A 456,983-nucleotide genomic window follows, 5' to 3' on the forward strand; every position below is an offset into this window, starting at 1 on the left:
AGACTGGCGACCAAGGACTTGTAGCTACGGAATAAATTGTAGTTTATTCCGCAGCTACTCCATGCTTGTGCTCTGTTCGTACTCCATGTGATAAGCTGTGATTTCAGGTATTTCTAATTTGTAGGTGTGGACTCGATGGACCAAAGGGCCTCTTCTGCGCTGTGTGATTCTATGAACTCCCGTGCACCCATCAGGCGACCTCTTAAGTAATTGTGTCATCACGTGACCACTCGGATTACATTGTCCCTGTTAATGTTGGGTCAACACAGTAAGAAGTCTCACAACATCAGGTTAAAGTCCAGCAGGTTTATTTGGTAGCAAAAGCCGCTAGCTTTCGGAGCGCTCGCTGCTCCTTCGTCAGGTGAGTGGGATTTCAGTTCACAAACAGGGCACATAAAGACACAAACTCAATTTACAAAATAATGGTTGGAATGCGAGTCTTTACAGGTAATCAAGTCTTAAAGGTACAGACAATGTAGCACAGGTTAAAGGTATGTGTATTGTCGCCAGCCGGGACAGTTGGTGAGATTTTGCAAGCCCAGGCAAGTCGTGGGGGTTACAGATAATGTGACGTGAACCCATGTGTGCAGAACTTGGCTATCAGTCTCTGCTCAGTGACTCTGCGCTGTCATGTGTCGTGAAGGCCGTCTTGGAGAACGCTTACCCGAAGATCAGAGGCCAAATGCCCGTGACCGCTGAAGTGTTCCCCAACAGGAAGAGAACACTCTTGCCTGGTGATTGTCGAGCGGTGTTCAATCATCCATTGTCGTAGCGTCTGCCTGGTCTCCCCAATGTACCATGCCTCGGGACATCCTTTCCTGCAGCGTATCAGGTAGATAACGTTGGCCGAGTTGCAAGAGTATGTACCGTGTACCTGGTGGATGGTGTTCTCACATGAGATGATGGCATCCATGTCGATGATCCGACATGTCTTGCGGAGGTTGCTGTGGCAGGGTTGTGTGGTGTCGTGGTCACTGTTCTCCTGAAGGCTGGGTAGTTTGCTGCGGACAATGGTCTGTTTGAAGGCAAGAAGTGGGGGTGTGGGGATGGCCTTGGCGAGATGTTCGTCTTCATCAATGACACGTTAAAGGCTCCGGAGAAGATGTCGTAGCTTCTCCACTCAGGGGAAGGACTGGACGATGAAGGGTACTCTGTCCGCCGTGTCCTGTGTTTGTCTTCTGAGGAGGTCGGTGCGGTTTTTCGCTGTGGCCCGTCGGAACTGTTGATTGATGAGTCGAGCGCCATATCCTCTTCTTATGAGGGCATCTTTCAGCGTCTGGAGGTGTCTGTTGCGATCCTCCTCATCCGAGCAGATCCTGTGTTTATGGAGGGCTTGTCCATAGGGGATGGCTTCTTTAACGTGTTTAGGGTGGAAGCTGGAGAAGTGGAGCATCGTGAGGTTATCCGTGGGCTTGCGGTACAGTGAAGTGCTGAGGTGACTGTCCTTGATGGAGATGCGTGTGTCCAAGAATGCAACCGATTCCGGAGAGTAATCCATGGTGAGTCTGATGGTGGGATGGAACTTGTTGATGTCATCATATAGTTGCTTCAATGATTGTTCACCATGAGTCCAAAGGAAGAAAATGTCATCGATCTATCTAGTGTATAGCATCGGTTGAAGGTCCTGTGCGGTGAAGAGTTCTTGTTCGAACCTGTGCATGAAGATGTTGGCATATTAAGGTGCGAATTTGGTCCCCATGGCTGTTCCGTGTGTCTGGATGAAGAACTGGTTGTTGAAGGTGAAGACATTGTGGTCCAGGATGAAGCGGATGAGTTGTAAAATTGCATCTGGAGATTGGCAGTTGTCGGCGTTGAGTACTGAGGCAGTTGCAGCAATGCCATCATCGTGGGGGATGCTGGTGTAGAGCGCCGAGACATCCATTGTGACGAGGAGTGCTCCTGGTTCAACTGCTCCATGTGTGCTGAGTTTCTGTAGGAAGTCCGTAGTGTCGCGACAAAAGCTGGGGGTTCTTTGTACAATAGGTTTCAGGATGCCCTCGACATAGCCGGAGAGGTTCTCACACAAGGTCCCATTGCCCTATACGATGGGACGGCCGGGTGTGTTTGCCTTGTGTATCTTTGGGAGGTAGTAGAGATCTCCAACGCGGGGAGTACGAGGGATGAGAGCATCTGAAGGACTGGATCAAATGTCTTGATCAGTCTGTTGAGTTGACGGGTGTGTTCTTTGGTCGGATCTGCGGGTAACTGTCTGTAGTGTTCCTCGTTGTTCAGTTGTTGGTACACTTCTTTGCAGTAATCCGTTCTGTTCAGTATGACGATGGCCCTTCCTTTGTCTGCTTGATTGATGACAGTGTTGCGGTTGGTCTTGAGAGCGCGGATGGCATTGCGTTGTGCTTGGGTGATGTTCAGGGCTGTCTTGTGAGTGCAGCTGATGAATCTGGCATTAACGCACCTCCTGACGGCTTGGGCATGCATGTCAAGTCGAGGGCAGTGGCCTTCCGGAGGAGTCCAATTTGACTCTTTCCTCTTCGGTTGCTGCACCGTGGATCTCTCTGTCGGCTGTTCCGGTTCATTGGCCGTCTCGTTGTGTTCATTGTTCAATGTTGGGTCAACCAGTGGTACTGAGATGTAACGGTGTGTGCGGACATTGTGGACAAACCATTTTATGACATGCAGATTGAACAGGCTAATAATACGTAACTATTTACATAGGGTGAAAATGGATTGAGCTGTTGCAGCTTGTGCATAGCCCCACCCAAGCCCCCCCACCACCACCCTATCGATGTGCCCAATCGGTGCAGGACATGTTGCATAATTTCCATTGAAGGGGGTCTGTGTTGTCGGCTGAATGGCTGAGGTACTGTGGCTTCTGCTGGTGCTGGTTCCAATACCTGTAGTAGGTGATGTCTGTTTCATACATTGTGGGTACTGTCCCAGGCTACCACCTACCTGTTCAGCTGCATGGCATGGCAGTGTACCACTGCTAGCATATGCTACCACATGACTACATGTGGTCTGGATCCTGACCGTTTGACCAGAGGGTGTGTCTGTAAGCATTGTGATCATCATGCTGCTTCCCTCTTAATCAATGTTCCATGAGTGCACCAGTTACACTGGTTTCGAGCTTGGGCTGTAGGAGCCTTGGCAGTAGTAGTGCACTCTTGGCAGTAGTAGTGCAGTCCTAGTGCACCTGGAGAATATTCACTGAGTTGATGAGGGCAGACCCTGTCATGGCATGTTTCACAGGCTGAGGAGTGCAACATAGTAATTTGTATGACCTCAGGGACACTTAAGATGTTTGGCTTAGCATACCACCCATTTAGCCAAGTTGTTGGGCAGCGGTTATAGGAGGCAGCTTGCGATATCCTCAAAGTCCCATGTGTATTCAAAGTTTCTAAATTCAGTGGAGATGAATTGGTGAGCATCGTCTGTCATGAGTCTCTGAGGGATGCAGTAAACGGTGAAGTGTCTCTTGAGCTTGAGCAAACCACCCAGAATATCAGTGGACCAAGACCAAATGTTGTTTACCATTCCATTTGAAAATGTCAGCTGCTGTGAATGACCGTGGGAGGTCTGGGACCTCATATAGGTGAAATGGGTCGTATTGTTTGATGTGGCTTGAGTGCATTGCATGATGCACATCTGGAGATTTTCTTTTCCATGTCGGTGTACATAGAGGGCAAATATGGTAGTTCCTTGGCCCAATATTTAGTTGCTTCCAACCTAGGGTGCCCCTGGTGAAGTTGCTGGATGTACTACCTCTGATGAGAAGTAGGGGTGACAAATTGCTGATCACCAGTGTCAGTCCGTCTTGTATGGTTCTTCTCTGATGGTGAATAATGTGTGGAGCTCCTGGGGAAGTTGCCTTGAGGGCACAGACCAGCCCCTCATGATGATATCATGCAGTTTTGTGCAGGAGATGTCCATCTTTAAGACATCTTTGAATTTCTGGATTCTACAGGACCGCACCTCTATTGTCATAATGTCTATGTCTTCCTAACAATCTGCTGGGCTGTAGTGGATAGGAAAGCCCTTGAAAGAACATCAGCCAAGTACAGCTCCTTAATATGTTTGTAGATAATGCTGAGATTGTAGCTTTAGCATCATGTGCTGCAGTTGTACATACACTTTGTGATGAGTTTTTCTAGGATAGCTATGATTGGCTGATGATCAGTTTGAACAGTTGCCATGAACATATATGAAATTTGTGACAGGTGAAGACTATAAGCGAGGTGTTCCTTTTAGAACTGTGCATAACAACTCTCAGTGTCAGTGAGAGCACTTGAAGCAAAGGCTCTGCCATTCAGGATACAAACTGCACCAAGTCCATGCTGTGAGGCACTGTTGATATGAGTATGGATGCTTAAATGCCAAAGTATTGTAGCATCGGTGGAGCTGAGAGCACCTGTTTGAGTCTGTTGAAGACTGCTGTGTGGTGCTCCTGCCAACACCATTTGACATCTTGGTGGAGGAGCTGACGACGAGGTCCAGTGACCTCATTTTGTCACAAAATGAATTAGAAAGATAATTTATCATACCAAAGAAGCACGGTAATGCCTGCTTGACCATGAGGATGGCCACCTTTCGTACAGCCCTTTGTCTGAATCTCGCTTCATGCCACTAGCTGTAAGTGACCCACATAGGGAACCTGGTTGACCCCGAATCTGCATTTAGCAAGGTTAAGGACCAGCTACATGGTCCTGATTCCATCAAGGACAAGATGAAGACATGCAACATGTTCTTGCATAATATTTCCCCAGACCAATGTGTTATCAACAATGATTTTGCAGGGCTGGCCTGCAAAGAGTTGCTCCATGCACTGTTGGAATACCTCACTGCCAGTGGAGATCCTATAGGGCATATGCAGAAAATGATAACTGCCAACTGAAGACATGAATATTTAAGTTTAGAAGATTTAATGGGGTCTGCCAGAACCCACATTTTGCATCAAAGATGCTAAAAATTTTGACATGGGCATATCACCTGTTCCACTGTCTTCAGTGATGAGGCCTGAGCAGCACCTTGTTTAAGTGAACTGGGTCAAGTATATCCTAACTGTACCATCTTTACTGCGGCCACCATTGCTGAAACCTATTCTCTGGCCTCGTTTATGGGACACCCAATGTCATCAACCGATGCAGCTCATTAACTATTTTCTGCTTCATTACTATTGGTATTCTTCTCAGAGCATAAACTGTTGGTGGTACTGAATCATCTAATTTCACGTGGTATATTACTGGTAGCTTACCAATGACTTCGCAGTTGAAGAGGGCTTTGTGCTCTCTCATTTCTGGGGTCTGTTGTTGCAGAGCATGTCCTTCTGGACCACATTTGATAAGCCCCAGTATGATGCTGTCCCAAAGATCTAGCGGTGGTCTTATGTTCTGGTTAACCATGTGAAACTTGAAACTGCCCTGTGTGCAACGGCGAGTGGCTGCACCTTCAGTGTGGATGGTTTGTCCATCATAATCCATAAGGTCCACCCAGGTATTAGGGCCGAATGCTGCATATGGGTCTAGTTCCCATAGCATTCAAGGCAATACATTACACTTTGCTTCAGTGTCTATCTTTATCTTCAGGTTTGATTGTTGCATATCATGTTTATGGTGGTGAAGATCTTTCCCTTTTCTGTAATGATATCAGAAACTCACAATAAAATGTCTTTGGAAGCTCAGTGGTTAGGTTGCTCTGGCTGAGCTCCATTCATTTTGCTGATGCTCCTAACCTTGGAGAACTGACTGTTGTTCACCTCTTTTGTCAAATGTGCTTTTGCAAAGGTTTGGAGAGAGATGAGGTGGTTTTTGTTGAGGTTCATCCTGCGCAGTGAGGGCTATTCCCAGGGACGCACACCGAGACAAACATCAGCTATTGCTGGAGGATCATCAACTCGGTGAAAGACACCCTTTGGTCTGCCAGAAACCTATTGGTCTTCCATTGCAAAGAGTTGCCCTTGACTGAGTGTTGCAGACTGGCTGATTCCAAAGTCCAGGACTATGTGTTGAGGGATGCACTAAAGCTTGGAGCAGCTACCGCAGAGGTGCAATGGGGGAAGGTTGCTGTCTTAAGACTTTTCAACCATAGGTGAGGGAATTGTATAGAACCCCTTCAGGCTGTATGACTTACAATGAATGTATACAGTGAATATTACATGTATCACAATTGTATGGAAGCACCTCTGAGTGCAACATGATCTATGCAGACAACTTAAATACCTTTGCACCAAGCACCCATCGGCCAAAGCCAAACAATTCTGAGAGGAAATGCCCACCATTGCACTCTCATAGCTGTGTAGGCTGCATTGCACTTGTTCTGGACTGTGCAAAAACATATCCAGGATAAGTGGAGTGATGGGAAGCCCAGGTGTGGGAAATGGAACACAGCCAAATTCCAGAACAGTCCCAGAAAATCCAGGACTGAAGGTCACCCTGGTCTATTTGATGGAGATGCCGGTGTTGGACTGGGGTCCAGTAAGAAGTCTCACAACACCAGGTTAAAGTCCAACAGGTTTATTTGGAATAACGAGCTTTCGGAGTGCTGCTCCTTCATCAGGTGAGTGAGCAGCGCTCTGAAAGCTCGTGATTCCAAATAAACCTGTTGGACTTTAACCTGGTGATGTGAGACTTCCTACTGGTTTATTTGGGACAGTGTAGAGGGAGCTTTTCTCTGTACTTTTTGCCATACCTGTCCTGGGAATGCCTGGTGCAAGTGTAGAAGGGGGAAGCCGTACTGTACCTTCCCTGAGAGTGTTTGATGGGCATTGTGTAGGAGCTTTATTTTGCATGGCTCACCCATTCCATCACCAGGAAACGTATGGAAGTGCTTGACTGTGGCAGGACTGGAAGATCCCCCAGTAGGAATGGCTGGAAAATCCTGCCCAATGTTTCACCACTGTGACCTCTCATATTGTTACAAGGATGTGTTCTATTTTAAAGATACAATTTCTAATACCATTTATTTTCCTGACTAGGTTTTAATAAACTATAATTCCACTAAGACAATGGAAAGACTGCCAACCAGCTAAATCTGGAATTCACTGCCTGAAAGGATTGTAAAGGCAGGAAACCTTCCAACATTTCGGAAGTTTTTAGATGAGCACTTGAAACCCCATAGTGTACAAGAGGGTGATTTTGGTCTCAGAAAATGATCATCTTCAACGGATTCACAACTGAAAGAAGCTTCCAACTAAAGTTACAAATGTTGAAAAAATTTGCCAGAAAAATATTCCAAACATAAGAGCTTGGAAGCTAAAAGCAGATGTATTACTGCAGAAGACTCCATGAAGTTCAACTTCAGCATGGAGAGGTCGTAGACTCTAAGGGCGAGTTAAATCCTTTTAACCTCCAGAGGCAGCTAGTACTGGGAAGCACCATATACTAATTCAGTCAGAACTGTCATTTGAATGAAACCTGTTGCTAATCCTAAGCCTCCACATGTGTCCCAAGTTGAAAAGAAAAAGATAACATACGCAACTCTTGGGAAACTTATGATTGAATTCTGAAGTAGCAAGTTTTTATTAATGACTCCAACGACCCAGGGAGACAGTGGTGTAGCGGTAATGTAGATTAGTAATCCAGAGGCCCAAGCTCATGATCTGGGGCCATGGGTTCAAAACCCACCATGACAACTGAAATATAAAGCCAGTCTCAGTAATAGTGACCATGAAACTATCACCGATTGTCGTAAAAAAACCCTTCTGGTTCACTGTAGGGAAGGAAATCTGCCATCCTTACCTTATCCGACCTACATATCATTCCGGACGCACATTGTGTTTGACTCATAACTTCCCTCTGAAATGGCCTAAAAAGCCACTAAGTTCAAGGGCAACTTTTTTTAAAAATTCATCTGTGGGACATGGCCATCGCTGGCTGGCCAGCATTTATTGTAAGAAGTCTCACGACACCAGGTTAAAGTCCAACAAGGTTTATTTGGTAGCAAAAGCCACTAGCTTTCGGAGCGCTGCTCCTTCGTCAGGTAAGTGGGAGTTCTGTTCACAAACAGGGCATATAAAGACACAAACTCAATTTACAAAATAATAGTTGGAATGCGAGTCTTTACAAGTAATCAAGTCTTAAAGGTACAGACAATGTGAATGGAGAGAGGGTTAAGCACAGGTTAAAGAGATGTGTATTGTCTCCAGCCGGGACAGTTAGTGAGATTTTGCAAGCCCGAAAGCTAGTGGTTTTTGCTACCAAATAAACCTGTTGGACTTTAACCTGGTGTTGTGAGACTTCTTACTGTGTTTACCCCAGTTCAACACCGGCATCTCCACATCATGAGCATTTATTGCTCATCCCTAGCTGCCCAATTCCCCCCAGATTTTCTGCCTGCGTCGTTGTACTCTCTCAGAGCGAATACAGGCTGAAAATGGCCCCCCAAAAAAAGTATTTTGCTGTAGGGCAGTTGAGAGAAAACAGGAGGTGTGCCTCAAAACTATTTTGATAGTATAGAGGTACGCCGTGACATATAAAAGGTTGGGATCCACTGCTCTACAGTTCCGTAGAAGAGTCATATGGACTTAAAACAATGTCCCTGATTCTCTCTCCACAGAGCTGTCAGACCGAAGTTATCCAGCATTTTCTGTTTTTTTATTTCAGACTTCTATCATCCGCAGTATTTTGCTTTCATTGGATAAACATCAATATTGGAATGTAAAGTGGCCATAGTCCCAGATAACCATAGACTGCACTCTCCTTCGAGGGGGAGAGCTGACTGGTGGTGATTATGATGTGGAGATGCCGGCATTGGACTGGGGTAAATACAGTAAGAGTTTTAACAACACCAGGTTAAAGTCCAACAGGTTTATTTGGTAGCAAATGCCATTAGCTTTCGGAGCCCTGCTCCTTCCATCTGACGAAGGAGCAGGGCTCCGAAAGCTAATGACATTTGCTACCAAATAAACCTGTTGGACTTTAACCTGGTGTTGTTAAAACTCTTACGGTGGTGATTTAACCAGAAAGTCACCACACTTAAGCTGAGGGGCAAGGTTGAGAAGGTGAGCCTTCATGAATAGCCTCAATTATCAATACTGGAAACAATGTACTTGACTAGCACAGGCAGTATGGTGGTTAGCACTGCTATCTCACAGCACCAGGGATCCAGGTTCAATTCCAGCCTTGGATGACTAACAGTGTGGAGTTTGCACATTCTCCCCATGTCTATGTTGGTTTCCTTCAGGTGCTCTGGTTTCCTCCCACACTCCAAAGATGTGCAGGTTAGGTAAATTGGCCATGCTGAATTGCCCCTTAGTGTCCCAAGATGTGTAGGTTAAATGGATTAGCCATGGGAAATGTGTGGGGTTACAGAGATACGATGGAGGGATAGGGTCTGGGTTAGATACTATCAGAGTTGGTGCAGACTCAATGGACTGACTGACTTCCTTCTGCACTGTAGGGATTCTGAGTGGATGCTAGCAGGGATGCCATGAATAAAGAAGACAAACAAGGGACACGGTGGACAGAATACCCTTCTTCATCCAGTACTTCCCTGGAGCAGAGAAACTACGACATCTTCAACATGTCATTGATGAAGACGAACATCTTGCCAAGGCCATCCCCACACCCCCACTTCTTGCCTTCAAACAACCGAACAACCTCAAACAGACCATTGTCCGCAGCAAATTACCCAGTCTTCAGGAGAACAGTGACCACGACACCACACAACCCTGCCACAGCAACCTCTGCAAGACTTGCCAGATCATCTCATGTGAGAACACCATCCACCAGGTACACAGGTACATACACTTGCAACTCGGCCAACATTGTCTACCTGATACGCTGCAGGAAAGGATGTCCCGAGGCATGGTACATTGGGGAGACCATGCAGACGCTACGACAACGGATGAATGAACACTGCTCGACAATCACCAGGCAAATTTCTTCCTGTTGGGAACACTTCAGCGGTCACGGGCATTCGGCCTCTGATCTTCGGGGAAGCGTTCGCCAAGGCGGCCTTCACGACACACGACAACGCAGAGTCGCTGAGCAGAGGCTGATAGCCAAGTTCCGCACACATGAGGACGGCCTCAACCAGGATCTTGGGTTCATGTCACACTATCTGTAACCCCCACGACTTGCCTGAGCTTGCAAAATCTCACTAACTGTCCTGTCTGGAGACAATACACATTTCTTTAACCTGTGCTTAACCCTCTCTCCACTCACAATGTCTGCACTTGATTACCTGTAAAGACTCGCATTCCAACCATTATTTTGTAAATTGAGTTTGTGTCTTTATATGCGCTGTTTGTGAACAGAACTCCCACTCACCTGACGAAGGAGCAGCGCTCCGAAAGCTAGTGGCTTGTGCTACCAAATAAACCTGTTGGGACTTTAACCTGGTGTTGTGAGACTTCTTACTGTGCTTTTACCCCAGTCCAATGCCGGCATCTCCACACCATGAATAAAGAAGACATACAATCGGGCGACATCATGCCTATGGAGGACTCTTCCCGTTGACAGGGGATATTGACTGGGGACATTGCCCTCTTTTTAGGGACTGCACAAAAACTCTCCTTCATTGAGGGAAAGGTGTGTCAATTGGAGGTCCAATAGAAATGCAGCCCCCTCACAATATCCAATCAGGAGCTGAGTCTCCCTGTTGCTAACACGTGCTTATCCAATTAAAACAGGGATTTTTACCCAGGCTGGCCAATCACAGTCCCTCGACCCCAGCCCGCCACTGGTCCCGCGTTGAACCCTATGGCGGCATCGACCTCCAGGCAGACCCCGACCCACTCCCGGACACTTTTCCTGGGAAGCGAGGGTGTCCCGCTCCGCTTCTACGTGAGGCCGGGGCCCACCAAGGCCTCGCTGTTTCCGCTGATTGTGCACGGCGGCGGGGTGATGTGCCGACACCGGGAATGGGGCGCCGTCCTGCTGACCGAGCTGGAGGAGACGGGGCCGCCGCCCAAGGGCTACACCACAGCCCGCTACGTGCTGGACTGCGTGGAGAAGAACGAGCAGCTGCCGCTAGAGGACTACGGTGGCCAGCGGGCCTGCCCGCCGCGGGCTGAGGTCCGGCAGGCCCAGCCAAGAGCCGGTAGGACGCAGTTCAGCAAGCTGGACGACGTCGCCATCTTGATGTACCTGCGGTCTCACGTTAAAGAGAGCGGGCGCTCGGTCCGCGGCACAGTCACCTGGCAGGAGATGGAGCGGATCCAGCTGACCGCCCACCCCTGGCAGTCCATGCGGAGCCGCTACTTGCGCTACCTCTGCGGCCGGGAGCACCTTTACCAACTCGACAGCCGCTCCGTCATCCCCACCGCCATCTTTCCCAAGTTGAACGGTCCGGAGGAGGCCAGCGCTTGGCCAGCTCCCAAACCGGAGGCGGCTCAATTGTGGAAAGGTGAGGCCTTCCTGCGCCAGGGGAAGGACGGCCGTTGGGTTGCCGGCGGCAAGTGAGCATGCGCCCGTCCGTGAATGCCCGTGCGCATGTGCGAGACCGTCAGCTGTCCGCATGCGCATTTGGACCCCCAAATGTATCGATGTTGTCCCTATCCTCTAAAGTTAAAAGTTTGTTTATTAGTCACGAGTAAAGTTTACATTAATACTGCAATGATGTTACTGGGTAAAGGGTAGTTAGCTGAGGTGTTCTTGTCTATTTCTGACCAAAAGGTCCTTCAAGCACACCAGAATGATAGGGAGTGGGATAGCTTGATCTTGGTTTCGGACAAAGCACGGCACAACATCGAGGGCCGAAGGGCCTGTGCTGTGCTGTACTGTTCTATGTTCAAGCCGCCTGTCTTTTCATATGGTTTCATTTTTCTTCTTCTTTAAGGTAGACCTGAAGAGAGAAAACGCAGGAAAATCTCAGCAGGTCTGGCAGCATCTGTAATCATAGAAACCCTACAGTACAGAAAGAGGCCATTTGGCCCATCGAGTCTGCACCGACCACAATCCCATCCAGGCCCTACCCCCATACCCCTACATATTTACCCACTAATCCCTCTAACCTACGCATGCGCATGGGAGAGAAGAGCTGACATTTCGAGTCCAGATGACCCATTGTCCGAGACGTCAGCTTTTTTCTCTCCTTACAGATGCTGCCAGACCAGCTGAGATTTTCCAGCATTTTCTCTTTTGGTTTCAGATTCCAGTATCTGCAGTAATTTGCTTTTATTTCTTGAGGTAGACCTGTCTTTTTTTACTCATTTACTGGTTGTGGGTGTCCAGCATTTCTTACTGTAAAGATATACGTTATAGATTGTTAGCAATATAAAATGTATTTATTAATATGGAAACATTTTGTAGAGGCTTGTAATCTTGTAGCTGCAATTTATCATGACCATCAACCTAACCTACACACTTCTGGACTGAGGGTAGCACAGTGGTTAGCACTGGTCCCTCACAGCACCAGGGACCTGGGTTCAAATCTGGCCTCTGGCCACCTATGTGGAGTCTGCACGTTCTCTCCATGTCTGTGTGGATTTCCTTTGGGTGCTCAAGTTTCCTCCCACAGTCCTAAGATGTATGGGTCAGGTTGATTAACCCTAGTATTGGGGGGATTATGTGTGGGGTTACAGGGCCTGGGTTTGTGTTTAGTGCAGATGATGGGCTGAATGGCCTTTTTTGCATTGTAGGTATTCAATACAAGCTGACATAGACACTGGGAGAATGTGAAACTCAAGGCTGGAATTGAACCTGGGTCACTGGCAGCAGTGCTAACACAGTGAGAGCTTTGGCAACGCCGGGTTGGAGTCCAGCAGGTTTATTTGGTGGCGGATGCCGTTAGCTTTCGGAGCGCTGCTCCTTCGTCAGATGGAGTGGAAATCTGACGGGGGAGCAGTGCTCCGAGGGCTGATGGCATTTGCTGCCAGGTGGGCCTGTTGGACTTTAACCTGGTGTTGAAACTCTTGCTGTGTTTACCCCAGTCCAATGCCGACATCTCCACAGCAATGTTAACAACCATTGTGCCATCTTGCCTCAGTCTCCTATATGTTTTCTACATGTCTTTAGACTGTTTTCTGCCTCAAGACTCTACCCCTTGAGGTGATTACTTAGTCCTAATTGGTCCCTTAAGCCAATTGACCCTCCTTTGCTGTTTTGCCCTTAGAGGGATAATCACCAGTTACCCTCCCTAATAGCCCTTGAAGATGATGTGTTTCTGCAGTCCATCTATTGTAGATACACCCATAGTGCTCCTAGCGAGGGAGTCTATGATATTCTAATAGTTTCAGTCTTGTGTTAATAATATGAAGGTGCAACTGCTAATAATTGGGTAAAGGGAATAAATAATGGGGAGGAGAGTGAGATGGATAAGAGACCAGAGCAATGCAAAGCTCGGAGATAAGTTGTGTCATGGGGCAGGAGGAGGTTATAGAGCTTAGAAAATAAACCCCTTCCACTTGATTAGAAGCACCCACTCTTACAGGACACCAGGGTGCCTTCTCACTGCTAAACAGCTATAAACCTAAACCTAAAGTGTGTCAAGATATGTTCTTTTAAGTGATTTTCCTACAGCATCCTTGCAGGTAGATTTTTCTGCACCTCTGACTTTGATTTCATTGAGAAGGTTTGAAAAGAAAATCGTATCTCCATTACTTCCTTCTCTATAGAATCCCTATAGTGTAGAAAGAGGCCATTCAGCCCATCAAGTCTGCACCAACTCTGACAGACCATCTTGCCCAAGTCTCTGTAACTCCAATAAGGGGCCAATCCAACTAACCTGCACATCTTTGGAATGTGGGAGGAAACTGGCGCACCCGCAGGAAACCCACTTTGATATGGGGAGAGTGTAAACTCCACACAGTCACCCGAGATCTGAATCGAACCCTGGTTCCTGGCACTGCAAGGTAACAGTGCTAACCATTGTTGCTGTGCTACCCAAGTCTATTGTAGTTCAGGCTTGACCATATAGTAGACAGCCCAGTGCAGTGAATGCTGCATTGTCAGTGGTCTCATCCTTCACATAAGCAATGAGACAAAAGGACTGATGGCTCCTAGAGCCTCCTTGGCTCGTCATCAACTCTGTTTTCCAATCCCATCTCCCATAATTTCTTTCTTAACCCCCACCCCAAAGAGACTATTGATCTTCGCCTTGAATATGCTCTGTGACTGATCATGCCTAGTTCTCTAGTGAATCTTACAAAGATTCACAACTCTCTATCCCTTATTCTCAGTTCTAATTGGTAGATACTTGCGATTCTGACCTCCGATCCTTTGGAACATAAGAGCAGGAGTAGGCCATGTGACCCCCCCCCCCCCCCATCTGCTCCACCATTCATTTAGACATGGCTGACCTTCTACTTTAATGCTATTGTCCTGCACCATAACTCTCCAGCTTTATATTCAGAATCTATCAATCTCTGTCTTGAATATACTCAATGACTGAGCCTCCATAGCTTGCTACAGTAAAGATTCACTCCTCTGACTAATGAAATTCCTCCACAGCTCAGTCCTAAATGGTCTACCTCTTATTCTGAAATTTGTGCAACCAGGGGAAACTACTATCCAGCCTGTCAAGCCCTCTTAGAATTTTAAACATTTCAGTGGGATCACGTCTCGTTCTTCTTGGGAAATTCTAGTTTGAGTAGATAGTGGAGTGGACTCGATGGGCCGAATGGCCTTACTTCCGCTCCTATGTCTTATGGTCTTATAAACTGTGGCCCTGTCACCCTGTTCCAAGCGCTCTTGAGGGAAGAGCAGGAAGATGTCTCGTTTGTGAGGTCTTGCACCAGAATTGTTGCTGTACAAGTCTGCCAAGCAATCCTTGTATTTCAATGTAATTCATTTGAGTTTTTTGTGACCATTTGTATAAAGGTAAGGCCCTGCCCCTATTGCAGTGCGGTGGCTCACAACGCCAAGGATCCGGGTTCAGTTCCCATCTTGGGTGACTTTGTATGGAGTTTGCACATTCTCCCCATGTCTGCGTGGGTTTCCTCCAGGTGCTCCGGTTTCCTCCCACACTCCAAAGATGTGCAGGTTAGGTTGATTGGCCATGCTAATCCCACGGGGCTGCATAGGTGGGATTGTCTGTGCAGACACAATGGCTGAACGGCATCCTTCTGTACTGAGGGATTCTATGATTTATTTACCAGCTTCTTGTTCATAAAATTGTCTGACCTGGTTCATTTTAGTTGCTGCTTTTTAAAAAAATTACCAGAAGTGTTGCTGGAGTAACTGGTTTAATATGTCTGATAGGTAAAAAGAACCCAGACAGTCGCCAGCACATCGACCGAGAGGAAGCAGCTGCCTCAGTTGAACGAGTATCTGATGGTGTAAATTCAGAGGAGGAATGCTTCAACATATTTCCTGTCGCTATCCGTGAATTTGAGGTGGGCAGTAAATACTGGCTTCCTTTAATGAAGTTTGTTTTCATCAATTTTTTTGCAATCTGCTTGGTGGGGTGTTTGCAAACAACTAGAATTTCCTTGTTTATGATGGCATCTGATAGTCCTGGACTATAGAAAACCACAACTCCATCTCTTCCAGTATAGTCTCCCTCACCATTGACTGACTTACCAGATCTTGCCTCCTGAATAAACTGTTAGGTGGCAATATCAGTTGAGGCAGACGAGTGTGGGAAGATAGAGGTTGATTTCTCAAGTAATGGCTGTATGTTGGAGTGCAGTGTTTAAGACCTCTGCCCTTCTTTGGCCATGCTGTTCCAATACAGCTACAACACTGGCATCTACTTGACAATGTGGAAAGTTGCCCAAGTAAGTCCTGTCCAAACAAATCTGGAGACATTTTAAAAGTGGTTAACTTCTGATCCATTGGTCAATTTAAGTAATCAGCAAAGTGATGGTGTAATCCACAGTGCTATCGAATGGCAGTGTGCGTGTGCAGTGGGGTGTCTTTTGAAGTACTGTACAAACATTTTATCTCTCTGCACATCATTAACATTTGTCATTACTATGTTGAATATCACCTAATCTGTTTTTGATATCAGGTCAGGGAAGAGTCTTGGCCACGGCATGTTCTAATTTTACCTTGGGAGATTATGTCCACATGCACCAGAGAAACAAGGCTTTAGTATAATTATACCCTCAACTTGCTGATTCTCTGCAGTGTGGCCATCAGCCTTGCTAATTGTTATCCAAGTTGTAGTCGTTATGACTTATTTGTAAATTATACTGCATTGCCAATTCTGTCACATTTAAGTAATGGTCTTTCTACTTGACCGAGTTGATGGCCAGTGCTGGCGAGCCTAGCTTTTTTTTTGCTGGCTCTAGATGTCCTGAATCACTAAACTTTTGTTGCTGGTGTTCCCACAATAATGTTGGGCAGCCCCTCTAAGTGTCCAGAGGGGCAATTTTTTCAGAGGGTGGTGAGTGTCTGGAACAAGCTGGTAGAGGTGGGTACAATTTTCTCTTTTAAAAAGCATTTAGATAGTTACATGGGTACGATGGGTATAGAGGGATATGGGCCAAATGTAGGCAATTGGGATTAGCTTAGGGTTTTTTAAAAAAAGGGCGGCATGGACAAGTTGGGCCGAAGGGCCTGTTTCCATGCTGTAAACCTCTGACACTATGTTGGGTGGAGGCATTGCAAACTTCTGTCCCATCGACTATGCCGGGATGGCAACATATGTTTGCGTAATGGTGGTGTGTCTCTTTGGGCATTTGAAAGTGATGGTGTTTCCATGATACTACTCCTCTTTGGAGTTTCAGTAGTAGGCAGATGCAGAAATCAGCTTGATGACTTGGTACATGATTGTAAATACTGCAACGACAGTGCAATGACTATGATAATGGAGTGCTGATCTCGTGCACTGCTTTCTCCCCAAGTAGTATGAAGCTTTAAATGATATTGCAACTGCACCCATCCAAGTGAAAAATGAGTATTCCATGCACATACCTGACTTTGGCTTTGTAGATGCTGGGACATTGAGGACCAAGTTGCTCTCACTATGACTTTTCTGTCCTTGGCCTGCTAAAGTGTCCCAATGAAACTCGACACAAGCTTGAGAAACATTACCTCACCTTTTTGATTGTGCACTTTACAGCCTTCTGGACACAACATTGAGCTAAACCTTTTAGTTTCTCTTTTTGCACCAGAGAAACAGTAGCTATCCTGTCATTCACACCTTCTCTGACACCTCTTTTACTACTTGCCCCATTACCACCCCTTACCAAAATAAACTTTTTGTCATTTTTGTTCTTCTTTTCCTACTCCTTTCACTTGCTGAAAACATTACATTTCTAATGAGCTATAGCTCCTTGGGGCTAAAGGGATATGGGGGCTGGGGGGTGTGGAAAGTGGTGGGATCAGGATATTGAATTTAATTAAAATGAATGGCCTACTCCTGCTTCTGGTTTTCTATATTCAAATCCAAAACAGTAACACTCCACAGGTGCTGCCAGACCAGCTAAGTATTTCCAGGATTTTCTGTATTAAACTGGATTGGTGTTTTACTCAATATAAGACTCAGCATAGCCAAGTGATAAGAGAAGGAGGGTTATAAATCTGTCATAGCCTAGTTTGTCTATTCAAGAGCATTTTGAAATGGGACAGACCAGAGCTGATAGTCAGTTAGAGAACCTTCTGCAAATGAGCTGTTTGAACCATATAGCCAGTTGGTTTGTGATAGGTTTATACTCCAATTGACTTGAAACATTTTGATCCTCATTCTAGGTTGAAGATGACACTCCAGAACTGGTAAATATTGGTGATGAATTAGAGACCAAGAAGGTTTCTCAAGAGCAACAGATGGAGACTGACAAACCCCTGCAAGTGAATCCTGCCAAGCATTGTCCTAAGCATAAAGAAACTTTAGCAGGGTTTGTCATGCACAATGAACAATCTGAATTAGACTCTCAGACACCAGTGGATGAGTTATCCTCTCTGCCCACAGCCTCCCAGGATGAGGTGGAATGTGCAATTAAAGCAATTAATACATTGATGCAAACTCATAACCTGGATCTCTGTGCAGCCACACAGTTGTTATTGAAGAACAGTGGAGAGCTCTCAGCAGCGTTGCATTTTATGGAAACTGGTCACCGGCCAGATGGTTATCCTATCTGGACACACCGAGATGACCTTGACTTGGAGAAGGCTGACAGAAAAGTGCAGGAGCGGTTAATCCAGAAATTTGGCAGTGATAATTTGGCCAAACGCATTGCCTTTCGTAAAAGTTAGCAGCAATATGACATTCGGGCTGTAACTTCTGAGGAGGCAGCAGTTTTCATGGTATTGCTTGAATGGTCTTTTTTAAATCTCAAGACCCACGTTCACATCTGAATTTTGCTGGATGCGATGTGAGTTTCTGCCAGTTGAGGGCCAAATGAGTAAAGTCCCATTCATGAAACCAGAGTACAAAACTGCCCCTAGTGTGGCACAAATCTAGACTACAGTCACTTTCCTGAACTGGAACATCCCATCTTTCCATTTCCCATAAGAGATGGTGATCTAATGAAGTTGAAATTTGATGCTTGATTTATTGGACATTCAATTTGTGCTCTGCCTAACCTGAAGGGTTGAGTTTGGAAGCCTAGTAACAAAATGAATGTGAACACTAGTTGTTTAAAAATAACTCCCATTTGGCTTGTGGGGTAGGGAAGGAAAGACCATGTAGAACACATTTCAGGAAAGGATTGTGCCCCACAGGACCAAGGATAGTAATGACTAATATGTACAAATGGCTTTGAACAGAACCATATTTTATTAAAATTTGGGGGGGGAAGAAATACCACAAGTAAACACTTCACTAACAATTTAATGGTGAAATTTAAGAAGCATTGATATGTTTACTATCATTAAAAAGTAACATTGGATAATGAACAATTAAAATCTGCAATCCTGTGAAATTTGACCATTTGAGCAACTGTGCCTAGCACCTGCTAGGGTCTTGAGCAAGGAAAGTTTTGAACTTGCAGAGCAAAGCCCCCTTAACTGTCCATAATTTGCAGGGTCTGTTTTTCTGAAAATATTATGACCTTGATATTGAACCCGACCACACATGGGAAAGGTTCAAGGATGGCGAGATTTAGAGACGGAGCACTTAATATATAATTGGCCTTCCACAATGCACTTGTCTGAATTAAAATGCTTGGGTTTTCCAAGGGCTGGTAAACTATGCCACTGTACACTGCCTGTAAAGGGAGATGGGGCTTGCCTTGTTAAACACAATTAGTTCCTCCTGAAGCCCAGAGAAGTTGCCACCAACATAAGGAAGCAACAGTCCATACTGTGGACAAATGAGCAATGGCATTTGTATTGATCTACTAGATGCTCAAGTTTTATACAGTTCAAACGAACAATACGCTGAAGGCTAAAATCTACAGTAATAACTATTGCAACTATCTATTTGGGCAAAATAGATGAATGATAGGAGAAACAACCGTGTGCTCTGTAGTGATGTTAGGAAATATGACCATTGGTATTGTTCTACCCAGTGCAATAATAGTCATTAAAAACTTGTGAAATATTTTTGGCTTCAAAAGTTGACTATTTTTGAACTGACCAAACCTATTCAGTTCTTTTCAGGGTCTTGATCTTGTATGGCAGTTAATTGAAGAAATATATTCCCCTTAGAAGATTAACATTTTCATTATCAAAAGAATGGGGTGGCCTATCTGCAAAACACCAGATCATTGACACTTTTATACAGTCTGCCAGCCATAGCAACTGGAACTAGGAATATTGAAATCCCTACAGTGCAGAAAGGAGCTATTTGGCCCATTGAGTCTGCACCAACTCTCCAGCAGAGCATCCTACCCTATCCCCCTTCACCCCACTTCTTTAATTCTCTAATCCCCTAACCTACATATCCTGGGATACAAAGTGGCAATCAACCTCACCTGTATATCTTTGGACTGTGTGGGAAGAAACCAGAGCACCCAAAGGAAATTCACAGACATGCGGAGACTGCAAACTCCACAAGAAGGTCACTCAAGCCCTGAATTGAACCTGGGTCCCTGGCACTGTTTCTCAGTGGTGCTTGCCATTGTGCCACCCTAAATAAAAATAGTAAAGCACTTTGTTCCTGAGTGGGATGACAAATTTTAGGTTAACCCTTTTTAGGTTAGAGTTGAGAGCTGGTTGCTAAGTATATGGTTGGGTGATATGATGGGAGTTCATATATATTTATTACCTAGACTTGGTAACACAGGGCATAGTTACAAAGTTTGCAGATAACATCAACCTTGGAAATATAGTTAAGTGAGGAGGATAATCACAAGATTCTTGCAGAATATCAACAGATTAAACTGTTAACATTCTTCACCACAGCCTCTTCACTTTACCTTCTCAAGCTTACTCTCCAGCACATTGCTTCAACAATTGGCATGGTGATGTAGAGAGTGGAACTGGTGCTGCTCCCTTGTGGCTGTGTCTATGCATATGCAGTGTGCTGGCTGTGAGCTGCACATGCAGATACCAGCAATTAGAAACATTGAAAACTACAGCACAAAACAGGCCCTTCGGCCCCACAAGTTGTGCCGAACATATCCCTACCTTTTAGGCCTACCTATAACCCTCCATCCTATTAAGTCCCATGTACTCATCCAGGAGTCTCTTAAAAGACCCTATTGAGTTTGCCTCCACCACCACTGAAGGCAGCCGATTCCACTCGCCCACCACCCTCTGTGTGGAAAAACCTACCCCTAACATCTCCCCTGTACCTACCCCCCAGCACCTTAAACCTGTGTCCTCTCGTAGCGGCCATTTCCACCCTGGGAAAAAACCTCTGAGTCCACCCGATCTATGCCTCTCAACATCTTATATACCTCTATTAGGTCTCCTCTCATCCTACGTCTCTCCAAGGAGAAAAGCAAGAGAGAAATGTGGAATGGTTGGTGACCCTGATATCAAAACCAAGGTGCACATAATTGGAAGAGACTGAAACCCCAGGAAATAGTTTGTTATTGATGGAGTCAGATTAAATTCAACACAATTGATAGTGTTTGTTTTGATCTGAATTAATGCAGGGTTCTGTTGTTTTGCTTCCCCTGGGATATTGCAGAGTGGGGCTTGATTGGGTTAATTGACAGGTAAAGTCACATGATTGGGTACTGCTAGGCTTTCATAAAGAACTTGAGGCAATCTGCTTTGTGAAATCTTTAGAGAGAGGTTGCTTTCTCTGTACCTCTGGTTCTGTCCTGAAGTGAGGACTGGAACTGGCCAAGAAATAAGCTTCTTTCTCAAGATTCCACTGTCTGGAGGTGCTGCATAAGAATTTGAAGACAAGTATCTGTCTGGATCACTCTCCCATAAGTATTTTTGGTTTCTGTGCTAAAGATTCTAAAGAAGGGATGTGGGGTGTGAGATACTGCTAAATTGGAATAGAGATAACTACCTGTTGAGAATTATATTTTGTCAGGTTGGTTGATAAAAGTTATGCTAATTCTTTTTGTTATATTCTAACTGTTTTTAAATAAAGTTTGTTTTGATAAAAGCTTCCATGTTGGTCACTTGAATCAGACCTGGAGTGAAACACCTTATGCTCACCCAAATGCCAATATCAAATATAAAACTTAAGGTCTAGGCTAACTTCACAGTACACCTGATGTTTCTGATCTGGTCCTTAACAGGGTTAATGTGGACTATGTGAATGTGGTAAATAAGATTGAGCTGCAGACACAGATTGCTATGTAGGAATATGTTGTGGCTATAGCATCTGGCTCTAAGAAGAGCAAGACTGGGTACTAAAGATTCTTAACTCCAAGGTGTTCTGGGAAGGAAATCAATAAGGCGAGGTAACAGTATTAAAGTGAACATTACAGTTCTAGAGGGAGGCCAACCCAGCCCCAAGGATAGAATCTATTTGGTTAGAGTACCGTTACATTACTGCATTTATTTATAGGACACCAATTAGTGGAAAAAATGTAGAGGAACAAATTGCAAGGAAATTAGGTTAAAGAATGTTATATTCTAATATAGTGACATAAAGGACAGAAATGGGCAAGAATTTAGAGAATTCAGAATGATTTTTCTGCATCAGTTTTTTTTTGTGTTTTAATGAGTAGACAAATTGAATAATCTGCAATTGTCTTTAGAGAATGAGTTGGGTCAAGTGTCAATGCATTTAGGGAACATTTAGCAAACAGTGAACATAGTTTTGTAAGGTTCAGGTTGAAAAGGACAACGATCTATCCAGAGTAAAAATAATTTATTGGGAGGGAGTTAATGACAAATGGGTGAGAACAGATCTGACCCAATTATATTTGGATCAAACCTGTAACCGAACATCAGGCTGTTTTTAAAGAGGAGATGATCGGGTACAGTCCAAGTACTATGCAGAAAGGCAAGATCAACAAATCCAGAACTCCATGAATGGCAAAAGAGAGATAAAGCAGGAAAAAAAATGCATAGCTCCAGATGTCCAGTAGATAATACAATTGAGAACCAAGCTCAACATTAACTGTTCAGAGGGGAAGTAGAAAAACAAACAAGAAGCAAAGAGAATAAGAAACCCAACTGCTAACATGAAAGGAAATCCAAAAGTCTTCTATAGGCATTAATAGTAAGGGGACGATCAGAGTAAAGTTCATTTATTAGTCACAAGTAAGGCTTATATTAACACTGCAATGAAGTTATTGTGAATTCCCCTAGTCGCCACACTCCAGCACCTGTTCAGGTCAATGCACCTAACCAGCACATCTTTCAGACTGAGAGGAAACCGGAGGAAACCCACACAGACACGGGGAGAACGTGCAAACACCAAACAGCCAGTGACCCAAGCCGGGAATTGAACCCGGGTCCCTGGTGCTGTGGGGCAGCAATGCTAACCACTGTGCCGCCCCCAGAGTGGGGCCAATTGGGGACCTAAAGGAGAATTTACACATGATGCTGCCCAAGTCATAGTGAAAAAAATAGAAAAGACACTGGATGGGATAAAAACTGATAAGTGGTATTACATTGACTAGCTGTACTTACCAAGTTGTTATCATAGCTAGAAAAGTTGTATCCAAGATTACAGAAGGTAGTAAGAGTAGGAATTTCAACAACACTGGCTGTAATTTTCAATGTTTCTTGGAATGTAGGGGAGGTGTTCGAGGACTAGAGAATTGCAAACATCACATCTTTGTTCAACAAATTGGTGTAAGGATGAGACCAGTCAGTTTAACCTCAGTGCTGGGAAATTACAGACACAATTAAACGACTCCAGTAAATGGGGATGAATTAAGGAAATTCTAAACAGGTTAGGGAAAATCATGCTTAACTAAGTTGCTTCAGCTTTAGGTAGCGTTAACATAGGCTATTGTGGTGTACATGGACTTTTAAAAGTCATTTGCCAAAGTGCATGTAACAAGCTTGACAGCAAAGTTAGAACTCGGGGAAGAAAAGGGACAACAGCAGCATGGATACAAAACTGGCTGAGTGACAGGAAACAGGGTACTGGTGAATAGTTGTTTTCAGACTGGGGGTAGGTATATACCCCCAGGGATCAGTGTTAAGAGCAAAGCAACAAAGACAGAAGGAAAAACTTTATTCAGTGAATGGTTAGAGTCTGGAATGCACTGCCTGGGAATATGGTGGAGGCATATTCAATTGAGACCTTCAAAGGAGAATTGGATAACTGTTTAAAGAGAAAATAATTGCAGGGTTACAGGGGAATGGGACTAGGTGAGTTACTCTTGCAGAGAGTGGCATAGGTATGATCAATTGAATGGCCTTTGTATGTAATTCAATACAAAAGTTAATTCCCAAATCCTATTTTGACCTGCTGCTAAAAATCTGAAAAATGGTCCATCATGTTTTGGAATTTTAATTCTAAGTTTATGCCAGGTACATAACCTTGATTCAAGTTCAATAACTACTTCACGCAACTTATCTTTAAATCTCCTGGTAGTCAGAATTATCTAGTTCTACCAGATCCAGATAAATCTATTGAGATTGAACAGGAAACACCTATTACGGGTTAGTCAAATATATCACATATGATACCAGAAGGTAGACAAATTGAATAATCTGCAGAGATTGTTGGACTTTGGAGTGCAACCTTTAAAATGACCTCTATGTTACTGTCAGCTTATTGCGCTGGATGGTGTATTGCCCACAAGAACAAGTTTGAACATTGGACAAACTGGCACAACTAAAATAGAGAAAAGGAGAAACAAGAAGAGTTGAACGTCAGCAAGATCTCTCCAAACCAACTTCAAGACCGACCACAGGAAACACCAGTACTGAAATCCTCAAAACATGCCTGATATATGAAAGGATTGGCAATCAGTTCCAACTCATATACCAGAATTGCGAAAGTGCTGAAGGTACAATGCAAGGAATTCCAGGGCACCCAGTACTGGAATTCATGGGATTCCAAGGCACCCAGTACTGATGCCTCATATATCAATTAATCTAAAACAGGGCAAAGTGAAACAGTAAAATTACACCAGTGCCCCTTGACTAGGGTGGGAAGATATAATTAGCCATAGTCCCAGCTATTGATTGCTGCTTTGTGATTGTAATTTCATGAAAGGGTCCAGTCCTGTTTGTCCAGAGAGTTTAATTCAACACTTCACTCATTATTGTGATCAGATCCCTGATAAGTAACCTTCAGGAGGAAATTATAAAGTAAATTGACATCCAGAGCACTTTGTAACAAAGCATTCTGTGTACCTTGCTAAATATAGTGAATGTACATGCCTTCTGTTCAAAAAGGGCCCACTTGTAAATTAATGAATATATCTGTTTTACACGTTATCCATATCTCAAATGTTTTAGATATCTTATTTAAGCTGGTGTGCTGAAAGTCTGCACTTTGTGCGGATATCAATTTATTGCAGAATGGATATATCGGGGTGTTAAACCAATCATGATTTTGTGAGAGCAATTTCCGCTCACTCTGATGGATTTCTGTAATTAATGATTAGTTCTTGCAATACTCCAAGGCACTAGCAACAGTTGCTCATTGTGTTATCAAAAGTGCAGAAAAACAAAGTGTAAAATGTTTTTGCTCATTTAAACAAGAAATAGAAAGTGGAGATGGCGGATTGACACATTATTTTACATCAAGAATGAGTTGAATATAAAACATTAACTCTTTCCAATTGACATGTTTTCATTTATTGGTTTGTTCATTATTTAATAGATCGGATATGTTTTTTTTACAATGAGGTAAGTATTATACTCTATTGATATTGTATTGGATGATTAAAAAGCCTTTGGTTCATTGCACGTATCAGTAACAAGTTCCTCCTGATACTGTGTTGGTGTTTATTGAAATGTCAAATATTTCAATTACTATTTTTTAAAGGCCAGTATTATTTTTGTGGCGGCTAATGTGATGAAAATGGAAGTAATCAACATTAGAGAATGCAGTATTAACAGGGAGCTTTCTTTAGAGTTTATCCAACAAGTAGTGACAGTATTTCCCAGGTTAGGGTAATATTCATCTGCTGGCAATGAATTCCAAACAATAATGCAGCGCAAGATTCTCCTTCCTGAGTGCAATGAGGGATACATTCTGCAACATTTGGCGATTTAGATCTGAATATTTATTTGTAAAACACCAAGGGCACCATATTTGATTGTGTGAACTGGAAAGAATTAAATAAACTGATTTAAACTGAGTGGCGTTTGGAAACTATCATTGAGATGGCTTTAATCAGTAAAATATGATACTGCAGAGGGAATGAGGAAGATTCCCTAAAACAAAAGCAGGAATTTGAACTTGTAATGATAAAAAAAAAATCAGTTCATTCAGAAATATTTCAATGCTGCATTTGGGACATATTTAACAAAAACAAACCATGCTGTGTAGAAATTGGTTGCCATGTTCCTGACATAGTGACCCCCTTCAAAAAAAATTCACTGGCTTTGAAACTTCCAGTGGTTTGAAAAGCACTATACAAATGCAATTCTCATTTTGTATTTACTTAGCAGCCCTCTGAAATGGCCCAGGAAGCCACTGGGTAAAACAGCTACACACTGTTCAAAAGAAAGCCCACTCCCACCTTCCTGAGGGCAATTGTGAATAGACAATAAATAAATGTCAACATTTCCATTGATACCAACAACCCTAGAATGATTATATAATCAGATGTTTTTCTGTTGAGTAAATTTAATGAATGCAACTCTTGAATTTACATCTGAATGATAAATTGTCAAGATTTACAAAGGAAATGGTGAACTAACCTGGTAAGTTGCTATTTTGCTTTGAACCAATTGAATTTCAATTGTATGTTGCAAACCTATCTAAGACCGTAACCATAGTAAACATGACGTTTATGAGCAATTGATTCAGCTGAAAAGTAGGTGTGCTGTGGAATTATTCATCTCAAAATGGTGCTGTGTCATTGAAAAGGTGAGGAACCACTGCTCTAGATCATGGAGCTGCTCAAGACTAATAGCTACTGTTAGCCTAAAATACATATTTGATTCAAGTGCATAGTAAAATACCAGAATTATTGATCAGTGTGGAAAAACCTGTTCTGGTCTTAAATTTGCTTTCCAAAATTGAGCTAATGTCCCTTGTCCTAGTGTTATGGATTTACATTTAATATTCTTTCATACAGGAATACCTGCAAACCGAGACCCAAACCCAGCTCTTGCTTATAACATTTACCACGATGCATGCACATAAAAATTTCATAGCCTCCCAGAACCAAATTAATAAATGGTGATTACACCATTAGTTTTAGCCCAAACACAGATTGCCATTCAATGATCATGGCTGATCCTCCATTTTCATATTCCCACTTTCTGCCCATACCCCCGATGCCATTAAAATCTGAATTTTATCTCTTTGAATACATTGCAACTTCCACAAGTTCACTACTCTTGAATGAAGAAATCTTTCCTCACCGCAAACCTAAATGGGCTATTCTATCTCCTGGTTATAGATTCCCCAACCAGGAAAAGTGACCTCCCTGCATCTAGCCTGTCCAGCTATGTTATAATTTTATACTTCTCAACTAGATCTCCCCACATCCTTCTAAAAACTTGTGAATGCAGACCCAGACAAACCACTCTCTCCTTCCTCATGACTGTCCCACCAACCCATTATCAACCTAGTGAACATCTGCTGTATTCCCTCTATGGCAAGAATATTTGCTCTTGATTCGAAAGGTCCTATATATATATATAAATAATATATCATATATTATTCTTATATCATTATATGGTGTGCTGGCCTTTATCAATCGAGGGATTGAGTTTAGGAGTCCGGGGATAATGATGCAGCTATATAAGACCGTCGTCAGACCCCACTTGGAGTACTGTGCTCAGTTCTGGTCGCCTCATTCCAGGAAGGATGTGGAAAAGATTGAAAGGGTGCAGAGGAGATTTACAAGGATGTTGCCTGGATTGAGTGGCATGCCTTATGAGGATAGGCTGAGGGAGCTTGGTCTTTTCTCCTTGGAGAGACGTAGGATGAGAGGAGACCTAATAGAGGTATATAAGATGTTGAGAGGCATAGATCGGGTGGACTCTGTGGCTTTTTCCCAGGGTGGAAATGGTTGCTATGAGAGGACACAGGTTTAAGGTGCTGGGGGGTAGGTACAGGGGAAATGTTAGGGGGAAGTTTTTCACACAGGGTGGTGGGCGAGTGGAATCGGCTGCCGTCAGTGGTGGTGGAGGCAAACTCAATAGGGTCTTTTAAGAGACTCCTAGATGAGTACATGGGACTTAATAGGATGGAGGGTTATAGGTAGGCCTAAAAGGTAGGGATATGTTCAGCACAACTTGTGGGACTGAAGGGCCTGTTTTGTGCTGTAGTTTTTCTATGTTTTCTGTTTCTATAACTGCAATAAAATGTTTCTGGTTTGTGAGAGGGAGGTCATGCCTCACGAACCTGGTGGTGTTTTTTGAAGAAGTGACCAAAATGGTTGACGAAGGAAGGGCCGTGGATGTTGTCTATATGGACTTTAGTAAAGCGTTTGACAAAGTCCCTCATGGTAGGCTAGTGAAAAAGGTTGGATCCCATGGGATAAAGGGGGAGGTGGCTAGATGGGTGGAGAATTGGCTTGGTCATAGAAGACAGAGGGTGGTAGTGGAAGGGTCTTTTTCCGGCTGGAGGCCTGTGACTAGTGGTGTACCGCAGGGCTCTGTATTGGGACCTCTGCTGTTTGTGATTTATATAAATGATCTGGAAGAAGGAGTAACTGGGGTGATCAGTAAGTTTGCGGACGACACAAAACTGGCAGGACTTGCAGATAGTGAGGAACATTGTCAGAGGCTACAGAAGGATATAGATAGGCTGGAAATTTGGGCAAGGAAATGGCAGATGGAGTTCAATCCTGATAAATGCGAAGTGATGCATTTTGGTGGGAATAATGTAGGGAGGAGCTACACGATAAATGGAAGAACCATAAAGGGTGTAGAGACGCAGAGGGACCTGGGTGTGCAAGTCCACAGATCTTTGAAGGTGACGTCACAGGTGGAGAAGGTGGTGAAGAAGGCATATGGCATGCTTGCCTTTATAGGACGGGGCATAGAGTATAAAAGTTGGGGTCTGATGTTGCAGATGTATAGAACGTTGGTTCGGCCGCATTTGGAATACTGCGTCCAGTTCTGGTCGCCACACTACCAGAAGGACGTGGAGGCTTTGGAGAGAGTACAGAGGAGGTTTACCAGGATGTTGCCTGGTATGGAGGGGCTTGGTTATGAGGAGAGATTGGGGAAACTGGGGTTGTTCTCCTTGGAAAGACGGAGGATGAGGGGAGACTTAATAGAGGTGTATAAAATTATGAAAGGCATAGATAGGGTGAACGGTGGGAAGCTTTTCCCCGGGTCGGTGGTGACGTTCACGAGGGGTCATAGGTTCAAGGTGAAGGGGGGGAGGTTTAACACAGATATCAGAAGGACATATTTCACACAGAGGGTCGTGGGGGCCTGGAATGTGTTGCCGGGCAAGGTGGTGGAGGCGGACACACTGGGAACGTTTAAGACTTATCTAGACAGCTATATGAACGGAGTGGGAATGGAGGGATACAAAAGAGTGATCTAGTTTGGACCAGGGAGCGGCGCGGGCTAATTGTTCCTGGTTTCTCGTTTCAAGGCTTCATTCTACGATCATCTTGCTGGTGCCAGTACAGAGTGATACTGCGGATAGTTGGGAACCTGTCTCGGGGGCAGGGGATTCATATGGTGTTCGTGGAAGTGGAAATGACTAGGGTTGGGAAGCATTTTCCGATCGGGGCCATTGTGATCTCCTGGACTCGTTTCGATCGCCTCAGGGGGTCGGAGAGGAATTTCCCAGATTTTCTTTTCCCCATATTGGCCCTGGGGTTTTTCACTCTGGGTTTTCGCCTCTCCCTGGAGATCACATGGTCTGGAATGGGGGGGTGGGGGTAAGTTAATAGGTTGTAATGAACAAAGCATCGTAGCTGTGAGGGACAGCTCGGTGGATAGGATATTGGTATGTAGATAGGCTGGAAAATTGGGTGGGGATCCTGGATTCAGGATTCAATCCTGGACTGGGGAGCGGCGCGGGCTTGGAGGGCCGAAGGGCCTGTTCCTGTGCTGTATTGTTCTTTGTTCTTGTTCTTTGAACTCAAATCCTCTTATCATTTGCCTAATAGCTTGCTGCACCTCTCCACTCATTGACTGGTATAGAAGTACACCCACACTTCCCACTATCACCATCATTAAATAATACTCTTCCTGTCTCCTCTCCCCACCCGTGTGTAACTTATTTAGCCACATTGTACTGGATCTGCCATGTTTGCCCATTCACTCAACTGGAAGCCTCCTTACATCCTCCCCACAACGCCATCCAGTTTTGTAGTTACATTTGGTTCCCTCATTCAGGTCATATATCACATCATGAACAGTTGGGGCCCCCAAGCACTGACTAGTGTGATACCCCACTAAAAGAAAACGAATTTCTCTTTCCTGTCAACCAATTCTCAGTCTATGTCAACTACACCCAATCAAGTGTGCTTTAAATTTTGCCTACTAACCAAGGGACCTTATCAAAAGCCTTCTGAAAGTCCAAATATACCACATCCACTGTTTCTCCCTGTTAGTAACTCCCTCAAAAACAACTAGATTTAAGCACAATTTGCCCTTCAAAAATCTATGCTTGTTTTGTCCAATCCCATTAATGCTTTCCAAATGTTAGCACATTAATATTTTCCCCACTACTGGTATCAGGGCTGGTCTGTAACTTTCCCTTTTCTCAAATAATGTGGTTACATTTGCCACCCTCCAAATCTGTAGGAACTGCTCCAGAGGCCATTGAATTTTGGAAGATTACCACCATTGCATCCAATACTCCATTTCCTTTAATACTCTTGTAATTTCTTTTCAGCCTTTAACCAAGCCCTTTGGCCCAACTTGTCCAAAGGGCAGCATGGACAAGTTGGGCCAAAGGGCCTGTTTCCATGCTGTAAACCTCTATGAACTTCTCCAGCACCATTGTCAAGTCCAGGTGGCACAATGACTAGCACTGCTGCCTCAGTGCCAGAGACCCAGGTTCAATTCCTGGCTTGGGTCACTATGGAGTCTGCATATTCTCCCCATGTCTGTGTTGCTTTCTTCCAGGTGCTCCAGCTTCCTCCCAGTCTGAAAGATGTGCTGGTGAGTTGCATTGGCCAAGTTAAATTCTCCCTCAATGTACCTGAGCAGGCACTGGAGTGTGGCGACTAGGAGACTTTCAGTAACTTTATTGCAATGTGAATGTAAGCCTACTTGTGACAAAAACAATTCCACCCACTTGGATTTTGTTCAAATATTTCTGGGAGGTTATTTGTTCCCTCTAATGAAGGCAAAACCAAGTGTTCAACTTTTCTGCCATTTCTTTGTTACCCACTACAATTTCCCTGGCTTACTGCAAGGGACATTTGTTTTCAATCTTTTCACATTTACAGAGCCTGTAGTTTCTATGCTAACTGCAAATTTTCTCTTATTGTTCCCCTCGGTCACATTTTTTGCTCTTGCTGAATTCTATAATGCTTCCAGTCCTCAGACATGCTGTTTTCTGGCAATTTTGTGTCTCCCGAATTTCTTATTTTTGCACCAGACAGGAGTAAATGATAGTAACTCATGTACACAAAAGAACATGAACCATTGCCTATCCACCCCTTTAAAGTTCCCCAATCTATCCTTACCAATTCATGCCCAGTTTCCTTTATTTTAGATTCAGGACCCAAGCTTCAAATTTTACTTCACTCAGTCCTCAAGAATTCTATATTATGGTTGGTCTTCCCCAAGGCACAAAGTGATAATACTCAGTTCCCAGTTGAGAATAGTCTATTCTCTGGTTGGTTCCTCAAATTTGTCTCTACGAAAACCATCACACGCACTCCAGGACTGGAATGGTACAGTACAGGCCATTACCAGTTTGGTTTGTCCAATCTAAAAGTTACCCATGATTGCAGTTGTACCCTTATTGCATTTGATTTTTTGTTTAATACCTTCCCTTACTTCCAGGGGAAGTAGACAACTCCTACATTTTCTGCCCCAACCACAAATGGGGTACTTTGTCAGGACATGCAGTCAAATGAACCATGTAAACTGAAGTGCATTAATTTAAGCTCAATCCCAAGGATTCATTTTTTTAATTTTTATTTAAAATGACACTGGCAGTTACATACATACAGAACTCCAAGACTTTCAAATTTCCTTATTGGAAGGACATGCATCTTTACATACGCTGTGGTACTTTTTATGCATAAGTTAAACTTGTATAATATTAATCTGCCATTCTAATAGAAAAACACTAACAAAAAATTTCCAAGGAATGTAAAGTAACAAAAAAATTAAATAGTGGGGAAAGTGCACCAATCCTACTGCTGCACTGCAGTCTTTCCTGGAATATCAATGGTTTCTAATCTTAAAGAACTTTCTCATCCTCTCCTCAAACAAAAATGGTACAGTACAAGTCAGAAGAGAATGAAAAAACTCAACATCTAGTTCAATAAGTTACTTCTGCATTCCTCCATATGCAAGAGGCATAGGGTAACCAGTTTGTGTCTGGAAACCCATCCCCATTAAAGGTGGGGGTGGATACTGATACTGAGCTCCCACAGATGGCTGCTGACCAATGCCATTGCTCTGCATGGCACTAGGACCAGAATGACCACTTCCAAACTGCTGCACTTTGCCACTGATAGCCTTGTAACCATTTTGATTCTGACTGGCATATGAACCAGCTCCTTGGTTCACAGATCCTGGGAAACTGGAGGAACTTCCAAACCGAGACATACTTCCAAAATTGTTCGTGGAGCCAAACTTCCCAGAGCCAAAGGCATTTTGGCTGGCTGTGGTGTAACTTTGAGTGTTAAAACCATTCTCCCTTCCGCCTGGTCCGTATACCCTGTCCAAGCTATCCCTATTCCTAAAACCATTATAACCCCCACCCCGGTTGGAACCAGAAAATCTGTCTCTTCTGTCATCACGGCGATCATCTTTATAGCCACCCCTACCCCTGGAACGACCTGTTTAAAAACAAACATTAGTACAATTATAAAAACAATTCAGACTCAAGTACAATCTTGATCACTGAAATTACCTAAACAAAATTACTCACCAACTGCCCTTTTGGCTGAATCAGATTGCTCCCCTCCCCCTAAATCAGATTAATCCAGCATAGCCCGAAACCTCAATCTCAAACCCACCTTTCCATAAATCTGATTAATTTATTTGGATAGTACCCCTTCCTCCTATATCCTGGTCTAAATTTCCCCTTTGTCTTAACCTTACTGTCTCCATGCATTTCATGGTGTGATTACTGTCCATGTTCCTCATGCTGGTTTGGTTCAATCACCCATTATACTCCAGCAGCAGCTGTATTTTCAGCCACTTAGTCCTCATTCAATTTTCTTCCCCCAAACCCTTTCACCTCCCTGTCCTACTTCAAAACCCAAGTCTTACTTCACTTTTGGCTATTCCAACCCCTCAATCAACTGGGCTTCAGAAAGTTTAGATTGAAGCATTTTACATAAAAATTAAGGTTACTATTAAAATCTCAATCCAAAGTTTAATGTTTGCAGAATATAAAATGTACTCAATTACCTGAACCTCTGTCTTCTACCATCTGTATTAGTTTTGGGTTGATAGCCTGATTTGCTTCACGAAGCACAGAGATAAGGTCATTTGCTTGCTTTATGTTGCCAGGAGTAAAGAACGTGTAAGCGGTGCCAGTTTTGGAACTGCGGGCAGTTCGCCCAATGCGGTGAATATAGTCTTCAGAGGAGTTAGGGTAGTCATAATTGATGACAAATTTCACATCTTCAACATCTGTAAAGTGTTGCAGTGTTGCAAAAGCAGGTGCAAATTATGCACACCACAACAGTCAGATCAAAAACAGGAGTTAGCAATTGAGCAAACAGCTGCAGCATCATGACTGTAAAGCAAATGTTAAAACAACCCTTAATTCAAATCCTGTGGGAATACTACTGTGGGAAGAGAAAACAATGCACACTCCCCTTAAAAAAAAGCAACCCAAAATCTGAGAGAGATACTTTGAGATCTTACCATTGGGAGTATGCATTCACTAGTCCATTCCCAAGTCAGCGAACTCCCCACATGTTATCAAGTGACATCCGGATGCTTCTACACAGTTGGGGCCACTTTGTACATTGTTGCCTCTTCATGTGCCATTCAGGACCTTAGAACAGTCAGGCAAGGTCCTTCCTACACATTCATGAGAAGCTCAGGATTCAGGCCACACTGCACGTCTTGCCAAGACCAAAATAGACTACAATTAAACAAAGCCCAAATGGACACCTATATTCCCAATACCTCCCTACTCCATTTTCCTTTTGACATCTTGTCTAGGCAAGCACTTCTAAGAAGCCAGTGTTCACTTGAGAAAATGTCTCTGTTTGGCAGGTCCTGACATGACTAATATGCATTAGGTGAGGGAGGAACTTAAGACGAGGGCATTACACTGCTGGATTACCAGTGTTGTCTAAAGCTGGGGTCTACCAAATTTCGTTAACTTGTGCCAGTACTCACCACCAATTTCTGAAAGAGGACCTTACTGATGTAACACTGCTCTCTCCATTAAAAATAGAAACATGAAGCATTGAACAAAGTTAACATTAAGATACTTGTTCAGCGCACTATTTTGGTAAACTCACTACAGCTTGTAAAAAAAATTTAGATAAGGGAGAAAAATGAAAAAAAGTAGGGTACAATAAAAGTGAAGTAAACAAATGAACCAAGATTTTATGAATGAGAAGTGGCAAGTGCTTCAAGTCATCCAGGGCGAGAACAGGTTTTTAGGGTGGCGGGCTAATGTTGACCATTCTGCCTTTTGAAGATTACTGGCACACAATGCTCTCTGCTCAGCATCTCTGTACTCGACTGGGTAGCTGCCAGCCGATCACATCGATTAGTCCTCCTTCCCCCTCTCGAGTCCTCGAACTGTCATGCCTAGGCCCTGCCACAAAGACTGCACCTTTACACAACTTAGAAAAAAAAACGCAAGAAATGTTAAAGAAAGCAACGATATACTTTCTTTAAATCTTTGAATAAAGTGGGGAAAGACAGAAGTCGAATTGGCATTACTAACCTAAACCTCTAGATGCAACATCTGTGGCAATAAGGATTGGTGCTTTGCCTGACCGAAACTCTGGGGAGAAAAAAAACAAAGTTAAACCTTGCATACTTAGAAAAGCAAGTAGATAAAGTTAAAGCTGGAGCACTACTTACCATTTAGAACCCAGTCACGCTCTGGCTGACTCTTGTCACCATGAATACACATTGCTGGCCATCTATAAACCAATTATAATTGACATACATGAAATGTCCAAAATTTTTTTTTAATAAAAAGTGTTTTAGACTAGATTAAAGTGCAGTTAACTACAAAGAAAGCTGAATGTCAGTTCAAATCCATCTCATTGGAGATTTTTCACATCCCCATCCAAAGCAGTTTCAGCTTTGTCTCAAATAAATTGAGTTATAGGCAAAGTTTAGAGGATCATACAGCTTTTCATTGGACTTGAAGGTGGCAACACAACTAAAATTACACAAGACTTGAAAATAACATTACATTTATTCATGTTTTGTTACTGTGCCACCTACAAGAGCAGACTGATGTGAAGCTGTGGTTCAGAGGACACAACGGCCATGTATTTTATGCTGGTCTATCAGGGGAATTTCAGACCACAATGCTGGAGACTACCAACCTTAAAGTGTAAAATCAGAAAATGCTAGAAATACTTGGATCCAAAAATCAAAAAAATCTACACGTGCATGCAAAGCAGGAAACAGGGACATCATTTGTAACCGAAATTGAATTCATGTTATGCCCCCTGTGAAGTGCCTAATCATAGACAAATCTCTCACTTGGCACAGATTTTCTGGCAGCATCTTCATTCCCTTTGACCCGAGAAGACTAATCTCTTCCATCTTATCATGGACTGTCCTTTGGTTCTTGTCCCACCCACTCCTTTCATCTCTTCCCAGTTCTGATGAAAAGTCAACCTGAAATGTTAAACTTTATTTCTCCACAGATGCTGCATGGCCTGCTCAGTATTTCGGGTTTTTAAGTACCTGTAGCATTCAGGTTTTTAAATAATGTGCATCTTTACACCCTTTGCAGAAGAGGCTGGATTTTCGTGATGAACTACTAATTGAACATGCCTGCTGCAGCCAATAGGCCCTCGAATTGGACTCTAACCCAGAGCTTCTGATCCAACAGGAATGCTACCATGGCACTAAAGATGCCTAGCTTTTTAAAAGCTAAAACCTATGCATTTTAGCCAAACCATTTCATATTCAGTTTTGAATCTCTTCCAATGCCCCCAATCCCAAATGTGTATTTACAAAAACCACCAACTGGACATAAGCTCAAAATGTAAAGCTTATTCGCAAGAAAAAAAGGTTTGAACACAGCAGCAATCAATTCAAACAAGCCAAACATCTGTTCAGACAGAACCCATCTCAAAACAATTTCACATTCGATTTAACAAACATGGGCAAGTTTAACAATTACACTAACCCATCTCTCCTCATTCGCCTTGTAAGCTCATCACATCTCCGTTTGGTTTCCACAAAAATGATAGTTTTGTTTTCTTTTTCACTCATTATTTCTTCCATCAACCTGAGCAATCTGGAAATTTATAAAACAGCAATAAAGGTTTAGCATTTCTGCAGCTTGAACGATAGCAAGATTCAAACAAAAGGCTGCAAAGAGATTAGACACATGGGCAACAGGGTGGCAGATGGAGTATAATGTGGGGAAAAGAACATTGGATGCAAATGCATGCAGTCAATGGCTAACATCCTAGTGGTTACTACTGACCAGAAACTGAACCACCTGTATAAAATATGAAACTATTTAGAGAACACCTGACTCCCAAAAGTCTGTCCATCAGGAGTTTGAAAGAACACTCTCCACTCACCTGGATGAGCTCTGCTCCAACAATACTGAAGCAGCTCAATACCATTCAGGACAAAGGCACCCCCACCCACCACTGGCACAATGGCAGCACTCTGCAACATCTACAAGATGTACTGCAGCAACACACCAAGGTTCCTGTGACAGGATGTTCCAAATCTGTGACATCTACCACTCAAAAAATGTGAAGGGCAGTGGATGCATGGGACCACCACTACAAGTTCCCCTCCTAAGCTCCACACCAAGAGTCTGGAATTTCCTTCATATTGTGGGTACACCTACACAAGCTGCCACTGTTCAAAGCAGCGGTTCACCACCACCTCCAAGGGCAATTAATAAATGGACAATAAATACCGGCTTGGCCATATCACACAAGCAAAGGTACAGCAAGTAATTAGGATGGCAAATGGCACATCCTTTATTCCAGGGGGATTAGAGTACAAGAATAAAGAAGTTTTGCTACATTTGTACAGGGCTATGGTGAGGCTATAGTTGTAGTACCATGTGCAGCTTGGGACTCCAGGATATATCCATATTGGAGGCAGTATAGCAAAGGCACACCAGTGTCGCCACCCTTCCCATACGCCAGGTGAGTGCTGTCCTCCAAATGAGGAGAAACGAAGGAAATTGGATCTAAAGAGCAAGAGGCAATATCACTAGATATACTAGATTCTGAAGGAGCTAGATACAGCATACAGGACTGAGATGAAGATGATGCTGTGAATGCACCAAAAATGGAGGGAGGTGGATTTTTAATCTCAGAAAAGGGATATGGGGAGCTGACGCAGAACTTATTGAATGGCAGAGCAGGCTCAAATTGGCCACTTGGGTCTACTCATGACTGAAAGGATTATGTAGTTAGCATAAAAACTGAAACAAGAACTTTCAATGTGTAAACCCTCGGTGCTAAGAGACCCAAAACTTCCAAGATCTGGATAATCAGAGCAACTGACCTCAAACCAAATGTTTTCTTCCCTCTACAACAATCTGGAAAGTTCAGGTGCATGAACAGTTAAAGCTTTGCTATGAAACCAGCTTCACAACTTAATTTGTTTTGATAATAAACTGTAGTAACTGTGAAGGTAAATAAATGCAGGAGGCACAGTGGCATAGTGGTTAGCACTGCTGCCCAAGTGCCAGGGACCTGGGTTCAGTTCTGGCCTCAGGTGGCTCTGTGCGAGTTTCCTCCCACACTCACGAAGATGTGGGGCTTAGGATGATTGGCCATGCTAAATTGCCCCTTAGTGCTAGGAGGATTTGAGATAGTGCCTGGGTGGAATAGAATAAACTCGGACATTTGGAATCTTATGGAGGTCATTTGAGATTACAAGTACTGATATCAGGAACATTTCCAAATATCTTTTTCTAGTTACAAGAAGGATGTAAATAAGGTTGAAAGAGTGCAGAGAAGGTTCACAAGGATGTTGCTGGGACTTGAGAAGCCGAGTTACAGAGAGAGATTGAATAGGTTGGGACTTTATTCCCTGGAGCGTAGAAGATTGAGGGGAGATTTGATAGAGGTGTATAAGATTTTGATGGGTATAGATAGAGTGAATGCAAGCAGGCTTTTTCCGCTGAGGCTAGGGGAGAAAAAAAACCAGAGGGTATGGGTTAAGGGTGAAAGGAGAAAAGTTTAAAGGGAATATTAGGGGGGGCTTCTTCACGCAGAGTGTGGTGGGAGTGTGGAATGAGCTGCTGGATAAAGTGGTAAATGCGGGGTCACTTTTAACATTCATGGATGAGAGGGGTGTGGAGGGATATGGTCCAAGTGCAGGTCAGTGGGATGAGGCAAAAAATGGTTCGGCACAGACAAGGGCCAAAAGGCCTGTTTCTGAGCTGTAATTTTCTATGGTTCTATGGAAGAAAAAGCATCAGCAGGGGAAAGGTGACATGAGATGCAGATGCTACACTCAGTCCCTGGCTACTAGAATACTGTAGCAGTTTGTGATGGGGAGAAAAATTTTAACTTGATTGCACAAATCACATTATTGATTTGGAAGGCAAAGTGTACCACTAGTAAGATGGTTACTTAGATAAAAAGGAGCTCTCTCGCTATGCCAGGAAAGCGCAAGACTTCAGCAGATGCATTAAACAATTTGAACAGATGCAAATCAAAGCTTCCCTTTAAGTGATTTGATGCAGAGGTGAAGCAAGGGTAAAAATTTACTTACTTATCATCTTTCTCAACCTCCTGGCACACATCTATAATCTGCAGGATGTTGTGATTGGCACTAAGTTCCAATGCACCAATGTTAATTTGAACGTATTCCTTCAAGAAATCTTCAGCCAACTGTCTAACTTCTTTGGGCCAAGTTGCACTCCACATCAAGGTTTGCCTGTCAGGCTACAAAAGAAAGAAATGGGAATACCCAAATAGTCCACAAAAAGGTGATAACAAGAACTCATTACCCTTTCCTTTCCCCCATTCCAACCAGAAAAGGGGCAGCATGGTGGCACAGTGGTTAGCACTGCTGCCTCAGCGCCAAGGACCCAAGTTCAATTCCCAGCTTGGGTCATTGTCAGTGTGGAGTTTACACATCCTCTCCATGTCTACGTGAGTTTCCTCTGGGTGCTCCGGTTTCCTCCCACAGTCCAAAGATGAAGATTAGGTGGATTGGCCATGCTAAATTGACCCTAGTGTCAGGGGGATTAGCTAGGGTAAATGCATGGGGTTATATGAATAGGGCCTGGGTGGGATAGTGGTCGGTGCAGACTTGATGGGCTGAATAGTCTCCTTCTGCACTGTAGGATTCTATGATTCTAAGACATCTGAATAAACACTTGAAGAACAAATTTCAAAACACAACCAATGAGTTGAGTTGCAGCTGCTCCACAGTGACACCCTTGGTCAATTAAAATATTGCAACAGAAAGACATTTGTAATCAGCTTTAAGATGGCTCTGAATAGACCAATTAGTCAGACATTTTAAAAACCTATTAGTCAACATTTAGGTTGAGCCCTGTTAAAGAAAAATGTCACTTACTCGGATCTGTTCAACAATTTTTCTGATCTGTGGTTCAAAGCCCATGTCAAGCATGCGGTCTGCTTCATCAAGTACCAGATATGTACATCTCCTGAGATTGGTCTTCCCAGCTTCCAAAAAGTCTATCAATCTACCAGGGGTTGCAATGCATATTTCCACACCTAAAGCATAGTAAGTAGACAACACACTGATTTATCATGAACATTACTGAGAAATACAGATAATATTAATGTCATTACAAACAATACCTCTTTCAAGATCCCGAATCTGTGGGCCCTTTGGCGCTCCTCCATAAATACATGTTGATTTTAGACGGGATGCTCTTCCATAATCATGTGCCACATGTTGTACTTGTTGAGCCAGCTCTCTAGTTGGTGCCAGTACCAGACACTAAGGAGAGAGAAAAAAACTTTTAAACTAATGTCAAATGTGAATCTGCTACCAATTCTTGAAAACCAAGTGAACATACAACTTACTATAGGACCATCTCCACGTTCCAGGAAAGGCTGGTGATTTATGTGCACAATGGCAGGCAGCAAGTACTACAAAAATAAAAGTACAATTGCCAAAGCTTAATTATACAGTCTTAGGAATAAGGGTCAGCAGCAGGGTTTCAAAATTCTTAGCTATACTATTAAGAATGCACAATTGGTCAGTTAGGGTCAACACAAGTCACTTTGGATAGCAGGATATATCCAAACAAAATAGCACTAAAAACTCCCTCAGATAAACAATGATTTATGCGGTTTGATATTCAAGTTACTTCACATGATAAAGCAAATGAGAGAAACTCATTTATACAATGCTTTCTAATTCTCAAGACTTGCTTTTGAAAAAATTCCTTTACGAAATAAAGATTTAAAAACCCACTATTTTAAAGAGAGGGACAGTGGAGTTAGTGTCCCAGTCAATTGTTTACTCCCTCTGAGCACCACACACCTGGTCATTATCACACTTGAATGCTGGAGTTTGCCGAGTATAAATTGGCCATTGCACTTCTTACATTACAAGCTACTTCAAAAATTACCTTGCAGGACGTAAAGTGCTAAGATATCCAGTGGCCACAAAAGGTATTTATTTGTATAAATGTACTTCTAAAAATAGCCATTTGGACAGAGGTCCTTGAGACGGCAATGAAAATAACCAGGTAATCTGTCTGATGGCACTGGTTGAGGGATAAATATTGATAAGCTTTGAGAACAATGCTACAACAGATGGAACAGTGGCAAGATGCCTCACCCATAAGATTACTTGAACAACAAAACACTGCCTGATACTGCATTAAAGCGGAGGTTTAAGGCTAGGGAGCTCAATGTTGGATTTGGACAAATGGATCAGACGAGTCAACAGTGCACAAGTATACTTACCGCAAGTGTTTTACCAGATCCAGTCTGTGCAATTCCAACCATGTCCTTGCCACTAAGTGCAACAGGCCAACCTTGAGCCTGAATAGCAGTTGGTTCTGTGAAATTTTGCTGCATTAAAACATCCAATACGTATGCTGTGGAATGGGCAGAGGAAAAGAATGAGGGTTACTTTAAAAAAGTTTCAACTGGAACAGATGAGAAAAATATTCTTTGTACAGTGCTTCAGTGGGAAATTTGTACTGTTTATTGTGTCAAGTTTCTACAAGCCAAGATCCTCAAATACAGATCTCCATCCAAGCTACTTTGTTGACATGATAGATGCCAACATTCAAAAGTAACACTTATAGAAACCCTACAGTGCAGAAGGAGGCCATTCGGCCCATCAAGTCTGCACCGACCACAATCCCACCCAGGCCCTACCCCCACATATTTTACCCACTAATCCCTCTAACCTACGCATCCCAGGACTCTAAGGGGCAATTTTTTTAACCTGGCCAATCAACCTAACCCGCACATCTTTGGACTGTGGGAGGAAACCGGAGCACCCGGAGGAAACCCACGCAGACACGAGGAGAATGTGCAAACTCCACACACAGTGACCCGAGCCGGGAATCGAACCCGGGACCCTGGAGCTGTGAAGCAGCAGTGCTAACCACTGCGCTACCGTGCCGCCTCTGGTGGTTTGCTTCTGGGTACTGTACATCTTGCCATTTCCTTTTCGCCCATCATTCACTCCAATGTTACTCCAGCATGCAAAGTCTCCAAGGAAGGGTAAGAAAATTGACAAGACTAAGCATCTGTTTCAATAAGGAGAATCGCTCCCGGCAGCATAGCAAAAGAAACTTGAAATCACACCCGCTCCCTTGTATTAATGAGGTACACCCCCAAATTTACTAAGTTTGCAGATGACACTAAGATTGGTGACAGTGGACAGTGAAGAAAGTTATCTCCAATTGCAATGGGATCTTGATCAATTGGGCAGTAGGCTGATGAATGGCAGATGGAGTTTAATTTAAACAAATGTGAGGTGATGCATTTTGGTACATTGAACCAGGGCAGGACTTAGTTAATGGTAGGGCATTGGGGAGAGTTACAGAACAAAGATCATGGGGTACATGTTCATAGCTCCTTGAAAGTGGAGTCACAGGTGGACAGTAGTGAAGAAGGCACTCAGCGTGCTTGGTTTCATCGGTCAGAACATTGAATACAGGAGTTGGGACGTCTTGTTGAAGTTGTACAAGACATTAGTACGGCCACACTTGGAATACTGTGCACAGTTCTGGTCACCCTATTATAGAAATATTATTAAACTAGAAAGAGTGCAGAAAAGATTTACTAGGATGCTGCCAGGACTTGATGGTTTGAGTTATTAGGAGAGACTGGGACTTTTTTCTCTGGAGTGTAGGAGGCTGAGGGGTGATCGTATAGAGGTCTATAAAACCAAGAGGGGCACAGATCAGTTAGATAGTCAATATATTTTCCCAAAGGTAGGAGAGTCAAAAACTAGAGGGCATAGGTTTAAGCTGAGAGGGGACAGATACAAAAGAGTGTCCAGATGGGCAATTTTTTCACAGAGGGTGGTGAGTGTCTGGAACAAGCTGCCAGAGATAATAGTAGAAGCAGGTACAATTTTCATCTTTTAAAAAGCATTTAGTTACACGGGTAAGATGGGTATAGAGGGATATGGGCCAAATGGGATTAGCTTAGGGGGTTTTAAAAAAAAGGCGGTGTGGACAAGTTGGGCCGAGGGACCTGCTTCCATGCTGTAAACCTTTATGACTATGACACTATTACAAACAATCTCCAGCAATGTATAGGGTTCTGTTCACTGCAACTAGGTGACTTGCTACAAAAGGTAAGCCAAACATTGTGTATAGTTAGTTGCTATACTTACTTGGAAAACTCGCTTCAACAAAGTTGAAAACTGGTTTAGGACAAGTAAGTCCTTTTACTGTGACTTCTTTGTTTCTTCTGTATTGCTCAATATCTTGCTGCAATAATAAACATTGTCAGATCTAATTATTACCATTTAAGCCTTTAACCTCAACTCTTCAAGACTATTCTGCCATTGAGAGATCATGGCTGATTGTGACCCGTTTCCCTTCCCCCATATAAATTTCAGCCAAAACTATTACAGATTTAAAATTGATTGACTCAGGTTCAGTTATAGAAGTGTGCCAACCATCTACCACCCTTTACACAGACCCAATAGTATGAATTTGAAATGTAAAGTGCATTACCACAAAGATAGACATTACACTTGGCAACCCTATCAGCCGAAGTTTAACTGAAATAAAACAAAAGGCGCGTTCATAAACCACCGGCATTTTGTGACTTAAAACAACTGGCGATTTCGATGAGGAAGTACGAGAGATTCGCCGTTGCTTGTTTAGGGAACATGTCCACCAGGGGGAAACCAAACATTGGCTCAGAATACACTATTTACTGAAATATTTCTGTTCAGCAGTATGTATACTCTAGTGGGTGGAGAAAGCTAGTCCATTCGTGACTAATAGGAATGAATCATCGGCACATTTCGGAATAACCCATCAACTCCAAGCGTCATTACCAACATCCTCCTCCACCTTTGCCAAGTCAAAGCATATCATCATGCTGCTTAAGTGGCATCCCCTTACAACCACAGCTGAAAATTGCCCCCCCTGACAACCCATAGCGGAAAATTAACTTATAAACTGCTGAGGACTATCATTTCCTGCGGGACTAACGGTATTTGATTCCGCGACTTTATTTCACCGCCACAAGGGATGGGGAGGGAGGAGGAAGAAAGGAGACGGGGAAGATGCCGGCTGGTCTTACCGCAGGTCGGTTCAGCACGTCTATGTGTTCGACGTAGAAGTTCTTCTCGAATTTGGGCAGCTCCTCCAAGTCCCATTTTCTTTTCCTCAGCTTCTCCCCCGGCTGCCCGAATTTCCTGCCGGGTGGAGGCGCGTTCCTGTTGCCACCGAAGCGAGGTCCACCCGAACCGAACCTGGAAATGGAGGAAAAAAAAAACGTGTAGACCTTTCAAGGAAAAATGGAGCACAAGGCCAAGGTTTAAAGATAATTATCTCTCCCCCCCCATTAAAGGGACACACTGAACATTTCATCAGGTAGTTAGTTCATCGTGACCAGCCACCCCCTCAAAAAAAATCTCCCGGCCATTTTAGATACAAGGAAGAAACCTGCGACACGAGGTCAAATGGAGCATCGAAATATTAAAATGTTAATATAACATTAAACCATGACACGACAAAAGAACACAACTGGATGTTTAAAATGTTTGGAAGACAAAATGATTAAAATTTATGACGGATCTGCCTTATATTAAAATAGTCTCATGTCATGAACTACATTTTTTTAAAAAAAACTACTATAAATGCCACATATGTAAAGGCCGGTCAAGTTTTTGTTTTAACGGACCGCGTGGCGGCCGCTCCCTTTCACCCGTCAGAACGGAACCGGCTTTTTTTTAAAAATCGAAGTAAAACGAATCAGCATTAAAAAAAGAAAAAAAAGCGCAAACTCACCCGCCACGCTCCCGACTACGGTCACCTCTTTCGTAACCTGGCATCATTGAAGGTGGGGAAGGAGAGCTGCGCTGCTTGTGGCTCGGACGGAGAGCGGTGCGTGTGTGTGAGGAAGCCGGTTGGAAGCTGCAGCCAAAATGCCGGTTCCTTGTCCGCCTTTAGTCAAAGCCGGCAAAGAGCGAGCCCGGAACTCATTCCCCCGTATCCCTCCGCAATTCAAAAACTACGTCGCTCCAACTCTGACCCAAATACCCCTCCCTTCCCCCACCCCCTTCCCCTTGCTTGTCGCTTCAACTCCTATGCGCCCTCAACCGCCACCCACCCTTGGCAAAACATTCGATCCTTTCCCCTCGCTCCGCGGGATGCTTTTTTAAAACGCCTTTCGCCGCCCCCATCTTGGATTGGATCGGACCTACTTGGTCTCGCTGAGGGCTACAGGTGAGCGAAGAGTGGCCCTTTCTTCCCCTTGACGACCGGGTGACGTCAATCAAACGGCAAGAGAGGAAAATAAATAGATAATGATTAAAGAATGCTTATTCCCGGTGAATGTTGGTTAAAGATGGAAAATGTACGCGATCTTTTTTTAAAAAAAAATGAAAAACAAATAAAGGCTTTCGGGCGGGGCTCGGGGTTGTGACGCAGTTCCGCGGGCGGGCGGTTGGTGACCTCACGGCGGGAGCCGGTTTAAATGTACAGGGCCGAGTGGCCATGGGAGTGGGCTGGCAGCAAGATGGGGGGGGGTTAGTGTAATGTGAGGAAGTGGCATTTTATTTAATTTAGAAAAGCACCTCCGGCTGCTCTTCATTCCGTCGAAGGAGGGGAGATTCGCGCCGCTTGCACTCGGTGTGACAGGATGGAGATGCAGGACGAGAGAGGTCGGTTCATGTTGACTTGTCTTCAGCTGTAGGCCAGCAGTCAGACTGGACAACTTTCCCAACAAACTTTCCCAGTGATTTCTTTTTTTTAAAAATACCCCTGGAGAAAGGGCTGTCTTTCCTGAGCCGTGGTGAATTACTTGACAAGACAGCTGCCGTGACTTTTCGTATTTATTTTTTTGTTTCAATGGTTTGTTGAGTTATGTCAACCAGGAAATGTTTTTTGCTTATTTGATTTTTTTGCTTGCGCTCTCTCTCTCCCTATCAGCTGTCTCTCTCTCTCCGCTCTCAACTGTCTTGTCAAGTAATTAGCCATGGCCCATGAAGGACCAAAGGCAAGCCCTTTCTCCATTTTAAAGAGAGACAATTTGATCATGTATAATTTGATGAGACATCACTCCTTAAAGTGTAGGGCAAGGCGAGGCCATAAATATACCACAACTGATATAGGGATTGGCACGGTTGGCGTCATTCTGCATGACACTCCAGCCAACTGAGCAAACTAAGTGTCAAGGCAACCAGGCACTTGTTTGGAGACGTCGGTTGGAGCGGTTAAAATAATGGGTGGGGAGGTTCTCGCCCAGCACACTGTTAATTAAAATTGATTGTCAGTCTAATGCTGTAGGTGACAATTCACTGTATGTGTTCATTTCGATGCTAGTTTTTGCTGTCCAGCCACCACCACCACCACCCCCCCCCCTTCTGTAGTTTTACTGTGGTTTATGGGATTAATGTGATGTCAATATCATTTTTCGAAGCTTTCTAGACATTAAACATGTTGAAATGGAGCCTCTACTGGTTTCGCCCCCTCCTGAGGCGAAGTACTCCGCCTTTCTGTGTTGTCGAATCGAAAGTGCTGATGCTTTGTGGCGCAGCATATTCTAGCCAGGCTGTGTTCTCCAAGATTCTTTCCAATTTGCTGTAATGTCTTCGTGTGAAATGTTGAACCTTGGGGATAGGTGTATTATCCAGGTCTTCTGGATTAAAATTCACTTGTACTCTAACAACATTTGTATTTCATGTGAGTAGTATAACTATTGTATGTTTGTAACGTTTGGTAAAGTGTGCCTTGCAGTTGTCAATATTGGATTTTTTTGTTAGATAAAGTGCTTTAAGAACATATTGCTTAACTAATACCCAGATGGTAAATCAGCTAAATATTATCATAAATAATTCTCCAATTCTCCTGTATAGTGAGTGACTCCTGCACCAAAAAGCCAACATATTTTTGTCTACTAGTCTAATACATAATTAAAATAAAGTACATCTAACATCTGTGAACTTTGCGGCTTGCAAATATTGATCAAGTAACATGTTGCTAAAACAAAGCTCCTTGGTAGATTCTCCTATTGCTTTTGTATCACATGGAATGAATGCTACCTGTTAACTGTGCTAATTTGTTTTCTGCTTTGGAACAGTGGATGGGGATGAGGTTGCCTTATCACCTGTTTTGCCCCTGGGGGGCATTTGATAAGTTGCTACACCAAAGGTTAACAAACAAAACAAGATAAGGGCTCATAGAGTTTGGGATAATATATTAGCATGGATAGAAAGCAAGGAGTGGGCATAAATGGGGCCTTTTCCAGTTGGCAAACAGTTAATAGTGGAGTGCTGCAAGAATTAGTGCTAGGCCTCAGCTATTTACAATCTATATTAATGACAGATAAAGAAAGTTTGCTGATACCAAGCTGGGCAGGAAAGTAAGCTGTGAGGAGAACACAGAGGCTGCAAAGAGATAGAACCATAGAAAATTACAGCTCAGAAACAGGCCTTTTGGCCCTTCTTGTCTGTGCCGAACCATTTTATGCCTAGTCCCACTGACCTGCACTTGGACCATATCCCTCCACACCCCTCTCATCCATGAACCCGTCCAAGTTTTTCTTAAATGTTAAAAGTGACCCCGCATTTACCACTTTATCCGGCAGCTCATTCCACACTCCCACCACTCTCTGCGTGAAGAAGCCCCCCCTAATATTCCCTTTAAACTTTTCTCCTTTCACCCTTAACCCATGCCCTCTGGTTTTTTTCTCCCCTAGCCTCAGCAGAAAAAGCCTGCTTGCATTCACTCTATCTATACCCATCAAAATCTTATACACCTCTATCAAATCTCCCCTCAATCTTCTACGCTCCAAGGAATAAAGTCCCAACCTATTCAATCTCTCTCTGTAACTCAGCTTCTCAAGTCCCGGCAACATCCTTGTGAACCTTCTCTGCACTCTTTCAATCTTATTTACATCCTTCCTGTAACTAGGTGACCAAAACTGTACACAATACTCCAAATTCGGCCTCACCAATGCCTTATATAACCTTACCATAACACTCCTCCAACTTTTATACTCGATACTCCGATTTATAAAGGCCAATGTACCAAAGGCACTCTTTACGACCCTATCCACCTGAGACGTCACTTTTAGGGAATTCTGTACCTGTATTCCCAGATCCCTCTGTTCAACTGCACTCTTCAGAGTCCTACCATTTACCCTGTACGTTCTTCTTTGGTTTGTCCTTCCAAAGTGCAATATCTCACACTTGTCTGCGTTAAATTCCATTTGCCATTTTTCAGCCCATTTTTCTAGTTGGTCCAAATCCCTCTGCAAGCTTTGAAAACCTTCCTCACTGTCCACTACACCTCCAATCTTTGTATCATCAGCAAACTTGCTGATCCAATTGACCACATTATCATCCAGATCATTGATATAGATGACAAACAACAATGGACCCAACACCGATCCCTGCGGCACACCACTAGTCACAGGCCTCCACTCAAGAGAAGCAATCCTCCACAACCACTCTCTGGCTTCTTCCATTGAGCCAGTGTCTTATCCAATTTACTACCTCCCCATGTATACCTAGCGACTGAACCTTCCTAACTAACCTCCCATGAGGGACCTTGTCAAAGGCCTTGCTGAAATCCAGGTAGACAACATCAACCGCCTTCCCTTCATCCAATTTCCTGGTAACCTCCTCGAAAAACTCTAATAGATTGGTCAAACATGACCTACCACGCACAAAGCCATGTTGACTCTCCCTAATAAGTCCCTGTCTATCCAAATATTTGTAGATCCTATCCCTTATCACACCTTCCAATAACTTGCCCACCACCGACGTCAAACTTACTGGCCGATAATTTCCCGGATTTCTTTTGGAACCTTTTTTAAACAACGGAACAACATGAGCCACCCTCCAATCATCCGGCACCTCCCCCGTGAATACTGACATTTTAAATATGTCTGCCAGGGCCCCTGCAAGTTCAACACTAGCTTCCCTCAAGGTCCGTGGGAATACCCTGTCCTAGGCAACAAGATGACAAGTGGATTATAATGTAGTGAAGTTATTCACTTTGGTTATTGGAATAGAAAAGCAGAATATTTTTTTAAAAGGTGTGAGTGAAATTTATAGATATTGATGTCCAAAGAGATTTTAGTATGCTTTTACAGGAATGCAGAAAGTAAGCATGCTGTTACAGCAGGCAATTAGGAAGGCAAGTAGCATGTACACCTTATACACCTATGACTGTGCGCCCAAATTCCCCTCAATTCGATTTTCAAGTTTGCTGATGACACCACCATAGTGGGACCGAGTACAGGAATGAGATAGAGAATCTGGTGAACTGGTGCGGCAACAATAATCTCTCCCTCAATGTCAACAAAATGAAGGAGATGACCAATGCCTCTACTTTCTCAAAAGACTAGGGTAATTTGGCATGTCAGCTACGACTCTCTCCAAATTTTACAGATGCACCATGGAAAGCATTCTTTTCTGGTTGTATCACAGCTTGATATGGCTCCTGCTCTGCCCAAGACCGCAAGGAACTACAAACGGTCGTGAATGTAGCCCAATCCATCATGCGAACCAGGCTCCCATCCATTGACTCTGACTACACTTCCTGCTATCTTGGCAAAGCAACCAGCATAATTAAGGATGCCACGCACCCCGGACATTCTCTCTTCCACCTTCTTCCTTTGGGAAAAAGATACAAAAGTCTGAGGTCATGTACCAACCGACTCGAACAGCTTCTTCCCTTCTGCCATCAGACTTTTTGAATGGACTTGCCTTGCATTAAGTTGATCTTTCTCTACACCCTAGCTATGACTGTAACACTACATTCTGCACTCCCTCCTTTCCTTCTCTATGAACGGTATGTTTTGTCTGTATAGCACGCAAGAAACAATACTTTTCACTATATGTTAATACATGTGACGAAGTGAATCAAATCAAAGCACCGTTGGCCTTTATTGCAAGTGGATTGCTATACAAGAATAAAAGCATTGTTGCAATTGTGCAGGGTTTTGGTCAGACTAGGGCTGGAATACTTTGAGCAGTTTTGGATCTCCACATTTAAGAAATGATGTGGAGATGCTGGCATTGGATTGGGGTGGGCACAGTACAAAGAACAAAGAAAATTACAGCACAGGAATAGGCCCTTTGGCCTTCCAAGCCTGCACTGATCATGCTGCCCGACTTAACTAAAACCCCCTACCCTTCTGGGGACCATATCCTTCTATTCCCATCCTATTCATGTATTTGTCAAGACGCTCCTTAAAAGTCACTATTGTATCCGCTTCCACTACCTCCTCCGACAGCGAATTCCAGGCACCCACCACCCTCTGTGTAAAAAAAAAAAAAACTTGTCTCGTACATACATCTCCTTTCAAACTTTGCCCCCCACACCTTAAACCTATGCCCTCTGGTAATTGACTCTTCCTCCCTGGGGAAAAAACTTCTGACTATCCATTCTGTCCATGCCTCTCAATCTTGTAGACTTTTATCAGGTCGCCCCTCAACCTCCGCCGTTCCAGTGAGAACAAACTAAGTTTCTCTAACCTCTCCTGATAGCTAATGCCCTCCATACCAAGCAACATCCTGGTAAATCTTTTCTGTACCCTCTCCAAAGCCTCCACATCCTTCTGGTAGTGTGGCGACCAGAATTGAACACTATATTCCAAGTGATTAAGGTTCTACAAAGCTGCAACATGACTTGCCAATTTTTAAATTCAATACCCCGGCCAATGAAGGCAAGCATGTCATATGCCTTCTTGACTACCTTCTCCACCTGCATTGCCACTTTCAGTGACCTGTGTACCTGTACATCCAGATCCCTCTGCGCATCAATACTCTTAAGGGTTCTGCCATTTACTGTATATTTCCTATCTGTATTAGACCTTCCAAAATGCATTACCTCACATTTGTCCGGATTAAACGCCATTTCTCTGCCCAAGTCTCCAACCGATCTATATCCTCTGGTCCTCATCACTATCCACAAATCCACCAACCTTTGTGTTGTGTGCAAACTTACTAATCAAACCAGTTACATTTTCCTCTAAATCATATATATAAAACCAACACAGGTCCCAGTACTGATCCCTGAGGAACGCCACTTGTCACAGCCCTCCATTCAGAAACGCACCCTTCCATTGTTACCCTCTGTCTTCTTTGACCAAGCCAGCTTTGTATCCACCTTGCCAGCTCACCTCTGATCCCATGCGACTTCACCTCCTGCACCAGTCTGCCAAGAGGGACCTTGTCAAAGACCTTACTGAACTCATCTAGACAACATCTCTTGCCCGAGTAAAAAGTCTCCCAACACGAGGTTAAAACCCAACAGGTTTATTTGGAATCATAGGCTTACGGAGCGCTGCTCCTTCCTCAGGTGGGTTCACAAATGTGGCATATATAGACAGAAACACAATTGCAAGATAATGGTTGGAATGTGAGTCTTTACAGGTACAGACAATGCAAGTGGAGAGAAGGATAATCACAGGTTAAAGAGGTGTGAATTGTCTCAAGCTAGGACAATTAGTAGGATTTTGCAAGCCCAGGCCAAATGGTGGGAGTTGCATGTAGTGTGACATGAATCCAAGATCCCGGTTGAGGCCATCCTCATGCGTGCAGAATTAGCTATCAGTTTCTGCTCGGCGATTCTGTGTTGTCGTGTGTCTTGAAGGCTGCCTTGGAGAACACATACCCGAAGATCGGAGGCTGAATGCCCTTGACTGCTGGAGTGTGGGAATGGTCTTGGTGAGATGTTCATCTTCATCAATGATATGTTGAAGCCTCTGAAGAAGATGTCGTAGTTTCTCCATTCGGGGAAGTACTGAATGACAAAGGGTACTCTGGTCATGTCCTGTGTTTTGTCTTCTGAGGAGGTCCATGCGGTTTTTTTTTGCTGTGGTGCATTGGAACTGTCAATCGATGAGTCAAGCGCCATAACCCGTTCTTACGAGGGTGTCTTTCAGTGTTGTGTTCCTCATCTGAGTAGAAATATTTAAGAAAGTATACTTGCATTAGAGAGTACAGAGAAGATTGACTAAATTGGTCCTGAGATAAAGGTGTTGTCCTATAGTGATACCTAAAGTAAATTGGACTTGTGTTCTCCAGACACACAAACAGAAAATGCTGGAAAATCTCAGCGGGTCTGCCCGCATCTGTGGGGAGAGAATAGAGCCAATGTTTCAAGTCTAGACCACCCTTTGTCAGAGATGAGAGCCTCCAGAATTAGAATGAGGGGCACTCTCATTGAACCCTATAAAATACTGAAGGGGCTTGATGGAGTAAACACAGTTTGTACTTGCTGGCCAGGGAGTCTGGCCAATTAGGACTGAGTGGATTATCATACCAGGGCATGGAGTCCTCTCTTAGGCAGAAAACGTAGGGACTGGGGTAACCAGTGGGCTGCTTTAGGGCATCTGGGGGGGGGGGGGGGGGGGGGGAGATAGTGGCTGCTAGCCTCTGTACAATTTTTCCATGTTAATAAATAACTTTCGTGTCTCTGACATAGTCTGTGAGCATGCATCATTACATTGGTGATGAGATGGAATATGACCTGTGGCCTGACACATGAATATCCTGCTTTAATAGAAGTCTGAAGAAAAAAGATACTCTCCTGAATGCCTGTCTTTGGACGATCAGACCCAGTGAGATGTTGAGATACTGTCAGACCTTGAGGGGCAGATGTGAAACAAACCTGGATTGGATCAGTCAAAAATTTATAAATATAAAGGGGGAAAAAATAAAGAGAAGATTCCATTTCTGATATGGCCAGTCAGAACATGATGAATTCACCTCCAAAGGAACACAGAAATTAAAGACTTCAAAAGAAACTGGGAACTATTAAACCTAGAGGAATCAGCAAAAATAATTAAAGCTTTAGGGGAGACATGAGAAAATAAGAACAAGTCCAGTGAAGAATTGAATCAGGAGAATAAGAGCTTGAAGAAGGAGGCTTGTCAATGAGAAATTAACTGAAGAGGTTAAAACATCGAAATTGACAGCAGAATCGGCAATTCCGTGCTTGATCAAGATTGCTGAAATGGTCACGTGAATGGAACAGTTGCAAGCTTGCATGGAAGAGCTCGAAGCAGGACCATATTTGGGACTGTACACAGTGTTTATGTTTGGACACAAGACCTCATCAATGAGCCATCACTACTGTAGCAATAAAAATCCAATATTCAAGTAGTGGATCAAGTTAGATATCTAGAATTATTGTCTGAGAAGCTTGCAGATCTTTGTGCTGGTAAATAACTGCTGGTAAATTGCTTGGCTTTATCTAATTGAAACCCAGAAATATCTTGTGGGGAAGACTTACAAACTGTCAATGCCACCAACCCCACTTATTTGGGCTTCAGTTATGTTCTCTTTGGGCATTTGAGGTTTTAGTCTCTCAATATGGGACAAACTGAAACTCTGAATTATCATCATGTGTTTGGTTTGAAGCATAGCATGAGGCTTTTGAATATGTCCAAGATCAGTCTGGATAGAAAAGTAAAACTGAGTTACTGTTGTTATATTTGTATGCATTTGAATAATGGGTCACCAGGCATTGTTTACACTTTTTTTTTTGTTTAAAGAACATGGAAATATAGTTTATAGCTTGATGTCAGTTGTTGATGTTTATAAGTGTTTGATTTCTTACGAAGCAGTGGATGAGTATAAAGATGTGCTTCAGAGGCTGTCAATCATTTTAAAATTTTACAAAGGTACTCTTATTTCCTGGTCTGAAATCACTTGGTCCAGTGAACTATTTATTCTTATGGGAAATTATACATACCATTTTGTTGTCTACAGGTTTGCTTACCATGACTAATTTGCTCTTTTTGTTCTTTAGATTGGATTATTGTTGCCAATAATCTTCTTCGCAAGTGCCACATTAATCAGAGGGTAACAAAGCTCTGTGAATGTGACGCAGGTGTATTTATTGCCCTTTATGAAGCTATTCTTGGTGAAAAGGTCCCAGGTAAGTGAGTCAAAACTGATCATTTGTAATAAAGAAACCCTGCTCAATACCGTAATAGTTTCAAGGGTTTGACATGTTATGCTGCTATGTTTAATGAGAAAATTTACATGTAAAATTTTAATCTGTTACAGATTACATAGATACTCCCAAAAGTCAGGAAGACGATGCCCATAACGTGCAGGCAGTGATAGATTCATTGGCTTTGGACTACTTGCAAATCAGTTTGTCGCACATAACTGGTCAGTATGAAAAAGGCAACTTTATGTCTCAAAATGAAAAATTTGTTTTGAAACAATAATTGACACAGCTTCAATTATATACAGAGATTGGGTGATTCATGTTATGTTGAAGTGTAAAGGCTGTGGGTGTTCAGAATTTGATTCTAGAGTTGATTTTATTTTTAATGTATACCATTCGTGGCGACACAAACAAAATGTGCAAGGTTCTGCTTGCGCAATTGCTTCCAAGTAATGTTTGTGAAATCCAGCATGCTTGCTGAGAAAAGCGTACATAACAATATAACTTCAGAGTGACACTGAAAAGTCATTTGCCTAAATTGGTGCTTTTTTTCCCCTCCCCCTTTCTCTCTTCTTGCCCAGGAGAAAATATTATTCAGAATGACAAAGAAAGTATACGGAATCTGTTGGAAATCTTTGATGGTTTGCTAGAATATCTTACAGAACAGATAAGTGAGGCTTCATCCCAGCATGGTAAGTAATTTTTTTTATAAACCGGAGCAGAACAATAAGCTTCTTAGTTTGACTAATCTTTGGAATGATTCATTTTAATCGCTAACTAGTTGTCACAATCTGTATATAACTTTAAAATGAAACACTGATCTGAACCTTGGCCTGCTGAAGTACTTTCTGTAACTGCCCTCCCTGACATGGGTATATGCAGTGCAGCAGTTTAGGAAGGCAACTCACCAGTACCTTAAGGGCAATTGACGATGAGCAATAAATGTTGGCCTAGTAAGCACTGCCCACATTCCATGAATGAACTTATAAAAAAATGGGTTCTGCAAACTATTTTAGTGTTTGATGGATTTAAATTTTTTTTTACCAGACACTGATCTTTACTTGGGACACAAATGGGCACGTTAATTCCCAATGGCTTTCCTGTTTTTTTGTATAACACAGCAGGTGGGGTGGGGGCTTAGAGTTTGAAGTCAGCTAAATGATAATTAAGGTCATTAATGACTCAATTGACAACTGATAGGAGAATCTTTGGTCACTGTGACACTAATGAGAACTGTGTAAATGGTGATTGGATGTAGGAGATGGGGTCCCCATCAGAAGTTCCCTGAGGGGTGCTTCCAGCTGGCAGCTGATACTGCTCATCCTCTGCCTCATTCCTACCAACCAGTAAGGGCACAGGATGTGGCTCTGGGCCCAAGCTGGCAGTTCCCTCATGCTCTGGGCTCAAACCCAGGGCAAAGGTGTGGCAGGTTGGTGCACATAGCGATGATTGTGTCTACAATGTGCTCAGTTTGACCTTCTAGGACAGTCAGTAGTCTATGGAGGGAGCTTGGTGCCTCCAAAGAGTGGGTGTTCATACCATATATGGACACCTCTACAGTCCAAAGTATGAAATCCCTATGGTATACCTACCAAATCATCTTGGACTTTGCACTTGATATGGTGACAGTACTGTGGCCTAAGAAATGTATTTTAATCTGTTTCTGCAGTTTTTGGCAATTTGTCAGCACCGTGTTGTCTGCACCTGGTGTCCTTATTGTTGCTGAGGCACTATAATTGCTATCATGTTTTTAATCTGGACTAATGTAATGTTTCTGTTTAATGGTCCCTTCGGATTGCAAAGTAGAGCTTGATTAGGGGGTGATTGACAGGGTGTGTGGTTAGAGACAGCTATGCTTCACAGAAAAGTCCAATTTTTAGTTTCGCTTTTCCGTAGTAGCTTGAAATGGAGAGAAGCAACAGTGCTTTTTCCCCCTCTTGGAGTTGGAGTTTCTGTTCTGTGTGGCTGTTTTTGGAAGCTGCCCAAGATTAAAGTTTACCTCCGAAGTTTGGCTGTTTTGAAGTTACCCTTCTCTGCAGACAGCTGGCCTGGATTTCTGTCCAGAGGTGTTACAAAGCTGAAGATCCAGCATCATGTGAGCATACTTGCTTTCTGTCCCAAGTCTGAAGAAGGGTGTGTTTGTGGAAAGATGTTTATCTTGGAATAATAGAGTTAGCTAGCTGTTAGGAGTTATACTGTCATGCTAAAGTCTTGTAATTGGTAAAAGTTATGCTAATTCTTTTTGTTATAGCTTAAACTTTGATAAAAGATTCCTCGTGGGTCATTTGAATCATACCTGGAATGAAACACCTTATGACCACCTATGCCAAAATCAAACATAAAACTTAGGGTCTAGGTTAACTTCACAAAACCCCTTGGAGTTTCTGACCATGTCTTGATAATATCCAGCATCTGACTCCGGATCATTCTGACTGTTCCACCACCCTCTTCACATGGCAGTGTGAAGCGCCCTCACCAGTCTGTACATGTTCCCTGTCCGACGCATACATCCCTGATGTGGTGACAGTATCTCTGATGGTGCTTGGTGCAGAGAGGATGTGATGCTGCATCCTTGGAGGGTTCTTCTTCCCCTTAGAGGGGAGTGGTAGCATGGCATCTGGAGGAGGATGATCTGAAGACACTTCTATGACAAAGAGATGCAAGTAAAGGAGTTATTGGGACCTTGCCACATCAGTGCTATGACAATAACAACTGTCTCATTTGCTATTGTGATAGTAACCTTGTTCTGTCACACGGGCACATGCTCTCCACAACCTTGTTCATTCTAACATGAGAGATGGAACTCTGCAGACACAGTGCACACTTAAATGAGCTTATCAGGGATTCGATGTTTAACTATATTATCAAGCTTCATTGAATCATGCTGACCTTCCGTTAATCTTCCACTTGTCCTGTCCCTTTTCTATCTGATTTGAGCCTTTTGTCATCTCAACAGACTCAGGCATTCCTCCAATTTTGCCTATAGTCCTGGAGAACTCTGTCCATGAGTGTCAGCATCCCCTTCTCAAAAGGACTCCATACGACCAGGTTTGGAATTTCCCCGCATGTAAGGGTTTGCTCGTGGCCTCACTTTTTAAAAAAGATGTAAGGGTGCACTCAGTAACAATTTCAGCTTATTTAATGGCATGCCACCTACCCTGTATTGGCAAAGTGCATGTCATTCTGGAGGTTGTGCTCATCCATCTTATGTACATTCTGGCACGCACCCACCTTACAACTTGACCAAAGCTTTAAAAATGTAATGACATAATTGTGTCCTTGTTGCATCATGCTGCTTTTGAGGTACAGCAAAATTAACTTTTGTCCTCCAATCGCAGGAACATCCTGTAGCACACTGGCACAAGATTATTCATACCGAGGGTTTGTACAGCTTAGCCACTCCCATGAAGTCATTAGGCCTATTTTGGCATTAGGACCATGTCCTCCTGATGAGTAGTAGTAGTCTTCTTACTGTGCTTACCCCAGTCCAACGCTGGCATCTCCACCTCCTGATGAGCCCGATACTGTTGACCTCCTTGGCCAGTTCCTCCCAGGCTGCATGTGTCTGACTTGTCTTCCTCCTCTTCCCAGGGTTAGGCATAATCTGTTGATATTGGTCAGAGACTGCATGTAGGAGGGCTTCAAGTGAGTCCTTGTTGAATCTCTACGGGCTGTTTTTGCCCTTCCTGTCTTCTCCCTTTTGTGCCAATGGCACAGACATCTCTGGAGGGAAACATGCAACAACTAGACAACTCCATGCAAAGAAGTGGTGAACTTGTTCAGGTTAAAAAATGCCACTTCTGATCAGTACCCAAGGTTTGGAGACAGCAGACTGAAAATAAAGTGCGCGCACCTTAGAAGCCTGCAAACTACTCTGGCAAATTATCCTGGGACATTTGAAGTGATCCTGCATTTTCTGGGTCCCGACACTGTCCTGATACTTGATGGCTGCAAACTTGTTCAAGGTCATGGCCAATGACCTCTTGAGACCAGACATCCTGCCCTCCAACCCTGGCTGGGATAAAGACCTCAATCCTGCGCTGGAAATTATTAATCCCAATTGATCTTTTTATCAGGTGCATTGCGGAGGTGGACCTGGAAGTTGAAAGATTGCCAACGTTCAGGTGCAGAACCTGCCTTTGGCGCCCCAGCATATTTTTCCACCTGTGGTGTCTGTTACTTTACGAAGGAGACTGCCATTAATAAAATAAGTTGTTTATTGTAGTTTGTGTGGATTAACTCACTTAACGAAGTTTTGTTCTGGTGGGTATGAAATAGTACCTATTTAGGAGCATAAACACTGGCAGTGACTAATTGAACCAAATAACCTTTTTCAGTATTGTAGCTAGTATCTGGCCAAGCTTTTTTGTAATTGGTGGGCATCGCAATGGGTTCAATACAATACTAATCCAAATTTGACTTTCTAATCCTAAATATTGGTTTTAAGGTCAAACACTGGTTCCACCTGCTGTTTCCATTATCAGTCCCTTTTGTACCACCTGCTTCCAATACAAAAGATGCAAACTAATAGTTGATCCAAAATAAACTTTTCCGTATTATTACTGTTATTATACAGTTTTTTGATTTCCAGGAATACTGTAACTTTGTATTTTGTCATTTATTTGGATTAAATATTCTGCTTTTGCATGTGTACTATCAAAGACTTGTGCAGAACTATTATTTAAAACTCAGTGGATTTGGAAGAGGCTGCGTTAACTGGCTTGCCCAGTAAGGTTTTGGTTTTTACTTTACACTGGTTTCATTTTGAACTTTCCCTGTACCCAAGATGTTTTGGAGTTTAGGATCCTCCATCCAGTTAGTTGATGAGCTGCATTGACAGGAAAATGATTTGATCTCCAACCTTTGTCCCCATCAGTGAGTGGGTTGATCATGCCTGGTCCCTGCTGGTGGGAACCCCTCCCACATGGGGGTGAAATGATTAGTGAGCCTGGACAATACCGTCCTGGGCTTATTTAGTGATATGGAAATGGCGAATTCCATATGGTAATCAGCCTTGCGCTGGACACCATTTGCGACTCCTACTACAGGCACCCCCGCTGATTTTCCTGGCCCACTGCACCACTTGAGCAGCGCAGCGGGCCAGGAAAATCGCATCCCTGGTCTCTGTGGGAACAGCAAAAGGGTTGGTGCACTTGGCCTCAATGCACCACTTAAGAAGTGGAAAATTGGTTGTGCTTCTAGCCAACAATTCTCGTGAGAACCTTTTATGCACATTGAGACCAATGCTCTTCTTTTCCAGCTGTAATACACCATCCAGACAGATAATCTGTCAAGGCTCACATGATTAGGGACCAGTCAGGTGATGCACTAAACAAGCATGACTAATTGTGCACAATTTTTCTTGACATGAAGTTAATTCCTTTGGGAGGGGAGGAGAAAAAAATTGCCAGAGGAAAGATAACAATCAGTTTATTGCCTTTTCATTTTCGTAAATACAAAAACTGCACAGTTTGACTTTTTTTTTCTCCCCCTTCTATTTTATATTTTAAAATAGGTGATCCTGACTTGCTATCCAGTGAAGCAATATCTGTAATCCGAGGTGTACTTCAAGAGGAACTTGGGAACCCATGCAAAGAGAGGGTACCCGAAGCAGGAGCACATTCATCAAAAGCGTACAGTCTATTTTTTGAATTTATGGAGAACTTGAGTAATATTTTGATTCCTGAATTAAAAGATATAACTTGAATTAATTCAGTAAAGCAAGTGGAAAACAATTATTTAGTCAGCTTGGTCTCTGTTGTTATCCCCTCTTCTGAGTTAGAAGGTAGCAGTTTCAAATTCTCCTCCAAGACCTGAGTACACCACCTAGGCTGTCACTTAGTCCTGAGGAGTGCTCTGTTGCAAAACCTTTTGTAAATTGCATGTTAAAATGATCCTCCACCAACTTGCACTACAAAAAAAATAGAAGTGTAATAGTGATTTATTTGGGTGCATGGCACCTTAAATCCTTTTGCAAGGCTGTGCACGCACAACGTAAAGGGACCAATTTGTATGCAGCCAGTGCTGGTGCTGCTTACAGGAAACATCTCGGCCTACCTGAACGTAAAAGATTGTACACTTGAAAATGAGATGGATGGTCTTTTAGCCAATGATCCTGTGAGTCAGCATTTCTAATGACGAGGTACCGCATGGTAGGTTGTTGCATAAGGTTAAATCTCTCAGGATCCAGAATGAGGTATCTAAATGGATACAAAATTGACTTCTTGACAGAAGCCAGAGGATGGTTGTAGAGTGTTGTTTTTCAAACTGGAGACCTGTAACCAGTGGTGTGCCACAGGGATCACTGCTAGGTCCACTGTTATTTGTCATTTATATTAATGATTTGGATGAGAATATAGGAGGCATGGTTAGGAAGTTTGCAGATGACACCAAGATTGGTGGCATAGTGGACAGTGAAGAAGGTTATCTCGGATTGCAAAGGAAACTTGATCAATTGGGCCAGTGGGCTGACAAATGGCAGATGGAGTTTAATGTAGATAAATGTGAGGTGATGCATTTTGGTAGATTGAACCAGGGCAGGACTTGCTCAGTTAATGGTAGGGCGTTCGGGAGAGTTGTAGAACAAAGATCTAGGAGTACAGGTTCATAGCTCCTTGAAAGTGGAGTTACAGGTGGACAGAGTGGTGAAGAAGGCATTCGGCATGCTTGGTTTCATCGGTCAGAACATTGAATACAGGAATTGGGACGTCTTGTTGAAATTGTACAAGACACTGGTAAGGCCACACTTGGAATACTGTGTACAGTTCTGGTCATCCTATTATAGAAAGGATATTATTAAACTAGAAAGAGTGCAGAAAAGATTTACCAGGGTGCTACCGGGACTTGATGGTATAAGATGAGGCTGGATAGACTGGGACTTGTTTCTCTGTAGGGTAGAAGGTTGAGGGGTGATCTTGTAGAGGTCTATAAAATAATGAGGGGCACAGATCAGCTAGATAGTCAATAGCTTTTCCCAAAAGTCAGGGAATCTAAAACTGGAGGGCATAGGTTACGGTGAGAGGGGAGAGATACAAAAGTGTCCAAAGGGGCAATTTTTTCACAGAGGGTGGTGAGTGTCTGGAACAAGCTGCCAGAAGTAGTAATAGAGGCAGGTACAATTTTGTCTTTTAAAAAGCATTTAGACAGTTGCATGGGTATAGAGGGATAAGGGCCAAATGCGGGCAATTGGGATTAGCTTAGGGGTTTTTTTAAAAAAAAGGGCAGCATGAACAAGTTGGACCATAGGGCCTGTTTCCATGCTGTAAACCTCTATGTCTCTAATGCAAAAACTAACTTGCAAATTGTCAATCATGCTTCAGGTTTTTTGGCCATGATCAATAGAAAGGATGGAGGGGGCGGTGGAAAAATATCTTTAATGACATAAGTAATTTTTTAAACAGCTTTTCTGAGGTAATGAGCTAGCTGGGCTATGAAAAATATCAAACTTAGTGGCTTGTCTCTACCTCGCGTATTATAATGGAATCACTTTGACTAATAGAAATACAGCAGGATTTCAAACATCCAAACAAAAGTCAATCCTTTGTAATCGAACCTATAGCAGCACCAAAGACTTTTCAAAAGGCAAATAACTTTAATCAGTTAGATGAATCAGTGAGGATAACATTACATGTTATTGCACAAAATAGGGTGTCAATTTCATCTGTGAATCTGATCATTACTTGTTCACATTCAAATCAAGTGCACCAAATGCAATTCAATCTGGTTTTAAGAGAGATTTTAGCAAAATCATGTGAAAATTCCACTGACATCATAACACAAAGGGATTGTATTGTTGCATTCTAGGCCCTTTACCATGCATATATTTATTTAGCAAATGCAAAACACCCAAGTCGAGCAATAGCCTCATTTACTGAGTTTAGGGTATACTCCTCGATGTGCATAATTATTTGTCATTCCACAAGTGACTGAGACCCCAGCGGTGGCTGTACAGGAGCCCTGGTCTGTCCTGAACCTATTTAGCAAGGACCACTGTCACCATTACAGTTCAAAGCCTGTCGTTTGTCATGAGGAACTTGTTAGTGACTTCCTGTGTTTCTCATTCCTTGATCCAAATGATGTCTGCTGGTAGATCTTGATCAAGAAGTGTTTTCCATATGGGTGTGCCGAGATGCGGGTAGTGAGTGGTTGAACAGGTCATCATGGAGTGATGAGTGGATGGTTTCAATCAACCTGTGGGTTTTTGGTCAGTTGGCAGATGTGTGATGGAGTGAAGTTTGCAAGAACAGGAAGCTAGAGGAGGGAGTTGAGTGGACAGTGCAATATGTGTAGATATGGGACTGTGCGCAATAGCTTCTATCAAAATAAGAAGCTCTTGCATTTTCTGAGAACAACTAATGCAACTGAATCCAGCACGAACTACAAAGCAATTCTAGGTTTGTAACAATATTGTCAGTGATAGCATTTCAAAACAAATTCATTGACTGAAGTAATTTAGGGAGTTCCAAGGATGAGAGAACTTGACAATGCAAGTTTGTTTTATTATTGTTGCCACTTCTAACCACCCCCAATTTTTATTGGGTTGTTAAAACTTGTGTGAATGTACAAATTGTGATCTGAATTTTCTCATTAATTTTAAAATGTGTAAAAATTGATATTTTTTTAACTGATCTAGCTCATCATCATCCCTTCCCACCTGGGATGGAAATGGATCTGAATCCACCAATGAGCTCATCCGGCTTGGTGAATCTGCTTGTACATTCGTCCACAGAAAGAGCTCAGGTAATCGCTAATAAATCTTTTCAGTAAGAGCAACATTAGGACCTGTGGTTGTGTTTGACTTGCTGTGTGCTTTATATTAGAAATTCCATATGCATTTTTTTAAAAAAAAATTGCTCTGTTTCCATTATTACTTTTTGGAGCTTCCAATTCAACTTTTAAAAGCCTACTTGTGACTAATAAATAAATAGTTATTGGTCCTTACTTTGCTTTTCCTTTTCTTTCTTGAGACCTGCCTGCTGAATTTTATAAGAAACAATCGGAACAGAAGTTGAAGACCTTGGACCAAGGAAAAAATGGGATTTGTTCCTCTGCTTCTAATTTTGCCACTGTGCCTGACACTAATGGGGAAGAAATGCTGAAACCAGGAAGTAAGTAGGAAAAAATAATGTTTGTTTATAAATAGCAGTATCCTATAGGTGGATGACAACTTTGATTTTGTTTTGTTAAAGAACTCTTGTGCCTGCATGGAAACATTCAAATTGTTTTTGTCTAGGAGTTTGTGAATTTGAATCCAGAGGCTGCCTTAGATTTTCTTTCTACCCCCCATAGCCTGACTGACCACTTGTCTTCTGAGCAAAAGTAAGGACATTATAAAGCAAAATACAGCTGATGTTGGAAACACTTAGCAGGTCAGGCAGCATTGTGGAGAGAGAAACAGATAATGTTTCACGTGACTGACCATTCATCAGAACTGGAAAAATGAAGAGATGTAAACTTGTTTTAATCAAGCACAGAGACTGGGAAAGGTGGTGAGGGGAGGCGAGAACAGGAGAGATATATAGGCACAAAAATCTTGCTGCCATTTACACCGGCAGGATCTCATGATCCTGTTGATGCACCCCCACTGCGGGTTTCCCAATGGCAAGGGGCACACTCAATGGGAAACGCCATTGACAATGGCGAGATCATAAGAACCTGCTGCCAGTGAGCAGTGCACTGCTTCCTGCTGCCATGAAACACGCCACGGGGAAGGAAAATCCCACCCAGGGTGAATGGTAGGAATGATTAGTTAAAGCACAAAATGCATAATGATACCGGACAAAAGTTCTAAATTTTCAATTTCTGAAGAAAGATCATTGACCTGAAACATGAGTGATGTTTCTCTCCCCACGAGTGATGTTTCTCTCCCCACAGATGCTGCCTCAGCTGCTAAATATTTCCAGCATTTTATGCTTTTATTAAGGACGACTTATCTCCAGGGAAACAAAGCATAAATTAAACCTCCTCACCCAGTTTAAATCTAGTCACCTGAAGAGTAGCATCGATGGCAATGGATCAATTTCTTTAGTGCTAGAGTGCTGTACCAACAATACCTAAAGCAGTGAGATGCTCAAGTTGCTGGTCTCTGCTTTGCCATTGAAATTATTTAAATCATTTTTATTTTCTCTAATTATATTGGATAATTTGTCAGTTACTGGTAATCCCCAACATTTTGAAAAGCAGAAAAAGCAATCCAGAGCAATACATAAGATCATCAGGAATAAATGCAAGGACCTATCTTTCGAGTAAAATTCCTAGATGTTAATTAATGGAAAAATTACCATTTACAGCTCTCCAATATCTTCCTCCATCTCTCTGTAACTGATTTGAGATTGAATTCAAACACTTTAATTTAATTTACACCTCCTTCCACTGCCTATTTTTCAATCTTTCAGCCTGGTTAAGGTGTTTGTTGCTCTGTTCGTTCAATTTAAAGATTCTTTACCCCTTACTGTGTTGTTTATCAGCTTGCACTTTCAGCAGCTTAGGGGGCAAAAATGTTTTGTGCTGAAGGGTGCAGGGACAAATCTAACTTGCAGAAAATGCTTTTGGATGTCATACAAGATCTGGTCCAAGACTTTGGATGGCATTGAGTGATGAACCTGGAGTGTCTGCTCCAAGTATTTTTTTTTTCCCCCTCTGATATTACTTGTGGTGCATTCCCACAAGGGTCTAGTGTGCTCCATTCATTACAGCAGATATCTATGCTTGCCAGCATTGCCAACCCCTTCGTGTGAAGACCTGAATTAAAACATTACCAGGCTTAATGTAGTCACTACAGGGTACTGGACTTGGTTGTCTAAGTAGTCTGTGAAGACTAGCCAGTCCAAACTGTTCCATATAGACCTTTGCACCTTGATGAAAATGCCAATACTTGTAAGAATGTTGTTGGAGGACCAAGTTTACATACTGCACATTCTAGTTGTTTTTCCAGTTAATTGTGGTGTGAATTACCACTAAGATTGGAGAACATAGCAATTTAACTTAATGGGTGTTTGTTTCAAATATTACCATTGCAGTGCACTTCTAGGCTGTTGGCCCATTTATACTGGACAAGTTTTAAAAAATTTTTAATCTCTCTTTGTAAAGGGTCTGCTGACAATATGCCTTCCATAAATCATTCCACTGGATTAAACACTAATGCTCTGCAGCTTGGGGAGCCCATTCGACCTGCTATTCCTCTGCAGTCTCCTTACCACCCACCTGAGTATAGGCCTGCTGTCCATGATGTGCATCTGCCCAGTTATCAGTCCAGCTCTGGTACAGCATTACTGGTCAGTCAGAAAATCGAACCGAGTTCCCAGAGAAGACCTCCGATTCTTGCAGGAGGACAGAAAGTGAAATCTATGTCTACTATTCATAATGTGAGTAGGCTGACATTTTGAATGAAAGTCATTACATTGGTAGGCCATGTTTATGGAGCTTGCATTAAGATTACCTTTCTTTAAACATTTCATTTGCATTTCACAGTAAATTTAGCTGTCACTGGATGTTTGGGTTAACCATGTTGATTCAAAGAAAAGTACAGCACAGGAACAGGCCCTTCGGCCCTCCAAGCCCGTGCCGATCATGATGCCCTTACTCGGTCCGTATCCCTCTATTCCCTCCCTGTTCACCCAGATACCTCTTAAATGTTGCTAATGTGCCTGCTTCCATCACCACCACTGGCAGCGCGATCCAGGCACCCATCACTCTCCACATGGAAAAACTCCCCCCGCACATCTCCCTTAAACTCCTCCTTCCACCACCCACCTCCCTGCACCCCCCGCCCCTCACCTTGAACCTATGCTCCCTTGTAATTGACACTCCCACACTGGGAAAAAGCCTCTACCTATCTACCCTGTCTATGCCTCTCATAATTTTGTAGACCTCTATTAGGTCTCTCCTCAGCTTCTGTCTTTTCAGTAAAAACAATCCTAGTTTAGTCAACATTCTGGTGAACCTTCTTTGCACAGTCTCCAAAGCTTCCGCATCCTTTTGGTAGTGTGGCAACCAAAACTGCATGCAATACTCCAAATGCAGCCTAAGCAACGTTTTATATAGCTTGTACTCGGTGCCCTGGCTGATGAAGGCAAGCATGCCATATGCCGCCTTAATCACCTTTGCCACCTGCGTTGTCACTTTTAGGGAACTGTGGACCTGCATCTTCCAGAGCCCGCTGTATGTTAATAGTTCTGCCATTTACAGTAATATTCATACCTTGGTTTGATCCCCAAAAATGCATCACCTCGCAGTTATTCGGATTAAACTCCATCTGCCATTTCTGTGCCCAAGTCTCCAATCTATCCATATCCTTTTGTATCCTCTGACAATCCCCGGCACTATCGGCAACTCCACCACTCACATTTTCCTCCTGATCATTTATATGTACTACAAACAATAGAGGTCCCAGCACTGATCCCTGTGATCCACTAGCTACAGATCTCTATTCTGGAAAAAAAAGCCTTCCACTATATCTTCTGTGATCAAGCCAGTTCTGTACCCATCCCAAATCCCATGTGATTTTAGTTTTCGTACCAGTTTGCCATGTGGAACCTTGTCAAACACCTTGCTAAAGTCCATATAAATTACAGTAAGAAGTCTCTCAACACGAGGTTAAAGTCCAACCGGTTTATTTGGTATCCCGAGCTTTCGGAGCACTGCTCCTTCATCAGGTGAGTCGAGAGTTGGGTTCACAAACAGGGCATGTATAGACAAAGACTCAGTTGCAAGATAATGGTTGGAATGCAAGTCTTTGCAGGAATCAAGTCTGTACCTGTAAAGACAATGTGAGTGCAGAGAGGGATAATCAGAGGTTATCAAATCAGAGGTGTGAATTGTCTCCACCCAGGACAGTTAGTAGGATTTTTGCAAGCCCAGGCCAAATGGTGGGGGGTTACACGTAGTGTGACATGAACTCAAGATCCCGGTTAAGGCCGTCCTCGTGTGCAGAACTTGGCTATCAGTTTCTGTTTGGCGATTCTGCGTTGTCGAGTGTCTTGAAGGTCACCTTGGAGAACGCTTACTCTAAGATCGGAGGCTGAGTGGCCCTGACTGCTGAAGTCTTCCCTGACAGGAAGGGAACACTCCTGCCTGGTGATTGTCAAGCAGTGTCTGTTGTCGTAGCGTCTGCAATGTATCACCGATGTACCATGCCTCAGGACATCCTTTCTGCAGTGTATGAGGTAGACAACGTTGGCCGAGTCACATGAGACTTCTTACTGTGCCCACCTGAGTCCAATGCCGGCATCGCCACATTGTATAAATTACATTCTCAGCCCTTCCCTCATCAATTATCTTTGTCACCTCTTAAGGTTCAATCAAATTGGTGAGACATGACCTTCCCCGTTAAAAAAAACCATGCGGCTTGTCACTAACTAATCCATTTTCATCCAAATGTGCATATATCCTATCCCTCAGTATCTTCTCCAAAGCTTCCCACCACTGACGTCAGGCTCTCCGTCCTATAATTTACAGGATTATCCTTGCTTCCTTACTTAAACAAGGGAACAACATTGGCTTTTTTCCAGTCCTCTGGAACCTTGCCTGTGGTCAAAGAAGATATCTGTTAAGACCCCAGCTATTTCTCTCCTTGCCTCCCGCAATAACCTGGGATAGATCTCATCCGGCCCCGGGGACTTGTCTACCTTAATGTAATTTAGGATACTCAACACTTCCTCCTTCAATATATTGACGTTCTCTACAGCATTCCCATACCTATCTGTCATGTCCTTCTTGGTGAGTACCGATACAAAGTACTCATTAAGGATCTCCATTTCCTGTGGCTCCATGCATAACTTCCCTCCATTGTCCTTGAGTAGGCCTGTTCTTTCTCTTGCACCTGATATATGGATGGAAAGCTTTGGGATTCTCCATGACCCTATTTGCTAAAGACATTTCATGGTCCCTTTTAGCCCTCTTAATTCCACGTTTAAGTTCCTTCCTACTTTCACTACAATCCAAGGGCTTCATCAGTTAGATGCCCAGACCTAATGTCTGCTTCCTTTTGACTAACCTTACAGTTTCTCTTGTCATCCATAGTTCCCGAGTCCTGCCATTTCTATCCTTCATTTTTGCAGGGACATGGCTATCCTGCATTTCAATCAACTTGCTTTTAACAGCTTCAGAAGTGGATATGCCCTCAAATAGCCGCTCCCAATCCACATTCTCCAGTTCCTTTCTTACTTGGCCCTTGCCCAATTAAGCACCCTCGCCTGAGGGCCACTTTTGTCTTTATTCATGATTATCCAAAATCTTAGGGAATTATGGTCGCTAAACCCAAAATGCTCCTCCACTGAAACGTTGATCACCTGGTCTAGCTCATTCCCCAATACCAAGTCCAGTATAGCCCCCTCCTTGGTTGGATTGTCAACCTACTGTATCAACCTCTTGGATACATCTAACAAATTGCTCTCCATCCGAGCCCCTGGCTCTAAGGGAGTCCCAGTCAATATGAGAGAAGTTTTCACACCTTTTCAGTATGTGACTACACAACTGCTCCTCTCCTCTGCGGGCTGTTGGGAGGTCTATAGTACCCAACTCCCAATGTTGTGATTTCACACTTCCTATCCCTGAGCTCCACCCGTAATGCCTCATTACAAGATCCCTCCAATGTGTCCTCCCTCAAAACAGCTGTGATGTGCTCCCTAATCAGCCATGCAACTCCCCCACCCCTTTTATTTCCTCTTCTGTCCCATCTAAAACAACGATACATACTCCGGAATGTTAACTTGCCAGTCCTGTCCCTCCTTTAACCATGTCTCCATAATTGCAATAACATAATTCCATGCAGTAATCCAGGCTCTCAGTTCATCTGTCTTGTCTGTTATACTTCTTGCATTGAAGCAAGTGCACTCCAGACCTCCAGTCCCATTGAGCCCCATGGCATCTCTCTGCCTGCTTGTACTCTGCGCTATATTTATCTCCAGTCTTTTTTTTTCCCCAGTCCCTGGGGGACATGGTGCAACATGTCCTTGTACAGGCCCCACCTTCCCCAGAAGACATCCCAGTGATCCATATATCTAAAGCCCTCCCTCCTACGCCAGCTCTTCAGCCACGCCACGTGTTCAACTGTACTATCTCTCTGTTCCAAGCCTCAACAGCACATGACATGGGGAGCAATCCTAAGATTAAGAACATTAAAAAATAGGAGCAGGAGTAGGCCATCTAGTCCCTCAAGCCTGCTCCGCCATTCAATAAGATCATGGCTGATCTGATAGTGGGTTCAGTTCCACTTACCCGCCTGCTCCCCATAACCCTTAATTCCCTTAATGATTAAAAATCTATCTATCTGTGACTTAAACACATTTAACGAGGTAGCCTCTGCTGCTTCATTGGGCAGAGAATTCCAAAGATTCACTACCCTCTGGGAGAAGAAGTTCCTCCTCAACTCTGTTCGAAATTGACTCCCCCGTATTTTGAGGCTATGCCCTCTAGTTCTTGTTTCCGTTGTAAGTGGAAATAACCTCACTGCTTCTACCTTGTCTAGCCCCTTCATTATCTTGTATGTCTCTATAAGATCTCCCCTCAACCTTCTAAACTCCAATGAGTACAGGCCCAGTCTACTCAATCTCTCCTCATAAGCTAACCCCCTCATCTCCGGAATCAACCTGGTGAACCTTCTCTGTACCCCCTCCAAAGCTAATATATCCTTTCTTAAATAAGGGGACCAAATGATTACTACCCTTTGGGTCCTACCTTTTAGCTCCTTGCCTACCTTCCTGAATTATCTTCGCAGGACATCTCTCTTCCTGCTTATGTCATTAATGCCAATGTGGATATCTGTCTGTTTACCCTCCCATTTCAGGATGCCCTGTACCTGCTCAGACATCCAGGACCCTGGCACCAGGGAGGCAACACACCATCCTAAAGTCTCATTTGCGGCCAAAGAAAATGCCTGTCTGTGCCCCTGACTATCGAGTCTCCTACTACTTATCACTCGCTTGGACTTTAGCCCGATCCTGCTCTACAGCAGAACCAGTTGTGGTGCCACAGGCCTGGCTGCTGCTGGTATTTTCCCCTAAAAGGTTATCCTCCTCTCTCTCTCTCTCTCTTCCCCCCCCCCCCCCCCCCAAATAGTACCCACATTGGTGCAATAGACAGGGGTGGGGGGCAAACTTCAAATGCTTGAATAAAAACAAAAAATAGCATCTGCAAAAATGAAATAACATCTGGCTGCAACACTTTGAGCACTTTTGAGAGCAAACATGTATTTTAAGTAGGGTTTGAGATGAGGAAAGAGAAGTTAACAAAGGAAGGAAGCAACAAATGGTCCACACTGGAAGTTAACAGTTGAATTATCTACAAACTGTTTAAAGTGAATCAGGGAACTGTTTTTAAAAAATCTAAAAAAGAATACGCAGATAAGTAGAATGGTAGAAAAGCTTAGCATGGCAACATCTGTACCATACAAATTAGAAGCCGGAGTGTAGGACATTTCACTGTAAGGTGGAAGGACATGAGGGCTGCTTTGATAAAACTGCTAAGTACATTCGGAGAAGCATGACTCATTGTAGTGATGCAGCAAATGCACAATATAAACACCTGCTAAACATTTAGCATTTAAACTCAAAATTGTATTTAGATACTTAATATTTGCCCGCTGACTGTTTTATAGTGAAAGTGAGTTTTATTCCTGGATGAATGTGGAAAATGTGCATTTCTGAGATTGAAGGGTTCCAAGATTGCTATCTCTCTTGTGCTTATATTTTAGTTAATCTGCTTTGAGTGAAGCAAATGCTAAATGGACTTTTTGTTCCCTTGATGTCTTAAATTGACCTATTATCTTTAGTTTCCAGATGAGCATGAAAATATTTCTACAAAGGTGACACTATCAAAGTCCTGTCCAGGTGAGAATGTTGTTTACTACTTCACGTCCCCATCGCGTAGCAATATAGTTCTCCGCCCCATTTTTTTGAGTAGTATACCAAATTTTGTTTCAAATTCAGTTTGCAAAGAACTATAATTGTTTTGTAAACAAAAATAATTGCAGATGATAAATCTGAAACAAAATGCATTTGCCGAGAAAATATTTTATTTTTGGACCCATCAAGGGTCTGACACCAGTGCTGTCTATTTGAAAGAGCTAATCACTTTAGTCGAATGTTGCAGCTTTTTTTTCCCTCATAACCTCTTCAAGTATATATCCAGTTGCCTATTGATAGTTGCTGTGGAATCCGATGACTCCACCCTTTTCCAAGTAGTGCTTTCTAAATCTTATCACCTGTAGGCAAAATCAAAATTCCACATTTCCTCTCTCCTAATTATTTTGAATCTATGATCTCTGGTCACTGACATACCTGCCAGAGCAAGTAATTTATGCTGATTAACTTTATATCAAAAGTCTGCATTATTTTCAATATCTTTATTAGATCCCACTTTTCCTCTTCAAGCAGAGAAGGTTAAAGTCCCAATTTCTCCACGTAACTGAAATCCATCATTCTGGGCAAAACTCCTCTGCACCTTTTCCAGGAAACTTGGCATCCTTTCTTTAAAGTGTGGTACTGAAAATTGTATGCCGTATTCCAGCTGATGACTAAATAGAGATTTGTGGGCTTAGCATTACTTTTTCTTGGCTTTGTAAATAGGGAGACTGGATACAAAAACCAAGTATCCCATTTTCTTTTTAAATCACCAAGTATTTGTGTATGTACATCCCCAGAACCCTTTGTTCATGTGTTTCCCTCAAAATAATACAATTTATGTTCGTACCTTCACCAGAATTGACGTCCCAGTTCTACTGAAAACCGAAAATTAAACTTTGGTGCTCCTGTTTTAATATTTTCACATTTGGACTTCTGATTGTGCTAGCCTTGGTTCAGTGATGGAAATTTCTCTTCTGAGTTGGGAGGTTGTGGGCTGAAGCCCCTCTCATTGAGAGAGACCTGAGCATTAGAGCAATATATTCTAGAGCCAACCAGGGAGTGAGCTATGTTAGACTTGGTAATATGTAATGAGACCAAATTAATTAATTACCTCATAGTAAAGGAGCAACAACAGTGAACATAACATGGTAGAATTTCACATTCCACTTGAGGGTGAGAAAAGTTGGTCTAAGACCATTTACAAGAGTATGAATTGGCCAAGTGGATTGAGAAAATAGGCTAAAAGTTAGGACAGTAGAGAAACAGTGGCAGACATTTTTTATAGCTCTAATATATATTCCATTGAGAGATCCTTGAGGGATGCACCATCTGTGGCAAACTAAGGAGGTTGAGGATAGTATCCAATTAAAGAAAATACATATTATGCTGCAAACATTAATGGCAAGTCAAAAGATTGAACATATATGTTGGAAACCAGCAAAGACTGACTAAAAAATGAGGGATAAATTAGAATATGACAGAAAACTAGCTGGGAATATAAAAACTCTTTTTTCTTTTTTAGAGTAACCACTATGAGCGTTGGTTCTTTTAGAGGGCAAGACTGAGGAATAAGTAATTGGGAAATGAGGAAATAGTGGAAGCAATGAAGAAGTGAATGAGTATTTTGTATCAGTCTTCACCATGGAAGACACAAAAAGCAGCCCACAAATAATTGAAAATCCAGAAGGAACAATCATGATCACTAGATTAAAGATCCTGGGGAAACTAATGGGACCAAAGGCCGCGACGTTCTCTGGACTTAGTCTGCATCTTTAGTACAAAGTGGCTGCAGAGATGGTGGATGCATTGGTTATAATCGTCCAAATTTCCCTGGATGTCTGGAAAAGTGCCAGCAGTTTGGAAAACCACAAATGTAACAATTCTAATGAACAAAGAACAGCACAGGAACAGGCCCTTCGGCCCTCCAAGTCTGTGCTGACACAGATGCCCCCGATCTAATATTTTCTTGCCTCTACATGGTCCATATCCCTATATTTCCTGTTTCTTCATGTATCTATCCAGATGCCTCTTGAATGCCTGTTATAGAATGTGCTTCCATCACCATCTCCGGTAGCATGTTCCAGGCATTCACCACACTCTGTGGAAAAACTTGCCCCTTACATCTCTTTTAAACTTTCTCCCTCACTTTCAACCTATGCCCCTCCAAGTAATTGACCCTGGGAAAAAGACTCTGACTATCCACTCTATCCAAGCCTGTCATAATCTTGTAAACCTCTATCAGGTCCCCCCTCATCCTCCAATGCTCCAATGAAAACAATCCAAGTTTGTTTAACCTTTCTTCATAGGTCCATGTCCTGGTAAATCTCTTCTGCACCCTTTCCAATGCATCAACATCCTTCTGGTAGTGTGGTGGCCAGAATTGTATGTCAAATGCGGCCTAACCAAAGTTTTAGAGCTGCAACATGATTTTCCAATTCCTATACTCAATGCCCTGACTGATGAGGACCAGCATGCCAGACGCCACCTTGACCACCTTGTCTACCTGAGTTGCTACCTTCAGGGAACTGTGGATCTGCATGTCTAGATCTATCTGTATGCTAATATTCTAAAGGGCTTTATAATTTACTATATACTTTGCTTCTGGAGTACACTTTCCAAATTGCATCACCTCACATTTGTCCGGTTAAATTCCATCTGCCATCTTTCCGCCCAGGTCTCCATGTAATTTATATCCTCTGACAATCCTCCTCACTGTCTGCTATTCCCCCAAGTTTTGTATCATCTGCAAATTTAATAATCAGACCACCTACATTTTCCTCCCAATCTTGTATGTATTTATTTATATATTATATAAAATATGAGTCCCCAGAACTGATCCTTGTGGAACATGCTTGTCACAAATCTCCAGTTAGAAAAGTACCCTTCCACTGCTACTCTCTCGACTTTCTATGCCCAAATCAGTTTTGTATCCATTTTACCAGCTCACCTTGGATCCCATATGACTTCATCTTCTGTATCAGCCTGCCATGAGGAACCTTATCGAAGGCTTCGATACAACATCCACTGGACTGCTCTGGTCAATTTTTCTTGTCACTTCCTCAAAGAACTCAATCAAGTTTGCCAGACACAAACCCCCCCCCCCCCCCCCCCCCGCCCCCCACCCTTCACAGAACCATACTGCCTATCACTCATCAGCCTAGTCACTTCTATATGTGAGTACATCCTGTCCCCAAGAATCTTCTCCAATAATTTCCCCACCACTGATGTAAGGCTCACAGGCCTGTCATTTCCCAGATTGTCTCTTCTGCCCTTCTTGAACCGAGAAACAATGTTCGCTTCTCTCCAATCCTCTGGTACCTTGCCCATGGCTAAGGAGGATACAAAGATTTTGGCCAAGGCCTCAGCAATTTCTTCCTTCACCTCTCTCCGTATTCTGGGATAGACCCTATCTGGCCTTGTGGACTTGTCCACGTTAATGCTTCTCAAAATCTCCAATACCTCTTCATTTTTTATCTCAACATGTCCTAGAATGTCAACATCCTCCTTTCTACACTCACCAAACCACCACATTCCTCTCTGTTGTGAATACTGATGCAAAATACTCATTAAGGACCTCATCTGGCTCCCCACACACATTCCCTCCGCTGTCATCGAGTGGACCTACCCTCTCCCTCATATGCATAAAAATCCTTGGGATTCTCGTTAATCCTGCCTGCCAAGGACATTTCATGGCCCCTTTTGCCCTCCGAAGTCTCTGTTTAAGCTCTATCTTTGTATTCCTCAAGAGCCTTATCTGTTTTTAATTTCCTGAAATTTATGTATACCTCCTTCTTTTCCACTAAGCCCACAATCTCTCTTGTCATCCAGGGCTCCTGAATCTTGCCATCTTTATCCTTCATTTTTTTACAGGGGCATACTTGTCCTGAATTGTTAATAACTGACTTTTAGAAGACTCCCACGTATCGGAGGTGGATGTATCCTCAAACAGTCTACATTCCCTAGCTCCTTCCAGTCTACATTCCCTAGCTCCTACCTAATATGTCATAGTTAGCCTTCCCTCAGTTTAGTACTTTCAGTCTGGCTCTACTTCTATCCTTTTCTACAAGTATCTTGAAACTTATAGAAATGTGATCACTGTCCCCAAAATGGTCCCCCACAAGACATCAATCAATCACCTGTCCAGGCCTGTTTCCTAGAACCAGGTCTAAGATAGTCCAACTCGGGTAGGGGCTCTCTACATATTGCCTCAAAGCACACTGAACAAACTCTGCCCCGTCCAACCCCTGGCACTAAAGGAATCCCAGTCAATGTTGGGGAAGTTAAAATTGCCCATCACAACAACCCTGTTGTTTTTACATCTTCCCATAATGTGCTGATGCATCAGTTCCTCCACTTCATGCTGGCTGTTGGGAGATCTGCAGTACTACCCCAACAGTGTGGTTGCACCGCTCCTGTTCCTGAGTTCTACCCATATGACCTCACTGCATGATCCCACCAAGGTGTCCTCCCTCTGTATAGCTGTGACATTCTCCCTAATCGGTAAAGCAATACCCCACCTCTTGTCATCCTCTCTATCTCTCCTGAAGCATCTAAATCGTGGAATGCTAAGCTGTCAGTCTTGCCCTTTCATCCAAGTCTCCGTAATTAAGACGGAAGGGTGATGGAAAGCTGGAAACAGTAGGCCACTTAGCTTAACATCTGTCATAAGAAAAATGCTAGAATCTGTTATTACTGAGACAGTAGCAGGATGCTTAGAAAATCGTAACGGGATCAGGCAGAATCAACATGGGTTTGTGGAAGGGAAATTGTGTTTGTCTGATTTATTAGACTTCTGAGGAAGTAACAAGCATGGTAGATAATGGTGATCATGATGTGGAGATGCCGGCGTTGGACTGGGGTAAACACAGTAAGAAGTTTAACAACACCAGGTTAAAGTCCAACAGGTTTATTTGGTAGCAAAAGCCACACAAGCTTTCGAGGCTCTGAGCCCCTTCTTCAGGTGAGTGGGAATTCTGTTCACAAACAGAACTTATAAGACACAGACTCAATTTACATGAATAATGGTTGGAATGCGAATACTTACAACTAATCCAGTCTTTAAGAAACAAAACAATGGGAGTGGAGAGAGCATCAAGACAGGTTAAAAAGATGTGTATTGTCTCCAGACAAGACAGCCAGTGAAACTCTGCAGGTCCACGCAACTGTGGGAGTTACAAATAGTGTGACATAAATTCTGATTCTAGGATCGCATGATAAAGACTCAGGAGGAAAAAAGCAGAAATATTTATGTGAAATAGTGTGACATAAACCCAATATCCCGGTTGAGGCCGTCCTTGTGTGTGCGGAACCTGGCTATCAGTTTCTGCTCCGCGACTCTGCGCTGTCGTGTGTCGCGAAGGCCGCCTTGGAGAACGCTTACCCGAATATCAGAGGCCGAATGCCCGTGACCGCTGAAGTGCTCCCCAACAGGAAGAGAACAGTCTTGCCTGGTGATTGTCGAGCGGTGTTCATTCATCCGTTGTCGCAGCGTCTGCATAGTTTCCCCAATGTACCATGCCTCGGGACATCCTTTCTTGCAGCGTATCAGGTAGACAACGTTGGCCGAGTTGCAAGAGTATGTACCGTGTACCTGGTGGATGGTGTTCTCACGTGAGATTATGGCATCTGTGTCGATGATCCGGCACGTCTTGCAGAGGTTGCTGTGGCAGGGTTGTGTGGTGTCTTGGTCACTGTTCTCCTGAAGGCTGGGTAGTTTGCTGCGGACAATGGTCTGTTTGAGGTTGTGCGGTTGTTTGAAGGCAAGAAGTGGGGGTGTGGGGATGGCCTTGGCGAGATGTTCGTCTTCATCAATGACATGTTGAAGGCTCCGGAGGAGATGCCGTAGCTTCTCCGCTCCGGGGAAGTACTGGACAACGAAGGGTACTCTGTCCACTGTGTCCCGTGTTTGTCTTCTGAGGAGGTCGGTGCGGTTTTTCGCTGTGGCGCGTTGGAACTGTTGATCAATGAGTCTAGCGCCATATCCTGTTCTTATGAGGGCATCTTTCAGCGTCTGGAGGTGTCTGTTGCGATCCTCCTCATCCGAGCAGATCCTGTGTATACGGAGGGCTTGTCCGTAGGGGATGGCTTCTTTAACGTGTTTAGGGTGGAAGCTGGAGAAGTGGAGCATCGTGAGGTTATCCGTGGGCTTGCGGTACAGTGAGGTGCTGAGGTGACCGTCCTTAATGGAGATGCGCGTGTCCAAGAATGCAACCGATTCCGGAGAGTAGTCTATGGTGAGCCTGATGGTGGGATGGAACTTGTTGATGTCATCATAGAGTTGTTTCAGTGATTGTTCACCATGAGTCCAAAGGAAGAAAATGTCATCGATGTATCTAGTGTATAGCACCGGTTGAAGGTCCCGTGCGGTGAAGAAGTCTTGTTCGAACCTGTGCATGAAGATGTTGGCATATTGAGGTGCAAATTTGGTCCCCATGGCTGTTCCGTGTGTCTGGATGAAGAACTGGTTGTTGAAGGTGAAGATATTGTGGTCCAGGATGAAGCGGATGAGATGTAAAATTGCATCTGGAAACTGGCAGTTGTTGGCGCTGAGCACTGAGGCCGTTGCAGCAATGCCATCGTCATGGGGGATGCTGGTGTAGAGTGCTGAGACATCCATTGTGACGATAATGGTGAGTCAGCAGATGTGGTGTATTTGGATTTCCAAAAGGCATTTGATCCTTTTGGAAATCCAAGTACACATAAGGTTACTACACAAGATAAAGAGCTCATGGTGTTGGGGGCTGATATTAGCTAACGGGAAGCAGAGAGTCCGAATAAGTGGATCATTTTGGGTTAGCAAGCTGCAATTGGAATTGCACTGGAATCAGTGCAGGAGCCTCAATTATTAACCTATATAATGACTTGGAGGAAAGGAAGGAGTGTGTGGTAGCTAAATTTGCTGTTTAGACAAAGATGGGTAGGAAAGCAAGTTGTGAAGAGCATGCAGACTTCAAAGGGATATAGATAAAGTAAACAGACAAAAAATCTGGCAGATGGAGTGTAATGTGGGGAAAATGTGAGGTTGCCTGCTTTGCTAGGAAGAATAGAAAAGCAGATTATTATTCAAATGGGAAGGGGCTGCAGAAATCTGTAATACAGAGGGGTCTGGGTGTCTTGATAAATGAATCACTAAACAGTTGCATGCATGTACAAGTAATTAAGAAGGTAAAACGAATGTTGGCCTTTTTTTGCAAGCAGGATGGAATATGTAAGTAGGGAAGTCTTGTTACAGCTGTACGGTCTCACTGAGACTGTATCTGGAGTACTGTGTAAGTTTTGGTCATCTTGCTTCAGAAGGGATATAATTGCATTGGAAACAGTCTAGGGAAGGTTCACATGCCAATTTCCTGGGATGAAGATGTTGTCTATGGGGAAAGATTGAGCAGGTTAGAAGCAAATTACTGCGGATGCTGGAATCTGAAACCAAAAGCAGAAAATGCTGTAAAATCTCAGCAGGTCTGACAGCATCTGTGGAGAGAGAGAATAGAGCTAACAATTTGAGTCTGGGTTACTCTTGGTCAGAGATGAAGACAAAGAAAATAGGGGGAGGGTGGTAATTGATAAATGTCATAGACAAAAGGAATGTAAATCGTGGTGATTGTGGCTGAGAAGGGTGCAGAGTGGCCCATTAAGAGATCGGAATGTGTAAATGGCAGAGCACGTGTGTCAAAGGTTAGCCCTAGTGGTTGGTGGGTAGGTGGGGTGGAAACCTAGATTTTTAAGAAATGGACAAATGAAATGATGGAAGGAATGAAAATTTAAATATAAATATAAAAAGATATGAAATAAAAATGGAGTGGAGGAAAGAGTTCATGCTCTGGAGTTGTAATGTTCAGTCCAGAAGTCTGTAAAATGCCTAACTGGAAAATCGAGTGCTGTTCCTCTAATTTGAATTGGGCTTCATTGGGACATTGCAAAATACCAAGGTTAGACATGTAGCCATAAGAGCAGGATGGTGTGTTGAAATGGCAAGTGACGGGAAGATCTGGGTCCTGTTTGCAAACTGAACAAATCTGTTCTGGAAAGTGATGACCCAGTCTGCATTTGGTCTCTCCGATTAGAGTAGACCACATTGGGAGCAGCGAATGCTATGGACCAGGACCAGATTAAAGGCGGTGCTTCACCTGAAAAAGAATTTTTGGGCTGAATAGTGAGCAAGGAGGACGTAAAGGGGCAGGTGTTGCACATTCAATGATCTAACCACAGTACAATCATTCGTTCTCCTTTATTCACAACACCTGTTAAGTTGGTTGAACATGATTTCCCTCTCAAAGCCATGTTGAGTCTGCCAGACTACCTTGAATTTATCCAAGTGCCCTGCTATAGCTCATTTAATACTTAATACTTGCTTCTAACATTTACCCTATGGCAGATATTAAGCTAACTGGCTTGTAGTTTCACTTTTTTTTTTCTATCTCCTTCCCTTTTTGAATAATGTAGTTAAATTTGTTCTCCTCCAATCTAATGGGACCTTCCTCTGGATCGAGGGAATTTCAGAAAATTTATAACTAATACGTCAATCTTTTCACTAGCCACTTATTTTAAGGCTCTAGGATTTCATCAGGACCTGAGCACTTGTCAGCCCGCATCTCCAATAAATTACACTGTACCACTTCTCTGGTGATTGTAATTTTCCTGAGTTCTTCCCTCTCTTTGGGTCCTTTAACGCTTTGTCTCTTTGTCTTGTATCCATTATATCTTTGTCAGTCTCTCCTTGGCTCCCACCTGCCTCTAACCTTTTATTCTGCTCCACCTTCTCCAAACTCCTCCAATATAATTTGCCACATTTCTACTCCTCATCAGCTCTGAAGAAGTCATACAGACTCGAAAGGTTAACTCTGTTTCTCTCTCCACAGATGCTGCCAAACTTGTTGAATTTATCCAGCATTTTCTGTTTTTACTATGAATTAAAGTCCAGCATTGATGCTAACTTCTGGCCTGTTTCACTGGGCTTATCATTTTAATTCCTTGAGCCCTCTGTCTTTGTTTTCCCCCTCAAACCCAACCCATTGATCTTGCTCTTTGAAGCAAAATAGTAGAGCAGACTGGGTTTGTACTCGTTGGAATTTAGAAGGCTGAGGGGGGATCTTATAGAGACCTATTAGATAATGAAGGGGCTGGATAGGGTAGAGGTGGAGAGATTCTTTCCACTTAGAAAGGAAGCTAGAACTAGAGGGCACAGCCTCAAAATAAAGGGGGGTCAGTTTAGGACAGAGTTGAGGAGGAACTTCTTCTCTCTGAGGGTGGTGAATCTCTGGAATTCTCTGCCCACTGAAGTGGTGGAGGCTACCTTGTTGAATATGTTTAAATCACGGATAGATGGATTCCTGATCGGTAAGGGAATTAGGGGTTATAGGGATCAGGCGGGTAAGCGGAACTGATCCACTTCAGATCAGCCATGATCTTATTGAATGGCGGGGCAGGCTCGAGGGGCTAGATGGCCTACTGTTCCTATTTCTTATGTTCTTATGTTTCTTAGTGGGTTTGACTACTGTGATGCTGCTATAGTCAATGGAGTGAAGTGCTATCCTATACCATGGCACGGTGAGACACCAGCTCTCTCTTTGCACACTGCCTAAATCCCTGATCTTGGCTGAACTCTTGTTGAAAGACATACGAGTGTTCATTGAGCAATGAAAGTCTGAGGAGAACTTTCTTGGCATGGATGTACTTTGCATGACTCTGAATAGTCAACCTAAAAGTGTCTCTTCTGCCACTAATACATACATGCTTCAGGGAAACCAAATAAGATTAAGAAGAATGTAATCACTGCATGCTCATGTTTTGTGTTTTGGCTCTGAAAATGTCATATGGACTCGAAGGGTGGAATTTTCCGTCCTGCCCACAACGGGAATTGTAGCGGGTGGGCGTGGACCATGCAAAGGTCCGTTGACCTCGGGTGAGAATTTCCGGTCTTGGGATGTGTGTGGCCAGAAAATCCAGCCCAATATGTTCTGTTTCTCTCTGCACAGATGCTGCCAGATGTGCTGAGTCTTTCCAGCATTCTGTTATTTCAGATTTCCAGCATCCGCAGTATTTTGTTTTATTTTTACATTTTGTGTTTGGCTTTCTGAACCAAGTGGTTGTTTATCACGTGCAAGCCTGGCAGTGAGGCGTTAAAATCTGACCGCTTTATAAGTGTAATGTCACTTATCTGTACGGCCTCATCCAGCAAGTGGAGTTGATAATGAGTGGGATTCACATCCATATCCTGGGCTTTGAGCCCAGCTGTACTGCTTGCCCATTAACTGCACTGAGATGAGCGAACATGGGCAAAAGAAATACGTGTCCAGATTTGTCCTATGCACCATTTCGTGTCTATGGGTTGGAGGTAGGGGAGAAAAATCTTAGTGATGCTCAATTGTACAATATTTTTGAAATCCTTAAATACTTTTAAAAATATATTTTGGTAGATTCCATTAAAGTATTGGCACTGCAAGAGTCCCAATCATCTGCAGGACATGGTACAAAGAAGCATCAAGAATCACAGAACACAGCAGGAACTACTGTAGCAGTTTGTATTACATCTTCTAATATTTTGTGATCTTTTAACTTTTTAAACTGCAGTAATTTGTTTGTGTGTGTGTATATGTATTACATTTAAGTTCATTATATGTGTAGTGTAATACCAGCATGAGGTATTTTGACTCGTGTGATTCAAGTATTTGCGGCTTTAGGGATAGAATGCAAATCTCAGGAAATAACTAACCTCAAAGCACTAGTACATCCCCCAACCTTGAGTACTCCATACCATTCTAGATTCTATACCTATATTCTAGTCTTGAAAGTGCTAAAATGGAAACTATGAATGGGATTTGGTATTTGAACTATGGGGAAAGGCTAAGGTACTAAAGGTGTTTATATTGAAGGAAGGGGATTATTTTGTAGATAATTTAAGATCTTTAAGAGAATAAATAAACTAGATCCCACAGATGTTCAGTAGTAATTTCTAGGGCATGGAGACATAAATTTAACTCTAAGAAAAGGGTCTTGTGTATTTGAGATGTAATTTCTTCATGCAGAGGGTGGTAAAGGATGGGAGGCTGTTGGAATGGAGGATGTTGAGTTTGGGGTCTGGACTAAAGCAGCAAAGATAAATGACATACAATAGCTGCATAAATTGGATTGTGTCAAAATATTGTTTGCCAAGATGCAGGCCCTCTATAACATGAACATTGAATGATTCCATTCAGTTCACAGGCGTGACACTGAGTCTCTGGCTGTTTTGAATTTCTATTTAACTCCCCATTCTGCCCTCTGTTATCCTTTGCCTTGTACACTGTTCTGTTGAAGCTCTAACAGCATCTCCTCTTTCGATAAACACTTTGGCTGGGATTTACTGTTCACTTCAGGCTCCAGTCCTATGGCAGGGGATGGAAGCGAGTGTGTTGTTGTGGAGCCCAATGGGGAATCATACAGAATCGCATGATGCTGGGCTCATTAAATGTGTAGCTGGGGGATGTTTTTCAGGGTGGGCAGGAAGTTGTGTACCTCGCTGACCAGCAGATATTGCTTTATTGCGCTCTTAACTACAGGCCAGAACATGGAACCCAAGGGTGCACAGGCACCCAGATTCCACAGTGCTTCATTGGAAGTATTACTGAATGCGGTGGAGGAGAGGAGGGATATCCTCGGCAGCAGGCATGGAGAATCTCATGGGAGTTACAAAATGCTTTACACTGGTGGGATTTTCCTGCCTGACTTTAAAAGTCAGGATCTCTATTTGCCTACCTTTTAAACATTAATTATCAGGTATTAACGCCTGATAATTCCCCCCCCCCCCCCCCCCCCCCCCCCCATTAAATGGTCCATTCACATTGGCGTGAGGACATGACATTTATCACAACAGGTCTCTCACTACGTGCACCTGGTGAGCAAAGCCCCACTGGGGATGCACAGGTTAAGAAGTTCAGACCCAGGAGGAGAGGGTCATGCCAGGGCAGTACTCTGGGAGGGGCTTCATTTATGTCCAGGTGTGTTTTGAAGAAGGCACCCAATCTTTAAAAACCTAAGTTGTCGAGCCTGACCCCCCCCGTCCAACAGTCTAACGATTTGGTGAGAAAACCTGCCAGTAAGTTACCGTCCACTTTGTTTCTACTCAAGATGACACTTTGCTAAAAATGGCAAAAGCCCACCCTCTGGATCTCCTTCCACAGATGCTACCTCTCCTGCTGTGTTCCTCGTATCTTCTCTCTCCTGTATTGTCTTTGTGACTGGTCCAATGGCAGTATTTTTTGATCCTGTGCACTTGTATGCTGCTGAAGAAATTGAGTGATATTGAACAAGGTCCAAAATTACAACTGGCCTATGCCACTCACTTTTTGCATTTCCTTCAAAAGCTTTGTTCCTCGTGGAGGATTGATGATTAGATTAGCCGAGGGGTACATTATGAATAATAGTCTGGAATATTCTTGACTGACACACGGTCATGAGCAGAGTGAATCCCTCTTTGTTGACATTGGGTCAGGTCTTGCTTCTCTCCTTCTGGGGTTAGCAATATTAGTATCTTGACTTTCTTCCTATTTCTCAACTTGGTGACAAGCTCAGGATGTCCTGTCATTTGTAATCACCATCCCAGGGTACTAAAAGAGATGGTGGGGGAAATAGCAAATGCACTTTTGGGGCCACTGCTGTTTGTCATTTTTATAAATGACCTGGATGAGCGAGTAGAAGGATGGATTAGTAAATTTGCAGATGACACTAAAGTCGGTGGAGTTGTGGACAATGCAGAAGGTTGTTGCAGGTTACAGAGCGACATAGATAAGCTGCAGTGCTGGGCTGAGAGGTGGCAAATGGAGTTCAATGTGGAAAAGTGTGAGGTGATGCACTTTGGAAGGAGTAACAGGATTACAGAGTACTGGGCTAATGGTAAGATACTTGGTAGTGTGGATGAACAGAGAGATCTTGGTGTTCTTGTGCATAGATCCCTGAAAGTTGGCACCCAGGTTGATAGGGTTGTTAAGAAGGCGTATGGAGTGTTAGCTTTTATTGGTAGAGGGATTGAGTTTCGGAGCCAGGAGGTCATGTTGCAGCTATACAAAACTCTGGTGCGGCCGCACTTGGAGTATTGCGTACAGTTCTGGTCGCCGCATTATAGGAAGGATGTGGAAGCATTGGAAAGGGTGCAGAGGAGATTTACTAGGATGTTGCCTGATATGGTCTTATGAGGAAAGGCTGAGGGACTTGAGGTTGTTTTCGTTAGAGAGAAGAAGGTTAAGAGGTGACTTAATAGAAGATGATCAGAGGATTAGATAGGGTGGATAGTGAGAGCCTTTTTCCTCGGATGGTGATAGCTAGCACGAGGGGACATAGCTTTAAATTGAGGGGTGATAGATATAGGACAGATGTCAGAGGTAGGTTCTTCACTCAGAGAGTAGTAAGGGCATGGAATGCCCTGCCTGCAGCAGTAGTGGACTCGCCAACATTAAGGGCATTTAAATGGTCATTGGATAAGCATATGGATGATTTTGGAATAGTGTAGGTTAGATGGGCTTTAGATTGGTTTCACTGGTCGGCGCAACATTGAGGGCCGAAGGGCCTGTACTGCGCTGTTATGTTCTATGTTGGTGTTTCATCCAATGATGGGAAAAAAATTGAATCAGCCTACTGTAAGTTTTCTCATCTTTTTCATATATTGATCACTTGGCGTTTTCTTTTTCCTCCTCTTACAGAACTCCGTCAACGTACAGAAACGAGTTGCTTTTCAGACCCAGCCAGACATTCGATTTATGACCATGCAGAGTAAAACTGACCAGTGGGATACAGTCTCTGAACATGGGGAGACAAATCATTGGGAGGCTTCAGCAACACTGGACTCCAACCAGCATGACTTCAGGAGTGAAAATAGTTCCCTTTCATTGTATGTTTATGATTGACTGTCTTTGTTAATTGCATTGTGAAGTATCTAGTGATTATGAAAACTCGTTGGAATTTAGAAGGCTGAGGGGGGATCTTATAGAGACCTATAAGATAATGAAGGGGCTGGATAGGGTAGAGGTGGAGAGATTCTTTCCACTTAGAAAGGAAACTAGAGGGCACAGCCTCAAAATAAAGGGGGGTCAGTTTAGGACAGAGTTGAGGAGGAACTTCTTCTCTCTGAGGGTGGTGAATCTCTGGAATTCTCTGCCCACTGAAGTGGTGGAGGCTACCTCGTTGAATATATTTAAATCACGGATAGATGGATTCCTGATCGGTAAGGGAATTAGGGGTTATAGGGATCAGGCGGGTAAGTGGAACTGATCCACTTCAGATCAGCCATGATCTTATTGAATGGCGGGGCAGGCTCGAGGGGCTAGATGGCCTACTCCTGCTCCTGTTTCTTATGTTCTTAACTGGGGTTGAACTGACCTGATAGAGGTTAGAGTGCTAATCACTGAGCCATGGGGCGACAGTTTAAAGTGTCGTATCTTGTCTTTTATAATCACTTTAAAAGCAGCACCAGTTGGATGGGGTAGAGAAACAAAGGGCATTTCCTTTGGAACAATGTTTTCTGTTTGCTTTTCATCACCAAATCCAGCCCAGATTGCAAGGATGAAATTCTTGTCTCAATGACTCTAAGGATACTAAGACATTGGGTTTGTGACCTTTTCAATCCAGTTCCTCTGCAGGCGTGTGCGTTACACAAGCTACCATTTTTAGTTTGGCCACTCACTCCGATTGTACAAGGATAGCTTGGTAGGGGACTTCCTGACTAGGATCTAGCACAATCACTGCATCCAACCTGGATTTGATTGTGCTATTAGATGTAAAAGAATTGTAGTACTGCAGACATCCCAGTCTTGATGACTAAAACGTTCACCTAAAGTCTGATGCTAAGCAGTAGGTTGAATTTCACTGTTTAAAATTGACCTGCGCAAATGTATGAAAATGCTACAATCTCTAATTTTTCTAAAGGGAACTTCTTCACTTCCTGTAGTAACCGTAAAGACCAAGGTGATGTAAGCACTTCATTTAGAGAAGAATCTCTATCTCGCCGAAGAGCACAGAATATCCTTGCAGAGGAGGAGCTGCATGAGATGTCTGAAAAGCTGTCTCAAAAGCTGCATCAACTCGATATGGTAAGGTTTGCCTACAAAAAGCTGCGAGAGAAAAGATTGTCACTTCCTGCAATTAGTAACTAACTAGTTAAAATTAATTTTGGATTTTTGACAAACAGTTCTATTTATTTAAGACTGACATGAAGGCCACATGTGTCCATATTCTACAGAAGCTCCACCAGCACTGTTTGTGCTGATTGACAGGAACCGTCCTGTCATTCAGATAAAGAGGTGGGGAGCATTAAATGAGAAACATAGAAACACAGAAAAACTACAGCACAAAACAGGCCCTTCGGCCCCACAAGTTGTGCTGAACATGTCCCTACCTTTTTAGGCCTACCTATAACCCTCCATCCTATTAAGTCCCATGTACTCATCCAGGAGTCTCTTAAAAGACCCTATTGAGTTTTCCTCCACCACCACTGACGGCAGCCGATTCCACTCGCCCACCACCCTCTGTGTGAAAAACTTCCCCCTAACATTTCCCCTGTACCTACCCCCCAGCACCTTAAACCTCAAGCAGAGTAAAACTACTGCTTTTTATTTTCATTTCAAAAGCCTTCATTATCTTAACTGCAATGAGGTAATTTCTGACACTGATGTCCAAAGATTTATATGTATTGCCAGCAAGCATACATCTAGAATCATTGGCCTTCTGAATAGAAACATAGAGCACAGATTGTGAAATTGTGCAATTTGGCAGGAAGAATTAAAAAAGCATATTATCTAAATGGTGAGAGATTGCGGAGATCTAGAGAAATTTGGGTGTCTTGGTGCACAAATCGCAAAGAGTAAGCAGGTACAGTAAATAATTTGGGAAAACTAATAGAATGTTGCTGTTGAGGGAAATTGAATACAACAGTAGGGAAGTTAGGCTTCAATTATACAGGGCATTGGTGAGACCACATCTGGCGAACTATGTACAGTCTCGATCTCCTTATTTAAGGAAGGATATAAATGATTTGGAAGTAGTTCAGTGAAGGTTTACTAGACTAACCATGGAAGTTGGGGTTGAATCCACTGGAGTTTAGAAGAGAAAGAGGTGACTTGATTGAAACATGAGATCCTGAGGGAACTTGACAGGGTGGCTGTGAAAAAGATGTTTCCTCTTGAGGGAGAATCTAGAAGTAGGGTACATCTTTTTAAAAATAAGGGGTCACCCATTTAAGACCAAGATGAGGAGAAATTGTGTTATCTTGGGGGTGGTTGAGAGTCTTTGGAACTCTTCCTAAAAAGGCAGTGGAATATTTTTAAGGCAAGAGGTAAATAGATTTCTTGAGCAATGGAGTGAAAGGCTATCGAGGGTAGGTGGGAATGTGGAGTTGAGGTTACAGTCAGATCACTCGTGATCTTATTAAATGGCAGAGCAGGCTGTAGGGGCCAAGTGGCCTACACCTTCCACTAATTTGTATGTTTGTATTAAAATGTCCAGGAGTGCGTGTCGAGGAGATTTACCAGAATGGTACCAGGGATGAAAGAATTCAGTTATGTTGAGAAACTGGGGCTTTCCAGAATAATGAGGTTTAGGGGGAATTGAGATTATAGGTGTTCAAAGGGTTTTAACAGAGTAAATAAGGAGAAACCTTTCCTGAAATAGCGATTGGTAAGCACAAGACAGAGTTCAGGTAATTATCAGAGGAGGCAGACTTAGCAGATTTCTTTTTAATACAAGGAGATATGATCCAGAAAACATTACCTGTTGATGGAAGCAGATTCAATAGCTTTCAATATGTAAGTAGATATCTATTTGAAGGGGAAATATTTGCAGGACTTGGGGGGAGGGGGAGGCAGAAGAGTGGAACTCATCAGATAACTTTTTACAGAACAAGCACAGAATGCCATCATTCAATGTTACCATGATTCTAAGAAGTGATGGTCTGTAGAGCTGTCTATTAATTGAATGGTCTTTGTCTTGCCATTTAACAGATGCTGAAACAAGCGCTGGGTGACAAGAATGAAGCTCATAATTTCAAGGAAGAAGATAAATTGTCTCAACACAGTGACAGCATCACGGAATATAGAAGAATTCAACAGTTGCCTGGTGAGAACTCAAGCCTGTTAAACCACTTTTAAATAAAATTTTGGGGCAGATCTAGCAATTTAGAATAGAATACTTGAAAAGAGTTCAACACAGTTGAGAGGTTAAGTTAATAGAATGTACAGCACAGAAGCAGACGATTCAGTCCAACTGCTTAGTACTCTACATAACTTCCTTCCACCCCTCCTCTTCTCAGCCCATCAATATGTCCTTCTTTCTCCCTCGCATGCTCCCTCAACGCCGTTTGCCTTAACTAGTCCTTGTGACAGCAGATTCCACATTCTCAGCAAGCTTCTAATGGATTTATTTGATTTAATGGTGAATAACTTGTATTTATGGCCTCTGGCCAAAAAAGCATCTTGCCCTGCCCCCAACTCATAACCCCAGGCATTTTGTATGGCCAATCCACCTAACCTGCACGTCTTCGGATTGTGGAGGAAACCAGAGCACCCATAGGAAACCCACGTAGACACTGGGAGAACGTGCAAACCCCACAGTGTCACCCAAGGCTGGAATGGAACCTGGGTCCCTGACACTGAGGCAGCAGTGCTTGTCACCATGCTGTCCCTAAAGATCTTAATTGACTGCTCCTAAAGTGAATCTCATTAGTTCATTTCAAAATCTTTTTGAGATATTAAATTTGGGCTCGGACAGTGAGCTCTGATGGCTCACTCAATCTAATAGCGTGAGTAATTGAAGTTGATGTACACAAATGAAGGCTCAAATCTGATGACACTCCCTTAGTTGTTTCCTGTCCATCATTCAATTTCCTCCTCCTCCCTATTGAGTTCAGTAACTGCTCTAATTGATATCAGCATTCACAAGACGAAAGTTACTCCTCAAAGATTTTCATGTGAAACATAGACCCTAGCTGTGCTGTGAGGGGATTTCTGAGTGTGTCCTGCCTGTTTCTTTCTATCGGTCTACATGCGTTGACTTGTTATTACTGTTGCTTAAAAAATCCTTTTCTATATGTGTAGCCCATGTAAGGAGCTGACGTATTTTAGAAGAAATGTGGGAATGGGTTGGCACAAAGAATGTAACACCATTTGTAGGTGACCCCTACACCAGGAAAAAATGATAACCTGTTGAGTGAATTTAAAAATGCTGCAATCCTAGATTTCTGTCACTAACCTGAGTCAACCTGACTCAGTGAAGACCTCTGCTGGTGTCAACCCAGTCCTGCAGAATTGCAACACAACTTGTTTGTGAGAATGTGATTCGCTCCCCAATGTGTCAGCTGTAATCTCAACTTTTCAGATTTAAAATTTGGTGTTTGAAATTGTTTAAAAACCACATCTGGTATTGCAGGCAGGCGATGTCTGAAATAATCTGGCCCACACATTAGGTAAGACCCTAATTGATTGAATGCAGAAAAACCACAACCACTGCCCTGCAGAAAACAATTCGTTTAACTTCTGATTTTTGGTTTGGCTATTTGAAATTTAGAAACGCCAGGTAAATTATGATTGGTATCTAGTTTATCGAATGAGGAAACCAAGGTGTTTCTGCCCAAAATAAACTGCACACTCTCCACTATGACCCTATCAAGGTTTTTGGTTAATTTTAAAAGAGAATATTTAAACATGGACATTTTAAGTGATGAAGACTGCACTGAAGTGACAATGTTTTAATACCGACAGTTCCTGGATGAGATCATTTAGTAAATATATATAATCGGTCACCTTCTAAAAATGTCTAAATACTAGACTAGTATAATCTTTCCCACCCATTATAAAGCAACTCCACATACCAGGAAGCCAGCTCGTGCCCGCTCCCTATCTCCATCACCACCACGACGCACTCTACCAGCTGAATTTGAAGATGCTCTCAATAAAGACTCAAAGGGACAAATGAGGAGAATTCGCAGAGAACTGCAAAAAGAAATGGATCAGCAAAGGATGAAAGCAAAAGTAAGTTATTTAACCCTAGAATCTGACACTCGTATAACCAATCATAAATTGGGTTATAGCACATTGAATATTAGTGCTCCTGTAAAGAACCATTTGAAAGACCATACAGCATCTTGTTTGCAATGCTGCTTCAGAGAATATCAAGTTATTCTACTGCACAGCATTCAAAATAATATTTATCATTCAAAATTAGATGGTGCTTTTTGTAAATGTATTGGAATTTGACAAATTTTACTGGACTTTGTTAATATAATATTCAGCTATGTTGTAAACATAAGTGACCCATATCATTCAGTTCCACATTGCAGTCACTTAATCTGGTATTTTATTTTTTGAATGAGACTGCTTTGCAGGTTTAAGTGATCTTGCAAGTTTCACTCTTCAAAAAAAATCCTTTTTAAAAAAAAAAATTCTGTGCAGGTGTACTTTGACTTTTCCTAAGTCACTTTAGTCAGATATTCCCCGAGTTCCATCCTGATTAATGAAGTTGCATCAAGGTGGGTCTCCTGTTCTGAAATTTACTAGATAACTTGAGCAACTGACCAAAAGATCAATTACTCTGTCATTCAGGAAAGCAGTAAGAAGTCTCACAACACCAGGTTAAAGTCCAACAGGTTTATTTGGTAGCAAATACCATTAGCTTTTGGAGCGCTGCTCCTTCGTCAGATGGAGTGGAAATGTGCTCTCAAACAGGGCACAGAGACACAAAATCAAGTTACAGAATACTGATTAGAATGCGAATCCCTAAAGCCAGCCAGGTCGGTTTTTGTGTCTGTGCCCTGTTTGAGAGCACATTTCCACTCCATCTGACGAAGGAGCAGCGCTCTGAAAGCTTATGGTATTTGCTACCAAATAAACCTGTTGGACTTTAACCTGGTGTTGTGAGACTTCTTACTGTGTTCACCCCAGTCCAACACCGGCATCTCCACATCATTCAGGAAAGCACCAGTGTGAATAATATTCAATGTCAAATGATGTGTTAGGCACGTAGGTGTTTTACAATGACGCAAAGAGATCAAGGAGGAAACTTATGGATAAGTTGAGAGATTTGATGAAAATCCTAGATAATCATCTTCACAGCAACTGTGGGTGTATCAACTTTCCACAGACTACAGTAGTTCAAGAAGGTGGCTCACTACCACCATGGGCATAGACATTAAATCCTGGCCTTGCCAGCAATGCCCACTTGCCATGAATGAATAAAACGCAAATGGGTGAAAAGCTTCTTTCCTATAGTTGGAGAGTCAGAGGTGTCCAGAAATTTTTTTTAATATTCAGTGAATAAAACATCAAGTAGATACTTCTACATGCAGAGAAGATGCAATACTATTGATTTTAGACCAGCATTTGAAGCAAAACAAAAGACGCAGGGGAATGGAGAAAGCATGGAAAAGTATAATTATAGATTACCTGAATAAACAACTTGATGGGCTAAATGGATCCCTTCTGTCCTTTATAAACCTTTAAGGCTTTAAGTACAAGGAAATTATATTCTGGACAATGTGATAAGCCAATGCTCAGTTTTCATGTGTACACTGATGGCAAAGCAGCCAGCATAATTAAGGACCCCACGCACCCCGGATATTCTCTCTTTTCCATCTTCTTCCTTCGGGCGGGCGGGGGGGGGGGAAATAGTTACAAAAGTCTGAGGTCACGTATCAACCGACTCAAGAACAGCTTCTTCCCTGCTGCTGTCAGACTTTTGAATGGATTTACCTTGCATTAAGCTGATCTTTCTCTACACCCTAGCTTTGACTGTAACACTACATTCTGCACTCTCTCCTTTTCTTCTCTATGAACGGTATGCTTTGTATAGCACGCAAGAAACAATACTTTTCGGTATATGTTAATACACGTGACAATAAATCAAATCCTCCAATGTTGATAAATTGTCAGACTGCTTTTCCAACATCCAGTATTAAATGAGCAAAAATGTCCTCCAATTAAATATTGGGAAGACTGAAGCCATTGTCTTGATCCCTGCTCCAAATTCCATTCCTTAATTATCTACTTTGTACCTCTTCCGGACTACAGTCTGCGATTAAAACTGTCTGCTCACAATCTTTTGGTATCATGTTTGACTACAGGTTGAGTTTTCTGACTTCCTTCATCCCATCACTAAGATTGCCTATTTCTACCTCTAACTGTGCTCTTGTCTCAGCTCATCTGCAAAAACCCTCATTTGTGTCTTGGTTAACTTTAGACTCAACAATTCCAATGCACTCCTGCTGTTTTCCCATATTCTACATAAATTGGTCATCCAAAACTCAGCTGTCCATGTCTTAAACTTGCACCAAATCCCATTCACCTATTATACTTATGTTCGCTTTCCAACATGGATCCCTGGTTGAGCAATTTTAAAACCCTCACTTTTTTTCCTCATCCATCTCTGTAATCTACCTTAACCCTGTAAGATATCTTCTCTAATTCTGGATTATTGCGCAACTCCCATTTTAGTTGGTGCACACTGGCTAAACAGCCTGCTTGACGCATCATCCACCACCTTTGGCATTCAATTCCTCCACCACTGAGTGTGAACAGTGTGTACAATATACAAAATGCACTGCAGCAACTCACCAAGGTTCCTTTGACAGCACCTTCAAAACCCCTTAGCCTCTATCACCAAGAGGGAGATGGGCAGCTGATGCATGGGAATGCCACCACCTGCAAATTCCCCTAGACACACAACATCCTCACTTAGCACTATATCACTGTCCCTTCACTATTGCTGGGTCAAAATCCCTCCCAAACAGCACTGTGGATATACCTACACCACATAGACTGCATAAGCCATAGGAGCAGAAGTAGGCCATTGAGTCTGCTCTGCCGTTCAATGAGAACATGACTGATCTGATGGGCAGGAAAGTGGAGATGAGGATTATCCTATCAGCATAATGCTTCATTCCTTACTGATGTCTATCTCAGCCATGAACATACTTACCAACTCAGTCTCTGGTAAAGAATTCCATGGGTTCACTGCCTTAGAAGAAATTCCTCCTCATCTTTCTTAAATGGGCAACTCCTTATTCTGAGATTATGCCCTCTGCTCTTGGACTCTCCTACAAGGGGAAACGACCTCTCGACAATATACCTAGAATACTGAACCAGTTTTGGTTCCCTTTCTGATCAAGCTTTTGCTTATTTGACATATCAATTTGTGTGGCTTGATCATATTTGTTTTATAACACACGTGTGAAGCATCTTGATGTTTTAGTACATTAAATGTTCAATAGAAGTGGAGTTGGGTAATTATGCCATCAAAATTTACAACAGAAAACTTGGCAGCATCAAAAGCCTAGCTGGTGCTGGAAGGTGTAGGATCAGCAAAGTAATCCACTCTTTTAAAATCAATTCACTCCCATTATACCAAAAGTAGATGGTGGCTGTGGATGCTGATCTTGTAATCAACGGTCAGTAATAGTAATGTTCCTGCATAAATATGTTTTTTTTAAACCCCATCTGCAGGCAGTGAATGAGTGTTACAGAGAAGATCTGGAGACCTACAAAATAAAAGAGAAAGCTAAAATTGAAAAAGAGAAAAAAAGTGTCAAGAAAGCAGTGAGTTCATGTGCTAAATGTTTTCATTTGAGATTATTTTAAAATTATATTTTCAGCTGAAGATCATTAACTATCGGGCTAGCATCTTATGCCTCTTAAACATTCATGAAATGTGGGCATCGTTAACAAGGCCAACATTTGTTTCCCACCCCTATACTTGCCAGTGGCTTGCTAGAGCATTTCAAGAGGGCAATTAACAATGAAGCATATTGCTGTGCATATGGAGTAATGTATATTGTTTGAATAAGGATGGCAGATTTCCTTCCCTAAAGGACATGGGTTGGACACAATCAGACGGCAAATTTATTGTATATGTGTAATGAATGTCACAATTCATACATTACCTTGACTCTCAATATTCAGTCAATTTTTAATTCCCTGTTGCTGTTTGTCTTTAAAATATTTGCGCTCACTCATCACGTAGCTTTGTGATGCTCCAGGCTCTAAATAAAATGAGCAGACTATTCCTTTTGTGTACTTGACATCTGTTCTACATCTGCTATGAAGGAACAAGAATATAAAGAAAATATCTTCAAAGAAACTCCAAAAACCCCACAGCTGGCGAAAGTTTACTCTACGAAAACCACACCACGAAAGCCGAAGCACAGCCAGTGGACAGTATCAGGAGTGGCAAAGCCAAAGAAAGCAATTCCAAGTAAGAATTCAAAGAAATAGCTTGATTCTGCAGAGTGGAAAATTGTGATTGAGAGAAATGTGTTAACTTGTGGAACCACCGTGGATAATTGTACAGAACGTCCATCTTGAGCCAAAATACACTGGATAAACTCCCAACCCTTCGCACTTTGCCCTAGTATTTGCTCTTGTAATTTTAACCTGTGTTTTTACTTTCATTGAGTTCAGTGGAGGGCTGGGCTATGAATGTCTGCTATAGCCATCAACAACATGCACTTGTATGGTTTCTTTAGCGTAACAGAGCCTATCTGAAAGGGAGGGAGAGGTGAACGGATGCTGAGCAGGCGCCAAGCAGTGTGTCTGGGAAGGTGATCAAAGAAGTGGCTAAACATTAGGCTTGGATAGAGATGAAGCGAGCTGGAAGAATTCGGGAATAGAATACTGGACCTTGATGGCAGAAAACTCTGCCGTTGATTGTGGAGCCAGGGGAAGCAAGAAAATGAGCAGCGAGCTGGATTCAGAAAATGGGAGAGTGAGCTAGGATACAACAGGATAGCTGAAGCTATGCTTTTAAAACTGAGGGTTGCAAGAAAGATAAAACATGAGTGGAGGACTAGGAGAATAATTTAAGCTAATTAAAATGGCCAACAAATGGAATATTGTAGCTTGTTTTCATTTTTGCATTAAAGGCAATTTATGATTCAAGTAAAATCAACCATGATTCTCTAGTTTCCGCTTTTATTCACATTGACAATCAGTCAAAATTGGGAAATGGCCTCGAACAATCTTCCTATTTCTATTTTGGCATAGGCAATAAGCATACATTTCATTCCAGTGAAGCTCATTCATCTGGCTCACCTGTAGAGTTGATTTTCCAATTGTGGCTGCTTTCGCCCTTGACAGGGCATTGACTTGCCCTCCCTGTTCGCACCAGGGCATCAACTGTTAGCACTTTGCCAGCCTTGTACAATTGTGTCTTCAGTCCTCTCTTTAACATATTTTCAGCTCTGTGCATTTTGGGGCCGTTGGACTATGTGCAAGATATTCGAACTTTAATCCCCTTATCCACTCTCCCCACTTCTGTGCAGAAGTGGACCATTTAATTATGCCTGTGCTGGCTAATTTCAACTGATCTTGTCCTCTTTCCCCATGGCCCTACAATAAACATTGACTGAAATATTGAAGATTGGATCATTTCCCAAAGGGAATTGAATAAATACTCAGTGTACCCTTGACCATAGCCCTGCTGACCATTCTTATATTACATGAATGCAATGATTTACTCTGTTAGTGGGGCAGAAGGAGAAGGTAAGTTTTTTTTAAAAAGCCTGGGTATTACTCCAATCCAAGCTCCTTCTGAACTGTTTATTACTGTGGTTGATTTTTGGAGTCTCTTTTGGTTGTGTCATATCAATGCAGCCAGCATTACTTTGTACTCCACCATTGTGGTGAAATATTAGACATGGTCGCAGATTTATTCCAACATAAGTGTCTGTATAACTAGCCAATTCAAGGGATCGGGGCTCGAGTGCACTTATTGCTGCCCTGTCTTTATCAATTAGAGGCAATTGCTGGTTGCTGCCATCTAGTGCATGGTTGGTAAACTGCACAAAAAACCAGCACTTGCACCATGTCCCAATCTGACGGATCAAAGTGCTGCCTTTAATCTACAGGGTTAACTTTGCTCTGAATAATGAATTGTGTATTTATTTTACTATGAACTATTAAGTTTATTCACATTCTTAAGTGTCTTTTTTGGGTTTTTTTTGCAGTGAAGATACAAGATAATGACCTCCTACCGTTATTATTGGAAGAGTTTCCTTATCTTCCGGTATCTCCGCACACTCTGAATCGGATGTGGAAGCAGCAGTTTAAGCAGATAGAACAGTTGATCAAGTCTGGTCTTGATCAGGACCGGAACCAAGCCAAGCTTCAATCAGCAGTGAGTTAAATCTCTTGCCTTACCTGCTCTGTTCAACAAGATTGACCAAATCTACATTTCTATTGTACTGTTGATACTTGCTTCTAATGGTCTGGCCAATGGTGGGTGGGTGTGTGTGGCAGGAGGGGAGGTGGTGAGTTACTACCGCTTTTGTATTCTGTTTTTGCTGGGACTAAGCCCACAGTAAATTCCTGATGACTCTCCAACAATAACTACTTTCATTTTCTCATCAGATTGAAGATGCCCAAAAAAAACATGATCTCCTGATCAATATCATCAAAAAGGAGCAAGATCACAATCAACGTCTGGTGAGGCTTGATGAAGGATGCAATCATGAATGCATTTTTCAGATTTTTAAAAAACTAATTAAATACCACTTATTAAAGCCTTACTTTGTGCCTGTTGTAGAAAATAACACTATAGGGGTGGTCTACCTTCATAAACTCCTTAGAGAATGCATAATCTGTTTTAGCTTTCTCACTGGAAGCTATCTACTGGTTTCATTTTTTTCCAGTAGCATTTTTGTTTTGGCTTCAGTTGCATCTTTTTTAAATGTTTGTTCCAGTAGCTCTGTTGCTAATCCTTTGCATGAAAATAATCCCCCCCCTCTTTTCTGTTTCACCTTTAGAAAGAGTTTAAAGAACGGATCCGGCAGCAGAAATCTGCTCAGAACAAGATGAAGGAACAAAGACAACAAATTGCCCGTGCTAAGAAATACTACACTGACTACCATGTTCAACTGCGTGCAAAAATGATGCGAGCAAGGACTCGCGAAGAAAGGGTGAGGGGCACAAACGCAATGGGCTGAATGGCCTCGTGCATTGTACAGGTCTATAAAGTAACGTGTTCATTTGTGTTACCGGAAGAAAATCTGCACCAGCATGGGTTCATCGACAGTGCAGCAGCACTACTGATGTGAAGCAGATCGTTTGCATTGACACTTTTGTTGCCAGTGGAAAGTGGGGTCCTTGGCTGGAATAAAGCCGAGAAACTCATTCCTTTAGGGAGCTTTGCATTAGAGTCCAACTGAGCCCTGATTTCACTTTACATTGATATTGCTGTTTGCAGGGGTAACCCACCCCCAAAACATGTCATACAGGCCAGTCTAATTGAACTAGCAGGCTTTTTTTTAAAAACTGCATCTCACTTTCTGGCACTGCCCTCATGCTTATCTGTCTCCATGTAGCCACAGATTTCCAGAGATGTTCTCTTTCCACCCTGTACAACCAATTTTACAATATTTCAGCACATCCTTGGGGCTTCCTGCTGTTGTCTCCTCTCCAATCAAACTTTAAAAGCTTGGGGTTAGCTGCTTTATTTATCCTCCTCCCCACCTTTAACTTTCCTGCATGAGCCTGAACGCTAATTAATTATATTAAGACCAAAGCCATTCTGTTTGACTTGCCCCCACATCTGCTCACTGGAGCTGCAACTTCAGTTACTACCTTGAAGGCGCCAGAAGTCGTGTGACAAACCAAGTATTGCTGCAAGACATGCATCTGTGGACACCAAAAAGTACAATTTAGATTAGTGAGAACCAGTGTTCTTAATGTAAATAAGTTACTGTAAATGCGTACAGTGCGTACAGTGCATGCATAACCTAATTAGTTATTTCCCCAAAGATTTTTAAAAACCTGTTTGAGGAGGGTTTGGAGATTCAGAAACAGAGACTACGTGAATTGAAGACTTACACCAAAGAGAAGCGTCAGGAGTACAGTAAACGACAAAAGGAAGAGCTGCAGTCAATGGAGAATTACTATCGCGATCAGGTATTTGAACAGAGATGGGAACCTTTTACTGACATTCTGCTACTTATAGAAATTACAATATATGCATAACAGATGAACAAACTTTCTATAAAATGTACCTTTCAGGACCTGACTTCCCAGAACACTGCTACAGGCAGTCAAATATTGTGTGTTTAGATAAATGCTCTGTGTAAATTGGCTATTAAGTTTCCATAAGCAGCCATGTAATAAATTGCCAGATTCTGTTTATGTTGGTTGAGTGTTAAATATTTAAGTGGGACATTGGAAGAACTCAACTGCTTTCGTACCATAGGATGTTTCATGCATATTTGAAGGAATGTACTTGAAAGGCCCAGTGCTGTGTGTCAGCCTGGCTTATGTTCACCAAGTGGTCAGTTTGCAAAACAGACTGAACAGATTGATTCAACATAACGTAAATGCCCTGAAAATACTTTTTTTTGACCCCCTGGTTTTTCAGGGTGATGTCACATTATTTATTAAGTTATCCATAATGTAGGCCTTCACAAAGCTTTCTGCTCTGGAATGAGGTTTACAATTTAATCTCTGGGAGATTGTGTGCTAGGTATAATTTTATAATTGGTAATGATCAGTGTTGCCTGCAATTTACTAACAGAAAAAAAATATTCTGTTTAAATCTAGTTTGTAATGTTGGCTGAAACACTGGCACAAGAGCGGCAAAAAGTTACCATCCGAGAGAATGCACAAAACAAGGTAACTTTCAATTTTCTTCCACTAACAGACTGTTTCCCCTGAAGGAATGATTTTTTTTTTAAAAAGCTGCAATAAAGCATATTTACAACATTTTCAGTCATTCTCTCCATTAGAGATCAATGTGTGCATTTCTCCTTGTAAATTGTATTGTGAAGGGAAGAACCTTGTACAGGAGCAGTATAACAATGGCAAATTTTATTTTAAGCTCCTTTTACTTAGCTCCATTATGATTTTTCCTCTGACCAATTACCAATAGGTAATTCAGTACAATGTTTGAATCACATTGCTGTAACCTCAGCCATGTTCTTTGGAGGGTTACAGGTTAAAATTTACAGCTCTTGTTTTAAGTTTGACAGTGCCGACTAACTTGCTAAAGCTGTTTGAATCTCCTAGGCACTCCAAAAATGGAAGCAAGAACTACGTGTAAAGATGGAGAAGGAGATCCAGGAACTTCAAGAAATGATCATACGGGATGATGATGACGTGTACTTCAGAGAATTGGAGGCAGAAAGGGTACAGCATCGACTCCAGATGGCATCATTCCAGCATAGTAAAACCCCATCATTATGAACATTTGTTCCGAGGAATGAGTTCTTGAGCACCTTTTCAAAGGGCTCAGGTAACCAAAGCAAAGCACAACAATACTTTCATTCAATCCAGACAGAGAAATGGAGCAGATGTACATAATAGGGAAAATGCGTTTAACTGGAGCACTATAAGATTATGTACTGAGATCCAGAATTTAAATGAACTCCTGAACAAGTTAAAATTAAGTAGGAACAAATTCTGAATCATTACTGATGATCTAACTTCTACATTATTGTACATTGTATGAAAGCTTTTCACTTATGTACTGTGCTAGGTTTCAAGATGTTAAAGCAGTTGGAAGGGTAGTGATTGTTATGCTGGATAAATGAGCAGATCTTTCTACAATGTCAGGATCTTCAAATGCAGGCTTGTTGCTTCATGTTAAAATTTTGTTGCATGACTATCCTCAGCAGCAGGGGCCATGGATGCTTGGACACTAATATTGTAAAGCCTATTTGATTCAGAAATTACTTTGTACATTTTTATCCTGTACAGTGGATAAGTCTATACATAAATTTACAAGATGAAGGGCAGTTGTATTGATCTAACGTTTTCTACATGATCATGTTTCACCACTAATTTATTAAACCTTTTTCTAAAAATGTTTCTAAGCAAATGCTTGCTGTGATCTTTGAGGTAGTCTGAGGCTTGCTGTCAGCAGTACCTACATTTAGCAGGGATGTTCATTATTCTATACACCAGGTTTACAAGACGTTTGGTAAAGTTGTAGCATCTTTTCCTTTGAGCTTTTGTCATTGGTTGAGAAATTTTAAATGTTCTAATCAAATACAATTATCCAAACCTGTTCTGGCTTAATTCAAATATCACTATAAACAGTCTTTCTAAATATTCAAGCAGCACCAACCAGCAATTTCAAGTGAAAGCCACTAGCACTGCAGCAGCTTTGAGGGTCACAGGTTGGATACAGCTGCTGCACTGTTTACACAGTTCTTCTTTCACAGATGAAGTAAACAAAGATGATGGCTGTTGTTGCCTCTGTCCATTGGGCATCTGCATCAGGTGTTGTTTCAAATCCCATGTAATCTAGGCAGCCATTTCAATCCAGTACTGAAGAGGGTGCTGTATTATTAGTGATGCCATCTTGCTGAGTCCTTCCTGGCTGAAGAGTATTGTTTTTCTCTGGACCCACTGTCAACATAATCATTTTGAAGGGACAGGAAGAATGACAGCAATGGGAATTATCAGTTGTTGAAGCTAGGTCAACCATGTCACCCCCTACTGTAAAAGTGAGGAATTGGCTCCGACAAAGGGTCATCTAGACTCAACATTAGCTCAATTCTCTCCCCATAGATGCTGTCAGACTTGCTGAGATTTTCCAGCATTTTCTGTTTTTTTGCATTGAAGTATAAACAGTTTAACCCCATCAATTTACTTTTTCAATATTGATTTAATGTCTGAGCAATTAGTAAACAGAAGACAAACATAAAACTGAACTGGTTATGCTGTGAGGGTGCAAACAGCATACACTTTATTGCTCATCCTGCATGGGTACACACGCAAAAGTTTGTTTCCATACAGTTTTTTTGTTTAATTATTAAAGCCCATGTAACAGAGGGAGTGAAATACAATGTGTTAACGACGCTAAAACACTCTGTAATAAATACAAAATAAAATGGAAATGAGAAAAACCTAAAAACAAAATAAAATATGGTGCTTTTAAGAACTGGGAAGTAAAGCCAAGGGGTTAATTGTAAACTAATTACATCTATATAAAAAGAAAGATTTTAACAACTGGTAGACAATATTCTATTAACCAATAAGTGTTACATACAGTGAATTGCTCCTGTCTGCTATAATGTATTATTTCAAGTCTGTGAAGCCATGGGTGCATGCTAGGAGCTATCAGCTGTATGATGAAGCATGCGTTTTATTACAAGAGCAACACTCTAATTGCTGACTTTAGCTTCTACTTCTCAGTATGCAGCCCATTTTAAATCCATTATTGATAAACTTAGGTGTAGTGTTATGGATGGTTTCGAAACAGATCATGAAAATAGACCACATGTGCATTAGACAATTATCAGAAGAACACAGCTGTAAATGTCCATTGAAGACTTTGTTCTGGTAATGGGATGTCAGCTGTCAACCTTTTAGAACGGGGAGGGAGGGGGTTGCGAGAACAGGTCAACAAACCAAACAGAACTACAGTTCTAAGATGTGCAAAAAGTGGTTTAAAATAAAAGTTAAGATACAATTAACTTAAAAGTTGTAATAGTCACAGTATTAGCCTCAGATTTATATATCATGCCTCACCCAAGACTGTACAAAGCACCATTGCAGGACACTTTCCTGTTGGATGATGCTCTTGCAATTGATAGGCAGCAGTGCAGGGCAAAAAAAATATAAGATTGCTGTATCAACAGGTGCTCCCAGTACAGAAATACTAATTGACAAGAATGTCAACAGGTTATAAATATATTAAAACTCATGTGAATGTATAGGATCTGCAGAAGATTTCCTATCATTAAAATTACAAAAAAAATACAACGATCTCAAACTCTTTTATAAAAATGTCAATGCGGGGTTTTGAGCTGCCTCAGTTTAATATACAGGTCATAATTCAACTATGGATAGAAAAGCATAACCGAGAACAACTCTCTTCAATTTATATATTTAATTTTTGTTTTAATAATTGTTGCTGGCTACACAAATGAAGCTTATCTCAGCCCAGCTATGACTAATAAAAGGTGGAATGTAACTCACACCCTTCACAATGTTAGAAAACGTTCTGGGAGCATAAACCAACATAGCATTGTAGAGTGTTGCTGCTTTTAATATACTACAAAGGAGTATTTATCCCTTAAGTCACGTAAATAACTGATGCAAAAACAAAAGAAAAATGACACAAAAGAAACTTCCCAGTTAGCAATGCTGGCTGGTAATATGCAGTTCATAAAAAGATTCCTCCCTGTCAATTTGGGAGGGTTTGGAGAAAAGTGGTTATGGCTGAGTTGGCTGAACCAAAGTGGCATCTTTCCTCCTGTGACGATTTTATATAAAAAACTGGACAAACAGACATTGACTCAAGTCTGCAGCACACCAGGAAGAACACGATGAAACAAAAAAATTCAGCCTATTTTCCATTTGAGAATCCATTTGGAATAAGAAGTTTACTAGAGCTGTTGATAACTTATACGCTTCACACCCAAATGAATGACCAGTAGGAAAAAAGGTGCAATTATGGCATAGTCACGTCAGCCCAACAATGGTTATGTTGTACCGATTGCTGCAGTCTATATCATGATGCATGGGGGTATTAACAATTAGTAAAGAGTAGATGGGCTTAAGACAGATGACTAAATTGTTGTAGTAGTCTTTTAAATCAGAAATGCTATCAAGAATACTGCTAACTGGTCAAATCATAAAAAGCTAGCAGTCTGTAATTTTCCAGATATTAGTTTAGCAGCTGATAGTCTCATGGCAAAAGCCAGGTGACCGGTTTCCTCAAAGTTCCCTAATCATCCAATCCCTCTTGCTGTCCTCTTGCTATGTAAGGGAAAGACATCCTGTATATTCCAAGCACTGCTGGAACTTCGGCAGGAGAAAGCCCTCAGTGACAGGTGTGTACGCAAGTCCCATGATTCACAAAGCAATCATTCCACAGCAAAGCCACAAGTCTCTTCAATGGCTGTTAGCAGCTTTTCATAGAGTTTTTCATAGTTCTCGTAGGGAGGAATGTCAATTCTATTAAAGCTGGGAAGAAAACAATCAAGAGATGTGTTTTACTACCAAGATCTGAACAGCCCATAAATCATGCCACAGCTGCATTGCCTCAAAGTTTATTCCTCAATAGTCTCTGACATAAATGCGCACAATTGTTTTCCAGGACTCCTTTTATTACATTGCCTCATTGTCCGTAACATCCCTCTAAGCTGTCTTCATAATCTTTATAAGCCAGCTATAAATCACAGTACAAATTATGCAGTAACTTTTACTTCAGTGCATGATACTGTCATCTGTTCACTCCAGGGAACAAGAGTGAAAGAGCCGCAAGATGACACAAAATTAATCGCAGATTCCATTTATAAAACTATCCCCCTGTTCCTTTCATGAATTCCTGCCAAGTCTAGTACAAATTTAATGGGATGGGTTAACTGTGCCAAAACATCATCTTACTCATAATGTTACACTGATCATTGCGCTATTTTCATTAATTGAACTTTACACATCCATTTCCTGGCTTCTTTTTCACTCTAAAGGCAACTTGAAGTATTCATCAAAAAATTAACTAAGAAGAAGAAAATGCAATCCCCTACCAGGTATGTGCTTTGGGGAGGTTGTTGGTGCTGGCATCGATTTGGTGAATGGTGAAGAGCCTTGGGCCTGCTGCACCTGCAGTAATATAAAGTGTGTTTTTAAATATCAATACACTTAAAATAGGCTGTAATTGTAGGAAAAGCATTGCTCATTTCATAGCATTTTAGACCCAAAGTTATTGCACTTTGTAAACTGATGCCTCCTTTCAGCCCAAAGTAATGTTGAGAAGGTGATAGCCATCTCTCCCACATTCCCTTTGGAACACACAGGTAGAAAAAAGTGACCAAGTTTATGTTTTTGTAATGTTGACAAAGCTGTACACAGCCAGAAATTCACACTCACCTTGTAATGCTTTAAAACCCTGCAGAGGAACCCGAGAGGATCCTGTCACAAACTGGAGTAATCTGGCTCGCCTTTCCTCATCAAATGACTCCACTGCCTTCCAGAACCACTTCACAATATTGCTATCTGGCGTACAGTGTTTTAACCTAGTGTTTGATTTCCAGTCATTGATATCAATCTTGCCAAGTCCGCAGATAATGAGCTGGGATGAGTTAATAGAAAAGAAGCCAAATTAACATATGGAGACAGTTTCACCAACCGTTATCCCCATAGTTACAGTAGGTTAACTGCTGTAACTACACTTTAATAAGCTCTCATTTTTTTAGTTCAATGAACCTACTTTAATTCCGCTCGTCTCATCCAACCTGCTCAGGTACCAAAAATAAAATGTTAATTTATGGTTTCAATTTTCAATATTAATAGAATCCCTACAGTGCAGGAGGAGACATTCAGCCCATCGAGTCTGCACCGATCACAATCCCACCCAGCCCCTATCCCCGTAGCCCCCCCTGACACCAAGGGACAATTTAGCATAGCCAATCAAACTAACCCGCACATCTTTGGATTCAATTTCCCTGATGTTACTTTAGTTTGTGACACTCAATTTAATTTGTTATATTAGTCTTTCTTTGCCTGCAAGTGTTTTGGGATGTCCTGAGGCTATGAAACAAGCTAAATAAATTTAAATCTTCCTTTCGGATCTCGCTTGAACCCAATATTGTATTTTTCTTCCCATTAATTTGATTCCTTCTCTTCCTTCAAGTTGTCAACTCTCTGAGTCATTGTTTCACAGGCAAAAGCTGCCCCTGGTATACTCAAGCAGCACTATCCACAAACCTTGATAGTCAGTGTTGACAGGCTACAGAGGGCAACACCGCCAAACCAATTCTGAGGTCACCCTACAGCTACCCACACACATGTACCTTCTAGTAAGAGCACCTGTACACTGTTGAAGACATCAAAGGGGGTGGGGGGGGGGTCTGTGAAGAGAGATCAAGGAGAACGGATATATACTGTCTGGAATTTAGACGGATGAGAGATGATGATCTCATTGAGAAACTCAAGATCCTGAAAGGCCTTAACAGCATCAATGTGGAGAAGCTATTTTCCCTAGCTAGGTTTCCTGGTTAGGTGCATTGGCCATGCTAAATTCTCCCTCAGTGTACCCGAACAGACGCCAGTGTGTGGCAACTAGGGGATTTTCACAGTAACTTCATTGCAGGAAGCCTACTTGTGACATTAATAAATAAACTTTAAACTTAGCTGGAAAGACTGGGGCCATAATTTCAGATAAGGGGCCAGCCACTTAAGGCTGAGATGAGGAAAATTCTTCACTTGAAGAGTTATGAATGTGCAGTCTTTGAGTACAATCAAGGCAGAGACAGGGGGATTTTTCAACTCAAGGGAATCTAGGTTTATGTGGGTCAGGTGGGAAAGTGGAATTAAGTTTGAAGATCAGCCTTGATTGTGAATCTATTCCTGCTCCTGCTTTTATGAATCCTGGTCAATTTCCCCAACTCAATTGTCACACCTCCACATCCGTTCACCTGAGATTAACTAACTCAGCAAAGATTGAACGTGAGCACTTTCTTGACTTATGGCTCAAACAGGGACATAACTCTGAGCAAACATTAAATGCCCACTAAGGATGGGTGACATTACAGACTTGATCAAATGCCAGTTAGCTGCTTCAGAATCGGCACACAGTGGTGACAAACACATTTGTTGGTGGGAATCTAAAATGTTCAAGTTTATCAAACTGCAAAAGCGTGGATCCACCTGTAACCTCCATTTCCCCAATTAACAAGGGCAATGCAAAAACATTCACGGTTTACAACAGCACAGTCAAAAGAGGAACATAATATGAATATCAATCGGTTTAAAAGGAGTTAACATTTTCTTGTTTCAACAGGAGATTTAGTGATGTCAAGCACAATGTCTGAAACAGTAATGGCAATGCTGTAGTGGGTAAAAACAGGACTCACTTCCAACTCCTTCTCATCAAACGTTTTCAGCAAATGCTGTGGGATCACCTCATTGAATCCTTTCTGAAGAGCAAGAAACTGGGCCTCGATACCTCTTAGAAATCGCCAGTTCACGTATAGCCTAAACGGGAAACATTTCCTCCAGTCAGTGCGTTTCACATGTGATGTGACCATCATAGCACATCACAGAAAGGTTAATCCATCAGGTTGGGCTCTTGTTGACTGAATTGCTGACAGAGTTACTCAATTGTTGGCAGCTCCTTTCTGTTCAGTGCAAGGAAACTGCTGGAAAGTCCACCCATTTGGACAGAAGCAGGCATGGCTGTGATTTGACACTTTAAGGGAGAAACAGATGGCTTTGGGCCTGTGGCTCACAAAACTCTCCACCACTGTACATTTCCTCAGCTTATATCTGGATTGGTTGTATACTATTTGATAAGAGTAATTGCTATCATCAGTTAATAATTCCATTAACATTGTATCATACTATCAGGAGAGTAGAAGACAAACTAGATGCACCTTAGTGTTTTAGCGTCTAAATATTCCTATCTTCCTATGCTTCCTGCTGGGGTCTCACCCGCTCTGCACATTGCCCTCAAGGTGGCTGCAGTGGGTAAGGGACCTTATTCCACCTCCTTCCAGAATGCATCCTTAAGGAAGTCTGGAAAGCGATAGTGGTTTTTGTTGAATTTCAGCCCGAGCAACTTTGTGACGGAGGATTCTGTGCTTCATACTGTATAAACTTCAACTGCAGGTGGGGGACCATTAACTGTTGCGAAGCTTTGTGGTCTTCAAATGCAAAGAGATGTCCATTAGAGTGTGTTGCAGGGCAGCATATTCCAAAACCAGGGGCATGCTGAAGTTTGGGGCTGTCGCAGCAAAAATGCAATAGGGAAAGGGCACTGTGTAAGGTTAAAACCCCTTGGGCTGTACGCTTGACATGTAATGAAAATTGTAATTATAAATGTAGTGAGTGACATTCAATGTTGGAAGAAACTGACTTGGTTTTCACCTGATGTAATGTCAACTTTGGTCATGTAGCATACTTGATTCAAGAACATTTTTGAAAAATCTCTCCAGCAATTGCCACCTCTTGAGCTCACATTTAAAGAATAGGCACTCAGAATAGGCACCAAACTGAAACTGGCATCTTTGGAAATGTGGCCAAATAAATTCAAGTTTATAAAATGCAAAAAAAAATTTGAAAGGTATTAAGTTAATATTGAAAAGATAAAAAATTGAAAAACCTACAAAAATGGACCAGGGCTGAAATAACAGCAGCAGATAAATATTCTGACATGATTGGGCTCTTGTTGACTCAGTGAAAACCTATAGTAGCGACTGATGTACAATCAAGTACACATTGGAGAAAGGTGCTTTCCTGGTATAGATAGGTTGTTTACATTATATTCTAACTAAGCCACAGCACACATTTAGTTGTGCAAACTTGCACCAGGAAATCCAATCACATACCAAATTATTTTGTTATTGATTGTTTTGCTAATTAAATAAAGGTTTTATGAAGCTGAACCACGAAACAGCAGCAAGTCGAACAGACCCATTTTCGCTCTTACCGAACATATTCTTTCTTGGTCTCCTCCGTTACAGGAATGCTTTTCCCATTTGGCTTCAATTCATGTTGAATAATTTCCCCGTAGGCATTGTGCTCCACACAGAACGTATGGTCTAAGACACCTGTGATGTCATTTTCACTGCACAGGAGAAAAATAAAACTTTGCTCACTCAAACTATTCATCTCTCAAAAGATACATACCTTTTGTCTTGTAGCTTGTGCATAATCAGTTGATAAAAGCGATTAAGTTTTTCAGATGAAAAAATGTATCACACTCTTTGGAATAACTAACACTGTGTTTCAGCTTGGGTTTGGTAACAGCTTGCTCTGAATATCAGTCAGAATGAGAGCATAAACGAATGGTGAGTGGATATGGAAAGTTCTGTGTGAAGAAACTATATTTTTCGAAACACTTGTGTTCTTAGAACATTAGAGCGAATATAGTTCAAACCTATAAGTCACAATTGCCATGAACGTTACTCATTTTACAACATCGCAAATTTTGCAGAAGCTCAAAAAGTGCTGGCAGTTTTTAAAAAGAAAGCCATTCTGCAACATACCATATTTTCTCACTCCATCCAAAACAATTGCTTTCCCAAATCAGAAATGTCATTACTGTCAATTTAAACAGAGGTTTCAACTGGCAGATTTCTAAAGGTTTCAAGTTCTGCTACAATAAAAATATGCTCCAATGCTATAGTTCTTAATTTGTACTATTAAATAGCAAAGACAAGAATATACCTAAAAAATGACAATTTAAAAGATATAGAAAATTTAAAATATCTTACAGCTAACAAAATTTGATATGAATATATTGTCATGTGTTCAAACACTGAATATTTGAGGAGCACAATTATGAAAACCGATTCTATTTGTGAAACAGTAATTTGGAATAAATTGTATATACAGAAGAGGGTATGACACAAACCAAGTTAACATTCTATATACAATTGGAAAAGGTTGTGTTTCTGGGCTTTCTTTACATTTCTCTTTAATTCTAGATCTTTTGAGTTATCATGCTTTGGACAACTTTAATCAGTAATCCCCGTGATCCATGTTCTAGAGAGGGCATTTACCTCCCCAATCTGGGTTAAACTTGTAGCATACCTGGGTAATGAAACAGTGAATCCTTTCCACATGTTTCAGCCACTGGTTTTGTTTTATGCCTTCAAAAGGTCCTCCTGGACTTTGAAAGGTAGCAGAATACAATACTAGAGTTTTGCTTGGATGTTAGCTGCCGAACATATTTATTAAACACCAACAAAAGATCCAAACAATTGTAGCTACGTAATAAAGATTTTTACAGCAGTTAGGTTTAGCTGGTTCTGTGCTGCAATAGAAATTAAACACTTTACACCTACTATGCTAAAATAAATAAACGGCTCGGCAGTATCATAGGTAAGGGTTCGTTATTCTTCTTTCAGTAATGATGGATGTTATCTGGCCTGACTAATTACCTTCAAAGATTTGTTATAGTCACTGATTTTGAAAAAAAAACAGGATGATGATTATCTTCAGCAATAGTGGTGAGGATCCAATGAATTTAAATAATCATTAATTCAAAGTGTTACCAACTTAAAATATATAGGGAAACTAACCACACAGGATGCTTGCTTTTGAATTGAATGACTTTGTTCCTCCCTTGGAGAATTGCCCAGTGACAACTACATTAATTGTTGCAACAGAGCACCAAGTTAAACAGGCCCAGGATTTTGCAGACTGAAGCTTGGTTTAACTTTTTATGCATCATGACAAAATTAAAGTAGTCAATATCATACTCAGACAAAAATACTCCATTATCATATCATCCCACTGGATAGGAATCATTCAAAACCGGCATTCAAGAATTCACATTTACGTCCACAACTGCTCCATCAGCAGTCAAGATAAAAACGGTGTGTGTAAACCAAAGGGTTTCAAAACATCCAGCTTTACCTGTGCAAATTTCTCTAAGTGAGCCTTAAAACAATCTCTACCCCATCCCACCCCTTTTTGAGCTGACTTAACTTACGAAGTCCAAAATGGAATTACTGAAACTGTTCTCCACATAAGTAGAGTTAAGCAGTATAAGCGATAAAACAAAGAATTAAACAGTATAAGGGATAAAGCAGTAGCGTACATACAGGATCCAGACTAAGCTGTTGTGTAGATCTGGGTCCACAGATTCCATGTCGTCCAGTGTGATTGACTTTCCCAGCAGTTGTTTATAGAAGGGAAGGGTAAAGCCCCCATCGATGTAGTGTCCGTGAAACACTGCCATCCCCATAATCCGACCAACAAAATGGAAATAAGACAAGTGCTCCTAGTTTGAAGAAAGGGGAAATGTAGACTGTTATTTGGTATCAACAATCATTTGTCCTCAATTAAAATTTTGTTGGGTTTTTTTAAAATCAGAAAGATGAATCATCAATAAATTCTACCAAAAACAAGGAATTGTTAGGTTATGCTTTAATCCCTTTCCCTTTTAACTTAACTGTTTAAAAATGGAGTGTTGAGTTCAGAGTTCATATTAAGAATGTACGTTGGTCTTTTCACCATCCCATTTTCCAAGAGGCATCTGTCTCACTGTTAGTTACTACACCTGAGGTCCAGACATTCTCAGATTTCAACAAGAAACTAACATTTACAAGCTTTAACTCAAAGCCATCTGTACATTCTAAATATTTTATAAAGCTCAGTTAGAAACACAGAAGAAATAACTTTGCAGATGCTGTAGGCAGAAAACATGGTCACACCTCAGAAATGAAAAGAAATAATACTTGAAAGATTAAAGAGCAATCACCACTCATTTTTTATACTGAAATTACAGAAATACAAAAATGCAAATTCCATTTTAAAAATTAAACTGCTGTTATCCTGGTTGAGGTGACAACTTAAAATACTAAGCAAAGCCTGTGACATAAGGTAGCAGGACAGGTGGATAAGGTGGTTAAGAAGGCAAATGGTATACTTGCCTTTATTAGCCAAAGCATTGAGTTTAAGAACAGGAAGGTTATGCTGGAACTATACAAAATGTTGGTTAGGCCACAGCTAGAGTATTGTGTGCAATTCTGGACTTAGGGCGGCACGGTAGCAGTGGTTAGCACTGCTGTCTCACAGCGCCAGGGACCCGGGTTCAATTCCCAGCTTGGGTCACTGTCTGTGTGGAGTTTGCATGTTCTCCCCTTGTCTGCGTGGGTTTCCTCCGGGTGCTCCGGTTTCCTCCCACATTCTGAAAGACGTGCTGATTAGGTGCGTTGACCCGAACAGGCGCCGGACTGTGGCGACTAGGGGAATTTCACGGTAACTTCATTGCAGTGTTAATTACTTGTGACTAATAAATAAACATTAACTTTACTTTTTTACATTATAGTAGGGATGTGATAGCATTGAAAAGAGTGCAGAGGGGCTTTACCAGGATGTTGCCTGGACTGGAGAGTTTTAGTTATGAAAAGAGATTGGAGAGGCTGGGGTTGTTTTCCTTGGAGCAGAGGAGTACAGGAAAAAGATAGAGAATCTGGTGAACTGGTGCGACAACAATAATCTCTCCCTCAATATCAACAAAACGAAGGAGATAGTCATTGACTTCAGGAAGTGTAGTGGAGGACATGCCCGTCTACATCAACGGGGACGAAGTGGAAATGGTTGAGAGTGTCAAATCTTTAGGTGTCCGGATTCCTCCATGCCGTGCTATAGTTAAGTCAGTCCACCAAAGTCTCTACTTCCTCAGGAGGCTAAGGAAATTTGGCATGTCCGTTATGACTCTCACCAATTTTTTACAGATGCACCACAGAAAGCATTCTTTCTGGTTGCATTACAGCTTGGTATGGTTCCTGCTCTGTCCAAGACCACAAAAAACTACAAAGGTCATGAATGAAGCCCAATCCATCACATAGACCAGCCTCCCATCCATTGACACTGTCCATATCTTCCGCTGCCTCGGAAAAGCAGCCAGCATAATCAAAGACCCCACCCATCCCGGGCATACTCTCCCACCTTCTTCCATCAGGAAAAAGATAAAATCTGAGGACCAACCGACAAGAACAGCTTCTTTCCTGCTGCCATCACATTTTTGAATGGACCTACCATGTATTAAGTTAATCTTTCTCTACACCCTAGCTTTGACTGGAACACTACATTCTGCGCTCTCTCGTTTCCTTCTCGATGTCTGTATAGCACGCAAAAAACAATACTTTTCACTATGTACTAATATATGTGACAATAATAAATCAAACCAAAGGAGACCGAGGCGGGGTATGATTGAGATGTATAAAATTATGAGGAGCATAGATAGAGAAGACAGGAAGAAACTTTTCCCCTTCATGAAGAGATCAAGACTAGGCTGCGTAGATCTAAGGTGAGAGCAAGGAGGTTTAGAAGGGATGCGAGGAAAAACCTTTTCACCCTAAGGGTGGTGGAAGTCTGCATCTCACTGCCTGAAAGAGTGGCGGAGGCAGAGACCTTCATAACATTTAAGAAATATTTAGGTGTGCATTTGCGATACTAAGGCATACAAGACTATGGGGCAAGTGCTTGAAAATGGGATTAGAGTAGTTAGACGGCTTGTCTTTGACTAGCATAGATGCGATGGGCCGAAGGGCCTTTTTCTGTGCTGTATACCTCTGACTCCAGCAACCTGGCGTCAAGGATGGCTCAGACACACTACTTTATCAATGTTGCCTATTTTCTTTCATCAAACTTCTACGGTAAATGACAAGGATTATTTGATGTTGTTGGAATTGAAACTCAAAGCATAAAGGCAACACATTGCAACTGGAAAGCTTAAAGAGCTACCATGAGTCTTGTGGATTTAATCCTTAAATTGGAGACTTAATAACTTTCACCATATGAACAAATTGGGAGACTCCATTCAATTTTGGACAACATGTCTCCAGCTGAATGCTGGAGGGGTTCGAAAATCTGAACTAGTCCAAAGTCCAAGATTTAAACTTTCGTAACTAATTAACTAACTGATTTCATGTCAAGTTCAACCATACTGCTCACTATCCTATTCAATTTTGTTCTTTCATCTCCCCTCTTTAGGTTTCCTGCACAAGAGGTCATTCCCCAGATTCACTCCCTATCAATATTCCACAAGGCTGACCCAGACAAACTTTGGTTTAAGCTGCTGCTCACTCATCTGCACACACAAATCCACTCTTTTGTCAGACAGATTTTTTTGGTTGAATGTATTCTCCCATTACCCTATATTTTCCAATACGACTACTATTCTACTTGACACATGTGCAATGTGTCTATAATCACCTACCATGGAAAAAGAAACATTAATTTTATTAACCAGCTACCTCAATAAAATAAATATTCTCAGCATGCGGCAATAAAAAGACACTTTTATTCATGCATAGTTTTCTAACTTTGGAGCTTAGGCTGGCTATAAACATATAATTCAACAAATGAACAGTTATGAACAGAAAATTGAATTTTTAAACCCAGTTTATGAATTAACCATTCATACTGCACAGTCACAGCTATGTATATTAAATCTAATGAATGTCCTGTGTTCATCCCTCATATCTCAGTATAGTAGTTACATTCTAAAATATGATCTTTCACTGGAAGTTCTCATTTAACACTTGTCCATCAACAGTCAATTACTCTACCAGGCAACGTACTTTATTAAAAACTATAACACATGCACGTACAGATCTGTGGGTTTTCATTAATCCAGCTGCTTCTGCTTCCAATTTCTCACATTAATCTCATTGGACTGCTTGCAGTAATTAGTTACAGGGCATCTGGCCTACTGGTTATTCTCCTCATTTTACTGTGAAATAACAAACCACCACTACAAAAATTATATAGTGGAGAAGAACGGCCATCAATTAAAAAGGAGACCTTGTGCTTACAGGATTGACCGCAGAATCTGGGTTGATCTGTAATGTGTAGATGTCATCTCTGGAGTACTGGAATAGTCCGTAGTATGGGTTCAACATTTCATGGGACAATAGATAGAGCCATTCCCTGCAAGGAAGAAAACAGACACCTTTTTATTTAATATTTATAGATATTGTAGCAAGTCAGAGGAAATGCCGTCTTACAAAGACAGGAGCATGCAATGCATGATATATCTTCTGTCATTAACGTGTAGCTGTGTATGTTCCTTTAAGGCTAAAAGGTGCAATGACCCTTCAATGTTGAAACCAATCTGAGGTCAGTTACAAGTCAGGACACTTTCCTTATCTTTTTTAAAACATTTAAAGCCACCTAGGTTCAGATGAATCAATCTAAATGTTAAATGGCTGGAGATTATAGTAGGAAATCGCTGATCGGTTTCCAGTGTTGATCTGAAGTTGGCAGCATAAATCACGAGTAGAAAAATATTCAGGCTGTAAAAATGGCTTTCAATCATCACAATTATTTGCATAACTGAGCAGACTCATCCATGAAGAGGTACAAATAATATTACCAGCGAAGGCAATCAACATAATCAGTAGCCAGCAGCCTTCTTCTATTTGGACACGCATCGAGTACTGAACTAGGCATTACACTCGCCACCAAGTCAATCTTGAAAGCTTTGACATTTGACTTGCTGATAAATAACAACAATTTATAAGCCAGCCAAATCGCACTTTTGACTTGGCATTGCGTTGAAATCAAAATAGATGAGCAGCTCGGTGGCACAGCGGCACTGTTGCCTCAGCACAAGGGACCCTGTTTCAATTCCAAGCTGGAGAGACTGTGTGCGTGCATATATAGAGTCTTCATGTTCTCCCTGTGTCTGCGTGGGTTTCCCCTGGTGCTCCAGTTTCCTTCCACAGTCCAAAGATGTCCAAGTTAGGTGGATTGGCCCTTAGTGTCTTAAGGTGCCAAGGTTAGATGGATTCGCCATGTTAAATGAGTGGGGTTAGAAGTTAGGGCGGGGAGGGGCCTGGGTAAAATACTCTGTCAAAGAGTCGGTGCAGACTTGATGGCCAGAATGGCCTCTTCTGCATTGTAGGGATTCCATGATGGAAATAAGGAGGCAGCAATAGAAGTTACCAAAAAATTAGTTTTTTTAAAAAAAGACCGTTGATATTCTACAGTTTAGAAAAACAGCTAAACTAAAGCTAAAAACAAAAATAGAATGAGGAAAAGAGGAATAAAGGGGACAGGGTTAATACAAGCGCATTTTTTATGCACAACTACATTTATTTCATTAGTCCAGTGTTAATATTACAATTATAAAGCTATTGTCAATTCTTGGGTATTTTTTAAAAACTGTAATCTCCCTTCCTCGCCACTCCCCCAGGTGTGAAAATACTTGAGCTGAAATAGTCAGCCAGTCCAGGAAAATACCAATCTCTCCCATGGATCAGCCAAAAGACCAGCGGTTATTAGTCCCCAATTTGCTAAGTGGGAAAGCCTGTCCATTGGCTGAGGCATTAAAGTTGTCCCGTTCATAATTCAGGGAGGGGGCTAGAGAGAATTGAAATAAAATAGGGAGGGGAAAGCAGAAAGAAAATAAATATTAAGCTCTGCAAAAGGCTCAGCTGGTTAAGGCAGTTTGTAGCTAAAGTAGCAAGTTCCCAGGTTCGATCCTCGGTCTGTGCTGTGTTGGCAAGTCTCGGCTGGGGTTCAGTAAAAACATTAGGCTTCAGTCTCCCAAGAGGCAAGATGTCAGGAAAAAACAGCATCAGGTGCAGTTTCAATACCTCCACAAACAAAACAGCCTGCCAATGCTCACCCATCAAGAATGGCTACTTAGGTGACTAGCACCATGAAATTACACTAACAAAGAATTAGCATCTTCAGGAGGTGGTAACAACTGGCAGAACAGAATGAGGGACTAAAAAGAAAAATAGGTTTCATTCTATACAGATGCAAAGTATTATGCAATTCAAACCATTGTCAGGGCTTCCAAATGGTTTGATTTGGATTTGGTATATTTCTATTTTGTCCAGAAAAGTATCCACAAGGTGGTGCTTCATACAGACCCATTTAAAACAGAGCTGTGATCGCAGAGCAGAATCAGTGTTTAACCACTGGAAGCATGAACAATACAAATATTAACTCTATATATTTACTGTAACAGTACTCAACTTACTTCATGTTTATGACAATTTTCAATGAACATTTGCATGCATATTGCCTTAGGTCTCCTACAACACATTTTAAAATAAATTTGTAGAAATTTATTCATCAGCTGCAGCAAGTTTTGAGACGAATATGATCAAATACACTGTCTCAAAGCTTTGAAGTATATTTTACTAACTGGTTGTGGGGCACCTTCACAGGGCCCACGGAATGGTGCATTAGTTTGTGCCTCAAGTTTCCCAAATGGCAAATTCTGGATCTCGGTCTGTCTCACGATTCAAAAGTCAACAGTGAGATAAGTATTTCAGTTCACAGGGGAAAAAGCTGGAGAGAAAGTCACCCTGTATGGCTTTGTATATTTTAATGAATTGCAACAGTAACATTGGTCAATTGCCTTCCATTGAAAAAGAACCTACACACATCTTGGTGGCAGCAGGGGCAGAGAAAAGAGGGACAAATTAAAATGGTATTCTACATGCACTGGATTACAAATCACTTACCTAGCAACACCTCCATAATCTAATCCCTCTTCTCCACGGAATTTTACCATTAGCCTTTTCCATAAATCTTTCGGTCTCATCTTCATTACTTGTCTGTAAGATTCCTGGAAATAAAATATTTATCTATCCATTAGTTAAAGCATAGGTCTAGATTATTAACCAAAGGGCATACTACAAAATGCAAGATCCCATTCAATTGTTAAAGAACTATACACCATTCCCACTTCCCATTCCAAAAACACACCACTGCCCACAAAAGGGCGCAGGCAGCAACCCAATCCATATTGCGCTTGAGGCACCCTGAGGAGCTTACTGAATGAGTGTTCCTATGATGTCAGTCTCAAAAAGATGAGCTACCATTGTTACCCAAAGTATTCCAATGGTAATAAGTTATTCTAAGAACCCTCCAAATGGAGGAAGAGGAGGAAGGAGTTGGAAGTATATCAGCAACTCTGCTCCTTCCCTGGTGTCATACTGCATCAGCATGATGGCTTTTGGACCTTTGCTCAGTCACAATCAGATTACTACTTTTTTAATCAAAGAACAGAGAACAAACACGTGAACAAAATATAAATATAACTAAACTCTTTCCCTGAGTTATCTGTACAAATAAATGCAAATTAGAAATAGAAAAATATAAATTAGCACTCCAGTCAAGAAAAGCATAATGTGGAAGCCAGGCACACTTTCATAGACAGGGACTCGAATAGTTGGAACGCAGGTCGCTGTAGGAATAGTGTGTGGCAAAGAATCTTGAATCAAGGCACAGACAAATAGAAAACAAATCATGGAATAAAAACAAAAAATGCAGGATAAATTTAGCAGGTTTAGCAGCATCTGTGGAGAGAAAACCGTTAACGCTGAATCCATTATGATTCTTCTACAGAACTGAAAAGTGATAGAAATGTGATGAATATGAGGGAGTGGGGCGGAATGGAAAGTCAGTGACAAGTTGGAGGTAAGGAGGGATTGACAAAGATGTCATGGACAAGAGACAAAGCGGCTGTTAATCGTGTCATAAGGGACGCAAGAGTATTAATAGTGGCAAAGGTAGGATAGCAGAATGTGTAAATAGGAGAATCGAGGTCATTGCTCAAGTTGGGCCGAAGGGCCTGTTTCATGCTGTAAACCTCTATGACTCTATGCTCAGTGGGAGCAAAACTGAGCAACAACAGACAATGACCATGTGGGCATAAGCCAGGGGGACCGAATAACAGAAAATAAAAGGGGGTATATTGAAGATGGAGGTAGAAGTTCACAGTCTAAAGTTGAACTCAATGTTGAATTCAAGAAGACTGTAATGTGCCTTATCAGAAGATGAGGTCCCAATTCATGGACTCTTGATTAGAAATCCAAGTTGCTTTGGAACTAGTTTTGAATAATCAAAAGGTCTACTTTTAAAGGTTAACTTGCTTAGCAATTGTGCAATAGTACTGTCATAACAGAGGAACATATCCAGAAAAAGAGAATAAAGTCTGCTCAGGCTCTGAATATCTGAATAAGGTGCCAGTCATGCAACATGCAAGGTCTTTTCTTAACGGGAATATGTCAATCACCGAGACTATTGATTGATAAAGATCACCTGCAGATGGCTTGAAATGCAAAAAATACTTTTCACACTGCTATTTGCAGGCTGATTTACAATAACTTCAGCATCACATTCTTGATTTTATCATTTATATTCTCTAAATAACAAGAGTCCTGGAACCTCTGAAAAAATTTAAAGCCACGAATCACATCACTGCAGAACTACTTATCAGCTACTTTATTTTCTTCTTTGCAAATGCAGAAACAAAGGGGACAATTTGTATACCTCAAATATCTCTTCCCTAGAAACCTCGATACGACAATGACCAGCCTGCGGTTGCTGCTGCGAGAGTTCTTGCCTCAGGATCTTGAGCTTCTGGACCAGGTCTCGTTTGTACCTTGGCACGGTCAGGCATTCAGCTTCATCTGGCAGGAGGATTGGAGGTGCTGGTGGCGGCTGCTGCTGCTGTTGCTCTTTCAGGTGGTTCTGACGACTGAAAAGAGAAACAAAAGCCAGAGAAAGGAGAACAGAAACAGTTTAAAGCTGATCTGAACAGTGTATATCAGCACAGATTATAAATGCTGTAGCAAGTTCAGGTACATTCGAGGAAGAGCTACACTCCAACTCGGTTACAATCAAAGTAAATTTAAGACAGATCCTTTCTCATCATCTTTACAGCACGTAGAAATGGTAATTTGCATTAGCCATTCTTTTCCAGCTGAAATCTTTGTATAATTGCTGTAATTTGCACATTAAATTAATTACACCTTCAAATTTGTCTCTAAAAACAGATATACGGTATTAAAATTTATTGCTATAGATTAAAATGAATGATTTTATTGTGGTTCTGCTCACTGATAGTATTAGGATATATATCTGAAGATATGCTTGCTCTTAAAACAAAAAATTCTGCTTCAGATGCCAAAAGATTTGAATAAAAAATAGACAAACTGCTTGCGCAAACTTCAATTAACTATATTCTCCAAGCTTCTAGTACATCACCACATTTGAACAAATTGATTCAAGTACGAAGACTGGATTTTTCAAACCAAAACAAAAAATGCTTGAAACACTCAAATCTGTAAAGAATGGAAAATATGTTGATCTTTCAGGCAGAGGCAATCATTAGATGATGATTTTGAAAGGGAGGGAATAGTATAAGAGATGAAACCATTTACGATGTTAGTTAGCCTAGGGTCAGGAAGAGGACGTGTGTGGTCAGTAATTCTATAGCATTGAGTCAAGGGGACAGACGGTGAGTCACACAGACAAGACAAGCTCAGATATGGCCAAAGCAAAGATGAGTGAAAGAGAAAATTGTAGGTCAAGGGTTATCTCACTCGGCAGGATGACCCTGGAGTATTGGGTGATCTTGGCAGAGAAAATAAACCATTAACTACATGCATTATTATTTGAAATAAGTGTGTGTACGGTCACAATTTATATATGTAAACATTTCCCCTACTTTTTCAACAAATCTCTTGCAACTTTCTGAAGAATCTATTCATTAAGTATGAATGTAGATACTAAGTGTCAGGTGGCAGCTGCCATAGAGGAGGTATCAGAGATATATCTGTCTTTTCCTCACCCGTTAGCCACATGCAGACATTTCATCAGGAAATATTGGATGGCGATAATGAGACTTGGGTCTGGATTTTATGCTTCCCTTCCAGTTTAAGTTTAAGTTTCTTTATCAGTATCACAAGTAGGCTTACATTAACATTGCAATGAAGTTACTGTGAAAATCCCCTAGTTGCCTGTTCGGGTACACTGAGGAATTTAGCATGGCCAATGCACCTAACCAGCATGCTTTTTTGGATTGTGGGAAGAAACCCGAGCACCCAGAGGAAACCCATGCAGACACGGGGAGAATGTGCAGACTCCACATAGACAGTGACTCAAGCCAGGAATTGAACAAGGATCCCTGGTGCCAAGAGGCAGCAGTGCTAACCACTGTTCTACCGTGCCACCCACCCCAATGGTCTTAAAGACTAGATGACTTGTTAAATCCAGTGGGGGGGGGGGGGGGGGGGGGTGTGTGTGTGCGCCACCTGGCTGCCACTTATCCACCTGCCTGACCCCACTAGAATATCAGCTGCAGGAGTGCTGTCAAGCAGGCTGCCCGCCAAAGGGCTAATTGAAGTCCTTAAGTGGACAATTAACAACCGCTTAAGGGCCTCATCCTGCCACCACTGGGATTTAACCGGCAGTAGAAGACAACCACACTAAGCTCCAAATCCAGTAGGTTTCCCTGTGCAGACTGGTGGGGGAATGGGCGCACCTTTGGAGAGCCCACTCCCCACAAGGTGTTACCCCTCCCCAGATTGCCCTCCACTCATGGCCTCTCACATCCCAGCTCCTTGATCCCCTCACCAAGGGCCTAACACTTGGCTACACCCCCAAAACACATACCCAATACTGATCCAACACTACATGCCTCCGTCCCTAGAGATCTGCTGGCCTCTAATTGGCTGGCAGCTCTCCAAGACGCCAAGTCAATTAAAAGCCAACTGTCCGTTAAATGGCAGCGGGGCAGCTGGAGGTTGGGATGGTCAGAGAATCCAGCGCCTTGCAAAATTCAGCAGTGTACACTTTTACCCCTTCAAGCAAGAACAAACAGCTATCATGGCAGTTCCACATCTGATGGTGCATTTGCCAAATAAATCACTTGAAGACATGGGCTATTTTGGTTGCGAAGTGTGTTTGGAGGCTAAGGTTGTGAAAGGCGGTGTACTTGGAAAGTGATTTCTTTTAGCAAAAGAGAGAAATAAAATGAAACTTTCTCCCCCAAACCCCAGTGAATGATACAAAAGGGAGATGAAACTGGTACATATTAAGAAGAGTTTCCACATTTGCAGCATTATTCTAAAGCAAGATTGACTGCAGTTCTCTGAACTTCACAGCAGGGGTCCTTTTGCAGGTCAAAAAGAGGATCCAAGACTGAAGAAGAAACAAATTTTAAAGTCTTCTGCCAAATCGGAACTCTTCTTCAGACTGATCCATAATCTAATTAATGCAGCAGCTGCAGGAGGAAAGAACACATTCATAGACTAAACAGGGTCATTCTGAAAGCAATGTTAATTCTGAGCTGCTGATTCTTGCTTCCATCTATTATCAAGACGAAAAAAGATCTCAAATTTACGAGTAGCATTTCAAAATATAACAGCATGCCAATCGTTACACCTTTGATCTAAGTTCAGTACATAGCATGTTCCAAGGAACTGATTGGCAAGAGGTTATTGCTTACAAAATGCTGTTTGTGTTAGCAACCTGGCTGGGACACCATCCCTGGCTGGCTGGCCACAGGAATGAGGGAATTTTTCAGTACTACCCACTGGCAATAAAACTAAAAAAATCTTGGCAATATTTGCAGATTTCTGCAGCTCATAAACAGATGGCTTTTCAGGTACTTTTGATTCGTTTTAACTTTAATGGTAAGTTTTGCTCAGCTATAATTTGAAGGGCAATAAAGTTTTGTCTATTACACACTGCTTAGTTATCTAAAACACACTTTTTAAAAAAAAATGGTTTCAAACTGGTCATTCCTGCTTGTTTAATGAAAATGATTTGACAGTAAAATATCCTGTACTGTAAATGAGTTGTTAAAACAGCAATTAATGTTACATAAAAGGTTAAAAGGGGCACCAGGTCTAATTCAAGTTAAAACAGGATTTTGATTTAAACAAAGCTGATAAATTATTGGAAATTTCTAAATTATTGAGATAATGATTTCTAACATGATGAAAACCTTGGGGAAAAATGAAGTAGTATTTCTTGAGAATCAATTTTTTAAAATGTTTAAGAAGATTTGCATTCACCCTGTGGTATCACCTTGAGGTCCACCTGTTTCAAAACTATGAGTCTGTGGAACTGATCTCTTGGGGCTACATGGTAGCTCAGTAGTTCATTGCAAGTTTTTTCCAAGTATTTTTTGAGCGTTACCAAATTCTCTGTTCAAACCACAGAATGAAAGACGCATCACAAAAATTGGAAATACATTTCTGCTCACAAAGTAGATATTCTTTTGTTCTCTGGTCCTTTGCTCTTTTCACGGTTACCAATATGAACAAATCTCAAAAACAACTTTCTTATCCTCCAGTGGTTCTTACGCAAGCAAGACTTGCTATTTTTGGATGAAAACCCACTTGCTACTGCTGGTCACTGTCTCGCATCTCGGTTACATGGCCACACTATACTGTGAATGAGCCAGACCTCTACTGGCAGAAACACGAGTGTTGCCATGTGGATAATCATGATAGGACTCACCTACTCAGCTGAACAATCTCCACATTTTTGCAGGATCCATGAACCTTGCAATGATGAAAGATCAGGACAGGACAATGTACCAACTTGAACTCCAAATTAATAATTTCAAAACAAAAAACTGACAAAAATCTCTCCCCAGAGCATGTGCCAACTCGTATCTCCACAAATTTATCGCAGCAATGTTACTGCGGAACGGTTCTAATCAATACATTACTTTACACATTTTGGGATTGCACACAAAAGACACACAATCAGCATTGTGGTTCAGATTTTGCAGCAGAAATGATGGTGGAGTCATCATTGCTCACATGTAAATCAGACAGCAACCTCTGGCGTCTACACATGCAGTTAGTTAAATGTGGAAATCGGGAAGTTACTTTTGGAATCAACAAAGAACAAAGAACAATACAGCACAGGAACAGGCCCTTCGGCCCTCCAAGCCCGCGCCGCTCCCTGGTCCAAACTAGACCATTCTTTTGTATCCTTCCATTCCCACTCCGTTCATATGGCTGTCTAGATAAGTCTTAAACGTTCCCAGTGTGTCCGCCTCCACCACCTTGCCTGGCAGCGCATTCCAGGCCCCCACCACCCTCTGTGTAAAATATGTCCGTCTGATATCTGTGTTAAATCTCCCCCCCCCTTCACCTTGAACCTATGACTCCTCGTGAACATCACCACCGACCTGGGGAAAAGCTTCCCACCGTTCACCCCCTTTCTCCAGGAGCTAGGCTATAGTGAGATCTTGTGGAGAGATTCAACATTGAAATACATGGAACAGCAGCAAGTTCCTGTACTTAGTTACAAACATGCATTGAACTTGGCAGAGAAAATTAAGGCTTGCCCATTCTAGTATATACATATTTTATTCTTTCACAGGGTGTGGACGTCGCTGGCTAGGGCAGCATTTGCTGCCCATCCTAATTTCCCTTGAGAAGGTGGTGGTGAGTCAACTCCTTGAACTGTTGCAGTCAATGTGGTGCTGATCTCCCACTGTGCTGTTAGGAAGGGAGTTCCAGAACTGTGACCCAGTGACATTGAAGGAACAGTGATATAGTTCATAATGAGGATGACATGTGGCTTAAAGGGGAACTTGCAGGTGGTGTTTTTGCCATGCATCTGCGACTTCTGGGTGGTAGAGGTTGCAGATTTGGAAGGTTTTTTAACATTGTGGTAAATCTTAATTATTGCCAACACCCTCTTTGGCACTGAAAGTGAACTTTTACATGTGTTGAGACTGATTTTTCAGCTTTCATTTATTCCTTCCTGTTTTTCTCCTTCTTAATCCCATCTTATTTTCCCTTCTATTCGACTTATTGAAACGATTTATCATTCAATTAAATATTTTTAACTGACACTTGCTGGTTCAGCAACTTCTTCAATCTGATCGGTTAAGGCAGTTGTTGCTTGAACCATTCACACAGGTCTCTGATTCACTGTAGAGGGCACTGTGCTGTAAAGGCTCTCAGGTTTTGTTCCCAATGCAAAATCCTACAGAAAGTCTTGGGCAAGGCAAGTGTAACACTGTTCACCACAGAATTCGGCTCAGTGTTTGGATCTTCCTATCAAGAGAAGAATGCATTTATACTCTAAGCACAAATCTGCAAAATACTGATGCATTTTATCTATAAAAATGAATAAAAAATTACACTTCATATGTACAATAGGAAAATTATTCACCGCCTTGATAAATGCTTACGAGGATGCGAATGAGTGATCATGACCACAAAACTACATGCTTGAGACGTTTCCTTTATTTACATATAAAAGGAACTGCTTGCAGAGTTCTCTACATTACCCAAATTGCTTCAAAATAACTTTGGAAACTGACGCATCTCATTGGTGCATTCTTTTTGATACCACAAATGAGGCTTTAGTGTCTGCCTTTTCAACCTCAGACTTTACCATTAACCACCTGTCAGACAAACTTGAGGTATATGTTTCAGAAGAGGCATGTGGCCAAGTCTGAACTCTGTCTTATTTGTAAAAGCTTGGCTTTGTTTGAACAGTTTGCTGAAATCTGTAACTTTAAAACTGTGCTCTAACAATGAAGTTTTCCTCAATGTCCCCCTCCTTCACTCACCTGAAGATGGTGACCCTTACTGGGATATGTTTCGACAGCGAGTGACAGCACTCGAGGGAGAAAGGGATAGGTGGTTACATCGATGGGATTATATGAAATAGAGTGGTATGTTGTTCGTGTGGAATATAACACTGGCATAAACCAACTGGGCTGAGCAGCCAGTTTTTGTGCGTACACTCAAAGCAAGGTTGAGGGAGCTGGTGGGATGGGGGGCTACTGGAACTTCAAGATTGCACACTCGAGTTGAAGCTCACAGCTTTTGCTTTTCTGAATTTGGCCAACTCAGCGCAGGCCATAGATCAAACCTGGGATATCTTTATCTGTATGGCCCAGTGCCAAATCACACAGCCATTCACTAAACACAAGTTTTTAAAAAAACTTTTACTTGAACAATCAAAGTGAGGAACAACAGCAGTAACAAATAAAGTACTTATTACTTTTATTTCTTGCCCCCCATACCACCACTGATACCACAGCAAGCATTTCAATGTCGAGTATAGCACAAGCAGATTGAAGATCCTTGTGGTCCATCCCAACAGTGTACATTAACACAAATCTCAGAAGAGTATCACTAAAGCATCACTGTGACACTTCAATTTCTCTATGAAATGGCTCAATTAATATTAAGGAATGGCTGAGAAATCTGACTAAATTTATTTCAATCTGAAGGAGCTTCAATATGAAAGGGAGGAAGAGACAGACATATTTCATTTCATTTTATTTCTGGCTGGTTACCAATCTAAATTCTAAAGATGAGGGGTCACAGGTTCCAAATATGATCTGTTAACTGCTCCAACAGAATAAATAATTCTAAAACAGCCTTGGAACTGCATTTAGAAAATATCTGCTTACTGAATTCAAAAAATAAATCATGCAACAAGATTTCAGAAAGCAGAAAGGGCATCTTAATGTGCAAGAGGATAAAGAATTCATTTTCAAATGTTTGACAGAACGATATTTTTGAAAACACAGTTAATTAAAGTGGCAAATCAGAGCAATCTCAACAAAGCAAATCAACTTAAATTACTTCAACCATCTGTGTCTAAACACTGACAAACTGGACGTTATTATGGTTTCTGTTGCCTGTGTCGCTTCTATCTTGAGACATTCCAGGGCAAAGATCAGTGCTCCAAGTGATGAATTGCATTTGCCAAGTCTGAGTACTGTTCCTGCTTATGTGTGCATGACGTGCAAGCTTCCTCTTGCATGGGACTGGAGTCTGCACTACATACAAGATGGGCTTCATTCCCTCTCCATTTCCCTCCTTGAACAAATGTCAAAAAAGTCAACAGGAAGTCTCATCCTATTTAGCTCTTGCGTGCCAGACTTCACTGTGGAGCCAGCTATTAAAACCATCCTGAGTTGCAAGCACACAATGACCCCAGCAACAGAGCACACTGAATGCACTGTTCACATGGTGGCTAGAACTGATAGCATAGAGAAAGTATTCAACCGGGCAAGCTGGCCTTTGGTGTTAGATTGAGATGAAGGATCAAAATTTTTCACCCCTACTGCTCAATCTCAGGGACTAATTGCCTCTTGTATTGTCTTCTGGCAAGTGAGGAGATAGTGGTGCCCCTTGTCCATTCACCTTACTACAAAATCCTCAATAACAGCCCGATGAATGAACCCACCCTATGGTATATAAGCCAGCCTTGTGGCTCATACTGCAGCATTCTAGACAACTATTTTCCAACATCACCTTCAATTTCCACATCTCCCCAACCATGCTTTTGCTGAAACATAAAAATAGTCTACTTCCGCTCCTTATAATCTTACCCCTTCAGAGGGAATGGCTCCTCCAGCTAAGTATGAAATGCGTGCTTCTGCATAAATGCAGATAAAGGCACAACTTGTAGAGTTTAAATGTGTGAAAAAGCTTCATTAACACCACAAACAACACTGCACTACAATTCCCGCACATGGGATAGCTTCACTAATTCTTCCAAGTCAGTTTCTTTAATGATGCAATCACCACCCGCATTAAAAAAAGTAGACAGAGCAGGGATAATCTAAAGTCGTTGTAACATTTTAGTTTAAAACAAAATCATGTGTTCCTCTTTAAAAGAGCTTAGATATATTTACAGGTATATTACAGGCTTATTAAAAGAGGATGTCACTTTAGCACACAGGAAATGGAACAAATCTTGATAAGCGCTTATATGAAACTGCAAAGCAATGCACCAGACTAGCAACTAATTAGGTTACTTGAAGTATACAATTCTTACACAATACAGTTGTATGATATTTGTACTTCCCCCTTAATTTCCTTCATCTACATACTTCCAATTGACAAGATAGCCAGGAAAATATTATAAGTCATGGGACTGTTTTTCCCTCTATTGTTTCCATCCATCCTTCCATGGATATCTGTTTGGCACCTTTCATGAGAACTCAGCAAACAAGAAATTGACAATTTCAAAGTCTTGTCAGTTGCAATAAGTTAATTTTTCAACGTGGCTAAAAGGCCATTTTTATAATACAGAACTGCATTTGCCAGCAACTGTGCTGTTCTCCCTCTTTCAGCTGTAATTCCTAATATAAACACAACCTACCTGGAACTATCAGTACTAAAGCTAATGAAGGTGGTACACTCCACAGCTGAACAGCATCAGCTCCAGGAATGTACTTGAGAATTGGTGAGACTGGTAGCATATGAAATCAATCTAATGAAATGCAAATCACTTTACATGAATACTAATGTCCAGAAAGGAACTGCTACTTTTGGGCGGCATGGTAGCACAGTGGTTAGCACTGCTGCTTCACAGCTCCAGGGACCTGGGTTCGATTCCCGGCTCGGGTCACTGTGTGTGTGGATTTTGCACATTCTCCTCGTGTCTGCATGGGTTTCCTCCGGGTGCTCCGGTTTCCTCCCACAGTCCAAAGATGTGCGGGTTAGGTTGATTGGCCATGCTAAAATTGCCCCTTAGTGTCCTGAGATGTGTAGGTTAGAGGGGTTAGCGGGTAAAATATGTAGGGATATGGGGGTAGGGCCTGGGTGGGATTGTGGTCGGTGCAGACTCGATGGGCCGAACGGCCTCTTCCTGCACTGTAGGGTTTCTATGTTCTACTTAAACGGAAAGAAACTGAGATGGCTAACGGGCCTGATCAATAACAAATTAAAGCATGCTTTGGAGGAGCAAGGCACCTGGGGTTCCAAAAGCTCTCCAACTTTCAGATTTTCCTCATGTCATTCCTGGTCTGTTGGAGGCTAATTGATAAGAAATTGATTGTTAGGTTGAATCAATAATTCCATTATCATTATGTAACCACCAAGATGTTAGTAGGTGAACCAGACAGACCCAGATCTTTTTAAGTCTAGTAATTTATTTGTTCCATATGGGTCTACAAATTTGATTTGGGCTAAGGCTACCAGCTTTTAAAAAGGTAATGTAGATAGAAGGTTCCTTACATTTGCACTTTTAAAAAAGTTTATTTGTCACAAGTAGGCTTACATTAACACTACAATGAAGTTACTGTGAAAATCCCTTAGTTGCCACACTCCGGCACCTGTTCGGATACACTGAGGGAGAATTTTGCATAGACAATGCACCTAACCAGCATGTCTTTTGGACTGTGGGAGGAAACTGGAGCACCTGGAGGAAACCCACGCAGACATGGGGAGAATGTGCAAAATCCAGAGTCACCAAAGCTGGAAATCAAACCCAGATCCCTGGGCCTGTGAGGCAGTTAGTGCGAACCACCATGCCACCATTTTAGCAATTGGGCCTTTGAATTGCACAACAGAGCTGAGTGCAACCAGCATCCAAACTAAACAAGGGCAAGTGCAGCATTCTGCAATCGCTTTCCTAGACAGGAACAGAGTTAATAAATACTGTGATCATATCTAAAACTTGGTTGGCACAGTATACACTATGGCCAGCAACTCATTCGGTGTACACTTCTATTATTTGGAATCCATTTATTACTCATATTTATGGATTGCAGATTTAATGAGATCCCACATAAGATTGCAGAAGTTAAATAATTTGATTACTGCTTAAATCATAACACTTATGGGCTTCATGCATTTGGAAAAGGTAAAGGTAAAAATAATAATCAGTGCCTTATAAAACCTAGATATTTTGCAGCCCAGCTTAATAAGTTTCCATTTGAAGGAGCCACACCAGTAAACAAGTTGCTACTACAGACTGGAGGACATAATTCTCTACCTCAGGAGAACTGGAGATGCTCGATCATTGTGTATATTCAAGGCTGAGATTGATAGGTTTTTGAATTTTAGGGGAATCAAGGGATATGGGGGTCGGGCAGGAAAGTGAAGTTCAGATGAAGATCAGCCATGATCACATTGAATAGTAGAACATTTGAATGTTATGTGGCTTACTCCTGCTTCTACTTATATTTTAGAAATGTGCTATATGCACAACAGAGTTCTGAAAATTTAAAGTCTTACATGTAAACTCTTAGCTATGAGGAGAGGTTGGAGAAACTTGGTTTGTTCTCACTGGAACAACGGAGGTTGAGGGGCGACCTGATGGAAGTCTACAAGATTATGAAAGGCATGGATAGAGTGGATAGTCAGAAGCTTTTTCCCAGGGTGGAAGAGTCAATTACTAGGGGGCACAGGTTTAAGGTGCGAGGGGCAAGGTTTAAAAAGGAGATGTACGAGGCAGATTTTTTTTTTTAAACACAGTAGTGGGTGCCTGGAATTCATTGCTGGGGGAGATAGTGGAAGCGGATACAATAGTGACTTTTAAGGGGCGTCTTGACAAATACATGAATAGGATGGGAATAGAGGGATATGGTCCCCGGAAGGATAGGGGGTTTTAGTTAAGTTGGGCAGCATGGTCGGTGCAGGCTTGGAGGGCCAAAGGGCCTGTTCCTGTGCTGTAATTTTCTTTGTTCTACACAGCAAAATCCATCTTGTCACCGTATTCATAGAATCCACACCAAAATCTTCCCTTTTTTGATCTGCAATTTCTGAGCCGTTTGAGAAAATAGATTTAAGCAATGCAATCATTAAACTGCACAATCACCTCCCATGGTCATCCACCATCATCAAAATGTGAACATTTTTGTGTTTCATTTAAGTATTTGTAGAGATTCACTGAAATCCTTCCCTACCCCTTTAGATGTAAGTGCCAATCCAACACAGATTTTTGAGCAGACTATTTTACGTTCTTTCCCTTTTGCTTCTTTAAGGCCTACACAGCTCACTCACTGCACCCTGGCTGAAAAGAGTAGAAGACATTTGTGCTTCTACCAATTCTGTCCCTCTTTGTGGGAGGAAGGAACTGGCCTCTCCGAGGAATCTGGCAGGCAAAAACTTGTATCTCATCAATCCTTGGCACAACAGTAACCCTCTGCTTTACCACTGATATGATGGAATCCAGCATTGCAAACTACTCTGACTGAGCCCACAAACAGTGGTTTACCATTTAAAGCATCTGAAAACCTGAAGAACTTCACCGCTCTCCCCGACTTTATATTGTATTCTGAAGGCCACAGACCTTAAATATTAACTGTTTCTCTCGCCACAGGTGCTGTTGGAACTGCTGAATATTTCCAACATTTGCTTTCATTTGTAATAATCTATTTGGATTTATAATCTCTTTTGCTCATGGGCTGATGGTGCAAACCACACACAATCCACTTTAAATTAAATATACCAGCTTGAGCTTTGTGATGAAAGGAAATGAAGAGCAATGGTTTCATGAAGGAAGTAGAAGTGCTGCAATGAGAAAAAGGTAAGTGAAGCCAACTTGCATAACTAAGCTCTATTGGTCCCTTGCAAAGCTGCTTTGACATAAGAGTAGATTTTGTTTCATCATACTAATCAAATTGGCATGGCAACAGGAAAACAAGTGGGGGAAAGGTAAAGTAAGGATCAAATAACTGTTCAAATGCAGAATTACCATTTTAATTGCAGTTGCAGATAGGCATTTTCTTCTGGTTTCTCAGTTGTCTTTCAAAGACACATTAAAAACATTTTAATAAATCTTATAGTAATGCATATTGCACAATTTTAAAGTTTAAAGTTAAAGTTTATTTATTAGTGTCACAAGTAGGCTTACAGTAACACCGCAATTAAGTTAGTGTGAAAATCCCCTAGTCGCCACACTCCGGCGCCTGTTCAGTAAGAATTTAGCATGGCCAATGCACCTAACCAGCACGGCTAAAGTAAAGCACTTAAAGATAGGAGGAACATAACAGTGTAGCATGAAAGCAATATGGTTGTTAGGAACCAGGGTCACTTTGCCATAATACAGAAGTGAAACACCCACCTTAATGGAGTCCCTCAATTTACCTTGGATAGCAGTTCAGTAATAGCCTTACAGAAACAGCAACCACAAACATTTTTGGCTTGGATTTTCAAGGCCAACATGCCAATCTATTTCCTCTTAGAAATAGCCAATGGTATCAGAAACTCAAATCTTCAAGAGCAAAGTCTGCAGCTGACTCTTCAAACCAGTTAGATTTATCTCTTTGCAATACTTTGCAAAGTGTAGCTATCATTATATCACTGTGATCAAGCAGCAAGAGACACATTTTCCCACATTAAAGCTACAATGCAGACAAACAAATTTTAACCTGCAAGATTCATTTGCATATACATCAACTCTTCCCATCACACCTTAACATCTGACTGAAAGGCAAACAGAAATTCAGCTGCAAAATTTCTTTCAAAGCTTGTTAAATGTAGTTACAATTTAGTCCCTACATTGAAACAAAAATTAGAAAAAGGACTGTCACAAACAATAAACAACAGCAAACCAAGCTCTTAACTTTTGAATCTATTTAAAATATAATTTAACAGTAGGAACATGAATTAAACTAGGAATGATAGGCTTCATGAATTAGAACAAAAATTGCCATGCAAAAAAAAAGTGAATTTAAAACTAGACACAGCATTACATTATTTGGTGTCAAGAGAGATCAAATTTTAGTTCTGGATGCTGGACAAGTAAAAGGTTTTTAAAAAATGTCCCAAAAACATGAAAATGCAATGTTTGTGTTTATTTGAATGTAAAGCCCTTTTTTTCAGGTGGCAATGAAACACATTTTGGCAACAAGCAGTTTTAACTTTATCAAGCTGCTGATCCTGCCCTTTTCTAATAGTGAAAGGCCACTGAAAGCACAGTACTTTAGTTTTGCACCAGTTGCAGTACCAAGTGTGAAGCAGAATTCTGAAACTTTCTTAAAAGCTTGTAACAAACTGTCTGGATTCTTTACAAAGTTAGAAAACGATTGACAGGGTGACTTGCCCTTTTCCATCATTAAGAACTTTAAACGTTTCACTAACATTTGGAAATTGCTGAATGGAGTTGTGTGTGTATTTGAACTATGCATGCACAGAGATCAGCTTTCTAGATTAGTGTGTGGTGTGAGTCGGCAGTCCAGATCCACAATATTCACTTGCGCTCTACTGAAAAATGTTCCAGTAAACGGCATTATTAAAACAGACAAGACTTAGAAAAGTACCAGCACTATGCCCAAAGCTTTTGGCACAGCAAACTACAGATTTCAGGTTGTCAAGAGGTTGCACTGAAAGTTGTGTTTCCTGCACAAGGAGGCAACGAAGGAAAAACGGAGGGCAAGTTAACACAGGCCACTCAAATGTGTCTGCCAGCAGCCAGTTAATAACAGAAGAGGCCTGGGGGCAGGTTACTTGTCTGCTGTCTTAGTTGGAAAATGGTGCTTGTTACTCAGGGAGCAGAGTGGAAAACCTAAACCGAATGGAGGAAAACAGTTTCAAAGTCCATACTATTTATGGACTTAGACCCTGGATAAATAGATTTAAACATTTACTGCTTGTGGTTCCCACCCAGATTACCAGTATTGGACACTATCCAGTAAGAGGTCCATCGAGACGAGTGGAAATAAAATTGGGATAAGCAGACAGTCATCAAGATAGGATAGTGGTTTTTTGTAATGATGTTTATTACATGCTTCTGCTAAGAGCAGCACATAAAGCAGCATCCCTCAGTCACTGTGGTGTCTGAGTATTTACTGAAAACTGTCTGTGCATCCAGGCCACTGAATTTTTCTTACCCTATAAACATTTTTCCTTGAACTTGTAACCTTTGTCCTTTCTTCTAACATCTGTTGCTTCAGCTGTTTCATTGACTGACAGAACACCAGCTTATATTAGGCACAGTTGAACATATATACATAACATGGAGAAAATATGCTTAGTAGGTCAGTGGATTGAGCCTACAACTCTGTTTCCAGCTCCTGGCCCTGTTTGTCAACAGTAAAAATGATGAATGGGAGCGAGGCAGTCTCCAGTGGGGCAGTGGTGGAAGAAAAATATTTAAAAATCAAACAAAGTCACCCAAGAGCATACTTTCACACCTGCCAGCAACCAGATACAGAGTGGTATTCACATAGTCTCAGGAACAAGACACCTGCATGTTCTCTCAACTGTAGGAGAGCAAATTGTGGGTTTGGGTGGGTGAGAGAATGCAAATCCAGAGGGGAGGAAGAAATAACTTATTTTATATTGAAGTATTTGACCGCATACATGTAAACTGATCTCAAACATGTTAAAAAATGTATATTCTGCAACACAATGTATACATGTGATGCTTGTGGCCTTTTACAGCAATCTTGGTAACATCAGAACTAATAAATAAAACATCTTTATAAAGCTGTCCACAATGTACCATTGCCCTATCTGAACTCAATGCTTGCCCCACAACAGCATAAGAACTCCACCCGAGTAACCTCCTTCACTCTGGGGTCTTGAGATAAAGTTGTCTCAATTTGTTAAAAAGAAAAGCTTGTAACATTAAATTGGAGGTAGAGTGGTTATGTTCAGTAGCTGATAGAAAAGTAAACTCATAGCAATTCTCTCTTGGTTTCAGATTCCAGCATTTGCAGAAATTTGCTTTTAAACTAATAGCAAGTTGGACTTAATGTCACATTCTTATCACAAAGATAAAACTTTTGCTTGGTGGGTGATTTGTGTCCTACAGCAAACACATCCTCTACAGAACTAATGTTTTTAAGTACTAATTTAGACAGAATATTAAAATATGTGACCAATACCTTGTTGGCACCGAGAACTAGGACAATCAACAGGGCTTTGTTTATTGTTAGCTTCTGCTCATTTAGGGATGCAATCTGCATATTGATCCTTGTTTCATGGTTGACATCTGATTTTCTGCAAATATTGCAGGTTTGTTTGTCCTGTGCATAATCCAGCTCCTTCATCAGGACTTTGGACCTGCAGTACGGGTTGACGTTTCCATCACACAGGCTCTTTAACATCAGATGGCTCAAAGTGTCAAATGGAACGATACTTTCAGCGATCCATAATTTATTAATGAAATCCCTACAGTGCAGAAAGAGGCCATTCAGCTCATTAAGCCTGCATCAACAACAATCCCACTCTGGCCCTATCCCCGTAACCCCACATACATACCCTGCTAATCTCCCTGACACTGAGGGGCGATTTAGCACGGCCAATCCACCTAACCTGCACATTTTTGGACTATGGGTGGAAACGGAACACTCGGAGGAAACCTGCTTAGACATGGGGAGAACGTGAAAAGTCCACAGTCATCCAAGACTGGAATTGAACCTGGGTCCCTGGCATTGAGAGGCAGCAGTGTTAACCACTGTGTCACCCAAATTATTGCAGTTCGAAAGAGAAGCTGGACCAAATTCCAAGAATTATTAATACATTGATCCTTGAGCAAACATCAAAATGTAGGCCAATGGAAAACAGCAAGAGGTCGACCAAACTACACAGCACAAAAACAACAGGTGCAACAGAGGTGCGAATTGGAGGAAAAGGGGAGATGAAGGGAAAAAAGCAAATTACTGCGGATGCTGGAATCTGAAACCAAAAGAGAAAATGCTGAAAAATCTCAGCAGGTCTGGCAGCATCTGTAAGGAGAGAAAAGAGCTGACGTTTCGAGTCCAGACGACCCTTTGTCAAAGCAAAGGAGATGAAGGGAATTTGTTTTAAGCAGCAGATTAATTCATTGTCTGGATGGATAGCCAAGATGTTTCAATAAGGGGCAACTTTCAAAAAGGGGATTGGATAGGTACTTGAAAATTTAAAAATGTTGGGTTATGGGGAAAGAGCAGGGAACTGGATAGCTCTTTCAAAGAGACAACAGAGGTATGAGGAGTCAAATGGTTGCTGTAGTCCAGTTATAAAATTTTATGCTGCACAAAGAAGGGTATTATGTCACATCTCCCAGAATATATTATGTGGAAAAAGTTACAAAGTCCATCTACTTCAGGCAGTCAGTAGTGCAGTCTGTCTATGCGTGGGCTACTTGCAATCCAGGATTTCTTCACAAACCAAAATAAATCAGCAGTCTACCCACAACTGGAATAAAGCATCTTGTATGTATGAAGCTCAAAAATAAAGTTTATGCGTGGGAGAAATGAGTTTCAACAGCAGAATATTCTTTAAAGTTCCAAAGAATGATTGACATTCTTTTAGTCTTGGGTCTATTTCCTTAATTATATATTTTGTTACTTCTTTGCCTCAACATTTTCCCTTATCTGTCCTTTGGCCTGAAGGCAGAGACCCATCCTGAAGTTTAAACATGGATAACAGTAGCCCTTTGGCACACAACTCAGTTGCTGTCTTTAGGCAGCAGCATGACTAGTTTACAACAATAATTTAGCAATGACTTTTGTAGAAGGTAAAGGGAGGGCCACAATATTGAAGGAGAGAACTTGCTGTCCAATCCATCTATAGTATTGTCACGATTGGTATCATTTGAAAGGACTCAACAATGATGCACAAGATGCAGGGGTTTATATTTCTGAAGCTACCCCAAAAGATTACAATTCTTCACATTATTCAACATGCGCATCAAATTATAGCAGCATTGCAAATGAAGTACAAGATTCTTTATCAGAATTTAATGTTTTCATGTTGTCTTTTCTTGAAAATTTCATGTTAAAATATCAAGGAAAACCGTGTCTTCCTTCAACCCATCTACACCCAATACCTGCTTTTGACCTAATTTTATTTAGTACTTTGTGACCATCTCACTTCACAGTTCATCAGAAACACAAACATGGAGCTGCCTTCTGCAACAGTACTGCACAGAATAGATACACAATTTTAAAGAATGGTTTGATGCAAAGTACAAGATAAACAATATGACTTAGTTTATAGAAAATCAACCACCACTGAGGTTTGCACAGCAACTCATCCACCCATTGAGCTAGACAGTTATGTCAATATAATTCTTTCCCAAACCTCAGTATCCTGCCAAATACTCTTTACTTTTGGGTAATTTCATCTTCAGTTCAGAGATTGAAAGTTGCCACACATAAAACGTGTCATTAGCTATTTTTCTGATTTTTCAAAGAGTTAGCAACATATTTCTAACTTAGAGTGATAGAGGTTTACAGCATGGAAACAGGCCCTTCGGCCCAACTTGTCCATGCAGCCTTTTTTCAAAAAAAACCACTAAATTAGTCCCAATTGCCCATATCCTTCCATACCCATCTTACCCATGTAACTGTCTAAATGCTTTTTAAAAAGACAAAATTGTACCCCGCCTCTACTACTACCTCTGGCAGCTTGTTCCAGGCATTCACCACCTTCTTAAAGATTTCCCCCCTCTGGACCCTTTTGTATCTCTCCCCTCTCACCTTAAACCTATGCCCTCTAGTTTTAGACTCCCCTACCTTTGGGAAAAGATGTTGACTATCTAGCTGATCTATGCCCCTCTTATTTTATAGACCTCTATAAGATCACTTCTAAGCCTCCTACGGTCCAGGGAAAAATGTCCCAGTCTATCCAGCCTCTCCTTATAACTCAAACCATCAAGTCCCGGTAGCATCCTAGTAAATCTTTTCTGCATTCTTTCTAGTTTAATAATATCCTTTCTATAATAGGGTGAACAGAACTGTACACTGTATTCCAAGTGTGACTTCAACAAGACGTCCTAATGTTCTGACTAATGAAACCAAGCACGCCGAATGCTTTCTTCATCATTCTGTCCATCTATGACTCCACTTTTAAGAAGCTATGAACCTGTACCCCTAGATCTCTTTGTTCTATAACTCTCCCCAACGCCCTACCATTAACTGAGTAAGTCCTGCCCTGGTTTGATCTACCGAAATGCATCATCTCGCATTTATTTAAATTAAACTCTATCTGCCATTTATCAGCCCAATTGATCAAGATCTCATTGCAATCTTAGATAACCTTCTTCACTGTCCACTATGCCACCAATCTTGGTGTCATCTGCAAACTTACTAACCTAAATTCTCATCCAAACCATTAATATAAATGACAAACAACAGTGGACCCAGCACCGATCCCTGAGGCACACCGCTTGTCACAGGCCTCCAGTTTGAAAAACAACCCTCTACAACCACCCTCGGTCTTGTCATCAAGCCAATTTTGTATCTAATTGCTACCTCACCTTGGATCCCGTGAGATTTAACCTTATGCAGCAACCTACCATGCGATACCTTGTCCGTACAGAAGACTATCTCTCCACATTACTTCCTCATTTCCAAAACTAATCTTCAGGTTTCTAACTTATGTTCGATTCTCCGAATTCTCAAAATGCCATATTTTCCCTATAGTGTTTTCGCTGGGCTTGGGGTACACATTACAACTGACTCAAACAAAAGGGACGGACAAGGTTCCGAGCCCAGGGGTTTTCTCCTCGATGATCGGATATGCTGTTCAACCAACTTAACTTTCTCTGTTCCTTCTCTAGCCACCCACTTAATTCAAGTCAATTCTGATTGCCAAAGCGGCAATGGATAGAGTGAAGTTATTCATCTTTCAGGCAGTGCTCTCATTACTTCACCTGTTATGTTGGTAATGTAGATTCGGTCCTTGGTTCGAGTCCCTCCTGTAGCACAGTACCCATGATAAAGAAATTAAAACAAAAAAGGTACAGAAATTAATTATAAAAATAATCTAATCAGGATTTTTCAGTGAAAGTTCTTCAATTGTAACGTTTCATGCCAAACTTTGGGGTAAAGTCTACATTAAAAAAGCAACATCACTTAATGTCTACTAGGGACTATTATTTTATACAAGAGCAACTGAAATAAGAATACAAGAAATCAGAAAGGTGTAGGACATTTGGCCCTTCAAGTCAGCTCTGCCATTCATCAAGATCATGGCTGATCTTCTGCCTCAACTCCATTTTCCTGCACTACCCTTCTATATATGAGCAAATACTGGCAAGCAGGTTGAAAGTGCACTCATTCTGTCAGATTAAAGCAAAAATAATACCATACAGTCAGTTGTGGTGATTTTTTTTTAAGGGTTTAGGGCTTAGCTGGGCTGGTGTCACGCCTCAATCAATATAACAAATTACAAATTTATTAGTCCTCAGCCAGACATGATGAAAATAATTTCTACCATGAACAATAAACAGATATGCCCTCAGTAACAAGACAACTGCACCATATTTTTTAATGCATCACTAGTCTTGATACCAGATTTTTATTACATAGAAAGGAAATGCAAGGTCATTGGGGCCAAACAAGTCTTTCTAGGTGAACTCATTCATTTTCTCACCACACAATATTTCTTTCCTTGAACAATACAGCAAATAGCATTTACAGTGCTTCTAATGCAGTAAAACATCCCAAGGTGCTTAACACATTGAATTATCTCAAACCTATATCTACTCTTCACTTCAAAGCCCGTTCCTGACAATATTATTAGTTTATGTGTGGGAAACATTCTACTGCCTTCTTATTCTTAACTTCCTAATTTTCAAATCTGTGTCTTAGTAATTTTGAACCCATTACCACAATTTGTCAGAATCAATCCCCCAATTCTCTACAGCTTTAACTAGACACCTTGCAATCTATTCCTCTGAAAACAAACCCAATTTCTTTCACCATTTTTCATGACAAATTCTTGATACCTACAATCACCTCTGTTGCTTGCATTTGCACCCTCACAACAATAATATAATTCCTATAATTACATAGTTAGATTGGTACAGTTTTTTTCTCAGATGGGGGTTCCACCAATTTTTTGTACAACAGGAATATAATTTCTTTAGCTATCTCTATTACTCTGCTAATGCAATCCATTATCAATTGTCTTCTTTTGCAGCTAATCACCACAAAGACTTTTAGATTTTCCACTATAAATCCTGTATCTCTTTTCCGATTTATGTTGCTCCATGATTGCTCCACTTAACATATGCTTCTTTTTAGGTCCTTGTTCCCATGTTATTTTAAATTTATCCATATTGAATTGCAACTGCTTCACACAGAATCATAGAATTCTACAGTGCAGAAGGAGGCCATTCAGCCCATTGAGTCTGCACCAACTCTCTGACAGAGCATCTTGCCTAGGCCCTAACTCCGTAATCCCATGCATTTGCCCTGCTAATCCCCCTACACACACTGGGACACTCAGGGGCCTAACCTGCACATCTTTGAACTATGGGAGGAAACCCATGCAGACACGGGGAGAATGTATAAACTCCACACAGTCACCCAAGGCCAGAATTAAACCTAGGCCCTAGCGCTGTGAGGTAGCATTGCTAACCACTGTGCCACCCCTGACAAGGTATACAAACCCTTCTCAGATGGATGTTATACCTTTGCATTTACAGGACTACTATTTCCTCCCTTGATCCCAAAAAAATTTGAACACAGGTTTGGAAAATGATTAACAATCCGAGATGTCTGAAGCTGCTATGGTAGAATCTCTTAAACAAAACAAATCTTGTCTGGAAAGAATGCCCCCTTTATACAAATGTTTCAAAGCTTGTGGCCAGTATCTTGTCACAGTGCACTTGCATAGGATGTATAGAAACTAATGTAAAAGTGAAATCATTGGATGCACAAATTACTGGGTGCCTTAAGACAAATCTAATACTATAGTATCACCAAACCACAAGTCTAAATTGTTCCAACAAGTAAGCAATCTTTTTCATTATAACACAAGAAATCTTCTGCACCAGAGAAATATGGTCTTGAAGCAAATGGTCCTATTGATAGGATGCTTGTTAAGTGATTGTACTGCGTTTGACAGTACCATCCTTCTGTTTGGTGAATCTACCTGCAGACATTCTGGAAATTCATCTGTCTAGACAAATGTTTGTGTTCATTTGGTTTTAAACATTTGCCCGGTGCCAGATTCAAATCAACAGATGTCTTTCTAACTATTGGGAAGCTTTGTTTGGTACAAATTGCTCAGCTATTTTTCAGTCTCTAGGGCTTTGACACTGAAATGCTACTCTATTTGCTACTGGTTATTTCCATTAGATCATAGATGCTGTATAGGAGGAAACTGCTGCAGACACCTCAGGTACTTGTCACCAAAGAAAGTGTTAACTACATTCATTTGAACCATCAGATGGGATCATTATTAAACAAAGTGCTCTTTTTTTCTCAAAGCATGGCATTTCAAGTAAAGGGCAGGGCATAAGAGAAACCATTTTGTTACAAAACCAAAAGTCTGAAAAGTTTGACACAAGTCAGACTAGTTGGCAAATCTGTTTTTTTAAAGCTTGCTAATCGCCAAACTTCAAATGTTTTGATGAGACAGCTTAATAACTGTACAATCAAATGATTCCAGATTGATGTTAATATCTGTTTTCAAGTGCTGTTTAAACAGCTGCACTGGAATGAACCCACAATACCAAATTCAGTAACGGAACATCCAAAAACTACGTTCGAAATTCACTCACCAAAATAGTTTGAAATGTTAAAAAGGTGGGTGGGGATGGGGAGAAATCAGTGACAAAAATGTGTTTCATTACTTACTTTAAAATAAAATGCAAGTTAGCGGACAACCGTGGATCTGTAAACTGCGTTGTCCTGTTGTTGTGGTCAACAAAGTAGACCCTTCCTGTAGCTGTATTGCGGATTTCCCAACCCGGAGGCAATGGCCCTAGTTCCTCACAATTTACGTTGCTAAGATCCCTGCAAAACAAAACACAGACGGCTACCTCAGCTTACTTCATGCCAAACCAATTAAAATTGTAAAGAATACAATTCCATAGTGTCAGAAAAACCAGAGCATTCCAAAAACTTGATATGTTCTGTTATAATCCTTTACTATCCCAAGATACAAGCTCACAAAACTTGCATAGGCCTCAAAACTAGATTGTCATGTCATTAATCTACATTTTAGCTGCAGGTCTTGGCCAAGTGGCTTTAACCCAAGGAATAAATCCATTAACAGCAAATGTTCTGATACCTTTCATATTCATTATATTCGTAGATCTTCGTGAAGAATATAACAATACAAAAACTAATTTTATCAAACATTTTACCACAAAACATAACATATCTATGCTATGCTACACTGACAGCACAATGGTACTTAAAACCTGATCACCACATTTACTGAAAAGCTTTATAAAATCCCCAAAGCTTAGTTTTTCGCTCTTTCAATTTTCTCTCTCCACAACCATGCCATTTCCTAGCCGAGACAGAAGGCAGCTGACCAATGAGACCTCTGTCCAAAATTTTATTTAACAGGACATCAATTGGTTTGCAACAGCAATCTGCGTAGATTCACTTTCCACCCTTGTGCAGAATTGCTTCGCCCTTGCTTAGCAACTTATTAGTTGCAAGATTTTCTGAAAGGAAGAATTGCCAATTTTAACAGAGGTACAGATTTATTAGAGTGGTTTCAGGGGTGAGGGACTTCAGTCACATGGATATATTGGAGAAGCTGGGCTGTAATTGGGGAAAGAGTGGTTCAGAGGAAATTTGATGGAGGTGGTCAAAATCATGATTGGACTGGACAGAACAGGAGAAAGTAAGGATTCAGAACCAGGGGACAGTGGTTTAAGGTGAAAGACAAAAGAACCAAAAGTGACATGAAAAATAGTTTTTTTTTAAAAAATGAGTATGGCTTTTAAAAGGGTTTGAATAATTATCCTCGGAGAAGAAATCTCTAGGGCTACAGGGAAAGGTTGGCCACATAGGACTTGCCCTTGCAGAGCGCAAGCACAGATAAAATGGGCTGAATACACTTGTTCTATGCTGTACCATTCAATGATTCCACTCTACATTTTTATGAACTGTGCCCATGAAACATTGGACTCTGCTACTGTTAGGGCATTCCCAAGAAAAGTCCTGAGGTCAAGGTAGCTGTCTATCCTCTGTATAGGAAAATAGTGAGGTGCACAATGCAACAGATGAATCTAAAAGGGGAAATAAAATTGAAATACAAATAAATTGGCTTTTTTTCATTCACGAAAAATAGGTCTCCCTGGCAAGGCAAGCATTTATTGCCCATCCCTAATTGAGAAGGGGGTCTTGAGCTGCCTTCTTGAAATGTTGCAGAATATAATGCTCTGAGGAAGGGAGTTATATGATTTGATCCAGTAACAGTGATTCATTTTCAAGACAGGATGGTGTACAAGTTGGAGGAGAATTAGTGGGAAGAATTTCATCACATTCTTGAATTGTGCCTTTTAGATGGTGAAAAGGCTTTGGGGGGGTCAGGTGAAGAATTAATCACTATTATAGCTGCAGTATTTATATGGCTGGTTCCATTAATTTTCTGGTCAATGGTATCTCCCAGGATACTAATGCTGGCAATGATGTTGGTTGTAGATTCTCTCTTGGTCATTGCCTGGCAATTGTGTGGTACAAGTGATACTTGTTACTTATCTGCCTGAATGTCATCTAGTCCCTGCTGCATATGGGCAGAGACTACTTTGGTATCTAAGGAGTTGCAAATGAAAAAGAAAACCACATAATCATCAGCGAACATCCCTACCTTGGACTAAAATTAAAATCTTTAAAATGTAAACTTAACATTTTTTGCACATCAAACCAATTTGCAAACCAAACAGAAAAAGTATCATATATCATATATCAAATTTAACAGAATCTGAAGAGATGTTCCCAGGTGTTCACAAACAACTTATGCTTTCTAGGATATAAACTGAAATAATTTTGGCTTTGCCGAGTCTGTCAATAAAGTTGACCCATTAGGCCAGGTTTCCTTTACCTGGGTACTCGAGGATCGTGCCATGTGCTCACCCCGGTCTGTGTGTGCAGAAAGTACACCTGACCTTGTTGCGTCGTTCTTTGTTCTATGCAAAATAAAAGAATAATAATGACGGTAGCAATAAAGAGGAAGCTGTTTTCAGCCACTGAGATCTGCATCCATGTGAATTTCTATAGTTTCCATATGGAACATAGCACAGACTGTTACAGAAAAGCCACAAAACAACTGTACAGGAGCAATTGGTGAATTTTGCAAGCTTTTGCAATTTTATATGGAAATTGAAGCATTTTCCCTTCCCTCTCTTCTCTCCAGGTCATCACCAAACAAGAGAACTGACAAATGAACCTGATTCTAGGTCTCTGCCTAGTTCACTACGACTAACACCAGGAGGTGCAAATGAGTAGCCCATGATGGCTCAGATTTTTCTATTCAATGTGTACTGAAGCATATGGCTCCTTCGCTCAAAACTTACAATCAACGCAAGACAATGAGACAATGCACTGTATAAGAGATTTGTAATTCAGAAAGGCCCCTTGAGAGATCTAGTCAATGTTAGCAAAGTAATGAGTGTCTTGAATCACTTAGGAGATTGAAATTTATGTATTCATTCACTATGTCACCACAACACAAGGATGGAAGATTTCATTACATATGGCATTATTACTACTAAGAAAAATGCTTGCCTATTTCTTTCTTTCAGCAAGAAGACATAAGAAACATGAAGGGAGGGATAAAGAGAATGTGTAACTGACAGCTTGAGAAAGCCATTAGTCTATGGTTGTTGTCACACAGTCTCTTCGCAGTCACCTGAAACTGCAAAAGCGCAGGCTTGGGGTTTAAGCCATGCAACCAGACTTTTGATTCATGATGAGTGGTCTGACATGATCGGCATGTGGCAAAAAGAGAAAACAAATATAACTACAGTGACAGCTGAAAAAGTGATTTTATAACAAAACAGGGCAAGAAAGTTTAACAATATAATCTTCAAGTTTGGCAATGATTTCGGCATTAAAATGATGCTAAATACATGTTGCAATTCATCAATTTAAATATGCTGTCAATATTCTACTCAAAACACAGATTAGGAAGGTGCTAGGGTTCTATTCTGTGTTGAGTTAGTTGATTTAGCAGCTGGGAAGCAGGGTTGGGGGGAAACACGACAGCTAAAAATTGGCCACATTCACTACAGCTGGAAAGTATGTACACTGATGTCAGGTATGGGCAGGATTGGGCTTGGCTGTGATGCCTCCTTCTTTTGAAAAAATGTTCATCATATTCATTGCCTGGGCAGGATACCTGAGGACAGCTGATACCTGTGAAACTGTCCCATAGCAAAAACCAACACCTCATTGACAGGAGGGGAAAAATTGCACACTTTGAATTTAAAAATAGATCACAATTTGCAGAAAAATTATGGCAGTCATAAAATCATTTTTAGAAATATGAATCATTTTATTTGTGCTGGAAAGGCCCAATAGAAAGAGAGCAGTACTCGTTCAGAACATTCTCTGCCCCATATCCTCTATACTCTCTTTGGCTGTCAAAGAACACTGACCAAAATTCTTGGAACAATGACTAATTGACTCAAACCGGGCAAACGACAAAGCTTAACTATGAATTTTTGGAGTCACTGAAAACTAAGCAGTTATCAAACAATAAATCTCTGAACTGCATATAACCCTCCCAAATGAGTTATTTTCACCATCCCCGCCTCAAACAATGAAAGCACAGTAAGAGATTGTCTGAAATTACTTCCAACATATCTATTGCAATTAGTTAGATGCCATGCATACTTCACATACCTACCTTAACACCCATGCGCTGCTGAATAAACACATTGCCCATTTCCACAGCAACCATTACCATACAGACATAATAATCTGCAACAGCACTGATGCAATATTGAACCCAAAGGACAGATTAATATACAGATTCTTGAGCCAGATATATGGCCTCTTCAGTAAAACACACCATTATGGCACCTTCCCATTCAAGCGCAGAGGATGCAAAATCTGCCCTTTCACCTACTTTCTTTCCACAAGGCTGGCAGGTTGGTTCACTACCCGACTCTCTTCTGCCACATTTGTGGGCCATGAGAACCTGACTTGCCGAATTTCCCACATTGTTGTTCTCTGCTATTTTGCTATAAACATTTATGCTTCCTCTGGACCATCCGCTTGTTTTTACACTATATTTTTCACCTTGCACAATTACTTTTGTCATTTATCCCCCTTCCCCTTTTGTTCTTTTCCCTAACATTTGCTTAGAAGTTGTTCCTCTAACATCTCCCAGTTTGATGATGGCCTAACATTATGGTGCCTGACATGCTCAATTTTTTCAGGATTTTCTATTTTTATATCATCGAGATTAGAAACAGAAACTAGGAGACGGCCATTCGGCCCTTCGAGCCTTCGCCGCCGCCATTCATTTTGATCATGGCTGATCATCAAGTTCAATATCCTGATTCCCCCCTTCCCCCATATCCCTTGATCCCTTTAGCCTTTAGAGCTGTATTTAATTTCTTCTTGAAATCAGATGTTTTGGCCTCAGCTACATTCTGTGTGGTGAATTCCACACATTCACCGCCCTCTGGGTGACAAAATTTCTCCTCACCTCAGTTCTAAAAGGATTATCTCTTATCCTCAAATTATGACCCCTAGACTGGACTCCCGCACCATTGGGAATATTCTTTCTGAATCTACCCTGTCTAACCCTGATAGAATTTTCATAGAAATCATAGAAACCCTACAGTGCAGAAAGAGGCCATTTGGCCCATCAAGACTGCACCAACCACAATCCCACCCAGGCCCTACCCCCATATCCCTACATATTTATTCCCTAATCCCTCTAACCTACGCATCTCAGGACACTAAGGGGCAATTTTAGCATGGCCAATCAACCTAACCCGCACATCTTTGGACTATGGGAGGAAACCGGAGCACCCGGAGGAAACTCATGCAGACACCAGGAGAATGTGCAAACTCCACACAGACAGTGACCCAAGCCGGGAATCGAACCTGGGTCCCTGGAGCTGTGAAGCAGCAGTGCTAACCACTGTGCTACCGTGCCGCCAGAGCTGTATTTAATTTTATAAGTTTCTATGAGATCCCCTCTCACTCTTCTAAACTCAAATGATTATAATCCTCATATGACAGACCTGCCATCCCAGGAATCAGCCTGGTAAACCTTCGCTGTACTCCCTCTATAGCAAGGACATCCTTCTCAGATAAAGACACCAAAATTGTACACAATACTCCAGGCATGGCCTCACCTATACGATTGCAGCAAAGCATCCTTATCCCTATACTCAAATCCTCTAACTATGAAGGCCAACCTACCATTTGCCTTCTTTACTGCCTGCAGTACCTGGGCAGCGACTGATGCACAAGGACACCAAGGTCTCGCTGAGTATCCATCTCTCTCAATTTACATCCATTCAAGTAACAATCTGTCTTCCTATAATTGCTACCAAAATGCATAACCTCACATTTATCCACATTATACTACATCTGCCATGCAGATGCCCCCACACACAGCCTGTCCAAATCACGCTGACACATCTCTGCATCCTCCTCACAGCTCACCCTCCCACCCAACTTTGTATCACCTACAAATTTGGAGAGAACTCCTTTAGTTCCCTCTTCCAAATTATTAAATATACAATGTGAATAGTTGGGGTCCTACCACAGATCCCTGCGGAACCTCACTAGTCGCTGACTGTCAATCAGAAAAAGACCCATTAATGCCAACTCTTTGCTTCCAATCTGCTAACCAGTTTTCTATCCATCTCAAGACATTACCTGCAATCCCATGTGCTTTAACTTTACATTGTAGTCCGTTATGTGAGATTGTCGAAAGCCTTCTGAAAGCCTAAATAAACCACACCCATTGGTTCTCCTCAGTCAACTCTACTTGTTAAATCCTCAAAAAATTCCAATAGACTCGTCAAGCATGATTTTCCTTTTGTAAATCCATGCTGACTTTGTCGGAACATACCACAGCCATCCAAATGCTGAGTTATGAAATCACTGATAACAGACTCTAGCAACTTTCCCAGCATTGACATTAGGCTCACTGGCCAATAGTTCCCTGTTTTGTCTCTACCTCCCTTTTTGAATAACGGTCCTACATTAGCTACCTTCCAATCTGTGGAACCAGTCCAGAGTCCAAAGAATTTTGGAAAATTACCCTGCAGCCCATGTGAATTTATCTTTTTTTAAAAATAAGTCTCCCACGTGGGACCTTGCCAAAGGCTTTGCTGAAATCCATATAAACAACATCGACTGCACTACTCTCGTCTACACACCTGGTCACCTCCTCAAAAATTTCAATCAAATATTTTATGCTTGACCTCCCTCTGACGAAGCCATGTTGACTATCCCTGATGAAGCTTTGCCTCTCCAAGTGGGGATAGATGCTCAGCTTCAGAAGTTTCTCCAATAGTTTCCCTACTACACCTATGTGAGACATACTGATCTGTAGTTCACTGGTTTATCTCTATAACCCTTCTTAAATAGCGGAACTGCATTAGCTATTCTCCAGTCTTCTGACACCTCCCCCATGGCCGGAAAGAAATTGAAAATTTGGTCAGAGTCCCTGCAATCTCCTCCCTTGCCTCCCACAGCAGCATCGGGCACAATTCATCTGGACCTGGAGATTTATCCACTTAAGGCTGCCAACACCTCCAATACCTTGTCCTTCCCTATGTCAATGCTCAAGAATTTTACAGTCTTGCTCCCTGAATTCGATACCATCATCCTCATTCTCCTGGGTGAAGATGGATGTGAAGTATTTATTCAACACTCTACCAATGTCCTCTAGCTCCACCCACAGATTGCTCCTTTGGTCCCGAATGAGCCCTACTCTTTCCCTGGTTATCCTCTTCCCATTAATATGCTTATAGAATATCTTGGGATTTTCCCTACTTTTACCAGCCAGAGCTTGCTCATATCCCCTCTTTGCATGCCTAATTGTTTTCTTAAGCTCCACCCTGCACTTTCTATATCTCAATAATGCCTCCACTGATTTGCTCTCCTTGCACTATTTAAAAGCCTTTCTTTTCCTGATCATTGTATCCTGAATATCTCTGGTTATCCATGGTTCTCTGGGCTTGTTATTCCTACCTATCATCCTAGAGGGAACGTACTCGTAGTAAATACAAGATTTTCATCTCCTGATGGGAACCCAGTCTAAAGTTGAATAGGCATTGAACAAGATTGTTTCTTGCCATTCCTTCTTCTAGAAAAATAACTTAGATTAAAGCAAAGTATTTCTTGGATTGTTCTCAATGAGAAACAATGCAATTGACTAGTTTGGTTTTTATATACTGTGAATTATTAGATACTGACAGTAGATATTTGTTGCAATAGAGATTAGACTTACAGTATTTACAGTAAACTGAGAATGAGACAATTAAGGAGTTTCATGAATGGCATGTCAGAGGACTATAATGGAGTTTGTAACCTTCCCCCAGGACTATTTCTTGATACATTTTACAACATGTTTGCGGTTTAATGTATTGGGGGTGAAAGCAGTGCAAAATGTCCAGAGTCTGAAGGCACAGAACTCAAAGAATTATTTTCAGCTCTGTTGCCATGAACAAAATCAGCCATTCAAAACAAGAGATCCCAAGTTCAAAGCCTAATAAGAGACAAGTTAGCCAATTTCAGCTCCAGTGTGTCAGTGGGGAACCTACAATTGGTCTTTGTAATCCTGATTAACAAGTCTGTCAAAGGTATTTGACAGGACATCTTAGCAACAGAATTTTCAAACAAGCACCAAGAAGTAGTTTGCCTGGTAGTGAGGAAAACCCGTCCCTATCGGGTCCTTCATGCACACCCAAAGTCACTGTTTCAGGCAGCAGGGAAGAGAGGGTAACTAGTTTTTTCCTGAAACACGCCTTCGCAGAGCGTCTGGAAAGAGATGCAGGACGAGGTTCATTCTGAGCAGTTCTGTAACACAGGCCTCTCTGCTCTACGGGCTGTTCCCAGCCTACATGTAACTCCAGAGCCACAGCAACGTGGTTGACTCTCAACTGCCCTCCAAGGACAACAAGGGATGTGCAATAAATGCCAGCCAGCGACGCCCACATCCCACGAATGAATAAAAAAAGTGACATGTATTGCATCAAACCAAATAGATTTAAAATGCACTTTATCACTTTACGTACTGCCACAATTGAACTGCATTGTGATGTACCTTAAAGTAGATCTTTGGTTAAAAAAACATTTGCAAGCAAGAATCGCCTACCGCTCCCGATTGCTACTCAGGGAAAAAATATGTAGAGCACAGGCAAAAGCAAAACAGGCTTGGCTGTGCTGTCTGTCATTGGTCAGTCTGTTCGTATTCCACATCTAGGCTCACATGAAGAATGGCTTGGTTGCACCCGATTACCTGCCAGCACCTGTACTTATGGAACCATAGACCAGGAGGAGTAAATCTCTTCAAAAGATAAAAGTTGTGCAGGTGCAGCGAGGTGGAGGAAGAAAGCAAAAAAAAAACACTCTCCTCACTGCCAAGAAGAACAACAGATAAGATTTGCCCAGACTTTTTGAGCATAAATATGCAAGATACCATGTTCCCCAAGTCGGCCATTGTCCCTAATCTTCAAATAAACAGTGTGGTCTAGATGGCAGACTTGAGGAGAGCGTAATTCATGCCTGGGGCAAATGCTACATCTGGTTTGCTTGTGTTCATCCTGCTGTCTCATTTTCTTCCCCTTTTTCATAAAAACCTCATCTTTACTGGCAACATTTGAATAATGAGTTTCACCCCTGTGTAAACCCTTTCTACAACAAACCAGGTAAGGGGCAGTTTTAGTTAAGTACCAGTATTCTGCCCACAATCTAAGATTTTAATATCCAACATTATTGCAAATTAACCACCTTGCTTCTGGATTTATTTCAGTTTCTGCTCTACCTTCTTCAATTTGATGGTTTCTTGCACTTTGTGCCCTGGCTCTTATTCTAAACCTTCCATTAAAAATATGTATATTTTTACATTGTTACATTTGACTCAGATGCCTCTTCCTCTGCCATTAGTAATTACATCTTATATATGGTGCACTTAAGCCCCAAAACGTTTTGCAATAAAGCAAGTTATACCTATCACAATCAGGAAAAAATTCTTTTCTCAGAGAATGATTAGCATGTGAAACTCGTCACCACAGAGAGTTAAGCTAATTCAAGCGGAAGAAAGATAAAAACAAGGGAGAAAAGAATAGGATATGTTGATAAGGTTAGACAAACAGGTATAGAGCTTGAACAATGGCACAAACTTCTTGGGCTAAATGGACTGTTTCTGTGCTATAAATATAAAAACTTTCTGATGAACTATATACCAGCAAGACAATATCTTAGCAGATTTCAAGAAACCTACACTTACCCACATTTCACCTAATAAAACATCTGCATGAAAGACAGTCAAGATCTTTACATACAACAAAGAACAATATATCATATCCACAGCTCCATCTCCAGACGATCCTCACAGAGCGATAATATTTAAAAAGACCTGAACTTCCAGTTAGTAGCTGCAAAGATGCCATGACAAGAATTTACATTTCAAGACTTTTACTGTAACAATCTGCTATAACTTGAGGAATAGTGATGTTTTATCCCCACCACATTGTCACCCCGAATTTCAAACAATTTTGGCTATGCAGCCTATCACAGCAAACAATCAAGAGTTTACTATTCTACCCTGAAAACCAATCCATTTAAAACAGTTAGGATACAGGCAGTGCTGCCTAGACTGCATTCCTAGCCGCTTGGAGATGGTAGTGGACTTTTTCGTTCAATTCTTGCAGCAATGGTGCTGAGCAAGAATATTCGATAAGAGACCAAAGGCTGGGGAATCCAGGTAACAGTGCATAAATAGGTGGCGTAAAGCCTGTGAAGCTTGTTTGAATTAAAAAGCAAAATATTAGGGAAGCGGAAAAGTTTGAAGAAAAACAGAAAATGTTGGAAATACTCAGCAGGTCTGAAAGCACCTGACAAACAAAGCGCCGATACATTTCATCTGAGCATTTTCCCTTTTATTTCTTCCTTTGCACTTCACTGATCAGAAGTTTCAGGAAGATCTGTTCTCAGTGTATCTTCCGCAATGGCAGAGAAATCAAATCCCTTAACCAAGATATTTCCGAATCGGTGGTCCTGGAGTGTATAATAGTTAATGCAAGCGTCGATTTAACATTATGCAAAAGGATTCCACAGCATGAACCTAATTGGCCCTCACAGACAAAATATAATTTAGACACTTCAAATAACGTTTATTTTGGTAAACTATTTTAATGACATTATGATCTACTGGCTTCAAAGCAAATTTGCCGCCTTACAAAACTTAGCCTCAACTACCCTTGCAGTTCCTCAAAGTGCTAGCATCATGAACTTCCTTTTTTGATGCCCTTCTTGCTTCAACAGGAGCAACTCTGCAGCTTTCAACAAACATAAAATATGTTCAACTCAGCTTCTTAAGGGCTTGATCCTGTAGACAAGTTTCCCTCCCAATACTTCTTACCATGGAAATCCCCAACTGCGTAAACTGCCTCATCTATTTCTTACTTCCATGAAGCCCCAAACATTCCTACAGCATCTCCCATAGAGTATGAATGGAGAGCAAACAGCAAAGAAAAAGAATGGAAGAGAAAAAGGTTGAAAAAAAATGGAAAAAAAGTAAAAAATTAAACAAATGGAGCATCAAAAAAGTAAATCTTAGAATGAGAGAGTGGAAGAAGAAACAGATATGTTAAATTACACTTTTGCCAAACATGATTTGAACATGCAATGAATGCTTCACCAGATGACTACTTCAGATTTTATAAAGATTGGATAAGTATTTGAAAAGGAAGGACATAAAAAAAATCCAGGAAATATTAAATAGTGAAGATCTAATATCACTCCATGTACAATACAAGAACAGCGTAAATGTATAAGTTATAGTGGGTGTGATTGGGAGTTGGGGATTAATGTAAATTTGTGTTTTAAACCCTTAACCTCTGAGCCCTTTCCACACTGACCTCAACCCCAATCTCAATCAACAAAAAAAAAATTAAAGCACCCTGCTACCAACTATTACAATTTTAGTTTTTAAGAGATATAGCAGAAAACTTGTTTTTGTACAATTTGCCAATATTGCTAATACAGCAAATCTCTATCTGCTTATATTCAAATAGCCAAATCACTTATGATGCAAAAGAGCTTAAAACAATTTAAGATTAGACAGCTTCTCTTAATAAAGGGAAATTAAGTGACTTACCATAACCTTCTGGGAGATCAGGTGGGAGGTGCAAATGTGTCCGACTCATGTAGTTTCTGTGTCTTTGTGATCTCACTCTCCTTTCTGCCATTCTTGGGTCAGGGGTCTGTCCACATGAGGCACCATTAGCTGGTGTAATTGGTGTATTCTCATCCACTATGCAACTCAGTGGCCTGCCAGGACTGGCATATTCAGATGCCGGCCTATGACCAGGTGGAGAAGGAAAAATAAGTCACATTACCATTTATGTAGATATACATGAGCACAATGTCGTTCTAAAGTCAAAACTAAGGTAACATAGAATGGTTACAGCTCAGAAAACCATTAAGTCCATGATATCCCTGCCAGCCAGTCTGCAAAAGTAACTCACCTACTCAACTCCTCCACAAAATGTACAATAAAACCAAACCTACATCTAGCAAATGTAATTACACAATTTTCATGAAAACATGGATAGCAATGAGAGAGGCAACGCAGTTCCTGCAGAGGGCACTTCAGATATCAACCATATCGTGCTATAAAAATGGCAAGTGAAGAACAAGTCTTTGCTTAAAGGGAGAAAGAGAAGATCTGGGAAATTTAGGTCAGCCTCTGAGTTGAGGATAGGATTCAGTGTTTGAGGATACCGACAGGGAAAAGAGAAAAAAAAAATGAACAAAGGCAACTGTTCAAATAATAGTACTTTAATAGATAGTGTACTATGGAATGATAAGACACTGGTGTATCTCGATACTATTTAACATAAAGAACCTACCTGGCTGAATCATGGAAGTTCTTTCATGCAGGGAGGAAAAGAAAAATCAATAGTAGCGCTTCAATTTATGGTGGTTGGAAGGGAGAGAAGACGGGTTTCTCTTACTTCCTTGCTTTGAGTAAAGGAGCAACACTGAAAAGGGGCCTTGGAACACATTAGAAAATAGCACATGTGGAAAATGCTTTTAATTAAGAGCAGATTGAATGGCATATTTGCAAAAATAGACATTAATTTCAAATCAATTGCAACTTTAAACAGTGTTTTAAGTATTTTAGAATTAGTACCATGGTAAACAGAAAATGAACAGAAGGCAAAACAAACATTCAGATTCTTTAACAAAGCTTTGCACTTCAAAATTCAGTTAAGTTAATGCTGGAGACTCTATTTGGTAAGGAAATGCCCAATAAGCATTTTCTTTGTAGTTAGAGGCTTAATTGTGGATTGGTACTTGGGACTACGATGTTGTGGCCATTACGGAGACGTGGGTAGAACAAGGACAGGAATGGTTGTTGGACGTTCCGGGGTATAGATGTTTCACTAAGTGTAGGGAAGCTGGTAAAAGAGGTGGAGGAGTGGGTTAATCAAGGATAGTCTAACGGCTGCGGAAAGGCACTTCGAGGGGGATCTGCACACTGAGGTAATATGGGCTGAAGTTAGAAATAGGAAAGGAGCGGTCACGTTGTTAGGAGTTTACTATAGGCCCCCAAATAGTAATAGAGATGTGGAGGAAGAAATTGCTAAGCAGATTATGGATATGTGTGGGGGTCACAGGGTAGTTGTCATGGGGGACTTTAACTTTCCAAATATTGATTGGAACGTTTGTAGGTCAAATAGTTCGGATGGGGCAGTTTTTGTGCAGTGTGTGCAGGAGGGTTTCTTGACACAATATGTGGATAGGCCGACAAGAGGTGAGGCCACATTGGATTTGGTACTGGGAAATGAACCGGGCCAAGTGTTAGATTTGGCTGTGGGAGAGCACTTTGGAGATAGTGACCACAATTCGGTGTCTTTTGTTATTGCAATGGAGAGGGATAGGGCCGTACGGCAGGGCAAGGTTTACAATTGGGGGAGAGGTAATCATGATGCGATTAGGCAAGAATTAGGGGGCATAAGATGGGAACAGAAACTGTCGGGGAAAGGCACTAATGAAAAGTGGAACTTTTTCAAGGAACAAATACTGGGTGTCCTTGATAGGTATGTCCCTGTCAGGCAGGGAGGAAATGGCTGAGTGAGGGAACCATGGTTCACGAAAGAGGTGGAATGTCTTGTGAAAAGGAAGAGGGAAGCTTATGTAGGGATGAGGAAACAAGGTTCAGATGGCTCGATTGAGGGTTACAAGTTAGCAAGGAATGAGCTGAAAAAGGGGCTTAGGAGAGCCAGGAGGGGACATGAGAAGTCCTTGGCGGGTCGGATCAAGGAAAACCCCAAGGCTTTTTACTCTTATGTGAGGAATAAAAGAATGACCAGGGTGAGGTTAGGGCCGGTCAAGGACAGTAGTGGGAACTTGTGTATGGAGTCAGTAGAGATGAATGAATACTTTTCTTCAGTGTTCACCAAGGAGAGGGGCCATGTTTTTGAGGAAGAGAAGGTGTTACAGGCTAATAGGCTGGAGGAAATAGTTGTTCGGAGGGAGGATGTACTGGCAGTTTTGAATAAACTGAAGGTCGATAAGTCCCCTGGGCCTGATGAAATATATCCTAGGATTCTTTGGGAGGCAAGGGATGAGATTGCAGAGCCTTTGGCTTTGATCTTTAGGTTCTCACTGTCCACGGGGAATGTGCCAGAAGACTGGAGAGTGGCAAATGTTGTTCCTCTGTTTAAGAAAGGGAATAGAAATGACCCTGGTAATTATAGACCGGTTAGCCTTACTTCGGTGGTTGGTAAATTGATGGAAAAGGTCCTTAGGGATGGGATTTATGACCATTTAGAAAGATGCGGATTAATCCGGGATAGTCAGCACGGATTCGTGAAGGGCAAGTCGTGCCTCACAAATTTGATAGAATTTTTTGAGGAGGTAACTAAGTGTGTTGATGAAGGTAGGGCAGTTGATGTCATATACATGGATTTTAGTAAGGCCTTTGATAAGGTCCCCCATGGTCGGCTTATGATGAAAGTGAGGAGGTGTGGGATAGAGGGAAAGTTGACCGATTGGATAGGTAACTGGCTGTCTGATCGAAGACAGAGGGTGGTGGTGGATGGAAAATTTTCGGATTGGAGGCAGGTTGCTAGCGGAGTGCCGCAGGGATCAGTGCTTGGTCCTCTGCTCTTTGTGATTTTTATTAATGACTTAGAGGAGGGGGCTGAAGGGTGGATCAGTAAATTTGCTGATGACACCAAGATTGGTGGAGTAGTGGATGAGATGGAGGGCTGTTGTAGGCTGCAAAGAGACATAGATAGGATGCAAAGCTGGGCTGAAAAATGGCAAATGGAGTTTAACCCTGATAAATGTGAGGTGATTCATTTTGGTAGGACTAATTTAAATGTGGATTACAGGGTCAAAGGTAGGGTTCTGAAGACTGTGGAGGAACAGAGAGATCTTGGGGTCCATATCCACAGATCTCTAAAGGTTGCCACTCAAGTGGATAGAGCTGTGAAGAAGGCCTATAGTGTGTTAGCTTTTATTAACAAGGGGTTGGAGTTTAAGAGCCGTGGGGTTATGCTGCAACTGTACAGGACCTTGGTGAGACCACATTTGGAATATTGTGTGCAGTTCTGGTCACCTCACTATAAGGAGGATGTGGAAGCGCTGGAAAGAGTGCAGAGGAGATTTACCAGGATGCTGCCTGGTTTGGAGGGTAGGTCATATGAGGAAAGGTTGAGGGAGCTAGGGCTGTTCTCTCTGGAGCGGAGGAGGCTGAGAGGAGACTTAATAGAGGTTTATAAAATGATGAAGGGGATAGATAGAGTGAACGTTCAAAGACTATTTCCTCGGGTGGATGGAGCTATTACAAGGGGGCATAACTATAGGGTTCATGGTGGGAGATATAGGAAGGATATCAGAGGTAGGTTCTTTACGCAGAGAGTGGTTGGGGTGTGGAATGGACTGCCTGCAGTGATAGTGGAGTCAGACACTTTAGGAACATTTAAGCGGTTATTAGATAGACACATGGAGCACACCAGGATGATAGGGAGTGGGATAGCTTGATCTTGGTTTCAGATAAAGCTCGGCATAACATCGTGGGCCGAAGGGCCTGTTCTGTGCTGTACTGTTCTATGTTCTATGTAATTAATTGACGTTTTAGTGTTCATAGAATCCTACAGTGCAGAAGGAGTCCATTCAGCTCAGAGTCTGCACCAACCACAATCCCACCCAGGCCCCATCCCCATTACCCTAGCTAGTCTCCCTGACACTAAGGGGCAATTTGCATTGCCAATCAACCTAATCCACACATCTTTGGACAGTGGGAAGAAACCAGAGCACCGAGAGGAAACCCACACAGACATGGGGAAAATGTACAAACTCCACACAGATAGTCACTTGAGGGCAGAATTGAACCCGGGCGCTGAGAGGCAGAAGTGCTAACAACCGTGCCACCTGTGTTAACACAGTAAATCAGGATTTAGCAGGAAGCGCAAATCCAAGTGCACTAGGATGAAGATAGAGCGCAATAAACTGGATTCCACAGCATCTTAACCATACTGAAAAACTGAGGAAAGTTTTCAATAAATGCCTTGTTCAGGTCTAATGTCATGATTTGAAGATGCTGGCATTGGACTGAGGTGGGCACAGTAAAAAGTCTCGCAACACCAGGTTAAAGTCTAACAGGTTTATTTGGTATCTCAAACTTTCAGAGTGCTGCTCCCTCATCAGGTGAAATCTGATAAATATCGAATGATCATTAATTAATTTCAATAAAAGGTTCAAAAGTTACAGACTGAAGCAATGGTGATCTTTACTCAAGGATGAACCAAACAAGTTAATCAGCTGAAACCCTATGAGCCACTCCTCCCCCTGCCTTTAAGGAAGCAACTGAAATAGAAAGACCGGTTTATGCTCACATGACTCACATCCGTCATGTTGCATGGCAGGAAAGAGTCAGATATGGTGGAATTTTTGAAGGAGACTGTGGTCTGAATGTCTGGTGATGTCATGATTTCTTCATTTATCTGAGTTTAAAAAAATACACTGTATTGTACTACACAACTTCTATTGCTAAATCTATGCACGTAATGCTATGATAAGAGGCATTAATTTTGACCCTTAGAAGGGGGGATTTGAAGAATAGTTTCCATTTTCCTCTGTTAAAGTGCCACTGCCCTACAATTTACAGCTCAAAATTTCACTCCAATGAAATGTACCTACCACAAAGATTTTAGCCATAATAAACAATTTTGCAGTTTGTATATTAAGTGGGGGGGAAGAGGAAGGTAGGAATCAAAATTAGAAACCATATGGTTTATTGACTTCAGACTACGCAAACATCCAGCAATTAAGGGCAAACTTTGAAGTAAATTATGGAGAAATAGGTCCTGAATTCTCATTACATGCACGTTCATTTTTTTCTATATGTGTTTAAAATATATTTAACACAAATTTTTCTGGAAAATTGAGCTGAAAACTCTCTGTGGCTCAGTTACTAAAGTAACCAACTAACTGGCCCATTTAACTGACAAACCCAGGTTTCATTTATAGTCAGTACTGAATAATAAATCTTAGCCAAGCAGCACTAGGCTGGGGGAAGGTGGAGATGAGGGTGATATGAAAAGAAAAGGAAATCATTCTAGGATGCCACTCCTCACCACGACTTAGTGAACCCTGCTGAAAGCAGGTGCATGATACAGGATTAGGTCAGAATTAGCCTTAACTAGAGCCAACATTTCTCCCTCCAAAGTTGAAGAATTGGTCAACTCTCACTAACTAGATGCAAATATGAAGAATTATCATAGGCAGCATTCTGGATGATGCAAGCAGTCTGCGGGATCAAACTCAACCAAAGTCAATACTTTCAGGAATGGAGGATGCAAGAGAGTTGGAACAAAAACATGCTCAGAAGTTTTTTTGTAGTGGGTTGATACAATACAGTGGTTCACTTAGTCAATTCAGAGTAGTAAGGATTCAACGATGTTGGTGTAGGGCCAGTGTCTTATGTTGGTTAGACCCTATAAGGGCAGATAGGTGGAAGGAAACCTGGTGCTTATCTGTAAGGAAATCCAACAATTCCATGGTCACTTTTACCGACACCAGCTTTTTAGTTCCAACTTTCAAATTCTCCAAATGCTATGGTGAGAATCATTTATTCCACCAGGCCTCTGGATTACTTGTCCAGTAACATAACCATCATACTAATAGTGCCCTGGTTAAATGTACTAAGCTGCATCTTTATTTTCCAAAAGGCTACATTTCAATTAAACGTTAAAGCTTTTCTTCAAAATATACGTAAACGACAAAACACAAATGAATCCATTAGCCTGCCATAATTTTTTTTAAATGTTACATTTTGTACTTTAGTTGTATTGGGATATCACAATAATAAAATTGCTCCATCATGATACAAATAAAAATCGTTAATTAATTAAAATGTCTGTAATTGGATATGTGGTTGTGAAATGAAGTGAATAGAAAATTAAAATCCTAAGTAATGGATAAGTGATTAACCTACAAAAGCACCGTCCAGTGTTCTATAACATAGTTCTTTGTAAAGGCTAAGTATTAATCAATGGACAATATATAGTTTTAAAAAATATATAAAAGGCGAGAGACAGACAAGAATGGACATTGGACCGCTGGAAAATGAAGCTGGGGAAGTAGTAATGTGGGACAAAGAATGGTAGAGGAACTGAATTGGTACTTTGTATCAGTCTTCATGGTGGAAGACATCAGTAACATGCCAGAACTCCAAGAGAGTCAGGGGGCAGAGGTAAATGTAGTGGCCATCACTAAGGAGAAGGTGCTAGGGAAGCTGAGAGGTCTGAAGGTGGATAAATCACCCAAACCGGATGACTACACCCAGGGTTCTGAAGGAGATAGCTGAGGAGATTGCGGAGGCATTGGTGGTGATCTTTCAGGAATTACTGGAGTCAGGGAAGGTCCCAGAGGACTGGAAAAAGGCTAATGTAACACCTCTGTTCAAGAAGGGAGGGAGGCAGAAGATGGGAAATTATAGGCCAGTTAGCCTGACCTCAGTCGTGGGTAAGATCTTGGAGTCCATTATTAAGGATAAAATTGTGAGTATTTGGAAATGCATGGTAAAATAGGGCTGAGTCAGCATGGCTTCGTCAAAGGGCTTCGTCATGTCTGACAATCTGTTATAATTCTTTGAGGAGATAACAAAGAAATTAGACAAAGGAAAGCCAGTGGACGAGATTGATTTTGATTTCCAGAAAGTCTTTGACAAGATGCCTGCAGGAAGCTGCTAAATAAACTAAGAGTCAATGGTGTTAGAGGCAAGGTATTGGCATGGATAGAAAATTGGCTGACAGACAAAAGGCAGAGAGTGGGGATAAGGGGGTCCTTTCCAGGATGGCAACCAGTGACTTGTGGCGTCCCCCAGAGGTCTGTGTTGGGAGCACAACTTTTCACTATATACATTAATGATCTGGAAGATGGAACTGAGGGCATGGTTGCTAAATTTGCGGATGATACAAAGATATGTAGAGGACAGGTAGTGTTGAGGAAGTGAGAAGGCCGCAGAATGACTTGGACAGCCTAGGAGAGTGGGCAAAGATGTGGCAGATGGAATACAATGTGGGAAAGTGAGAGGTTATGCACTTTGGTAGGAAGAATAGAGGCATAGACTATTTCATAAATGGAGAAAGGCTTCGGAAATCTGAAGCACAAAAGGACTTGGGAGTCCTGGTTCAGGACTCTCTTAAGGTTAACATATAGGTTCAGTTGGCAGTAGGAAGACAAATCAATGTTAGAATTCATTTCTAGAGGGCTAGAGTACATGGGCAGGGATTTACTGCTGAGGCTGTATAAGGCTCTGGTCAGACTCCATTTGGAATATTATAAGCAGTTTTGGGCCCCATATCCAAGGAAGGATGCGCTAGTCTTGGAGGGGGTCCACAGGACGTTCACAATAATGATCACAGAAATGAAGGGTTTGTCATATAAGGAGTGGTTGAGGAGGCTGGGTCTATACTTGGAGTTTAGAAGGATGAGGGACCTAGATAGAGTGGATGTGGAGAGGATATTTCCACTAGTGGGAGAGACTTGAACTTGAGGGCACAACCTCAGTGCGAAGGGATGCTCATTGAATGCTGAGTTGAGGAGGAATTTCTTCAGCTAGAGGGTGGTGAATCTGCGGAACTCATTGCCACAGAGGGCTGTGGAGGCCAGGTCATTGAGTGTCTTTAAGACATAGGTAGATAGATTCTTGATCAATAAGGGGATCAAGGGTTATGGGGAGAAGGCAAGAGAATGGGGATGAGAATCATATCAGCCATGGCGGAGAAGCATTGATGGGCCGAATGGCCTAATTCTGCTCCTATATTTATGGTTTTATCACTGGAATTAGTGTATGTTTTGAAAGCATGGTTGGCCTTGCAAACTTACTAATGCAGAGAGACTAAGTTTGCAAATCGCCAAACAAATGGCAAAAACACATATGATATATTGTTGTCCATTAATTAATATTTAGCCTTTACAAAGAATTATATTATAGAACATTGGATAGTGCTTCTGCAGGTTAATCACTTATCCATTACTTAGAAAGGATTTTAATTTTCTATTCAGTTCATTGCACAACCACATATCTAATTACAGACATTTTAATTAATTAAAACGTTTCATTTATATCATATTGCAACCAAGCACACTGGAAAGTGGAAACACTAAACAATTGCTGTCACCAACTGCAATGGACAAGTTTAAAACAAATCATTTAGATTTAGAATGGTTGAAATTCTGAAAAAAGCAAAAGAAGAAAAGTGAGAAACAAAGAAGTGCTGAGTGATGCAGGAAGGGAACAGATGGGAGGATGCATAATCTTTCCAAGGAGAGGTGAGATACATGGAAGGAAGGATATTTTCAAATATAAAGCATGCAAGTTTGCCTATTCTATTTTCCTGCCCCATTAAGCAGTTGCCACTTTACTTCAATAATAAAGTTTAAGTAGTAGACAATGCAATTTCAGAAACATCTTGTTAACCAGGCAAAGACAGGTCTTAGATTCAACAGCAGCGGAAAGTGCTTGTTACTATTCTTAGCTTACCGAGTAGGTCTCTCCCACTGTGTTGTTCGTGTGATGTGGTTTAGATACTGTATCCGACCCGAGGCAGTTCTTCGTTCTTCCCAACTAGTCAACCGAAACAAATAGAGTAGTAAGTGACATTTCCTGGAAACAGGGATAGGAATGTGTCCAAAACTAATATAGGAAACAATTCAATACTAAGAAATGGTTATCAAGAAATACTTTCCAAAACTTGGTTACAAACTCATTAGTTGCCAGAATGTAGCCTGTTCAGGTGGAGTGATTATAAATCATTTGTCATAAATCATGTTATTTTGAGATAGAACTATGTAGATTCAAGCCTCTTTCTAAGAGGAACACAATCTATACTAGCTAGAGCAGTATTGAAGTGGAGTTGCATTGTCAGAGATAAATTTTAGTGGATCGAACATCACAATATAGATTGTGCTTGCATAAATTACCCCTTATAGCAATTCAAAGAGCAGAGAGATATCCAACACCAGAAAGATAATCTGACCACACTGAATCAACCTGAAGTCTCAGTGGCACAAGCAAAATTTAAATCAATGTTTCCATTTGTAGTTCAAAGCCACAGATAGATTTAAATCCACCTTCCCTTAGTACACCTCACATTAGGGATATCAACAGTCCTTGATGATTTAGTTTGGAACCCATGCCGCTAAGACAAAATTTGAAAAATAAATCCAGCAAGTAAGAAATATCGCCAAAAGGTAGGATCAAGTTCCCTGTGCTTTAAAGGCTGGATCGCCAGGGTTCAAAAACCTAATTTGGATACTGCTTAAATAAGGAATATTGAAGATTAGGCGAGGAAAGTCCTCTGAATCACGTCTTGATCTAGAGGCATTCTGAAGCTTAGCAAGGTAAAAGTAATTTGATTTGTAAAAGGAATGAAATGATGATATCTCTTCTTTAGAGAACACTCCAGCCAAGGACTCGTGCATTTTTGTTTTATATGTAGGAAGCTGCTTATTTCCTTCTCATAATTTGTTTTAAAATTAGTCCCACACTGTCAAGTTCCATGGAGCTTCTACATTTCCTTAGTACAACGATGAAGCAGATGCATTCTACTGACGTCAGTGAAAAGGATCTCTTTGGAGTCTGTCTGCTTCTTATTAGCGGCAGCCTCCTTTCAGGTCAACTGCCAGTCATTAGTACTGCTATTTTGTTTAGATCCAAGGAAAACAAATTGTAAATTGAAAATTTGCTTTCTTCCTTAAAACATTATGGTATTTACCATTCAAAGAATCTAATTCTATGGACTATAAGTTCGTACAGACTATGAAGAACTTGGATTGTTTTAATTGGAGGAGGAGGAGGGTGGGGGTGGGGGGGGGGGGGAAGAGAGAGAGAGAGAGAGAGAGAGAGAGAAGAGAGAGAGAGACCACCTGATAGAGATTTACAAGATGACAGGCTTGGATAGAGTGGACTGTCAGTGTCTTTTTTTCCCCCCCACAAGGTCGAAGGGTCAAATACTCGGGGTATAGGATGAAAGTGAGAAAGAGAAAGTTTAAAAGTGATGTAATGTGCAAATATTTCAGAGGGCAATGAGTTCCTAGAACGTATTGGAGGTGGTGGTGGAAGCAGATTCTATAACAACGATCAAGAGGCACCTGGATAGATACATGAGTGGGCAGGGAATAGAGTTATATGGACCATGTAGAGGCAAGAAAATATTAGATTAGAAAGGCATCTGTGTCGGCACAGACTTGGTGGGCCGAAGGGCCTGTTCCTGCCCTGTACTGTTCTTCGTTTTTGCAGTTAGACCTTTTACATTTTTACTTGTGCATATTCACAGATACTTGAATTTTCATACTTATTCAATCCAAATTCCCAGGACATGATACTTAAACTCACTTGATCTACACACAGTTGTAGTTTCTGTCAATCCCATTAGGTTATTATGCCTTTCTAAAATCAGAATAAGGGGATGCCCAGTTACTAATAATGGGAGTCATGTTGTCAAGTCAAGAAAAAGAATTAGCACATGAATTATGTTTTGATAAAGATGCCATCTGACGCATCATTATATTCATTACTATATGCGCCAATGACATCCACCAGAGGTATCTAGTGATGATCAGTAACAATACATGAATTCTACATACGTTAACATGTCAGCAATGTGGGAAATTTGAATTCCAACTAGAAGTCTACCTGGAATTCCATACCGCTTGGCACAGGTTAAGGATCTGTCCTGCCTCTGGATAAGCCATGTCTTCAAAGTAACCAAAACTTTATTGAAGCATGAAATTAGAACTAACACCAGGTGTGGGTTCGAAACCAAATTTGAAGCAAAATGCACCAATGTCAATATTTTCTCTGCACAAGTGCAAAACAACGAACCCATCATCTTCAGTGCTGGCGGCAAACTGTTCTTTTGTGCTGTGACACATCCCAAGCAAGCAAGGTGCCCAGATAAACCAGTTAGGTGAGGCATTTTCATGTTGGCTTACAGACTCGGCAACAGAAATACTAGTGTAATAACAATAATTATAAATCATTAAAGTAGACAGGTAAATTTCTATTGCAACATAAATTGGAAGATTACAGGACAGGGCTAAGATAAAATAAACCTGAAACGGAATGCAATTCCAATTGGAATTATGGTCAAGTTGGAGGGAAATTAATGTCTAGGACACTGATTCAGTGGTCTTGATTTATGATGAATGCACCAAACGAGGCAAGTGGAATTTCTCATTTACTACATCCGGTGGTGTGAACTGGAAGCAAGTGCAAGAAGCAAAAAACAGTATTTGCAACAAATTACAAGCAGCTTCATTACAGCAAAATTTTCAACAAGTTCATATCTCAAAGATTGTGGTCTTAGATCCAGAGGATTCTTTGCCATTATTTCACTACATGAAAGCAATACTGAAATCATATGATTTAGGTGACATGTAAAATAGTTTCCAGATTTTTAAAGAATTGAAAGATTTTACTATTTTACAGGTTTCTCACGAAGTACAGTACAGTTGGATGTAAGTGCATGTCTATGTTGCTAAGCTTCAATCTTTCCAGCATCAACGAGGGGACATTACCCGAAGCAGGAAAATAAAGGAAAGATTATATCTGGGATACTGTCTCACCCTTCTTGGCTTACAAGTAGGAGCAGCCTATCGGATATGTTTTGTACATAACACACAGAAACCCAATCAGCAAAAGAAAAGAATATAAGCAATGGGTACAGAATTAGACCATTTGGCCCTTCAAGCCTCCTCTGCCATTAACTAACAGCAAGGTTGAACTTTCTCATCAACTCCATTTTCCACCATGATCCCCAAATCCAGGATTAACTGTATCCAAAAATCTAGCAATCTTAATCTTGAATATATTCATTGACTGAGCATCCTTATCCTGCAAATTGGTAAAGGCTGGAAAAGTGGAGTTGATATAAATGTTCAGCTTACTGAATGGCAGATTGTACTTAATGAGCCCTACAGTCTTCTCCTGTACTTTTTTCTTAGGTTCTGATCCTCTTCCCTTTGCTCTAGCCAGGGGAAAAACAGTCGTTCAGTATTTACCCTATCAAGCACACTCAGTTTTATATATTTCAGTGCAATCATACACTTCTGTGAAATAGGATAGAATACAAGAGAGCATTACCATAAAGAAAGAAATTTAATTCCTAACATCCAAAAACAAAATCAGCTTCAATCTAAAGGACTGAATAAAGTCAAATTAATTCCCATGTCCTACTGTGGCCCTGCGGACAAATACATGGCTGACAAAGCTTCAGTTTAAATGACCAATGAAAGCAGCTTTTTAAAAAAATACAAATAGTGGTTTTGAACGCCAGCATTCATTACTCTGCCCAGTGCTTCAAAACTATTGGTTTGTTTCAATACAGTGAACAGAGATCTTTTCCCCCTAATCTAATACCAAAGTTCAGGTTTTCACTGCAGTAAAACTTCATGATGTTGTATCGTGGGGAAAATACACAAAGTGGTGCCAAGGATGACAAGACTAAGAATGCAAACTAGTACTTAGGAAGCTCACAAATAAGTATGCAGTTACCTAAAAGATATAACTGTGAAACAAAAAGCAATCACTGCTGATGCTAGAAGTCAGAAATAAAAACAGGAAATGTTTTTGAACAGTCAGGCAGAATCTGTAGAGAAAAATTGGTAGAATTATTCAGATCTGAATAAAAGTCATTGATCTGAAACATTAACCTTACCTTTCTCTCTCCACAGAGGCTCCCTAACCTACTGAATGTTCACAGCAATTTTGTTTTTTCATTTATAATTGTGAAACTTTGCCACAATGCACCTACCTTTAATCAATAAGTTTGCTTATTAATGAGCATGCATTATTAAAGTGAAGAGAGAGAAATACAAAAAAGGAACAAAGAACAATTTGTTATGCTGTTAAATTTTGACCTAAAAGATTTTTTATTCCTCCCCAAGTTCAAAAATTTGCTGTGCACTGTAAACTGAAATCTTTTCTGTCAATGCAAAATTAAAGCGAGACTGTCTTGGAAACATTTGCAGAATAATGACAAATTAAAGAAGGCCAAAGTAATGCTAATGAAAGCATTCTTGTTTTAGTAATAACTTAAATCCTAAATCACAACATAGTTCCATTTTTATTATTTTTACAAAGAGCCATCCATTTACCAAAGGCAGGTTACAATATTTTATGGTTGCTTCAATTTCTCAGCAAACTTCTCAAACACCCATATTACCAGTCACTTCTTACCCGTCTGGCAAGTCATTATCAAACAAACGACTGCAATCCACCACAGGACCTCCACTGCCTATCCGATCTCTAGACTGAAGGCTTACTGTGAATAGATAAACAAGAATCCAGTTCAGTCACTTAATTTTTGTACATTTTCTTCTTAATTAGAAACACAAAAATAAATTAAATACATTTAGCAAATAACCAAACTATTTTCTCATGTCAAATGCCATCCTTCAACAAAGACAGAGGACAGGAATAGCCCTTTGAGCGTGTTTTGACTTTCAGTTAAATTATGGCTAGTCTGCACCTCAACTCCATCGTCTTGTCTTTGTTTCACATCCTTTCATATCCCAACCTAACAAAAATCAATCCAATTCTTGGAAATTTCAACTAACCCAGGACCTACAGCTTCTGAGGGAAAAGACAAAATGTTCCAGATTCCAACAACTCAGGTTTCTGATTTTGCTTCTAAATGGCCTGGCTCTAATTTTATTATGCCCGTTTGTTTTGCATTCTCCTGGTAAATGCCCTGTTTTCAGGCTTTGCATCAATTTTAATTACCAAGCATTCCAGACTGATTTGCCCTCAGATATATTTTCATCTGCATGAAATAATTTTTTTCTTTGTCTATTGAGGGATTCCTTTCACCAAGTGAGATCAAAAGGTCACTGTATGTTGACCACATGCACAAATACCAATCCCGTAACTCAACATCATAAGGCAGGAGAAAACGCAATAACATAATTATTCACCCAAGTTTATTTCAAAGTTACATATTCCAACATTTGCTTTTCTGGTTTCAGAAGAAAATGCTTTATACGTACCTACTATCTGTCCCCTTACTGTATCATTGTCATTAGGGCTCAGTTTGCATAGATCCAGTCTCTGGTCTGTGGAAAATAGAAATTTTGAATTATCTACTTTCTCTTTAGAAATATTCAGCAGTTTCATGATCTTCAGACTGTAAATTAAATGAAATTAAGCTTTTGGCAAAGTTAATACACATTATGGTTGGCTACAGTAGGACAACTTTTTAAACAGATAGGTAGCTAGTATACTGAACACAAGAAACAGGAACAGAGTACAACATACCCCATTCAATGTCATGGCTGATCTTCTACCTCAACTCCACTTTTGAATGGACCTACCTCGCATTAAATTGATATTTCTCTACATCCTAGCTATGACTGTAACGCTACATTCTGCACTCTCTCTCCTTTCCTATGTACGGTATGTTTGTCTGTATAGCGCGCAAGAAACAAGACTTTTCACTATATAATAAGTGACAATAATAATAAATCAAATCAAATTGAATGCACAACCAACTGGGGCGCGAGTGCTCCCCACTGAGCCACGATTGATACTTTATATTAAGCATTTAGTATTAAGCATTTTGTTGTCTCTATCAGCAGCGAATTTAACTTCATGCAACAACTCCTTTGAACTTCAGTGATTATGACAGATGCTGAACTACAATTAAAGACACTGAATTAATTAAATGATTTCACAAGCTGTTATTGAAAATCTGAATCTTCTGTTGAATGAAAACTACAATGCAATATATTAAGAAGGAAAACATGGGGGAGGAAGAGACCTTAATAGGGAGAAGAGGAGGAGAGAAATAAACAAAATACGTTGCAGAATGGTGGTGGAATATATGAAGCAACATTATGCAGGAATAATGGGAGGGGACTAAAAAATAAGTCACAGAAAGGACAATTCCTTCTCCCCCCATATGCAAGACTACTTCCACATTTCCCAGTGAGTAACTGCTTTGAACAATGGGTGCTCTTAAATGCAAAACTGCTCCTACTCCTTGCAATTAAAATCAATCCTTTTGACAAGTTCTTCACAAATATTTGGCAATAATGTTAGATCATCAATCTCTCAATCTAAGCAAAAAAAAGGGAGAACAAGCACAGGGTAAATTTATTGGGTATGGCACCACATTCACACATTAACATTTTGGAACTTTGAAGAAATAGATGGAAGAAGGGGAGTAGAAGAGCACAGATTAATCAATCTAAAATCAATTTTGAACGTTAACAATATGAATCCATCCAAATCTCCCCTATCTCCTTTAGTCTTCCTAGACTACGCAGCTTCAACAGGAGGTAAAAATCTCTGGGAATCAACAACAGCAACTTACCAAATAATCCTTCCTTTGGGGAGGTTGTTAGATGCCATTTGACACTATCACAGTAGAATTTGGCAAGAACTGAATCCATTTCCTTCCATTCATTCTTGCTGGACATTAGCATTCAAATAATGTACTTACATAAAAAAGACTTCAAATTTCAATTGGGCAGAGCAAATTTAAGCTAACGAGCCAGAGAAACAAATAGTTCACATTATTCATGCTTCTCAACTTGCAATGTGTTGCAAGGATGACATTCAGGTCAATGTTTGTGTGTGAATATAGGATTCTACATGAGCAGAAAACCAGCTTGCCACTGCTCTTTGGAATGGTCAAGGCTTTCCAATTAAAACATTTGAAAGAGATGACATTGATGAAGATATAAAAATAAACCTGACTTAGATTACCATCAAATTTGTTCTTAAGCTTTAAACTGTTTATACTCACAACCGGTATCTTTAAGGCGATTGATGGTGTTGGAAAGGAGTCGCACACAACCAAGGAAACCTGCACCCTGTTTTTTGTGAATTTTCTTGTGATTCCAAACACTGATGGTTATAGAATCCGATCTCCCAATATATCTGGAAATGATACAAGAGGTATTAGAATTAGATGAACCATTCATATAATGCTCTACTTGTTAAACTGTTTCGCTGACAATCAAGTTAACTTCCAAAAGAAAAGCGAACAAATGATTCCAATTACTTCTTGTAATTTTCTTCAATTTTCGGTTTCCCTACACTACAAGCTACCCAAGACAGCAGGCAGATAATGCAACCCCAGCCCTTGACAGGAACACAGATATAGCAGCAGGCCAGAAAGAACGTCGATTGAACCACCTCTACAACACTCTCAGGCAGTGCATTCCAATACCTAATGACTCGCTGTGAGAAAAAAATATTTCCTCATATCCTTTTTGCTTCTTTACCCAATGACTTTAAATATGTGGGCATGAGAGCAAGACTGTTGTTCAAAAACAGCGCTTCGGGCCTGTCTGCCTTCTTCCTCAACCCAGGATTCCAACCCCCCCCCCAATGTGGTTGAATTGTGTCCGAACCATCTCGTGCACCTCTGCCCTCACCCCTTTCTCTTTCCCCCAGAACCATGACAGGTTTTCTCTCGCTCTCACTTTCCTTCCAACCAGCCTCTACATTCAAAGGATCATCCTCCACCATTTCCACCAACTCCAGCATGATGCCACCACGAAACACATCTTTCCCTCAACCCGTGTTAGAGGGGTTTAGGATAACTTGGGACTAAAAAGACTAATAGATTAAGAAAAACTAATTTAGAATGAATATCATGTAGAAAAAGTACAAAGTACCTGGAGTTACAAAGGTATAATTTGCATAGAAACACATAACCACTGTTAGAGAACTTAAACATGTATTTTCTGAAAACATATTGTATTCTGTAATAAAGGCATACACCTTGACTAATGACACTCTAGGGCATGATGGGATACAGCTGAGCGAGAAGTACCACATTCCTTGAAAACAATACAGCTACTGAGAACTCTCATCAAAATGGCTTTAGAAAGTACAAGTTTCACAGACAGTGGACTGAGTAGAAAATTCAATTTTTCCGATAGAGGGTTGCTAAAGTAGACAGTGAGAAAAGAACTTTGGAACTCTATGGACCTATGTATTTGGGTTGCTGGGACACCGTGGGAAAAGAACTTCCGAACTCTATGAACTTGCATATTCTCATGCTGCCAGAGAGTGAAATGTTATTGGCCAAGGTAAATGATTCATACTAAAATGATTGGCTCACATCTGGCTAGGATAAGCAAAAGAGGCGGGCAAATGATTTTTGAAAAATTATAACTGACAACAATGCAATTTAGAATAGTTTGCCCTCTGGACATACTCTCTTCTACCTTCTTCCGTCAGGAAAAAGATACAAAAGTCTGAGATCACGTACCAACCGACTCAAAAACATCATCTTCCCTGCTGCCATCAGACTTTTGAATGGACCTACTTTGTATTAAGTTGATCTTTCTCTACACCTTAGTTATGACTGTACATTACATTCTACACCTTCTCCGTTCATTCTCTCCTATAGCTTTGTCTATAATAACACGCAAGAAACAATACTTTTCACTGTATACCAATACATTTAACAATAATAACTCATATCAAATCAAAAGATAGTCCGGTGAGTCTGATTTGCATTCCTCTCATAACCAATATAGCCTTTCTGCATAGTATCCAAAATTGTACATGGTCCTCTGAATGTGACTCAATTAGGGCTTTCTTTGCTGTCATAAAAATGCTGAGAAGTGCAGAAGAACTTTATCTCGCCCAACAACCTGTAATTTTGTTGGCAATTTACCCGCCTCGTTTGAGTCTTCTCATCACATCTTGCTGTGGCACCGTTACATGGTGCCCAAAAGACCCTTCTTTCTGACCATAACAGACAATGCTGGCGGATCATAGCCACGTCTAATTCTCCCGTACCCTCAGCTGACATTGAGACACATTCATTATCTGAAAGGGTGTAATTGGATAGCAGTCAGAAACAAAAGCTCCCTGTGGTTTTCCTCTCCATCTCACAAGAGTACTAAGGACAGTTGCCACACTATCTGAAATCAATTAAGAACACATTAGCAATCAAATCTGGGTTTATATTTTCAGTTATATACTTGCTATGCCCAGTAAAGGCATGTCGTTCCCCATAATTTTTAAAACACGAACTGTAATCAGTGTGGAATCTTCTGCAACTGTCTTTTATTTTAAAAGTGCACATTAAAGTGCTGCAAAAGATGGCTGAAAGTTAGTTGACTTTATGGATTCAAATTACCACCAAACTCTGTGCCTCAAATGGACACATCCCAGATTAAGAAGTGTCACAACAGATCTCCTGAAATCATCCACAAAATGTTCCCTGACTTGAATGTGTCATTCTGTAACCATGATGGTGACTGTCTCAAACCCCGGGTGAATGTCTGCAAGCAATAGTCCAGGTCGTGGCTAATCCATCCAAGCACATTGTCATATTTAGAAAAAAGGACCGTGATAAACCACCTGGGTAAGGCAGCCATGTTGGTTTTCCTTTTAATCTTTGAGTGCTGACTGCAAGACACATGAAAGAATCAGCAGCACCATAGAAAGCAACAACATCTATGCCTTAAGACGTGGCCTCCGAGCCTGTTCCTTTTCAAGTCCATCAATACAACAAACTGACCTCCTGGTAAAAGTAAGGCAGGTAAAGTTGCCATAGTCCCAGATGACCATAGGTTGGTGGTGGTGATTTAACCTGAGGATATCTCACCTCAGGCAAGGGGCAATATTGAGAAGGCAGGCCTTCATATATAACCTTAGCCAGTATGGGAATTGAACCTGCGCTGTTAGTGTTGCTCTGTATCATGAACCAGCTGTCCAGCCAACTGAGCTGAATAAATGCAGAGGGTTTTAACAGACATGTGCGCATTTATTGCAGGGTCTTACCTTACATAGAAGGCAGTCACGTGGCTTACTGTGCCTGTGCCAGCTCTTTGAAAGAGCTATCCAATTAGTCTTATTCCCTAATCCTGTTCCTGTCCCCATGGCCCTGCAAATTATTCCCCAAAGGATATATCCAATTCCCTTCTGAAAAGTATATTAAATATTTACAGTTTACACTTAGTTAAATATGTACAACTTGACTGAAACCCAAGAATTTCCTGTATAATCTTGTCAGATGCAAATGTAGTAATAGGTAGCTACGAATTCTAAAACTGTCATTCAAAGTTTCTGATGTCAAACAATCAAATACCTGGAATTGCTCTCAGAATTAGCTCACTTACAGCTATGACTGGACATAACATCCTTACCACTGACACTGAAGAAAGCTGCTCAGGATCTGTGGTGCGGATTTTCCCTTTCCTGACATGACTTCTCACGCCAAGTCAAGGGGATCTCCAGAATTCCAGCAGTAGTGATGTAATCCATCAGGGTAAGCAGCCAATCACATGGAAATATTCTCAGACAGCAAAAGAGGAAGTGAAAAAACTGCATCTCTTCATTTTTAACTTCAGACTTTACATACAACAAAACAAATGATTGGGTCATTGATATGAGATTCAGTTAGAAGCTAAAATATCAAATGAACTTTATTTTTTTAAAATGTGGAACTTAGGATAATGGAGAAATATAACATTCAACAAATAAGAACTCTCCGCGAGGGCAAGTGAAGCAGTTTAACAGTAATTATGAACTTAACATGCTATTAAAAACCACTTTGCACCTCATTCAGCAAAATGTAACTTTATCAGGGGGTTTATAGAGCGAGACCAAAAGGGAGAGAGTGAAATCTGTCAGTTCAATAATTTCCAACTGAATCCATTCTGAAAAAGTGCAGAATCACGAAAAGGAATTGTGCGCTTAGCTGGTCATGTCACTTTCAGAGAAGTAATAATTGCAAATACTGGCACTTTGCCATTATTACTATCACAAAATAATCAGGCCACTGTAGACTAAATAGTTTATTTCAAACAGTAATAAAGCTGTTTGTGATGTATGCTCTGAAGGTTATTAGAAACATTATATGTGTAACTATTCTTTTTTTTAAATGCGCATTTTGCAAAAAATGCAATCAATCCTTCCAGGAACTCTTCCCTTCAGGGGCTTAACAGTTAATGTTACACATTAATAGAAAAATCCCTGCAGCAACCAAATTTTTCATTTGGCAACCCATTCACAACAAATAGCATTGAAGTTGAACACAGCACAAATAAAACTAATGTACAAGCATCATACAGTTCCAAAATTGGAATCATTTGCACAATAAACACAAATGTCCTTCATCACTTTTGCTTTTGAGGCATTTATTTTTAATTATTGTTTAAATGAGCAAAACCACTGAATCAATTCAGATAAGACGGAAGGGCATGTTAATAGGGTGGTGAAAAAGGCATTTGGGACACTTGCCTTTACCAATCGAGGCATTTGTTCATTAATTCGCAGGACATGGGTGTCGCTGGCTGGGCCAGCATTTATTGCCCTTCCCTAGTTGCCCTTAAATGGAGTGTCTCGCTCAGACCATTTCAGAGGGCGGTTGAGAGTCAATCACATTGCTGTGGCTCTGAGTCACATGTAGGCCAGACCGGGTAAAGATGGCAGATTTCCTTCCCTAAAGATAGGTTTTTCCAACAATCAACAATGGTTTCATGGTCATCAGTAGATTCCTAAATCCAGTTATTTTTTATATTGAATTCAAATTCCACCAACAGCGGTGGTGGGATTTGAACCTGGGTCCCCTAGATCATTAGCTGAGTTTCCGGATTAATAGTCTAGAGGCCATCACAAAAGCAAGGAAGTCATGTTGTAGTTGTATAGAACTTAGGTGAGGTCACAGCTAGAGTACTGTGATGTTGTCGGGGATGGAACATTTAAGTATAAAGAGAGGTTGGATAGGCTTGGGTTGTTTTTGTTGGAGCAGAGAAGTCTGAGAGATGACCTGATTGAGGTGTACAAGATTTTAAGGGGCATGGACAGTGTGGGTAGGGAGCAGTTGTTCCCCTTAGTTGAAGGAGATTATAAATGGGATTAGGTGGCACGGTGGTTGGCGCTCCTGCCTCGCAGCGCCAGGGACCCAAGTTCAATTCCTGGCTTGGGTCACTTTGTGTGGAGTTTGCACGTTCTCCCCGTGTCTGCGTGGGTTTCTTCCGGGTGTTCTGGTTTCCTCCCACAGTCCAAAGATGTGCAGGTTAGGTGGATTGGCCATGATAAATTGCCCCTTAGTGTCAGGGGGACTAGCTATCGTAAATGTATGGGATTATGGGGATAGGGCCTGAGTGGGTTCGTGGTCAGTGCAGACTCGATGGGTCAAATGGCCTCCTTCTGTGCTGTAGGATTCTATGATCAATGAAAAAGCAGTATTTTTCTTTAAATCAGCTATATATTTTTATTATTCATTCCCGGGATGTTATTTGTTCATGAGATGTGGGCGTCACTGGCTGGGCCAACCTTTATTGCCCATCCCCGAGGGCATTTAAGAGTCAACTACACTGCTGTGGATCTGGAGTCACATGTAGGCCAGACTAGGCAATACTGCCGTGTCTTTTCAATGGCGTGAACATTTGTCTCAAACATCATTTCTTGAAGCTGTCTCAAATTTGTTGGTTGTTATTTGATTCCGGGGTAGGGTAGTAATGCAGGAACAATCATGGGCACCTGAAAATGACCCCTCCCAAAAAAAACATGTGTTGGCTGAATGATACAACACCAGGAATTAAGCCCACAAGACTGGAAAGAATTTTCAACTTTGTAAAACATGTAAAATAGTAGGTATTCCTATTCATATGAATTAGCCAATATTCTGCATGTGAACTATCTGCACTATTACGGATTTCTCTTCAATTTTATCAGATTTTAATTTCTGCCCCCTCTCTGCATGCATTTGGGGTTTATGTCAACATTGTGAATAATGCTGTCATTGTAGCAGAACTTCATGTCTTCAGCATTCGGGAACAGATAAAAATTCAATTGAATAAACTCTCCCTTCCTAACTCTGTGAATGGTGAGATAAACTATCAGTTAATGAAACATTACAGCAAGTTTCTCTTCCTCCACCACAAATTTAAAGGTAATGGATTTCCAGGGAACATCAGCTAAATGTTCACGTAATTTTGTACATTGTACTTTTCACCCAGTGCACTTCTACGATGAAAAATTAAAGGTAGAGATTTATATAAAACTATCATACCTTCAATTATTGAGATTATGTCAATCCAATTTGGAATCGATTAATACTGGCGCATGAAATGTTCAACATTTTCATCTGAAACAATTAAAAAATCTGAACAGTAAGGTGGGCTGTTCTTTTGCTAACATTGAGATAACCAAAGATCAGGGCCATCTGGTACAAAAAACTGAAGCACCAGTTACAAGCAAAGGCCAGGCACATCCACAGCAGGGTAGAGTGATACAGCATAGAAACAGCCATTTGGCCCATCATGCTCTTTGGTAGAACTATCCAATTAATCCCACACCCTGCTTATTCCCATTAATTTTATAATTTATTTTCTCCATAACTATTTATGCAATTCCATTTTAAATTTTACTATTTAATCTGTCTCCAGCATCTTTTTGGGCAACACATTCCAGATCAATGGCAACTTACTGTGAATGATTGCTCATGTCACTTCTAGCTCTTTTACAATCACCTTAGTATGGTGTTGTCTGGTTGCCAATCCTTCTGACACTGGAAATAGTTTGTCCGTACTTACTTTATCAAAGCCATTCAAGATTTGAACACTCCAATCATATCTCCCCTTAATCCTAACTTGGAATTATATTCTTTCACTGTTGCTGGATCAAAATCCTGAAATTGCTGCAGACGGTACACTTCCTGCACATGTAGTTGTGGGTTTGTGCTACCAAAGCCAACAACGTTCTGGACAGGTAGTGTCTGTATCAAAGATGACGATCTAGAAATGTTGGCTCATTGGGTTATGTACAGTATGAGTAAATGGGAAGGGGTTTGATCCTTCATAACCTCTTGCACTGGCCCAGTGTTAGTCCTTCCACCATTGCTGGCCGTGCCTTCAGCTGACTTGGTCCTAAACTCAGTAATTTAACTCAAATTCTTCATCTCACTCTCCTCCAATATGAAGCTCCATAAAACATACCACTTTTTATCTTTCAATATCTCCCTATCTGTTTCAATGTCAGATTTTGTTTACTAATAATCCCATGAAGCACCTTGGAATGTTTTACTATCTTAAATGCACAACATATTTCAAATGTTCTGTTTGCACAGTATTTGGGAACCATACAAAGCCTCAGAGCGGAATATAACAAAATGGTGATTCTGAATTTGTTAACAAATTATATTTTTTCTCTATGCATCCAACTACAAAGAAGTATTGAGGTATTACACCTGACCTCAATTCTCATTGAATTCGGGAGTGGCTGGCTGAGGCTCCTGTAGTCAGTGACCTCTTCAGCAAAGTGTACAAGTAAACGTTGGATGAAAAAATGGACAGGCCTCTCCTGATGTCCTATATAAGATCACAAGACGTAGGAACAGAAGTAGGCCATTCAGTCCACTGAGTCTGCTCCACAGCCCACTGATATTCGCCAAGTTCATACATGAAGAATCCATGAAGCTTGAGGAAGGTACAATACTACTCTAATTTACTCAAATCTCTGGTTGCATATTTTATAAATTTTGTTTTGGCAGCAGGAGTGATGGAATTGAAAATCAAACCGTGATTTTGTTGGGAGAGAAGAATCCATCATAAGAAAACTAGGTTTGAGCAAAATCCACAATGTCAAATTTGTTTCTACAATAAGGTGGTGAGGATCCAAAAAGGATATCAAAAGAGACTGCAAAGAGGGATGAAGCTTCCAAAATTAGCCAAAGAGGAACATGGAAATTGGGAGGGTACAAAAAGGGAAATGAGGCAGGTAAACGGACTATTGGAATGCACCATGGTAAGTACACCAAATAATTCCAGGCTGCTGCAGAGGGAACCTGTGAATAATTTAATAAGGGATTCAGGAGGAATTTAGCAGAGAAATAGCGATGCTGATGGGTACAGACTACAAGATCATAGAATATTTAATCATGGAGGATTGGGCTGATAGGGACATACATTTGGATGACAAGGGACCAGGAAAGGGCAAGGAGGAGAATGAAGGAGATAGAGCTGCTCATGAACACAATGGTAGTCATTAAATACAGGGTGGCAGAAACAACCAGGTTGCATTAGCAACAGAAACTTAGCTCCAGTGCACCAGACTTTCTATATCTTCAGAGAACTGTGTTGAATACTAGCTTCATTAAAGCACAATGTCATAGAATAGCGTATGCTGTTTGGCATAGAAAAAAAAACACCTCGCCAGGTCTAGATTTCTAATGCTCAATGGAAGTGTTCGGGAAATGATACACTGAGCTACGTAGGAGTAACACTAGGAGTTAAGAAGAACAAAGCTGAAAACAATCATTGCTATTCATATTATAGGTACAACTTGTCTTGTATTTTAGTAGAACAAGTATAATGTGCACAAATAATTCAAATAGTATAACTTTAATAAAGTTTTATTTGGAGGATTACAAGATAGTGAATTAAGCTCGGTGTTAGAAGAGGAACCTTTGCTTTGTATAATGCAACATACAATCGGTGTGAAAACAGTGACAGGACAGTCATGGCTACACCTATTAGAAAGATGACAAGTGCTGATTAAAACAAACCAGAGCTCATTTCTATCAAACCATTAATCTTACTTTAACTTTTGTTTTTAATTGGCTTAGATCTCATTTGAAAGTATAGAACCTTGCTGCTGTAATCCACTTTAACCAGAATGTACAAGAAACCTAAAACAGCTCCTTTGCATGGTAAAAACACTCAAAGTTCAATACGTAGCTGGAATAAATCATTAGCAATTACAGATTCAGCTGCAACACATTCCAACATAATATGTTCTAAAATTTATTACCAACACCTGGGAATGCACCTTGTCATGTTTCAGTCATGTTGTTGAAGTTTTTACTCCACTAGCAAAGAGAAGGGACGTTGTGTTTTCTTCAGGGTATCAGGTACTCTCAGGTTTGGTATAGCTTGATTAGATGCAGTTTAAAATTTCCTCCCTCCATTCTGCCAATATAGAATCAGAATCCCTACCGTGCAGGAGGCGGCCATTCAGCCCATTGAGCCTGCACCAGCAATCTCACCCAAGCCTTATCCCCTTGACCCCACATATTTACCCTGCTAATCCTCCTGACACTAGGGGGCAATTTAATATGGCCAATCAACTTAACTCGCACATCTTTGGATTGTGGGAGGAAATTGGAGCACCTGGAACCCCACACAGACATGGGGAAAACATGCAAATTCCATGTGAGGCTGGATTTGAACCTGGGTCCCTGGTGCTGAGAGGCAGCAGTGCCAACCACTGTACTGCCCAATATGTCTGTGTCTAAATTATAGAAGAGCACTCTCAATGGTATCAATGCGACATTTTTCTGTGCCAATTTAGAAACCATTCTAACACAGTCCATGTCAAGCCAGAACGGAGTTATGGCTGCCAACCCATTTCCAGTTGAGCAAAATATAACAGAATTTCATCCAATAGTCCAGACTATCTTTGCTCAAATGGTGCAAATTGTAATATTAACTTACAATTCATTTTAAAATGAATGGCTAGTTTGACCATTTCAGAGGACAGTTAAGAGCCAGAGTGCTATGGGTCACAAGGAGGCTGGACCAGATAACCAAATGTAGAATTGTTGATGAGCCTTCTTGAACCACTGCAGTCCGAGGTATAGATGCACTCAGTGCTGCTAGAGACGAAGTTCCAGGAATTTGATCTAGTGACTGTGAAGGAGCAGCAATATATTTCCAGGTCAAGATGGTGAGTGATTTCAAGGAGAACCTGCTGGTGGTGGCATCCCCAGTTACCTGCTGCCCTCGTCCTTCGAGATGGTAGTGTTCGTGAGTTTGGAAGGCGAAGCCTAAGGAGTCTTGATGAGTTCCTGCAGTGCATCTTGGTACACATGACTGCCACATTTTGTTGCTGGTGAAGGAATTGAACGTTTGTGGAAAGGGTAGCAATCAAGCAGACTAATTTGAGTATAGGGATGTTATGCTGCATTTGTATAGGGTGTTGGAGTATTGTGTGCAGTTTTGGTGTCCTTATCCAAAGAAGGGTGTCCTTGCTATAGAGGGGGTACAACGAAGGTTGACCAGGTTGATTCCTGGGATGGCAGGTGTGTCATATGAGGACAGATTAAGTTGGTTAGGATTACATTCACTGGAGTTTAGAAGACTATGGGGGGGATCTCAAAGAAACTTACAAAATTCTAACAGGGTTAGACAGGGTAGGTTCAGAAAGAACTAGGGGTCACAGTTTGAGAATAAGGGGTAAATCTTTTAGAACTGAGGCGAGGAGAAATTTCTTCACCCAGGAGGGTGGTGAATGCTTGGAATGCACGGCCACAGAATGTAGTTGCGGCCAAAACATTGTCTGATTTCAGGAAGAAATTAGATATAGCTCGAGGGGTTAAAGAGATCAAGGGTTATGGGGATGGGGGCAGATCAGGGTATTGAATTCAATGATCAGCCATGATCAAAACGAATGGTGGAGCAGGCTCAAAGGGCTGAATGGCCTACTCCTGCTTCTAGTTTCTATCCTGGATCGTGTTGCGCTTCTTGAGTATTGTTGGAGCTGCTCTTATCCAGAGGAGAGCATTCCATTACACTCCTGATGTGCCTTGTGGATGATGGACAGGCTCTGGGGAGTCAGGAAGCAAGTTAATTGCATCAGGATTCCTAGTCTTTGACCTGCTCTGTATCCACTTGTAGTATTTACATGGATAGTCCAGTTCAGTTTCTGGTCAATGGTAACTCCAGGATGTTGATAGTGGCAGATTCAGCAATGATAATGACTTTGAATGTCAAGAGGCAATGGTCAGGTCCTCTCTTGTTGGAGGTGGTCATTGCCTGGCACTTGTGTGGCGTGAATGTTACTTGATATTAGGAGATGCAACCTTTGGGCAGGGCTGCGTTTTCAGAAGTATTGTGGAGAAGGAGAGTGCGTGAGGTGGAAGGGCTACAGAAATTCTAGACCATGGAACTGTAGTAGTTGAAGGTATGATGGCCAATGACAAGATGAAGGGAGGGGTTGATGAACAAAAGGCTGAAGTCAGAGCAGCAGCACTTTGGGTGAGCATCACATCTGAAGGAACTATCTAGATTGGAATAGCAATACTATTAAACAATTTCATCAAGAGGATGAGAATTTTAAACTTCAGCCATTGGGAAACGGGAGCCAATGATGGACAGGAGTGGTGAAGTAACAAAATGATATTTTTAAAATGATAAATGGAGATTAATAATGAAACAGACAAACAAGTCTCCTGGAATTAATTCTATCCACTCCTTAGAGAAGTAGGTGAGGAAACTGTAGATGTTTTAGTCATGATCTTCCAAACACTCAGGGATTGCTTCCTTGGATTTGAAAATTCTATTTTTTCTTTAAGAAGAATGGGAAAGATAAGACCATAAGATATCTGAGCAGAATTAGGTCATTCGGCCTATTGAGTATGCTTTGCCATTTGATCATGGCTGATATGTTTCTCAATTCCATTCTCCTGCCTTTTTCCCGTAACCTTTGATTCCCTTACCAATCAAGAGCCCATCTATCTTTGTCTTAAATGCATTCAATGACTTGGCCTCCACAGCCTTTTGTGGCAATGAATTCCATGATTTACCGCCCTCTGGCTGAAGAAATTCTTCCTCATCTCAGTTCTAAAGGGTAATACCTTTACTCTGAGGCTGTGCCCTTGGATCACAGTCTCTCCTACTGATGAAAACAAATTCTCCACGTCACTCTATCCGGGTCTGTAAATTTAGAAACATAGAAACATAGAAAAACTACAGCACAAAACAGGCCCTTCGGCCCCACAAGTTGTGCCGAACATATCCCTACCTTTTAGGCCTACTTATAACCCATCATCCTATTAAGTCCCATGTACTCATCCAGGAGTCTTAAAAGACCCTATTGAGTTTGCCTCCACCACCACTCGCCCACCACATGTGTGAAAAACTTCCCCCTAACATCCCATCCCCCCCCCCCCAAGCACCTTAAACCTGTGTCCTCGTAGCAGCCATTTCCACCCTGGGAAAAGGCCTCCAAGTCCACCCGATCTATGCCTCTCAACATCTTATATACCTCTATTAGGTCTCCTCTCATCCTACATCTCGCCAAGGAGAAAAGACCGAGCTCCCTCAGCCTATCCTCATAAGGCATGCCACTCAATCCAGGCAACATCCTTGTAAATCTCCTCTGCACCCTTTCAATCTTTTCCACATCCTTCCTGTAATGAGGCGACCAGAACTGAGCACAGTACTCCAAGTGGGGTCTGACGAGGGTCTTATATAGCTGCAAATTTCAATGAGATCCCCCCTCATCCTTCTAAACTCCATCGAATATAGACCAAGGGTCCACAAATGCTCCTCATATGTCATTCCCGGGATCATTTTAGCGAACTTCCTCCTCATCGCCAAAGCCCATCGTATGTTTTAATCAATTTATCGTGCTCCTTTTTCCCCTCAGCCTCTGCACTAAACATACCCTCATTCTGTGATTTCAACCTCCATCTGAACTCACTCTGCCCTCTTTACTGGTGCTGATGCACTCTCATCCTCCTTAAACAACGAAATGCAAGTTACATAAAAGTGGACTGCAAAAGCTTTGATAAGTGTAAAAATAAAAAGATTAACAAAGACAAATGTAGGTCCCTTATAGTTAAAATGGGAGAATTTATAATAGAGAACAAAGAGATGACAGAACAATTAAGTGACTACTTTAGCTATGTCTTCATGGAAAACGACAAATAACTTCCCAGAAATGCTAAGAAACCAAAAGGTCCAGTGAGGGGGGATTGGAGGAAATTAGCATTACTAAAAGATAGTTCTAAACGAGGAAGTCAGACTGTTAGTACCATGTCTATTTTTGTCAAGTTATTAGAATCTGCTATTAGAGTCAGAGTGACTAAGCACTTTGACAAAAATTAATGCATCAGATGGAGCCAAAATGGATTTGTAAAGTCTAGGCCATCTCTAACGAATGTTACGGACAGGGGAGGAGGAGAGATGAACTGAAACCCTCAATTCCCTTTCCTACTATCCATAGTCAGAGTGGTTTATTCTTGAAAAAAATAGGCGTGTGTGTCTAAAACTCCATTAGTGTGTGGTCGAAAGTACCTGCAGCAAACTTTCATGAGTTTAATCAAAGACGATTATTTATTCATACACATGTCCTGAAAGGACTAAAACCACGTCAGTCCATTCCACACTCAAAAAGATACAAAAAGAAAATAGTGCACTTCTGCTACAAGTATAAATCAAAAGGACAGTTAACAGTTCACATGTCTGAGTCCAGTGAAGAAGGAAGTTTTATCCCAGTGAATTGTAGTTCCAATAAATTCAGATAGCTGAGGTTAGCTATCAGGATCACTTAGCTATAACTGCAGGATCCCTTTGAAGAAAAGAATGTTCAGCATGTCATGAAATCGAAGTTTTATTTATTAGTGTCACAAGTAGGCTTACATTAACACTACAATGAAGTTACTGTGAAAATTCCTCATGGCTGTTTTCTCAGGAGGTCCAATTTCTTTAGAAGTGAACTCAGAGCTTTGGAATCAAGTTGAGAAGCTTTTTAAAACTTTTGAGCCTCTCCATTCTTAAAAGGCAAAGGTGGCACAGCCTTTCTCTGTATCTTATTGTCTTGTTTGTGTTATTGTACAGACAAACACCAAGTCTCTTTTGAGTTTTAGGACATAAAAAGTTTTCAGCATCAGAAAGCCAGTGTCAACCATATGGCCCATGGCCATCGAAAGTAGACGGTGGTCTTTCACACAACTTGTGGAGAACTGGTCTAGTCAGCTTTCCTTTGTTAATTTACAAATGTGGAGACAGAGTCAAGGTGTTCACTGACTGTTTTGGAGTAAGTTTTGAACATTGATAGGCATTAATTTCACAAAGGAGTGCTATGTTGGCATGTTCATTCAAGGACATGTTGATTCAATTCAGAATTTTCCAAAAGTTTGATAGTCTGTGTTGAGGTTGCAATGGTCACCTGACCCTCTTGGCAGACATCTTAACAGTTCACGTGTTCACTTTTAAATAAATAAAGGCATTGCCAGAAGCTTCCATATGAGCACAGTCCATGTTTAAAGTCATGAATATGATATGCCTTTTTACTGGGCATGACACCAACCAACCAGGGCACATCAATGGAGGTTATTTACATGGACTTCCATAAGGTTTACACACAAAAGACTATTAACAGGAATAGAAGAGTATGGAACTGTGGTAACTTATTGACATAAATAGAGAGTTGGTAGGAAGACAAGAACAGTTTTAACAACACCAGGTTAAAGTCCAACAGGTTTATTTGGTAGCAAATACCATTAGATTTCGGAGCGCTGCTCCGGAGGAAGACAAGAGACAGAGATCAGGCATAATGATCACATACTCTACCGGCAGGATGTGATAAGTGGGTCCACCAGGAGGGAAAGGGAATGGTGAAGTAGATTTACTGCTGTTTTAGTGTACTGATGAAAGAAGGGTCAGAGGCTGGACCTTTGGAGTTTGAAAATGGAGTTGCAAGTAACTTGGGTAAAGAGTACATCTCAGCTCAGGCACAGAAGTAAGTGGTGAAGGAACATAGGTGGAGAGGGATACAATGAAGTATTCGAAAATGACCATGCCTGTGTTCTTAAATGTGGAGATGTCCAACCTAGACACGTTAAAGAAGCCATCCCCTACGGACAAGTCCTCCATATACACAGGATCTGCTCAGATGAGGAGGATTGCAACAGACACCTCCAGACGCTGAAAGATGCCCTCATAAGAACAGGATATGGCGCTCGACTCATCGATCGACAGTTCCGACGTGCCACAGCAAAAAACTGCACCGACCTCCTCAGAAGACAAACACGGGACACGGCAGACAGAGTACCCTTCATCGTCCAGTACTTCCCCGGAGCGGAGAAGCGACATCTTCTCCGGAGCCTTCAACATGTCATTGATGAAGACGAACATCTTGCCAAGGCCATCCCCACACTCCCACCCCCACCCCTTGCCTTCAAAGAACCGCGCAACCTCAAACAGACCCTTGTCCGCAGCAAACTACCCAGCCTTCAGGAGAACAGTGACCACAACACCACACAACCCTGCCACAGCAACCTCTGCAAGACGCGCCGGATCATCGACACGGATGCCATCATCTCACGTGAGAACACCATCCACCAGGTACACGAACATACACTTGCAACTCGTTGTCTACTCGATACGCTGCAGGAAAGGATGTCCCAATGCATGGTACATTGGGGAGACCCTGCAGACGCTACAACAACGGATGAATGAACACCGCTCGACAATCACCAGGCAGGAGTGTTCTCTTCCTGTTGGGGAACACTTCAGCGGTCACAGGCATTCGGCCTCTGACCTTCTGGTAAGCGTTCTCCAAGGCGGTCTTCACGACACACGACAACGCAGTCGCTGAGCAGAGACTGATAGTCAAGTTCCGCACACGAGGATGGCCTCAACCGGGATCTTGGGTTCATGTCACACTATCTGTAACCCCCACGACTTGCCTGGGCTTGCAAAATCTCACTAACTGTCCTGGCTGGAGACAATACACATCTCTAACTTGTGCTCAACCCTCTCTCCACTCACATTGTCTGTACCTTTGAGACTTGATTACCTGTAAAGACTCGCATTCCAACCATTATTTTGTAAATTGAGTTTGTGTCTTTATATGCCCTGTTTGTGAACAGAACTCTCACTTACCTAATGAAGGAGCAGCGCTCCGAAAGCTAGTGGCTTGTGCTACCAAATAAACCTGTTGGACTTTAACCTGGTGTTGTGAGACTTTTTACTGTGTTCTTAAACCATGGGTGTGGAGGCACTACAGGAAGCATCAAGATCAAAGGGTGGCCATGAATAAAAGTTTATGTGGAGGAAGCGCATTAGGGATTATAGTGAGTTCAGAGGAGGGGCAAGAGCAAGCTGAAATAAATATTGAAATCATTAAAGATGGGAAGTCACAAAGCTGAGAGAAAGGAGGAAGGGAGAATATTGGAGAGAAACTCAGCAGGGCTCAGGGCAGTAGCCAAAGATGATTTTAAAGGAGATACAAGAAGTGCAAAACAAAATGAAGTGTTTGAAGGAAAAAGTATCACAAGAGTGGGGGGAGTGGGGGGGGTGTGTGTGTGTGTGTGTGTGTGTGTGTGTGCGCGCAAAACAAAGCCGGATGTCATGTCAATGATCGTCCACAAAACAATTGTGGATGGCAAAGCCTAGCTTGAGTGAATGTACATTCTGGAGGAAAATACAAATGAAGTGGTGATTGTGTAACCATTGGCAGATTCCATGGGTGGAGTGAGCAGACCTGGATGAAACTAGCAACGTTAGGCCCCAGTGCACTTGACAATACCTGATCCATATTTTCCCAGGCTTTTCTGTCACTAAAAATCAGATTGTTGCAATAATTTACTGGAATCAGATCCAATCATTGCTGCCTACGTTCATTCAGCATGTAATCCAATTAATTATTAAGACAAGAAGAATTTCAATTCTTCATGATTCAAATAATGCCCAAATCAGGTTGAGGTATATTCCTTAAGGATATCCCAGTACAGTTTGAAGTGGTCTTGCAATACATATTATAATTCAATACCTAGCACAATACATTTGTATTTGCATTGGTTGGCATTTACCTGAAGTCAAAGTAAACATGTTCTTTGAAGTAGAAGTCTTCTTATTCGGAGATAAAGAGCCATAAATAATATTGTTTCAAGTTTTCATATTAAATACAACATAACTATATTTAAATGCAATACTGTTCCATGGTTAGGGCATTGATTTAAATGTGCACAATACTCATGATTAACTAAATTCACTTTATCTTTCAGTGGCTAAACGCTGGTGTCTCAAGGGCCAAGCTCTGTGTTGTCTTTGTGGAGCCTCTTTCCCAAAGGTTACCAGAGGGCATTGTCAGACCACGAGGGAAATATACAATACTTGTCTCGTGGAGGAAAAAAACTTTAGTATCAGCTGTGTGATGCGTTCTCTTTGGACACACTCCAGAATGGTAACTATGAATATGTGGAAGTCCTGTTCCTTGTTAAGAGCAAAAAACCTTAAAGAACCTGTTAGAATAAATCATAAGAACAAACAAAAACTGGGTAGGGCACCTGGCAAGCACTTTAGTCCTGGGCTACTTTTAGCACAAGACAGAAACCACTGAAATAAAATTTCTTGTAACATTTTGTATGTAAAGTAAGACACACACTGGAAATATAAAGTGCACGCAGTGCTACCGAGGCTTCAAACTGCTCATCATAAACCTGTGATTTAAGACATAGCTGAGTTTTGAACCAAACACGAGGCACAACTGTTACTTAAAAGTGAAATAGCCTTTACAATAAAATTATTTAACTTTTACAACTGTTTTAGGAGCAAATTCCTTCCATTTTCTCTTGACACCTAAAATCAGTGTTAATATGCATGCACCGCAACCAAGAGGTTGGGTGCTAATTAAGTGCTGTCTGAGGATATCTGCAGTAGGAAATCAGTGCTCTACGGAACAGAAACTCAGCATGGGAAATCAAATTCAAAATCCAACCACAGAATGGCACAGATATTCAAAGCGTTACTTTCACCTTCCACAAAATAACTATCAGGGAGCAAGTCCTGCGGTTACTTAATTTGCACTATGCTTGATGGCCTGATGGCTCAATTAGTACATCTTGTAAGCAGCTGCAGAATTCACAAGAAAGGACCAAGGTTCAATCTCAGGTCCAAACCATCTGAGCATGCCACTCAGTTCAAGGGGCAATTAGGAATGAGCAACATATGCTGGTCCAGCCAGTGATGCCTACATTCCATGAAAGAATAAAGATAAGAAACAGTGCCAAACACAGGAAAAGAAACAAATTTACCTGCCAGAGTTTAAGGCCAGACTTCTGATGCTAGCTGCTTCCTGAAGTCTGCATAGTAGATCTCAGCGCAATGCAAGAGGAACCAAGGCACAACTTTTTACAGCACTAGCTGCTGTATTCAGGCAAGTGTTTAAATATCCCAAAGCTTGTTTAATTGTGCTAATTCCAGCTAGGTTTTACAGCAGAAAATGTGATTTTCAGTATTTACAATTATTAAATATCCTGTGGTTAGCATTTCTAAATAAAATTACCTGCAATTCTTTGAATGAACAGGCTGAAACCAAGGGAATAACCTCATTGTATTCAAGATTGCCTTGAGCTGTGTCAACCTTTGAAGCGCCGTGGTCTTAGCCCACTGAACATTGCTGTGGGTTCTGGAGTGCTTTAACATTCTTGCTAATTTACTTAGCAGGTATAAAACCAATGAAACTGTAATGAAAAAATGGGTAAGCATTGGGCAAACAGCCCAAGACTGCGTGATTCTGGTCAATCATGGAGCAATTTGGGCAGAGCAAAACCGGCAATCGAATGTTTAAACTTCCCACCTAAGTACCAGGGATGTGCTTATGTTGGGTCTTCTGCCACGCACGTCTATGTGGAGTTTGCACGTTTTCCCCGTGTCTGCGTGGGTTTCCTCCGGGTGCTCCAGTTTCCTCCCACACTCCAAAGATGTGCAGGTTAGGTTGATTGGCCATGCTAAATTGCCCCTCAGTGTCAGGGGGACTAGCTAGGGTAAATGCATGGGGTTACGGGAATAGGGCCTGGGTGGGATTGTGGTCGGTGCATTCTCGATGGGCCGAATTGCCTCCTTCAGCACTGTAGGGATTCTATGATCTTTCAGGGTACCTCCAAGTCTCCTACTATCAAGCAACCAGAAGATCTGGGGCCAAGTTTTATGCCAAGTTAGCTGAGCAGAAGCACGACAAGTACCTTCAGTAACCCTTGGATTAGGGAGGGGAAATCATGCTTTTCATCGTAAACTGACAACCAAGTTTGTAAGTGCACGTGCACAATGACAGGATCACCCTTAGCTTTGATGCATATCACAATAGAACATCCTGACAACAAAGAATCAGAAATTCCCATGGATACGCACCAACAAACTTTCACGTCAGAGTTAACTAACACCAAGAATTCACCAGCATTGAGGAATGATTTAATTCATATATTATGCCATTTGAAGAATTGACTTGAACGTTTTTAAAATAAGTTAACACATTTCAGTACAATGCAAAAATACATGTCATTCTAAAAGTGAACTGCTATTTCCTTCTCATCCTTGTATTTTTTCTTTGTTCACTTTAACACAAGTTTCATGGTGATGTCTGGCAAAACAGTACTGAAACTACAAGGACATCATTTTCTTTACTATTGTAGGTGGCAGGGAATCTGGCACTTGCTGAAAGTATTAGTCTTTGGTTTAAATCTGAGCTAAAAACACAGAACAGAAAGTACAAAGTTATTCCTTTCACATAGCATGTCCACTTTATCTTGCCTAGATTGCCACACTAGTGCAGTACTAACTGAGACAATTAACTTTCCACTTTTATACCATTTGGGGTGGATACATATCCAATCCCTGGCTGCTGGCGTTAGTCCTTGCTGCAGGAATGTTCTTGCACCTTTTGTAAAAATGTGAATACTCTTTGTTTGACATTGAGCTTTCTTACACCATCAAAAGCATTACCTTTTCCACAGCCCATAACCCAGAAACAGGGTAGCAGGAATGGAAGGCTGCACTGTCGGAGTGGCTATCCTTCTTTTGTGGTGTCAAATTAATGTCCCAATATGTGTCTATCCTGATTGTTGAAAAAGGACATTAAAGATTCTACAGGATTGTTTGAAGATGCTGTGGAAGTCTTCACCATCACAGCCAAACACCTTCCGTTATGCAGTTTCACCAAAAACAGAGTGTCGTTCAACTCAACATTATTTTTGGGATCTTACAGCATGCAAAGAACTGGCACATGGTAGTTGTTGTATTTCAAAGAAATTCACCTGCACATGGTCCCCAAGAAATAGGATATGCATGCAACATTGTATTACTACCATGTGGGCCATCTCGCCTATTTAAAACTCTAGAGTAGATACCCATTGCCATTAAACAAACTCCGCTTGCTGCACTGTAGAAAATGCCCTGCTGCTCTGATCAGGGAATTAACATCCCTTGGACTATTCAATCTCTTACGAGGATTCGATTTCCCAATCACGTATTTTTTCAGGAATTCATTAATGAAGCATCAACTGCTTTTGGTTTGGTTCCATTACTGTAGAGATAGAGATAGATGGGCGGGCTGAGGGGAAGACAAGCAGGCAAAGGGGGAGGAGGAGGGCGGAGGCAGAGCTCTGGCGTAGGGTCAACCTACCTTAAAACGTTAGCTCTATTCTCTCTCCGCAGATGCTGTCAGACCTGCTGAGGTTTTCCAGCATTTTGTTTTTGTTTCAGATTCCAGCATCCATAGTATTTTCCTTTTATTATAGGTAAAGAGGGGGGTAGTTAGGCAGATAAGTAAATAAATAAGCAATGCGGGGAAAGAGGGGCATAGCCTTTTTACATAACAAATGGCAATGACCTGGAACTCGCTGCTCACGAGGGTGGTGGAAGTTCAGACAATCAATGATTTCAAAAGGAAATTGGATGGGTACTTGAAGGAAATAATTTGAGGGTGTTACAGAATGAGCTGAACAGTTTTCGGCAACATGTCTCTATTTTCACCAATAATCAAGCTCCAAACTCCATAATACTTTCACTTATTTGATGCTTTATCAACTACACTGAAATCAACACACTTGGATTCTAGATCATTCTGTCTTTATGATCCTCTATGTGCCACCACAACTGGTAAAACATTAAAAATATAAAGAATAAAGTAGCAGTCAATAAGCGGAACCAATAATCCAATCTCTAGAATTTGCAACATTCAAACTCCACATTATCCTCACCATTCACAGTATTTCCAGAAGTTATTCTATACAGAAACATAGAAGATAGGAGCAGGAGGAAGCCATTCAGCTCTGAGCCTGCTCTGCCATTCATTATCATGGCTAATCATCCAACTCAATAGCCTGATCCCACCTTTTTCCCATATCCTTTGGTCCCCTTCGTCCCAGGGCACATTTAAAGTTGTTCTTCACTTAACTGAAGTGTCGGAGCCTATCCTGACAGACACTGGGCGTTAGGCAGGGTACACTCAGGACAGGACGCCAGTCCATCACGTGACAACCCACCTAACCTGCATGTCTCTGAACCGGGGAGGAAACTGGAGCACCCAGCAAAAACCCACATTTACACAGGGAAAACGTTCAACCTTCACACAGGCAGACACCAGAGGCAGACACCAGAGGCAGACACCAGAGGCAGACACCAGAGGCAGACACCAGAGGCAGACACCAGAGGCAGACACCAGAGGCAGACACCAGAGGCAGACACCAGAGGCAGACACCAGAGGCAGACACCAGAGGCAGACACCAGAGGCAGACACCAGAGGCAGACACCAGAGGCAGACACCAGAGGCAGACACCAGAGGCAGACACCAGAGGCTGGAATTAAACACTGGAGCTGAGAGACAGCAGTGCTAACCACTGCATCACCCATTGCCTAAGGAGCCTCGTGAGTTCCTGCAGTGCACCTTGTAGATGGTATACATGACTGTCACTGTTCATTGTTGGAGGGAGCAAGTGTGTGGAAGGGGTGCCAATCAAGTTTGCTGATTTTTCCCTGGATAATGTTGAATTTGAGTGTTGTTGGAGCTGCACCCATCGAGGCAAGAGGAGAATATTCCATTGCACTCACGACTTGTGCCTTTTAGATGGTGGACAGGCTTTGGGGAGACAGGTGGCGAGTTACTCATCGTAGGATTCCAAGCCTCTCACCTGCTCTTTTAGCCACAGTATTTATATGGCTGGTGCAGTTCAGTTTCTGTTTAATGATATCCCAATGATGTTAATAGTGGGGTATTCAGCGATGGTAATGCTATTGAATGTCAAGGGGCAATGGACAGATGCTCCCTATTGGAGATGGTCATTGCCTGGCACTTGTGTGGCATGAATATTACTTGCTACTCATCAGCCCAAGCCTGGATATTATCCAGGTCTTGCTGAATTTGGACATGGACAGTATCTGAGGAGTCGCGAATGGTGCTGAACATTGTGCAATCATCAGTGAATCATCACTTATGACCTCATTATGAAAGAAAGGTCATTGAAGCAGCTGAAGGTGGTTGGGCAATGCTTATCTGCAAAGGAAATACAGATTTTAATTACCTGCAAACATGGTAACAGACTGACCATGGATTGCCAGAGCCACAATATCCAGGAAACTAAGAATGTTTGGCTTACTTTTGGAAACAGAACATACATTACTTTGATTTATTCCCTGAAGCCCATCTTCCCCCATCCCATGAATTAATACAAACACCATGATAAATTGAATTACCATACAACACAATGACCTTCCCAAACCCAACTGGTTTCACTGTATACTTTATTCTTATTAAATGTAGCTATAGCCGTGCACAATTATGCATAAATTTCTGCACTTACTTTTAAAGAAACACCCCTAAAGCAAAATATGCACAAACTATCTACGTTGATCAGTTAGGAACAGTCTGCAGGGATGTCGCCATAATCTGTTTTAATCTTGAAAGAGCAATCAAATGAGCAAGTTGGCTCTTTGCCAGCGAGACACCATCTGTCATCCATGGCATGTAAGCTATTTCCTGTTACACTACATGTATCATAGGTCAGTCGCAGTCTGCTTTTAGTTCAAAAACTTTGTGTGGCAGACTGCAAATAGAGATTTTGATGGATTTTGAGGGACACATACAATACTGTGCATGTTTTCACAAGGCCACACTATGATTCCTAATGTAGGATGTGTTTTTTTTAAATTTCTCAAAATGATCGAATCCAACAACTTTACATTACATATTGAAAATAAACATAGAACATAGAAAAGCTCCAGCACAAACAGTCCCTTCTGCCCACAAGTTACGCTGAACAATTTCCTTACCTTCTAGGCTCATCTATAACCCTCTATCTTACTAACCTCCAGGAACCTATCCAAAAGTCTCTTAAAAGACTCAATCGAATCCGCTTCCATCACCACTACCAGCAGCCAATTCCACGTACCCACCACCCTCAGTGAAAAACTCACCCCTAACATCTCCTCTATACCTACTCCCCAGCACCCTAAACCTGTGGCCTCTCGTGACAACCATTTCAGCCCTGGGTAAAAGCCTCTGAGAATCCACTCTATCAATACCTCTCAACATCGGCACGGTAGCACAGTGGTTAGCACTGCTGCTTCACAGCTCCAGGGACCTGGGTTCGATTCCCGGCTTGGGTCACTGTCTGTGTGGAGTTTGCACATTCTCCTCGTGTCTGCGTGGGTTTCCTCCGGGTGCTCCGGTTTCCACCCACAGTCCAAAGATGTGTGGGTTAGGTTGATTGGCCAGGTTTTTAAAAAAAATTGCACCTTAGAGTCCTGAGATGCGTAGGTTAGAGGGATTAGCGGGTAAATATGTGGGGGTAGGGCCTGGGTAGGATTGTGGTCGGTGCAGACTCGATGGGCCGAATGGCCTCCTTCTGCACTGTAGGGTTTCTATAATTTCTATGATCTGGCACCTCTATCAGGTCACCTCTCACCCTTCGCCTCTCCAAGGAGAATAGACCTAGCTCTCTCAACCTATCCTCATAAGGCATCCCACTAATCCCGGCAACATCCTCGTAAATCTCCTCTGCACCCGTTCTAAGGCTTCCACATCCTTTCTGTAATGAGGCGACCAGAACTGGGCACAGTACTCCAGGTGGGGTCTAACCAGGGTCCTATACAGCTGCAGCATTATCTCCCGATTTCTAAACTCAATTCCTCTATTGAAGGCGGCCAGTATTCCATACGCCTTCTTAACCACAGCCTCCACCTGCGACGCTGCTTTGAGCGTCCTATGAACCCGGACCCCAAGATCCCTCTGTTCTTCCACACTGCCAAGCGTCTTACCCTTAATATTATATTCTTCCATCCTATTCGACCTGCCAAAATGAACCACCACACACTTATCTGGGTTGAAGTCCATCTGCCACTTCTCCGTCCAGTCTTGCATCTTATCTATGTCTCGTTGCAACTGCTGACATCCCTCTACGCTATCCACAACACCTCCAACCTGTGTGTCATCAGCAAACTTGCCAATCCATCCTTCCACTTCCTCATCCAGGTCACTTATAAAAATCACAAAGAGCAAGGGTCCCAGAACAGATCACTGGGGCACCCCACTGGTGACCGACCTCCACTCTGAAAAAGACCCATCTACAACTACTTTTTGCCTTCCGTGGGCAAGCCAGTTCTGAATCCACAAAGCAACGTCCCCTTGTATCCCATGCCCCTTCACTTTCTCCATAAGCCTTGCATGGGGCACCTTATCAAAACACCTTACTGAAATCCATATAAACCACATCTACCGCTCTTCTCCCGTCTAAGTGTCTAGTCACATCTTCAAAAAACTCAGAGTCGTAAGGCATGATCTGCCTCGGACAAAGCCGTGCTGGCTACTTCTGATCATACTATTCCTTTCCAAATGTTCATAAATCCTGCCTCAGGATTTTCTCCACCAACTTACCACCTACCACTGAGGTTAGACTCACCGGTCTATAATTTCCTGGGCTATCTCTTCTCCCTTTCTCATAAAGATGTTCTTAAGCCACAAGTTCTTAAATCTTGACTACTGCAGCATTTCAACATGCATTAAGGGCATATTTCATCACTGGTGATTTGATATGTCAAGGATAAATGCTGCAGAAATACAGGAAAATCATTTGTAAAGTTGGTACTGTCACATTACTAAGTACTCAAATTCTCATACATTTTCCTCCATTTCTGAGTTTAATGAATTGTAAATATTATATATTAATCCTCAATTGAAGAAATACCACATGTAGTACAAAATGAGGTACTGGATACAGCAAAGGTTACGTGCCCTGACAAATTCCTAGCTGTAGTCCTGAAAACTACCAGAACTACCTGCACCCCGAGTCAAGATATTCCAGTACAGCTATAACACTAGCATCTGCCTAACAACATAGACAATTGACCAGGTATGTCCTGCTCACAAAAAGCAGGACAAATCCAATCTGGCCAATTACCAGCCCATCAGTCTGCAGTACACTCAACCATCAGCAAATTAATGCAAATTGGTGTCATGGGTTCATCAAACAGGACTTATTCACCAACAACCTTGAGTCGCATCTAGCACCAAGCTGGCTGTAGTTACTGGAGGTCAATCATCTCAGCCCCAGTTCTTCACAACAGAAGTTCCTCAGGGCAGTATCCTGGGCCTAACCACATTTAGCTGTTACAGTAACCTTTTATCCATCGAGAGATCAGGAGTAGAAATGTTTAGACCATAAAACCATAAGACATAGGAGCAGAATTAGGCCACTCGGCCCATCGAGTCTGCTCCACCATTCAATCATGGCTGATATTTTTCTCATCCCCATTCTCCGGCCTTTCCCCCAATAAGACCATAAGACATTTTGCTGATAATTGCACTGTATTCAGTACGTTTACAACTTGTCAGATACTAGCTGCATCCTCATGCAGCAAGATCTGGACAACATTCAGGCTAGGACTGATAAGTGCAAGTAACATCTGCACCTTTTATAATTTTGTAGGCAGACAACAAAGGTACAGCACAGGAACAGGCCCTTCGGCCCTCCAAGTCTGTGCTGATGTTCTTTGTTCATGACACCCTAATTAAACTAAAAAAAATCTGCTCTTACTCGGTGTGTATCCCTCTATTCCCTCCTTATTCATGTACCTCGCCCGATGCCTCTAAAATGTTGCTAATGTGCCTGCTTCCACCACCTCCTCTGGCAGTGTGTTCCAAGCACCCACCACTCCATGTGAAAAACTTCCCCCGCACATCTCCCTTAAAAACTTTCCCCCTCTCACTTTGAACTTGTGCCCCTTTGTAATTGACACTTCCAGGCTGGGCAATAGCCTCTGACTGTCCACCTCTATGCCTCTCAATTTTGTAGACCTCTATCAGGTCTCCGCTCAGACTCCGTCTTTCCAGTGAAAACAATCCTAGTTTATTCAACCTCTCCTTATAGCCAACACTCTCGAGACGAGGCAACATCCTGGTGAACCTTCTTTGCACTCTCTCCAAAGCTTCAATGTCCTTCCGGTAGTGTGGTGACCAAAACTACACGCAATACCCCAAATGCAACCTAACCAAGGTTTTATATAGCTGCAATATGATTTCCCAACTCTGGTACTCAATGCCCCAGCTGATGAAGGAAAGCATGCCATATGTTTTCTTAATCATCTTGGCCACCTGCTTTTAGGGAACTGTGGACCTGCGTGCCCAGATTCCTCTGTATGTTAATGTTCCCAAAGCTTCTGCCATTTACAGCAATAATTCACGTCTAAATTTGATCCTGAAAAATGCACCACCTCACATTTGTTTGAATTAAACTCCATCTGCCATTTCTGTGCCCAAGTCTCCAAACTATATCCTGTTGCATTCTCTGACAATCCCCAGCACTTTCAGCAACTCCATTAATCTTCCTGTCATCTGCAAACTTACTAATCAGACCTCTTACATTTTCCTCCAGATCATTTATATAAAATACAAACAGAGGTCCCAGCACTGATCCCTGTGGAACACCACTGGCTACAGATCTCCATTCTGAAAAACACCCACTGCTACTATCTCTTCAATAACCAAGCCAGTTTTGTTTCCATCTAGCCAGCCCACCCCTACCAGTCTGCCATGTGGGACCTTGTCAAGTGCCTTACTAACATCCATATAAACTACATCCACAGCCCTTCCCTCATCATTTATCTTTGTAATCCTCTTCAAAAAACGCAATCAAGTTGGTGAGACATGACCTTCCCTGTACAAAACCATGCTGCCTGTCACTATCCAGTCCATTTTCTTCCAAACGTGCATTTATCCTGTCCTTCAGTATCTTCTCCAAAAGCTTCCCCACCACTGACATCAGGCTCACCGGACTATAATTTGCTGAACTATACATTGGCTGTTCTCCAGTCCTCTGGAACCTCGCCTGTGGTCAAAGAGGATGTAAAGCTATCTGTTAATGTCCCAGCCATTTCTTCCTTTGCCTCCCACAAAAATCTGGGATAGATTCCATCTGGCCCCGGGGTCTTGTGTACCGTAATGCAGTTCAGGATATCCAACACTTCCTCCTTCGATATATTGACATTCTTGAATGATCACACACCTATCCCTGACCTCAACATCCATTATGTCCTTCTCCTTGGTGAATACCGATACAAAGTACTCATTAAGGATCACACCCACTTCCTGTGGCTTCACACGTAACTTCCCTTCATTGTCCTCGAGTGGGCCTACTCTTCCTCTTGCTACCCACTTGCTCCTAATATATGCATAAAAAGCCTTGGGATTCTCCTTGACACTGTTTGCTAAAGATATTTCATGGCCATCAGGTTGCCCCTCAGCCTCTGTCTTTCCAGTGAAAACAATCTGAGTTCATTCAATCTCTACTCGTACCCAAAATCCTCCAGACTAGGCAACATCCTGGTAAACCTTCTTTGCACCCTCTCCAAAGCATCCTCGTCCTTCTGGTAGTGTGACGTCCAGAATTGCACACAATATTCCAAATGTGGCTGAACTAAAGTTTTATACAGCTGTAACATAACTTGCCAACTTTTATACTCGACACCCCAGCCGATGAAGGCAAGCATGCTGTATGCCTTCTTGAATAACTTTAGCACCTGTGTTGCCACTTTCAGAGATCTGTGCGCCCAGATCACCGTGTATCAATGCTCCTAAGGGTTCTCCCATTTACTGCATAATTCACACCTGAATTTGATATTCCAAAATGCATCACCTTGCATTTGTACAGATTAAACGCCATCTGCCATTTCTCTGCCCAAGTCTATAATCTATCTGTATCGTGCTGTAGCCTTTGACAATCCTCGTCACTATCTGCAACACCGCCAATTTTTGCATCATCCGCAAATTTACTAACCAGGCCACCTACATTTCCTCCAAATCATTTATATATAGATATTACAAACAACAAAGGTCCCAGCCTTGATCCCGGTGGAACACAGGGCAAGTTTTTCAGAGGGTGGTGAATGCTTGGAATGCACTACTGGAGCTGGTGGTGGAAGCAGATTCTATAACAAGAGACAGCTGGATAGATACATGAATAGGCAGGGATTAGAGGGATATGGACCATGTAGGGGCAAGAAAATATTAGATTAGAGGGGGATCTGTGTTGGCACAGACGTAGTGGGCAGAAGTGCCTATTCCTGTGCTGTACTGTTCTTCTTTGTTAAACCCCTAGTTACTGATCTCCATTCTGAAAAGTACTCTTTCTCTGGCTTATGACCAAGCCAGTTCTGTATCCATCTAGTCAGCACACTCCGGATCCAATGACACTTGACCTTTTGTACCAACTGTCATGAGGGACCTTGTCAAATGCCTTACTAAAGTCCATGTAGACAACATCTACAGCCTTTCCCTCGTCAATCAATCATTCTTGTCACCTCAAACAAACATTCAAACAAAATAACCGCGATTATGATAGATGTAAATAATAATTCTCAATGCTCAAACTGATATTCAGCCCTTTTCAAGATACTTTGGGGCTGATTATAAAGCTTAATTTCTTCCAGGACATGAACATCAGGTAAGCACATACTAACAGCACTGGTCGTACCCACAACACATGGACTGTGGCAATTTATGAAGACAGTTCATCACCATCTTCTCAAGTGTAATTAGGGGTACGATAAGTGTTTGTCAAGGCACATGACGACTGGGTGGCCACCATGAAAATAAAAAAAAACAGGGAGACAAAATCAAACTTCTTAGACTGCAATAACCTGTCAAACCTCGCTTTCACGAGAAAACATTTTCACACTGTTTCTAAACATTTGACCTGGCTGCATTATATTGTACTTTTCATTCTAGCAATAATCATTGAAATTTAATCAAATACTCACAGATCATAATGCTGATTCCACTTTGGATCTAGGGTGTTCTTTACTGTGTCCGTAGAATGGCACTGCCCTGACCCATCTACTACCACCTTTGCAAAAGGATCAGGGAGTCCTAAAGGGAAACAAAAACAGTGGGACATCTTGTTCAGTTATAATGCTATCTTTATTTTCTGGCTGAAAAGGATCACTATAAAAGAGACACTTGCGTTTGTTCTTAGAATGTTAAACACTGGAATGATATTTTAACAATATTGTATACAAATTGCACAATTCTTTACAAAGATATTTTCAAAGAAAACAGTCTTCTCCCCTCACCCTCAAATTCACCCTCCTTTCCAAACGGCAGTGGTTATTGCTGCAATAGTCCCAACACACACACACAATTGGCAAAGGTCTGGTAACTACTTCAGTTGGGCAGCAAAGAAAGTCCACCAAATAGAAATCTCAGTAAAACATGAGACTATTAGTGTGCAGTTCATTACCTAATAAAATGCACAAGGAAACCACAGCAGGGCCAGAACAAAGGAAGCAATAATGGTGATGGGATAAAGAGCAAGTCCGAAAGACAAGCACGAGAGAATATCTACATACTACATTTCGAAATGAGGGGACTGAGAGCGAGGAGGTTAGCTCGCAAATAGATAAGGAATGTAGACAGGGTAAGAGGGAGGTTAGACGAGTGATGGAGAAGGGAAGTGCTCAGGCTGAAGGTCTGAGATGTGTCTATTTTAATGCCAGGAGTGTAGTGAATAAAGTGGATGAGCTTAGAGCGTGGATTGCTGCTTCGAATTGTGATGTGGTGGCCATTACGGAGACTTGGATGTCTCAGGGACAGGACTGGGTGCTTCAGGTGCCGGGTTTTAGATGTTTCAGGAAGGACAGGGAGGGAGGCAAGAGAGGGGGGGGAGTGGCACTGTTGATCAGGGATAGTGTCACGGCTGTAGAGAAGGTGGACGCCGTGGAGGGATTGACTACGGAGTCTCTGTGGGTGGAGGTTAGGAACAGGAAGGGGTCGGTAACTTTGCTGGGTGTTTTCTATAGGCCGCCCAATAGTAACAGAGATGTTGAGGAGCAGATGGGGAAACAGATCCTGGAGAGATGTAGGAATAGCAGAGTTGTCGTGATGGGAGATTTTAATTTCCCAAACATAGATTGGAATATCCCTAGGGCTAGGGGTTTGGATGGAGAGGAGTTTGTTAGGTGTGTCCAGGAGAGTTTTCTGACACAGTATGTGGATAAGCCTACTAGAGGAGAGGCTGTACTTGATCTGGTGCTGGCTAATGAACCTGGACAGGTGGAGGATCTCTCGGTGGGTGAGCATCTTGGGGATAGCGATCATAATTCTATCTCCTTCACGATAGCATTGGAAAGAGATAGGATCAGGCAGGCTAGGAAAGTGTTTCTCTGGAGTAAAGGGAAATACAGTGTCATCAGGGAGGAAATTAGACGGGTAAATTGGAAGGAGGCATTCTTGGGGAAAAGTACCGAAGGAAAGTGGAGGATTTTCAAGGAATGTTTGTCTGGAGCTCTGCATGACAACGTTCCGATGAGACAGGGGGGTGTTGGTAGGGTACGGGAACCGTGGTGCACGAAGGTTGTGATGAACCTGGTGAATAAGAAAAGAGAGGCGTACAGAAGGTTCAGAGAGCTAGGAAGTGTTAAGGATTTAGAGGAGTATACGGGATGTAGGAAGGAGCTTAAGAAGGAAATTAGGAGAGCGAGAAGGGGTCATGAGAAGACCTTGGCGGGTAAGATTAAGGAGAATCCCAAGGCTTTCTACAAATATGTCAAGAGTAAAAGGATGAGATGTGAAGGCATAGGACCCTTAAAAGGTGAAGGGGGAAAAGTTTGTGCGGAACCGTTAGAAATGGCGGAGGTGCTTAATGAATACTTTATTCACGGTGGAAAGGGATCTGGGTGGTTGTACTGCTGGTTTGCGGTGGACAGAAAGGATCGAGCATGTGGACATAAAGAAAGAGGATGTGTTGGAACTATTGAATGGCATCAAGGTTGGTAAGTCGCCGGGACCGGATGGGATGTACCCCAGGTTACTGTGGGAGGCGAGGGAGGAGATTGCGGAGCCTTTGGCGATGATCTTTGCATCGTCGATGGAGACGGGAGAGGTTCCGGAGGATTGGAGGATTGCAGATGTGGTCCCTATATTCAAGAAAGGGAACAGGGACAGCCCGGGAAATTACCGACCGGTGAGTCTAACCTCAGTGGTTGGTAAGTTGATGGAGAGGATCCTGAGAGACAGGATTTATGATCATCTAGAGAAGTTTCGTATGATCAAAAGTAGTCAGCACGGCTTTGTCAAGGGCAGGTCGTGCCTTACGAGCCTGGTTGAGTTCTTTGAAAATGTGACCAAACACATTGACGAAGGAAGAGCGGTGGATGTGGTCTATATGGACTTCAGCAAGGGGTTCGATAAGGTCCCCCATGCAAGACTTCTTGAGAAAGTAAGAGGGCATGGGATCCAAGGGGCTGTTGCCTTGTGGATCCAGAACTGGCTTGCCTGCAGAAGGCAGAGAGTGGCTGTGGAGGAGTCTTTCTCTGCATGGAGGTCAGTGACCAGTGGAGTGCCCCAGGGATCTGTTCTGGGACCCTTGCTGTTTGTCATTTTCATAAATGACCTGGATGAGGAAGTGGAGGGATGGGTTGGTAAGTTTGCTGACGACACCAAGGTAGGTGGTGTTGTGGATAGTTTGGAGGGATGTCAGAAGTTGCAGCGAGACATAGATAGAATGCAAGACTGGGCGGAGAAGTGGCAGATGGACTTCAACCCGGATAAGTGTGTGGTGATCCATTTTGGCAGATCCAATGGGATGAAGCAGCAGTATAACATGAAGGGTACCATTCTTAGCAGTGTAGAGGATCAGAAGAACCTTGGGGTCCGGGTCCATAGGACTCTTAAATCAGCCTCGCAGGTGGAGGATGCGGTCAAGAAGGCGTACGGCGTACTGGCCTTCATTAATCGAGGGATTGAGTTTAGGAGTCGGGAGATAATGCTGCAGCTTTATAGGACCCTGGTTAGACCCCACTTGGAGTACTGCGCGCAGTTCTGGTCACCTCATTACAGGAAAGATGTTGAAGCCATTGAAAGGGTGCAGAGGAGATTTACAAGGATGTTGCCTGGATTGGGGGGCATGCCTTATGAGGATAGGTTGAGGGAGCTTGGTCTCTTCTCCCTGGAGAGACGAAGGATGAGAGGTGACCTGATAGAGGTTTACAAGATGTTGAGAGGTCTGGATAGGGTAGACTCTCAGAGGCTATTTCCAAGGGCTGAAATGGTTGCTACGAGAGGACACAGGTTTAAGGTGCTGGGGGGGTAGGTACAGAGGAGATGTCAGGGGTAAGTTTTTCACTCAGAGGGTGGTGGGTGAGTGGAATCGGCTGACGTCGGTGGTGGTGGAGGCAAACTCGTTGGGGTCTTTTAAGAGACTTCTGGATGAGTACATGGGATTTAATGGGATTGAGGGCTATAGATAGGCCTAGAGGTAGGGATATGATCAGCGCAACTTGTGGGCCGAAGGGCCTGTTTGTGCTGTGGCTTTCTATGTTCTATGTTCACTTCAAAGTTTTATAATCCTGCCCTACTTTGACCTCCCCATGCCCTTCATCCTTGAAACATCCACTTCCAAGAGTTAGTATTGTTAGGGCAGTCGTTTCACTCCTAAGATGGGATTCAATCATTTTTCTCAGAAACAGTGAAAGGACCTTTTTAAACCATTAATGCTATAAATATTGAAGCAATAGTCAGCATTTTTAAACCAGTGCATTATGAGACACAGTATGTAACTGATCCAAATTGGAGGTTTATTCTTTCATGAAAACCATTAGGAAGAACTGGAGATGTGTAATGACAACAAGGTTAAAAAAGTAAATGAACAATCTGCAGAACCAAAGGAAAAACTATATCAAAAAATATTTTTTGAAACATATAAAACAATTGCCTTTTTCTGTCAAGTAATACTGTACTAGGATCATGGAATTTGGGCCACATTTTTGCTGTAGTTTTAACAGCACATTGTTCCAAGAGGTATAACATACAACTCACTTTCTCCAATAACAAATAGGGAAGTATTTCTTAGAATACTCTGGATATAGTTAATTACAAAATTGAACTAAAATATGTCAATTAGTAAAGAGGAGCTGAGGAGAAAGTGTCATAGTAATTTAAGAAATAAAAATTAATGTCAGAAAATATTGAGGATATTTAGGAATGCATTGGCCAGAATATTTTACAGTAACTCACATCACTGACATAGGAAGTTAAAGTCACACCCAGCCCTGCATTACTAATCCTGTTGGAAAAAGTTTCCTCCAACTCAAATCTCAAAAAAGTTGTTATTTTGTATGCCTTGCAGGCAGCTTTCCTTCTTGTAAGATGATGATTTGCAGCGCGGTGGTCAACTGTGTTAAGCATTGCCTAATGTGACTCAGAAGCCCCATTTCTGGCATTGTAGTCCCTATCTCATTTGCTGCAAAGAAAGACAGTGGGTTGAGAAGATGCACAATTCTCTGGCCTCTGTTTTCTTTGGGTCCTCTTCTTGCCCAGTGCTACTCACACAGCAGGTAAATGACATGCTTTTCCGTTCCAATTACATTTCAACCAAGGGAGACTGCTACATCTTGGACCAAATCACGTGTGCTTTTCACCTCAGCTGCTTTATTTTTCTCCATTTGAAATCCTACGGTCTCCTTTAATTAAATCAAACTGCAAAATGTGCTTGTCCTTTAATATCTAAATTGCAACATGATATATATTCTGGTCATCGCTACACATCTATATTTTGTGAGTAACACAAATTCTGAACAAAGAGAAATGGTGCTGTTCAATGACCAAAGCCATGACCCACATGTTGATCAAGGTCAATTATCTTCTGCTCTATGTAGTTCACTTTTATGAAGTAAAGGAGCTGGGAATCAATATCACCTCCTCCCACCCCCACACCCCAGATCTCAAAAATATACCAGAGTGCCTTATTCTCTATTAATTTCTCATCTTTTTTCCTATTTGCGTAGGATTTATTTCTTAGCATCTCAGGATCTGCCTTCTCAATACCTTGGATATCAATTCAATCATTACCAAGAAATAAGACTTAAAGATACCCAATGGCCCTGATGTACAATTATGGACATGAACGTAACTGTGCCATACATAACTCCATCAGGTTAGGGCAGCACATTTAATTATGTGCCACTCCATCTATATATCATTCAATCCAATTTATACAGCACTCCTAATTCATTATATTTTTCAAGTCTCCTGTGCCAATATACATTTCCCTTTCCTATTCATTTTGTAATGGCCTGAATTTTATTGTCAGTGGCAAAACAAGGCTACTTGCTGGTGATCTCGAAGGAGGCTTTGCTGAGAGATCTTGCAATTTTTGTGGCAAGAACTCTTATCACGGTTGACTCACAATTGACTGTGGCATAGTTTTATGGGGCCTCCCAGCATGAGTTACAGTGATGTCATCAAGTTGAGTAAACAACCAATCATATTATAAAGTGACAGCCAACATGACTCAGCCAACTAATAATCAAATCACATTTTTTTATACAGAGCACAGAATGAGGCATGGAATGAAGTTAAAACCTAAAATATGAAAAGACTGATTAGGAAAAAGTTGGTTTTAAAGAAAATCTATTAATTAAATCAGGTGCTTAGCAATAGTTATTACTCAGATTGGAGATTAAAAATCTGTACTTAGTCTTATACTGAGGGACAGTGTGTGAGAGAGAGTGTTATAACTGAGTCTTATACTGAGTGACAGTGTGTGTGAGAGAGAGTGTTATAACAGAGTCTTATACTGAGGGACAGTGTGTGTGTGAGAGAGTGTTAGAACTGAGAGTCTTATACTGAGGGACAGTGTGTGAGAGAGAGTGTTATAACTGAGAGTCTCTAGTAAGCAAAGCTTAATTTTTTAATGGGGCGATGAGGGAAAAGGGGAAGATTTTGCTGATCACTGGCTCCGAGGGTGTATGGCTCAGAAACTTTGGCCGGAATTTTACTGGCACACCCGCCCCGGAAATCAGGGCCGGCGAGGCTCGCAGAATGGCCGCGGCGGGATCTTCCGAGCCTCGGGCGGGTGAGGCAGAAAAATTCCAGAGTTTAGGTTACAACTACAGGATGTCCACATTGGTCTGTGCTTGTACTAAATCTTGAAGATGCGGTCAGATTCAAATTTAGTCTACAATATATACTGACTGCTAAAAACCTGGCAAATTCCAGTTGCTAAGCATGCTTAGTAGTGGAATCGAGCTATTGGGGGAGGGGGGGGGGGTGATGCAGGGGGAGAAGAAACATCTGTGTAACAGCTAAAAGTTTAAAAGAAAAGAGAATTATTAACAGTCAGGAAGTTATTCCATGCTATTTAACTGTGCAGTTCGGGAACATTTCTCTTCCTGTATGAGGACTTAATAGCTTACAAACCAGGCTATATTAGGATGTAAAATAAGCTGAAATATAAAAATAGGAAATACTTTGGAGTTTTGGAATTTTATAAGAACAGATTGAAGTGCCAAAACATCTGAAAGACACTTTTCCAGTTTATAGGTAGGAGCTGAAGTCATCCACCTGATTCTCATAAATATCATGATTCCTCCCCAGGACCCCATTTTTGACTCGTACCTCCTCTCCTGATGGTACAGGCTCCCTTCGTGGTGTGGGCTCCATGGGCACTGGTTTCTCACTGTTTGCTGAGGCCCAGCCAACTATTCATAACAGTGACACTAATGGTGAGCATTAACTTTAACTTTTTTCTCTTTAAGAGGTCAACTCAACTGGTCTCCAATATGGTTCATCACTTCCTCACAGACCCCTATTAAAAGCTGTTTTAAATATTGAGTTGGTAGTCATATGCAGGTTCAGCATAAAGACAGCAAAGCTCGAGACAGAAGAGTCAACAGACTTGTCTCGTCAGGCTTTTCTTACATATCTCCAAGCAGACAGAGATGCCTGGGATAAGATCACCTATATACCTCCTTCAGCAATGGAATGGTGTATCTTTACGAGGAGACGCAAGGCTTGAACAGGCAGAAGGGCAGGGGAACAAGATAAAGTGAATAAAAACAGTTCTCGGTAGGGTGTTTGTTTTAAACAATAACCATTAGTTGAGCTAGATTTGCTATTCTTTTCACCACGGTATACTCATTAGCCAGCCTCAATGTTTCGTATCACAAATGCATGTTTTTCTTGTAACTGGGTGCAAGGAATCAAGCAGGTGATACTGAGCATGTTGAAGGCCAACTACTTCCACTTCTGTGATACTTGCACATCTCCATCCCTGCCTCAGCCCATCTGCTGTGGCAAATATAATCCATGCCATGGTCACTTCCTGGCCAACATCCCATCTGCCACCCTCAATTAATGTTTGCCCAAAATTCTGCTGCCGGCATCCTAATTTACTCCATCTCATTCATCCCTCATTCCACGCTCAGCATAAGAGCAAATTACTGCGGATGCTGGAATCTGAAACCAAAAGAGAAAACGCTGGAAAATCTCAGCAGGTCTGGCAGCATCTAAGGAGAACAAAGAGCTAACGTTTCGAGTCCAGATGACCCTTTTAAAGGTCATCTGGACTCAATGTCAGCTCTTTTCTCTCCATGCTCAGCATGTTTAATGTCATGCATGAACAGTGCAACCAACAAAATAAACTAGAAGATTTACTTGATCATAAAGGATCATTTATATTATACATGGGAAAAAAATTGTTTTCATTTTTTCTCATTCTTGCATTCAAATCATAGAATTCCCACAGTGCACATGTCTGCAGCAACTCTCCGACAGAGCATCTTACCCAGGCCCAATCCCCATAACCCCACACATTTAGCCCACTAACCCCTCTAACCTATACACCTTGGGACATTTAGCATGGCCAATCCACCTAACTTGCACATCTTTGGACCCTCAATGGTTTCACTCTTCCCCATTTCTGTAGCTTCACCTAGCCCCACAACTTTCCAAGAATTTTGGGTTCCTTCAACTGACCTCTTTTGCACCCACAATTTTTTCACTCCACCACTGGCAGCCATGCCTTCAGCTGCCTAGATCTTAAATTCTCTCTTCTGCACTAACATTTCCTTTTTGAAAGTCCAAATCATGTCTGAGTACACTCGTGTGATGCACCATGGAACTTTTACCACATTATAGGTGCTTTATAAAAAGCAAGTTGCTGCATTCTCACCAAATGCATGAAAACAATTCCACCATTGAACTCGAGATATATTTCTCTTCAATCATTTGGTGCCAATTCTTTTTACTAATAAAGATTATAGGAATTAAGAACTTCAGTCCTAGCCACGTTGTCATGCATGAGCAGTGCAAACAACCAAATAAACTAGAAGAGAATTTTGTTGGTCATAAAGGAGCATTTTACACCAAATAATGTAAACCCTTTTTATATTTTTTCCACCAAATACACACCAGATGGAATATTTTTAAGAGTAATGTTCTTGTCCTTTAAATATTAAAATGCAAAAACCTAAGTGTGTAACATTGGCTTTAACTTAACTATCGTAGAACTTGAAGTTTTGTACTGAATGATGCTCTAAGAACTCAACAACTTCTAGTAATTATAATTGATAATCGTCATACCAACAAGGAAGATAGGATAGTGCACTCACTGCTAAATTCTTGATCACATCTGTGTTGCACAGCACAGAAAGAGGTGAGATAATCAGGTAAAATTTCCCTATAGGGTCTCAAATGATAAATCCCTAAAGGTTAGTGAGGATGGCAATAACAAGTTATGCTGGTTTGGGAAATGAGATGCTGGTACGAATACTTCATTCCAAAATATGCCACTTGGTTCACTGATTCTGACCTCTATAGAAAATATACTGGTTTATGCCAATTACTTGATGTTGTATGCAACCCAGTTGTAGAGACTAGGTGGGTCCCAAGTTCAAGTCTGGTTTGTGCTGAATTAGCAGCCATTAACTGGCAATGCATTGCTATAACAGGTAATACAATCCCTTGGCTGGGCTGAATAAAGATAAGATATCTCATTATTCTCCAATATCTCCGACTGTGGTGCTTGTATGAATCACTGAATGTAGCAGAGGGCTGGGATGCAATGTGCCCCTACATATCAATAGTCCACTAATACTCATTGTCAAAGTTCATACTTGAATGTCAACTAGACCATGCCAGTGGAGGGCTGCCAGTACCTTTGGAACCATATCACGGTTAGCAAGTCAGGGTCACTAATTGTATGTACTTCAAGAGAGCTATCAGTGGTGGAGAAGGCATAGAACAGTACAGCACAGAACAGAACCGGCCCTCCGGCCCACGATGTTGTGCCGAGCTTTATCTGAAACCAAGATCAAGCTATCCCACTCCCTATCATCCTGGTGTGCTCCATGTGCCTATCCAATAACCGCTTAGATGTTCCTAAAGTTGTCTGACTCCACTATCACTGCAGGCAGACCATTCCACACCCCAACCACTCTCTGCGTAAAGAACCTACCTCTGATATCCTTCCTATATCTCCCACCACGAACCCTATAGTTATGCCCCCTTGTAATAGCTCCATCCACCCGAGGAAATAGTCTTTGAACGTTCACTCTATCTATCCCCTTCATCATTTTATAAACCTCTATTAAGTCTCCCCTCAGCCTCCTCCGCTCCAGAGAGAACAGCCCTAGCTCCCTCAACCTTTCCTCATAAGACCCACCCTCCAAACCAGGCAGCATCCTGGTAAATCTCCTCTGCACTCTTTCCAGCGCTTCCACATCCTCCTTATAGTGAGGTGACCAGAACTGCACACAATATTCCAAATGTGGTCTCACCAAGGTCCTGTACAGTTGCAGCATAACCCCACGGCTCTTAAACTCAAACCCCCTGTTAATAAAAGCTAAAACACTATAGGCCTTCTTCACAGCTCTATCCACTTGAGTGGCAACCTTTAGAGATCTGTGGATATGGACCCCAAGATCTCTCTGTTCCTCCACAGTCTTCAGAACCCTACCTTTGACCCTGTAATCCACATTTAAATTAGTCCTACCAAAATGAATCACCTCACATTTATCAGGGTTAAACTCCATTTGCCATTTTTCAGCCCAGCTTTGCATCCTATCTATGTCTCTTTGCAGCCTACAACAGCCCTCCACCTCATCCACCACTCCACCAATCTTGGTGTCATCAGCAAATTTAAAGGCAGGAGTAAATAAGAGAAGACCAGGATAGGGTAACAAACAGAAATTGAAAAATATAGCTCCAAGCAACTCTAGCGCTAGCATACAGTCTACGCATCCATATTAGTAATGTGAAGTTATTCTGAACGGTTCAGTTGCACCCAAATTGGATTCAGAATTGGCTTGGCCATAGAAGACAGAGTAGCGGTGGAAGGGTATTTTTCTGAGATTTGGCAGAAAACGTAGCAAGTTTGTCGATGATACTAAGATTGGCGGAGTTGCGGATAGTGATGAAGATTGTCAGAGAATACAGCAGGATATAGATAGACTGGAAAATTGGGCAGAGAAATGGCAGACAAATGCGAGGTGATGCATTTTGGTAGATCCAATTCAGGTGGGAGCTATAAAATAAATGGCAGAACAATCAGGAGCATGGACACCCAGAGAGATCTGGGAGTACAGGCCCACAGGTCCTTAAAAATGGCAGCACAGGTGGAAAAGGTGGTGAAGAAAGCAAATGGCATCAAGTATAAAAGTTGGCAAATTATGTGACAGTTTTATAAAACGTTGGTTAGTCCACATTTAGAATACGATGTCCAATTCTGGTCACAACACTACCAGAAGGATGTGGAGGCTTTGGAGAGAATACAGAAAAAGTTTACCAGGATGTTGCCTGGTATTAGCTATGAGGAGAGATTGAATAAACTGGGATTGTTCTCCCTGGAAAGACGGAGACTGAGGGGCGACCTGATAAAAGTTTATAAAATTATGAGAGGTATAGTTAGGGTGAACAGTTGGAAGCTCTTTTTCAGGGCAGAAATGACAATTATAAGTTCAAGATAAGGGGAGGGAAAGGTTCAGTGGAGATGTGTGGGGGGATGTTTTTGTTTTTACACAGAGGGTGGTGGGGGTCTGGAATGCACTGCCAATAAAGGTGGTTGAGACAGTTACGTTAGCCACATTTAAGACTTACCTTGATGGACATATGAACAAACGGGGAATAGAGGGGTATAAAAGGTTGGTCCATTTAGGTAAACGTGACCAGCGCAGGTTTGGAGGGCCGAAGGGCCCATTCCTGTGCTGTACTGTTCTTTGTTGTTCTAAACTCTCATTAGAAATTCTTTGAATACTACTAATTTGAATAAGTTCTTGTAATGCTATAATGTATGAAATCCATTTTATAAATGTCTCATCTTTCATATGCCTGAACATAACTGATGCTCTATATATGATGCCATATATACATCTGCTTTCAGCCAAGCGTTTCTTCCAAATCTACATTCTACTACCTAACAGAATGATAAGTAAAAATGTTAAGGTGCATTATTTCAGTGTTAGTGTTAATAATGCTAAGATAGTCTTGTCTAGTAACATGCAGCTGGAATACTTACGGAAGAAGTCTTTCTTCACCAAATTCTTAGCACATAATACTAGAAATTTAAAAAAAGGAAAAAAAATTACTTGAAGTCCGAAACATTTTTGATTCCAGTAACTTAATAAAATGTCCAAGTATTTTGATTAACGTTAATTTAAACAATACAACTCATTCGAATCAGTCATCGGGTAAGAAAAGCACAAAAATTAATCTGAAATCATCACGAAGAAAGAATGCCCTATGACAAATGTTATAACACTGGACGGAATCTATGTAACTGATATATATTACACTGAAATCAAGTTAAATATAAACCCATCTTGGATCGCTATTACATCAGTACCAGTAGTCTAGTTACCACAGCACTGGAAAATCCTGGCTGCGCTTTATAAACTGATGTGGATATCCTTACAATTTGGAATAATGCTGCATCCATTTAACCATTTCCTTTTAAAAATATTTAAGCATCTTACTTAAAACGAAACATCCATTCTCTAATTCACAGAAGGATCAAATAGCAACAATGAGATGTTTATTTAGGTACAGCAGTGATCAGTTAGATACAAGATGCCAAATGGAATTCAATTCTGAATCACTCAAAGAATGAATGTGCATTTTAAAAGAATAAAAGTTAGAAATAAGAACTACTGATTATATGGCTACGAGAGTCCCAAACCTCAAAGGAATAAGTTTCTGCCGAATAGCTGAGAATTCACAAAGCATGGGTGGTCAGAGTATTGATATCAATGCCGTATGCTTTGATAGTGCCATTAAGTACTGATGTGTACTTCTCCAGCCAATGACACCACACCTCAACTTAAACAAGCTAACCTCTTAAACTGTCAGCGCATAAACAAGATTTCAGTTTTGCAATGTCAGCTCTCTTAATTGTCTATTAAACATAGAGTTTCAATGCATTAGTTCATTCATGATATTGTACACAGAGTGATATTGAGAAAGCATCCCATAGTGGATCAATTTATCAGTTTCCATCACCCTAACCAGCCAATCAGAATTTCCCAATGGTATGTACAAATTCTAGCCCAGGATTAGTGAAACTCAAGACTCTTTGCATTAAATATAGATGCAAAGGAAATAAACGGAGCTCCTATCTCAACATTTCTCACATTTAGCAGGCATAAACACAAAGGACTCATCTATGTTAGATTTCATTAACATTCCACAAATCAGTAATTACTGGTAACTTTAAAAACTTAAAGAAATCAAATTGAATTTATTTGCAATGCTTCAACATTTTATTAATTTGTCATAATAAGATGTCAATGGTTAATCAAGCATAACAGACAATTAACACAAATTCTGACTTAGCATTTTGCACATAGTTGGCTATTGCACCTATCTGCGAGATAAAACCTAAAATATCTTGGGGGTTGATGCACCCTGAGGGAAGCCCAGGATTCATGGATAAGCTAATGTTAAATAGTATAACCTATCAGGCTAATTAAGCAAATTACACTTTTACAACCACTGTACAATGACTTTTCAGCTTGTCTGGCTGTGGAAGCCTGAGCATATCATTCAAGCCACGTAAAACTTGGACTTTAAAGCCACTCTGGAGCTGAATACAAGGTGCCCAATCTGTCAAGAAATGGTTGGGGTGGAGTAGCATGGAATAAAACAACACTGAAGTGGAAGAAAAATAAGCAGAGAAATTCTGTATAGAATTAAACCGTCTTACAATTTAGTGTAAATTGTGATATATGCGGTTCTTTCAGTTTATAGTACATTTTATGCAATTTCAAAGTCCAGTCCACCAATTTGACGCTTCTAGAAATATATTTTAGGTTTTGCATAATCTAGAACCTGTGGGGTATGGCAGTGGGAGATGGGTTAGTTCAATTATGCCTCATGCAGTACTTTCCAATACTTTAGCCACTAGCCAGATTGAATTGAAAATCCAGATGCAACTTAACTAAATTTACAATACAAGTAATAGGCAATAATAAGACATGGAGGCCAAAAATCTCCAGCCGTTCACGCCGGTAGGATTCTCTGATCCCACTGACAGAGGAGCCCACCACTAGCAAACAAAGCACCACCTCCCGCCAGTGAGAAACTTGCAGCTGGGAGGCCGGAGAACCTCGTCCATAACATCAATCATATTCAACAAATACATTCATATGAAGTGGGCTGGTTCATGATGCGGAGTAATGCCAACAGCGTGGGTTCAATTTCTGTACTGGCTGAGGCTATACATAAAGACCCTGCTTTCTCAACACTGCCCCACGTCTGAAGTGTCTTGACCCTCTGGTTAAATCACCATCAGTCAGCTCTCTTCTCAAAAGGGGGGGGGAGCTACCTATGGTCCTCTGGAACTATGACGACATTTACATACGTACTTCAATTTTACTCCAATTGTTGCTAAAATGGTTTCTTCCTTGGTTACTGCTTATTAGCAATCTGCTAAGATGGTATTGAAACATCACAACCATTGTATGGAAAGGGACACTCACTGACCAGCTCAAACAATCAAAATAACCGCTCCAGGGTAGCTGTGGAAATTAAATCCAACTAATAACAAGTAATGCCCCAAGTACATGGCAAATGACGAGCAATATCCAACCAAACCAGAATGGCAAGCAGCAGCAAGTCTCGTACAAGTCAACATTTGAAGTAATCAATCTAAAAATCAAAATATCACAAATTTGGGCATTAACCTAGAAGCTGTAGCAAGATATGCAGCTCCTGATAAATTCATTGCAGAGATCCAAACTTTGAAAGAGTTGAATGGGGGTAGATCTTTAGGAAATATATCTGCACGACTTTTATTTGTATTGTGTCTGATATTTTAATTAATATATAAATTAATGCATGTAGTTAACACAGCGTCGTGGTAGCCACACTCGTGGTTAGTCAACAATTTTTATTGGACAACTCTGGCCCAGTGATTCATTGGGGAAAAATGCAAGAATTTGTTCGATTAATGATTCAGGGAGGAATTTTCAAGTGTTTTTTGCCTCTCCAAAGAGTTAGCATTTCTGGTATGGATGGCCAACATGGATGGCCTTGGTGTTTTTTTTTCGAATCTTTCACTTCATATGTACGAATCATAGAGCGCACTCCATAAATACAAGGAAATCCTGCGACAAGAAAACAACTTATCTAGTAACAATTAATCGGTGGACCTGATATTTGAAACAAAAATAGAGGATGCTGAAAAGACTCAGCGGGTTTGCCCAGCATCTTGTTTCAACTCAAAGATGCTTCATCGGAACTGAAAGGAGGGAGAATGATAGAGCAAAAGAAATTGCAACAAAAAGTAACAACTTTAAGAACAAACGACAGCTGGTCTGGTGAGAGAGGGGGAGGGGGTACTTGGCATTGAGGCAATACATATATGGAATATTTAAAAAGGAAAAGGGGGGGGGGGTTTAAGATGGAGGAGAAAGATCAAAATCTAAAGTTGGCAAACTCAACATCGCGTCCTCAGGGCTGTAACATGTGCAATTAGAAAATGCAATTTTTGATTTGCATTTACAGAAATAGGGCCCAAATTTATACACCACATAAGTCACCTTCATCTAACACCCACAACATATCCTTGTATTCCATTTATCCTTCCCTGTTTACCTAGCACTCTTAAACATATTGTATAATGGACAAAAGGTGATTTTAACCTCGATTCACCATTAAAATTCGGCTTAAAATTTTGAATATTAATTTTAAGTATCTGGGTTTGGGGGAGGAGGTGGAAGAACGGTGGCGTGCTAGACTAGTAATTCAGAGACCCATGCTAATACTCAAGGGACATGGATTCAAATCCCACCAAGGAGCTGGTGGAATTTAGGTTCCATTAACAAATCTGTAATATAAGCTAGTTTCAGTAATTGTGACCACAGAATTATCATCCATTGCCGACATGACTCCAGACCCATCGCAATGTGGTTAACTCTTAACTGCCCTCTGCAGTCGCCTAATAAGCTGCTCAGTTCAAGGGAAATTAGGGATGAGCAATAGCAATGACCACATCCCATGAAAAACAAGCAATACATCTTTTCCTGTCCATTTTGATATAATTTATCAAAATTTCTGGATCAACATAATGTTTCTGAGGGGCAAAAACATAGGGACCATAATGGGTTCCAGGGCTAGCTTCAAAGCTACTTCAAAAAATTCCCATCTTGTGGCCTACTTTGCAGGACAGCTCTTCCCTCTAATTATTACATTTCACCATTCCCCTCAGAGATGCTGCACTCTTAACACCAAGCTGGAAGCTATAAAAACAGAGGGTAGGCTGACCTCAACAAAGTTATTATTGGGTGGTGTTCAGGTTGTCTGAATAGAAATTCAGGACATCACTGCTACCAAACCACATCTCACCCAATTTTGAATGACAAACAATACACAAAACCCTGACAGACTGGTACAGTAATTTCAGTGGTCAAATCCTGCAACCCCAAACCATAAAGGTCATAAACATCAATACCAGCATTCATAATCGGGTGAATTTTGTTTTTTCTCATCATGACAGACTCCCAAACACCATTCAAATAGAAAAAAAATTCCATTTTGGAGGTTGAACAAACTTTTTTTTTCTTGGAGGGAATGAATTAAAAGGAACAGAGATATCAAGCCAATGTTCTATTTTCCTAATGCTTTGGTAAACAAGCGAGGAATCATTATATTTGCCCTTCGTGTATGGATGATAGGAAATAAAAACAGAAGATAATTTGACAAACATACCAGTTAACTGCCAAGTACAGATCATTTTTTTTAAGCATGCACAGTAATCACAAAGCCAGGAAATAGCTCCCACAGTGGAGCTCTCCGAGCCCTCTGCGGAATTTTGTCAAGAGGCAGTCTTCAATGCTATACATCATCGGTTAGGGTGCACCACAGCTGCAGTTTGGGTTCACTGCAAGGCCGCACTTGTGCTGATTTGCCAAAGACCTTGGTCAGTGCAGAAACAGCCAAGGAGTGTCCAATGTTGGCATGGCTAGTTGAAGCAGGGTGGCCGAGCTGTGGGGTTTGTGATGAGGGAGTGGTTTTTAGTGGTGGTGTGTTAGTTTCATTCCTGCCGCCATGGGGCTTCTGCTGTTATTCCTTGGCGCAGTGGTCTTAACCATACAGGCTGGCACGATAGAAAGCGAGCGGGTGGATTGGTAACATTCTTGTGCAGGTTGGGATTCATGTGAACCTTCTCCAGGAGCTTTGTCCCTCATGTTGCCCAGGGCTGCAAGCCAGAGTCGAGTTGAGTTGATCAGGGTGTATGAGATTATACACATTTTTGTGTTAAACTGGGTATCGACAAGACTGGGCAGCACAGTGGCAAAGTGGTTAGCACTGCTGCCTCTCAGTACCAGGGACCAGGGTTCGATTCCAGCCTCGGGTCACTGCCTGTGTGGAGTTTGCTTGTTCTCCCCGTGTCCGTGTGGCTTTCCTCCAGGTGCTCCAGTTTCCTCTCACACTCCAAAGATGTGAGGGTTAGATTGATTGGCTATGATAAATTGCCCCTTAGTGTCACAGGGATTAGGACGGTAAATATGTGGGGTTACAGGGATAGGACCAGAGTGAGATTGTTGTCGGTGCAGGCTCGATGGATCAAATGGCCTCCTTCTGCACTGTCGATTCTATGGTATAGGATGAGTTGTAAGATATTAGTGCACAGTACTCTGCAAATGAGTAGAGACCAGAGATCCTTATGGTTTAAGCATCTGCACTTTATGAAGATCCAGCAAGTTTGCTGAGGGGGTCGTTTCACATTTTGATCTTTCCCGCTGTCTTACTCAAATTATTTTGGTGTCCATTAGTGTATACAGATCAATGAATGCACAATAAATAACTTGGTAAGTACATATTTATGCAAAATAATAAAGACTGCCACTGAGACGGAACTTAAAGGATATGTAGGTAATGATTTTTTCCCTTAAAAGCTGATGTGTGCCAAGCATTTTGTTCACTCTTTGTAAGTACTGCTTGATCAAAGGAACCCAGTCAGGTCTATATAGTGCATTAATAGTCTCTCAGATACAAGTAAAGAGAAATTATCTTGGACAGAGTCTGGGATAGATCCTCTGGCTAGACAGTGTCCTTATGGGAGAGAAAAATTACAGAGATGAATTATTTAAGATTCAACAAATTTAATTCTAAAAATCATTCAAACATACAGATTCTGATGAAAATATGGGATCAGTGTGGGCTGCTGTAGCTAGAAACTATACACAAAAATAATGGAATTGGTTAAGAACAGCTAAATGTAATGTGATATTGCAATGATTTAGACTAAACATAGTAAAACTTTTAAAATCATGCTGTCAATTGATCAACTGACTGCTAATATACCCTAGCCATGCAAAGCTGATCTGAAATCCAGGTTTTATAAACTAAGGGCAAATTTTTATCTTTCAAATATTCCTCACTTCATCCCCTTCATATGCTCTCCTGTGCCACAGATGACAGAATGAACAGTTCACCTTTTATCAGAATACTAGCTACTTCTACTCTTAGGCCAACCACCAGGAGGTGTATAAAACCTATAATCTGGCTATCTAGATCTCGAAGGCAGAGCAATTGCAATCTACTCGATCAGGACAGAACGGAGAAAAATCAAATTTGCACCCTCCCATTCCATGGTTCATGGTGACCATTTGTTTTGCACACTTCTGCTTCCTATCGTTCCAATTAGACTTAGATCGGGCACAACATTGCACAACTTATTTTTACTTATTCTTGAAGTATGAGCAACATCTGAGATGAGGGAAAGTTTGACCTCTGCTGATGATTCCTCTAATATGGTGCCAGATTATAATAACTTCCAAAGAATGACTATGTGTATCACCCAGTCTGGATGTATTTGTTGCTTTAACATCTCACTTAAAGGGAAGCACTTTTGACAATGTAGCATTTTTCCAGTACCATTAGACTGTAGTGTCAGACAAATTGTGTGTTCAAATCTTAGTGGGGTTTCATCTTACCATCTTCAGGTTCCAAGGAAACCGTGGTACCAACTGAGCCAGACTGGCACTTCTGCATTCAACCTATACCATTCGACTCTATTGCCACTAATGTGTTCTTCTGGCTATTATCCTTTTAATTCTGTTTGTTCACAACATAGCTCTTGACAGTATTATGGAAGTGACTACTTCACAATCCTTGTGGAGACCAAGTCCTGTTTTCACACTAAGGACACCCTCCATCATGTTGAGTCACAATACCACCATGTTAAATGGGACAGATTCAGAACACATTAGCAGTTCAAAACTGGACTTGCCATCAGCAACTGTAGAATTGTATTCCACCACAGACTCTAACCTCATGGCCCGGTATTTCCCTCCCTTTACCATTACCATCAAGCCAGGCGGCCAACCCGGAGTTAATGAGTACAGGACAGCATGTCAGGAGCAGCACTAAGAATTAAGAAAAATGGATGTGCCAATCTGGTGAAGTTACAACATAGGACTATGCATGCTATGGAAGCAACATGCAATAAACAGAACAACACTGTCCCTTAATACAGATTAGTTGAAAGCTCTGCAGTCCTGTCACAGTTATAAATGATGGTGGACAATTAAACAATTAATAGGAGGAGGCAGCTCCATAACATCACCATCCTCAATGTTGACAAAGCCTAGCATGAGTACAAAACATAGAACATAGAACAGTACAGCACAGAACAGGCCCTTCGGCCCACGATGTTGTGCCGACCTTCATCTGAAACCAAGATCAAGCTATCCCACTCCCTACCATCCTGGTGTGCTCCATGTGCCTATCCAATAACCGCTTAAATGTTCCTAAAGTGTCTGACTCCACTATCACTGCAGGCAGTCCATTCCACACCCCAACCACTCTCTGCGTGAAGAACCTACCTCTGATATCCTTCCTATATCTCCCACCATGAACCCTATAGTTATGCCCCCTTGTAATAGCTCCATCCACCCGAGGAAATAGTCTTTGAACGTTCACTCGATCTATCCCCTTCATCATTTTATAAACCTCTATTAAGTCTCCCCTCAATCTCCTCCGCTCCAGAGAGAACAGCCCCAGCTCCCTCAACCTTTCCTCATAAGACCGACACTCCAAACCAGGCAGCATCCTGGTAAATCTCCTCTGCACTCTTTCCAGCGCTTCCACATCCTTCTTATAGTGAGGTGACCAGAACTGCACGCAATATTCCAAATGCGGTCTCACCAAGGTCCTGTACAGTTGCAGCATAACCCCACGGCTATTAAACTCCAACCCCCTGTTAATAAAAGCTAACACACTATATGCCTTCTTCACAGCTCTATCCACTTGAGTGGCAACCTTTAGAGATCTGTGGATATGGACCCCAAGATCTCTCTGTTCCTCCACAGTCTTCAGAACCCTACCTTTGACCCTGTAATCCACATTTAAATTTGTCCTACCAAAATGAATCACCTCACATTTATCAGGGTTAAACTCCATTTGCCATTTTTCAGCCCAGCTTTGCATCCTATCTATGTCTCTTTGCAGCCTACAACAGCCCTCCACCTCATCCACTACTCCACCAATCTTGGTGTCATCAGTAAATTTACTGATCCACCCTTCAGCCCCCTCCTCTAAATCATTAATAAAAATCACAAAGAGCAGAGGACCAAGCACCGATCCCTGCGGCACTCCGCTAGCAACCTGCCTCCAGTCCGAAAATTTTCCATCCACCACCACCCTCTGTCTTCGATCAGATAGCCAGTTACCTATCCAATCGGCCAACTTTCCCTCTATCGCACACCTCCTTACTTTCATCATAAGCCGACCATGGGGGACCTTATCAAACGTCTTACTAAAATCCATGTATATGACATCAACCGCCCTACCTTCATCAACACACCTAGTTACCTCCTCAAAAAATTCTATCAAATTTGTGAGGCACGATTTGCCCTTCACAAATCCGTGCTGACTATCCCTGATTAATCCGCATCTTTCTAAATGGTCGTAAATCCCATCCCTAAGGACCTTTTCCATCAATTTACCAACCACCGAAGTCAGACTAACCGGTCTATAATTACCAGGGTCATTTCTATTCCCTTTCTTAAACAGAGGAACAACATTTGCCACTCTCCAGTCCTCTGGCACCATCCCCGTGGACAGCGAGGACCCAAAGATCAAAGCCAAAGGCTCTGCAATCTCATCCCTCGCCTCCCAAAGAATCCTAGGATACATTTCATCAGGCCCAGGGGACTTATCGACCTTCAGTTTATTCAAAACTGCCAATACATCCTCCCTCCGAACATCTATTTCCTCCAGCCTATTAGCCTGTAACACCTTCTCTTCCTGAAAAACATGGCCCCTCTCCTTGGTGAACACTGAAGAAAAGTATTCATTCATCACCTCGCCTATCTCTACTGATTCCATACACAAGTTCCCACCACTGTCCTTGACCGGCCCTAACCTCACCCTGGTCATTCTTTTATTCCTCACATAAGAGTAAAAAGCCTTGGGGTTTTCCTTGATCCGACCCGCCAAGGACTTCTCATGTCCCCTCCTAGCTCTCCTCAGCCCCTTTTTCAGCTCATTCCTTGCTAACTTGTAACCCTCAATCGAGCCATCTGAACCTTGTTTCCTCATCCCTACATAAGCTTCCCTCTTCCTTTTCACAAGACATTCCACCTCTTTTGTGAACCACAAAAGACAAAGCTAAAGCATTTGCAACCATCTTCATCCAGAAATGACGAGTAGATTATACATATTGGCTTCCTCCCAAGGTCTACGTATCAGTCTTCAGCCAATTCAATTCACTCCACATGAGAAAGAAATGACTGAGTGCACTGGATACTGCAACGGGTATGGGCTCTGAAAACATCATGAGTATAGTGCTGAAGATGTGCTCCAAGACTAGTTGTGCTCCTAGCCAAGTAGTTCCAATACAGCTACAACTCTGGAATCTACCCAATAATGTGGGAACTTGTTCAAACCTGTCCTATGCACAAAAAGGAGTTTCAAATTTAACCACACAAACCATCAGCAAACTGGGGTGCCACAGCACTATTGCCTTACAGCATCAGAGACCAAGGTGACTGTGTGGAGTTTGCACGTTCTTCCTGTCTCTGTGTGGGTTTCCTCTGGGTTCTCCGGTTTCATCCCACAGTCCAAAAATGTATAGGTTAAATGGATTAACCATGACAAATGCGTGGGATTAAAGGGATGGGGCAGGAAGGTGGGCCTGGGTAAAGATGCTCTTTCAGAGAGCCAGTGCAGAGTTAATGGGCCAAATGGCCTCCTTCTGCACTGTAGGGGTTCTATGATTCCCACTTCTGATTTTATGATGGAGGGAAGATCACTGGTGAAGCAGTTGAAGGTGATTGGGCCTTGCACACTACCCTGGGGAGCCTGGAGAGAAAGCGGGAGTGGGACACTGAAAGTGCATGATCAGCCATAATCATACTGGATGGTGATGCAGGTGCAAAGGGCCAAACAGCCTACTCCTGCATCTATTTTCTATGTTTCAAAGCAGTCCAATTGATTGGAAACCCATTAGACACCTTAAACATAGGCTTCCTCCACCACAATCACAGCATGGCTGCTAAGTAGGCCATTTACAAGATGCACTGGAGAAATGTTTCAAGGCTCCTTTGATAGGGTCTTCCAAACCCATAATCTCCACTGACTACAAGAACAAAGGCAGCAGGCGCATGGGAACATCACCACCACCAAATTTCCTTCCAAGTCACACTTCACCTTAGTCTGGAACTATATTGCCATTCCCTCACTGTTGCTGGTTCAAAAACCTGGAATCTTCGAACTCCCTCCTTAACTGCAGATGTACCTAAACCACATGCACTCCAGAGTTCAATCTCAGGGTCAATTAAGGATGAGCAATACTGTCCATCTAAGTGATGCCCACCAACCATGAGCAAATTAAATATTTGATATGTAGTCCTATTGTTCTAAAGATGCAACAGCTAAATGATTTAACCCAAGTACAGTTGTGAAAATTAAAGAAACTGAAATAGAATTTACTTTTATCGTCATTTTATAGCAAGAAAACATAGCACATACTACCAAAGAATAACAAATGACACACAATTTAACCTGAAAAATCACTTTCTTCTTTTCACTCCATGCAGCTCATAATCACATTAATTTAACACTTAAAATTAATTCATTAGTTTTAAAATGTAGTCACTGTTATACTGATGTCCTATGGCTGTAATAGGCACTGCATTAATGAACGTTTTCTCTTTAGACTCTATATTTGCAAAGTTGGTTTAACTTTGATGCCACGTCTTCAAGTCAAACTCAATTTTATCCTTACACTAATTGTTTTGGAACTTTTTAAAAGCAGTAAAACAAACTATTGTCAAGTCAATTACTTGATTATATGCCTGCCCTGGATAATGCAGCAAGGCGGCAACAGTCTGCATTCTTGTACTGGAAAAGTCAGTACACTATCAGCAAAAAAAAATGCACAGCTTTCCCTCTTAGGAGCACTTTGAAGAAGTACAATATTCCACAGTGAATACAACAAATTAGTTGCACAAATGGCAATATATCAACTCAGGTTCTCAAAAGGTAATAAATCCTTATTTTGTAAAATTGAACAAACTCAAAGACAGCTGTATTGCTTTATGTTAAACCAAATTCTTTACATACTGGACTGTAAGTTAGACCCTCTGTCCATGAAGTTAACTTCAATTCCTTTCTCCACATTTTGATTGTTAAGAAAATTCAGAAAGTAAATTAAGTTCACAATGCTATTTTTTTAAATATCCAATGATTCTGACCACATCTTTCTTCCATAAGTCATTGTAAATTGACTCTATTATTAAAAACTTAAAAATTGTATTTGCCAAGCAACATTTCTACTGTCACGATACATCATCTTCTAGGTATGATGAGCCTTTAGGCTTCTGTCAATCATGTTTCTCTTGATATGGCTCAAAATATCTTGCATCAATAATCCAAAAACAATAAATGAGGGAAGTACACTCATGGATTGTCTAGCTCCGGAAGCACCAGGCTTTTGGTAGATGGCTTCTGCAGCTGAGGTAGAAACCACTGTGTGCTACCATGTGTCTAAAATGGTAAAGATTACCACTCCATGGAACATAACTCTGCCCAAGAGCGCAAGGAAGTACAAAAGGTCATGAATGTAGCCCAATCCATCACACAAACCAGCCTCCCATCCATTGACTTTGCCTACACTTCCCACTGCCTCGGCAAAGCAGCCAGTATAATTAAGACCCCACGCACCCCGGACATTCTCTCTTCCACTTTCTTCCTTTGGGAAAAAGATACAAAAGTCTGAGGTCACGTACCAACCGACTCAAGAACAGCTTCTTCCCTGCTACTGTCAGGCTTTTGAATGGACTTACCTTGCATTAAGTTGATCTTTCTTTACACCCTAGCTATGACTGTAACACTACATTCTACACTCTCGTTTCTTTCTGTGAACGGTGTGTTTTGTCTGTATAGCGCACGAGAAACAATATTTTTTACTGTATGTTAATACATGTGACAATAATAATAAATCAAATCAAAATAAACATTGGAACTCAAAGAATGTTATCCCATTCTTCTCAAAATTTACTGACCATTCATTGTCTGTTGACAAAACTTCAGCTCTCAACATCCCTACAACACATTATCAAAATGTACACTGGACACCAGATTCTAAATCATACATTCTCATAATAAAAGGATCGAAAACTGAAGCTCCTCTTAGACATATTTCACCCCAGAAAGTCATCCTACACTGCTTTGCACCAAAGAACAGTTTTTGAAAGTGTCCAATTACCTAGTGACTTTAAACAAGTTCTGTGGTTAAAATTAACATGATGTGCAGATGCCGGCGTTGGACTGGGGTAAGCACAGTAAGAAGTCTCACAACACCAGGTTAAAGTCCAACAGGTTTATTTGGTAGCAAATACCATAAGCTTTCGGAGCGCTGCCCCTTTGTCAGATGGAGTAGATATCCACTCCATCTGATGAAGGGGCAGCGCTCCGAAAGCTTATGGTATTTGCTGTTAAAGTTAACAGCCAGATACATGGTCATTTGTCAACGGCACTGATTTCTTTTTGCCATGAGTGACAACTTTTACCATCATGCACCATGGTGGGAGAACAAAACAGTGGAGATCACATCTGGCATGCAACTTTTGGCAACTCATAAAGGGTTACAATGGTGGCAAACAAGGTTAGAATCATGCATTAATTTAGTTGTTGCTCTCAGAAATAAACTGGGTACAAAATAGAAGTTGCCGTACTGCTACTTGGAGCAATCCCCAAAAAGTCATTTGAAATTATTCAGTGAAATAATGTTTGGAATTTGCTAGTCTATTTTAACTACAGATACTTTGCCTGGACAATTGGACTATCCTAATCCACTCCAAGCAATGATCTGTAATGTGTGTGCCCCATTCAGGAAATGCAGAAATCTTGTAGATAGCAATTCCAGATTGGATGACTGTCTCAGAGAAACAGCCCACTGCAATTCCCCTTATCCTAAAAGATAATGTGAATTTTTTTGAAAGGAACAATTCAGAGCATCTTGTTCATAAAACTTGATGTTGGTCTGAAATTAGTTCTGGTGCGAACTGTTCTTCTGTAGTTCTCAAACGATGAGCAAATCTCAATAGTTTGTTTTTACATATTACTTATTTGCATGCTCCTATTGAAATTTCTGGTATCACTCCTCTTCAAAGATGTGGTTTCAATTGTTACCATATTAAGTTTATATGTAGGTATGCTTAGGTTTTAAGTTGCCAATTTCACTGATTCTTTCTTCATGAACTTTTAGCACGCAAATTCAAGTCTAAACGCAAGATTAGTGCAATGGTTACTTTATAACAGTGAACTTGGAAACCAGAAGTCTAATTCCAATCTTGACATTTGCCTGAAATATCAATAGTCTCATAGAATCCTACAGTGCAGAAGGAGGCCATTCAGCCCATCAAATCTGCACTAACCACAATCCCACCCAGGCCATATCCCCATAACCCCATGCACTGACCCTAGCTGGTCCCCCTGACACTAAAGGGCAATTTAGCATGGCCAATCCACCCAAGCCGCACATCTTTGGACTGTGGGAGGAAACCGGAGCACCCGGAGGAAACCCACACAGACATGGGGAGAATGTGAAAACTCCACACAGACAGTGACCCAAGCCGGGAATCGAACCCGGGTCCTTGGCTGTGAGGCAGCAGTGCTAACCACTGTGCCGCCCATCTCTGCTAGGCTATACTGATGAGAAAACTGCTTGATGTTGTGATCCTTATCCGCAGTGTTTAGCAGCATTTTCAGACAATCAGCAATTCTACAGGTGGGATAATTATTATTTACGACTTCAAAGTTGCAATAAATGTGTAAATCCCTAGAAGAGACTAGATTTCATTCGGAAATCTTGGTTTGTGCAACTCTTCATTCGTAATATTTCAAATACATGAATCCTGCACAACATTCACAAATTTATCACTTCAGCATCTGACTAAAAACAGCTAAGACTGCTAAATCTTGGCACACTTTTAATGGCTTTCACTGAGCTGTAACCAATCTTTGCAAAATGTGAACCAACAACTTAGATCTGCAAGAAACAAAAAGTGGCAAGCTTATAGTCTAATTTATCCAGTAAAACTTCATCTTTTAAAAAAATCATGCAGTTTAAATCATAATTTCCTCAGGAATTATACAAACCACACATTAACTTCCAGTCTTTCATTAAGTGTGACACAATGATCAAAATTCTAAACCCCTTCCCAATCAGATAAATTAAATATTCGATCCATTAACCAAAGGGACAACTAAGAAGTTTTCTGCATCAGATTATGCAGAACACATATGATGGCCTGCATTCCTTGCCTGCTGTTTTAACTCTCCCCCACTGCTGGCGTACTATTTTTAGTGTTATTAGGCAGATGCCCAAGTCTTTCATATATTACAACATCATTACATGAATATGCAAACAGATTCTGAAAAAAATAATCAGAGAAAGTTCCATGGTTAGTTTTGCAACATTTGAAAACGTTAGCTATTTAACAACCATCTGTGGCTACGTATTAACTCCTACTACACTATGCAGAGAGCCAAGCCTATACTTTTGCACAAAAAGCAGCCCTTGCATAAAATCAGAGAATCATACAGCATATAAGCAGGCCATTTGGTCCATCATGTTGTGCCAACCATTTGAAAGAACTGTACAATTAGTTCCACTCACTTTCTCAATAGCACTGTTTCGAATGAAAAATGCAATTGAAATCGAATTGAAAACTGTCCATTGCACTCCTGATTTCTCCTGAGCTGCCGTGGACAAGCAGAACAAAGAGAAAAGACAATTTCCCATATACATAAAAAAAATTATTAAAAAACACATCAACTCATTTCCTGCACTTTCCAGTAGACACTTAAGTGTCCTAGAGGTCTTTGTTTGTTTCTGTGTCAAATATCGAAGGAGCAGTGCTCCGAAAGCTAGTTGCTTTGGCTACCAAATAAACCTGTTGGACTTTAACCTGGTGTTGTGAGACTTCTTACTGTGTTTACCCCAGTCCAACGCCAGCATCTCCACATCACAAATATCTCAGCCAGCAATAGATACGTGTGATTGATGGAGTGAGAGAGCTTAAAAAGGAAAGAAGATGCACAGGAAAATGGGGAAGAGAAAGGGTGCAGAAGGAGTAGTTAATTTCTACATCTTCAGAGATTTTTGCATAAAATATTTAGTCTCATAGGATTATAGTATTGTGGGACCAGCTTAATCATCGAATTCCCACCCCTGAATGAAATCAGCACTTCTCTATCCTCCCCAATCATCAACACCCGGCCCCACCACACCCCTATCATCGATCGCCACTCCGGACAGTCATGGTGCCAACCTGTGCCAAGGAGCATTGCCAGATTACTACCCTCTCCCCTGGGTTCTATACGCAGCTTCACACCCCAGGAACTCCCCCATGAGTTTCATTTTTTGTAGACCTGTAAATGGCGCCAGCGTGACATCACACCAGCACTCACTGAATATCACGTCCTACCCTTTTAAACTCCAGTGGATACAAGCCTAGTCTCTCCAGCCTTTCATCATAAGACAACCTGCCTATTCCAGGTATTAGTCTGGCAAACCTCTCCCTGAACTGCTTCCAATGCATTTACATCTTTCCTTAAGGGCGGCGGCCAATACTGTACACAGTACTCCAGATGTGATATCACCCTGTAAAACTGAAGCATAATCTTCCTGCTCTTGTATTCAATTTCCCTTGCATTCTATTAGCTTTGCTAATTACTTGCTGCACCTATATACTAACCTTTTGCGATTCACGGCAGTGGTCAGCACTGCTGCCTCACAGCACCAGGGACCCGGGTTCAATTCCTGGCTTGTGTCACTGTCTGGACAGACAGAGTCGACACGTTCTCCCCATGTTTGCGCTGGTTTCCTCTGGGTGCTCCGGTTTCATAGAACATAGAAAAACTACAGCACAAACAGGCCCTTCGGCCCACAAGTTGCGCCGGTCGTGTCCCTACCTAGGCTTATAAATAGACTTACCTATAACCCTCAATCCTATTAAGTTCCATGTACTCATCCAGATGTCTCTTAAAAGACCCTATCGAGTTTGCCTCCACCACCACTGATGGCAGCCGATTCCATTCACCCACCACCCTCTGTGTGAAAAACTTACCCCGACATCTCCTCTGTACCTACTCCCCAGCACCTTAAACCCGTGTCCTCTCGTAGCAACCATTTCAGCCCTTGGAAAAAGCCTCTGAGAATCCACCCGATCTATACCTCTCAACATCTTGTAAACCTCTATCAGGTCACCTCTCATCCTTCGTCTCTCCAAGGAGAAAAGACCGAGCTCCCTCAACCTATCCTCATAAGGCATGCCACCCAATCCAGGCAACATCCTTGTAAATCTCCTCTGCACCCTTTCTATGGCTTCCATATCCTTTCTGTAATGAGGCGACCAGAACTGGGCACAGTACTCCAGGTGGGGTCTGACAAGGGTCTTATAAAGCTGCATCATTATCCCCGGACTCCTAAACTCAAGCCCTTGGTTGATGAAGGCCAGCACACCATACGCCTTCTTAACCACCTCCTCCACCTGCGAGGCTGATTTAAGAGTCCTATGGACCCGGACCCCAAGGTCCTTCTGATCCTCTACACTGCTAAGAGTCTTACCCCTGATATTATACTCCTTCATCCCATTTGACCTGCCAAGATGGACCACTACACATTTATCCGGGTTGAAGTCCATCTACCACTTCTCCGCCCAGTCTTGCATCCTATCTGTGTCACTCTGCAGCTTCTGACATCCCTCCAAACTTTCCACACCACCACCAACCTTCGTGTTCTCGGCAAACTTACCAACCCATCCCTCCACTTCCTCATCCAGGTCATTTAAGAAGATGACAAACAGCAAGGGTCCCAGAACAGATCCCTGGGGCACTCCACTGGTGACCCACCTCCATTCAGAAAAAGACCCATCTACAACCACTCTCTGCCTTCTGCAGGCAGGCCAGATCTGGATCCACAAGGCAACAGCCCCTTGGATCCCATGCCCTCTCACTTTCTCGAGAAGTCTTGCATGGGGGACCTTATCGAATGCCTTGCTGAAGTCCATGTAAACCACATCTACCGCTTTTCCTTCGTCAATGTGTTTAGTCACATTTTCAAAGAACTCCACCAGGCTTGTAATGCACGATTTGCCTTTGACAAAGTCGTGCTGACTACTTTTGAGCATATTAAACCTCTCTAAATGTTCATAAATCCTGTCCCTCAGGATCTTCTCCATCAACTTACCAACCACTGAGGTTAAACTCACCGGTCGGTAATTTCCTGGGCTATCCCTATTCCCTTTCTTGAATATAGGAACCACATCCACGATCCTCCAATCCTCCGGAACCTCTCCCGTCTCCATCGACAACGCAAAGATCATTGCCAGAGGCTCTGCAATCTCTTCCCTCGCCTCCCACAGTAACCTGGGGTACATCCCATCCGGTCCCGGCGACTTATCTATCCTGATGCTATTCAAAATTTCCAACACATCCTTTCTTAATGTCCACAAACTCAATCTTTTCAGTCCGCTGCAATCCTGTAGTACAACCACCCAGGTCTTCTTCCACCGTGAATACCGAAGTAAAGTATTCGTTAAGCACCTCTGCTATTTCTTCCGGTTCTGTACAGATTTTCTCACCTTCACGTTTTATAGGTCCTATACCTTCACATCTCATCCTTTTACTCTTTACATATTTATAGAATGCTTAGCGTTCTCCTTAATCTTACCTGCCAAGTCCTTCTCGTGACCCCTTCTGGCTCTCCTAATTTCCTTCTTAAGTCCCTTCCTACAAACCGTATACTCATCTAGATCCCCATCATCATCTAGCTCTCTGAACATTTTGTACGCTTTCCTTTTCTTTTTGACTAGGTTCAGCACAGCTTTCATGCACCACGGTTCCCGTAACCTACCAAAACCTCCCTGTCTCATCGGAACGTTGTCATTCAGAACTCTAGACAAACATTCCTTGAAAATCTGCCACCTTACTTCGGTCGGTACTTTTCCTCCCACAGTCCGAAAGATGTGCTGGTTAGATGCATTGGCCATGCTAAATTCCCCTTCAGTGTACCCGAACAGGCACTGGAGTGTGGCGACTAGGGGATTTTCATAGTAACTACATTGCGGTGTTAATTTAAGCCTATTGGTGATGCTAATAAATAAACTTTAAATAAAAACTTCATGCACCAGGACACCCAGATACCTCTGCATTTCAGAGCTCTACAATATTATTTAGATAACATGCTTCTTTTTCATTTGTCCTGACAAAATGAACAATCTCACATTTTCCCACATTATACTCCATTTCCCGATTTTTGCCCACTCATCTAACTTATCTATCCTAAACTACATATATCCTTTTGTAGCCTCCTAATATCCTCTTCAGGACTTATTTTCCTACCTATCCTTGTGTCATCAGCAAATTTAGCAACCATAGCATCAGTTCCTTCATCCACATTATTTATATAAATTCTAAATGTTGAGGCCCAAGCACTGATCCTTGTGGCACATCACTCGTCACATCCTGTCAACCAAAAAACTACCCATTTATGCCTATTCTCTTTGTTAGCTTGCTGATCTTCTATCCTTACCAATATGTTACCCCTATACCACGAGCCTTCATTTTCTGCAATAACCTTTGATGAAACTCCTCATCAAATGCCTTTAAGGAATATTTGAAATGAAAAATAGTAATTTTATATTATGATCTTCTTTATTCAATGCATAGGATCCATATGGCTAGCAGAAAAGATAAATATCTCCACAACTAAAGTTGACTAATGATCGAGGGATCTCTGATGGCATGTTATAAATAGACTTGTAACTGAGGAGCTTTAGCCTAACCTGAGCTCTCATACATAACTAAATCTATCAGATCATTTATATTATATCATGTTTGTAAGGTAACAGGTATGAAACCACAAAGCTCACCTGATCATAAAAGAAAAACAAGTTTTCAGAGCCTAATTGAAGCCACTTCTGGGCTGACCTTGTGCTTGGAGTAAACAAACATTTAACTTTTATGGATTAGTAAAATTTGATGACCAGGAAGGCTCCCCGTTTAAACTGATGGCAGCAGAGAAAACCCAGTTTATGTACCTCAGTAAGTGCACTCTTCAGACTGCAGCTTTATCTCCAGCAGCAATACCATGAGGAGTGATTGCTGATGTCACTGAGCGTTTTTTTTGACCCAACTCTCGAGACGTTAAATGACATGTACTGGAACCTTGTCTGCCTAAATTTGTTTCTCATAGGACAAGGTAAAGTTCTCCCATGTTTATATTTGCATTTTACATTGGTTGAGAAATTCAACTTGGTATTTAGGATTCATGATTCAAACTAGTTTAGTTTGCAGGCATAAATGAAGAGTAGCTACCCAAGCCACACTAACATTACCTAATTTTCATGATAAGACAAGATCAGGTACATCAGCATATTGAATGAAAAGTAGTATCAGCTTCCCAGATGGTTTATCTGTTTAATACTAGTAAGTCACTGTCAGTGCTTTGTTATCTGATCGCATTTAAGACTCTAGAAAGGATACTACAATTGATCCCAGCACACCTATCTTGAGAGTGCGAGTAAAATTCATTTAGGGCTCCTATTTCTGATTACCATCGAAGCACTGCTAGAAATGGACAATGCCAATGACTCCCAACAAAATCGAGCTCAGCCATTACGTTGCCAATCAATATCAAAGACATGTAAGGACGAATCATTTCTAAGCAAAGGTACTTGTAATAACAAATCAACACCTTCTGGAGAAGATGTCATTGCACAACAGCAGCCACTGCTACTGAATGACAAACTGCTGGCATTTTTACTTTTTATGTTTACACCCTCCAGTAAAATTAGCTGAAACTACCCACTCTTTTCACTTAGAACCTTAGAGCGCACAAATATCTGCACATAAGATTGACACCATTTAGTTAGCTGTCTTTGCTGGATCTATTGCCCACCAAGTCAAACTTCACTTACCCCCAGTCCCCTCAACCACCTAAATTCACCCTGAAATTGCATTATTCTCTAGTCTCACTGTCTTAACTCATGATCTTTCTGGACCCCTCTTGCCCATTAAATCCATCTTTGGTTCACCAGAGCCCATTCTAAATTGCCAACCATTCAACATCCTTTGCTGCCCCTCTATTAACTGGCAATGCAAATGGTTCCTTTTGCTCAGACTGTCTTGATCCTTAAAAACTCATCCTTAATCCTTCTGTTCTTGAAAAGTAATGTCACTTCTTCAATCTCTTTCCTTTACAAAGACCTTGAATCGTGTTGTAACCTCCCAAACCCATGCCCACCTTTTCCGCAACTCCATTTTTGATTTTCTCCAGTCAGCTTTCCACCACCACAGCATCAAACTAGCCATAAATAAGATTGGACATAATATCTTCTGACTGTGACATTACCTTTCTCAGCCTCTCTGCAGTCTTTGACACAGTCAAACACACCATCTTCCAATGACTATTTCTTCAGAGTTGTGTATTTCTGTAGAACTATCCTCATTTGCTTTTACTCTTACTTATTCAATTGCATACACATCTACAGTAATAGATTTCTTTCTCACCTCAAGGATCTGGAGACTCCCAAGGATTGACCCTGGGTCTCTTCACACCATGCCGTCCTTGGGCAGCACGGTGGCGCAGTGGTTAACACTGTTGTGTCTCAGCGCCAGGGACCCGGGTTCGATTCCTGGCTCGGGTAACTGTCTGTGCAGAGTCTGCATGTTCTCCCCGTGTCTGCATGGGTTTCCTCCAGCTGCTCCAGTTTCCTCCCACAAGTCTGAAAGACGTGCTGGTTAGGTGCATTGGCCGTGCTAAATTCTCTCTGTGTATCTGAACAGGCAGCGGATTGTGGCAATCAAGGGATTTTCAGAATAACTTCATCGCAGTGTTAATGGAAGCCTACTTGTGACACTAAAGAAACTTAAAAATAAAATCGAAGACATAGGCTCAACTTCCGACATGAATGCTGACAATGTCCAGTTTTGCCTCCAGCACTTCTCTTTATTACTTCACTTGCTTTGTATTGTCAGACTCTTTACTATTCATTTGCTTTGTATTGTCAGATGTGTCCAATATCCAGTCTGAAATTAACTTCCACCTCCAGTTAAACATTAGGAACCCATTACTTTTGACCTCCATCACAAACTCTCTACTCGTCATTAACTGCATCCCTAGTCCCAATCACTATCAGTTGTTCGCAACACTGAAGTCTTATCCAAGTCTGAACTGAACTTCTAGCTCCATACCCTATCCATCATAAAAACCACCTACTTCAACCTCCACAATATGGTCTGCCTCTGTTGCTATTTCAGTCGGTCTGCTGTTGAAATCCTCATTCATGCTCAAATCATCTCTGCAGTCAACTATTTGTCAGCCTCATCCAAACTCCTGCTGCCCATATTCTGTTCTACAAGTCCTAGCCACTAACCTACAATGACTCCTGGTTCCCTGTCACTTCAAGTTTAAAAGTTTCATCCTTGTATTTAAACTCAGGTCTTGACCTTCAGTTCCTTGATGCCATCTCCAGCCCTCCAACTCTAAACTCCACAATGAGCCCCAAACTTAATGTTCCTCTGCCTCTAGGTTTCTAAGTATTCCTTCTCCTGCATTCACTCCACAAATTTACAGCAGTGCTTTCAGTCACCTAGACACACACTAAAATATCCTGCCTAATTTTTAAATCATTCGTGGGACACGGGCATCAATGGCTAGCCAGCATTTATTGCCCACCCCTAGTTGCCCGAGGGCAGTTGAAAGTCAACCACATTGCTGTGGCTCTGGAGTCACATGTAGACCAGATCAGATAAGGATGGCAGATTTCCTTCCCTAAAGGGCATTAGTGAACCTAGTAAACCAGCTTCACCATCTCCTGGTCTTCCTCTAAGGCCCTCTTTAAATCTTACATATTTGACTACTTCCTAGAGGTCATTCTTCACAACATGGACTTCTTTGACATTTTCTTCAGATTTTTCTCTTCTGAAGTGTTTTGACATTTCTGTTTATGTTGAACTGTTATGGCTCTGTTCAGTTATTAGATCCCTAGAGTAAAACTAATTTTGCTCACTCTCATCTACCATTGTTCAGTCTACATTACGTAATGAACTTCATTGTGTTCTACCAGACCAAAAACTATGAATAGACGAGACAAAAACAATATCAAGAATTAGAAGTTTATTCTGCTCCTTTTGCGGAATCTCAAATGAAGTCTATATTTTCAGCAAAATGTTCATGGTAATGAAGGTCCTGATCTCTGACAGATTTAGCTTTTACTCAGTCGGGATTGACAAAGAGAGAAAAAGTCAAACCTGTTACATTCTCAAAGTAAGACAGTTAAACACCCTGCTAAATTTTATGCATTACAAATGGAAACTACTATATTTTCATTTGAAAAATCTCTCAATATATTGTATGCAGCAAAATTCTCAATATAATCAACAATTGATTTAATAAAAATGTCCTCATGAAGGATGCTTAATTAACACTTCTGATGATGATGTTTATTGATTAGGCAATGAGTGGACTCAAGTAGCTCTGCAAAATTCTCATACAAGCTATCCAGCAATATAGCAACTCGTTCTGACACAATACAGTTTACAGCTATGAAGCAATTATTTAATTTGTCGAATCATGGGAAGAGGCTTAACAGGCCATATACTTCCCACGAGAGCATCATCACAGAGCAGATCCAGGAGAATCTTTGAAACAGGCACCTCTTGGTGCACTGCACTCCAGGAGTACGTGGATGGAGAAAAGATCATTGTCCCATTTTTCATGTCACAACAACAGGTCGCAACTTGGGCATAAACAGGTAATGGTGAGTTATCCTCTTGAACTTCTGTAGTCTGTATGGTGAAAGTACTCAGAAGGAGTTCCAGCATTTGGCCCCAACAACAACAACTGGTATATATCCAAGTCTGGCTGGTGTGAGATTTATATAGGAACTTCAAAGCGGTGGTATTCCCATATACTTGCTGCCCTTCTCCTTTTAATTAGTAGTAGAAGTTGCAAATCAGGAATGTGCTATCGAGGAATCCTTGACCAGTTGCTGCTGTACATATTGTAGATGGTGCGCTTTGCAGCTGGAAGTGAAGGAAGTGAATAGGTAGATGAGGTGCCGGTCTAGTGAATTATTTTGACCTGGTTGATGTTGAATTAAGTGCTGTTGGTCAAAGTAAACAATATTCCATCCTGACTCAGATCTTGTGGGTGGCAAAAGGGCGCTGCAGAATCCAGAAGCAAATCACTTCCAGATTTTTTAATAAACCAAATTAAAATTTTCACTTTTTCTGGATTACCAATAACATAACCACGACTTTATGTAACCGCACTGAAAATAGTGTTGGTCGTAACAATGCGGGCTTCCCAGCATCGGATTTGAGGTACTCCAAAGATGCACTTGGGGAATCCCTCTCCGACGTTCCCAGGTAAGCATTTGTACCACAATTGTCCATGAGTACTAATGGGCAATCGTGCTGCATTGGGAACCATTCAAAGTGATTTAAATCGCTAGTTTCAGATGGTTCTGCCAGGATTATGCTAATAGTTACTCAAGAAAAAGTTGAAAATAACTGCTCTAACTTATGCTTCACTTTATTAAACACCCAGATCAATCCCCGCACAGACTCCTGACACACCTGCAACTCTCCAGGGAACCCCCTCCCCCCAAACTAATCATTTCCCCCATAGTCCTCCCTAATCCTTTCCCACCTGTCACTTGCCCACCAACCTGCGGGCCCAAATATCATCCCTGACCCGACTGGACAATTACAAGTATCAAAGTAACAACACAGGGACAGGCCCTTTGGCCCTCCAAGCCTGCACCGATCATGTTTATACATCTAAACTAACTACTTATATCCCTCTATTCCCCGTTTGTTCATATGCCTATCCAGATAAGTCTTAAATGCGACTAACGTAACTGCCTCAACCACTTCACTTGGCAGTGCATTCCAGGCCCCCACCACCCTCTGTAAAAAAAACTTCCCCCGCATATCTCCACGGAACCTTTGCCCCCTTATCTTGAACTTGTGCCCCCTTGTAATTGTCATTTCTGCCCTGGGAAAAAGCTTCCAACTGTTCACCCTATCTATATCTCTTTCAATTTTATAAACTTCTATCAGGTCGCCCCTCAGGCTCCGTCTTTCCAGGGAGAACAATCCCAGTTTATTCAATCTCTCCTCATAGCCAATACCCTCCAGATCAGGCAACACCCTGGTAAACTTTTTCTGCACTCTTTCCAAAGCCTCCACGTCCTTCTGGTAGTGTGGCGACTAGAACTGGACACAGTATTCCAAATATGGCCTAACCAACGTTTTATACAACTGTGACATAATTTGCCAACTTTTATACTCGATGCCGCGTCCGATGAAGGCAAGCATGCCATAAGCTTTCTTCACCACCTTTTCCACCTGTGCTGCCACTTTTAAAGATCTGTGGACCTGTACTCCCAGATCTTTGTGTGTTATGCTCCTGATTGTTCTGCCATTTATAGCCCCTACCAAAATGCAACACCTCATATTTGTCCAGATTAAATTACATCTGCCATTTCTCCACCCAATTTTCCAGTCTATCTACATCCTGCTGTATTCTCTGGCAATCTTCATCACTATCCGCAACTCCGCCAATCTTAGTATCATCCGCAAACTTGCTTATCAGGCCAGCCACGTTTTCTTCCAAGTCATTTATATATGCTACAAACAGCAGAGGTCCCAGCACTGATCCCTGTGGAACACCACTAGTTTCAGACCTCCATTCGGAAAAACACCCTTCCACCGCTACCCTCGGACTTCTGTGGCCGAGCCAGTTCCGAATCCATCTCGCTAGTTCACGCCTGATCCCATGAGATTTAATCTTTTGCACGAGCCTGCCATGAGGGACCATCAGTCAGGCAATGGTAGGCCTAAGGCACAGGTTTCCCTGGGGAGCCGAGAAAACAACTTCAATCATACTTGCTGCGAACAGGGTTCGAACCACGCGGTGAAATTCAATTAGAATTCAATGCCTTAACCATTTGGCCATTACAACTGGACAAGAAATCATAATTCACACAATCACTGGCACCACAACCCGGCTCTAGACTAGTCCAGCACCATCAGATGTACCGTGGAGGGGGTGGCTGTCCAGTTTGGTTGGCGGGGGACCAGCTAGGTTAGCAGGGGTCACAGAAAAATAAGAAATTTTGACAACAAACATGACAGTAACTAAAAAGAATGCTCCATTATAGCGGCTAAGCTTAAAATGTACTTCATCGGCTGTAAAATTCTTTAGGACATCCAGAGGTCGTGAAAAGCGATATACAAATGCAATTAATCTTTTTTATAACAAGTAATTTTAGATTTTGCTTGTACATGACAAAAATAACAGACTCTTCAGATTTTCAAGTAACAGAATTTCCTTTTAACAATTAGCACACCATCACATTCATAGTGAGACATTTTGATGGCATACTTAATAATCCACATCTTCAAGGATCCAATAAGGCTCTCGGACACTCATCAGTTCATTAAAATAAAACACAAAAGCCAAAATTATGTCTTTAAATAATAGGATTTTTCAATGGTATTTGATTAAAACTATTAAAACCTTACTTTATTTTGTGAACTTGGATAGCAGCTGCACGCCTTTACTCTATCATATAATCAGACAATTTAAACAAGTCCCAGCTGTGGAAACACAATGATACACTGTACTAACGTGTGTAGTAATAATGAATGGCTGGCTACATTCTAATCTGAATAATGCTCTCAACTGCTCTTATTGCCAGATTCCCCTTCCCTCCTCCAGAGACCGACTGCATTCCAATTACACTTATGACTGGAATGAAACTGTTTCAGACAAAAACACTAGTCTCCAATCTCCTACAGCATACAGTAGTATATTATAAGCAACATATTACTAAGCATTAGAGTTACACATTATGTACTTGAATAATTATGGCTTGCAAGAGTTTTAACTGACCAACATTACTTTGCAACCTGCTGAATTGGGCACATAGGAGGAGCACTATTTTAATTAAATTTTGGAAAAGTTCAAGCAGGAAAAGGAGCAGGCACTTGCATGGTTTCTTGATTAATGCTGATGGTTGTTCTTCTAAAAAGATAAACAGTGTGAATGGTGTTTTAATTTCAAGCACATCAATTACAATTAAATCAATCTCTGTGACAGAATGTCTATGATTTTGCAAGTATTTTTCTAAAAGAGTGTAATTTTTTAAGAACAGAATAAAAACTAACATGAAAGTGATTCCCTCCCTCACTTCAAGCATAAAAAAACTGAAGCGTAGTGGAGGACATGCTTCTGCCTACATCAACGGTGATGAAGTGGAAATGGTTGACAACTTCAAGTTTCTAGGTGTCCAGATCAACAACAACCTGTCCTGGTCCCTCCAAGCTGACAGTATAGTAAAGAGAACCCACCAACACCTCGACTTTTGCAGGAAGTTAAGGAAATAAGTCATGCCTGTTAAGACTCTCACCAATTTTTACAGATGCACCTTAGAAAGCATCCTTTCCAGATATATCACAACTTGGTATGACTCCTGCTTTGCCCAAGACCACAAGATACTACAGAAGGTTGTGGATGTCGCCCGTCTATCGCGCAAACCAGACTCCCATCTATTGACTCAGTCTACACTTCCTGCTGCCTTGGAAAAGCAGCTAGGATATTCAAGGACCACACACACCCTGGATATACTCTCTTCCACCTTCTTCCATCGGGAAAAAAGATAACAAAGTCTGAGATCACATACCAACCGACTCAAGAACAGCTTTTTCCCTACTGCTGTCAGACTTTTGAATGATCTTATATATTAAGTTGATCTTTCACTACACCCTAGCCATGACTGTAACACTATATTCTTCACTCTCCTTTCCTTCGCCCCCATGTACTCTATAAACGGTATGCTTTGTCTGTATAGCATACAAGAATTAATACTTTTCACTGTATCCCAATACATATGACAAAAATAAATCAAATATTTCTGCAAACCATACTAAAGTATTTCACATTATCGTGTTCAACTGAAAAAGTACTGTTACCCAGTAATTTTTTAAGAACAGAATAAAAACTAATATGAAATAGTGATTTCCTATCTCACTCCAAGCAAAACAAAACTATTTCTGCAAACTGTACTAAAGTATTTCACATTACCATGTTCAACTGAAAAGTACTGTTGCCCGGTTAAACATTTCAAATACACTTCAGAGAAAGACAAATGCAATGCTATGTGACCAGCAGTGTGGTAATAGGGCCTCCAACTTAATACTTTCCTTTGTATAAGCAAGGAACTATTTTTCTTTCCATGGGCTTACACCACCTGACAGGCCAGCCAAGCAGGAAACCTGCTCCTCTGCCTCTGCCAATGTTAGTTGCTCCATAGCCAACTGCTTAAAAGTCCACAAGAGCTGCCCATTTCAATATGTTCTCCTATTTTCCCTCCCTTCCTTTAGGGAAACTCCTGACTTCCATTTGGCACAACTGGTTGATCAGTTATTCAGGATGTCAAGAAAGAAAACGTTTACCCTGCACTCCAATGCAAAACCCTACCCCCCCATTTTAGCACTTTAGTACCTAACAGGCAAAGGTTGAAAGAAAGGTGATCCAGAGGAACAGCAGCACTGGAATACTGACACAGATGTGAGCAACAGCTCTTTATTCCCCAATTAAATGTACTCCAAAATTCAAACTAAACAATTATGAGATTGTGTGCATACAGGCCCACTACAGCATGAGGCAGGGAGAGAAATATTTGCAAGTTACCCAGAGTTTATGCAGTTTCTAGTGGTATAGGAAATGGTTGCATATCTCTCCCCTATGAGATTGGTCATGGTATGGAGGGGACTTTGGTGGTTGTTTTAAATGATGAAATATTTACAATACACTGTAAAAGTTAAACCACAAATGGACCTCAGCAGGCAACATGCCTGAATTGTCTAGCCTGGCAACTCCAACAACTTAGCCTGTCTTCTCTTAGCCCCAAAACCAAAATTATGAGAACATTTCTTTTGTGAGAGTTGTAACCTAATTAACAACAGAGGAAATATATATAAAAAAATAAAATGATCAGTAATCTATGATTTCCTGGGTGACAATATACCAATGTGCCATTTCGTCCTTTAAGCCTGCTCCGCTGTTCTATAAGATCATGTCTGATCTGATTGTGGTCCAAACTCCACTTTCCTGTATGCCTCCCATATCCCTTCTCTATCAAAAATCTGTTTAACTCAACCTTGAATAAATTCAACGACCCAGCCTCCTCCGCCTTTTGGGGAAGAGAATTCCACAAACGACCCTTCAGAAATAAAAAGCTCCTCACCTCAAAAGGGAGGACCCTTATTTTTAAACTGTGCACCTAATTCTAGTCTCTCCTACAAGAGAAAATATCATTCAGAACTCCACCCTGTCAGATCCCCCCTGAGATCTTGTATATTTCAATAAGATCACTTCTCATTTTTTAAAACTCCAGTGGTTATAGACTCAAACTGTTCGACCTTCCTTCAGAAGATAAGCCCCTCATGCCAGGAATGAGTCAGGTGAACCCTCTCTGAACTGCTTCTAACGTAATTACATATAGTTTTGTGGTTTCATCACAGTACTGCACAGGTCTGGTAAAACTTCTCTACTTTTCTAGTCCATTCCCCTTGCAATAAACATTAACATTCCATTTGCCTTCTAATTACTTGCTCGTGCTGCACACTAACTTGTTGTGCTTCATGTACTAAGATTCAGATTCCGCCGCACCACCATTTTTTCCCACATTATATTCCATCTGCCAAATGTTGACTCACCTCAACCTGTCTTTGTAGACATTTTATTCCTCCTGACAATTTACTTTCCTACCCATCTTGGTGTCATCAGCAAATTTAGCTAGCATACATCAGTCCCTTCTACCAAGTCATTGATATGGACTGTAAATAGTTGAGGAACTAGGCACTAATCCCTATGGCACTCCACTAATTACAGCTTGCTAACCTAAAAAAGACAAATTTATTTCCACTTTCTGCTTCCTGTTAGCTAACCAATCCTTTATCCATGCTAATACGCTATTCCGTGCACCATATGCTCTTATTTTGTGAGGTAACCTTTGATGTGGCACCTTATCAAATGCCTTTAGGCAATCCAAGTACACCACATCTACAGGTGCCTTTATCCACCTTGCTTGTTATTTCCTCAAAATAACTAAGTTAAACATGATTTCCCTTTCATAAACCACGTTAATGCTGCCTGATCCCATTATGATTTTCTAAGTACCTTTCTAAAACCTACTCAGTAATGGATTCAAGCAATGTTCCTATGACAGAAGATAGGCTAACTGACCTATAGCATGCCATCAGCTCAAGGGTGTCACATAAGGGGTGTGGTAGCAGGATGGTTGGTACTGGACTAGTAATCCACAGGCCTGATCTAGAAATTTAAATCCCACCATGGCAGCTGGGGAAGTTAAATTCAATTAATTAAATAAATCTCAAATAAAATGCTAATATCAGTATTGGGAGTCATGGAACTACCAGATCACAAAAACCACCTATCTGGTTTATTAATCATAGAATCCCTACAGTGCATTGAGCCTGCACCGACCACAATCCCACCCAGCCCCTATCCCCACAACCCAAGGAGGCAGCAGTGCTAACCAATGGCTTTTAGGGAAGGAAATCTGTGATCTTTACCTGCTGTGGCCTATATCTGATTCCAGGCCCATAGCAGTGTAGTTGATCCTTAACTGCTCTCTGAATAGATCTAGCAAGTCACTTGGTTGCATTCAAGAAATTTCACTGCCACTTATTCCAGATGTGGAGATGCCAGGGTTGGACTGGGGTAAACACAGTAAGAAGTTTAACAACACCAGGTTAAAGTCCAACAGGTTTATTTGGTAGCAAAAGCCACACAAGCTTTCGGAGCTCCAAGCCCCTTCCAGAACCATAAATGCTGGCCTTGCCAGCGACGCCCACATTCCATGAATTAAAAATGACAAAAGTTTGTTTTTAGTTACAGCAAGATACAAAAATACTACTGATGATCCAGTAATGCACAAAGTACTAATGAGATTAAATGGCACGACAGTCAAAATTCCCCAATCTCGGTGCAACCCTGACCCTAATTTGACACCAGGGGTATTCAAAAAGAAAATCAAGGGCACTCTCAAATAACCTTGCAGGCTGTTATGGAACGTTGCACACTGACATTTTTAGAAGAATGGGAAAGAGCTTGTATGTATATCCTTTTCATCTGGGCAAGGTAACAAGCTATCAGACCTAACTTATCAACCACAAAGTTATGCTCATGGGTTCAGATTCAACCCCAATTTGAGCACATAATCTAAGCAGACACTTCAGTGCAGTACCGACAGATTGCAGCATCAGAAACACCATCTTTCCTCTTAGTTAGACATAAAAGATCTCAACAATTATTTGAAGGGAGGGAGAGGAGTTTTCCCAGTGTCACCACTTATCTCTGAAGTAAAGAGAACAAAGAACAATATAGCACAGGAACAGGCCCTTCGGCCCTCCAAGCCCACACCGCTCCCTGGTTCAAACTAGACCATTCTTTTGTATCCCTCCATTCCCACCAAACACCACAAAACCACAAAAACAGATTGTTTGGCTGTTTAGTACACTGATATTTCCGGACTCTCTGTGCACAAATTGGTTGCTACATTTCCATGAATTACACAATAACTATACCTAAAAAGTAATTCAGTAACAATGAAGCACTTTGGGATGTCTCAAGGTTGTGAAAGGCACTATAATATAAATGCACATCATTTCTTTTGGCAACACATGGAGATTATAGGAGTGAAGAGTGGAAAACAAATAATTACAAATATAACATAACCCTGGAATGGTGGTAAACCGATTAACCTCCCATCTGCAGTTCCAGGTCTCAGCCACGGTATTATGAGCACAAAAGAGTGGAAGCTTTGAGCTGAGAACAAGTTGTCCCTGGCTGCTCGTCAGCTATTAAGCATCAACAGAAATTCCTCCACTAGGTTTAGGTATGTCTTGTGCTGCTTAGCAATAAATCCATGACATTCCCAGTTGAATTCTGTAATCCCAGAATTTAGATATACAATGTTATAAATCTGCAGTATGCTTCAAGAGGAATACAGGATAAATATTTTGTACCAATTTATGTCAAACTTGTCTTTTGTTCCAAGATAAGGAGTATTTTAAGAAATCATCAAAGAGACATGCCAGAAAACTTTTGATTAAACACAGCTTTTATACAGATTTATAAACATAACTTGCCATGCTGAAAATGGAATTGCATTAATAGCTCATTACTGACTAATAATGTATAAAGCTGTAACATTAAACTGCAAGTCAGGCTATTGAAGCTGTTACATCATCCCAAGTCTTAGTGAGACTCTTGTCCGCACAAAAAAAAGGGTGAATGTATAAGAGTATAGTCACAGCCTTGTTGAAACAGCAGCAAAATAATAGGAATACATGGGAATTTTATTGAAGCATAAAAAAACACTTGCATTTATATAGCACTTTTATGGTAGTAAACACAGTATGCACTTGGAGGTAAATCGTTAGCATACAACATCTTTGAGTTCAGCTGCACTGGTGTAGATTCAACAAGCAGTGACCACGATGGAGAAAGGCGGGTATTGTCCTCAATGAAAATCAACTTTCTGCAACTCAGCAAGTAGCTCAGTGGGACATAAAGACAGCTTGGGAGTTAGTACTCTAGGAAAATGGTTGAGGGATAGATTAGCTTTTTTTAAAAAAAGCTCACATTATTTGACAATTTTAAGAACACTGTGCAACAGTATGTGAGAAAACTATCAATCTCTAAATGTAAAGTGAATAAATGCAACCATTATGAAAAATCTGTGCCCCATCACTTGAGAACCATGGATTTTTTTTTAAATTACATTTTTAATACAACAGAACACCACTAATCCAAGGTAGAGCTAGTTAATTGAATAAGATGCTGCTGGTATTTGAGTAATGTGAGCAAACATTTAGGTTGAAAATAAGAACCATCTTTTAATTACAAAAACCAAGTTTAATAATTAGCAATGGAAGCAACAACCAAAGTGTGGAGCTAGGTTAGAAAAAATATTGCCACTTAATATTGCAATCCTGGAAGAATAAAGAAGAATTGTGTTCTATCCTCTCGTAGCACTAAACTACAATAAAACTCTTTCACCAATTTAGCCAACTAACAAGCTGTGTCATCGCTCCTGCTGCAAACCCAGGTTTTTTTTTATCTGGAAGAGTCTGCCTGCCATGCAATCAGATCTGGCCCGTGGGCTAATGCTAAATTCTAATTTGAAAGAATTTTATAGATATAAAATATTAACATTTACAGTTGGCATACATGTTTATACAGCATACAAATTAAACTAATCAAGCTAGCATTTGTCTGCCCCAATTTCGAAAAAAAAAACACTGCCTGTTGATGCACAAAGTTTGGATTGGAGATCTGCGTGAACAGTCAGCTTTTGGTTTAGTGACGTTCTATAGGACTGTGGAAAGCCATCTTAAACTTATACACTGCAGAGCCATTTTTCAGCCCAGAAGATGGTTTGCAGAGTAGTTCCTCCGGGGTCAGTGTTGGGATCCTTGCTCTTTCTGATCGGTTTTATGATCTAGACCATGGCATGCAGGGCACAATTTCACGTTTTGGATGCTACGAAACTCAAAAGCATTGTGAACTTTAAGGAGAATGATGTAGAAACTTCAAAAAGAACTTGGACAATTTGGTGGGATGGGTGGACAAGTGATAGATTAAGTTCTATTGTAGAGAAATGTGAAGGGATTCATTTTGCTAAGAAAATGGAGACACAATGTAAAATAAGAGTACAACTCTAAAGAGGGTGCAGAAGCAAAGGGTCCTGAACGTATATGTGCATAATTCATAAAGGAGGCAAGACAGGTTGACAGAGCACTTAATAAAGTATCTTAGGCTTTATTAATGGGGGCAGAGAGGGCAAGGAGGTAATGTTGATGTTGTATAAGGCATTAGCTCAGCCTCAGTTGGAGTACTGTGTCCAGTTCTGTGTACTGCATTTTAGGAAAGATGAAGACATTGGAGAGAGCATAGAAAAGATTTACAAGCATTATTCCAGGGATGAGGAACATTAGTTATGAAAATAGTTTGGAAGAGTTGGGACTGTTTCCTTGGAGAAGGCGGAGGAGATTTGATCGAGGCATTCAAAGTCACGAAGGGTATGGACAGAGAAGGTAGGAAAAAACTGCTCCCACTTGCGAAAAGGATCAAGAACGAGAGGACACAATTTAAAGTAATTGGCAAAAGAAGCAAAGGTGACTTGAGAAAAAAAAACTTTTTCACACTGAGTATTTAAGGTATGGAATGCACTGTCCGAGTGTGGGGTGGAGGAAAGTTCAATCATGGTATTCAAATGGGGATTAAATTATGTGAAAAGTAAGAATGTGCAGGGTTACAGAGAGAAGGTGGGGGAATGGCACGAGTGAATTGCTTATTTGGGAGCTGGTGCAGACATGATGGGCTGCATGGCCTTCTGTGCTGTAACAAAACAGAAATTCTAGTTTGAACAGAATCAGAGCCCCTTCACTTTTGTGGAACAAAATATCAAATGAGGGATTAGTTTGAACTGCATTTATTCAACAGCACAAACCATTCCTCAATCCTATAAATATTACGCAATTGAATTCAGTGCCAATTCGTCTACTTGAAATTAATTTAAATGGGTTTCAAAGTCCAGCAGTTGAGGAAGAACTTGTAATGGTCACATGCAGTCATTGATTAAATACAAAAAAAAAGCATAAAACTACTTCTGGATGATTATGTTAGTACACAATGACATGTTAAATACTTTCCAAGGGTTTATTTACATAATTCCTTTAAATGTCACCTGTTCCGGAGATGCTTATACATATACAGTGCAGAAGAAGCCATTCAGCCATAGAGTCTGCACCGACTCTGACAAGAGTAACTTGCCCAGATCCTCTCCCCCACACTATCCCTGTAATGCCATACATTTACCATTTAACCTACACATCTTGGGACACTAAGAGGCAATCCGTCTAACCTGCACCTTTAGACTGTGGGAGAAAATTGGAACACCCGGAGGAAACCCATGCAGACACAGGAAGAACGTGCAAACTCCACACAGACAGACACAGTCACCCAAGGCCAGAATTGAACCCAAGTCCCTGGAGCTAAGGCGCAGTAGTGGTAACCATTGTGCTACTGTGCTGCCTCTAAATTTTGTTAACTAAATTCAAATACCTCATCCAACAAATTACATCACTAGTTTCCAAGAAAATTCTGGCCGCTGATAATTGAAAAGGTAGAGATGGGAAGACGTCAGACACCCTGGAACTTGCCTGGTTGATCCCCTTAGCATCCAGGGATCTGCGTTTCCAAACCAATGAATTACATTAATTAAAGAATTGAACGGTAGCAGCAATCTGAACTGAAGCACTTAGTTGCTTTTCATAGGCACAGTTCTAACTGGCATGAAAAACTGCCAAGAGTTACTAAGACAAAGGGAAACAGCGCTCAAGATCAAAATGACTGGAATGCAAAAGGTCAGTCAAGAGACAAGAGCTTGAAAAATAAATGGTTAGTAAGTGGGAGATAAGTAGAGAAACAGTTGCAAGAGTAACATTTTGGGGAAAAGAAAAACATTCTCCGTCAACAGTTTTCAAGTTCAACAACAAAAAAAATTTTAAAAGACAATTTACGTTTACATCCCACTTTGACCATAGAAGTATATATATATCTCTTCACAGAAGTGTCATCAGACAAAGATGGATGCCAGCCAAAGAACACAGTGGAAATGGTGAACAAAAGCTTGATTAAAGATGTGTTTTAAATGTTGTTTTTGAGGATCTTAAAGGAGCAGAGAGAAAAATGGAAAGAGAAAGAGATTTAAAGAATAAATTCTAGAGATTCTGAAAAACATACCTGGCCAATGGTGGTGCAAAGGGAACAGCGAGCTGTACAATGGATCAATGGAATGCAAAGTTCTGGGTAAGGGAATGTGGTACAGCTGGATGAGGTTACAGAGATAATTGTGGCAAGATCATAAATGGATTTAGACATGAGAATTTTAAATAAGATACTGCTGCACTGTGAGCCAATGTACATCAGCAAGAACAGAGTAAGAGGCGAATGGCGCTTGAAGTAGATTAGAAAACAGAAAGAAATTTGGTTGAGCTTAAGTTTATGGAGTTGAAGGATAGGTGTGTTCACAATCACATGCTTTAAATATTTAAATTGAAACAGCAGGGTGAAAAACACTATACACAAGTAAAAGTTCATTTATGTGTGCATGCACAGAGTTAGCAGCAGGAAGGATAAAAGTGACACTGCCTGGTTTGAACCAATACTTGCCTGCTAATAACCTCAGTAGGTCATGAAGACCTTCACCTATCTTCTCACCTTGTCCCATGGTTTACGTGGACTATATAAGCGATTGTCTGTCCCCAACAGAAAGGTGCCGATGGTCCCTCATGGACTTTTAAAAAGATTATTCATTTACGAGTTGTGGGTGTCACTGGCTAGACCAGCTTTTATCGCCCATCCCTAATTTCCTTCAGAAGATGGTGGTGCACCTTCTTGAACTGCTGCTGTCCATTTGGAAAGGGCTGCCGAAGGCACCTTGGTGAGTTCCTGCCGTGCATCTTGTAGATGGTGCACACGGTGTCACTGTTCTCGTCAGTGGTGGAAGATCAATGTTGAGGACTCCCAAAGCAACTCCCAGCCAACTGCATACCACTGTGCTGCCACCTCTGCTGGGTCTGTCCCGCTGGTGCGTCAGGACATATCCAGGAATGGTGATGGTGGTGTCTTGGACATTATCTGTAAGGTAGGATTCTGTCAGCATGACTACTCTGAGGCAGCTCTCCCAATTTTGGCACAAGCCCCCAGATGTTAGTAAGGACAACTTTGCTGGGTGATCCATCCAGTTTCATTCCTTTCTGTTTCATTTGTAGTGGTTAAAACAACTGATTGACTTGCTAGGCCATTTCAAAGGGCATTTAAGAGTCAACCACATAACTGGAAATCACAATGGCACCACATTGCTGTCAATCACATGTCGGCTAGGCCTGGTAATGACAACAGATTTTACAACAATTGACACTGGTTTTATAGTTAGACTTTTAATTCCAAGATGTTTTGAGTTTTTAAATTCCACCATCTGCCGTGGTGGGATTCGAACCTGGGTCCGAAGACATTACCCTGGGATTCTGGATTACTAGTCAAGCTACTGCTTCCACCTGCAACTAATTATCCAAGGTCAACAGTTATGTAGATTTGTAACTTATGGCTAAGATCAAGGGTCAGATCGAGCCCAAGATGGGGTGCAATGCCTTATCTTGTCAGTCTCTCTTATGGGGGCCTTGAATTGGATTCAATGTGATATTGAATTTGTTTTTCAGAGCAAGCAAAGAATGGATTTGGGTTTGCCCAGTCCATTCTGAGCATTGGCTTTGTAACTTTAAGACTGGAGTAAAATTTTTTTTAAAGGTGCAAAACATACAAGATGAAGAGAGTTTCGGGGGCGGCACGGTAGCACAGTGGTTAGCACTGCTGCTTCACAGCTCCAGGGTCCTGGGTTCGATTCCCGGCTCGGGTCACTGTCTGTGTGGAGTTTGCACATTCTCCTCGTGTCTGCGTGGGTTTCCTCCGGGTGCTCCGGTTTCCTCCCACAGTCCAAAGATGTGCGGGTTAGGTTGATTGGCCAGGTTAAAAATTGCCCCTTAGAGTCCTGTGATGCGTAGGTTAGTGGGATTAGCGGGGAAATATGTAGGGGTAGGGCCTGGGTGGGATTGTGGTCGGTGCAGACTCGATGGGCCGAATGGCCTCCTTCTGCACTGTAGGGTTTCTATGACTTCTATGAAGGCTGTTTCAGTGACTCTCAAGCATACGTAGTTTGGAACTGTCAGATTTTCATGTCTGTGAGCAACAATAACGCATTTGATCAAAAGCAATCAAGTACCCAATCCCTGCTGCTCAAGACAAACAAGAAAACAAAAGATAACTTAGTGGTAGTTTGGAGATGCCAGACTATTCATATCTATCATGATAGACCCAACTTTTAATCCTTAGCTACTGTGTGCTCTGACCTGTACACACAAGGGTGTGGGTATAAGTGGGAGGGAGAGTTTCTTGGATGTCTTGTGGAGGAAATTAGATTGGTCTCCTCTCATTATTCCATGTTTCTAACATGTTCCAAGTTGCACTGAGCATCAACAGAAATTATGAGCTATAACACTGGCTGCACAATGAGGATAGCATACAATATACTTTTCAGGAAATGGAAAATAGAAACAGCTATTAACAAACTAAAGACCTGAGAGCAAACATTACTGTTGGCTATTTTGAAAATGGTGGTTGGGAGCCCGAGAGTTGTCCCATGTCATAAATACACAATTGATATCAGCATCAGTAACAGTTACAGACACCCACTGTTCATTTCCCTAAAAGAGAGACGCTTAATTTGCTGTAAAGACTACATGGCTACTTTAAACAAAATAAATGAGGGAATATTTTGTTTTCTTTTCCTGGAAAAAAAACAGCATGGATTATCATGATCTGGCGCTCAGTCCAGTTGTCTCTGTTAATGTAGCCTATGTGACTACGAGACATATCAAACTGGAGTCTGCTTGCATTTTCCATGTCTAGACTACTGTTTAACACCATGTTGCATTTTTCACATCATTGTTCTACAGTAAACAAAGCACTTCCTTTTTTCTCCCTCCCACTTCCTCATTTCTCCCTCCCAATTCCTCTCAATATGTTACATCATGCCAGAATTAAAATGCTGTACGGTTCCCTGGACTACGGTTTTATGTTTTTGCATTTCCTAAACTTTTTCCCTTGATGGCTGAATGCCATTTCATATCAATTTACTTACAGGGACTGCATATTATGACTCTTACAGCTGCAATAAAGTCAGTGAAAGGCTGAAATACAAAATAAGCAGCCAAAATATTCTTCATTCAACAGTGAAGACAAATGATTTCCACACCCATTTAAAAACTTGCAACAGAACACATTGGAATGCTTGGTTTATGTAATTGTTAATTAGAAGGAATGGATCATTATTATACAGTACTTTACATCTGGTAAAAGTATTTTCAACACTGTAGCTTGCCAACATTCGAAAGAACATTTATCATGGTCTGGACAACATGTCTGTACACCAGTTAATACAGCCAATAATGGAAATGAGGAACTGAGATGCACACCGTTTTTGGTAAGTAATAGCAGAACATTTTCTGAGTATTGGTCCTATACCCAGGGTGGGGTGGGAAATGAACAATTAAAAAAAACTTCTCTTAACCCTTTATCTGGGAAATTTTTTTTTAGGAATTCCTAGGGGAATTTCACAGTAACTTCATTGCAGTGTTAACGTAAGCCTTACTTGTGGCTAATAATAAATAAATTTTAAACTTAAACATGTCAGAAATGGTTCACATCCAAACAGGTTGCTGTTTCTGTTTTTTAAATTTGTTTGACTGTGGGAGCAATCACAACAGTGTTATTCAAAAAGGAATGGCTGGAGAGTTATGAGTGAAAATTCCAATAGCTTTTCTGCACCTCTTCCAGCCAGGAACACTTGAGGCAGGCAGACAAAATGATTGGGGCGGGAGAAGATTTATAATTTTCTATAGAAGAACAAACTAGATGGGCTGAACAGTCTCCTCAGCTGACAGCAAGCCATTGGACTGCCCCCACAATCACCCTAGACATTTTAATTCACCAGTAATTAGAGCATTTCTGTCTCTGTTCCCATAGAAACGAAAATAATTTTTTTGTTAAGAAGTGACAGCAATATTTTACATACCTATCAAACCTTATATTACATAGAACTCTCCTTTCTTGTTCCTCCTTAATTGCAGTTATTCCATTCGAACATTTTGCTAAACTTGTCAGATTGCTGTTTGATAGAGTTTGCTATACAAGACAACCATGACTGCACTTCACAAGTGCTTCATTGGTTTTAAAGTGCTTCGGGACATCCTATACCATGAAAAGTTGAAATTAAAATATGCAACAATGGTTTCTTCTTCCCTGGACTTCAAAACTCCCTCCTTCCCAAATTCCAAGTTCAGTATCACTTAATTATGGACTTCCTGATTTATATTGCGTTCTCTTTTCAAGTCAATACTGGAGGAAGGAGGCACAACCATTTAGGCTCGAAGTGAGAAGAAATTTCTTCTGGGGCTAAGAGTCTTTGAGATTCTCTTCCCCAGAAGTCTATGGATGCTCAGTCATTGTGCATATTCAAGGCCGAGATCAACAGATTTTTCGACTCCAAAGGAATCATGGGATATGGAGATTGGTCAGGAAAGCGGGTTTGAGGTACAAAATTCTCCATGCTTTTATTGAATGGTAGAATAGGCTTGAGGGGGGTCACTGGCTCCTATTTCTTAAATTCTTATTGTATAATACAATACATTACATATACACAGGAGGATTTTTTGAATTACTAAGTATTGTTGCAGCCTCGTCCTTTTGTGGCTCATGTAAAACAAAGATAGAGAGATTCCACCATCAAATTTGCAACTCAAGTCATACAAATTACAGTATGCATTAGAGGCAAAATTTTGAATCATCATGGGTCATTGCAACACAAGGCCTTACCATAAATCACTGCCATCAGGAAGTTCAGTAATGTCAACCACTATGCTGGTCTGAGGTTAGCCCAATTTCAAACTAGCAAAGACTAGAACAAAAATGGTAGTGTCAAAGGTTCTAAGTAGCCCAGAAGCATGTGCATCAAAGATAATCATCAACAGCTTCTATAATCAGTCCTTTAATCCAATATAATTTGAAATATATTACATTCCTCTTTGTTGTATTATTCAGTCAACAACTTGTGTTTATACAACACTTAACTAATAAAATGTCCAACCTAGTTTCACAGGAGCATCATAAATCAAAAATTGACACTGAAGTGTCATCTTAGATTAGTGCAGATGGTAAAAAGCTCAGGCCAAGGGGCAGATTTTTAAGGAGCACCTTGAGAGGGAATGTGACGTTGGGACGTGGAAAGGTTTAGAGGGAATTCCCAAGCTTAGGGTGTTGGAGGCTATGCCTTCAGACACGAATGATGGAGCAATCATAATTGGGGATGCTCAAGAAGCCAGAATTAGAGGATCCGGGATATCTTGGAGAATCATAAAACTGTATGAGGTGACAAATATAGAGGGGGACATGGTCATGGAGGAATTTGAGAACAATGAGAATTTTTAAAGTCATGCTGCGCAATGATTTTATAAACAATGTATGGGAATGACTACACCCATAAAGTGTATAATTATACATATAAATGTGCAATGATCTAATATATCCTTAATCGCTCCATAATTTCATGAACTATGTGAACCTGCACCAATCCACATTTAAGCTTAATAAAGTTTCCTTGAACACCTAAATAAAATAAATACAATTTTACCCAAGTTTCTAAATTCTTGTCTTCTTTACATTTTATGCAGCACTTAACCGCAGGAGTAAGAAAGAACAAGAAAAAAAATACAGCTTGCATTTATATAGTGCCTTTCACAATTTCAGGATGTCGCAAAGCACTTTACAACAAATGAAATTCTTTTAGTCATTGTTTTGTGTAGAAACACATTATGCGTGTAGTAAAGTCCCACAACAGTAATGAGATAAAAGATCAATTAAACTGCTTGAGGTTGGTTAAAAACCTAATATTGACCAGGAAACAGGGGGGAGGGAAACATTACTGGTCTTCAATGAATAGTCATATGGGATCTTTTACATCCACTTCAGAGGCCGAGTCTTGGTTTAACATTTCATTCAAAAATGGGCACTTTCAACAATGCAGAACTTCCTACCGTACTGAAGTGCCATCTTAGATTATACGTCAAAGTCTCTGAAGAAAGGCTTGAAAGCACAACCTTCTGACCACTAAGCCAAAGTCAATACCTAGAATTAAGTTCAAACTAGCAAATATTAAGGTTAGGGGGTCTTCGTAAAAAATGCTTCCTGACAGTAGTGCAAACAAAAATCATGGAATCAATCAAGAAACAAATGGTTGCTACGATACAAAACTCGGATGCAGATTGGTGAAAATTAGAATGGTTAGGAGAGCAAATCTGGAACTCCCTTCCTAACAATACTGTACACCCACATGGACTGCAGCAGTTTAAGGCGGCAGCTCACCACCATCTCAAGTACAATTAGAGAATGGAAATAAATGCTGGCCTTGCCAGCAGCACTCACATTCCACAAATGGCTAAAAAGAATGTTCAGAACATCCTCCTGCTTAGATAGAACTGGAGACTTTAGGATACCCACCTTCAAATATAAATGTTCTTTTTTAAAAAGCGGCTACAAATTTACAAATTATAGATGTTCTTCACAATCTATAATTAGAAGCAATCAGGAATGTCAACAGAAGTACTCAAAAGGTTCATGCTTCAAACTTTCCAAGGACACAAATTAAGTGCAATCAAATTGTTTTCTGCACCACTAAGCTGGGCACGGTGCTTAATCCCTTGGTCTATCCAGGAACATAAAAGTTTTTGCTAACGTGAATACCAGAAGAATAAAAAACAGTCGTCAGTAAATGATTTCACAAGTTAAAAGATAGGAAATATTTCATACAAGGAGGAAGCAACAATTCCATTGAATATGTCATTTTATTTTTGTATACCATGAAACTGCACCAGTATCTCAAATTATTCTCCTTCAGGGAATAACGCAAGTCTTCTGTTTTTACAAAGGAATCAATACCCATGGGAATTACTTTCAATACTTGCCCATCTAATTTATATTTACTTTTTAACCACAGACTTGCCACAACACTTGCAGATGGCAGCAAATTGTTTACCTCCAAAGGTAACCTGCTATTTCAGGTTTCCTTTTGCTCAAGTTACACATGTGGCCCATATGCATGATAGAATGGCCTGATTCACTAACACTTACAGCCTCAACTCATCCGGATGCTAAACTGGAAACATGCAAGCTTGAAAGCATGAGGAATCCTGCACATCTTCCACACCTCAGGTGCCTTTGGATAGTCATCCAGGCTGATCAAAGTTTAGTCTTCATGAAGGAAAGGGGGCCTCTCCGATATATGTGCAAATGCCCTGAATCAACTGTCTGAGGATATGAAGAGGGACCCATCATGGCAGTTTTTTTTTAAAAAAAGGAAAAGTAGGTTACTATGCTGAGTCAAAACAGTGGAAAGGGAATATTTTTAATACCTGTTAGGGCTTCTTGTTCCTGTAAGTGTTACTTAACACTCATCCATAAAAAATGTAAAGTTTCTTCCTTCTTGTTTTTTGCACATTGAGACAATTATTGTGAGCAATATGAAGCAGAGGCCAGAAGTCTCTGATCTCGCCCACAGCTAGAATTATCCGGTCCCGCTGCTGTGAACGGAGATTTGGCAGAGCACCAAATGCTCTGTTCTCGCTGGCAGCCGTAGCAGGGTATGAGAGACCAGAGATTTCCAGCCAGAGTATTTATTGGCACAAGTGTTTATAAATGGAATAAATATCATATTCCAAATATAGCATGTTGCCATAAACAGAACACTACTAAAGTAGATAGAAGGTGGTACTTTCTAAAGAATGAAAAGCGAGAAACAGTGGAGATCCACAGTGGCTTACTTACTAGTCTAGCTGATCTGATTTATATGGCCTTTTTTTTTTTAAAAAACATGCTCACCATGACTCTGGACTCCTTGTCTATCAAAAATCTGTCTAACTTAGACTTGAAAGATTCAATTACCCAGCCAATTCAAAAGACTAATGAGCCTCTGAGAAATTCCTCCTTTTCTCCATTATAAATGAGACACCCTATGTTTATTAAAGCAGAGCATTATATTCGGAGGGCTAGAATACAACGAGTAGATGCCATGCTATAGCTATACAAACCCCTGGTTAGACGCCAGCTGCAGTACTGCTCTGTTTCGGGTACCACACCTTAAGAAGGATATATTGGTCTTGGGGAAATGCTGCATAGATTTACCAGAATGATAACTGGCCTCCAAGGGTTAAATTGTGATGACAAATTCCACAAACTAGGATTGTATTCACAGGAATTAAAATTCACAGAAATGAAAATTAAGGGGTAATACAAAGTTTTCAGAAGCGATCCAGCAATGAATGAGAAAATATTTCCATTGGTTGGGGATATCTAGATCAAGAAGGCAGAACCCAAAAATCAGAGCCAGGCCTTTCAAGAGTGAAACGCAGAAAATAGGAACAGGAATAGGCCATTTGGCCCTCTGAACTTATTCTGCCTTTCATATTGATCATGGCTGATCATCCAACTTAGTAACATATTCCCATTTCCGCCCCCCCCCGCCATATCCTTTGATCCCTTCCACCCCAAGAGTTATATTTAATCCCTTCTTGAAAACATAAAATGTTTTGATCTCAATTGCTTTCTATAGTAATGAATTCCTTTGATTTGATTTAGTGTCACAGGTGTTAGTACACAGTGAAAAGTATTGTTTCTCGCGCGCTAAGGCAAATCTTTTTCATGACGGAAGATAGAAGAGAGTATGTCCAGGGTGCATGGGGTCCTTAATTATGTTGGCTGCTTTGCCGAGGTAGTGGGAAATGTAGAGAGAGTCAATGGATGGGAGGCTGGTTTGTGTGATGGATTGGGCTACATTCATGACCTTTTGTAGTTTCTTGCGGTCTTGGGCAGAACAGGAGCCATACCAAGCTGTGATGCACCATAGAAAGCATTATTTCTGGTTCTATCAGTAAAAGTTGGTGAGGGTCGTAGTGGACATGCCAAATTTCCTTAGTCTTCTGAGAAAGTAGAGGCGTTGGTGGGCTTTCTTAACTATAGTGTCAGCAAGGGAGTGGGTGGGGAGACCAGGACAGGTTGATGATAATCTGGACACCTGAAAACTTGAAGCTTTCGACCATTTCTACTTCGTCCCCGTTGATGTAGACAGGGGCATGTCCTCCATTACGCTTCCTGAAGTCGATGACAATCTCTTTCGTTTTGTTGAATTCCACTCTCTAGATGAAGAAATTTCTCTTCATCTCAGTCCTAAATGGTTCACCCTGTATCCTTTGACAGTGACCCCTGCTTCTGGTCTCCCACCGCCATCAGGAATATCCTTCCTGCATTGGGCATCTAGTCACTCTTTGGTGCCTCGATTGAATTTGCCTTTACCACAATCTCAAGCAACACATTCCACTTATTGCATCAAAAATACTTTCCTTGTGTTGCCATTGCTTCTTTTGCCAATTAACTAAATCGCTGCCCCCTTTTTCTCGATCCTTCCACCAATGGGAACATTTTGTCCTCATCTACTCTGTTGATCCTGATTTTGAATACCTTTATCAAATCTTCCTTCAATCTTCACTTCTCCAAGATGTTCAGTCCCAATTTCTTCAAGCTACGTAACTGAAGTTCCTCACCCCTGGGACCAGGCTCATGAATATTTTCTGCAGTCTCTAATGTGTTCACATTTTCTCCTAAAGTGTGGCAGTCAGAAATGGAGGCAATGCTTCAGTTGAGGTCAAACCAGTGCTCTATACAAGTTAAACATGATCTCCTTGCTTTTATACTCTATGTCCCCATTAATAAAGCCTTGGATGCTGTATGCTTTATTAAATGCTCTCTCAACTTATCCTGCCACCTTCAATATTTAGACATAGATACACCCAGTACCCTGCTGCTGCACCCACTTTAGAATTGTTTTTGAGTTCTTTAATTTAGAATTAGCAGAATCCTCTTTCATTTCTATTACATTAATGATGACAATTTCTTAATTTTCATAATCTATCCATGGCTTACAGTTTTCCTCAAGTCAACCCTCAATGTATATGAGTAACTTTAAAAACTCAGCTCCACTGACCAAGCATGACCAATGAAGATCATCCCAAATAGCTTTACTGACAAAATCATTAATGTACGTAATCAGCTTTGAAAAGGGCTCTAAAATCAATGTAAAAAGATAGCTCCTAACCCACAGATCACAATCAGTAAGGATAGACAACAATAACTCTTTCACGATCATCCTCAACACCGGTGCACCACAAGGCTGTGCCCTCAGCCCCTTACTACACTCCTTATACACCCCTATGATTGTGTGGCCAAATTCCCCTCCAACTCGATTTTCAAGTTTGATGACACTACTGTAGTGGGTCGGATCGCAAACGATGATGAGACACAGTACAGGAAAGAGACAGAGAATCTGGTGACCTGGTATGACGACAATAATCTCTCCCTCAATGTCAGCAAAACGAAGGAGATAGTGCAGGACATGCCCATCTACATCAACAGCGGTGAAGTGAAAATGGTCGAGAGCTTCAAGTTTCTAGGTGTCCAGATCACCAACAATGCTATCATTAAGAAAGCCCACCAAAGCTCTACTCCCTCAGGAGGTTAAGAAAATTTGGCATGGCTGCCACAACTCTCACCAACTTTTACAGATGCATCATAGAAAGCATTCTTTCTGGATCACAGCTTGGTATGGCTTCTGCTCTGTGCAAGACTGCAAGAAACTACAAAGTGTCGTGAACGAAGCCTAGACGATCACACAAACCAACTTCCCATCCATTGACACGGTCTACATTTCCCATTGCCTTGGAAAAGCAGCCAGCAAAATCAACGATCCCACCCACCTAAGAGATCGGAATGTGCGAATGGCAAAACAAAGGTGCAGAGCATAGGACTGCGGCAGTTGTCCCTGTGGGGGTGGGGGTGGAAACAAGATGGAAAGCGAGATTTTAGAAGCGGGAAAAAATATATATAAAGTAATAAAAAATGAATAAGACAAAAAGAATAAATGAAATAAAATAAATGGAGATGGAGGAGAGAGTTCATGCTCTGTAGTAGTTGAACTCAATGTTCAGTCTGGAAGGTTGTACGTGTCCAATTGGAAGATGAGGTATTGTTCCTCCAGTTTACGTTGGGCTTCACTGGAACATTACAAAAGACCAAGGATGGACACATGGACAGGAGAGCAGGGTGGTGTGCTGAAATGGCAAACGACAGGAAGGTCTGACTGAGTCCTGCTTGAGGAAGGACCGAAGGTGTTCTTTCTGCAAAACAGTCTCCCAGTCTGTGTTTGGTCTCTCTGTAGAGCAGCAATTCGCATTGGTCTATTGCATTTGCATCTCCCAGATTAAAGGAGGTGTGCGTGAAGCACTTCTTGACCCATAAAGTGTGTTTGGGCCCTTAGTGTCTGGGTATCAACAAAGTTAAAATACATGCACATCATACAGTAAGTACAGACATAAATAAAATCATTTATATTACTCAGCAAAATTAAAACAAGTGGAGGTGATCTAATAATTCAATGAGGAATAAGACCAAGAAGGTCCCAGGTTTAAAAAGGAGCTTCGCCAAAATGATTGATTGGCCTCAGCATCGCTGCACAAGGGAGGGAACAATATTTAACAACAGCTGGAGATGGCTATGTGTGCGTAGTATTGGGCTCAAATGTAATATTATGGTTGAATAAACCAGTATTCACAATTGAGATTCATGAAAGATGACAAGATATTTGAACAGGAGCGTGCTAATCAACCAATCGAGCCTGCTCCGCCATTCAATAAGATCATGGCTGACCTACTGACTGTAGCCGTAACTCTATTTTCCGGCATGACACACATAACCCTTGTGTATCTAGATAAGAAGCCAAAATTCACTGGGAGCCCAAAGATCTATATCTTTAAGGTGTCAAGACATTCAAAAGATGACAGAGAATGGTCAAACGAAACAGACTTTAGCAGGCTGAACCAGCTACTTTAATTCAGAATTTACGGCAGAACAAACAATAAGCATTTTGCACATAATTTGTTTTAGAGTACTGATACTTTCCTCTCCTTCCCCAACATTTAGAGGAAATTAACTATATGCATTAAGCACATGCAAGAAGGGAATAATTCACGTATCTCAAGTGTATATATACACACACACACACATTGTGATCCAGTTAGGGACCAGTAACCTTTTGTTTAAAGTAGGCAAAGTTTGAAATCACAGTTATCTACTTGGAGAATAAAGTCACAAGAGTCCATGCTTTTTAAACAAATAAAAATAAGCTTTACTAGACAAAGTCAGAGAAATAAAAAAAATCTATAAAACAAGCGTTATAATCTAACATTCAGAATTAACACGAGATAAATCTGAATTAATAGGCAAACTAACACCACACTGTGTGTTAAGTGGTAGATGTGACCTAGACAGATCCCATGGATTTTTCATCAATCCACACAGATTAGCACCACTGCGACTCTCAAATCTTATTAAAATCCTGTCTCCCTCAAGGAATTCCCTCAAAAAGGCGCTCCAACTCGGACATCCTCAAATTACTGCTCACTCCGAGGGCACAATCTTATCTCCTGAGACTGCATTCCACAATGCTGATAAAGCTGCACTCTTGCCTCTAATTGCCAATTGCAGCTCTTTTGTAGTCCACTAGTTTCTCTAAGCTAGCACTGCCCTAGGTTTCTCTGAACTCTAGTCTCCTGAATGCGCTGAGCCATCAATGGCTCCCAGGGCTTATCTGAGCCCTAACTGCCTAGAGTGTGTGCTCACTGCTCTCAGGGCTTCTTTGTAAATTACAGGAGGTCCAAACTGCAACCAAACCCTCTCCCAGCAAGCATAGATAAAATGAACCTAGAGAATGTTCTTAAGCTCCACCCATCTCCATAATAACATAGCCTTTCAGGGTTCACTAATTCAGTTCTATCTCCCAAAACAAAACATCTCTCTGGACTGCACTTATGTGCAAGCAGTATAGACATCACGCCTCCAGTTTACCAGCTAAGTAATCCCATCTGCTGTTTTAAGGCTCCATTCTCTTCTACTCTGACTCTGTTAAACAAACAGGGTAACCTTGCGAATTGCCATTTTCTTTTGGGTGTCCTGACCAACTCAAAACCCCAGCATTTGAGTTTCCTTACCTTCACAACAATAATCTTCCTGGAATTAAACATTACCTTGAAAATATTTACATGAACCAGATAGTTGTCGCAACATAAACATCAACTCAAACTTTATATACATAAAATATCAACAAATCATAATTCAAATAGGAGAGAATATGCAAAAAACATGAGGAAAAAATGGGAAGTTAACTTGTGATGCAGAACCATCAAAAATGTATGAAAACAATGGATTAATAATGAGCATCAACAAAACATGCTTGCAAAAAAAGGTACAGGGTAAACTACAACAAATATTTTTCTTTGTAATGTCTTTCAGCCAAGATTCAATTTCTTCAGTAAGTCAATCACTTACTATTGGAAATAAGGTTTGGAACAAAATAAAGACAAATACATTTGAACCCGTGGAAACAAGCGAAGGATAGGTGGTGGTGGACTGACAGATTTGGCAAGCGGATGGACAATTAGATTTTCAATAATTTTATATACATGTATGCTGTATAAATAAAATTTTTAATTAAATATATCTAAACAAATAATTGGTCAGTGAAAAATCATTGATTTGCTTTAGTACAATTAGTAAAGTTAACTGAAGAAGAGAGCTTCCCCAAATCTTCAAAATGTTCCCATTTGGTGGCTGAAAACAGTGAAATAGGGAATTCTAAGTCATGGTTACCAGCTCCAAACACAGGAGCATTTCCCAAGTCTCATTATTAAAATGTTGGACTATTCATTACAATATTTCTTCCCTCTCAGCCTGTTCACATTAATTATGCCCTCAGTCAAAATGTTTAACCAGTGAACTCATCTTCACCATCATGGAGACTCTCAAATCAATCCACTGTCACAGCATCACACAGTGAGAAGAGGTCTCTTTGCCCCTCAAGTCTACCAACATGTGAGAAATACCTGACGTGTCAAGCGCTCATCCAGGTATTTTTTTAAAAAGGATATGAGGCAACCGGCCTCCACCACCTGACCAGGCAGCGCATTCCAGACTGTCACCACACTCCGGGTTTAAAAAAAAAGGTTTTTCCTCACATCCCCCTTAACCGCCCACTCCTCACCTTGAACTTGTGTCCCCTCATGACTGACCCTTCAACTAAGAGGAACAGCTGCTCCCTACAAAATTACCAAATGTTCACCTGGATGCACCTAGATCACGGGGCTTTCTACACACCAGGAGCAAACATGTCTCCACGTTCTATCCCTTTGTAGCACAGTCCACTGGCAAGCACCGCAGTGTGCTTTCAAAATGCCTGGAGAGAAAGAAACCCATTATAATGAAATACACAACAAGTTTGCATAACAGGGTTCTAAACAGGGCCAAAACCTCGATTCACCAGAAATAAATCCGAAGACTTGCCAAATATGTTCTCACATGCTCTACTGCAAAGATTATACCACAAATTCATGGAGGAAAATAAAATCTTTCGTGCAGGACTTAGCTATCCCTGGCAACTATCAGGCAAAAAGTTAAATGGCAGAAGTACAAGCATATACATTTAAAAAAAGTTCCCAACATTAAAATATAGCAACACATCCTTTTTTGCAAAAAGGAAATCTGACAAACTATTAATCATTTCTAGTGGTATATGAGCCAAAATACTTAGGATATTGAACTGCTCTTGTATAGCACTCGTCCCATTCAAAGACAGTGATTCATTTCCCATTTGGCAGCAGTTCAGCTAGTGAAGGCTGTCTACTACAGATCTTCTTTTTGCAATGGATGTGCGTGGATTCTTACACCTGACTTTTTGCATTGCTATTGTTGCCAGCTGGTCAGACTAGACCTCGTCCTGTTTACCAGACACACTAAGGCTATCCTATTGGGAGGCAAATCTTGCAGCCAGTCTGGAAAGGTTTGCAATCTTGCACAGATTTAAAACTTAAAAATATATTTAATAATCACAATTTATCAGTAAAAATACAGTCAAAACCATGTATGTACAAAGCCAACAGAAAACAATATGCCTCAAAAGTCTCAGTCTGTTAATTTTGCATGGGGTAAAAAACAATGTTAATTTTAAAAGATTTGCTAAAACAGTTTATTCATTCACCACACATTCCAGTGGTACACATTTGGATTTATTGCAATAGTTCCAACTGAGGGTTGCTGGTTTTTAGGTAAAACTCGTGGACGGTATTGCATTAGCAGCTGTACTGTAAACATCAAGCAAAAGTAACGCTCAGAATTTCATATGCATGCAATTAACCAAATGAAGTGAAAATTAAAATTGATGTGGAAACAATTGGTATAAACACAAATTACTAATTATTTGCATCATCTTACGATAGACTATATCTAAAAAGCTAAATGGAGCAGTTTTATCATTAATCATCTAATGCAAACTATCACTTCATCCAAGAGCTTGTGCATACATAGTGCCTATTATACATACTGCGAATAAGATTTGCTTAAAATAAAGACAGACAGACTTTCATCCATGTAGCACAGCAATATCTGAACATCATATTATGGACCACTTGTGGCATTCTAGCTCTGCAAATCCAACCATGGAAACCCAGGGAACTCTGCTCTATTTGTGATTATGTTTCCAGTTTGAACATTGTGGGCCTGAAGATTTGGAAAAGTTTGTTCTTAACACTGTTGTCTCTCCGGTAGATAAATCCTGAATCACAATAGCAAGATCTGCTAATGTCAGTATTTTGAGATGTTAGGGAAGGTAATAAAAACTTGGTCATAAAGGTAGATTTGAGGACGCATCTTGGAGAGGTGGAGAACCAGAGAAACTTTAGGGAGAGAAATCCAGAGCTTGGAATCAGGTGGCATGACTGACAATGGTGAAGCAACTAAAACTGGGAATTGCTCAAGAGGCCAGAATTGGAGAAGCACCAGGACCTTGGGAGGATTGTAGGGGCAGATGACATTATAGAGATTGAGGGGTCACCGAAGAATTTGAAAAAAGGATTAGAGCTTTTAAATGGAGACGATGCTTAAACAGGAAAGAAGGCCAGTGAACACAGAAGTGATAAGTGAACGGAACTTGATACCAGTAGGACCATGGGCAGTGGAGTTTTGGATGACTTCAAGTTTATGGAGGATGGAATATGGAAGGCTGATCAGGTGTACATTTGACACCCTGATGCAATGTCTCAAAACATGCTCAAAAATGTCTCAAGGCATTTAATCTACAATCAGTTATTTTCTAAAATTCTATCAAGCAATCATAAAAAAGGAACCTTTTTCACATAGCCATATGTATATTCAATAACCATATTTTTCAGCTTTGGCCGTCACGTCAGCTGTTCCTCGATTCTACCTAGGATTGCAAGTTTCTGCTATGGATCTTCATGTGATTGATCTCCAAATCTTTGGGCACATGGGGCAGAACATTTAATGAGGTGGAGATTAGGAATGTAGGATTTACATCTTTTTCTTCCTTGCTGTCACTCTACTTCATTAAGGTGTGTGGACTTGAAGCATGATGCAGTTTGATGGACAAGTTGCCGCCATTTTGCACGATTGGTAGCAAACACCTCCCAGTCATCGTCATTGCTGCCATGCTTCAAGGAGAGCTTCACATTGACATTGTAGCGTTTTCTTCATCCTTCCCTAGAACACTGGTCATTTGAGAGTGGAGAAGACAGGACTTGGCAGGGGAGACATATTTTGGCCATCCAGGCTGATGCATCCAGTCCATTACCGTTGATTTTTCAGGGGTTTTGCCTCAATGATTGCAGAGCTGGCTTCAAGGACACTAGCGTTTGTTTGACTGTCTTCCCTTCGAATCCGAAAGATACGACAGAGGCATTGTTGATGGGATTTCTCTAGCACTGTGTCACCGATACACAGTCCAGGTCTCTCTGCAGTAAAGGGCTGTGATGACAACAACTGCTCTGTGCACTCATTTGTTGACTTCGGTCTTTGTTGTCAAACATTCACTGCTGTAGTCCGTCGAGGTTGAACTAGTGCAGCTAACACAGTGTTGGATCCCCTCGTCAATTATGGGCTTTTGAGAGAGGTGGCTGCCAAGATATAGGAAGTGCTCAACATATTCCAAAATCACTCCAACATATATAGGTGGTATATTTGGCTGATCAGGTTTTGGTTGATAAGAGTTTTGCTTTGGCATCATTCAAGGACAGGCTCTTTTATAGGCAGAATCAAAGAGGTCGAGAGTGGCTTGCAATTCTGTTACAAAGCAGGCAACAATGCTGCAGTCATCCTGTAGATCACGTAGACCTATGGTGGTCACTTTAGTTTTGGCACAGGGACAACGAGTTTATAGTGTTTTGCACCAAGGCAGTATTCAAAACTCAGACTAGAGGGCAGATGCTCTTTGGTGAGGCAAATAGATACAAAAGGAAATCTTACTTTTTAAAAAAAACAGCTTGGGTCCAATTTTTAAAATACCAAGACATTATCCGATCTCATTCAAATGGAAAGATCTATTAAAGTGACTTTCTGATCCAATGCAGATTACAGTTGGTCTCTCACAGATGACTGTATAAGTGGGTTATGTGCCCAGTCTTTTTGGAACCCAAACAAAATAGAATGTAATATCAAATGCCACCCTGGCCCTCTTTGCTTTTGGTGCCAATTCAACTTTGCTGCAGCATCACTTCTTAAGGTGGGAATTTGCACTGCTAAAACGGTGATGCTTACTTCATTTGTATTCTGAATATATGGAAATAACCACATACAAAGCACTCAGAGGTACCTTTTATTTTAATGAAATGTGAAATTGTGGTATTGCCTAGCTTGTGTCAGTGGATAAGGTGGTTGGTAAACATCCAATGTTCTTCCAAACATCCATATTTGAAAAGGAGGGAGTTTTCCCATTGTCTTAACCAATGTGTCAACCTTTTAGTTACCCAATACCAGAGACATCTATAGACCAAGGATAAATGGACAAAATCTCCTTCAAAAGGATGATGTCCCTCTCATTAAGGATGGCAATGCCATTCAAAGCTGAAAAAAAAAAATTTCAACAACTCATCACTGAATCCAGATGGCAGTACTCTCCCAGTACTCTGGTGGAATCTATGGGGAAAATCGGTATCAATGGGAGAGCGGCAACAAGCAATCAAATGGATGAAAAATAAAGCCTATAGCTCCAATAATATTCCAGTGGAGTTCTTCAAAGCTACTGGATTTCTGCCCATATCAAGATTCCATGTGGATTTGGGAGGAAAATTAAACCCTTCCACCCCTGACTTCAGGAATGTGACAAATCGAACTATCTTCAAAAAGGGAGATAAATAAACTGCAGGAACTGTTGGAGTATTTTCTTCTCGTCCATTGCAGGAAAATTCTGATTTGCATTCTCCTGAATACCTACTTCCTGCGGTTGATGAAATCCTCTCAGATTGGGAGTGACGCAGCTTGGCTTTAAAGGTTCCAGAGGAACCTCTGACATGGTCTTTGTTGCCAGGCAAATCCAATAAAAATGTCAATAACTCTTCATTGTGTTCATCGACGTGTTCAAAGCATTGGACTCAGTAAATTGCGAAGCTTTACAGATTGTACTCCAGAACTTTGGATGTCCAAAAAACTTCTTCACAATCCTGCAATTGCTTTATGATTACATAACTGTAGATGTATTGAATGTGAGATCCGAAACAGATGCCTTCAAAATCTGGACCAGTGTCAAGCAAGGCTATGTGATAGCCCTCTTATTATTCACAATCCACCTGATGCTATCTATCCTTTTGTAAAGAAGTTTTTAGGTAAAGAAAATACACAAGGATGGCCAGAGGCATTACATATTGAACGAGAAATTCTCTCCGTGTGCATAACATTTGCCGGAGAGGCTTCCTACATATATACATAATATCTCAATGCTAACTAACTACAAAGTATGTATTAACCATATGCAACATTGATTAAATTAAGACTAAATCTCTCTTAACTATAAACGCAATTAACAATATACTCAGACTGGCTTTTGGTACTCAACTAAAAAAAAATTGAAGTAGAAGAATTCCATCGATTTAGACAAATAGTTTTGACCCTTAGTCTCATGGTACTCAAACCTCAATGTTCACATTTGCTTGAAATAATATTTAGTCATCTTTAGCCTACAGTTGCAGGGGTAAGAGCAGCTCAAAGGAACTTTTTATTTTTGATAACTATGCGTAATCCACCTCAAATATAAACTACAAGGAGAAAAATAACTGCAGGGATATAGGGAAAGAGCCTGGAAGTGACTAACTGAATTGCACTTTCAAAGAGCCAGCACAAACTTGAACTGAATGGCCTTCTTTTGTATTCTATTATTCAATGATAATCACTACAGGAAGAGGATGCTATCTATAACCAAATCCAGTTTTCTCTTGCAAGTTCAATAGACCATAACTGGGGAAAAATTCACCCATTATGCCCAAACAGCAAATCCACCATGGGTCATACAGCCAAACACTCCAACATTGGAGTGTAAAGCCTGCCCGCTCCTAAATATTAAAATATTAAAAGACAATTAAAAGGAATTCAAATTTATCTGCACTTTCTATTCACAACAGTATATCTATAAATAGTTTAGCATCAAACACTTCCAAGTTTGGGCAACATTAGCCCACTAGAGTTCCAGCGTGCTGTGCCAGTGTAGAGATAATGGGTGTGTACTCCAATTGTCAGGACAAGGCTCATGATCTCCCCCAGAGAATCTGTGCTAGGGTCTCAGTTTTAACTATATTTATCAATGATTTAGCTGACTGAGAGTGAGCCAATACATCTAAGTTTGGTGACAATGTTAAATTAGGTGACAGTAAATACCTTAGATGGTAGAACAAAATTGCAACAGGTCATTAGCAGATTAAGTGAATGAGCAAGTGTAGCAGATAGAACTCATTGTGGCTGAGAGAGGTTATCCACCCTGGACCAAGATAGGTAGATCAGGGTATTTTCTGAATAGTGCGAAGTTTGGAACTGTACAGCAGTTTTACTATTTAGGGGCTCATAGAAAACTTAAAACGAGTGGACAGGTACATGAAATAATTGAAAAGGCAAATGGAATGTTAACCTTCAGTGAGGCTGAAATATAAAGGAATGGGAGTCATTTTACAGTCAAGTCGAGCTCTGGTTAGATGACATCCTTTCCTTCTCCCTATGCATGATATGCTTTGTTTGTACAGCGTGCGAGAAACAATACTTTTCACTGTATCCCGATACATGCGACAATAATAAATCAAATGACATCTGCTTTCAGGATGCAGTGCAGAGAACTGAATGTAATATTGGTACTGGGAACAGGGGTGACATGCAGCACAAATTCACCACAATGATGCCAGGGCTAAAGGAGTTAAGATAAGTTGCATAGACCAGGCATGTACTTCTGCGAGTATAAAATATTACAGGATGATATAATTGAGATATTTAAATGTCTTGATAAGCCAGTCAGAAATAAACTATTGCTCTTCTGGTAAAGGATTCCTCAACATGAAGCATAACCTTAAAATTTGAGCTAAGCTACACAAGTTGATGTCAGGAAGCACATTTTCTCACACACACAATGCTGGAAACCTGGAACCCTTCTCTGCCTTCCTCTCCTACCAAACCCACTCCTCCAAACAAAAAGGCTGAGGTTCGGTCAATTGAAATCATTAAAAATCTATCAATCTCAGTTTTGTAAGAATTAAAGGATGTTGAACTATGGTGGACACATCTGCTGGGATCTAACCAAATATTGGACAGCTCAAGCATGGCTTCTTGTCTCAAGAAATTGATTTTTTTTGAAAGGGTAACCAAGAAGGCAGATGAGGGCAATGCAATCGACGTTGTCTCCATGGACTTAGCAAGGCCTTTGACAAGGCATGGGAGGTTTCTGCATAAGGTTAAATCTCACAGGATCCAGCGTGAGGTAGCCAATTGGATACAAAATTGGCTTGACAACAGAAGATGGTTGTAGAGGGTTGTTTTTCAAACTGGAGGCCTGTGACCAGCAGTGTGCCTCAGGGGTTGGTGCTGGGTCCACTGTTATTTGTCATTTATATTAATGATTTGGATAAGAATTTAGGAGGCATGGTTAGGAAGTTTGCAGATGACACCAAGATCGGTGGTATAGTGGACATGAAGAAGGTTATCTAGGACTGCAATGGGATCTTGATCAATCGGGCCAGTAGGCCGATGAATGGCAGATGGAGTTTAATTTAGATAAATGTGAGGGGATATATTTTGGTCGATCGAATCAGGGTAGGGCTTACTCAGTTAATGGTAGGATGTTGGGGAGAGTTACAGAACAAAGAGATCTCGGGGTACATGTTCATAGCTCCTTGAAAGTGGAGTCACAGGTGGACAGGGTGGAGAAGGTGGTTCGACATGCTTGGTTTTATTGGTCAGAACATTGAATACACAAGTTGGGACATCCTATTAAAGTCACACTTGGAATGCTGTGTACATCCTATGATAGAAAGGATATTATTAAACTAGAAAGAATGCAGAAAAGATTTACTAGGATGCTACCGGGACTTGATGGCTTGAGTTATAAGGAGAGGCTGGATAGACTGGGACTTTTTTCCCTGGAGCGTAGGAGGCTTAAGGGTGATCTTATAGAGGTCTATAAAATGAGGGGCATAGATATGGTAGTCAGTCAACATCTTTTCCCAAAGGTAGGGGAGTCTAAAACTAGAGGATATAGGTTTAAGGTGAGAGGGGAGAGATACAAAATCATAGAATGCTACAGTGCAGGAGGCCACCATTTGGCCCATTGAGTCTGCACCGACCACAATCCCACCGAGGCCCTACCAGAGGAAACCCTCGCAGACATGGGAAGAATGTGCAAACTCCACACAGACAGTGACCCAAGTCGGGAATAGAACCCGGGTCCCTGACGCTGTGAGGCAGCAGTGCTAACCACTGTACCACCCAAAAGGGTCCAAAAGGGACAATTTTTTCACAGAGGGTGGTGAGTATGGAACAGCAATAGTAGAGGCAGGTATAATTTTGTCTCTTAAAAGCATTTAGACAATTCCATGGGTAAGATAGAGGGATATGGGCCAAACGCGGACAATTGGAACTAGCTTACTGGTTAAAAACTGGGCAGCATGGACAAGCTGGGCTGAAGGGCCTGTTTCCATGCTGTAAACCTCTGACTTTATGGCCAAGTGATTTGCGTTTCAAAATTCAGATGATGCAGGTGTGTGAGTTCACATAGAAACTGAGTTCCAGGTCATTGTCTACTCCTTCCTAAGGAGAAGCACATGAGAAAATGCGCCTTTCACTAAACACCTGGAAAATTAAGACCCTCTTCCAACCAGTTCCCATAGCACAACACCTAGCCCATTTGGGCCATTTTCCATATTTTGGCAGCTTGTTCTTAAAGAAGACAGACATCGACAACAAAAATCATCAACACCTCCCATGTATCAGTTTAGCCTTCGGCCAACTGAGGAAAGTAGTATTTGAGGACTGGGATCTCAAACCTGAGACTAAAGTCATGGTTTACCAGATAACAGTGATCCCCACACTCCCATACAACACAGAAACGTGGGACAACCTACAGCAGACACATCAAAGCACTGAAGTACCACCAATGGTGCCTTCGCAAGATCCTCCAAATATGGCAGCAAGGCAGCCCAATAGTAGCATCCTTTCCCAAGCCAATATACCCAGTGGGTGCTAATCATTCAAAACCAGCACTGCTGGGCGGAACATGTCAGTCATATGCCAAACACCAGACTCTCAAAGCAATTGCTCTACTTGGAACTCTGCCTGGCCAGGAGGCTCCAAGAGGAACAGCAGAAGTGCCAACGATGTTCTTAAAAGCACCCTGAAGAGATCAAACATCCCCACCGACTCATTGAGTACCTACCTTGTAACTGACCAAAATAGAATATTGGGGAAGGTATCAAACACAGACTTCGTTGGGAACACCTACCCAACTCTTCAAGAACCACCTGTGTGCATGTGGCAGTCTGTAGGTTGTGCATTGGACATATCAGCCTTCTCAGAACCCATCGAACCAGAGTGGAAGCAAATCATTCTCAATCCCAAAGGATTGCCTAGGAAGTGAAAGGCTCAAGTGGCTGAACAGCCGACTCCTGCTATGTTCCCAAAGTACAATTTAAATAAAGTCTTAGAGCTTTACAGCACAAAGAGGCCCTTCAGCCCATCGTGTCAGCACTGTCCATCAAGTATCTATCAACTGCACTGCCCTTATCTACCCTTCTATCCAACTGCCCTTATCGGAGTAGGGAGATTCTGTTGGAGCTGTACAAAACTTTGGTTAGATCACAGCTGGAGTACAGTATGCAGGTCTGGTTGCCTTACTAGGAAGGGTGTGATTGCACTGGAGAGGATGCAGAGGAGATTCACCTCTGTTGTCTGGGATGGAGCATTTGAGCTATGGAGAGGCTGGATAGGTTCAAGTTCTTTTGTTTAGACCATATAAGTCTGAGGGGGACCTGCATCAGATAAGAGATGTTGAGAGGATGGATAGTAAGCAGCTCTTCACCTTAGTTGAAGGGTCAATAACAAGGGGGCATAATTTAAAAGGTGAGGGGCAGGAGATTTAGAGGGGATTTGAGGAAAAAGCATTTCACCCAGAAGGTGGTGGGAGTCTGGAATGCAATGCCAGAGTGTAGTAGAGGTGGGAAACCTCACAACCTTTAAAAAGTATGTTGGTGAGCACTTAAAATGTCATAACTTTCAAGGCTATGGGCCAAGTGCCGGAAAGTGGGATTAGTGTAGTTTTGTTAGTGCAGACAATGGGCCAAAGGGCCTGTTATGTACTGTACAACTCTATCTCAACACCTAGTCACCTTCTCAACAAATTCAAATTTGTTAAGACAAGATCTCCCACTGACAAAGCCATGCTGACTAATCTTGATTAATCCTTGCCTCTCCAAGTGGAGATTAATTCTGTCCCTCAATGTTTTCCAATAATTTCCCTACGACTGATGTTAGACTCACTGGCCAATAATTAGCTAGTTTATCCCAACTTCCCTACCACGTTAGCTGTTCTCCAGTCCTTTGGCACCTCACCTGAAGGAGGAGCCAGAGACTCTGAAAGCTTGTGCTGCCAAATAAACCTGTTGGACTTTAACCTGGTGTTGTGAGACTTCTTACTGTGCTTACCCCAGTCCAACGCCGGCACCTCCACATCACCTCTCCTGTGGCCAGAGGGTATTTGGAAATTAGCGCCAAAGCCCCTATAATCTCCTCCCTTGCCTCCTACAGCAACCGATGGGACATCTCTTCTGGGTTTGGGGATTTATCCACTTTTAATCCTGCTAAAATTACTCTCAATGCCAATCTGTTCAATTATATCAGAGTCCCCCCTCCCTGCTTTCTATATCTACATTGTCCTTCTCCATAGTCAACACATGCAAAATACTCATTTACTACCTTATCTATATATTTTGGCTCCACACATAAATTGCCACTTTCATCCCTAATGGGCCCTACTCTTTCCCTGGTTCCTTTTGCCATTAATAGAAACATAGAAAAACTACAGCACAAAACAGGCCCTTCGGCCCCACAAGTTGTGCCGAACGTATCCCTACCTTTTAGGCCTACCCATAATCCTCCATCCTATCAAGTCCCATGTACTCATCCAGGAGTCTCTTAAAAGACCCTATTGAACTTGCCTCCACCACCACTGACGGCAACCGATACTACTCGCCCACCACCGTGTGTGTGAAAAACTTCCCCCTAACATTTCCCCTGTATACATAAGACACCTTGGGATTTTCCTCTACTTTGCCCGCCAGTGCCCCCATTCTTTGCTTTCCTAATTTATCTTTTAAGTACCCCCCCCCCATAAATTAATTGGATTTACATTCCATCAGTTGCCATGGTGGGATCTGAACCCATACCCTAACCTAAGCATTAGCCTTGGCCTCTGGATTACTGGCCCAGTGACATTACCACTACACCATCATCCCTTAAACTTAGTATAATGTTGACAATTGTGAGGTTACCCACTTTGGAAGGAATAATAGTAAAATGGATTATTATTTAAATGGTGAAAAATTACAACATGCTACTGTGCAGAGGGACCTGGGGGTCCTTGTGCATGAATCGCAAAAACTCAGTTTGCAGGTGCAGCAGGTAATCAAGGAGGCAAATGGAATGTTGGCCTTTATCACGAAGGGGATGGAGTATAAAAGCAAGGTGGTCTTGCTGCAATTGTACAAGGTACTGGTGATGCCGCAACTAGCGTACTGTGTGCAATTTTGGTCCCCTTATTTGCGGAAGGATATGTATTGGCCTTAGAGGGAGTACAGAGAAGGTTCACCAGGTTGATACCGGAGATGAGGGGGTTAGCTTATGAGGAGAGATCGAGTAGATTGGGCCTGTACTCAGAGTTTAGAAGGCTGAGGGGAGATCTTAGAGATATACAAGATAATGAAGGGTTGAAGCAGTGGAGGCTACCTCGTTAAATATGTTTAAGTCACAGGTAGATAGATTTCTGATCAATAAAGGAATTAAGGGTTATGGAGAGCGGGCGGGTAAGTGGAACTAAACCACTATCAGATCAGCCATGATCTTACTGAATGACAGGGCAGGCTTGAGGGGCTTGATGGCCTACTCCTGCTCCTATTTCTTATGTTATGTTCTAAACTTGTTGTCCATCACTAATTACCCTTGAATTGAGTGGTTTGCACGACCACTTCAGAGAGTTAAGAGTCAACCACATTACTGTACGTCTGGAGTAACATGTAGGCCAGAGTGGGTAAGTATGGTACATTTCCTTCCCTAAAGAGCATTAATAACCTAGTGTCTATAATTCTCAAATTCCTAATATGAATCTCATCGATCTGGGAGAGCAGGAAGGAGAAAGACAGAGAAACAAAAAGGCAAAGAGCTTCTGATTCCCTAACAACTGTCCTGACCAAGTGCTGATATGAATCTGAAGGAGACCAAGGCAGGGGGAATAAGTAAGTATGTTGGACAGCCAAGATGTAAATTGTTTTTAAAAATGCTTCAGCTTGAAAAGAAATCCAATAGATAGGAGCTCAGTGGAAGAAAAGCTATTTGGGTTACTGAGATCCCCCTTGGTATGCATTCCCAGTGCTTGTTTACATCAATTTATTTCATGTAGATTCTTGTCTACTCTCTGACAACAAAGTACTCTTAGTGATGTGGTTTGGCTATACCCAAAACAACAGTTAGCCCTCGGGTAACAGGCTCCATTTTCAATCATGATTTTATGTTCCTGATGAATTTCATTATTGTTTTACAAGTCCCACGTACACACCGTACAAACAAAACAATAAAAGGAAATAATGGATACAATAAACACTGGTACTCAGATGCACATGTAGAATAGAATCCCTACAGTGCAGAAGGCGGCCATTTGGCCCATCAAGTCTGCACCAACCACAAACCCATCATGCCCTATCCCCATAACCCCATGCATTTACCCCAGTAGACCCCTTGACATTAAGGCGAAATTTAGCATGGCCAATCCACCTAACCTGCACATCTTTGGACTGCGGGAGGAAACCGGAGCACCCGAGGAAATCCACGCAGACATGTGCAAGCTCCACACAAACAGTGAGCCAAGCCGGGAATCGAATGTGGATCCCTGGCGCTGTGAGGAACAACCCAATCTTACATTTTACTCAATAATTAAACTGTAACAATGCAATGTTCCACAATCAGTTTTAAACTTGCACCAACATTATACAGATTAGTGAGATTCAAAAAATGATGACCAATGATTTGATTAAGAGAGGGGTGAACTTCTCCAGTCAACCTTATGATACAGAGGACAGTAACTGTGTTGATTTTTCCTCCATACAAATTGACAAAATTATACATCACATCAATTTAGACAACCAGCTACGTACGTATACAGAATTACAGAACATCTCCAGATTTTCAAATATTATTTTTCCACTATTCTATCAGGGCAGCACTGTAGCAGTGGTTAGCACTGCTGCCTCACAGCGCCAGGGACCCGGATTCAATTCCTGGCTTGGGTCACTGTCTGTGTGGGTTTCCTCCGGGTGCTCCGGTTTCCTCCCACATTCTGAAAAACGTGCTGGTTAGGTGCATTGACCTGAACAGGTACCGGAGTGGGACGACTAGGGGAATTTCACAGCAACTTCATTACCGTGTTAATGTAAGCCTTACTTGTTAGTAATAAATAAACTTCAAGAACTTTTAGTATTTTTTTTTCCCCCAAATAATGCAACCTGTGACACTGTTGACTTTTAAACACTGTTTTGGCAAGTCCTTCATAATTCCCAGAAGTTGAATACAGTAATTATGTTGATTTTTCTTCCAGACAACCCATATAAATTGACAAAACTATACACCTACATTGATTTAGACAGCCAGACAGACAGCTACCTATAGAGAATTACAGAACATCTCCAGATTTTCAAATATTGTCTTTCCACTATTCTATCAGTAAGAGAATGAGTGGGAGAATCAAGGAATGCAAGCAACAGACTGAAGTGATTAGAAATGATTGAAGGTGTATAGAGAAAAATTATCCTAATTTTAGACAAAAATATAGAACAGAGCAGCTAAAAAAAAAATCTTGGAATTAATAGTCTGTCAAATCTTTGCAAGTTGCAGACTATACGGAGAAGGGAGAAGAAACACTTTAGGCAGCATATTTCAGGAGGGTGGATGCCTCGCCCCCCCTGGAAACAAAATCAGCATGGAGTTAATGCACTGGATGCCAGCTCACCCTGCAGCCATAATGCACTGTGGGCAAGCTAAATAGGCAGCCAGTCGGATTTCAGATACTCACTGGGAAAGAGGCCCTGGCCTTGTGAGCTGCTGGCCAATCTGATTGGCGGACAGTCCCAGCAACACCAAGTGCACATTCATAGGCACTGCAAGCAGGCCCAAAGCGGACCACGGATCCCAGACCCAGGTAAGTCTGGGGTCTTGGGTAGGATAGTGTGGTTTATAGAGCAGGCAGGTAGGAAGGCGGCGGGGGAGGGTGGATAACTACCTCCATGCACAAGGGGCACAAAAAAACAACTTGTCTACTTTCCACCACGGACTGGAGAGCAGAAAGGTGGCGGGATCAGCTCGCACCCTATTATGTGCACCCCGCTGAAAATATGCTCAGAGGGGACACATTATTTCCAGCCCTTTGTTGTGTTCAGGTACTGTTTAGTGAAAGTACACTTTACTAAAGATGCGGTTGTCCGCTAAAAATAAATATCTCTACCTAAAAAACTTAGAAAATTGCAAATTAGCAGGTCAGTTTGGTGCCTTTTTGTCCTTTTGGACCAAGATTATAGAGCATAACAGTCAGTTTGGAAAGTTATCCTCACAAGTATCCAACAACAGGTCAATAAAATCAACTTGAGAAAATCTTGAATTGCTTTTAAAAAAAGTGTTACTGTTGTCATATAAGGGAAGGTTTATAGCCAGGAATCAGCTGCTGTAAATGTCTGTACCAGAAAACCACCACAAATGTTGATTTTGAAAAATTGCCACAACTGGTGAGGAGAGGAGGGGCAATTTCTGCAACTCAATCCTTTCTCAAAAACACTTCCAAAGCATGTTGTTTTGGCCAGACTGGCTTGCATTTTAAATGTGTTAAATATTAACTGAAAATACAATTGCCAACTAATGATGTAACTTTATACAAGATATTTGCAGACAGTTCTAATAAGATCCTCCAGAACTTCCTTGCAAAATAAAACTGCCCTTTTGACTAAAATAACTCTGCCAACAAAATTCTGGTTTACGATGTACACAGAAAAGCGGTAAGAGGGGTAGGGACAGACTTCCATAACCAAACAGTCTGCTCTGATCCAAACTGTCTGCAAAACTGAAAACAAGGTTGTTCTATTCAAACTTTCTAGACTGGCCTAATGCGTAATAAGAACTGCCCAATGTAGCACTAAACCATAATACAAACTAGAAGATCTCAGGATCAGATTCTCATTCTGTGCTGCAAAGGTTGATTTTAGCTGGAGCACTATAATTGACCTCAATGCATTCAGGTTAGTAGGGTCAGAATCAGGTAGGATTCCAGTTCCAGATCCTCCAACCTCCAATAAGATTGGGGACCTACCGCCCAAAGTTACTGAAAAAACAAATGTCAAGCAATAAGTAAATGCAGGGTAATCCATACAAATGTTTACTACTCCAAATTTAAAAACCCTTTCATTATTTCAGGGTTTAGAGATTTATGCATGTGTTTAAAAGTATCATAGAAACCTGCAGCACAAAAGACAACTAACCATCACACTGCACTTTCAAAGAGCATGCACAGGAAGAATGAAATTAGTACAACTTACCTACTCTTTCCACATCGCCCTGCATTTTTTCTTCTTGTAGGTATTTATCCAATTCCCTTTTGAAAGTTACTAGCATGGCCGATGCACTTAATTTAGCATGATCAATACACCTAACCAGCACATCTTTTGGCAAGTGGGAGGAAACCGGTGCACCCAGAGGAAACCCATACAGACACAGGGAAAACATGCAGACTCCGCACAGACAATGTCCCAAGCCGGGAATTGAACCCGGGTCCCTGGCGCTGTGAGGCAGCAGTGCTAACCACTGTGCCACCATGCCAAATCTGCTTCCACCACTTTCTCCAAATAATGCAATACAAATCAGAACTCACTGTTTAAAATGTGCCTTTTCATCTTCCCTCTGGTTCTTGCACTCATTACCTTAAATGAGTATTTTCTAATTACCAGTCCTTCCTCCAGCACAAACAATTTGAGTGCGTAGTGAACTGATTCATGGAAGTATTGCATTGTGTGATGAGGCAGAAGAGAGAACATTCCAAGATTTTATTAATTTCACTGAAAAGAGTGCAACAATTAATACAAACTTCCATGTACTAGGGAGGGAGCAATAGCCTAGGTTCCCGCTCCTAACGTCTATTTATTAGTGTCACAAGTCAGCTTACACAGCAACGAAGTTACTGTGAAAATCCCCTAGACGCCACACTCCGTCTGTTCAGGTACACGGAGGGAGAATTTAGCACGGCTAATGCACCCAACCAGCATGTCTTTCGGACGGTGGGAGATTTTTTACACAGTGGAGGGTGGGTGCCTAGAACTCATTGCCAGGGGAGGTAGTGGAAGCGGATACGGTAGTTACTTTTAAGGGACGTCTTGACAAATACATGAATAGGATGGGAATAGAGGGATATGGTCCCCGGAAGGGTAGGGAGTTTAGTTAAGTCGGGCAGAATGGTTGGTGCAGGCTTGGAGGGCCAAAGGGCCTGTTCTTTGAAATCGGAGCACCCGGAGAAAACGCAAGCAGTCACGGGGAGAACATTCAGACTCGGCAGACAGTGACGCAAGCTGGGAATCGAACCCAGGTCCCTGGCACTGTGAGGCAGCAGTGCTAACCACTGTGCCACCGTGCCGCCCCATTAAAAGTTTATGAAGCAATGGTTATCCCTACATTACATGGATCTGAATGTTGTAACACGAGAACGGTTGCTGAGCAAAAGACACAGGCACCAGCGATGAGATGGTTGAGAGGAATAGTAGGACTCTCTAGGATGCAAAGATTTGAGAATTAAATAAGAGCTTTGCTTAGATAAATAAAGTTAACAAAAATAAACTAATAAGAAAGATGACAGTAATTGTTTGAGCACTTCTCAAGACTGGTAGTAGCCGAGAATTCATTGGGCCTCATTGTTGCTGTTGAGCTGACGAACAGAATTTAGTTGAAGTAGTAGTTGGAGCACAAGGTGTTGGAGATATCATTGGTGCAAACATACCAGCAAGTATCTGATATCATTTCAGGTGAGACAACAGGTAAAATCCATGTATTTCAGACAATCAGTAGATGCTGTCACGAACAGCTCTTAATTTTACAGTTCCTAACAGCACATTCATGACACCATTGGAAGTCCAAGAGTAAGCTTCAAGCTCTCAGACACAATTGATGCATGACATGAAAATCTGCTGTAGGCTGTGTCACGGAAAGGATATCAGTTAACCTCATTAAAACAGATTATCTGGTCATTTAACTTGTGACTGTTTATGGGCTCTTTCTGCACACATTTCCTTATGTCACGACAGGAACTATGCTTTATGAAGTATATTTGTTCATCGTAAAATAATTTGAGACATTGAAAGAACAGACTTTCGTTCAATTTTTCAACTATTTAATAATATATTTCATAGAAAATACAAGCTGAATTTGACATTATGCAAGTGCAGTTACACATTCTAGCGGTTGATTTGATTAGATTAGGTGCATGCTGTGTTGTCTGTTCAGTGATGAGGGATGTGGTTGAGAAAGTGTTCAACCGGAATCTGGCTGAACAATTAGCAAATACTGCACCAAATCAGTACATGACTATTCCCATGGCTCAACCTCAATATAGTATTTAGGCAAAGAACCTCAATGACACTGAGAGGAAATCATAAAATAGATGTGCAATCTCCAAATTGTATATCTGTCCATGACCCTTTCCTTAATTAAAAACCTTAGTTTATATAGAAATTAGCCTATTAAAAACATTAAGACAAACTTTGATTTTGATTTGTCACGTGTTACAATACAGTGAAAAGTATTGTTTTCTTGCGTGCTATACAGACAGAGCACACCATTCAGAGAAGGAAAGGAGAGAGTGCAGAATGTAGTTTTACAATCATAGCTAGGGTGTAGAGAAAGATCAACATAATGCAAGATAAGTCCATTCAAAAGTCTGATGGCAGCAGGGAAGAAGCTGTTTCCGAGTCGGTTGGTACATGACCTCAGACTTTTGTATCTTTTTCCTGATGGAAGAAAGAGGGGAGGCGATGCCTAGTGATATTATAGTGAGACTATTAATCCAGGAAACTCAGCTAATATTCTGGGGACCTGGATGCGAATCCCGCTACAGCTGATGGTGGAATTTGAATTCAATAAAAAATATCTGGAATTAAGAATTTACTGATGACCATAAAACCATTGTCGATTGTTGGAAAAACCCATCTGGTTCACTAAAGTCCGTCAGGAGAGGAAATCTGCCGTCCTTACTTAATCTGGCCTACATGTGATTCCAGAGCCACAGCAACGTGGTTGAATCTCAACTACCCTCAAAGGACAACTAGGGATGGGCAATAAATGCTGGCCAGCCAGCGACACCCACTTCCCACAAATGAATTTTTAAAAAAGATGGAAGAGAGAATGTCCGGGGTGCGTGGGGTCCTTAATTATGCTGACTGCGTTGCCGAGGCAGCGGGAAGTGTAGACAGAGTCAATGGATGGAAGGCTGGTTTATACTTAACTGAATACTTCGGAGTGAATCAGACTAAATTACAGTAGAATTTCAGCTTCACACAATAAAACAAGCACAAAAACATCTAGTTTTGCTTGAACGTTTAACAAAATGTAGTATTAGACTATTGAACAAAAATATTTTCAAATAATAGGTACAAATGTTCAGGGTTAAGTATGAACAGAAGTGAAACACATAATAGAAGGTATGTGAAATATTCAAAGTTGGCAATGAAGATTTTCAACCATTTTTGGAAATGGCCTCTCTCTACTGCTAGTTTTGGCTCAGTGAAGTATAGATTGATTTGTTTCCCTTTCTTCAGGCATGCACGTATACCAAATATCTCAGAACAGAACCAGTCTCAGAAACATCAGATGTGTTAGCTCAGAGACTTGAGCTTTTAAAATTACAATACCACTAGTTTTCCTCTATCAGCACATACTCTTTGGGACTTGTGGAAATCCTGCCAACATATTTACTGCTACCAAGTTCTGAAACAACATACGCTCATACATTACAAAGGAAGACCCAAAAGAAATACAAGACAGCATCCAGTCCCCTTTACCATATCCCCGTTCAGTGTCTTTTGCAGTTTGGAATTCAGTGATTTTCTATTGTTTAGCTACTTGCTAAAGAGAGCTGCAAGTGAAGGGAAAACAAAGGGAGCACGTGTCCATTGACTTAACTGTGCTCCAATTCTGGTCACAATACTTGTACCAAAAATCAAAAAGTACCAGGAAAAAACTTCTTCTAGGGTGGCTGCAAAATCTTGTCATCACACTTTTTTTTAAAAATTGTTCATGGGATCTGGGCCAGCATTTATTGCCCTTCAACTCAGTGCTTGCTAGGTCATTTCAGAGGCCATTTTAAGAGTCAACTACATTGCTATGGGTCTGGAGTCACATGTAGGCCAGACCAGGGTAAGGGCGGCAGATTTCCTTCCCTAAAGGGCATTAGTGAATTCCAAGTTTTTATTGAATTCAAATTTCACTATCTGCCATGAAATTTTGAATCTGGTCCCCAGGGCACTACCCTGGATCTCTGGATTATCAGTCCAGTGACAAATCACCATGCCACCACCTCCCCTATAGATGTATAACATTGTTCAGTTAGAACTCATCCACACTGCACCTCTTCCCCTCTCCAACTCAAGATTAGGCCTACAGTCACTCCTGCACCTCACAAGATAATGCAACTTTAAGACGCAATGAAAACCATAATATGCAGTTAAAATATTTTTGAAGAGAGCAAACCAGGTGGAAAGCATTTCTATTGCATATTTATCAGAATTCATTCCCAAACATCAAGTTTTTTTTGTAAAACAAAGTTCATCTAAATTGCATGGTGACAAACAAAGCTTTAAACGGTGGGTACAAAATTTATTCTTTCATCCTGAGATGTCGGCACCACTGGCAAGGCCAGCATTTATTGCACATCTGTAACTGCCTTTCAAAAGGTGGACAGCCTTCTTGAACTGCTGCATTCAATGTGGTGAAAGTACTCAGTTTTGTTAAATATGGAAGTTGCAGGATTTTGACCAGGCAACAACGAAGGAACAGAAGTAGACGTATAAGTCAGTTTGGTATTCAGACTTGGTGAGAAACCTGGATATGATAGCATGCTGCCCTTATATCTTTCTGGTTGATAGGCCCCAAATCTGGGAGATGCTGTCGAAGATGCTGCATGGCATCTTGTAGATCGTACACACTGCAGCCACATGAGTGAATGTTTAAGGCAGTAGATGGGGTGCCAGTCAAACTGGTTGCATTGTTCTGGATGTTCTCAAGCTTGGTGCAGCAATACACAAGGCAAGTGTTAAAATGAACAGTTCCTGTGTAGAATTTATGATTAAATATTTTTATGAAAAAGAAATAAGATGGCACATTGCTTCAATCAGGTGAACATTCATATCCTCAATTTTCCATACTATGAATTTTGATTGATTATGGGGGAAGTTAAAAAGATCTGCAAACCGTTTCACTCAGACAACTGTCATAGACAATAACATGATACAAGTAGTATCAACAAGTGTTGGGAACAATTCATTTGCATATAATTGCAGACAGGCATTCATGTTATACTAAGCAGAGAGACTTAGAAACGGAGGAAAGAGGACCAGTTTGGGGATCAGGCACTAGGAATTAAATTTAAGAACAGGTCCTCAAGGGTTATAATCTCTGGATTACTACCCAAGCCACGTGCGAATTGGCATAGGGGTGAGAAAATTAGGGAAGTAAAGGAAGGAGAACTCGGAGGTGTTAGCATTCAAAAAAGGTATAAAAACTAGCATAAGGGCACTTTACCTAAATACTTGTAGCATTCGAAACAAGGTAAATGAGTTGACAGCACAAATCTTTGTGAATGAGTATGATTTAGTGGCCATTGCAGAGACATGGTTTCAGGATGGTCACGACTGGGAGTTTAATATCCAGCGGTATCAGATTATTCGGAAGGACAGACAGGAAGGTAAGGGAGGTGGTATAGCTCTGATATTTAAGGATGACATCAGGGCGATAGTGAGAGATGATATAGGTTCTATGGAGAAAAAGGTTGAACTCATTTGGGTGGAAATTGGCAATAGTAAGGGAAAAAAAGTCACTGATAGACAAAGTCCATAGGCCACCAACATCATGATGGGGCAGGCAATAAACAAAGAAATGTCTGATACATGCAAAAGTGGTACAGCAATTATCATGGGGAATTTTAATTTACATATCGATTGATCAGTCCAGACAGCCTTGAGGAGTTCATAGAAGGTACCTGCGATAGTTTCATTGAACAGTATGTTCAAGGAACCTCCGAGGGAGGAAGCTATCCTAGATCTCGTCCTGTGTAATGAGACAGGAATAATTAATGCTCTCACAGTTAGGGATCTTCTCGGTCAGTATGACCGAATTTAAAATATAGATGGAGGCTGAGAAGGTAAAGTCCAATACCAGTATCTTGTGCTTAAACAAAGGAGACTACAACGGGATGAGGAAGGAGTTGGCTAAGGTAGGCTGGGAGCAAAGACTTAATGGTGGGACAATTGATGAACATGGGAGGACTTTCAAAGCAATTTTTCAGTGCTCAGCAAAAGTATATACCAGTGAAAAGGAAGGACTGTCGGAAAAGGGATAATCAGCCATGGATATCTAAGGAAATAAAGGAGGGTATCAAATTGAAAGAAAATGTACAAAGTGGCAAAGATTAATGGGGAACTAGAGGATTGGGAAATCTTTAAAGGTCAACAGAAAGCCACAAAAAAAGGTATAAAGAAAAGTGAGATAGATTATGACAGTAAACTAGCTCAGAATATAAAAATACAGCAAAAGTTTCTACAAATATATAAAACAAAAAAAGAGTGGCTACAATAAACGTTGGTCCTTTAGAAGATGAGAAGGGCGATTTAATAATGGAAAATGAGGAAATGGCCAAGGCATTGAATGGGTATTTTGTGTCAGTCTTCACAGTGGAAGACACAAATAACATGCCAAAAATTGATGTCAAGGCGGCAGGTGAGGATCTAGAAACAATCACTAAAGAGGTAGCCTTGGGCAAGCTAATGGGGCTAAAAGGTAAACAAGTCTACTGACCATGATGGAATACATCCCAAGGTGCTAAGAGATGGCGGGGAAAATAGCATGGTAATTTACCAAAATTTGCTGGACTCTGGGGCGGTTCTGGCAAATTGGAAAACAAAAATGTGAAGCTACTGTTTACAAAAGGAGGTAGACAATAGGCAGCTAACTATAGACTGGTTAGCTTAACTTCTGCAGCGGGGAAAATGCTTAAATCTATCAAAGAAGAACTAGCAAAACATCTGGATAGGAAAATTGTCCCATTGGGCAGACAGCATGGATCATGAAAGGCAGGTCATGTTTAACTAATTTACTGTAATCCTTTGAGGACATCGTTACAAGTGCGGTGGATAACGGGGCACGGTGGATGTGCTATATCTCGATTTCCAGCAGGCATTCAACAAGGTGCCGCACAAAAGGCTGCTGCATAAGATAAAGGTGCATGGCATTACAGGTAATGTATTAGCATGGATAGAGGATTGGTTAACAAAAAGCAAAGAGTGGGGATAAATGGGCTGTTTTTCTGGTTGGCGATCAGTGACTAGTGGTGTGCCTCAGGGATCAGTGTTGGGATGGCAATTGTTTACAATTTACATAGATGATTTGGAGTTGGGGACCAAGTGTAGTGTGTCAAAGTTCGCAGATGGCACTAAGATGAGTGGTAGAGGAAAGTGTGCAGAGGGCACTGAATGTCTACAAAGGGATAGTTGAAGTGAGTGGGCAACGGTCTGGCAGATGGAATACAATGTTGGCAAATGTGAGGTCATCCATTTTGGTAGGAATAACAGCAAAATGGATGATTTAAATGGTGAAACATTGCAGCATGCTGCTGTGCAGAGGGACCTGGGAGTCCTTGTGCATGAATGACAAAAAGTTGGGTTGCAGGTGCAGCAAGTAATTAAGAATGCAAATGGAATTTTGTTCTTCATTGCTCGAGGGATGTAGTTTAAAAACAGGGAGGTTATGTTGCAGCTGTACAAGGTGCCTGCGAGGCCACACCTGGAGTACTGTGTACGGTTTTGGTCTCCTTACTTGAGGAAAGTATGCACTGGAGGGGGTGCAGAGGGGCTGATTCCGGAGTTGAGGGCTGGCTAGGAGGAGAGACTGAGTAGACTGGGACTATACTCATGGGAATTTAGAAGAATGGGGAGGGGGATCTTATAGAAACATACAAAATTATGAAGGGAATAAGGGGGAGCAGATTTAGGACCGAGTTGAGGAGGAACTTCTTCATCTAAAGGGTTGTGAATCTGTGGAATTCTCTGCCCAATTAAACAGTTGATTGAAGCTATCCTCATTGAATGTTTTTAAGGCAAAGAGAGATAGATTTTTGAACAGTAAACAAATTAAGGGTCATGGTGAGCGGGCGAAGTGGAGCCGAGTCCACGAAAAGATCAGCCTTGATCTTACTGAATGGCAGCGCAGGCTCAAGAGGCCAGGTGGCCTACTCCTGCTCCTAGTGCTTCTGAAGGGAAAGTAGGAGAAAAAATGCACTACAACCCATTTAAACTTATTTTAATTATTTACCCTGTAAATTTTTATCTGGTGCATTCAGTTCCTGTCAAAATAGAGTCTACCTAAGATTTTTTTAAAACAGACCACAGGAGCCTTCTTTGCCAAATTTTCCATCCTTCCCTGCTATATTATTCTTCTGCAACTATTTACTCTTCATCCCTGAATACACTTTTTGCTTCCATATTCGTCTCATTTATCAATTCCTTTTGCCTTCATCACTTTGTTGTTATTTAACCACTCCTGCTTTCCACCAAATTGAGAAACTTATTTTCTTTTCCTGGTGCTCTTTTCTTGGACCTAAACTTAAAAGTGTTTTCTAACACCTTCCATTTCTCACAAAAGGTCTTAAACATTACCTGTTCCTCTCTCTGCAGATACTACCTGACCTAAAATGTTTCCTGCATTGTCTATTTTTATTTTATACTGAAGTGTTATGCCCATTTTTGTGACTGAAGGCAACACAAACTTGATTTCTGACTCTAAACGACCATCTAAAATATCTGTCATTCTGACAATAGGGAGTCAATATATTTTAGACAGCACAATAGCTCATCATCGTGCATACAAGGTCCATCAATTCCTGTGGAGCACACTAAATTACAGGAAATTGTAAAGAATAGAAACCAGGAAGATTAAGAATGAAGCAAAATAATCATCCCAACCTGCCAATCTGTACCTTTCAGACCATTTATGCACTACAAATCCTAACCATCCACAACATCTGTATAAAATGTGTTGAAGAACTGTCCGCAAATTGGAGGATGAAATGAAAAATTCTGCCAGTGTCAGAATCCTCAAGGAAAAGCCATTTACAATCAGACCCAGATCTGATAGAAAAATAGGTAAGCCTCGAGCAGATCAGTTTTAATGAACATGAATGCATTGTTACACACATGGATTGGACTAGTGCTAATCATGTTCATACCCTGCTGGGCTTCAGAAGACTAAGGAAATTTGGCACGTCAGCTACGACTCTCACCAACTTTTACAGATGCACCATAGAAAACATCCTTTCTGGTTGCATCACATCTTGGTATGGCTCCTGCTCTGTCCAAGACCGCAAGAAACTACAAAAGGTCGTGAATGTAGCCCAATCCATCATACAAACCAGCCTCCCATCCATTGACTTTGTCTGCACTTCCCACTGCCTCGGCAAAGCAGCCAGTATAATTAAGGACTCCATGCACCTTGGACATTCTCTCGTTCAGTCATAATCTCACAGATGATAGCTTCGCACCATTGGCTCATCAGCCAAGCACATACACCAAATATCTGAACCTGCAGTTCATCTCGTACTGAGCAGGATTACTATTGCAACAACTTTTTAATCATCAGTAGGGTAAAGCTAACCTGTCTCATGATGGTCTAATCCAGTCTAATCCCAAGAAAATAATGTTAAAATAGATTTGTGAACAGTTTAGAAGCCTAATAAGCAACTTAATGACCTAATGGTTCAGTGTACCACTATTCTAATTATGCAGTGCATTGTAATTTATGTACACACAGAATCAGGTCACATCTGAGAGATTTTCTAATGACACATTGAGTTTGAAGTCAAGAAGAAATGATGCTCAGCAATTCTAGAATTCTGACAAGGCATTTTTTTTGTAGAAGAGGAACAAATAGATTATGTGTATGCATTTCTTCTCTTCCCTGATAATTTTCTTTTTAAGGTCAGTGCTTCCATTCCCTTCCCATCCCACGAGCATGTCAGTCCCACCGATCATATGGGGCAAAAACCTGCATCAAAACACTCTGACCCACAAGAGTTGTTTTTTTAAAAAAAGGTGGGCAGTTTGATTTTCATAATTATACATATGAACTTTGATCACATGGCACCTCAGTCAAACTAATCTGGTCAACACCCAGCAGATCAGGAGCAAGGACATTGCCCAATTTATTTCTTCTGTCACCCAAAGATTTGAAAGTCAATTATGGTTCCCTATCTCTTCTCCAGTTAAATCAGTCAACACAGCACAGTCCAGGGATTATTTTTGAGTGTCATGCCCAGTATAGTTTAGCATCTAAATAAAATTTACAGAGCCATCAGGAGAAGCTTCCAATCCCACCCAATTACAAAAAAGAGAGAAGAACCACAATTTTTAAGAAATGGCATGCAGAAAATAAGTAACTCCATTAACACTTTTCAGGGCGAATATGATACTGATAAACCAATCAAACCTTATAACTTGTCATGCTTACACCAAGACTTAGAAATGACACAAAGCGTATGCTTACTTTGGCACCAAAATATCATGCAGAGCTGTGCCGACACAAAAATGTGGCTCCAGTGTCATAGAAGTTTACAGCATGGAAACAGGCCCTTCGGCCCAACTTTTCCATGCCACCCTTTTTTTTTAAATCCCTAAGCTAGTCAGGGCACTCTGAGCCTTTTGTCTCTGCTAATCCACTAGCATTATGTTTAACAGGGCTACGTCTATTGAAAAGACCATTCCAAGCTGGTTAGAACTTCTGCAAACCTTGGTGGGCAATAGAGTGGACCATGGGAGTGAAACAATTTGGGTGCTTTGGGATGAATAGTACTTTGATATAGCAAACTCAGATTTAAATGAAAAAAAGCAGAAACATTTCTATTCAACTCCAGAAATCTTAGCTACTGTACAGCCAAGTAGGTGACTTCTGCATACACTGTGCCTAAATATTTGGCCATGAATCTCGACCAGTGAGCTGGTCCTATGCATGGGGCAGAAAAAGGATCTTGAAGGAATTTATATTTTGATGTAAAATTACCATAAATCAATTACACTATTTCTTCAGAATAAAATAGCACACCCCATTTCTCATGCCATAATGATGTCAACAATTGACAAGTTCTGGACTTTAGCATTAATGTACATTAAGAATTCTCAACAGGTCTATTTAAGGACCATAAGCCAATGAAACAACATCTTTAAGTGAACAAAGTTGATAACTGGATTATAAGAAAGAAATGTTCATGTCACAGTGAGTGGGTTTACATTCCGATCTCAAAGCGCATTTACTTGCTGTTTATGCTGACATTAGTGGAATCTGCTAAAAAGTCTGCAAGGTCACAACCCATTGTAAAATTCTCTGTTTTAATTGATGAACAAAACAATCCAATATCATGAATAGGATTCCAATTTAGTCATAAAGGTCTCCCAAAGTCAAATTTCAGGAATCTAATATTTCAACTGGAAAGTCAAAAGTTAAGAAAGCTTTGGAGTAATGAAACTAAGCTGCACCTTTAGGTGGATTCAACACTTCAGAAAAATATCTAGAATTTAATACATGAGCTAATTACAGAACATCAGCACCACACCAATTTCTACTCATCAATGGACTGTCCAGATTAGATCAATTTAGGTTATGGAATTGTCTGATTTAAAAGCTAAACCATTCAGTAATAATTTAACATACGCCTCCAAAAGAGAAAATGCTGGAAAATCTCAGCAGGTCTGGCAGCATCTGTTAGAGAAAAGAGCTGACATTGAGTCCAGCTGACCCTTTGTCAAAGCTGACATATGCCTCGATGTAACATAGCACAGATAAAAAGGTAGTAACACGATTTTTCATTTACAAAGAAACGGAAACTAATTATCCTAGCACTTGTGATATGACTCCTTCCTTGTGTGAGCAATTATGAAAAAACAGGAAGAAATCAACTTTTTAAAAAGCATAATTATCTGAATCCAAACAACCCAGTCTCAGACTGCTTAAACACTTTTTTTTTAAAAGCACATTGTTCATCAGTAAATGTTTTTGATTTAGAATGTTAAAATGATCTGAGGCCGACTGAAAAGATATTAAACAATGCTTTGCATTTAACTGTCAGTCATATTAACTAGCACATTGTCCATGACAATGCCTCTGTCAGAATTCACTTGCCGACCAAGCAGCACTCTTCTCATACAGTATGAAGTTGTTTCCCCTGACATTGGTATTCTTGCGATTGTCCCGATGAGTGCAAGATGAAAAGCATCAACAAAATATTTTTCAGCAATATTAAAGTACATTAAAAAAAGATTTTCATATTTATATGCACTATATGTTGATCTATAAAACGTAAACTTTAGTGATTATATACTGAATGTTGCAATGCTGCTTTAATGCTGTTTGTTGACATCTGGAGTCAAGTTATTTTCAAGTGTTAAAATGGGGTCAGACTGGGATGCACCGAATTAGACATTTGTTCTAAAATTTCCAACCTCAGTAGTCATAATGCCAAAGTAAAAGCTGTGCAAACTGCCTCCAATAGTTGGAACTCAACAATATGCCCGAATGTGAATGCACCACTGTGCAATCACACTCGGGCATACTGTTGAGTTCCAACTATTGGAAGCAGTTTACTTCTATTTAACCTTCCCATTATAAAGTTGCAGATTATGAATTCCACAGCAAAAAGGACAGAATAAACTTCTAAACATAGCTGTGAAATTGCAAAATTCACTTCTAGGGTTTGCGACAGTAACTATATTACCTTTCAAGATTAAACTGGGTAGATGCATGAAAGAAAAAGATTAAGAGATACAAGTAAATAAATGTAATTAGAACTATTTGCTCACTGGATATTTACAGTTTATAATGCAGCTTGTATCCCTCTGCATACCTGTATATACCTGCTTGTATATTCCACTGTCTTTAGCCAATTTTCAAAAGGTTTATCTGAAGCATCATGAGCTTATGGTATCTCTTGCAATATAGGCAAATATTTTTGGGGATTTACCTACAACCATCTTTGTGGAATTCACCTACAACTAACTTCGTGGAAATTGTCTACAATAGACACAAATAACAGCCAAAGACCAAATTAATTCTAATTTGACAGGTTTCAATAAATCTGAATTATGTCTTGGTTTCAACTGACAGTTTCATTTCACGTTTGGTACATTGTGTAACATATATTGTTCAGCCTGAGATTTATTTTGATGGCAACAGTGTGGTTGTGGCTAGGTTGTTGAGCAGCTATCCTAATGGTGCCACTAAAATGTTCCATACCTAACCTGCCAATACTCTATACTGGCTTCAGTACTGGAAAAGTGAAACAATTTCCACTTCAGCAAATGATTGTCCTTGACAAAGAGCAGTCCAATCTATACATTTCACATAAATCAATTTAAACCAAGGATATTACATTAATTCAAATGGAGCCTTTTATTTAAAAATATATCAGCAACCCAAGCATTTTTTTCCAAACAGGTTATATCACTTAGAATCTTAAATTTTACTGCTCAACATAAACAACCTATAGTTAAAATTGCATTATTCTACAGGATGATGATCATTGCGTAGAGAATACAAAGAACCTAACAAATTCAGTCAAATGACACCAGCAGCAAACAGTCCATTGAGAAGCAATAAGAAACTCAAAAAGTATATGCTTACTATAAGCCTTGAGCATTTTAGTAAAACATCATTTCGTCATCAGGGTTTTAAATGCAACTTAGGTTGGGAGAACGCAATTACCACATCACAGTGCGTAAGACACAAGAATGAGAAGCAGGAGTAGGCCATTCGACCTTTTGATCCTGCTCCGCCATTCAATAAGATTACAGTTGATCTGTTTGGCCCTCATAACCTGCATCAATCAAAATCTATATGACTTCACTGCTCAACAGATTAATTAATGGTCCTCAGAGAAAAGAAAATGCCCCCATCACCATTTTAAGTGGAGAGACCCTTAAATTTAAACTTCCCCACCAGGGGAACCTTTCAGCATCCACCATGTCAAGTTCCCTCAGAATCTTATGCTACAAGTCGACTCAGTATACAAGAGGTCCCATTTTTTCACTACCAAAATCTATGTTTTTTTGCTTATACTTGAGTAAAATCAACCCCCTTTTTCAAATATGCTGCACTCGCTTTAGTAGTCAGTCTCAATTTTTTATCCCATAAATACATATTTTACTTACCGGTCCCTTATAACCAAGCACAAGGGATCACGCGGACAACATGGACTGCTTTACAAATGATGCTAGGGAGTTTAAGACATGCTCACTCATTGTGTTGGATGCAAATGACATTTCAAAATGGCAACCACTCACACCCAAACCATCAGTTCACTTTTATACTTGACATACAAGTCAACCTCTATTTTTAGAAGAATATTGAGGTTTCTTTCAACGGTCAATTTATACACCAACACCTACAGTGCATAAAACAACAAATGCTGTGTAAATCAAAAAGCAGTAATCCAATTGTGGAAGCTTCATCATGTTAAAACTGCAAGTTGTCCAGCACCCCTCAAAATTTGATTACTGCTTCAAATCAAAGCTTTTTTTTTTAAACCAAAAGCTTTGATAATTTTAGAGCAATTCAATTTGTGCCTGACTTGAGCCAATAACAGCTAATACTCTAGACAGCCAACATATTTCACATTATTAAAGCACGACATTGTCAAGATGAATGATTATTTGTTGGGACACCTTCACTGCAAGTCTATCAAAAAAAAACCTAAAAATATAAATTCTATGCTCAGTCAGCCCAAGATTGGTCAGTGGGTTCATTTGGTGGGCAGAGCCTGACCATGCAGAGGCAGAATGCACACACAGGACTGGAGGGCATTAGGCACACTGTATTAATCCAGGGGTCACAGAGAGCAGCTAAATTCAGACAATGCAAAACAACTCCACTGTAACATTTGTATCTATTTCAAATAATGTTATTCACTTTTTCTGGCTGGTTGAGCGCTCTGCAATTGACAGGCTGGGCATGCAGGGTTGGTGTTTGTGGAAACAGCTGCATAGGGAAAAATGAAAAAAAATATGCATTCATATAGGACCCCACACCAGACATCAAAGCACTCTACAGCCAATTAAAGTGTAGTCACCATGGTAATGCCGAAAATGTAGCTGGCAACTTTGTGCACAGCAAGCTCCCACAAACAGCAGTATGATATTGGCCAGGAGACAGCTCCCCTGTTCTTTGAAATAATATAATAGGATCTTTTGTACCCACCTAGTAGAGCAGGGCTCCTCCTGGTTTAACATCTCATCTGAAAGATAGGCATCTCTGACAGTGAAGCACTTCCTCAGTATTGCATTGCAGTGTCAGCCTATATTACTATGCTCAAGTTCTGCAGCATTCCAATCACAACTTCTAACTCAAGAGGTGAGAGTGTTACCCGTTATGTTCAGGCTGACAGAAACATATAAACTACCTGGAACACCGGACAAGTAAACTCAGCCTTGGTTTGAAGTTTCTGCTGAAAGAATGCACTAACGACAATACAAGACTGAAGTGCAGACCTGGAGTACGTGCCCAAGACTTTCAGCAGGGCTTGAACCCATAAAAGCAATATTGTATTTCACCTGATATTCATAATGGAATTGAAGTGCAAATATCTCAGACAATTATGCAATTACTTTCTAGTAATTGCTGATCAGAATCAAATTGTTTTTTTACACCCCAGAGCATTTAAATCAGGAAAGTGATTTAATGTCCTGTGGAAGTCAACTTTTCATCTCTCTAGTGTGGAAGACATTTTTTTGGAGTAAGAAATAGATAACATTCCCAAAATATCTCACCACTGTGGTCATAAAACACACCAGCGTTGTTAGCTTGATGCATGCTTGACTGAATTCCTTATTCCTAGCCGATGTGACTAAATTTTCAATGACAAAAAATCCAAGTTAATTTAAGAATATTTTCTGCTTAGTTTAAAAATTGCTTAGTCTGCTTGCCTGGTGGAAAGTTCATTTCAACCATAGCAGAAATCCCTGTTATAGAAACAAAAAGACTGAGTTTGAAAAATCCAAGAGCAATGTCACACGAAAGCAGTAAGCTGATTGGTTGGTGAGTAACTGATTCTAGGGATTGTACAAATAGCTGAAGCTAAAAGGAAACATTATTTATTGGGAAAGTATTATTTATCATCTGTATCTAGATTTGTTATAGTCTAAGGCGTTAATTTTACATTTAAGACATGTCAGGGGAGGACAGCGAAGCGGGACGTGTGGCTCGTCACATGTGAGGAGTCCTGGACACTGCTGGGTGTCCTAGATGACCATACGTGCAGAAAATGCTCCCAGCTGCAGCTCCGTGTTTCAGGGCTTGAACAGCGGCTGGAGACACTGTGGCAAATCCACGAGACTGAGTTAAATGGATAGCATGTTTACTGGAGTGGTCACACTGCAGCTCAAGGGACTAGAAGAAAGAAGGGAATGGGTGACGACCAGATAGTCCAGAAAAAAACCAGGTAGTCCAGGAGTCCCCTAGGGTTCCGCTTACTAACAGGTATTCCACTTTGGAAGCTGATGAGGGTGCTAGTAAGCTCCAGAATTACCTCCCTATACCTCTCCACCTTTCTACCTCCTTTAAGAAGCTTCTTAAAACTTACCTCTTTTGCCAATCTTTTAGTTATCAGCCATGATATCGTAATTTGCCTGAGTGTCAAATTCTGCTTTATTAAGCTCCCATGATGTGCCTTGGTTAATGACACTACATATATACAAGATATTTGGAAAAAAGTAAACAAGCCGAAAAGATCAGCTAGGACAAAATACAAGGACACAGTATGTGGACAAGAACTCAGTGAAGAAAGGAGAGACACTATAGTACATCAAATATACTCAAATGCACTATATGTGGTAGTAGCAGGTAGATTACTGACTGGTGTTGGCAATTGTGGTGTAATATAACTCAACCAGGGAGTAAGGATTATGGGGAACCGAGAAGAAAGTGGAGTTAAGGTCACAATCAGTTCAGTCAAGATCTTATTGAAAGGCACAGCATTCTCGATGGGCCTAATGACCTACACTTGCTCCTATTTCTTATGATCTGGCTGTCCACTGCAAAATCATAGTCATTAATTGCTTCAAAGTAATATCAGTCCCTTCCTTCATTCACAATAGAATGAATTTTCAGTTAAATGATATTTTATCAAAAGATCAATCCGATAACACAAGTGTGTTTATTACACCCTTAACCTTAGTGTTAGGAACCTAGAGAATGAAATCTATACAGAGATCCAAGATACTCACGCACTTCTCCTCCTGACTTGCACTGTAATAGTGATGGTCCAAAAAAAAAGCCAGCAATGGCTAGATTGATCACCGTGAGTTATTACAGTTGAGTTCTTAAAAAAGAAAGAAAGCAGCCCTTTGGCCTTGAAAGACAAATGAGAGAACTTGCAGAGGAATACAAGAAATTCATGGGGATTACAAATGGTTGATCCTGACCAGTATTTCAACTTAAACCACAGGGGATGGTAGGTAAAAGGAAAATTCAGCAAAGCCCTACTTCACAGATTAATTATTCAAATTATTTTCCAGATTATGATACTTGTAGTAAAACCTTTGGAGTCCTGAAAGGAAAAGTTGAGTGGGGGAAGCTATTAAATCTTATAGAAAGATAAACAGAATGGATGCATTTTGATCCATTCATTTATACTCATCATTCAGACTAGAAATATGCCTCCAGTTGACATTACATATCTGTTCTAAAAATGAATTAGAAAACAGATTTCCCTTTTTCAGATTAAATCACATAATCTAGTTAAAAGAGCTTTAAATTACCCAATTCATCAAAGGTAATCTGAAATGAATTTCATCCTCTTCCGAGATTATTTTGATATACAATTGGAAATACTATAATGCATATGTTAAATGTTGTGCTTATTTCCACCTCAATAACATTGCCTGCCACCTCTGCTCCTGTCTCAGCTCATCTGCTTGCAAAACCTTATCCATGCTCCTGTTGCCTCTAAATTGACTATTCTGATGCTGTCCCTGACCAACATTCCAATTTCCACCCACCATAAATCTTGAATTCATCCAAAGTTCCACTAACTTACACCCAGCTCCTTTTCTCTATCATCTCTGTGCTCTACATCTGCGTGTGGAGATGCCAGCGTTGGACTGGGGTAAACACAGTAAGAAGTTTAACAACACCAGGTTAAAGTCCAACAGGTTTATTTGGTAGCAAAAGCCACACAAGCTTTCGGAACTCCAAGCCCCTTCTTCAGGTGAGTGCAGCATCTGCAGCAGTGTTGTGTCAATTTTAAAATACGCACAATTTTTCAAATCGCTCTACAACCTTAGCCCATCTTCAAAACTTCCTCCAATCCTACAACCGAACAAAAACTGTTCCTCCAGTTCTGGTTTCTTCTCTATGCCCAACTTTAATCGCACCACCATAGGTAGCATGCCTTCAGCTGCCTAGGTCATAAACTCCGGAATTCTCTCTACCTCCTGACTTTTATTTTATTCATTCGTGGGACATGGGCATTGCTGGCTGGCCAACATTTATTGCCCATCCCTAGTTGCCCTAGAGAAGGTCGTGGTGAACCCCCTTCTTGAATCGTTGCAGTCCATGTGCTGTGGATTGACCCACAATGCCGTTAGGGATGGAATTTCAGGATTTTGACCCGGCAACTACAAAGGAATAGTGATATATTTCCAAGTCAGGACAGTGAGTGGCTTGGGGGAGAATTGCAGGTGGTGGTGTTCCCATGTATCTGCTGTCTTGTAAGTCGTCGTGAGTTTGGAAGGTGCTGCTTAAGGATCTATGGTGAATTGCTGCACTGTATCTTGTAGCTAGTACACACTGCTGCTATTGAGCGGTGATGGAGGGAGTTGATGTGGTGCCAATCATGCGGGCAGCTTTGTCCTGGATGTTGTCAAGCTTCTTGACTGTTGTTGGAGCTGCACCCATCCAAGCAAGTGGGGAGTATTCCATCACACTCCTGATGGTGGATAGGCTCTGGGGAGTCAGGTGGTGACTTACCGCAGTATTCCTAGCCTCTGATCTGCTCTCATAGCCACTGTGTTTATGTGGCGAGTACAGTTGAGTTTTTGGTCAATGGAAACCCCAAAGATGTTGACAGTGGGGGATTCAGTGATGGCAATACCACAATGTCAAGGTTAGTGTCTCTCTTGTTGGTGATGGTCGTTGCCTGGCATTTGTGTGGCGCAAATGTTACTTGCCACTTGTCAGCCTAAGCCTGGGTATTGTAGCATTTGAACATGGACTGCTTCACTACCTGAGGAGCCACAAATGGTGCTGAACATTGCGCAATCGACAAACATCCCCACTTCTGACTTTATGATGGAGGGAAGGTCATTGATAAAGCAGCTGAAGATGGTCGGGCCTAGGACACTATCCCATGGAATTCCTGCAGAGATGTCCTGGAGCTGAGATGACTGACCCTCCACAACCATTTTTCTATGTACCAGGTAAGACTCCAACCAGCAGAGAATTTGCCCTCATACCCATTGATTCCAGTTTTGCTAGGGCTCCTTGATGCCACACTCAGTCAAATGCTGCCTTGGTGTCAAGGACAGTCACTCTCACCTCACCTCTGGAATTCAACTCTTTCGTCCATGTTTGAACCAAGGCTGTAACAAGGTCCAGAGCTGAGTGACCCTGGCAAAATCCAAACTGGGCGTCACTGAGCAGGTTATTGCTGAGCAGGTGCTGCTTGACAGCACTGTTGATGACCCCTCCCATCACTTTATTGATGATTGAGAATAGACTGATTGGGTGGTAACTGATCAGGTTGGATTTGTCCTTGTACAGGACATACCTGGGCAATTTTCTACATTGTCAGGTAGAAGCCAGTGTTGTAACTACTGGAAGAGCTTGGGTAGGGGCGCAGCAAGTTCTAGAGCACAAGTGTTCAGTACTATTGCCATTATGTTATCAAGGTCCATTGCCTTTGCAGTATCCAGTGCCTCCAACCGTTTCTTGGTATCACATGGAGTGAATCGAATTGGCTGGAGACTGACATCCGAGAAGCTGGGGACCACTGAAAGAGGCCGAGATGGATCATCCACTCGGCACTTCTGGCTGAAGATTGCTACAAATGCTTCAGCCTTTTCTTTTGCACTGATGTGCTGGGCTCCTCCATCATTGAGGATGGGGATATTTGTGTTGTTCAACATGGAGGAGCACTGATTCATCAGCCAAAGGAGGACGATACTTGGTAACCAGTACGAGATTTCCTTGCCCATGTTTAACCTGAAGCCATGAGACTTCATGGGGTCCAGAGTTGATGTTAAGGATTCCCGGGGCAACTCCCTCATGAATCTATACCACTGAGAACATAAATAGGAGCAGGAGTAGGCCATCTAGCCCCTCGAGCCTGCCCCGCCATTCAATAAGATCATGGCTGATCTGAAGTGGATCAGTTCCACTTACCCGCCTGATCCCTATAACCCCTAATTCCCTTACCGATCAGGAATCCCTCTATCCGTGATTTAAACATATTCAACGAGGTAGCCTCCACCACTTCAGTGGGCAGAGAATTCCAGAGATTCACCACCCTCTGAGAGAAGAAGTTCCTCCTCAACTCTGTCCTAAACTGACTCCCCTTTATTTTGAGGCTGTGCCCTCTAGTTCTAGTTTCCTTTCTAAGTGGAAAGAATCTCTCCACCTCTACCCTATCCAGCCCCTTCATTATCTTATAGGTCTCTATAAGATTCCCCCCTCAGCCTTCTAAATTCCAACGAATACAAACCCAATCTGCTCAGTCTCTCCTCATAATCAACATCCCTCATCTCTGGTATCAACCTGGTGAACCTTCTCTGCACTCCCTCCAAGGCCAATATATCCTTCTGCAAATAAGGGGACCAATACTGCACACAGTATTCCAGCTGCGGCCTCACCAATGCCCTGTACAGATGCAGCAAGACATCTCTGCTTTTATATTCTATCCCCCTTGCGATATAGGCCAACATCCCATTTGCCTTCTTGATCACCTGTTACACCTGCAGACTGGGTTTTTGAGTCTCATGCACAAGGACCCCCAGGTCCTACTGCACAGCAGCATGTTGTAATTTCTTTCCATTTAGATAATAATCCAATTTGCTATTATTTCTTCCAAAGTGAATAACCTCGCATTTGTTAACGTTATACTCCATCTGCCAGATCCTCGCCCACTCACTCAGTCTGTGCTGCCACCACTGCTGGTATGTCCTGCCGGTGGGACAGGACATATCCAGGGATGGTAATGGTGGTGGTTATCTGTAAGGTATGATTCCGTGAGAATGATTATATCAGGCTGTTGCTTGACTAGTCTGTGAGACAGCTCTTCCAATTTTGGCACTAGCCCCAGATGTTAGTAAGGAGGACTTTGCAGGGTCAACGGGGCTGTTTGTTTTGCCGTTATCTTTTCCGTGCCAAGGTTGATGCGAGGTGGTCCATCCAGTTTCATTTTTTTGTTGAGACTTTGTAGCGATTGATACTAGGCCACTTCAGAGGACAGTTGAAAGTCAACCACATTGCTGTGGCTCTGGAGTCACATGTAGGCCAGACCAGGTGAGGATGGCAGATTTCCTTCCCTAAAGGACATTAGTGAACCAGCTGGATTTTCCCAACAATGGTTTCAGATATTTTTTATTGAATTCAAATTCCATCATCTTCCATGGCGGGATTCGAACCCAGGTCCCCAGAGCGTTAGCCGAGTTTCTGGATTAATCGTCTAGCAATAATACCACTAGGCCATCTTCTCCCCCTATTCACCCATTCCAATATCACATATACGCTTGGTGTCAAATGTTGTTTAATCGCTCTCCTTTGAAGTACCATTGGAGGTTTTACCATGTTAAAAACACTATAAATGCAATTTGTTGCTATGGTATATCCTACCAACATTTACTGAAGATTCTTAGAAAATATATAATTTTAGTTTGTTTAATATAAACTACAAAGACCAAGTTAAAAATGTAATCTAGCCTGCCAGATACAACGTTCATTGGAACATGTGGGCTACTGCAATTTTCACTCCTTATAAACGTTGTGAAGAAAGTTCACAGCAAAGACTTTTCAACGAGTCCTGGAATGTGACTTTAAAATCTCAAATGCCACAATCTCAAATTGGTTTGGTACTATTCACATTTAAGCATATTTCTATGCACAAATGAATAACAGCAACAAAAAAAAACTCTGTAATGCAGGGCAATGGAATGTATTTACTGGAAGATTGCATAAACATATTGAGCTTTTGCCAGGGCAAGTGGTCTTTGGTTATCAAGAAGCTCTGTCACTTCCCTCTGGACAAGTTAGGACAATGATTGTGCCCATGGACACCTCCAGAAACATGAACATTTCTTGATGTTAAATCAGCAACCCTGAGTAGTAAGATAGAAAGGGAATGAAAATGAGACTCTATCTTGGGCAATATAACTCAGACGAGAGGAAAAAAAAAAAATCGCCCTAAAGGGAAAACCCTAACATCAGCGGACTGCATAATTGAACTAAGATTGCACAGTAAACACTCCAATATTATGGCAACCAGACTAACATTATTTTTTTTAAAACTGCATCTTGAGAGACACATACTTGGTCGATTGCTGGTAAAAACAAGCAATAAACTAAAGCCCGTTAGGATGCATGTTTAACTGACAGGCTAAAGTAGAACCATAACTATCACTGGAGTCAGACTTTCAACTAAATCCAAAGTATCTCTAAATTTTGGCATCCTGTACCAGGAAAAACTTGCATGCACATTAGCCCTGTGGGTTCAGTTTCACAATACACATTCCATTGATATGAACTTAACATGAATGAAGTCCATCTTTACAAAAATGTGCTGTGCAAATAGTGCGGGTCTACATTTTCCAATCAACCTTATTTTACCAGCCTTAAGCCATTCACTTGAATGAAGTTAATGCCAATTAAAATAACACCAATCAGAAATTTTAGGCTAAAAGTGGCAGTACTGTTTAAAATTTTAAGTTATGCAGCTTCATATTGAATCAGACTGCTCTCAGCACAAAAAACATAACTAAGACTATTACTTGTGTTCCACCTATTTTTTTTCATCCTTTGTAACTCTCTCCATATTATGTATCACTACCTTGAAGTATTCTGTGCTTGTCCCAGTATAGCCTTTGGCTGCCATTGAAAGACCAAGAAAGGGAAAACTTTAGCAATTATATAAAATTAATCTTCAGCTTCAGAGTCACTTTGCTTTGCACTAGTGAAAGAACTAATTTATAACATTTAAGATGCTATTTACAACTTTGGGCTCTACCTTTTCAAAAAGATCAACACTTGCTACATTCAGCAATTACTTGAGATGGTACTGATAGAAACTGTAAAGATTTACTACGGGTTTTTTTCCCCTTGGAGGTGGTGGTTTTAAAATATGTTCCGGCAAAAGGGAAATTGTAGTCACCAGGGATTGAAAATCTGGAGCAAGTCATCTAATAAGAGTTTTTGTGGGGTGTGGTTCTATAGTTCACCCATGGGAATATATTCACCTGCTGACCCAGTTTGCCTCATGTATTTTCAGTCATCAGTGCTGCCTCCTTCCCCGTCCGTATACCTCCTAAGCGTGGCAAACAGTAAAATGCCCAACTCGCTAGGGAGCCTTATACATGAGTCAGAGATTTTTTTCCTCTCCAGATTTTTGTCGATTGGAATGTCAGATCTTGAATGTAGGTCACCTTTTACACATCAGCTTGCAGCCCCTCGGATTGTATTGAGGCACCTCAGAATGCAACATGATCTATGCAGAATACTGTTGCACTTTCTGTAATGACCATTTTGAAATGGTTTGCAATGTTCTTTGATATTTTATGAATAAAGTATATTTTTGCAAAAAAAGTAGGTCACCTTATACACAATTATATAAAGGTGATTTTAAAAACTATACTTAATCCCATTTCAGTCTTCCTTCTGGATCATGGGGTGAGGGGAGGGGAGGGGGGGACACATAAAAGTTCAGTATTTTATTTTGATTTTAAATTTAAAATTCTGTGGAGTTGCAAACCCTTTTAATACACTGCATTTCATCCACCCAAACAGCACCCTGAATTAAGTTTAAAATTAATGAGTTCAATTTTCACTATTCCCTTTTTTTCTATGTTCACTAGCCAATGTGGCCCTTGGTTCTATCCCTAATCTGTTTTGATATTAGTCAGGAAGGCAGTCAGTTTACTGGATAGCAGCCTGTGCCAACAAAAAGTTAAAATCAGACATGGGTGCTGTCTCTGATCACTACCTAGCATCTCCTGCTAGAGGATTGCTATTTTCAAACAGTGGTAATGATCTGAAACCCACCGTCTCCAAAGGTGGCAGACAATGAATAATTTCACAAGGACACTGGATGGGCACTTGTACAAAATAAACTTACATGGGCTAAGCAGCAGAATGGAACTGACTGGATTGCTGTACAGACAGCTGGTACAGAACTGATAGGCCAAATGGCCTTCTGTGTTGTAATGCATTTATCTCAAGTGAAGATGATCTAGTTCAGTTGTGATGCCCTTACTCATTGGCTAAGCACATCAATAATGTCCACTTCAGTATGAAAATCAACGCCTATACAACTACTTACTATCATGAATCAGCTGTCAAGGGGAGGAAAATTGGAGGGACAAAAATATTAATTGACTCAGCAACATTAGCATATCCATTAATGCAAAGCTTAAACATACGAACCTCCCATCTCATGAAACCTCAACCCCATATATCCCATGTTTGACTAGAAATGATCTCAGCTTCATCACAGAGTAATCCCAAAAAACATGAGCAATTTGCATTTATATAATGCTTCTAATCTAGAAGAATGTTTAAAGGCATTTCATAGTATGTAACCATAAAAGATACAGAACATGCGCTTCTAGAAATACTGTGCAATCTATATTTAATATATATTCCATATCACAACATGATGGTGAACATACATGTGGACATCAAGTACCAGGTGAGGACTAGATCAGGTCTGACATTAAATGCCTTCCTCCCCTCCCCCCAATAATGAAAACTCATCAACAAAATAGACAATAATAATCCTAGTTTACTGGAGCCTTTTAGAGTTGAAAAATAAAATTACAACTACAACATAACATTGCCTCAGGCAGCAGCAGCACTGTGATCAGGCTCAATGTCCCAGACTAGGAAGAGTAGAATAAGTCAGTGCTGCTGCTCCTGATCATTATCAACTAACACCAGCTAGTAAACATGCATGTGGACATCAAGTATCAGGTGAGGACTATATCAGTTATGACATTAAGTGCCTTCCTCCCTCCCGTGAAAGGCTGTCAACAAACTAGGCTTACACATAAAGAATGTTTACTTGAGAAAATCGCAGAGGACTGGCAAATTAAAGTGAGATATTTATTAAATAGCCCACTACTAAAACCATTTTTAAATGACTCCAAATGAATGTGTAGGGTATATTACTTGAATCCACATATTAAAACACAGAACCGATAATACAAAGCTATGTCTAAAATCATAGAAAATCAAAAGTAGAGAAACCGGATTCAGTGAAGCAGAATTAGTCTAGAGATGTGCGGGTTAGGTTGATTGGCCATGCTAAAAATTGCCCTTAGTGTCCTGAGATGCGTAGGTTGGAGGGATTCGTGGGTAGATATGGGGGTAGGGCCTGGGTGGGATTGTGGTCGGTGCAGACTCGATGGGCCGAATGGCCTCTTTCTGTACTGTAGGTTTTCTATGATTTCTATGATAGTCACGAGGCTAATGCAAATAATCCAATGAAAAAAAAACAAAAAACACAAATAGTAATTTACAAGAAGCGTAATAGACCAAGTGGCAGACTCATGCATTCCTCTATGCAAATGTCTATGGTACTAGTAAATAAATCTTTTCAGCTTGCTAGAGAAAACAGAAATTTGAGACTTCACTTCAAACATTTTGGAATTTTCAGGAAATCTGGCATTTGCTTGCTATGACTATCTCTTCTTCATCACAAACTAATCTCATTGCATTATCAAATACTTGCCCCTAATTGTCTGCACACATAGCTTCCTTCGAGTTATCTCATGTTCAAAACATCACTTCCCAGGAATACCCACAGTCATGCTACAATCTGTAGTGTTTTGACTAGTGAGTTTCTCTCAGCCGTTGCTTATATCTCAACTATTAACAATACAGAAATATATTGGAAGTGAGGTTCTGTTCAGCTGCCTCCAAATCCTCCCAATTTCCTTTCTTCCCCTAGACATCAACTTTTTCTCCTGCTTTCCACCCCTCAAAATGACACCAACAGTTCAACATACCGATAATTCTCAATCTGTGTGCTGACGTACTTACTCCTTCAACACTACCATTCTCATCTTCCTTCTCCCGATTTGGAACCTTCTCCAGTGCTGCAAACTCTGTTCTTCTGACTCCAGCCTTTTGTGCATTCCCCTTTATATCACCACTGGCAGCTGTGCCCATCATAGAATCCCTACAGTGCAGAGAGGCCATTCGGCCCATCGGATCTGCAACGACCACAATCCCACCCGGGCCCTATTCCCGTAACCCCACATATTTACCCTGCTAATCCTGACGCTAGGGTCACCTCTGAAATACCTTCTAAAACTGTCCATTTAAAGCATTAACATGCACAGTCACATTAATTTACAGGATGGAATAGCAAGTTACAAGTAATGTTTGTAACAAGCCAATGCTTGTTAACATGTCCAACAAATCGCCAAACTCTTTTACTCGTGTTACGTAAGAGGGGTTTATAGATAACCTGCTCAGCTGCAGCCTTTTAAACCTCTCAAGATAGACTGGCAGAATAGAAAAGGCTGGTACCAGTTTGGTTTAAATCAACCAATTTTTGGACCAGCCTGGAAATTTAAAGAGCAGAGGTTGACGTTTTCCAGGCTGAAGGGTCACTGTTGATAAAGCAAAAAAGATACAAGCCACTAGTACAAACACAACATTGCACTGCCTGCAGGGTTTGCAATAGATGACAGATTGCAACTTCATTGAATTACAGCAAGAGAAGAGGACACTCAGTAAAGCACATACCTCTGCCACGCTGCATTAACACAATGTAAAACTACATTATAACTGATCCAAGCTGATCTTTTGTCCAATAGAATTTACAATTAGGTATCGATGATCAATAACACTAACTAAAAAAAAACCCACAACATCCTAAAACGTCCATTCACGTAATCTCCCATTGTTAACAGATCCATTAAAAAAAATTCTAGGATCCAGATCCGTACCTTTGGCAAAAACCAACCAGTTCTCTCTTGGATCATGCCCTATGCACCGTTTCATTGAAATGCGTCAATTAGTAAACATTTTATTTCTAAAACTAACAGGATGAAAAGGTTACCTCTATCCACCTTCGGTGGCAGGGTAATTATAGCACAGCAATTCAAATGATTGAAATCTACACACCTGTCACGTTAAGCATATAGATTTTAGTACAACAATATGAAAAAAGGAAAATAATCACTGGGCCATCTTTCCAATATTACTAGCTGCTTCCTAGCATTCAAGCTTTGGGAGAAAGGAAGTGGGTGGGGAGAGAGGAAGGAGGATGTGACCAAGAACAAGATTGGGGTACAAGGGTTAAAATGAAACTGGGGAAGAATGATGCAAAGACAGAGGGAGGGATCTTTTTGCCTATAGCACCTACAGGGGGTGACATGATGGCACATTGGTTAGCACTGCTATCTCAGTGCCAGGGACCCGGGTTTGATTCCCAGCTTGGGTCACGGTCTGTGTGGAGTTTGCATGAGTGTCCTCCAGGTACTCTGGTTTCCTTTCAAAAGACATGCTGGTTAGGTGCATTGGCCATGCTAAATCCTCCCTCAGTCTACCTGAGCAGGCGCTGGAGTATGGCGACTAGAGGATTTTCAGAATAACTTCATTGAGTGTCAATGTAAGCCTACTTGTGACATTAATAAACTTTAAATCTTTAACCTGACTTATGAGGACCTTACTTTTTCATTTGGATGGGGTGGGGGATGCTGGGCTCAAATTTTATTTCCTTGATAGTGTATCTGGACTCAGTTCTGTATAATACTGCAGTCACTCATTGGTTTTGACAAGTATCTGACTGCCATCTACAAAAAGATAAACATTTTAAGAGGTGAAACAGAATTATATTATGAAACACTCGATCTTATTTCTCATCCAGAATAGGCAGCAGCTGCGGTTTTATTCTGTTAACAGCTGCTCACATCCTCTTCCCAGAAGATTTGGATAAGAGCAAGGAATCATGTTTCATACCTTCTGTACTTTGACACCTACAATTCCATACATTGAATTTTTTTAAATGTTTACATCAGCACTTGTTTAACAAAGAAGGAGCTCTGATCAATTAAAATATACAATGATTTTCCATTAAAAGGAAAACACAATTTTTACATTTAATTTCTAATAGCCAAACAAGACCAAAGTGTTGCATAGTAGTCATGTAACAAAAAAAACTTCAGCTCAGTTATTAAGGTCCTGTGCCACTATGATAATGTGCTCATTTTCTGAGCTGTATCATAGGCTGGTACTTCCAACTACAGGGTGTACATCTAATTTATCAAATGACACAAAGGGCAGTTCATCACACCTAAACAGAGCGCAGCATCACAAACAGCACTGGCCTAAAAGGAATGTGGGCTCAGAGAAATCTAAATTAGATTCGACACCAAGATTTAATTGGGGGTAGGAGGTGCAGACAGACCATAAATTAAAACATACACAATGCACATTTTTAATCAAGTTAACAATGTTCAAATCATCAGGTGCAATTCATGACCAATACTGTTAGTCATATGAACATAACAGAACAAGCAAATGTTTAAGACACCAACAACTTCATTTTATCTATTCTTTACAAAATTAAAAAGTTAAACTTTATTTATTAGTCACAAGTAGGCTTACATTAACACTGCAATGAAGTTACTGCGAAATTCCCCGAGTTGCCACATTCCACGACCTGTTCAGGTACACAGAGGGAGAATTTAGCATGGCCAATGCACCTAACCAGCACGTCTTTCAGGCTGAGAGAGGAAACCCACGCAGGCACGGGGAGAACGTGCAAACTCCACACAGACAGGGACCAAAGCTGGGGCAGCAGTGCCAACCACTGTGCCACCATGCCGCCCCATAAATATCCAACAACAGACAACCAATGTCTAAGGAATCAAACTAGGGCACAGTAATATAACATCTTAGGGTATGAGTATTCTTGGATTAATGCTCCAGAAATGTGAGCTGGGGAATTTAAATTAACTAAATCTAGAATAAAAAGCTAGTATCAATAATTGTGACCATGAAACTTACAGATTGACAAATAACACACATCTGGTCTCATGTCCTTTCGGAAGAAAATCTGTTGTCTTACTTGGACTGATCTGTATGCAACTCCAGGCCCAAAGCCATGTGGGTTGATTCTTAACTGTCCTCTGAAATATTTAAGCAAGCCACTCAATTGTATTCAAGGTGGCAGCTCATCAACAGATTCTCAAAGGCAATTCGGGACAGGTAATAAACGCTGGAAACAGTGCCCATATCTTGTATTCAATTAACATTAGGCCGAAGCTAACCATTGAAAGACGTGGTGAACAAAAGGCTTTTTCATTCCTTCAAAAATACATCACCTTCCCCTCCAAGTCACTCACCATCCTGACTTGGAACTATAACACCATTCATTCACTGTCACTGGGTCAAAATTCTGGAACGCTCTCTTCAACACGGGCGGCACGGTAGCACAGCGGTTAGCACTGCTGCTTCACAGCTCCAGGGTCCCGGGTTCGATTCCCGGCTCGGGTCACTGTCTGTGTGGAGTTTGCACATTCTCCTTGTGTCTGCGTGGGTTTCCTCCGGGTGCTCCGGTTTCCTCCCACAGTCCAAAGATGTGCGGGTTAGGTTGATTGGCCAGGTTAAAAATTGACCCTTAGAGTCCTGAGATGCGTAGGTTAGAGGGATTAGCGGGTAAATGTGTGGGGGTGGGGCCTGGGTGGGATTGTGGTCGGTGCAGACTCGATGGGCCGAATGGCCTCCTTCTGCGCTGTGGGGTTTCTATGATTCTATGAACATGTGGATGTACCTACACCACATGGTTCAAAAAGGCATCTTACACCACCTTCCTATGGGCAATTAGGGATGAGCAATGAATGCAGACTGAACCAACAAATCCCACAACCTTGAATGAATATAAAACTTATTGCACTTATCACAATCTGCCTTTTATCATTTAGTGATGCATCCTAAATTCCACGATATTTTAAAATCAGGAAACATGAAACACAAAAAGCGCACCTAGTCTGTCCTCCTACAAATCATTCAAACATGAATCCTACTTAACCTATTTTGGAGAAAGTTCTTCACAAATATTCAATTCCCATAGGCAATCAAGTAAAATTCCAGTAGTGTCAAGACTAAGCTTATTTGGCATATTGATACAAATATACTGCAAGGAAACAGAAATACTTAAGTCAATATGCCTTAATGCTGTATGATAGCATTCTTGTATACAATACTTAATTCATCACCTCAAGTTGCTCCCAACATATCCACCTCTAGTGACAGGCCTATGTGCAACAATAGTTCATCCCAGGAGCTAAAATAGCTTTCCCTAGACAAACTGTTGGGCATTTTTCACAATTCAAGTAGTCTACAGTACAGGCCCATAGATACACTTTGTGAAAATCCTAAGGGAGAAAATATGTCTGCAGCAGGGTTATGCAAACATTTCTTGTGCCAATCTTCAATTTACAAAGAACAAAGAACATTACAGCACAGGAACAGGCCCTTCGGCCCTCCAAGCCTGCACCGTCCATGCTGCCTGACTTAACTAAAAGCCCTACCCATCCCATCCTATTCATTTGTCAAGACACCCCTTAAAAGTCACTACCATATCCGCTTCCACTACCTCCCCCGGCAACGATTTTACTCAGTCTATCCAATCCTGCATTTCCACCACCCAACCCCAACTGCTGAATTTCAAAGTGAACAGTCCCACCTCCAAGCCTGAACAATATAAACATTTATATGATTTTTGCTTACTCCCATTACATCCATAATGGAAGACAGAAAACATTGACCAGGATATCAATCCAATAACTCAAACCATCAAAATTTATAATTTCACCCTTCCATGTTTGTTTGCTATGCAGTCCAAGTTTTAACCTGGTAAATCAGACACAAGTACACATTGGAAAAGTACCTATAATTCAGCGTTCAATTTGCACTTTCATAAAGAGAAATCCATTCCAGCACTCAATTAGCCAAGTGGAAAGGCCAGAGATGGAATTTAAGTACACGTCAGGAAGAAAGTATACAAGAATGGCTCCAAGGTATATATAACCCAAGAGTTCTTCAAAAGCTACAAGTCAGAGATTTCCACTTGATCACTCACCTGTCCCTGATTTTCTTTTCATTTATCTTAGTGGACAGGGAAAAAAAAATCACAGAATGCAGAGATCGCAACAGAAAATTCCAGACACAAAGCACAATCTGAAAAATTCCAAGCTCAATATTATGTTGGGGGGACAAAAATATCCCAGAACAAACAAAATTCAAAAACCTACTTAAGTCAAAATATTTTGCATAATACCACTACACTTCTTGCAATGGTCACATTTAAAATCGATTTACCAAGTAAAAATGCCAACACAGGACATGACTTTTAAAAGTATTTTTCTCCTCACTAATTTCTCCTTTCCCAACGGCATTAATTCCAAAGCACCATATGTTTGCTCCACCATTTATTCATCAACCAAAATGATTATTCAAGTGCAAGGCTTGGCAACTTGTCAATCATAGAAGCATGACATTAAGCTCAATCCTGCCCTTTTCAAACATACACACAGTCATTTCCAGCATGGTCACTAGTTAGTGATCAGCAGCATGTATCTTTAATGGTTTTTCTCTCTTCGGGGATCAAATCGCTGCAACTGTTCTAACTGTTATATCCTAAAGCAATGATTGAACATGGCACACCTGTCTAAATGTAACCTGGTCTGAATGGTTCCTCTATTCACCTGATAAAATCATTAGCAATCATCCAAAGGATAACATTTTAATAAATAATTGATGTTGTACTGTCAATTATACATTTCAGTGCAATCCACTGGGACAGATGGAGACAATATGTTGGTGCATTGCCAATCATGTATGCCATATGCCCTCAGATCCCACTTTCCGACTGAGTTTATTATTCATTATATATCATACTGCTTTATCACATTCACTACAGCAGCTGGGTAGAGTAGCAAGAAAAAGAAAAATGGAACATTAAGATTTTACAACAACCAGGCTATATATAGAAATAGCTGTCAGCAAGCTTGAAGAAATAACTGTGATCTTACTACTCAACTTAAAATGACAAAAACAAGGAATCATCAGAACCACTCAACTAAATTATTGTCCTGTATTAGGCTGTCAATCCTCCAATAATTATCATACATTTTTAAAAAGGTAGCAACTTGTTTTGGAAGCAAAAAAGTGAGCTGCAATGTTTATGAATAGAATTAAGCTGATCTAAATGAAAAGGCCCTTTTGGCCTCATTCTTGCAGGATATCCCCCCACCTACCATCTTTACAATCTTAAAACATCCACCTAAAAGACAAACAAATCAGTTTAACGCCCTAATAGAACAATTAAGAGTGTAGCAATCAAATATTTCAATACACGAATGTCCACCTAAATTATCTTAGCACAGGGCTGGAATCACCAAACTTACACACCCAGAGATAGTACAACTGACTCCCTAAACTCACCATTACGAAGGGCCTGTTCTGTGCTGTACTGTTCTATGTTCTATTACTGAGGGCAGCTGACATTTTCTGGTGCCAACACCTCTGCACGCTTTCTACTCAATAAATATTCCATTGTTTTTACTGTTTTAACATAAATGTGTGTATCAATGAAATAAGTTGTGAAGGACCAATAGGCTAGTCGACCAAAGGGCATGATGGTTGTGCTTGCACAGAAAAATAGATGGTAAAAATCAAAAGTTATTTTCTCCCATATCTACAGGTCACCACAATAACTCAGCATGGGGCAATTTGTCTGTCAAATCCTTCTTTCTGATCTTTTACATGCCAGTAACATAGCAAAATATTTTACATAAATATGTATTTACTATATTTGTGAAAGAAAGAGAATTTATTCTACACACAAGGTGACAAAACACAACAAAACTACTCACCCATGAACTTGCTCATGGTTTAAAAATAAATCAAACAGCTGTACACTCACTCAACCTGTAAACAAATGCTAGACCTAAACATGGCCGCTCCATTGCCCTTATCTGGACTGGTAACTGTACAAAGGAGGTGCAAAACATAAGTTACTATTTAACCTACACAACATTGTGCAACAATCAATCCCACTAAATTTTTTTTTAAGTCAAGTCTATTTAGGCATCAGTTTTGGTTTAGTGGCAGAACTCTTGCCTGAGTCAGAAGATTGAGAGTTCAAGCTTCAATCCAGTGTCTTGAGCATATGATTTGGACTGGCATTTCAGGGCAAAGCACTGTCAGAGTTGCTGTCATTCTTTTACGAATGTTAGGTTCTTGGCTTAATGTCTCTGCCAAGAACCTAACAGACATACAAGATCTCATGGCACTATTCAGTTCTCAGTGTCATGACCAACATCTATCCCTAACCAATACCTAAAAAACAGATAATCCAGACAGTTACTTCATTGCTTTTTGCAGTATTTTGCTGTGTGCAAGTTAGTTGCTATGTTTATTATATCATAACAGCGACTACACTTCAAAAGAATGTCATTAGCTGTAAAATGTTTTGGGATGCGAGGTTGTGAAAGGTGCTAAATAAATGAAAGTAGATTATTTTCTTCTTAAAGTTTTGTGTCAACAGCATGCCTTCATGACAAGTGGAGAAACCCTCTTTTTCCAAAAACCAAAACAACTAAATAATCATTGTTCCCAGCAACTTGGGAGTATTATGTACACCTCGATACACCTTTTGTGTAACATATAGGAAGTTGGAAATAAATATTGTATTTCACTTGAAGAAAGTCCATATAAACTTGGTTATTACTTACTATAGATAAGTTATGTCCTATTTCACTTAAAGGAGTGAATTTCACTGTTTCAGAAACAATACCTCCTACACTAATGAACTCTTATTCACAAAGTAATTTGTTCCTCCATCATAATGCTGTTTACCTTATCCTAAACGCAATAGGTGGCAAGCATGCCATGAAAACATTTGTACAGTACAAGTTTATAAATAGAAAATTTGCAATAGAAAGGAGAATCTTGCCATCACAAAGAATTAATTATGCATTAACTTTATTCAATTTTTGGGCATTTTAGTTTAAATCAATTAGTTGTCCAAGCAAATTCTGCTGGAGTAACTAAAATGGCATAGTTATTTTAGTCCTGCGCATGTTAATTCAATTCCCTTGTTAGAGCTTAAATTCCTTCAAGCTGCTTCTCACTGCTTTTACCACTCGGCACTTGAGCAATAATAATCAACTTTTTAAAGAGTATTTGATAGGGAGACACTTCCTTCAAAATATATGTTCACTAATACACTATTTTCATACCTTAAAGACCAAACGCATTTAAGAGTAGAAAAAAACCTAAGTAAATATGCCCCATGCTTTTTACTATCCCTTGAGCAATTCAGTAAATCACAGCTTGTCAAAGCTGTTTAATACAAATGTAACAGCCTGCTGCCCATCACGATGTACCCACCAGCAAGAAGCCTTTAAAAAAGAAAACGTCAGAACATTTTTTCTTCAAAGCATTCTCCCTTCCATCGACAAATTATCTTTCAAAACAAAAACTCAATTCTATTTGTAGCAGGGAAACCCCACCTGAGATTATCATTCTGATGACAATTACAGGGAACTCTCACCTTTTCCATTATGAACAGCATCGGAGGACATGATTTCAAACAAGCCTCAGCTGCACTGAAGCCACCCAACACCAGCTAAAGACAGGAGGCTATGTTATACCTTTCTTATACCTTCCCAAAAAAAAGGCTGACTGATTTCCCCAAGTTTTCCCAAAACAAACTGCAATTTATCTCAAAACTCATTTGCTTGCATGCTGTTCCATCAGATTGCTCAAATGGAGCCCATCTCCACTATCCTAACCAACTTTTACCGGTTCCAATCTTTCCTTTATCCTTTCTTTGTTCAATCACATATTTAACCTATTCTTAAAAGTTGACATCTCCACTTATTACAAGGGTTTTCTTGCTCTCTCATATTTCATTTAATTCCAACCTCTTGTTCTATATTCAAGGAAATAGCCCCTCCTGGATTTCTGCAGGGGTTCTCAGATTCCTACCTCAACATCGACAAAAAGAGGCCAAACTTCTATAGCATTAAATATATGTTTGCAAGTATAACTTGTTTCCTGGAATTTGATTCTGAAAAGTAAGAATGTGCAGAGATACAGGGAGAAGGCAGGGGAGTGGCATTAGCTAAATTGTTCCTTCAGAAAGCAGGCACAATGGGTGACATGAGCCAAATGGCCTTCTTCTGTGCTGTGACAATTCCATGATTCTGACAGTCAGGGGTCTTCAAACAAACTTCAGATTCACACTGAAGCCTCCTCTACCCTTGCTGCTTGCAATGGGATCATACTAGGATACCTGGCTAGCACAGAAAGAGATACTCCTCCAAAGTCTTTATGTATGATCAGTAGGTTTTTTTTCCATTAACCGAAGGCAACACAACTTCTATAAAAGTAAGGAAGTACTTGTACAAAACGTACACCCACTAATACTGCTTCTCCCATAAGTTTGTATGTATTGCAAAATAGGGCAAATGAAGAGTTGTAGCATGATATCTTGCAAGAATCTGCACTTAAAACCTTCCTATAACATTTGGGCAGTAAATTGCATAAGTATACAAATAACTCCAAAGCAGCGAAAACACCAATTTTAAGTAATAAATCATTTGCCCTAATTAAGCATCAGAAACTCAGTATTTACTGGCAAGTGAAAGAATTGGAAGCATGCTCATTTTAATCCTCTCAAAGTAAGGGGTAGTGAGGCCAACTGTAGCACTCCAATTACTCCACCTACTAAACTCAAAAGATTTTTAAAGTTCCAGATAATTTTCTTCCTCAACTGTAGGATTGGTGCTTTACTGACATGCAGTTTCAAAGACACTAGGGACCATTCAATACATTTTGAGAGAGAGAATTTGGACTAAGTGTTTGCAGAATATTACCATCCTGTTAACAACCAAGACTAATATGCACACTTCCAGCAAAGATAGTTGAATAATTAGGGGCAGGAAATCTGAATGACTTTCCCCCTCCCTAACCCCAGAGACCCAAGGACAACAGTCGTGTTCATATTACTTTCCTGGTTGAGATGACCTAACCGAGAAAGGCTAGATATTGAATCTGGGACCTTCCTAATCCGTATGACTCACTGGAAAAACTTACTAAGCCAGAGGAATCAACCGCCACTCGTTTTGTTAGTTAAAACCCATGGAGAATCTACTGAATACTTAAAATAAAAAATACAGTCAGACATGCATTTCTCACAAAACATTTGCTATTAACTAAACACCACAATCTAAACCAAGCTAAATAGTTTCACAGGCTGTCAAGCATGTCCAGAAGTTGAACTTCGCTCCACCTCAACACTGTGGGAAACTGCTTCTGCATTCTAACACTCAAATAACATCTTCTAAGCAAGTCAAAATAATGCTTTCTCTACCACAAAATAAATTGTTTCTAAAGACCCCCACTTAAACCAAGAAAAAGGTTTGCAAATAATACTGTAACCATCAGTTCTCAACCTCTTTGACAGACTCAAAGTTGAAGACACCGCAATTTTGCACTGAGCTGGGACACTGCCCAAATTATATGGAGGTTTGTAAGTACTGCACGTCAAAAGAGACATTTTCAAAAAAAATTAAAAATCACCCACATAATATGGATCCAATGGTTTTACCCAACATCCTGCCTAGAAGATACAGCTTGAAATAGGATGAAGCTCTGAAAAAAGTAACTTTTAAATGGAAAAACTAAACCTATCACCTAGAATAGGTATGCTGTGTTGTTACAGTTATCATCCCACCAAGATGGGACAAGTTTAGATTCAAGGAAACCAAAAATAAAGTTCCAGCTTATCTAGGCTATTTTGTAATAATGCTAGCCTAGACATCATAACTGGACAATCAATAGTAAATTCAGCTTTTCCTCCCACTTTCATTGCCCCTCAATATTTCTTCTACTGCCCCATATCATTTTCAGATAGAAAGTGTACTTCAGAAACATTTTCCCCAAAATCTCCAAACACACTGAACAAGCTGATTGAGATCAAGAATGACACTTAATTTACCTTTTAAATGTTAATTCCTTGGCAAAAGAAAAATATGCACTCATTGTCAGGAGTTTAGCACTTTACAGCTTTAAATATGTGTTGCACTTGGATGTTAGTGTTAACATTCTTGCCTGAGCAAGGTCATGGATTCAAGCCCCACTCGAGGAGACTTGAGGACATAATCGCAAAGAACAAATGCTACACTCACACAGGTACCATCTTCTAGCTAGGAAATTAAATCAAGACGCCATGTACCCTCTCAGGCGGTTTTAAAAGATCCTGTAACACTAACCAAAGACAAGCGTTCTCTTGGTATCCTGACCACCGTTTATTCTTCAACAAACATCACCAAAAGCATAATTTTGCAGATGTTGGATATCTTGATTTGATTTCTGAAATAATAAAAATGCTGCAAATACTCAGGTTTCAGACAGCATCTACGGACTAAGAAACAAGGTTAATATTTCAGATTGATGACCTTTCATTATTAAATGGTGAAATATCATTGACCTGAAACCTTAACTCTCTTTCTCTCTCCACATATGCTGCCTAGCCTGCTGAGTACTTACAGCATTTCCATTTTTCACCATTGCAAAAACAGACCATTGTGACATTTATCTCATTGCTTTTACTAGGACTTTGCAGCTGTTGCAGTTCCCTACATTTCAAAAGTATTTAATTGGCAGTGAACATTTTTATGCTTTTAGAACATTCCAAGGTACTATATAAGTGCAATTTTTAAAAATGCAGTCATTGTTGTTAGTGTAGCACAGCCCAACAAATAAGAAAATGAAAAACCAGACAATGTATTTTATAGTGGTGTCGGTTTAGTGAAGAATGTTGGCAAGAGTACATAGAACTCCCTAAGCTTCGTCAAACAGTATCATGGAACCTTTTAAAGCACCCCGAGCTGGCAGATAAGACCTTGGATCTAATATCGCATCCAAAAGGCTGCACCTCTTGATAGCACTCCTTCGGTATTGTACTGAATTACGTGCACAAGTATGTAATGGAGCTTGAACCCACAACATTCTTAGTCAGAGGCGAGTATGCTATCTCTGAGCCAAGCTGGCGCATAGCATCAGATAATGAAAATGCTCTCAGAAACACAAGCATAACATTCCCAGTAAGCTTTTTTAAAAAAAAATTGAACATCTTTCAGTTATAATTTCCTATTTTGAATCGTCATTATTCTTCACTGAAAAATATCAAAATTGGGAGACAACTATTTCGCCATAAATTTTCCAGAAACTACCAGTTCCAGACTAAAATAACGCAATCATATTTTCATTGTGGAAGTCCATGGACGTAGAACAAAAATATAAACATGGTGCAGCAATAACACAAGGCAACAAAAATAAACTTTGAACTGTTGCCAAGTTTGCTGTTACACTTCTTTGGAAGGGTGGAAATATAAATACGACTGGATTAATAAAATCCAGTGTGAACTCTTAGACGCACGCACTTCCAAATTATACACATCCCATGTACACTGGGGGGGTTAAGGTTGTTTAAAAGCCACCCCCCTCGTCACAGGAATAGCCTCAACAACCAAGAGTTTACTTTGCCAGGCCTAAGACGTATTGCAAAGCACCGAAACCTACAATACAGAAACAGGAATTTCCTGGTTCTAAAATCATCTGAATGCACGACCTTTCTTCCCTAACCCCACACAAAAGAAAAACGCGTTTCAAAGGCAAAGACTGCCAGTTTAAAAAAAAAACACACACTCATTCAAGTTCAACCACTCTTTTGTAAAAAAAAATCAAAAAGTGTACAAATAACCTCACTTGTTATTTTTTTGCCGCCGGGACAGAAGGGGGCGGTTGGGAAAAGAGAGGGGGGGGGAGAACACTGCCGAGGAAACAAACAATCTCTCCATCACAAACATTTAACCGAAAAGGAAAGAATGAATTTAAAGCACCAGGTCTTTAGGGTGCTCACTGTGTGTGTGTATGCGTGCAATTCTCATAGCTTCTTACCTGTTAGACGTAACTTGACTGGCCCGTTCCTCCTAGCTCCTTGGTTAGACATGTTCCCGAGTGTTTTGCGTTTTATGTATATATAGTTGTTTGTTTTTTTTTGAAATGAAGTTTAATTGCTGCTGCTGCCGGTGTCTTCCCTCCGCCAGCGGCCGCCGCCGCTTTTCCCCCCTTTCCCCGAGCGAACAATGATGGCCTCCTCCAGCCCGGTGGCCCGGATGTGCATAGCCCACACTCGCAAAACGGACGGCCAAAAAAAAATCCACCAAAATTTAAAAAAAACAAACACCATTTACCTCAGTAAATTTAAAAATAATAACTCCCCTCCTCCGATGCACCGAAAAAAAATAAACTTTTCACTTTTTTTCTAGATTTTTCTCTCTCTCTCTCCCCCCCCCCCCCACCTTTCCTTTCCTCTCCTTCCTCAAACCGTCTCTCTCCCCCTCAGTCAGTGCAACTAGGCTTTACCACCCACACTCCCCCTCTTCACATCTTCGATTACAGCTCAGGAATGATCTCTTTATCGAGGTATAATGTTATTTATTGTTGCTGAAGGCTCTGATATATATATATATATATATCCCAGTCGATTGCTTGTTGTTTCTCCTTTCTTCCTTATTGCTCAGAGTATTTCCACGCTCAAAATAACGATGATGGGGAGGAAAGGGTTGAAGGTTATATTCCAGCAGCAAAAAAAAAGTTGATTTTTTTTAATTTTCTCTCTATTTTTTTCTAAGCGCTGGAGCCTGTGCTCTCCTGTGCCGTCCTCGGTCTAAGTCCCGTTCTCAGGGCTACTTGACTGAAACCCAGAGCACAGCACTTGCTGACATCACCCTGGCGCTCCCTCCTCTTGACAGTCCACAGCTCCTCCTGCTTGGGTCTCAGCAATAAGGCACTCGACGACTAACACAAGAAAACTTCACCAACTCTTCTAATAGACAATTTCAAGGCACCGAAACTTTATTGAACTTGAGCCAGCCACGTCTGTTAAGTCGCCAATGCTATACATCATATTGCCCAGTTTAAAACTACAAATATTTACCACATAAAATAAGTTTTAAAGTGTATTAGTGTCACAAGTAGGCTTACATTAACATTGCAATGAAGTTACTGTGAAAATCCCCGAGTCGCCACACTCTGGCACCTTTTCGGGTACACTGAAGGAACATTTGGCATGGCCAATGCACCTAACCAGCACATCTTTCAGACTGTGGGAAGAAACCAGAGCACCCAGAGGAAACCCACGCAGACACAGGGAGAACGTGTCGACTCCACACAGACAATAACCCATGTCTGGAATTGAACCCAGGTGCCTGGTACTGTGAGGCAGAAGTGCTAACCACTGTGCCACCGTGAAATGAAATCAACTAGTCATAGGATGATACAGCATTGAAAGAGACCATTCAGCCCATCATGCCCATGCTTGCTCTTTTGTAAAGCTACCCAATTAATCACAGGCCCCTTGTTTCTTCCCCATAGCTGTGTAAATTTTTGTCCCCTTTAAGTATTTTTACACAATTCACTTTTGAATGTCACTACTATCATTCCTTTCCTTTCAGGCAGTGCATTCTAGATCACAACAAATCACTGTGTAAAAAAAAAGTTTCTTCATATCACCACAGGTTTTTTGCCAGTGTCCTCTGGTTGTTGACCCTTCAACTGAAAATTGCTTCTCCTTACTTATTGTATCAAAACTATTTATGATTTTGAACAACTATTTTGTCTCTTTCTTCATGGTAGATGTTAAAAGCATCCCAAGAATAATAGAAATTCAAGAGGCATGAGGAATGGAGAAATTTAAAATAATCTATATCTAGAACGTGAACATTGCTGAAAAAAGGACATGGTGTCAAAGTTTTTTTTCTCTTGCATTCATAAGGACAGATACAACAATCCCAAATTTCAAAGGGAACAACAATTTACACTGCATGAGAAAAAGGGTGCAGATTGGCTGACAAGTGGACTCTGATTGGTCAAGGCATAGTAAGAGTTTTAACAACACCAGGTTAAAGTCCAACAGGTTTATTTGGTAGCAAATGCCATTAGCTTTCAGAGCACTGCTCCTTCGTCAGATGGAGTGGATATCTGCATATCCACAAGAAGTGGATATGCAGATATCCACTCCATCTGACGAAGGAGCAGTGCTCCGAAAGCTAATGGCATTTGCTACCAAATAAACCTGTTGGACTTTAACCTGGTGTTGTTAAAACTCTTACTGTGTTTACCCCAGTCCAACGCCGGCATCTCCAAGCCATTGCCATGGGGAATGCATCAGGGAACAGTTGTTCCTCAAAAGTTTGTTTAATTGAAAAAGGCACACTTTTTTTTCAATTTAAGAATTTAAACAAAAAATTGGGGGATAATTGTGCCCGGTTTGAAACTTGGTATCCTGTCTTGGTCCTGGTGAGTGCAAAATAAAAAGCTTCAGCAACAATATCTAGAGAAAAAGTTCTAGGCAATTTAATGGTTCTAAAGGCTGACAAGTTTCCTGGACCAAATGCTGGATCCTAGGATTTTAAAAGAAGTGGCTGAAGAGATAGTGGATGCATTGGTTGTAACCCTCAAAAAGTCCCTAGATTCTGGAAAGTTTCCAGCGGATTGGAAAACCACAAATGTAATTTCCCTATGCAAGAAAGGAGGGAGGTGGCAGAAAGCAGTAATCTATAGGCCATTTAGCCTAACATCTATCATTTGGAAAATGCTGGAATCCATTATTGAGGAAGTAGGAGCAGGACATTTAGAAAATCATAATACAAACAGAGTCAGCATGGTTTTATGAAAAGGAAATCATGTTTGACAAATGTATTTGAGTTATTGAGGATGTAACAAGCAGGGAGAATAAAGGAGTACCGGTAAATGTGGTGTGTTTGGATTTCCAAAACTTTTATTCTTTCACGGAATGTGGGCAGTGCTGGCTAGGTCAGCATTTGTTGCCAATCCCTAATTGCCTTTGAGAAGGTGGTAATGAACCACTTTCTTGAACCACTGCAGAAAGGGAATTCCAGGAATTTCACCTAGTGCTAGCAGAGAAGTTTTATGGTTGGCAAATTGTAACTAATCGACTACCACATGGATCAGTCCTGGGTATCAACAATTTCTATTAATGACTTTGTAAATTGTGCATTTTTTTTTTAGTTGAAGGGACTGAATATATGATAACCAAATTTGTTGATGATACAAAGATAACTGGGAAAGCAAGTTGCGAAAAGGACACATGAGTCTGCAAAGAGATATAAAGGAGTTAAGTAAGTTGGCAAAAACTCCAGTGTAATGTGCGAAAATGAGGTTATCCACTTTGAAAAGAAAGAATAGAAAAACAAATTATTATTTAAATTGGTAGAGATTACAATGCTGTGTTACAAAAATTTGGGTGTCCTCGTACATGAAACACAACAGGTTTGCATACGGGTACAGCAAATAATTAGGAAGGCAAATGCAATGTTTGTCTTTATTGAAAGACAGGTGGAATATAAAAGTAGAAAAGCTACAACTGTAAAGGGCATTAGTGAAGCCAAGCCAAGCATTGTGTAGAGTTTGGTCTCCTCATTTAGAGAGGAGACCAAACTGTACACAAACACATCCTATTTCCCGACACCATCTTAAGAACCATAGAATTCCTACAGTGCAGAAAGAGGCCATCTGGCCCATCGAGTCTGCACCGACATTCCAAAAGAGTATCTCATCCTGGCCCTCCTCTCCACCCGATGCCCGTAATCCCATGCATTAAGCATGGCTAATCCACCTAACCTATACATATTGGGATACTAAGAGACAATTTAGCATGCCAATCTGCCTAACATAGAAAATAGAACATAGAACATTACAGCGCAGTACAGGCCCTTCAGCCCTCGATGTTGCGCCGACCAGTGAAACCAATCTAAAGCCCATCTAACCTACACTATTCCAATATCATCCATAATTTTATCCAATGACCCATTTAAATGCCCTTAATGTTGGCGAGTCCACTACTGTTGCAGGCAGGGCGTTCCACGCCCTTACTACTCTCTGAGTAAAGAACCTACCTCTGACATCTGTCCTATATCTATCACCCCTCAATTTAAAGCTATGTCCCCTCATGCTAGCCATCACGATCTGAGGAAAAAGGCTCTCACTGTCCACCCTATCTAATCCTCTGATCATCTTATATGCCTCTATTCAGTCACCTCTTAACCTTCTTCTCTCTAACGAAAACAGCCTCAAGTCCCTCAGCCTTTCCTCATAAGACTTTCCCACCAGACCAGGCAACATCCTGGTAAATCTCCTCTGCACCCTTTCCAATGCTTCCACATCCTTCCTGTAATGCGGCGACCAGAACTATACGCAATACTCCAAGTGCGGCCACACCAGAGTTTTGTACAGCTGCAACATGACCTCATGGCTCCGAAACTCAATCCCTCTACCAATAAATGCCTTCTTAACAACCCTATCAACCTGGGTGCCAACTTTCAGGGATCTATGCACATGGACACCGAGATCTCTCTGCTCATCCACACTACCAAGTATGATACTAAGAGACAATTTAGCATGGCCAATCCATCTAACATGTGGGAGGAATCCAGAGCACCCGAAGGAAACCCACGCAGACACCAGGAGAATATGCAAACACCACACAGACAGTCACATACTTGCATTGGAAGCAGTTCAGAGAAAATGGTGTAGATGTAAGTAGATTTGTAGGAATGTCAGGATTGTACATGATGCTCAACTGCTTCAGGCTGGACTTGATGCATTGGGGAATTGGACTCTTGACTGCCAGATTATATTTAACTTGGAAAGGTGCAGCGTTATGCATGTGGGAAGGGTAAATGCTAAGCATACATCCACATTTCAGGGAAAAGTATTAACATAAGTGGAGAAAGAAAAAGATCTTGGCATTCTGGTGCATAAATTATGATTGACTATAAAACCAAGCATGCTATTTTGTCCTTATACAAGATCTTAGTTAGGATACTGTGGCCAGTATTGATCTCCTCACATGTGGATAGTTTTGAGGCTTTGGAATGGGTGCAGAAGAGGCACATCAGATTAATTTGACATTTGAAGATCTTAGTGATAAAGATAGTTTAAAAGAGTTTGGACCCCACACTTTAGAAAAGATTAAGAATAGGTGCCCTGACCAAGGCAATGGGTGACTGTCTGCATGGATTTCCTTCAGGTGCTCTGGATTCCTCCCACAGGTTAGATTGATTGGCCACGCTAAATTGTCTCTTAGTATCCCAATATGTGTAGCTTAGGTGGATTAGCCATGCTAAATGCATGGGGTTATGGGGATCGGGTAGAGAGGAGGGCCTGGGCGAGATACTCTTTCAGAGTTTCGGTGCAGACTCGATGGGCCAGATGGCCTCTTTCTGCACTGTAGGAATTCTATGGTTCTTAAGATGGTGTCGGGAAATAGAATGTGTTTGAGTAGAAAGTTTGTTGCAATAAATGAGTCACAATTTTAAATTGTAGAAGGCCAGATGTAGGTTAAATGTCAGGAAGTGATTCTTTTCTCGGGGAATGAGGGATATTTGGAACTGGCACTGTACCGATGCCTGCTTGTTCAGTGAATGCCAATTTGTTTAATTCTTTCATGAGAGATGGACAGAGATCACCTCGTAAAAAAAGGCAGAAACTGCAGGGAATTCAATGCCAAAGTGATCGACTGGACTAGTTTTGATTGCCTAAGAGAGTCAGAGAGGAATTGTCTAGATTTTCTTCTCCAAACTTTTCGTTACTTTTTACCTCTCCCAGTAGATCACATGTGGGGTAGGAATCAAATATGTGGGACAGGCCAGATGACCAGGTTATCTTTACCTATCCGTCATTGCTCATATGTTCTCATCAACAGCAGGGAGAAAATGTATAGTTAATCTGTTTTGGTGATGTTGTTTAAGAGATAACTATTGCCTTGATACCAGGAGAAAGTTCTCTTTCATGGGATCTTTTATCTTTATCTGAGCAAGCAGGCACGGCCTCAGTTCAACATCTTACCTGAAAGACGGCATCACCATCATTTCCATATTGATATGTAGTATAAATTTTGTGCTCAGATTCTAGAGTGCAGCTTAAACTTGGGATCTTCTAACTCAGAGGCAAGAATACTACCACTGAGCTAAGCAACATTGCAACAATTAAATTTTTTAATTAAACACTTCCTTTACTAACTTTAGTCCTTTCGTTAAAATATTAATTTTTATAAATTGCGACAGTCTTTAAATGTTTTTGTCTTTTTAGAAAATGGCGAGCACCATGTAACAGTGCGTTTCATTCACAGCAATCAGTTCTATATTCTATAAAATATATACTACAAATAAATAATAATTTCCATATGTTGAGATCCGCAGCCAGTGGAGATTGAGGGTGAGAGTGGCAGTACAATCGTTTCATATTGGAACAATTCTCTTCTTCCCTTTGGGGGATGGGTGGAATATCTAAACCAACAAAAATGTGTTATGCACAAAAAATGATGTAATGATTGATACAATTAGTTTTGTTAACATTTTAAACTATGTATGACAGCAGAAAGCCTTTAAATTGCAAAGAAAGATTAAGCACATTTTTCCAGTAAGGCGTCACCGTGAGTAATCAAAAAAGTGAGACAGATTTCTTTCCCTTTTCCCTGATGATGATATGTAGCAGTCACAAATCTGGTTTAAAACCCAATAATAAAAAAAGACCAGGATTAATATCTTTTTCTGAAATGTTTATTTTAATGTCATTATATTTATTTCCACTTTTTATTTGTTATCAGGGTATAGCATTCTTGTCTTTGTGACTAGAAGCATAACATACAAGAACAAGGAAGGATGTTGTATAATTATTTTTTGATGACAAGTGATTCATACATTATACCTATTTAAAAGAAAAAATGTTGTTCAAAGCAACAAAAATTATTTACTAAAATTGTAATTTAATGAGGAACTATTAACATTTAGGAAAGGGAATTTGAATGACATCTTGCTGAGATATTGCAGGAAGAGTTGAGGGTTATTTTCTCATCATGACATAGAGACAGACATGTGTCCTAGTAAGCAGGTGACATTATCTAATCACCTAACTCATAGAGGGAAATTCAAAGGATAGCTGAACACCTTTCCAGAATCTCTGTATCTCAACTTCCAGTAGCTTTCAGACTTTCAGACACTAATTGTCCACGCAGATTGGGAAACACCACTTTTTTTTAAAGCCACATGCTCTAATCAACTTGTTCTAGCTGCTTCAAACAGAAACCTTAGAAGAAGTTTGCGCAATATATTCATAGCACATTAACAATTTTGCTGGAACAAATACGGTTCACAGTTAACTCTTTTGAACAGTGAGAATAAGAAAGTACGAATGAAAATAAGCTATTCAACACTTTAGATTTTTGTGACACCTTTGTAAGGGCAGTGTTGGTCAACAGTGCACTGATAGTACAGTTTGGATTTGTTGATTGTCCTTGCATATTTTCGTGGACCAGGTGGCAAATTCCAAGCACAGCCTCCTTGCTGATCACTGACTTAAACTTATACTGTTCCTCCATCATGCTGAGATCCAAACAGTGAGCTGGTTTGTTTTGTGAATCGTAGAAACATAGAAACCCTACAATGCAGAAGGGCCATTTGGCCCATCAGGTTTGCACCGATAACAACCCAGGCCCTATGCCCACTTAGTTACCCTACTAATCCCTCTAACATCCCCGGACACTAAGGGTTAATTTAGCATGTCCAATCAACCTAACCCGCACATCTTTGGACTGTGGGAGGAAACCGGAGCACCCGGAGGAAACCCACGCAAACATGGGGAGAATATGCAAACTCCACACAGACAGTGACCCAAGCCAAGAATCGAACCCAGGTCCCTGGAGCAGTGAGGCAGCAGTGCTAACCACTGTGCCACCGTATTGCCTATGCGTTCTAAATCCTGGGTATTGCTGTCCACCCTTTCCTCCTGCTGCACTAAAAGATATCTGATGATGACTGTGCCAGCAAACTTGTCTGTGCTTGTCAGTACTAGGTAACTTTACTTAGGAATCTAGCTCTTTGTTCAACTGAACACCCACATGTGACAGTGCTGCACAAGGTTGTCATAGACCTTTAAAAGGGCCTTAAGAAGCAAAAACCATTCTGTTTTAACTTATTGCTCATTTCCTTTTTGAGCAGGAAAAATCCCTAGAGGCATGCTCAGAATAGGCGAATAGTCTATTGGCGCCTCCTACTGGTATTTATGTAGTCTTTTTTTGATAAAATTAGAAAGCATAACATAATTGCCCTTTAAAAATGTATGTTTTTCACCTTTTGTTAGGGTTCTCCTCTTTGCTATGACCAAGAGAGCAGGATGGAAAGCTGCTCATGGGCATCTATCCAAGCCAGATTGCCTTCTAGAAGGGCGAGATTAAATGTTGATCAAGGTTGCTTGTGTAACTATGTTAGCTTCGTCTTGAGGAGGAAACAGAATGTTCATACAGCATCTTCCAAGTTGACAAATAGAGGCAACTCGCCATTTGGGAAGTCACTAATACAAAGCTGTCCTAATAACCTCATGACGTGTTGACCAAATATAACCAAGCCATCTTGAACTCTTTTAAGACTTGTTTACAAGTGACAAGTCTCACAAACAACATGCATGTCTCCATACGCCAAATTCCCCAGCTCAGTGTCTTTCTGATCTTACAATCCTGTCCTAGTCCTCTCCCACAATAATCGCCATTCCTCGCTGTATGTCTCTCTTCTCTCAATCAGTCCATTCTAACTCCCACTCTGGGACTGAGACTTTGAGTCTCTCATGAAACTCTCTGTCCCAGTTTCATTAATAGCTCATTATTCTCATTCCTTCTTTCCTATTGGTTTTGATGAATTTTCCGCCCTGCTTTCCACTCTGATTCTCTGTTACTGTGAGTCAAACATCTATGACCTTTCAGAAATACTGCCTTTTTACAATACGGACATTCAGCAATCTTTTGAGCATATTCTGGTAACTACCTTTAGTACCAGTTAGTTTTACAGTTTAACAGTTCATTTTTTGTCTAACTTGTACTCTGTACTTCAACCCATGTTGAGATCAGTCTGTGTGTGCTGCTTTCTCTCTGTTTGAAACAATTTGGACATTTAGAAAGTAGTTTCTTCTCAAAAATATGAATCTGTTTGCACATTCAAATGGTTTACAATTATCCTAGCGCTTTTATCAACATAGAAACATAGAAACCCTACAGTGCAGAAGGAGGCCATTCGGCCCATCGAGTCTGCACTGACCACAATCCCACCCAGGCCCTACCCCCACATATTTACCCGCTAACCTACGCATCTCAGGACTATAAGGGGCAATTTTTAACCTGGCCAATCAACCTAACCCGCACATCTTTGGACATATATGGCGCCGTATATTATTCAACCTTGTCCAATTCATTTTTTTGCTTGAGGGACAGCACCATTTTATTTCCCCTATCCGCCATTTTCCCATTCTTGAAAGTACTTGTGCCATGCATCATCTTCAGTTGGGTGCGAAGTGACCCGGGATTAGTCTTCCCTCATTCCTGCTCTACAAATGATCACCAGATGACTTTTTCCGTGGAATCCTGGTTTTCATTTAGTATCTCCCCACATTAGAATGATTGAACTGTGTGATTCACTATGTGGGGAAGCAATTGGCAAGAAACCACACACTATTAATCTGTGTTCCAGCACATTACACCACCCTGCAGAGATCAATATTTTTTCAAGTGGGTGGCAAATTATCAACATGCTTCTTCTTTTAATCAATGCCTTTTGGGTGGCAAGTTTCTCAAAATTATTCAATATTACCAAATCTTTCAGCATTGCCAAAAACAAATACCTTTCTATATTACCAAAGCGCCAGAATATTTTACTGCTCCCTTTACATAATGAAAATTGCATGCTGGATGGAATGTAAATAGATAAGAGTTGGATGTGATGTTTCGTTCTGAAATTTGATTATATATGGCGCTGTATATTATTCTCAAATCATTCAAACATATCTGCCATTGGTCCAAAATGTCAGTGACCCTGTCTGAGGGTGTTGGATTACAGTGCTTGGCACTGTGACATTAAAGGGCACAATTTAAATTCTCCACATGCCACCATGCTGCTAATTTCAGAAATACTTCAGTAAAGAGTAAGTAATGGTGAGGCATCAAGAGCAGCATAGTGGTAAGTCGATGTGATCCCATAGAAGAGAAAATTGAAGGGCATAGTTCTAACTGTCACTGAAAAAAATAATTGCTTACACATATGGAGAGTAATTTCCATATAAGTCAAGATGATTTCTTGTCTGGAAATAGTGGGAAATTTTATTTATAAACAGTGAAAAGATGGCGATCAAATTATTTTGGGCGCGATCTTACGAAAAAATTCTAAATGCCAAATGAGCGAGAAAACAGGAGAGAATGCTGCTGGTTTCTTCGACGAGCCACAAGTCACAATTTTATGGCACTCAGTGCAAACAAAGAGCCCCAATGTGATTCTTGCCAGTGGTGGGGGGAGGGAAATGGAGCCTAAGCTCGCTGGTGAAGCTGGCTCCAGAGCACTTAGGGCACCATTGCGCAGGCACCCTGATCTCCCAGTGAACTGGGAGACCTCCTGCCACACCTTTCCTACCCACCACATGGACATCGTCCCACTCCCCCACTGCTGATCGCTCCCTGTCCCAGTTTTCTCCACTCCACCCCACTGATCATCCCCGCTCCCCCGTCTGCAGATTTTTCCCTACCCCGCTGATCACCACCCCTGCAGAGCTCCCCGTCACCTGCCGCTGAGCACCCCTCTGTCTGCAGAGTTCCTCCCCCTACCGATCACCACCCCTGCAGAGATCCCTCCACCGCCGATCACCACTCCTGCAGAGCACCCCATTGCCTCCTCCCTTGCTGAGCTCCATCCACCCCACCCCTTGCGGAGCTCCCCCTCTGTGGAGTTTCCTCCTTGACACCCCCCATTATTGCCCCACCCCCACAGGCACTGGTCCTGGCACAATTGTGGTGTCTGGTGGACAGGGTATCCAGTGGGCAGTTCCAGGGTGACAAACGGGTGCTGCCAGGCTGGCACTGCCCCATGGACACTGCTTGGCCCTGCCCCCAATCATCCAGGGGCTTCAATGGCCTCCGATCCTCCCGGCAAGGCCATCACGTCTGGTCTCTGCTGGTGGAGACCAGCTGTGATTCTCGCCAATGTGAAGCTTGACTGGCGAAGAGGTAAGTGTAAGTGAGCCTGGCGATACTGTCCAGGACTCATGAATGACATACTAATCATGCCATTAATATTTGGGCCGGTGAGATTGTGTAAGACCAGAAAACGGATGCAAACCTAATTTTTCGCCTCTCGTGCAATCTTTCCACCTCACCTCGCCGAACGATAGGTAGGACAAGGTTTAAGATTGCCCCCTTTATCTTTTCATAATATTAATGAAAATTTCACAGAAACTGATGTTCCACAATTCCATTTAAACATTTAAAGTATAGACATAATTGCTCTGTAGCCATTTCTCCTCATTTTTTTCTTTCAATTGCCTATCTTCCCTTCTCATGTGGTTATGATTAAATACTTTTAAAATGAAACAAGGGCTATGGCCATTGGTGCAGGGAAGTTTAAGGGGGACCTTATGCGAGGAAAAGCTTTTTTTCTGCTGGTCAATTGATAATAAGCAGTGTAAACATAAGATTACTTAGAAACGTGTAAAGGGAAATCATTTTTAGCATGAAAAATAATTAGGAAATGGAATGCCTTAGGAGAAGTGGACGTTGAAAATAAATCAACCATGACATCTAAGAGAATTAGTTAAGCACTTGTAAAAGAAAAATATCAAAATGGTGCATGAGGGCACCAGGACTTACTTTAGTTTCCTTAGCCTGAGAGGAGTTGAGTTGTAGAAATATCAGGTAAAGATAGGCTTGAGATTGGCTTCTTGCCTCCCATAGCTGAAAAAGCCTATTCATTGACTATAAGGTATAAGAGTGGGGAATGGACACTTAGTTAAGCTACTGAATATTTATTGGCATTCGCTAAATTGTATATATCAGTCGGCATCTTCAAACAAGGGGAAAATGTTGTATCTTCTGTTAGTAGCGTTCATTGCCACTTATGTTGCAGTTGAAGAAGACAGTAAATGACTGAGTCATACAAAGCTAAGGTTCCCAGCTTCAATCCAAGATCTGAGCTGAATCATCTCAAGAAATTGTAGGGGTTCAGCAAGTGACTGCAGCACCCCTGGGCCTTCATAGAATGTTAACAGTGCAGAAGAGGGCCATTTGCCTGTCATGTCCAGCTCTCTTATCAGCTGGTCCAGGCCCTTGCCCTTTCCTCCTGAAATTTATTTATCTTCAGAAAATTAACCAATTCCTTTTGGAAAGCTAAGATCAAAGCTAATGCCACCTCATTCTGAGGCAGTGCATTCCAAATTCTAAACATTTGCTGGCAAAAGAATTACACAGGATTCTGGCTCCTGATCACTCCCTGTCAGAAAGTACTCACATATGGGCATCCAACAAAGATAGGATTGGCTTTGATTCTTGTGCTCCATTTCCAAACAGTCTGCCATTACTTTTATCAAAAAAATGATCATTTGGATAGGTATCCAAGGCATCATAGCCCAGCAGAACACAATCTTACAGGAGAGGAAAAAATTAGAAGTAAAAAAGTTCCTATGCCCATTTAATATAAAACATTTTAATTGCTACGTCTTCAGACAGAAGCTATGAGAGACATTTTTTAAAACATCTGTTTTTAAATACCTGCGGTTTATTTTCTATAGTACATTTGGAGATACATGTCTGCCCTCTGCTGGCCCTCTGTAATAACGGGGGCGATTCTCCCAAAGGTGCTGAATTGGTGGGAAAACTGTTCTAGATCACAGCTGTTTTTTCAGTGCAGCTTCAGACCTGAATCTCCCCACTCTGTGCAATGCAGGGGTCCCAATCGTGAATATCATTAAATACTGGGGGGGGGGGGGGGGGGGGGGGGGGCTATTCACGCCGGAGTCTGACAGACCCGGAACTCATCCGCAGTGGCCCCGATCTGTCAGTCTCCCTGTTTGCTGGCCAATTCAATCACTGACCAGCCTAGGACCCCCACAGTGCTGCCACTCCAGCGCCCCCCCCGATCCCCGCTTCACGGCTCAATCGCGGCCCCCACGACAGTTCCCGGGCCAGGCCCGACCCACACCCCTCCTGGAGTGCCCCAGCAGTGGTGACCACCCCCTCACCCCAGCAGACCACCCCACCCCCCCACTGACCACCCCCTGGGGTCAGACCCTCCCCTACCCTCCCCCCAGAAGGCATGCCCCCCTCCCCCCAGCAGACTACCCCCCACCTGCCCCAATCGCTGGCCTCCCTCCAGCCCAGACTGATCTCAATGCAGAGTGACAGCGGGACCCCCCCCAACCCCACCAATCGCCCCTAGGCCCCGCCCACAATAGGCCCCGCTCTCTTGGCACTGCCCAATCCCTGGTGGGCAGTGCCAAGGTGCCCCCTGGGCATGGGTGCTTTGCCCCTTGGGCAATGCCAGGGTGCCAATACCCAGGGGCACCACCCCCATCGCTTGACCACTTTGGGGGGCCCCGGTTGTCCCCCCTTCATTCCAGTGGGGTCTCCCCGAACATGCAGAGTTACTCTAAACCCCGCCGGAATGAAGTACTCGTGGCGGGTGGGAGATGAACTTGTCGGGCCCGATAATCACATGCAAAATATATTGAAAGTACATCAAAAAAAAAGATTCAAATGACTTATCTCTCTTCCCACCGGTTTCCAGCGCGGTCTCGACTGCGACTGTTCTCCCGCTCTGGGAGACGCACGCGCGAGTCCTGCGAAATGGCCGACACGTGATTCTCCGCACCACACCCACCAGAAAAGTTGCAGGTCACGATGGGAGAATCGGGCCCAACATTCGGAGAACTCCCATTGCCCTCCATTGGGCTGCATGGAATGAATTAATAAATAACCCTGGATAATATATATTTAAACTCTTCAGATTTGGTTAAGACAAAAAATTACAATTTTTGATTGATTCCATTAAAATGTTAAAGTAGCAGATCTTATGACCACAATTTAGCACTGAAGAAGTGAGCTGGCGGCACGGTAGCGCAGTGGTTAGCACTGCTGCTTCACAGCTCCAGGGTCCCGGGTTCGATTCCCGGCTCGGGTCACTGTCTGTGTGGAGTTTGCACATTCTCCTCGTGTCTGCGTGGGTTTCCTCCGGGTGCTCTGGTTTCCTCCCACAGTCCAAAGATGTGTGGGTTAGGTTGATTGGCCAGGTTAAAAATTGCCCCTTAGAATCCTAAAATGTGTAGGTTAGAGGGATTAGTGGGTATGTGGGGGTAGGGCCTGGGTGGGATTGTGGTCGGTGCAGTCTCGATGGGCCGAATGGCCTCCTTCTGCACTGTAGGGTTTCTATGATTTCTGTACTTTCTAAAAGCATCATTGGTTTCATCCCTAAGCAAGACTTGCAATTCTGGGAAATTTTATAACTCCAGAATCCTGAAACTTGCAATGGCACTGTCACGAACCATGCTGATGTTATCTGCGAGGGCGCCTCAATGTGAGATACCGGTTGATGGTGGTGTATATATTTTTTTTAAATAGTGTCATGTGAAACCCCTAATAAGAATGAACAGCCCAGTTGTAGCCAATTACTAAAGGCTATTTATTAACTGAAAGAAAAGACACGAATGAGACTATAATTCTCATTATGACACAGTGGTTAGCACTGCTGCGTACAGTGCCAGGGACCCAGGTTCAATTCCAGCCTTGGGTCACTGTGTGGAGTTTGCACATTCTCCCCATGTCTGCATGGGTTTCTTCCGGGTGCTCCTGTTTCATCTCACAGTCCAAAGATGTGTGGGTTAGGTTGATTGGCCATGCTAAATTGACCCTAGTGTCGGGGGATTAACAGGGTAAATAGATGGAGTTACTGGAATAGGGCCTGTGTGGGATTGCAGTCGGTGCAGACTTGATGGGCTGAATGTCCTCCTTCTGCACAGTAGGGATTCTATGTGTCTTATAATTCTATAAGACACATAAACAAGTAATACACATACATACAGTTTTATCTAGAAATTACCCTTTGTCCCAAACTATATCCCCAACACCTGAACTCAATAAGACTTCCCCGTTCCACGAAAAAACATCCACCTTAAACAAGTTAAATCTAGCATATAGTTACCATACAATACCGGGAGGAAGATCCAGTCTGAGAAGATTATTTGCCTGGTTCAGCGAAGATAGGTAAACTGCCTTTACGGAGGTTTCTGCATTAACTTAGCTGTAAGACTTTACAATGTACCAATGCTGTTAGCTGATTTGCTGTTAGAGGTTACCCTATGTAATGTTTAACTGGCCTTCCATGAGATTTTAAACTGGCCTTCCAGTAAGATGCTAAACTGGCTTGTCTGCTTCTGCTGGAGTTGATAATTATACCCCGTTCTCTTTGATTCAGTTCATCGTATATTGGGTCATCTGTCTCTCCTACATTCCTGACTTTTGAAAATTAGCTTTTGTATGCCTCCCCTGATCTTGCAGTCATCTCAGTAAACTGCTTCCTGGTAGGAACATAGGAATTAGGAGCAGATGTAGGCAAATTAAGCCCTTTGAGCCTGCTCTGCCATTCAATCAGATCATGGCTGAACTCTTCCTGATCTCAAATCCACCACCCCACCTGATGATGATAGGGATGATTTACATCTGATCTTATCTAGATGTCTGCTAATCCCATTGCTGGGAAAATGATCCATCTTATCAGCCCCTTTGATGTTAGAATGTAACCAATGATAACATTGGATCTGTTGTAGTGCGACCAATGGTAACATACTGTAAGGGTCAACCAATAAACTATGTAACCAATGATAAAATGATGTGGTGGTCAGCTGACCAGCTGCCTCAGTATGAATAAGAAGCTGCTGGGGTTTCCGGGAGCTTGGAATGGTCCAGGGTGAGGCCTCAAGTGTTGGAGTAATGAAGTTCCTTTATTAAACCTTTTTCTTTGATTTATAAATTGGAGTAAGTCTTGTTTTATTTTATTGCCTACAACTGAAGAGTTCCTTCTGGTGGATCAACATTTGAAAGTGGGTGCTGTCTTGTTGCTAGATAGATTACATCCCATCATTCCCTTTCTTAATTCAGGGTCTTCTTGTTATCAGGCAAATCCATGAAAGGCGCCAAAGAACAAAATCACCAAATCAATAAGTTTTCCTCTAATGTATTTGCACTCAATGGCATTTGTGGGATTCTCACTCAACAATAATGTCACATGGAGATTCCATGGGTGGAATTTTACGACCTCTTTACGCTCATTTTGGGGCTAGAAAATGTCATAAAATTGGACATAAAGCGGCCAGCGCGAATGGCACCTTAATTCACGCCTGTCTTCCCAGCGTGGCCAGTCTCTCGCCGGGAATGGGCGAGAAGCTGATTAATTTATTTAAATTTATTTAAATGTTGATTTCAATGTGTTTAGCGAGCCCAGCGCTCAATCGTCCGGCCTTTATGGCCTCGCCGGGAAAGTAGGCTGTGATGAGACCATTGATTACATTCTAACGTCAAAGGTTCTCTCCGGCGAAGAAAACATCTGCTCCCCATGAACGGGGAACAGTTGTGTTGGCCTCGCTGGTGGAACTGGAGGCCAAGTGCAAGGTGGGGGTGCCCGTTGGTCAGTGCCAGACTGGCAATGCCACCCTAGCACCTGGGCAATGCCGACTGGGCACCTGGGGTTTCCCCAGTGCTCTCTGGATATCAATTTTCAATGAACTTCAACTCATTCAAAACAAGACTGTATCCTAACCCAGACCAAGACCCAATCATGTATCACCCTGTCTGCCATTTCGGACCTATATTAGGCTACGAGAGGACACAGGTTTAAGGTGCTGGGGGGGTAGGTACAGAGGAGATGTCAGGGGTAAGTTTTTCACTCAGAGGGTGGTGGGTGAGTGGAATCGGCTGACGTCGGTGGTGGTGGAGGCAAACTCGTTGGGGTCTTTTAAGAGACTTCTGGATGAGTACATGGGATTTAATGGGATTGAGGGCTATAGATAGGCCTAGAGGTAGGGATATGATCAGCGCAACTTGTGGGCCGAAGGGCCTGTTTGTGCTGTGGCTTTCTATATTAGCTTCCCATTCCTCAATACTTCCAATGTGCAATCCCAAACCTTGTTTTTAAATCCCTTCATGGCCTCACTGCTCCCTATCTTTGTAACCTCTTCTGACCATAATGGGATGGTGCAGGAGTTTTTTATTGTAATGTGGCAAGAGTGAATGATGAGAGTATATCTGCGTGTACAGTATGAGAGTACAGTATATCTGCAATTATTTCCAAGGACTCAGATTTGAAACAGCATAGGAGAATCTTCTTCACAAAAGCTTCAAAATGAAGGCAGAGATTAATTTTTTTTAAAAAAGGTTTTGTATGACAGGGCTAGTAAGGAGATCCAATAATCTATTAACAAACAGTGGAATCAAACAACAGTAAGCACAGATTTCCAACCATTTTAAGAAATTTGAACAACGCTGATGGATTTCATACCCATTCATGGATGATACCATTCAGCTGCTCTTGAAATTTGCCTTCTTCATTCTGTCCTTGGATCTTTTCACCAGATAGGTCAGGTACTTTATTTATCTTTCAAGGAAAAACCTTCAAATTCCTATGTGTGTAATGTCCTTTGGTGGAATTATTTTTCATGAGGAGATGTTTTTTAATATCTGTTGGCTGAGGAGCTTTTGTCACAAATATTGCATATGTTTTGGTTTGTTATATTGCTCTCCGATTTGGCTGATATTGATAAAGGAAGAAAAAATCAAGGGAAAACACTTCTCCTATTTAAAATTACAAATAGGCAAAAATTAAATAAAGTAGATAACCTACTATATAACACTAGTGCCCATTACAGAAAGTTATTTTATTCTTTAATGTGACATGGGTGTCACTGGCTAGGACAACATTTTTAGGAACAGAGGGACATAGGAACAAGGAGCAAGAGTAGGCAATTCAGCCCTTCGAGCCCGCTCTGCCATTCTATATCTCATGGCTGATCTCCATCTTATCCTAACTCCACTTCCCTGCCTTTCCCCATAGCCCTCTATCCCACCTTTGATCAAATATTTATCTATCTCTTTCTTGAATCCATTGATTGATTCTACATCCACTGCACTCTGCAGCAGTGAGTTCCATAGACTCGCAACCCTCTGTGAGAAGTAGCTTCTCCTCATCGCTGTCTTGAACCTCCCCTCTCTTACTATGACCTCTTGTTCTAGACTGTTTTAGAAGGGGGAACATTTGGTTAATATTTACTTTATCAATCCTGTTGAGTATTTTATATACCTCAATCAAATCCCCCTCATTCTCCTGTACTCCAGTGAGTACAAGCCCACGCTCCTCATAGGACAGCTCCTTCAAACCTGGAATCAATCTGGTAAACTTCTTCTGAACCGCCTCCAGTGCCACCACATCTCTCCTCAAAGGCAACCAAAACTGAATACAATAATCCACAATAATTGGTCTCACCAATGCCTTATACAATAGGAACAACACTTCTCTACTTTTATACTCTAGACCCTTTGCAATAAATGCCAAGATTCCATTTGCCTTCCTTATAACATTCTGCACCTGCATACCCACTTTCTAAGACTCATGCACAAGGACACCCAATGCCTCTGCACCTTTTGAATCTGTTTCCCATTTAAATAGTAATTTGCCCTTTTATTTTTCCGGCCAAAATGGATAACCTCGCATTTATCCACATTAAACTCCATCTGCCAGATTCTGGCCCACTCCCTTAGCCTGTCAATATCCATTTGTAAACTTTTTAATCTCCTCATCACAGCCTACTTTCCCACCTATTTTCATGTCATCAGCAAATTTCGCTATGATACACTCTGTCCCTGCTTGTCAATCATTGATACAATGTGGAGATGGGCACAGTAAGAAGTCTCACAACACCAGGTTAATGTCCAACAGGTTTATTGGGAATCAATATTTTTAGGAATAGAGGAACATAGGAACAAGGAGCGAGAGTAGGTGATTCCAAATAAACCTGTTAGACTTTAACCTGGTGTTGTGAGACTTATCATTGATATAGATTGCAAATAGTTGTGGTCTGAGAACTGAACCCTGCAGGACCTCACTAATTACAGATCGCCAACTGGAGAAGGACCCATTTATCCCAACCCTCTGCTTTCTATCAGTCAGCCAATCCTCAATCCAAGCCACTATTCTACTCCCAATCCCTTGGGATCTAACATTCTGGATCAGTCTCTTGTGCACAACCTTATCAACTGCCTTCTGGAAGTCCCGATAGATCACATCACAGGATGCTCATCCCTAATTGCTCTTGAGAAGGTGCTGATGAGCCACCTCCTTGAACTGCTACCATCCAACACCCACAGTGTTGTTTGAGAGGGAGTTCCATGATTTTGACCCAGCGAAAGCAATATAGTTCCAAGTCAGGATGGTGTGTAGTTTGGAAGGAAACTTGCAGGTGGTGGTATGCTCGAGCATCTGCTGCCCTTGTTCTTCTAGGTAGTAGTGGTCACGGGTTTGGATGGTGCTATTGAAGGAACCTTGCTGAGTTGTTGCAATGCACCTTATAGATGGTACACGTTGTTGCCACTGTGCTGCAGGGATTGGTTGTTGGAGGTGGTGGATGGTTTGCTAATCAAGCAGACTGCTTTGGTCTGGATGGTGTTGAACTTCTTGAGTGTTGGTGGAGCCACACTAATCCAGCCAAGTGGAGAGTATTCCATCACACTCCTGACTTGTGCCTTGCAGATGGTTTATGGCTTTAGGGAGTCAGGAGGTGAGTTACTCACCACAGAATTCCCAGACTCTGATCTGCTCTTGTAGTCACATTATTTTTTGTTCCAGTTTAGTTACTGGTCAATGGTAACACCCAGGATGTTGATAGTAGGGGATTCAGTGATGGTGTGCCATTGAATGTCATGGGGAAATGGTTGGATTCTCTCTTGTTAGAGATGATCATTGCCTGGCACTTGTGTTGTGCGAATGTTACTTGCCACTTATCAGCCCAAGTCTGAATGTTGTCCCAGGTTTGCTGCACACGGGCACAGACATCTTTAGGATCTGAGGAGTCATGAATAGTGTGGAACATCGTACAATTGCAAGTTAATGTCCCCACTTCTGACATGATGGAGGGGATGTCATTGGTGAAGCAGCTAAAAGACAGTTGGGCCCAGGACACTCCTCTGAGAAACTCCTGCAGTGATGTTTTGGGACTGAGATGATTCACCTCCAAAAACCAGAACCATCTTCTTTTGCGCTAGGCATGACTCCAATCACTGGAGAATTTTCCCCAATTCCCAGTTACTCCAGTTTTGCTGTGGCTCCTTGATGCTAGAATTGGTCAAATGCTGCCCTGATGGCAAGGGCAGTCAATCTCACCTCACTTCTGGAGTTCAGCTCTTTTGTCCATGTTTGGGTGGAACTCAAACTAAGCATCAGTGAGCAGTTCATTTCTAAGTAAGTGCCACTTGAAAGCAGTGTCAACCACAGTTTCCATCACTTTGCTGATGGTCGAGAATGGACTGATGCTGCGGTAATTGGCCAGGTTGGATTTGTCCTGCTTTTTATAGACCGGACATGCCTGGGCAGTTTTCCACTTTGCCAGATAAATGCCCGTGTTGTAGATGTACTGAAACACCTTGCTTAAGGCCACAGCTCTGGAGAAAAAGTCTTCAGTACTATTGCTGGAATATTGTCAGGGCCCAAAGCCTTTGCAGTACCTTCAGCCGTTTCTTGATATCAATGAAGTGAATCGAATTGGCTGAGGACTGGCATATGTGATGCTGGGGACCTCAGGAAGAGGCCAAGATGGATCATCCATTCAGCACTTCTGCCTGAACATTGTTGCAAATGCTTTAGCCTTGTCTTTTTCACTGATGTGTTGGGCTCCCCAATCATTGAGTTTGGGGATATTTGTGGAGCTCTTTCTCCAGTGAGTTGTTTAATTGTCCACCACCATTTATAACTGGGTGTGGTTGGACTGCAGAGCTTAGAACTGTTCTGTTGGTTGTGGGATCGCTAACTCTGTTTATCACATGTTGCTTTCACTGTTTGCCATGCAAGTTGCCCCGTGTTGTAACTTCACCAGGTTGACACCTTATTTTTAGTTGTGCCTGGTGCTGCTCCTGGCATGCCCTCCTGCACTCTTTATCAAACCAGGGTTGATCCCCCAGTTTGCTGGTAACAGTAGAGTGGGAGGATATGCCAGACCATGAGATTGTTGATTGAGCTTGAATACAATTTTGTTGCTTATAATAGCGCGTAGAGCCTCATGGATGCCCAATTTTGAGTTGCTAGATCTATCCCATTTAGCAGGTGATAGTGCCACAAAACATGGAGGGTTTTCTCAATATGAAGGTGGGACTTATCCCCACAAGAACTGTGTGGTGGTCACTCCTATGATGATACTGTGCTATTGATAAATTTTATGTCTCAGGGGGGACTCCTTTAAGATTGAGTTTTTCTACAAGCAGTTGATTTGCCTGGTAGGAATTCAGCTGATACTTGAAAGCAGGATAATTACTGATTTTAGCCACGTAAGTGTTGATTTTGCAGAGGACTTAATGGACTTTTGTTTAATAAAAAAACATGGGTCTTTTTCTTTGGTATAGTCATGTGATACTAGAGATGAGAGGAGAGTTTGGTCGCAGAAAAAAACAGCTTGCTGTTCAGTTGGTGACTGGAGCTGTGAAAAAAGGATCTCTCTCTCTGAAAGCTCCAAGGCTGTTACCCAAGTCAGAGCAATATATCTGTGTTTGCTAACTATTTTTAAAGTGAGGTTTAAGTCTCGAAGAAAATATTGCTTAATTGTTGTTTCTTTTCATGTTTAAAGATTGTGCAATAGTTAAGGATTAAACTATTTCTTTTTGTTAGAGGTACATTTAAACTGTTATGAATAACAGTTTGTTAGTGGAATTACTCCTGAAGTGAAGTATCCTTTCTGCGCATTTATGCCAGAATAGAAAAATTGCTGGGGTCTAGTCTGGCTACCTTGGAGGTTCTGGTCTGGCACCCTAACACCCCTACCAATGCACCTAGAACATAGAACATAACAGCGCAGTACAGGCCCTTCAGCCCTCGATGTTGCGCCGACCAGTGGAACCAATCTAAAGCCCCTCTAATCTACACTATTCCAATATCATCCATATGTTTATCCAATAACCATTTGAATGCTCTTAAATGAACAGGTCATTTGTGATGATAATGTAAGTTCTTCCTTCTTGGTGGTCCTGAAGGACTCTGCCTACTTAGTCAGTCATGGTGCTCCAGAGCCACTCTATGTGATGGACATTGAGGTCCCCATCCAGAGTATATTCGGCGCCCAGTTCTTACATGGAAGAGTGCAGATTCATCAGCTAAAGGAGGGTGGTAAGTGGTAATCAGATTTCCTGACCCAATGCCATGTGATTTAATGAGGCCCAGAGTTGATGTTGAAAACTCCCAGGGCAACTCCCTCCTGACTCCATAGCACTGAGCCACCATCTCTGTTGGGTTATGTCCTGTCTGGGTCTACCCTGTCAGTGGTGTCTGAGAGTATGACTAGTCAGGCACCTGCCTCTGGATGTTAGTGAGAACTTTTGTAGGGTCAATGCTGTTTCGCGTGCCAAGGTTAATGCTGGGTGTTGTCTGGTTTCATTCCTTTTTGCAGGCAAATAATTTGAAACAGCAGAGTGACTTGCTGGGCAATTTCAGAGGGTATTTTAAGAGTCAACCACCTTACTGTGAATTTAAACTTGACTAGCTGTTTTGGTGGGATTCAAATCCCTGTCTCCAACACGTTAGCATGGGTCTCTAGCCGCACAACTTGTGTGTATGACCATTGGGACCTCTTTAGGGGCAGGGGTGATCTGTATACAAAAAACGGGTGGAACTTGAATCACACGGGGACCAATATCCTGGCCGGTAGGTTGGCTAAGGTTACTGGGGAGAATTTAAACTAGATAGGTTGGGGGGAGGGGAGCTAGAAGAGTTGACTAGGATCAAGGAACTAATTGATGGGGTGGAGGATGCAGGGGTAAGGGGAATTACAAAATTAATGGTAGAGGAGAGGGTGCAAGTGAATGAAGGCGGTAATTTAGATAAGGGAGTAGAGGGAGAGGGTGTTCGCGACTCATCAAAGCGGGTCCAGATAAAAGCTGGAATAAGGACACTTTGCCTGAATGCACGAAGCATTCGGAACAAGGTAAATGAGTTGATGGTGCAAATCAGCACGAGTGGGTACGATCTAGTGGCCATTACAGAAACGTGGCTGAAAGGTGACCAGGACTGGGAGATGAATATCCAGGGGTATCAGGCGTTTAGGAAGAATAGACAGGAAGGAAAAGGTGGTGGGGTCGCGCTATTAATAAGAGATAATATCAGGGTAGTACTGAGGGATGACATAGGCTCTGAGGAACAAAACGTGGAATCATTATGGGTAGAGATGAGGAATAGTAGAGGGAGAAAGACACTAGTAGGTGTGGTATATAGGCCCCCAAATAATAATGTTGAGGTAGGGAGGGCTATAAACAAGCAGATAAGGGATGCGTGTAAAAACGGAACGGCAATAATCATGGGGGACTTCAACATGCACATTGACTGGCAGACTCAAGTCGGTAAGGGTGGAATGGAGGAAGAGTTCTTAGAATGCTGTCGGGATAGTTTCCTTGAACAGCATGTTACGGAACCGACGAGGGAACGAGCTATTTTGGATCTGGTATTGTGTAACGAGGTAGGTAGAATTAAGGATCTTATTGTGAAGGACCCTCTTGGGTCTAGTGACCACAATATGGTCGAATTTCTGATTCAGATGGAAGAGGAGAAAGTTTGGTCCCAAACCAGTGTCCTCTGTTTGAACAGAGGGAAATATGATAGGATGAGGGATGAATTGGCTAAGGTAGACTGGGAGAGCAGGCTGGCAGGTAGGATAGCTGAGGAACAGTGGAGGATTTTTAAGGAGATCCTTTTCAGTTCTCAGCAAAAATATATTCCAGCAAAAAACAAGGATTGTAAGAAAAGGGAGAACCAGCCGTGGATAACGAAGGAAATAAAGGAGAGTATTAAAATAAAAACAGCTGCGTACAGAGTGGCCAAAAATAGTGGAGAAACAAGTGATTGGGAAAAATTTAAGAAACAACAAAGAGAGACTAAGAAAGCGATAAAGAAAGGAAGGATAGACTATGAAGCTAGGCTAGCAATTAATATAAAAAATGATAGTAAAAATTTTTATAAATATATAAAAAGGAATAGAGTGGCTAGAGTGAATGTTGGACCCTTGGAGGACGAGAGGGGGGAGTTAATAGTGGGAAATGAGGATATGGCTGAGTCTTTAAATAAGTTTTTTGTGTCGGTCTTCACGGTGGAGGACACAAATAGTTTGCCAAATATTAACGATAGAGGGTTGGCAGCAGGAGAAATACTTAATACAATTAATGTTACCAGAGAGGCAGTGCTGGGTAGACTAATGGGACTGAAGGTGGATAAGTCCCCGGGTCCGGATGGAATGCATCCCAGGGTATTGAAAGAAATGTCAGAGGTAATAGTGGATGCGTTAGTGATTATTTATCAAAACTCGTTGCATTCTGGGGTAGTGCCGGTTGATTGGAAAACGGCTAATGTTACGCCGCTGTTTAAAAAAGGAAGGAGACAAAAGGCGGGTAACTATAGGCCGGTCAGCTTAACGTCTGTAGTAGGGAAAATGCTGGAATCCATTATTAAAGAGGAGATAGCAGGGCATCTGGATAGAAATGGTTCGATCAATCAGACGCAGCATGGATTCATGAGGGGAAAGTCGTGCTTGACGAACATGTTGGATTTTTATGAAGATGTGACTAGGGCGGTTGATGGAGGAGAACCGGTGGATGCGGTGTTTTTGGATTTCCAAAAGGCGTTTGATAAGGTGCCCCATAAAAGGCTACTGAAGAAGATTAGGGCACACGGAGTTGGGGGTAGTGTGTTAAAGTGGATTGGGGACTGGCTATCCGACAGGAAGCAAAGAGTCGGAATAAATGGGTGTTTTTCCCGGTTGGAGGAAGGTAACTAGTGGCGTGCCGCAGGGATCGGTACTCGGGCCACAACTATTTACCATTTATATAGATGATCTGGAGGAGGGGACGGAGTGTAGGGTAACGAAGTTTGCAGACGACACAAAGATAAGTGGAAAAGTGAATCGTGTGGAGGACGGAGAAGATCTGCAGAGAGATTTGGACAGGCTGAGTGAGTGGGCGAGGATATGGCAAATGGAGTATAACGTTGAGAAATGCGAGGTTATACACTTTGGAGGAAATAATAACAAATGGGATTACTATCTCAATGGAAACAAATTAAAACATGCTACCGTGCAAAGGGACCTGGGGGTCCTTGTGCATGAGACGCAAAAGCCCAGTCTGCAGGTACAACAGGTGATCAAGAAGGCAAATGGGATGTTGGCCTATATTGCGAAGGGGATAGAATATAAAAGCAGGGATGTCTTGATGCACCTGTACAGGGCATTGGTGAGGCCGCAGCTGGAATACTGTGTGCAGTATTGGTCCCCTTATATGAGGAAGGATATATTGGCATTGGAGGGAGTGCAGAGAAGGTTCACCAGGTTGATACCGGAGATGAGGGGTTTGGATTATGAGGAGAGGCTGAGGAGATTGGGTTTGTACTCGTTGGAGTTTAGAAGGATGAGGGGGGATCTTATGGAGACTTATAAGATAATGCGGGGGCTGGATAGGGTGGAGGCGGAGAGATTCTTTCCACTTAGTAAGGAAGTTAAAACTAGAGGACACAGCCTCAAAATAAAGGGGGGTCGGTTTAAGACAGAGTTGAGGAGGAACTTCTTCTCCCAGAGGGTGGTGAATCTCTGGAATTCTCTGCCCACTGAGGTGGTGGAGGCTACCTCGCTGAATATGCTTAAAGTGCGGATGGATAGATTCCTGATCGGTAAGGGAATTAAGGGTTATGGGGATCAGGCGGGTAAGTGGTACTGATCCACGTCAGATCAGCCATGATCTTATTGAATGGCGGGGCAGGCTCGAGGGGCTAGATGGCCTACTCCTGCTCCTATTTCTTATGTTCTTATGTATGCTTTGATAAGATCAAAACAAAAACACCATCAAGTGAGAATGAAGTAGCCATTAGGTAGCCTGCATATAAACAGGTATTTTGCTCATTCCTTTAGTGGTTAAATTTTGGTTAGTGTTTTGTATCCTCTCATGGTGCTTCACAACCAATTAATTACAGAATGAATTACTTTGACAACTCCAAGTTAGAATGTAGAAAGCTTCAAGGCCCAATTTGAACATGAGATTCCTCAAAAAGCATGATGAATACCAAGTGTAAGAAAAAAGTCAAATGTAATTTGTTTGACAGCAATAGAGTATTATTGTTTATGTGCTTTAGTGGTGCAGGACACCGAGGCCACATCTGAAATACTTAAGGAAGCAGTTCAGAAGGTTTACTAGATTAATACCTGGAGTAAGCCAGTTGTCTCATGAGGAAACATTAGACACACTAGACTTGTACTAGAATTTAGAATAGCAAGGGGCAATTTGATGTAACCTAGGGAATCACTTATTAATAAAAGGGCTGAAACTTTCCAGCCACTTATGCCACCATAATCTTCTGGTCCTGCCAACAGCACACCCTTCCATGGGTTTCCTAGCAGTGAGGGTGCATTCAATGGAAAACCCTGTCGTCAACAGTGGACCATAAGATCCTGCCACTATCCACTGCTAGGCCACCTCTGAAACACGACAGATTGCACAGAAAATCCCAGAGGGTTAAGACAAAAGAATATTCTCTTTCTTTCCTCTCCTCTCTCTTCCTCCTCCCCCCGCCCGCCCCGTTTAGTGTGACTGTTTGGGCTTATACCCAGTACAGTTTAGAAGGATGAGAGGGGATCTGATCATGATGTATAAAATAAGGGATTGATAAAGTAAATGTAGACCAAATGTTTCCCCTGTGGGGCAATCTAGAAGAGGTCCCAGATATAGGTGGAGAGACAGATTTAAAACTGAGATAAGAACATAAGAAATGGGAGCAGGCGTAGGCCATCTAGTCCCTCAAGCCTGCTCTGCCATTCAATAAGATCATGGCTGATCTGATAGTGGGTTCAGTTCCACTTACCCGCCCACTCCCCATAACGGTTAAAAATCTGAGACTTAAATCTGGGCGGCACGGTAATATAGTGGTTAGCACTGTGGTTCGCACTGCTGCTTCACAGCTCCAGGGACCTGGGTTCGATTCCCGGCTTGGGTCACTCACTGTCTGTGTGGAGTTTGCACATTCTCCTTGTGTCTGTGTGGGTTTCCCCCAGGTGCTCCGGTTTCCTCCCACAGTCCAAAGATGTGCGGGTTAGGTTGATTGGCTATGCTAAAATTGCCCTTAATGTCCTGCGATGCGTAGGTTAGAGGGATTAGTGGGTGGATATGGGGGTAGGGCCTGGGTGGGATTGTGGTCAGTGCAGACTCGATGGGCTGAATGGCCTCTTTCTGTACTGTAGGGATTCTATGATTAAACACATTTAACGAGGTAGCCTCTACTGCTTCATTGGGCAGAGAATTCCAAAGATTCACTACCCTCTGGGAGACATTCCTCTTCAACTCTGTTCTAAATTGACTCCCTGTATTTTGAGGCTATGCCCCCTAGTTCTTGTTTCCTTTGTAAGTGGAAACAACCTCACTGCTTTTACCCTGTCTAGCCCCTTCATTATCTTATATGTCTCTATAAGATCTCCCCTCAACCTTCTAAACTCCAATGAGTACAGGCCGAGTCTACTCAATCTCTCCTCATAAGCTAACCCCCTCATCTCCGGAATCAACCTGGTGAACCTTCTCTGTACCCCCTCCAAAGCTAATATATCCTTTCTTAAATAAGGGGACCAGAATTGTACACAGTACTCTAGGTGCGGCCTCACCAGTACCCTGTACAGTTGCAGCATGACCTCCCCGCTTTTATACTCCATCCCTCTCACGATAAAGGCCAACATTCCATTTGCCTTCTTGATTACCTGCTGCACCTGCAAACTGAGTTGTGATTCATGCACAAGGACCCCCAGGTCCCTCTGCACAGTAGCACGTTGTAATTTTTCACCATTTAAAGTCTATTTTACTATTATTCCTTCCAAAGTGGATAACCTCACTTACCAACGTTATATCTGCCAGATCCTTGCCCACTCACTTAGCCTATCCAAATCTCTCTGCAGACTGTCCTCCATGCAATTTGCTTTCCCACTCATCTTTGCGTCATCCACAAACTTTGTTACCCTACACTCTGTCCCCTCCTCCCAATCATCTATGTATATGGTAAATAGTTGAGGCCCCAGCACCAATCCCTGTGGCACGCCACTCGTCACTGATTGCCAACTGGAAAAGCACCCATTTATTCCAACTCTGCTTTCTGTTAGATAGCCAATCCTCGCCAACACTTTACCCCCAACTCTGTGCACCTTTATCTTATGCAGCAACCTTTTGTGAGGCACTTTATCGAATGCCTTCTGGAAATCCAAATACACCACATCCACTGGTTTCCCTCTGTCAACTGCACTCGTCATACCCTCAAAAATTTCAGTAAATTAGTCAAACACGACTTTCCCCTTCATGAGGAACTACCAGAGGGTGGTGAATTTGTGGAACTTGCTGCCCCATAGCATGGAGTCGCCGGAATTGTTAAATAGTTTCAAGTAGATATATTTGAAAACAGGTTAAAGGGATATGGGGAACAGGTGGATTTGAAACCAGGGAGAGATCAGCCATGATGGAACGGCAGAGCAGGCAAGAAGGGCTTAATTGTCTACTTCTGCTCCTACTTCCTATGTTACCAGGTCTTCCCTTCCTTATTTGCAGTAGAAGCAGAATCTTTGAATGTTACTCCTGCTAGTTCAAATGGACAAGAAAGTGCCTCCTAATCTTTCATTCTTTACTGCAGCAGGAATTAAAATGCAGAATTATCTCCAAGACTATTTAGTTAAAGCAAAAGTCCTGGGAGTTCTAGAACTTTGCACTAAATCTGACAGTGACAGGCTGAGAGGATACTGATTTTGTATATTGGTTACTAGTCATCTAGACTGGAGCAGCATTGAACATAGCTGGGAGTGGGTGGTGGAAAGTCTCTGGACAACTGAAACTGGATAAAGCAACATTTAGCAGAATTAAGAGGGAAATACAAGAAACAATAGGGCAAGTGTGAGCAGTTGACTAATTAAAAATCCCATTATAGGATACAAACCCATATTGTAAACCTGCCCCCTTTTGAATTCCCAATACCAAGTCAATTTGAGTTGCAAAATTCCCAAGATTGTTTGGAAGTACACGAGGCTGAATAAGGGAGGTCAGATAAGAGATCACTTACACCTGACCAATTAGTCTGTTCCATATCAACTAATATTTGTTGGCCATGTAGTGGATGCTCACAAAATAGCAGGAATGGAACATGTCACTAAAAAAACACCACAGATCCCACCCACACCACCTCAACTGTTTCTGCACTAGCCAATGCCTTTGCATAGCAAATTGGCAGGGAACCCAGACTGCATCCAAATCAATGACTCAATCATTAAAGACTGGCCCGACAAAATTCAGCAGCAGCTCAAGAGTTCCATCTAACCATTGCAAAGTTATCTTGCCCGATATGTGATACAGCACACTAAAAAGAAACAAATAGGAAACAATTGATTGCAAAAATCACTAGTCAGAATAGTATTGATTGTTCTGCAGTTAGTACTCAAAAATATAATATAGTGCTTTTAATGTAGACAAACAAGTCCATCTTTTACAATAATCTACTCATTCTCTTAAAATGAGATGATATGTTATATTCATCAAGACTAAAAAGGCCCTCACTATTACCCATTTTCTCAAACACTTTCCAAACTCCTATTATCAGATTGTGATACCAAGAGTTCTGGAACTGCCATTAATTTATTAGCTGCCCCTGGAGCTATGACAATACTCCCAACTATGTTTAATATATTCAGACTCCACTCAGAGGAGAAGGGTGAAAGCTAGCTCATGTATAAAGACTCACTTAAGCCTGCAAACTTAGTTTTTCTATTTCCAACATTTTGTTGTGCTTCATTTGCATCTGGTTGCACCTGCAAAAACCACTACCTTGCAGGGGAAAGTTTAAGGCTTATGTACTAAGCTATCCCTCATTCCACTGCCTCGAGAACAATTTCTTCCAAATGATGAACTTGAATGACTTGCAAGTACAAGCCAAAGCACCTATCGCAGCATACAGGCAAGTCTGAAACAACTAGAAATTGCCCCTCTGTTCTTGGTTGTCCATTACAAATTAAATTCAACACGAATAGTTTCCCCCCAAAATGCTTTATTAATTGGATTTCAAACAAACAAATATCAACAAAGGACCTACTGTACTCATGCCAGATGGCAAAAGATACCAAGTATTTACATCAAAAACTGATCAGAAATTATACAAAATGTACAGAAGAGTATATAGGGTGTGAAATGCAAGTGACAGTCAGATAAAACTAAAACAGGACATTGATGGCATGTTAACACTATTGAGAGATGTCATTCAAAAGTCAAAGTTTACAACAGGATTCTCAGCCTGAAATGTAAAAGCTTCTTCAGTAGCATCTGGCACAACACTCTGGTCTTCCTCAACCTAAAAGCACAAATGCTGGATTACCATTTACAGCAGAAAACTTAGTTGCATTTAGACCCAATTATACAATGAAATTAGCATATAGATCTTTATATTAATTAAAAATTCACGTGAAACAAATGGCAACTAAGGAGCCAGGTGTTACCAATTCATGTGGCAGCATAAATTTGTAAAGTGGATCTTTGGTGAAACCATGATCAGGAAGGTTTCAGCCATATGTTTTTACAAAACCACCCCCCCCCCCCACAACCCAAGTAGGTTGAAATCCAGTCCCAGTTTCAAAGTATTTTCACCCACTTACCTCCTCAGAGAAGTATTTTTCGATCAGGTTCAGGGAAGCTTTATACACCTGTTCATTTTCATGGGATTGGAGAGCTTCAATTTTGTCTAGACCTCCACATTCTTCTATCATTAGACAAAGCTTATCTATTTCATTAACCTTTTCTGCAGTCTGTGGAGCAAACAAATAAGAGCAATGAAAACTAGAATCAAGATACAGACTACCTGTGCAGTATCAACACATTTGGGTTGGGAATTATGGGTAAACATTTCCTGAATTACAATCCAACTAGATATACACTTTCAGATCCTTTTGCTCATTTCTGCAAGATTACCCTGCAGCCTCTTAAAGCACCACAGCAACCAATTAACTGATGCAACTTTACAAGATTCTGTAGCACTGACAAGAAACTAGCATGATCACATCAACCTCAGCAATTGTGTCTTCACAATTGTCCCAGCAAGATGCCAGTTCTTGTGATTTCACACTACTCCATACCCAACTACTGGGTACTTAGTGGACAAGATGTGGAGATGCCAGCATTGGACTGGGGTAAACACAGTAAGAAGTCTTACAACACCAGGTTAAAGTCCATGGACAATACAGGGAATTGCACCCAAGTAGTTAGGCACAGTCTGCTCCATTTGTACAATCCCACAAGTGGTTAGTGTCAACATTAACACATTATGAACTGAAAAGAACCTTACCAGAAATATATTAGTAATAGCATCTAAAATAACTTGGATAGTTTTGCAGTCTTTGACTGATAGCAAGGCCAATAATGGCTCCACAGCTCCAGATTGAACAAGGTAGATAATTTGTTGAATTGTTCCACCACTTGTGTAGTTTGTTACAGCCCAGACAGCTTCCTTCTGAGATTTAAAGTCACCCTGTGAAGTAAAGTAATGAAGTTAAACAAGTTGCTATAAATGCTTTGCAATAAGAGAGCATCTTCCTACACTACTAAAGGCAAGAATGTGGGGGCCTAATTCAACCTCTTGACTGCAGAAAGAGAGAGATCAGGCTTTAATTCATTGGAGTGAAACCAACTGAGCGACAGCACACAATATTTTGGATCAGTTAAGCTGCTTGTGTCTCTGAGCAATGCTGTTGTAGATAGCATGCTATGCTGCTGATAGTCATTGCAGTTATACCACTTTTAGTGGCTGAGTCTTGATGTCATCTCAGTCCAATAGAGGATGCCAACTATCCTGGAGTGGAAGGTGGGCTCCTCTCAACCAAGTTCCTGACTGCTTACAAGGCTCAAATCAGGAGTGTGAAGTACCCACTCTGCAACACTGAAGCTAGAAGAGCAGTGATAAAATGTATCCCAAGAATTCTCTTTAAATGGAAATTGAGGGATTACGATGGTACACAGCAACTTGATTTTACAAGATGCATTTTCAAAATCTAGACCAACTAAAGACTGACTAAACTAGAGAAGCCAAACCAATGTGGAATTATACACATGTAATGGACAATTTGCCTGTCAGTTCATATTGTAATGCGTCTGACTGCATCCCAGTAAAGTGCCATTTGTCTCATTTCAGTCAGGCTTTATAACCATTTAAATTTAGACAGATGTGTCCTTGATCTTGTGGCTCAAGGTACATTTGAATGAAATGATATGGAATCCAAAAGGACAGTGGGAAAAATTGAAAGTAATGACATTTTAGGAAATCAGCTTGGTTATAAGGATCTTCCATTGCTTGAAGTAGTCTATTATATTCAGTCAAGGTTGAACACATTGTAATGTTGGATTATTCTGATTTTCATTACTCACCTTTCTAAGCAATTGAATGAGAGGTGGAATTAATCCATTGTCAATAACTGCTTGGATTTGTTCTGGCTTCCCAGCTGTAATGTTTGAAATAGTCCAGGCAGCCTCCTTTTGGACGTTGCTCTTTGTGTGGACAAGCAAAGCATCAAAGTAGTTCAACACACCAGAGTCAATCACAATCTGTGTCTGATCATCTGTACCAGTCACAATATTGCCCACTGCCCTGAGTCCAGGAGTCTGAAAAAAAAACAGGATTCATAAATGAATTGCCTATATGCAATGCTAAATGCTTCACTCTTCCCCACCCCTCAGGAAGAATCAGATCAAGTATTAATTTACATCCAGGTCAAATAATCAGGATGTACCCAACATTGCCAATTATACACAACTCCATTGTCCCAAGACCCATTCTCAGTGTCAACAATCTAATTTGTTAGACTTTTCAGTGTCTGGAGTTGTCTATGACAAAACTGACTGCACAAGTTTAATTGCAAACTTTAAATTTTTTTTAAAAATCAGCATTAACACTTTGGCAGTTCATCTCCAAGTCACTTATTCAGCTAGATTGATTAAGGGCTGCCAGATTCATGTGAAGGAAGAAAATGGCATCAACTCCCAGTGAAGTATGTTTGACAAGTTTTCAGAGAAAGGATCACTGGATTCTCACCACTGAATACTTCATGTTCCCATTATAACTACAACACCTTGACAAGTGTCACAAATCCAGCTGGGGGTGTCCAAACTTGGAAACATGTAGAGTTTTGTTTACAGGAATGGTGTAAGGAGCCAAGTGTGAGACCCAGTGAGAACAGTTGTTACCACACTGGGAATATCTCTTCTTGGAACAGCAAAGATGAGTTGTAACTGCCTCCACTATCTTGCACTGGGCTGCTAGCTAGAATCAGCATACAGGTTGCTAGCTGGAAAACCCGTCCCATTTCCTTGAAAAGGTTGTCAATTATATCATTGTTTCCCTGAAGATTCTCTGCCCCCCCCCCCCCCCCCCCCGCCCCTTCAGCTTTTGCTGTTTCTCAAAATGGTGCCATTGTCTACCCAAAGTGTATCCTATCATCTTTTTTGGTCTATCTACAACTGCTAATTGTTTGAGATTCACATCTTGTGAAATAATTTAAAATACTGGTGGTTTTGAACCAGCTGGCACATCATGACAAGCTACCAGTACCTTACCGATGAGCCTTACATCAGTGGTAGGGAAATTATTGGAGAGGATTCTTCGAGACAGGATTTATTCCCACTTGGAAATAAGTGAACGTATTAGTGAGGCACAACATGGTTTTGTGAAGGGGAGGTCATGTCTCACAAACTTGATCGAGTTTTTCAATGAAGTGAAGAAGATGATTGAGGGTAGGGCAGTGGATGTTGTCTACATGGACTTCAGTAAGGCCTTTGACAAGGTCCCTCATGGCAGACTGGTGCAGAAGGTGAAGTCACATGGGATCAGAGGTGAGCTGTTTGCGGATACCAATGGAGGACCATCAGAGGATACAGCAGGATATAGATCAGTTGGAGACTTGGGCGGAGAGATGGCAGATGGAGTTTAATCCAGACAAATGTGAGGTAATACATTTTGGAATGTCTAATACAGATAGGAAATATACAGTAAATGACAGAACCCTTAAGAGTATTGGGATCGGAGTGTACAGGTACACAGGTCACTGAAAGTGGCAATGCAGGTGGAGAAGGTAGTCAAGGCATACGGCATACTTGCCTTCATCGGCCAGGGAATGGAGTTTAAAAATTGGCAAGTAGTTAGGCCGCACGATATATATGTGTTCAATTCTGGTCGCCACACTACCAGAAGGATGTGGAGGCTTTGGAGGGGGTACAGAAAAGATTTACCAGGATGTTGCCTGGTATGGAGGGCATTAGCTATGAGAGGTTGGAGAAACTTGGTTTGTTCTCACTGGAACGGAGGTTGAGGGGAGACCTGATAGAAGGCTGCATGCAAGATTATGAGAGTCATGGACAGAATGGATAGTCAGAAGCTTTTTCCCCAGGGTGGAAGAGTCAATTACTAGGGGGCATAGGTTTAAAAGGAGATGTATGAGGCAGGTTTTTTTAAAAAAAAAGTGGGTGCCTGGAACTCATTGCCGGGGGAGGTAGTGGAAGCAGATACGGTAGTGACTTTTAAGGGGCGTCTTGACAAGTACATGAATAGGATGGGAATAGAGGGATATGGTCCCTGGAAGGGTAGGGGGTTTTAGTTAAGTCGGGCAGCATGGTCGGTGCAGGCTACGAGGGCCAAAGGGCCTGTTCCTGTGCTGTAATTTTTTGTCCTTCCTGACAGCCCAAGAGTGACTTCCCAGGCAATTTATGATTGTTAGCTGCACTAACAGGAACTTCTGATTGTACTTTATGGATTTAATTGGTGCCAGTGAACAAGTCGCCTGAACCAGTGCTGCAATGCTTAATGCACCCCAGTAGCATATTCTAGAACAGGGGTCTCCAAACTATGGCCCACGGGCCACATCCGGCCCAGATACAATAAATTTTATTCATTCATTTATAGAACTGATTTTTTTCCTTTGGCCCGCGAAGGTGTAGAATATACAATGTGGCCCTCGTACTGAAGAGTTTGGAGACTGCTGTTCTAGAATCAGTTAAGTCACTTACAATTGTAGCCATAATGTGGAGTTGGCAGCGTTGGACTGGGGTAGGCACAGTAAGTAGTCTCACAACACCAGGTTAAAGTCCAATAGGTTTATTTGGTAGCACGAGCTTTCGGAGCCTTGTCCCTTCATCAGACTCACCTGATGAAGGGGCAATGCTCCAAAAGCTCGTGCTACCAAATAAACCTGTTGGACTTTAACCTGGTGTTGTGAGATTACTTACAATTGGAGCCACTGAGCTAATGACTCACTGGACAACTTACTCCAGCCTGTGCGATTTAAATTTTGTCAATGGTTAGCATATCTTGGGAGTTAAATTTCTCATTCTAAAAATTGAACTTACCACTATTGATAGTTCACATGATGCCAGCAGCTGCACCAAGCGTGGCACTACCCCAGTACCAACCACCACTTCAATGCGATCATTTGAGCCATCTGTTAGATAAGAGATAGCCCAGCATGCATCGGTAAGAACTTCTTTGTCATCATGGTGTAGAAGGCGTACAAGGGCTGGAAGAATCTGCTTTACTGCTTCCAAAGGTGGAGATGGATTCTTGTTACGACAGAGATTTGACAACGTCCAAGTTACGTTTCGCAGATAACTTGACTGGAATGAGAGGAGATAGATATTAAATACAGTATGATAGTGAATCCTATGCTTCCTTTTGTTAAAATTTGTTCATTTTAATTAGGTTACTTCCCAGGTGGAAGCAAACTAGTCTATCCAGACAAATATATTGCTGTGTCAGTATCCTGGATTGTATTGTAGGTCCACATCCACCTACACCAAGAACTGCTGCAGTTCAGACTCACTAGCAGGGCAATTAGATTAACAGTATGATAATCTTTCCAATCTGGATACATTGCCACAGTGCCAATAAGTGCAAGACATAGAACACATCTGAGCAAAATAAACTCATTGCTGCTTCAAAGAACAAAACGCATAGTACATTACCCTTGATTAGGATCAATGTTACCACCACTAGTTAGGCTTACCGATAATGCAGATAATTCAGGAACAGCCAGTAATGCAAGTAATGGGTCAAGGGCTCCACACTTGACAACCAAGTCTCTATAGTGTGATCCATCACCTGAAACAAATAAGCAAGGTCATTTTTCAGATAAAGTTGACCACAAGTATACAAAGAAAAATCAAGTTGTAGTGGAGAATAGCCAATGTTGTTCCTTTGTTTAAGGGTAGCAAGAATAATCCAGGAAATTACAGGCCGTTGAGCCTTACATCAGTGGTAGGGAAATTATTGGAGAGGATTCTTCGGGACAGGATTTATTCCCACTTGGAATTAAGTAGATGTATTAGAGAGGCAACATGGTTTTGTGAAGGGGAGGTAGTGTCTCACGAACTTGATCAAGTTTTTCAAGGAAGTGACAAAGATAATGATGAGGGTAAGGCAGTGGATGTTGTCTACATGGACTTCAGTAAGGCCTTTGACAAGGTCCCTCATGGCAGACTGGTGCAGAAGGTGAAGTCGCATGGGATCAGGTGAGCTGGCAAAGTGGATATAAAACTGGCTCAGTCAAAGAAGAGGGTAACAGTGGAAGGGTTCATTTCTGAATGGAGGGCTGTGGCATGTGGCATTCCTCAGGGATCAGTGCGGGGATCTTTGCTGTTTGTAATATATATATATTTTACATATAAATGATTGAGGAAATTGTAACTGGTTTGATTAGTAAGTTTGCGGATGACAAAGGTTGGTGAATTTGTGGATAGCGATGAGGATCATCAGAGGATACAGATCAGTTGGAGACTTGGGCAGAGAGATGGCAGATGGAGTTTAATCCGGACAAATGTGAGGTAAGCATTTTGGAAGGGCTAATACAGATAGGAAATATACAGTAAATGGCAGAACCCTTCAGAGTATTGATAGGCAAAGGGATCTGGGTGTACAAGTACACAAGTCACTGAAAGTGGCAACGCAGGTGGAGAAGGTAGTCAAGAAGGCATATGGCACTTTTTCCCAGGGTGGAAGAGTCAATTACTAGGGAACATAGGTTTAAGGTGCGAGGGGCAAGGTTTAAAGGAGATGCATGAGGCAGATTTTTTTTAAAAAACAGAGGGTGATGGGTGCCTGGAACTTGCTGCCAGGGGAGATAGTGGAAGCAGATATGGTAGTGGTTTTTAAGGGGCATCTTGACAAATACATGAATAGGATGGGAATAGAGGGATATGGTCCCTGGAAGGATAGGGGGTTTTAGTTAAGTCAGGCAGCATGGTCAGTGCAAGCTTGGAGGGCCGAAGGGCCTGTTCCTGTGCTGTAATTTTTTTTCGTCCTAGGTGACCCTTATTGATAGGACAACTCAAGTTGCATACATTTGTAATTAAATTGTGGATGTCCATTTTCAGGAATCATTACTACAATTGTGACAATCACAAGCCAAACAACTACAAGGCTCCCAAGCTACATGGGCCAAAAAATATGTTGACATCCTAGAAATTATATTTCAGGGTTGTATTGAGTAGATACATTTCCAAAATGGGGGACACAGCCAAGTAATTACAGGCCAGAATTTTGGAATCTCAAAGATAGAATGACTAATTCGCCAAGAGTAAGTGATGCATTTTGGTGTACAAGGACAAGAGGACGTGTGGGGTTCCTCGATCTTTGAAGATTGCAGGACACAATGGGAGTAAGCAACAAAGAACCAGAATCATGGGCTCCTCACGTATTGACTATGCTCAACCTTTCAAGGGCTTAAATATGGAATCCAGTTCTGGTCACCATACTTTAGTAAGGATACAGTAGCTGCAGAGTAGATGAATCCATGGATGAGGACATTTAGCTACAGGATTAAATTGGAGGCAAGAGTTGTTCTCCTTGCAGCAAAGGACAATTGATAAATCTGTACCAGGTTTAGATAGACAAAAACTGTTCCCATGAGCTGATGCTACAATGAATAGGAACAGATGAAGGTTTTGGTCAATAATTAACTTAAAATGCAGCAAGTAGTTACATCTAGCCAGGAACACACTACTGAGGGCAGTGGGAGAATTGATTTTTCAAAATTGGATAGGCATGGATGGGAATGTGCAGAATCCCTACAGTGCAGGAGGCCATTGGGCCCATTGAGTCTGCACCAACTAGCCAACGGAGCATTTTATCTAGGTCCATACCCCATGAATCCCCTAACCTACACATCTTTGGACACCAAGGGGCAATTTAACATGTGCAGGTTAGGTTTGAGGAAACTGGAGTACTCAGGAAACCCACACAGACATTGGAAGAATGTCCAGTCACCCAAGGCCAGAATCAAACTCAGGTCCCTGGTGCTGAGACAGAAGTGCCAATGACTGTGCCACTCTATCCTCTATAGTTTTACACTGAAGACTATAGGGGATAGAGCAGAGGAAATGGGACTGGCTGGAATGCCAAGAGTTCCCAGATTTAATTGATAAGTGGCCTTGTGCCATGATAAATATGGTAAATTAAACCTCTTGCCAGTTAAAATTCAAGACACGCAACATCTTAATGTACAAGATGGTACTGTAGCAAATGGAATACATCTACTAACTCTTCAGTGATTTTTCATGCATCAGGAGAACCAGGGATCAGTGAATAGCCAACAATAAACCCTAATTTTCTCTGACTAACACACCACCCCATCCTAGTAGTTAGGATTTTAATTATTTATGGTCAAGTTGTTTATGGCTAATTTACAAACAATCCTCCTGCCCTCAAGTGTAGTTATGACCCATCAGTTACCTGCAATGTTTCCTAAAGCCCATACTGCTTGTTCACTGATGTGGGGATGTGGCGAAGCTAACAAATTGATGAATGCTGGAATAGCACCACCATCAACAACTGCTTTAGTCTGATCAGAGTTTCCAGAAGCTATGTTGGTGAGGGCCCAGGCAGCTTCAAACTGGATGGGGCTACAGTCAAAGTTCCCAAGGAATCCTACAAATTTGGGGATGAGTCCAGCCTGAATGATTTTGTCAATGGGAGGATGTTTCTCTCTAGAAAGTAGTTTCCTGGAAAGAAAAAAAAAACAATTTTAAACACTATATCATTCAATAGGTTAAGCATTTGTAAAATGAGAGTTCAATCCTAAAAGAGAAGCAATGGTCCTATAACCAGCAGCTGAGGAGAGAGGTGCTATAAACCCATTCAAATAGCTTTTTGGAATCAGAAGTATTCCTGGTTTTATTCCCCATCTTCATGTAGGCTGACCCAAGTTGTTACTGGTCTACTTTGGCTATGATGTGGAGATGCCGATGTTAGACTGGGGAAAACACCAGGTTAAAGTCCAACAGGTTTATTTGGTAGCAAAAGCCACTAGCTTTCGGAGCGCTGCTCCTTCGTCAGGTAATGTTCACAAACAGGGCATATAAAAACCACACTCAATTTACAAAATAATGGTTGGAACGTGAGTCTTTACAAGTAATCAAGTCTTAAAGGTACAGAATGTGAGTGGAGAGAGGGTTGAGCACAGGTTAAAGAGATGTGTATTGTCTCCAGCCGGGACAGTTAGTGAGATTTTGCAAGCCCAGGCAAGTCATGGGGGTTACAGATAGTGTGACATGAACCCAAGATCCCGGTTGAGGCCGTCCTCGTGTGCAGAACTTGGCCAAGTTCTTTGCGTCGTCGATGGAGACGGGAGAGGTGCCGGAGGATTGCAGATGTGGTTCCTATTTTCAAGGGGAATAGGGATAGCCCAGGAAATTACCGGCCGGTGAGTCTAACCTCAGTGGTTGGCAAGCTGATGGAGAAGATCCTGAGGGACAGGATTTATGAGCATTTAGAGAGGTTTAGAATGCTCAAGAATGCTCAGCACGGCTTACGAGCCTGGTGGAGTTCTTCGAAAATGTGACTAAACACATTGACGAAGGGAAAGCGGTAGATGTGGTTTATATGGATTTTAGCAAGGCGTTCGATAAGGTCCCCCATGCAAGGTTTCTAGAAAATAAACGAGAGAGGGCATGGGATCCAAGGGGCTGCTGCCCTGTGGATCCAGAACTGTCTTGCTCAAAGGAGACAGAGAGTGTGTACAGATGGGTCTTTTTCTAAATGGAGGTCGGTCACCAGTGGTGTGCCCCAGGGATCTGTTCTGGGACCCTTGCTGTTTGTCATTTTCATAAATGACCTGGATGAGGAAGCGGAGGGATGGGTTGGTAAGTTTGCCGACAACACGAAGGTTGGTGGGGTTGTGGATAGTCTGGAGGGATGTCAGAAGTTACAGAGGGACATAGATAGGATGCAAGACTGGGTGGAGAAGTGGCAGATGGACTTCAACCCAGATAAATGCGTAGTGGTCCATTTTGGCAGGTCAAATGGGATGAAGGAGTACAATATAAAGGGAAAGACTCTTAGTACAGTAAAGGATCAGAAGGACCTTGGGGTCCAGGTCCATAGGACTCTAAAATTGGCCCCGCAGGTGGAGGTGGTGGTTAAGAAGGCGTATGGTGTGCTGGCCTTTATCAATCGAGGGATTGAGTTTAGGAGTCCGGGGATAATGATTCAGCTACACAAGACCCTCATCAGACCCCACTTGGAGTACTGTGCTCAGTTCTGTTTGCCTCATTACAGGAAGGATGTGGAAAAGATTGAAAGGGTGCAGAGGAGATTTACAAGGATGTTGCCTGGAATGAGTGGCATGCCTTATGAGGATAGGCTGAGGGAGCTCGGTCTTTTCTCCTTGGAGACACGTAGGATGAGAGAGAGGAGACCTAATCGAGGGGCGGCACGGTAGCACAGTGGTTAGCACTGCTGCTTTACAGCTCTAGGGTCCCGGGTTCGATTCCAGGCTCGGGTCACTGTGTGTGGAGTTTGCACATTCTCCGCGTGTCTGCGTGGGTTTCCTCCGGGTGCTACGGTTTCCTCCCACAGTCCAAAGATGTGCGGGTTAGGTTGATTGGCCAGGTTAAAAATTGTCCCTTAGAGTCCTGGGATGCGTAGGTTAGAGGGATTAGCAGGTAAAATGTGTGGGGGTAGGGCCTGGGTGGGATTGTGGTTGGTGCAGACTCGATGGGCCGAATGGCCTCCTTCTGCACTGTAGGGTTTCTATGAGGTATATAAGATGTTGAGGCATAGATCGAGTGGACTCTGAGGCTTTTTCCCCTGGGTGGAAATGGTTGCTACGAGAGGACACAGGTTTAAGGTGCTGGGGGGGGTAGGTACAGGGGAAATGTTAGGGGGATGTTTTTCCACAGAGGGTGGTGGGTGAGTGGAATCAGCTGCCGTCAGTGGTGGTGGAGGCAAACTCAATAGGGTCTTTTAAGAGACTCCTGGATGAGTACATGGGACTTAATAGGATGGAGGGTTACAGGTAGGCCAAGGTGGTAGGGATATGTTCAGCACAACTTGTGGGGCCGAAGGGCCTGTTTGTGCTGTAGTTTTTCTATGTTTCTATTTAGGACATAGAGGAGACATGTTTTCCACCCAGAGTGGTGAGCCTGTGGAATTCATTACCACAAGTAGTTGATGCCAAAACATTGAATGTGTTCAAGTGGCAGCTGGATATAGCACTTGGGGCAAACGGGATCAAAGATTACAGGGAGAAAGCAGGATTAGGTTATTGAGTTGGACGATTAGCCATGATCGTAATGAATGGTAGAGCAGGCTCGAAGGGGCAAATGGCCTCCTTCTGCCATCTTCTATGTTTCCATGTTATTGATCCTAGCAGGAAAAGGGACTGACTCATGCTCAGTTCTATCCAGTCTGTAGATAGCATTTCTTTGCTCTCATTCCACAGGTCAGCCTGCAGAACTACATTGTCTCCATTCCCCTCAAGTGGGCAGTAAACTGAATGAACACTACTGATCTGCATGTAACCCTCGTGACCAGCTGTCAGTAGTGGCATTCGCTTTAACTGTAGAAGGACCCGATGCAGCTAGTGTTTTGCCATGGTAAAGTTAACTTAATCAGAAACAACCAGCATGTGTAGTGGTATATAAAATTGTCAGCGCTGTAGCCTCCTGGAAAGCTATAATGAAAAACTAGTCAAGTATTACCAGAAATGTGATTGAACAGATAGAAATGTCTTTTAATGTCGGACCCAGTGAGTCCTATAACGAGTGCCTGAACTGCATTATAGCACTTTGTGCATTCAGACGAATTAAAATAAGGTGTGTACCAATTTTACATTCAGCACATTGTTAAATACTTCCACAGCATACCGGCCAATTATAAGAAATTATATTTGTGACACCAACTGCTTTGGAGCTTTGGGTCCCACGTTAACTATCAAAAGCTGTAACATTTTAAAAGGCTTCACATTGCAACTACGGAGCGGGAGACGGTCAATCCATTCTTACCTAGCGGCCTGAGTCGCTTGGAGTTGAGTTTCCAAATAATTGCTCTGGAGGCTTTGGATTATTTCTTCCAAACTCATGTGCACCTGATATTTTTAATTAGGGTAAAAATAAAAAGTTGAGTAATCAAAAGCCGATCACAATTTAAAAAGTAACAGATTCTTTTTCAAGTATACGATACCTGGATACTGTTCTTCTCCTGAAGAGGAGATACATTTTCATCAGGGAAACTGCTCACATTCCTCCTTTTAAATAGCTGGTCATCCTTTTTAGCTTTCCGCAGTTCGACGTTTGTTTCGATTCTCCTGCGTCGTAATTCCTTTGGAGTAGAAACGGAACCAATTAATTCATGTGTAATAGTCACGAAACTGCTAAAAAAAAACTGCTGCAAATTACAACTTACATTGGCGTCTTTACCCTTGTTCTTAAACTTTGTTAGGCGGGTGCAAGCGTTCTCGTTGGCTGTGGTTGACATCTTTCAGCTTCAAGTAACTCAAAATCAAAAATCAACTCTACACAATAAAATAGACAAGAGTTTGATACATTGGGCATGCTTCAACCGCCGGAGAAATAAGTTTTTTTTAAAAAAAGTTTAAAACACTTCTGCATCCTTTTATAAAGCCAGCAGCCATCAAGTTGCAACAATCAGTTTAAAGAGTTGCTTAGTTTAGCAGCGAATAGCTCAAAGCTAAGCGAGTTTTACGTACTTGTTTAAATTACTAGACAAAGATTTACAGACAAGCCACGTTTGAAGGGACTTTCACTTGAGACACTTTTATGAAAGTTGCAGCTTCGCAAAAGATGCACATTACAAATATATGTATGACATCCAAGAGCAATAGCTGAGCTAATATTAACATCAACAAAATACTGCAAGTAAAAAGTATTAAATACCAGCAGTGCCCTTGTAGCTCTGTGTGTCCTGTCCGCACACACTCGCTCCAACAGAAGTGTGGAGCCGGGCCGCCACTCCAGCTATTTAAATTTCCCGCCATGCCCCACTCCCATTGGTTCATTCGATTCAAAGCAATTTCCCCATTGGCTGATTTGAAAGAAGCTCAGGATGCGGTTGGCTGGATTACCTTGCCAACCGCGCAGCCAATCAGCGGCAGGATCGTAAAAATGTTACACCAAGCATGGCACCGTCCCTGGAGGGTGGGGTTTTTTTTAGTCTATGTTCCGTCTGCTTCCCCTTTTCTCTTGTTCTTTCCGGTGGAACTTTTTAAAAAAACTATTGGTTTAGGAATATATATATATATAAATGCTGGAGTTGCTGAGCAATGATGTGGAGATGCCGGCATTGGGCTGGGGTAAACGCAGTAAGAAGTCTAACAACACCAGGTTAAAGTCCAACGGGTTTATTTGGTAGCAAATGCCACTAGCTTTCGGAGCGCTGCCCCTTGAAGGGTTGCTCAGCAAGTCAGAGTCTGCTGCACTTCTGCGGCATCATCCGAAAACATGTCAAGTTTAGGGTAGCTATTCATTCACCCGGTTTTCTGCCGGACGGTTCAGGTTTTCAGCTGGTCTGGCCACTATTCGGGTCTAAATAGTTTTATGTCCGGTATTTTGTGCCTTAGTCAACTTACCCCAAAGAAGCAAAAACAGAAAATGCTGGAAAATCCAGCATTTGCTTCAGATTAGAGCATCCTCAGTATTTTGCTTTTACCACAAAGAAGTACAGTCAGGTGCCTGCCCTTGCTTATTTCCCAGTCTGCAGCAGTCTCAAACTAACTGGGATGCAAAAAAACCCAGGAGTTAGGCTCACTACCGATAATCCACCCCTCATCCCTCACTTGCAATTCAGATTTTTCTGCTTTCCACCCATTCTGAGACATCCCGGATCTTGTGTTAGCATCATTTCTATTTGGCCTCCAGCTGTGCCCACCTAAACGTATGCTGACTATAACCAGCTCTGCCTCACCCACACCTCTATCCACTCCTCTACTTCCTTAATAAAAGCAAGTTACTGCGGATGCTGGAATCTGGAATCAGCTTTGACAAAGGGTCCTCTGGACTCGAAACGTCAGCTCTTTTCTCTCCTTTACAGATGCTGCCAGAACTGCTGAGATTTTCCAGCATTTTCTCCTCTACTTCCTTGCATTTGTCATATTGTTTGTCCAATATCCAGTACTAAGTAGACAGAAACTTCCTTCAACTAAATATTGGGAAAACCAAAGTCAATTGTCTTCAATCCCTGCCATTAATGTTGCTTCAGTTGTACAGACTTGATTTAATTTGATTTATTATTGTCACATGTATTGGGATATAGTGAAAAGTGTTGTTTCTTGCGTGTTAAATAGATGCAACATGCCGGTCATAGAGTACATAGGGGAGAAGGAAAGGAGAGGATGCAGAATATAGTGTTACAGTCATAGCAAGGGTGTAGAGGAGGATCAGCTTGATATATGGTAGGTCCTTTAAAAGTCTGATGGCAGCAGGGAAGAAGCTGTTCTTGAGTCAGTTGGTATGTGATCTCAGACTTTTGTATCTTTTTCGGGGTGCGTGGGGTCCTTGCTTATGTTAGCTGCCTTTCTGTGGCAGTGGGAAATGTAGACAGAGTCAATGGATGGGAGGCTGGTTTGCGTGATGGACTGGGCTACATTCACAACCCTTTGGAGTTTCTTGCAGTGTTGGTCAGAGCAGGAGCCATATCAGGCTGTAATACATTTGGAAAGGAGGCTTTCTATGGTGCATCTGCAAAAATTGGTGAGAGTCACAGGAAACAGGCCGAATTTTCTTAGCCCCCTGAGAAAGTAAAGGCGTTTATCATAGAATCCCTACAGTGCAGAAAGAGGCCATTTGGCCCATCGAGTCTGCACCGACCACAATCCCACCCAGGCCCTACCCCCATATCTACCTGCTAATCCCTCTAATCCACACATCTCAGGACACTAAGGGGGAATTTTAGCATGGCCAATCAACCTAACCCGCACATCTTTGGACTGTGGGAGGAAACCAGAGCACCCGGAGGAAACCCACGCAGACACAAGGAGAATGTGCAAACTCCACACAGACAGTGACCCAAGCCAGGAATCGAACCCAGGTCCCTGGGGCTGTGAAGCAGCAGTGCTAACCACTGTGCTACCGTGCCGCTCTCGTAGTTAGTTAGCTCTCGTAACTATAGTGCCAGCGTGGAGGGACCAGGATAGGTTGTTGGTGATCTGGACACATAGAAACTTGAAACTCTTGACTATTTTCACTTGGCACAGCGGTTAGCACTGCTGCCGCACAGCGCCAGAGACCTGGGTTCGATTTGCTTGGGTCACTGTCGGTGCAGGGTCTGCATGTTCTCCCTGTGCCTGCGTGGATTTCCTCCGGGTGTTCCGGTTTCCTCCCACAGTCTTAAAAACGTGCTGACTAGGTACATTTACCCGAACAGGCGCCGGAGTGTGGCGACTCAGGGAATTTCACAGCAACTTCATTGCAGTGTAATGTAAGCCTTACTTGTGACTAATAAATAAACTTTAAACTTTCATCACCGTTGATGTAGACAGAGGCATGTCCTTCACCTCACTTCCTGAAGTCGATGACTATCTCCTTCATTTTACTGACATTGAGGGAGAGATTAATGTCGCTGCTCCAATTCACCAGATTCTCAGATATGTCTTTCCTGTACTCCATCTCATCATTGTTTGAGATCGGACCCACTACACTGCTATCATCAGCAAACATGAAAATGGAGTTGGATCAGAATTTGGCTACACAGTCATCTGTGTATAAGGAGTATAGTAAGAGGCTGAGAACACAGACGTGTGGAGCACCGGTGTTGAGGATAATCCTGGAGGAGGTGTCATTGCCTCTCCTTACTGATTGTGGTCTGTGGGTTAGGAAGTCTAGAGAGAGGAACCGAGCCCTAAACTACGGAGTTTAGAGATGAGTTTTGTTGGGAAAATGGTGTTGAAGGCTGAGTTGTAGTCAATACAGCAAGAAGTTTAACAACACCAGGTTAAAGTCCAACAGGTTTATTTGGTAGCAAAAGCCACACAAGCTTTCGGAGCTCTAAGCCCCTTCTTCAGGTGAGTGGGAATTCTGTTCACAAACAGAGCTTATATAGACACAGACTCAGTCTGTGTCTATATAAGCTCTGTTTGTGAACAGAATTCCCACTCACCTGAAGAAGGGGCTTAGAGCTCCGAAAGCTTGTGTGGCTTTTGCTACCAAATAAACCTGCTGGACTTTAACCTGGTGTTGTTAAACTTCTTACTGTGTTTACCCCAGTCCAACGCCGGCATCTCCACATCATGACTTGTAGTCAATAAACAGGAGTCTAACATAAGTGTCCTTGTTATCCAGGTGTTCCAGGGTTGAACGTAGGGCCAGGGAGTTGATGTCTGCTGTGGACCTGTTGTGGCAATAGGCAAACTGTAGTGGATCCAGGCAATCTGGGAGTCTGGAGTTTAGGCGTGCCATGACTAGCCTTTCAAAGCACTTCATAATGATGGATGTCAGAGCCACTGGGCGGTAGACATTAAGGCACACTGCCTGGCTTTTCTTTGGTACAGGGATGATGGTCATCTTCTTGAAGTAGGTAGGGACCTTAGATCAGCGTAAGGAGAGGTTAAAGATATTTGTGAAAACCCCTTTATCTGATATAGGCACTGAATCTCAGAAATAATATTGGTTCTAGAGGTGCTACAACACAAGACTTAAAGAGTTCAATTCTGAATGTTGCATAAACTTGGTTTGTATTCCCTTGAATGAGGGGTGATCTAATCATGGTACTTAAAATGATTAAGGAATCAATAGGGCAGATATAAAGAAACTATGTGAAATCATGAATAACTTTTAACACAAAAGGGGATGGAAACTTGGAACTTTCCCCCTCAAAAGAATCTAGGTAGACTTCTGGTAGGAAACATTCCTGGGGTTTTGATCACATGATGTTCTGATAATGTGACACATCTGATCAAATGACATCTGGCACAGTTAATATAAAGGCAAGGTCCCCACTAATTGAGTATTTTTGCTTCTGGTTTTGTGCCCACAGTTGTCATGGGAGAAGTTCGAGAGTAGGTCAAGAAGGAAAACCGAAGATGGAGAAGAGGGGAACTGAAGGTGGGAGAATGATCGTAGATAAGAAACTAGAGGTGGAATAGCTTTGATTCCTCCAGTGATAAATAACTCACTAATATTGCACAGATAACTAATAGTAAATCTAATAGAAACTCTGGCTAGGTCAATATTGATGTGGAGATGACTCACCTGACGAAGGAGCAGAGCTCCGAAAGCTAGTGGCGTTTGCTACCAAATAAACCTGTTGGACTTTAACGTGGTGTTGTGAGACTTCTTACTAGGTCAATATTAACAGCTTATAGAATTACTATTAGATACAAGTCAAATTTCAGTAGATCCACCCATTATTGCCACTAATAGTAATACTATCACACTCAGGTTCCCCTCAGAACCAAAAGGAATCATTACTGATATTCTAAAATAGTGCTAATAATGGGTGGAACTGCCTGGAATTTGACTTATATTTAAAAGTAATACTATAAGCTGTTAATATTGACCTAGCCAGAGTTTCCCTATAACACATAAAATATAGGCTTATCAATGCCACTTTTAATAGGCTGTTTTTACTCCCTATACCATTGAAATGTGGTTTGGAATAAGATTCTGTATCAAGGTAACAATTCTGAAGTGGGAATCTCTCTCATAGTCAATTTTAACTTGAACTTCACATATCAAAATTGACCAACAGCGACCAACCTATTTATTTATTAATGTCACAAGTAGGCTTACATTATTAATGAAGTTACTGTGAAAATCCCCTAGTTGCCACACTCCAGCACCTGTTCAGTACACTGAGGGAGAATTTAGCATGGCCAATGCACCTAATCAGCATGTCGTTTGGATTGTGGGAGGAAACTGGACCACCTGGAGGAAACCCACGCAGACACGGGGAGAATCTGCAAACTTCACACCGACAGTGACCCAAGCCGAGTCCCTGGTGCTGTGAGGCAGCAGTGCTAACCACTGTACCACCATAACCTGATCCAACCTAAGAAATCATATTGTCCTAAATATAACTAGCACTAACATTTCCAAATCACTCCCTATGCTAAGACTCAATAACAGAGAGTTTCATAGAATGATAGAAATTGCTGCATAGGAGGAGGCTATTTGGCCTATGTGCCAATGTTGGTACTTTCTTCTGTAACTACATTACCTTCCCAGATCTTTTTATATTGTTCCTTTTCAAGTATTTATCCCCTTCCAATCTCCACCCAAATCACCTCATGGTGCCAAAGTCTCCTAATGATGTAATAGTCCTCTATACAAGAAGTTTCCTATTCTCTGCATTGTTCCAGTGGGAATTCTTGTTCCCCACTTGACCAATCATTCACCATTTGCCTTCAGCCATGCTCTCAGGTTTCACTCACCTCTTTGCTCCTCTCTCGGTGCTGCTCTTGCCACACTGGTGCTGCTACTCCCAACTCTCCAGAAAATGCTGGTTTCATACCCACCCCATTTCCCAATCTGCCTTTCTCTACCCTCCAAGCTCAAATTCCAATACTCCTTACTAATCTCTGGTATCTGTTTCTTTAACCCCTTTTCTTCCCTTCTCTTCACAACCATTCCTGTCTCTCTTTCCAAGCCAGATTCTCCAGTCTCTCTCTCTCTTGCCTATCCCCTGTTCCCCACTTTCTCTTCCCAACCTCCATTCCCCATAGTCACACGCAACCTATTTCCCTCTCTCCTGAACCTCCATTCTCTCTCTCACCCCCTCAATTCCTGATCCCATTCTTTGATTCCCAAACACTTCCCCTAACTCCCAATTGTTCACAGCATCCAAGGTCTTTGTGACGGCAGCTGGTGACATCATGGAGCTGTAGGATGTTGTTGTGCTGGGAAATTTGGGAGATCCATGCCCCATTCTGGGAGACTCACAGGCATCTTAAGACTGAAGTTTGAGGTCCATGAATTTTGTTAAGGATATCAATAGATATAGAGCAAAGGTTAGTAAATGGCACTGAGATACAGATCACCCATGATCGAATAGGATGGTCATTGAATAACCTACTCCAATTCAAGTTAACATTTATTTATTAGTCACAAGTAAGCTTACATTAACACCGCAATGAAGTTACTGTGAAAATCCCCTAGATGCCACACTCCGGTGCCTGTTCGGGTACACTGAGGGAGAATTTAGCATGGCCAATGCATCTAACCAGCACGTCTTTCAGACTGTGGAAGGAAACCAGAGCACCTGGAGGAAACCCACGCAGACACGGGGAAAACATGCATACGGCGCACAGACAGTGACCCAAGCCAGGAATTGAAGCCAGGTCCCTGGAGCTGTGAGGCAGCAGTGCTAACCACTGTGCCACCATGCAGTTATTAAAACATACAAAATCCTGGACCATAGATAGGGTGGCCATTCATCGAGTTTTTGATTTGATTTGAATTATTATTATCACATGTACTGGGATACAGTGAAAAGTATTGTTTCTTACATGCTATACAGGCAAAACAAACCATTCATAAAGTGCATAGGAGAAAAGAGAAAAGATAGAGTGTAGAATATAGTGTTGCAGTTACAGGTAGGGTGAAGAGAAAGATCAGCTTAATATATTATTGGACCATTCAAAAGTCAGATGGCAGCAGCGAAGAAGCTGTTCTTGAGTCACTTGGTACGTGTTTTCAGACTTTGTGCGGCAGCATGGTGGTACAGTAGTTAGCACTGCTGCCTCACAGCACCAGGGACCTGGGTTCAATTCCCGGCTTGGGTTACTATTTGTGCGGAGTCTGCACATTCTCCCCATGTTTGCATGGGTTTCCTTTGGGTGCTCCGGTCTCCTCCCATAAGTCCGAAAGACTTGCTGGTTGCGGAAATTGGCCATGCTAAATTCTCCTTCAGTGTACCCGAACAGATGCTGGAGTGTGGCGACTAAGGATTTTCACAGTAACTTCATTGCAGTACTAATATAAGCTTACTTATGACACTAATATCTAAACTAAATTTTGTATCTTTTTCCTGACGGAAGAAGGTGGAAGAGAATATACCCAAGGTGCGTGGGGTCTTGATTTTGCTGGCTGCTTCCCGAGACAGCGGGAAGTGTAAACGGAGTCAATGGATGGGAGGCTGGTTTGAATGATGGACTGGGCTACCTTCACAACCCTTGCTAGTTTATTGCGGTCTTGGACACAGCAGGAGCCACACCAAGCTGTGATACATTTAGATAGGGATGCTTTCTGTGGTGCATCTGTAAACATTGGTGAGAGTCGTAGTGGACATGCCAAATTTCCTTAGTCTTCTGAGGAAGCAGAGGTATTCGTGAGCTTTCTTAATTATCGCATTGCCATGGAAGGTCCAGGACAAATTGTTGATGATCTGAACACCTACGAAACTTGAAGGTCTTGACCATCTCCACTTCATCCCGTTGATGTAGACAGGGGCATGTCCTCTACTTCATTTCCTGAAGTCGATGAAGAGCTCCTTCACTTTACTGACATTGAGGGAAAGATCTTTGCACCATTTCACGACATTCTCTATCTCTTTCCTGTATTCCGTCTCATCATTGTTTGAGATCTGACACATTAGTGGTATCATCAGCAAACTTGAAAATGTAGTTGGAGCAGAATTTGTTTCCAGACGGTCCGCTTTTCAGGCAGACTATTCCCTGCTTGGTAATGGATTTGAACCAGGCACTTTATTGTCCAGTATTTTTGAAGTAACCCAGCTCCTGAAAGCATTTAAAGTTGAATTAATTGCCTGTAGACCACAAAACCGGCCTCACAAAGATCCACAGATCTATCCAGGCAGGCAGTGGGAGAGGGCAGGAACTGGCTATCCATGTGTGTGTCCTTTATGACACCCTCATACTGTTACACTACATCATATAGACATAACTCTCCTGACTGAGCAGCTGCAAAGATGTCTGAGGAGAAACTGGTGAGTGCACTGGTGGGCACTCACCTGATGAAGGAGCGGCGCTCCGAAAGCTCATGCTACTGAATAACTTGGACTTTAACCTGGTGTTGTGAGACTTCTTACTGTGCCCATCCCAGTCCAACGCCGGCATCTCCACATCATGAGGAGAAACTGCAAGACTGAAAAGCAGCCTGGTAAAAACTGATTAAAATCATCACTCATTGTTTTTTAACCTGCTTAAGCTCCTCCAAGGTTTAAAAGAAATGTACAATCTCCCCAAATTTAGCTCATTCTAAGACATTTAGTTCATTACGTGCATGGGTGTTAGCAGGGTAGCTGGTATTCCTGACGTCTGTCAGTGGTCACACTAGGTACAAAGAGCAAAGAAGTGAAGCTGTGATAAACCTGTGCAAATCACTGATCGGTCCAAACCTGGAGTATTCTGTCATAGTTCAGGAAGGATGTGAAAGCAGAGAAAGTGCAAAAAAGATTTACAAGAGTCGTTTCAGGGCCAAGGAACTTTAGTTATGTGGATAGATTGGAGGAGCTTGGGGCTGTTCTCCTTGGAGAGGAGATTTGAAAGCGCATTCAGAATCATGAGGGATCTGGACAGATTAGATAGGGGGAAACAGTTCTCGTTAGTAGAAGGATTAAGTACCAGAGGACACGGATTTATAGTAGTTGACAAAAGAATCAACAGTGACCTGGGGATCAGGGGTTATGGGGAAAAAAGAGGAGAATGGGGATGAGAAAAGTATCAGCCATGATTGAATGGCGGAGCAGACTTGATGGGCCGAGTGGCCTAATTCTGCTCCTATGTCTTATGGTCTTATAGTCTTATGACCTGAGTCATAGAGTCACAGAGTCGTACAGCACAGAAAAGGCTCTTTGGCCTGTTGAGTTTGCATCGACAATAACTGCCACTGAAGCCACACTAATCCCATTTTCCAGCACGTCGCATATGCTTGAATGTTATGATATTTCAAGTGTCCATACAAATACTTTTTAAAGGTTGTAAGGTTTCCGGCCTCCACAACTTTCCCAGTTTGTGCATTCCAGATTCTTACCACCCTCTGAATGATTTTTGTTTTCTCAAATCCCCTCTGAATCTCCTGCCCCTCACCTTAATTGATTGACCTCCCCTTGTGAATCTCCTTTGTACCTCCTCTCATGCAATCACATCCTTCCTCTAGTGAGGTGATCAGAACTGCGCACAGTACTCCAGCTGTGGCCTAACCAATGTTGTGTACAGCTCCGACATACTCCTTGCTCTCGTACTTTATGCCATGACTGACAAGTGCCTTCTTCACTACCCTATTCATCTGCTCTGCCACCTTCAGGAATCTGTCAATAAATACCCCAAGATCCATCTGTTCCTCTAAGCTTCCTCATGTCCTGCCACTCATTAAGTAATCCCTTATCTGTTACTTCTTCCAAAATGCATCACCTCACACTTATCAGGGTTAAATACCAGCTGCCCCTGCTCTGCCCATCTGACCAATCCGTCTATAACTTCCTGCAATCTACAATCTTCTTCTTCACGACTGACTACCCTACCAATCTTGGTGTCATCTGCAAACTTACTTCTCATTCCCCCATACTCTCATCTATATCATTTATATATATAACAAACAATAAGGGACTCAGCTCTGTTCCTTGTGGTATGCCACAGGACATCGGCCTCCAGTCACTCAAACAGCCTTCTACCACCAGCCTTTGTGTCCTAATACTAAGCCAGTTTTGGATCCATCTCGCCAAGTTTCCCTGAATTCCATGTACTTTAGCCTTCTCAATCAGTCTCCCATGTCGAACCTTGTTAAAGGTTTTGCTAAAATCCATATAAATTACATCAACAGCACTTCCCTCATCCACACACTTGATCACATTTTCGAAAATGAGAAAAATGACAGAGGAAATGGTTAGGATCTGGAATGCACTGCCTGAGAGTGTGCTATAACAAATTCAGTTGTGGAATTCAAAAGAGAATTGGGTTATGCAGATGTGTCACATAAAATATTAATTTATTAAGTCATTGGCTGGACCTACGTTTGGATTGAAGTTTTTTGAAAAGAACACTTTTCCTAAGCAAAAGACACTGGCTTATAGCAGCTACCATGTTGCATTTGTAAAGGACACAACTGCTTTTATGGAATCAGAATTGCTAGAGCTCTTAGTGAGAGGCCACGTGACCTACCTCTGTCTTATTCTGTATGTTTGTATGACCAGCTCTTGGGTGAAAATATACTGGATTTTGGATAGTCAGTGAAATCGCCACAAGGGCAACAGCCCTACCCCAACTCTCTTTCTTCTAAAACCTCTCTCATAAAAGTTGAGCAATTGGTGATTTGGAAAAACACATCAGAAGACCTCATTGCTGCAAACTGAGTATTCTTATAGGAGAATTCTGAATCAACATCACTGCCTCCAGTGAGAAAGTCCAAGAGCCAGAAACTACTGTAGACCATGACCCTTCAACTGTAAACAAGCATCTGGACATGCCATCAATGTTGTTTTTCTGACTTTTTACTTGGCCAAGGTTTTAATATTTGATACTCTGCAGAATATTACTTCTTTATTGCATGCTTGAGGAGATTGTGTGTTGTTTTTTGCATTAGTAGGTAGTTATACATATTTGTACAATTTAAACCTTTTCTTTATACTTGCTGCATCCTAACCTTGAGTGAGTTTTAGCAATAAAATTAACTCATTACTTGTTAGCTTAAGGAACCTGTCTTATTTCTTGCACTGAACTATACACAGTTGATGCATTCTCCATGATAACCAATCAGAGACCACTTGCCAATCAATCAGCACTCTCATATCCAGTAAATCATTGTTCCCTTTACAACTGGTATTCTTGTGAATCTTTGGTGATGATGTAAGACAAAAAGCTTTAACACGTATCTTTTTTCAGCAATATTCAAATATATATTAAATTGGCAAATCACCTCCATTTTAAAATCAAACTCAATTATAACCAACTCAGGAGTGAAACACAGGGAGGAGCCCTGTTAACCTGGTCATAACAATTCAATATTTATGTGCACAGAGAAACAAATACAGGACTATAGGGAAAAGCAGGGAGAGAGAGGGGGGCGGGGGGCAAGTAATTTCTCTCCGAGAGCCAGGAGACAATGGGCCAAATGGCCTCCTTCCATGTTGTACCCAGTTTATGAATCTAGTTTTTATCAGTGCCACAAGTAGGCTTACATTAACACGGCAATGAAGTTACTCATTCTGTCTTGCCAGCTATGCAAGTACCGTATGTTCTCTCACATATACAAATGTGTTAGTATACACACAGCGTCTGTATTGTGTGCTGGAAACTACAGTGTATGCTCTAAGCAGCATTATTTGTTCCAGGCGATCTGCATTGCTCCGTGCAATATTATTTGCCAAACATCTCTGATTAATCATCAGAAATTGTGTATATTAACACTGCCACGTGTATATGTCGCCCTGTCGCTACACATCTTTCGTGGTGACCCAGTGGCCTAATGGATAAGGCATCAGCCTCCGGAGCTGGGGATTGTGGGTTCGAGTCCCATCTGGGTCGCACGGCTGCACCTTTTTGTGCTGTCGGCCCGCGTCCGCCCGGGCTCCCCGGCACCGCTGGCTGAGCCGCAGCCTGCGACTGGCACCGGACCGGAGCCCAGGCGCTGCCGCGGCCTCGCACAGCCTCAAAACCCGAAGCCAAGCGGCGCTTCGAACGGAGGGAGCGTCTGTTTCGGGACGAGTTTTACCTGCGGTTTGAGCCCGGTGCCAGCAGAGGGTGATAGTGAAGAGCAGCGGAGCGCAGCCAGGCTCCGCTTCCCTTTAACACAATGATCACTCCCTGAAATAGGTGCATTCATTTTGGGGAGGGGGGAGAAAGGGTCACTAACTTTATGGGGCTGGAACGCTGCTGAACCGAGCAGGATAAACCTATTTAAACCTGAAATTCCCACCCGATGCCTGCTAGGCATCTCCATGGCCTCCTTTGTATGGATATTGTTCCAGCTTTTGTCTCCAGATTTCATTTTAACTGAATTCAAATTACAATTTCTCTGGTATGTTTGGTCTCTGGGTTGTTATTAGACCAGACTTATTCATTACTCGTAACATACATCCTTAGCCATACACCCTTATTGCACATCTCTGAAAACCAGGGTTGCTTTCCAATTGCCAATGCAAACAGGGTAAATAATTATCAAACAAAAATGAGTTGATTATGATATTTGTCTGCGGCGTTTTACTGGAACTAGATATGTAACATTCCCGAATACTGCCGGAAATACAATGAGAGTCAGTTTTGCTGTTTACGAACTCTGAATACGGAAGGTAGCATGACTTTTGCAATCATTTCTTATAATGCAGCATTAGACGAATTCGTGTATCAATTAAGCTACTTCTTGACTATCAAAAGCTATTGAAAATCTCTCACGTTTACTTCGTTTCAATATCCTTCGTCATAAATGAAAGGATATTTTTTGCATTGTCCAATAGAAATGACAAAAAAAGAGACATTCCGGTCTCAGAAAATTAGTTCTGAAGTGGAAAACAGTGAAATTGGATCTTTTGGCAGAGGTTCATCCTAGGCTGCGATGCTGTCCCTTATTAGCATAGCCCAAGAAGGGATATAAAACCAAGGAATTCTCTCTCCTCCTCAGTCACTTGGTTTCCGTCCCAGCTTCAGAATGAATGGGATGTTATTAATACAGGTCTTCTCCATCGTGGTGTTTGCAAAAACTATTAACGCAAAAACTAAAGGTGAGAATAATCTTAGCCAACTTTCCAGACAAAACAAATTTATATCAACTTTACGATTAATAAACGTTGCTTTGGATTTGATATGTTAAGATCCGCAAGGATAAACAGTCTATACGGAAATGTTTAAGCTTAATTTTCTATCGAGAGTATAGGAAAAGAGAATTACGCGAGATTTTTGAATAGTCTGCGAGAAAGTGAGTTATGAAGGAAACTTTATATTCAAGAAAAATAATCTTGAAAAAATGTGACGATGCAAATTGAATCAAAATATGTGGCAGAATCATTATGAAAGTAACACTTCGGCTGGTTTTCTCTGCCTTTGGCAATGAAAACAATGCATGGTTATACGAGTGATGTATTTGATCATTCGAACATCTTCAACATGATGTTAGTAATTCCCGAAAGTGAGATTTGCCCTACGTGGTGCTATTCAGTGCCGGTTTAGCTATCTCTTAGGACCAATGCATGGTCGGCATGTGTCAGTTGATTCCAACTAATACAATTCGGAAAGGATTCCTGGTGGTCAGAATGCAAAAAAATCAGCCATAGTTCCTGCACCTGTTATTATCCACTGATATGCAGGTTAGCCTCATAGTTAAACAGTCTACCAATTAGCACTGTCCAGGTTGACAGTTGAATGGGCTATTGGAGAAATGGGCAATGCATGAAAATGTGGATCTTAAAGAGTTAGGTGCGATTTCGAGGGGTAGATGTTACGGGTAATAAAGAAGTCTGGACTAATAACCCACAGACCAAACCCACCAGAGAAATTGTAATTTGAATTCAGTTAAAATGAAGTCTGGAAACAAAAGCTGGAACAATATCCATACAAAGGAGGCCATGGAGATACCTAGATTATTGTAAACAGATACTAACTGCTTCACTGCTGTCTTTGACAAGAGGAGCTGGAATTGTTCTCAGAGACGAACAGGTCAAAGGAGGTGTTCATTGTTCCAAAGGGTTTTGACAGAGCTGAGTTGAGAGAAATTGTTTCCACTGGGAGAAGGGTTGGTACCCAACCCAAAGGATACAGATTTAAGGTAATTGGCAAAAAAGCCAGAGGATAAATAATAAGAATTAATGAATGAGTTGTTATATGAAATGCACTGCCTGAAAAGGTGCTGAAATTCAAAAGTAACTTTCAAGGGGAAATTCACAATATACTTGACAAGGAAAATGTAAGCTACAGAGAGTGGGTGTAGGGTTAACTGGATAGCTCTTTACAAGAGGCAGCATTGGCACCGCGGGCCAAATGGCCTCCTCCTTGGCTGTTGGGAATGGGGGGAAAAAGCAGTGACTGAGCTTGAAGACGTGGTTAGCCAGAAGGTGGCAAATAGCAGTGGTTGTGGGCATAGAGGAAAGTTTTTTAAAAGTTCAGTAAAATAAAAGTATTTCATGAATCCCAAAGTGCAACAGGTGGAGATATCTCTGCACTTGTGTCTTTTACTCTGTATCTTGGTGTTTTCTGCATGTAGAGCTCACACCACAATTTGGAAGAACAGGTCGAGAATCTTCTTCCATGGGAATCCATTCAGTAAACCTGACAAAACTGCCACACAAGAATCGCAGTCGCCCTGAGTCCAATTTGCCAGCTCTTGATGCATTTTTTAAGAGAGAAGAGGCTCCTGTCCAGCAATACAAGATAAAAAATGAAAACTCGCATGCAGACGGCAAACTCAGTCCCCTGGTTTTCTTTGAAAAAAACAGCAAAAGGAATGAGAGCACAGAGAGGCAGAACTACAAGGCAACAGCAAAAGAACATCCCCAGAGGCAGGAAAGATGGCAATCAAATGACCTTCGAGACTTTGTGTCTTCATTTCATCCAGATAAGTCCAAACTGAACAGGTCGCCAACATATCACAGCCTTCTGGCTAAGAGTTTGCAGTCAAGTTCTTCAATGTATCTGACCCACAATTATCAACAGGGTGCCCGGCTCTACCATCAGATCAGTGCCACTCATCCTGTAACAAAACAGGGAGAAGGAGCTACATCGCATAATCTGGATCCAGAGGAGAACAGACCCAGAAAAACCATTCAATACAGAACAAGTGATACATTCATAAATGGCATTAATTCATCATTTGTAACCAACCGTCACCCTTCAAGTTTGCTCTATCATTTTAACATACTCCGAGAAGGTAATTATTATCTTGTTATCAATGCTGATACTGTTGTTAACCTTTCCCTCCCTGAAGACACTAGCGCTCTTTGGCACCATGTCATTTATGATGCTAACTTTGAATGTTAAAGGGTCATAAGTTCATAAGATATAGGAGCAGAATTAGGCTATTCGGCCCATCTGGTCTGCTCCGCTATTCGATCATGGCTGATATGCTCCTCATCCTCCTGACTTCTCCCCATAACTCTGCAACCCATTACCAATTAAAAATCTGTTTAACTTCTTAAATTTACTCACTGTCCCAGCATCCACCGCACTTTGGGGTAGAGAATTCCACAGATTCACAACCCTTTGGGAGAAATAGTTTCCCCTCAACTTTGTTTTAAATTTGCTACCCCTTATACTAAGACTATGACCTCTCGTCCTAGAATGACCCATAAGAGGGAGCATCCACTCCACATCTACTTCATCCGCACCTTTTATCATCTTATATATCTCAATTTGATCTCCCCTCATTCTTCTAAATTCCAGAGAGTATCGGCCTAAACTGTTCAATCTCTCTTCATTCGACAATATGGTCAATATATTTCTGAACATCAGATTGAGTCTCATTGTATTCTCACCCAATGTTCATACACTGAAACTTTACAGTAGATCAGCATTCAGCTAGGAACCCCCTAACTGATCCATTTTTTTCTCTTCCTAGCCCATTAACATCAAGGCCAATTTTATTTTATGCCACTGGGGTGAGATTAGATAACTCAGCACAGCGCAGAGGTTAAAACCAAAACCTTCCCAAGCTGCCTTTTAAGCAGAGCTTTGATTTTAAAATTGTCGCCTTGTTCAGCCCTCCATGGCCTCACCCCTCTCTATATAGCCTCCTCCAGCTCTACAACCCTCAAATTCTGGCCTCTTGTGATTCTGATTTTAATTGTTTTACCACTGGCGGCCATGCCATCAGCTTCCGAACTTGTTCCCTAAAACTTTAACCTCTCTGCTTCTCTACCTTCCCTCTTTTAAGACATAGCTTAAAATCTAGCTCTTCGACCAAGCTTTTAGTCATCTACCCTAATATCACCGTATGTGGCTCACCGTCAAATTTGGTTTGATTATGTCCTGATGAAAGACCTTGGGACTTTCAGGACATTAAAAGCACTATTTCGATATAAGTTTGTCGTTGGTGAATACTAAATGGACCCCCTAAGCCACTCGGGGGCATGTGAAGAAAGATCTATCTCAAGTACACTGTGCTAGCAGTCTCCCACATGACGGGTGCAGCTGAGATGTGGGTGGTAGGTTTTAATGATGATATGATCTGGTTGGGAGGGGGTGATCTGCATGGAGAGCCTAATCACAGCTTTTGGATGCTGGAGTAGATGTGTCTCCAAGTAGAATTGTAGTTTTAACTTAAAAGAAAGGAAAGGAAAACTATTTAATTTCAGCTTCTGCCAATCACAGATTTGAGCTGCTATGTGACAATAGCTGAGAAGAGGGTGATACATGCTTGTCACAGTCCTTCCCCATGGATTCTTCACACAGATCCACCACCTAGTCTGGTGCTGCCGTTGACACGTATTGACCAATTAGTTAAAAAGAAAAAGCAATTAGTTAAAAATGACATTGTGGCTGTTTAGGAATGTTAAACATTTGAAGGATCCAGGGGCAATATTTAGTTATTTTTTGAATAATTTGTTGATTTAAGTGGAGGAATGGTGGTTCTGCTTCTGTCTCAGAAGGTTTTTGATATACTGGGATTTATTCTAACCGCTCTCTTTGGAAAACATGGAAAAGACTTGGGGGTTGATTCTCCCAAAACATTCTGTGTTGAATTCCCTTGAAAACTGGAGTAAATCGCGCTGGTTTTTTCAGTGGGAGTTTCAAAATGAATCTCCCACACTCTGTGCACTGCGGAGGGCAGTAGCGTGAATCATGGTAAAAAATCCGGGCCTATTCCCACTGAAGAGGCTGAAACCAGCACGCTGAGCGAGCCACCACGTATGCGCATATCTCTGGGAGATCGCTAAACAGGTCCTCCCAGCTTAGACACCGCTGGCCTCAACCCCCCTCCCCATGGATATTGCTGGCCTCATCGCTGACCTCTCACCCCCCAACAGACATTGCTGGTCTCTCATTGCCCCCCCTCCACCCTCATCCCTCCAACCCCAGTGAAACCCCCCCCCCCCCCCCCCCCCCCGCCGACCCGTTTCCCCACATGCTTGTGTTCCCAACCCTTACTGCTTCATGGGCCCAAGTGGAGAGCGGATAGGAGTCAGACTTGAGGGGCATGAGGGGCAGGATCCCAGTGTGCACAACAGCGAGTCGTCATCATCCTCCAGCCTTCACCAAAGACTTGCTACCAGTGCCAGCCCAGACCCATTAACCTGTTGTGATGTTTCTCGAGGTCAGGGGGTTGGGCTGAGAGAGGGTGGGGAAGGGTGGAGGGGTGGGCTGGGAGTGGGTGGGGAAGGGTGGGGGTAGGCTAATAGAGGGTGGAGGTGGGGGGTGGGCTGAGAGAGGGTGGGGAAGGGTTGTGCGGATTGAGTGGCCAGCTTTAGGTTGTGGGGGAGTGGCAGCTGCAGTGGCTCCTGGGGTGTGGTGGAAGGGTGTTGGGATCAGCCCCCACACTGGACGTCACCAGCTACGTCAAGCGGGCTGCTACCAGGGCCTCCCTTGTTGCCCTGCCCTGCTGGGCACCAGCCATTGCTGCCTGCCCTCCATCTTCCGGCTCCTCATATGGCAAGTCATCGAGCTCTACCTGGTACCAATCCTCCCCCCCACCTCCTCCTCCAGTTGGTCTCCCCGGAGTAGGGTGAGGCATGTGTAATGTGTGAGGCACGCACAGGGCATACTGCAGAGCGGTCCAGGCGGCGGAATTGCATCTTCAGCAGGCCTATGCAACACTCTACTACAGACCAGGTAGCACTGTGGGCCTCATTGTAGTGGGCTTCTACCTTGGTCTCAGGCCCCCGCACTGATGTCATCAGCCATGACCTCAGCGGGTAGCCCTTGTCCCCCATGAGCCATCCCAGCAGCCTGGGCTGGTCTTCAAAGAATCCAGGGATGTCTGACCGCCTCAGCATAAAGCTGTCATGGACACTCCCTGGGTGGCGTGTACAGACCTACATGATGTTTATCCGGTGGTCACATACGATTTGTACATTGAGGGAATGGAACCCCTTCCTATTAATAAATGGTTGCCCCTCACCTCGCAAGGACCGCAGGATGATGTGTGTCCTATCCACTGCCTCATGCACATGTGGCACCCTGGTGATGGCAGCGAAGCCTGAAGCCCGGGGCTCCTGCTGACCCTGTCCAACATTAAAATGGATGTATTGGCCTGCCCGGGTAAACAAGGCATCTGTCACCTGGTGAACACATCTGTGGACTGAGGCCTGAGAAATTCCACAAAGGTTGCCACTGCGTGCCTGAAGTGACCCTGTTGCATAGAAATTCAGTGCCACTGTCACCTTAACTTCAACTGGCAGTGGGTGGCTGCCCTGCCCTCAGGTGCCAGGTGTGCGAGCACCTCACACAGGTGCCGGACCGTGTCCTTGGATAGGCGGAGCTGGCGACGGCACATGACCAACAGCCCCTCGAATGATATTCTGGTCCAATACTGCCTAGCCTCTGCATCCTCCTTCTCCAGGCCGCCCTTACGGGAGACTGTTCTCCCAGTTCATGGCCATCAGCGGCAACCCCCTGCCCTCCTTCCTGAGGCCTGCCACTGGCTGCTCCCGGAGTGGCCTCCCCATACCCTCCACCTCCTGAGCTGCCTCCTCCTCCTTATCCGCCATCATGGTGACCAGCTCTAAATCAATGAACCCAGGATCCATTCTGCACGGTGGGAGTTAGAGAGAGATCATGTCATTGCTTGCAACTACCCCAGCAACCGCCCCACCCCCCATCCCTCACTGGGACCAGTACCCCCACTTGTGGATGCTGGCAACACAACACAATATGTGGTGCCGTACATCACCTGATTAGGTTGCTTGGCATTGGCATCGTTAGTAGTCTCTCAACACCAGGTTGAAGTCCAACAGGTTTATTTGGTTGCACGAGCTTTCGGAGCGCTGCTCCTTCATCAGGTGAGTGCCTCTCACCTGATGAAGGAGCAGTACTCCGAAAGCACGTGCTGTCAAATAAACCTGTTGGACTTTAACCTGGTGTTGAGAGACTTCTTACTGTGCCCACCCCAGTCCAACGCCGGCAACTCCACATCATTGGCATCGTTAACATGGCTGGCAGGGAGAGTATGCAGGTTGGTATTGTGGCGTGATCATTGTGCTCCCGTGAGCCATTGCCATGAGTGTTACTACAGCATTCCCTTCCAGGTCAGGGACACGGGGCAGGGATAGACTCCTTTTTATCACAAGATGAGTTCCCATTCACTGCAGAGTACATGCAGTATTAGTGTCTGTGTTCACCAGAGCATTCCTGCTTGGAGCACCAGCTGCCTGAACTGATGAGCCCTCAAGCATTTCCCCCTTCACCTTCCTAAAACCCCTGCCTCCAACCTCCCCTGCACCCTGGGAGCTGCAGCTCCATAAAACTCCTGTTCAACGTTGCCATGCAGGGTCCTGACTTTTATGCAGCTGTTGTAATTCCTGCCAGCGTGATATCACGCTGGAGTGGGGGGAAGACACTAGCAGGGGCACAGATTCTAGTCGCGCACCCGCTAATTAGATGGTCAGGTATGTAAAGGCATGCTGATGTCCGTTCCGCTGATTTTCAGCGTGGATCTGTCGATGCCAAAAAGTTTAGGCTGGGAGACATGTTCAGCACTGGACGCCCAGCTCGAATCGCACAAATCAGCCGCCACTTGGATCTCCCGGCCCGCTGCACTAAAAAATCAGCTCAGAGGGATGGGAGAATCACCCCCTTTTTACAAACCTGATGGCAACAAAAGTGACTGCTCTCAAGCCACTAGTACTCTCTCTAAATATTCAGGTAGAGGAGGAAGAGGCCAATTTGCTTTAACAAGACTTTAGTGGGGGAGCAGTGGTGGCTTTCCCAACAAGCTAGACCTGTTGGAAAAAGAGGCAGAATTAGAAGAAGCGTTAACTTTTTTACTGCTTCTTTGTAGCTGGCTTTTATTTGGAGCCTCTTTCACCCCTACGAGGAAACCATTGACCTCCCCCCATCCTGCACTCCCATCCCAACCAGCCTCCCATCCATTGACTCTGTCTACACTTCCCGCTGCCTCGGCAAAGCAGCCAGCATAATCAAGGACCTCACGCACCCCGGACATTCTCTCTTCTACCTTCTTCCTTCGGGAAAAAGATACAAAAGTCTGCGGTCACGTACCAACCGACTCAAGAACAGCTTCTTCCCTGCTGCCATCAGACTTTTGAATGGACCTACCTCGCATTAAGTTGATCTTTCTCTACACCCTAGCTATGACTGTAACATTACATCCTGCACTCTCTCCTTCTCTATGAGCAGTATGCTTTGTCTGTATAGCGCGCAAGAAACAATACTTTTCACTGTATGTTAATACATGTGACGATAATAAATCAAATCAAAAACTTACCTGACTGAAATATCCCTTCCACTACACTTCATTTCTGTTGAAGACCATTCCCCTTGGATTTTAACCTCCCGCCGATCTTCATGATCAGGCAGCTGCTTCCTGGCTTTTATAGTTGGGAAGAAGACAAGTTGCATTTTGATGATCCTTAGCAGCTAAAAATAAGCAAATCTGTCTGTAGCCAGCCCCGGGCAGCCTGGCCACTCAATAGATGGGAGTTAAAATAGAGTCCATTGTGGTCACCTTTGAATGTTCTTCATTTGCAACCAGGGCAAGGGGTTCTCTCGATGTCTTGACCAACATTCAACCTTCAACAATCTATCATCAAAATTGGTGATCTTGGCCATTTGTGAGACTGCACTTTGCACAAATTGGCCACTGCATTTGCTTTCAAAAGAACAGCTACTGCAGTTCAGAAGTAGTTGATTGGTTATAAAGCATTTTGGAACATGTTAAATGCATGGAAGGTGCTAAACAAATCTCTTTCTTTGTTTTCCTGTCATAATCACAATTTATTATATGCTTGGCACTGTCACAAACCGCATGAAACAGTTAACCATTATGTTAAGAAAATAGGGATGAGCTACATTTATGATTTGATATATATAAAATGAAAATTGCAGCTGTATTTTGCTGTTTGTGAACTCTTTACCAACTCATGAATGGATCTGTTTTTTCTTTGCTTTTTTCAAAGATTACAACAAAGAATTATGTTCATTTGAATGCAGAAAGGAAAAGAATGAAAGGGAATTCTATTGCAACAGTGAGTTTGGTAAGAATAGACTGAGATTTCTATTAAATTTTGTATAAAACATATATAGATTGTCATGGGAAAGAATCTGCAGGCAAGTGTTCCTGGTGGTGTAGTGGTGATTCTTGGAATTAGTATACTATAGATACCAGATTTGTTTTGGGAGCACGGTAGGACAATATATTTCACGGACTATTTTGAGTTTTGCTTCTTTGACTGTAAAAGTTTCTATAGATATGTGAAGAGAAAAAGCTTGACAAAAACAAATGTAGGCCCCTTACAGTCAGAAATGGGAGAATTCATAATGGAGAATAAAGAAATGGCTGAGGAATTAAATTTGTGCTTTGCTTCAGTCTTCACAAAGGAAAACATGAACAATGTACCAGAAGTGCTGAGAGAAACATGTCTTAGTGAAGACTGAAGGGAATTAGCCTTAGTAGAGAATGGTTTTGGGGAAATTGATGGGATTGAAGGTGGATAAATCTCCAGGTCCTGATAAACTTCATCCCAGAGTACTTAAGGAAGTGGCCCTGGAAATAGTCGATCCATAGGTGGTTATTTTCCAAAATTCTTTGGACCCTGGAATAGTTCCTACAGATTGGAGAGTAGCTAATGTAAGCCCGCTATTCAAAAAGGGAGGTAGAGAGAAAATGGGGAACTATAGTCCAGTGAGCCTAATGTCGGTACTGGGGAAGTTGTCAGAATCAATTTTCAAGAATTTCATAACTCAGCATTTGGAAGGCAGTGGTATAATCAGACAAAGTCAGCTTGGATTTACAAAAGGGAAATCATACTTGACGAATCTATTGGAATTTTGTGAGGATGTAACTAATAGAGTTGACCGAGGAGAACCAGTGGATGTGGTTTATTTAGACTTTCAGAAGGCTTTTGACAAGGTCTCACTTAACAGACTACTATGTAAAGTTAAAGCACATGGGATTGCAGGTAATGTCTTGAGATAGATAGAAAGCTGGTTAGCAGATAGGAAGCAAAGAGTGGGCATAAATAGGGTCTTTTTCTGATTGGCAATCAGTGACTAGTGGGGTTCTGCAGGGTCTGTGCTAGGACCCCAACTGTTCACATTATATATTAAGCTGGGTGGGAGGGTGAGCTATGAGGAGGATGCAGAGATGCTTCAGCGTGATTTGGATGTGCTGAGTGTGTGGGCATCTGCGTGGCAAATGTAGTATAATGTGGATAAATGTGAGGTTATCCACTTTGGTAGCAATAATAGGAAGACAGATTATTACTTGAATGAGTGGAAATTGAGAGAGGTGCATACTCAACGAGACCTTGGAGTCCTCATGCATCAGTCGCTGAAAGTAAGTGCGCAGGTACAGCAAGCAGTAAAGAAGGCAAATGGTATGTTGGCCTTCATAGTGAGAGGATTTGAGTACAGGGATAGGGAATTTTTTTGCAATTGTAAAGGGCGTTAGTGAGGTCACATCTGGAGTATTGTGTGCAGTTTTGGTGTTCTTATCTGATGAAGGATGTCCTTGCTATAGAGTGAATACAGCGAAGGTTTACCAGGATGATTCTTGGGATGGCAGGTCTGTCATATAGGAAAGACTAAGTCAGTTAGGATTATATTCACTGGAGTTTAGAAGAGTGAAGGGGATCTAATAGAAACTTTTAAAATTCCACGGTAGATTCAGAAAGAATGTTCCCAATGGTGGGGGAGTCCAGAACTAGGGGTCATAGTTTGAGGATAAGGGGTAAACCTTTTAGAACTGAGGTGAGGAGAAATTTATTCACCCAGAGGGTGGTGAATGTGTGGAATTCACTACCACAGAATGTAGTTGAGGCCAAAATGTTGTCTGATTTCAAGAATAAATTAGATATAGCTCTAAGGGCTAAAGGGATCAAGTGATATGGGGGAAAGGGGGATCAGGATATTGAATTCGATGATCAGCTATGATCAAAATAAAAGGTGGAGCAGGCTCGAAGGGCCAAATGGCCTCCTCCTGCTTCTAGTTTCTATGTTTAAATAGGTTTGTCCCTTCATTTAGAGCAAAAATGCAATTGACGTTCATCAAACAGTGATCACTTGGCTCAAAAACATTCAGTGATATAAAGGAAGAAACTAAGACACCAAGATAAGTAATGGGTCTGCAAGGAATATGGGGCGATCTCTATGTTCTCTAGTTTCTATGTTTCTCAAATGTTGGTACATTTTGCAGAATCTTAGAGTCACCTCCTAGTTAAATATTTATTGCAGCACATACAGCTTTATATGAAACAATACAACACAATAAACTGGACTGAAAGCCAACTATTATGGTGTACCAGGTATATTGTGGGAAGACGTTTTTAGGAAAATTATGTACTTACTTCTCAATTCTTACATAGGACTTACGAGCAGGGGTAGGCCAATCAGCTCTTCAAACTTGTAACTTATTCTACCATGCAATGAGATCCTGGCTGACCTGGCGCTGGTCTAAACTCCATTTTGCTGTCTGCTCCATAACCCTTGATTCCCTTGCCTATCAAAAGTATAGCTATGTCTTGAATAAATGTAATGACCTTGCTTCTACTGCTTTCGGGGCATGAGAATTGCACATAGTAATCACCCTTTGAGAGAAAATAAATTCTCCTCATCTCCCTCTTAAATGGTAGACCTAAACTGTGTGCACCCTGGTTCTAGTCTCTCCCACAAGTGGAAATGTCCTCCTGATATCCACACTCTCAAGTACCCTCAGGATCTTATATGTTTCAATAAGATCATCTCTCATTCTCTTAAACTCCAATGGCTACAGGCCCAATCTGTTCAACCTTTCTTCAGAAGATAAGCCCGCCATCCCAGGAATCAGTGAGTGGATCTTGTCTGAACTGCTTCTAATGCAGTTATATCTTTTTTCAAATTAGGGGGCCAAAACTGTACACTGTATTCCAGAATATGCACAGTGTAGCTTGGTACCGCTGCAATAAAACTTCCCTACTTTTATATTCCATCCCCTTGAAATAAATGCGAACATTCCATTTTTCTTCCTAATCACTTGCTGTGGCTGCATACCAACCTTTTGGGATTCATGTACCAGGCAACCAGTTTGCTCTGTACCAGAGTTCTGCAGTCTCTCCAATAGTTTACTGCTTTTCTATTCTTCCTGCCAAAGTTGACAAGTTCACTTGTCTATGGGCAAAATCTTACCAAAAGAATGGTAGAATGTTGTCTTTGGTGAGAAATAGGCCTGTTTCTCTCCATTATGGGTGTAAACCTGATGATGTCACTGGCGAGGGCCGGGGAAGATCTGAAATTGCAATCTCGCCAGCAAGATCCACAACTTACGGATCTTGAGCCCCCACTGGCATTCCAGCAGATGGCGGGAATAGGCCCCATAGCCCTTGCAGACCCCTTACTTATCTTGGTATCTTAGTTTCTTTCTTTACATCACTGAATGATTTTGAGCCAAGCGATTACTGTTTGATGAACATCAATTGTATTTTTGCTCTAAATGAAGGGACAGACCTACTTAAACATGTTAAAATAGTAGGAAAGGAAATGACTTAAGAATTTAAATTTTGTTTGCTGTCAAAATTAATTACTGTAAGAAGTTTCACAACACCAGGTTAAAGTCCAACAGGTTTATTTGGAATCACTTTAACCTGGTATTGTGAGACTTCTTACTGTGCCCACCCCAGTCCAACACCGGCATCTCCAGCTCAAAATTAATTACTGATCACAAAATAGTGTTTTTTGGAAATAACTCTTCAGTACTCTGATTGCCACACAGCCTTCATCATGAGATGGTCTCCACATCACCCTGATCAAGTCATTTGTTTTGTGCTTTTAAAACCAACAAGGGAAAAGATCTGGTAAAAACTGGTCATTTTGAAGTGATGTTTATATTTCTTCTCATTTACTTTGTGCCTTCATTAATATGCAGCTCTTCAAAATTGGGTTAGACCAAATAAAATGAATAACACTGCACAGTTTAATCTTAATTGAGTGCCATCCAAGGAGGTCTGAGGCAACAAGTTTAAGACATTTTGAATCATTCATCAGATGCCAGGGTTTGAATAATAGATTTTGATGGTCAATTTATGGGCCATAAACTATCTATTTAATAGTGAGTTTTGGGTGGATATTTTCATTCCATCTTCTGGGCAGACAACTGGTGGATTATAGAAACTAACTGGTCTTAATTTCCACTAAAATCAATGGAAACAGAACCAAGGATGTTTTCTCTAATGAACAGCTGATTTACATCCCGGTGGCAAATTGAACACAAACTCTTGGTTCCTTGTTAGACTGCATGAATAATACTTAAAATCTCCCCCAATCCCATATACTTTTATGTACTGAAAGTAGGGATGATGTGTGAATGACAACTAAGCATAGTATGTCATGGCAATGGAGATTGTATGATCCATATTAATTGTACACAGTGGGAATCATTTTAAATAGCCCAACAACCTAATATACATATACAGCAACAACGCTCATTATTTTCTGATCAAGAAATCTTGCCCAGTACATCCCTCAGTTTCGGATATCGATTGCTGGTAGGGATAAAGAGGGTCAGTTATAAATGAAGATTAAATGGTTTGTTTTTCTATATGAAAGATATGTTGATGAGGATTAGCTATTGCACATTGAGTTGAATCCTCACTCACATGTTGGCTCCAATAATAGGAGGTGGGTATGCCACCAAAATATTCAAGTGTCCCATACCTATTCTGTCTTTTTAAAACTTATTTGTTCACCTGGCTTGACACCTATAGGTTAAGAAAGTGATGGTTGAATCCCTGGTTGCTGCTAATGCCCCTTCTTCTTCTTCCAATTACCCCTTCCACTTGAACACTGCCAACAGATCAACAATCACCGGTCCTCGTCGCATCTGCCTCCAGATTGTTAGGTCACTAAAGTAAAGTTTATTAGTCACAATATTAATAGGCTCATATTAACTTTGCAATGAAGTTACTGTGAAAATCCCCTAGTTGCCACACTCTGGCGCCTGTTCAGGTACACTGAGGGGGAATTTAGCATGGCCAATGCACTTAACCAGCGCGTCTTTCAGACTTGAGGGAGGAAACCGGAGCACCCGGAGGAAACCCACACAAACATGGGGGAGAACGTACAAACTCCACGCAGTCACCCGAGGCTGGAATTGAACCAGGGTCCCTGGTCGCTGTGAGGCAGCAGTGCCTCACAGTGCCACCGTGCCATCCCACTAGTGAATAAGGCCCATGTCACCCATAAACCTATCATAGAAAATTATTTTGACATCACAGTGTGAATGAAATTTACCTCCTGAGTGATGGTGCCCTTGCCTCTTATTTGAATCTTTTCACTTGCTGTACTTCCTTCTACCGTCCCTATCTGAACTACCATGATGGTGGTGTGACTCTCAACAAAATGTCGCTTCTCTCTGCCGCAAAGGCAAAAGTATGCTCGACTGAGCAAGTAGACATTTGGAGAGAAGGTGAACACTAGTAAATTCTTTGACATCATTCATTGATTCTGTAACCACAAACTTAATAACCAAACGTATGAGCTTAACTTAAGAAAGAAAATGAATGGACAGCGTAAGGTTAGCTCCTTCCCAGGGAGGATAGTAAGTATATTAAGCAGATTGCTCAGGAATACTGCAGAGGCTCATGTCAGCCAATTCAGAATAAAGATTGGATAGCTTGTTGGTTAGGGAGATGATTGAGGAGCCTTGGAAAGAGCACATGAGGGGAAACTGGAGAGATGCGATTTCAGAACTAAGACAGGAAGAATATAGTGAGTAGTGTGGTATGGTGTGTACAAGGGGAAGGAACATTAATATAGCACACATTTTTAGCTCAGTGGCAGAATGTAGAGGAAGGACAAAGATTCATTTTTGTGGATCCAGAATTTGCAAATGTGCAGCCACAATGTGTTACTGAGCAAGTGCCAGGTCTTCTCATTTTTCCACACTTTTGTTCCCACCTTGCATCTTCTCACCCTGAAAGCAAAAAGATGTGGAAATCTCATGGGGAAATTGTGGCTTCAGCCTGCAGTGCACTTCTCTGTAGTTCACCATATAGTGAAGAGGCTCAGCTTCAGATGAAGCTCAGAGAGATATGCAATGCTCATAAACTACTTGATTTTCATGTATTAGTTTACAACATATTCTAAATCTTATAAAGAGAGAATCATGCGTAATAACAATAGCAGAATGCTGGAAATTCATAGGTCAGTCAGCATTTGAGACAGAAAAAGAAGTTAATGTTTCATCAGATACCCAAAACACCAGCCTTTATTTTTCAGATGCTGATTGGTTCTCGGTTTAATTGCAACACTTTCTGGTTTTATGCCAGGTTTGCAACATTCCTTCTATATTTATATATTTAAAAAATTGCTATTATTCCTTAATACTGCAGACAATAGAACCGAAAATGTCACGGTGTGGTACCTCCACTCAATGCTGCTTTCATGCAATATATTCATCTTTCAACAGCAATTAGTGGCATAGTTCATGACATTGTGAGCCTTGGTAAAGGGCTGCGTCTGGTAACATTACTGGTGGACAGCAATGGATTCTACCGCATGAGTCGACTGTATGTCACGCCGGATGGATTCTTCTTCAAAGTGCACATTCTTGTTGTTGACACTTTCAACTGTAGAAGATCATGTCCGGACTTGAAGTTTGGTGAGTCCAGTATTCATGATTATTGCTGCACCACCTTTCATAGGGGCAGGAAGATGTAGGAGAACTAGTTGATTCAATGAGTTAGATATACTCAGCTCTGAGATCCAGGTTAAAAACCATCCTCTCGGTTGATAATGAAAATGACATGAAGTAAATTTCAGCCGTGCCAGTTCATTTCCTAGTGGGTCTACATTCCAAAACTTCCCTTAATTTAACTGTAACTGATTGGCAGTATCACTTAGGTCTAGGGACAGTGGTTATGGGAAATGCAAGAATGGTACTCAAAAGGTGCACTCTTGAGGATAAGATCTGAGGCAGATTATTGGAGGAGGGCAGAAGGAGCTTTATCTGGAATGTAGGTTTGCTCTAACTGACCTGGGAACTTTTGATGCTATGGTATGCCCAAAACAGAAAGCACTTCATTCTCCAGCATCAAAAACATCTCATATTCCAACAAGTACATCATTAAGAAAAGAGCATTTCTTCTCCATTTTCCCAAATCAGTTTCTTATGAAGCAAGTTCAAAATCCCATTAAGCATACCTGTCAAAGTTTTATTGGAAAGTGGTTAAATGTGGATATCAGGAGTGATTTCAAGCTGCCTGTGACGATCTTTCTTGAAAGAATGGCCACTTGGGAAATGTACGAGTGCTCGTGGAAACATTCCCAACATCAAGCAATGCCTTCAAGTGGGAACAAAGAAACAGCAGTAGGCCTTTCAGCCCCATGAGCTTGTTCCACAATTCAGTTAGATCACAACTGATCTGCTGATGGGAAAAAACTTGGGTAAAAATACAATCAAATAGCATGGGGAAGGTCACACCATTTCATTAATGTTCTTTCTCCACATTTCATGTTCTCAGGTGGTAGATACATCATGATGGGCCTGATTTATCACAGGAGATACTCCCTACCCACCTGGGTCCAGGAACGTGTCTCTGGGAGACTGAAGCCAGGAGATGGACTGGTTCGAAGCAGCAGCTACGTGAGACGATATAACAAAAAGAGGGACCAAAGAGTCCAGTTAGTGCGTGATGAGAAATGTGGAGGTGCCTTTCTCAGATCTTGGCAGAAATGAAGTGGGCCAGTGTGTGCTTTATAACAATAATAAAAGTAGTGTAGAATTGTTTGTCACTTTTAAAGAATGAAGCTGATCCTTTGCTTTTTAAACGCAATTTGCATAATGTATATTGTTTCTTATTCTTAATCTGTGGTGACCTAGTCAAACTCATCAGTTGGGGTGTTGTAATTGGTTTTAGCAGCTAGTGGTAGAGATAAGAAAGCATCAATGAGGTTTTCTCCTCCTCATGCTACCCAGTGCCATCTGCTGGGAAAAAACAATCATGCTTGTGCAGACGTTGGGTGATTGGACTTCACTTATGACATATAGCGTCTGGGCTCACAAATGGAAATGACCATTGGTGACAATGAAACTACAATCAGAAAGAATCAAAACTTTCAGGAAGTAAAACAGTTGTTGAACAAATGGTAGTCCAGTCAAGTATCATAGCATTTTACTGTAGTTGCAAAAGGATTTTCAGAACATGTTCTGGAATGGTTTGCTATCTGTTCCGCTGTCAGAAATCCACCCAATCAGTGTAATTGGAGACAATGTGCTTGGTTCAACACACACTTTGTAATTTGCAAATCTGAAATCGCTCAGCTTTCCACTGCCCTTTTGATAACTGTGCTTAAAAAAATAAGAAAGAAAAAATGTTCCCAGTGAAAGGAAGAAGACATGTAAAGTGGCGACTGTGAGAAAGTAAGAACCATTCCTCTTCCTCTGGGAAACTGCTGTTTCTAGGAGATCAAAGCAGCTGGAATGGGTGCAACACGACTGTCTTTTACACGGAGTTGTTTATCTAAAGGCTGAGGTTTCAGGGTCCTCCAGCAGGTCGAGATTGTAACTATTTCCCCTGAGTCCCTGGAGATCCGAGAGCAAATTTTCTCCATATGGATTGGACACATGAAGAATGCAGACTGTCAGAGGAGTGACCATTACTCAAATACCAAGCAACAATGCTTTTTGTAAAAGAGACATTAAACAAAAACGTGTAAGGAACGGTCATTTTAATAGCAAGAAAAAAAATATCTGAAATCAAATGTTTTATTTTTTCTGCTTGCAGTTCAGCTTTATTTTAAAGCAGTTCAAGTAAAAAGCCAATGTTTGTTGTATTTCAAATTCCTCCTCACTGCTGTCGAGCTCCCTACTGTTAGCTCCCATCACCATCTTTCAGTTGCCAATTGGGGCTCCTCTTGTTCACAGCTGCTGTTGTCTCTCTGGGATCAGCCACTGAGTTGCTATTGAATGGAGGAGTATTGGTTACCCCCTGCCTCTTCCTTTGCTACCCTGCTGCTGTGGAGCATTCCACACCTGCAGAGCTCTTCATCTGACGATACATACAAATCTAGAGTGCATCTGATGTGAAGTTAGACACGAGTAGCCACAGAAGCTCTTTCCCACGCTTCGTTCATTATTGTTTGCTGGAGATATTGCTCCACTGACCAAAATGGAACAGCTGGAAGAAACAGACATATCCACGCGGTGACTGGTTGGAGTGAGTTAGTACAGAACATACTCAAGAGTTACAAAACCCTGAATAGCATAATGGAAACTACTGTACATCTGTCACTTGATTATTCATCGTTACATTAACCTGGTTTGAGGGAGCACTGTATTTCCCTTATATAATATATCATAAAGCTGAATCTTGTGTTCCCATAGTTGATGGCTTCTGTCGTAAAGCACTTGTATGTGCAGATTGAATGCAGATAAGACCGAGGGAAAAGGAGGAGGCCATTCAACTTCAAGCCATTTTATTAAACCATTTTTTCTATATCCCAACTTTATTTATGTACTAGCATTCCATATTTTTTAATATACTTATCAAAGAAAAATATGTTGATCTACCTTCTCAGTCCCATTTTTCAAACTCAAATTTTCGCTCAAATCCCATTATCTGAAAGTTACTGATACAATTGTATTCATCATAGAACCCTGACACTAAGGGGCAATTTAACACAGCCAATCAACCTAACCAGCACGTCTTTTGGACTGTGGGAGGAAACCAGAGCACCTGAAGGAAACCCACGCAGATATGGGGAGAACGCACACACTTAACACAGTCACCCAAGGCCATAATTGAACCCAGGTCCCTGGTGCTGTGCCACCACCTGCTTGTGAAAAAGTCCTGATCTTCCTTCATCACTAAACACTCAACCCACGTCATTTTAGTAAATCTCTTCAGCATCTTCTCCACGGACCTAACAAACTTTCTAAAATGAGTGTCAAACTGGACATAGCTTTTTTTTATATAGAGTACAGGTTGGAGCAATTGATGGTAAGGCATAGCTTCCATAGGTGCTGGTAAGATGCTTCAGGTTATGACCAGTATTCTCTCTAAGCTACAAAGCAATCCACAACATACTGTGCAGTGCAAAGAACATAAGAACATAAGAAATAGGAGCAGGAGTAGGCCATCTGGCCCTTCGAGCCTGCCCCGCCATTCAACAAGATCATGGCTGATCTGAAGCGAATCAGTTCCACTTACCCGCCTGCTCCCCATAACCCCTAATTCCCTTATCGATCAGAAAACTATCTACCCGTGATTTAAACATATTCAACGAGGAAGCCTCCACCACTTCAATGGGCAGAGAATTCCAGAGATTCACTACCCTCTGAGAGAAGAAGTTCCCCCTCAACTCTGTTCTGAACCGGCCCCCCCTTATTTTGAGGCTGTGCCCTCTAGTTCTGGTTTCCCTTCTAAGTGGAAAGAATCTCTCCACCTCTACCCTATCCAGCCCCTTCATTATCTTATATGTCTCTATAAGATCACCCCTCATCCTTCTAAACTCCAACGAGTACAGACCCAATCTGTTTAATCTCTCCTCATAAGCCACACCCCTCATCTCCGGTATCAACCTGGTGAACCTTCTCTGCACTCCCTCCAAGGCCAATATATCCTTTTGCAAATAAGGGGACCAAAACTGCACACAGTACTCCAGTTGCGGCCTCACCAGTGCCTTGTAAAGTTGCAGCAAGACCTCCCTGCTTTTATATTCTATCCCCCTCGCGATAAAGGCCAACATTCCAAGAGGCTGTGCAGAACTTTTATTCTATTTGATGTACACAGTGGTTAGCACTGTTGCCTCGCAGGGCCAGGGACCCGGGTTTGATTCTCAGCTTCAGTCACTGTCTGTGGGGAGTTTGCATGTTCTCCCCATGTCGGTGTGGGTTTCCTCCCACAAGTCCAAAAGACATGCTGGTTAGGTGCATTGGCCGTGCTAAATTCTCCCTCCATGTACCCAAACAGGCATCAGAGTGTGGCGACTAGGGGATTGTCACAGTAAATTCATTGCAGTGTTAATGTAAGCCTCCTTGTGACTAATAAATAAACTTTAAATATATGCATTACCAAACAGCCTGATGGGTCATACAGTTCAAACAGGCCACACACATATTGTTATGACCCTGCAGAATGAATGAGAGAAGGCTAGTAGACAAAAGGTAACAGCACTGCTGAGTCCAATCGTCTTCACAAACATATCTAGTATACCAGAAGAGGGTCTGCATAGTGATCAGCAGCAGGAATCTTGGTCAATTTTCCTTTGAACTATGGCACAACTGTAAAAATGCTGACCAAAGATTAATCCTTTATAGCTGGTTGGCCTGGATCAGATGACTGAGCAGACCAAGAACTGAAACTGGAACTTTTCTGGCTAGTACCCTGCCAGATGAAAAAAACGTACCCATTCCCAACCACTAGAAAGTTCATCAAATGTTTTGGACCCACAAGAATACCAGCAGCCTATGAAAGTCGAGTGGTATCCAACTGGCCATTGTGGAAAATTGCCCTCCTGTCCTGTCCTAGAGAAGAACAGGACAAATCCAAAATGGCCAATTACCATCCCATCAGCCTCCTCTCAAACATCAAAGTGATGGAAGGGGTTTTAACAGAGCCATCAAGTGGCATTTACTCAAAAATAACTTGTTCATTGACAACTCATGCGAAGTGATGCATTTTGGTAGAACTAACGTAGGGGGGAGCTATACGATAAATGGCAGAACCATAAAGGGTGTAGATACGCAGAGGGACCTGGGTGTGCAAGTCCACAGATCCTTGAAGGTAACGTCACAGGTGGAGAAGGTAGTGAATAAGGCATATGGCATGCTTGCCTTTATAGGACGGGGCATAGAGTATAAAAGTTGGGGTCTGATGTTGCAGTTGTATAGAACGTTGGTTCGGCCGCATTTGGAATACTGCGCCCAGTTCTGGTCGCCACGCTACCAGAAGGACGTGGAGGCTTTAGAGAGTGCAGAGGAGGTTTACCAGGATGTTGCCTGGTATGGAAGGGCTTAGTTATGAGGAGACATTGGGTAAACTGGGGTTGTTCTCACTGGAAAGATGGAGGATGAGGGGTGACCTAATAGAGGTGTATAAAATTATGAAAGGCATAGATAAGGTGAACGGTGGGAAGCTTTTTCCCAGGTTGGTGGTGACGTTCACGAGGGATCATAGGTTCAAGGTGAGGGGGGGGGGGGGGCGGAGAAGGTTTAACACGGATATCAGAAGAACGTATTTTACACAGAGGGTGGTGGGGGCCTGGAATGCGCTGCCACGCAAGGTGGTGGAGGCGGACACACTGGGAATGTTTAAGACTTATCCAGATAACCACATGAACGGAATGGGAATGGAGGGATACAAAAGAATGGTCTAGTTTGGACCAGGGAGCGGCGCGGGCTTGGAGGGCCGAAGGGCCTGTTCCTGTGCTGTATTGTTCTTTGTTCTAACTCAGTTTGCTCCCTGCCATAGCCATTCAGTTCCTGATCTTGTTATGGTCTTTGTCCAAACATGAAAAGAGCTGAATGCAAAAGGTGAGAGTCATACCTTCAAGCACAAAGGAAGATGGTTGTGTTAAGTGGAGGTCAATCATCTTAATCCCAGTACATCTCTGCAAGAATTATTCACGTTAGTTTCCTCGGCCCAACCACCTCAGCGCCTTCCCTCCATCACAAAGCCAGAAGTGGGATGTTCGCTCATGATTGCTCAACGTCCAACACCATTTGTGACTCCTCAGATACTGAAGCAGTTGTAGAGCAGGCCCTGAACAACATTCAGGCTTGGGTTAGAGATATACAGCATGCAAACAGGCCCTTCGGCCCAACACATCCATGCTGACCAAGTTTCCTAAACTGAACTAGTCCCATTTGCCAGCGTTTGGCCCACATTCTTCTAAAGCTTTCCTAGCAACGAACCTGTCCAAATGTCTTTTAAGTGTTGCAATTGCACCCACCTCCTCTGGCAGCTCATTCCATACACACACCACTGTGTGGAAAAAGTTGCCCCTCAGGTTCCTTTTAAATCTTTCCCCCCTCACCTTAAACCTCTGCCCTCTAGTTTTGGACTTCCTTACCCTGGGGAAAAGACCTTGGCTATTCACCTTATCTATGCCACTCATGATTTTCTAAATCTCTAAGGTAACCCCTCATCCTCATATGCTCCAGGGAAAAAAGTCCTAGCCTCTCCCCATAATTCAAATCCTCCAGTGCTGGTAACATCCCTGCAAATCTTCTCACCACCAGCACCTTTTCAAGGGTAATCAGTAATAGGCAATAAATGTTGGCCGAGCCAGTGAAGCCACATCCTGTGAAAGAATGAAAAAAAACACAAGTTAGTTGCACAGTTGTTCCACTTCACCCTAATTTCCTTTAGATGTCATGTGGTAGAATTGGGTAAGTGGACTGTGTGTTCAAATAGCAATGCTGTACAATAAGAGAATCGGGGAATAATAATCTCTGGCTGAAGTGGCATTATCCATGAAGGAGTTATGCTATAGCTTATTAAAATATTTGGATGAGACTAGTAAACCAATGGGGGAAAAACAAATGCATACAATCATTTTGTACAAAAATTGTATAAATGCAACTTATCTTTTAATTACAAAACTTAAAAATGGAGCAACCCAAGGTGGAGATGTGTACACCACAGGGTAAAGGACAATCACCGGCTGCTTTGTAAAGGGCAGAAAGTGTCAATTAAATTCACTTCTTTTCCCTCTTGGTATTAATTCAGTCATTCTCCTGCAGAAGTAGCTGGGCCAATAACTAAGTGTCCCATTACGAGTCATATACCTGTGTATGTCAGATACCCAAAGGTAAGCCAAGTAATTTTAATTTCATCATTGCTAGTCAATTTTAACTTCTGTGGACCACTAGCTCACTTACTTCCTTGCTACTATTTCCCATTCTGTCAATTAACTAAAAGTTAGATTTCTCTTTAAATCTTTGTTGGTTCAAGGCGCTAATCCAGCAACAGGAGGATTTGGTTAGATTCTCAATTATCAGAAGGGAGAATTTGGGATCATGTTCCCTTAAATGTGTAGTTAGTGACCCCTTACCATCACATCTAACCTTTGAGTGGATAAAAAGCTTGAGGTTATGACCCCCATTTCCTCCATCGCTATTAAAGTGATTTAAAACATTTGAGCAGTTACAGTCTTAGAAATTATTACACCTTATGGGATTCACCTTTCAAGCTCATCAAGATCAAAGAAAATGATACCTGATACCTGTTTGGAAACAGTAGTTCAAGTCAAATGAAAATTGACTCAATAAAGTATTTTTCAATTGAGGCTTGATATCATTCATTATGGTCCTTGTGTGTATTCTTTATGACAATAAGAGCCAGAGTATAAAATAATTTACTTGTAAATTTCTGTGGAAACAACCTTTATAATATTTAGTCAGTTCTAGTCCTTTGCCACATTCTCCTCCCTCCCACCCCAAATGGTGGCTCATTCAAGTGGTGCAAATGGTCAGTAACTGATGGGGGGGGGGGAGCGAGAATGTGATGGACAGTGTGAGCAATGCTAGGCTCTTCAGCTTGTCATAGCGCCAATGTTTTAAACCAGCAATTAATTTGAATGCATTTTCTGCACTACCAATAATACCTGGATAGTATCATGAGTCGAGCTGTATCAATTCTTCTATAGGCTCATTATCTCTCCCTGTGCTTGTGTTCCCATGTGCACCCCAAGACCTGACTAGGTCTCCTTATTGCTGTCTCACACACTGTTGATTTGTGTGAACTATCCACTAATAGTCCACAATCCCTCGTTACATTCTACCTCTAGAATCATTTATTTTTCCTTCTCTTTGAACACAGGGCAAACAGAAAGAGAAGGCAACCTAGATGAGGGAGAATATAGTGGAAAGATAATAGAAAAAGGCTCAGGGATATTTGATTAATGTAGAATTAATTTACCTTGGGGATTTTTTTTTTTGAATGGCTTACTAAGGAAGGGAAAATAAATTTGATTCTAACATCAGACAGCCGAAGGAAGAGCAGATGGACCAATGGTTGTTTCCAGCCAGGAGATTCTCTGATATACACTTGCTCCCATTTCTCAAGCAGAGTCAATTAATCAAGGCTATAAATCAATGGTATCTTCTTGTCTCTATTCCATGGTGATCAAATTAACACAAGTCAACGGAGGCTAGGAACTGAACCTATGCACCTGTATGCTTATTTACGTATATTACAAACAGCAACAGCTATTAACGGAACATTGCAAGGGCATAAAATACATACCATGCAAGCAGTTACACTGGGAAGATACTGATATGCAACCCACAAATAAATGTGGTGGTCTGGTTGTTATGCACTTGTAATCCTCAGACTGTAAATTCAAGTTTCAATAGGGCAAGTTTATGAAACGGAATTTAAATAAATCCATGAAATTGTGGGATAGCAGCAGAAAATTACAATGAAAGCTGTCAATAGCTTAAAAATCCAGAACAAATGGTTCAATATCCTTTGGGGAAGGGACCGGCCACCCCACCAGGCCCAGGCCACTGTGATTGACTCTTACATGTCCTCATGACAAAGTGAGGCACAACAATACAGACCACCTGCCAATGTCACTTTCTTGCCAAAAACGTACACATAAATTATAGGTAGGAACAGGAATGGGCCATTCAGGCCCATGTACCTAATCAGTCACCCAATCTAACACCAGTTGAATTGTATCTCAATTCCATTTACCCATCTTTGCTTCACATCCCTCAAGACCTTCACCTGAAAAAAATCTATTGACCTTGGTCTTGAAATTTCAATCGACAACTTCTGGTGTTTTAAGGTCATGAAAATTCCAGATTTTCACTACACAGTGTAGTGTTTTTTTGATTTCACTCCGAAACTGTACTTTACATAGAGTTTTTGAGAAAGAGGCATCAAATGTAGCCAAACTCCCCACCACAGGGTTCACTTGCCAGGTTATTGTACTCAGAAAAGCAGGTCAGTAATATGCCACTGAGCCATACCTAGGGGAGAAATGAGTAGGCAAGTCAGGGATCAGACACTTTACCCTCCCATCTTGCCCATGACACCTTGGATGCAGAATAATGGTTTTAAGAAAGATACCACTATATCTGGTCGACTTAAACTTTATTGGAAAATGGGTGAAATAAACTGCTGAGGCTTTGGCGGCCTTGTTGGAATTACTGAAAACTTTTAAAAAATTTCTTCCAGCATGTAGGATTTGTCAGGAGCCTTTTAAAAAAAAAATCAATTTCCTTGTTTGGGTCTAAAAGAAAACAAGTGGGGATGGTGAATAGAAATGACAAAGGAGCAAAAAGTACTTTAAATAGAAGTTACAGCTAAGTTAGATCAGCACCAAGACTGGCAATAAAAATTATCTTGCCAGACCTTCCTCAATCAGCACACAGCAAGGGCTGGATGACTGGGCTGGCTTGATATTTTGATTGGAATCAACAGAGCAATTGTGAACATGGACACCAGAAAGGGTTGTTGCTTACAAAGCGACAAAAGCAATCTTCAAAATTAAAGCTACTCTTTTAGGCAGGAGTTGCTTACTTCTTAAAATATCTAAATGGGGTTGGGAAGTAGCTTTGTATTTTAAGTCCTTTGCTGCAAGTGACCATAAAATCCTCACCTCACGAAGGTGCTGGCTTGAGCTGGAATGCAGTCCCCCGGGTTCACTGCCCAAATGGCCATTCGTGCATGAGACTCGCCAGTGAATAGTAACCGCTATTCATTCATGGAGCATATCACAGTCAAACCTGATGCCATCTCCATCCAGATATAAACATCTTGTTTTGATCATGTAATTGTAATCAGTATAGCTTCCCTCAACAGGGTCACACAGAAGCCCATTTGCTGTTGCTGTTCTGTTCAGGCATGGTATTTGAGCTTAAATCTTGTGGCCTGCACAAATTAATATGACACCAGGCTGTTGGGCAAATTCAGGGAGAATATTTTAATGGAAATTTCAATCCACTTCTTTCATGAAATTAGAACTTCAAACAGAAGAACAGTGAAGCACACAGCTGTAAAATAGTTTGGAAATTTAAATAGAGAGTTACTTTAGTATCTGCCCTTCCAGATATGGAGGATACCACGTATTGCAATTATTCTCTTGTCTGAGAAGGTTTTCTAGAAAAATATAAATAGCCTGCTCAAAGAAGCACGGATCTCTCAACATATTTGACAGAAATAACAAAGAAAATTATTTTCTTACCATTCTGAACTTGAGCACTTCAAGGTTAAACCAAAGAACTGGTCTCAATTTTTTTTGACATAGTTTCTAACACCAAATCGAGGGTAAACTATTAACAGGCTTTCACCAAATTGCCATGAATAAAAATTAATGGCAAGTAGTCCCAGATTTACGTATCCTTTTAATGTGATAAAAAGATGACACCAAAGTTGATGTCAAAAACATTACTTTATTGTCTAGGATGAAATGTCCTATCAAGTACAAAAGAATTACTCTTCATAGTTGCCACAATCTGTTAAAAACATAGATAGCAATCTATTACCTACAGGTAGGAAAGAATTTTTTTTGCAACATTACTCAAAACGAATAAATTCGTAGATATGAATAAATAGTACAGAAATACTGTGATGTGGTGATGAGATGTGCAGTATTTCACAACTCGGGTGTTAGTCCATAGTTTCCCCTTTTTAAAACTCAATACAAATGCATACAATATGCAGCATTTCAAATTTAAAGTGTCCTTGCACCTTTTCCAAATTTTTATTTCCTTTGTTAGATTTCTTGGGAGAGACCTGAAGTCTCACAATGGGTCATTTTAAGCACATACAGAAACACTTGTGGATTTTCTCAGTGGGAGATAATGGTTTCCTCCATTTATTGTTTTCATATACATCAATATTTCTGAACCTTAATACAAAAAAACAAAAAAAAATTCAGCATCTGACAAAATGTTTACATACAAGATAACTTCAGTACACACCGTTTATTTCAGTCTATCAAATTTCTGCAGAGTGATTGATAGTTTTCTGGTGCTGCCCCATTGCCACTGTGGCAGTCTAACTCGGAAACCAATGCTGCCGACTGCTCAGCCAGTGGTCACGCAGAGCTCCAGTTCAGTCTGATTGATTAGGAAAAGAAAACTTCCTGTTGGATCCCATTCTGCTGTGCTGGCGTGTATCTGTATGTGCGTGCGTGCGCGTGCATGTGAAACAACTCCTTTCAAAGAAAGAAAGGATCAAGGGTTATCACTCACCGTTACCTACAGCAATTACATAAAAAAAGACCAACTTATCTGTAAGTTGGGTCTTTTTATATCAATAAGAAAAAAAAGCACATAATTAGTTGACAAACAAGGGCAGCAGATTCTAAAAAAGAAAGCTTCATCTTTTCTCAGTAATAAATAAATACAGCTGTCAAATTTAAACATGTATGTTTCGTTACAGACAGCTTGCAGCCAGCTTCTTCACTGAAGAACTGTGGGATAAATTTTGCTGGGAAAACTGAAGCCAGCCCCTTGTCATAACAAGAGCGGACAGGATGCTTCGTGCTTCCCACCCCATGTCAGGCGAGGAGGATACGACAGTCAAACAGGGCTGGTAAAAGGTGGTTTCTTTTACGTTTTAAAAAAAAAAATTTCCTTCCTTCTCCTCTTCTTTTAAACTCTCCCTTTTAGCTTCTAACAAACAGAATGGGGCTTTATCCAATTCAGTTAACTGATTGGTGCTTGAACAACAGTGCTGGTTAAGGTCAGTCAGTCAGGAAAACCCGACCAAGTATATCTGCCTCTGGTGCCATCAACTTCTTCTCGCTGCACTCTGAATGCGATTCCTGTTATTCCCGCTTTGTACGATTTTGTTCATTGTTTGAAGTCTAGAGAGTGCTGCAATCTACGCAGTAGAGTGTAATCTGTTAGGAATGAGACCTACAGAGCAGAAAATGGTACATTTTAGCATCCTTACATTTATAAAATAATTCTGAACACCTCAGAAAATACCAGGAGGATCAACCAAGAAAATGTACAAGTACATTTCAATGTCGTCAAAGTATCTGCATTTCTATGATCATTAGAATACAATGAATGATAATCAGATGTAATTCTTGTGTGTTTATAGATGGAAATCCATGGAACTGGCATTACTTTACAACAATCTGCATTTATTCACCATCTTTAATTTAGGAAATTATATAAGATGCTTCACAAGATCACAATTAGACAGAATCTGACAGAGCAAAGGAAGGAGATATCCTTGTAGGATTCCACATTTAACAGTGCAAAGGTGGACAGAAGTCCTGCAAGAGATTCTCTGGCAATAATTGGATAGGTAAGAGAGGAACCAAAGTGAGGACATATGGTACAGCTGGACAGTGGAGACAAGGGAGCAGAGGACAACAAAGTCAATTGTGTCAAAGGCTGCAGAAAGGTAAAGAAGGATGGGAGTGGGGTGGGGGGGGGGGGGGGGGGGATAGTTCATCATGATCACAGTCGTTTATGATTGTGATGAGGACTGTTTCAGTGGCAGCTAATTGGACAGCTTCAAATATATTGTGGAAAAGTTGGGATGTAAAGTTAGAAGGTGGAAACGTGTTCAGGGACCCGAGAGAGGATAAAGAGGTTGGAGATGGAGCAGTAATTTTGGGAATTAAGATGAGCGGGGGGAGGGGGCGCGTTAATAGCAGATTTGAGAGAGAAGGGGACACTACCAGAGGAGAGAGCCATTTATAATGTCAGCTAGTAGAGAGGGCAGGAAACAGTTGATGGTCAGCAGTTTCATAGGAATGGGGTCAGAGCCGGGAGGTTGATGGCATGGTCAAGATGAGCTCAGAAAAAGATGCAAGTTTCGGACCAAGGCAGGGAAATCATGGCTTGATGAATAAGGGGAAAATAGAGATGATGCAGAGGTAGCTGAATGGATGGACTGGGGTTGCTGGATGGCTGGTACAATGGTGGCAGAAGGCACTGGGAAAAGAAACTAACACCATCCTGCTACCAAGGTGTATTACTAGCAAGGGGCACCTCAGTGGTGCAGCTGGCCAGCAGGGAGTGGATTACGCCAATTAAGTGCCCAATTGGGGCTACTTCTTGCCCTTGCTGCCATGTGAGGAAACTACCAGTAAACTCTGGCAGCTGCCTGGCAGGAGAGCCTCCTTTATGACCACACCATGGCCCACAGAAAGCCCCTCTGGCAGCAATGGTTTCTGTGACACTGCTGATGGAGGTTGCGCCTCCCATCCTTTCTGTCCCACCCCCCCCAACCAATTGCTGGAGCCTCGGTGCCTGGCCCCAGTAACAAACTCTCTCTCAGATCTGCCATTAACGCGCCCCCTCCCATCAAGGATGCTTCAACATGGGGTGGGGGGGAATCCTCTACTTGGTCCTGTAGCCTCTGCAGCAGCCACAACTAATGCTACCAAGCTGATTGGCCTGGGCCATTTTCCTCAGTTGGACAGCATACCTGGCTGCACTCTGGCCACTGCCTGTAAATGCTGGGTCAACCCCGCTTTCGAACCAGTGGCGGGATTTCTTAGCTGTTGACTTATTAGGACGGATGATAAGAAATGAAGATGTATTCTATGCCCAACACAGACCAGTGCCCTCAAAGTGCTTTTTATTACATCATTAATGATGCTATTAGAGACTACAATGAAAACATATTGACCCTTTAAACTGCCTTAGTAATATCAGAGCATGTCAATGAAACAATAGCCATTTCCAAGTACAGTATTGTTCACACGTGATGGATGCCAATGGCAGTACTCACAGTGCCCGTCATTAATAGCACCTTACCCACCTCACAGAGAAGATTTAAACAAGAACAGCTGCTGTGACATGCCTAGCATCAACACTCACTCACCTGTTTGCCTTGAAAGTTTTCAGTTTCTGTACAAAAAATGATTCTAGAACCTCTGCACATTGATAAAACGGCGAATCACTGGGATTATAGTAACGGCAGTTGTCAAAGATTTTGGTCATATCACCAACAAAATCTGTCAGTTTCTTGTAGAATCGATGATGTATCCTTTCTTCCATTGTAGCAAGATCTGTGTATTAAAATAGAGATCACATGCTCATTAAATATTTGATGTTGGGACAAAATCTGAAAGCATCCTCTGATCAAAACTTCAGCTTGAGGACTGAAATGTTAAATTCATTTTGACATTTGATTGGTTTCTTCTTTCAAAGATGATGATGATGGTGGGAAAGCAGCCTCAGGAACTTTGAGAGATCATCTGCTGCTGAACAAAGTGATTCTGGCAAGACAAAATCTGCCACAAGTGCCACACATGAAGTTGTGCCTTGCTGGGGTGTAGGATGATCTCCGCTTAGGCCTTGCTTGCAGGGATGGCATCTGCTTTGGGGCTTCAGAAACCATGTCATTCTGGTGGCGAATTCCTGGCCACAATTTGCGCTGATCGTCAACTAGACTTTGACACTTAAATCTACATAATTTAAGCATGCTTGTTTGTGTGAGGTGTTATGCTGTGGATTCATATCAAATAACTGGAAAGAGAAGCACCTGCACTCTAACAGCTCACTCTGAACCCGGATTTAGAAACTTTGAGAAGTACAAAAAAAATGTTATATGAGCGGGCAATGGAAATATTAAAAACAATGCCCTTAAAATGTATGCAAGTTGAAAGTAATCAAAGTTCCATGAAATCGATGTCATGAAGTTGTATCTATTTCCAATCAAAAGTTATTGATCACAAGGCTAGCCGCCATGTTCTCCATATAACCTGCATCATTTATGTCTAGTATGAGACAAGAGTGTGACAGAATACTCCCCACTTGCCTGGATGGGTGCAGCTCCAACAACACTCAAGAAGCTTGACACCATCCAGGACAAAGCAGCCTGCTTGATTGGCACTACATCTACAAACATCCACTCCCCCCACCACCAACACTCAGTAGCAGCTGTGTGTACTATCTACAAGATGCACTGCGGCAATTCATCAAAGACCCTTAGACAGCATCTTCCAAACCCACAACCACTTCCATCTGGAAGGACAAGGACAGCAGATACATGGGAACATCACCACCTGCAAGTTCCCCTCCAAACCACTCACCGTCCCGACTTGGAAATATATCGCCGTTCCTTCACTGTCGCTGGGTCAAAATCCTGGAATTCCTTCCCTAACGGCATTGTGGGTCAACCCACAGAACATGGACTGCAGCGACTCAAGAAGGCAGCTCACCACCACCTTCTCAAGGGCAACTAGGGATGGATAATAAATACTGGACAGCCAGCAACGCCCATGGCCCATGAATGAATTTTTAAAAATGTATGAAATCTACATCAACAAATTTGAAGAGGGTTCACAATGCTGGGGTGCATTCATAATGGTCTGCCATTAATTTCCTAAATATTGGGATGGGAAAACTGAAGGAACATAATATTGTTTTATTTTTCTATTAGGTACCGATGTCTACAAGGTCTCCTCCAGATCTTTTCATTTTAAAGATTCAGTGATTGTCATAAAATTTTAGATAGAAGCAAAACGAACTACCAGCAGAAAATAAACATATGTGACCATTAGCTGCACACATCCACATCAACAATTCATTATGTGCTCAAGCTACAGATGTTGTTTTTACCGCAGCTTTCCAGCTAATTGTATCGGCTGGTTTCAGGAGCCAAAGAAAAGGTAGACTTTAAACATAATAATCGTACTTCATAGACAGAAATCGCAAGAGCAAAATGCTAATAGAGAGAGAGAGAGATGGTGTGAGGAACATTTTCAGGAATCTCTGTTCTTTACCCTTTTAAGTGATTATTGATTTCATTCCTATTCAACACAGGTCACAAGAGGGATACGGAAACAGAATGATCCAAACCAAAACCTGCTTTTATATGGGTCTTTAACTTAGAGATGCACTTCGACATGTCACAGAATTGGGATAAAACTGACATTGACCAAGTTTTTAATCAATCCTAACATCTTCTTCCATGGCTCAGAGAGAAGGTCTTAAAAAAGTAGTAAATGACAGCCAATGCGGCTGTCCAGTGGGGCAGCTGGAATTTTACACAAACTACTCAGTCGCAGCGTTCCCTCCTCCTCGAGAAATGTACTTGTAATCAACCTTCCCTCACCAACCTACACTTAAATTTAACAATTATTCAAAAAGCATTTCAGATTTTTACTTCTTAGCTAAGCAACCTTGAGGGATGATGTATAAACTTCTACATTTAACTCTCGATTCAGGTGGCGGACATTTCCCCATACGGAGGGCTGATTTTGCCTACACCTGACAGTTTAATGAAAAAGGCTGAGTCAAGCAAACCAATCACCTTTCTCAAATGAAAAATGAAAGACTCAGTGGACCCAAAGGCCTCCCACTGGGTCAAGGTGATGGCTTGAAATGAAGCCTAAATAGAAAATAACTGGCTGGTGAGAGCAGAAGGATAGCTTTACCTGTGCTTAATATCTCACCAATCTTTGCTTCTTAGCATCAGTAAGAGGACCACAAGGCTTAGAGTCATAGATTCAGAGTCATGGAGGTTGAAAGCATGGAAACAGGCCCTTTGGCCCAACTTGTCCATGCCGCCCTTTTTTTTAAAACTCCTAAGCTAGTCCCAATTGCCCGCGTTTGGCCCATATCCCTTTATACCCATCTTACCCACTGTCTAAATACTTTTTAGAAAACAAAATTGTACCTGCCTCTACTACTACCTCTGGCAGCTCATTCCAGATACTCACCACCAAATTGCTCCTCTGGACCCTTTTGTATCTCTCCCCTCTCACCTTAAACCTATGCCCTCTAGTTTTAGACTCCCCTACCTTTGGGAAAAGATGTTGACTATCTAGCCGATCTACGCCCCTCATTATTTTATGAAGGTTTCTTCATTTATTATCATGGTCTTTCAAAATAGACAAACAGCAGGGACAGATAAAATGATCCTGAAATTTGATTCAGAGGCTGTCTTGTATTAGTTGGTGGAACATTTAGCTTCGTAAGCTCACAATGAAGCTGAATGCTGTTGGATTTCAAAGCAGTGTCCATGAATAACTCCTAATTTGCTTTCTTGAGGTTTAACATGTTACCCAGTGTTCTACCTAGAACCAGTTTTTATTCCAGTACAAAAATGGAATTGAAGATTGTACTTTTCAAATTTTCTTTATTCGTTACTGATCCTCAAATTTCTCTCCACTGCAATTCCTGCCTAAAAGTGCCCATGTGGGAACACTGGGTGAGAACAGCAGCTGGTTTGGCTGTGAAGCTTCCACAGCTGAATAGCCTGCCAACACACTGAACAGACTCGCAGCTGGGGAACAGTCACTTGGGCGTACCCAGATTGGTAATTCAGAAATAGGCAGCACCTTTCTGCGTGAGACGCTCCCTCAAACCATCCTGTAAAAAAATACCTGCAGGAACTTTTAAGCCACATCTGAAGATTAAATTAGGCCTATGGTTACACAGCAATGTTTCTAACATGCGCTTCATAAAATTAATTTTTTTTGTGTAATGCGCAAATTCTTTAATGTTCTTTATTTTTTTTAATGGGAAGTTATTTAAGTGTCAAAAGTAATAAAATGCTTTAAAAAGCCCAGTAGATTGATTAAATCTATTGGACCGTACAATGTTTTCCACGCCCCTCCTGCTAAATGGGAAATGTTAAAAACTTTGCCTTGTTTAATCTCTTGTGGAGGCAGATTGTTATCATCGCATGCCCTGGCCACTGCCTTCAAACACTCATCACCCATGAGACCAAAGTTACTTAAGTGTGAAAGGCCAAGTAAATAAGCCCCTTTCATCTTGATATTTATGCCCCTGATTTTTCATTAACACAAACACAAGCAGCTTTCCAAGTCTGTAACGTACAGTCTACTTTGCTGTTTTGATTACTCTTCTACTGATTAAATTCTGGAAGTAAATGGAGACAGAGGACAAGCATGATTAACTTCAAAAAAAAAAGTCAAACTGCTGATCAGAATAGATACAATGGGATCAAAAGCCAGCCCTGTTGACCCTGCAAAGTTACTAACATCTGGGGGTTTGTGCCAAAATTGGGAGAGCTTTTCGACAGATTAGTCAGGCACTTGCCTGACACAGTTGCAATAACCCAATCATACCTTATAGACAATATCCCAGACACCACCCATCAGCATCCCTGGTTAGTTCATCCCAACAACAGGACAGACTCACTATAGGAGGTGGACTGCACAGTGGTCTATAGTTGGGAGGGAGTTGACTCCTGACCCCATGAAGGCACATGACATCAGGTCAAATGTGCCCACCCTCCATGATGCACACCATTTGGAAGAAGCCCTGAGAGTGGCATGGGTGCAGAATGAACTCTGGATGAGGGACTTCAATGTCCATCACCAAGAGTGGCTTGGTCACACCATCACTGACCAAGGCCTAAAGGACGTAGTTGCGAGAGTGGGTCTGTGGCAGGTGGTGAGGGAGTCAGCAAGAGAGCAAAACCTACTTGAGTCTGTTCTCACCAACATACCGAACACAGCATGACAGCATTGATAGGAGTGACCACTGCACTGTCCTTGTGCTCACCTTGAAAGGCCTACCAGTATTTAAGTGAAGTAGCCATTCCTCATCTGCACACTCAGGCAGTGAATGGAGCAGCACAGTCTCGGCATAATAGGATACATGGTTTACCCAGGCACTCCTTTTCTCATATCTCAACACAATACATGGGAGGACAGGTAACCTTCCTGCACTCCTGTTAATATTGCTCTACAGTCAGTCTCAACGAAGAGTGCATGATAAGCATTAACACTCTTCATTGGCAAAGTGGTACAGCCAAGACTGGACCATGCATCCCACAGGGAATAATCTCAACAGTAATGGAAAACATACACATATATAAAATTACCTCACTAAATTGGTACAAGGCTGAAGTGCAAACAAATGACTTACCCATTGGTTCTTTGATGATGCCATAATAATCTGGCGCATCATTGGGATCCACTGGTTCCAAGAAGGGCCAAGCCATTTTATGAGCCTATTGAGGAATTAAAGAGTTCACACTTCAAAATGCTTCACTGCAATCATCAATGTATCGAGCTCCGACTTCAACAATAATATTAATTTCATCAAAAAACAAGGTCAACAATATAAAATAGATAGACAAGGAACTTCAGATTACCAATTCTGAGCATTACAGAGCGCGCGCAAGAAGGAGGGAGAGCGCAAGAGGGGGTGGGCGCGCAAGGGAGGGAAAGGGGGCAAGAGGGAGGGCGATGGAGGGCGGGCATGCGCAGCGGGGGGACCGCGATGGAGGGAGGGGGCACGCATGGCAGGGGGTGAGGGTGCAGGATGGCGGGCGCACTCGGCAGGGGGTGAGGGCGATGGAGGGATGGCACGTGCGGCATACAGGGAGTAAGGGGACGCCCACGCGGCGGAGGGGGGAGGAAGGGAGGATCGCGTGGGGAGTGGGTGTGGATGAACGCACATCGCTGGGGGGGGGGGGGGGGGGGGGGAAGGGGAGGTGGGAGGGGAGGAAGGGGAGTTAGGAGGGGGAAGAGAGCGCGTGCGGCAGAGGGGGAGGTGGAGGGAAGGGGCCCACGCGGTGGGGGGGGGGGGGGAAGAGGGCAATGGAGGGAGGGGGTGTGCGCGGCAGGGGGTGAGGGAGGTGGCGCGCACAAGGAGGGGGGGGGGGGGGGGGGGGGCGGGCGGTGGAAGGGGTCGCCCGTGAGGCGGATGGGGAGGGAGAGAGGGGGCACGCGCGAGAGGGGAGGGTGGCTGCGCGCGGCGTGTTAAGGGGGAGGGAGGGGGAGCGCATGGCGGGGGGATGGCGATGGAGGACGGGCACACGTGGCAGGGGGCTGGGCGATGGAGAGGGGTCGCGCGTGGCATACAGGGGCAGGAGGGAGGGGGCTCGCGCGGCATGGGGGAGGGTGGGTGGGCGCACGCGGCACAGGGCGAGGGAGGGGTGGGCGCATGTGGCAGAGGGGGAGGGTGGGGTGGGCGCACGCGGCACAGGGCGAGGGAGGGGGTGGGCACGCGTGGCAGAGGGGGAGGGGGGATGTGAGGAACGCAGGTGGCAGAGGGGGAGGGAATGTGGGGTGAGCGCGGGCGCGCCCACTGGAGAGGAGCGGAGGGGGCACGTGCGCCCACCAGAAGGGGGGAGGGGGTGCGCGCGCTCGGCAGAGGGGGGGGGGGGGGGAAGGAGGTGCGGGGAGGAAGGTGGTGAGAGAGGGGGGCGCCTGGCATAGTGGGAGGAGAGGGTGCGCGCGCCCACCAAGGGGGGGGGGGAGGGGAGGGGGTGCGCGCGCTAACCAGGAATTGGGGGGCGCCCGCGCCCGGCAGAGGAGGGCAGGGCGAGAGGGTGCGCGCGCGCCCGGCAGAGGAGGGCGAGGCGAGAGGGGGCGCGCACGCGCCCGGCAGAGCGAGAGGGGGCGCGCGCGCCTGGCACAGGAGGGCGGGTCGAGAGGGGGGGGGGCGCGCGCGCCCGGCACAGGAGGGCGGGGCGAGAGGGGGCGCGCGTGCCCTGCACAGGAGGGCAGGACGAGAGGGGGCGCGCGCGCGCCCGGCAGAGGGCAGGGCGAGAGGGGGCGCGCGTGCCCTGCACAGGAGGGCGGGGCGAGAGGGGGCGCGCGCGCGCGCCCGGCAGAGGGCAGGGCGAGAGGGGGCACGCGCGCCCGGCAGGGCGAGAGGGGGCGCACGCGCCCGGCAGAGGAGGGCAGGGCGAGCGCGCCCGGCAGAGGAGGGCGGGGTGAGAGGGGGCACGCGTGCCCGGCAGAGGAGGGCGGGGCGAGAGGGGGCGCGCGCGCCCGGCAGAGGAGGGCGGGGCGAGAGCGCCCGGCAGAGGTCGGGGTGAGAGGGGGCGCGCGCGCGCGCCCAGCACAGGAGGGCGGGGCGAGAGGGGGCGCGTGCGCCCGGCACAGGAGGGCGGGGCGAGAGGGGGCGCACGTGCCAGGCACAGGAGGGCGGGGCGAGAGGGGGCACGCGCGCCCGGCCGAGGAGGGCGGAACGAGAGGGGGCGCACGCGCCCGGCACAGGAGGGCGGGGCGAGCGCGCCCGGCAGAGGAGGGCGGGGCGAGAGGGGCGCGCGCGCCCGGCACAGGAGGGCGGGGCGAGCGCGCCCGGCACACGAGGGCGGGGCGAGAGGGGGCGCACGCGCCCGGCACAGGAGGGCGGGGCGAGCGTGCCCGGCAGAGGAGTGTGGGGCGAGAGGGGGCACGCGTGCCCGGCAGAGGAGGGCGGGGCGAGAGGGGGCGCGCGCGCCAGGCAGAGGAGGGCGGCGCGAGATGGGGCGCGCGCGCCCGGCAGAGGGCGGGGCGAGAGGGGGCGAGAGCGCCCGGCAGAGGGCGGGGCGAGAGGGGGCGCACGCGCACGGCAGTGGGCGGGGTGAGAGGGGGCACGCACGCCCGGCAGAGGGCAGGGCGAGAGGAGGAACGCGCGCCCGGCAGAGGGCGGGGCGAGAGGGGTCACGCGCGCGCCCGGCAGAGGGCGGGGCGAGAGGGGGCACGCACGCACGGCAGGGGGCGGGGCGAGAGGGGGCACGCGCACCCGGCAGAGGGCGGGGCGAGAAAGGGCACGCGCGCCCGGCGGAGGAGGGCGGGGCAAGAGGGGGCGCGCGCGCCCGGCAGTGGAGGGCAGGGCGAGAGGGGGCACGCGCACCCGGCAGAGGAGGGCGGGGCGAGAAGAGCGCGCGCGCCCGGCAGAGGAGGGCGGGGCGAGAGGGGGCGCGCGCGCCCGACAGAGGAGGGCGGGGCGAGAGGGGGCGCGCGCGCCCGGCAGAGGAGGGCGGGGCGAGAGGGGGCGCGCGCGCCCGGCACAGGAGGGCGGGGCGAGAGGGGGCGCGCGCGCGCCCAGCACAGGAGGGCGGGGCGAGAGGGGGCGCACGCGCCCGGCAGAGGGTGTGGGGCGAGAGCGCCCGGCAGAGGGCGGGCTGAGAGGGGGCGCACGCGCACGGCAGTGGGCGGGGCGAGAGGGGGCGCGCGCGCCCGGCACAGAAGGGCGGGGCGAGAGGGGGCGCGCGCGCGCCCGGCACAGGAGGGCGGGGCGAGAGGGGGCGCGTGCGCCCGGCACAGGAGGGCGGGGCGAGAGGGGGCGCACGCGCCCGGCACAGGAGGGCGAGGCGAGAGGGGGCGCACGCGCCCGGCACAGGAGGGCAGGGCGAGAGGGGGCGCACGCGCCCGGCACAGGAGGGCAGGGCGAGAGGGGGCGCACGCGCCCGGCACAGGAAGGCCGGGCGAGCGCGCCCGTCAGAGGAGGGCGGGGCGAGAGGGGGCGCGCGTGCCCGGCAGAGGGCGGGGTGAGAGGGGTGCATGCGCACGGCAGAGGGCGGGGTGAGAGGGGGCGGGCGCGCCCGGCAGTGTGCGGGGCTAGAAGGGGCACGCGCGCACGGCAGCGGGCGGGGCAAGAGGGGGTGCGCGCGCACGGCAGAGGGCGGGGCGAGAGGGGGCGCGTGCGCCCGGCACAGGAGGGCGGGGCGAGAGGGGGCGCACGCGCCCGGCACAGGAAGGCGGGGCGAGAGGGGGCGCACGCGCCCGGCACAGGAGGGCAGGGCGAGAGGGGGCGCACGCGCCCGGCACAGGAAGGCCGGGCGAGCGCGCCCGTCAGAGGAGGGCGGGGCGAGAGGGGGCACGCGCGCCCGGCAGAGGAGGGCGGGGCGAGCGAGAGAGAGAGAGAGAGAGAGAGGAGTGGAGTGGAGTGGAGTGGAGTGGAGTGAGTGGGAGAGATGGAGAGCACGGTGGCACAGTGGTTAGCACTGCTGCCTCACAATGCCAGGGACCGGGCTTGGGTCACTGTTTGTGTGGAGTTTGTACATTCTCCGTGTCTGCGTGGGTTTCCTCCGGGTGCTCTGGTTTCCTCCCACATTCCAAAGATATGCGGGTTAGGTGGATTGTCCATGCTAAATTGTCCCTCAGTGTCAGGGGGACTAGCTAGGGTAAATGCATGGTGTTATGGGGATCGGGCCTGGGTGAGATTGTGGTCAGTGCAAACTCGATGGGCTGAATGGCCTCCTTCTGCACTGTAGGATTCTATTCTCAGAGTGTACGCGTGTCTGGCTCACTTGCAGTCTCAGGATCCCCCTCAGTCGCATCCCCACACACTAACACACAATGGCTGTGTGTGAATGGGTTAGCATGAGGAGACTGACAGTGAGTTAGACAAACAGACTCTGTCCCCCTCACTCTCTGATACTGATCTTTATTGATTACTCTTTTTTAATTATCAACTTATCACATTTTTTATTTTTGCTCAGTCTGTCGCTTCTTTGCTTCAAACCTCAACCACCACCTCCCCCATAAGTGTAAATGTTGGATAAGCCTGCGTTCCAAGTAGTTGCTCCGCATTGCCAGGTTTCTTGAAATAAGTACTGGCACACTGCCAACGGCTGTGAAATCGCACCCCAGCATAAGGCACTGCTTTCAGGAGTGCAGAGGAAATGTTTAAAAATTAAGAGTGCGAGGGGTGAGGGGGGGGGGGGGGGGCGGGGGGGAGACAGAATTTGAAACATACATCGTACTTGCCAAATCCATTTGTCATACCATGGTCGCACCTTTCCAAGGATTGAACAATGTACTAACAGTTAAAGAACTAAACATGGGGAATGTGATCCCACATCTATCCCTCCAGCAGCAGCACATACTGTCGCTCCAAATTTTAATGCCCGCCAATGTTAAGTTTTTCGCAGGAATAGAAAATCAATTTGGCAGCTGGGTAGGCGCAGCAATGAATAGAAATCTTTTACGTTTAAAATCATAGCTGTAGTGGATATACAACATAACCATCTCAAAAAAAAACCTTACATTTTGTCTGTTTTACAGACATTCTAAAGTATCGTGTGGGAGGGAGCAGGAAATTGTGAGGCACTTCGTTGGCACAATCCACCTTTGAGCAATCAGGTTTTAGACAATAAGTGCTCGGTATCAGTTTAATAATATCATGAAATGTGACTAGTCAGGGTTTCACTGACCCAGTAAATCTCGATTCCAAAAGTCCCATTTCAAGATCCAAAAGCTAAGTTAATGTGCACCTTCTGCAGATGTAACATTTATTGAGCCGGTGATGCGTGACTTGTGTCAGTTAATAATTTCTCGGCTGCTTTAACTCACGGATGAGCGTGGGAGACGCAGACTACAGATCCAAAGTACTGGACAGAATAAAACAGGATATATTTAAGTAGACTAAACATTGGCATCCCCAGATATTGGCACATGCTCGAGGTTCATACAAAAGGTTTCAAATGGATCAGTTGTGGATAGAACTTGCAGCTCACATTTAATTGTTTCACATCGTCAGTTTACATACCTCGAGTTTACTTATTATTTTAATTTGGCACTGCCAAGGAGGGACTGAGTTTTAAAGTTGTTAAAATTCTTTCAAAAATTCACCACCTTTCTGCAGATTTGCTTCAGGTTTGGATTATTCCATCAGTTTAAAGCTTATTTATTAGTGTCATAAGTAGGCTCACATTAACAGTGCAATGAAGTTACTGTGAAAATCCCCTACTTGCCACACTCCGGTGCATGTTCGGGTAGACCGAGTGAGAATTTAGCACTGCCAGTGCACCTAACTAGGACGTCTTTCAGACTGTGGGAGGAAACCCATGCAAACACAGGGAGAACATGCAGACTCACAAAGACAGTGACCCAAACTGGGAATCGAATCTGGATCCCTGGCGCGGTGAGGCAGTATTAAGAACACAAGAACATAAGAAATAGGAGCAGGAGTAGGCCATCTGGCCCTTCGAGCCTGCCCCGCCATTCAACAAGATCATGGGTGATCTGAAGCGAATCAGTTCCACTTACCCGCCTGCTCCCCATATCCCTTAACGATCAGAAATCTATCTACCCGTGATTTAAACATATTCAACGAGGAAGCCTCCACCACTTCAATGGGCAGAGAATTCCAGAGATTCACTACCCTCGGAGAGAAGAAGTTCCCCCTCAACGCTGTTCTGAACCGGCCCCCCCTTATTTTGAGGCTGTGCCCTCTAGTTCTGGTTTCCCTTCTAAGTGGAAAGAATCTCTCCACCTCTACCCTATCCAGCCCCTTCATTATCTTATATGTCTCTATAAGATCTCCCCTCAGCCTTCTAAACTCCAACGAGTACAGACCCAATCTGTTCAATCTCTCCTCATAAGCTACACCCCTCATCTCCGGTATCAACCTGGTGAACCTTCTCTGCACTCCCTCCAAGGCCAATATATCCATTCGCAAATAAGGGGACCAAAACTGCACACAGTACTCCAGTTGCGGCCTCACCAGTGCCTTGTATAGTTGCAGCAAGACCTCCCTGCTTTTATATTCTATCCCCCTCGCGATAAAGGCCAACATTCCATTCGCCTTCTTGATCACCTGCTGCACCTGCAGACTGAGTTTTTGCGATTCGTGCACAAGGACCCCCAGGTCTCTCTGCACAGTAGCATGATGGAATTTTTCTCCATTTAAATAATATTCCAATTTACTATTATTTCTTCCAAAGTGGATAACCTCGCATTTGCCAACGTTATATTCCATCTGCCAGATCCTCGCCCACTCGCTCAGCCTATCCAAATCTCTCTGCAGACTTTCCGCGTCCTCCACGCAATTCGCTTTCCCACTCATCTTCGTGTCATCAGCAAACTTTGATACCCTACACTCAGTCCCCTTCTCCAGATCATCTATGTAAATGGTAAACAGTTGAGCCCCCAGTACCCCTGCGGCACGCCACTGGTTACCAACTCTCTGCTTCCTGTTAGATAGCCAATCCCCAATCCACGCCAACACCTTACCCCCAACTCCGTGTACCCCAATCTTCTGCAGCAACCTTTTGTGAGGCACCTTATCGAATGCCTTCTGTAAATCTAAAAACACCACATGCACCGGTTCCCCTCTGTCAACCGCACTAGTCACATCTTCATAAAAATCCAGTAAATTCATCAAACATGACTTTCCCTTCATGAATCCATGCTGCATCTGCTTGATCGAACCATTCTTATCCAGGTGCTCTGCTGTTTCCTCTTTAATGATGGACTCCAGCATCTTCCCAACTACGGACGTTAAGCTAACCGGCCTGTAGTTACCTGCCTTTTGTCTACTTCCTTTTTTAAACAGCGGCGTAACAGTAGCTGTTTTCCAATCAGCTGGCACTACCCCAGAGTCCAGCGAATTTTGATAAATAACTACTAACGCATCTACTATTACCTCAGCCATTTCTTTCAGTACCCTGGGATGCATTCCATCCGGGCCCGGGGACTTGTCTACCTTCAGCCCCATTAGTCTACCAAGCACTATCTCTTTAGTAACAGTAATTGTATTAAGGACCTCACCTCCCACCAACTCTCAATCTCTAATATTCGCTAAACTATTTGTCTTCCACCGTGAAGACCAACACAAAGAACTTAAAGTCTCAGCCATTTCCTCGTTTTCCACTATTAAATCCCCCCCTCTCGTCCTCCAAGGGTCCAACATTCACTCTAGCCACTCTATTCCTTTTTATATATTTGTAAAAACTTTTACTATCATTTTTTATATTTTGAGCTAGTTTAGTTTCATAATCTATCTTTCCTTTCTTAATCGCTTTCTTAGTCGTTCTTTGTTGTTTTTTTAAAGCTTTCCCAATCCACTAATTCTCCACTATTTTTGGCCACTCTGGACGCATCTGTTTTTATTTTAATACTCTCCTTTATTTCCTTCGTTATCCACATCTGGTTATCCCTTTTCTTACAGTCCTTCTTTATCACCAGAATATATTTTTGCTGAGTACTTAAAATCTCCTTAAAAATCCTCCACTGATTCTAATGCTAAACATTGTGCCACCATCTAACTGTGGTACTTGGTGCAAAAGCTCTCATATGTTTAGCTCGCTGCCAGTTACCAGAGGTTATACCACAATCCTGTCAGTTTAATTTTTGGGAGTAAAGGACAGAAATGTCCATAGCATCACCCCCAGATCACAGGATTGTTCAAGATACAGTATCATTGGCCTAAGCTACGGTGTCTGTGGTCAAGCAGTGTCCTAGTCAGTGGTGGTTTGGGTGAAAGTAGAAAAAGCATAAATGAGAAAAAGTACGGAACACAAAGTTAACAGAAACTAGATTATTATTTTGTAAGCTCTCTCACCTGTAAAGAGCGCAGCACTCGTCGAAGACCTTCATAGTCTTTGTCTGAAAGTGGGCTCAGCACAGTCATAGCATCTTCCGTGGACTGACATTGTGGGCAGACATACTCATCAATGAGATCTGCCTCACTCTGTAGTATGCCAACACAGCGCCCATGGTACCAGTTTTGGCAGCGATCACAACCAATGTAAAATCTATGGGATTAAAAAATACAAATACTATTTGCTACTGAACTTTGCAGTTAAAACTATCAATAGTATCAACTAAATAAACCATGGATTAGTCCTTATTTTATCAGATTCTCCTGATGACACCAAATATTAATTGAAAAACTCTGAACCATGCAGACTAGAAGATCCCAGGTTAAATCCCCAGTTTGTGCTGTGCTAACCAACCTTGTAACGTGTGCTACAATTGGCCTCAGAATCCAGACTGACAAGCATCAGTCCAGATTCTCATTCTGCCAGTTATCCATCAGCCTCAGGGTTAGATAACTTGGCATTACTTTTTAATGAAGGCTAACACAAAGGATGGTCACCATATTAGGTACCTTTAAATTCAAGATGCCTATGGGCAGCGAACAATAAGTCAATTGAGAAGGGGAGGGGAGAAGCTCAACTTAAAAAAATCAAATTTGAAATCAATACCTAAATACATGCAAGGATTATGTACAACGTTGAAGGATTGCAGAATCTTAATTCTTGTATTAGGATGTCCTTGATTATAGAGTCATAGAGGTTTACAGCATGGAAACAGGCCCTTCGGCCCAACTTGTCCATGCCACCCTTTTTTTTTAAACCCCTAAACTAATCCCAATTGCCCACATTTGGCCCATATCCCTTTATACTCATGTAACTGTAAATGCTTTTTAAAAGATACAATTGTACCCACCTCTACTACTGCCTCTGGCAGCTCGTTCCAGACACTCACCACCCTTTGAGAGAAAAAATTGCCCCTCTGGACACTTTTGTATCTCTCCCCTCTCACCTTAAACCTATGCCCTCTAGTTTTAGACTCTCCTACCTTTGGGAAAAGATATTGACTACATGATTATAAAAACAATTTCCCCATTATCTTTTTGCTTTTCAACAAAAGATTAAAAATTGCCACAAAGTAATTAGATGTGCATTACTGTCACTGATAGAATTCACAATATTCATTTAACAAATATATATTCTTTGCAACTTTACTTGAGAGAATACTGCTTTTCTTTTGTCAAGTTAAGCTTACAAACCACAACAGAACTTTATTAAAGCAGGAGACATGATATTTGAAACCTGTAAAAATCCATTGCATGTTAGACACAAACCTTCGAAAATCCATCATTCTGAATCCCTCTTACAGAAATTGCATATTTTTTTTTAAAGCCACTGTTCAATAGACTTTAACTTGTTTTATGGAAAGTCAACAGTTTTTTCTTCCTACCTGAATAGCCAATTCTCCCCCACTCCCAAGTAAAATACCTATCTACAAGTTCCCCCAGTATATGAAAGAATATATCCACTCTGCTGCAGCAAGTGGCTCAGACAGTAACAGAAGCACACAGACCAGCAGGATTGATTCCTAGCCTATGCAGTTGACTGATCTTAGCTTGGATAGTGATGACAGTACTCGGAGTTGGTAAGCAGGAGATGGGGGACAGTTAGGGCTCTTAACCCTGACTGTTATTCCTAAAGAAAAGTGTTAGGGTGGACAAGGGCATGTTTAGGTTCGTTGTGATGCCTCACGTGGATCAACAGCCTTCCAACCTTCACTCCCTAAGCTCATAAATGAAGCGTATTTGCTTGGTCAGGTCACCAAAATGTTCCGAGACCCAGTGGGATTGTGCCCGTTAGGAGTCAATGCCTTCAATAAACAAAGAGAAAAGGAGGAAAGAAATTGGTCAGTTTGGTGGTAATCTTAATAGCGGAGTGGAAGAGGCTGCAGAATGTTATATAGCGCATCGATCCTAATTTAAGGGAAAAGGTAAACACTAGAAACACCAAAAACAATGATCTGCAGATGGGAGCTTATCAAAAACTGAGTAGCAGCAAATATTACAAGCAGGTTTAACAGGATTTCATGCAGTCTGCATCACAACTAGCGGGTAAGAAACATCCAAGGAGGCCAACAGTGCATGCCTGTCACTCAAAAGGAAAACGATCACAGGGCAATAAAAAGTCTCTGTTGACGTTTCAGCTTACTGTGATTCGTCGTATGGTGTTCTACAGATACAGTAGAGCTCCTCGCTGCTGCCCTCCTGTGCTCGTTTACACTCATTGCAAATGTACTCATCCATTTTTTTAGCCTCTTTTTCTGTGATACCAACACATTCTCCATGATACCAGTTCGTACAGAGATCACAGCCAATGTAGAACCTGAAAAACGAACACACACATCAGAGTGTGTTTAAGTTTCTCTCTTCCCTCCTATTAGCCACAAACTTTTCATGTAGAAGCAGCCTGGTGGTGCAGCACACTGGTGTCGGGCCAGGGTAGGATGATATGGATTTATTCTCACAGCACTCCACAGAACACCCCTCCAATCTCAGCCAGGCTGTTGGGAGGGAGGCTGGGTGGTGCCATGTCCCTTGCAAGTGAAGGAGGATGGAAAACTGGGGTGAGAGTCAGCTCAGGATGCACTGACACACCCGTTAGTGATCAATAACAGGTGCACTGGAAAATGTCCTGAGTGTGTGCGTGTTTGGGAATGTTGCATGGAATACAGGAGCTGAAAGAGAAAGCAGGAAAAATGGTGTATGCATGAGGAAGCAAATGAAAGAAAGAAAACAAGAGAGAGGAAAGGGTCTTGAGCAATTATAGACCTTTGCCATTTTGGAAATGTGTGCAAGTCCTATCCACAAACTATCCACACAATCACTGAAGCAAGTGGGGTGGTCCTCACTGGTACTTCCCTCCATCTGCCTGCTCAAAAGTGGAAAACCCCTTTAAGGAAGACAAGAATGTTAGCTGCTTAAAATTTGGACTTGGGAGACTTGCCAGAGGAAAGACTGTGAAGATACTGAGCCAGTTAAGCTACAATCCTGAATAAGAGGAGAGGACGTTCTGTCATTTCGCACTCATTTTATTTGCAGCTGTCTTTCTTATTTTGGTGATAATCTTTTCTAAAAGGATTATTCTCATCGCTTCTCAGCCTTTTGGCTAAGATCAAGTGTAGTTTTGGCATCTTGCACTTGGTTGAAGCCATGAGGTTACACTGAGGGTTCATTTGAAGCAATTTTTTTAAAAAGTGGCATCTAGGCCTTTTGGCTAAGACACAAATGAGATCAAGCCTTGGAGAAGGTGCAATGCTTGCTCCAATCAGCTTGAATCATGTAGATCAAGCCCAAGACAGGAAGAGGCTTGCCTGTCTTGTCAGCTTGGATCTGGAATGTCTCACTTGTGGAGACTCTGAATTGGACTTTGATTGGATGCATTGGATATAAACAAAAATAAAAATTATCTTCCTGCACATTGCTTGGCCAGAGGAGTAGCTGAGCAACTTACCCCAATGGCAGTGTCACAAGCCAGCAGCTAGAAAGTCTGATGATAATCAGACTTTCTCCTCCTTTCTGGCCTCTTTTCTCTTCAGGGTGGCAAAACCAAAATTGATAATACCACACTTTAGGAAGTCACTAGTAGAGAGACTGTCCCACAGTTCTAAAGCTTTATCTCATTGCTGTTTTCCAGAATTAAATTTAGGCATAATTTGTTTAAAAATACCTTATAAGCAATAATGGCGGAGAATTAATTGGGCAGTAAAAAAAAACATCCAAGCAAATTCCTACAAGTTTGAATTCTCAACCTCGCTCTTCCTGGGCAGAGATAAATGCCTCCTCACAGAAAGGGAACTGTTGGTACACAACGCTCAAAATATAGACTTGGACCAGTGGGGCATGAACAGCACAGGTTACAGCAGCTTCCTACATGACGTCTTGCCTCGGAAACAGTGTATGCCTTATTTTTTTTGGGGTGGTGGTGAGGCTGAATCAAGAAACAATCACATTAAAACTCAGAAGAGAATTGGATAAAATACTTCAAGCAGGAAAAAACTGGAATATGAAAAAGTGGACAAGTGACTGGATTGCTCTCCGAAAGCGCTGGTACAGACTTGATGGGCTGAATTGCCTTCTTCTGTGCTCTACTACTCTGCAAATGTGATCATAAATAATTCCAATTTCAGTATAGTAGAATATTCTCCCTGTTAACAGGATTAAACATTCATTACCCTCTTCTACCCACTGAAGTTTTACAGAATCAGAAAAGTACAGAAGTGTACATCATGAAATAGCAATGACCATTGCTGCACTAATTCTGAATGAATACAAAACGGGGGATACTGTTTTTAGCCCCAGGGCTGCAACAGGAAAACAGCTAGTGCATTCTCTCAAAAACAACCTGTGCAACTAGGCTAGCTGAATGGTGAACAACCATTTTTCATTATAACCTCATTTTCTAAAATATTAGGTAGTATCAGTGAAACAGAAAATGGTGAAAAATTAACACGATCTATTCAAAGCTGCTGCCTCATAAAATACGTGCAGCACAGGGATGCTGGATATCAACGTACAAAATCACCATTGTGCTGTGGTCCTGCACGTTTGATTCTGCACGTCAAGTTCCTGACATTTGGGAAGAGATACCAAAACGTGGCTTACAGCACAGGAAGTGACTATTCAACTCATCATGTCTACTGGCTCATAGCTGGAACAGTTCAAATCTAATCCCCTGTTCTGCTCTCTTGCCATGTCCCTGTATACTCCCATGCTGCAAATATAAACACTCTTTCCTTAAACTACTGCAACAGCCTGTGCCTCAATTATTCCCTGTGGCAAATCATTCTATAATCTCAACAACTCTGGACAAACAATTTCCTCTCCTTACTTTCTGATAACAATTTCAAATTAATGAGCCTTCTTCACTGACCCCAAATCACTAAGTCATTCAACTTAACAGAGCTGGGGCTACTTATTTATAGAGGCCTGGAAGTGAGTTGGAAGCATGTGGCGGGGGAGACATATGGGAGAGGGAGAAACTGCATCCTCAAACAGATGGGGTGTGGGAAGGGGTTGTTGGAGAAGAAAGGAAAATACAATCCTCTGATAAACACAAAGTAAGACTTGTTCCATTTCTCAGATTAATGGCAATTTTTAGCTCAATGCGTGCTTTCCCTTGCAGCCTTTCAGAAAGAACTCCATTCTGGAGATTCCAGAGAGCTGCACTGTTGGGGACATATTTGGAGATCATGGCCTTATGTACCTGTTAGAGCTGAATGAGCTGCTAAACAGCTGCTTGAAATAATGCATGGAACCGGAGGCAAATGGCCCTTATGGAACTGGGAGAATTTCTTTGATAATAATGAAATACAGATAGAGGAAAACATTTGTCTATTACATACTTTGATTCGTCATAAGGTGTCTTGCAGATACAGTAAAGCTTTGTGTCCTTCTTGGATTCTTTTGAGGTAGTAGAAATCATCTTTTTCTTCTTCACCTTTGCAGGCTCTCTCTCTTCGTCTCGTTTTCGTTTCTGAGTCACCGCGGCTTGTACGGCATTTGTGGCGGCGGCAATGGCTGCAGTCTGGATGGCTGCTGCCTGTGCCTTCTCTTTCTCCTTCCTTAATCTATTCCTGTCTTTTTTCAGCTCCTCCTACAAAAATGAACAAAAGTTTAGTCAACAGCAACAGACTGATGTGATAGCAACTGTGCCAATGTGATCATTTATTCAGAGCCGTGAGCAACTCCACACAATGGAACACTGCTGCAAACTGTACCCTGTGCATCAGATCACAAAAGATAACCCACTGAAAGATTTGATAAACTTGGAACAAAATATAGAACATCATTTTCTCAATTTTACATTTCACCTCCTGGTCTTGCAGCCACAAGACGAAGGACTCCATGGTGCTGGTATCTATGCCCAGAATTCATACTCATCTGCCTTAAAGGATGATCCTGATAAAAATACCTAATCCCACCTTTTCTATTGCAAATGGCTAACTAACTTCTATTTCACCTTCATTTTAACAGAGCCAGGTTTGATGGTGATGACATTGTCTACCAACAGTATTTATTTGCCTCAGTTGGATAAGCTGAATTTAGTTTTAAGTTGAATTGCGGGATGGAGTGTTCCTGGGAAGCAATGCATTCCACTCTTTGGCAAGCAAGGAAAGAACCATCATCCTGTCTAGTCTGAATTGTACCACCATCTGTACAAGGAAAATAAATCCATGCCCTAGGTAATCAACTGTAGAATTGAAGGCAGTTTGAAAAGAAAGGTATTCAAAGAATGAAATAAAATCCTAATGGCAAGAATCTAATGAATTATTACATCAGTTTAAGTAATAACATGTTTAACAAAATTGAAGCCTGTGGAATTAAAGCATGATGTATGACATTGGTTAAAAGACAGAGAATACTAGTGAATGGTTATTTTTTCAGACTGGAAGTAAACAACATTGCCCCCCCCCAGAGGTCAGCATTAGGACCACAGTCGTTTACGATGCATATGAAAAAGCAGGAGTTAGGCAGAGGAAGATGTATAATTTCCAAATCTGCAAATGACACACAAAACTTGGAAACAAAGTGAACAGCAAGGAGGATGGCAGCAGGCTTCAGGGCTAAGGCAAGACTGGTGGAATGGGCAGACACTTAAGTTTAATGCAGAGTGCTGTATTTTGAAAGGAAGAATGAGGAGAGGGAAATGACAACTTTAAAGGGAATGCAGAAACAGAGACCTGTTGGAGAGTGCGATTGGGGAGGTTAATTCACAAAGAAATAATGAAGATGGCAGGACAAGTTGATAAGGCTGTTTCAAAAATAGCAGAAAACGATCAGTGACTTTAAAATAGAGGCATAACGCACAAAAGCAAAGCAGTTATGCTAAGTTTTATGCCTGATCCCTCGTGGCCCTCTGGTTCTTCCAAGTATGTTAAATCTGTGTCGCCTAGTCACCAATCCACCCATCAATAAAACACTAGTTAGGCCTCACCTAAAATATTTTGCCAATGTTGGTTCCATGCTTTCGGAAGGATGTCAAGACCTTGGAGAGGATGCAGAGAACATTTACTAGAAGGGGCTTCAATTACGCGGAAAGTTGAGAAAACTGGAATTGATCTTGGAATGAAGAAAGTGATGGACATTTAATCGAGGTGTTCAAAATGATGAGGGCTTTTGGTAGAGTAAATAAGGAGAAACTATTCCACAGGCACGCGAGTCAGTAACCAGAGACGACAGATCTAACATAATTGGTAGAGCAACCAGGGGAGACGAGGAGAAATGTTTTTACACAATGAGTTATGACCTTGAATATGCTTCTTGATTGAGTGGTGGAAAACAGTTCAATAGCAAGTTATAAGTAATTTTACAAAGGAATTGGATATATACTCGGAAAGGAAAATATTCAACATTATGGGGTAAAGGCAGTGACTAACTGGGATAGCTCCCTCAAAAAGCAAGCAAGCACAGACAGGCATGATGAGGTGAATTGTGCTTTAAGATTTTACAATTCTAAGAAATTCAACCCAAGTTTTAAGCATCTGAAACCATGGAATTGGGCAAAGAATAGCAGTATGTTCTTCTGATTCTTGGCCAACATTTCTCCCTCACATCAGGGAAAAGATTAAAATCATTAATTTCTTTACTGAGGTCTTGTTATGAAAAAAAAAATCACAGGTTCCATTTATGCCATTATAGTGACTGCACTTCAAAGTCATGAGGCGATTTAATATGTTTGCGAAAGATCCAGTAACTTGAAAATTCTTTATTAGAAAATAAATTAACTTGATGCTTATTTGTCACATACCTGCACCTCAATTTGAAGCTCTTTATCTAACAATGCCCTTTTCTTTAGGATCTCAGCCTTCAACTGTTCCTTGTGTTTGAACAACAATGCTGACAGCTTGGTGGCATTCTGTTTACTGCGCTTCTGCTCCACATTCTCATCTCTTTTCCTTTTCTTTGCCGCTTGTTTTTCTTCCTTGTCAATTTTATCCAAAATATACTTCATAACCTGGTTACAGACAATCATTCTGGATCCAAAGAGAGAAAGGAATAACGAAGTTAAAAGGACGTCTAACAAACTTTCCAATGATTTATCTTTTTCTTCCTGAAACATTTTGCAAGTTGGTGTCAATAGCAAAAACACAATTCCTTACAATAATAATCTCTTCCTTCATTACAAACCACCACAAGTTGATGGTTGTGTTCAGAAAACACTACTTTGAATTCTGCCAAATTGACATGCACATCCAGGCTTTTAGTTTGATTAAATTCCTTCTTCAGAAATTCTACTGCAGCGAAAGCATCAAACTTTCTGCTATAGGGGCAGCACTGTGGCACAGTGGTTAGCACTGCTGCACAGTGGTTAGCACTGCTGCACAGTGGTTAGCACTGCTGCACAGTGGTTAGTACTGCTGCACAGTGGTTAGCACTGCTGCCTCAGAGCACCAGAGACCCAGGTTCAATTCTGGCCTCGGGTGACTGTGTGGAGTTTGCACATTCTCCCCGTGTCTGCGTGGGTTTCCTCCGGGTGCTCCGGTTTCCCCAAAGATGTGCGGGTTAGGTTGATTGGCCGTGCTAAATTGTCCCTTAGTGTCAGGGGGATTAGAACTGTAAATATGTGGAGTTACGGGAATGGGACATGGGTGGGATTGTCGTCGGTGCAGGCTCAATGGGCTGAATGGTCTCCTTCTGTACTGTAGGGACTTCCATGAGCAAGAATATTAGCCAAATAATTCTGTGCTGATCTTGCAGTAATAGCTATTGCCTGGGTGGGAAACCTATGCAATCGCAATGAGGCTCCCAATTTCTGACCTTGAAAGTAGCATCAAAATGAATTTATTAATTTCTTAGATATTCCAATTCAAGGTTCTGAGGATAAGTAAACAGAAATTAAACAAGTTATTTACATCTGTGATCTCCCAGGCTACTGCGCTGTGCTGAGATAAATGACCAAGCTGGAGTGAGATGCATGCCATTGGGAGGTAGAGGGACAGCCTTTGCATAGCCCTTGGGAGCCATCATCATAAGCAAGGGGTAAAACCAGGAAATTTCCTGGTCTGCAAATATGATGCATTGGACCAACTGCACCACGAGCTAGTTCTGCAATCAACAGGATGATGGTATTGCAGTTGCAGACGTGACAGCTATTTTTGGATAAAAACTCAATTCGTGGATGTCATAAACTTTTTAAAACAAGGTCTCTGCAGGTTTAGGAATAAAATGCAGAAGGGGAAATCCATTCATTTGAAATGCCACAGAATTCCAAAGGGAATGAAATGGTTCTCCTCTAGTTATTACTTAATGTTTTAAATGATAGACAGCTTCACGTATATTTTATGAGTTCCACTTGCAATGACATCAAGTTTTACGAATGAATGGATTATTTCTCATTATCCAGCATCACTCGTGATGCCAATGCAGGGGGATTTATTCACAAAACAGCTGCCTACAAGTCACAATAACAGAATGTCTAAGTGTACATTCCACTCGTGCATTTATTTCACCAGTGCTTAACATTCACAAATTTCAGCCAGGGCTCACTTTTGCCTTTGAAGCAGAAGGTTGGGGTTCATGTCCCATGCCAGAGACTTGATCACAAATTTCTTGGTTGACACTCCAGTGCCGTACTGAAGGAATGCTGCACCTTTGGAGGCACCATCTCTGAACTCATCACGTTATGTGCAAAAGTGGCTGCTGGGTTTCCAGCATTACAAATGACAGCATTTCAAGATGACAGTAACCCCTTTGAGATGTCCTGTGATTGTGAAAAGTTCTATACAAATCAAATCTTTCAACGAGGTTTCTCAGGCAAAATCAGTGCTTAATATGAACACACAGCTGGCTTGTTCTTAAAAAAACAATTAAAAGCTGCACAAGATAATTACCTGCAGGGGTACATAATGTAATTCAATCTCAGGATTTCAATAAATCTATTGCTGCCGAATTTGAACTCAATCACATGTTTATAAATACAAACACTATGAGGGGGACAGCAGCAGTATAGAAATGCTAATCAAGAGGCCTAGACTAATGCTACAGATACACAAGTTCAAATCATGGCAGATAGGTCAGAGTGACTGCCCTAGACATTACAGTATTTGACTGAATGCCGTATGAAGGAGTCATTGCAAAATAAAAGTCAATGGAAATCAGGATAAAACTCCTCACTGGTTGGTATTCTACCTAGCACAAAGCAAGATCATTGCGGATGTGGGAGATCCATCATCTCAGCACTTGCACATTTCAGCAGGAGATCCTCAGAGTAGTGTCCTAGGCCAAACTATCATCAGGTGCTTCATCAATGAGCTTCTCTCCATCATAAGGTCAGAACTAAAGACACTTGCACAATATTCAGTACCATTCGCAACTCCTCAGGTACAGAAGCAATCCTTACCGATATACATCAAGACCTGGACAGCATTCTGACTTGGGCTGATAAGGAGCAAGTAATATTCACACCACACAAGTACTAGGCAATTATTACCTTCATAGCGAGAGAATTTAACCATCATCCCCTGCCTCCAAAAACATTCAATGGTGTTATCATAGCTGAATCTTACACCATCAACATCCTGGCGGTTACTACTGATCAGGAACTGAAATGAATCAGTCATCTAAGTACTGTGGTTACAAGAGTGGAGTCACAGGCTTGGAATTCTGAGGCGAGTAACTCAATTTCTGGCTCCCCAAGGCTTGTCCATTATCTACAAGGCACAAGTTAGGAATGTGATGGAATACTCTACGCTTGCCTGGGCGAGCGCAGCTCCAACAATACTCAAGATCATCACCATCTTCCAGGGCAAAGTTGCCCATTTGTTTGGCAACCCATCAACCACCTTAAACATTCCCTCCCACCACCACCAACACACAGTGGCAGCAATGTGTAATATAAAGCAGAACTCTTTTGATAGCACCTTCCAAACCTGTAACCTCTACCACCTAGAGGGACAACGGCAGCAGATGGATAGGAACACCATAGGAACTGTATGTTGGCACAGTGGTTAGCACTGCTGACTCACCGCGCCAGGGACCCGGGTTCAATTCCCGGTCTCGGGTCACTGTCTGTATGGCACTTGCATGTTCTCCCCGTGTCTGTGGGGGTTTCCTCCGGGTGCTCCGGTTTCCTCCCACAGTCTGAAAAACGTGCTGGTTAGGTGCATTGACCCGAACAGGCGCCGGAGTGTGGTGACTTGGGGAATTTCACAGTAACTTCATTGCAGCGTTAATGTAAGCCTTATTAGTGACTAATAAATAAACTTTACTTTACCAGCACCTGTAGGTTCCCCTCTAAATCTCTCACACCATCCTGACTTGGAACTAGATCATCATTACTTCAGTTGTTTGATCTAAATTCTTGAGCTTCCTTCCAGACAGAACTGTTGGTCTACATGCAGCAGATGGACCGCAGTGGTCAAAGGCAGCAGCTCACTATCTTCTCAAGGACAATCAGGGATGGGCAACAAATGCTGACCTTGCAAGTAATGCCAACATCCCATGAAAGAATAAACCAAATTAAACCCTTGTCTCAGTAATGATGATCCTGAAACAATCGGATTGTCATAAAAACCTACCTGGTTCACTTGTGTCATTTAGAAAAGAAAATCTGCCAACCTTATCCAGTCTGGCCTACATGTGACTGCACACCCATATAGATATGGTTGACACTTAACTGCCTTCTGAAATGACCTAGAAAGCCAATTAAGGATGGGCAATAAACGCAGGCCTTGCCAATGATGCTCATTTCCTAACGATGAAGAATAAAGAAAAAGTGCCACCTAAAATCGGATAGAACTGTAGCAGCACAAAATGGATTTTTATATTAAAAAATCAAAAGGTAACTTTTTTTGCGCATGTTTAAAATAACACTAAGATAGAAATCCCTGTTATAAATGCTCACTGAGAAATTCCTTTGCAATAGTTGACAAAAGAGGCTGAAACATTATAAAATGTATTAAGTAATTATTAAGGATCGTGGTGAATAATCCACCAGTACATTTTGTTAGATTGAGAGCTGGGTTAATTAAAACACCATGTTAGAGCCAAGTACTTTAATTAGCTGTCTCCTCGACTTCACATGTAAACTTTCTACATCGTTCAAATCCAACCCATTAATACATGGTCCAGGATAAGGCATTTTGTTTCAGATAAACATTTTCGTTCTCATTTATCTCACCTCTTTCTCACGGCAATTAAGAATTTGGCATTTATTTGCAACAAAAGGGAATGTTAAGCTCTTTTACATAAATTATAAGATCCTGTTCTTCATTCCAAGTGTCTTGGCAAAATTGTGTTGGAAGGTTGTGGGGGTGGTTGGGGGAGGTGGGGGTTTGTAATCCAAGGAAGAGTATCCTTTGCTCAAGGAAGAGTAGTTCATTTTTTGGGAATTAAACCGATTTGGACATTTTGCGATTTTTTGCAAAAGTGACAATTCTCTTACCCCACAGGGAGACTCACTTGAATCTGCCTGTCTGCTAGTTTGCCCCAGTGATGTCACTAATTACGACAGTTTGCACAGAAAACAAACACTGAGGACTGCAGCTTTAGATTGCATTAGTCACTCTGGTGCTGCATCATCTTGGAAACTCACAACATGCACCAGGTAATCGGCATTACCTGCCAACCATTGCAACCACACAGCTCCACATCCAGTTCTCAGGCAGAAATTGCAAAGTTGTAGGCTCCAACGTTTTCTATAGAACAAACATCCATCAATAATCTCACAGGAGAGGCCAAACAATGAAATGGGCCTGATTTAAGGACTTACTTGTGGGTAAGATTGAAGTTATTACAAAAATGTCAAACAAAAGTCTCTTCAATCTATGATTATACTTTGTATAGAACAGGAAGGACTGGGAGCAAATATATTTCTTTCCCCTTTAATTAACATTGGCCAGCTGATCAAAACTATCAATTTTAATGAAATATTGAATATATTTACTGATTACAGAATAAAATAAAATGATATAATGCATACGGCAGGGCATAAAAAATATGGTAAAATGTAACATTCAAACTGTGAACATATTAAAAAACAAAAATGCAAGACTGAGGTTGATAGCTTTCTAAGAAGATTAACAAAGAATAGGAAGAAAAAGCAGGTAAATGCAGTTGAAATGAGATCAGCCATGATCGAATAGAATGGCAAAATGGACTCAAGTGGCTGAACAGTCTATCATGCTCCTATACACAACGCCAAACCATTCACACTATAATGTCAAGGTATAGATGGTGATACTGAATTACACTTCTCAAATCTATTTACAATCTCATAGCCCCCCTCCAAATGACTATAGTTCTCTTAGCCAAATATACCTCTGGTTTTCTTCTCGTTCTGCAGGTGACATCATCCTACTCTTTGCTTTCAAGTGCTCAATCACAGCGTTTTGTTTCATTACCACCTTAATCACAAGAAAAAAAAGTTAATGTGCGAAGGTCAACTTTGACAAAAAAATTTTACTAAACACTTTCAAATTGCCGTGATGAGTTAAAAAAAACTCCAGTGATGCGAACAACATGGAGACAAGGAGTGTTGTATGTGTGTTGGTGGTCGTCAGCCAGGGTTGTTTTTGTGGGGCAGGTAGGCAGGAGGAGGAAGATAAAAGTTGGGAACTTTGCTAAAGTAAGGGGACGGGAAAGAAAACTAAAGAGGGAAATTCAATTAGCACGAGTAACATTCAAGTCTACAGAGCAAAACAAATCAGCAGGTATTTTATATCAGATGGGTCACTTCTACGTGGCTACATCTGCAGCAAAATACACTGTTCCACTAAGTTACACTTAGAGCCCCTGATGAAAGGCTGATTCAATTTATAGCGTCACCTAGTCGGTTCATGGGGAAGCAGCACCAAATTCTGATCATCTGATTATGAAGTTTAAGTCTCATTAGTTGTTTTAAAAAAGCCTGTGTTTTCAGTCTGCGATGATGACCTGATTCTCACTTGTTTTAAATGTTTAATTTGAAAATCTCCATGTTGTATGATCAGGCAGACAGTCACTAAGCAGTGCGGTGACACACAGGGAAACCGGCTGTCGTATTGAGCCAGATTATTACATGTGGTAAGGAGTGTACCTAAGAGAGAAGATACATAAATTCCACACATGCTAGACTCATTCAGTTTAAGAATAGGAAGAATAGTCAAGTTAAGTGCTTGCACAACACAGTATTATTGGTTATCCCTAACTTTAGAATGTCCATTTCCTTCCAAGGATGTTTGTTTCAAAGCACCTTTCATAGGGAAATGAAGCACAAACTGGTAAATTGTAGGTTTGTAATTATTATTCTTTACAGGATGAAAGGCACCAGACAAAGGCAGTGAGTGGAGGGAATGATCTTTCTAAAACAAGACATCTCTGTTGCTAATGTGCACCTTCCAAAGGGCACAGGTGCCCTGGAAAAAAAACTGACCAAATAAATTTAAGAATCAGAATTCTGTAAGATGGGCAGAATTCATTTTTAAAAAGCAGGACGTATTATGACATTTTTCTACTTGCCTTGCATCTCAAGTAATGGCTGCAATTCCCAAAAACTTGGCAGCCACACATCTGGCAGATTTTGAAGGAATGGTAGAATGCAATATTTCCTAAGTGGCAACGGTAATCAATGCACAATCTAAAAAAATCTTAACGCACCCAGTAAATAGAGTTATTCTCCACCACAGGAGTTATTACCTGTTTCTGAATAATTTCATTTTGGTTTGCAGTCTGTAGCATGTGCTCTCTCTTAGCTTCTATCTGCAGCTGCTTCTTATGCTGTTGCTGTTCGCGGATTTGCTGGATTCGCTGTAGTTGTTCCTGGACACTGGCTGCTTGCACACTGACCACGTTCTGGATCTGCTGAGCTGCAGTCAGACCTGGTTGCTGAATCTGAACAGGGACCTGGAGTTTGATTTGATGTTGAACTATACCCTGAGGGACCTGAGGCAGTGCCTGGGTCTCAGCGGTCATCTGAGCTGGAACTCGGGGTTGAAGTGGAGGTTGAGGAGCTATTTGTACATGGGTTTGGTGTTGCTGAGGTTGCAGCTGAGGTCGAGGCGGGGACTGTACAGTTAGCTGATTCCCAGTTTGGACAGCAGGAACTTGAGCTTGCGGTGGAGCTTGTACCTGCACAACAGGCTGAGCTTGAGGTGGAGCTTGTACTTGGACAACAGGTTGGGCTTGTGCTAATTGTGTTTGGGCAGGTTGTATTGAGGGTAGCGGCTGAGAGGCAACTGAAGTCTGAACAGAAGGTGGCGGAGGCTGAGATGATGGTTGGATTGGAGCTTGCATTTGTTGTACATGTGTCTGCACCTGTTTCTGTTCTGCTGCAACTGTAAAAGATTAAACAAAATATATATACAGCATCTCACACAAATCACACACATAAGAGACTGGTAATTTCATTAATAAGTAATAAAACCAATGTTCAATTTATATAATAAATTGTAACATTAACTTCTCTAGATCACTAATTTCCTACAGTGTGAAAATATTCACTGTTTTTGTATACATTGTACATGCTCAAATATAATGAGAAGGTAGCTTTCAAGCATTAACTTGGTCCTGAGGGGCATATTTTCATTGTGTGTGTGAGGTCCAAGACTAACATTAATTCACTGATTGCTTGAAAATACAAATTAGTATTTGCAAAATTCCAGCATTTAGAAACTGACTTTTTTTTAAATCCTATTCCCCAGTTGTTTGTTGCCAAGCTTTTAGCCAAAATGTTGTAAATACCTGGTGCTGCTGTTGTTGCAGAAGCTACAGTTGTCGCAGCAGCTGATGCTGTTACTGTTGGCAGAGGTGTGAAGAGAAACCTCTGAATGGTCCCACTTGGCATGGCAGCCTGCATTAACTGTTGTCCTGGCCCAGGAATTACTGATACACCTTGTGGGATAAGTTGAAGCTGTCCAGTTGTTTGTCCCTGCCCTTGAATCACCACAGTTAATCCCTGACCTCCGCTCTACAACAAGGAAAGGATCATGACCATCAATTAGAAAAGTTCTGTCTGTATCTGTACACACCTCTACTTTAGAAAAACCCTCTGTTTGCTATTCTCATCTGAAATTTTACAGGAGGAATTGCAAAGAGACAGTATGAGAGCAATGCTGAATTAACACGAGTACAGATTAAGCCAAAAAAAAAATTAACAGCACCACCCGTTCCCCCATCTAATTTATTGCCAAGTTGAGAGAGAATTTGTGGTGTTATTTCTTCTGGTGAAGGAGCCCGAATTTCAATACACTGTTGCTAAAGAAGCATACACTCCCAAATTTTATGATGCCTGAAGCTGATGAGCACTGAATCTAGCAACATAATGCTTTTGACAATTTCAAAATTATACCCAAATGCATCATCTGGTAGTATGAATTCGAAGAATTCAACTCTCAAGACAGTGCTTTGGAAAATAAAATTATCTGCAAATATTGCCTGTTAAAACTGTTTTTTAGAAATGACAACTTTAAAACAACATGGAACAGTCCACATTTGGGAACATAGGAGCAAGAATAGGTTATCTGGCCTCTCAAGCTTGCTCCGTCATTTACTAGATAATGGCTAATCTTCTACCTTAACAGCAAGCTCCTGCACTATCCTGATAACCCTTGGTATTGAGAAATCAATTGACCTCTGCTTTGCAAATGTCTGCTCCCCCCACCAAAATCCACCCCAAAACCCGGAATTAGTTGAAAGGAAACTTATTAAATGCTGCTCATATGGGTTAGAAGCTACTGGCTAATGGAATGGACAGCATTCAGAGTAAAGTGGATATTTGTAACTCATTAAAACTGTTTTTTTTTTTAAAACTCCAAAACTACGAAGAATTCACGACCAAAACTCCACCACACTTACTTGTCCTTGTGTGAGCTGGGTAAGCTGTGCCATGGTTAACCGGACCTGTCCCTGTTGTGGTCGCTGGGCTGGCTGCTGGCCTTGTGGTGTGGCAGGCCGACTTTGGATAGGTTGCATAGCTGCACTTGGTGCAGTCACCATCTTTTGTGTTGAACTTTGAACCAAATTACCTGTACTTGACACAGTTGTTACTGGTTGTCCACGGATGATCTGAGTGACTACCTGTTGGTTTTGAGCTGGAAGGCAACCAAAGTATCTGCATTAATGTCAGTTATGATTTGCTTTGTCAGTCTTTTGTTATAACAAACATCTGCTTCCAATATTGTTGTTAATGTTATCTAACAATCTAAATCTTCACAAATTTTGTTCAACTCTGAATTAATTTAAATTCCTACATTATATCAGTGACTGTACTTTATTGGTTGTAAAGAGCTTTGAGCCGGTTTATCATTTCTACTTTTAAACGTATTTAATACACAGCTTTGGCTCACAGAGCACAGTGTGTTGACAAACCTGTGACATGTCAAACTACGAAGCTACATCAGAAAGGACAGGAAAATAATTAAATACTTGAGAAATTAAAAAAAGGAAGGGGACTGGAGAAAGGATGAGGGAATTGAATTAAGCGCATAAGTCTTCATAGACCCAGTAAATACACAGTAGACTGGTTGGCTTCCTTCTGTATTGTGACATTCTATGATTCTAATGAGGTGGCAAAGTGTGGATTCCCAAGTCCTTGTCACAGAAGGAGCACCTATTAAACTATAGGGCACAAGTGAATTAAATGGATACATGGACGTTTACCCAAAACAAAATCATGCATGCAATAGTGAGACCATTAAAATTAGTACATCAATGACCAAAGAATAATGAGGTGGGCAAGAGTGCCTTTTGATCACTAATCGATGACCCTTGAGGAAAATGCACAGATATGAATGACACAGAGGATGGATCGAGTTTGGCCAACACGCACCCAAAAGCCAAACAGATGTTGTATAAATCACATCTGAGCAGAGATGTTATTTGTTAAAAGTGGATTAGAAACAGCTACTTGAAGATACACCCATATCAGAGCAGCCGTAGGATTTCATGAAGAACCCAAAGAGGGCTCAAAGCAAATATGTTTTCAAAGAAAAATAGTGAACTCCCAAATCTAGACTCACCCACCCAGATGCCAAGAATATACAAAGGTCGGATAAAGCAACATAAGAAGCTTATAGCAGATGCCAAAGGCTCAATACTGCAGAAAACAGAGGAATAAAGACAGTGCAGGGGTAAAACTAAAAAGAAATTAGGAAAGCAAAGAGCGCGTGAGAAAAATGGTGAGTAAAATCAAGGAAAGCCTCAAAAAATGCTTTCTCAATACATAAAGCATTAGAAAATAGCCAAGGAAAGTTTAGAGCCTGTGAGGGCCAAAAGGCAACTTTGCAGGTGGAGGCGGAAGACTTGGGCATGGTTCTGAAAGAATAAGCAAATCCCAATTCCTGCACAACCTGGATAGGTCAATTGATAGCTAATAGGGTTCTTAATCCCAGAGATATTGTCTCAAGCCCCACATGGGACTCCAGGAAAATTATAAAGCTAATGTCTGTGTGGAAAATTATAAAGCCACACTGTCTGTGTGGAGTTTGCGCGTTCTCCTCGTGTCTGCGTGGGTTTCCTCCGGGTGCTCCGGTTTCCTCCCACAGTCCAAAGATGTGCGGGTTAGGTTGATTGGCCAGGTTAAAAATTGCCCCTTAGAATCCTAAAATCGTAGGTTAGAGGGATTAACGGATAAATATGTGGGGGTAGGGCCTGGGTGGGATTGTGGTCGGTGCAGACTCGATGGGCCGAATGGCTTCCTTCTGCACTGTAGGGTTTCTATGATTCTATGATTCTATGAATTATGAAAACAAAGTTCAAAGAAACAGTTGTGGCTAAGATGACCTACAAGTGAATCAGATGAAGATTGTGGAAGGAGGGAGGGAGGAAAGTCAAGTAGATGGTGCCTACACTGCCACGTTAACCAAGGACTGAACAACTGTTTGTGCCCATTGCTTCTCACGTCTCTAAGACAGTTTTCTTGGAAAGGTGACGACTTCCTAATCCTTCTCTTCTCCCAGCCCCCCCACCAAGTGGGAACAGTGGGCCTGTTTCCTGTGCTGTACTGTTCTTTGTTCTTTGTTCAAGAGGAGAAACTTGTCCGTATATTTTGAAATAAGATGGTGCTGCATTGCAGTGACACGGGATTTCATGCTCATGGTTTGTCACATAGCTTATCTTTCTCATTGTTAATTATTAGTTTGTGTGAAATTTTTAATGAATAAGCAGTGTACCCACAATGAATTTTCAAATAGAAAATAGAATTGGAATTGAAAGTGAAGTAGAGGAGAACCATAAGGCAATCGGAGATCCAGTATTATAAAATGAGGGTGACAAGGCAAAGATAGAACAGATAGTTAAGCCTACATAATAGATGGGAAGTACTAATGGATTGGTTGATACATCATACATTTGAGAAGTATAATGATGAACCTACTGGCTGGGAGTATACCTTGCTGTACCATCAAAGGTGCACGGATAATAGCTTTCCCAATGGCCGCTGCCTGTTGAAAAGGTGCTCTTATAACTGTAACACCAGGACGTATCTGTGTTGTTCCTCCTGTTGTGAGGACCTAGCATAAAACATTACAATACATTAATTTCCAGATGATAATGCAAATGCCAAGCATCGTATCAGAGGGTGTACTTAAAACAAGTCTTCAGAACTCAGAGCCATTACAAAATAAAACTGATCAGTTCCACCTAACTACTGAAATGCAACAGAATGTATTGAATCCTCCACCCCGCCCCCCCCCCCCTCCCAGCCCAGCCCCAACATGACAAATGAGCTCAAAATATCCCAATAACTATTTGACTATGTGATAGGGTGAATAAGATTCTATCAACTGTAAATCTGAACAGAACTGAAGTTGCCCAAGAAACATCCGAAAAGACATTAGGTTATATGCCATAGGAATCCGGAGGGGGGGGGTCCCCAATTCTGCATGATTGGTTCAGTTATATGTATGACTGGTCGGTCCCCTGTTGAATTGGGTCATCAAGTTATCAGAATCCAGGAAGCCCCATATATTGTCCTCAGGAAATATTTACAGAAATTAAATCATACGAATCAGTGATATTCAATTTGGAGCTTTCAACAATTAGTTGAGAGCTGTGCAACAGTGAGAAATGCAAACATCACTTTGTATACTAAATGCAAATTTAAAAGAATAGCAAATTTAGTACCAAGATTCCAAACATTTGTTTTCCTTTTCAGGAGCTTAATATAATTTCAATTACAACTGGTGCATTAGTATTATTCATTGCCAGATTTATCTACTGCTAAATTTACTGCAGTCCAGAATGTCAATAGCTTGATATAGTCCCCTACACTGCATCTTAGTGTCCACATTTTAAGCTGGCATTCACTAACGCTGGTCAAAAATTACGTTGCCTCAGGTGCTGTGTTTATTTAAGCAGAAGAGTTGTGTAAATATAATTTGTTCAAGTGCAATGAATGCAAGATGAGATCACAGCACAGGAGGAGGCCATTCTACTCAGTATGCCTATTTACATTAGTAGATAACATTTTACTGAAGTTCATTTACTTTTTGTGTAATTAAGCTCTTTTGCTCTCCCCCAAGTGGTGTCAAGTTTGTAAACTAACTGCAATTTTAATAAAAACTGCAAGTCAGGTGGAAGAAACATTTGCACAAACACCCAGACTATAACGTAATCAAAACAAAAGGACTTCTATTGTCTAAAATATAGTAAATAAAAATAATAAATACCTGTACCTGCTGAGTTGCAGTTGTTGTACCTGGTGCATTCTGTCGAAGAGTTACAGTGGTGGCCCTTGGCTGGAATGAAGTAAAGGTTTGCTGACTGGAAGTAGTGCCTGATGGAATGATTCCCAGAACCTTTTGCTGTACCTGAACTACACCTACAAAACAAAAAGGCATAAATATTCAATATAGACAAGTGACAATTTGATTTGATTTATCACATGCATTGGTATACAGTGAAAAGTATTGTTTCTTGCGCACTATACAAAGCATACCGTTCATAGAGGAGAAGGAAAGGAGAGGGTGCAGAATGTGGTGTTACAGTCATAACTAGGGTGCAGAGAAAGATCAACTTAATATAAGATGGGTCCATTCAAAAGTCTGATGGCAGCAGGGAAGGAGCTGTTCTGGAGTTGGTTGGTACATGCTCTCAGACTTCTGTATCTCTTTCCTGACAGAATTCTTCAGTGTAAAATGGCAACACACACAGGTCTCTGGATTAAGACTAAACAAATATTGTAGAAACTGAAATACGTGAATATTGTAGTGCTCCTAGTTTGACGTGTGTGGGGAATCTGCTATTGGGGACAGAGTGACAGAATATTTGGGCAAATATAAAACTGGTAAGAGAGTCAGCTTGGACTTTTTAAAAGTAAGTCACACATAGCTAACCTACTTGAATATTTGGAGGATACAAACGAGGTGGATAAGTAATTGTCAAATGTTAGTTATGTGGATTTCCAGAAGGCATTTTGGTAAGGTTCCACAACGCAACCATTAGCAAAAATGAAAGTACACAGATTTGGTGGCCATCTGTTGATTTGGATAGGGAATTAGTTTGGATACAGGAGAGAGTTGCAATAATGGCTATGTACTTCAATCGGCAGGATAAAACTAGTGGCATCCTCCAGGGATCCATACGAGGACATCAGCCTTCTGCTATATTTATCAGATTAGTTGAATGCATAGATGGCTATATATGTAAGTTCACAAATAACATCAACTTGTGTGGCAGGAAGTAGTGTAGATGGAACATGCATGAGATGCTAGCATCACTTAAGAATTGGACATGCAATGGATCAATTCCTTTCCACTTAATTCATTTGACAGGACACATCTCTGACAGTTAGGTTGAAAATGTAACCTTCTCAGGCATGGTTTATTGAAAAATTCAGATAGATTCTTCATGGCTTCTCCATTATAACAATCCAGCCTCAGGGTTCCGAATACTCAGTGAAACATGGGCACTGAACACTCATACACTATCTGCTGTAATGATCCATCTCCGTTTTGAAGGTACAAATACAGGAACTCAACAAGGCTTCTTAGACAGCACCTTGCGTACCAATGACTACACCTATTATCTAGAAGGACAAAGTCAGCAGACACATCGGTACATCAATACCTGGAAAAGTGCGCGCCAAGCCACTCATCATCCCGATTTGGAAATATACCACCATTCCTTCACTGCCACTGGGTCAAAATCCTGGAGCTCTTTCCCTGTTGGCACTGTGGGTGTACCTACACCACATGAGCTGTTGTGGTTCAAGAGGCAACTCGCCAACACCACTTTCTCAAGGTCAATTAGGAATGGACAACAAATGCTAACGTAGTCACTGAAGCCCATATCCCATGAATGAATTAAAAATCACCAGAATCAGGTTAACACCGATGAAGTGAGAACAAGATTATGGTTTCTTGCGTGCACTGCTGAGAATCTCCAGATTTTCAATCAATAGTTTCAAGATGAATTAAGGCACTACAATGGAAACTTGGAAGCTCAAGTTTAAAATAAACCTGCTGAAGAAAGTCAAATGGAGATTCACCCTTCCTTCTCTTATCAAAGTGGAACTGCCAATCTTTGATAAAGAAAGGTCGGCAGAGTTATCACACCATCCCACCCTGCCCCACTCATGGGGCTGCCAAAGGTTGCAGAAAAGTCAGCAGTTTCCCCATCCAAAACTTTGTGTATTAAACGTCAAAAACAAAACAGAACACACAACGAAGATAATCTCACAAGACATATTCAAAAAAACTAGAGCCTTAGTTGTCTTCCAGCAAACACTAGTGCACATTTTCAACCACAGGGCTCTCCACAACATAACTTATGAAATAATACACTCTCCACCCTACCTCCTTGAGTGGTTGGCACATTGACGGTGAGGATTTTGCTGTTTGCAGCGAGTGGAAGCTTAGCAGTTATCACCTTGCCTGTCATGGTTACAGGACTGCCTGTGATCTGGAACGTCTGACCTGTGGTGGCAATGGTTGTACCTGTGGTGGCAACTGTGCTGGTGACTAGCAGAAAATGGACAAGAGATATAAAGAACACTTAGGCTTTCATTACTTTGTTCACACCTGAGGCTTGTACTCGAACAACTCTCAAATGGAGAGAGAAGCCAGTTGTTTAACTTGCACATGACCAAATCAAAACTCAGCTAATACTAAAATTTCAAATATTTAGTTTTAATCTAATTCCAAAGAGGCAAATAATTTACTGTAAGAGTGTTTGCATGAACACCTATCTATCTAGTGAGTGAACAAAGAAATGTTTTTGTATATAGAACAAAAAATTAAATATACTGAACATGCATATTGAAAAAAAAATCACATTTACTCAATACTTTAAAAAGTATAAGGAAAGTTTCATTTTCCAAGATTTATTTAATTCCAAGCAACAAAACAATCATATATGCAACAGCTGCCTGGGTGCACAGAAAGGTACACTTTTAATCTATGACAACTGAATTGTCATCAAGAGAGCACTCTGTCCAATGTTCCCCTTCAGCCTCGTGACAAATATATGTCTCTCTACATCATGCCAGGTCAAATCAGTTAATTAAACTGAGATTGTGGGGCTCAGTACCACATTGCATTCATTGTAATAGTTCATCTGGTTGCACTGCAAGTTCATCGCTGAGAAATAAAGACAAATACACTGTTTTTTGTCAAACTATGAATGCAGAGAATATTGAATAGACTGGATTAGTGATATCCCCAAATCAAAGGAACAAAATGTGTAAAAATTCAAGTTTCTTTCCAACTTGTGTTCCTGAAGTCATCGTTACTATTAAAATATAAATATTTCACAGAAAAAAGTTATATTTTCCTCCCCAATTTTAGTGAAGAAATTAATTTCTGTTGGATGTCACTGCTGAGATTAGGAACCTGTGCACTTGCACTCATGATCACCTTCCTTTATTACAAGCTCTCAAATATCAATGCTTTGTATCCACAGAGTTACATACCTGACCCACTCTGGCCTTGTTTGATCCAGGTAGCAAAACTCTGCTGAAAATTCTTGTTAGGCTGGAATGTCACTGTAGTTGGTGAACCCACTTTTGCGGTAGTAAATACCACTTTTGTTCCTGGAGAGACCTGTCCTGTCAAGGAGCCTACCATTAACTTCTGGGGAGTGGCAATAGTGGTAGCAGTACTGTTGATTGTAGAGGCAGTAGAAGAGGAATTTGGAGTGGCAGATAGTTTCTGCTGCTCAAGGCGCTTCTGTTAAGGTACAACGGAAGTTACAAAATGTTTTCCCCACACAGAACCACTGAATACATTTTCAGAACACAAAGATAAATGACGCATGGCAATATTCTTGTTTTTAAGGTGTCTTCTCAGAAGGTTGTACAAATGAGATATTTCAATATTCCCATTTTCTCGTCTCTCAACCTCGGTTTGTGTAAATTCATCCTTACCATTTACACATATGAGTCACAGAATATTAAAGTGCAATGTCATTATTACCATCTATAACGTTCAAACAATTTTTCTTACTTTCAAATACACGATACACCAACATAATATACAAGATATACAACATTATTTCAGGAACACCACTCTCCTAATCACGTTAGAGTTAGAATTTCTTTAGTTTGTGTAGGTAAAAACAGATCAATTTCAGTAGTAATTAGTACCTACACTTTAGAAATATAGAAGACACTGGACTAATCGCCAAATTAATGATATGGAAGGAGGGAACAGAGCACTTCCAATATTTATAAAAAGACCCAATATAATAAAATAGCTTAAAGCATTATCAAACTGAAGTAAAAGTGAAGGTCGTTAAAATATTTTAACATTTTCTACTTAATCGCAAAACTCTGCAATTGAAAAAGCCTTCCACAGAACAACATTTATTAACTGAGAACATGGGTGACCTTAGGCCACTCAAATTAGGTCTGTTTGGCGAAGGTATATAATCACAAGACTGGCCATCAATTTTTCCCAGTTGTTTCAAGCAGGACATCATGCTGCTGACAACCTTAAGGAGACTTGGAACTGCAAAGGGACATTGGTAGCACGTCATTATTTTCTTACCACTTTGTCAAAGGATGCAAGAATACAAATTCTGCACCATCAGGATTAATGAACTCAAATATTTTGCAGCAGCATAAACATATGTCAAAAATATCCCAACATATTTACATCAAAATAACTATATCCTTCCTTCACCCTCCTACTAAAAAAAATAAACTGTGCATTCCTTTAAAAAGTTAAATTCAATGCAGTTTAATGACAGGTGGGACTAGGAAACTTCATGCCTTCCCACCTGCTGAGCAGCCAAGCGCTGCTGCTTAAGTTGGGCCTCCAGTTGGGCCTTGAACTCTTCGGACTTCTTCTGCTCACTAACCTTTGCTTGTTGTTCAGCAGCCTGTGCCTTCTCCTTTTCCACCCTGGAATAGACAAGGAAATATGTCACCAAATATTCTTTAGAGAACAACAAATTAGCTAAACATTATGCTTCTACACAGTGGTAATAGATGTGCAAAGATTTCCTCCAATTGAATACTGGGAAGATAGAACCCACTGTCTATGGTCATCACAAATGTCCATTCATTGGGTACAAACTCCATCCCTCTCCCCGGTAATTGTCTGAGGCTGTAGCAGACTGTTTGCAATCTTGATGCCATTTGACCCAGAGATGAGCTTTTGACCACACATCCGTGCCACTTAGATTGCCAAACTCCATCTCTGTTTCATTATCTGATCCTGTCCATCTCAGATCATCTGCTGCTGAAACCCATTCATCTATTTCTTACCTCTAGATTTGACTAATCTAATGCACGCCTCGTTGGCCTCTCATTTTATCCTCTTGTAAACTTGAGGTCACCCAAAACTCTGCTGCTCATATCCTAACACCCAAATTCCATTCACCCATCACCTCTCTGGTGACTGACCTACACTGGCTTCAGTTAAGCCAAGTCACAATTTTAATAGTCATCTGCCCTAATCTTATATAGCTCAACATCAAATTTTGGCAGATAACACTGAAGTGCCTTGTGATGCTTAACTACTTCAAAGATGCTTTCTAAATGCAAGTCGTTGTTATATGTTGGATAGACATTTTATTTTTAATTTGTTTACCTTTTCAATTTGCAGATTTTCTCTAAAAATGTAGATAATCATGAAATGAATGGAGAAAATGGCTTTTTTTGCAATCATTAAAATCAGTTAAAAACAAAACGAGTTGTGGGGTGGGGAGGGGATTAGTCAGAATACTGTTTGAAATCTGGAGTTTGGATACAGCCAAACTTGAAAAGGTCCATTGAAAAAAAATCTAACTGAGCAAAAGTTGGAGCTTCTGACTGGATCTTTTCCCATTTCAGGAACCCAGTGTCAGCATCACCTTGAGGCACTTCCAAATCAAGTATGGCAAGTTAGATGCTGAATAAAGCTTCCCCTGCTACACGAGTGAGCAATTCTGTGGCCTGAGTGGCAAGGCACTCAAGGCACAAGGTGCAGAGTTGTGCTGACCAGAGTTGTGCTGACCAGAAACTACATCAAGGCTGCCCAAACTCAGTTCACAAGGAACCTTTCCAACTAGAAAACTGAGGAGGAAAGGATTCCATTCTGCCTGGGCTGAGTTTGAACCTAGTGTTCAAAGTGCAACTCACTTTGATGTCCAGTTCCCCAAATCTAATTGCTCATGGTCTCAAGTCTACTTCGCAAATTTACTCTTAAACACAAAATAGGCACCTCAGTCGGGACATGGCTAGTGTGAGAAACAGAGATATGAAAGAAAGAGCTCATGTCGATGCGGTTTGAAGGAGAGAATAAAAATCTGCATTTGTCTGTGCTAACTTGGTAATGGCCAATGCTGGCACTCCATGTCCAAGTACCTTTTCCCACCTTTTAGGTGTCTATAGAAGGGAGAGCAAAAAAAAACGCCACAGAACAAATTCATTGATGTTAATGTACCAACTTATAATCTTCCAAGTATATTCACATTTCTATTACTTTTTTTACCCAGTTTATCTATACACCTTTTCAATGTACGCATGCATTTTCTTAAAATAAACAGTTCCATATTTACATATACTTATCAATATACATGTTATAAAGAGGTGCTTATGTTGCCAAAAGTGCAATACAATTCAAATACTTTGAGTAGATTTCATTGGTAGAATTTCTATTCAACTATACAACAAACTCCCACTGATTTTAAGGGGAGTCTGTTACCCATAAAGACATGGGCATTTTTAATTTCCAGTTGTGAATTGCACCATTTTTGTTTACCATCTTTTACAACACAAATTGATGAATCTCTCAAATTATTTTCTTCCAAGGCCATGATGATTGGTGGATAAAGCACTGTCTATCAAACTATAGCCTGAAAATATATTCTGTGTTAGTGTTTAAATGAAGTTTACTCTTCTACTCAAGTCAGAGCATACCCTGGGTCCAAGACAATTTCCCTTTAGAGGGCAATTAGTTTGGAATTTTTAAAAATAAAGTTGTTAGATTAATATCCTAAAAATCTCCTTAAGAATTTCTGTGATAATATATATGAGCACAGTGATCTCAGAATAAATCACTAGTCCAATTTCAAAACATTTCCAAATTCTGTACGTGTTGAAATTTCTTCACCACTTCCCACCCATCCTAACTTTCAACCTAATGTCAACATATCTGATTCCATTGCAAAATTAACTGGCATTATTTCTGAAATGTCCTACAACAGAACAGTTTATTTTTTGTTCCCAAGAAACTAGCATGCATGTAATTGAAACACAAAAGTTTTGAACATCTATAGCAACAATTAGCATTGAAGTGTTATTTTTGATCCATTTTACATTTTCCACTGTTAATTATGGAGGCATATTAAGTGCCAGTGTAGAACGTATATAGCCATTCCTTCACTATTGCTGGGTCAAAATCCTGGAACTCCTTTTTAACCGCACTGTGGGTGCATTGACAATACAAGGACTGTAGTGATTCAAGGCGGCAGCTCACCACCACCTTCTCAGGAGCAGTTAGTGATGGGCAATAAATGCTGGCCTAGCCAGTGACACCCACAAAATCCATGAACAAATTTGAAAAATGTCAGGTGCTAATACGGCACGATATTGTCCACTGATTAAACTGAAATGTGCACCAAGTATGCTCTACCTCTCGGCAAAACTGCGAATTTCCCACAAATCCAGTTCTTCCTCTGGGACCCAGGTTTCAATTATTACTGGACCAGTCTGCTTTGGTGCCTCAATCTTCTTTGGCCGTAAAGCACTAGATCGAAGACCTTTCCTCTGTGGTGTTGGAGTTTCTTCAAAGTAGAAAGGCAAGAAAAAGTCAAAAATCGTTGAACAGTTAACCAATTAGTAACTTTAAGGGCCTTTTAGAAAACATGCACCATTGCAGCTTCACTTATCATCATACATGACTGTTCTTTTTTCATCTACTTATCCATCAAGCCACATTGCCAAGGCATCAACATGAACAGCTGGTAGATAACATTTTCTTCAAGTCCCCACAGCCCCAAGTAAAGGATCTTAAAACAGGTTTAATCTCATGTCCCAGTTAAGAGTTACCAAAATGCAATAAGTGCAAATTGCATTGGTTAAAATTTCAATCAAGATTACGATTTAAAAATTTGGATAACACAAGCATTGTAGCCCAGCATTTATGTCAAATGGTGTTACTCTGCATCCTCAGTATCCCAGTTCTTTTTGTAGGCATTGCTGAAATTCATGATTACGGTGAAATAGACGATCCTACCAGTGGGTAAATGGGGCAGTGGGAGATGATTTACACTTGGGAAAGGCCATATAGCTAGGTAAAAGGTGCAGAAAACATCTGTGGACTGGTTGAAGATAGTTACTCAAATAACTGCTCTGTACAGAAATGTACATTGGGTAAGTAAGACAACGAAGACAGAAGCACAAAATCAGCATATGGGCATAATGTAGTTGGCATTGAGATCCAGTTACAATCAAGGCATGATTGGGCACCAAATATTTGTTGCTTTAGAAAGGACAGGCAAACTGGGAAAGGAGGCGGGGAAGCAATACAGATAAAATATACAATAACTGATGCAAGAGCAGAAAGAAGGCATTTCAATAAGGGCGCTGAGGCGCTGGAACAGTACAGGTAGAGTTAAGGAATAGCAAAGTGCATTTATTTTAAAAAAGCAGACTGCCAAGTAGAAGTAATGTAGTGCAAGGGATGTTTAAATATTGGGATCAGGGAACACTGATCTGGGAGATCTGGAAGAGCAGTTGAAACAGTAAAAGCAATACATTTCTAGAAACAGGATATAGCAGATTTAATGATAATTAACAAACCAGGATGGGTTAACAATCTGAAGGAGGATCCTCGAGCATATACTGACCACATGACGACTGAATCTGATACGAGATTCAAGGGACGAGGGAGAGTCCCAAAACAAGGTCTTCAATTTAAGTGAACTTCAAAGGGAAGTTGCCGCACTTCTGGGAGCATTTCGACACAGAGGGCTGGTCCATCTGGTACGGGGAGTACAAGTATCCCGCTGAACTTACCCTCACCTTCATGAAACAGAACCAGCATCACCTTGTTACACAGAATATACCATATTCAACTGTAAATTTTAATCTCAAGATGAACTATACCTTTAGGGGTTTCAGGGACACCAATTGGACAGATAATCTTCCGAATGCAGTATTCAGAACGGATTCCATATGGACCAACATCTCTTCGCTTGATAATCTCAGTAGTAGTGATATCAGTTTCTGTAGTTTCTGCAAAGTTATAATATGGATGAGTTTATCTTTCTTTTCAATATCTACAAAAATCAGATTGACATCTTCATGATAAACTAGCAAGAGTCATCACTTAAAATTCTAACAAAACAGAACTATACAAAAAATATTTTCTATATTTATGCTATTGTATAAGTAGCTTGGTTATTAAAAATACCAAAACTGGCCTGGACCTGAAGTAGATAGATCTGGCAGTTTCAATGAATTTGGTTCCCCTACCCAAATTCACCCCCCCAGCTTGCTGTTGGGGTTCAGTGCAATGTTCCAACACTTCAACATGGTGGCACAGTGGTTAGCACTGCTGCCTCAGCGCCAGAGACCCAGGTTCGATTCCCGGCTTGGGTCACTGTCTGTATGGAGTTTGCACATTCTCCCCAAGTCTGCATGGGTTTCCTCCCACAGTCCAAAGATGTACGCGTTCGGTGGATTGGCCATGCTAAATTGCCCCTTAGTGTCACAGAGACTCGCTAGGGTAAATGCATGGGGTTATGGGGATAGGACCTGGGTGGGATTGTGGTCGCTACAGACTCGATGGGCTAAATGGCCACCTCCTGCATTGTAGGATTCTACGATATGGCCATGACTCTTGTATCCATCTATACTGTGAATATTGGTAGGTTATTAGATCATGAAAGTCCCAGTGCTAGTCTTATATTCATATCGAAATATTTAGTGACAGGGATAACTTTTTATGCCAGGAGCTACATTCTCTTCCAAACTATAAGTTCGGGCTGCAATTGGCGGCCCTGTTACTGCTTCCGTTGAGATGAGGTATGTTAATTTGATACAGTCCCGAGGTTGAATTTGGCATTTCCCTGATTTGAACTTTTTCAATATCTCACCAAATGATGCAGTTATAAATAAATTTGCTGTAAATATCGATATTGCTGACCTATCCAGTTTCACCAATTTCTCATGGGATATTATTTTTCAAATTCAGAATTTTATGCAACTTAGTGGAAAACTGCCTGAAATCTCACACCAATATCCTGCTAGAAGTCATTTTACACACCCAGAATTGCATAGTATTTATAGAGGAGATGAAATATAATGTTTGTGCTGACACATCGCATTCATCAGGATTCCACTACTTCGGAATGAGACATATATGTGCTAAAGGGCACTATATAAATGTTAAGGTCTCTCCTACTGCAAATCACTATTTTAATCACTTTTAATTTTAACAAACTTAATGACCAACTACATTATGTAAGCTTGCCATGTTTTGAAGAATATATGATGGAAGGCTTCTGACTTTTACTTTGATGCTTCTAACAGAAATGCTAAATCACTTTTTTATTCATTCAAGGGATGTGGGCATTGCTGGCTAGACCAGCATTTACTGCCCACCTTTCATTGCCTCAAGGTGGTAGTGGTGAGCTGCTTTCTTGAACTGCTGCAGTCCATGTGGTGCAGGTACACCCACAGTCCTGTCAGGAAGGGAGCTCCAGGATTTTGACCCAGCAACAGTGAAAGGCAATATATTTCTAAGTCAGGATGATGAGTGGCTTGGAGGGGAACATCCAGGAGGTGGTGGTCCCCATGTATTTGCTGCCTTGTCCTTCTAGATGGTCGTTGTCGTGGATTTGGAAGGTGCTGTCTGAGCAGCCTTGGTGATACCCTACAGTGCATCTTGTAGATGGTACATGCTGCTGCCAGTGTGCATCAGCAGTGCTTTCCTACACAAAAGCACTCGATGAAACCCACTAAATTTACAGCTTATTTCTAACATCCATCGGTGATAGAGGGAATGAACGCATGGGAATGAAGTGGACTGCTTTATCCTGGATGGCATTGAGCTTCTTGAGTGTTGCTGGAGCTACACTCACCCGGACAAGTATATTTCATCACACTCCCAACTTGTGCCTTGTAGATGGTAGACAAGCTTTGGGGAGTCTCCAGGTAAGTTGCTTGCTGCAGGGCATCTTGCCTCTGGCCAGCTCTTGAAGCCACAGTGTTCATACAGCTGTGCCAGTTCAATGTCTGGTCAATGGTAGCCCCCAGCATGTAGATAGTGAGCAAGGACAATGGTTAGATTATCTCTTGCTGTAGATGGTCATTGCCTGCCACTTGCATGCTGCCAATTTTACTCGCCACTGCTCAGCCCAAACAAAAATTGTCCAGGTCTTGGCTATATTTGAATATGGACTGCTTCAGTATCTGAGAAGTCACAAATGGTATTGAACATTATGTAATCAGCAAATATCCCCACTTGTGGGCGACATGGTAGCACAGTGGTTAGCACTGCTGCCTCACAGCACCAGGGACCTGGGTTCGATTCCCAGCTTGGGTGTCTCTGTGTGGAGTTTGCACATCCTTCCTGTGTCTGTGTGGGTTTCCTCTGGGTACTCCAGTTTCCTCCCACAGTCCCAAAATGTGCGGGTTAGGTTGATTGGCCATGCTAAATTGCTCCTTAGTGCTCGGGGATGTCAGGGGGATTAGCAGGGTAAATGTGTGTGTTATGGGGAAACGCCTGGTGGGATTGTTGCCAGTGCAGGCTTGATGGACTGAATGGCCTCTTCCGCACTGTAGTATTCCATGATTGTGATCTTATGATGGAAGGGAGGTCATTGAAGAAACAGCAGCAGACCCTCTTTAGCTAAAAGTACCAGAAAAATGCAACTTTTAAATCACAGCCACAGTTGACTTAGTGCCTCCCATACCTGTGCGTGCAGTGGTGACTCCTGATGGTGGTTTAACTGCCATGTCATCCCATCGTAAGCATGCCCACAATAACCGCAACATAAGACTTACACCCGCTAAGGATTTCACTGTTTGCAGTCGATATCTAGGCAAAAAGATTGGAGTAACATACTACTAATTAACAGTAATAATAGGCTTTATGGAAAATCTGAAGATCATGTCATAAATGTGAGCATGTGCTTAATCTAAAATTCAAACTTGATTTCACAAAAGCAGTCCATCACTGCAACTCCTCAATCTGTTAATGTCATGGTCCCATTCATTTTCTTCTTTACAAGACAAATAAAAAACTGCAAAGTATTGTGACTGAATGGATAAAGATGAACAAATGAAAACAAACAAGGAAATGAAAAACTAGAATATCTTTCTGTTTTTTCTTCCAATTTGAGAATTCTTCCTGTAGCCAAAATAGAACCAAAAAGGTAGCTCTCTCCATAGGTCAACCTTTGAAAAACTTGGGGCACAATGTTACCAGCCGCTCGTGCCATGCTCCGCTGCAGAGAGGTCAGAGAATTTGGCGCCCAGCCAAATCTCCGTTCACTGCAGCGGGATGAGAGAATCACACTTGCGTGAACAGTGCTGACAAGGGCAGCACGGTGGCACAGTGGTTAGCACTGCTGCCTCAGCGCCAGGGACCCAGGTTCAATTCCTGTTTTAAGTTACTATCTGTGTGGAGTTTGCATGTTCTCCCCGTGTCTGTGTGGGTTTCCTCCGGGTGCTCCGGTTTCCTCCCACAGTCCAAAGACGTACGGGTTAGGTGGATTGATTGTGCTAAATTGCCCCCTACTGTCAGGGGTACTAGCTTGGGTAAATGCATGGGGTTACGGGGATAGGGCCCGTATGGGGTTGTGGTCGGTGCAGACTCGATGGGCCGAATGGCCTCCTTCTGCACTGTGGGATTCTATGATTCTAGCCTTCATATTTGTCTACTTGAAGACTTACGGCAACATACCGATATGGGGAACTTTTATTTTCCATTCAGTCCAGCAGTCTCCCTGATCATGGGGTCTTAATTTAAATATAAACAGGGCAAATCAAGTAGTCAAAAGTAATGTTGAATTCAACTTCACTGAATCTATTAGACAGTTTCTTTGAACAGTATGTCGTGGAATCAACCAGGAAAGGTAGGTGCCATGTTAAATTATGCCTTGTATAATGAGAGAGAGTTATTTAGTAATCACTTAACAAGAAATTCTCTGGACAAGAATGATCATAATGAGGTAGAATTTTACATTAAGTTTGAAAGTGATGCACATCGTTTAGAATATGAAAGTTAAATAAAGCCAATTACATTGGTATGAAGGGAGAGTTGGTTAATGCAGATTGGGAAAATAGATCAAAAGGTATGACAGAGATAAGAAATGGTAAACATTTAATCATAAAGAAATCACAGAATCATTGAAATTTGCAGCACAGGAGCCATTTAGTCCATCATGTGCATACTGCTTAACATGCAGCTATTCAACCTAACCACACTTGCCAGCTCTTGGTCTATAGTTGTCTGGGTTACAATACTTCCAAGTGAACATTGAAGCACTTAAATGTTTGGAGGGTTTCCACCTCTCTCACCCTTTCAGGCAGAAAGTTTCAAATCACAGCATCTTCATCTTTAAAACATTTCCCCACAAATCTTCTCTAAAACTCTTACCCCAAGTGTATGCCCTCTGGTTATGGATTCCTCATTCAGGGGGATAGACAGATTATCTGTCCAATCTCGCTCGACCCCTCATAATTTTGTACAATTCACTGAGGTCTCCTCTCAGCTTTCTCTATTCCAACGAACACAACTCTGGCCTATCCAATCTGCTCTCGTAACTAAAATTCTCCAGTCCAGAGAACACCCTCATAAACCTCTTCTGTACCCTCCCTCATGCAATTACATTTTCCCTACTGTACAATGACCAGAATTGCATGCAGTACTCCAGTCATGGCCTCGTGTTTTACACACTGCCAGCATTACCTCTGTGAACATGTGGCACAGTAACACAGTGATTAGCACTGCTGCCTCACAGTGCAAGGAATGCGTGTCCAATTCCAACCTTGGGTGACTGTGTGGAGTTTGCACATTCTCCCAATGTCTGCGTGGCTTTCCTCCTACAGCCCAAAGATATGTAGGTTAGGTGGATTGGCCGTGCTAAATTGCCCCTTAGTGTCCCAAGATGTGCAGTAAGGGGAATTAGCAGGATAAATATGTGGGGTTACAAGGATAGGGCAGGGGTGTGGATGTGGGTAAGATGCTCTGTCGATGAGTCGGTGCAGACTCAATGGGCTAAACGGTCTCCTTCTGCACTTAATTCTACGATTCTATAACATGCAATTAAGGCCACTATATTCCTTCATATTTCTCAGTATCCTATCATTTATGTATTCCCTTGCATTGTTAGCCTATCAAATGCAATATCTTTTGATTTTCAACAAACATAGTTTAAACTGACAAGTATAAATTCAATGGAAAAAAGCATTCCCATCCATGCCTAATTAATAAGGTTATGGATGGGATTCAACTGAAAGAAGATTATGTTGCCAATAGTGTAGTAAACTTGAGGATTAGAAACCAGTAAAGGATGATCAAAAAAAGCTGATGAGGGATAAAGTAGAATATGGGAGTAAATTATCAAGAAATACTAAAACAAGTTTGTATGAGCTTCTATGAATATTTGAAAAGGAAACAAGTAGTGAAAGTAAACACAATATCTTAGATGCTGATGTAGGAGTACCTACAATGAGGAATAAGGAAATATCAAAGAAACAGGTGCTATTCAAGAAGCGAGTAGAACAGAAAATATAGGACAATCGACCCACTATCCTGAGACGAGATGTCATGAAATTGCTGGAATCCAGTATTAAGGAAGTTGCAAAAGGGCACCGAGCAAATTATAATACGATTTAGGCAGCCCATGGTTTTATGAAAGGGAAATTGCGTTTGACAAGTCTGTCGGAATACTTTACAGTGTATTTGAACTTTCAGACATTCAAGAAGAAGCTACATGAGAGGTTGTTACGCAAGATAACCCCATGAACTCTTAGGCTAAATATTACCATGGATCGAGAATCAGTTAAGGGGCAAAGAATTGGAATAAACAGCTGAGGTTGGCAGATGAGTTGCTGAGACAAATGATAATGGTTTCATGGTTATAATTAGACTTCTAATTCCAGATTTTTATTGAATTCAAATTTCATCAACCGCAGTGGCAGAATTTGAACCTGGGTCCCAAGAGCATTGCCCTGGGACTCAGGATTACTAGTCCAGTGACAATAGCATCATGCCACCACGCCCCCAGCTCAGAGAAGCTGTGAAATCTGAAACAGACCAGAAAAATCTTTCGTTTCAGGAAGCGGGTTGTTTCTGAACCTTGATTTCCACAATAGAGTGGAAGTATTTAAGAAGTCATGTAGTATACCTTCATTAAAATGACAGCAGTTTTTGTACTGGGTATTACTGGATTTTTATAGTTAAAAATCTATAAAGGAGTAGTTTCTAACAAAGGTGTTTAGTTGTGGGTACTAACCAAGTGAGGTTTTTTTGGGGATCTTTTGTAAGACTGTTTTAACTGTGTAACTTTAATCTTGTGTTCTTCACTTTCTTTTTCTTACTAAATCTTTTAACTTTTACAATTCTAGGAACGCCACTGGAGTTCCATGCTTTTGGAATCAGTAGCTTTTTCTCTTTGTTTTTAAAATACAAAAAAAAGTTATGATCAGTAAGACAAGTTTCCTTCTGGGATTCAGCTTGCTCAGAAAATAACATCTGCTTTGGTCCTCGCAGTGTGCACGAGGATTTGAGTTTCCTTGCTCATGAATCAAAGTTAACATGCAGGTATAGCAAACAGCTCAGATGGTAAATTTTATGTCATCTTCTATTGCAAGGAAGCTGAACCTTGCTACAATTGTACATGATTTGGTGAAAATACACCTGGATACTATGTACAATTTTAGAGTGCATACCAAAGGAAGGAAAATGCCTACCTTGGAGGGGTTCAACAAAAGTTCCCAAGATTGATTCCTGGGATGAGTAGGTTGTGCTATGCGGAGAGATTGAGTTGAATGAGCCTATACTCTCTGGAGTTTAGAATGAGCTGTGATTTCATTTAAATATACAAGTCTTGGAGGCCTTATAGATGCTGGAGGGTCTAGAACTAAAGATCATAGTCTCAGGATAGGGATTGATCATTTAGAACTGAGACGTGGAGAATGTTTTCATTCAGAGGGTTGTAACTCTTTGAAATTCTCTACTCCAGAAAGTTGTGGGTGGTCAACCAAAGTTGAGATTGACAGATCTTTGGACTCCAAGGAAATCAAGGGCAAGAGACAGTTTGATGCTGAAGATCAACCACAACCTTACTAAATGGCAGAGAAGGTTCAAGGGGCAATGTGTCCCATTTCTGCTCCTATTTCTCATGTTCTTAAAGGATTCAAGAGTGATAAAAAGCCAAACTTATCAATGATGCTGCAAAGAGCAGAAAATTATTTAAATCGTAATACAGCAGTAGGAATGATGTCAAACCCAAAAAGCTTGCATATTGCAGGAAGGACCAAGGAAAGGAGCGAATCAGCGGTAAAAGTCACGCCACTTCAAACTAACATATTGTGTGGTGTTCAGACATATAAAGTTCAGCTTGAATGCATAACCATCTTCCTTTTTGCCCATCCAACCTTACATTACTGCATCTTTGTGATGATTCTTCCTTTGCTTTCATGGAAGAGTGTTCAGCAAGTAAAATACTGTTCACAGTCTAGGTTGGTGTCTCTCATACGTGACATTAGGCAAAGTCTCCAGTTGCATAACCAATAGCAAATACCGCAAAGTCAATGCTGGAGAGATGGATGGAAGCATTGACTTCGTGCCTCACTTATCCTCGTTTTATCCTGGCCACCGTAGTATTAAATGTTAATAATGTTTCATTGTATGTAGGAAATGGACATTAACTGGGGATTCACTTGCACCCCCTTATATAGGAACAGGCTGAAACTGCGGTTGTTGGGTTAAGTGGTGCATACTTGTAATATGCAATTCTGTAAATAAACGCTTGCAAGCATTGTCTTTAATTCTATCCTCTACCAATTGGCTTTCTGGGTTAGAACATGAAAACTCTTACAAGGCTCATGTCACTCTATTTGGAACGGACTGTAAATCACTAATTTATTCTGAAGGCAATGGTTAAGCTATTTTCCAGTGAAATAATTAACTACTAGGTTCAAAAGGGTGAAAAAAGGCTAGCATCAATTCCACACAAAACACTTGGAAATACAGTAAGTTATATATAGACTATTTCTGTGAAAATTAAGATCCAGATACAGCAGATACATTAGTCAATTGACCTGGGGTGTTGCTTAAAGGAAACGTGTTTGCCAGGACACACAATTCAGTGCACTTCAACAAACAATGCCATGGGGTTTGCAATGTTCAGCCAAACAGGCAAGCAGCAGTTTATCATCTCATCCGAAGGTTGGCAATGTTAAACATTTTTAACTTCTAAGTTTCCTTGTATTCTATTGCAAAATCAAACTGTGAGCCCTCACTAGTGTGTGTGATTTCATATGCAAGATGCCTGGTCATGCAGTTTTGACTGTGGGCTAAACAGAAACCCTTATTCAGTAATAATTTATAGAAATGACAAGTTCTTCTTTGCTCTCCCACTATCCAAAAACTGAGGGGATATAATAATTTTGTCAAACTATGTGAACTATAAATGTGAAATATGAACTGAAATCAGTTTTTAAAAAATGGTTAAACAGCAGCATAAAAATCAATGCATTACATTTTTATTTTGTTGCCCCATCTCAGCTCATCTGCTGCTGAAACTCTCAGCCATGCCTTTGTTAGCTCCTGACTTGACTATTGCAACACATTCCTTGCTGGCCTTCCATTTTCTACCACACGTAAACTTGAGGTGCATCGGAAACCCTGCTGCCTGGTGTCTTAACTCAACACCAAGCCCTGTTCACCTATCATCCCTGTGCTTGCTGAACTACACTGGTTCTTGGTCAAGCAAACTCCCAAGCCAAAATTCCCATCCTCATTTTGAAATGCTTCCATGACCTTGTCCCTCCCCAACACTAATCTTTTCCAGCTCCAAAAAAACTCCACTCTATACTCATTTTATTCTGACCTTTTGAGCATCCCCAATTTTAATCACTCCACTTTTGACTGCCATTTTTCAGGTATCTTGGACCTAAATGCTGGAATTTCCCCCCATATATCTCTCCATCTTTCTACCTCACTTTTCTCCTTTCTTGTTCTTAAAAACCTACCTCTTCATTCAAGCTTTTGGTCAACTGACCTATCTTATGTTGTTTGGTGTGGTCTAACCAGAACTTTGTACAGTTGAGCATAATCTCTACCTCTCTTCTTGCATTCTAGTCGTCTAGATACAAATGCTAGCATTCTATTTGCCCTTCAATTATCTTGTGTGTCTGTTCAGGACATCTCAATCTATATCAGCAGGCCAACAATTCAGAATATTGAGGGAAGTCTGCCCCATGCAGGTAAGGGGACTGCACATGTTCAGTATTTTCATTAAACATTCCCACCCCTTTGCTTTCCACAGATATCCCAAACCCCTTGCTCATCCCTGCTTAACATCCCCTGGCCCCTTCGGAAGCTAGCTCTTCCACTTGGGAGGATTTCTTGCTCTCTCCTTCTTGATTCCCCTCTCCCAAACTCTTGTTCACAGCAAGCGCTAGCGAGGAGGTCAATGAGCAGGAGGAAACTACAAACAGTAGTAAGTAATAATCAGAGAGATCTTGAAGGTATTTATCGATTGCTACTTTTACATTGTGTCATTATACCAGTGCACCTAAATCTGTCTCGTAGCTTACAAACAGTTCATACAATTATCGTGAGCAACTTGGAATTTTTCATGAGAAATAAGATTCATTGTAGTGTCTTCCCATTTGGTATTTGTGCTCTATCATCTTTCTAAAAGGGAGGAATAGTCCCTCCCCCCCCCACACCCCAACCATCCCCCCAAAAATCAACACATTAACAGAAGGCAATGTTGTTTTGTGACTCCAACATCTGATAAACACGTTAGTGAAAATAATAAAGGAGCCTCAAAATCAAAAAGTAGCCCCCCGAAAAAATAAGCTGGACAATTTTTTTCTCAAAGAAAATACCCATTATTTTACTCAATCAGGTTCATCAGGCATGACCTACCCTTTACAAATCCAAGCTGGCTTTCAAATCAGCTGATAATTTTCAAAGTGTTCAGTCACCCTATCCTTAAGTAAAGACGGTAGCAATTTCAGGGCAATAGATGTTAGGCATTTTATCTCTAAATTCCCTATTTCTCCCTCTCACCTTTCCTGAACATCAGATGACATGCATATCTTTTTCAACCTAAATGAATGGTTCCCAAATCAACAGAACTTCTGGAAAATTATAGTTAGAGCATCTACTGTATTCCCCTTTAAAATCCTGGGATGGAAACCATCTGGTCCTGGAGATTTGTCAGTCTTCAGTCTCATTATTTTCTTCATTGTTTCGCTTACATTAATTTTGAGATTCCCTGTCCCAATTCAGTGTTAATTTCCATGGGATGTCTAGCATGCTGACCTCTTTCTCATCTGTAAATACTGACAAGAATTATTCAACATATCCTCCCATTTCCTTATTTTCAACAGCAATATCATAGATAACAAAGGACCCACGTTGTTCTTGTTCATTCTCTTTTTCTTAAAAAGATGCTGGTGTTGCAAAGGATTTGAACAATAACATTGAAATCGTCAATTCAATTCATTTGAAAAACTGTAGGACATCTTCATGAGCTAGTCAGTATTTTGCCTTGTATACACTAACATTTGAATTATCACAAAATCCTATTTATTACAGGCACCTCCAATGATGTACTTATAACAAGTCATTCACTTTCTTTAATAAATGGTCAAAGCATATTACACAAATTCCTTCTGTGACTATAAGGATTTCATGGAAGTCGATAAAATATGTGGCACAAGGCAATGCAATCAGTTTTAGTCCCATTATGAAGCATTGGCCTGTCCTTTAAAAGAATAATTCAACTTTGCCCTAGCAGTGGCCTTTAGTGCAAGCTTCACAAAAGCATGCTCTACTGTACGATTACACAATTTTTCCATATGCAACAGGAGTGAAAAAATGACCCTAATCTTAGTTTATGCTGCACAAAAATTGAAATTTCTTAAAGAACAAAGAACAGTACAGCACAGGAAAACAGGCCCTTCGGCCCTCCAAGCCTGTGCCTCTCCTTGGTCCAACTAGACCAATCGTTTGTATCCCTCCATTCCCAGGCTGCTCATATGACTATCCAGGTCAGTCTTAAACAATGTCAGCGTGCCTGCCTCCACCACTCTACTTGGCAGCGCATTCCAGGCCCCCACCACCCTCTGTGTAAAAAACGTCCCTCTGATATCTGAGTTATACTTCACCCCTCTCACCTTGAGCCCGTGACCCCTCGTGATCGTCACCTCCGACCTGGGAAAAAGCTTCCCACTGTTCACCCTATCTATACCCTTCATAATCTTGTACATCTCTATTAGATCTCCCCTCATTCTCCGTCTTTCCAGGGAGAACAACCCCAGTTTACCCAATCTCTCCTCATAGCTAAGACCCTCCATACCAGGCAACATCCTGGTAAACCTTCTCTGCACTCTCTCTAACGCCTCCACGTCCTTCTGGTAGTGCGGCGACCAGAACTGGACGCAGTACTCCAAATATGGCCTAACCAGCGTTCTATACAGCTGCATCATCAGACTCCAGCTTTTATACTCTATACCCCGTCCTATAAAGGCAAGCATACCATATGCCTTCTTCACCACCTTCTCCACCTGTGTTGCCACCTTCAAGGATTTGTGGACTTGCACACCTAGGTCCCTCTGTGTTTCTATACTCCTGATGACTCTGCCATTTATTGTATAACTCCTCCCTACATTATTTCTTCCAAAATGCATCACTTCGCATTTATCCGAATTAAACTCCATCTGCCACCTCACCGCCCAATTTTCCAGTCTATCTATATTCTGCTGTATTGCCCGACAATGCTCCTCGCTATCCGCAAGTCCAGCCATCTTCGTGTCATCCGCAAACTTGCTGATTACACCAGTTACACCTTCTTCCAAATCATTTATATATATCACAAATAGCAGAGGCCCCAGTACAGAGCCCTGCGGAACACCACTGGTCACAGACCTCCAGCTGGAAAAAGACCCTTCGACCACTACCCTCTGTCTCCTATGGCCAAGCCAGTTCTCCACCCATCTAGCCACTTCTCCTTGTATCCCATGAGCCTTAACCTTCTTAACCAACCTGCCATGTGGGACTTTGTCAAATGCCTTACTGAAATCCATATAGACGACATCCACGGCCCTTCCTTCATCAACCGTTTTTGTCACTTCCTCAAAAAACTCCACCAAATTTGTGCGGCACGACCTCCCTCTTACAAAACCATGCTGTCTGTCACTAATGAGATTGTTCCGTTCTAAATGCACATACATTCTGTCTCTAAGAATCCTCTCCAACAACTTCCCTACCACGGACGTCAAGCTCACCGGCCTATAATTTCCTGGGTTATCCCTGCTACCCTTCTTAAACAACGGGACCACATTCGCTATCCTCCAATCCTCAGGGACCTCACCCGTGTCCAAAGAAGCGACAAAGATTTCCGTCAGAGGCCCAGCAATTTCACCTCTCGTCTCCCTGAGCAGTCGAGGATAGATGCCATCAGGCCCTGGGGCTTTGTCAGTTTTAATGTTCCCTAAAAAACCTAACACTTCCTCTCTTGTAATGGAGATTTTCTCTAACGGGTCAACACCTCCCTCCGAGACACTCCCGGTTAACACACTCCTCTCCTTCGTGAATACCGATGCAAAGTATTCATTTAGGATCTCCCCTATTCCCTTGGGTTCTAAGCATAATTCCCCTCCTTTGTCCCTGAGAGGTCCGATTTTCTCCCTGACAACTCTTTTGTTCCTAACGTATGAATAGAATGCCTTAGGATTAATTCTTGAATTAATTTCACATACAAATCTGTCATATGGGAAACAGAAAACTTAAATCCTGTCATTATGAGCTGAATTTGAACCCATATTTCAATGATGAAAGGACAGGGTGAACAGCAGTGGACACAAAGAACTCCGCACCAAACAAGAGGAAGGTTTGCTAACCATCGCGTAGCGACTTGGGGTTGGGTTGAACATTACAAACGAGGTACATGCTAGTCAGGAAGACCAGCAACAGGCACAGATCCAGAAATTTGCAAAAACAGAACTGCAAATAAAAGGATAAAAAAAGTAGGCAAAAATGTGTCTGAAAACTAGAAATAACCACTGGTAAGGAAAGAGAAGCCTAGATCTAATCATACATGATTACACCCCCGTTGGCAATTCAACAGTTTCATGCTGTGTTTGGGTAAAAGTGGAGTAGAGAAGAATCACCTTCCAGTGGACAGGTTCATTCATTGCAGAACTGTGAACAATTAGAGAATATACTGTTTGACCTGCTGTTCTGCCTCATGGGCTTTGCACCAACAATATACCTGATATCCCCGACTCACCAAACAACAAAAAAATACACACAAATGTTGAACTTTGGGTTCCTGGATTACTAACAGATATAAGCCATGTCTGCAGAGAGCCTCAGTACCATCCCATACAATTTGAGGGCAAAGGTTACAGAAAACTGGAAAAGAAAAATATTTTCACATTTCACTCAAACAGAATGCGCACCGATATGGTACTGGGGAACAAAAATTGGCTGCATGGTTAATGGCAAGGAGAATATCTGTAGACTGCAGGAAGATATAAATGGAATGGTCAGGTGGGCAGAAAAGAATCCAGTCCAGAGAAGTGTGAGGTGATGCATTTGGGAGATCAAACATGACAAGACAATACACAATGAATGGGAGGACACAGAGGTGTAGAGGAAGTGAGACCTTAGAATGAATGTCCACAAAGGTGATGATCTCAAAGGCGGCTGGACAGGTCGATAAGGTTGTTAAGAAAGCATACGGAATCCTTCATTTATTAGTTGAGGCACAGAATTAAGAACAAAGAGGTTATGCTAGAACTAGATAAAACTATACACAGTGGGTGGAAAGGGCCTATTTACTTTAGCAGAGAGATCAGTGACTGGGGAGGTTTAGACAAATAATTGGTAGAAGAATGGGGGGGGGGGGTGCAGGTTACGTTGACTGGTCATGCCAAATTGTCCCTTAGTGCCCAAAGATGTGTAGGTTTGGGGAGTTAGTGGAGTAATTATGTGGGGTTAAAGGAGTTGAACCTGGGCTGGTGCAGATGGGCTGAACGGCCTCCTTCTGCGCTGTAGGGCTTCTGCGATTCCAACAGTTGCAGGGGTCTGGAACCAACCATCTGAAAAGGTAGTCGAGGCAGAAATCCTCAACTCATTTAAAAAAGGTGTTTGGATATGCAGATTGATATCTGACATGCAGATCTATGGACCAAGTTTTGTTAATTTTGGGAATCTAAAAAGAAAGAGCTCAGGCTGGGTGACTCATTACTTGGCTGGTGCAGACACAATGGGTGAAGTGGCCTCTTTGCATAAGGTGTGCATAAATCTTCTACGATTTTAAAATAATGTGCAAAAGGGTACATGCCATCATTTCGGAAAGCTCAATTGGATATCTTGCTGCCAGGACGAAGAGCAATGAAAATGAGGAATCAGCAAAAAAATGAAACTCAGAAAAGTTTGAGAACGGCTAGCAAAAAAAAATCCTAGTAAATCAATTCTTTGCATTAGCTACCAAATAGATATTTGCTTCATTGACCATTTTAAGAATATTATTTCACAACCGTTTTATAAATTGGTAGTTACCAGCATGTAAAAGCAAGTGAGACTTGGCTAAATACAGCCAACTCATTTAACTTAACTTACACAAAATCTCAAAGCTCAAGGGATTTTTTAATCATTTAGATGCCCAAAATTAACAAAACTTGCTTCATAAAGGCAGCAAACCAGCAATGTAATGGCAAATTGGGGAATCATTAGCATGTGAAAGATCTATGCAACTCATGTGAGGTGCTTCAGACCCAAGATAAAGCAGTTCCCTTGACAGCTGAAGACGTTAAATCAATATAGTTGAATCAGGCCACAAAGATTTCAGGCTCAACCGACCAATCAACGTTGTGTTAGCTGGCAAGGATGAACACAGATTAAAACTGGCCTGGAAACCATGCAATTAAGGAAAGAAAAATAATGGTGTTTACACTTTGGTTGAAAGTGTACCTCTGAGGGACATGCAATGATCAGATCAAGTTAAGTAATTAGCCATATCAAATATTCAAGACAGAGGTCAACAGTCTTTGGTTAGCAAGATAAGCAAAGAATGTGGAATAAGGTGCAAAAATGAAGCCGAGGTAGATTACCAGCCAAGATCATAATAAATGGAAGCAGGCTAGCAGGCAGAATGGCTTACTCCTGCTGACAATTTTTATGTTCTTGTGCTTTTAGGACTGAGATTGCAGGATTCAAATAATCTGACAGCTTTCACTATTTAAGCACACACCTGAATCAAGGCTATTTGAAAGAACCACTTAAGAGACTGCCAGCTTGAGGGATCATATCACTAAAATAGAGTCACAGGCAAGGTGGATATAAAAAAAATGGGAGAAAAGTTGGCAAAATATTTAACCTGCAGTAGCCATCTCTGAATAGTAACATTAACCAGGAATGGGAAGAAATCAACAAATTTTAATTGGAAAATCAATACTACCACTTTAGTAACTACTGTATCAACTTTAAGAGTTAATTTAGAATACCTCCATGCAATGCCAAATGTTGGTCTCGGTGATGGATATGGCCAGATGTCCAGTGCTGGTTTTGCATTGTAGTTAAATCCTGGAACCTCTCGAATCCCAGAACGCCTGGCCAATTTCCGTAGGTCATCATTCGGCAGGACAAATATGCTCTTCTTGCTGCTTTTGGTAATAAATTTACGGTATGAAGGCAGGGCTGTGCCAGACCTGGTCTTTTTCGGCCGACAAAAGCGCATCAGTTTAACTTTATCCTTGGTGGAATATTCTTTACTTACAGTCATGGTGGTTGTTGACATTCCACCTGGAGTGGCCACACAGTCAGTCACTGTGGTTGTGACAACAGTCTTTTCTGTGACTGTCACAGCATCTACTGTACTGTCTAGTTTTGGTGAAGTCACTTTTGTGAATGTTGTGGTTGTGGTTGTTGTTGAAGAAACAGCACAGTTCTTAATACAGGACACCACCGATGGAATATTTTTCTGCATAGAAGAAGCCTCAGTTACACTGACAACAGTTTTGGATTCTGTGGAAATGGTTGTTGTTGTGCTGGTCATTTTAGTAATGACCGTTTTAACCTCATGATCCCCATTGATATCACCCACTTCACTTTCGGACTGAATCCCATTTTGCTCACTGAAGCTCTTACTCAAAGTAGAGTCTGCTACAGAAACTAGGGGTGGGGAAGCAGCTTTTTTATGCAGTTGTCCATCTATTTCCAATGGTTTCACTATATTTTCAGTCTCTGATGATTTATCCAAGGTGACATTTAAAAGACCTGACCCTTTGGAAGAATTTATGACCTCAGAAATATTACCTAACCTAGATTCATTTACCTGTGATACTGCATGTTCTAACCTGGGTGCATTCACCTTTGCAAGTGCCTCATCTATCTTGGGTGTCTTTACCTGCGAGTTATCATCTAAGTTGGGTGCCTTTGCCTGTGGGACTGCATCATCTAACCTGGGTGCCTTTGCCTGTGGGACTGCATCATCTATCCTGGGTGCCTTTGCCTGTGGGACTGCATCATCTAACCTGGGTGCTTTTGCCTGTGGGACTACATCATCTAACCTGGGTGACTTTACCTGTGGGGCTGCATCATCTAACCTGGGTGTCTTTAACTGGGGTACTGCATTATCATTATCTATTACAACACTTTCATGAACCTTTGAATGAGCAGCTGTTAAAATTTTCCCTTCTATTCTAACAGGCTTGTCCTCTAAATCACCCATGGTAATATCTCCATTCATAACTAGCTTAACCAATGGGTCTTTTGCTGAGGATTTTATTTCATTTTCAGAGTTTACTTTGGTGCTGCTCTTTTCCTTAAGGGGTTCAATGTTATTAACAGCAGTAACAGCTTCAGAAGATTCAGATGGCACTAATTCAGAGTTCTTCATTACAACAGCTGATTTTGATTCTACAACATCTTTTCCATTAACCTGATCAACAGGGTGCTGATGCTCTAGTTTATCCTCTGCTGCTTCGATTTCAGAAATCTTATTTTCCGTACAACTATCTGTGTCCATTTTTTCAAGGCATCTATTTTCAATACTATTGCTTTCTTTGTGGTCAGGGAATTCTTTTATACCATTTTCCTCAACAACCATTGGTCCATCACATTTTTCAGAAATTGTTTCATTGGTTTGTGGGTCTATTTTTTCAGGACATTCAGTTCCAAGAATCTCTTTATTGCCCTTAATTTTAGAGTTGTTTTTTTCACTGTTTTCATCTGTCTCCATTAGATCACCACCACCTTCAACCACACCCTCTCGCATGTTTGTGTTTAGATTGCCATGGTTTCCTTCTGCTGCCAATGGCTCACAGATACTCTCATTTTTCAGATCAGAACTATTATTTACAGAAGTTTTTCCCACAACCAACTGCGGAGCACTGCCTTCAGCACCATTTTCCTTGCTTTTTAAATGCAGGTCCTTGGTTTCATCATCAGTGACCACTGATTCAATATTATTCTCAGCGGCCTCCTTGTTGTGTTTTTGGTTTGACGCTGCGTTATTACCCGGATCCTTCAGCAGTGCTAAAACTGGATCTTTTTCTTGGGTCAAGACTTGATTTTTCTCAACAGTGCTTTCCTCAACTGATGTCGTCGCACTTTCAACTGCCATCTTTGGAGAGGTCTGACCCACATGTCCTTTTTCCTGCACTACTGATTCAGGCTTTTTCTGAAGACAGTTTCCAGCCTGATCAGATTTCTGTTGTGCAGTTAGGCTTTTCTGTTCATTTCTCGGCAATTTCATTAAGGCCTCTTGTTTCAGTTTTTCTTGACGTTGTTTCTCTTCCATTGTAAACTGTTTTACTCGCCGATCCAACAGTCCATCTAATTTAGATGTTTTTACTCTCTTTTTATACCAAGTCCTCAGTTGAAAGGCCTCACTCACATTGATGAGATCAGTTGAGATAAACTTTTCCTGTTCTTGCGAATCAGATTCAGTTTTGGTCTCATCCAAGTTCATTGGTTCCTCCTTTATTAACTTATCACCATCAGTTCTGATATTTTCATTGCTCTCTAAAATAAAAATGATACAGTTAACACAGGAGTTACATAATGGAAAAGTGCTCCCTCTTGACATCTTTCTGACTGACATCTTCCAATCTGGTCATACACCAATCTAATGAAATTTAACAAGCCACTTCCATAGAGCGAGTCATCAAGGTTGGCCCAGAGACAAGGACAATTGTGGAAAGGGCTAGAGGAATGAGAGAGGGAGAGTCTACTTATTCCAAATCAGTGCCCTTTAGTGTCCAACTTAAAGACAATATAGGCATAACCTTTGAAGGGCTTTACCTGTCTGCTTAGTTGGACAAAAAACTGCATTCATTGACATGGTGTCAAATCTCTATTTTGTTAGGTCTCAGTCCCACACCAAAAGTAAAATGCCAACATTAAGCTAATTCCCTGGTTTTATTCCAGAACATTGAAAATTAATTTGAAAATTTTAAAGTAAAACAAAACACTGGGTTAAAAGGCCAACATATTTTAATGATTTGAAAGTCTAATTTAAACTCTGAGGTTAAGCAAAATACGTCTACTTCGATCTAATGAATAAAGGTTAATATTGAAAATGCTACGAAATAATAAACAAAGGCTCAGGGTGATGGTTAAAATTTTCTTAGATATCTCAATCTAATCAGCAACTTTGAGCATTACTGAACTCTGACATTTTACCATGATTGAGTCAAGCTAACCAAGACCATTCAAATGCAAGTCGATTTCCATTAGCAGTCAATTTTATTTTTTAGCCTTCTTGATTTAATTGCAGATTTTAAGGAATTCAAATAATATCCAGTGTCCCAGTGTGCATGCTTTTATTTTTTTCATTGGATTTGGGCATCTCTGCCTAGGTCAGAATTTGTTGCCCATTCCTATGGTATACATCTCAGTTCCATGTCAACTTAATTACTTTCATCTTAGTTCA

At 41.8% G+C, this 456,983-nt stretch overlaps 7 protein-coding genes and 2 non-coding genes across 14 annotated transcripts in view; 5 read left to right on the plus strand and 4 right to left on the minus strand.

Moving 5' to 3' along the window:
- The first annotated feature begins 10,542 nt into the window (after positions 1–10,542).
- LOC144501773 (telomeric repeat-binding factor 2-interacting protein 1-like) lies at positions 10,543–21,289 on the plus strand. Of its 2 annotated transcripts, none has more exons than XM_078225776.1 (3): positions 10,543–11,301; positions 15,096–15,229; positions 17,532–21,289. In XM_078225776.1, the coding sequence occupies exons 1-3, from the start codon at positions 10,656–10,658 to the stop codon at positions 18,033–18,035; spliced, it is 1,284 nt and encodes a 427-aa protein (XP_078081902.1). In that variant the 5' UTR covers positions 10,543–10,655; the 3' UTR covers positions 18,036–21,289. The 2 variants fall into 2 exon arrangements, with proteins under 2 accessions (XP_078081902.1, XP_078081903.1); XM_078225777.1 differs by having other exon boundaries at positions 10,543–10,995.
- Positions 21,290–31,302: 10,013 nt separating this feature from the next.
- On the minus strand, positions 31,303–44,431 carry ddx5 (DEAD (Asp-Glu-Ala-Asp) box helicase 5). Its single transcript, XM_078225769.1, has 13 exons — positions 44,008–44,431; positions 43,298–43,469; positions 42,375–42,471; positions 40,481–40,614; positions 39,590–39,655; positions 39,362–39,503; positions 39,114–39,274; positions 38,301–38,473; positions 35,731–35,841; positions 34,440–34,501; positions 34,300–34,359; positions 32,796–33,020; positions 31,303–32,218 (listed from the first exon to the last, which is right to left on the minus strand). The coding sequence occupies exons 1-13, from the start codon at positions 44,052–44,054 to the stop codon at positions 31,704–31,706; spliced, it is 1,965 nt and encodes a 654-aa protein (XP_078081895.1). The 5' UTR covers positions 44,055–44,431; the 3' UTR covers positions 31,303–31,703.
- Positions 44,432–44,636: 205 nt separating this feature from the next.
- On the plus strand, positions 44,637–99,615 carry LOC144501766 (centrosomal protein of 95 kDa-like). Of its 2 annotated transcripts, none has more exons than XM_078225760.1 (22): positions 44,637–44,882; positions 52,990–53,118; positions 53,250–53,357; positions 53,718–53,828; positions 58,652–58,769; positions 61,769–61,875; positions 62,103–62,243; positions 64,225–64,499; positions 69,905–69,962; positions 80,390–80,490; positions 83,648–83,835; positions 84,892–85,033; positions 86,939–87,053; positions 88,791–88,963; positions 92,429–92,521; positions 93,029–93,176; positions 94,927–95,096; positions 95,330–95,404; positions 95,725–95,877; positions 96,719–96,865; positions 97,505–97,576; positions 97,970–99,615. In XM_078225760.1, the coding sequence occupies exons 1-22, from the start codon at positions 44,861–44,863 to the stop codon at positions 98,144–98,146; spliced, it is 2,823 nt and encodes a 940-aa protein (XP_078081886.1). In that variant the 5' UTR covers positions 44,637–44,860; the 3' UTR covers positions 98,147–99,615. The 2 variants fall into 2 exon arrangements, with proteins under 2 accessions (XP_078081886.1, XP_078081885.1); XM_078225759.1 differs by lacking the exon at positions 44,637–44,882 and adding an exon at positions 45,727–45,903.
- Positions 99,609–310,450, minus strand: smurf2 (SMAD specific E3 ubiquitin protein ligase 2). Of its 3 annotated transcripts, XM_078225766.1 has the most exons (20): positions 310,001–310,450; positions 206,582–206,620; positions 195,051–195,159; positions 166,067–166,200; positions 164,307–164,372; positions 163,498–163,582; positions 158,800–158,883; positions 149,893–150,095; positions 140,638–140,722; positions 138,432–138,590; positions 135,497–135,541; positions 116,669–116,876; positions 114,856–114,959; positions 112,189–112,303; positions 108,466–108,644; positions 106,344–106,481; positions 104,770–104,890; positions 102,785–102,986; positions 102,442–102,517; positions 99,609–101,878 (listed from the first exon to the last, which is right to left on the minus strand). In XM_078225766.1, exons 1-20 carry the CDS (start codon positions 310,050–310,052, stop codon positions 101,779–101,781), a joined length of 2,304 nt encoding a protein of 767 aa, XP_078081892.1. In that variant the 5' UTR covers positions 310,053–310,450; the 3' UTR covers positions 99,609–101,778. The 3 variants fall into 3 exon arrangements, with proteins under 3 accessions (XP_078081892.1, XP_078081894.1, XP_078081893.1); XM_078225768.1 differs by lacking the exon at positions 135,497–135,541; XM_078225767.1 differs by lacking the exon at positions 206,582–206,620 and having other exon boundaries at positions 310,001–310,188.
- Positions 310,451–340,249: 29,799 nt separating this feature from the next.
- On the minus strand, positions 340,250–353,477 carry kpna2 (karyopherin alpha 2 (RAG cohort 1, importin alpha 1)). Of its 2 annotated transcripts, none has more exons than XM_078226005.1 (11): positions 353,415–353,477; positions 352,924–353,032; positions 352,702–352,839; positions 352,524–352,606; positions 348,973–349,241; positions 346,250–346,344; positions 345,597–345,860; positions 342,627–342,860; positions 341,551–341,733; positions 340,865–341,014; positions 340,250–340,563 (listed from the first exon to the last, which is right to left on the minus strand). In XM_078226005.1, the coding sequence occupies exons 2-11, from the start codon at positions 352,993–352,995 to the stop codon at positions 340,474–340,476; spliced, it is 1,578 nt and encodes a 525-aa protein (XP_078082131.1). In that variant the 5' UTR covers positions 352,996–353,032; positions 353,415–353,477; the 3' UTR covers positions 340,250–340,473. The 2 variants fall into 2 exon arrangements, with proteins under 2 accessions (XP_078082131.1, XP_078082132.1); XM_078226006.1 differs by having other exon boundaries at positions 353,228–353,466.
- An 11,401-nt stretch (positions 353,478–364,878) lies between these two features.
- Positions 364,879–364,951, plus strand: trnar-ccg (transfer RNA arginine (anticodon CCG)). Its single transcript has one exon. It is a non-coding gene; the product is annotated as a tRNA-Arg (tRNA).
- A 16,021-nt stretch (positions 364,952–380,972) lies between these two features.
- On the plus strand, positions 380,973–383,235 carry LOC144501774 (UPF0450 protein C17orf58 homolog). The gene is made up of 2 exons (XM_078225778.1): positions 380,973–381,158; positions 382,021–383,235. The coding sequence occupies exons 1-2, from the start codon at positions 381,056–381,058 to the stop codon at positions 382,233–382,235; spliced, it is 318 nt and encodes a 105-aa protein (XP_078081904.1). The 5' UTR covers positions 380,973–381,055; the 3' UTR covers positions 382,236–383,235.
- Positions 383,236–392,177: 8,942 nt separating this feature from the next.
- bptf (bromodomain PHD finger transcription factor) overlaps positions 392,178–456,983 on the minus strand; it is a 139,024-nt gene continuing 74,218 nt past the window's right edge. The window contains exons 11-30 of the mRNA XM_078226069.1: positions 453,553–456,071; positions 440,766–440,890; positions 437,953–438,081; positions 436,478–436,628; positions 433,719–433,761; positions 432,331–432,586; positions 431,216–431,380; positions 429,095–429,240; positions 427,810–427,930; positions 425,277–425,512; positions 424,164–424,389; positions 423,120–423,757; positions 421,764–421,849; positions 416,254–416,479; positions 413,849–414,099; positions 410,656–410,829; positions 408,474–408,666; positions 400,332–400,416; positions 395,308–395,494; positions 392,178–393,377 (exon numbers count right to left, since the gene is read on the minus strand). Coding sequence (XP_078082195.1) covers positions 393,365–393,377; positions 395,308–395,494; positions 400,332–400,416; positions 408,474–408,666; positions 410,656–410,829; positions 413,849–414,099; positions 416,254–416,479; positions 421,764–421,849; positions 423,120–423,757; positions 424,164–424,389; positions 425,277–425,512; positions 427,810–427,930; positions 429,095–429,240; positions 431,216–431,380; positions 432,331–432,586; positions 433,719–433,761; positions 436,478–436,628; positions 437,953–438,081; positions 440,766–440,890; positions 453,553–456,071 — 5,970 coding nt within the window. The 3' untranslated portion in view covers positions 392,178–393,364. The remainder of the gene's footprint in view (positions 393,378–395,307; positions 395,495–400,331; positions 400,417–408,473; positions 408,667–410,655; positions 410,830–413,848; positions 414,100–416,253; positions 416,480–421,763; positions 421,850–423,119; positions 423,758–424,163; positions 424,390–425,276; positions 425,513–427,809; positions 427,931–429,094; positions 429,241–431,215; positions 431,381–432,330; positions 432,587–433,718; positions 433,762–436,477; positions 436,629–437,952; positions 438,082–440,765; positions 440,891–453,552; positions 456,072–456,983) is intronic.
- Positions 411,593–411,787, plus strand: LOC144502093 (U2 spliceosomal RNA). The gene has a single exon (XR_013499254.1). It is a non-coding gene; the product is annotated as a U2 spliceosomal RNA (small nuclear RNA).

Source organism: Mustelus asterias, chromosome 12, assembly GCF_964213995.1.
Source record: "Mustelus asterias chromosome 12, sMusAst1.hap1.1, whole genome shotgun sequence".
In the NCBI taxonomy this organism is placed as follows: domain Eukaryota; kingdom Metazoa; phylum Chordata; class Chondrichthyes; order Carcharhiniformes; family Triakidae; genus Mustelus; species Mustelus asterias.

Bases quoted from the DNA above. Each gene is read 5' to 3' on its own strand.
- smurf2 (XM_078225766.1), bottom strand. From the start codon at position 310,052: ATGTCTAACCAAGGAGCTAGGAGGAACGGGCCAGTCAAGTTACGTCTA. The intron at 158,884-163,497 runs GTAAGAAGTGAC...TCGGTTGACTAG, and splicing joins GATAATGACTTGCCAGACGG to TTGGGAAGAACGAAGAACTG. The intron at 138,591-140,637 runs GTAAAGGAAACC...TTTGTTTTGCAG, and splicing joins CACGATCCTCGAGTACCCAG to GGATCTTAGCAACGTAAATT.
- LOC144501773 (XM_078225776.1), top strand. From the start codon at position 10,656: ATGGCGGCATCGACCTCCAGGCAGACCCCGACCCACTCCCGGACACTT. The intron at 11,302-15,095 runs GTGAGGCCTTCC...TATGTCTGATAG, and splicing joins GGCGGCTCAATTGTGGAAAG to GTAAAAAGAACCCAGACAGT. The intron at 15,230-17,531 runs GTGGGCAGTAAA...TCCTCATTCTAG, and splicing joins TCGCTATCCGTGAATTTGAG to GTTGAAGATGACACTCCAGA.
- LOC144501774 (XM_078225778.1), top strand. From the start codon at position 381,056: ATGAGTCGACTGTATGTCACGCCGGATGGATTCTTCTTCAAAGTGCAC. The intron at 381,159-382,020 runs GTGAGTCCAGTA...TCATGTTCTCAG, and splicing joins ATGTCCGGACTTGAAGTTTG to GTGGTAGATACATCATGATG.
- kpna2 (XM_078226005.1), bottom strand. From the start codon at position 352,995: ATGTCAACCACAGCCAACGAGAACGCTTGCACCCGCCTAACAAAGTTT. The intron at 341,734-342,626 runs GTGAGTAATGAA...TTTACTTCACAG, and splicing joins TCATTCAATTGCTTAGAAAG to GGTGACTTTAAATCTCAGAA. The intron at 341,015-341,550 runs GTAAGGTTCTTT...TTTGCTCCACAG, and splicing joins CTATTACTAATATATTTCTG to ACTGCAGAAAAGGTTAATGA.
- LOC144501766 (XM_078225759.1), top strand. From the start codon at position 45,807: ATGTCTTCGTGTGAAATGTTGAACCTTGGGGATAGGTGTATTATCCAG. The intron at 53,829-58,651 runs GTAAGTAATTTT...ATTTTAAAATAG, and splicing joins TGAGGCTTCATCCCAGCATG to GTGATCCTGACTTGCTATCC. The intron at 83,836-84,891 runs GTATGTTTATGA...CACTTCCTGTAG, and splicing joins GAAAATAGTTCCCTTTCATT to TAACCGTAAAGACCAAGGTG.
- ddx5 (XM_078225769.1), bottom strand. From the start codon at position 44,054: ATGATGCCAGGTTACGAAAGAGGTGACCGTAGTCGGGAGCGTGGCGG. The intron at 39,656-40,480 runs GTAAGTATACTT...TTATTTTTGTAG, and splicing joins GATCTGGTAAAACACTTGCG to TACTTGCTGCCTGCCATTGT. The intron at 35,842-38,300 runs GTAAGTAAATTT...ATAAATTTCCAG, and splicing joins GAGGTTGAGAAAGATGATAA to ATTGCTCAGGTTGATGGAAG.